We start from the raw sequence: 536,960 nt of genomic DNA on the forward strand, positions 1-536,960 counted from the left end.
CTTTTAGAGAATTAGTACCAGGGAAGGCGGTATTTAGAAATGGGAAATGGGAGGAAGTAAAAGGTTGGATACTATCGTGGAATGATTTTGTTTGCTTTATGGATTCAGTTGGAGTAAGAACAGGATTGAATTGGAATTTGGTCAAACTTCAGAAAGTCATCAAGTATTTAATGAGTACTCACCGAGTGCCAAGTATTGTGTTAAGAATTTCCATAAATGTACAAAGGAGTTGGGTAAGATCTTTCTGTCCTCAAAGAGCTCAGAAGTTAGGACAAGGCCAGTTCACACATAATTTTAAATACAAGGAAATACACAATGCTTCAAAGGTGGAAGGTCCTATTTAATATTTGTTGAATGACACTATGAATGAATGAAATAAACCATCTGGGATTTCAAAGAACAGAGAGGTTACCACCAGTTGAGTGGAAGGTGGGGCTCATATAGATATGTCAGGAAAGTACCCAATCATAGGTCAGAATGATTATGTTTGCCTAAGGATTTCCATCTGCTCTGGAGGGCCTTGATTTAGTATCTGGAATGTGGTTTGGAGAGTAAGAAGATTGGTTCTCCCTTGAGCCCAAGCTGAACAACAGTGAACACTATTGTCAATGAACACTTACATGCCTCCATTTTGTTGTTTTTTCTTTTAAAAAAAAAATTTTAAAGTAATCTCTATACCCAATGTGGGGCTCAAACTCACAAACCCCAAGATCAAGAGTCACATGCTCTACCAACTGAGCCAGCCAGATTACCCTCTCCCTCCATCTTATATCTTCTATGGGTTGATGCCTACCACCTATCCGCCAGAGAGATTGTTAGAAGTGTTTATTGAATCAATGCCTATAAAAGCTATAAGCAAACCAAAGGGCAAAAGCATAAGTGCATACTCTATGTTAATGCTTAATAATGCTTATGCTTTAGATAATTGTCCTAATTGCCCTCTCCTTTAGATATTGTCCTAAATGGTTCCAAGGAGGGAAAGTTTCCTGTGGAAAGAATCTTGTAAAATTCAATACAGAGGACTGAAAAATGTGTGCAGATTTTCTCTAGGCTGTACTCAGTTTGTTTCCATAGCACAGGGATGGGACCACTTAGTTTGTGGGGTGTTTAGGGGCATAAGGTAGTCTCAGATGGTATATAAATACCGTACTATCATTGATGTCTTTCTTATAAGACAAACACATGATTGAACTTATGAATACCAGGTATTTTTTTCCCCTAATCTGGTAAGTAAAATCTGTAGCTCACTGGACTGTAAATCTGGAGGCCATTCCACTTCTTATACATTTTGCTTCTTGGGGTCATGAGTTTGAGCTCCACGTTGGGTGTAGAGGTTACTTAAATATATTTTTTAAAGATTTTATTTATTTATTTATTTTTAATTTTTTTTTTAATTTTTATTTATTTATGATAGTCACAGAGAGAGAGAGAGAGAGGCAGAGAGACACAGGCAGAGGGAGAAGCAGGCTCCATGCACCGGGAGCCCGATGTGGGATTCGATCCCGGGTCTCCAGGATCGCGCCCTGGGCCAAAGGCAGGCGCCAAACCGCTGCGCCACCCACGGATCCCGTTATTTATTTATTTTGAGAGAGAGAGATATCGACAAAGCAAGCACAAGCTTCAGGAAGGGGCAGAGGGAGAGGAAGAAGCAGACTCCCTGCAGAGCAGGGAGCATGACTGGGGCTTACTCCCAGGGCTCTGGGAGCATGACCTGAGCTGAAGGCAGACTCTTAACCAACTGAGCCAAGCCACCCAGGCACCCCAGAGATTACTTAAATAAATAAAACTTAAAAAAAAAAAAAAAGAATGTAGCAATTTAAGGGCTACTTGGCTGGCTCAGTTGGTAGAGCATGCGACTCTTAATCTGGGGTGGAAGTTTGAGCTCCACATTGGCGAGTGGAGATTACATAAAATAAAAATCTTTAGAAGCTGTAAGCAACTTGCTCAAAGACATAGTACCAAAAGTAATAACAAAGTCAAAGAAAATACTTTAAAAAATTTTAAAAAGGAAGTAATTTAAAATCTTGGCTTATGAAGGATTTTGTTTTGCAGTTTACTTTTCTTGTATTTTTTTTTTTTTTTAGTTTTTGTATTTGAGTAATTCAGCCTTTGTAAAATGAGTTCAGAAGTATTCTTTCTCTTAAATTTTCTGCAAGAGTTTGTGTAGAACTGGCATTTTTTAATTTTTAATTTTTAATTTTTTTAAAATTTTTATTATAGTCACACAGAGAGAGAGAGAGAGAGAGAGGCAGAGACATAGGCAGAGGGAGAAGCAGGCTCCATGCACCGGGAGCCCGATGTGGGATTCGATCCCGGGTCTCCAGGATCGTGCCCTGGGCCAAAGGCAGGCGCCAAACTGCTGTGCCACCCAGGGATCCCTGGCATTTAAAAATTTTTAAACATGGGAGTTTTAAGTTACATTTTTGTTATTGATTTCTACCTTAATGGCATACTTTTTAACTTAATTACTAAATTTTTTTTGCTTGCTTATCTTGATTACTAGGAAAGGTGTGTTAATATCTCCCAAGTGATCATGGAGTTGTCTATTTCTACTCTCTTATTTTTTCTTTGTATATTTTGAGGCTATATTGTAGATGCTACTATGTTATAGAATTGTTATATTTTATAAGTTGGATGTATCATTATGAAATATTCCTTTTTAAAAAATAGATTTTATTTATTTATTCATGAGAGACACAGACTGAGAAAGAGACGCAGAGACACAGGCACAGGGAGAAGCAGGCTCCATGCGGGGACCCTGATGCGGGACTTGATCCCGGGACTCCAGGATCATGCCCTGGGCCGAAGGCAGGTGCTAAACCACTGAGCCACCCAGGGATCCCCCTGAAATATTCCTTTAAAAAAATGTTTCTTTATTTGAGAGTGCAAGCGTGTATGCACATGAGTGGGAAGAGGAGTAGAGGGATGGGGAGAGAAGCTGATTCCACGATGAGTGGGGAGCCTGACTGCAGGCTCAATCTCACCACCCTGAGATTATGACCAGATCCTAAGTGAAGAGTCAGATGCTTAACTGATTGACCCACCATGGCATTCTCCCTACTTTTTTTTTATTTTAAATAAGCTATACACCCATTGTGGGGCTTGAATCACAACCCTCAGATCAAGAGTCCCATGGGCTACCAATTGAGCCATCCAGGTGCCCCGGAATATTCCTTTCTCATAGTGCTTTTGCTTTTAATATTTACTTCTCTGATATTAATATAGCTATACCAGCTTTTTTGGAGTTAGGGTTTGCCTACTAGTATATCTTTCTTTTTCTTTTTACTTCCAATTTTTCTATTACTTTATGCTTTTATATGTGTTGCTCATAAACAACATGCAGTTGCAATTTATGATTATGATATATTCATCTTTTTTTAAAAAAAAAATTTTTTTTTTATTTATTTATGATAGTCACAGAGAGAGAGAGAGAGGCAGAGACACAGGCGGAGGGAGAAGCAGGCTCCATGCACCGGGAGCCTGATGTGGGATTCGATCCCGGGTCTCCAGGATCGCGCCCTGGGCCAAAGGCAGGCGCCAAACCGCTGTGCCACCCAGGGATCCCGATATATTCATCTTTTAACTGAAATATCCATCTATTTACAATTACAGGAATTACTAATATATTTGAATTTGATTTTATCATCTTAGTATATGCTTTATTTTTGTCCTGACTATTCTCTTTTTTTCCCTCTCTCCTTTCTTGACTTCTTTTGGATTGATTGTATTTTTTTTAATTCCATTTTCAAGAACTAATTTAGAAGTGTACTGGAGTGGGCCACAGTGGGCTCAGGAGAACAGCTTGTGCCTCTCTTTTCCCAAATTCATGTTCAGCAGCCTCTTGTTGGTAGCTTGAAATCAGCCACCATGGGAGCATTTATACCATAGAGAGTAACAAAGGCTGCAGTTCAGGGTTTTTGTCCTACAGAGCAAACTAATGATTAGTACTTTCTCTTCCTGGATAATGCAAAGGTCTTAGACTACCTTAATTCCATTATTCTTCTTCTCCATAATTATATGCTATTCTTGGCATACATTTTAATTCTATAGTAAATATCATGCATTTGCCATTTTCTGAAGTTCCTGTGGGACTGTTTCTATTGCCAACTTCTTATTTTGACTCATTTTATTTTGACTCATTTTGTATTCTTGTCCTCTTATATGGTTGTTATCTATGTTGTATCTAATATTTTAATTTTAAAATTATGTAAGAATAATTTTACACCTAAAATGATTTTATTTTTGCCCCAATAAGATTTTAATTTTAAATTTGTCAAGTGCCTGAGGATGTCAGCAATCTGGGATCACTCTAATCTACTTTTAGGATTTGATATTTTTCTGGGTTTTCCAGATGATTCAAAGCTGTGCTCCCATCCTTAAGAATGTTCACCTTCTAATTCATCCTTCCTCCTACTGTCCCATCCCAAAACACAGATGTGATGGGTAATTTTATTTGTCAACTTGACTGAGCCACGGGATGTCCAGATATTTGCTCAAATATTATTCTGGGTTTTTCTGTGATGGTGTTTATGGGTGAGGTTGGCCTTTCAGATTGGTAGACTGAATAAAGCAACTTGCCTCTGTAATGTGAGTGAGCATGATCCAATAGCGGCATCTATTTACTACTCAATAGAACAAAAGGCTGACCTCCCCCAAGTAAGAGATAATTTCTCCCACTTGACAGCCTTTGAACTGGAACATTGGCTCTTTCTGGTTGTACAGCTGCTCTGGCCTTCAGACTTGAATAGGAATGTCAACTCTGGGGATGCCTGGGTGGCTCAGTGGTTGAACATCTGCCTTTGGCTCAGCGTGTGATCCTGGAGCCTTGGGATCAAGTTCCACGTCAGGCTTCCTGCATAGAGCCTGCTTCTCTTTCTGCCTATGTCTCTGCATCTCTGTGTGTGTGTGTGTGTGTGTCTCTTATTTATTTATTCATTTATTTATTTATTCATGAGAGACACACACACAGAGTCCAAAAATCTAGGCTCACTCTCTGATGTTCTCTTTTCTCTTGGATTTTGACCTGGTATTTACTACCATATTGCTCTCTCTTATCTTTGAGTAGATACTTTGTATATTTTTTCCACTTTTCTAGTTATCAGGAGTAGGAGAGTTGTCCATCACCCTAATTCTCCATTACCAGAATCATTTGGTAAGTAATTATTTTAAAAAATTGCTCTATTTGTCTACTTCATTTTGCTAAATTGTGTTGCATTAATTATATATCTTTAACACATTATCACATTGTTTATTTGCTTTGCAGTATGTTTGTTGCAGGTTACAGGGAATATTTAATTCTCATCTAATATAATGTATATCATTGCATACTGCTGGCAAATGTAATCACTGTGGAGTTTGTTAAGTGTTAAATAATTAGGTATGATACATGTAAACGTGTAAAATGTATATTATGTGGAAATGTTGGGGAGTTTTGTTTTATAGGTTTAAAGGGTTTTTTTTGGTTTATTTTGGTTTGAGTATTTTTGACACCACCCCCATCCCCAATTTAAGAGGGCTTTAGTGATAATTTAGAGAAACTGGTTAGAATTTTTGGGCAGGCAGTGCATGCATTCTTATTTCTCATTTAAAATAATCTAATAGGGGATCCCTGGGTGGCGCAGCGGTTTGACGCCTGCCTTTGGCCCAGGGCGCGATCCTGGAGACCCGGGATCGAATCCCGCATCAGGCTCCCAGTGCATGGAGCCTGCTTCTCCCTCTGCCTGTGTCTCTGCCTCTCTCTCTCTCTCTCTCTCTGTGACTATCATAAATAAATAAAAATTAAAAAAAAATAATCTAATAGGCTTCTTGGACCTTAGACTTATTTTCAGAAATGGATTAACCTAGGATGACTATAGTTCTAATTGTAGTATGTAGCATATCTTTGCTTTTGTCTGCTTATATTTCAGATATATTTGTGGGCTGCTTCTTTTGTCACAGATCCAAATGAAACTGTTAGAGAAAAGTTAACTAATTCTACATCTGGAGGGAAGCTGACCAACACAAGGATTGTCTCTCCAGGAACAAATTTAAAGTTGTAGAAAATTGCAAGTCTGGTGAATATTTTTGAAGAGCATGGAATGAAATGGCTGATTTGCTTATGAGCATAACTGTTCTTGTTTGGTTCCTGCCTGAACTTCAAATGCTGATTAACTCAAGTTTTGCCTCCCTCTGCACACACTCCCAAAGTGATCAGTCACGGGCTCTCAGCTCCAATGACTGTGCATAGCTTGCTGACCCTCAGATGTGTGTCTCACTTTGTTCCTGACCTCTGGTAGTTCTGACACTGAGTTCCTCCATCTGGTATCCATCAGTTCCCCCCTTCCCCTCTCCCTCCCCCCATCCCTTCCTTTTTAAAGATTTATTTATTTATTTGAGAGAGAGAGAGAAAGAGACAAGTGGGGGGGAGGGGTGGAAGGAGAGGGGGAGGGAGAGAATCTCCAGCAGACTTTCCAATGAGCACAGAGCCTCACACAGGGCTCAATCTCATGACCCTGAGATCATGACCTGAGCCAAGAGTTGGACACTTAACCGACTGAGCCATCCAGGTGCCCCTATTTGTTGAACCATTTGTAAGTCACAGACATCGTGACTCTTCAGCCCTAAATACTTTAGTATTTATCTTGAAGAACAAGAACATTCTTTTACATAACCATAATATGACAATCATATTGAGGACATTTAACATTAATTCAGTATTATTATTTACTGTCAAAATAATTAGCATAAGTTAATTATAAAAATTATATAATACATAATTATAAGTTTGTTGTAAGTTCATATTCAAATTTCACCAATAATATTCTTTTTTTTAAAAGATTTAATTTATTTTTTCATGAGAGAGGCAGAGACATAGGCAGAGGGAGAAGCAGGCTCCATGCAGGAAGCCTGATATAGGACTCGATCCCAGAACCCCGGGTTCACACCCTGAGCCAAAGGCAGATGCTCAACTGCTGAGCCACCCAAGCGTCCCTCACCAATAATATTCTTTCCAGAAATTTCTTTTTTTCTTTAACGATTTTTAAAAATTTTTTAAAGTAATCTCTACATCCAACATGGGGCTTGAACCCACAGTCCTGAGATCAAGTCACACACTCCACTCACTGAGTCAGCCAGGCACCCCTCAATTTCTTTTTCTTGATCCTAGAGCCAATCTAAGATCATTTGCCGCATTTAACTGTCATGTTTCTATAGTCTAATATGAAATAGCTCCTTACCTCCCCCCTTTTTTTTTTGCATTTCACAACATTGGCAATCTTAAAGAGTCCACACCAATTATTTTATAGAATATTCTTCGGTGGGGGTGGACACCACCCTAATCAAATGATCAAACTCAACATCACAAAGTGGCACACATTGACTTCATGTGTCTTCTGGTGTGATGCAGTGGACACAACTTTGCTTATGTTGTATTCTCTGCCCCAAATAAACATAATCTGAATTGAATTATGACAAACCTCTCTTGCCCTCCGAATAAAGTCCACACTCCATAACAACTCATCAAGGTATCTATGCTCTGTCACCTTCATCTCTTACTATGTCCTCTATGTGACAGACACTCTAGCAATCGACATATCACCTTTACCCTCTTGACTCCCCTACTTTTGTCTGGGTGGCTGTCAGGGAGGCCAGGCCCTTCCTTAACCTTGGGAATGAGCCTCAAGTGTTCCTTGCCTTAGGTGGCAACCCCATTGCCATTTGCTGCTAATTGGTTTAAGGATGGGCGTGTGACCCATTTCTGCCAATCAGGACTCAAGTCTCCTAGGGAGGAATAAATATGCTCCCTGATCAAAAGGATGATGAGGAAGTCTTTTTTTTTTTTTTTTTTAGATTTTATTTATTCATGAGAGGCACACAGAGAGAGGCATAGACATAGGCAGAGGGAGAAGCAGGCTCCCTGTGGGACCACTGAGCCACCCAATACCCCCTTCTTTTTCCTGTCTTAAACATGGTTGTGGAAAGATAGGATGGTTAGAGCTGTGGTGACTATCTTGATAGACCCAAGAGTAGAGTAGTGTGGCAAGGTGGAGACCTGGGTTTCTCACACTGCACTAATTCAATTCCCAAACTGTCTGTGATGCAGGGTTGGCATGTAAGATCATTGAATGTCTCTGCAGCTGTTGCTCATGTGCTGCCACCTGCCACCAAGCACGCTCTTAGCTGGTCCTCCCTACTCCCACTTACACTTCCCACATGCTCCCCTCCACTTTGAGGGAGAGCAACTCCTATTCATACTTAGGCTTCAGCAAAGACATGATTTTCCCCAGACTGCCTTCCTTTATCTTCCAAAATGGGGGTGAGTATCTCTCTTGTACCTGTTCCCACGGTGGCCTTCCTAATTGCTAGACCTAATGCTTATAATACACTTTTCCCCTTGGTCTAAATTCCTGGCTACTATTTTGCTGCCTATATTTAAGGGTTTTGGGTAGCCTGGGTGGCTCAGCGGTTTAGTGCCTCCTTAGGCCCAGGGCATGACCCTGGAGACCCAGAATCGAGTCCCATGTAGGGCTCCCTGCATGGAGCCTGCTTCTCTCTCTGCCTGTGTTTCTGCCTCTCTCTCTGTCTTTCATGAATAAATAAATAACATATTAAAAAAAATAAATAAAAGTTTTATGAATTTTTTTATTTTTTTTTTTTTATTTTTTATTTTTTTATTTTTTATTTATTTATGATAGTCACAGAGAGAGAAAGAGAGAGAGAGAAGCAGAGACACAGGCAGAGAGAGAAGCAGGCTCCATGCACCGGGAGCCTGATGTGGGACTCGATCCCGGGTCTCCAGGATCGCACCCTGGGCCAAAGGCAGGCGCTAAACCGCTGCGCCACCCAGGGATCCCTATGAATTTTTTTAAATGTGTGTAGAGAAAAGTTTTATGGAAAAAAAAGTTTTATGGAATCAATGCTCCAAAGCTACAGGATACATTTTTTGTTAGTCTAAGCCAGGGTTCAGGAAGTAGAGGGAAGAATAGTCCCTTCTAATAGCCAGCAGGTTTCCTTCCAGTCTTGTGATTTTACTGTAACTCAAGATTGGCCTTTTCACAACAGATCTCCAGCCCCAATTCCTGGTAGCCTATGGGTGGAAAGGTCAAGGGGTCTTTGTGATGATTTTGTGATTTCTGGAAGCCCCAAAGGTTTGCTCCTTGGGAAGATCCAGACTTTCTGGTTTCTGTACAGGGCTGCAGGGTTGGTTCACATGTGAAAGGAGGAGGAAGATAATTAGTATTTTTTTAAAATAGATTTTATTTATTTATTCATGAGGGGCACAGAGAAAGACAGAGACACAGGCAGAGGGAGAAGCAGGCTCCATGCACGGAGCCCAATGTGGGACTTGATTCCAGGTCTCCAGGATCATGCCCCGGGCTGAAGGTGGTGCTAAACTGCTGAGCCAGCCAGGCTGCCCAATAATTAGTATTTTTTAATGTACCTGGGATTTGTTTTTAATCAGATGTGGTAAGACATACAGATATGGAAATGATTGTCATGAGGGAAGTTTTTATACTCAGACCCATCCCTAGAAAAAGGAGGCATGTCATGTCATGCCACTCAGGGCCATGTGAAGAAGTGCCAGTATAGGCCAGCAGGCAGAAAGAGCAAGGGAAAGTGTGCACACAAGTCTTTTCTGTGGTTTCTTTGGGAAGGAATGGGTGAGACAAGGTAGGCAGGCTTAGGATTGGCTAGTTTGAATAATTTCAGTAGATTCTAGAGTACAGGAGCTGTCCCTAATTGTCTTGTATCTGGCCCTGGGACAATGAGGGCAGAAGAATAATGCCTCCTAGAATATAAAAGCAGAACAGAGGAGATAATTTGGAGTATGGACTCTGGATTGGTTAGTCTAGATGAAAGCCGTTTGCTGTCTATAAGAATTGGCAAGCTCTGGAAGAGGCATATCTCCTCAGTCAGGGAGACCTCAGATGGCAGAATATCAAGAATACAGAAAGAAATAATATACAGTTAAAATAATCAGTGATACAAAATTTAGCAGCCTTGAAAGCTAGCCCTAAACGTTTAGCAAAAACATTTAAATAGTCTTTGCTCCATTTACTCTGCAGAACCTGGTGCCACTGCCCTGATTTTGGTCTTCATGGATACTAATTAATGCTATTATTTTCTAAGGCCTAGAAATCCTTTTAGATTATATCCTTTTAGGCCTTAAAGCCATTCTGAAATTATAATGTCCTTAGGCAAAAACAGCATATGTGGCTAAATGATATCCATTCTCTTATAAATACTGGATCAGAAGCCTTTCCTAATTCTACTCAATGAAGAATTTTTAGGTCTGCTGTTAACTGAATGGTCTTGGTCAAGTCACTAAGCCCACTTACATCTGCTCCTGCCCCTGCTCCCTATCCAGCAAAGTGAGGAGCTGCTCTGAAATTCACCACATGTGGGGAGACCATGGATAGACTATCCACCAGGAAACAATGATGAGGTCTTAAAACTTCATGGAATTCCCCTTGCATTTCTCTAGTAAGAGGCCTCTTGCTGTAGACTGCCAGACTGACAGGCCAGGCCAAGCTTCCTTTGGGAGATGAAATGTTAAGTCCTACAGAATGCTAGAAGAAACTTGGCAAGTGTCTAAGTGTTGTGCATAATAGGCTCTATGCCAGGTTATCTTGTTTAAACTTCACATTCCTAAGAGGCAGATACTGTTATTATTCCTCATTTAATGGTTGAGAAAATAAGTGGTGAGATAGGTTAAGTTGCCCATGGTCCCACTGCTGAAAAAGGGGAACCCATGTTTGTCTGACTTCAAAGTATAAGAATTAGACTTATTTTATGTAATTACAGAGGTAAAGAGTAAATCAAAATGAGGGCAAAATACAAGGAGACATATTCTGTCTCCATTTTATTTTGAACCATGATTGTCAGTCAAAACTGCAATGGGCTGCCCTTTTTCACTGGAAGGATTCAGGTCCAAGTTGGATTAATTTTTTTAGAGATGTTATGGAGGGGAATCTCCAACTGGCTGAGAATTGGACTAGACACTTGAATATCCCTTTGAGCCCCAAGATTCCAATACGTTTAATTCTATGATTCTGTGACTTAGGGTCTCCCAGGAAATTCACACAAAGCAGTTGGAGACCCTACCACCAGAGGGCAGTGTCTTCACATTTGATCCATCTGCACAGAAGGAACCCAATGGTTCCTAGTGGGTACTGGTGTAGAACCATCACAAGGGTGAAATGGGGCAGTGTGGAGAGAGAGAGAGGGAGTCACAATGGCATGTTAACATCCCTTCCTTTACCAGCTGAACAATGATTTTTCTGTCTGCCAGGGCATTGGAGAGAGGTCAGAGTGCTTAAAGCCAAAGGGAAGACACTACTTCTAGAGAGTTAGGAAGAGGTGTGATCTGTGGGCTATGTACTGGCAGGGAGCCCTCATGGTGCTGTCTCCTCCAATCCTGCACTCCAAAGACTAGGAAAGTGAGGGGAGGAACGGGGTCTAGGATATTAAAGGTGACAACAAACCCTCTCACACTTGGGAAGGTTGAAAGACCCAGGAATATTCAGCCTTGGAGAAGAGAAGTCTTAGAGGGTCATGAGAACTATCTCCCATTGACGTCCTTCTGCAGGGTCTAGGTATCAAAATGAGGGTTAAAAAGTAGATGGTGCCAGGGGGCAGGTCTCAGCTTGATTTAAGGAAGAACTTAAATCTTAATTCAAGGAAAAGCTTGCCTGTGTCTGAACATCTTGGGAGATGCTGAGGTAGAGCCTGTGGGGGCCTTGTGTGTCTTTAGCCTGGATGGAGCCTATAACATCCATTCAGGGATTCTATAGTTTTCTCAGCGTCATGAAACCTTGTTAGTCTTCATATCTTTGATCTACCCTTTCAAATTTGCAGTGAACCTTACCAAGACTGTATAGTTCTCATGGTTTCCAATAGATGTAAGCCTGTGAATTAGGATATAGGAATAAAACAGAATTCTGACATATTATAAAAATTTCCCTTGGATTCACAAGCCTTATAAAATTTCATTGCTAATACACAATCTCCAGTCTATTTTTCATGTTTCTTTATTTAAGCTGCATTGGGACAGGGCATTAAAATTGTCCACATGAGGAATTGCTTGTAGAAAACAGCCAGGGCACACAGACATTACATATTCCGTCTTTGACATGAACATGTAGGATCTCAACTAAAACAGACCCATAGTTACTGTTATCCAAGTGCTTACACAGCTTGATGCAGTCTCAGAGAAGCCACACTAATTTTAGTTCCTCTAATGGTTGGGTATTTACATCCTCAGACTCTTTTCCCCCACAGCTATCTTTATTCCGTAGCACCTGTCTCTTTCTGGCTTGTGCTTCCTTTTGCATAGTAAACATTCTCAGGATATCCAGTTTTCTATTTTCATATGTTTTCTCTCTCAATGGTCTGCTGTTGAGATCTGTGTCACCCTGGAAGAAAAAAAGAGAGGGTAAAAAAATCCTTGTGAACAGAGCTGGGGGTTCTAACATCTTTGCCTCCTTCTTGCTAGAGAGACGGTGTCCCCAGAATGCCTGGGCTATAGCTGTAGAGGCTTCCTTTCTCATAATGGACACCATTATTGGGTCATAGCTAGCTCATTCTGTGTGAGGCTGTGAAGGTTTAGAGACACCTTTGGGCCTGGGGTACCCAACTGGGCCTGGACTCCATACAGGCCATCAAGAGGGTTGGAGTGTGGTCCCCTGGGATACAGTGCTCACCACAAGCTGGCCTGTGGGGTCTCATGGGGGACCCACAGTCTTGTTTTGCCATTGTGATAAGTCTTCCTAAGAAAGAAAAGCCACTGCTCATCACATTCCACACATGGATTTTAAAAATTAGCAAGATTTCCTTAGAGAAATTATGGAATACTTGTACCCAGAGGGGCCCTTCAGAGCCTCACACATGCATGTCCTGCTAGCTTCATCTCCCACCACATCCAGCACCCTCCCCTCTTCTTGAGCTCCTCTTCCCTGGTCACACTGTTCCCTTGTAAGAATCCAGCCTCTGCACTTTGGTATATGTTGGGTCTTCTGTCTGGAGTTCCTTTCTTTCCTTCTCTAGCTGGTGAGAGATCAATTTACTTATTCTTTTCAATTTCCATTAAAAATTTTGTTCTCTTTCATTTATTTTACTTAATATAAGAAACTAATACATTTATAAAATACTTTGATCATGCATTTGGATGTCATGGCAGTAACGATTGTTATAAAAATTTCTATAAACTTCCTTTCAGTTTCTGTACTTTTGTTGTTTTGGGCAAGTAACAAACAGGGACCACTCATTGAGTGGCACTGCCTTAGACATTTCTTAGACTTTTTCCTCAATGGAGCTGCTCTACCCAGTCACCTCAGGTTAAACCAGTCACTCCTTCCCTGTGATCCTTTCCAGTGAGATGCAAACACAGCATCACAGAACATTTACTCACAGCCTTGTGTTGATGTTTGCTTTTACCTCTCCACTGGATTCTGAGCTCCATGAGGGAGCTTTCTTTCTTTCTTTCTTTCTCTCTTTCTTTCTTTTCTTTCTTTCTTAAGATTTTATTCATTTATTCATGAGAGACAGAGAGAGAGAGAGAGACAGAGACACAAGGCAGAGGGAGAAGCAGGCTCCATGCAGGGAACCCAGAACGAGACCTGATCCCAGGTCTCCAGGATCACACCCCGGGCTGAAGGCGGCGCTAAACCGCTGAGCCACCCGGGCTGGCCAGGACATTCTTTCTTACTCATTTTTCATCTCTGTATCTCAAAGTCCAGACCTAGCCCATATTCAGAGCTTGGTCAATATTTGTGGGACTGAATATAAAACCACTTTGGAAAATTAAACTCTTGTGGGGTCTTGGCTCAGTGTTGACTCATATACTAGTTTGCTTAAGACATTTCATGGCTGCTGACGGCAACAAGGGGAAATGGGATAAAAGAGCCTCATCACCTCTGGATGCTGTTAGCAGGCCCATGGCCTCATTGTTTAGAGACAGAGCAGTTGGACCAAGATCAGCACTCCAGAAATAAACAGTCACCAAGGCAGGGCAGGGGATCTGTTTCATAAGATGGTAAATCCTGGAGGCTGAGACTTAGAAGGACCTCCTGAGTCTGGGTGGTACAGGGAGCCTCCCGAGTCACCCCTACCAAAATGAGAGTTCAACAGAAGGGACTCCTTTCAGGTTTTTGCCCAGAAAGGAGATGGTTATACATTAGTTGTAGTATTCATCCAAAGACAAGCCTGTGGTTTCCTTCACTTCGTGAGCTAATCATTATTAAAAATTAGAGAATTAAGAAAAATATTGTCTCCTATCTTTTGTTTCCTTCCTAATCAAATGGTAAGAAAAGGCTCAGCTTGAATTCAAAAGTCAATGGGGTTATCACTTTGTGGACTAAAACTCGACCTGATCCAGTACTGAGAGAGAGCTATAAGTGAGTGGGGAAGTTTACCCTCATTGGGGGGCTAATCCGTCTGGAATTTTTTTAAAAAAAGATTTTACTTACTCATGAGAGACACGGAGAGGCAGAGACATAGACAGAGGGAGAATCAGGCTCCCAGTGGGGTGCCTGATATGGGACTCAATCCAGGACCCTTGGGATCATGACATGAGCTGAAGGCAGATGCTCAACCACTGAGCCACCCAGGTGCCCCCCATCTTGATATTTGAACACAAAGCCAGAATAAAATTCCCATAATCCATGGAGATTGGACCATTGGTATACTGAGACTTCAGCCCCATTCCTCCCAACCTAAACCAAGTCCTTGATCTTGAGTTGTTCTGCTTAATTCTAAACAGAGGGCAGCCCTATTCATCTCCATAGTAATTAAAAGAAAAGACAGCTTGCCCTTCCATAGCACCAGGCTTGTATGACCATGAGCAAGTCACTGAACTTCTCTGAGCTCATTTTTCTCACCTGACAAATGGAAATATTTATATATCTCCTTACTATAGGATAAATAAGTTAGTGAAAAACATTACCATATACCTAGGTGTGGTAAAAGGAGAAATTTCTGTTCCCTGGCTCTGTGTTTCTGAAAGGGGAGATTCCTGCTATAGCACTCGTTCTAATATACCTGAGCATACATCTGATCACTGGTCAAACCACAGATGCTGGGCCCTCTTCCAGTAACTTCTGATTCACCAGGTCTGGAATGGAGCATAGGAATTTGCATTTCTAACAATTTCCCAGGTGATGCTGATGTTGCTACTGGTCGAAGGACCACCTTTTGGGGGAACCACTGCTCTGAAATTACGTTCTTCCCCTCTCTCCTCATCTTTCCCTTGCTCCTCTCATGGGAAGAGGAGTGATTTGTCCTGTGTTTTGAAGAAGAAACCAGGGAGGAAGGGATTAACCCCATGTAGTATCTCCTTTTGGATCTGCCTATAGGGGTGATGAGTTCTAGTTATCCCTCCCCTTGGAGTAGGAGTTGCTCCTTATGGAGCAGGGCTCTGGTTGTTCAGTTCTGCAGGTACCTTTAATTCTGGGGTGGAAAAAAGGATGACCAGGTTGGATAACTATTAAATTCTTAATCTAGAATTATAATAAAACTAACGTTTTGACTTTTATATATTGATCTCCTATATTTTTTTCTCAGTTGATTCTGAATCAAAGAATAAAGGACTATTTTACATTGTCCCCCTATAGGTGGTGCTTAGAAATTGTCACTGCCAGTATTACTACTACTATTACTACTACTACTACTACTACTACTATTATTATTATTTCCTTAATGTAAGAAATCCAAATTCAACCAGTATTGATGAAATCCTCGAGAATAAAGATATTGTGGGGATGTGAAAGATGAATACACACCTATACGCTTGTAAACATCCCTAAGGTTCTCCAGTGAAAACAAGCATTAGCGCCTTTCTGCCAGGCCTTATGTCAAATGGCATCAGGCATGGCACCTGCCTTCAAAGAGCTTCTACCCAAATGGGGGAGCATCATGACCACTAGCACTTGTGTTACAGATAGACAGCACCATGCCTGAGGGCTTTGAGAATGCAGAGAGGGAGTGTTGCAGCTGAAGGGACAGGAGTTTAGGAATTCCCACTGCATGAGATCAAGGTGTGGCAGACAGGAAGCATAGAAATTGGAAGGAACAAAGCAGGAGCAGAGAAGGTAAACTTGGAGCATGGGAATTGCCATACCTACTGGCTGTAGGCTGGAACAAGGAGAACCTCATTCCTCAGAAAGGGTTTTGGAGGACCCTGTCTTGGACACTTGAATGATCTCCACAGAGGTGATGCCTTTGCCAGCCACACGGTGTCTGGTGCGCAGCTTGTTCAGGGCGGTCTCCGCCATGCCGGCCCGCTCCTCGGCATCATCCAGCTCATGCACTGTCTTTCTGTAGCGAGCCAAGGTCTGGTTGGCTTGCTCCTCCTGTGACAAAGGCATGGTGGAAAACATAGTGTAAACCTGGCCTTTTCTGGTTAAATGTGCATAATTGGTTTTACATAGACATGTAAGAATTCAGTCTTTCAATACTTTGAGCTAATTCTGTTTTGTCCTTGACATCTGTATCTCTAAATAAAATGTGCTCTATTGGTGCTTCTATAATTTGTGGTTTTAGGCATCAGCTAGTGGTGCCCCACTATGAAAGATGGGGATTTAGTGCTTTCCCTAGCCCTACCCACACATCTCCCATCCCCTTGTCTCCCCAGTAGAGTCATAGTGCTGTTTGGGTTAGAACCATATTAACTATAAGCCTGGTCTTTATTGAGCCTTTTGGGAAAGGCATTGGTTGTGTGAGTGGCTGGTGGATTCAATGTGGTAGCCCCAGAATTGGCAGCGAACAGTGGCAAGGTCAAATTTCTATGTTGGGGGCGGGGTTGAAGGGTGGTTGGTGTTGGTTAGTGGATGTATGGCATAGGGTAGAGACTTGAAGCCATCATTTGCTGACCATTTGGATTTTAACATTTACTAACATGACATAAATATCCCACTCTCGGCTATTTCCTCACCTGTGGAATGGACTAAAAATATCATTATTCCTGCCTCGTGTTGGGAGGATCAAATAAGGGAAGGGTCTTATGTTTAACAGTATGAGCGGGAGAGAGAAGTTATCCTGGCAAAGGCCATAGTTGGCAGTGGAAGTAGGATGAAGGCAGCCAAGACCTTCCCCAGTTTTAGAGCACACCTTGCAGTGAGTACCTGATTTATTTTGGATGTTCTTAGGGGATATTTGCATTTTCTACATGTTCTTAGCTCCTGTGGGTAGTGTCCGGTCTTCTTCCAACATAATAGCGAGAATGAAGTGCCATGAATATGGAACTCATGGGGGTCATTCTTTGGCCAATACCTGATTCCTTCCCTGTGGTTCTTTCTTTTTTTTTTTTTTAATTTTTATTTATTTATGATAGTCACAGAGAGAGAGAGAGAGAGAGAGAGAGAGAAAGAGAGAGAGGGGGATCCCTGGGTGGCGCAGTGGTTTGGCGCTTGCCTTTGGCCCAGGGCGCGATCCTGGAGACCCGGGATCGAATCCCACATCAGGCTCCCGGTGAATGGAGCCTGCTTCTCTCTCTGCCTCTCTCTCTCTCTCTCTCTCTCTGTGACTATCATAAATAAATAAAAATTAAAAAAAAAAAAAGAGAGAGAGAGAGGGGCAGAGACACAGGCAGAGGGAGAAGCAGGCTCCATGCACCGGGAGCCCGACGCGGGACTCGATTCCGGATCTCCAGGATCGCGCCCTGGGCCAAAGGCAGGCGCTAAATGCTGTGCCACCCAGGGATCCCCCTGTGGTTCTTTCTAACCAAGTCTTGAGACCTGGGCTGGGGAGGGAGAGTATATTAGGGACATGCGGCGAGCACCTACCGCTTCTTCAATCTGCCGCTTGTAGACCTTCAGCTTGTTCTGCAGCTTCTCCACCAGCTCCTGCATGCGCTGGTTGGTCTTGTGGTCCTCCTCCGTCTGGAAGACCAGCTCCTTGAGGCGGCGCTCATTCTTCCGCAGTGTCTTGACTGTCTCCACATGCTGTTTCTGCTCACCATCCAGCTCTGTCTCTAGTTCCTTGATCTGAGGGGAGAAGAGAGGAACGTGGCTGAGGGAATGCAGGTTTTTGAACTTGGGAGCTCAGTGGTCTTGGGTTGGGGGATATCACAGCTGCCATGTCCACTTCCTCCCCAGAAGAGGGCTGGCAAGGCCTGGACAGGAGGGTCAGGTTCTGCCATTCATGCACCTGCTGTGGTTGTTAGATGGGTCCCTTTCCTGAGCCTCAGGTATCTTCCTCTGGGAAGTGGGAGAGACAGGGGCTGGACAAGGTGACCAAACCTCCTGGGCCCCTCTAGCTCCGCCACCCCAAGGGTGAAGGCTAAGGCTTGTTGTTAGTAATAGGGAAGAACAATGATGGAAACAGAATAGGAACAGAGATGGAGGAAGAATCCTGGGACCTGCCCTGCTTGGGGGTGGAGCACATTTTGAGGAAAAGATGACAGGGAAAAGGAGGAGAGACCTTTATATAAATAAATTACAGCTCTTGTCTCAATTTCCTATTCCATCCTAGCATCTGAATAACCCATTCCCTCATCAAGTGCCAGGCATGGCGTCTTTTGGGAAAAGGCCCCTGCCCAGTCACGTCTCCCCTTTCTCTCTCCAGGCTCAGCTCAGGGGCATCCTTACCCTGGCTTCCAGTTTCATGATCGTGCGTTTCCCTCCTTTCAGAGCCAGCTGCTCAGCTTCCTCCATCTTGGCCTGCAAGTCTTTGATGGTGATCTCATAGTTTTTCTTGATTTTCTCCAGGTGCATGCAGTGGTCCTGCTCTTGCCGGAGTTCTTCTGCCATCCGGGCGGCCTGTGGGAGGGGAGAAGCATGGCCTGGGGCTCTCCAGCCACTCTTTGCTGTCTCCTCTATGAGGCGCACAGCACAGAGGGTGGGGAAAGCACAGAAATGGAGGAGGAAGATGAGGGTCTACATCCAGCCCCTGTGTGGCCTTCAGCAAGTCATTTTACCCTCTAATTCTTGTATTCATTCCATAAATATTCACAGAGGATCTGTATACTGAGTATGGGTCTGTACTCTCCAGACACAGCGCCATATAAGACCAGCAGTGTTCCTGAGCTCCTGGCATTTCAGTCAAGTGCAAGAAGCCTGGCAATAAAATCTTTTTGAAGATGGGTCCCTTTTGAAGATGGGTCTTCTTCATCTTTAAAGTGGGGTACATGGTGTCTGCCACTCAGGGTCGTGTGAGCACCCAAACCGATACTCCTTTCATTAATGCTCTCCTCAAGGCTATTTGAATGCTCCTCCTTGCCACAAGGTCTATCCACAAAAGCCCATTTTCAGTGGCTCCTCTGACCCATGCACCTGGCCTCAAGCTCTGATCTCTCCCATGGTCATGTGTAGCTTGTAATTATTCCTTATTTTCATGTGTTTGGCTTTTCAGAGAATCCTCCAGACTCCTCAGAGGAAGGCCCACAGCCCTCCCAGGAAGGCGCTAGCACAGCACAGTGACCTTTGAGGGGAGAGGGTGGGCTTCCCTTCCAAGGGTGGCCTGGCTCTCAGCAGGCAGCCTGGCCTCAGTGCCCAGGTCCCTTTCCACCAGCACCAGGGAGTGTGCACACTTACATCAGTCATGGCTTTCTTGGCCCTCTCGTCGGCCGAGCGGAACTCACTGATGAGCTCTTCATGTTCACTGGAGATGCGTTGGACATCTGACTCCAGCTTGCGCTTGACTACAAGGAGGCTTTGGTTCTGAAGGAGAAAATGAAGACATCGCCGTGAGCCAGAAGTCTGCACAGCCCTTGCTGGATCCAGGAAGGAAAAACAACCCTCTCCCAGACACACTTTCCAAACCCCCCAACAGGAAATGGCCCTGGGCTCCCTGCTTGGAGTAGGGTCTCTCTCTGCATTTTGCTCTGGGTTTTAGGGGAGAACTTGTGTCATAAGGAGCCCAAGAATAATGTCATTTAGGCCTGGGGTGAGTCGCAGCTCTTGAACAATCCCGAACTCAGAGCTGGGAAAACCCAGGTTCATGCCCTAGTACTTCCACCTATGTGGATAAATTCTTTACCTCTAAGCTTTGATCTTCTCTCTACAATGGGGTTGCAATCCCTATATGTCCCATACACATTTTTTCTTCTGGTGAATTCACATAAGATGCTAAGTAAGAATTAAGCTGTGCTTGTAAAGGATTATATCATAAGCAGCACTGGTGTTACCACTGGCAGTAGATGGAAGTCCCCATTGTTGAACATGGATAAGCCACTCAACTCTCTGGGTCACGGTTTTTCATTTGTAAAATGAAAGTCAGACTTTGGAATATTCTAGATCCCTTCCAGTTCTGAAGTTCTGTCCTTGGTTACATTGTAGATAATGGTGATCCTTAAAATTGGCTAAATCATCAGAATCTCCTGAGGAGTTTGGATTTACAAGTTTAGATTTCTGGAGTCCCACCAGAGACCCACTGGATCAGAATCCCCAGAGGAAAGTCTGGGAATGTTTGAAAGCTCTGCACAACATCATGCATGTAGTTCACCCTCTATGTGTGCACTGAATATGGTTAAGATTTATGTTACAGGGTTCCTGCCATAACAAGTGAAGTCTCTGCAGGTGTGTTCTGAGAATGTCCCAAGTGAGAACACTATCTGCCTTGAAGTTCTGAAGGGTGCCCACTAGGTTTGGGCACCATCCTGGTACCCCAAGCATGAGTCTGCATAGCACCGCCAGCAAGCTGCCATCCTACCTGGATGTTGACTTCATTGTGCCGCTCGGTGATCTCTACCACCTCCTGCTCCAGCAGCTTGCGGGAGCGCTCACTGCCCTCCAGGCCTGAGCGCACCTCCTCCAGTTCTGTCTGCAGCAGGCTCAGGCGCCGCTCCTGTAGGTTGTATTGCTCCCGCAGTTCCTCATGCTGCCGAGCATCCTCATCCATCTGGACCTGCAGGTCCTGGGGGGGTCAAGAGGACCTGGCTTGAGCCCACCTGTTGGGCCCTGGCAAGTCTGGGGCTGGCTGGGCCTGAGAGTGCTGTGACTAGGCTCAGCGGGGTGCTGGGGTGGGACTGGGAAGGTGGAGGCCATGGAGGAAGAGACAGTGAGGTGTAGACCTGCCCTTGGGGACAGGTTGAAGCCTAGCTGGCCAGGGCCCCAGTGTCCAGAGGATTTGTCTAGTGGAGACGGTTAGCATGAGGTCAAGGCTTTTCTGATGACAGAGCACCGGATGTTTCCAGCAGGGCCTTCTCATGGAGGCCTTCCTCCATGACCTTGACCATTACATCCCTGCTGGCTAATCCATCTCTCCTTTCTTTCTCCTGGTCCTGTTATTTTTGCAGAGCATTTATCACCTTTTTTAATACTACAGTTTTATTTATTTGTTGTTTATTGTCTTTCTGCAGGGATGTCTATTTGTTGTGGCTATTCTTTTTTAATTTATTTTTTGCTATTTAATTAAATTAATTAATTAATTTATTTTTTGTGGCTATTCTTATACCCCTAGCACCTAATGCAGTGCTTAGACTGGTCAAATATCCAACAAATATGTGCTGAATGCATAGATCCAGCTACAGATGCTTGAAAGACTAGCCCGATGACAGAGAAGGATAAAGGAAGGTTTCAACTCTATTTGTGTTTATGTCTTAAGGCGAGTGGTGGATATATGGGTGTGTATTATGTCCTGTATTTTTCTGTGCCTGAATTCACTTATAATAAGTCAGATATGGTTTTAAAAACCAAGACAGGCCCAACATTCTGTCTTCCTCTTTTTCTCCCTCTTTTCAGTCATCCAGGATATGGACTTTGGTGGTTAGGGCTTCTCGTTTATGCAGCCCCCAAGTCTCCTGCTCCCTAGACTGCCAGCCACCCCACATTTCACTGCCATGCTTCCATCCAAGCTGCAGACATGTATATAGCTTCCCAGAAGCCTGTAGGCTGGGCGATGGCTTACTTTGTGATTAGTTCTTCCTCCTCCCAGGTTGCTACCTTGATTTGCTGCTGCAGCCTTTTCAATGTTTTTACAAGCTCGCTGTTGTTCTTGTTGGCATGGTCCAGCTGGATTTCCATCTCATTCAGGTCCGTCTCCATCTTCTTCTTGAGCCTCAGTGCCTCTGCCCGGCCCTTGGCCTCCGCCTCCAGGCTGGCCTGCAAGGACTCGATTGCTCGCTGGTGGTTCTTCCTGCAAGTCCAAACAGAGAAGACCTTGGCATGCTGGGCCTGCTGGTCAGGCTGTGCTAAGCCTCCCTAGGTAAGAGGTGTGGGAGCATGAACATGGACATGGCAACCATATTTGAAATTAAACTCTGTCTCCCCTTAAACATGTGAGTGGGGGAGCACTGTGCTTTGGGAAAAGAAACAGGTCAATGTTTACCACGTATTTTTTGGGATCTCAATTCATGTAATATGCAAAATAGCCTTGTAAGGAAACGGAGGCTCTAAGATGACAAAAACATGGCACTGGTTTAGCCTTCAATGGAGCCAGGATTGAAATCCAAATGCTAGCCTGTTTTAAAAATTACAACATGTGAGCTTTAGCCATACAAATTAGATTTAGCAGTCATCAGTTGATTGTATTTACTATGTTTAATTATATCATAATCAACATAATGAACATTTTCATAAAGCCCTCAGATAAGCTGTGTTAATCTCCTTTCATAGAAAGGGACCAAAGGAGGTAATGAAACACACACAAAAATATTTTTTCATTGAGGGAAATAAATGGATAGCATGCAAAGATCCTGTCACCTGCCCCATATTATATTCACCTCTGTTTCACCCCTGAACACCTTCTATGTGCTTGCACATGACTGGATTTGCAGCACTTTAAGATGTATTCAATTTCTAGATTGGAGAAGGTATCTTGACATTCTCAAAAGGGGACAAAATTTTGATTCACTTTGATTTAAAAAATGAATACAAGGAAAAACTATAAAACATGTTGAAAAAATTTAAAGAAGATCTAAATATATGGAAGGACATCCATGTTCATGGATCAGAAGACTTAATATTGCTAAGGTGGGGTTCACTGCAATCCCTATCAAAATCCTAGCTGACTTCTTTGCAGAAATTGACAAGCTGATCCTAAAATTTGTATAGAAATTCAAGGGACCCAGAATAACCAAAACAGTCTTGAAAAAAGAAGAGTAAAGTGGAGAACTCACACTTTCCAAATTCAAAGCTTATTACAAAGCTACAGTAATCAAGATATTGTGGTCCTGGTATATAGATAGACCTATAGATCAATGGAATTGGATTGGGTATCCAGAAATAAACCCTTATATTTATAGTCAATTCATTTTCAACAAGGATGTTAAGACCATTCAACAAGGAGAGAACAGTTTTTTTCAGAAAGTGGTTCTGAGACAACTGGATATCCACATGCAAAAGAATAAAGTCGGATCCCTCTTTCACACCTTCTATAAAAATTAACTCAAAATGCATCAAAGACCTAAATGTAAGAGCCTAAACTATAAAACTCTTACCTAATCTGGGAAACATAAGCAGACATCTTTGTGACTAGATTAGGCAATGGGTTTTTAGATATGACACCTAAAATACAAGCTACCAGGGCACCTGGGTGGCTCAATCCATTAAACATCTGCCTTCAGCTCAGATCTTGATCCCAGGGCTCTTGGGATCAAGTCCCATGCCAGGCTCCCTACTCAGTAGAGAATCTTCTCCCTCTACCTCTCTCCTCTGCTTCTGCTCTCTTTTTCTCTCATGCTAGCTCTCTCAAATAATAAACAAAACCTTAAAAAATAAAATACAAGCTACCAAGGAAAAAACATACATTGAACTTCATCAAAATTAAAAACATTTGTGCTTCAGAGGATCATTAAGAAAGTGATAAGGCAGGGTGGCTCTTGATTTTGGCTAAGATCATGATCTCAGCGTCCCAAGATGGAGCTCTGCATCAGGCTCCTTGCTCAGCTGGGAGTCTGCTTGAGATTCTCTCCCTTTCCCTCTACCCCACCCCTGATTTGTACACTCAGTCTCTCTCTCTCTCTCTCTGGAATAAATGAAAAATTTTAAAGACTTTATTCATGAGAGACAGAGAGAGACAAAGACATAGGCAGAAGGAGACACAGGCTCCCTCCGGGGAGCCTGATGCAGGACTCGATCCTAGGACCCCGGGTTTATGACCTGAGTCAAACGTAGACGCTCAACCATTGAGTAACCCAGGCGCCCAGCAATAAATAAATCTTTTTTAAAAAAATTAAGGGGGGCACCTGGGTGGCTCAGCGGTTGAGTGTGTGCCTTTGGCTCAGGGCATGATCTTGGCATCCCTGGATTGAGTCCCACATCAGGCTCCCTGCATGGGGCTTGCTTCTGCCTCTGCCTATGTCTCTGCCTCTCTCTCTGTGTCTCTCATTAATAAATAAAAATCTTAAAAAATTAAGAAAGTGAAAAGACAACCCACAGAATGAAAGAAAATATTTGCAAATTATATGTCTGATAAAGGAAGGGACTAGTATTCAGAATATATAAGGAATCTTAAAACTCAATCATAAACAACCTAGTTTTTTAAAAAATATTTTATTTATTTATTCATGAGAGACACAGAGAAAGGAAGGGCAGAGACATAGGCAGAGGGAGAAGCAGGCTCCCCGCAGGGAGCCTGATGTGGAACTGGATCCTAGGACCCCGGAATCACGACCTGAGTCAAAGGCAGACGTTCAACCACTGAGCCACCCAGGCATCCCAAACAACCTAGTTTTTAAAATGGGCCAAGGACTAGAATAGACATTTCTCCATAAAAGGTGCTTGGCATCATTAGCTATAATGGAAATACAATTCTAAACCACGGTGAGATGGCTATGATAAAATAGATAATGATAAATGTTGGAGAAGATCTGGAGAAACTATAGTCCTTAACACTGAGAATGTAAAATGGTGCAACTGCTTTGGAAAAGAACCTGACAGTCCTGCAAAAAGTTAAACATAGCGTTAACATATGACCAGACTTTCTATTCCTAGGTACATATATATCCAAGAGAAATGTAAACCTAGATCCATGCAAAAACTTGTATATGAATGTTCATAGGGACATTTACCCACAGTAGCCAAAAGGTGAAAGCAACACAAATGTCTATCAGCTGATTAATAAATAAACAAAGTGTGATATTCCCAAACAGTGGAGTATTATTCAGGAATAAAAAGGAATGAAATACTTCCTGACACATGCTTCAACATGGATGAAGCCTGAAAACATTCTACTGAAAGATGACAGTCACAGAGAGCCACATATTGTATGATTCCACTTATATGGAATGTCCAGAATAAGCAAGTCCAAAGAAAGTTGTTGGCTACATTAGTTGTTGCCTATGGCTGGGAGTGGGGGTGGTGGGGAGAAATGGAGCAGTTTGCTATGGGATATGGGGTTTCTCTTCGAGGGGTGATGAAATGTTCTAAAATTGTAATGATTTCACAAATAAAAGTCACTCAATTTTTCCCTTGCCATGGGCGAACTGTGTATAAATTATATCTCAAGTCTGTTGCAAACTCACACACACACACCACATTGTGGCATAGCTAGATATTTAGAGTGGGGGTCAGGTTTAGCCTGATGGCTGCAGAGTCATGGGGCTTTTCCTACCCAGTGGTTCAGCCTACAGCCCTCAGGAGTGATTGTGGGGGTATGTCGTAAATTCAGGAAGCTGCAGTGTGCGGAGATTTCAGACAGGCAGTTTAGGCAGGGTGCCAATGTGGACAGTTGCAAATGTGTTGATCATCTCAGAATCACAACAAATCATATTTCTATAAACCAAAACCTAGTGCTGAGTCCAAAGGTTTCTTAGAACCTCAAGCAGCAACAATGGACACTGGATTAAAATGAAATCTCCAAATCTAGCACTCCCTGACACCCCAACAAATCAGTTCTTTTCTGTGATGTGGTGGATGTTCTCTAAGGGTTCATGAATGTTAATAATAACTTGTATCTGTGTGGCTTTGCAGGTAACAATGTACATTCATATCTACCATCTCATTAAGCTTCCCCATGCCCCAGAGCAGGGATGAGGAAGCTATAGGATAATTGCACCTATCTCAGAAGGGTTTGTCCCTAATTTTTTTTATTGTGGGAAAATGCACGTTACATAAAATTTCCTGTTAACCGTTATTAAGTGCACAGTCCAATGGTATTAAATATATGATGCTGTGCTACCCTTGCCACCATCCCATCTCCAGAACTTGTTTCACCTTATGCAACTGAAATTATGTCCCCATTAGATACAAATTTCCCCATATCCTTCTTTTCCCCTGCCCCTGGCAACTACTGTTCCTGTTCCACCTTCTGTTTTTTTCTTTCTTTCTTTTTTTAAAAAGATTTTATTTATTTATTCATGAGCGACACACACACAGAGAGAGAGGCAGAGACATAGGCAGAGGGCAAAGCAAGCTCCATGCGGGGAGCCTGACATGGGACTCCATCCCGGGACTCACACCCTGGGCTGAAGGCGGCGCTAAACTGCTGAGCCACCCGGGCTGCCCCCACCTTCTGTTTCTATGACTGTGACTGCTCTAAGTACTTCCTGTAGGTGGAATCATACAGTGTCTGTCTTTTTGTGACTGGCTTTTTTCACTTAGTATAAAGTCCTCAAGGTTTATTTATGTTGTAGCAGGCATCAGAATTTCCTTCCTTTCTAAGGCTGAATAAAATTCCACTGTATAGGGGTGCTTGGGTGGCTCGGTAGGTTGAGTGTCCAACTCTTGATTTAGGCTCAGGTCATGATCTCAGAGTTGTAAGATGGAGCCCTGCATCAGGCCCTGCACTCAGCAAGGAGTCTTTCTTCTTTCCCTCTCCCTCTGCGCCTCTCCTGGCTTGTGGATGCTCTCTTTCTCTCTCTCTCTCTCTCTCTCTCTCTTTCTCTCTCTCTCTCTCTCTCTCTCTTTCTCTCTCTCTCTCTCAAATAAATCTTTAGGGCAGCCCCAGTGGCTCAGAGGTTTAGCGCTGCCTTCGGCCCAGGGTGTGATCCTGGAGACCAGGGATCGAGTCTCATGTCAGGCTCCCTGCATGGAGCCTGCTTCTCCCTCTGCCTGTGTCTCTGCCTCTCTCTCTCTCTCTCTCTCTCTCTCTCTCTCTCTCTCTCTCTGTCTCTCATGAATAAATAAATAAAACCTTTAAAGAAAATAAATAAATCTTTAAAAAAAATTCCATTATACATATAGTCAACATCTTTTTATCCATTCACTTGCCAATGAACATTTGGGTTGCTTTCATGCTGTAGCTCTTCTGAATAATGCTATGAACACGGGTGTACAAATACCTCTTCAGGACCCTGCTTTCAATTCTTTTGGGTAGATACCCAGAAGGAGGATTGCTGGATCATATGTTAATTCTCTTTTAATTTTTTTGAGGAGCCTTTATACTGTTTTTCACAGCAGTTGTACCATTTTACATTTCTGGCAGCAGTGCACTAGGGTTCCAGTTTCTCCATGTCCTTTGCCAACACTTGTCATTTTCTGTGTTTTGGATGGTAGCCATCCTAATAGGTATGAGGTGGTATCTCACTGTAGTTCTGATTTGCATTTCTGTAATGACTAGAGACAGTGAGCATCTTTCCATGTCTTATTGGCCACTTGTGTATTTTCTTTGGAGGAATTTCTAGTCAAGTCCTTGGTCCACTTTTGAATTATTATTATTATTTTTAAATATATTATTTATTCATTCATGAGAGACACACAGAGAGAGGCAGAAACACAGGCAGAGGGAGAAATGGGCTGCCTGATGCGAGATTCAATCCCATGACCCTGAGATCACACTCTGAGCCAAAGGCAGAAGCTCAACTGCTGAACCAGCCAGGCATCCCTATTATTATTATTGATCATTATCTCATGGGGTTTTGTGATCACTAATGTACTAAATTTTGAAGTATTCACCTAAATTGTCCAGGGTCACATGACTAGTGGGTGGCAGAGGCCTGAGTTTCTGGATTCTACTCCATCATGCTGCCTAAAATCAGCCTCCCATGCCTCAGCCCCATACCTTGTAGCTTCAAATTCCTCTTCTTTCTCATGGATTCTCCGGTCAATGTCAGCTTTAACCTGAGCCAGTTCCAGCTGAATTCTAATCACTTTGCTCTCTTCAACCTGCCAGGAATATAAACATCAGCCTTTCTGGCCAAGTAGGCGTGTGGTCCCTGGCCAAGGACCCAGCCTCCAAGGTGATGGCCACATGGTTACCTCTAGGGAAGACTCAGCTTCCTCCAGGGCCACCTGGAGTTCTTCCTTTTCAATCTCCAATTTTTTCTTCAACTTCTGCAGCTCATGCACACTCCGTCCTCCCTCACCCAGCTGATCAATCAGTTCCTTTATCTCCTCTGAGAAAGGAATATTGTCATTAGTAAGGCATATGAGGACCACCAGCGTCCCAGGGCCATGGCATGTGGCACAGGCGTTCCTATGTCAGGGTAGAAGCAGGCAATCCTAGCTTCACTGTTTCTAAAGAGTGCACAATAGACTCCACGTCATAGACTCATGAAGCATCAGGGCTTGGACATTGGAGAACAGGGGGTTCAAGTTCCTCATTTTATAGATGGGAGGCTGAGGCCCAGAGAAGAGCAGGCAAGCACAGAGCAGCTTTGAGACCAGTGCCCAGGACTCGCTGGGCCTGTGAAGCCTACACTCAGGGCATTCTTCTCTCACGGAGCCCCTTTTCCCCTCTGCCTCCCTACCACCAGGTCTGAAAACCTCACAAGAAAAGGATTAGAGCCTTTCTTATCTTCCTCAGTTGGGAGACCTCTCTGTTGCCCAACCAGAGGAACTCTGAGGGATTTACAGCACCTTGGAGCAGTCACAAAACAGCCCACAACCAGAGGTGTCCAGGAAATGTAACTGTCCTGATTAATTCATGACAAAACTCCATTTCTACATCAAGCCCTCTTGAGTTCAGAGAAATCTCATTTAATGCAAGGTCTCCCTACCTGGGTTTCTAAATTCCAGGTGGGGTTTGGAGAGCACTGGGGACATCATCTAAGTCTCAGCTGTTGGTGTCCACCTGTGCTGGCATCATAGACACACCTGTAGACCACATAGCTTCCCGTCACCTGTCCTTGAACATAGTGGCTGTTTCTAGAACATTCCCCACTGCACTGCTCTGAGACCATGAGGAACACTGTGATGCTGCTTCACACTCTCTCAGCCTAGGCAGGCTGCTCAGTCACTTTCCTTTGTGGCTCCCACCAGTCTGGAGCTACTTTACAAGGCTTTTTTTCTCACCTATGCTTCACCTGCCACATGAGGTGCATATTCCCTTGCTCTTAACCCCTAGGTTACCTGGGAGTTTTATCATCTGCACCAGGAGCTGGTCAGAGGATGGAGGTGGGGAATGGAGTGGGTAGGGGAGGAGGCAGGGCTCCAGACCATTGGCAGGGACCCTCAGCAGTGCCTCATTATCACCTCCCTCCTGTTTTCTGTCCTCTCCTAGTCCAGCAACCTTGATTTGGGTGTTTTGGTTGTTCCTCCCCAAACTTAACTCATGTACTTATATTCAAGTCCTTTAGTACTTAGACTTTTGAGTTTACAAAAGCAGAGCCTTCATACCTCAAATGCTGGGCTCTCATAATTCTCCCCTGTAAGCTGACAGCTCTCCAGGGAGGAACCAGGACCTTGGGCAGATTTGGGGACAGTCTGGGACCATCTGCTTCTACCCTTTGCATTGCAGTGACCCTACATCAGTCACCTAACCTGAACTAAGGAAACCCTGTATTGACTGAGATTTTGTTTGCTGCTCAGCAAAACAGGGATCCAAAAACCATTCTTGAAAATAAAAATATTGATATCCCTTGTGCAACTAATTTTGTGGTTAGAAATGTACACCTGCCATAAAAGCAAATCATGCAGCCAGATCTCTGTATGGCAAAGTGATCTTCAACAGATAAGTAACATTTTTCAAATAGTAGCCAACAGAACAAAATCTCAGCCCAAGGCCTCCTATAAGAAATCTTACATGTGTATGTATGTTATGTACATGGAAAGGCTCAATACACAAAATCTACTGACTGAAGATTTCACATATTATGTTTCATTGTCACAACCACCTTATAAGGAAGGCATTATCTCCCCAACTTACAGGGGAGGAAACTGAGGCATGGAACAGCCAAGTAACTCACCTGCTTGAAGTTCTATTGTTGAGTGCCTGAGTGCTTCTACATGGTGTTTGCCAGCCAGGCAGATTTATTGGGGACCTACTACGTGCCAGGAGCTCAAACCTCTGATGCACTTGGGAGGAGGGAGGCCCTGCCTGTGTCTTTATCCCCGCCTCAGACTCACCCTGCAGAGTCTTGTTCTCCTTCTTCACAGACTCAAGGTGCTCCAGAGACTCCTCATAGGCAGTCTTGATCTTGAAACTCTCTGTCATGTACATGCGGCACTCCTTCTGCGAACTATCCACCTCCACCTGCAGCTCTTCGCACTTCTGCTGCCACTCGGCCAGCATCTTGTCAAAGACCCGCTGCTTCTTGTCCAGGGCAGCAGCTGCAGCATTGGCCTGGGGAGAGGTGGGGAAGCTCTCCGGAGGTCTGACTTTCCAGCCCCTTCCCCTTGTTTGCCTTCCTGCCTACCTTCCCCAACCTCCCTAGTAATTCTGGTGACCACAGACTTCTTGGGGACTAGGATATAGTTCCACATGGATGGCACAAGCGTGGGGCATTCCGGAGAGAGTTACACCCCAGCTCTTTTTTTTCTTTTTCTTTCTTTTAAAATATTTATTCATTTTAAAAGAGAGAGAGGGAGAGAGAGAGAGAACGCAAATGGGCAAAGGGCAGAGCAAGAGGGAGAGTGAAAGTGACTCCCTACTGAGCAGGGAGCCCGATGCAGGACTCCATCCTAGGATCCTGAGATCATGACCTGGGTGGAATGCAGACACTTCACTGGCTGAGCCAACCAGGCACCCCAGTTACATCCCAGTTCTAAGACTTCTACTACTAGATGTGTGACCTTGGGCAGTCCTATCTTATCTTCCTGGGCTAGGATTTTCTTGGGTGTAAAATGAGGGATCTGGGTACCGGCAGCCTTCCCAGATTTAAAACATTCACCCAACTCTCCATAACCTATTTCTCTGTAATTTACTACTACGTGTTATATATTATTGTCCAACTGAAAGATGGGTTTGGTCTTATTTTTCTTGTGAATCAAAGCTGATTGTTCTCAGACCTTATTTTTCTTTTCTTTTCTTTTTAAGATTTTATTTATTTATTCATGAGAGACGCACAGAGAGAGAGGCAGAGACACAGGCAGAGGGAGAAGCAGGCTCCATGCAGGGAGCCTGATGTGGGACTTGATCCCTGGAATCCAGAATTAGGCCCTGGGCTGAAGGTGGCGCTAAACCGCTGAGCCCCCTCGGGCTGCCCAGACCTTATTTTTCATAGACCTTTCACCTTTTTCATTACTGTCTGGCAACTACATATTTGCTGCTGTGCAGTATTGGATTTTGTAAATTTCTGCTTAATTTCTAAATGAGGGGCTTAGCAAAAGCTTTTCGGGTTTTGGGACTATTTTTCTTTTTTTTCTTTTTTTATTTATTTTTTATTTATTTTTTATTTATTTATGATAGTCACACAGAGAGAGAGAGAGAGGCAGAGACACAGGCAGAGGGAGAAGCAGGCTCCATGCACCGGGAGCCCGACGTGGGATTCGATCCCGGGTCTCCAGGATCGCGCCCTGGGCCAAAGGCAGGCGCCAAACCGTTGCGCCACCCAGGGATCCCTGGGACTATATTTCTGAAGGTTCTCATACGGTTATGACCCTCTGCCTATGTCCCCGTCACTGCTCGTGTGAAGCAATTGCCCTATCTAGACCAAAATGGGGTTGCTGTGTGCCAGTGGAAATCTTACTTAATTTGGCTTGGAAACTTGCTGATCAGTCTGAACCAGGGATGCAAACAAGAGTATTTGGCCACACAAAGTGTGTGAAATGTGGTTTGCATGAGGAAAAGGGAAACAGAGACAATAGTTGCATGACTTCCTGGGACTAAGTTTTGTCCTCATCATAGACCTATTTGAATAATGGCCTGTTGAGTGTTAAGATCTCAGAATTAGGAATATATAAACACATGTTCAGGTAGGAACCTGTGTCCAGTGGGCCTGAGTACCAACCCTGTGCTCCACCCTGTTGGGCCACCTGTTTCTTCTTGCTAAGCCCAGACATGTGATAATTTCATCCAGTTCCCTGGGGTCCCTTGGGCCTAGTGAGTGTTTGACCTCCTGACCTTCTCTAAGTCAATGGTGAGGTCCTCGACTTCTGCTTGGAGTCGCTGCTTATTTTTCTCGAGGGAGGCTGCCCGGGCTTGGGCAGCTTCAGCTGTCTCTTCTGCTTCCTGGAGTCTGGCGGCCAGTTTCCTCCTGCGGGCAAGGGCAAGAGAGGCTGTCAGGGAAACAGAGTAGCTCATGGGCCAGGGGCTGGGTTTGTGGTGCTGAGCTCTGGTATCACGGTGGAGAAGATGCAATTGAATTGGAGAGTGTTTTGAGGAAAGCAGTCACTGTCCATCCATCCAACAATTATTTATTGTTTCTATTCTGTGTCAGGTATCATTCTAGGCCTTAGAGAAACAGACTAAGACCCCTGCCTTCATGAAACTTCTGCTCTAGATGGGGGATAGACATAGAGATATTAAGCCCCATGGAGAAAATAAAGAAGGAAAGGGACACTTGAGCAAAGACCAGAGGGAGAGAAGGGTGAGGACCATGGGTATCTGGGGAAGAAGGTCCAGGCAGAGACAGGTGAAGGGTTGAGATTTAGCCTGAGCTTTGGAGTGAGACCAGGCATCTTCTGGCCACTCTCAACAGAAAAGGGCTGGAGGGCAGGAGGTAGGAGCTGCAGGATGCAGATTTAGGTTCCATATGTACAGGGCTTTAAAAAAATTATTATTAAATATTTATTTATGTATTAGAGAGAGAGAACACGAGCAGGAGGAGGAGGAGGAGAGGGAGAAGCAGACTCCCCACTGAGCAGGGAGCCTGATGTGGGGCTTGATCCCAAGACCCTGTGATCATGACCTGGGCAGAAGGCAAACGCTTTACTGCCTGAGTCACCTAAAGAGCTTTTGATAAGCGATTTATTTATGTCAACTGGAGGTCACTGTACTTATTGCTATCCTGTCACCACAAATTCCAGTGGGCAGAAGGCACCAGTAAGCAGGCCAGGGTCTTCTCCCTGCCTGGGACAGAGTGGCTCACATGCAGGGCTTCACATGGGCAACCAAGTCAACCTGTTCCTATACAAGAAGGTGGCTCAGAGTCACATGCATGTGTTCGCTTTCATTTCCTCAGACCTGTCAAGCAGAGTGCCCAATTCTCTAGTTTGCAAATGAGGAAGGTTTGAGGATATTTACCACAGAGCAGGAGAACCAGCAGAGTGAGGGCCTTTGCCACTGAGTGTGGTCTGCGTCCTCCCAGCATCAACCAGAGGCCCCACCCCAGACCCACCAGACCTGTGGAAGCTTCCCAAGCACTTTAGGGACAGAGAAGCCCAGCCTGGAGGTGGAAGCCCTGCCCCTGACTTCCTGCTGGAAGCCTGAGCCCTTTAGGGCAGATGATGTTGAGAGCCTTGAAGATGGAACCTGAAGGCTGGATATTCTGCTAAGGGCACAAAGTGGGCTTTGCTGTCCAGACTCATATCCATCTCCTACCCACCCCCCCTTTTTTTTCTCCTACCCCTTTTAAAAGAAACTTGTGAACTGCCTTCTCCTGGCTGTGGTCTTGGCCTCCGCAGTGGCTGACATGGTCAGATGCATGGCACCACCCCCACCACAGCTTTCCCTGCTCTCCAGCACAGGGTGACACTCACTTGGTCTCCTCTAGCTCCTCGGTCCTCTGGATGGCATCGGTCTCATACTTGGTCCTCCAGGTGGTCACCTCAGTGTTGAGCTTGGACACGAGGCGCTGCAGCTCTGACTTGCCTCCCTGCTCCTCCTCCAGCTGCTCCTTCACCAGGTCCAGGTCATGCTTGGTGTTGGCGAGACTCACCATGGCTGCACTGCGAGACTACGGGGACCAGCCAAGCCTGTCAGAGGCCCTACTGGTCTCTATGGCCCCCAGGGCCATCGCTTAGATATACACAATATTGGATCACATTGCAGCAAGAAAAGGGGGCAAAGGACACCTGATTCTACAACCCAAACCATCAGGGTTTATTCTCCTTGCTTTGTTCCAATTACTGGCCACAAGTATATGGAATTTTATCTGTTTCATTTAGTCTTACACATAGCATACCACAGTGTTCTAGTTAACTTCTCAACTTGCTATTGAATCATATCTTTCATGTTTCTTCTACATCTTTATAGCCTGTAACTTTGTTCAGAAAGGCAGCTCTGTCACTCCCACCCCACCCCCAAACAAACCTTGGATTCTTCATCTAACTGCCTCTTGTAATCGTCCACCTGCGATGTCAGGGATGTCTTTATCCGCAGGATTTGGTTGAGCCGGCTCTGGGATTCTTCATATTCCCGGCTCAGTTCCCCATTTTCAGCTGGGTGAGAAGGGAATGGGAGAAATATTGGACGAAAAATTGGCCTCCCAGCTAGATCCTAAGCTCCCCCAGTGCAGCATTCCCAAAGTACCCAATAAATATGGTGACTTGGCCAACTGAGCTGGAAGGGGCTACATACAAGCTGCCCAAATTAAGCAAGAGCAGGAGCAATTGTCCAAGCATTGCCAATGCCCAGGTGTCTGCATGGGGTACGAGGCTTCAGATAATGAAGTCCCAGCCCCTGGCCTGAGATACAGTAAAGACATTTGAAGGAAACAGTGGGGCAGAGAGTGTTTGAAAAATTGTCATGGTCCCAGAACCTACACTCTTGTCATCTGTGAACTGATCTCCAGTGCCAGAGGCCAGGAAGATGTGCATGAGCCAGAGAGGATGAGCAGGGCTTCTAGTTCTGCTCTATGAGTCATTAGTTTTGCGGCAAGTTACCTTATTTCACTGAGCTTCATTTTTCTTATCCATCAAATGGGTATATTGGTTTTATTTTATTTATTTTATTTTATTTTATTGGAGTTCAATTTGTCAACATATAGCATAACACCCAGTGCTCATCCCGTCAAATGCCCCCCTCAGTGCCCGTCACCCAGTCACCCCATGCCCCCGCCCACCTCCCTTTCCACTTTGCCTTGTTTGTTTACTAGAGTTAGGTGTTTCTCATGTTCTGTCTCCCTCACTGATATTTTCACTCATTTTCTCTTCTTTCCCCTTTATTCCCTTTCACTATTTTTTATATTCCCCAAATGAATGAGACCATATAATGTTTGTCCTCCAATTGACTTATTTCACTCAGCATAATACCCTCCAGTTCCATCCATGTCAAAGCAAATGGTGGGTATTTGTCGTTTCTAATGGATGAGTAATATTCCAGTGTATACATAGACCACATCTTCTTTATCCATTCATCTGGTATATTGGTTTTAGAGAGTATTCAGGATGTGGAGAATAAGGCCAAAGAATGCCAGCAGGTTCTCTGGTATCACACTGGAACATTATCTAACTGGCCTGTCTAAGGAATGTTTACTTGTCTCAGGGAACGCGTGTTTGTTTGGCTTGCTGTTTACCACAGATCAGAGCCCAGCCTCTGCAAAGTTAGGTATTAAGTAAATAGTGATAAATTGCAAATTATTTTTGTGGAGATGCAAAGGATTTCTTCTGGTAAAAAAAAAAAAAACAAAAACAAACCCAGAGGTTGCAGTATTATTAACCAGTTTTATATAGCCAAGTTTTGTAGGCATTCATTCCCCAACTGACTGTATAAATCTCTGCCCATCAAGTTCCCTCAAAGGCAGGTTTACTGTTTTTTGACTCCATCATTAGTGACACATGTTCACTGTCAGTATGTGGGTCATGTCTTAAAGTGTTTAAAAATTGTTTTTTTCTACTGCCCCTCTGCTGATCTCACAGGGTGGTTGACAGAACTGGTGGGGAGATGCTTTGAATAGTGTTCCCTGTTATACACTGCAAAGATGATACTTGAAACACTCAATGGGTGGAATAAAATCTCCTGTCTCATCACAGGGGATGTGAATTTTCCAAGGTCAAGAAAGCTCTGGGAAGAGGACCCAGGTATGCCTTCAGTTTCTTTGAAGGTCCCCGTTCTGTTCCAGGAATGGGTCCTCAGGAAGCTGTAGGGAGGGGTGAGCTCACCTTGTAGGCGGGTCCTGATTGCATTAATTTCTGCCTGGTTTCTCTCCAGTTCGGCTACCTTGGCATTGGCTTCTGATAAGCTATCTTCCAGCTTTCGGATGTGGGCCTCGGCATTCATCTGTTCAGGAAGAATGAACTCAGTGGGGAAATAGGGAACGGGTCCTCCCTGCTTCCCATCTGAGTTCCCCTGGTGTAGCCTCGTAGACTACCTCCCTAGTCCTTCTAGAATGTCCCTGTCTCAGAACCATCTTCTCCCCAACCCGAGGTCGCTATCTCTACCAACAGAAACCTAGAGTTTGCTTGTCTTCCTCTCCCAGTTCCTTTGCCCATCCTCCTTCTCACACTCTCTTAAATAAGTCAAAAAATACATTTAAGAAAAAAAGAATACTAGTATTAGTGCAGATAAAACAGGATCTGTGAAGATACCTTGTGAGTGTATGAAATTGGCTGCCACAGGGACCCCAAAGCATCATCCCTTTTCACCTTTGGAGCCCCTCTTTACCTCATATCACAAGAAGGCTCTTCACATGGCAGATGGTTGATAAACACATGTTTAATGGCTTCCTTGCTTTTCCAAAATTCTTGCCATATATCACTTTATGGTGATGTATGCATTTATCCTACTAGTCTCCCTGCTCCTTGAGGATATAGTCATCCTAATGTAATGGTCATCTTTTTTTTTTTTTTTTTTTAAAGTTTTATTTATTTATTTTTTATTTATTTATGATAGTCACAGAGAGAGAGAGAGAGGCAGAGACACAGGCGGAGGGAGAAGCAGGCTCCATGCACCGGGAGCCCGATGTGGGATTCGATCCCGGGTCTCCAGGATCGCGCCCTGGGCCAAAGGCAGGCGCCAAACCGCTGCGCCACCCAGGGATCCCTGTAATGGTCATCTTAATAGCTCACATTTATTGAGCTTTTCTTAAATGCCAGGAACTGTTGTAACCCTCACAACAGCGCTATGAAGTAGGGATTATTAATGTCCCCATTTTACAGTTGCGGAAGCTGAAGCACAGGTTGTGAACTCAGCCAAGGTTATACACCATCCAGTGGGATCTGTGATGAGCTCATCTTAGTTCCCCTCACAACATCCAGAACATGCCTTGGGCTTGCTAGGGGTTGGGGGGAATATTTGTGAGGTGGCCAGATGCTGGGGCACCTCCCTGTGGCTCTGTGGGGGTCCTCCCTCACCTTGGACTTCTGCACAGTCTCCATGCTGGCATTGAGATCGTCAATCTCAGCCTTCATGACCTGCTTGTCCTTCTCCAGCTTGGACTTGACCCTCTGCAGGTTCTCCACATGCTCCGTCAGCTCAGCCATGGAGTCCGTGTGCTTCTTGCGCAGTGTGGAGGCCGCGGCCTCGCTCTGCAGGGCTGCCTCCTCCAGTTCCCGCCTCAGCTTCAGCAGCTCCGCCTCCCGCTTGCGGTTCTGCTCAATCTGGGAGAGAGGAGAACCAGGGTTTAGCAGAAATGACCTGCACTGGGCTCCTTAGGGCAGACACTGCCCACCTGCTCAGTGGTGCCTTGATATTTCTGCACACTGATAGGACGTCTTGATGGAAATATCTTTTTTTTTTTTTTTTTTATGGAAATATCAATCTGGAGCCTCTGGGTGGGTTGCCCATAGGATTTGGTTGGGTAATGTTGTGGCTTGAATTGTGTCCCCTAAAAAGATATGCTCAATTCTTAAACCCAGATACCTGTGAATGTGACCTTATTTGGAAACAGGATCTTGGCAGATATAAACAAGTTAAAATGTCATAACTGGATTAGGGAGAGCCTGGACCCAATGGCTGGTCGTTCTTATAAGAGATATTTGGATCCACCAAAGAAAAAGGCCAAGTGACCACAGAGGCAGGGATTGGAGTGATGTAGCTGCAAGCAAGGAATAAAGATTGCCAGAAACCCACACATCCAGGAGAGAGGCTGGGACAGACTCCCCCTGAGCCTCTGGAATGAACCATACTCCATGGCTCCCAATGTCTCACAGCCCTATAACCCTGCTTCCCACATCCTGTTGTTCCCTTAACTTTTTTTTAAAAAAAGATTTTATTTATTTATTCATGATAGACATAGAGAGAGAGAGAGGCAGAGACACAGGCAGAGGGAGACGCAGGCTCCATACCGGGAGCCCTACGTGGGACTCCATCCCGGGATTCCAGGATCTTGCCCTGGGCCAAAGGCAGGCGCTAAACCACTGAGCCACCCAGGGATCCACTCCCTTAACTTTTTATGCATCACTAAACATAGTCCCTTCTTAGTGCCTGTTGCTTAAACCAATGGGGATGATTTTGTTTCCTCCTTGGGGCCCCTCCACAGTGTGCATACTATGGCTGGAATGTTGAGGGAGTGGGACATGGAGTCCAGGGAGCCTTCCAGTGCTAAGGGACACCATCTGCATTTCTGCTCTCAGCTCTGATCCAGAGTCTGCATTTGTAAAAGACCTGACTACACGGAATTAGAAGGAGAGTTTCAAGTGGCTTCTGACAGTCTCCACGATGCCTTTATATGAGTTGGAGAAAGATGTATCCCACACCAGAGGCTCAGCTTGGATTCCAGCCCTGAGTGTGGGTGGTCACCCCACTGTATTAACCATGTCTTCATTTTCTATATTCTGATGCTTTGACATCCGGGGCTTTGCTGGTCCTGGAAGGACAGCCCCTTGCAGGGGTAGTTAACTCCTAGAGATAGGAAACAACTGGCTTTCCAGTGAAAAGCAACCAATCTAGAACCCATACCTCCAACCCCTCCTCTATGGGGTTCTCACACTCTCAGGCACTGCCCCCTCTGCCCTCATTACCCCTATGGCCAGGTACCAGACAATGAGGAACTGCCTTCTGCCTTTAGTCCAGTCCTGGTTCTGTCAACACCACTGAGCTAAGGAGCCTGGGAGAAAGGGGACCAAACCAGCCCCTCTTTTGCCTCTTTGTTATTATTGTTTTCTCCTCAAGGTAGCTCCAGGAATTCAGCAAGAACTAACTGCTCATCACCCAGCAATTTTTCTCTCCCTGCAGGCAGGCAGGAATTGGCGTTCCTTGGTACCCTGATAATGGTACCTGAGCAGACGTGGCTCCCCCAGCCTCTTCCAGCCTGTCACTGAGGTCTTCGAGGTCCCGGGACAGGTCGCTGCGTTGTTTCTCCACCTGGGGAAGATTGAGTGACAGTGACAGGAGCCATGCAGGAGCCCCTCCTTCTCTGGTAAAGACCGCAGTGACTACATGGTGTCCATGAGGCTGGGGGCCTGCTTTTGGGGAGCCCTGCCCTTTGTCTGCCACTCTATATACTCAGTGAAGGATGCTTGTGTCCTTCTCCTGCACTGAGTGGGTCTTCCCGCACATACTTACCCCCAGCTCAGTTTGAATGAATCTGGAGTTTAGATATGTTAGGATTCACCTCCCACCAGCTTGCTGGCTTCTAGGATCCCCACCTTAGAACCCTCTTCCATTCTTTCCTTTTCTTTGTACATCCTTATAACTGTGCAGAGAGGTGCTATTTCTTCTCTTTGCCTAGAAATTCTTCCCAGTGTCAGCCTGTTGAATTCATTCTCTGAGTCCCCGGGCTAACGTTGCTGGCCTTCTCTCCTTGGACTCACACTGGAAATAGTATCTTTGTGTCTTGCATTGTAATTAGTATTTCTCATGTAGCACACTGCCTGGTGCTCAGGAGGTGCTCAAGAATCAACAGGGCCTTTTCAATTGGTAACCTGTCCTCTTTTGCTTTCCTGAGTGAGCATGTACTTGTGGTTGGACTGTAGCAGGCAATGTGTCCTTAGGCTCAAAAAGTGCAGAGGCATATCATTTACCTTGGCTCTCATTGACCGCTCAGCTTCCAGTTCTTCCTCTAGCTCCTCAATTCGGGCCTAGCAGACAAAGAAGTAAAGCAGAAGGGGTTCATCTCTTCTTGGGTGAAATTACAGACTTACCCACTTGGCCTTTTAGTATGGAAATGATGGCAAGGAGCTGAGCATATGATGGACACTGTCAAAAGCAGAGGGCAACAGGCCACAGAGAGTGTGTGCAATGGCCCTGAGGCAGGAGGGGGCTGGGGTATGTGAGATCCCATGGGGGGCCAGCATGGCTGTGGCTGGGGAGCAGTGGGGGAATGTGACAAGGTCAGGGAGGAAACAGGGGCAGATTGTCAAGGGCCTTGTGATCACTGTAAGGGCTTTGACTATAAGCCTGTGTGAGGTGAACATGGATGAGTCTCAAGGACTCTGGGACAGTCTTGCTCCTCAGGAAACCGAGGCAGCGAAGCAGCTGATGGAAACAAAAGTGCCTGGAAGTGCGTTTCAAAAGGAGAGCTCTGTCTTCCCAGTCCTGGACACACCTGGTGTTCCTTTAGTTTCCGCTGGAGTGTGGAATTCAGAGACTGCTCATCCTCATATTTAGAGTTGACAGAATTGATTTCCATATCTCTCCTGCAAGAGAAGGTTTGGCCTCCTGAGGAAAAGTTCTAAGGGGAGACCAGCTGGCTGGCAAAGGAACAGAATCTTGGCTGCTGGAGGAAGCCTGGAACCTGCTGAAACCCACTCATCCCCCAGTTCCGGGCCTTCAGACGGCCCAGAAGGTCTCACCCTGCAGAACCCCAGAATCTGCTGCACATGCTTTCCATCTGCTTATTCATTCACTTCTTAATTTGGTACAAGTTTATTGAGTCCCTACTATGTGCCAGTTTATTGAGTCTCTACTTGTACTATGTACAAGTTCATTGTGTCTCTACTATGTTTGGGGTTCCAGGGACACATCAGTGAACAAACCAGACAGAAATCACTGCTCTTGGTACAGCTTATATTTTAGGGACTCCAGAATCACCAGGATGCTTTGCCTTTTTAGGGAAAAATTTCCTCTAAAAACTTTCCACAAGAGGGTATCTCCTTCTGATAAGTGGGTGCCATGTGCCAAGGATCCACATATGCAAACTAAGACACCAGAGACCAAGTGGATGAGTAGGATGGTAAAGGTCACGTGCACCTTCTGAGTGTGCCACAGAAGAAATATGCCGAGACACAGAGCTAGTAGCTGCACACCCTTCTGGCAGTCTGTGGTGCTTTGAAACTGCCTTACCAAATGTACCTCAAAGATGTATTGTTCAAATTCCACTCCTTGAGAGCCTGCCTTGTCTGACTCCTCATCTCCATTCCCTCAGCCTCTTACTTGGTTCAAGCTTACACCTGGACTTCTGATTGCTTTCTGGCTTCCAGTTTTTCTCCACTTCACCTGTCTCCCATGTGTTTGCTGGAGCGATACTGATAAAGTACCCACCTCAACTCCTTGTGATCTTTGAAAACCTGGCTTGTGGGTTTCTACGAAGACTCCCTGCCTTTAGGGGCAGGTGCCTTGTTGTAGTACTGGTCTCATTGCTGGCGCCCAACAGGCCCTGTGTGAAGCTGGGAGCTCCCTGTGGATGGGCAGCACCTACTGTCCCCTTCCTATATCCTCTGTGCTGGGCACAGTGTCTGGCACATGGTGGGTGCTGGGGACATGCATTAAAGCACACGAAACCCTCAGCACAGTGCCTGGCACCTGGCACCATCCAGGAAGTGCTTGATACTGCTAATGTTGTTGTGGGCAGAATAAAGGACTGCATGAGCATACTTTTTCACCACCTCCTCCAGGTCTAGCTTGGACCGTTCCATATCATTGAGATTGTCAATGGTCATCTTCAGGTCACTCTCAGCTTTCCGACGAGCCTTTTCCACCTCTGCCCGGATTTTCTTTTCTTGTTCCCAGTTATCCTCCAGCTGCAGAAACAACAAAAACAAGAGAAAGTGGGGGTGGGGGGTGAGTCTGAGACCAGAATGTGATAAGGAACCAGACTGGGCCTGGTTCCTTAGCTGTAGCCTCAAAGAGGCCCTCGCTTCCCCAGGGGCATGGGTCAGTCCAGTTCCCCAAATGTGTCTGAGGGCTCCGTGCCCCAGCATGGACCCAGCCCCTGAGGTATAGAATTGTCTACAGCAACAGGGCATCACCTCATGGATCTGGGTGCTGAGCTTGCTGTTGGTCTTGGTCAGGTGGTTCACCTTGTCCTCCTCAGCTTGCAGGTCATCAAGGGTTTTCTGGAGGAAAAGATACACACGTGTGTCCCATGAATCATGCAGGAGCAGCTGAATAGACCTGGTTCTTGGCCATCACTTCTGAGCTCAGTGGACAGCTACCATGCTCCTGCCCCTACTGCCAGGTGAGTTGGGGGCAGACCCAAGCACCTGTTAGCTTCAGGTGGCCCTCGATGGCCAGTGAGACTCTGGTTCCCCATGGGACATATCAGAAATTTGTGGGGGGCTTTTGGATGTCACCACGATTGGGGGCCCCACTGGCACTTTGTGGGTGGTTCCAGGGCTACTGGACATCTTGGCATGCTCTGGACGGTCCAGCACCATGAGGAATCATTCTTCAGTCCACACACTTGATGCCCCACCCAGGCATTCACGTAAATAAAGCAATAATCATACTCTTCTGAACATAGCACCTGGCACCACTTGGTACCACTTTACATATGACTCAACTATTTTATTTTTCATTTAGTATATACTACATTTTAAAGAATGATCTACCAGTTTTCCACAATGAAAACTGAGAGAAGATTTGTTATTGTCAAAATCTCCCTGAGAGTTCTTTACCATTTTGTAAACTCCAGCCACACTTGGCTATCTGCATCACCAACACACCCTCTATAGCCACCTAGGCAGGCTCGGGTGGATAGCCTCCTGCTCACAACGTCTTCTAGTGGATCTCCTGAGCTTTTACACAGCGACAGCCCCATTATCTATTATAAATTACATTCTATTCACATCCCCCCTTAAATAGAGGGCACCCTATTGATTTTTTTTAAGTTATATGCTATTTATAATAATTTTTATTTTAGGATAGTAAGAGAGGCTCTGTGCTCGTTATTTGGAGATTATCTATTTTTCAGTTTGCCTACTATCTAAAATTTATTTGTAATCCCAAATCAATACTTGTGGTGCTTTCATGGTCATTTGCAGACACGCGCAGGCAGCAAAAAATTGGAGTCTCCTGGAGTGCGCATTCCCAGCTGCAGTTGAATAAGGTGATGCTCTGCCTTCTGGTTTCCTCAGACTGCAAACAAGTATCTTTTTCACAGTCTTTTCAGTGCTATGGTTTTTGTTTTGGTGATTTTGCTTATAACATGGCCCCATGCACAGTGCTGCTGTGCTGTCTAGTATTCCCAAGCACAAGAAGGCTGTGCTGTGCCCTCACAGAGGAAATTTGTATGTCAGATAAGCTTTGTTCTGGTGCGAAATATAGGGCTGTTGACCGTGAGCTCAATGTTCAGAAATCTACAATATGGACCAAATAGTGTCTTTCAACAGAAACGCTCATAAAACAAGGTAACATATTGATTGTAATCCTATGTATTCCGTATTGATTGGCTGACAAAAATGTAACCAGAGGCTGGCAGGAACCTAACCCCTTAAAACTGAGGTTCAGTATTTGCTACCTCAGTGTTTGTGGTGACTTTTTAGAACATGACTACCTAGAGTAAGGAGAATTGACCATATTTGTTATAGAAGGGAGGCTCTGAGTTTGAAGTGGTTGAGAGTTCCAGTCTAAGGGGAAATATTTCCAGAGGTGGGAGAGTGAGGCATTCAGAGAATCTGTTGTGTGTTCACGGTGTCAGCAAGCATGGCGATGGGGTCCATGGTTTGGTTCTGGGCTTCAGCTTGCTCTGTGTACCTGCATCTCCAGAGCTGGGAAGTGGTCTGTGCCACGGTCAGCACTGGTGGCTGGTCAGAGCTGGCTCTGCATTCAGGAGCCTGAGCCCATAACACTCGAATAAGTCTCCCCATGGCAAAAGCTCATGCCCTTTGTTGCCGAGATGGATCAGGGTTTGCTGGTACATCAGCACTCAAAGGGCACTTCCACGCACCACACTTCATCCTGATGTGTCTGGGGACATACCTTGCATCAGGGACCATCCTGCTCATGCCTGCTGCCCTCTTTCACTCAAACTGTCCTAGTTTGGGTGATAAATTATAGTCACCCCACTCACAACAAACCTGGGAGGAGAGCAACAAGACATGACAGTGCCCACTTCACTGATGAGGAAACCGAGATTTTGGGAGACTTGGTGACTTCCCCAACAGGCCCCAGCAGAGGGGCAGCAAAGCCAAGATTTGAGTCCAGGTCTCCAGTCTCCAAGCTTCACCTGCTCTGCCAAGGGGAAGCCAGTGCTGCCTACCTGATGCAGCTCCTCCAGGGCCCTCTTCTCCTTCTGGAGCTTGGCGATGGAGTCCTCACGGAGCGAGAGGTCCCCAGTCAGGGTGCGGACCCTATGATCCAGGGCCTGGAAATGGGGGCAGGAGAGAGACAGGCCCTTAAGGCTGGAAACGCCCTCAGGGGAGGCACTGGCTCGGAGAGAGGGGCTCTTCAGCTTGGCTGTAGTCCAAAGCCACTTGGGAGCCTGAGAAATGCTAACGCCCAGGGCATATCCCAACCAACCAAGTAGGAATCTTAGGGTAAGGAGAGCTGTGAGAGCCACCAGTTTAGGCTTTGTTATTCCAAGTCCGGTCCTCAGATGTCAGCAGTGCCTTAGGGAGTAGGCTCTGGGGCCCCACCAGATTTGCCGATCCAACAATCCAACGATCCAACCATCCAACGATCCAACGTGGTAGCGCTAGCCACGTGTGGCTTTTGAGCACTCAAAATGCAGCTAGGTCAGCAGAGGAACCACATTTTAAATTGCATTGAGTTAAGTTAAAATAGCCCCATGTGGCAGGTGGCTAGGGCCCTGGGCAGTGCTGCTGTGGGAGCTCCAGGTATGACCCCTCCACAGGGTTCCCTGTTCTTATAAGGAGTGGGGTCAGGCTCCAGGGCCCCCTCACCTGCTTCTCCTTCTCTGTCTTGGCCAGCGTGGTCTCCAGGCCCTCCAGATCCCGCTTCAGGTCGCTCATCTCCCCCTCCAGCTTGCGCTTGGTGGCACTCAGGGAGGCTGCTGTACCTTCCTCTTCCTCCAGCCGCTCCCGCATGTCTGAGATCTGGCTCTCCAGGTCCATTTTGGTCTTCATCATCTGGGTCAGGCGCTCCTCGGCATCTATCACGTTCTCTTGCTCCTGGAGGAAGAAAGAACACCACCAGTCAAAAGAGTCCCAAAGGGGTCTGAGCACTAGCTCCAAACTCCATGCGATGTGTGTGACAAAACACAGTCTAGCAGGGCCATCCCCAGACCGACAGCTGCATCACCTGTGAACCGGTTGGGATGCAAAAAAATCTCAGGCTTCCCCTGAGGCCTGCCGCATTTAAGTCTGCACTTTAACGGAATCCCAGTTAAGGTTTTAGCAGAGGTGGTCCAGGAGAAGTCGAGGACAGCACTGGTACTTCAGGCTGTGCCATCCCATCTGCTGAGCCTGGATGTGCCTATGCCTCCATCTGTCAGTGAGGCCTGGGCTATCTGCCCGAATGACTCCCAGTGCTGATTTTAGTACTTCTGTGTTAACAAACCACTTCCCATCCACGAATCCTCCTTACAACAACCCCGCGAAGCCAGCCAGGCACGTCTTACTGTAAGCTACAGTTCAGGAACATGGGAGCTAATAGGCAGGGGAAGCAGAATTGTCAAAAGTCAAACGCACAGGAAGTGGTGGAAGAGGGACAACCTGGGTGTCCACCAGGGTCTCCCCAAGATGGGGTCAGGGGCGTGAGACAACAGTTGGCCAGAGAGTCCAACCAGACTATGTGATTTATGCTTCATGGCATAACATTATTGACATTCAGTTTTTCTGTCTGCAAGCTAAGGGAAATAATCTTATGTATGAGGCATAAAGGGGTGGAGCCCAGGAAGGTGCTTCTATCAATGGGTGGTCCTTCTACTGCTGTGACCTTGCTCCTACACAGCTTCTTCGAAGGCTGTCCCTCCCTCCCTAGGTCTGACTCTCAGTGACCCTGGAATCCTGGTAGTTGCCAGGGCCCCCAGCTCCCACACCTCATCTCGCCCCCCCACCCCAGCCCCCACATACCGCCTGGAGCTGGATGGTGAGGTCATTCTTCTCCTGGCTGAGTGTGGCCATCTTCTCCTCCAGCTCCTTTACCCTGTTGAGCAGCTCCTGTGTCTTGGACATGGCGTTCCTCAGCTCCTCCTCCTTGGCCTTCATCTCCTCCTCTTGACGAGCCACATTCAGGAGCGGCTTGACCTGAGTGGTGAGCAACACCATACCATTTTAGGGGGGGTGGGGGGCACAGTGGTGGGCTGTGGGGCTCAGCCTCCAGTGGGACTTCACACCCCTGGTGGGGTGGAAAGCTCATGCTGCAGCAGTGACGTTGGAGCCTCTCCATAGCTGCCCTAAAACATCCCTAGCCTCCACAGAGAAGGCCCATCCTTGCTTAGAACCAATCCTCAGGATGCTCTTGGATCCTAAGAGACACCAAACTGGGTGTTTGTTGGTGTCTAGCTGTGCCCAGTGCTTATAAATGCTCTGTAAATTGTGTGTGCTTGGGAACCCTGGTTTTCCTCACCTTTCTCCCTTACTTGTTCCTCTCTCTCTCTCTCTCTCTCTCTCTCTTTCTGTCTCTCTGTCTTGTGTATATTCTCAGTCTTTCTCTCTCACTTCTTTCATCTGGTCCCCAGCGTGAAGTCCCAGCCCTCTACGTGGTCTTTCCACAACAAAGCCTTGCCCACCCCACTCCAGCTAGGCTGCAGTTCTGCCTCGCGGCCTCCGCCCCTCTGGCTCTGATCTCTGTATGGTTGGGCCTGCTTTGTGTGTTGGTCTGCAGCAGCTACTCACTACTCTTCTGTACCCGCTGCACCCATCCTGACCTCTACATGCATTTGGCCCTTCTTACCCTGCAAGGGAGCCTGGGTCCTTCAGCTCCATCCACCTGTACTTCTCTGCCCTGCTAGACCTCTAGCCCCGCAAAAACCTCCCTCTTGCTTTCCTGTGTCCCTGCAGCTCTGAGCAGAACAGGTGGGACAGGCCCTCAGGGTATTTCCTGATCAATGGATGTGTTTCTGGGGGGGGGGGGGTGGCAAACGCCCTGTGGAGATGGATTTGGGAGAAGGCATCACCTATCTTCCAAGATGACAGGGAAGCCTCATTGCCAGCCTGAGCTGTGGGGACGTGGGATACCACTGGGGCAGGTCCACATAAACACACAACTATGTAACACTTTCTATTCAGTAAAAGCCTCTGCAACGTGGTTTGTTTTTCTTCCCCATCAATCCTATCTAGCTTCAATAAGATTAGAGCTTAGTTAAAAACTAACAGTAAAGGATTTTTAGTTTTAACTGTTTTACTCAATGGAACAGGACCTTGCTCCGCCATGTTTAATTGGTGAAGTTTTATTTTTATTTATTTATTTATTTATTTATTTATTTATTTATTTATTTATTTATTTTGAAGTTTTAATTTCTAGTAAAGAATGGGGAAGTTTCCAGGCTTTGACCCCTCATCTGTGACTGTGGGTGGTGTCTTGCCTGGAATAATCTTTCTTATTTTTTTCTTTTTTTTTTTTTTAAGATTTTATTTATTTATTCATGAGAGACCCAGAGAGAGAGGCACAGGCAGAGGGAGAAGCAGGCTCGCTGTGGGGAGCCCAGTGGGGACCCTGGGATCATGACCTGAGCCAAAGGCAGAGACACTCAACCACTGAGCCACCCAGGTGCCCCCTGCCTGGAAGAATCTTAAAGGCTGTTAGTCTGGAGCTTCACAGAGGGTGACACAAATACCAAAGGCTCAAGTGGGATAGATTTAGCATTGCACAGAAATCCTTAGATATTCATTGTTACATAGTTACTTTAAAAATAACTTTTAGGGCAGCCCAGGTGGCTCAGTGGTGTAGAGCTGCTTTCCGCCCAGGGCACAATCCTGGAGACCTGGGATCGAGTCCCGTGTCGGGCTCCTTGCATAGAGCCTGCTTCTCCCTCTGCCTGTGTCTCTGCCTTTCTCGATCTCTCTCTGTGTCTCTCATGAATAAATGGATAAAATCTTAAAAAATAAAAATAACTTTTAAAAATAAGAAATTAAATACATTTTTTGAAATAATTTTTTAAAAAAACAGAAAAGCACTCGTCACATCCAGCATTTTGTGGATAATGCTTGCTTAGGATGAGATTAAAGCAGATGAGGATACAAAGTTTCCTTTTAAAATACAAATTTCAGAATAAAAAAGTGAGTTGACATAAGAAAAGGAGGTCAGTTGTAGAACAAGTGGGGAAGTTACCAGCGATGACTGAACTTTGAGAAATGCTCATCTGGACTCCTCCGCGATCTCAGGCCCAGGAGGGGGCTGACCTTTGGAGATACAGAGTTTGCTATCTCTCCTTTGAACCTGTGGCTAGCACTGTGTTAGATAGTACTTTCCTATGGGGAGTAGAAAGAAACTTCTACATGAGCCGTAGGGGCCTCAAGGCCACAGAGATGACCTGGAGCCTGTCCCCCACTCCACAAGGCTCCCCTTGAAACAACACCATCCTCCTGTCTCCGGAATGCAGCAGCCCTGCATCCAGCCACCTCTGGTTCCCAGCACTGTGTTCCCCTGGAATGGGGGCCAAAGGTGTGCATACCGTCACCTAGTATGATTCCACCTACATCAGGAGGATGGCTCATGGCCTCCTGCATTGGTTAAGGGTAGGCTGGCTGCTTGGAGGTCCTGTAGCCCCACCACCTGGCTGACTCACCCTCTCTCTGCTGTCTCAGAAGAACCTGGGAACAGGGAGGTCAGATCCCAGGATTTCCTGAGGTCACTCCACCTCTAAAGCTGGACTTAACTAAAGGAGTTGAAGATGCCTCGCAAAGGAGTTGAAGATGCCTCGACATGTCCAGGGGGAGGTGCTGATAACCAAGCCTACTCTGTGTGTGTGTGTGTGTGTGTGTGTGTGTGTGTGTGTGTGTGTCTGGGGGTAGGGAATGCTTTCCATCCTAACAGGATGCTATTTTCAGGGACGAGATGAGGTGGGAAGACACACTGATGTTTTCCTCAGGGAGGAATTAGCCTGTCTGGAAGGAGGCTGGATTCCTCCTTCATCTCATTTTTGGACTGTCCCTGCAGCATCCTGTGGCCTCCTACTCTCGAGAGGCTCCCCCACCCAGGCTGAGCTCAGGCCCCCTGTCCTCCTGGGCAGCAGCAGGCTGGCCTGTTCCTGAGCCCTACCTTGTTGTAGAGCTTCCACCAGCCCCAGAAACGCAGCTCCAGGAATTTGCGTGTGTTCCGCTGGATGACTTTCAGGCCCATTCTGCAAAAAAGGAATCCGGGGTTGTGTGGATTAAAGTGCAGGTGTCAGGGCCTGGCCTCCTGGACAGCACAAGGCTGAGACAGACCACTCACTTCTTCTTACATTTCCCTTCTTCAATCACCCATTACGCTCTGAATCCTATCCATCTGCAATCTCTGGAATCCACTTCCTTGTCCCTGGCAGCTTCACTGGGCTGTCATTTACTGAGGACCTCCTGTGTGCCAAGGCCCTGGGTTGGATTGGGCTGCTGTCCTACCCTCAGCCCCTAACTGGTGTCCCTGCCTTCAGCCGGGGTCAAGGAGGGCCTGGTGGATATCAGAAACTCATTATTGTGGTTATTGGCTCATCACTGCTATTATTACTAGGGCCACAAAGAGCCAGAGTCAGGTAGAGGCCAGCCAGGGTAGTCTGAGTCACAGTATCATCACACTGATCAATAAGGGGAAGTGCCTTATAGGCTGCAAGAGAAGGGTTTATATTAGGTGGTCCTTGTTAAGGGTTGGATCGTGTCCCCCTCCAAAAAGATATGCTCAAGTCCTAACCCCCAGTTCCCATGAATGTGACCTGGTTTGGAAATAGAGTCTTTGCAGATGTCATCACTTAGGTTAAGAGGAAGTCATACTGGAAAAAGGTGGGCCCCCAACCCAAGATGCCTGGTGTCCACATAAGAAGGAAGCCTGTGTGGAGACACAGACACAGAGGCAGGGCCTTGCCAAGACAGAGGCAGAGATCAGAATGATGCAGCCACAAGCCAAGAAATGCCTAGGGCCACCAGGGCTGTAAGAAGCAAAACAGGGTCCTCCTCTGGAGCTTCAGAGGGAGTGTGGCCTGAAACACCTTAATTTCAGATGGGCTGGCTTCTGGAACAGTGAGAAAATGTTTCCACTGTGTTAAGGCACCCAGCTGTGGTGCTTTGTTATGGCAGCTCCAGAAAACTAATACAGGCTCCAAACAGGGTTCTTTGGGCCAGTGAAGACATTGGCACCCTTCCCTCATCTCACTACCCAGTGTTGCTAATGGAGCTGACTGCTGTGTGTGTGGCATGGTCTCTGCTCATTCTGTGCGGGTGAATGTGGCCTCTGTGGTTCTGCCCCACTGGTGCTTGTGAGGGCTACCTTCGTTCCAGCATCTTCTTGAACTCAATCCTCATAAGGAAACCCCGGAGGCGACACTGCAACATTGTCATGATTTTGGCCAGACGTTCGTCCCGCATGTCCTCAAGCTTAGCCAGGATGCCCGCTCGGAAGAATACCTGGGGAAAGGACACACTCATCTGAAAATAGCCCAGCTGTCACCAAGTGGCAGCCACTTGGGAGTTTTAAGTCAAAGTACCAGAGGTTCCAAGAGGTCCTTAAAAGTTAAGAGAGCCCATCTGGCACTGGTGTCTGAGGCCCCTCAGGAATAGCTGGCCCTGGCCTGGAGACCTCCAATAGCAGGGAGACTGCTGGCCCCAGTGACTGTTTTCTCTCACCCGTGGATCCTCCTACAGGCCCCAGCCCTGGCCTTGCACTTACTAGCTGGGCACCCTGGATGTGTCTCCTCACATTTCAGGGCCTCAGTTCCTCATCTGTGAAATGGGGATGCTGATCCCTCCCTAAGGGTTGCAGTAAGGATTAGATAGAGATATTGGGTGGAAAAGTCTTGTATAAACTGTGAAGGTATAAGTAAAATGTGAGATCATCATAATCCTCACTGCTACAGTGACTGCCCAACAGTCAGGGTGGCAAAGGGCCTTCCCTCTTTACCGTCATGCAAAATAGCCTTTGAACAGTCATGATCCCCTATGGATCCCCTATGGATCTGGGAGTGGGAAGAGGGGATAATGAGGGCAGGGTGAGGTTGACTTTGTAGAAAGGATATAGAGTTTGACCAATGTTGCACAATTTTGGGCACCAAGCTCTTGTGCGTGAGTGGGACACATCCCCAGGAAAGTAGGGGCAGCTTTGCAATGTGTTAGAAAAAACAAGAAACACCCAACCTCTGGGAAATACAAACTAAGGTCACAAGATACCAATCACTCCTCCTTCCACCTGCAACTTCCAAGACTTCCAAAAAGGCAAGTGTTGGCTAGGTTGTGGATCAAGGAGAGGGTGAGTTGGTACAACAGTTTGAGAAAACGATTTGGCATTCCTTCATCAAGTTAGATGTTTGCACATCCTGAAACAGGCAACTGTCCTCCTCAGCATTAACATATCTTTCTCTGCCCTGGCTGCACATCGTTCTGCTTGGAGGGCTTTGGAAAGATGCTGATAGCTGGACACAGGTGATTTTGAAGAATTTCTGGAGTGAGGCTCTGGTATTTTTACCCCTCCCCAAATAATTCTAATGTACAGCTAAGGCTGAGAATTTTGCTCTAGAGAAACTCCTACATAGGACCATGCACAAAGATATTCAAAGTAGCATTGTTGATAACTGCAGGGGGAAAAATAAATTTCCAAGGGCAGGAGAAAGAGTAATTGCGGAATGGCTGTCTGAGGCAGCAGGATAGGGCAGTGACAATGAATGAATGTCATGTACCAACCAACGAGAATGCATCTTGGAAATATGATGAAGTGTTAGAAGCATGTTACAGAAGAATAAACCAAGTATGATATTTCCATGAAGCTCAAAACCAGGCAAAATCTGGGGCCATACACATATGTGATTAAACTATTTTTTAAAACGCAGGGGGATTAGGACGCCTGGGTGGTTCAGTTGTGTCTGCCTTCAGCCCAGGGTGTGATCCTCGGGTCCTGGAACTGAATCCCACATTGGTCTACCCACAGGGAGCCTGCTTCTCCCTCTGCCTATATCTCTGCCTCTCTCTGTGTCTCTTATGAATAAATAAAAAAAAATCTTTTTAAAAATAAAAAATAAAAGGCAGAGGAATGGTTAACATTCAGGACAAAGGTTATTCCTGGGGGTGGGGAGGAAGGAGAGGAAAGAGATGCAAAGATTAAGTTCTGGATTTTTTTTTTAAGATTTTATTTATTTATTCATTAGAGACACAGAGAGAGAGGCAGGCAGAGACATAGGCAGAGGAGGAGCAGGGAGCCTGATGTGGACTCGATCCTGGATCTCCAGGATCATGCCCTGGGCTGAAGGCAGACGCTCCACTGCTGAGCCATCCAGGCGTCCCAAGTTCTGGATTTTTAAGTGGGCTCACAAGTGGTTGTTTTATTATTAATATGTTTCATAATGTAACACATCTTCATAGGCTTCAAGTAGGACATGACAGAAACTTCCAGAAGGACAGAAGGAACCAGGAGACCTGTACTAGCCTCAGCCTGCCTTGGATGTGCTGTGTAACCTTAGCCAAGTCACTCTCTTTGGGGAGGTCTTGATCTCCCCTCCTGTTCAATGGGAGTACAGGACCCTGAGTCCTCCCGGCCCCAAGAATCTGCAATTCCCCACACTGGGGCAGGGAGCAGAGCCCCCAACTAAATCTTTTATGTGGATGCTATGGATACCAACAGGAAAGGAATGGAAAAGAATGCTCCTTCTCCATGCCTTCCTCCCCCACAAAAACCCAAAGAGCTAGCCATTGTGGGGTTGAGACTTTGGGCTTGATTTCATAAAATTCTTCTTGATATTTCAGAATTGCTTGTCATTGAGGTGTGTCCTTTTTAGGAGCAGTGAGGTGAACGTGTGGCTGGGGGTAGGGCCCACGTGAGCCAACAATGGGGATAGGGACACAGTTTACAGGCAGAATCATCCTGTTCTCTGTCCTGCCTCTGCCACCAGAGCTTAGATGATCCTTGGGGAGGAAATCTGTCCCCAGAATCCCCAGGCCTTTATCTGGACCCGAGGTTCCCAATGCAACCCTTGAACAACAGCAAAATACAGTCCGTTTGCCCTGCCAGTAGCTGTGTCAAATGCTGGCAACAGCAGCCCCATCTCCCCTTCCCGTGAGCAGCGTCATGGGGCCTGAGGCCTGCTCCATCCTGCCTAGTTCTGTGGAATTGGGCACATCAGCTCCATGCCCCTGTCCAGGCTTCCTCAAGTTTCTCATCCTTCAAAGTTGGGAACTAGGGGAAGCAGCTGGTATTCAGTGATTCTGTGACAAAACCTGAAGTGTTCCTATAAGTCAAATTAGTTATACACAGCATGTCTTAATTGTAAAGAAGGCCAAAGCTAACAGTTCTGGCAGATTCTAGAGGAGAACAATTCTGCCAACACTTGCTACCACAAAGTGAGCTCCAGGGAGCTAGGTACTCTTTCCGTTCTGTTCACTGGTATATCCCTAGAGCCTTGAACCATGCTTGGCACAGGAGGTGCTCTGTGAGCATTTGCTAAGTGGCCAGATGTGCTGGCTGCACACACAGCCTGGAGCATCCATGCACTCCACCAGGCCTGTGGAGAAGCTGTGCTTGCCTGTGCCACTCACGAGACCCAGAGGGGCAAGTGACCTGCTCTGGGCTGCACAGAGGCAGGCTTTGATGCTCCCGAATGCAAAGCTAGTACTCCTCCTGGATCATCCTGGTTGTCATGTTGGGTGCAGTGTGCTTGGGCAGCTGTAGATGGACACCTTGGCCCATTTGCCTGTCTGGCCCTTCCGATCCCAAGAGGACTCTGCGGGGCCAGGAAGTGGGGCAGACACAGGGCAGCCCAGGCCCTGTGAGTCAGGATCAGGCATTCTCTGTGAGTCAACCCCGACTCACCTGCCAGCTCAGGGCTAGAGCTTTGGGTGTGGGTGGGCTGGGATGATGGTGCTTCACTCTCAGACCTCACCCACCCCCACACACACATACAGCTTCATGACCGGGGCTTGTAAAGGCCTAGGAAATCATCTACCATTTATTAAGTACCTTTCTGAGCTGGGTTCTCACCCACATTATTGCTAATCACCCTCCAAATTCCACAAGATCAGCTGTATCAGCTCTGCTTTTTTCAGAGGAGGAAACTGGGGCTCTTAGCAGCTGTGGGGCTTGCCCAAGGCAGGCAACTGGTCAGCTCTGAGCTGGAATTTATGCCCTGAAGCTCATTTTCTTGGGACAAGGCTGAGTGGTCTAGGGAGGGAATATCATGGGAAGGCCCTACCTTGGTATGCCCGATTTTGTATTCATTCACATCCAGGTCAATGGACCCAAGCAGCAGCTCTGAGGCCTTCTTGTTGTCTACAAATCCCTGAGGAATCACGTTGGGGTTTAGCACTTGGTACCTGGTGGGAGAGAGACAATGACGGTCATCATCATGCCCAAGCTGGCAGCTCAGGAAGTGCATCCATGCTTTTGATCTTTACATGGCCTTGGAATCATGGCTTAGTCCTATTTTAAAGATGCTCACAGCAGGCAGTGGGGTGGGACTGGCAGGAGACCTTGAGAAGTGAACATTGGTGTAGGTCAGGAGTTCAGTGGGCAGGTGCTCCTGGAAATAAGACACCAAAATCTTTCCTTCCTGATCTTTTCTTCCAGGCATAGGAGAAGCGTTTCTTTTCCTGACATGCCAGCAACCCTCTTTGTGATTTAGAGTCCTTCTCTGCTTAGAGCCTTCAGAGGGCTTGGATAAGATGACCTCCAGTGACCTGTCCTGCTCCATCAATCTGTGGCCATACGTTCTAGCAGGAAGGAGGAAAATAATCACTGAGGTGGAGGTCTTAGCTGGGGTTCCCCTAGAAGCAGACTTGAGACAAGGTTCCGAGTGCAAACAGTTTATTCTGGGGGGTTGGCAGAGTTGGGAAGGGGGTCAGGGAAGTTAATAAAAGCCATGTTATAAGGCCAGTTATCACAATGGGCAGCTGGGGTTTGATGCTGCTAGGGGACACTGGGAATATCTCCCACTGGTCTGCAAGAGCCAATTGTGTGCATCTCTTCCAACCCCACATTCAGTGATGTCACATCGCTGGCTCGAAATCAGTCGTGGGAGTGTTTATATGGAAATCCAAAGACACTACACATCAGGGCTTTTTTATTTTTATTATCTTTTTTAAGTTTAACCTGGAGAGCCTATTGTTAGACATTTATCTGGAAGCCAGAACATGCCTCATAGCCCACCAGAAGAGTGAGGGAGTTGAAGTATTTATATGCCAATTGTCCTTAGTCATTGGTGGAGGGCTGCTCCCGGGGAGGCATTACTTCCTGAGACATTCAGCCTGCCAAGTAGCAAAGCAAGCTCCAGAGCCAGAGAAAGCCCTCAGGCAAAGAAATGCAGGTTCTGGCAGTTGAAAGTCAGGCCAGTGCATACTAAAGTAATGAGAGTGAGGTGGTGGTGGTATCTGCTGTGAGGTGTACTGTCTGCTACAACAGGACTCTTTATCAGTCAGTCCTGGAAACTGAGAATTATACTCACAGTATCAGAGAGACACCACTCACCTCTGTTTGAACTCTGGGTACTGCATCCTGTTTGGGAAGCCCTTCCTGCAAATACGGATGCCTTCCAGGACTCCGTTACAAGCCAGCTGGTGCATGATCAGGTGGGCGTCCACCACACCTGCCAAGAGGGAGGGCACAGGACGCTGTCAGTGCTCCCGGGTGGGACAAGCTACTCCTTGCCACTGCAGAAAGCTAACTGAGTATCTATATTGTTGACCCCAGTTTCCTCCCATCACTGCTCAGGGGGGCCCACAATTCAGCCAAGACCCAAAGGGTCTCCCAAATGTGACTTCCAGCTGGTGAACATGATTTTTGCTTTACAAAGCAGCTAGAACATGACTTTTGGATGATCCATTTTTTAAAAAGATTTTATTTATTAGAGAGAGAGTGCGTGTGCTGAGTAAGGAGAGGAGCAAAGGGGGAGAAAGAGGGACTCTGTGCTGAGTATGGAGCCCGATGCAGTGCTCAATCCCAGGACCCTGAGATCATGACCTGGGCTGAAACCAGAGTCTGATGTTCCATTGACTGAACCACTCAGGTGTCCCTAGATGATCCATTTTGGGGGGGGATCCTTTGGTGCACCATTTTGCCCCAATCATCCCTGGTGATTAAAAGTGGACTTAAGGGCACCTGGGTGGTTCAGTGGTTGAGCATCTGCCTTTGGCTTAGGTTGTGATCACAGGGTCCTGGGATCGAGGTCTGCATTGGGCTCCTCGCAGGGAGTCTGCTTCTCCCTATGCCTGTGTCTCTGCCTCTCTTTCTGTGTCTCTCATGAATAAATAAAATCTTAAAAAAATTTTTTTTTAAAGTGGACTTAATTCATACCTGGCTTACAGCTTGCGCTCAACAAATGTTAGCTATTTTTATTAACTGTTATTGTTTCAGTGGGTCAAAATTGTCCAATTGAAAAATTGGTGGAAAGACAGGGAGGCAAAAAAGAGAAACAGTACTCCATATTTCAAAAATAATTAAACTGCTATATGTGTTCACTATACTAGTAAAAGGGGGGTACTTAATTTGAGCTAACACTTCACAGGGAAACTCATTCCCACAATGTACCTGATTGCTTGAATTCGTTGGGGACAATACAGCGGACAAAATGGGGAGCAGTGCTGTGGAGGGTGGCCATCAGCTTATTCAGCTGCTCCTGGTGATAGAGGAAAAAGAAACAGAAAGACTGAGTAGGGTTCAGTGTTGGTGTTGCAGGACCCCCATGCTCAGCAGAGGTATTTGTTTAGAGTTCAATTAATTAAATTAAAACTTAAAATTAAAATGGAGTTCTGACACACCAGCCTCTTTTCCAGTACTCACCCGCCACATGTGGCTAGTGGCTGTCACAATGGATATCATCTTGGTCAGTGCCTGTCCTCTCAGAGGGACTGGCCCAAGGTGACATGACTTTCAGTAAGGAGGGCCCTTCCTGAATCAATGCTGGCTCATCATAGTCTTAGTACTAGAAGGAAACTCTGGTGCCTGTGAGGACAAATCCCTGCCCGTTGGATGGTCCCTCCTCCTCTGCTTGGATACCTCCAATGACATAGCCTGTCCTGCCTTAGGGCGGCCAGATCCTTCAGAAATAAATCTATCTTTGGGCAACATCTTGCTAGTGGCTGCCCTTCTGCACTTTGGAAGGTATCCCCGGTAGTGCCCCAAATCTGTGGAAGTTGTGACCAGCCAACTCTTGGGCTCAAGATCTTAGGTACTGATATGTCCATTGATACCACTCTCTGGATTTCAGTTTGAAATGACATGGTTAAGTGGAACCATCCCTAAGGGTCTTTCCTGCTCTGAGGTCCTGTGGTTCTGTGACCCCTTCAGAAGGAAACAGACTCCTTGAATGAAAGAGGTAATCGTAGACATAGAAATGAAATCATCCTGTCCTGCATTTTGAGGTGGCAGGCAGACCACCACCCCGTTAGAAGGGAGGGTTCGAGGAGGGGAGGATTCACTGGATGCAAAGTGGCCTGTGGGGCAGCCCCTGCTCACCCTGTAGAAGTTGGAGACTGTCATGAAGGAAGACCCTCTCTTCTGCTTCTTGCTTCCAGCTGAGGAAGAAAGACAAGCATGTTTCATGTTAGAACACAGCACTGGGACAGGCAGCCTCCGCTAAGTGTTCTGTGTCAAGGAAATGCATTCTCTGGTTTAAAAAGGCTTTTCTTGGGGGGGGGCCTGGATGGCTCAGCTGGTTAAACATCTGACTCTTGGTTTCAGTTCAGGTCATGATCTCAGGGTCCTGGGATCCATCCCTGAGTTGGGCTCCACACTCAGCAGGGAGTCCAGTTGAGATTCTCTCTCCCCCTCTGCTCCTCTTAATTTTTTTTCTCTCTCTCTCTAAAAAGAAAAAAAAAAAAAAGAAAAGAAACCAAAAAGGCTTTTCTTGGGACTAGGTAAGGTGGGGCCCTCACAATAGGAAAGGGAGATCTTTTTTTTTTTTTTTTTTTTTTTTTAAAGATTTATTTTTATTTATTTATGATAGTCACAGAGAGAGAGGGGCAGAGATACAGGCAGAGGGAGAAGCAGGCTCCATGCACCAGGAGCCCGACGTGGGATTCGATCCCGGGTCTCCAGGATCGCGCCCTGGGCCAAAGGCAGGCGCTAAACTGCTGCGCCACCCAGGGATCCCAGGAAAGGGAGATCTACCAGCGAATGGGTAAATGGGATGACTGTGGTTATTGTCAATAAGAGCATTAGATCTCTGTAGAATATGTAACCCTTTGTGATTTAGGGCTACACAAGGGGACAAACTGTTCCCATTGCCTGAGAAGGAAGAACCCACAGACCATCTGGAGGAATTGCATGTTGATGATGAAAAGATTTCTGAATTCAAGGAAATTTGCAGTTCTTGCCCCTCCAAGTGGCAGCCACATTGGGCAACTTCCACCCGGGGTGTTTCCATGTGGGTCACATGACCTCCATAGTATAGGAAGCAGGGCTAGGTTTGGCATTTGCCTCAGACAGAGAACAGGGAGCAGAAAATAAGCACACAGCATCTGGGCCTCAACTCTTCCAAAGCAGTATTGCTCCACCTGCAGGTGATATGGGCCCAGCGATCAACGCAGTTGATGGAATCTCAGGATGCATCTGCATCTCTCCATGGCACCATTGTCCACGGCCTACCTCAAGCAACTTGTCATTCATTCATCCATTTAGCAAGAGTTTAATGAGAGAGTTTTGTTTCCTTATTTCCATTTTGGTCACTAATGGGCATTGGTATGGGGAGACCAGACACAAGGGGTCAGCTGTACCTGGAGCCTCCTCTTCTTTGAAGAGAAGGGCCAGGAGTCCCAGGGATGATTTCTGGAACAAACCCACCACTGTTTCATTCAGGGGGTCTTTGTTCTTCTCCAGCCATCCCGTGATGTTGTAACCCACCTGGAGGAGGGGCAAGTGCCAGTGGTTACCTTCAGGTCCAGCCTCAATCTTCCAAGGTCCCACAGCCAGAACCTCAACCTACATTTTGGCCTGCTCTGGGCTTCCAGGATCAACCTGAAACCCCATTTCCTGGGCTTTGGTTATTACTGATGACTTTTCTGGAGTCCTGGGGGCATCCCTGAACCACAGGATGAAGTGGAAGCCTCATTATCTGCTTTCTTGGGCATTTTCTTTTTTTTTTTTTTTTTTTTCTTGGGCATTTTCAATTTGCCTGTTTAAGCCCCTTGTCTCTGAGCTTTTCCAACAAACCAGGACTCCCCAGGTACTTGCTGTCAGGATGTGACCTTCTCCTGCATGTCTTGCTTTGTTGGCTACTCTGAGCCTGCCTGACCTCTGGCTCTTTTTCTACCCAGGTGTGGATTGACCTTCATCCAGCCTCAGCCCTTGATGTGAATGACTGGCCTTGACCAGGGAAATCCTGAGCTACATGAAGAGCTCCCTACAAGGGTGTCTGGTCTCTCCTTGCTCAAGGGCACATATCCCCTGGCCATTGCCTGGTGGAAGAGGGGCTCCATGTACTCAGGTAATTGGAAATACATTCATTTCTGCTTCCCATTTTGCCATGTGGCCCTAGCTGGAGGGGCAAAGAGGAAGCACTTTTCAGATTCTTCCAATGAGCATAGGGAACTGAGGGAAGCAGATAAGAAGCTAAAACTTTTGGGCTTTCCTTCTCTTATGTAGTATAGACATTCATCACCTCCAGGCCTTCTTAGAAGGGCATAGGCCCCATTAGACTTTGAATATTCCATTGCTACAGATCCAGAGCTCTTCTCATTTTATTGTGGGAGGTGAGGTAGTGCACCACAATCAGCTGTTTGCTCTAGGCACTGGCGCGATTCATTTTGCAAGTAATTGGCATTGTTATGGTTGATGAGATCATAAAATCTTGGCTCCAGTGCCCAATCCAACAGCAGCTTTCCTGACAGCTCTGTCCTAAGGCTGCTGTTTCTCTGCAGTTAAACCCACAGAGGTTCAACGAACTCTGGTGGTAACAGGAGCATTGGCATTTACGGCAATACTGCAATCCCAAGGAAACCAAACTCATTCTTGAAAGCTAGCTGAACAAACGTCTCCCCTATCCATTATTCAAATAGAACCTGAGTCCTGGCTGCACTTAATTCCTTCTTCCCCAAGGACTACGTTTGTCATGAATGAAAAAGCCAGTTTTTTTCATTTTGTTGGTTTGGTGGCCGTGAGCAGTCAGAGAGATAAGTTAATCAATTGGGGGTAATTGCTGGGGTTGTGGAATTTCTTTTTTCTTTTTGCAAGTAAATTCTGTCCAAGATCTAGCTTTAGCCATCAAATCAAGGGCCATAGACAATAGTGTGGTCCTGGTAGGTCTGAGGGATGAACTGGTGCCTGCTCCCTGATTGTTTTGGAATTCTCAGAGGGAGAAGTGATGAGGCAGTATGAATCAGAGGTCATTTCTCCAAGCTGATCACCCTGTTCTATCTTGGCTGTGCTAGTTGGAGGCAGAAAGTCTCAGGAAGAGCATGGCAGGAAAGACCTATAATAACCCGAGCTGATTGCAGCAGGAAGGTGGCCACAGGGGGCACTGAGGGGTACTCACAGTGCCTGCATAGTGGACGAGTTCAAAGTGGGCCTCAGGCCCCTTGCCCTTGCCCCCCTTGGGCTTGAGGAAGTTGTTGGACTTTCCCAAGTGGTTGTCATACAGGGCTGCCTTGAAGGTGGCGTCGGTAGCCTTGGGGAAGACGCACTGTTCCTCCAAGATGGAGAAGATGCCCATGGGCTAGAGGGAAAAATGATAAATGGTATTAGAGGAGGTCACAGGACCCCAACGGGGCCACTCAGGTGTTGGCATGGGAGTGGTGGGAGGGATGTCCCAGACACCCAGGTGGCAGCCAGAACTCTGGATAAGGACCCCTGGTAATGGTGCAGTAGCTCCATGGTCTGGTCTTCGAATGCCAAAGCCATTTAGACTTGAAAGAGGCTAGGATTCATTGAATCTAACAGAAAGGAAGTGGGGGTATGCAGGGGCTACATAGCTCCCCAAATGCTTATCCCTCCTGAACAGTGGTGCCAGCCAGGCTTAGCCCTCAGGAAAATGGTAAAGTCAATGCCACCTGTCCTTTCTGTGTTTAACTCTCTCTTATCTGCTTTTGCCCTCAATGACATTCCTGGCTATAGGGTTCTAGGTCTCTTCTCACAGAACAAGCAAGCTCATAAATGCTTATAAATGCTGCTCCTCATCACACCCCCAACCTATGGAGGGCTGGATTTCTAAGGACAATTTCTGGAAGAGGGCAATGCTTAGTCCCAAACCTCAAACATGAGGACATTTCAGGTTCTCTGACAGCGGGACAGGAAGGCATTTGTAAGTGGTAGGGGACAGGTGGATTGTGCACACAGCCTGTTTTTTGGAGACTCTTTTCCTGGGAGGTTAAGGCTGGTCTCACTTCAGAGACCTCTGGCTGCCTTGCTGATAGATTCTCTATGACAGCCTCGAGGCTGAGCCTCAGAGACGACATATGTTATTTTTTTCTTTTATTTCTGAAGTTTTTACTTTGAAATAATTTTAGGCTTGTAAAAGAGTGCAAAGCATTTCTACATGCTATTCATCCAGCTTCTCAAAATGTTAACGCAATCTCAGTAATGATAATGAAAACCAGGAAATTAACATTGATATAATACTTTGAGCAGACTGTTTGGATTTTGTCATCTGCCCTTGTAATATCCTTTTTCTATCCCTTTTCTGCATTGGATCAAAACATATATTCTTGAACTAGATCATTTGCTAAAACGTTCCCTGTGTGGTAATTACCGGGGTGGCTAATAGATTGACTAGGTCAGAACCTGACTCTACCATTCACAGGTTGTATGACCTTGGACAGGTTACTTCCTTTCTCTATGTCTCAATGTTCCCATCTGCAAAATGGTTATAATACATCACACACACACACACACACACACACACACACGAATGGTAGGTTGTGATGATCCAGTGAGTTGAGGCATCTAACAGCCCAACTAACAGGGGTCATTGCAAAACTACTGTACCCATTTTGCAGAGAGGAAGATAGAGGTCAGACCTACTAAGGTCACTTCCCCAAAGACCCCAGTGAAGTTGCTTTCTGAGGCATGCCCTAGTCAGGGCCCTCACCTCTCTCTAACCCTCACCATTGAACAGCAGGTTACCTTTTCCAGGAGGTCAATGCAGGCCTGTAGGTCAAGGCCAAAGTCGATGAAGACCCATTCAATGCCCTCCCTCTTGTACTCCTCTTGCTCAAGCACAAACATGTGGTGGTTGAAGAACTGTTGGAGCTTCTCATTGGTGAAGTTGATGCACAGCTGCTCGAAGCTGTTGAACTGGGGTGGGAAGGCAGAGAGCAGGGCATCAGCCAGGATGCAGACAGAGCCTCCCTGGGACCAGGACTGAGGGACGAGTCACAGGCAGAGCTCGAATCTGCTGAGGGCCAACCATTTCAGGTGCTACCCCAGATGCCTGAATGCTGACCACCAGGCAGGGTTTCATCAGCCCTGCAAGAAGCCCTTCTCAGTACCCTCCTCTGCAAAGGCACAGAGCAGCATAGAACCTGCGGAGCAGGCTTGTGGAGGAGAGGCAGAAGAGAGTGAGGGCTAGGGGTCTGGGGGGCCCAAACCTCAAATACCACCTCATGTGGTTAATTAAAATCATTGTGGAAAGAATCACTTTCTTTCTAGCATAGAAATCATTTGAGAGGCTTTATGCTTCTGACCCTGTGTGCCTTTAGACAGCTCTCTGTGTGTAGTTTTTTTAATGCTTATCTATAGGATGAAGGGGCTTGAGGGGTTTACAAGTTACCTTTAAAAAAATCAGAGAGTAAAAAAAAAAAAAAATCAGAGAGTGCTTTCTCTTAATGAAATCCCACCCGAAATCCTCAGGAAAAATAGGTTAAAGCAGAGGGGGCCACTGCAATCACAGAGCACGCCCATGTGCCAGACTCTGTGCCAAGTCACACCTGCTCAAACCTTATATGGCAAGAATGATTGGTGTTCCATTAATAGGTGGAGAAAGACTTCCACGCCTTGGAAGTGGCCAAGCAAAGATTCAAACCCTGTTTGTTTATTGCACACACTATGTTGTTGGCACAGATCATCCTCCTTTCTCCTAATCCCTCCACTGCTGGCCATCAGTGGCTTCCCAGAAAGCCAGGGAGCACAGTCTGGAAACTTGAAGCCTCCTTCCACCTATGAAATTAAATGATTCTATTGTAGATGGCAGTCAAATTAGCCTTTTAGAGTCTGAAAGAAATTGGGCTAAACTGGTGGGGTTGGTTTGGTTTGGTTTGGTTTTTTAAGTAGGTTCCATACCCAGTGTGGAGCCCAACATGGGGTCTGAACTCACAACCCTGAGATCAAGACCTAAGCCAAGGTCAAGAGTCAGATGCTCAACTGACTGAACCACCCAGGTGCCCCTGGTCTAAGTTGATTTAAAAAAGAATCCATCTGTGGCCAGTGGAAATCTTAAAATAGTAGGATAATGGAGTGAAATGAGCTTTATAGATCATCTCTTCCAGCCTGTTCATTTTAGAGTTGAAAAAACTGAGGCTCAGTAACTACTTTCCCAAGGCCACACAGCTAGCTGATGGCCAACCTGAGTCCAGAACCAGATCTCCTAATCATGCTGCCTCCAATTACAAAGGTAAAATATTCCTGACCCACAACACTAGTCTGTGTTGAGACCTGAGTCTCTTTTGTGCAGGAAAGAAGTGGGAGGCCACAGTGTTGTGCTGGTATATCAGCTGACTCTCTGTCTTTCAAAAACAAAAGGAAAGAAAGAAAGAAAGAAGAAAGAAAGAAAGAAAGAAAGAAAGAAAGAAAGAAAGAAAGAAAGAAAGAAGAAAGAAAGAAAAAAGAAAGAAAGAAAGGAAGGAAGGAAGGAAGGAAGGAAGGAAGGAAGGAAGGAAGGAAGGGAGGGGGAGGGAAGGAAGGAAGAAAGGAAAGGAAAGGGAAGGAAAGGAAAGGAAAGGAAAGGAAAAAAGAAAAAGAAAAAGAAAAAGAAAAAGAAAAGAAAAAAGAAAGAGCCTAATTTGAAGTGTTGGACAATTTCATGGTATAAAGCTATCAACATGATGTCAACTGGATCAAAAAATTCCTGAAAACTAGGGATGCCTGGGTGGCTCAGCTGTTGAGTGTCTGCCTTTGACTCAAGGCATGATCCCAGGGTGTGGGATCGAGTCCCACATCGGGCTCCTGCATGGAGCCTGCTTCTCCCTCTGCCTATGTCTCTACCTCTTTCTCTCTCTGTCTCTCATAAATAAATAAAATCTTTTAAAAAAATTCCTGAAAACTTAACAATCAGCCCTTGTAAGCCCAGTACAGGCCAGCTCTAGCCTGCCACCCATTCTATCCAGTATGTTCACACAATTCTTTATGGTTTGGCTCCATACAAATGAAGATGGAACTTTCTAGATGCCAAAAGTCAGAGACCCAAGAACAAACACCTGAGATTGGCCCACCCCAGGTCCAAGATGAGAAATGAGAGAATCGTGGTGAAAAGTAGCTTTTAAAAGTAAAATGATCGGGATCCCTGGGTGGCGCAGCGGTTTGGCGCCTGCCTTTGGCCCAGGGCGCGATCCTGGAGACCCGGGATCGAATCCCACGTCGGGCTCCCGGTGCATGGAGCCTGCTTCTTCCTCTGCCTGTGTCTCTGCCTCTCTCTCTCTCTCTCTGTGACTATCATAAATTAAAAATAAAAAAAAATAAAAAAAAAAAAAGTAAAATGATCAACCCCAAAGCAGAAAGAGAATGCCAGGACAGGCACACCTCAAAGATCTCAAAGCCAGCGATGTCCAACACGCCAATGAAGAACTGCCTCTGCATTTTGGTGTCCAAGGTCTTGTTGATCCTGACCACCAGCCACTTGAACATCTTGTCATAGACGGCCTTGCCCAGGGCCCCGATAGAGTTGTTGCATTGCTCCATGTTCTGGCCCTTTTGCACAAACTCATTGCCTACTTTGACCCGGGGCCTGGTGATGCCCTTCTGGAGCTCCCCGGAATTGAGGCCCATGAGATGGGAGACTTTGTCAGCCACTGAGTAGGGACAGAAAAAGCAGGTGAGTGAAAGAAATATGATGCCCTGCCCCCAGAGAAACCCAGCATCACCTCTTGGGGTTAGGAACGGAGGGTGGGATGGCAGAGACTACACGTTGCCAATGAGAAAACAGATGTCCGAGATGGTTTCCACACTCATTCAAGGTCAAGTGGCAAAGCAGAATGCAGAAACCAAAATCATGGCTCTGACTCTCTCTGAGATTATCGATGTCTGGGTGTCCAAGGAACATTCTTGGTTTATGGCATGTCCCTGAAATGTGCATGAAGCCTCAGAGAGCCAGAAGCCCCTGCCACTGGCTGCCTCTTCCATGAACAGCCCCAATCAAACACCTACCCTCCGTGGTGTCCACTTCAGCTTGCTCCTCTCTGGGTTTCTGCTTGAACTTCATGTTGCCAAAATGCATGATTCCCCCAGTCAGCTTATAAACACCAATCTTCTCCTCTGGGCTGAAGCCCAGCACATCAAAGGCGACCTGCAGGGCCACAGGGAAGAAAAGGCAAGAGACTCCTGGCTTCTCATTCCATGGAATAGAGGCCATGGTGCTGCAGTTGTGGGGTTGGCACCAATGGGCCATGCTGATACGGTGTGGGCTCTGGAGGTCAGACGCTCCCTGGCCAGAGGTACATCTGTTTTCCTCCAAGGAGCCCAGGCCAGACACTCTGCTATGTTGTCATTGTATTTATTTACCCTCCCTAGTGTCTGTTTAGTCATCTGCAAAAGGGGGGAGATGGGTGGTCCTAAGGATAAACCAGAATGATGTATAAATGTTCAGTCCAACACTTGACACCTGGTGAGTACCTGATACATAATAACAACTGGGGAGTCACATTATCATTACCATCATTATTATTGCTAAGTCTTCATGCTAGGTACCAGGACAGAAAAAGGCAAAGGTGCATCAGGAATGGATTCTATTGTCAGACCTTCACAGAAGTGCTCTGTGTCATAGAAGGAGAGGGAGGGTGCAGTGGGGACTGAGGTGACAGGAGCATCGCTTCTAGCTGAGCTGGACTAGATGGCCCCTTAGGTGCAATGGGATCCTAGTTCAGTTCTTGCTATGACAGGCTTGAGATAAATGCCATCTGTGGCTCCAGAGATCTCCAGGGGGAGAATGAATGTGGGCTGCTGCCTGGCTGCTCTGAGTAACCCCCACCCTAGTTCTGGTGGCAGTGCATGCAGGGCCCCATGGTTTGTCTTGGCTCTTCCTTTTGTTTGCCAGCTGCACTGGTCCACTCACATCTGTGATCTGCAGCTCCTCCCCATCATCCATGTTCTCCACCACTGTGACGCCCTGGCTCACCCAGTGGTACTCCTTAGGGTTGGGGACCAGGAGCAAACTCTCTGCCAAAAGCAGGAAAGCAAGATGTGAGTAAAACTTTGAGAAAGTTCCCTGTAACCTATGCATTAACTCAAAGGGATTCCTGCAGAACCCAGGGTGGAGGGGGCACTGTCCTCGGGAACCTTTGTCACTGAAACAAGAGGAAAAGCAAGTTAAGGGGCAGGCAGGCAGACATAAAGATCTTTACCAATAAGTTCGGGCTTCTTGTTAGAGAGAATCTGGTAGAAAATGTGGTACCCTCTCTCAGCGGCTTGCTGTGAGATGACACGAGATTTCTCTAAGAGATCTGGAAGGGAATACACAAACACGCCCATAAATACAGTCCCATTCTGTCTGGAATGCAGGGTGCAAACGGGCTCCCCTCTCCATACAGCTCCATGCAGTAGACAGTCTAGAGGGCCATTCCCTCTGCCCCAGACACAGATTCTAGGGGCCTGACTGCCCACACAGGGGAGTCCAGGAGCAGGGCCAGCCCCCTGGGCATGAGATAGCACTGGGGCTCACACATTCTGTAGTTGGTCCGCCCAGAAGAACCCTCCAAAGGGGGCCAGACTCACAGCTCTCGATGTCAGCTCCAGCCAGTTTGCCCGTAGTTCCGAAGTGGATTCGGATGAACTTGCCCTGAGCAGAGAGAGGGTTGTGAGGGAGGACGCTCGGAGTTCTAGACCAACACATGGGCCAGCTTGGGCCACAGTCCCTTACTGGCAGACCCCTGAATTCCAAGGGCGCCGTTTGGAGTGTGACTGAGCCACACGTGAGTGGCTGGCTATATGCGGAGCTGCGGATTTCCCACACAGTAGAGAAGATGGACAGGGCTTGGAGTAAAATTAAGGGTCTGTGGGGTAGCCCCACAGGGCATTTGTGGGGGAGAGAAGCACCAGCGGGAGGAGCTGGGACTGCTGGGAAATCTGCTTAGAGGCAGGCATGGGGAGAGTTTGGCCAGCAGCAGTGGGGGGGTACATCCTGAGTCTCCTTACTGAGATACCACATCCCTCTCCCTGACCTTTGGTAGAACCACCGATAAATTCTCCTGGAAATAGGTGTCTCCATCTCTGCTGCTCCTGCCTGTCACTGCTATTTCTTACCTGCCCTCCCTTCCTCCCAGCTCAGTCCTGTTTACCTAGGCTCCCTGCCAGCCCACTGGCTCAGGCAGTGAGGTCCCCCCCCGCCGCCCCCACAGGAGACCAGGAATCAGGAGGGAAGCCCCAGGCATTTCTCCTCCATGGACAGCACCTCAGGTAGTATAGAGGTAGAGCTCCCATGAGAGGGCTGAGGTAGTTCAGGATCCACCAGGGCGCCAGGGACAGCACATATCCTGTATCCCCTGGTGGTGCAGGGGAGGGATGAGGGGAGTCATCCTCAGCTTCCAACAGCTGTGAATCTCTGGCTCCCCCATCTGACTTCTCAGCCTCTCCATCACCCTATTATCTAGTCTCCCCTTTCAAGCTTCTTGATTTAAATACTGATGTGGGCTCTGTTCAATTTAGACTCCAACAGCTAAGACCTTAACAGTCTGTGGGAAGGAAATGCTGTGACTTGCCTCATTCCATTTGCATGTTTAAATCAGCCTCAATTTCCTTACCTGGAATGGGGGGATGACTATCCCCCCATTCCAGGTAGCCCCTGTCCCACCATCACTAGGGGCCCCTGTTGTTGCTGCTCATACTTACAAAGCGAGAGGAATTGTTGTTTCTGATGGTCTTGGCGTTCCCAAAAGCCTCCAGCACAGGGTTTGCCTGGATGATTTGATCCTCCAGGGACCCCTGACCCAGAGAGAAACACAAGGTTGGGTGCTGCCTGGTGATTCGGGCCTTTCAAAGGCCTATGGCTTTTAAGCCAGGAACCCAGAGAGGAAGGGCCTTGGGAGGCCTGGAAATCAGGGCAGGAAGGAACCTGGGAAGAGGGCCACCAACCTGATGACTGTCCCTCTGCTGTCCTGACATTGGAGGGGCACCTGTCAGATGACAGGCCTTGTTTCTCATCTGTCCTATACTTTGCTATTGCTGGAGAGACTCCTGAGTGAGCCTGAAACCCCTTCCCGGGGCATCCCTGGTCTTCCTCCCCAACTCTCCCTTTCTCTGTCAGTGTTTATAGCTGCCACTGGCTCAGCTATTGCTCCTTGTGCCCCAGGGTCTGCAGAGGCAGCTGAAGGAGGAGCTGGTATGCCCCTTTCTTCCCTGCCAAGCACAAACGACTCTGTCACCTGCATTTCGGGGGATGGACGTGACCTGGGGAAGTAGGATATATCCTGTAGGAGACCCAGGTCCCTGAGCTCCTTCTCCCTAGGTGGTTCCACCTTTCTCTCCAAGCCTGTCTCTTCCTCTGTAAGATGACCCGAACCCACAGGACAGCTACGAGGGTCACATGGGCTCTGCTGTGTGTGCCCTCTAAGTATGCCCTCCCGTGTGTGCCCATCTGTGTGTGCCCTCCTTTGTGCACCTTCCCATGTGTGCCCTCCCGTGTGTCCCCTCCATGTACATCTGAGAACAGGCCGGGCTGGGGTGACACACTCTGAGCCTGCCCGTCAGCCCTACCTTTCCATCTGAGGACTGTTTGCCAGTCCCCCCAACATTGGCAAAGTACTGGATGACCTTCTTCGTGTTCTCAGTCTTCCCAGCACCAGATTCTCCGCTGCAAGTGGGAAATAGGATGAGGGAAGCATAAAGAGGGGATTGGCCATAGAGAGGCAATACAATCAAAGGTGCAGGCTGAGTGTTACTGTGATTCATCCCTCAGCCGGGACAGGGACAGACAGGTGAGGGGGAGTGGGGGACACAGAAGCCACCCTCAGTTCACAGGTGCAGCCTTAACACCCTGCTGAGCCCACTCACAGCCTGCAGATTTCCATACAAAATCCCACCAATTAATTCTAAGAAGGCTTAATTACATGTATAAGATACAAACTTAATTATATGTATAGAGACCGAGAGACAGAAGGGACACTTACGTGATTAGCATAGACTGATTTTCACGATCTGCAGAGAAGAAAACAGCAACACGAAGATGTAATTAGGAAACAGAAACTAGACGTTTGACATCACTCTGGCCAAACAGTCTGCATTTCCCCCGTATTTCACCCAGCTTGGAGGGGGGCTGTAGCAACCAGCAGAAGCCAAAAGCCCTAGATCCTGCAGGGTCCCTGGCTACATGCCTGCCACTGCAGCATTCACCTTTGTGGAAGGGCCAAGAATTTACTGGCCACTGTTTCCATCAACCCCATCCTATATAGCTACCCAATCACAAGCAACATAATAAAAATCACTTTGTGGGCCACTATGCAGTACTGCAGAGATCATACAGGGAGTGGTTAAGTGTTGACTTGAATTCTGGGTCAGTTACTTAACCTGGCATCCCCTGTTTTTGTGAAGCTGAAGTGAGATGGGGTGTGAGATGGGGCTGGTACTTAGCAGATGCCCTGCACCCTCACTGAGCGCTGGTACCTGGTCACACGCTGCTGCTTCTCAACACTTAGCCAAGAACCTCAGTGGGTAGTATGGAGTCAGGGTTGGGACTGGGTGGCACACGGTTCTAAAGCTTTTGTCACCCACCCTGAGCACCCCAGCAGGCCCCACCCCACTCACTCATGAGCATGTCGTGGTAGGCATTGTCAGAGATGGAGAAGAGGTGGGGTGGCATCTCTGTGCGCTTTTTGCCTTTGTACATGTTGGCCACGCGGGCTCCATAGATGGGCAGCCACTTGTAGGGGTTGACTGTCACACAGAACAAGCCCGAGTAGGTCTGGCAGGAGGAGAGGAAGACAGTCAGCTGGCTTCTTCTCCTGGTGTTTTCCTCCCTCTATGCCCTAGCCCACCCTAGAGCAGCCTGGCTGGAGGGCACTGCCAGCCTACAGAGATATAGTGGCATCCCCTCCTGGAGGCAAAATCTGTATCTGAGCACCTAGTCAGTGAGCAAAACAATCCTTCACTGTCATATATATTTATTTCATTTTCTTTTGATTTAATTATTTGCATAGATAACGTAGTCACTGAACAGGCAAATATGTAGCAAAAGTCCCCACAACTGGGATGCCCGAAAGGCTCATAGGGCCTGGGGTCCCAGGATTGAGTCCTGCATCAGGCTCCCCACAGGGAGGCTGCTTCTCCCTCTGCCTATATCTCAGCTTCTCTCTCTGTGTGTCAGTTACTTAACCTGGCATCTCTCTGTGTGTCTCTCATGAATAAATAAAATCTTAAAAAAAAAAAAATCCCCACAGCAGTTCAGTGCCTGCCTCCTCCTCCCACAGGTAAGCACGTGTTAATTGCTAACACTCCCTTCCACAGTTTTTGATGCATACACATACAAATCCAGGGATACATTATCACTCCCCCTTCTTGTTTTGTTTTGTTTTTTTTTTTTTGATTTTTTTTTTCCCCTTCTTGTTTTTAAAACAAAAGATAGCTTTCTATAATACTGTTCTATATCTCGCTTTATCCATTTAATATGTCTGGGAGATTTTCCATGAGAGTTTACAGAGAGACTTCTGGGGTGTTTTCACAGCTGCAAAGTCCTCCCTGTGCAGGCACAACCCCTCTGGCAGGCAGCTGGGTTTGATCTACTCTTAAGAAGAGGCACCAGCTTCTCTTTTCATCACAAGGCAATTCTGTAAGGAAATCGTCCCATTAAAAAGAAAAAAAAATCAGAGCAACCGATGAGTTAGTAGAAGAAATTATCCAAGGGGAGAATAAGTGAGGGTAGACAATGGCCACGTCTGTGGGTCCCTATCCATGAGTTCTTTTTTTTTTTTTTTAATTTTTTATTTATTTATGATAGTCACAGAGAGAGAGAGAGAGGCAGAGACACAGGCGGAGGGAGAAGCAGGCTCCATGCACCGGGAGCCTGATGTGGGATTCGATCCCGGGTCTCCAGGATCGCGCCCTGGGCCAAAGGCAGGCGCCAAACCGCTGCGCCACCCAGGGATCCCTATCCATGAGTTCTTAACTGTCCTTCGCCTTGCTGGACACTCACATCCACCTGATACCACTGCTCCCTGCCCTGTTCCATGACTCTTTCCAGTTCAATCTCAAAGATGTTTTTAAAAATTTTTATTTATTTGAGAGAGAGGGAGAGCACGAGAGAGCACAAACGGTGGGGAGGAGGAAAGGGAGAGGGAGAGGGAGAAGCCAGGAGCTTGACACAGGTCTCAATCCCAAGACCCCAGGATCACGACCTGAGCTAAAGGCAGATACTTAACTGACTGAGCTACCCAGATGCCCCCAGTTCAACTTTAAAACCTTCCACTTTGGTGCAGCCTGGGTGGCTCAGCGGTTTAGCACCACCTTTGGGCCAGGGCATGATCCTGGAGACCTGGGAGCAAGTCCCGTGTCCGGCTCCCTGCCTGGAGCCTGTTTCTCCCTCTGCCTGTGTCTCTGCCCCGCCCCCCTCTCTGTGTCTCTCTTGAATAAATAAATAAAATATTAAAAAAAAAAAACCTTCCACTTTGGCCTACATGGGAATCAACACCTCCCTCCTACTCCCCAGCTTCTTCTTAGGATAGCTGAGATATACATACTGAGGTTTTTTTTTTTTTTTTATAAATTTTTATTTATTTATGATAGTCACAGAGAGAGAGAGAGAGGCAGAGACACAGGCAGAGGGAGAAGCAGGCTCCATGCACCGGGAGCCCGACGTGGGATTCGATCCTGGGTCTCCAGGATCGCGCTCTGGGCCAAAGACAGGCACTAAACCGCTGCGCCACCCAGGGTTCCCAGTTTTTTTTTTGTTTTTTTTTTTGTAAGATTTATTTATTCATGAGAGACACAGAAGAGAGGCAGAGACCTAGGCAGAGGGAGAAACAGGCTCCCTGCGGAAGCCCCATGTGGAACTCAATCCTGGATCAAGGCCTGAACCAAAGGCAGATACTCAATAACTGAGCCACCCAGGAGCCCCTACATACTGAGTTTTTAAAAGGAATCTTATTAAATAGAAAACGATCCAAAGAAGGAGAAACAAAGATGAGATAGACCCCACTTAAGTTGAGAGTATGACACATACTGTATCACCCTGGGACTGCTGCTGCTGAGTCACCCTTTCCCACCAGTCCTGTCTGAGGGTGAGGGTGGGGAAGACAGCAGATGGATGGATGGATGGATGGAAGGATGGGCGGACAGGGGATGACATGGGATGACAGGGAAAATGATGTTTTGATGGGAGAATTTGCAGGGATGTGGTGCGGAGGAAGACTCTCAGATGATAACCTCAGCCAAAGCTATATCAGCTGCCCATGGAGATGGCACCATCACCGAGACATTGAAGGCTGAGAGTGGAAGTTCTAATGTGTCAAAAGCACGGTCCCTGTGCCCTTATCTGAGCCATACTGTGTGATGATTGCGGGAAGGTGGAGCAGCTGCTGTGCCCTCCCCATCAGGAGAGGGGCAGAAGATCTGTAGCTACCCCTCATCCCCACCCTTAGCCCCAGGCACTCACATAGATCCTCATGTTGGTGTAACGTTGGCGCAGATTGTTCAGGACGCTGGCCTCATTCAAGAAAGTCATGTCCGCCATGTCATTGGCTTGGTAGAATTTGGGTGGGTTCATCTGCTGGACATCATCCTTCTTCACAGTGACAGTCTGGGTGGGAGAGTGTCAAGATACAACAGGAATTAGGAAACAGTATTGACAGCCATATGGGCTTCTGGCACAAGGTACCACATACTCTCTGGTATCCTGTAAGGAGCTGGAGTCAGGTGACCAGTAGGACCAACTCCTGGTCGAGCCATGTCCCACTGTGTAGCTTGGGCTGAGGAGAGATCTCCAAAGCCATCTGAGTCCTGCCTCCCCTCTAAATAGGAATAACAGTAGCTTCCTTGGCTGGTTGCTGGGAGAACTGTATTAAGTGAGATCATGTAAAATACCTTATAAGCCATTAAGTTCCATGCCTACATTCAGAGCACCTGTGAGCCCTGCTTCTCTTCCTGCCAAGTCCATTCTAATAGTTGATCAGAGCTTGCTCATCAATCCTAGAGACACTTGCAGAGATATGACTCTTGGCTCTCTGCCTTGAGAACTGGTGGTAGTTTTTGAACAGCAGTGAACTTTTTCATTAAAAAAAAAAAAAAAAAAAGGAGGCGCCTGGGTGGCTCAATTGGTTGAGCATCTGAATCTTTTATTTTTATTTTTTTAAAGATTTTACTTATTTATTTGAGAGAGAGAGAGCACAAGTGTGAAGAGGGGCAGAGGAAGAAGGAGAAGTAGATTCCCCAGTGGGTGCTGAGCCTGATGCGGGGCTTGGTCCCAGGAACCTAAGATTATGACCTGAGCTGAAGTCAGATACTTAACTAACTGAACCACCCAGGCACCCCTGAGCATCTGGCTCTTTTTTTTTTTTTTAATTTTTATTTATTTATGACAGTCACAGAGAGAGAGAGAGAGAGGCAGAGACACAGGCAGAGGGAGAAGCAGGCTCCATGCACCGGGAGCCCGACGTGGGATTCGATCCTGGGTCTCCAGGATCACGCCCTGGGCCAAAGGCAGGCGCCAAACCGCTGCGCCACCCAGGGATCCCCATCTGGCTCTTTATTTTGGTTCAGGTCACCATCTCAGGGTCATGGGATCAAGTCCCTCGTTGAGTTTCACACTCAGCATGGAGTTTACTTATCCCTCTCCCTCTGCTCCTCCCCCTGCTTTCTCTCTAAAACAAATAAATAAGGGGTGCCTTGGTGGCTCTGTCAGTTTATAGGGCCTGCCTTTGGCTCAGGTCATGATCCCAGGGTCCTGGGATCGAGCCCTTTTTTGGGCTCCCTGCTCAGCAGGGAGTCTGTTTCTCTCTCTACCCCTACCCCCTGTTTATGCTCTCTCTCTTTCTCTCAAATAAATAAATAAAATCTTAAAAAAAAAAAAAAGACATTTCCCTGCTCCCACCAAGCCAACTTGAAGGATAAAATTGAAAGCAAGCAAACAGACAATACAACAACAACAACAACAACAATAATAATAATACAATGATTTCTGAGCAGTAAATGTGTCGGGGTGAAAGTAGCACAGGGTTAGGAGTCCGGAGCACTTGTGCATGGCAGGCAAACCCCATCCTCCCCAAACCCCATCCTGCCGCAATTTCTTCATCTGTAAATGAAAACAGCACCAGCTCTTGAGTTCCAGCATCTGGGACCAAAGCTCAAGACATGTGATCCAGAAAACAAACATCTTTAAGCTGCCTACAGCCTGAGATGTGAGGCTTGAACACATGCTCAATTTCTGGGACTTTTAATAATTTATGAGTCCAATAGGCAGATAATTTGAAACCTTGACAGTTCTGGAAAATCTATCCACTCAGGGTCACCACACCCCTGGTAAAGCAAGCTGAGTTTTATTGAGAGTCTATTTCTGGGAATTCCCATATCTCTGGACCTCACCCTGAGGCAGACACTTCTCTCTCTTGGCTCAGGCAGGGGACAGGGGCCTTTGCCTTTATCTTAGAAACCAGGTGAGTCAGTCTTTCTGTCCTAAACTTGTGGATGCTCACGGAAGTTATGTGCTGTCCCTAACGTGTATCTAAACTGGGGCCTGTGGAGCTCCATATTCTTGTACATTACTCCTTAAAAGACTGCAGTGCTTTGCCCTTCTGAAAAGAAGGTTCTCCCAGAAGTAAGCTTGAATTTTGTGTTCCAACCCCCTTGAATGGAGGGATAGCCTCATCTCCCTGCTGCCACTCCCCTCGAAGTGAAGCAAAGCACAAAGTGAAGCTTGGCTGCTCCAAGTTCTGATCACAGAAGGTTTCTGGCATCTTGTATTCCTGCTATTGACCAAGGACCCTGCCCAATAATTGAGCCCAATACAGCTAGGTTTGAATCTGAGCTCATGATTTGTTGTCTTTGTGGCCGTGAGCAAGTTACGTAGGGCCTCCTTGATCCTTTACAAAATAGGAACTCCCAAAATCCTACTACATAAGATTATTGAAAGGATTAAACAAGTCCAGCACCTTACGAGGAGTTTCCCGCAGGATAGGGGTTTAATGAACCAAACTTTCTGCCCACTGCCTCAAGTCACCCCCACAATTAGACACAATGTAGACCAGCAGAGAGTGGTGTGCTGGTAACCTAGCTATACAGGGGGAAAATCCCTGATTTATATTATTTGTTAATTCCCACAGTGTAAATATTTCCACCGTGGCTGACATCAAGTTGCCAAAGGTTTAATACTTGGCTGCAAAGCCCCTGGTTGTTTAGCATTGGGTGTTGGGCCCTCACAGGCCAGGACAAGCCAGCTCTAGCACAGGGCCGCCGTGCAGCAAGGGGCTCGGGAGGCACCATCTATGAGCGCGTAGGTGAAGAGCTCCCCAGGTCAGCCAGAATGTTCTGGGCCCTGCCTCATGTTCCTGGCACACAGTGCAACTGCTGACGCTGGGATGCTCACTCTCACTCCACAGGAAAGCTGTTTGGAACTTTAAAGATACGTAAGTCCCTTGACAATCTTGTGCACACACATACTATTTCAGAACATTACAAAGTACTTCCACGTGTCCTAGTATGTTAGAATCTCTATTGGGAAGGAAGCAAAGCTCAGAGAGGGGAAGTGTCTTGCCCGGGGCCACAGTTTGAGTGTAGCCGAGTCTGAGCTTGAACCTAGGACACAGGACTCAGAGGCACCTGCTCTTCTTATCACCCTGCCTCTTGTGAATGGACAGCAGAGCCTGGGTGTCTGTCACTCCCTAAGATCATTTCATCCTAGAGGTTCTTCCTCACTCACCTGGTTGTTGACTGTTTTCACAGTGACCTGGTCACCCTGTTCAGACTGGATCTCCCCAGCGATGAAGCCCTCTTTCTCGTCTTTGACCCAGCAGGACTTCTTGATGTCATAGGGCTTGTTCATGGCTTCGATCCTCTCCTTTTCTGGAGGTGCCAGGAAGGGCATGGGGTCCACATCATCCCCACATTCACCTTTGTATCCACCGGGCATCGTGGCTTGGCAGAGGGAGGAGCAGAAAAGAACCAAGGGAGGGAACCAGGACTTCCCTGGGTGCTATAGGGAAAAACAAGGACAGTTTGCCAAGACTGATGTATAGGCAGGAACAAAAGCCCCGAGAGAAATGGGGTTGCTTCTCTCATGTCACTTTGGGTGTCTTGGTGCCATTAGGTCTTAATAATCAAGAATACGAAATAAGGTAATAGCTCCTCAGAATTCTGTACCCACCTCCCCCCACCAACAACAAAACACTTTTGCATCTGTCCTCTCATGTGCCCCTCACGCTAAGGCTGTGAGGTAGGGGTCTCCTCATTTTATGGAGAAGACAAGAGCCTGGGGAGATTAAAGCAAGGCTCTTAACCATGAAATTGGGGAAGAAAAACAATTACTATTTGGTTTTCACTTTCCCTTTAAGGTATGAACAGAGGCCACAAGGCACAGTGGTACCCCAGTAACACAGTTTCTGTTGGGTTTGTCCCCATCAGAAACCACAGCTATTCTCCTTTCATTTTAGCATGGTTGCAGACATCTCAAAATATTATTTACTCTCATTTCAACTTTGAAATTATAGTCTTATTAGACCCTCAGTTAGATATTATTTAAATCCACTTACAAAGAAGTATACTTTTAATGACTACATCACAGGTTAACTTTTAAATATTTTGATAACTATATTTTAGTACAATTGGTTTCTTTTGTAAGCCTATGTAGTTTTTTAAAATGTATTTAAAAATACTAATCTGAGCTGAGGTCTATGGGCTTTGCCAAATGCTAAGCAAACGCTTGGTACAGAGTAATTGCCAAGATTCAATGATTACCTCTCTTAGGATGATTACTTCTCTTAGGATGATTAGCCTGGGTTCAGGCCTGGGCCTCTTGGTCACCAAACCCAGACAATTTCACCAAACCATGAGGAAGGAGACCTGGGGACTCGTGGTAGCAAAGGGAGAAGTCAGGGGCATCTCAGTTGGTCTTAGGAGTGAAGAACCTTCTCAAAAGTTTGGGGAGTCAGCCCCTTTGCCAGCAATGCTGTTCTAGAGACCAAGTACAGCCTCCAGCTCTAAATAAGCCAGCTGGAGATGCAGGGTCTCAGGCCTGTGACTCCCAGGACCCTGCTGCACCGAGCTATCCTCAGGAAGGCTCCAGCTTTTCCTGTCAAGGGCTTCGGTATTTCCAAAAGAGGCTGACCCAGGAGAGGCAGCAAAGCCAGACACTTACTCCCGGTCTCATCTCTCTGTGGAGTCCAGCTTAGAGAGTTCTGGTTGTAGCCTGGGTTCTCCAACCCCAAAACTGGCCTATTTCATAGAAAATGAGAACAAATGAGGGGAAGGGGGTGGGCAACCTGTACCATCTGGTGATGTCTGTGTTCCCATTGGACAAAATTAATGTTTTAAATTCAGGTAGTAAAATGCATAGGATCACCAAGGAAACAAATGGTATTCAAGTATAATTGACAAAATAGTAAACCTGCGTGATACAGTAAAATGTGCACTCCTTCACTAACACATCAAATGACATGATCTGACCACGGGTCTAACAACTCAACGTTGTTCTCAAGCAACGATTGAACCGACAAATCTTTTTGATCTCTCTGTGACGTTGTCCAGTGATAGGAAATCACAGTGGCTTTCACTGAGGACAAAGTCACAGGTATTGCTGAGATTTGTTGCCTGTATTATAAAGTGGGCTGGGGAATGATACATTTCAGTTAAAGGTAGTGAAAATCACGATTGAATTGTTTCCCCACCGCCTAAGGCTATAACCCTGCCTGACTCATCCTGAGTCTCCTCCCTGGGGATCACTGGGCTGGGAGTCTTCCGTGTCCCCGAGAGCATCCAGCCGTCCACCCAGCACCCAGGAGATGTGACTCTCCCTCAGCTCTGTCACAAGTCACCTTGGGCAGCTCAGTGGCTGCGTGGGCCCTCGCCCCTCCCCCTTTCTGGAAGAGAGGATTGCTCAACATAAACTTCCTTTTGTCATTTGTTTTCCCCAACGGCTCAATTGCATTGTCTTTTTGCTGCCTCATTTTCCTGCTTCTGTTTAACACAGATGGAAGTCACCAGGGAAATGAGACCAAAATCCACATGAAGAGAAAATGCAAGTATCAGCAAAGTCAGATTAAAATGCATTAGACTTGTCATTAAAACAAAGCAACTGCTCAGTGTCTGAGGGCTAGGTTCCTTTTTAAATTGTTCTAATGTGGGAAGAAGGGCCAGAAATTCCCTTTGTTTATTCCAGTTAGACTGCTTTTTTAGTTTTTTTTTTTGTTTTTTTTTTTAATGGAGCTTCTGCCAGGAACCACAAGCTAAGGGGTTTTTGCTATTGTCCTGCCTTGGGGGCCTGGAACACAGACCCCTGGGACCAGGCACTGCCCTCCAGGACTGTACAGGCCTCAGACACCAGGTCCCACCTCTCTCATTGGTCTCTTGGTCAGTTCCCTGGCCCCCCTGCATATTTAAGCTACTCTCATCCTTCCAGAAATCAGCCCTCTCCAGCATCTTTGATAGCTAAGATCCACTTTTTTTTTAATTTAAAAATGTTTTAAGTTTATTGTTTTTAGTAATTTCTACACCCAACGTGGGGCTCAAGAGATCAAGATCCCGAGATTAAGAGTTGCCTGCTCTTCCGACTGAGCCAACCAGGCACCCCTAAGAACATCCCTCCCCCCTTTTAAATCATAAGCCACACAGCAGAAAACATTCAGCTTGAGGAATGCAAAAGCTGCAAGGGTCCTGGGGTGGGGTGGAGGAGGGGGAAACAGATGCAGAGAGGCATTACAGAGTGTGGGAAGGACAGGGCTGGGATTGTACCCTGGGTAAACCCTACACCTCCTTCCTCCCCCACCCTCAACCAGGGAAGGCAGATGGTGCAGTGAAGTGGGGGTGATCAGAGTTCGAATCCCAACTGCTCCTGTTTCACTGCAGAACGCAGCATGAGCCCTGGTAGCTGCCTCCTCTCCTATGGGTCCAGGTCCCTGGAGCACTGCATGAAATGCTCACTCTGCAGACCCTGGGGCAGGCAAGTGCTCAAGAAATGCTCACCTCCTGCTCCCCCTTGCTAATCTTTCATCATTACACCCACTTTCCTGGGGTGGTTCCTCCGTAGCACCCACCTCCCTGTTTCCCATCTCTCCCAGCAGCCCCCATGATACCCACCTGAGACCACGCTGGAAGAGACTGGGTGCCCAGCAGAGGCTGGCCATTCCCTTTTATACCTGCTCAACAGGTCTGAGCCAGCAAAACCTTAAAAAAGAAAAGAGCTCCTCAGGGCTCTGGTGGCTCAGCTGGCTTCACCTTCCAGAGTTGCCTGGATGCTCCTAGGTCCCTCAGGGGGGATCAGTGAATGCTGTCATTTTAGGACATTCCCCTTCCTCCCATTGCCCTTGTGGGGAAACTGATGACCTCAGCCTAGGGGTGTAAGCTATGGGCATAAATAGAACAGTTGGCTAATGAGTTTTCTGCTTAAAGCCAGAACTCTGCCCATGGAGGGGGTCGACTCTCAAGGAGGAAGACCCGTGTTGACTCATCCAAAGCCTTTGGCATGGATGAGCCCAGATAAGCATTTGGCTGAGGACCTGTTTGGTCTGGAAGGCCCATGCGAGCTTGGACTTCACTCATCTGATCATGGCCATGGGCCCCCTCCAGCCCACCACGGCCAGGAGAGGCATCCTGATGCAGTGCCAGTTCTGAGTCCTAAAGCCCTGCCTCCAATTCCTCCATGGATTCCCACACATTCTGTGACCTTGAGCAAGTCCTTGCCCTTGCTGGGCTTGCCTTTCCCATCTGTCAGGGGGAAGGATGGACTCTAAGTATCCTTTGTCCCCTTCTCCAGCTCAGAGATGGCCTCTGGATCTGGAGGAAGAAACTGCCTGGGGGACTTTCTTCCTGGCTCTGCCTCCACCCTTATCTCTACCCCCTCCCACTGTTTTTTAATTAACATACAATTAACCATTTTAAGTGAATAACTCAATGGCATTTACTACATTCACAATGTTATACGACAACCACCTAATTTCAAAACATTTTCGTCAGCCCGAAAGGAAACCTGGTACCCCTTAGACAGCTTCTCCTCAGCCCCGGCAACCACCAATCTGTTTTCCATCTTTATGGTTTTACCTACTGTAGGTGTTTCATATGAATGGAATTGTATGACATATGACCTTTTGTGCCAAGCTTCTTTCACTTAGCGTCATGTTTTCAAAGTTCATCCAAGTTGTAGAAGGTGTCAGGACCTCATTCCCTCTTATGGATGAACAGTATTCCGTTGTATGGATCTGTCACATTCTATCCACTCACTCATTGGTGGACATTTAGGTTATTCCCACTTTTTGGCTATTGCAAATTGCACTGCTATGAACATACGGTTATGTTTATTTGAGCTCTGGTTTTAGATTTTTTTTTCATATTTACCTAGGAACGGAATTGCTAGATCAGTTGGCAATTTTATGTTCAAGGTTTTTTTTCTTTTTTTTTAAGATTTTATTTATTTTCAGAGAGAGAGAGAGAGAGAGAGAGAACTTGCACATGCGCATGAATGGGGGGGAGGGGCAGAGGGAGAGAGAATCTCAAGCCGACTCCATACTGAGTTGGGAGCCAGACATTGGGCTTGATCCCACAACCCTGAGATCACAAACTGAGCCAAAGCCAAGAGCCAGACGCTTAACTGACTGAGCCACCCAGGGGCCCCTATGTTCAGTTTTTTGAGGAAGCACCTGCTTCCACAGCGACTGAATCATCATTTTACCTTCCTGCCAGTGCTTCACAATTTCTCCAGATCCTCATTAACATTTGTTACTTTCCTTTTTGTTTTGTTTTAAATTATGGTCATCCTAGTGGGTATGAAGTGGTATCTTACTTCGGTTTTTATATTTCTCTAATGACTGATGATGTTGAGCATCTTTTCACGTGCTTAGTGGTCATTTGCATATCTTTGGGAAAATGTCTATCCAAGTCCTTTGCCCATATTTTAATTGGGTGTTTGTCTTTCTGTTGTAGAGTCATAAGAGTTCTTTATATATTTTAGATACTAGATCCTTTTTTTTTAAGAGAAAGAGTGTGTATGTCAGAGTGAGGGGGTGGGCAGAAGGAAAGGGAGAAAATCTTAAGCAAGCTCCACACTCAGTGTGGAACCTGACAGGGGTCTTGATCTCACCACTCTGAGATCATGACCTGAACCAAAATCAAGAGTGAGATGCTTAACTGATTGAGCCACCCAAGAGCCCCTAGATACTAGATCTTTATCAAATACGTGATTTACAAATATTTTCTCCCATTCTGTAGGCTTTTTCAATTTCTTGATAATGCCCTTTGATGCACAAAAGTTAATTTTAACAAAGTCTAAGCTATCTATTTTTTTCTTTTGTTGCTTGTGCTTTTGGCATCGCATTTAAGAAGCTACTGCCAAATTCAAGGTTATGAAGATTTGCTCCTTCATTTTCTTCTAAGAGTTGTATGGTTTTAGATTTTATATTGTTATTATGGATGCCTTAATTCACTCTTAAAGGAAAGAGGAACCCATCTTAGTGGTCAATGAGCACAGAGCTGATTTCCTTTTTTGTCTCTCTGAGTTTGTGCATGGGAAGCAGCTACTTTACCAAGATAATAACCACTGGACTTTTGATTTAATACATATTAATGTTTGCAGAGGCTTCCTTTTATCAACTGATCCCCGTGGCATTATTATTGTGTTTCTGAAAACTGGAATCTGTCAATGAAGAATTGTATTAATAAGCAATTATGACATGGAATCTTCACTAGCACCTGCTCTGCCTGAATACTTCACACCTGAGGATGGACCACACTTCTTTCAAGCAGGGACTCAGTTTCCCCAAAGGTAAAATAAGAGTTTGGTTGAGATGCCTCCAAGCATGGCTAAGGTCAATGCTGCTGAGGTGCCATTCCTGCCAATGAGCTGCTCCCCAAATTCTGGTCACCTGACAGGGTTCTTTTTAATTTTTTTTTAGCAGCAGAAGTCTGATTTGTCAACAGATATAGGTGGAGCTTCTCTGGGGAGAGCAGGAGAGGAGGTCTTCCCAGACCCCACTTCCTGGGGGTCCTTAAAAGACGGTTATCCAGGAGAGGCTGCAGGGGGCGCTGGGGCCTGGAGTCCATCCTTAGAATGCCCCAGCCAAAGCCAGGGTACTTCCAGGTTACTCCCACACGATCTTCATCCTCTGGCTGATGAAAGCATGGGTCAGCAAGAAGAAATAGGACCCTGCTCACAGTGATTCTGGGAAGGAATGTTCCCTGGCAGGAGATTTTTCTCCTGTAGGAGAGAACACACTCCCATGGGGTCACAGTCTGGAGCTTAAAGGAGAGATTTTTAAGTAGGGGTGGCAAGGTTAAGGAGAACTGATGGGGGGTATGGAGAGCCAGTGGGGAAGCCACCACATCCCAGAAAAGTGTAGGAAAAGTGGGAAGAGTGTAGTCCTCATGGGGATGGCCTGGCTACTGCCCAGCCAGACCCCACAGGGGCCAGGCGCTTGGTTGAATCTCCTGACCTACTCACCCATTTCCTCTTCACATCTCCTATGGCCGCACTCAACCAGAGGCTAGAGAGCAGAGACGTGGGGAGGCAGTGAGTGGAGGTCAGCCTCCCAGGACATAGCACAAGGTGGATTGGATGGGGAGCAAACACAAGAACTCTAGCACATGCAATTCTGTCTCTCTTGAGCTTTTCACCAGGGAGTTTTTAGTGGTCAGTGTTCCAGAAAGTTCCATTTCTGTAAGAGTGCTTGGCCAGGAGAAGGCCTTCAAAGTAAGTGTCAGGTAACTATCATCTTCCAAGAGCAGGTGGGTACACACAATGCTATCTGCTTTTAAAAATACAGTAAGAATAGCCCTGGACTTGGAATTACCTGGCTCATAAAGATATCTGGATGTTTAGTTATGCCTTTCTCTAGGAGCAAGCTGACTTAAATCCCTCCCGGGGAGGGGAGGGGAATCCCTAGAGTCCTGGATTGGTATTGATACACTGATAAGAACAAAGGGTTCCCGTGTCCATTAGCTCCATTTGGATCTTTCCAAGGGTCTGGGTAGATGGGTGGGGCCGATGAGTAATGACCTGCTTTTAGCAGATGAGAAAACATGCTCAGAGAGGTGAAGCAATTTGCCCAAAGACACACAGTGAGTCAGCGTCTGCGACATGGCTCTATTTTTCTTTCTAGCACTTACAACTCTCAGCAGTGCATTATGGATGTACTAGATCTCTGGGCTTTTTCCCTTGTAGAATGTAAGCATGGCAAGGGCTGGGGTTGGCCTGGAAAGCAGAGCATGTTGATCAAACACTGGACTCTGAAACCAGATTTTCTGAGTCTGCCCCTCTAGTGAGCTCTCCATGCTTCAGTTTTCTTGTCTGTAAAATGGGGATGGTAGTGGTACTTACCAGCTAGGTTTGTTCCAAGAATGAAGTGAGTTCATGTACATCAAGTTCCTGGTATCTATTAGATGGTCAATAAATATCTGTTGCATGAGTGAAAGCCAGAACTGTCTGGTGGGAACACAGTACACTACTGTGTTCAGATAGTAGTCGAGATGGGAATTATTATTTCATCTACATCCAGAAACACTGGGACTTAAATATACGGAGAACTGGGCCCTGCCTGCAAACAGCTGGCTTAGGAAATTGAGCTGCTGGCCCTTATGTGTCAACCCATCCCCCACCTTCCTTCCTTTTCCCAGTTCTGTGAGCTCTGCACTAAGTTCTTTGCTAGACTATGGCAACTGATTGACAATTAACTAGATGCTTTTTCTGCCTTGGAGGGCTTTGCACTGTGGCCCCTTGGCCTCTGGAGGAAACGCTGGGGAGGGCACAGGAGACACAGAAGATAAAAGTGGAGGAGTGGTATCTGGTTAATCTTGTGCCAGCCTGAGACCCCAAAACCCAGTGCCCCACTCCCAGGATTAGGACCCAGAATCTCAGCTATAACAGAGTTCTCAGTCGAGGTATGTTGAAGAAAATCAGACTCCCATCCAGAACCAGGGCCAGGAAGCCAAAGCTACAGCTTTCCTGCTGTGTGTGCCAGGACCTGGGCTGGAAACCAGCTGCTCTTGGAACAGCATCCCTTTCTATGAAGCAAAGGGCCAGCTGCAGAAAGTCCACAGGGGTAGGTTCCAGCCTATGAGAGCCCCTACTGTTGGACATTCAACAGTCACTCACTTGGTACGTTTCCTGCACCTAGAGGGGCAGGCCTATGCTAGGTTCTCCTGTTTATGAGGCTGGCCTGTCTATCCATGGTGGTGGTAGGCGGGGATATGTGCTTGGGGCATGGTCTTCTGTCCTTGCTTAAAATGAGAAGTGTGGCCTTGTCCAATTGGATACTAAGTGCTTGTTTCTAGAATGTTCTTAGAATACAGAAACCTGGGGCACCTGGCTGGCTTAGTGGTTGAGTATCTGCCTTTGGCTCAGGTCATGATCCCAGGGTTTGGGGATTGAGTCCCACATCAGGCACTCCCTGGGGAGCCTGATTCTCCCTCTGCCTATGTCTCTGCCTCTCTCTCTGTGTCTCTAATGAATAAATAAATAAAATCTTAAAAAAAAAAAAAAAAAAGAATACAGGAACCTCCCAAGTGGAAAAAATTCCATGGCTTTGAATCGCAGTTCTGCCTTTGGGCAAATGACTTAACCTCCACAAGCCTCCATTTCTACACTATGAAGTGGGAATAAAAAAAAATAATAAATGACTACTAATCTCCCAGAACTGATGGAACAATCAAGTGGGATTATGGACTTGAAATGTTTCTTTTTTTTTTTAATTAAAAAAAAATTTTTTTTTGAAAATGCTTTCTTAAACTTTTCACTAATTACCCCCAACTAAGGATGTTGAGCATCTTTTCACATGTTCATTTGCCACCCACATGTCTTCTTTGGTGAGGTGTTCATTCAGATCTTTTGCCTGTGTTTTTTCATCAGGTAGTTGTGGGTTTTTTTTTAAACGCTGAATTTCAAGAATTGTATATTCTAGATACAAAACCACTGCTGGATATGTACTTTGTAAAAATTTTCTTAGTCTGTGGTTTGTCTTGAAAATGCTTTAAGTGGGATCATACTGCCTACCTGTTAAGGGTCTCCCCAAGTGACACAGAATGGAGACCCCAAGAAATTCCACCTTTATCTACTAATGCTTAATTCCTGGGATGCTTCCATAGAGCATGTCGGGCTCCTGTGAGCCAGGTCAAGAGTTGGAGCCATGAGTTCTGATGACTTGGTTTGGGGCTGGAGGTGGGAAGGGAGGGAACAGAATTGGAATATATTTATCATGCCTCCGTGTTCCTTAGCTGATTTCTTCGGCAGGTGTCTGCAGGGTTATGTTCTTAGTAGCTTGATCTCTGCCCCCTAGGGGGCATCACATTGCCACTTCTCTGTCCCAGCTCCACATTCCTCACCGTTTGAGTGTGTGGGTTATTGTTAGGTTGGTGGAATAGGGATGGGCTGGACCCACACCCCTAGGGTAATTCAGGCTCTGGAACCCTCTGATCCGGAAAAGCCACTGAGACAAACCTGAGGCTTCTGGCACCTACCTCTAGCCTTGGGCCCAGAGCTACACACTCCCCAGGCACTGCCCAGGCTCCGGCTTCAGCCCCTTGGTCAACCTCTTTAGAAGCCCAAGGGTCATCCTTCCTACTTCTCTCTCCTCTGCCTCAGGCAGCTTTGAGGTGGCCCCCCACAAAATGTTGGAAACAACTTAAATGTCCATCCACAGGGAATTAGTTAATAGAGTAAATATAAATAATAACAAATAATATAATATAAATATAAATAAAGTACAATGAATATTTTTTAAACTGACAATGTGAATTTATATTTACTGGCATTCAACAAAGCCCACTGCATACCACTGGGATTTTTGTTTGTTTGTTTTAAGAAAGATTATAGAAGAGCTTGAAGCCATTTTTGCAAAATGGCACCGTGTGAACAGATGTGCCAGGAGCTTGTCTGAAAGGATGCTCAGTCAAACTTACTAGCTCTGGGTGGTGGAATTTCAGGTGATTTTTTTGTTAAACTTCTTTAAAGATTTCATTTACATTTGAAAATCAGAGAGCGTGAGAGAACGAGAGAAAGAGAAAGAAAGAGAGAGAGAGAGAGTGCATGAGTAGAGGGAGGGGGCAGAGGGAGAAGAAGACTCCCCGCTGAGCAGGGAGCCTGACACAGGGCTTGATCTCAGGAATCTGAGATCATGACCTGAGCTGAAGGCAGCCACTTAACTGACCAGGCCACCCAGGTGCCCCAAGTTAAACCTTCTTTAAACATATCATTGTTGTCTAAAGTGTTTTCAATGAGAAGGACTGTTTTCAGGATTTGGAATTATTTCTTTAGGGGAAAGAAAAGGAAATAAACATTGATCGATGTGTCTCAAGAGGCTCCCTTCATTTTTGTGCCCCAGGGTGGTGGTTGCAGGGCACTTCCTGGTAAGGTCCAGAAGCTACATTCTCAGCTGTTGTTTGCCATCTTGGAGGAAAGGGGATCAGTGTCCTCCCAGGAGGGCTGCGGGAAGAAGCCTTGGCAGGTGGAGGAAAGTTCACAGTGTGCTCCTTGAAGACCAAACATGGATACAGAGCCTGAGCCCCAGAAATAGCCTCTTGCCCCAGAGACCCTTGGAATCCTGTAGGGTCATCTCAGGGAAGGGTGAGCCCCAGCAGGCCACTGCTGGAATCTTCCTTGCAGGCTCTGAAAGAGAGGGCCTAAGACGGGCTCTTCTGAACACAGTGCTTTCCTGCTGAGGCAGAGACAACCCAGGACCTGGACAAGGATTTCTCCAATTCCAAGCCAACTGGAGATTTCCTCATTAATGGTGAATTTCATGGGATCCCAGAAGTATGAGGGTCAAAGCTGCTGGAAATCAATTTCTCCAGCTGAATTTCTTTCTTTTTCATATTGCGCTTAGACTTATATCTCAATTTGATTTTATTTGGCATTGAAGTACCATTTTTATTTTATTATTTCAAAAATATCTAAAAATATTTCCAACTTTTCATGCCCCTGGCATCACACCTGTTTGTCAAGAAGCATTTATTCTTATTTTTCCAAAAGAGAGAGTCTCTACTTTCTGTGAGTCTCCCAAGGTTGAATAAAGCCCAGTGTCTGAAGAGCCCAGGTGGATTCAAACCCCAATTCAGCTGGATAATCTCTCATCCATCCATCCATCCATCCATCCATCCATCTATTTATCATCCATCATCCATGTGTCATCCATCATCCACTCATTAATCTATTCATCATCCATCCATCCATCCATCCATCATTATCCATTCATCCATCATCCATCCATCATCTGCTCATTCATTCATCTATCATCTATCCATCCATCATTATCTATCATCCATCCATCCATCCATAATCCGTCATCTATTCATCCATCCATCATCTGTCCATCCATCATTCATCCATTATCCATCATCTACTCATCCATCATTCATTCATCCATCCATCCATCCATCATTCATCATCATCTACCATCATCTACTCACCAACCATCATCCATTTATACATTATCCATCCATCATTATCCATCCATCCATCCATCCATCCATCATCTATCCATTCACTCATCCATCTGTCCACTTAGCAGGTGCTCCTTCTGGAGCCAGGGACTGGGTTGGATGAACCTTGAGCTTATTTTCCAGTACTCTGTGAGGAGAACATGTCCTCCACATGTCTTTCATGGAGCTATCACAGGGAGTGGAAGCACTGCACTGGACACACAGTGCTGTCTTTAAATACCTACCTCACTTCCTTATCTGGGATCATAATAATATCCACCTCACTAAGTTGTTACAAGATGAGATCCTAATGCAGAGAGGAAGATCTCGTGATTATCAGAGCCCAGGTGCTCAAGTGATGACAGGTGAGTTCTAAGTTCCTTGGCAGCAGGGACCCTGTCTGATCCACTCCTGCATCTTGTGGATCTAGCACAGAATGGATGCCAAGTAGCTGGTCCCTACACAGCCTTGTCCATGGCCCAGCTCCTTAGTCACGTGAGCTTCAGATGAAAGCCACACGTGACCATGGGCTCTGGGTGTGATCTGTGCCTCTCCTATTCAGAGGCCCAGAGAGGAGGAACATCTGTAGACTGCTCCCATCCTCCCAGAAATGAAAATGCTTAGGGTAATCAGGCAGATGAGGAGACTTGGGAGCAGTGGGGCTGGACCAGGCCACTAAATAAATAGAACATGCTTTTAGGAAGTAACTATAGCACTGAGGAGTTCAGGTTGATTTTACCAGAGAGCTCGCAGACGGATGAATAATAAGCCTTTGGTTTTCTTTTGCTGTCTTCCCACCCTGCCTTTCACTTTCCTTAACATCCCCTTTCCTTATCTCCTGCTTCTGGGCCAAATAGCATCTACCAAGAATCTAAAATTAGCTCCATAAGGGTCATCATCCTGGGAAGTTAAAGTCTCTCTAGACCCCAGGGACTTTATGACACATGTGTGTGTCCACGTACACACAGGCACACACACGCTCTCACATGCAGAGGCCAAGCAAGTCAAAGGCTGCATTTGTCAGGAGCCAGCAGATTCCCAAAGGCTGACCTCAAACAGAACTTTTCCTGAACCCCCTGAGGAATTGTTACATCAGCTTTCCAATTCCGGGGTTCTTTTTCTTAAACTCTTTTTATATCATAATATGATGAATAGGCATTTATAAATAATCCATGATGCACCAAGTTGGGGGGATGGTGGGAGTAGTTGGCCAAGAATAGGAGAACAAGGCAGTACATTGACTGTTGAGGATTTGAAACAATAATGAAAAGTGACTAGAAACCAGTCTGCTTTTATTACCACCCTGCACTGGCCATTATTTTTTTTTAAAAGATTTTATTTATTTATTCATGAGAGACAGAGAGAGAGAGAAGCAGAGGGAGAAACAGGCTCCATGCAGGAAGCCCGACGTAGTCCTGGGTCTCCAGGATCGTGCCCTGAGCTGAAGGCAGGCGCCAAACCGCTGAGCCACTCAGGGATCCTCTGCACTGGCCATTATAGGTAAAGTCAATGATAAATACTCCTCCCTGCCTGGGAGGATATCAGCCCTGTCCCCTGCACTTGGGATGCCACCGTGAATAACAATGTTAACTACAACAACATAAAAAAATGCATTCCTGTTTCAAAGAAAGAAGTCAGAAGGAAGGACATTCTGACACCTGCTACAACATGGACGGGGCTTGATGCTCAGTGTAACTAAGCCAGTCACAAAAATGACAAATACCGTATGATTCCACTTATGTCAGGTCCCTAGAGGACTCGAACTCATAGAAACAGAAAGTAGAAGGTTGAGCGTCCAGGCGGATGGGAGGCGGGGGAGGAGGGGGTTGAGGAATTAGCGTTTGATGGGGACAGACTTTCAGTGTGGGAGTTGAGAAAGTTCTGGAGATGGATGGTGGGGACAGGTGCACAGCAACGTGAATGTACTGCATGCACTGAACTGTATATTCACAAGTGATTAAAATGGTCAGTTTCATGTTGTATGTTACCACCATAAAAGAAGGAAGAGGGGAGGGAGGGAGTTAGGAAGGAAATCAGGCACCATCCCAGCACAGCCCAGAGCAGAGGCAAAGATGGGACCACACAGACCCGGTTTTCCTCCATCATGTAACCCCAGGCACGTCATGTTAATGTCGGCAGCCTCAGTTTCCTGCCCCAGGAAACAGGATTGGTAATTCCTACTACATCAGAGTAGTCGAGGCACTTAAGGTTTACTTAAACAAACCAGGCAAGTAAACCCATCCATCTAATTCCTTCTTGAAAATTTAACTTAAGAGTTTTTCGGACGGGTGTTACAGGACAGTGTCACCTGACCAGCGAGCAAGTGGCCTTTGAAGGTCAGCAGAACAGAGGTTGAGGCTCAGTGGAGGGTGAAGCTGAGGGAGGAAGGAGATGGGGAGTGGGCTCCCCACCCGGTGGATGGTGTGGCCTTTACTCATGATCAGGGCTTAAGTGTAGGCGAGGATGAAATGACTTCCATTTGAGCACCTGGGTTCCATCCAAAGTGCTTTTCCTCCTGCTTCTCTAAGTTCTTTACGTAGCACCTGAAGGCCCTCCTGTGCACGCTGATTAGGTTTATTCAAAGAACACCAGTTCGATGCTTGGCTTGGGAAGGTTACTGAGCATGCCCATTGTACATCCTGGGTACATTGTGGGTGTTGGAGGAGGGACACTTATAATGCAGTGGGGGTAGAGGGAAAGCCTGGCTTTGGCCAGTGTGCCCACTTATGCATTCAAACAATATAATGAGCAATGATTCTTCCTGGCATTGGAGATAAAGCAGTGAGTAAAACAGGCAACACCCCCACCCTCATAGAGCTGACATAGTTCTGTGGGGGTTGGTGGTAGAGCAGGAGATGGGAAATAAGCAAGTAAATGTTCTGCATTTCAAATCTTAACAAGTACTGCTAGGCAGTTGGACAGGAATGCAAGGTGGAGGTCAAGGTCAGGGTGAGGTTTGATTTTAGGGTGACCAGGAATGGTCTCTAAAAACTAAGACCTGAAGGAAGTGAGGGAGGCATCAGGAACAGCAGGTGCAAAGGCCCTGAGGCCAGCATGGACCTGATGCCTTTGAGGGGCAATGAGGAGGGTGGGGTGGCTGGAAGTGAGAGTGGGAGTGAGGCTAGAAGGAACAGGATGGGGGGGGGGGTAAACAGTGCACAGAGGGCCTCATAGGTGATTGTAGGCATATTGGAGCATGCTGAAGTATTTGAGCAGCAAAGGGGTATAACCTGAGATCCATGTTAAAGGGATCCCTCTAAGCTGTGTGATTGGCAAGCCTAAAGGGGAAGGGGCACAACCAAAGAAGGGACAGAGATGATAAGGAGCAGAGCAGGGGGCCTGGGCCAGTCCCGCTGATAGCCTTGACCCCACAAATTTAGGCCTCCTATATGTCATCCTGAATGCCCTCTCTTCTGATATCACCACTCATCAGCCGCCTCGGTTTGAAACTATAGTACCAGTTTATGTGTCTCTGTCATTGTTACCCACCACCACGTCCAGTGGGTCACCAAGTCCTGCCCCAGCATTGAACAGACTGGCTTTTACTGCATCCCCACCTCAATGTCCTCCAGGCACCTGAATGAGAGCGTCCAACCCTGAAATTCCATGCTTCACTCACTCAGAGCCTGGCTTTTTCCCCTTCCTCCCCTCCAGGAACCAGGGTGCCACCAACCACCCCCACCCCCTGCCTGCCCCTCCTCCCTCTGGCCCTGTCCTGGAGAGAATCTGCCTATCACCTCCCCAAGGCTAGCCTAAATATTCCGAAATGACACACTAAAAGGATTGTGGATTTCGTGAGGAGGGATTGTGGTATTTTGGTTTTAGTTTTTCATCTTTATGTGTTACATATTCATTCTGAATATTTATGGGTGAACTGATATAATTCTATTTCCTTTAAAACACACCAACAAATAGGAGCGCCTGGGTGGCTCAGTCTGTTAAGCATCTGACTTTGGCTCAGGTCACAATCTCAGGGTCTTGGGAAAGGGAGCCTCAGCGGGGAGTCTGCTTCTTCCTCTCCCTCTTCCCCTCCATCTCCTATCCCTTCCCCTGCTCATGAGCCTGTACTCTCTCTCCCTCAATCTCTCTTTTTCTCTCTCTCTCTTCCTCTCAAATAAATAAATAAAATAAAATAAAACCCACACACACCAACAAATATTGATACATTCAAAGTTGAAAAGGTGGTGGGAAAAAAAAAAAAAAAGAAAAGGTGGTGGGAGAAAAATTAAGATGGTGTTGGTAATTATGGAACCTGGGTGACCAGTACTTGAGGATTTGTTTGTAGTGTTTTTTTTTTTATTTTTACAGATTTGGAACTTTCCATAATAAAAAAGCAAAAGCCATGCAAATAGCACTATTGAAGCCTTGGGGGTCGTCTCCCCACTGCCCTCCCCAGACTCAAACGCTTTCAAAGTGAGTAATGAGGTGGTGAAGCTCACTGACACTGTTCAGAATTCCTGGCTCATGATGATAAAAAGCACCAGACTTGTAGTTGGTTTTATCATTGGTTTAACATCCCCTACAGACAGTGTAACCCCTCACTGCCTGGACCAGGGTGGACGGCTCCCACTGCCCCCTCCCCTGTATACCAGGTCACCTTTGCCTAGCACCTGATCCTGTTGTCCCTCTGGCAATCCTGGTTTCTGTTCCCGGGAGAACCATGATCATTTTTCTTGCCTCAGTGCCTTTTCCTATGCTATTCCCTCAGCCTGGAGCATTTTTCTCATAGTTTTTCACCTGCTAATCCCTGCTTTTCCTGAGGATTTGGTTCTGGCACCACCTCCTCCTGGAAGCCCTCCCTGACCTCCCTTGCCTGTGTTGTCCCAATTGTGGTCCTGCTCTGCCTCTGCTGGGAGGGCCCATCTCTGCTTCTGATGGGAGGGTGGGAACCAGGTCATCTTATTCACTGTTGTGTGTCAGGGCCTGGCACACAATGAGGACTCCATAAATATTTGGGTTTTTAAAAAAGATTTCATTTTAAAGTAATCTCTACACCTAACGTGAAGCTCAAGCCTACAAGCCTGAGATCAAGAATGGCATGTTCCACTGACTAAGCCAGGCAGACACCCCAAAGTTTCTAGAAGCATATGCCCCTTAACTTTTTTTTTAAAGATTTTATTTGGGGATCCCTGGGTGGCTCAGTGGTTTAGCGCCTGCCTTCGGCTCAGGGTGTGATCCTGGAGTCCCGGGATCAAGTCCCACATCGGGGTCCCTGCATGGGGCCTGCTTCTCCCTCTGCCTGTGTCTCTGCCTCTCTCTCCCTCTGTCTCTCTGTCTCTCATGAATAAATAAATAAAAGATAATAATAATATGTGAAATATATTAAAATAATAATAAATATGTGAAATGAAAGATTTTATTTATTCATGAGAGACACAGAGAGAGAGGCAGAGATATAGGCAGAGGGAGAAGTAGGCTCCCTGTGGGGAGTCCAATAGGGGACTCCATTCCAGGACCCCAGGATCACAACCTGAGCCAAAGGCAGATGCTTAACTTCTGAGCCACCCAGGCATCCCAAATATTTTTTTTAAAGGAGGCTCCATGCCCAGTGTGGGGCTTGAACTCACAACTCTGAAATCAAGAGTTGGATGCTCTACTTCCGGAGCCAGCCAGGTGCCACAGTTGAATAAATATGTGAAATTTTGTTCCAATTTCCTTTTTGATCCAAAGCCTGCCTTAAGAATAAACATTTGTTGGGCAGCCCCGGTGGAGTAGCGGTTAGCGCCGCCTGCAGCCCAGGGTGTGATCCTGGAGACCCAGGATCGAGTTCCACGTTGGGTTCCCTGCATGGAGCCTGCTTCTCCCTCTGCCTCTCTCTCTCTCTGTCTCTATGAATAAATAAATAAAATCTTTTTTTAAAAAAAAGAATAAACATTTGTTAACTGTTCCTCAGCAGCGTTAAGCCTAATACTCCAATTTTAGGAGGGGCCAATCTAGCTGGATCCCAGAAGCCTTAAACGCCCAGCATGCAAACCCCTTCCTGGAGGGTGATGCTCTCCCACTCCTGTCTGTGCCTCACTGGGACATGAGAAGCACCTGGAGATCCAGGCCTCCCCCTAGACCAACTCAATCGACCTCGGGGCTGGGGCCCAGGTGGTAGGCAGCTCAGAGCTCCCCAGGTGCTTCCAATGTGCATCCAGAGCTAAGATCCATTGACTTAGGTCAGAGACCAACCCTGGGGGAAGGGCCAAATGCCCCCAAACACCTGCTGCCTTCTGAGGGCATTTAAGGGCTGCCAGGGTGGCTGGGGGGTGGCTGGAGGCTGTGGCTCTCTTGCGGGTGAGTGATGAGTAGGTGGGTGTCAAGAGCTCCTGGTGTGGCTGTGTCCTCCCAGAGGCCTCTGTCTGGGTATTGACGGGACACCTAGCTCTTGCTTGGGGATTGGGTTTGGCCGCTACAGTCTTGCCCCACCCCCCCCGCCCCAGAAAAGCCAGTGGTCTGCTCACTGGGACGATCCCCAGAAGGCCTAGGCTGGGTCTCTCCGTGTTGAGCTCAGGGTTGGTTTATGGAAATTGTGCTAAGTGGTGCTCGGCTTGTTTTCTGGGTGGGTAAAGAGGATGTGGCAATTGCTGGGTGTCCGTTTACTCTGCAGAGCCCAGATGGGAGCTGGCAGGTACAGGGAAGCATAGAGACACACAGGTGTCTATGCCTTTGCCTGTGTTCCCTCACCCTGAAATATCTCCTGGGACATATTCACCCTTGAGAATCAACCCCAGGTGATTCTATCCACTTCCAGAGCATTCCCAAGCCCTGAGGTAGGATCACTGGAAAGAGGGCCCGGTCTCCTGCTTCCTTCCTTGCTGTGACCTCTGCCTCCCCTCTGGGCTAGGGTGAGCCTTGGAGGGATACCTCACTGGGTGTCTCCTGCATCACACTCAGTGTCTGGACATGCCTTGTCCATGTTGGTAAAGCCCCATGAATGCCAAGGTGGGGTCCCTCCCCGTAGGTGTGCACACTCCCATGGCTGTTTCTTCATCCCTGTACTCTTGCCTCAGCTGTGCCTGCTACACTGGGGCTGAGGTCAGTGGGTCTTCCCAAGGAATGACCCTCGCTCTAAACCCCTTGTGTAGTTTTAGTTTAAATCCCACTAAAAAAACCAAAAACCAAAAAACAAAAAAACCCACTGAGTTTGAAGAAGTGGCTGTTAGTGATGTAGATCTGAACATACAGACATCAAAAGATGTCCAGAGTTGGGGCACCTATTTAGTGCAGTGTGTAGAGCATGTGACTCTTGATCTCGGGGGTCATGAGTTTGAGCCCCAAGTTGGGCATAGAGATTACTTAAATCTTAGAAAAGAAAAAAAGTCCATAGTACAGGCAAGTGGAGAAACGTGTGGCCAAATCGTGTCTATGAGGCTCCCCTTCTATAATTAGCTGCTCAGCATGTGTGTGAGTTTTTAGAAGCTAACTAGGTTATGGGAGTTAATGCTCAATACATTTCTGAGGTATTAAATCGTCTATACCATGAGTGTGTGTTAATGTAAAATCAGAGAAATACTCCTTCCTAGAAGCCAACTCTTGGATGATCTTGATCTTAATTTAAACCAGTTCTCAGTTCTTGAAAGATGTGAAAAGTCAAAGCTTGGCTAGATCTAGAAAAGTATTTTTAAAATGGCCTGTAGTGCTCCAACCAGAGGAGGTGACTCAGTGCCATGAATAAGACTTAGGAGTCTCCAGTTTCCCTTCGTCCAAAAGGAATGAAAGGTCAAGAGCAGCTCAGTATCCTGGAAGACTGTGAGCACAGCCAGGGTCCCTTGGCAGGGCCTGCTCCCACCCAGGGTGGGAGCCTCCTAGTGTGTGGGGAGCAGCAGAGCTGGACTGAGCCTTGGTGTGTGTGTGTGTGTGTGTGTGTGTGTGAGTGAGTGTGTGAGTGTGTGAGTGAATCCCCTGATGTTGGTGATGTTTGCCTAAATATCCAATTTGGCTTTCTTTGGATCTCAATCTCTGGGAACCAATGACAAAAGGTTATGACTTTGATCGTGTACCTAACTCAAAGCCTCCAGCTTGGCTCTTTCATGCCACTGCTAAAGGGTGGCAGGATAGTGGCTCTCCTGGATGCCACAAATAGCAATGTGAGGGGAAGGAAGCACACTTTGAGCTGTGACTAGAGAAACTTGTGAAAGCCAGAAGAATTCGCTTTACAGTTGGTTTTGCAGACTGTCCCCAAATGAGTGGTTTGGTTAATTCGTGACTTTTTTTTTTCTTTTTAAAGATTTCATTTATTTATTTGACAGAATGAAAGAGAGCACAGGGGGAGCAGTAGGCAGAAGGAGAGAGAGAAGCAGACTCCCTGCAGAGTAGGGAGCCTTATTCGGGACTTGATCCCAGGCCCTGAGATCATGACCTGAGTCAAAGGCAGATGCTTAACTGGCTCAGCAAACCAGGTGGCCCCAAATCTGTGACTTTCAAACTGTTCTTCACGACCTCCCCCAGTGGGTAAAGGGGGTCTATCCTGTTCTATCTGAAGTTGAGCTTTTCTGCTTGTGCCATACTGGCCTTTAGTGAACATTTGAAGGAAGTTGGCTATCATCTGAACCCCTGACTTACTTCCAAGGTTCCTTAATGGCCACATGTTCTGGGCTGTGGCAGAGGATGAACGGTTCCTGTGGAATAGTCCTGGAACCAGACACTGTCTCAGGTCTCCCCAGACACAAGAACCTTTCATTCAAACTTAGGCACATTCAGAGGATCTCATGGACCCAGCTGGTCAGGCCCCAGACAGTGGGGGAAAGAGATAGCAATGAAGTGGCAACGTGTAGCAATGTTTCAGAAGTGGCCTCCCTTGCTGGAAACACATGCTTTCCTATTTTCCAACATCCCCTTGTGTGTTAAGTGCCACCAATAGTGGTGACTTGTTTTCCTCATCAGAACTCCTTACAGACTGTTGGCAGCAAAGCTTAGTGATCCAAAGCATGGATGCGGGAGTCAGATCTAGGCTGATGTCCTGGCTCTGAAGCTTAACAGCTGTGGGCACTCTAGGCTTCTGTGGGAAGTGACATCTGAGGTGGTTTCCCTACCAGTAAAATGGGGCTATCTCTACCCTACTATTTTTTTTTCAATTTTATTTTAGATAGCTCAAGAGAGAGCCTGTGCAATTGGAGTGGGGGAGAGAGAGAATCTCAAGTAGACTCCCTCCTGAGCAGAGCCCGATGTGGGGCTTAATCTCATTATCTTCAGATCAAGACCTGAGCTGAAATCAAGAGTTGGAAATTTAACTGACTGAGCCACCTAGGAGCCCCATCTCTACCTTACTATTAATGTTGCTTCATTTAATTCCAAGTGTCTGACATTCCTGGCATGTGATAAATGTATTTTGCCCATTGCTCCCTGAACTGGAGCCCTAATACTACTCTACTCCAGATTTTGAAAATGCCATCTTGTGTCTTATCTCTTGGAGATGTAGGGTATAGTGCCTACATCCGACCTAAATCTCAGTTTCCAGCTGATAATCTTCTCGACCCTGGCTATCATAGCAACTAGAAAACTCTTTTGAGAAGGTGTTTTAAAGGATGTTCTGGGGACAGCTGGCTGGCTTACTAGAACTTGCAACTCTTAACCTCATTGTTGTGAGTTCAAGTCCTATATTGAGTGTGGAGCCTACTTAAAAAAAAATTAAAAAGGAGTGTCTGATTTACCTTTTGGTCCTAAAAAGCAACTCTTCTTCCTTATGGAGCAGAATTTGAGGCTACTTAAAGGTAGATGGAAGTATAGGACATAGTTCTTCTCTAGTCTGAGCTTCTTGTGCCTCTACTCTGAGGCTTAGTCCACTGGCAGCACTTTGTTTAGGGACTTGTCCATGGCCTGGTATCTGCTATTACTGCAAGTGCCTCGGACACAATCATTCTTTTGACTCAAATTCCCTTCTTTGACATTATCATTCTTTTGACTCAAATTCCTTTATTTTTCCTGGTCCCTTGCTGGTGGTTCTTTCTTTTGGGCCATAGTAAGGAGTGTCACCAAGACTGAGTTATTATTCTATTCTCACACAAAGTCTATCTCTCTTCTTAAGACTTCAGTCTTGGCTCTCTACTTCAGGAATTCTGTGTTTAAACTGTCTCATCCAAATTGATGTGTCTAAATTAGCCTTTCCTAACAAAATTATTCCCAGCTGTTCTATCTTCAAGACTAGAGTCCATAGACTCTGGTCATCTTTATCCAGTGTTTCCTTCTCTGCAATGTAGTTTGGATCATCCCATGTACTTGGAAACAGATGGATATTCATTGCATACTTGCAAGAAATGTCATTGCCTACTACCTTGGAGAAAGTTAAAATGTGGCCTGATTTGAATAACCTCCTCTGATTAGGGACCGGTTCCCTTTGTGACCTATCACCCACCACCCTCATCCAACAAATATCTGAGTACCTACTTACTATTTGTTATGCATGATGAAAGGGCTGAGGAATCTTACCTAAGACACATATTACTCCGTTGTCATTGGGAGGAGAGGGAGAAAGATGCACAACCAAGAAAATTTGGGGTGGTGGCAAAAGCCATGGAGAATATAAAACCGACTGGGAAGATACTTAGATAGGAATCCAAAATGTTCCTGCAGGTGAAGAAGGCTGGGCCCAGCTCACACAAAGTGGGCATCCTAGAGAGTCTGAGTTTTCTTCTGAATCCAGTGGGCGGCCACTAGAGAGTTTTGAAGCAGGGGAAATTATCTTTAAGAGATCACGTGGCCTCTGTGTGGAGAACAGATTGGAATACAGCAATGGTAGAGGTGGGGGGAAGAGGTGGGAGGCAATTGCCATTGTGTAGCTGGAAGATGATGGTGGCCTGGTCCAGGGTGGAGGCAATCAACCAAAGAATTAGAAGGAGCAGATTATGCTTGAGATCGTTGTGACCTAAGGGTTGGTGGACTGGGTGTGGGAGAAGAGGGTCAACTTCCTGTCCTGGTTGGGTACCAGTTCCTACACAGACATTTCGTACAGAACTACATGGATATAGCCACATGAGAGGGTTCTATACTTCTCTTCCAGCCTACCCTAGCCATCAAAGGCCCAGTTCAAGCTGAAGTGCCTCCAAAAGGTATCCCTCACTGCTGCAGCCCACAGCCGATCTCCTCTGGCTTCCGCTCATGGCTCAATGGCTTCTGCTCATTGCCTACTGAGCCCGGGTGGTGATGCCTGGGGAGGCTGACATCCTGAGTCTGCCCTCCCATCCACTGTGAGCTCTTCCAGGGCTTAAAGCAAGGATAGCTATGACATAGAAACCCACACATTGGGTGCTGACAATCTCCTGGCAATTGCTTTACCTCCAGGTGGCTTACCACTTCGAGTCAATATGCCAACTTTACATGCTCCAGAAGAGAGGCTGAGAAAATTTAAGTACCGAGGCAAAGATGTGTCTGTGAGTACCCAACCACTGCTTCACTCTCTGGAGGAGCAGTGCAGTGAAAATCTCATGGTTGAGATGCATCATAAATGGAATGGAGCAGGGGTGCCTGGGTGGCTCAGTCGGTTAAGAGTCCGACTCTTTCTTTTGGCTCCAATCATGATCTCAGGGTAGTGAGCCTGATGGCTCTGCACTGAGGGTGGAGCCTGCCTATGATTCTTTCTCCCCTCTCCTTCTGCCCCTCCCTTGCTCGTGTGCATGCATGCTCACGTGCTCTCTCTCTCTCCCTCTATTAAAAAAAAAAATGGAATGGAGGATCAGGACATGGGGATGACAAAGCAAATATACCAAAATGGAGATCTAAAAGATAAATCATTTCTCCCAAGGACTCCCAATACTATAAAGTCTATGGGTTTCTTCTGATCTAAGAAAAAAGGGTATATTGTTTTGTTTTTAATTTTCATCTCCCTCAGTCTGGCATCCAAGTAAACCTCCTGGGACTAAATCAAGACTAGATGAATGACCTGTTGATGGATGGTGGAAACGGTCAGGGGACATGTGGGTTGTGACATCCCAGTTCCCAGCCCTGCCTGGATCCCCAAGGTCGGGAGGCCCACCTGCTCTTCAGGGACTAATCAGCACTGATGAAAATGTGTTCAGACTCGGGGCAATGGGATGCTTTGCTCACATGGCTTTCCAGCTGAGAGAGTCCTAGCCTGCCAAGATTGTAGATAGACTTCCTTCACTTTGGGCAGAAGGTTGACTATTTTTCTGGATGTGGTATAGTGGGAGAAAGCAGAGGAGGTAAACCATGCTGAGACTATTTACTGTGTGATCTTAACTCTTCCAGCCTGTTGCAACTGTAAAAGTGGAATCTGATGCTTTGAAGCATGTTCTAAGAGCTAAATGTGGTGACAACCTAACTTCCCTACTCTAAGGGCTTCAATTCTTTCTTTTCCTCACTAGATGAGGCGGCAACGGAGGATAGCAGTCAGCCTGGAACTCCGGAAGGCCAAGAAAGATGAGCAGGCCTTAAAGAGAAGAAATATCGCCAATTTCTCCACTGATCCAGCTTCTGAACAACCAACTAAAGGGGTACACTGGGAATGTGGTGTTCATGAGAGTTGTGTATGAAATACGTCCTTAGCTAGTTTCTCTGGCTTGAAGATATTTCATAGATTCAGAAATTGCAAGTTCTCATTGAGGGTCTTTAAGGAGAGGAATGGAGAGTTCATGGTTAGAACTAAGCTGATGTTTTCAGAAAGCTAAGGGCTGTTACCTTTGTGACTGTGAGTTTGAGATCTATGTTCTGAGCAGGGTGGGGGTAGGCAAGAGGATGTTTCTAATGGAAATTCACTTGCCACCACTTGGTCAGAAATAGGAAATGAGGGCTTAGGAAGGTTCTCTCTCAGAATCATCTAGTCACTCAATACATAAAGGCTTGCCTAGGATCGGAATGCTGTCTTCTGTCTTCCATTCCCCATGCACCTCAGCCTCACTCAGTACAAATTCTGGGTTGACTTGCAGGCCAATATTGTTTTTGAAAATCCTTTCTGGAATGCTCTGATGGGGAAGTTTCTTCTCTTAGACTCCACTAGCCTTGTATCTACGTGTCTTTGATGATCCATCACCACCTATGTTCCACCTTAACCATCATTGCACCCTTGGGATTAGGACACTTATGGGGCAGAGATGAGTTCAATCTGGGCAAGTGGATCCATTGACACGGTAGCTGCCATCAAATGGAATGGCTGTAAGCATTCTCTGAATTGCCATACGTGGCTTCTTTCACTCAGTTTAACATTTTCAAGTTTCATCCATGTTTTGCATGCGTCAGTATTTTATTCCTTTTATAGCTGATTGTATAGATATACCATGTTTTGTTTATCCATTCATTAGTTGGTGGACATTTGTGTTTCCCCTTTTTGGCAATTATGAATAATGCTGCTTTGTACACAAGTATTTGTGTGGACATGTTTTCAATTCTCCTGAGTATACCTAGGAGTAGAATTACTGGGTCCTATGATCATTCTGTTTAACTCTTTGAGGAACTACCTTTGGTAAACTGAATAGTGCCCCACCCTACTTCCTCCATCAAAACCTCCATCTCCTAATCCCAAGAGCCTGTTAATGTTACTTTGGTAGGACAAAGGGGACTTTGTAGGTGTGATTAAACTAAGGATCTTGAGATGGGGAGATTATCCTGGATTAGCTGGATGGGACCAATCACATTGGTCCTTATAAGGGTGAAGGACAAGTTAGAGCAGGTTATAGGACAACAGAAGCAGAGATTAACATGTTGTGCTTTGAAGATGGAGGGAGGGGGTCACAAGCCAAGGAATGGAGGTGGCCCCGCTAGAAGCTGAACAAGGCTAGAAGACTGATTCTTCCCTCAGAGCCTCCAGGAAGAGCCAGCCCTTCCTTTAGTCTAGTGAAGCTGATCATGAATTTCTGACCCCCCAGAACTGTAAGAGAATGTGTTGTTTTAAGCCACTAAATTTGTGGTAATTTTTACAGTAACAATAGGAAACAAATATATAGCCAAACTATTTTTCAAAGTAGCTATACCATTGTACATTCTGATGTTCTTTTAATTTTCATTTTTTAAAGATTTTTTTTTTCTCATGAGAGAGACAGAGAGGCAGAGACCTAGGCAGAGGGAGAAGCAGGTTCCCCGCAGGGAGTCCAATGCAGGACTCAATCCCAGGACCCCAGGATCACAACCTGAGCCAAAGGCAGGCACTTGACCACTGAGCCATCCAGGCATCCCTTGATATTCTTCTTTAAATTTAAATTCAACATATAGTATATCATTAGTTTCAGGTGTAGAGTTCAACAATTCATCAGTTGCAACAATTCAACAGTTGCATATAACACCCAATGCTCATCAGATCACCCAATTACATCACATTCTGACAGTTTTACCAACACTTATTGTTGTCCATTTTCATATTATAGCCATCTAGTAGGTACAAAGGGCTATATTGTTATAAAATTTTGATATGTTTTCCTAACAACTGATGATCATTTTTTGATATGCTTACTGGCTATTTGTAGATCTTTTGAAGGAATGTCTATTCCAAACCTTTGCTCATTTTTAAACTTGAGTGATTTGTTCATCTATTGTTGAGTTGTAAGAGTTCCTTATACTGTCTATTCTGGAGACTAGATACCCTTACCCTTATCCTACCCTTACCAGATATATGATTTGCAAATATTTCTTACTCTGTGGATTCTTTTCACTTTCTTGGCAGAATCCTTTGAAGCACAGAAGTTTTAAATTTTGAAACCATTCAATTTGTCTACTTTTATCTTTGGTTCTTATGCTTTAGGTATAATGTTTAAGAATCCATTCATTGCCTGATCCAAGGTCACAAAGATTTATGTCTAAGTTTCCTTCTAAGAGTTTTATGGTTTTAGTTCTTATTTTTAGACCTTAGTTCTCTATTTTCGACCTGATCTATTTTGAGTAAATTTTTGTAAAGGGTGTGAGTAGGGGTCCAATTTCGTTGTCCTGCATGTGGATATTTTGTTGTCCTAGCATCATAAGACCATCCTCTCCCCCATTGAATTGTCTTCCAACCCTTGTCTAACATCAACGGACCATAAATGTGAGAGTTTATTTGTAGACTCTGGATTCTCTTCCATTGATCAATATGTTTATCCTCTGTCAGCACAACACAGAATTGATTGCTGTAGCTCTGTAGTAGGTTTTGGGAAGTGTCTTCCAATTTAGTTCTTTTTCAAGATTATTTTGGCTATTTGGGATCCCTTGCATTGCCAAATGAATTTTAGAATCAACTTGCCAATCTCTTCTATAATGATAGCTCAGATTTTAATGGAGATTACACTGTATCTATAGATCAGTTTATAAGAGTATTGCCATCTTGACCATGTTAAGCCTTCCAATTCATGATCATGTGTATTTTTTAATTTGTTAGGTCTTCTCTAATTTTTTTATAGTTTCAGTATGTAAGCCACGTACTACTTTTACTAAATTTATTCCCAAGTATTTTACTCTTTTTGATGTCATTGAAAATAAAATCATTTTATTAATTTCAATTTGGATTGTTCATTGCTGATGTATAAAAATACAAGGGATTTTTATATGTTAATCCTGAAGCCTAGCTGAACCTCTATTTTTGTATATGTGGAGATTCCTTAGGCTCTTCCATCTTCAAATTCTTGAATTCTGCAAATAGCAATAATTTTTATTTTTTTTCCAATCTGGAAAATCCAATCTGGATGACTTTTTTTCCCCCTTACCTAGTTCATCTGTCTAGAACTTCCAATACTACATTGAATAAAAGTGACAAGAGTGGACATCCTTGTCTTGTTTCTGATTTCAGGGGGAAAACTTTCCATCCTTTACCATTTAAGTATGATGCTAGCTGTGGGGTTTTATTAAAGATGGCTTTATCAGGTTGAGGAAGTTGCCTTTTATTTCTAGCTTGTTGAATGTTTATTATCATGGAAGTGTGCTTGAATTTTGTCAAATGCTTATCTTGCATTTACTGAGATGATTGTGTACTTTTCCCCCATCTCATTAATAAGTCCTACTATATTGATGTTCATATGTTGAACTGCCCTTGTCTTTCTGGATTAAATCCCAGTTGGTCATGATGTATAATTCTGTTCATATGTTGATACACTTTGTTTCCTAGAATTCTTCTTCCTGAAATTAGCTCTTTTTCTTGAATAATCTCTTTTTGGATCAAATAAAACAAATTGCTACAAGCCTTTGGTCAATTTTTGGAGTTTGGAAGGTTGAACTACTTGTGTTGGTTTTCTTGTTTTTATGGAGGAGGGAATTTTTGGAGGTCCTTACTCTGCCATTTTTGCTGACCATCACTAACATGTTCTTACTGCATGGGATGAAAAGTTGTTGGGGATACAAGTGATGATAGGGATGACCCCTTCCCCAGAGCATAGGGAGTATCCCACAGATCCATGAGATCTATAAGACCTCCAAGTGTTCTTCTCTCCCCTAACGGAGACCAATGTGCAGACTGGGGACATCTTGTCCAAGCCAGCCTGTTCTAATCAGATAGATGGCAGGACTAGATAACCGTCATTATTCCTTTGGGCAGAGACTCTGACCTGAATGTGTGTCTCCTTGCAGGTCAGCCTCACCCTGCAAGAAATAATCAATGGTGTGAATACCTCAGATCCAGACCTATGTTTCCAGGCCACCCAGGCAGCCAGGTATCACCAAACAAACTTCTGCTGTTCATAGGTTCCTAGCTAGAAATGAGCTCCAGTGGCCTATTTGTTTTTGTGGAGGTGGCAAAATGCCCACACAATATAAGACAAGGCAAGTCCATTCAAAAGCAAGACTAAATTATTCCTCTACACTTAAGATATGCAAGTGTTGTCAGAGATGAATTGCTTAATTTAAATTGGCCTCTATAGGGATCTCAGCTCATAGATAATACCTAAAGGGAAAAATATTGCCTTGTCACTGCAAAGTGCTACAGGCTGGACGTTAGGATATTAAGTAGCTTGGCCCCAGATGTTAGTCTCATTTGATAGCTAGGAATGCCAAGAACACTTATAAAGGAGGTTCTTAATATCAGCCTCACATGACTTGTTTATATATATTTTTCCCTTTCATTACAAAGGAAAATGCTGTCCCAGGAAAAGAACCCTCCTCTAAAACTGATTGTTGAAGCAGGGCTCATTCCCAGGCTGGTGGAGTTCCTGAAGTTGTCACCTCATCCCTGCTTACAGTTCGAGGCAGCCTGGGCTCTGACCAACATTGCTTCAGGGACTTCCGAGCAGACTCAAGCTGTTGTGGAAGGTGGGGCCATACAACCTTTGGTTGAGCTCCTGTCTTCCCCCCACATGACTGTGTGCGAGCAGGCAGTATGGGCCCTTGGTAATATAGCAGGTGAGACTCTCCCCTCTTCCCATTGGGGTAGGAAGCCAGTGGGCTGGGCATCTGGCATGCTATGGGAGTTCTCTGGGTAGCATAAAGATTCAATACACTCAGTATAAATATCTAGAAAAGCTGAGAATAGTACGACAGGCTTTTCCAAAATCCAGAGTCCAGTTCAGAGACCAAAAACTAAAGTGGCAACCAAATGATACAGTATGTGCTGAAGCTCTAGGCTGTCTAGTGAGGTCTGTCAATACCGGGGTCCTACAGCCTCAAGTCTTAATGGCTTCAAGAACAAAAGACAAGTCTTTGACCCATACAGCATATGTAATAGACCCTTGCATAACCCAGGACCCTGAGAGAATTCTATCTCCACTGAAAGTTACTAAGGAAACATAGCAAAAAAAAATGTTTCTTCAGTGTGGGGTACAAGTCTCCCCTGTAAATGCAGTCCTAAAATGGCCTTGTGAATTTGGGGTTGATGCTATATTCCCTGCATGGTCCAGGAAAGCATAAGATGAGGAGTTAGTGCTGCAGGGTTGGAAGCTCCAGGATTCCTGGCTGAATATAAATACAATGCTCTTGGGAGGATACGAACTCAATTGGGCCCCTCAGGATTTAAACAAATTAGGATCAGCCAAATATTAGCAGTTTCAAGTTCAGAGAATCAACAACCCACCATGACTGAGTCAGCAAAAACAAACAGTATGATTAGACCTCCAAGGACTTCAGATACTGGGATTAGCAAACACAGAATATAAAACAAGTCTGCTTGTTAAATGCTTGCAGAAAGGAAGCACCCATTTGCAGAGACTTTGTCCTTCATTTTGCTTGGTTCAGTAAGGAACAGGCAAAACTGGGTGGTATAAAGTCACCTATGCCTTGCTTTGGTGGTTGGAGTATTATAAACTGAGACTTCTAAGGTCTCAAATTGGTATAGTCTTGCCTGAGTGGGACAGCAGGTGGCTAGCATCTACCCATTCCCCCACACTGGGTTCTGAGTTGCATTTGCAAGTTTCCACCCCATGTCAAAGTCGCCTGGGAAGACAATTTGGCCTGCAATAGCCTCCTTCATCTTCCTGAGGAACATGCTGTGAAGTGCTACCAGTATTTAGAGTCTTGAGCACTTCCTGGACCCACTGGCTGCCTCCTTTATGTGTCCACAGACTACTTATAATGATCACTGCTGGGTAGTGCCTGCTTTTCACACTTGGCCTATCTACCCAACTGACATGATGGAGACCCAGGATCTAGTTCATGCCTATACTATGTACTTGTCCAACCCAGGGATACTGTGGCTTCTCTCCCTTTGTACAGCCTTTTAAAAAATGAGTCACTTAGCCCAGGATTCTCTCCGCTCCCTGTTTAATTGTCACATTCTTATCTATTTGTAGGTGATGGCTCAGAATTCAGAGACATCGTTATCTCGAGCAATGCCATTCCACATCTGCTGGCCCTGGTTTCATCAACCATACCAGTAAGAGTCTTTGAAGTAGAAAAACTAGCTAGGTAACAAGTTTCTGAAATTGGGGAAGTACTTTTAAGTCAATGCTAGGTCATATGCTTGCTGCCTTGTCCCTTATGACAGCAATTATAAGCAAGGCCTAGGATTGAATATCACATGGGGCAGAGATTGACTTGAATTTGGCCCCAAGGGCCAGTAATGCTGATTTTTCCTCAGGGGGCATTGGAAGAGGTCCATTAAAATTTTTCTAAGCTTATAATCCTACAAAAGTAGATGTTTAAACTCTCCATTCAAGGGGCACAGACAGAATTAATGGGTCATCTATTCTGATCCTAGGTATTAGGTCTACGTTTGAAGCTTAGAGTCAAAGTTGATTGATGTGGCAACAATAGGGGACCCCTTTGGATAAATGTTGGTTCTAGATTTGTCTCAAACAGAAATGAAGAGAAGGTAGCTTCTAAAAGCCCAGGGAATACCCATCCCCCAAGGAGGGAGAAAACCTGACATTGTGGAATCAGAAAATGGCTGACATGACCAGGGAGTTTGCAAAGAGACAGCAGTGCAAGATGACAAGTAGGGCAAGGGTCCTAGACACCCACATGCTGGCAGAGGGAAGCAGGAAGTGATCTGATCTTTTGGAAAGACCCTTCTGGCTGTTTGTAAAGTGATAGCGGAGGGAGCTGGAATGCTGCCATGCTGGACATGGGGAATAGGAAGAAGAAAGGTTTTGTGTTAGGTTGTTTGGATGGCTATTCTCCTAGAGAAATGGGAAGGATGGAGGGGAGAAGGAATCAGAGCCTTAGTTGTACATATTAATTTGAGGTGAGTGAGAGGCATCATCACAGCAACATCAGGTAGATGGTTAATGCAGGTCCAGATAGTCATGCATGCATACGTCATCAAGCTGGGCAGGATCAACTAGAGCAGGGGCCAGCTGGTTGCTTTTGTAAATAATTTTTTTTTGGAGCACAGCCATCCCCATTTATTTTTACCCATATTGTCTGTGGCTTTGGTAATGTTACAAGGGCAGAGATGAAAAATTGCAACAGAGACCCTATGGCCCATAAAGCTGGAAGTGTTTACTCTCTGGCCTTCTCCAGAAGAAATATGCCAACCCCTGACCTGGAATATAAGGAGAGCCTGGGACCAAGGGTCTCAAGCTCTAACAATCAGAGTCTGCCCCAAAGACTGAGAAGAAACAGCCCATTTGGCAATAGAAATGCTGGTTTGGTGTCATAGGTGCCAAGAAGGGTTTTTCAAGAGGGGTACTAACTAAGGCTAAGAAGGACAGTAACTTTAGAATTGAAAAGGCAGTTGTTGGATTTGGTGGCCTGGAAGAAACCAATTTCATCACCCAGTACAAAGAAGTAGGGGCAGAAATATGACGAGAGGGGTGGAAGAACAAATGGGAAGCTGCAAGGTAGACAGTGAATAGAGATGGACTCTGGGAAAAGTAGGAACAGGATGATGGCTAGAGAGGTGGGCCCCAGAGTGTGGGAAGGATGTAGAGAGGCGATGGTGGGGATAGAATCTTCAAAGGCAAAAATGGGATCCAGATGCAGGGTAGGAAGACTGACCCTTGAACAAAGATCAGGAATGTGGTTACCACATGTTGGTGGAGTGAGTGACAGTTGCGCAGACCAAGTAACTCGTGCTTGGCCTTTGTTTTGTCAATGAAAAATAAAATAGGTCATCAACTGAGTCAAGTAGGGAGGGACATTTTGAAGAATATGAGGAAACCTCCACCTAACATTTGAAAAGGAAGCTTAAAGCTCATTCTTGGTCTCCTCTGTATGCATCAGTATCGAGAACATATTCTGCATGAAGCTCAAATACTTTGCTCCACACTGGTCAATAATATTGATCAGGGATGGCAAGGACACACAGCTGTTGGCATTTTTCCTTCTTTGCACCCAATGCTGGAAGTAGTCTCCTTATTACAGATCACGTTTCTGCGGAATATCACGTGGACCTTGTCCAACCTGTGCCGAAACAAAAATCCTTACCCTTGCAAGACAGCCGTGAAGCAAATGTTGCCTGTCCTGTCCCACCTCCTGCAGCACCAAGACAGCGAGGTTCTCTCGGATACCTGCTGGGCCCTGTCCTACCTCACCGATGGCTGCAATGAGCGCATCGGCCAAGTGGTCAACACAGGGGTCCTGCCCAGGCTGGTCCAGCTTATGAGCAGCTCAGAGCTCAATGTCTTGGTAAATGTCCCCAGGTCCCATCTGGGTCTGTATGGGCCTTCAGATTAGAACATGTGAGTCCTATTCACTTGAACAAGACCTCTCCCACCCCCCAGTCTTCCATAGTCAGATCTCTTACTTTACCTAGAACAAAGCTTGTCATCTGCATTTCCCTGGTTTCTGCTACTCTTTAGCCAAAGACGAATCTCTCTTGATCCAAAAATCCTAGTGGATGTTAAATAATTTACTTTGTCTTCCTCTGGTAGCTAGAAAATAGAGACAAGCACCAGATTAAAATAATACCTTCACCCAGCAAACTATTCTTTAGTGGCTGTGGCCTTGCTTTCCAAGGATCTGTGCATGCAGATGTTAACAAGTTGGCTAATATGGTGTGCACATGTGTGAGTGTGTGTATTAATGTAAAGCTCATTGTAACATTTGAATTTCTTACTCAAGTATAAAAGAAAATTCCCTCTTATCCTCACCCCAGTTTGTTATTAGACTATTTCAGTATAGGTGAAAATGAAAAAAAAAATCAAATGCTTTGCTTAGGTTATGAAATGTGTCCCTTATACAATATGCTTCTTGAAGACATGCCTTAAGATATGGGTGGCCTTTTGGATTACTGTGGCTAACGTATATTTATGCAGCCTTAGTGATCATCTATGTCTAGATTAGCATAGTATTCCTCATATGTCAAGGTTAGTTTGGAGATACTTTCTACCCTCTCTGCCCCCAACAGTATCTATAAAAAGCTTCTAGTCCTGGGGTGGGGGGGCCTAGGGCCCATTTGGAGCCATCCTGCCAAAGTGATTGGCCTCTAGCACTACTTCCACCTCTCACTTGATTAGCAGATACCTAGCATATAAGGCTAGGAAAACTCCAGAACTGTTGATAGTCTGTGCTGGGGCAGCCATTACGGTGCAGAGAAATCAAAATAAATGCAGTCATCCCTTAGAGGATGGTTGTCTTGAGCCCAATTGCACCCCCCATCCTGGGGACCTACAGAGTTGAGAGGGAGTTTGTGAATACATAAAAAAAAATGCCATTGGGATCTCATTAGCTCCAATTAAATATACAACAAAAACTTGATACTGGTGCTAAATACAAATTTGGTAGAAATTATTACATTATACACACTGTAATCAATTTAGCGATTTTCCCAGTGTAAGGATACAGAAAGGGCAGCATCATTTCTTAATAAAGGCAACACTTGACCTCTATCTCATGTGAGCTGGAACTATCGAGAGTCTAGCCTAGTACCTGTAAACTATGCAAATGGCTGTGGATGTGCTGAATTAATAAGGATCATGGACTTAATCACTATTCGCAGGTTTTCTGAGCACCATCAACATGGCATGACAAATATCTGGGAATGCACAGAGCTTGGTGTGATTATCTCCTTCTGTTACAATACATTTGCAATGCTTGGTTATACCATAGCCTTGTTCTTCCAGACCCCCTCTCTCCGCACAATCGGGAACATCGTCACAGGAACGGATTACCAGACCCAGATGGCCATTGACGCGGGCATGCTGAACGTGCTGCCCCAACTCCTGATGCACCCCAAGTCCTCCATCCAGAAGGAGGCAGCTTGGGCCTTGAGCAATGTGGCTGCAGGGCCCTGCCAACATATCCAGCGGCTGATTGCTTGCGGCATGCTGCCTCCCTTGGTGGCTCTGCTAAAAAATGTAAGCGGTGCACTCCATGTCTGTGACAAAAGGCTATTTTCCAACCAGCCCTGTGTTGAACTCCTCCAGGAATTCAGACACAGGCTAAGAAGCAAATTAATTGAGCTCACAACAGAGCTATGAGACCTTAGTTTCCTAACTCTCCTTGGAAAAGAAGAGGCATCTCATTTTGGCTGACCCATTAAAGATTTAAGAGACTAAACAGGCATTGTTCAATGAAAAGGTGATCCCATGGATCAGATATTCAGAAAAAAATATTGACCTGGAAAATATTGGTTTATCTTTAGTGTTAAAAGAATGGGCCATCCACTCTACTTGCCAAAAGAGAGGGGTAGGGGAGGTTTGGTTTTGTTTTAGGAGGAAAAACCTATCAGGTTATGGTGATATTAGACACTAAAGAACTGAAAGGCCACTGAAGGTGGCCTTTTCAGTGTAAAAATCACACCAATTAGAGTGGTAATATACACTGAAAACCCAGACATAAAAGTAGAAATACAATAAAACTTCCTTCTTCCCCCTGACTCCTACTTGCCTTTCCCAGGACTACTACTATTTGTCAGCATTTCTTTTTGCCATCTTAGAATGGATGTGATAGATGTTTAAATCCTCTACGTGTGAAATGAGCCAGGAGTGGCTCAGTCTTGTCGGGGTGGGGAGGAAAGCGTGGTAGGATGGGGAAGGGAAGCTGCTGGTGGTGAGCCTGCTCTCCAGTTAGATGGTGGTTTCCCAGATGTGTGACCCAAATCAAGGGTTCAATCCATCAGGTATTTCCTATCCTCTGTGTGTCTGTGAGTCTGTACATATTCTAATCAGAACATCCAGTCACGAATCAAGGAGTAATTTTATTTCCAACTGCCTTTTGAATTACAACTGGCTCCAAGCTAGTTATCGTTGTGTCCTTTTTTGTTTGTTCTTTAAGCTGAGGTCACAGTTTTTCCCCAGCCATTAAAGCAGGAATAACTCCTGCCTGGGGATAGAAGGATCTATGGCAGGACGCCTGGGTGGCTCAGTGGTTGAGCATCTGACTTTGGCTCAGGGCATGATCCTGAGATCTGGGATCGAATCCCACATCAGGTTCCCTGTGAGGAGCCTGTTTCTCCCTCTGCCTGTGTGTCTCTGCCCCCCTGCCCTGTGTCTCTCATAAATAAATCTTAAAAAAAAAAAAAAGTATCTATGGCAAATTACTCCCATACCTCTGGGTAAAGTGTTTCTTGTAAATGCAAGGCAAGGCAAACATTGAGTAATGTTTCAATGGCCTTCTTCTGTCACCTCTGGGCTGGCTCAGTCCCTGAGATCACTTCTGTGTGCTTAGCTTTGTAGCTCTGGAGCTTCTTGTCCATAGTTTTCCTGTGACAGAAATACCAGAAATGTTGACCTTTAGGTCACTATAACCTAAAGTTCCAAGCATAATGTCTATTTTCCCCATAAACCTGACCTAAAGAAATGAGTCTACATCAACTTAGAACCTTTTTTAAGGCCCCATAGGAGTCTGCCTGTCTGCTTCTGGGCTTCTCAAAGATGCTGTCTTCTGCATAAGAACTGGAGGCAGATTGCTGGGGTGTTCTATGTAAATTGCACATACAGTCCTGGCTGTCATTAGCCTACCTAGAAATTGAACTAAGTGTTAGCATCTCTATATTTAATTTCTTCAGGATCTCTAAAGAATGTAAATGTTCTCTTTCTGTAGGGAGAATTTAAAGTCCAGAAAGAGGCTGTTTGGACTGTGGCTAACTTCACAACTGGAGGCACCATAGACCAGTTGATCCACCTTGTCCACTCTGGAGTTCTGGAGCCACTGGTGAATCTGCTTACCATCCAAGACACCAAAATTGTTATCATCATCCTTGACGTTATCTCTTTTATCCTCCAGGTGAGCTGTTTGAAGCAGGTTGGTTTTTAAACAGCAGTCTCCAATTTTAAGGCATTTAATTTGGTTCTTAAAACTCCCATGTGTATTCTCTTTCTTCTCCTTCACCCTTCCTCCTGGCCATGTATCCTATGGGTAACAAAAACAAGAGGACTTGCAAAGAAGGTCCATCTTCATTTTTCAAATGAGTGCCCAGCATTGTTTCAGATGCTCAGGATACAACAGAACAATACTTTTGTTCTGTTTGAGCTCATATATTAATTGGGAGAGAAACAGACACAGCAGTTTAGAGTTTATCTGGTAAAAAGGCAGTCACTGGTGTCTCAGAGAAGGGGGGAGAATGGTGATCCCTTGTATGTAATTGTCAGCAGAAACTTGTCTCAGGAAGAACATTTATGTAAAACCCTAAAAGAAGTGAAGCAATGAGTCTTGTGGTTATCTGGGGGAAGAGTACTCAAGGATGAGTGGGAGTGAATGCATAGAAGGTGGTAGTCCTGCTCAGAGTACCCAGATCACATAAGGTGTGGGAGCACTTCAGCTTACTCTGAGTGAGATGGAGAAACAAATCAAAGGTTTGAAGCAGGGGAAAGCAGTCTGTGAACCACACGGCTGGCTCTTTTAGAAGGCTAAAACATAAGATGCACTCAAAAGAGCAGCAAGAAGTTACAAGGGTTAGATCTTGAAACTGGCCACAAAGACTTGAATTAGAAAACTAGAAAAGTCTTATTTCTGAAAGAAAGCCGGTGTTCATAGACCATTTGTGTCAGTTCTATATCACAGCATAATTGATTACTCCCTAGAGGTCTAGAACAAATACTTATTATCTCATATAGTTTCTGGGATTAGAAATCTGGGGGCAGCTTAGCTGGACGGTTCTGGGTCTCATGAGGTTCAAGGTGTCAATTGGGGCTGCAGTCTCATCCAAAGGCTTGATGGAAGCTGGAGGATCAGCTCCCAAGTTGGCTCACTCACATGCCTGGAAGGTTATTCTCACTATGTGGACCTCTTCATAGGATCATTTGTGTGTCTTCACATTATGGCAACTGGGTTCTTCTGGAAGAAGTTATCTAGGAAAGCAAGGTGAAAGCCCCAGTGGCTTTTATAACCTAGCCTTGGAAGTCATTTCAACAACATCCTATTGGTTACAACCCCACTCAACATGGGAGGAAGCTATACAAGGGTAGGGATCATCTGAGGCCATCTTGAAGGCTGGCTATATTCATCTGGTTAAGGTTCTTTTATATGCAACTAACCTGTTTGAAAATTTTCAAAGTAGCACCAGGGGACTCCTTTTAGAAGCTCACTTTAAACATTCATTTTTTTTAATTTCTATTTATTTATGATAGTCACAGAGAGAGAGAGAGAGAGGCAGAGACACAGGCAGAGGGAGAAGCAGGCTCCATGCACCGGGAGCCTGACGTGGGATTCGATCCCGGGTCTCCAGGATCACGCCCTGGGCCAAAGGCAGGCGCCAAACCGCTGCGCCACCCAGGGATCCCTAGAAGCTCACTTTAAACATCCTTTTCATGTAACTGTTTTGGAAAGAACTGACCAGAGTCAAGAACAGATTTGAAACAGCACCCAATTAGACACTAAGATTGAGTAAATCACATAGATGAGGAATAGAGACTTGCCACCCATAGACAAAGTTGGACATAATGATAATACCACATTTGTGAAAGCACACTTGTGGGCTGTAGAAATTTAACTTCATCTGTTTCATTTGAACTAAACATTTGGGATGTTTTTCCTTGGGAGAGTCTGGGGAAAACAATATCTGATAGACCAGAGAGAGGCACTGGAATAGCAGCTTAGGAGGACAAGGTCCTCTGGGCAGCAGAGTGAAACTCAAGGTTTTTTGAAATGACTTTGGGGCTGTTTGCTGTGGTGTCAATGTCCAAAATCCTTTTCCAGAGTTCTGACTGCTCTTGATCATCCCACTTTCCCCCAGCTTTCTTAGGTTAATCTAGCAGATTGGTCCTGCCTCAGTTTCTTTGCTCAAAGCCAAAAAAAACCCCACTTCATTTTGGACCTGCAGATAGGACTAGAGCGTGTCAAGGTTTAGAGATACAGTGCAAACCCTCATCAGGTAGACAGTGTAGACTAAATAATATTTAACTTGAACCATGGGAGGTTTTCTTATCACTGCACACAAAATAGAGAGCTGAGCCCTTCAGGAGCTGACACCAAAGCCTTTTCTTTATTTCTCTTCACTTCTCCCAAATAGGCTGTTGAGCTAAATTACTCCCCCGTCTCCTAAAATGCCACACTTATTCCTTCAAATCTTTGTCTTTGCCCCTCTTTGCTTTGGGAATACTGTGATTATCCTATGGTTGACCCTGGCACAGCACTCTTCATCAAGAACATGTGTTATTTTCCAAGCCTTTTATGTACATCTTCTTTAACTTAAACAACTGATCATTTACCATATTCTTTCTATACTGTAACAATTATTTACCTGTCTGCCCCAATAACATGATCTTAAAATCTTAAAATCACATCTTCATATGGTTTTGTAGGCCTTGCCCATAGTAGATGTAAATGTTTGAATGAATAAACAGCTCTAAATGATAAATCCAATGATCAGCATTGGATTAAATCCACTCATGTTACTTGTTTCCAGGGAATTTGGTTATTTCCCATGATGTTATTAAGGGTCTCCTTCATCTTACTTCTCAAAGCTTTCCAGAGAGGGTATGGCCAGAACACCTACATTTATTTTTTTTTTTTTTTTTTTGAGAGAAAGATTTTAATTTTGTTTTTATTTATTTATTTATTTATTTTTTAAGATTTTAATTTTAATTTTTATTTTTATTTTTTTTTTTTTAATTAAGTTTTATTGGTGTTCAATTTACCAACATACAGAAAAACACCCAGTGCTCATCCCGTCAAGTGTCCACCTCAGTGCCCGTCACCCATTCCCCTCCAACACCCGCCCTCCTCCCCCTCCACCACCCCTAGTTCCTTTCCCCGAGTTAGGAGTCTTTATGTTCTGTCTCCCTTCCTGATATTTCCCAACATTTCTTTTCCCTTCCTTTATATTCCCTTTCACTATTATTCATATTCCCCAAATGAATGAGAACATAAACTGTTTTTCCTTCTCCGATTGACTTATTTCACTCAGCATAATACCCTCCAGTTCCATCCACGTTGAAGCAAATGGTGGGTATTTGTCGTTTCTAATTGCTGAGTAATATTCCATTGTATACATAAACCACATCTTCTTTATCCATTCATCTTTCGATGGACACCGAGGCTCCTTCCACAGTTTGGCTATTGTGGCCATTGCTGATAGAAACATCGGGGTGCAGGTGTCCCGACGTTTCATTGCACCTGAATCTTTGGGGTAAATCCCCAACAGTGCAATTGCTGGGTCATAGGGCAGGTCTATTTTTAACTCTTTGAGGAACCTCCACACAGATTTCCAGAGTGGCTGCACCAGTTCACATTCCCACCAACAGTGTAAGAGGGTTCCCTTTTCTCCGCATCCTCTCCAACATTTGTTGTTTCCTGCCTTGTTAATTTTCCCCATTCTCACTGGTGTGAGGTGGTATCTCATTGTGGTTTTGATTTGTATTTCCCTGATGGCAAGTGATGCAGAGCATTTTCTCATGTGCTTGTTGGCCATGTCCATGTCTTCCTCTGTGAGATTTCTCTTCATGTCTTTTGCCCATTTCATGATTGGATTGTTTGTTTCTTTGGTGTTGAGTTTAATAAGTTCTTTATAGATTTTGGAAACTAGCCCTTTATCTGATATGTCATTTGCAAATATCTTCTCCTATTCTGTAGGTTGTCTTTTAGTTTTGTTGACTGTATCCTTTGCTGTGCAAAAGCTTCTTATCTTGATGAAGTCCCAATAGTTCATTTTTGCTTTTGTTTCTTTTGCCTTTGTGGATGTATCTTGGAAGAAGTTACTGTGGCCAAGTTCAAAAAGGGTGTTGCCTGTGTTCTCCTCTAGGATTTTGATGGACTCTTGTCTCACATTTAGATCTCTCATCCATTTTGAGTTTATCTTTGTGTATGGTGAAAGAGAGTGGTCCAGTTTCATTCTTCTGCATGTGGATGTCCAATTTTCCCAGCACCATTTATTGAAGAGACTGTCTTTCTTCCAGTGGATAGTCTTTCCTCCTTTATCAAATATTAGATGACCGTACATTTCAGGGTCCACTTCTGGGTTCTCTATTCTGTTCCATTGATCTATGTGTCTGTTTTTGTGCCAGTACCACACTGTCTTGATGACCACAGCTTTGTAGTACAACCTGAAATCTGGCATTGTGATGCCCCCAGCTATGGTTTTCTTTTTTAAAATTCCCCTGGCTATTCGGGGTCTTTTCTGATTCCACACAAATCTTAAAATAATTTGTTCTAACTCTCTGAAGAAAGTCCATGGTATTTTGATAGGGATTGCATTAAACGTGTAAATTGCCCTGGGTAACATTGACATTTTTACAATATTAATTCTGCCAATCCATGAGCATGGAATATTTTTCCATCTCTTTGTGTCTTCCTCAGTTTCTTTCAGAAGTGTTCTATAGTTTTTAGGGTATAGATCTTTTACCTCTTTGGTTAGGTTTATTCCTAGGTATCTTATGCTTTTGGGTGCAATTGTAAATGGGATTGACTCCTTAATTTCTCTTTCTTCAGTCTCATTGTTAGTGTATAGAAATGCCATTGATTTCTGGGCATTGATTTTGTATCCTGCCACGCTACCAAATTGCTGTATGAGTTCTAGCAATCTTGGGGTGGAGGCTTTTGGGTTTTCTATGTAGAGTATCATGTCATCGGCTAAGAGGGAGAGTTTGACTTCTTCTTTGCCAATTTGAATGCCTTTAATGTCTTTTTGTTGTCTGATTGCTGAGGCGAGGACTTCCAGAACTATGTTGAACAGCAGTGGTGAGAGTGGACATCCCTGTCTTGTTCCTGATCTTAGGGGAAAGGCTCCCAGTGCTTCCCCATTGAGAATGATATTTGCTGTGGGCTTTTCGTAAATGGCCTTTAAGATGTCGAGGAAAGTTCCCTCTATCCCAACACTCTGAAGGGTTTTGATCAGGAATGGATGCTGTATTTTGTCAAATGCTTTCTCTGCATCTAATGAGAGTATCATATGGTTCTTGGTTTTTCTCTTGCTGATATGATGAATCACATTGATGGTTTTACGAGTGTTGAACCAGCCTTGTGTCCCAGGGATAAATCCTACTTGGTCATGGTGAATAATTTTCTTAATGTGTTGTTGGATCCTATTGGCTAGTATCTTGTTGAGAATTTTTGCATCCATGTTCATCAGGGATATTGGTCTGTAATTCTCCTTTTTGGTGGGGTCTTTGTCTGGTTTCGGAATTAAGGTGATGCTGGCCTCATAGAACGAATTTGGAAGTACTCCATCTCTTTCTATCTTTCCAAACAGCTTTAGTAGAATAGGTATGATTTCTTCTTTAAACGTTTGATAGAATTCCCCTGGGAAGCCATCTGGCCCTGGACTCTTGTGTCTTGGGAGGTTTTTGATGGCTGCTTCAATTTCCTCCCTGGTTATTGGCCTGTTCAGGTTTTCTATTTCTTCCTGCTCCAGTTTTGGTAGTTTGTGGCTTTCCAGGAATGCATCCATTTCTTCTAGATTTCCTAATTTATTGGCATACAGCTGTTCATAATATGTTTTTAAAATCGTTTGTATTTCCTTGGTGTTGGTAGTGATCTCTCCTTTCTCATTCATGATTTTATTAATTTGAGTCTTCTCTCTCTTCTTTTTAATAAGGTTGGCTAATGGTTTATCTATCTTTTTTTTTTTTTTTAATTTTTTTTATTTATTTATGATAGACACAGAGAGAGAGAGAGAGAGGCAGAGACACAGGCAGGGGGAGAAGCAGGCTCCATGCACCGGGAGCCTGATGTGGGATTCGATCCCGGGTCTCCAGGATCGCGCCCTGGGCCAAAGGCAAGCGCCAAACCACTGCGCCACCCAGGGATCCCCTGGTTTATCTATCTTATTAATTCTTTCAAAGAACCAACTCCTGGTTCTGTTGATCTGTTCCACAGTTCTTTTGGTCTCGATATCATTGAGTTCTGCTCGAATTTTAATTAACTGTCTTCTTCTGCTGGGGGTGGGGTCTATTTGTTGCTTTTTCTCTAGTTCCTTTATGTGTAAGGTGAGCTTTTGAATTTGAGATCTTTCCAGTTTTTGAATGGATGCTTGTATTGCGATGTATTTCCCCCTCAGGACTGCTTTTGCTGCATCCCAAAGATTTTGAACAGTTGTATCTTCATTCTCATTAGTTTCCATGAATCTTTTTAATTCTTCCTTAATTTCCTGGTTGACCTTTTCATCTTTTAGCAGGATGGTCCTTAACCTCCACGTGTTTGTGGTCCTTCCATACTTCTTGTTGTGATTAAGTTCTAATTTCAAGGCATTATGGTCTGAGAATATACAGGGGACTATCCCGATCTTTTGGTATCGGTTCAGACCCGATTTGTGACCCAGTATGTGGTCTATTCTGGAGAAAGTTCCATGTGCACTTGAGAAGAATGTGTATTCAGTTGAGTTTGGATGTAAAGTTCTGTAGATATCTGTGAAATCCATCTGGTCCAGTGTATCATTTAAAGCTCTCGTTTCTTTGGAGATGTTGTGCTTAGAAGACCTATCCAGGGTAGAAAGAGCTAGATTGAAGTCACCAAGTATAAGTGTATTATTATCAAGGTATTTCTTGAGTTTGGTTATTAATTGGTTTAAATATTTGGCAGCTCCCACATTCGGGGCATATATATTGAGGATTGTTAAGTCCTCTTGTTGGATAGATCCTTTGAGTATGAGATAGTGTCCCTCTTCATCTCTCACTATAGTCTTTGGGGTAAATTTTAGTTTATCTGATATAAGGATGGCAACCCCTGCTTTCTTTTGAGGACCATTTGAATGGTAAATGGTTCTCCAACCTTTTATTTTCAGGTTGTAGGTGTCCTTCTGTCTAAAATGAGTCTCTTGTAGACAGCAAATAGACGGGTCCTGCTTTTTTATCCAGTCTGAAACCCTGCGCCTTTTGATGGGGTCATTAAGCCCGTTCACGTTCAGAGTTACTATTGATAGATATGAGTTTAGTGTCATCATATCTATTCAGTCCTTGTTTTTGTGGATTGTTCCACTGAACTTCTTCTTAAAGGGGAGTTTTAAGAGTCCCCCTTAAAATTTCTTGCAGAGCTGGTTTGGAGGTTACATATTCTTTCAGTTCCTGCCTGTCTTGGAAGCTCTTTATCTCTCCTTCCATTTTGAATGAAAGCCTTGCTGGATAAAGTATTCTTGGTTGCATGTTCTTTTCATTTAGGACCCTGAATATATCCTGCCAGCCCTTTCTGGCCTGCCAGGTCTCTGTGGAGAGGTCTGCTGTTACCCTAATATTCCTCCCCATAAAAGTCAGGGACTTTTTTTCTCTTGCTGCTTTAAGGATCTTCTCCTTATCTTTGGAATTTGCAAGCTTCACTATTAAATGTCGAGGTGTTGAACGGTTTTTGTTGATTTTAGGGGGGGATCTCTCTATTTCCTGGATCTGAATGCCTGTTTCCCTTCCCAGATTCGGAAAGTTTTCAGCTAGGATTTGTTCAAATACTTTTTCTGGCCCTCTGGCCCTTTCGGCGCCCTCAGGAACCCCAATTAAACGTAGGTTTTTCTTCCTCAGGCTGTCATTTATTTCCCTTAATCTATCCTCATGATCTTTTAATTGCTTGTCTCTTTTTTCCTCAGTTTCCCTCTTTGCCATCAACTTGTCTTCTATGTCACTCACTCGTTCTTCCACCTCGTCAAGCCTCGTCGTTAGGACTTCTAGCTTGGATTGCATCTCATTTAATTGATTTTTAATTTCTGCCTGATTGGATCTAAATTCTGCAGTCATGAAGTCTCTTGAGTCCTTAATGGTTTTTTCTAGAGCCACCAGTAGCTGTATAATAGTGCTTCTGAATTGGCTTTCTGACATTGAATTGTAATCCATATTTTGTAACTCTGTGGGAGAGTGGGCTGTTTCTGATTCTTTTTTTTGAGGTGAGGTTTTCCTTCTAGTCATTTTGCTCAGTGCAGAGTGGCCAAAAACAAGTTGTACTGGGAAAAGGAGAAAAAGAGAAGGAAAGAAAAGAGAAAAAGAAAAAAGAGAAAGAAGAAAAAAAAGGGAGAAAAAGAGAAGAAAAAGAAAGAAAAAGAAAGAAAGGAGAAAAAAGAAAAAAAAAGGGGGTGGGGTGGGGTGGGGGAAGCAATCAGAAATCAAGAAGAAAGAAAGAAAAAGCACAAAACAAAACAAAACAAAACCAAAAACAAACAAACCAAAAAAAAAAACAAAAATAAAAACAAAAAACACGGGGGAGTATCTTCCGATTCTGTGTACTTTAAGTCCCTTGACTTCCCTTGGAACTGGTCCGAGTCGCTGGTCTTCTGGGGGAGGGGCCTGCTGTGTTGATTCTCAGGTGTTAGCACTTGGGGGAGCTGCTCTGCATCTGCCTGGTGCAGGGCTCAGTGGGGTTGTTCACCCCGTGAGGCCCCGGGAGGAAGCCACAGTGGCGGGGGCAGCTCTGGGACCCTGGATTCAGCTCCCGCAGTAGCTCCGGGGCTCTCCGTCTGCAGGGCCTGGGGGCTCCGGAGCGGGGCCACTGATCTGCTCAGCTCGGGGGCAGGAGGGTCCTCGCTGTCCTGGGCCCTCCCGGCCTCTGCCTGTCCCGGGGGAGGCCGGATCCTGGGCTGTGTCCCGGCGCCCTGTGCTCCGGGGCCTGCGCTGTTGGATTCGCGGTCCCGCCCCGCAGCCCCCTCCGCGGAGCCGCCGCCCGAGCCCCTCCGAGCTGTTCCCGGAGCCGCGCCGCCCCCTCCGCGGAGCTTCTTCCTCCGCCCGAGCCGCTGCTGCCGAGCTGCTCCCGGAGCCCCGCAGCCCCCTCCGCGGAGCCGCCGCCCGAGCCCCTCCGAGCTGCTCCGGGTCCCGCCGAGCGCTGCAGCCCTTAGGGAGCTCGGCGCATCTCCCTGGGGCACAGGTGCCTGTTACTGTCCCAGGGAGCCCGAGGGCATCCCCGCCTTTCTGGGGATCCTGCTCCAATTCCCCGGGAGGCCTTTCCGCGGGGAAGGTTGGTGCAGCTCCTGCTCCTCCGGGACAGGGCTCTCCTGTCCTGGGGACACTCGCCCCGGCCTCAGCCCGACTCCTCGCGGGGCCCCTCCCCCTTGGAGGCCTTTTGTTTCTTTATTTCTTTTCCCCCGTCTTCCTACCTTGATAGAAGCGCGAACTCTTCTCACTGTAGCGTTCCAGCTGGTCTCTCTTTAAATCTCAGGCCGAATTCGTAGATTTTCAGGATGATTGGATGGTTTTCTAGGTAATTTGTTGAGGACAGGTGACCTGGAGACCCTACTCTGCCGCCATCTTGCCCCTCCCTCCAGCTCTCTGTTCGAACACCTACATTTAAATAACATTTCTTGAACTCTTTTAAACTTTAAATTTTAAACAATTTCCATTAATTAGAAAGGGGATATCTATTAAACAGTAGTAGCAATGTATTTATGGAGGGCAGTATACTTGACAAAAGTTGTATTTTGTGCAATTAATATAAATCTATGTACTATAAACATCAACATCTAAAAGAGGAGGAAAATCCTGATTTTTTTTTTCTTTTGAGACAGACGGAGAGAGAAGAGGGTTGGTGAGGGGGAGAGGGAGAGAGAAATCTCAAGTAGACTCCATGCCCAGCATGGAGACCAATGTGGGGCTTGATCTTACAACCCTGAGCCAAAATCCAGAGCTGGATGCTTAACTGACTGAGCCACCCAGGTACCCCTGATCCTGCAATCTTAATTAGGGAAAAGTAAAACTGTGGCTGTCCATTCTGGAATGGGAGCCTTTGGTCTGATTCCACAGTGGTAAAGCTCTACCTCCAAAGGGCTTTTGTCCAGTCTTACTTTTTCTTATATACCCACAGGCAGCAGAGAAGCTTTCAGAGAAGGAAAATCTGTGTCTTCTGATAGAAGAAATTGGTGGCATTGATAAAATTGAGGCTTTGCAACTTCATGAGAATCCTCAGGTTGCCCTGACTGCTTTGAACATTATTGAGAACCATTTTTGTGAGGTAAGTGATTTCAGAGTGGAAAGGAGTACCTAGACCTTCTGGCAGGCCACCTTAGTGGGTGATTCACTGGGCAGGTGCCCATACTGCTCCTGTGAGGTGGGTGACAAGATGGACGGGTGGGCTTCTTTCATGACTTAGCTCTGAGTTTCTCCCCATCCATGTTGAATGGTCTATCTCTGAGTGACAGATCCCTGGCTCCTGGAAACCATTCTAGTCCCATAAGTTTGTCTTCCTGCCTCTGGTTTAGAACTTTGTTTTTTGTTTGTTTGTTTGTTTGGTTTGGTTTGGTTTTCCCCTGCTTGCCTCTTTTGATGTGGGATGGAGGAAGGGAGGTGATATGATGCTGAAGTGATTTTTTTTTTTTTTTGAGAAACACAAACAACTAAGGCAGGTCCAGTTTTCAAAACATTTTGCTACTTACTGCATTTTGTCTCTTTCCAGAATATGGGGTTTGGGATAAATTGTACACAGGGCTTCTAACTTTTCTACAGGAGCAGGGAATAATGATCAGCCAGCACTAGCCACTCCTTTGAAACATTTTTTATTGTAATAAAATATGCAACATAAAACTTTACCATTTTAACCATTTTTGAGTGTATGGTTCAGGGTCATTGACTACCTTCACACTGCTATGTAGCCATCACCAGTATCATCTCTAGAACTTTCCCATCTTTGCAAAATGAAGCTCTGTCCCCATTAAACATTAGCTTCCCATCTTTCCTCTTCCCACAGCCTGTGGCAACCACCATTTAACTTTCTTTGTGAATCTGATTACTCTCAGTACATCGTATAGGTAGCCTTCTACAGTGTTTGTTCTTTTGTGACTGGTTTGTTTTACTCAGCACAATCCCTGCAAGGGTCGTCCATGTTGTTGCAGGTGCCAGAATTTCCTTTATATTTTAGGCTGAGTAATATTCCATTGTGTGGATAGACTACATTTTGTTTATCCATCCATTTTAGATATTCACTTGGACTATCCTGACTCTTGTGAATAATGTTGCTATGAATATGGGAGTACAAATATCTGTTCGAATTCCCGCTTTCAGTTCTTTTGGGGGTCTATACAGAAGTGGAATTGTTGGGTAATTCTATTTTTAATTTTTGAGGAACCACTATCCTGTTATTCATAGCAAATGCACCGTTTTACATTCTCCCCAGAAATGCATGAAGGTTCTCATTTTTCAACATCCTTGCCAATACTTGTTATCTGTTTGATCATAGTCATCCTAATGGGTGCAAAGTGGTATCTCACTGTAGTTTTGAGTTGCATATGCATTAGATATTTTCCATATGAAGAAGATGAGCTCAAAGTTCTTCAGTGGCCAGGGGGCTGGCGGTTTATAGTGGGTGACATTCCATTAGGCATCAAATTTGAATCCACAAAATCTTGAGCCATACAACAAATATGACTGGGTTGATGTCTGCCTTCAGTTAGATGAACCAATACTGGTTTGGGACAAAGAGGATGCTCTCAAAGCAGAGAGGACTCCAGAATAGCAATCAGCATTTTCTGGGTTAAGGAATTAGGAAACTGATCTCTTAAAGGAGGTTCAGATCTCTAGGACTCATCCAAGGGCTCCACACTTAAAGACTTTGGATTTAGAAGTAACAGCTACATACACTGTGTCCTTACTGGCTGTAAGGGCACTGTTCTGTGTATCAAAACTGTACTTAAAAATAAGCCAGACACAAGAGCACAAATACTGTATGATTTCACTTATATCAGGGACCTAGAAGAGTCAAACTCAGGCAGACATACAGTAGAATGGTGGGTGCCAGGGCGCCTGGGTAGCTCAGATGGTTAAGCATCTGCCGTCAGCTCAGGTCATGATCTCTGGGTCTTGGGATCGAGCCCCACATCAGGCTTCTGGCTCAGAAGGGAGCCTGCTTCTCCTCCCCTCTCTCTCTGCCTGTCCTCCTGCTCATGTTCTCATTCTCTCTCTCTCTCTCTCTCTCTCAAATTAATAAATATTTATTTTAAAAAAATGTGTGTGCCAGGAACTGCAGTAGAGAAGGAAATAGTTAGTGTTTAACAGGTACAGAGCTTCAGTTTGAAATGACAAAGTTCTGGAGATGAATGGGAGAGGGTGCACAGCAATGTGAATATACTTAATACTACCAAACAAATGGTTAAAGATGGTGAATTTTATGGGTATGTATGTTTTACCACACACATAAACTGCATTTAAGTTCCAACCTGAGAGATATTTCAATGCTTCTTTCCTCTGAGGGAGATGAGGCAAATTTAGAGCAAATTGCTAATCCACAGAAGATGTTAAGGAGTCAACTGTGTGGCAATAATGTGCTGAGAGCCTGCAGGTATAATAGTGTCTCTTCTTCCCTGAAGGGAGAAGAAAGTGGTGCAATATTACCAGCCCTGGACCAAGATAATGAATTCTTAAATCGCTTAACAAAAAAACACCAAGGCCCCACGACTTCTAAACAAAGGACCAAACCCTAATGGGTAACTTCTTTGAGAACCTTCTATGAATTGGCTTGGCACGGGTGTAAAGCTTTTTAAACTAAACGTTAATAAAATTTTCAACACATTCACCTCCATCTATCAAAAATGCTGTTAAACCACTTGCATTTAAAAGTCATGTGGAATTCATCTTCTAAGAATATATAGTTTAGTGGTTACCTTTAAGGATCTTAAAGGAAGACTCTGAAAACAATAGAATAGTCTTATAGCTATCTAGACAAATTTCCACTTGTAGACTAGGTTTAACCAGTAATTCTTCTATTTCTTTCCCATTTCCTTTTCATTATCATGGAACACCTGTTAATACAGAACATTCTTCAGGGAAAGCTGTGTGGACAATGATCAAGAGAAGAATAAGGGTAGGATGGGAAGGACCTAGGAACACAATAGTAGGCAGTGTTATGATGGATGTGGGATACACTTTAAGGAGGATTGGACTTGATTTGCATTATTTGAGTGTAGAGATGGATCAAGTTCTATTGTGGCTCTGAAGCATCACACCAAAAGGTCATGCCCAAAGCAGGTCTTCATTGGTACTTGATAACTGAAGAAGAAATATGTATGGGAGTCCACCTAAAATACTGCTGGAAAACTATTCATGTTCTCACAAACATCTCATTTAGTGGTGAGGACAAATCTACAACTTAGTGGACATTAGATCTTCTGATAACTATCCTCATCAACTTTTGGGGTGACTATGCTTGCTGCTGAGAGCTGTTGGTGGGATGGGATCCTCAGTGTTTTGCTCTCCTACATGGAAATGGAGGGGACCCAGGAAACTCCTTTTCAATTCCCTCTTTCGTTCATTAGCTCAGGACATCCTAGCTTGGTACATCTCTGACCAAGCAGAATCCCACCCTACAAGGACTTTGAATCTTGGACCCAGGGATTGAGCATAGAAGAAACAAATAGTGGGCAAGTGTTCATTTGCTCTAGTGGCAGGACTTTATGCTCAGTGGAGAGGTCTCAGTGGTTACCCTCTTCCTGCTTCTCCAAGTATTCCCTTTGGTCCTGTCTGCTCTCCCATACTCCTTACTTTTTTTTTTCCCATACTCCTTATTAAAACAATATTCATCCATTTATTTATTAGATAGTGAGCAATGGGAGGAGCAGAGGGAGAAGGACAAGCAGACTCTGGGCTGAGTGCAGAGCCTGATGTAGGGCTCAATCCCACCACCCTTATATCACAACATGAGTGGAAATCTAGAGCCAGTCACTCAGTTGACTGAGACAACAAGGTGCCCCTCTTCTCCTATGCTCTTACAACAGATTCCCTTTTTGTTTAAATAACCAGAATTACTTTCTGTTGCTTGCAGCTAAAGAATCTTAACTGATATACATGGGGTGAAAAATTAAACTGTAACTAGTTATTATTTAAATCCAAAAGATCTCATTGTATAAAGTTTGAACTTTAAGTTAAAAGCACAAGTAAAAGAATGTAACAAATTGTATATATTACCATATAGTATATATAATAATTATTAGATATTATTTGTATATTTCTTAAAATTAAAAACAAAACTAAGAATGGGAAAAATATTCTACCATTCCATCACAACTATTCTGGATTGATTATTTTTAAGTAATCAATGCCCCATGTGAAGTTTAAACTCATGACCCCTGAGTTTCATGAGGACTGAGCCAGCCAGGTGCCCCATCAACACCATTATTTTTATGTTTGTGTTTTCCCTTTTAGTTTGAGTCCACATATACCTTTTTTTTTTCTTTTATCTAAGATCTGATTCTTTTTCAACATTTTAAAATGCCACCGTTGGTTGGTCTCTATTAGAAGACTGAAGTTGAGGGGAAGGTAGAAGGTGAGGTGGTTTACAAAAATAACCTGAGGGGAAAAAGTTTGAAATCCTGTTAAGGTTAGTCATTCTTGCTCAAATGGTCTGACCTTGTTGGCTCAAAATACTTATTAGCCTCTTTTCTCCCCTCCAAGTCAATTTAGTTTTTTTAATAAAATTGCATAACAAAGGAGCATTTGTAGTTTAGGAATACAGATACCAATTTGTCAGGCGAGGATTGTTTTTTTCTTTAAAGGAGCTATCTGCCTATCCTACATGGCTTAGGTGCAAAGAGTTGGTGTTAGTCACCTTCTGGCTGGGTGCCTATGTGCTTGGACTCAGTGTGTTGGGATGACTGGCAGAGCAATAGAAAGAAGGAAGGAATAATAACTGGCCCTATGTCAGCTGTAGGATGTAAAAGCTGAATTGGAACAACTGACTCTCTGGCATTTACTTCAATTTTGTCATGTACTATAGAAGATATGCATTCTCCTGTCTATCCTACAATCCATAATTTACCTGCTGTCTATTTTCCCGAAACATGGAGTGACCATGTTTAATGATAATAGCACATGATATTTTAAGCATAGTAGCAAAAAATAGCCAGACCTAGAGTTGTGGGCTTTGGTTTTGGTCCTGGCTCTTGTTCTAAATAGCTGAAGCCTGGACAAGTTCTATAATTTCTCTGTTACTTAATGCTTCATCTGTCAATTCTTTTCATTCCTTTGGGCTTTCAGTTTTCATCTGCAATATAGGGAGGTTGGGTTTGATAAATTAATAATTATATAATGTTTTCATATATTTTCTTATGTGTGATTCATAACCTTGAAAAGTTAAGTGTGGCAAAAGTGGTTATCAATCTCCAATGAAAGAAAGTGGAGCTCATAAGGTTATTCAACATGTCCTGCATCTTTTAGTAAGTGGCAGAGCAGAGACTCAATACAACAAACCCTGATGTATCAGTTATCTACTATATAATGAATTTCCCTAAAATTTAATAGCTTAAAAAAAACCTTATTACTGCATGCATTTTTTGTGGGTCAAGGATCTGGAGACAGCTTGGCTGGTGGTTCTGGCTCAAAGTCTCATGAGATTGTATTCAAGCTTCTGCTAGAACCGCATTTTCATCTGAAGGCTTAACTAGGAAAGGATATGCTTCAAAATTCACTTACGTGGTAGGTAGTGGGCTTCAGTTTGTCCATGGCTGTTGGCTGGAGACTTCAGTTCTGTATCACAAGGGCCTCTCCATAGACTACCTGAATCTCCTGACCATAGGATAGCTAGATTCTCCCAGAGTAAGTGATCTTAAGAGTGTGTGCATGGGAAAGAAATGCTCAAGACAGAAGCCACAGGGCTTTATAATTTAACTCAGAAGTGATATACTATCGTATCCACCATATTCTATTAGTTATACAGACTAACCCTGGTAGAATGTGGGAGGGGCTACACAAGAATGTGAAGAGTAGGGCAGCCTGGGTGGCTCAGCGGTTTAGCGCTGCCTTCCCGCCAGGGTGTGATCTTGGAGACCCGGAATTGAGTCCCACGTCGTCGGGCTCCCTGCATGGAGCCTGCTTCTCCTTCTGCCTGGGTCTCTGCTTCTCTCTCTCTCTCATGAATACATAAATAAAATCTTAAAAAAAAAAAACGTGAAGCATAGGAGAGAGGGATCATTGGGAGCCACCTTGGAGGCTGACTACCCTACTCTGCCACTCTACCATGTGTTCACATTTTAAAAGACACCATTAAGATGATAGCCTAGGGTCAGTGAAGTCTTAGAAAAAAAGATGAAGAACCAAATGGAAATTTTAGAACTAAAAAATATAATGAAATTAAAAGTTTACTAGATGGGGACACCTAGGTGGCTCAGCAGTTGAGTGTCTGCCTTTGGCTCAGGGTGTGATTCATGAGCCCTGGGATCAATTCTCACATTGGCCTCCTGCAGGAAGCCTGCTTCTCCCTCTGCCTATGTCTCTGCCTCTCTCTCTGTGTCTCTCATGAATTTAAAAAAAACAAAAAGTTTATTAGATGGACTCAACACCAGAATGGAGCAGAAAGGAAAGAATCAATGAACTCAAACATAGAACAACAGAAGCAATTAAACTTGTAGATCCAACTACCAACCCACAGGAAGTAGGTAGAAGACAGAGAAAAATGTTAAACTACACCTCAGAGATGCAATCAGCAAAATCCAGACTGTAAGAAACTCTGCAAGATCATTCCATAAATAAATTCCAATGGAAAAATTGCACAAGGGGGGCAGCCTGGGTGGCTCAGCGGTTTAGCACTGCCTTCCGCCCAGGGCATGATCCTGGAGACTCGGGATTGAGTCCCATGTCGGGCTCTCTGCATGGAGCCTGCTTCTCCCTCTGCCCGTGTCTCTGCCTCTCTCTCTCTCTGTGTATCTCTCATGAATAAACAAATCTTAAAAAAAAAAACTGAAAAAATTACACAAGGGAAACTTACAGACTTAAAAGACTATTGACCAGCCAGAATGTGTGGATTATTAGTTCTATTCCAATTGTAACAAACAAACACAAAAAATAAGATAACCTATGAGCTCCACTTTCTTTCATTAGACATTGATGTCATTTTTGATACACTTAACATCCAAGGTTATGAATCATACATAAGACAACTGGAAACTTGAACATTGAATGGAGGTTTGATATTAAAGAAGTGTTAATTCTCTTAGGTTGAACAATCCTGTTAAGGTTATGTTTATTAAAAAGTCCTTATCTTCAGAGGTATATACTGAACAATTACAGATGGAATGATGTTTGAAATTTGTTTCAAAGTAACATGGGATAAGGGAAGTGAAAGAGGTAGAGCTATATAGGGTAGAACCAGCAGTGTGATAATGGCTAGTGGGGCCAGTGATAGGACCATGGGGGATGGGTATTACACTATTCTGGTTTTTTCCCTGTGAACATAGGAATTTCCCAAAAATTAAAAAAAAATTAAAAAAAAATTTTTAAAAGCCATTATATCCTTTTACTCCACAAAGCTGATCATCTGACCCTTCCATACCCTGGTAGTAAACTGGAAATTTGTTTCTTGAATTGGATAAAAAAAGGTCTCTGTATTAGAATACATTGGGCAAGGTTAAAAACAGATTCATGCTGAATGCAGGGGGATTAAGTAAATTGCTTAGGGAATAATGAGCCTCCACTTACCCCACACCCCACTGGGTAAATGGAATGCAGGTGTATATCTTCTACACAGGAGCCTAGAAGATTTTTCTCTGGGAAATTTTACCTTCCCAAGGGGAAAGACCTAAAGACACTGACATTGTGACTTCCACAAGAAAACAACCCAGCTAGGTTACCCCAGGATCTTGCCACTTTTTTTTTTTAATTTTTTTTATTTATTTATGATAGTCTCACACACACACACACACACACACACACACACACACACAGAGGGATAGAGAGAGAGGCAGAGACATAGGCAGAGGGAGAAGCAGGCTCCATGCACCAGGAGCCCGACGTGGGATTCGATCCCGGGTCTCCAGGATCGCGCCCTGGGCCAAAGGCAGGCGCTAAACCGCTGCGCCACCCAGGGATCCCGATCTTGCCACTTCTGATCAGCTTTTTAGTACCTCACTTAAATAAATAGGTAAAATACCACCAGACATTTGAGGAAGCTTTCTGACATAATGTAGACAAAAACAAATAGTGCTGGTAGGGATTTGAAAGAAAAGCCATGCAAAGGAAAAAAAATTAAACAACAACAACAAAAAAAATCCTAGCATACTCAAGGGATAAGCTATTGCTTCCATGAAGTAAAAATAAGGTGCTATTTTAAAAAATCGAAGATCAAAAAGGACTCTTGGAAATTAAAATGATAGTAGAAATGAACAACTCAACGGTAGGGTTGGAAGATGAAGTTGAGGAAATCTCCCATACAGTAGAGCAAAATGACACAGATAAAAGTATAGAAAAGATAAGTTATATTAATCTTGATGTCTAGGAGATCCAAAATCTGAATAGAGGCATTCCAGAAGTAGAGAATGGAAAAAACAAAGGCTAGAAAATTATCAGAGAAATAATTTAAGAGTATTTTCCACAGCAGAAGTAGACATTTCCAAATTTAAAGGTTCAAGGGAGTAGCTCAGAAAAATGGATTAAAATTAACCTATGTGAAAGCATGTCACTGTAAAATTTCAAAACTCTAGTAAAAACTCCTACAAATTTCCAGAGAGTAAAAACAAGTCATGCACAGAAGGTCAAGAATCAGAATGCATTTCTTCTTACCCATCTAGTTAAGAAATCTTTTATCTCCATAGAGCACCCAGTCAGCTAATCTATTCATGGGAGCATCCTAATGGGAACACATAGATGTGTGTATACAAGAAATATGAACCAACTGTCCAGAAAAATTAACCTAGACTCCCATTGTTAAGTATGCATGATCAGGCACAAGAAGAAAACCAGCATGATAAAAGATAAAGGCCAAGGTGAGTGAAACAAATGTCCCCAAGAGAAACAAACACAGAGAAGCTAGGGAAATTACTATATTTTTAACAGGTTTGAGAAAATAGGACTGCAGGCATTAAACAAGAAGATTCTATGGAACAGGAACCACCTCAGATTAAATAATTATCAGGACAAAATTCAAGGGAAGGGTTTGAAGATAAATGTAAGGAAAGATTTCAGGCTGTAGACCAGAAAGAAATGGAGATGAAAAAGTTGAGAGAGAAAAATGAGAGAGAGTTAATTCAGGAGACCTGCCATATGAATAACCGGAGTTCCAAAAAAATTTAAAAATTAAAAAATTGAATGAGAAAACACAGGGAAGGACATTATCAAAGAAATAATAAAAGAAAACTTATCAATTGAAGGAATCTCGGGTGCCTGGGTGGCTCAGTCATTTAATCCTCTGCCTTCAGCTCAGGTCATGATCCCAGAGTCCTGGGATTGAGTCCTGCATTGGACTCCCTCCTCAATGGGGAGTCTGTTCCTCCCTCTACTCCTCCACTCTTGCTCATGATTTCTCTCTCTTATGTATTCTCTCTCAAATCTTAAAAAAAAAAAAAAAAAACAAAACAGAATTGAAGGACTCACTTGGAATGCCAAGATGAATAAATGAGAAAAAGATGATAATCTACATTCAGTGTTGTGAAATTTCAGAACACCAAGAATAAACAGAAGATCCAAAAAATTTCCAGAGAGAAACAATGTTATGTAGAGAAGAGCAAATGAGACTAACATCAGATTTCTCTCTGGGGACACTGAATGGTAGAATATAATGGAACAAAACCTTGAAAATTCTGAGGGAAAATTACTTACAACTGAGAATTCTATAGTCATATAAGGCATAATGGTATTTTTAGATATAAATTCAGGAGGGTTATACATTCTAAATACCTTCTAGGTAAGCTGCTTGAGAATGTACACCATCAAAAAAGAATGAAAACAACTCACTCCACCCTCCACCATCACCAAAAAGAAAAACATAAGATACAAGAAATAACGGAACCAACTCAGAAGTCCATTGAAAAGTTAATCCCAGGATAACAGTTGTACAGTGAAGCTGGAAAGCTATTTGTTCCTTATTAGAACAGCAAGGCAGCTCCAGATAGAATGTTTTCAACATGAGGAATGAGATAGACCTGAGTAACAGAATGACTAAGAAGCCAGGTCATGTTAATGACGTGATGAAGAAAACATAAATCTCTTCCATCAATAAGAAGAAAGTAAGGCAATTAGAAATAACAGGTAAAAAATTATGTAAGAAACTCATGGCTAAACAGGAAACAAACCAAAATGTGGTAGGATTTTAATTTTGATTCTGCAACAATCAACTCAGGGAACCAGCAGACAAGACAGGAAAGTCAACTCTGCTTGCAGAAAAGAATGTGAATGTTGTCATCCTTGACATTGTCAGGGTTCAGCTGATAAATATGAAGGTGGGAGTATAGAGGACAAATAAAAGAGAAGGTAGGAGTATTGATATCTTCATCTAACATGGAGAGGATCATGAGTTATGGGCTGATGGAGAGTAAACATGAGCTCAAAAAACTTTTAAAGTACAAATAGAAGAAGCAACAATACAAAGAAAGTACCAAAATAGGAGGATGGAATTCCTTATCTTCCACAATAGGGAGCCACATAATGTCTTACATTAAATCAAGAAATACCAGTGTATATATATGTTATTATTTTTTAGAATATTATATATCTGGTAATATACGTATAGAAAAACATTCTGGGAGATGTTACTAAATTGCTAACCTCTGACTAGAAGAGAGGGGGAGTCCCAATTCTGTCATTGCTAGTGTTTGAATAATAATTAAAAATAGAAAACCTCGAGGACATTAAAATTGTGTAATCTCATGGTGTATTGCATGAATATGAATTTGAGTCCTAAATTCCTGAAGCATAACTCCACACAATGAAAGTCTGATAAATGACTTGGGAGTTACCAGTAATAAAAAGGTGTTTCAGTGTGTGAGTTTCTTTTCTCTAAAGTAAATACCCTTTAACTCGGTTTGGATGAATCATAAATGGAAAAAGATTCTACATCTCTGGTTTGCTTGTCTTTGAGAAATGTGATTGTTTAGAAAACTTTTAAAGTTTTTTTTCTTTTGGTGGGGGTAGGGGGAGTGGGAGAATCATAACATTTAACAATTATTAAAACTTACGGGAACTTTTTATTAAAGTTCTGGTTACTACCTACACATTCAGTTGAGTAAATTTATGAAGGAAAGTCTTCTCTGGAAGGTTTAGATACAAACATCCTTAGATTAAGAACAATTATTTGACACTTTTACAAAGTTTTCTCACAGGTAACATCTTTCATACCAGTAATTCTTATAAAAAACAACATGAAAGGAAGAAATTGAAGCTCAGAGATGTAAGGGAATCACCCATGATCACATTGCCAGAAAACACAGGAGTAGTTAAGACCACTCTGCTGATCCCAAATCCACTCCCTGTTGTATCCCTAATGTGGGGATTGCTAGGAAATTAATTGCTCTGGGTTTATCCTGGTTCTTACATGCCTTGGGTTCTTAGTTGTCTGTGCAATTAATGGAAAGGCAACTGGTGATTGTTAGTTTGTGACATGTCTCTAGTCTTGAGGAAAAGGAGAGAAGGTAATGTTTGGGTCACCAAGATATCACGCAAGGAAGCTTGAAAGTAATTTTTTTTTTTTTGGACCCTCCACCATCACAGATGGGAAGGTGAAGAAGACACAGGTGCAGATGTGGGAAGCTTGGAAGTGATTTATATGAGACTTTTCTAGAAGGACTTCCAAAAAGTATAACTACCCTAATAACCTGGAATACCGTAGACACGGGCTTTCTTTCTCTTTGCCTGTGGCCATAAATCTGGCTTCCTAATTACAGGTACTCTTCTATCAAAACCCCAGGAATGTTCTAATCTGAGTGACCACAGGTCAAGTTGGCAACTCTTTCTTTTGAACCTGCAATCCAATTCTTCCCAATAAGAAGAAAAATAGCTCTTTGTCGAAAAAACCTAGTGCTACCCCAATACACTGGCACATTCATAGCTGTCTAAATCATTCATTGTTAGCACCAGTCCCCCAACACCCCCCCTTTCTCCCTCCCGCTTGCATAGGAATTATTCTGCAAAGATTGCATTCAGAGTGTAGAAAGTCCTTTAGGGGAAGGATGCATTGGCTGATGGGTTCCATGAAACGTCTCTAATGGTACTTAGCTCTACCCTTTTTCCCAAGGGGGTATTCTCCTAAAACCAGCCCATTATCATCCAAATATTCCATTCAGATGCAATCTAGTTTATTTGGGATAACACTATTCAAGATTCTCCATTTTCGGGATCCCTGGGTGGCGCAGCGGTTTGGCGCCTGCCTTTGGCCCAGGGCGCGATCCTGGAGACCCGGGATCGAATCCCACATCGGGCTCCCGGTGCATGGAGCCTGCTTCTCCCTCCGCCTGTGTCTCTGCCTCTCTCTCTCTCTCTCCCTCTGTGACTATCATAAATAAATAAATAATTAAAAAAAAAAAAAGATTCTCCATTTTCATCAATGAGTTGAGAATCCAACCATAATCCACAAATGCAACTGTAGTAAGTACAGGTTTTCTCCTTTGCAGCAATTCCTTAGAATAAAACTGTATTCCCACTTGATTCCAGGGAATCTCACTTATTAGAGAGAGGCATGGCAGTCCTGTTCTGTGCTTAGTTAAGACATCACAGACTCTGCTCGCTGAGCAAACTGCAATGTCTAAATTGATTATACCTCTAAGTGACAACCTAAGATGAAAACTCACAGCAGAAATAGATGTGGCTTGTTGAGAAAGCTGCTTGAGTCTTTTTTTTTTATTTTTATTTATTTATGATAGTCACACAGAGAGAGAGAGAGAGGCAGAGACATAGGCAGAGGGAGAAGCAGGCTCCATGCACCGGGAGCCCGACGTGGGATTCGATCCCAGGTCTCCAGGATCGTGTCCTGGGCCAAAGGCAGGCGCTAAACCGCTGCGCCACCCAGGGATCCCGGCTTGAGTCTTTTAAAAAGCAAAGGTTTGGGGGCTTCCTTATAAGAAATAAAGTTACCAACCATATATCCTGAGTATAAAATTTAAATTAGTGATGCTCCTGAATGAATCACTGGTAATCTTTGAAACTCTTTAGAAACTTGCTGCTTAAGACACGTGCAAGTCTCCTTCCACATGCATCCAGGAGAAGTGGCCAAACCCTTCCCCTTGTCCATGGACACCAATAGCACACTGGTGTCCACAAGAAACAGAAGCCTTCAGTGTGGCTCTTCTGCCTCATTTATATGTTATTTGTTTATGTGATGTTTTCCACTACCAGATGTGAGCCACAAAATGTAGGGATCATACCGTACCGACCTTTTAAAATTCTTTGCCTAACAGCCTGATTCAATAATGAACAAAAGGCTTGAATAGACATTTTTCCAAAGACCTACAAATGGCCAATGCACACATGAAAAGATGATAAATGTCATTACTCATCAGAGAAATGTGTATCAACACCATAACGAGATAACACTTCACAGCCACAAGGATGTCTACTATCAAAAACTGGAAAACACAAGTGATGGCAAGGATGTGGAGAAATTGGAACCCTTGTGCCATGTTGGTGGGAACGTGAAATGGTGTGGCCATGATGGAAAACAGTATGGTGATTCCTCAAAAAATAAAAACAGAGTTACCATATGATCCAGCAATTCCACTTTTGGAGATCTACCCAAAAGGAATCAAAAGCAGGGTCTTGAAGAGAGATTTGTACACCCATGTTCACAATGGCATTATTCACAACAGCTAAAACATGGAAGCAACCTAGATGTCCATTGACAGATGAATGAATAAGCAAAGTGTAGTCTCTCCATGCAATGGAATATTATTCAGACTTAAAAGGGGAGAAAATTCTGAAACCTGTTACAATCTGGATGAATCTTAAGGATATTAAGTGAAACAGGCCAGTTACAAAAAGACAAGTATCATATGATTCCACTTATACGAGGTCTCTAGAATAGTCAAATTCACAGAGACAGAAGAATGGTGATTGCCAGGGGCTGGGGGAAGGGGACAATGGGGAGTTGTTAAATGGGTAGAGAGTTTGTTTTACATGATGAAATGAATTCTGGAGATGGGTGATGGTGGTGAAGCACAACGTTATAAATGTATGTAAGACCACTGACTTTATGGGGCACATGGGTGGCTAAGTGGTTGAGCATCTGTCTTTTGTTCAGGTCATGATCCCAGGGTCCTGGGATCGAGTCCTGCATCAGGCTCCCTGTAAGGAGCCTGCTTCTCTCTCTCCTTATGTCTCTGCCTCTCTCTGTCTCTCTCATAAATAGATAAAATCATTAAAAAAAAAAAAACCACTGACTTTACATTTAAAGGTGGTTAGGATGGTAAATTTTATATTATGTATATTTTGCCACAATAAAAAAATTGGAAAAAGACCTGATAGCTCATATCCAAACTACATAATGAATGCCCATAACTCAGTAAGAAAAACAGCAAATCCCACAGAAAAATGGACAAAGAAACTGAAAACACTGCATATGCACTTCACTAAAGGGATTCCGAATAGCCAAAGTAATACCCTATTAGTAATCAGAAAATGCAATTTAATATAATGCTCATATTAGTCAAAATGCAGTTTAACATAATGTGTATATTAGCCCCAAAGTGGAACATTCAAATGTCTATGAATGGATAAATTGTAGTCATGCAATAGAATACTATGCAAACAATAAAAATAAATGAACTATAGCCACAACACAATAATATGAATGAATCTCAAAAACATAATGTTGAGTTGGAAAAAATCAGTACTACAAAATAGTACATACTGTATGGTTCCATTTACAGAAAGTTAGAAAACAGGCAAAAGAGAACCGTATACTTAATTGATAAAACTATGAATAAAAGCAAAGAAATGATTACAATAAGAGGAGAGTGGTTACGTGGGGAGGAGGCTGGGAAAGATTGTGATTGGGAGGATGAATGCAGGTGTCTTTTATGGTCTGGTGATGTTCTATTTCTTTAGATGTTCTATTTCTTTACCTCCTGGTGACTGCATAGGAGTTTAACTTTTCCATACGTGTGTTATATTTCACAACAAAAATGTTTCTAATAGCAAAAAAAAAAAAATTCTTTGCACATTAGCCCATTGCCTGGCACACTGAAGTTTCCTAATAAATGTTTGCTTATATTATACTGAACAATAAAGAGGAAGAGTGAACTTTTAAAAAAATAAATTGGTGCATACAAATGACAAAACCATGTTCTTGGGAGGAAAAACTGGGCATCTTCAAGCTCCTCTGTGGCTTAAGCCCCACCCTCCCCCATCCCTCCAGGAGGATCCTGAGCAGACAGAGAGGATTGATGCAGTCTAGAGAGATGGATAGGTGGACAAAGGGTCTGCTTTCAGCACATGGACAGTGCTATGGACAGGCACTGAAGAAAGTGGATTGGAAATAGCTATCCTTGAAAATCTTTATCATGTTCACTAAGCAGGAATGGAACCTAATAATTATATAAGCATCCCTCCCTCACACAAACCAGAACCCCAAATTAACTTAATTTGTTTATATGAATGCCTTTAAATAATGAGGTACACAGCTCCCGCCCCTTTCTTGGTACTAGGGGAATCTTTGTCACATTCATCTGTACTTGTTTCTATTTTTGCACAATCAGGGTAAGATTAGAGCCTCGCCGGATCTCGGCAGAAAGATGAGTTTGATGCAAACGCTGTGCAGAATGCAGAGAGCGATGCTTTGGTTACTGGTTCAGCGCATCTGTAGGACTGGGGAATTGGGTCACCTCCTTGCCAGCACAAACCATGGTTAATATTTGTCACAGATGGGCACTTACTACAAGTCTTTTCTTGCTAATTAGCACAAGAGTGGTGTGATTCATGAATTTTCCTGCATGGTTTAAATTACAGAATTCCTTCAGCCTTTCTTCTTGTTAGGCTTCCTCTATCTTCACATTAGAGTCTGTATGTGCTTGGGGATTAAAACAACTGGACTATAAATTATTGGCATCAGTTTAATAAAATCATAGCAAATGTTAGTCTGCTGCCCTCCATCCCCCATTGCTTTGTGAGGCAGACATCAGCCATGTGGGGATTGCTCAGTTCTCTTCCTATTAGGGAAAAAGCCCTACTATGTGTAGTTTCAGCAGGAGGCAGTGGCCTAGTTCCCACTACAAAAGTCGAAGTGGCTTTATCTTTCCTGTTCGTTGTCCGCCAGCAGCCAGGGCTTGCGGCTGGGTCTAGATTCAGCCAATCAGGAACTCTTTGGTGCTTACAATCTTGAGATGTATGGACAGATGGCATTAAGTCCTAGGGGAGCAGGGTGGTGTCCTGGACATCCTATTCCTCATTAAGAAAAAATCTGCTTCTTGGCTGTTCAGATGTGTTGATTGCTGCCTGTATTCTATCATAAAATCTAACAAGAATTCTATGACCTGCAGAAGCTCTTCTAGTATGCCCCATTTTTGCTTGTTACCTATAGTTGTTTTTAACATTCTGGCCAAAGTACTTTTGTTTTGCACATCACTGCTCTATTCCTTGAGTTAGGACACTAGGGAAAGTAACAATATACCTTTCATAGTGGCTCTCAAACATAAGCCTGCATCAGAATCACCTGGAGGGTTTGTTCAACCATCAATTGTTGGGGCCCTTCCGAGTTTCAGATGCAGTACGTCTGGGGTGGTGTCTGAGAATTTCATTTCTAATAGTCCCCTGGTGATGCTGCTGCTTCAGTGACCATACTTTTGAGAACCATTGGCCTAGAATAATGGAGAGCTTCCTTTAACCCTGTCCAAAAACTAGCAACATTTTTAAGCCAATGAACAATGATTCAGGGTCTTACTTGGGATTTTCTTTGTTTTGTTGATTTCCCTGGTTATTGTTGCTTATAAATTACAGATGAGATACAACAAACTTAGAGAATATTCATCTTCTTTTTCTTTTTTTTTTAAGATTTTATTTATTTACTCATGATATATATATATATATATATATATATATATATATATATATATAGAGAGAGAGAGAGAGAGAGAGAGAGAGAGAGAGAGGCAGAGACACAGAGAGAGAAGCAGGCTCCATGCAAGGAGCCCAATGTGGGACTTGATCCCAGGACTCCAGGATCACACCCTGAACTGGGGGCAAGTGCTCAACCACTGAGCCACCCAGGCGTCCCTCATCTTATTTTTCTAGACCAGTAGAAATTGTGAGATTCTAAAGTAGTAGTAGACCAGAAGCCTGGGCTCACATTTGCTTATTTAAAATAAAAATGTCATGTCTGAATTTTCAAAAATGAGCTTACTATATTCTCAGCCAGTGTCTTAATTATTTTTATAGGATAGTCAATTGTTTAAAACACTTCTTATGTAAGTGAGAACTACTCTATAGACAAAACTACATTTTTATTTTTTTATTTTTTAAAACTACATTTTTAAATGTATAATAGCAGTTCAATCATTTTCTTATTTTCACTATGACCTTAGCTGTTTCTGAACACAGACTGTGGGGTTCAACTAGGATCTTTATTTTTTTAAGGATTTTATTTATTTGAGGGAGAGAGTAGGAACAGGATTGGGGGCAGGGGCAAAGGAAGATAGAGAAGCAGACTCTCCACTGAGGAGGAAGCCCAATACAGGGCTTGATCCTAGGGTTTGATCCCAGGACCTGGAGATCGTGACCTGAGCTGAAGGCAGACACTTAACTGATTGAGCCATTTAGGTGCCTGGAATTATTATTTTTTCTAGAATTGTCCCTTGGTTGCATATATTTGAAGAAATAATCTAAATCTCAGATAATTCCACAGCAATAAAATACAGCTATATGCCTATTGGGATGGCTGAAAGGAAAAACAGTGACAATACCAACTGTGGCAAGAATGCTGAGAAACATTGCTAGTAGAAAAATAAAATGCTACAGCCACTTGAAAAAAGTTTGGCAGTTTCTTAAAACACTAAACATGGAATTTCCATATGACACAGCAGTTGTACTCTAGGGCTCTTATTCCAGAGAAAGTAAAACTTATCTTCACATAAATGTTCATAGTTATTTATTTATAATAACTGAAAACTAGAGTTAGCCCAGGTCCTCCAATGGTTAAACAAAAAGTGATATATCCAAACCATGGAATACTACTCAGTAATGAAAAGGAACAAACTATTCAAACATGTAATGATTTGGATGAATTTCCTGGGGAAATATGCTGAGTGAGAAAAACCCATTCTAAAAGACTATATTGTATATGATTCCATCTATGTAACATTTTTGAATTGGCTACATTTTAGAAATGCATGATAGAATAGTAGTTGTCAGGTGCTGGTGGTGGGACAAAGGGTGTGGGTATAAAAGGACAACATGAGGATGAGGAAAGTGTGGTATCGGAACAGTTCACTAGTTTGTGCGGTGGATACTTGAACCCACATAGGTGTTAAAAATATGTAGAACTTAATACACATAAATCCAAGTAAAACTGGGAAAATCTGAACATCATTGGGTTGTATCAATGTCAATATCCTGGTTGTGGTATTATACTATAGTTTTGTAAAATGTTACTATTGGAGAAAGTGGGCACAGTGCACAAAGGATCTCTCTGTATTATTTCTCACAACTGCATGTGAATCTACAATGATGTCAATAAACATTTTAATTAAAAAAGATCCGGGACTCCTGGGTGGCTCAGTGGTTGAGTGTCTGCCTTTGGCTCATGGGCTCCAGGATCAAGTCCAGCATGGGGCTCCCTGTGGGAAGCCTGCTTCTCCCTCTGCCTATGTCTCTGCCTCTCTCTGTGTCTCTCATGAATAAATAAACAAAACAAAACAAAAGATCCTACCAGGGTGTCCAACTCTTGATTTTGGCTCAGGTTGTGATCTTGGGGTTGTGAGATGGAGCCCCATGTGGGCTCTGTGCTGAGTATGGAGTCTGCTTAAGATTCTTTCTCTTCCTCTCCCTTTGCCCCTTCCCCTGCCTGTGCATGTGATCTCTCTCAAATAAAAAAATAAAATCCTTAAAAAGAAAGATCCTGCCAAAGATAAAGCCTACCAATGATAATAACATGGAAAGACTTCCATATTGGTAATATTAAACTTAGGGTGTAATTAAAAACCTCTGGGCATAATAGGATAAAGAAATGTGCTAATTAATCACAACTTTGTATATCTGATTGTTTAAAAAAATTAATGCTTTTAAAAGCAAAAGCAAAAGAGACCCAGATCCTAGATCTAGGAAAGATCTTAAAGGTTAGTCTGATCTAGCCACTGGCCACAGAGGCACCAGCTCAGGTACAGCAGTGTACTCCCAAGAGACATTTGGTATAGCTGCCAGGCACTTCTGTACAACATCCCTGATTTCCCTAGGATAATAGTACCGTAGGTTTTGGGGAAAGACTAGTACACGCATTTTACATGTACTAATAACAACTACCATTTACCAAGGGCCTGCTCTAGTAGACTGCTAAATCTACATCTAATTTAAACCTCACAATAGTGAGAGGCACTATTATCTCCATTGTACAGATGAGCAAAGTGAGGCTTGGTGAATTTAACTAACTTGCTCTGGCACTAGTTGGTAACGTTGTTGAGCGCAGTAGAGTGTGGGTAGTTGTGGGCCACAGCTGCCCTCTTTTCAGGATGCATACCCACTGCCTTCAGAAAGGGCTTCTGCTGTGTTGGCTCCTGGACACATACATATGGGATGTTCCTAGCATGATTTGCTCGATCATTTCCTTCAGATTAGGAGTTTTTAATCTAAGGGCTATGGGACCCTACAGGATCCTCAAATTGGTTTCCAGAGATAATGAACCCATTGAAATTGAATGTAAATTTGGTGTATATTTGCACATATTAACTTTTCTGGGCAAAGGATCCATTGTTTCCATTGTTTCTTTTTTGTTTTTTAAAGATTTTATTTATTTATTCATAGAGACAGAGAGAGAGAGAGAGAGAGAGAGAGAGAGAGAGGCAGAGGGAGAAGCAGGCACCATACAGAGCCCGATGTGGGACTCGATCACCGGTCTCCAGGATCACGCCCTGGGCTGCAGGCGGCGCTAAACCGCTGTGCCACGGGGGCTGCTTAGGATCCACTGTTTCCATCAGATTCCCTAAAGAGGTTTGGGACTCAAAAGACAGGTTAAGAACTACTGCGGTTAGATCCAAAGAGATTTTTTCCATCTTCACTGGAAAGTGTTTCAAATGCCCAATAACACTGACAAAGGAAAGTGATACATTTAGGAGAAATAAAATAAGTTGCCAAATCCTACATAGAAAGCAGGGTCAAAGTCAAAACGGCACTTTTTGTAATCTTTTTTTTAAGATTTTAAAAAAAATTTATTCACGACAGATAGAGAGAGAGGCAGAGAGACAGGCAGAGGGAGAAGCGGAGAAGCAGGCTCCATGCAGGGAACCTGATGTGGGACTCGATCCCGGGTCTGAAGGCGGCGCTAAACCACTGTGCCACTGGGGCTGCCCCAAAACGGCACTTTTTGTAAAGTCACTGCAGAGAGGGCACTTGAAGATACCATATTTCATCTCTGTCTCAGCAGAATTGTTAAACACTTCCCATCTACTTGTTCCAGACATCTTTAGAAGATAGTATTTTTGACAAATTTGATACATAATGAATGGATATCAAAGTACCTTCAGTTCAGGATAAGGGCTGGTCCACAGGTTTAGCACAAAATTGTGGCTGATAAATTTTATGTAGGCCAATACTTTTTATCATTTTTTTAAAGATTTTATTTATTTATTCATGAGAGACACACATAGAGAGAGAGGGAGGCAGAGACATAGGCAGAGGGAGAAGCAGGCTCCACGCAGGGAGCCTGATGCAGGACTCAATCCTGGGACTCCAGGATCGCGCCCTGAGCTGAAGGCAGGCACTAAACTGCTGAGCCACCCAGGAATCCCGCTTTTATCATCTTTATCAACTTTTTAAAAGATTTAGTTATTCAAGAGAGTGAGTGTGTGTGCACACAGGGCTGGGGAAGGGACAGAGGGAGGGAGAGAGAAGTTCAGGCAGACTCCTTGCTGAGCACAGAGCCAGATCCTAAGATCAGGGCCTGAGTCGAAATCAAGAGTCAGATGCTGGGATCCCTGGGTGGCGCAGCGGTTTAGCGCCTGCCTTTGGCCCAGGGCGCAATCCTGGAAACCCGGAATCGAATCCCACGTCGGGCTCCCGGTGCATGGAGCCTACTTCTCCCTCTGCCTGTGTCTCTGCCTCTCTCTCTCTCTGACTGTCATAAAAAAAAAAAAAAAAAAAAAGAGTCAGATGCTTAACTGACTGAGTCACCCAGGCGCCCCTCATCTTTGTCAACTTTTTTTTTTTTTAATTTTTATTTCTTTATGATAGTCACACACAGAGAGAGAGAGAGGCAGAGACACAGGCAGAGGGAGAAGCAGGCTCCATGCACCAGGAGCCCGACGTGGGATTCGATCCCAGGTCTCCAGGATCACGCCCTGGGCCAAAGGCAGGCGCCAAACCGCTGTGCCACCCAGGGTTCCCTGTCAACTTTTAAATAGGGTCAGGTGTGCAGATAGAAGATCCAACAGTAAAAAAAAAAAAAAAAAAGAAGAAGATCCAACAGTTATGTTACTGCACTTATGCTGAAATCTGTGCTGGAAAAAACATTCATTTTCATCCTTCTGCACAAGCCCTTCCCTCTGCTTATAATGCCCTTGTCCAACAACTTTGAACAATGCGTTTACATTCTGGATTGAGGTCTTCCATGACTCTTTTGTGATTTTCCCATCCTTCTCCTCCCAGGCAGAACGGTCCTGTAATTTATGTTCTAGCCATCAGTACACACTTTCATCACTGTGTCCTTGTCAGCACTTTCTGTGTCTGTTTCATCTGGTCCATGAGCCTCTGAAATGCTATAGCTGTGACTTATTTAGTCTTCCTTGTCCCTGGGCCACATAGTGGTGGCTGGAGTTTGCTTATGGATAAAACGTTAGCTTCCATTAGGAAGGCCCTCCTTGGGTAGGCCATGTTGAAAGACACCGTTAGGTGTTATTTGGTTAAAGGAAAGCGGCAATGACTTGTTCATGAGTAAACAAAATGCCTTTCAGTGACCTCCAGAAGTGACCTCCTGTCTCATGTGTTGAGGAAACAATCAGGAAAAGACCCAGACATCTAGGCAGGTAAGAAAACAATGAGGTTAAGAAATGGAAGGATTTTAGATTGGGAATAGCTAGGGATCAGAACAGGGGTCAGCACTCAGGCAAGCAGAGAGAGGTTTAGTCTGGTTGAGAGAGAAGGAGCTTCTTGAATACAGAAATGAAGAGAAGAGATACTAGGCGGATTGAAAGAATAATGACGGTCACTTGGGGGCAGGGGTTAGAGACTCTAAATGGATCTATTTGGACCCTAGGGACTCACTCTTAGTGACAATTGCCTACAGAGTAACAGCTCGATTCTGGGTCTACTGCTCTGTTGCTTAAACATAGCTTGTATTCTTGGATACTTCACTAGAATTATTCAAAGTCTGAGCTTTAAGGGGCCACAGAAATGGTCTGGACCATTTTCTTTTTAAAGATACATTTATTTGAGAGAGAGAGAGAGAGAGAAAGACCAGGGGAGGAGCAGAGGGATCTCAAGCAGGTTCCATGCCCAGTGTAGAGCCTGCCACCAGGCTCGATCTCACAACCCTGAGATCATGACCGGAGCCAAAAATCAAGAGCCAGATGCCCAACTGACTGAGCCACCCAAGGGCATGTCTTTTGATTTGACTGAATGACTGAAGCTCAAGAGCCAGAAAGGCAGCTCTGAATCCAGTCTAGAGACACTCAGCTTCCACTGGGTTCAGCCTGAGGCGGGGCAAGGGGGTAAGGCATGTCTAGGGGCCCTAGAGGGATCTATTTCAAAGGTTGTGACCCCAGGAAAGTCTCTGACTGAAGCGGGTGGCTCAAGGGCTCGGAGCTTGGCTCCTTAAGATACAAACCAAATAAAGGCTTTCCAAGAATTAGGTAGTTGGTCAAAAACAACTTTGGTAAACAAGCCCAGCTTTTCTTCTTTAGTAACAGTTATTTCCTCTCCATTACAGGTTAACAAAGAGAGGAGTTTGTTTGCTGGAGAAAGCCTAATGAGCTCTTAGCTCTACCCTGCAACTCTGGGAGGAGGGAAAATGTTAGTTTTTAGTTCAACTCTGCAATCCTGGGAGGGATGTGTTAGCAGAAGGCCGTAAAGCTGCCTTTGTTGGTTTGGATTGTATGCAGATTGGATCATAACAAACATCTACTCAACTTTATCCTTCTCTCCCATCTTGTTTACCTTGTCCATATATGGCACTTCCAGCGATTCTGGCAAGTGTAACGGGTCAACAGAGCGCACTAGTTGCACAGAACACACGTAGGGGACTTTTGTGTCTTTGAGAAGTCTCTCCATTGAAACAGCATTCTCTGAAAGCTCTACTCAAAAAAAAAAAAAAAAAAGAAAGAAAGAAAAAGTGGTACCTATTTGTGCAAGGTGCTTGGTGTGTCGTAACAGGCTACGGGTTCACGTAATCCTCCTTCCAATATCTATGTGGGGGGGGGGGGGCGGGCTCCCCGGAGGCTGGAGAGACACCCGGAAAATCAATTCGGTCCGCATCTGCAAACCTGTTCCCTTGGACAATGTGGCGGACTGAGGGTGGCGGTTCGAGGGCCCACATGGGGCCCCGCACCCTAGCTTCGCCTTCCCCCGGCCTCCAGGGCGAGCTCCGCTCCCAGGCCCCGAGCTCCTTCGCCCGGCTCCCGGGGGGAGGACGTGGGCAAGCCCCGCCCCTGGTTCCAGACCCCGCGCGCCCCTAGCCAGGCCTGCGACGTAGCCCCGCCCCGCCCCGGCGTGCTCTCGGGTGCGCGCACGCACGCAGGCGCGGGGGCGCACGGCGCGGGCACGCGCAGGGCCGGGCCGGCACGGCGGCGGGAGCGCGCGCGGCTCCGGGAGGCGGCGGCGGCGGCGGAAGCGGCGAGGGCGGCGGGCGTCCGGCTCTGAGGAGGAGGAGGAGGTGGTGGTGGCGGTGGCGGCGGAGGCAGCGGCGGCTCTGGACTGGGCTCGGCTGGGAGCGGGCGAGGGTCGGGGGCGCCGGGTCGAGCGCCGATCCCCCGGCTCGACCATCCTCCCGCCGCCCGGACGCCTGGGCCGCGGAGTTTGTGCCCCGGCTCGGACCCCGGCGCCCAGCCCGGAGCCGTAACCTTGAGGCGGCGGCGGCGGGGCCGGGCCGGGCCGGGCCGGGGGGCGGCGGCGCTGGATCCGCGGCTGCCCGATCGTTGGCGGGAGATGTCGAACCCCGGGACGCGCAGGAACGGCTCCAGCATTAAGATCCGTCTGACAGGTACGGCCGGCGGGAGGCCCACCCGCCTCCCCCCGCACACCCCACCGGCGCCCGCTGGCGTCCCGCACGGCCCCCCAGCAGCCCCGGAATTTCCCGCAGAGCGCCCCGGTGGAGTGGCCCTCCCCCACGCCGGCCGTTGTCCCAGGACCTCGTCACCCCCCTCGGCGAGTGCCCCTCGCTCCGCGCTCCCGGCCCCGCCCCCTCGCGGCTCCCGGCCCCGCCCCCTCGCTCCTCACCCCCCCACTTCCCCCCCCACCGCGGCCCTCCGGCTCCCCTCCTGCCCCACCCCGACCTGCCCCGTCGCGTCCCAGCTCGCGGCCCCCACTCGGCCCCGGGCTCTCCCCTCTCGCTCCCCTCGTGGCCCCGCCCCCCGCCGCTCAGCCCCCTTCCCCCCCTCGCTTTCCCCGCTCTCCCCTCACCTGCCTCCTCGCTCTCCCTCCCGGCCCCGCCCCTCGCTCCCGGCCCCGCCCCTCGCTTCTCCCCACCTCCCCGTCCTCTTCGGCTCGGCGGCCTCTTCTCCGCGGTACCCGGCGCTTCGCCCCCCTACCCTCCCGGTCTTACTCCCCCCGCCCCCACCTACCCCCCGTCCGGCTTCTCCCCTCCCGGCCCCGCCCCTTTATTCTCCTTCTGCGGGGCTCGCTCCCTTTCCCCCTAGGCCCCGCCCCTGCTTATCTCGCAGCCCCGCCCCCTCGCTGGGTCTCGCCGCCTCCACCCTTTCCTTCAGCCTCGAATTCCTCAGTCCTGTGGTGTAGCGTGTCCCGGTCCTGTTCTCTTCACTTCGCCGCTGCTCCAGACCTCTTGAGTCTGGCCCACTTCCTCTGTGCCTCGGGCCAGGCCACTGTCGGCTGCCTGCCGTGCTGCCCCGGCACTTCCCCCACTGCACTTTCCCAGCACTGCCCCCCCATCCTAGAGCCCTGAGTGGGGCTGAGGGTCCCCCGCCCCCCACTGGAGGCTGTGGCAGCTGCACGAACGCCGGCTCCTCGATTCACTCTCACCGAGTCCTCAATGAAATGCCCGCGTCTCCTCGGAGGCTCTGTAGTGCCACCTTCCAGGGTGAGCGCGAAGCTCGGCTGCGGCCGGCGACGCGGTGGTTCGGCCGCGGGTGGATGCGCCACTCGCCGGCGGCCCCTTCCCCGGCCCTCGGGGCCACGGAGCTGCGGCCTCGCCTCCCCGTTCAGATTCACACCTTAGGCCGGATCGTAGGGCTGCAGACACGCGTCTGCCAGGGGACTTTCCGGACTCGAGTATTTCCAGCCCTGGAAGGGAAATACAGAGTTCAGGCTAGTTCCTGTCGGGGGGGCTTTCCCTTGGATTTTTCTGTTCGATGGCCAGTCTGGTGAGGACCCCAGAGTCAGAGAGTTCGGTCGGATGCTTCCAGTGAGCAAATGAGAGTTTTGGACACTTTGTGGCAGATGCGTAGCCCTAATTTCGGTAAAATCCATGAAAATAACAATGGGCGATCGTTTTCAAACGAAAGTTTCCTTTGAAAGTACGGAGTTGTTGCGTGACTCACATTTTTCTCAAGAAAAGGGTTGTAATTTTTTTTTTTTTTTTTTGTAGAAAGGTGTCAGATTAGGTTACAAGAGAAGGCGGCCAGGTAATGATTTGGACCCAACCAGACCCTGGTTGTGTGATCTGTCCCAGGGATCTTTGCTTCTGGAGGAACATACTCTGTTCCAGGGCCAGGAGGAAATGCTTCTCACTATGTAGATACAGTATAAAGCATTGTTATTTTTATGGTTACATGAAAGCCATGTTTTTGACTTTGTAATGCTTGTAAAACTTTAATTACTGACAACTTTAATTGGATTCTAATTTACAGTGTAATCTGTAATTGACATCAGATTGGTTTCATTTTTCTTGTTAAAAGCAGAAATAACTGATTTCATGAGTTTTGGTAGAAATGTGATTAATGTTTCAGAAGGAATAGGTTCTCATTACAATGTTTGTATCATATATACATTTATTTATCGAACCAAGTTGGCAGGTCTGAGCCTTTCCCTTGTGAAAGGGAGGGCTTGGTTTGTCCTCCCAAATTATTTTTGGATTCAGAAATTTACATGCCAAAGATACAGAAATGCTTTGAAGAGTTTTGGATGGCATTTGATACTGAAGGATCAAGTGATGAGTGTTATTTCCAAAGCTCCCTTTCCCTTCAACCCTGTTGGTGTTAGTGATTGGGATGATGTGAGTGTGATCATCCCTGCAACAGGATTTTTAGTGGTGATGGCAGATCCATGTCTGTTGTCTGTTGAATGTTAATTTATGTTGAGGTGCTGGAACCTCAGATGTTATGGTGTAGAGTAGGTTTTGGCATCATCTTTAAGGTTGTCCAGGGCAGTTTGAAAATCTCTTCTTTTCTGGCATATTGGGTAGCCATCTTTCAAAAGTTGTATACTTTTGTTACAAGTTTTAGAGTTTATTTCTATGCGTGATACTTGAAAAAAAAATTTTTTTAAAAACAAGGGGCATTCTAACCAGTAAGTAATATCACACAGAGTATAATTCCAGGCAACATCTGAAGACACTGGAGTATAAAACAGCCTTTAAAATTTGAGGTCCACAGTTGTATTTGGTGGTGAGGAGAGCATTGGATTTAAAATTAAGAGACGTGATTTTGGGCAAATCTCCCGTAAACTGCATAATATGGAACAAATTAGGTAACCTTGCTGGGTCTCCGTTTCTTCATATAAGATGAGATTTCAACTTTATTGTAACAACCTTTGATTCTCTTTCTCATTTTGGGTACCTACTTATTCCACATTATGCTGGGTACTAATGCTTTCTGTTATTAAGTCTCAATGCTGATATTCAGGGATTTCTGTTAAAACACAGCACTTGTGTTTGATTTATGCGAAGCCTTAATTTTGTGGTGTTGATTATGCTATAGCTTTTTCTCTTTGGAACCCTTTCGGTTTTTGGAAATGATTGGGTGGTATGTGGAGCTGCTTTGGAGGCCTGGCCTCTGCAGTAAAAGGATATTTGAGTCTTTATAATTCAAAGAACTTAACTTTAATGGATGTCTTTGTGGTATTTTAACAGGAAAATAGTTTTTAAACAGGTCCAGTTAGATTTGGGGTATAATTCGTGCAAAATCAAGTTATCTTAAAGAACATTATCTTGCAGACATTTAGAGTTCACTGGCAAATCAAACACTTTGGAAACATTTTTATTTTAAATTCAAGCCGGGTTTGCAAAAACTTTGTTCTTATGTGGTATGCAAATGAATCCCAGATATGTCATTTAGGCCAGTTTGTTGTAAAGAATGGAATTTTGAACCCTAAGGGTTCCATGGTGCTCTTCAAGCAAATTAAATGTTATTCTCAGTGTTAACTAGTTAGTTGAAATAGCAAATGCCTAAACTTTTTTTGTGTTTTTATGCCTTGCAATACTTTCAGATCTCCTTGTGTTTTTATGTCTTTTGGAGTGTGCCTGTGTGTTATGAAGAGAGAAAAATTCTAATTCCAAGTCAAGGAGGGGGAAGAGACCTTCCTTGATAGCCTGTGGAAATGGAGGCTATTTTTAAAGTTGTAGCACATGGGAAGTAAGGCAGACTTGGGCTTTGGCATCCAGATGATGCAACTTGGAGAGAAATAGTTGTATTAATAACTTAATAACTAATTCATCAATAATGGGTGGCCTAATTGATTTGGAATAGATCGGTTTCTCTTAAAGGTTAAGCAAGCTGTTAAGAGTGTTGCCTTTGTCCAATCATGCCCACAGGAAACTCTCGCTTATGTAAGGCAGGCAGAACTTTTGGTTTTAACAACCGTAACCAGGATAAGGTGGAATATGTCATTGGTGTTTAGCCATGAGCTGCTTCTGAGTTTGTAGAACATTTTCTTCAGGGTCAGCCTCAAGTTTAGGAAGGTACGGTCAAGGCACTTCTTTGAGCTGAGTTAGCTAAGGGTGTGGGATGGATGGCAAAACTTCAATTTTACTCTAAATCACATTCTTTCAAATATAGGTTTATATAAAATCAAACCGATTTTGTGGTTTGATCACGTTTGGGTTGTCTTAAGAAAAACCTTTTTTTCTCAAATCCATTTTTTAAAAAATATTTTATTTATTTATTCATGAGAGACACACATAGAGAAAGAGAAAGAGAGAGAGAGAGAGGCAGAGACACAGGCAAAGAGAGAAGCAGACTCCTCAGAGGGAGCCCGATGTGGGACTCGATCCCAGGATTTGGGGATCACGGCCTGATTCCAAGGCAGATGTTCAACTGCTGAGCCACCCAGGTGTCCCTCAAATCCATTTTTTTTTTCAAATCCATTTTTTTTTAAAGCTTCTTGCCCCACCTAACTGACCTGGGCAACGAAATATTTCATACACTTTATTTCTATCTGTATTTTTATAGCAGTTGTAATGAAATCCAACTAGAGTTTTTTGCCTTCAAGTCTAACTATTTGAGGTCAGAACTCCTGTTTTTGTGACCGTGAAAGTGGTACCTGAACTTTGAATTTTTCCTTCTCTTTTACAAATTTTCATTTTCTCTGTTTGGTCACGTTGTTGGGTCCTAGTGTGGAAAGCTGGGGGTAAGGGGAGGTTCTGGGGGCTGAGTCACTTGGGAAGAAGTCTTTCCTCATGAATAAGAAAAAAGAAAGACTGACCCATAATATTTCAACATCAGCTCAGTGATCCACTTAACTAGACTGGCTGTTTTGTAACATGTTTGTGGGCACTGGTTAAAAGTTAAAATAGCTGAATTGTGCATTTTATTGAGTGCCAAGAGCAAAAGGGAAGTTTAAGAACCTTCTGAAATAGATGAAATAATTTAGTATCTTGGCAAGCCTCAGATTTTCTGGTTGAGAAACCCTAACTTTTAGAATTCTTATTTGGATCAAATTTTTGTAATTTCAGAACCATTTTAGAGGTTAACTATTTTTAAACAAGTAGAGAATTAAAACTGTGTGGCCATTTATTTATTTCTATCCCTCAGCTTCATAAGTGACTGGTTTGCTAGCTGTTCTGTAAGTGATTTTATTGAGAGACAGCCCCAATTCATATTGGCTTGTCTTCCACTGCATGCTCATCCTAGCTGACCACAATCCCTAAGCGTGCTACTTAGAGAGGAGCTGGAAAGCTCTGTTGGAAAACAAAAGCACCTAGCCATGTGGATCAGGCGTATCTTCTTTTTAAAATGTTAGAATTACTGTTGTGTCTACAGATGCAATTTAATCCATTTGGGTATTTAAACTAAGTGCATGCAATGTTGTTTCCATACTTCTGGCTTAAAGAAAAAAAAACCCTTTTATTGTTTTAAAACAAGGCATAAATAATGTACAATCAGTGCATCTGGCGAAGCGCCCCACCTAATTCCAGCTGTGTTCACCTCCATCGCAGCTGAAAGGAATTCTAATTGGCTGAGGAATGTCGGCAACATTGTGTATCACTGAGCATGAACCTATTATGCTGGCTGCTGGGTGATGCATTTCAGATGTTTTAAGCTCCTGAGTCCAACTTGGAGGTTGCTTTCAGGAGTCTGGAAGAGGATGTTGCTAAGCTGCGGGTTGTAGAGAGCAGCCTATTTTTTTCTTTGTATGTTGGATATTCACTAAATTCTCCAGAGGCCGGTGGTGCTTTCTTATGGCTTAAACACTGGGATGGGAGTCCAAAGGTCTGAATCTGATTTTTAGCTCCCAAAAGTGCCACTATGGGGGAAGGGGGTGCTTAGAAATACTATCTTTTAGAGATCCAGTTTGTCTGTCTGTGATGCAAGATACCTGCCTTTTCATGTCACACAGGGACTAGATGTGGATTAAATATTATGATGACTAGTTATGAATTATTTATAGAGTAGCATGGTGTAAACACAGAGTCATAAGTTCCTGTTAATTCTTATTCCTAGATAATTATGTAAAATGCTAAAGCTAATGGTATACTTTGACACTGAAGAAAATCTATAAAACCTATTGATAAACATGAGAAATATACTCAAGAACAAACTGTTGAATTCTCCGTGTATTCAGAAAGTTCCTTAGAGAAACAGCGTTAAAGCCAAAGCCAGCATCATCTGTAACTGTGAATCCTTGGAAGCACTCCCATTAAAATCAGGAACAATACAGGGATATGCACTGTCAAAATTGTTCATTGACTAGAAAAAGACATAGGAAAGCAAAATTTCTGTTATTTGCAAGTGATATGATTTATAGCTTTAGAAATCCAAAAGAATCAGCCAATAAACAATTAAAAAAAAAAAAAAAAAAACTTAAGGGATCCCTGGGTGGCGCAGCGGTTTGGCGCCTGCCTTTGGCCCGGGGCGCGATCCTGGAGACCCGGGATCGAATCCCACGTCGGGCTCCCGGGGCATGGAGCCTGCTTCTCCCTCTGCCTGTGTCTCTGCCTCTCTCTCTCTGTGACTATCATAAATAAAAAAAAAAAAAAAAAAAAAAAAAAAAAAAAAACTTAAGTAGTTGGATAGGAAATTTCTCCATGGAAAAAGAAAATGGGTGAAAATTAATATGTGAAGACAAACTAGGTAAAACAATTTGCAATCTATATGAAAATAAAAGTCTAGCTTCCTTAGTATATAAAGAGCTTTCAGAATTCAATTAGGAAAAGGCCAATAACCTGTTTGCAAAGAATATAGACAATTCACAAAAAAGAAAGAAAATGGGTTTCAAACAGGCAAAAAGATACCCAGCCCTACATACCAAACAAAACACTGGTTAAAACTAGGAGTGAAACCATTTTTCAGTTAGCAGATTGGCAGAGACCGAAGAGTTTGAAGATATGTTAGGGATGACAAAGGTGTGGAAAAGCAGAAACTCTTCCACACTGTTGGCTGTGAAATGCAAATTGGCACAATAGAGTAAGGAGGGGAGTTTGTTACTATCAGATAATAAATGTATATACCCCTTGATCAAACAATTTTGCCTCTAGGAATTTTTCTTACAGATACATTCACACGTTTAAAGTGTATGCAGGCAGTGCCTGGGTGGCTCAGTTTGGAGAGCTTGAGACTTTTGATCTTGGGGTCATGAGTTCGAGTCCCACCCACATTGGGTGGAGAGATTACTTAAAAATGAATAATAACTTAAAAAAAAGTCTTCTATGCAAAATTATTGCCGCATTGTTTGAGGTGATTGATGAAAGGCTGAAAACAATCTGAATGCGCATCAATAGAGTACTCGCTAAATAAATTACATTATATCCCCAGGAATGTGTAGCTGTTTAATGGAATGAGATAGTGCTTTATATTCTGATATGGAACATTTTTTCTAAGATATATTGTTGAATGGGGAAAAAGACTCTAAAGAGTGAATGTTGTACATACTATATGAGCAATAAAAAAATAAAAGGGGAAATTGATACAGATCTATGTTTTTAAAAGAAATTTATTTATTTATTTATTTATTTATTTATTTATTTGAGAGAGAGAACATGAGCAAGGGGGAAGGGGGAGAGGGAGAAGCAGATGGCCTGCTGAGCAGGGAGCCTGATGTGGGATTCAATCCCAGGACCCTGGGATCATGACCTGAGCTCAAGGCAAAGACTTAACTGACTGAGCTACCCAGGCGCCCTGATATAGATCTATTTGTATAGAATATTGCTACAAGGACACTTCTGAGAATACTTATTGTGATTTTTTCTCTAGGAAGGAGAACCAGGGCCTGAGAATCCACGTGAGAGGGACTTTTCACAGTATTCCCAGTATTCCCCTTTGTACTCTTTTCTTTTCTTTTTTTAAGATTTTATTTATTTATTCATGAGAGACATACAGAGAGAGACAGAGACATAGGTAGAGGGAGAAGCAGACTCTCTGTGGGCACCATGATGCAGGAGTCGATCCCAGGACCCCAAGGATCATGACCTGAGTCAAGGGCAGATGCTCAACCACTGAGCCAGGTGCCCCTCCCCTTTGTACTGTTTGATCTCTCCCCCTCTTCCTCCTTGAGAATAAATTGCTTTCAACAATTAGAAATGTTAAAACAAAGAGCAATCTACAGCTCTTAAGCATTTCCTAGAGCAACAAGTACATTAATCACTAATAGTAATTGTCTTCAAATGTAGGTGTTCTGAAAATTCAAAATAATTGTGCCACATATATTTTAAAAGGCTGAAATGGTCTCTAAAGACATGTATCCATGTTTATGTGTATTTCTTCACAGGAAGATTCCTGGGCTCTGGAGAGTAAGAAAATACTCTGTCTCCTTTGCAGATCTCAACAAACTTACTTTCCCAGAGAGTATGTTTTATTCTGATACTTAAAAACCCAGAAATATGTTTTATTCTGATATTTAAACACCTTCTGGGCACCCCCCTCCATTGTTCCAGCAAAATACTAAGTAAGCCCAAATGATTCTTTTCAGATTCAGAAAGCAGGTCCTCCTGAAACCTACTTTCTATAGTGAGTCCTCTGAAAGACTGGGGTAAATAATAGTGCTGGTTTATATCTTTTATTTGGAATGTCATTTGGGGTTATCTCTAACCTAATTTTAGAAAATAAAATTATCCGTAAATTGGGGGTAAAAATGCTAACTTGCATTAGCCAGTAACAATAACTTACTTGGTCTTTTCCCTGAGTATTTATATAATCAGTATGTTTGTTTTAAACTTTTTTTTGAGGGCTTGTTTATTAATTTTAGCCATGCCTAAAAAAGAAATATCTGACTGTATAAAAGTAGAAAAAGTTGTAACCACCTGTAATTTATTGCCTTTTTGTTCTTCTAGATCTTTGGGATAAAAATTCTAAGTTTTAATAAATTGCATTTCTACATATATTACCTACAAATTTTGGATTTAAGGATTGCTTGATGCCTGCTTACACATGACAGTAATAGTAATGCCTTCTCTTTGTGTTTCATTGTTTCCAAAGAGTTCTATTTCCTCACTGGAGGCAAGTCATCAAACCAAGCTCCAGGAGGGTTGTGTGTGTGTGTGTGTGTGTGTGTGTGTGTGTGTGTGTTTAAAGATTTATTATGATAGAGAGAGAGAGAGAGGCAGAGACACAGGAGGAGGGAGAAACAGGCTCCATGCTGGGAACCCGACTCGGCACTCGATCCCGGGACTCCAGGATCACGCCCTGGGCCAAAGGCAGGCGCCAAACCGCTGAGCCACCCAGGGATCCCCTGTGTGTTTTGTTTTGTATGTGATTTTATTCCTAGGTTAAAAAAAATAGCATGCAATTTGTTTTACTCTTTGAAAACACATTTTACAGGATGGGAAAGGATAGTTTTTCTTGTCCTACATGGATAATCATACCATGTACAGTTACAGAAATACTCGGAAGCATACTTAATCCAACTATAATGAATTTCTATCTTTATAATAATCAATAGTCTTGTGTAGGAGGCGGCCAGCCTATCCTAATGGGACATTGATTTAACTTTTCTTGAGCTTTAGTGAGGAGAATCTACACTTACAGAATTTTTTTTTGGTAAGGTAACCTATTTGTCCTTCTCTGTTGTGCAAGGTTGAAAAGGTGGCATTCCTCTTCCCAAACCTACCTCATAGATACCTGAAACTGAATGTGTCCCAGTCTTCTTGATTCCCTCCTCCCCAGAAGCCTTCCTCTCCCCAGTCTTCCTTTACCCAAGATGCTAAAGGATTCATTATAGAAGTCCTCATGCTGGCTTATTCTAAAAGGGGAGCTGGCAGAGATTTGCTAACATTGCCCTTTCTCCTAGCTTGTGCAGCTCCTTCCCCCTCTGCTTCTGTGTTCTCTGCCTCTGGCTTCATCTCCAGGAGCTTTTGGGAGGATAGCCAAGTTGTCTTTGTCAGGGTATGTGAAGCTTCTCATGGTTTGATGATTTAGGGAAGGCCGATGACAAGTTTAATTGTGTGCAACCATGAGGGAGATCAGGAAACCAGACTGGGGACGCCTGGGTCGCTCAGTGGTTGGGCATCTGCCTTCGGCTCAGGGCATGTTCCCGGGATCTGGGATTGAGTCCTGCATCAGGCTCCTTGCAGAAGTGGGGTGGGGGGCGCTGCTTCTCCCTCTGCCTGTGTCTTTGCCTCTCTCCCATAAATAAATTAAAAAAATCTTAAAAAAAAAAAAAAAAAAGGAAACCAAACTGAAGACTTCTATTTGAAAGAGTTTAGAATGGGAAATACATAGTCTTCATGGCTTCATTACATTTTCTCATATAGGAATAGCATATTGGTTGCCTCTGGATAACTCATGATTTTATCCACACCTCCTCCCTCAACCTCCCCTAGGTCATTCCCCAAGGTGCTCTGATCCTACTCTGCCCCATTTTAGTAAGTGACAGCATCCATCAGGTAAGGTGTTCATTGAATTTTACCCTGCTTCCTTTCTTCAGCCCATTTTTACTCCTGGCTTGTATTTACAATACCTTACGTCATGATGCAGATTTTTTTTTTTTTAGTTTAAAAAAAAACAACAACAACAGAATGCTTTCAGATGTAAGTAGCAGAAAACCTAGTTTAAATTGGTTCAATGGGAAGCATTTTATTCAGTAAATTAACTGAAAAGTCCAAAAGTAGTTAATAGCATGACAAAGACCTAGTTTCTCTTTGATTCTCAGTGCTGTGACCTCTGAGCCATTCTTGGCTATCTCCTTCCCCTGTGATCAAAAGATTGGCTCTTACAAAGAACTCCCATGACTGTTTACTTCTAGCTTTAACCAGCAGAAATGTTGCAAGTCCACTTTCCCAACAGCTCATTGCTGGAGTAGAAATCCTGGAGTTGAATCCTGTTGTTGGGTTGGTCTGATTTGGGTCACGTGTCCATCTCGAACCAACCGTCTTGGCAAGAATGATGGGATGTGCTGGTTGGACAGTTCAGGTCTTTCTTGGAATCTAGTAATGGTGTTAGTCCCACCCAACATATAGAACTGGGTCCTTTTCAGGGGACAGAAATGGTTGCTAGGAAGGCAACCAATGAATAACTAGACAATACCATTAAAAAAATTTGTAATGCTAGCTTTGTGTATGCTGAGTTTGAGGATGATAAAGCTACCATTTAATGAACTTAGGAAAAAGAAGTATGCCTTCTTTGTAGTAGTGCAAAGCAAAAGATGTATTTTTGTAGAGATGCCAAATATTTTTCCTGAGAGTTAGGAATGGTAGCTTTATATGTAAACTTAACCCCAATAAATGTCATTGTTGATTTGTTTCTTGATTGTTGTGTACTGTTGTTTTATTTGGGATGATTTCAATACTAATTAAACAAAATTCAGATACAGATTCTGGAAATTCTTGTATTGTCTCTCTAGAGATGATAGGATATTTTTGAGAGGGGAAAAGTACATGTTAATTGTTTATAAATTCAGGATGAACAGAAAGAAAAAAATTGGTTTTTATGCAAATATATAATTTTTTTTGCAAGTGTATATTTTTAAAAATAAGATTAGTGATTACCAACCCTTTATAGTGAAAGCTTTGAATTAATACCCATTCTTGATACTTAGAACTCTGTATTTTCTTTGCTGTTTTTCTAAAAAACAGCGAGAGGGGCTTATAAGATGGTTGGCAGAGCTTTGAACCCATGTTCCGAGGAGACAGGTTGGCTCTCCCAGCCCTCCAAGTCCTTTTCCTCTGGAGTCAGCCAGGTTGGGTGGTTATGAGCTGGGCTGGAGCCAGCCTGTGCCTTTAGATGAGTGACCTTAGTCACTCATAGTTTTCTCAGCTTAAAATAAAAGGGGGTGGGAAATAGTTGGAGTCACTTGAGAGTTTGTGGGTATTAAAAGAAATAATCCACATGCGGTATCTCGTCCATAGTAAATGTTCAGTATATGTTAGCCGATATTAACATTGTCATATTTCAGTGAATGGAAGATGACTCTGACTGAAAGTCACAACATTGTTTTATGTACCACAAGAAAAGAAACACCAGTAATTCTACAACGTGATTCATTTGAAGGTTTCAGAGATGTTAAAATCAGAAAAAAATGTCTTAGAATCGATGATATAGGATATTATGGCTGCCTCTGACTTGCAAGTCCTGGAAATTGTTTGCATACCCACAAATTAATGCCATCTGTCTTCAGTTTAAACATAATGCAGTGGGACCTGAAGTATCTTTTCTTTTTTTGTTCTAAACTTAACTTGGTGTTGGTCTCATGTATTGCAATATTGGCAATTTCATAATTGCTAATTCATTCTGTAGGTTTAATAATGGATTGTACAAGACCCATGATGGGCTTGGGAACTTTGATAATTTGCTTTTCTTCAGCAATTTAGAAAAAAAATTGAGACGCATTTTTGGAGATCATTAATAGTCAGTTAGAGAAAGCTATTCCGAGTGAAAGTTGATGAAATGATAGCACCCAGAACTTTTTAGAACACCTAGGTTGTTGGCAGAAAGCCTGCTTAGAGAAACACCTTTGATATATGCAAACACATTCAATTTATTTATTTTTATTTTTTAAGATGATTTTATTTATTTATTCATGAGACACACACACACACACACACACACACACACACACACACAAAGAGAGAGAGAGGCAGAGACACAGGCAGAAGGAGAAGCAGGCTCCATGCAGGGAGCCCGATGCGGGACTCGAGTCCGGACCCAGGGATCATGCTCTGAGCCAAAGGCAGACGCTGAACTGCTGAGCCACCCAGGAGTCCCATACATTCAGTTTAGAAGGCATAATATTGATATTTGAAAGCAATGTATGCTATTTGATTTTCCACTAAAATTTAAATGTGGAAGTATATTGTAGAACGGGAGCTATAGTCACAGGCTATTTAGGTACTAACTTGGTGCAGTAAAAAGTTGCCATGTGATATGCTAAGCTGGAATTTAGGGTAAAATCTATAAGGATAGCATATAGCCTTGATAGCGTTCTGTTTCTCCCAGAGCCTGATATGTCGGATGTTGTGACGGGAGTAGCATAACCCTGTTTTGGCTCATTTCTTAGACCTATTTTTGATATTGATTGAAATGAATGACGGAAGTCTTTTTGGAGACTTGACCTACCTGTTTCCTTATTGCATTATTTATAGCTTACTTCATCAGCTGAATGCCAGCGGGATTCCACTTTTGTTTAAGCCAGCTGCAAGAGAGGAGCAGATGTGCCGTTAGGGTTACCTTGTCATAAGCCCCAGAGGCTGTCCCCTGGTACATCTGAGGCATGAAATATTTAAATAGTACTTGAGGGTGTTGATTAGGGTTTTGGAAAAGATTGTCTCCATGCATTTCCCTGTTTTAGTGCATTCTGAGATAGCAGTGCTGTTTTCTTTTTAGAAACCCAGCCTTGGTTGCTATATTTCGTAGAGGGTTCAGCCTAACAGCAGAAAATGTGTGTGTGTGTGTGTGTGTGTGTTTTAATTTCAGAAAAGGAGTTTTACTTTAGGAAGTGGTACCTAAATTGAAATACCAGGAAAATTATGTCCAAAAGGAAACAGTTTATCAACAGAAGCAGTTTTCTTATCGCCTGCACCGTAGCAATGTTTATGTTTAGAATAGACAGGAGCCAGTCAAGATCTCTCAGGGAGGCTTTACAAAAGGCTATGATGATGTCAGTGTTACTCCAGGGGTTTAATTTCAAGCGATATGAGTCAAGGATTTGGTGTTTCTTATATTAGATGGGACTTGATTCTGAAAAAAACCCCAGCTCATTAATTTGAAGTGTATACATCACAGCCTAAAAATTTCAGCAAGAGTTTTTAGATAGATGATGTATGCATATGATATAAAAGGGTGTTCATTAAAATAAGTCTCCTATCCTTCCTGTCCCTTGTCAACTGGCTTGCCTCTAGAGAAGTAACTATTATTATCATGGCATTACTAGTTTCTCTTGTATTCTTCCAAAGGTTCTCTGTTTCATTCCTTTTCTCCCCCCACCCTCTCTAACACAGATGATAGGATATGCTGTGCACTGTTATGCATCATGCTTTTCCACATAGTATAGATCAGGGATTGGTCCATTTTCATACACCCATAGCTGCCTCTGTAGCTGAAACCTCTCTGCTCTTCAGAAGCCTTGTAGTTAGGTGGGACCACATGTCTAGTTCTGGCTAATGAATTGTGAGAAGTGATTTGTCCCACAGTGGGGCTGAGGCAGTTAAGAGCCTCCAGCTCCTCCCTGGAGCACTGGGAACCGTGTGGCATATGATGGAGCGTTTATCAGCCTGGGTCCCTAAATGATTATGTGGAGCAGAGAGTCCCCTTCTGCCCTGGCCCACACACCACCCCCTCCATTCTCTCAAGGAGTAGTACCCAGCCTATGGTGGATATAAAGTGATAGCAGTGAACAAACCTGTTATGTTAATTTGTTTCTGAATCATCTCAACCTTTCCCAATTGATGTTGTGTATTTCTTTTTAACAGTTGTGAAATGCATATCAGATGATCTGATAGTTTAGTTTAAGGACAAAAGGGCATCTTGTTAAAGAATAATCATTTAAATAAATACCAGAGAAGCACATTGTCCCCCAGTGTGTTACTAAACAAAGGTAGCATATCTATTTGTTAAAAAAGGAATACTTTTCTGTTGAAAAATATAAAGGAGAAATAAGCACTTTATTATTTTAGTGAGGCTTCATTCTTTAACATTATAGTTAATAATTTTTGCATTTGCATTTGATATTAATTTTCTAGTCAGATTATTTCTAAAGGAGGATGAGCACCAAAGCCAATACACTGCATTACTCAGGATTGAGCACAATACTTAAGAGTGTTAAAGATGAGAGGAATGTTATAAAAATAGTCTCTGCCAGGAACTTAACAGTACAGTAGGGAGTGAGACAGTCACTAGAAACAGTTAAGCATTAAAAAAAAATTTTTTTTTTTTTTTTTAATGCCAGAATGAAAAGAGAGCTACTTGTGGGCCACAGAGGTTGAGGTGCTGGGGAGGTCGAATTTGAAGTAGCTCTGGAAAGATCTGCATGGAGAGAGGGACCATGGGATAATAGCACGTGGAAAGACAGAATGGGGCAAGAGTGTGACCAGACAGAGGAAACAGAGGACACAGGCTTCAGTGACAAGCTCAGGGGCCTGGATAGCAGTAGAGAGATTCCATCAGGAAGTGAGATGATAAATTCTGATTTTAGAGGCCTGCAGCGTACAAGGGGCTCTTCCATACCCAGAGGGCAGCACCAGTGAATGGAATAGTGTAGTGGCTAGGAGCCAGCCACGCTGGAGGCCTGTGTGTCAGTTCTAGTTTTGCCATTTGCTAGCTGTGGAAAGTGCTAGAAAAAGGGTAGGCAGGGTAAGTGCTTTGAGGAGGTCAGTTGTGATGCCTACTGTGCGTGGCTGTTATTCGAGGGGAACTTGGTAACAGAACAAACTAAGTAGGAAGTAAATTCAGCCCCTTCACAAAGTCATAAGTGTTGTGTGTGACTGTGTTTATGCAAATACCGGATGATCCTCTTTCTAGGGGCAAAACAAGGAATCCTTTGTTGGGGCCGAGTTTAGGGCTACAGAGTTTCTTTAAACAAAAATTTATTGAATGACTACTAAGTGCTAGGTTGCCTGGCAAGTAAATACTGGACATCAGGAAGGGGACAGAGAGCAGATGAAGGAAAATACTTGTTATTTACCCAGTCTGTGCGTTGTTACCAAGTTAACATCAGATTCCCTATTTGGTCCTTGAAAAACCCTTCCAATTAGAAGGGATAAGAAGCATCTGTAAAGCAAGTTAAGTGATATAAGTACTAAATGATGTTGGACATCCTGATGGAACGCAGTGGGCTTTCGGAAAAAAAAAAAAAAAAGCCCTTCCCTCTGATGGACTCGCTTTAGTCTCTTGCTGCTTTATTGTAACATGCTTTCTTCAGACCTTCTTAGAGGTTCTAATTGGAGCCCAGCTGTGGCTCCTCCAGTATGGATGATAAGTTGGTGTTTGTGCAGTGATTTCCTTTTTTGGACACCGGGACTGCTTCCGTGGACAGTCAGGTACTGTTTAAAATCTCTTTGTGGGCAAAGTAGGTCAAACGTAAAGTGCACAGGAGGGAATTACTCGAGTTGGGGAGGCAGATCCCGTGGAAGATCCAGTCCCCTTTCCCTTCCCTTAGCTAGCTCTTGTCCTGGATCACGGATGCTGGGCCCGTACAACCTTCACACCCCATTTGGAATCTCTCCAAAGAGATTCTAGAATGAGAGTCTCCCAAATGCTAGCTTTCAGCTTTAGCGTTGAAATGTTACTCTTTGGAGTACCCCTTCTGCCCTTTAGTTCTTTTTATGGAAACTAGGTCAGGTATACAAACTACTTGAGAATTCTAAGGTGAATTTCATGGTTGACTGTGGGTTTTAGGATACCCCTGACCTCAATTTCCTGTCCAGCTTTGCTGCTCAGGATTGGGGTCACTTTAGGCAATAATAATGAAGATATCTATCAATTCTTGGGCTTTTACTACTCACCAGGCAGTCAGGCAGTGTGCTACGCACGTTTCAGGAGTTAGTTATCCTCTCAGTAAACTTACGAAGCAGGCACCATTCTTGTCCCCATTTTAGAGATTGTGGAGTCTGTCCACCCAGTTCCACCGCATACCAGAGTCCTTGGGCAAATCATGCATTTCAATTTTAAGCCTCAGACAATACCTACCTCATAAGGCTGTTGCAAGAAGTAAATGAAGTAATTCAGCACCTGGCTGTTGCCCAGCATATGGTAGGGTCTACCTTGCTTCATTGAGTATCTTATAAGTGGTTTAAAGTTAACCACTTTGGAAGTTACTTGGCTTCTGACTTTACAAGTTGGTGTAAATACTACTTCTGAATCTAGTTCTTTTTTGTCTCCAAATTAAAAAATCACTGGTAAACATCATTCAGTTAGGATATCTCTTTTTCATTCGGCCTTCCCAGAAAGTGATCACTTTGAAGGTTGTTTATGGTGGGGGGGAGGTGGTGAGGGTAAACAGTAGCATTATTGTGACAAAGATAAGTGACAATATAAAAAGGAAAGTGAATATTCTCTCTCTCTCTTTCTCTCTCTTTTTTTTAAGGTTTTATTTATTTATTCATGAGAGACAGAGAGAAGCAGAGACATAGGCAGAGGGAGAAGCAGGCTCCCTGTGGGGAGCCAGATATGAGACTCCATCCTAGGAACCTAGGTTATGACATCATAATCTGAGCCAAAGGTAGACACTCAACTACTGAGCCACCCAGGAGCCCCAGTATTTATTTTTTATTGCCATTTCTGACTTGGCCTAAAATCAATTCCTGTTGATTATTTACTAAAAATCAGAATAAACTGTGTCTTATTATTATTTTTTTTTTTTTTAAATTTTTTAAATTTATTTATTTATGATAGTCACACAGAGAGAGAGAGAGAGAAGCAGAGACACAGGCAGAGGGAGAAACAGGCTCCATGCACCGGGAGCCCGACGTGGGATTCGATCCCGGGTCTCCAGGATCGCGCCCTGGGCCAAAGGCAGGCGCCAAACCGCTGCGCCACCCAGGGATCCCTGTGTCTTATTATTATTATGTATCATGTATAGATCACTGGAACGTTACTCTATAATTACAGTTCCACTAAAAAATAAGTACAGTTGACCCTTGAACAACATGAGTTTGAACTGCACGGGTCCACTTACAGATTTTTTTTTTTTTATAAATACAGTACCGTAGATGTATTTTCTCTTCCTTAGGATTTTCTTAATTTTTCTCTAGCTTACTTTATTGCAAGAATATAGTATATAATACCTATATAGAATATGTGTTAATTGACTGTTTATGTTACCAGTAAGACTTCCAGTCAATAGTAGGCTATTAGTAGTTATGTTTTGGGGGGAGTCAGAAGTTATACACAGATTTTCTACTGCACAGGGATGGAGCGGTTAGTACCCCTAACCCTCAAGCTCCCTGTTGTTCAGGGATCAACTGTAAAGTTTTGGTGACTTCTAAAAGTTTGAATTTTTTTTAAAGATTTTATTTATTTATTTGACAGAGGGAGAGAGAGAGAGAGAAAGACAAAGAGAGAGAGAAAGAGAAAGAGAATGCATACACAGGCAGGGAGAGAGGCAGAGGGAGAGGGAAAAGCAGGATCCCACCTCAGCAGGGACCCAATGTGGGGCTCGATCTCAGGATGACCTCAGGATCATGACCTGAGCCATAGGCAGATGTTTCACCAACTGAGCCACCCAGATGCCCCACCTGTGATATTTTTCTATTTGGTTTGGTCCTTAGGCCTCCTCACTACCTTCTCTCTCTGTAAGAATTTTATATTTTATTTAATAGTGTCATGAAGCTGGTTGTTACTTTGAGGTAGAGCATTTTGTGGTTCCACCTAATCCAGCATTTGAACTTGTGAACCAAGTTTAGGAGAGAATTTGCTAGCGTAGATGACTGTTGGGTTTTAGAGACATTTTGAACAGTACCCAACTGTAACACCAGTAGTTGTCCAAAATACACAAGGGGAATGATGTGAAATTAGAATTATGTAAAAAGAAACACGGTTGAGATCTGTTTGATTGAGTCTATCTTTTTGGTAGTATAGGGCTAAGGACATGAACATTTCAAAAATACTAAAAAAGCGAGTCACTGTAGCTATTTCTTTGTGTCCTGACAGCATCAAGCAGATACTGAGGTGGTACCCTGTCTGAAGCATGGCCAGTGGCACTTGGTGAAGGCTGTCCCCCTCCCAGCTCCCTGACTGCCACAGGGAGTAAGTGCTATGGGGAGCCCACTGGGACAATAGTTTGCCCTGAAGTCTGAGGAGAGTGTCCTTGGGTGTGGCACTTCCCTCCACCATTTGTAGAGTTGCCAGACTGCTATGATTTTCTCTTTCAGCAATGTTCCAGGAGGTTTGAGTGAAAATATAAAACTGCCTGCCCTCCTATCAAATGGAGTTTGAAAAGGGGTCTCTTGGGGGAGGACAGATTAAGTCTTCTAAGTGGTCTATGATCCAAAGCATTTCCTGGGCTACATGTTTATTGAGGCTGAGCTTTACTTCCGAACCAAGCTTGAGAAGAATCTGGGAATGTTTCCCAGCTGATTGGGGGTGGGGAGAAGAGGAGGATGCATGTCTGAAAGAACAGAGAAAATTTCACTCTTGTTTTTATCTTTTACATAGTTATCAGCTGAAATCTGTCTACAGATATGGCTTGCAAAATAGAACCTTTCTGGAGTACAAGTAGGATAGGCTGTTGAATCTTAATTTTTATTTTATTTTATTTTAAAGAGAGAGAGAGAAAGAGAGAAGGGGCAGAGGGAGGGAGAGAATCCTCAAGCAGAGACTCCCAGCTGAGTGTGGAACCCGATGTGGGGCTCAATCCTGGGATTCTGAGATTGTGAGCTGAGCTGAAATCAAGAGTTGGATGCCTAACTGACTGAGCCACTGTTGAATGTTAATTTGAGAATTATATATGATATTTTAATTTTATTTGGGAAATGAAACATTGGGAAGATTAGCTATTAAATGTGAGACTTGGGACACCTGGGTGTCTCAGTCGGTTAAGTGTCTGCCTTCAGCTCAGGTCACGATCCCAGGGTCCTGGGATCCAACCCCATGTTCCCTGCTCAGCAGGGAACCCTCTGAGGAACTCTCCCTCTGCCTGCTGCTTGTGTGCTGTCACCCTCTTTCTGTCTCGAGTAAATAAATAAAATCTTAAAAAAGTTAGATCAAACTTACTCTTTAAAGTGAAAAAAAAAATGCAGACAGAAGAGCCCTATCTCCCTGTTAATTGCCGTTAATCTCAAGTCACCCCAGTGTTTTTGCTGTGACTCTTTTCTCAGAGTTCAAGGTCTCACTTGACACATTTGGGAAGAGTGAGGTGTTGGGGAAATAGCAGTGCTAAGTAGATGGTTTTTCCTTCCTGTCTGACTCAGTGCTGGAGAACTCTTTTTTAGACAATATGTTGACTTTAATACTTCATTGCTGGATTTATGTCATTACAGACATCCTGGTATATAGAGTAGTGTCTTGCTCTCTTAGTAGAAATCTTACACGGAAAAACCTGTCTCCTTTATGTCACCACTTCTTTCCCTAAAAGTTTTTGTAGTCATTCCACCTTCTTTTTGAGAATTCAGATGTTGGTGGTACCAGAAGAAAATTTCTTTGGCCTGAATAATGCCAGCTTCACTTCCCTCAATGATGACACATTTATATGTATTTTAAATTTGTTGTTTCCCTCTCACTGTGCTGCTGTGCATGTGAGTTCCCTAGCTGGAGAGGCTGGTATTGGTGGTGAAAGACTTCTATCTAAATTTAGATTCTTTTCAGAGGTTTCATAGAATACTTCCTTAAATTAAGTCATAGACCGCAAAAGCAGCTGCCATGTGGGGCTTCCAGGTTTGGTGGTGGCTTTTTTTTTTTTTTTTCTTCCCTCCCTTGCTCTCTAAATAAGGAAGATGGAGCAGGAAGGGACTGGCTGTCACTCCCAGCTGCTTGAGTGGAGGGGGGCGGGGGTATGTGTGCAGTCTGCTATTGTAGCCAGAATCCCTAGCAGCTTCTGTAATGAATTGAAAGATAAGGGGACAAGATTTGATGGTAATCCCCCAAAATGGGAAACAGTCACCAGTCCAGGGAAGTATGTTTAAAATGAGCACTTTGTTTGGGTTGTATTGTAGGTTGTAAGTAGTAATGGATAATGATAGGACTTCCTTTGGTCCGGCACGGGTACATTTACTGGAGACTTAGAAGCCGTGAGTTAAACCAGTGCGTGTTAATTTTTGGGAGAGTGATATGGTTGGAAGATCTTCTGAGTCCGAGAAAGAGTTGAATGTGGGGTGTTGAGGACAATCATGGATGTGTTACAAAATTTCCCTCTTTCCTGGAATCCTAGAAAACATGTTTTTACATCCTTTCGATAATGAGCTCCCTTACCTGTCAATGCCCACAGGTCCCAGACTAGAGAGCGAAATCTCAAGAGGGAGGAGAGGGGACCAGGGAGCCTGAGCACTGCCTGTCGGGCAGTGTTTGTAGCTGGACCAGCCTCTTGTCACATACCCGAATAGCCTTCCAGGTTCTGTTGCAGAAATGTCACACTATTCATATGCCCTGATATTTGGGAATGATGTGACTGTATTCTAAAACAGTATTCCAGTACCCTTCATTGTTAGACAAACACATGTAGACTCTCATTTCCAGAGGCACCTTGGTGGCTCAGTTGGTGAAGCATCTGCCTTCAGCTCAGGTCATGATCCCAGGGTCCTGGAATCCAGCCCCGCATTGGGCTCCCTGCTCAGCAGGGAGTCTGCTTCTCCCCTTCTCTCTGCCCCTCCTCCCTGCTTGTGTTCTCTCTCTCAAATAAATAATTAAAAAAAAAAAAAAAAAAGGAAAAAAAAAAGAATCTCATTACTACCTGGTATTTCTCCCCCAGCATGGATCAACAATTTTCCCATGAGCATATTTTCATTATATAACCACCTCTTTATTTCCATTATTTCCTCTTTTAGAAAGGTCAGTTTGGTTTTTATTTCGACATGGGGGCGTGGGGGGAAGTATCTATACATGGCACAACATGTAGACTGTGTAAGATGGCTTATTTTAAAAAGGAAGTCTTTTCACACCTGCCCCTAGCCTTGAAATTCTCTTCCCCAGAGATAGTCCAATGGTAACACGTTCTTGTTTATTTTTGCAAAGATGTGTTAGATGAAAATGCCTATATATTCTTCCTTTCCCTACTCCCCTTCTTGAGGTGGGGGACTCAGTTCTGTAGCTTGCTTTTTTTTTTTTCACCCAATAATACATCTTGGAAAGCTTCCGTATGTATCAGTATATATAGAATTGCCTTTTTTTTTTTTAGATTTTATTTATTTAGAGAGAGGGAGAGAGAGAGTATGCTTATGTGCACATGAGCAGAGGGAGGAGGGCAGAGGGTGAGAGAGAGAATCTCAAGCAGACTCTGCACTGAGCAAGGAACCTGACATGGGGCTCGATCTCATGACCCTGAGATCATAACCTGAGCCAAAATCAAGAGTTGAGTGCTTAACTAACTGAGTCACCCAGGTGCCCCCTTATTCTTTTTTTTACATTGGGGTAAAAGTTACTATGTATAATCCAGTGGTTTTAGTATATTCCCAGTGTTGTATAACCATCATCACTGTTGAATTACAGAATGTTTTCATCATCCTAAGAAGAAATCTGGTACCCACTTAGCAATCACTCTGCATCTCCCCATTCCTGGCCCTGGCAGCCACTAGTCTGCTTTCCATTTCAGTGAATTTGCCTATTCTGAGCATTTCATAAAAATGCAGTCCTAACAACATCTGGCCCTTTTTGTCTGGCTTCTTTCATTTGGCATAACACTTTCAAGGTTCATTTATGTTGTAGCGTGTATCACTACTTCACTCCTTTTGATGGCTGAATAGTATTCCATTGTATGAATGGAGCACATTTTTCCATCAGTTGATGGACACTTCGTGGTTCCCACTTTTTGTGTATTATGAATAATGCTGCTATGTGCAAAATTTTGTGTGAACATATTTTCAGTGCTCTTGGATATATATACCTGAGAATAGAAATGATAGGTCATATGGAATTCTATGTTTAAATATTAAGAAACTGCTGAATTGTTGTCCACAGTGGCTGCATCATTTTACTATCCCACCAGCAGTGTATGCAGGTTCCATTTTTTCCACATCCTAACCAACACTTATTCTTTTCTTTCTTCCTTTTTTTTTTCTTTGAGTTACTGTTATAGCCATCCTAATGGGTATGAAATGCTATCTTATTGTGGTTTTGATTTATATTTCCTTAAAGATGAAAGATGTTGAGGATCTTTTCATGTGCTTATTGGCCATTTTTATCTCTCCCTTAGATAAATGTCTATCAGTTGGGTTGTTTGTCTTTTTGTTTTGAGTTATCAGAGTCTTTAAAATATATTCTGGATACGACACCCTTATTAGATATATGATTTCTGAATATCTTCTTCCAATCTATACGTTGTCTTTTCATTTTCCCATAGTGTCCTTTGACGTGCAAAATTTTAAAATTTTGATAAAGTCATTTATTTTATTTTTATATTGTTTGTGCTTTTGGTGTCATACTTAAGAAACCACTGCCTAATTCAAAGTAATGACAAATTTGGGCAGCCCCGTGGTGCAGAGGTTTAGCGCCGCCTGCAGCCCAGGGTGTGATCCTGGAGACCCTGGATCGAGTCCCACGTCAGGCTCTCTGCATGGAGCCTGCTTCTCCCTCTGCCTGTTTCTCTGCCTCTCTCTCTCTCTGTCGCTATGAATAAATAAATAAAATCTTAAAAAAAAAAGTAATGACAAATTTACCACTGTATTTCCTCAAGAGTTTTATAGTTTTTGCTTTTACATATAGGACCTTCATTCCTTTTGAATGAATTTCTGTATATTATGAGATACAGGTCCAGATGAATCCTTTGGCGAGTGGGTATCTAGTTGTTTTGGCAGCATTTGTTGAAAAGACTATTTATTGAAAACCTCTGTTGATTGGATGTAGCACCTTGTAAAAAATCATTTGAGCATAATTGTATTGTTTTATTTCCAGACTCTCAGTTGTATTTTGTTGATCTAGACTGTCTCTCCGATGGCAGTTCCGCACTATGTTGGTAACTATTGCTTTGCAGTAGATGAAACAGGAAATGTAAATCTTCTAATTTTGTTCTTTTTCAAGATTGTTTTGACTATTCAGGATCCCTAGAAATTCCATATGAATTTTTAGGATGAGTTTGTCCATTTCTATAAAAAGGCACTTGAGGTTTTGATAGGAATTGGTTTGGGTCTGTAGATCAATTTGGGGATTGTTGCCATCCTACTGTTATTGAATATTACAGACTATGAACAGGGATAGTGTCTTGTTTAGGTCTTTTATAATTTCTGGTAACAATGTATTGTAGTTTTCAGTGTATAAGTCTTGTACTTCTTTGATTAAATTTATTGCTAAGTGGGCAGCCCCGGTGGCTCAGTGGTTTAGCGCCGCCTTCAGCACAGGGCGTGATCCCTGGAGACCTGGGATTGAGTCCCATGTCGGGCTCCCTGCATGGAGCCTGCTTCTCCCTCTGCCTGTGTCTCTGCCTCTCTCTCTCTCTGTGTCTCTCATGAATAAAAAAATAAAATCTTTAAAAAAAAATTATTGCTAAGTATTTTGTTCTTTTTGATAAGGTAAAATGGAATCATCTCCTTTATTTTTGGATTGTTCATTGCTAGTGTATAAACATACAACTGATTTTAGTATGTTGATCTTGTATTCTGCAATTTGGCAGGGCTCATTTATTAACATTTATAGTTTCTGTGTAGATTCTTCAGGGTTTTCTGTAGATAAGATTATGCTGTGTGGTGTGTGTGTGTGTGTGTGTGTGTGTGTGTGTGTGTTTCATTTCCAATGTGGATGCTTTTTATCTGGCAAGAGCAGACATTCTAATCTTAGTCCTGTTATTAGGGGGAAACCAACTTTTGGTTTTAAGGATTGTTTTTGTTTTGTTTTCTACTTCACTTATCTCTGCTCTGATTTTTATTGTTGCATTCTGCCTGCTTTGGGTTTAGTTTGCTCTTCTTCTTCTAGTTTCTTTAGATGGATGGCTAGGTTATTAATTTGAAATCCTCCTCTTTCAATGCAGGCCTTTGCAACTATTCTCCCTCTTTGCACTGCTTTTGCTGCATCTCATATGTTTGGACATGTGACATTTTTATTTTCACTTATCTCAAAGTCTTTTCTAATTTACCTTGTAATTTTTTCTTGACCCACTAAGGGTTTTTTTTTTTTTGTTGTTGTTGTTGTTGTTGTTGTTGTTGTTGTTTTGAGAAAGAGAGAGAAAGAGAGCTAGCGAGCAGGGGCAAGGGGAGGAGGAATAGAGGGAGAGAGAGAATCTCAAGCAGGCTCCATGCCTAGCATGGAGCCTGATTTGGGGCTTGATCTCATGACCCTGAGATTATGACCTGAGCCAAAATCAAGAGTTGGATGCTTAACTGACTGAGCCACCCAGGTACCCCATTCAGCCACTAGTTTTTTAAAAGTACATTGTTTAACTTCAGGATATTTGTGGATACTGGATTTCCCTCTGTTACTGATTCCCAGTTTTATTCCACTGTGGTTGGAGGAAACATTTTGAATTATTTCAGTCTTTTAAAGTTTACTAAGACTCCTTTATGGCCTAATGTATGGTTAATACTAAAGAACATTTCACATGCACTTGAGAAGAATGTTTTCTGCTGTTGTGAATGTTCTGTGTGTCTGTTAGGTCTAGTTGATTTATAGCATTAAGTCTTCTGTTTCCTTGTTAATCTTCTGTGTATTTGTTCTGTCTATTGAAAGTGGAATGTTGGGATCCCTGGGTGGCGCAGCGGTTTGGCGCCTGCCTTTGGCCCAGGGCGCGATCCTGGAGACCCGGGATCGAATCCCACGTCGGGCTCCCAGTGCATGGAGCCTGCTTCTCCCTCTGCCTGTGTCTCTGCCTCTCTCTATCTCTCTCTGTGACTATCACAAATAAATTTTAAAAAATAAATAAATCCTTAAAAAAAAAAAAAAAGAAAGTGGAATGTTAATGCCTCCAACTATTATTATGGAACTTTCTACTCCCGTCAATTCTGTCAGTTTTTGCTTTGTATGTTTGGGGTTCTGTTGTTAGGTGCATAGATATTTATAATGGTTATATCTTCCTCATGAATTGACTCTTTTATCATTACATAAGATCTCCCTTTGTCCCTTGTAACAATTTTTGTCTTAAAGTCTATTTTGTCTGATGTTAATATAGCTACTCCAGCTGTTGTCTTTGGGTACTGTTAGTGTGGAGTATCTTTTTTTATGTTAATATTTATTTATTTTTAAAAAATATTTATTTATATTTGGAAGATTTTATTTATTTAGTTTATAGAGATAAGGAGCACAAACAGGGGGGGAGTTGCAGGGAGGGGGAGAAACAGGTTCCCCACTGAGTAAGGGGCCTTATGTGGGGCTTGATCCCAAGACCCTGGGACCATGACCTGAGTTAAAGGCAGATGCTTAACCGACTGAACCACCCAGGTGCCCCTCTATTTGTTCACTTTCAACCTATTTGTGTATTTGAATCTAAAACTAATCCTTTGTAGACAAAAATATAGTTGAATCATGTTTTGTTATCCATTTTGTTCCTCTCTGCCTTTTATTTTTATTTTTTTTCTCTGCCTTTTAATTGATGAGTTTAACATTTAAATTTATGTATTTGTTGGTAAAGACTTCTACCAATATCCCTGGGCACATACATTTGTGTTATGTAAGCATTTATACCAAGGAGTCTATAACCAGATGCAGCTTTTCAACTTGGGCTTTATTATTGGTTCCATACTGAAGAAAATAAAATGCTAATTATTATCACTAGCAGAAAAAAAAAGATTTCTACCATTTTGGTGTGTTTTCTTTCTGTCTTATGTCCCTTTTTTGGTTACTGTATTCCTCCATCATTGCCTTATTTATGTTAAATCACCTGACCCTCTTTGATGGACATGTAGGGTGTCTGTGGTTTTGCACTTTAACACACGATGCTGCAGTGAATGTCCTTGAATGTGTGTCATTTTACACATCTGTAAGCACCTCTGTGGATAAATTTCTGCATGGAAATTCAGCTGTTGCTGGAATGATGCTGACAGAAATGGGAAAATAGGCAAGAAACCTCCTCTTCTTCCTTATCTCTTCCTCTCTCTAGGACTTCCCATTGGCAGATGTGAACAGGGACCAGCCAGCTGGAGGTTGGGGAGCCCTACCTTGCCCCAGTATCACATGGTAGAGTATATAGAGTATAGCAGAGTATGGAAGAGGAGAGAAGAGGGGAAATAATTGCCTGTGAGAAATCATCATATTCTCTTAACATCTTATTTCCAAAAGTGCAGACTGATTTTCAACTTCTTAAAATTAAGTGAAACTAACTCAGTATCAATTAGGAAAAATTAATCTCTTCACATCACAAATGTGTTGATCGTGTAGATTCTGAATCTGATCCCTGGTTCTTATTAACCCTTTCTCTTGACTAAGGCAGTGCTTATTTCTTTAGGCTTACAGTTTTATCTTTAGTGACTGAATTGAAAAAAATGGCTCTGCAAAGTGATGTCTCATGGACAATACCACCACGTCCTTTGCAAATCCCAGATGAGCAGGAGTATTGTCAGTGTGTACATTACTTTATTGGACAGTGTATCTCAAGTCTTAGCCATATCTTACCTTCCTTTTCCCCCTGGTTCCTAGTGTTCTCCCATTATCAGATAACATGCCTAAAAGGAGGTGACTTATTGCATACTTTCACATCTATAGAACCGGAGAAATACCTCTTGGAAGTAGAAAATCTGTTTCATCTGGTGGGCATAGTCTAGAGTGACTGTATTTTTTGTTTCTGCTGGGAACAGTTCTGTTTTAAACCTGTTGTCCTGGCAGAATTAATAATAGTATCCTTCTTTTTTCAAAATGTGCCCTAGTTTGGTTGATATGGTCACTGGGTATGAAACTTATCCATCTGACTGATGTTTAAGTCATCTTCTCTAGTGTAGCTCTATTCTTAGAAGTTCTAAAACTTAACCTCTGAGATGTTAGCTGTGTCACCCTGTGGGCAGGTCATCTGGAGAGACGCTAGAGTCCGAGGTTGAAGTTAACAGAAGGGCCCGTGACTGAAGGCATGTGTAGCTACATAGACACATAAGGATCTTTATTCAACTTGTCTGACGTCACATGTTGTGCATACATACCGCCAGACATGTGCATATCTCTAAAAAAGATTTTTTTCTCTTTTAGATGTTATCCTTTATTAAAGGGATGATTCTTTTCAAGATGAGAAAGCCTATTACTCTTGTAAAAATTGGAAGTCTTGAGTACAAGTGTATAACAGGGAATGCCTGGTATGGGCCAGTTGTTGAGACTGTGCACAGCAACAATGGCCAAGTGTTTTTTAGGTGGTGACTGGGGTGTGAGTATCACTGTGATTAGCTGTGTTCTGTTAGTACCTTTTACATATTTTCAAGGGATTTTCTTAAAACTTTTGATTTGGAGATGTCTGGGTTTTTTTTTTTTTTTAAGATTTTATTTATTTATTCATGAGAGACACAGAGAGAAAGAGAAGCAGAGACACAGGCAGAGGGAGAAGCAGGCTCCATGCTGGGAGCTCGACATGGGACTCCATCCCGGGTCTCCAGGATCACACCTCAGGCTGCAGGTGGCGCTAAGCCGCTGCGCCACCGGGGCCACCCAGAGATGTCTGTTTTTTTTGTTTTTTGTTTTTTTTTTTAATTATTTTTATTTATTTATGATAGTCTCACAGAGAGAGAGAGAGAGAGAGAGAGAGAGGAAGAGACACAGGCAGAGGGAGAAGCAGGCTTCATGCACCGGGAGCCCGACGTGGGATTCGATCCCGGGTCTCCAGGATCGCGCCCTGGGCCAAAGGCAGGCGCTAAACCGCTGCGCCACCCAGGGATCCCCGAGATGTCTGTTTTGAATAATTTTTTTCTTTTTAAAAGAAGAATGACTTTTGATAGTGTTCTCGGTGAGGTAAATTAGATGAACACCCTCACTTTTTCTCCCTGTCATGCTTTTGGCAGATTTGTCACATATTTTCTGGGCCAGGTGTAGATAAGTGCAAGTAAGTTTGCTGATGAGGTGAACAATCAAATGTCTCACTACCCTGGTGGTGTTACTAATACTCAAAAGAATGAGTGAGATTTTGTTAAGGGTAACTTCTTTTCTCAGGGAATACCATTTGGTGCCACTTTGGAATTGGCTTTGGGAAGGCTGAAACCAGCTTAATATTGCTTGCTTCCTATAACTGGATGTTGTTTGGCACAAGCAGCCCTGCAAATGGAACAGAAAGATCATTTCCACTGGGGACTGTTGGAGGTCGTGAGTACCCAATTTTCTCTGTATCCGAGAATAGATGTTTTCCTGTTTTGTTAGGTGCAAGGGATTTCCAAGAACTCCTAATGAGTGTGGGTTATAAGGAATTGACCAAGCCTGATTAGACAGATATCAGTGTAGATATTTTTTAAAGTGAGGGACGCCTGGCCAGCTCAGTAGAGCGCATGACTCAACTCTTGTGAGTTGAGCCCCATGTTGGGTGGAGAGATTACTTAAAAATAAAATCTTAAGAAAGAGGGATGCCTGGTTGGCTCAGTGGTTGAGTGTCTGCCTTCAACTCAGGGCCTGACCCCAGGGTCCGGGATTGAGTCCCACATTTGGCTCCTTGCGGAGAGCTTGCTTCTTCCTCTGCCTGTGTCTCTGCCTCTCTCTCTGTGTCTCTCTTGAATAATAAATAAAAATCTTAAAAAGGAATAAAAGTGAGGCTTTAGTGTTCTGAAAAGAATGCATTCTTTGAGATGCTCCTGCTGGTAAGGGTTCCTCGTGGTGGCAGAAGAGTTAATGTGTCAGGTGGGAAGGGTGGCTTCCAATTCTGTTCCTGCAAATGGCATGGGAGAGCTCCTTTGTTTGATCTGCAGGTGATGTGGGCAGTGAGTTGCCTGGTGTTGCAGGAATGTACCTTTCCCCAAACCTTATATAGAATCTACAGTTTATTCCATTTCGTTAATAACTATAATTATGTGGATTTCATCCTATCATTTTCCATATTTACTTATCCAATATGGGAAAAATGCAAGGAGGATATTTCATCTTTACTGCAGCAATGAGCAGGATAACTCAGAAAATGCAAAGTGCTTCCTTGCTTTGATTTAGTCCATAAATCACTTGAGAAAGACCAATAGAAGGAAGATGAGAGATGTAGAAGGCAATGGGATTCTTAGAGTGAGAGAGCTGATTTGCCTACCATTGGTCCCCTCACTGTTTGCTGTGGTGATGGCCAGAGTTTAGGCTCTTTCTTCGTGGTTCCTGTGACCTTGTGTTCCCGGTATTTACCAAATATTTTAAATATTTTCCAAAAAATCTCCTTGTCCATTTCCACAGTGTGCACACTCAGACCATAAAAGGACCTATTGAGATACACGTTAAAATTCCACAAACGATAGTATCTCGTAATGATAGGTTTTTAGATTTCAATTTATAAGGGTTTAGAGTAGTTAAACATGATAGGCTAACTTTTTCTAGATCATTGATATTTTCCTGTTGCTTCCTCAGGCTAGTCTATGCTAATAGGCTTCAACACCTCGATTCCCTTCACCTCTGTAGTCATTAATGGTGTAACTGCTTCCAGCGATAACTTTTTTTCTGTACACTGGAGAATACCACACAAAAGAAGGGAGTTTATCAGATGTAGTTTCTGCTTTCTAGAATCTTACATTGGGAAGAGAGGGATTGGGAAGAAAACTAGCAGATTGCAATACATGGTCTATTGGAGGCAGAAAGAATCTCAGGAATATGGGGTCAGGCAGAGTCAATCATTCCTGGATGGGCTTGAGGAGGGTTTGTGGAGGATGTGGTATTTGAGCTTGCCATTGCCTTACTGGATGGAGATAGGTAGATGGGTGATGGGTTCAGAGGGCATTTTAGATAATGGAAATAGCTTGAGTGAAGGCTTAGAAGGGGAACAGCACTTGGCATTTGTTGCTGGAGGAAGGGGAATGATACATGGTTCAGGGCCTTGGGATCATAGTCTTAGCAGGAGAAGCTATGGTAAAAGATGAAGTGTTTATTGAAGTCCATCTGCGTTTCAAGTTGACTCTTGCCGGAACGCCTGGATGGCTCAGCAGTTGAGTATCTGCCTTTGGCTCAGGGAATGATCCTGGGATCCAGGATGGAGTCCCATGTCAGGCTCCCTGCATGGAGCCTGCTTCTCCCTCTGCCTGTGTCTCTGCCTCTCTCTGTGTCTCTCATGAATCAATCAATCAATCAATCTAAAAAACAATAGACTCTTGCCATTCACATATCAACTATGATATATAAAATGAAAATGTAATTAATATATGATCATAATTTAAAAGTCTGTCATTCTGAGACAGAAATCAAGTCACAGTATATATGGCAGTTGAGAACATAGATTTTGAGGCTGAATTGCCCGTGTTCAGATCCTGAATAGCTGTGTGACCTCCGGCAAGTTACTCAGTCTCTCTGATGCCTCACTTTCCTTGCATATCACGTGGGGATAATGATAGTATGTACACATTATTGCAATGATGAAATGGCTAATAGGTATAGTATTTAGAACAGTGCCCGGCCTATAATAGCGTGGCATATAAATATTAGTAATTATTATTAGTAATAATAATATTAGTATTTGCAATTTGATATTTTTTTTTGTCTGAGAAAGATTGGATTGGTGTTTCTGTAGATTTATATACTCAGTGTAATTTTGCACAAGTGAAATTGTAGCATCCCAGGCCTATAAATGCATGAAGAGTCTCATAGCAGAATTTTCAACAGAATAAAAATTTCTCCTGGAGAACTTTTGTGCTTTGCATTATAGCTGTTGGTTTTACTGACTGCTTCCTGGGACATAGCTGACCTGGGAAGGTTGGTTGGTTGTGTACTGTGTGTGTAATGGAATATTATGGGCGAGAATAAGGTCTTGTATATCAGTAAAGTGTTTTGGTTACAAGCAACAGAAATAGACTTTGGCTAACTTAAGCATAAGAGAATTTTGGAAGGTTTTTGGGAACTCATAAAATGGCTAGAAGGCCGGACACCAAACTTGAAAAAAGACAAAAACTAAGGTAGCTCGGATGGTCAGGAAGCACAACAGCCATCTTCTGGGCTAATGACCTGGTCTGTGTGTATGTAGTGTCACTGTTGCTGAGATTTAGACCATCTGCTTTCTAGTTGTTCCTGGTCTCCTTGTATAAATGCCTTGTTGGAATAACAGAAAGATTGAAAATGATTCAAGTACCTGGCTGTAGGGATCAGAATACATGGTGGAACAGCCGTGTAATGGAGTGCATTGTGGCCCTTCAACATTTTACAGAAGGATATTTAATGACATGAAAACTGTGTACACATGTTATTAAGTGCAAGAGGCAGGTAGCAAAAGGCAGGGTTGGATCATTATAGTCAAAAATTTGATGAAGGAGCTACTCTTCTTATTCCTACTTGACGGACAGGCATAGAACTACTGCCTACTTTGTCCATGGCCCCTTGGCCGTAAGTAGAAGAAGCAAGACTTGAAGCTACAAGTTAGACTCTAGAACTGGATGGACCCTTAGCCACTTCATCGCTCACCCTCTGACATACACGAAAGGATCCATATGAAAACAATGGAAGAGGTGGTGAGATTATGGGTGCTTTTATTAGTTACTCTGATTTCTTTGATGAGCATATGTTACTTCTATAGTGACCAAACTGATTAAGTTATTGTAAAAACGGAAAGTCTTGGAATGCTTTTCTTCCAGTTGAAAAGTTGTGTCTGGAGGTATCCCCTGCAAATTTCTTTTTTTTTTTTTTTTTTAATGTAGCAAGAAATCCCAATAATCACCTCCAAGAATACATGAATTTTCTCTGAACTTGCATGTGTCATGCAGTGTGTATTTACCACTAACTGGACAAGTGATTAACCATCATCAAAACCAGAAAATGTTACTGGGATTTTAAATTTGGTGGTTGCTGCATTTTCAAGATTACATCAAAGCATTGATAAAATAGTTGTGTTTTAAATGGAAAATTTAAATCTGGGAAGCTTTTTAAGATTTGTGTTTGTCACATCTTGGCATGAGTTTCTCGTTTGTAGTCTAGTTATGAAAAGATTCTGGTTTCCATATGTATGTTTAAAATACTCTGAGTCATGGATGCAAATGAGTAATAGACATTATATCTATATTAGATTTCTGCTTTGTCATACCTCTACGTGAGGCCAGTGCATTTCTTTTAGTACTTGCAATGGCATACACATTGAATTGGCAAAATGGCATTCATTTTAAATATTCTTCCCTGTGTTTTTTATTAATCTTCAGAAACTACTGTATTGGAATGAAAATGTATGTTTGATTTCACAAGATGCTTAGGAAAAGGGTCTGTATGCATACGTGTGTATGCACACAGACATGTATGTATATGGTGCTGTGAGTGGCGTATGCACATTGATTATGAGATGGTGCCATTATAGGCGCCCCTAGATGAAGCAAAATGCTGTGAACCAAACAACAGAGCTTTATTTATTTTATTTTTTAAGTGGGGCTTGAACTCACAACCCTGAGATCAAGACCTGAGTCAAAATCAAGAGTTGGATGCCTAACTGGCTGAGCCACCTGGGCGCCCTGACAGAGCTCTTATTATCTCTCATTTTTATGTATACTCTTGAAAGGGTAACTTATTTAAGTATAAATTTTTATCCTGTAGTATTCTTGTGCATTGTAATTAAAAGGTAAAAGCAATATAGATGAAAGAATTCCTAAAATATCTTCATATTCAGTATTCATCTCTCTGAATCAGCTGTTTGACACAAAATCAATAATATTTTGTGTATTTCTGCATACTGTGCCATAAATAGTGTTGACCATGCACCCTTTTCTAGAAGAATGGGCCATTCTTAGTTCTGTTAGTTTTTAAAAACCACTTTATTGAGATACAGTTGACACACCATGCAATTCACCCATGTAGATGTAAAATGGGTTTTGGTGTATTTTCTTATTTTTAAAAGTTGTGAAATATATGTAGAACTATTTACCATTATAACCATTTTTAAGTATACAATTCAGTGTTGTTAATTACATTCCTAGTGCTGTGTAACTGTTACCACCATGTATTTCCAAAACTTTTTTTTAAATCACCCCAAACAGAAGTTCAGTAATGAAGTAATAACTGATCATTTCCCGCTTCCTGAACCTCCTGGTAGCTTCTCATCTATTTTTTAAATGAATTTGCCTGGTTTAGATATTTCATAAAAGTGTAATCATGCAGTGTCTGTCTTTCTGAGTCTGGCTTCTTTTGACTTAGCGTGTTTTCAAGGTTTGTTCCTGTTGTGGCATGTGTCGATTTCTTTCTATGTTATGATTGACTACTTCATTGCATGGATATACTATTTTGCTTATCCATTAATCAGTTGATGGACACCTGGGCTCTTTGCACCTTCTGGCTATTATTGTGAATAATGCTGTGATGAACATGGACGTGCAAGTATGTACTGAGCCTCTTCTTCCAGTTCCTATGGGGTATATACCTCGGAGTGGAATTTTTGGGTCATATGGTCACTCTCTGTTTACCTTTCATCGTCCTCTAAGTTTTAATGCTGGTACTTTTGATCTGCACACACGTACAGGCAATGACAGCTACATCCCACCTGTCACTGACTGATTGTAAGATGCATCTTGATTTCAGAGATGTTAAGACACAGGCCTTAGGATTGATGAAATATTGTATTTTGATATTTCATAAAGCTGGATGCCTTTAAGGAAGTGATGGGTCAACATACTTCTATTAGATCTTCATCCGAGTATATTCTTAAAAATCATTTATAAGAATTACAAGTTCTCTGCTACAAAGGAATACATTTCATTTGTACAATATTTGGGGCAAACCCTAGGAAAATATGAAGAAAGAAAAAAACCCTGCCTATTCTCTCTTTCTCTGAGAAATACTGCTATTAGTCTTTTACTCTGATTTTGTTTCTCGGTTATTTTTTCCAGACATACATGTTTTAGTTTAATTCTTCTATCTTTAGGATTCCTGTCAAAAGTAATATATATTCAATTTTGAAGTTACAGTTTTTGCAATAGAAAGTGAAAGCTGTCTGCTTCTTCCCCTCCCCCTTGCTCCTGCCCCATTAACCCATCAGGTAATTTTGTTCTATGCCTGTATCAATGTTTATTACTATCATTTTATTGTCATTATATTTCATTGTCATGGGATCATACTAACATTTTATAATTTGTTTTTCAAATTAGAAACAGGTCTATTGTATACATAAGGAGATCTAATGATGTCATTTTATTTTTTCCTTAATTAAAATGTTTGTTCGTAAAAATGGAATACCTGCATATGGTAATAAATAGTAAAGTAGTACAGAAGAGATTAGGTTGAAAAATTGACAGTACCTTTTCCTGCCTTTCTTCACGCCCCGGAGTTTCTATCTTTAGTTCCTTTGGTGACTCCAGATAATACAAATATGCTTTTAGTGTTTACTTAATTTTTCAGAACAGTGTGGCTCTTCTGTGAGAACTTCCAGGTTTGCCCAGATTCTGTTAGAAGGTAGCTGGCATTTGTAGCTTTGGTTTTCCATCTCCGTCCCCTATGCACTTTTGTTTATAAGTGTTGCATCTGCACATCAGACCAGCACATGGTCCCTGCTCCATTATTGAATTTCTGCCAGACCTTTTTTCCTGTTCCTTGATTCCTTTCATCAGTGAATCCAGGAATTTACCCCCTCACCTCTTGTAGCATGCCTTTGTTATAATATTGATATGACGGTAGTAGATAAATTCTCTTTGAAAACTCCTAAGAGACAGATGTATGGGATGTTAGTACTACATACTAACTTACATACTAAGAATAGAGAAGTATGGAGATAATTCTATTAAAATGTTAGTGTGATTTTAGAAAAGATCTAAAAATTTCAAGTTACTGTTTATATATTTTCCCTGTATTTTGTACAGGGTACAGATTTAAATGGGATCAAAATTCATAATCCTAATATGCTCCTATAAAAGAACTAACTTATGATTCTTTGTCTTTTTTAATTTTTTAAATTTTTAAAAATTTTTAATTTTTTTTGTCTTTTTAAATTTCAAATACACACCATAAGTTACATATTTTTATCGCCCCAGTAGCATATTAAAATAGTCCTTAAGCTTGTCTAGATGTGGGAATGCAAACTAAGAAAAACAAAGTTACTGTATATTTTTGTACATATTATTTTTCCCCCTTAATGTGAGATTAAAATGTTTGGATCTTTAGATGTGGAATTCCCACTCGTATTACAAAAATTGAATGCAAATCATACGGTAAAGATACATATTGTGTTTCAGTTTGAGATTTAATTGTGCATGTCTTCTGTAGTGTATTCATTTGTATGTTTAAACCTCCACTCAAGTAGGGGCCAGGAACACAGTATCTCAGCTTTTAAATTAGTGGAAATGGCATGTTAGCATTGCTGGAACATTCTTACCACTACTTCCCTCCCCACCCTACCCCCAGTTTCTTTAGGATGTAATAGTAGCATTGTTCCTCATCAAGAATCAGGTTCTTAGCGGTACCTGGGTTCTTAGTCAGGGGGCCAACTCTTGATTTTGGCTTAGGTCATGATCTCAGGGATCGAGCTTCACGTTGGGCTCCACGCTTAGCAGGGAGTTTGCTTGAGGATTTTCTTTCACTCCCTCTGCCCCTCCTCCTGTTCATGCTCTCATGTACTCTCTCTAAAATAAATAAATAAATCTTATTTATTCAGAGGTAACTTTTCAGAAGATTGAACTGAATTCTAAAATGAAAATAAGTGGTAGGAAAACTTGAGCGCAGTTAAAAATTGGATACCTCTTTTTAGGGTAAATCCCCAGCAGTGCAATTGCTGGGTCATAGGGCAGGTCTATTTTTAACTCTTTGAGGAACCTCCACACAGTTTTCCAGAGTGGCTGTACCAGTTCACATTCCCACCCACAGTGTAAGAGGGTTCCTCTTTCTCCATATCTTCTCCAACATTTGTTGTTTCCTGTCTGGTTATTTTGCACCATTCTCACTGGTGTGAGGTGGTATCTCATTGTGATTTTGATTTGTATTTCCCTGATGGCAAGTGATGTGGAGCATTTTCTCAGTGCTTGTTGGCCATGTCTGTGTCTTCCTCTGTGAGCTGGAACACCTGCACCCCAATGTTTATAGCAGCAATGTCCGCAATAGCCAAACTGTGGAAGGAGCCTCAGTGTCCATCAAAATGAATGGATAAAGAAGATGTGGTTTATGTATACAATGGAATATTACTCAGCCATTAGAAACGACAAATACCCATCATTTGCTTCGACGGATGGAACTGGAGGATATTATCCTGAGTGAAATAAGTCAGTCGGAGAAGGACAAACATTATATGGTCTCATTCATTTGGGGAATATAAAATATAGTGAAAGAGAATAAAGGGGAAAGGAGAGAAAATGAGTGAAAATATCAGTGAGGAAGACAGAACATGAGAGACTCCTAACTCTGGAAAACGAACAAGGGGTGGTAGAAAGGGAGGTGGGCGGGGGGTTGGGGTGACGAGGTGATGGGCACTGAGGGGGGCACTTGACCCAGGTGAGCAGTGGATGATATGCTATATGTTGGCAAATTGAACTCCAATTAAAAAAAAAAGAACATGGGGATGAAAAAAAATTGGATACCTCTTTGTCTAATTATTTTTTTTTTAAAGTCTAAAAAAAATTTCACTTTACTAATAAAGTAAAGGGTTCTTTTGCCTGCCAGATTTATCTCTGGCCTTTCTTTCTTGGATTTGGGTTTAAAATTTGATGAGTATTGTCTTGTATCTCTCTTTGACTCAGAATATTCTTGCTGATTTGTGAGTCTATCTACATTTCCTTTCCCCTCCACATTGTGCGGTTTTCCTTGCCTATGAGTTCAGCCTCAGTTCGATCATTGATAGAATGCATCTAGCAGTAACTCATTAACTATGACTGGGAGCTAATGATTGACATTCTAACAAAGATACAAACCTCATTCAAATAAATGTGCTTCTTTTCACACATCACCTGGGAAGGCTGGATATATAATTTTATAATGTTTGGCTCAGAACTTGCAACTGCATTTTTACATTGAGGGGCTGGTTGCTCTCTTCCTTTCTTACTAGATAAAATACACCTTTCCAGCACCAAATTCATAGATTTCCTGCCATCTAGCCTGCTGTTAACCTCAGGGTTTTTAAGGGAACGTTTGAGTACATTAACCTTAAAAATAAAAGTCATTTGTTTTACCAGCAAAAATAGTTTTATTTGGTAATAACAGAATTACAGTTCAGGACAAGCAAGCTATGATAAAACGATAGGCAAGTCCAATAGAGGACAAGAATGTTATTTTATGGAGAAGAACAAGGAAGTTGAGAGGGATTGTTTTGAACAAAAGTCCAGTGGTGTAAAGAGTTCAGAGTGATAAGGGTTTCTCATTGGCTGAGTTTCTGGGATGGTCCATTTCTTGTAAGGGATGCATGTACATTTCAGTATTGGCACGTAATTGAGGATTCTTTCCTGTTAAGGATTCTTCTATAAGGGGTCTGTAATTGGCATTGGGTAGTATGTCTCCGCCTTGCAGCCTCCCCTCCTGGCATCCTGAGTCCCCTTTAGTTGGATTTCTCTTTATTAATTTTCCCAAGAATTTGTAAGCTTCAATTATTAATAATGGTCCTAAATCGGTAGTTTAAAATATAAGTCAGAGACTCAGTTTCAAGCATGGTTTGCTTCAATCCCTCAAAAACCATTCTGGTTCAGTTGTTAGAGCTCACATTTTTACCATGTGCTTTTTCTGCTTTGGTGTTAGTTAGCCCAGGTGCCCGAATAGCTCTAGACTTTGTAAAAACAGTCTATTGATCAGACTGAAGAGATTAACCTAAAGTTTTTTTTTTAATATTTATTTATTTATTTATTTATTTATTTATTTATTTATTTATGATAGTCACACACACAGAGAGAGAGGCAGAGACACAGGCAGAGGGAGAAGCAGGCTCCATGCACCGGGAGCCCGATGTGGGATTCGATCCCGGGTCTCCAGGATCGCGCCCTGGGCCAAAGGCAGGTGCCAAACCACTGCGCCACCCAGGGATCCCTTAACCTAAAGTTTTAAGATCAAATCGATCTTATTGTATACATTTAGAAAGAATATGACAGGTTGGCATTATTTAAGGGTAAAATCTTCATAGAGTGGTATCCCTATGCTGTTCATCCCACCTTTTGTGATGATGTTTTTGGTTCATTATTTTTCCAAATAATTTTTAAGCTGATTGTTAATATCTTATTTTAGAACGATTTTTTTTCTTAAGTTTTTATTTTGATCACCCGGTGCTCATCGAGTCAAGTACAGTCCTTAATCCCCATCCCCTATTTCACCCATTTCCCCACCCTTTCCGCTCTGGTAACCATCAGTTCTTTATAGTATAGAGTCTGTTTCTTGGTTTGTCTCTTTTTTTTCCCTTTGCTTGTTTGTTTCTTAAATTCTGCATATGAGTGCTATTATATGGTATTTGTCTTTCTCTAACTTATTTCACGTAGTGTTACACTCTCTAGTTCTAACCATGCCCTTGCAAATGGCTAGAAAAAATGTAGAACACTTCACAAATGTGTGTGTCATCCTTGTGCAGGGGCTGTGCTAATCTCTGTATCATTCCAATTTTATTTATTTATCCTTTTTGGAGAGAGCCTACGTGTGTGGTGAGGGAGAGGAAGAGAGAGAATCATAGGCAGGCTCCATGCCCAGCATGAACCTGACTTGGGGCTTGATCTCATGATCCTGAGATCATTACCTGAGCCAAGATCAAGAGATGATGCTTAACTGACTGAGCCACCCAGGTACCCCCAGTATCATTCCAGTTTTAGTATACGTGCTGCCGAAGTGAGCATGAATATTTTCATTACTTTAAAAAGAAACCCTGTACCAATAGCAGTCATTCCCTGTATCCTTCTCCCCAGCCCTTGTAATCACTAATCTATAGTCTGTCTATATGGACATCATCTATTCTGGACATTTCATAGCAATGGAATCATATAATATGCAGGTTTTTCTTTCACTTAGCATAACGTTTTCAAGGTTCATCCATGTTGTGTTATATATTAGCACTCTGTTCCTTTTTATTGCTGAATAATATTCCACTGTATGGGCATACCATATTTTGTTAGTTCATCATCAGTTGATAGACATTTGAATTATTTCACTTTTGGACTGTTGTAAATAATGCTCCTGATAAAAATTCATGTACAAGCTTTTATGTAGACCTGTGTTTTCAGGTCTCTTGAGAATATACCTAAGTGGAGAATTGCTGGGTCAAATGCTACTCTGTGTTCAACATTTGGATGAACTGCCAAACTGTTTTTCAGAGTGGTTGAACCATTTTATTGTCCTACCAGTAAAGTCTAAGTGTTCTGATTTCTCCACATTCTCACCAGTACTTGATATTGTCATATTTATCTTAATCATCCTAATGGGTGAGAAGTAGTATCTAACTGGTTTTGATCTATGTTTCTCTGATAAATAATGATGTTGAGCATCTTTTCATGTACTTACCATTTGTATGTTTTCTTTTGAGAAAATTCTCTTTAAATCCTTTGCCCATTTTTAAATTGATTGCCTTTTCACTACTAATTTTTAGGAGTTTTAAAAACATTTTTATTGAAGTATACGATGTTATATTAGTTCCCGGCATACAGTAATTCAGTAATTCTATACATTACTCATTGCTCACCATGACAAGTGGAGTCACCATTTGTCACCACACACCATTATTAGAATTTTTTTTTTAATTTTTATTTATTTATTATAGTCACAGAGAGAGAGAGAGGCAGAGACATAGGCAGAGGGAGAGAAGCAGGCTCCATGCACCGGGAGCCTGACGTGGGATTCGATCTCGGGTCTCCAGGATCGCGCCCTGGGCCAAAGGCAGGCGCCAAACCGCTGCGCCACCCAGGGATCCCTTTTATTAGAATATTATTGACTATATTCTCTCCTGTACTTTTAATTTCTGTGCTTATTTATAACCAGAGTTTCATACCTCTTAATCCCCTTTATCTTTAAAAAAAAAAAAATCCCTTTACCTATAAGTAGATATAAAGATGTCTATATCTTATATCTCTATAGATAAAAAAGGATTGTAGGACTTTTTAATATATTCTGTATACAAATCCCTTATCAGATATTTTCCAATGGTTTTGAAGTATTCTGTGGATTGTCTTTTACTTGATAGTATCCTCTGAAACACAAAGCTTTTTAATTTTGATCAAGTACAATTTGTATATAACTTCTTTTGTCACTTACCCTTTTGGCATCGTATCTAAGTCACCATTACCAAGCCCAAGGTCATAAAGACTCCTATATATTCTTTCTATGAGAGTTCTATAATTTCAACTCTTGCATTAACTTTCCATGACCCATTTTGAAGTAATTATTGTGTACAGTGTGAGGTAAGGCTTCAACTTTGTTCTTTTGTATGTGGACATTCAGTTGTCCCAGCACCATTTGTTGAAAAGACTATTCTCTCATTAAGTTATTGTGCGCTCTTGTACTCAATCAGGTGGTATACATATAAGGGTTTATTTATGAATTTCCGATTCTGTTTTATTGACCTAAGTATGTACAGCCTTACACTGTTCCCATGTCATCTTGTTACCATAGTTTGATTTTAAGTTTTGAAATTGGTGTGAATCTCCAGCTGTGTTCTTTTTTTTTTTCAAGATTGTTTTGGCTTCTGGGTCCCTGAGTGTCCACACAAATTTTAGGATCAGCTTGTCAATTTATGCAAGAAGAAAAAAAAAAAAACCAGCTGGAATTTTGAAAGGGAATGCATTGGGTAGATGCCATCATATTTTAAATATTATACCGAGTCTTTGCTATTGATTGAATGCTATTGATTGCATTCAACTCCTGGGACAGGCCTCAGTTGTTGGGAGTATACATTGAAGATTTGTATCTTGGCGGATAAATAAGTGCACATCTGAAACTAGATTATTTGGAGAAACACTGAACTGATACAATCTACATATTGAAGTCTTTCCTTGGTTTTGTTATTAAAATATGTATATGTGGCATCCTCTGGTCAGCATATTTGCTTTGCAGGTTTTTTCAGAACTCTTTCTACCAGTGTCTTGAGATCAGTGAAAAATGTGATAATATGAAGACAAGGAGAATCTGTGAGAACCCTGGTTCTTCAGCATCTTAGCTGTGTATTAGAATGGCATTGGTAGTTTTATCAGAGAGTATATGGTGGTGTGGCTGCCTTTTATTTTTTTCTCCCCACACCTATCTGAGGAAGGAATTGTCTTAGAAAGCAGGAAAGCACTTTGTAAGAAATTTAGGTGGTTTTTTTTGGTAGGGTCAGTCCAACATTGTTCTCTTGCTTTGCCTAAGGCATTATGCTAGCCCCCACAGGGGGCTCACATTAGAATAAAACCTCCTTGGACTATGTCTCCCCCCCCCCCCCCCTTGGACTATTTCAGCAGCCTCTAGATAGATGCCTCCTTTCTGCTTCTTCCCATTCCTTCTCATTTTCTATTCTAGTGCCGGAGTTTCTAGTTTCCTCAAGCCAATCTGATTAGGTTTGGCTTCTCATTGCCCACAGGGTAAAGTTCAAATTCCTGAGGAATTGCAGGTGAGACTTTTTCTAGTCTGGCCCTAGCTCTTTCTCTCTCTCCTAAAGCAAACATCCCATAGAAGCACACCCTTGGCCTTGAATGCATCTGCCTCTTCAGCATATCCTTGTCCATCTTCCTTGTCCACATAGAATGACCTCCCCCAGCACTCCCTGCTTGGCAGGGGCTGGTTCCCCTTTCTCATCTTCCTATGGAGGGCTCCACACAACTTTTTCGTATTCTGCATGTCTTTGCCTTTGCTGCTGCCAAAGATGAGAGGAGAGGCAGAGACTCCATCACCTCTTTCTCTCTCCAGTGGCACAGGCCCTGACCAAAGCAATTCTTAAATGTTATTTTAAACAAATGAGGTAGAGATCTGCTCAGAGGACTTGATAATCTCACAAGCTGGGAAGACGTTCAAAGGGCTGACAATCCCTAATATGTCCCTGGATGGGAAACTGTTATGTAGCTAAATTCTGCAGTTTCTCTGGGCCAGATATGGTACAAATATAAATCTCTCCGGTTTTACTCAGCCACAGGGCTTAGTGATCAGTACACTTTGTAGATGCACTGTGTTGTTTTCTCTAGCTGTCCTGTATTTAGTAAAGCTTCAGGCAGAGTATCTGTGAATAGGGGGCTGATGTGTGACACAGAACAAAATAGGCATCAATTAGTGATGAAAACAAGAAAGTGGACTGTTCTATATCATACCCTCGTTGAATCCTATCAAATTTTATTTAAAGATTTTATTTATTTATTCATGAGAAACACAGAGAGAAAGGCAGAGAGGCAGGCAGAGGGAGAAGCAGGTTCCCAGGATCCCGGGACCATGCCCTGAGCCAAAGGCAGATGCTCAACCATTGAGCCACCCAAGTGCTCATTTAATTTAATGTGTGTTTTAAATAGAGGCATCTTACGATGGTTAACAATGAAAATTGTACTGGTGGCTAACTCAGGTTTTGTCCAAAGACATCTTTCCTTCATCTTTATTCTTAAAAGGTACTTTTTGCTGGGTAGAGAATTCTAGGTTAGTGGTTATTTTCTTGAAGATGTTCTGTTGTCTTCTGACTTGGCCTGTTGCTTTTGAGAAGTCCATCGTCAGTACTCAGAAATGAGTTGTCATTCCTTTTTCTGTGGCCATCTGTTAAGATTTTTCTTTTTGTCTTTCCTTCCTTGCAGTGTCACTGTGATATACCCTGATGTGTGTTCCTTTTATTTATTCTGCTTGGACTTTCTGAATTTATGGGTTGATGTTTCTCATCACTTCTTGAAAATTTCCCAGCCAGGGTCTTTTTCATTATTGCCCCATCCTCTCTTATTCTCCCCTCTCTGGGACTCCAGGTAAACTTCATGTGGAGTTTCTCACTCTGTTTATTTTGCTCTTTTTCTAATTTTCTAAGGTATAAAGTTAGATTTTTCATGTGCAGCTTTTCCAATAAAAATTTGTGTAAATAACATTTTATGGATAACAGTCGTGACCTCTGGTTATTTATTTTAAAAGGTGCAAATTTGTTTTTTTGGTTTGTGTGTATTTTATCACAAGAAGCTAGCTAATGGAGATTTGTTTTTTTAGAATACCTGTGCCAGTTTTTCCTATTACTTTTATTCTGTTTTATTTGGTCTGGTTGGACTCATAGCCTATTAAATAGCTTGAGTTGAAAATTTTAAGCCATATTGGTTAGGACACTCTTTGGACATTGATGCACACAACCAGAAAGATACTTTAAACATTCTGTTACTGTTTTCCTTAGTGATTTAGGTTTGTTAGTGATTTTTGAGAAATTGTAGAAGTGCAGCTTAGAGTTAGTGGATATTGATTTGTAAGAAATCAATGTGGTTATCTGGTGGTGGGTCCTCTGCCCACTTTCACAGTATGAGTTATGAAGTCCCAGCAAGTGACTACATTTCAATTTTCAGATATGACTCCACTGTGCCCTTTACATTAGAATAGAAAAGATATCTAAATTTCTTTCTCAGTACTGTGTTAGCTGAATTCCACAGACTTTGCTATGTTAATTTAAAATTTTTCTTTTAGTTTTAAGTATTCTCTAATCTCCCTTAAAACATTCCCTTTCATCCATGAATTATTTATAAGTGTGCTGTTTACTCTCCAAGTGTTGGAGATTTTCCTGTTATCGTTTTCTGTTGCTTTGCAGGTTAATTCCATTATAATCAGAAGCACATAGTTATACAATTTCAAGTTTTTTACATTTGTTAAAATTTTTTTATGAATGTTCCATGTGTGTTGAAAAGAATGTGTCTGCTTGTATGGAGTGTTCGATAAATGTACATTTGAGCCATTGAGTTGATGGCTCTCCATCCTTTCTGACTACCCCTTCTGTCAATTACTAGGAGAAGTACTGAAGTCTCCAGCTGTAATTTTGGATTTTTCTGTTTTTCTTTTCAATTCTGTCAGGTTTTGCTCCCACATGTTTTGAAGCTTTGTTGTTAGACACATAAACGTTTAGGATTGTTATGTCTTTCTGGCAAATTAACCCTTTTATCATCCTGGAATGTTCCTCTTTATCCCCTATGGTTTTCTTTGTTTTGAAGTCTGCTTTGTGTAATATTAATATAGCCACACCGCCTTTCTTACGGTAGTGTTTGCATAGTGTATCTTTTCCCCCAGGTGAGTGGCAATTTTCCTCATTCTTTGTGTGCTGAGTAATTTTGGATTATATCCTGAACATCTTGAATATTCTGTTTTGAGGCTCTGCATCTTGTTCTGATCCTGTGGTTGAATGATGATGTATTTGTTTTAGCAGGCATTGGCCTAGTTGGGTTCAGGGTATGCGTTCCAAATGGTCTTCTGCGGGTTGTGGTTTCAGTGTCACTTACGTGTTCATAACCTTTGCAGTGTTATTTGTATCTGATCTATGTGCTCCTGATGGCCTGGGGCTTGGCCAGAGGTCTACCCCATAGTTCAGGTGTATGGGATGTGTGTATTTGAAAGTTATCACTAGCAGTCCAGAATCAAGGCTTGAGATTTTCTTGGTCACCTAGCTATTACAAAGCTGGGCTGCTATCTGAATTCCTATTCCTGCCTGCTGCCTTTCAAGGGCTATCCCAAACTGACATGTGCTTCATCAGGACTCCATCCTTGCCTGTTAGCAGATCCCAGCCCTCATTCCCCAAAGTCCTAAAAAGACACCTCTTAGGAAATGACTACAGGGCAAAAAAAAAAAAGCAGCTGAGCTTCTTAGTGCTCTCTAGGTCAAGTACTGACTTGAACCTGGGTTCAGTATGTCCTCACAACCGTGTTAGTTGTGTGGGGTGTTCAGGAAGATGCTTTTCATATTTCCTGCAGCTTTTATGGTTTTTAGCTGACTGACTTGCCTTATTTGCCATTACCAAGGGCTGGAAACACTGACAGTTTTTAGTATTTTCCACTTTGTGAGTTAGAGGTGGTGATGGGTTGCACTTTGACCATCCAGGATTCATAGGTTGAGGTCCTCAGCCCCCCTGTAACTCAGGATGTGGCTTTCCATTGAGAAATAGGGTCATTGTGGATGCAGTTAGTTGAGATGCAGTCATGCTGAGTACGGTGGGCCCCCAATCCAATTATGATTGCTATCCTTATCAAATATGGAAATTTGGATGCAGATGAGCAGAAAGGGAGGATGCCATATTGATATGAAGGTAGAGGTTATAGATACATTAGCGCTCCTCCTGAGAGCACCTTTTGGTGCCAGCAAACCAACAGAAGCTAGGAGAGTGGCGAAGCACAGATTCTCCTTGCCTGCCCTCAGAAGGGACCAACCCTGCCAGCACCTTGGTCTTGGATTTCTAGTCTCCAGGAACGTAAGACAAATTTCCTGTGGCTTAAGGCCACCCAGCACCTGATACTTTGTGATGGCCACTCTGGCAAACTAATGAAGAGATTGTTTGTTTCTCTAAGTTGAGATCTTTAAAAAAAACCTGTTATCTTTAGGTCCTGAAGTATAACTTGAGTACATGGCCTGTTGCCTGTATATAGTAGGTAGGCACTTGAGAAACATTTATAGTTCTTTCTACTAAAATGGAATATTTATGTTTCTAAAAAATCGTGCATTCTGCAAATCATACACTAAAAATAGTGCCTCATAAGAGAAAAATAAGGTGGTGGCAGATCTCTTAAAATCTCTGCAGCTTGGTAGCTACTAGCAAAAGCAATAATCAGTACCCTAGAGGATTACCTGGATCGCTTAGGTGAACATCTCAGCGTAGCTGGACATTGTTAAAATGGATACTAAAAGTGTACAAGAACGGCAAAGTGGAAATTCTAGCTAGCAATGCTACCACTGGTGTATGGATAGTTGGTGTTGAGTTCTGAGACAGTGGGGCTGCTATTACAGGGGACAGGGACAGGAGCCAGTGCCACAACCCAGCTGAGAGACCTCAGCCTGGCTGTGACTCCACCTGTCTGGGGAGTGAGGTCTGGGTGCAGGCTTCCTTCTGCAGCTTGCTTGAAATACAGCTTCCTGTTAAGGCCAAGTTAGATGAGGCCTTGTTTTTCTCTTGCCTGAGATCTCCCATAATTCCATTCCCTCCACTTCTTTGTTTTGGAAACTCACAAATGAATCAGTGAGGCTTCCATGCTGTCATGATGTCATTCCTCGCTTACCAATCAAACATGAACTCATCTGTGTTACAGAAACTCCCAGCAGAACAGATGGTATTTAAATGGAATTGAATTCCCTTTTGTATTCTTCAGATTCACCTGTTAGTCTCCTGTTTATGTTAATGTGACTTAAAAGGCACAGATTTAGTCAGAGCTGTGAATACTTTAAAAATTAGTGGAGGGATCCCTGGGTGGCACAGCTGTTTGGCGCCTGCCTTTGGCCTAGGGCGCGATCCTGGAGACCCGGGATCAAATCCCACGTCGGGCTCCCGGTGCATGGAGCCTGCTTCTCTCTCTGCCTCTCTCTCTCTCTCTCTCTCTCTCTCTCTCTGTGTGTGTGTGTGTGTGACTATCATAAATAAATAAATAAATAAAATAAAAAATAAAAATAAAAAAAATTAAAAAAAATAAAAATTAGTTGTGGAGTTACTTAAAAATTGATATAAGCATTACCTTCAACTTGTTCAGTTTTAATATTCCCAATTCATGGGAGATATTCCCTTTATGATCTATAAAGCTGTTCATTGTTCTTTCAAAAGGAGTTATTTATGAATTTTTAGGTTTGTGGGTTTTTGATTTACTTATTGTAATTTAATCATTATTCCTTCACTATTTTATTTGAGTGTGTGTGTGCACAGAAGATGGGTTCCCACAACCAGTGGGGGGAATCCTGCAAGCTTCCCACCTGACAATCACGCCCAACCTCTGGATGAATTTTTACTTTGGTCCTGTTTGTATTTCTAGTATTTTTAATATTTAAATTAAATATTTAAGGATACTGTAAGTTAACAGTTGTAGGATTTTAATTTTGAGATATTATATATGTGATTTCAAATAGTAGTTTTCAATTGTTTCTAATCTTGTGTGAGAATATCAACTGGGCTGTTAATGACACTTACAATTTGACTTTTGTTACCTGTTATTTTTGTTTTAAGATTTATTTATTTATTAGAGAGAGAGAGACAAAGAACACATGGGAGTGAGGGGGTAGAGAAAGAGGGAGAGAAAGTCCTAAGCAGACTAACTGAGTGTGGAGCTCAACGTGGGACTTGATCTCATGGCCCTGAAATCATGACCTGAACTGAAACCAAGAATCAGACCTGTAACTGACTGCACCACTCAGATGCCTGTTATCTGTTATTTTTGAAAATTGAAATTAATGTATTGCAATGTAGAAAGACTACCAAAGCTTTAATATTTGGACTGCAAAGCTTTTATTTTATCAAATTATAATCAACTCATAATTGAAAAATTGGCTTATCTCAGTATAACCTGGAGTTATATATTTGGCTCTTTTTTTTAAATTGGAATATATATATATATATATATATATATATATATATATATATACAGAAGAGTGTATGATATGCTTTGGAGTAGATTGTTTTAAATGAAGAAAATGTCTTTAAGAGCAACTCTTTACATGAGGAAAAAAGAAATCAAACTGTACTTAGCTTGGCATAAAATGATTTTTGCATGAGAATTTTAGGAATGAATTTGCAAAAACTCCCCAGAATTTGGGTGGCTTTTCTACAGGGCACTGGCAATTTGGCAATATTTTAATGTCCTTATAGGGTGTTTGCTTTGTTATATTTTATTGAATTTGTTTTTAAATTTTTTTAATTTTTAATTTTTAAATCTTTAATTATTTTATTTATTTATTTATTTGTTTATTTATTTATTTTTAATTTATTTTATTGAATTTGGGGGGAGCAAATTCCAGGGAAATCTTTGTTTTCCAGGATGCAACATAATACATCTTTGTGGCGGCTGTACTGTCCATATTCTCTCCTAATTGCTACAGCTAGAGCTGGAAACAGAGGAGATTGGCTTTGTAATGAGAGGAAAGGAAATTTGATAGTTATTGAGAATGCCAAGACTGAAGATGGCTTTAAATTTGATTAATTCCTTAATTCATTTTTGGAAATGTTTTCTGAATATAGGGATTTCCAAGATCCTCAAAGCTTATAATTCTGGAAGTAGGAAGGGAGCAGAGGGTAGCAAGCTTATGTTTTTAGGGTATAGCTTGCATTCCCACTTCACCTTTTTTGAGCTGTCGGTTATTGGAATGCCACGTTTACTCTACCTTTTTTTTTATTCTCCTCTGGTTCTTCCCTATGCCAGGGCCCTCCCTAGCTCCCACCCATGTGTCTGATGGGTGCTGTGGGAGTGGCCTTGGGAGCAAAACCTTCTGGGGTGGGTCTGGGGATAGTATCTGAGGTGTGGGTAATACCAGCCATGACAGTAGAACAAGGCCTATACAGTTGAGGACCGTTATTCACGGTAACTACGTTCTGTGAAGTCTCCGTGAACACTGAGTTAGTGACTCCTGACCTTTTGCTCATAAGGATACAGAATTGGTTCCTATGAGTTTCTGGTCACATTTCGGTCAACTGAGCAATAGTATGTTTCATGTATGCTCCTGTTTAAAGACAATGTATTATGTATTAATAACTAATAATAATGGATAATAATGCTGATTCATTAGCATTTAACTTGTGGCTAACAGTGCTGTGAGTCATGCTTGAATGAAGCTGGTCTAATTACATGCATTTTTTCTGTGAGGCACATCATAGCCGCCTTGAGTTTGGGGATACCAGGTAGCACTTCTACACTAGGGGTGATTTTAAATAGCAAAATCACCCACAAGAAGCACAGTCTATTTAGTGGAAAAGGAGTCACTAAATAGACTGCAAAAACAATACTCGTTTGTAGCATGAGTGTTGAAATGAGAAGGCAAAATGTCGCATCGTTCAGCCACAGCTAGGAGTGTGTACATTGGGACACTCAAGTTTTTTGTTGATCTTCATGTATCTGTGAATGATGACAAAGTACCAGGAGTATTGATTTTGGGGTTATGAGTAAATTTTTTTGAATATTTTATTTATTTATTTATGAGCGTGAAAGCAAGCAAGCAAACTAGCACAAGTGTAGGGGGAGAAGCAGAAGGAAAAGGAGAAAGAATCGCAAGTAGACTCCACACTGAGTGTGGACCCTGACTTGGGGCTGGATCTCACAACCCTGAGATCATGACCTGAGCCAAAATCAAGAACCAGATGCCCAACTGACTGAGCTGCCCAAGTGCCTCACAAGTAAATTTTTTAAAAAAGTGAATGCTACTCCCAACATGGGGCTTGAACTGATGACCCTGAGATGGAGAGTCATATGCTCTACTGACTGAACCAGCCAGGTGCCCCAGTAATTTTACCAAGTAGACAATTCACAAATACAGAATTCATGACTAATGAGAATCAATTCTACTTGAACGACTAGGATTGGGTCCTGACCTCACCATGTAATACATGTATTGTTACCTTAAGCAAATTAACCTATCTGTGTCTGTTTTCATATTTGTAAATTGGGGATAAATATTACCTACATCAGAAGTTAGTGAATTTAAATGAATGAAGTTGCTGTCACATTGCCGTGTATACAGAGAGTCCTTGATAAGTAGTCATGTTAGTAGTAATGAGTAAGATAGCTTAATACTGATAGCATCTGTCTTTATCAAGTACCTCTTCTGATACTCATGATAACCCTGAAAAATAGGAAATATCATCTCTGTGGTACCAATGAGAAAATGGAGGCCCAGAGAGGTTGAGTCGTTTGCTCCATGTTACCTATCTGCTAAATAGCTGAGCTGCGATTTGAGCCCAGAGTGTGATCATGTCAAGTGAAGAAGGATTATATATGGTGTCAGGGTCCTAGTGATCCAGCTAGGATCTGTATATCCAGATTCCCCAGCAGAGGACAGAGATGTTTAGGCAAAGAGGACTGTGTTAGAATGGCCGGAGCTTATGCTTCCTGCCCAGAGTGGGAGAAATTAGGGTGAGATAGGGCCCAGAATGATCCACACAATAGGTCTTGGACTGCAAAGGCATAAAATTAAAACATAGATTGGGATAGAGGCCAAGGGATGCTTCAAAGAATAGAGGCCTTAGGTAGAGTTCAGCTGACATGAGTTTCTGGGCAGGGAACACTTATATCTGAGGGAGGTGATGAATTTGAGAATCTTTGTTCATCTTCATAGCTGTCCAAAACTGGATCTGTGAAGGGTAGCACTTATAATTTCTTCTCTGTATGTATTTCTGACCTTCATAGGTCCTGTTATCTATAGGAAAGTGGGCAGTTGGGGAAAGCTCTTTGTTTCTCAAGTGCTCCAAATGACTGGCTTCAGAGGGGTTTTTCCTCCAAAGTCTTCTTCCAGAGATGGGTCCCTTTTTTGGGTGGTTTTGGAGAAGGGCTTCCCATATTCACACAGTTCATGTTTGTAGGTGGAGTGAATTTGGAACCATCCCAGAACTCAGAGCCTGAAAGGTCTGGTGCTTTGATAAGTAAAAGGCTCCCAAAGGCAGCAGTTCCCACTCTCTCATCCAACTGTGACCTAGAGGTTTTTCTGAGCCAGGGCTGAGCAGAGTGTTGTGAATGCCGAGACTCTGAGAGACACATGGAAGTTTTCTATCATTTTCTACTTGGAGTCTGCAAATGTTTTTCAGTAGACAACAACATAGCAATTTGAGAGGGACGCTTCATGGTGTTCTCGTGGAATGCTTATTTCTTACATCTGGTTCAAGTTTGGTTGATATGCATCACATACATTTCAAATTGTGTTTGTATTTAGCATCCATATAAATAAGTGAGTAAGCAGTCAAAAGCCAGGGTGGTATTTTGGGGATATGTTTCTCTTCGTGGATCCCCAAGAAGTTTGCCCACTGAGGTTATTATGTATATGCAGTCAGTGCTATTTTATATTTGGAGCAGGGGCCAGCAACTTTCTTCCAAAAAGGCCCAGAGAGTAAATATTTTATGCTTTATGGGCCATATGGTCTTTGTCACAACTATTCAGTTCTGCCATTGTAGCCATAGACGCTAAGGGAACAGATGAGCATGGCTGTGTTCCATGTAAACTTTATTTACAAAAACAGGCAGGAGGCCCATTTACAAAATTTGGCCTATGGGCCATCGTTAACCAATCCCCGGTTGACAGCATAGCTCTTACTTTAAGATCTTCGTAACTCCTTTGTAGGGTTGAACCCTAGTAGAATCTTGTGTGTGTGCAGCATTTCAAAATTTGCATTGTAACCTTGGGCAGTGAAAGTAACATTATATAGAAAACTTGTTATCTCTTATGAATTTTGCTCTATGAAAAAGATTCTGATACCAAGATCTTACTTAAGTTGTTTAAGTAGACTCCACGCTAGTGTGGAGCCCAACGTGGGACTTGAACTCACAACTCTGAAATCAAGACCTGAGCTGATACCAAGGGTCAGATGTTTCACCGACTGAGCCACCTGGGTGCCCTACCAACATATTAGGTGTATTGAACATTTTTTGTTGGTGTTGGTGGGAAAGGAAAATTGAAATTAAATACCAGGAATTGTAAGAGCTTACTCACATTTCACTAGTTTTTCTTCTGTTATAAATTGTGCATTTAATGATAAACTTTGGGGGTATTTAGTATCTCAGGACAGAAGGCAGAGATTGCTAATTTTTCCCCTAAAATGCAGTGCATTCTCTCTCCCCTTTTCTGTCTCTCCCTTTCTCACCTGTCCCATATGTTGGGTTAGAGAAGCTGACTATAAGAGCCTTGGATTTATGTGGAAAGATGAGACCGTGGGGTGGGGGGGCGGTGTTCCTACAGTGAGCTATCTGTAAGCTGAAGGAAAGAGCGAACAGGCTGAGGGCTCCCGAACCCTGAGCAACATGTTCAGTTCATCATGATCATGGAGGAGAAGAAGATCCATTTTATAAGAGCTTTGTTTTGATGCCCCCTTCTTAAAACACCTGAGATTACACCCAGAACCCCATACCACCTGGTCTTGGCCACAGAGGTGGGTTTGTATGTGGGTTCTTCTGGGAAAAATAGTTCACATTTCAGAAGCATCAACTATTATCCACCTGTTTCCCATCACCTCTATCTAAATGGACTTTAACCAACTAATTTATGTTCACGAAAATATTTTTTTATAGTCAGCAGTCCTCATAAATTCATGGTTTTTTTTCTTGTCAGGAAATAAACTCTTTTCTTTCACATGACCTCATATGAAGACTGGTGTGCTTTAAGCATTTGTGATAATATTATAATATGAATAATGAGCCCTTTCCTACCATATACACACCATCCATTTGGAGATATAAACTGAGCAGAAAACGTAGTCTGGTGAAAAGATCCATGTAGGTGGGTTTGCAGAAAAGTTAACTCAAAATCTTATTACATGTGAGTAATAGGCTGAAAAATACAGACTTTTATGTCTGTGCAAGCGTCAGCTTCAGGGGAGCAATGCTAGTTAACTTTCCAATGTGACTTTCATGAATTGTGTAGAATTTTGAAAGGTTTTGAAGACAAAATCCCCAACCAACTGTATATTAAAGATTCATTTTGTTATCAATATCTAGATCCTCCCTGCAAAATGTAAGCATTTGGCACGTGGATCCTGGGATACACCTCCCTCCCCCTGCCCACCCCATCTGATTTCTGACATGACTTCCTCTTCATAAATCCAAAGCCCACCGGCCGTTTGAAATTCAGCTTGTCTCACTTCCACAAAAACAAACAAACAGAACGTAAGCATTCCCACAATAACATTCTGTTTTTCTCAATTCCAGTAATCTGTCTGTAGAGCTCATTTGGAAGTTCAATTCCATATGGCAGTGTTTGCGGAGCAAGATGTTAGTCTTAGATTTACCTCTGCCGTGGGTCCTACTTCCCATGAGTTTAAAATCTGTTTGGAGACTTCTATAAGTAAATAATAAAAAATGTGGCTTCAGGGCGCTGGGTGGCTCATTTGGTTAAGTGTGTCTGCTTTTAGCTCAGGTCAAGGTCGTGATCTCCGTGTCCTGGGATTGGCCCTCTCTTAGTGGGGAGTCTGCTTCTCCCTCCTCTGCACCTGCTTTTCCTCCACCCCCTGCTCCTGTTTTCTCTCTTTCTCTGTCTCAAATAAATACATAAAATCTAAAAAAAAAAAAAAAAAGTGACTTTACAGGGCAGTACGGATAGAGGATGGCTGATAGAAGAAGGGAGGCTTCAGCTCTGCCAGGAAGCACAGATGTGAATGATGAGGAGGAGAGGCAACACTAGTGGGAGGGACCACAGCAAAGGAGTTGGGAGGTGAGGTGGGAATGCATGAGCTAAATCTAGGAGTGACCAGAGAGGAAGGGTTGGTGGGTGATAAGACAAGAAAGTGAGTGGGACAGGATTCTGGAAAGTTTTCAGTGCTAGCTACTAGGAGTTTATGCTTTTTCTCCCTCTCTATTTTGGGGTGGAGGGATATGGGGCAGGGAAAAATTTATATTTCACTTTGGAAGTGGGATTAAGCTCAGAGGTTTATGTGTAGGGGAGTTTACATAATGAAGAGTGTTCTATTCATTTATCCAACAAATAATTATTTCATGATTAAAATGAATTAGAGGAAAGAGATGCCAGAGCCTATTGTAATAATCCAGACATGAGACAAGAGTTGCCTGCAATTGAGAAGTGGTGCTGGGACTGCAGAGAATGGATTTAAGATACTACAAAAGAGGAATTGATATGACTTCATGAGTAATTGAATGTTGGTTAGCTAAAGTGAGCTGCTTTGCACTGTTGTTTAGTTTTCTTGTTGATGTGTTCTGTTTCTTGAGTTAAACTGTAAAGTCTTTTGGAATAGACTCTACATCTTATACTCCTTTTGTAGTAGGTGGCCATTATCTTTTTATTCTTGTTTAAAGAATTTATGTAACATGTATTATTCCACATAGCACGCATGACATCTTAAATAATGGCCTGTAACTCAACCAACTAGATAAAAGCTAAGGCCAAAGGGTTTGGTTTGTCGTATAAAAAAACCAGTACCACTTAGTATTCAAACTACTATTGTAAAAAAAAAAACAAACTACTATTGTATTTTATATTTTGACATATAATGATCCTACCATCAACTTTATCCTTTAGAGTATACAACCAGTGTTTTTAGGGTGCTCAGAGAGTTGCACCACCATAACCAGCTAATTTCAGGATATTTTATCACCCCCAAAACAAACCCCACATACTTTGGCAGTCAGGTCTTATTCACTTTACCCTCAGCCCTTGGAGCCACTAAACACTTATTTATCACAGTTTTAAGGGCTGGAGTCCAAGATCAAGGTGTTGGCCAACTCATTGCTTGGTGAGAATGGCTTCTAGTTCATAGATGGGATCTTCTTGCTGTGTCCTCATTTGGCTAAAGGGTTTCAGGAGCTCTCTGGGCTCCTTTTTTGTTTTTTAAAGATTTTATTTGAGAGAGAGAGTGCAGGAGAAGGAACAGAGGGATAGGGACAAGCAGACTCTGTGCTGAGTGGGAGCTGGATGCAGGGCTCAATCTCATGACCCTGAGGTCATGAGATCATGATCTGAGCTGAAATCAAGAGTTGGCCGCTTAACTGACTGAACCACCCAGGTGCCCCCAGGATCCCTTTATAAAGCACTAATCCCATTCAGGAGGGCTCTACCCCATGACCTACTCACCTCCCAAAAGCCCCACCTCCAAATACCATCACATTGGGAATTAGGATTTAACATATGAATTTTGAGGGGACACAAACATTTCATTTTATAGCAACAGACTTGCCTATTCTGGACAGTTCATATAAATGGTATCATGCAATATGTAGTCCTTTGTGTCTGGCTTCATTCACTCAGGATAATATGTTCAAGGCACATCCATGCTGTAGTATGTATCATATATCAGTATTTCATTAATTTTTATGGTTGAATAATATTCCATTGTATGGACATACCACATTTTATTTATCTATTCATCAGCTGATAAGCATTTGGGTTGTATCTACTTTTTGTCTGTTGTGAATAGTGCTGCTATGAACATCTGTGTACAAGATTCTTTTTTTTTTTTTAAAGATTTTATTTATTTATTCATGAGAGATACAGAGAGAGAGGCAGAGACACAGGCAGAGGGAGAAGCAGGCTCCATGCAGGGAGCCCGATGTGAGACTTGATCCCCGGTCTCCAGGATCACATCCTGGACTGAAGGTGGCGCTAAACCGCTGAGCCACCCAGGCTGCCCTATGTACAAGATTCTGTTTTCAATTCTCTTGAATATAGTTAGCAGTGGGTTGCTGGTTCATGTGGCAACTGTGTGCTTAACCTCTTGAGAACTGCCGAACTGTTTTCCAAAATGACTCCACCATTTCACATTTCCAACATCAATGCATGAGTGTTTGGTTTTCTCCACATCCTTTGCAACACTTGGATTTGTCCACCTTCTTCATTTTAGCCATCCCAGTGGGTATGAAGTGGTATCTCCTTATGGTTTTTATTTGTATCTCCCTGATGCTAGCTAATGATGTTGAGCATCTTTTATGGACTTCTTGGCCAATTGTATATCTTCCTTGAAGAAATATCTATTCAGATCATTTGGCCATATCTTAATTGGGTTGTCTTTTATTGTTGGTTTATAAAATTCTAAAATTCTATATAAATTCTGGATTCAAGTGCCTTACTAGATTTTGCAAATATGTGATTTATAAATATCTTCTCCCATTCTGTAGTTTGTCTTTTCACTTTCTTGATAAAGTCTTTTGAAACAGAAGTTTTTAATTTTGATGAAGTTCAATTTATATACTTTTCTCTTTTGCTCTTTATACTTTTAATCCTACATCTAAGAAATCACTGTCTAGTCCCAGGTCATGAAGATTTATGCCTATAGTTTCTTCTAATTTTTGGATAAGGATGTGAGGTGGGGTCCAGCTTTGTTCTTTTGCATGTGCATGTATCGAGTTGTCCCAGAACTACTCATTGAAAAGATTCTTATTCTCTTCTCATTGAACTAGCTTGGCACCACTATCAGATTTTAATTTTCATAAGTTTGACAGCACATTCATGAAATAAGGTGCAGTCATCCACCATTTTTACAGATAACTTTAAGTAAAAATTCTTGTTTATTGGGTTTGAATTTTACAGAGGTTGCTTAAATTAGTGGTGATTTTGGATTTTGAGAGTATTGGGACTTTTTCAAGCAACACTGTGAGAACTATTGATAGTAGTGCCATGAAAGTTATGGTCCTTTCCAAAACCACAGTATTTGCAGCCAGGGGATGTCTTGCCACCAGTGTCCTCGTGTTTATGGTTTGGCTTGGTGATACCCCTGATATCTTCTGATAACCCTGGTTTGCATCAATAAGGGTAACTTCAAAGAATTTGTGGATAGAATTTTCACCAGCTTAGTAGGAGTTCAAAACTCTTAGAGCCCCAGTGGTATCCAATTCAGGCTACATGCAAACTGCCCGTGTTTGGGACCCATGGTGGCTAGGTTTGCTATGGGTTGCACTCTTAGGAACTGGGCACTTACATCAGCCACAGCAGACACAAATCTGTGAAATGACAAAATCTGGACTAGCCTTGTACCTGGGCTGTAAACTGTATTGGATTAGATTGGGATTAGAGAGGCATGGGAGGGAGCTCGGGGAGGTGGCAAGCAGCAGGCAAACCTATGTTCTCCTGCATAGCTCCCAGTGCTCTGTAAGTCACCCACCTCGTAACTTTGCTTGCCACTAAATAGAAAGGCTACCCATGGTCTTTTATGTGGAAGATAAGAATTTTCATTGAAGTTACTTTAAATATTAGGTGGCATTATGTCCCAAGGTGAGGAGCAGTCTGGCTACTTAGAATAACTTTGAAATATTTAAGCCCAGTTGGTGCCTGTGTGACTCAGTCGGAAGAGCTTGTGACTCTTAATCTTGGGCATGTGAGTTCAAGTCCCATGTTGGGCATGGAGATTACCTTAAAAAAAATAAGTAGAAAATGTATTTAAGCCCAATTTTGTAAGACAGAATAATGTGAGAAATAAAAAATGCCGGGGCCACAGACAGAAAATATTTTCAGAAGCTGTATTTGATAAAAGACTGTTAACCCAAATTTTCAAAGAATTCTTAAAACTCAACAATAAGAAAACGACCCAATTAAAAAATGGGCAAAAGACCGGAACAAACATCTCACCAAAGATACACAGATGACAAACAGGCATAAGAAAAGATGCTCCATACCATATGTCACCAGGGAGATGCAAACTGAAACAGGAGTGAAATACCTCTACACCCCTATTAAAATGGCCACAATCCAAAACACTGATAACATCAAGTGCAGGCAAAGATGTAGAGCAATAGGAACTTTTATTCATTGCTGGTGGGAGTGTAAAAAAAATGGCATATCCACTTTGGAAGATTGTTTCTTATAATACTAAACACTCTTACCATATGATCCAGTTATCCTGCTCCTTGATATTTAACCAAAGATGCTGAAAACTTACGTCCACACAAAAACTTGCATACGTGTCTATAGCAGCTCTGTTTCTAATTGCTAAAACTTGGAAGCAACTCTGATACATCCAGACAATGCAATATTATTCACTACTAAAAAAGAAATGAGCTATCAAATCACGAAAAGACCTGGAGGAATCGTGTATGCCTGTTACTAAATGAAAAAAAGTTGATCTGAAAAAGCTACATCCTGTATGTAGTATGATTCCAACTAGATGACATTCTAAAAAAGGCAAAACTGTAGGAAAAAGATCAGTGGTTGCCAGGAGTTAGCAGGGAGGGAGGAATGAATAGGCAACACACAGGAATTTTCAGACAGTGGAACTATTCTGTGTGCTGCTATCATGGTGGATACATGTCATTATACACTTGTCAAAACCCACAGAATGTACAACACTGAGCCCTGATGTAAATGTGGACTTTCGGTGATAGTGATGTGTCAGTGTAGATTTATTAGTGGTGACCAATACAGCACTCTAGTGGGGGATGTTGATAGTGGGGGGGGGGTATGTTGTGTGGGGGCAGGGAGGATATGGGAACTCTCTGTACTTTCCACTTGATTTTGCTGTGAACTTAAAACTGCTCTAAAGAATAAAGTCTACTTCTAAAATACAGTTAAAGGTAGTGTAGATTTTTGTGTCAAAGGCAGGAAGTACTTTAGAAGTTCAGAGAAAGGAGAAATCTCCATTGGTTTAACAGGGAAGGGATAGGATTTCAGCTGTATCCCAAGAATGAATAGAATTTCTATCAGGATGGTGGTTCAGTGTGCATAGCCTTGGGCAAGCCTCAAGACCCTTCGTTTCTTCACAGGATTTGTGGAAGGATTATAGAAGATAGCACAGGTGAAGTGCTTGGGACAGAGTCTAGCATAAAATAGGAAGTAGTGTTCTTAAACAAGTAGTGATTGAGAGCCAACTGTATGCACGCACTATGGTTGAGCCCGTATTCTGGCACGAGAAACAATGGTGAGATGTCATAAAGACAGCATGTGACATGAACAAAGATCCAAAGGTAAAAAATTACTGTGTTGTCTAGAAACAATTAAATGATCCATAGTTGGGTGAGAAAGTTGGCAAAGTAGATCAAGAGAAACGACTCTGTGTTTTGGTTTGTTTTGTTTGTAAACATTTTATTTATTCATGAGAGACACACACACAGAGAGAGAGAGAGAGAGAGAGAGAGAGGCAGAGACACAGGCAGGGAGAAGCTAGCTCCCTGCGGGGAGTCCAATGCGGGACTCCATCCCAGGACCCTGGGACTACGACCTGAGCCTCAGACAGACACTCAACCACTGAGCCACCCAGGTGCCCCAAGAGAAACCGTTCTGTGTTTTGAACTCCAAAGAAAGCAGTTTGTAGCAGTGGAGACCCTTGAGGTACTATCAGAAAGGATTCTGGTAATGTCTTAAGAATAATTGGATTCGAATCAACAGAAGAAGCAGGGATTTCAATTGAGAGGCTATTCCAACAATTTTGAAAGCATCACAGCAGTCATTAGGTGGTTTGCTTAATGGGCAGGGTACTTAGTTGTCACTCTAAAATGTACCTGATCAACATTAAGAAAAGTAAACAGCAGAAGTTTTCTTTCCCTTTTCCCCTAGTTTAGTATAATGGCAGTCATGCCAAGCTTTGTTTGAGACCAGTTTAATAAGTGTTAATGTTTCCAAGTGAACCACCAGTGTGTTAACAATGTCTTTGACATTGGCCTAGGAAAGTGGAGTATCTTTCCTTTTGATATAAATGGAAAAGTACAAAATGCTGAGAGTTTGTTCATCTACCTGATAGGGTTTGTTCTCTCTTTTAAAGCAAAATAAATTTTTTTTAAAGATTTTTATTTATTTATTCATGAGAGACACAGAAAGAGAGAGGGAGAGACATAGGCAGAGGGAGAAGCAGGCTCCATGCAGGATCATGCCCTGAGCCAGAGGAAGACGCACTTAACCGCTGAGCCACCCAGGCATCCCTCTCTCTTATTTATTTTATTTTATTTTTTTGAGATAGAATTCACATACTATAAAATCCACCCATTTAAATATATAGTTCAGTGGTTTTTAGTATATTCACAGAGTTGTGCAACCATCATAGTGGTCCATTGTAGAACATTCTCATCACCCCGAAAAGAAACCCTGTTACCCCTTAGCTGTCATCCCCACCTTTCCTATGCAACCACTCATCTACCAGGAAAGCAATGTAAAAACCATTCCCTTTAAAGTAGCATAAAAAATTTAGCAAGAAATTCAACAACAGAAGTGCAAGACTTGTAGGCTGAAAACTACAAGACATTGTTGAAAGGAACTGAAGGAAACCTAAATAAATGGAAAGACGTCCTATGTTTATAAACCAGAAGACTTAAGATGGCAGTGCTTCCCAGATTCCTCGACAGATGCCGAACAGGACCCGCCTCGGCAAATCCCAAGAGACTTTATTTGTAGAATTTGACAAGCTGATTGTAGAATTCATATGGAAATGCAAGGGATCCAGAATAACCAAAACAGCCTTGAAAAACTAGAACAGGGTTGGAAATACTTCCCAACTTCAGTATGTACTACTGAATTACGGTAATCAAGACCCATTGTTACCCAGGATAAGAACAGCATACATAGATCAATGGAATGGGACCCAGAGTTGGGAAATCTGCACATTTATCATGAACTGATTCTTTTTCTTTTAAAGATTTTAATTATTTACTCATGAGAGACAGAGAAAGGCAGAGACATTGGCAGAGGGAGAAGTAGGCTCCATGCAGGAAGCCGATGTGGGACCCGATCCCAGGACTTCAGAGTCACTCCCTGAGCTGAAGGCAGATGCTCAACCGCTGAGCCACCCAGGCGTCCCATCGTGAACTGATTCTTGATAGTGATAGCAAGACTATGAGGTGGGACGAAAGAATGGTCTTTTCAACAAGTGGTGCTGGGACAGAATAAGAGGTGGTAAGGAGGTGGAGACATTAGAACCTTTATGCACTGCTGGTGGGCACGTGAAATTGTATGGCCGACTTTGGAAAGCAATTTGGCAGTTCCTCAAAATGTTGATTGTAGAGGACTCTGCAGTGCTCTCCCTAGGTATATACATAAGAAAATTGAACACAGGTCTCCATAAGATCTTGTTATACAAATGTACATTAGCAGCATTGTTCATGGTAGCCCAAACAACTTCTGAAATGTGATAAGGGATCCCTGGGTGGCGCAGTGGTTTGGCGCTTGCCTTTGGCCCAGGGCGCGATCCTGGAGACCCGGGATCGAATCCCACATCAGGCTCCCGGTGCATGGAGCCTGCTTCTCCCTCTGCCTATGTCTCTGCCTCTCTCTCTCTCTCTCTGTGACTATCATAAATAAATAAAAATTTAAAAAAAATTAAAAAAAAATGAAATGTGATAATAGCTAAAATGTTTGTTATCTGATGACTGGATAAGCAGAAGATGGTATATCCATATGGCTGAATATTATCTGACCACAGAAAGGAGTGAAGTGCTGATGCTTGTTGCAACATGAATGAGCATTTCAGAATGAAATGTTAAACATTATGTTGAATGAAAGAAACCAGTCAGAAAACATCACATATGAGCACCTCAGTGGTTCAGTCGGTAGAGCAAGTGACTCTTGATCTTGGGGTTGTGAGTTCAAGCCCCATCTTGGATGTGGAGCTTACTTTAAAAAGTCATATATGTATGATTCCATTTCTACAACATGTCCAAAATAGGCAAATCCATAGAGACAGCAGATCAGTGGTTGCTGGGGACTGTTAAAAAGGGGAATGGGGGTGGTTCATGGGTGCAGGGCTTTTTTTGGGGGGTGATTAAAATGTTGTGAAATCAAATGGTCATGATTATACAACTAAACATACTAAAACCCATTGAATTGGATTCCCACTTTAAAAGTATGAGTTTGATGGTTTGTGAATTCTAAACAGAGTGGTGTATTTTAAAATGTATACTCAGTGAGATACCATTACTTTACAGTTTTTTTTTTCCATTCTCTAGTTAGAAGCAAGAGTTCCCTTTTTATTTTAAGTCATGTTTGTTTGCCTTTTTAAAAATACAGGTTTCTCAAGAGTATTCTGGCTTCCTTGTGTTGTATGTCAATTTGTCACCATAATTACAGCTTTTCAAACACGCTGTATCAGAGTATGGTGCCGTGTAGAGCCTGGTCAGACAGACTCAAGATTTTCCTCCTACAGGCTGTATGGTCTTGGGCAAATAACTGAATCTCACCTAACCGTGGTTTTCTTATCTCTGTGAACACTAGGTAAAGTATAATCTGGAAGTGCTATGATGGGTGTTTGGCACAGAATAAGCTCAGTAAATATCAGAAATTATTGTTGTTAGTTTTACAGTTAATAATTATTAAATCTACCCCTCTATACGTGGGACATTGCTGGGACATTGCTTCCTACAAAATCGAACCTAGAAGCTTTTTAATTTTTTTCTTAAACTTGGAAATTTTTTTGGAAAATTAATCTTTATCATGTTTATCTTCCCCCTGGTTTAAAAAGAAGATAAACAGGGAAAACAGCATCAATAATAGTTTTAGATGGTCTCCTCTCTGTTAAAAGAGTAGTCTCAAAAGTTCTCCCAACCCAAGATTCTACAAAGACTGTGACGTTATTCTCCAGATTTTAGAAAAGATTTTTTTATTTATTCATGAGAAACACAGAGAGAGAGAGAGAGACATAGGCAGAGGGAGAAACAGGCTGCCTGAGGGGATCCCGATGTGGGACTTGATCCCAGGACTCCGGGATCACGTGAAGGCAGCCACTCAACCAGGTGCCCCTATTCTCCAGATATTAAATGAATTTCTTGCCTCTTTCATATTTTCCTTCTTCCCTTTTCTGTGTCTGTTGTCTTTTCCTTTTCCTCCTTTTTTTTTTCTGGGACCTATGAGATTTATTTTTAAAAAGCAGTATTATAAAGAAATACATCCTTCTTATGGAAGAACACAAGTGTCAGGGTGAAGGCCCCCTAATCTACCAGATCCCAGCTTGGTGTTCTCCCTGTATCACCCTCTGTCACCCTGCCCCCTAGGTTACCTTCATTTAACTTTTGTACGTGTTAGTTGGGCTGTTTTCCACATGGTCATTCTGCTATTGAGGCGGATGGGGGTTCTGCTGGTCCACCATCTCATGGAGGCATGGAGATGTCTTACCAGCTCTTCTGATCTTTGGCCCAGAAGTGACACACAGCACCTCTGCCAGATGTACTACAGTCACATGGTCCCAGCCAACTCCGGGGAGCTGAGGTTTTAGTCTCCCGTTGGTTGCTCATGAGGGAGAGTAGGACTGGATGCCGGGAGCATTAGGGATGTCTACCGAAGTCTGTCGTTTTCTTTGCTGGTTGTTTCTGACTTTGATGTCAGGCTCATGAACTCAGTTGGAGTGGCTTCTCTTGTTATTATAAGGTGGGAATTATCCATACCTTGAAATCTTGATAGAATTCTATCATAAGACTTCCTGGGCTTGATGCCTTGTTTTTGTGGGTACATTTTTTTTTAAAGATTTGCATTTATTCATGAGAGACACACACACACAGAGAGAGAGAGAGAGAGAGAGAGAGAGAGGCAGAGACCTAGTCAGAGGGAGAAACAGGCTCCCTGCAGGGAGCCTGATGTGGGACTTGATCCCTGGATCCTGGAATCAAAACCTGAGTCAAAGGCAGACTCTGATCCACTGAGCCACCCAGGTGCCCCTGTGGGTAGATTTTCAATTACCATTTCAACTAACTATGGTTAATGGCCAGGGTTATACTGCTTTGGGGCCCAATTTTGGCAATTTCTGTGTTCCTAGGAAAGTTTTCATCTAAGCCATTGGTTTAAAGTTACTCCTGTGGTATACTGTTGTGATTCATAAGATTTATTCTTCTGGTTTTATCTCCTCCTTTTGTCTTTGGGTCGGTTACGTTTGCTGCCTTTCTTTTTTCTTGAGCTTAAAGATTTGTTCATTTAAAAAAAACCCTAATTATTTAAAAGAACTGGCTTCTGGGATTTTGGGGCAATGTTCCTGCTTTCTTTTTCATTAATGTGTGCTGTTATCTTTATTCCTTCTTTTCTCTGGCTTTGGATTATTCATCTTTTTTGAGCTGGAAGCTTAGTTCATATATTTTCCATCTTTCTGGATTTTTAACAAAGGAAGGTAAGCCTGTGCATTTTAATATATAGTATTTTTTTTGTCTTCTTTGGATTGTAAATAGCTTCTCATTTCCACTTTGACCACAAGGGCTATTTAAAAATAGGTTTTAAATTTTCCAGATGTGTGGATTTGTTTAGGCTCTATATTTGGTATGGATGTTTTATTACATTTAGTGAATGAATGTGGACTGTTTATCAACTTGGGAAGTTGAAGTTTCCTTTGCAGCTTAGAACGAAGTCTGCTTTTCCAAATTCCATGTGTGTTTGAAAAGAATGTGGTGTTCTCTGTTTTAGGCAGAAAACAGTTTTATTGAGTTTATTTTCTCTTTTGTGATGTGACTTCCTGCAAACGTTTAGTGATTTTCAGTTGTATGCTTTTGTAGCTGGGGTTCGAGCTTCTCAGTCAAGGTGCGAGAGGGATGGAGGGATGAGGGAGCGATGTGCTGCAGGAGAGGCTGTTACTCTCTGCAGTGAATGAGCTCTGAGCTCCAGTCACCCGATCCTGCTGACACACCATCCTGTGTCCCAAAGCCATGCTCTGTGGTCAACTCTTGCAGCTGGGGGCGGAGCCTGGCCCTGGGTCGCTGGCTCCCTTGGACAGTGTGCCTTCTGCTGAGGAGCCTGGAGAAGTCTGGCCACACCTACCGCAGCGGCTCGCGGGACCGCATCTTCCACTCCTGTGGCCTCACCCGAGATGCCACCATATTGGTGCCACTTCTGCAGTCACAGTTACCTGCCTGTGACCGTGTCATCTGTTTACCTCTAAGGTTTCCCTCTTTTTCTTGTTTGTGCTACATCTTTTTTTAAATAATTAATTTATTTATTATAGTCAGAGAGAGAGGGAGAGAGAGAGAGAGAGAGAGGCAAAGACATAGGCAGAGGGAGAAGCAGGCTCCATGCACCGGGAGCCTGATGTGGGATTCGATCCTGGGTCTCCAGGATTGCGCCCTGGGCCAAAGGCAGGCGCCAAACCGCTGCGCTACCCAGGGATCCCTGTGCTACATCTTTTAGAGGTTCCTTTACTTTGTGAGCAGAGCTATGTGTATGTCTGTCTTAACTATTTTTGGTTTCCTCTTGCTTTTGGAGAAAGGGGCAGACAGCAGCATGTACTCCCTCTTTCAGTCTAGAAACCTAATAACGTGTTCGTTTTAGTCAAGCTGAAAGTGTGAAAGTGTGGTGGAATTTTTTTTTTTTTTACTTTTTTAAAATTATTTTTTATTTTAATTTTTTTAGCATTTTCTTACCTCTGTCACTACAAAGTACTCTACCTTTTATGTTATGTATCCCGGTCCTAGAAGCATACATTTCTCCATGGAGCAGTTTTTTTTCTTTTAATGGATGATATTAGAAATGTAACTTTTCCCCAATTATTATTTTCTTTAAGGTTTTATTTATTTATTTGAGAGAGAGAGCGCACGCGCACAAGCAAGGGGAGTGGCAAAGAGAGAGGGAGAAGGAAGCCCTCCACTGAGCAAGGACCCCATTGTAGGGCTCCATCCCAGGACCCTGGGATCATGACCTGAGCCAGAGGCAGATGCTTCACCGACTGAGCCACCCAGCAGCCCTGCTTATTCTCAGTTAATTATACTGATTATCTTCTCACATCATTGTAAATTCTTATACAGCACTATGACTTTTTTTAAACTTTGAAATAGCCTTTATTGAAATATAGATTATCTAAAATAAAATGCTCTTGTTTTAAGTGGATAGTTCAGTGAGTTGTAACAAATGCACGGCACTCACATAACCACTATGCAAGTTAAGATCCATAACCTTTCCACCATTCCAGAAAGTTCCTGATGACCTTTTAAAAGACAGCTAGTTTGCCTACCTAGCTCCTGGACCCACTCACCCAGTGATTTGCTTTTTATGTTGATTAACTTTGACTATTCTTAAGTTTCACGTATATGTAGTCATAGAGCATATACTCTTAAGTGTTTCTCAATGCTTCTAAGATTTATCCATGTTTTGCTTGTATCAGTAATTCATTCTGTTTTATGAGTATACCACCCTTTGTCCATTCACTTGTTGATGCATATTGGGCTGTCGTTTTTAGCTATTATGAGTAAAGCTATTGTCAGCTTTCATGCACACATATCTTTGTGGCTATTATGTTTTCATAAGGACAGGAATGTAGGAGTAGAATTGCTAGGTCATAAGGTACATGTCCACTAAACAGTTCTCCGATGTGGCTGTTCTGATTTATACTTTCACCAGCTACATTCTTCTACACCCTCTCCAACACCGTAGTATTGTCAGTCTTTTTAATTTTAGCTATTCTTGTGGCTGTGTAGTGACACTTTATTGTTGTTTTCATGTGCATTTCACTGATGATTAGTGCTGTTTACCATATTTCGTTGTGCTTCCCAACCATCTGATATCTTCAGGAAGTATCCCACTTTTCTTTGCCAGTTTTTAAGTTGGGCTGTTTTTCCTTTCGATTATTGCATTGTAAGTTCTTTATATATTCTTCATATAAATCATTTATCAGATATATGTATTGTGAAGATTTTTCCCTGAAAAATGCGTTTTTAATTTCTTAGTGGTACCTAATGGAGCAGAGACTTAAACATTTCAGGCCCATTTTTGTGTATGATGTGAAGAAAGAGTTAAAGGTTGTTTATTTTTATTCTAAGTATATCCTATTTATTCCAATTGGATAACTGGACATCCCTTTTCCAGCCTGGAAAAGACTATCCCTTTTATCTCCCTCATTGAATATCTCAGCACCTTTGATGCAGATCAACTTGATCTTATACCTGTGGGTCTATAGTTGGACTTTCTATTCTGTTCTGATGATTTTCATGATTGATTTATAAATATTTAAGTGTATAACTCACTGAATTCTCACAAACCAAGCACACAGTTGTCATCAGCACCCAAATCAGGAGACAGAGCCTTGTATTCCAGACAAGGATCCCTTCTAGTCCCAACTTTGTCCCCGCTAAAGGTTAATCATACTTGACTTCAACAGTGTATACTAGTTCTGTCTGATTTTGTGCTTTGTATAAATGGCGTTGTATAATATATGTTGTATCTTTCATTTGATACCATGTTTATGAGATTCCTTCCTAATTTTATGTATAGTTGTTATTTGTTTCTCACTGCTGTATAATTTTATGAATTTTATGAATATTTTATGAATATTACAGCTTTTTTGTTATACTGTTGATGGCTATCTAATCATTGGTTCTTGGCCTTTGGCTATTGCTGACTGCTGCTATAACCATTCTATGTGTGAACATATGTATATGTGTGCATTTCTGTTGATTACATACCTAAAGGTGGAATTGCTGGGTCATGATTGATTGCTTAATTGATTATTTATTGGAGCGAGTGAGAGCAGGCTAAGGGTAAGGGCAGAGGAGAAAGAGAATATTTTTTTTTTCATCCATTCATAGAGACACAGAGAGAGAGAGAAAGAGAGAGGCAGAGACACAGGCAGAGGGAGAAGCAGGCTCCATGCAGAGAGCCTGACTCGGGACTCAATCCAGGGCCCCCAGGATCACGCCCTGGGCTGCAGGCGGCGCTAAACCGCTGCGCCACCGGGGCCGCCCGAGAAAGAGAATCTTAAGCAGGTTCCAGGCTCAGTGTGGAACCCAACACAGGGCTTGATTTCACAAGCCTGAGATCATGACCGGATCCAAAATCAAGAGTCAGACATTTAACCAACTGAGCCACCAAGTGCCCCAGATTTTTTTTTTTCTATTTTAAATGATCTTATGAATCTAGTGTTGGCCACATTGAATTGAAATTGTAATGTTGTAATGGATTGTTTCCTTCTTACCATTCAGTGGTCTTAATGAAGGAGGTTAATTGAGTGAATTCTGTGGTTTTAATTCAGAGTTGGCTCAAGCTCTTGTGTCCATCACTAACTTTTGCTGGGTCACTTTGAGCAAGTTGCTCAATCTCCTGAGCTTTTATTTTTCTTGACTAAATTGAGTGTAATGATTTTGCCTTGACTTATCCCATGATCCAAGTAATGATTAGCTAAGTAATTATAACAGATTTTATGATAAAATCATAGAAAATAATACTTTTAAATACTTCAGTTCTATTGAACTTGGTGCTATAAAATGATAAATAGGGAAGAAATTATAAGGGACTTTGTTCTAGAAGATTATGGGTTTTTCATAACATGCATGGAGATATTTGCAGTGTGTTACCTTGTTAAACTTTGTTCTCACTCTAAAGTTTTCTGTTAACCTTTCAATGCAGCAAATTAATAAAGCCTCATTTGTCAGCTTAGTAACTGAAGGAGAGGAAATGCTCAGAGAACTTTCTCCTGCTATTATTTGTTAATTATTACTTTTTCCCCCTTACCTGTTTGTTTTATGTCTGGTCTGATGATCAGGTTGTAGACCAATTTGCTTATTTCTGGCTTTCTTCTCCCTAAATCCTTCAATTTCCTTCACTCTCAGTGGTTATCACCTTTACAATGGCTTCATCAGAAGATCACAGCTTCATTTTGTATTAAGGGATTTTTTTAAGGAGTCAAGTAGGTGAGGATGTTTGGATATTTGGGTTCTCTTCCCTATTAACCTTGGATTATCTCCTGTTAATAGAGTTTTTTCTTTCCTTCTAGGATGACGATCAGATATAATTTACTTAATGACAGGCCTTTTGGGGTTAAAATCCATTTCCTTCCTGACAACGTCGAGTTTTATTTTATATTATATAACCTTAGGAAGATAGTCCATGCTGGAGAAGTTGGTCTTAAGCAATTGTTACAAAAAATTTAAAAAGTTAATTTACTTTTCTTAAAGGTCAAACCCTGAGAAAGTAACCTGAGGGCAAGCACCAGGGTTTTTTTGTGCTTCGTGGAATCTTCAGAGGTAGAACAGGGTTAGCTCCACCTGTCCTGTGTGATCACCAAACATTTGTTAAGTGAATAAATGGATTCACTGCTCAGAGCCTGTCTTGGGGAGGTAGGTGGCAGTCAAGTTATGTGATCTTTGAAAGCCTTCGTTTTCTCATCAGGAAAATGAATATAATGTAACTACCTCATGGAATTGTGGTGTTGAATAAATGCAATCATGTGTGTCAGAGACTTAATATACTTACCTGGTCAGTATTCAATAAATTTTAGCTGCTGTCTTTACACTAAAGGCACTTACTTAGGTTGTATTTTTAAAGTTTCACAGAGCGGGGCACCTGGGTGGCTCAGTGGTTAAGCATCTGCCTTTGCCTCTGGTTGTGATCCTAGGGTCCTGGGATTGAGATCGAGTCTCGCATCGGACTCCCTGCAGGGAGCCTGCTTCTCCCTCTGGCTGTGTCTCTGCCTCTCTGTGTCTCTCATGAGTAAATAAATAAAATCTTAAAAAAAAAAATAAATGAAGTTTCACAAAGCAATGACAAAGTTTCCAAATCTTCCAGACTCCCCTTAGATTCCATGGATAGGGGATCCCTGGGTGGCGCAGCGGTTTGGCGCCTGCCTTTGGCCCAGGGCGCGATCCTGGAGACCCGGGATCGAATCCCACGTCGGGCTCCCGGTGCATGGAGCCTGCTTCTCCCTCCCTCTGCCTGTGTCTCTGCCTCTCTCTTTCTCTCTGTATGACTATCATAAATAAATAAAATTAAAAAAAAAAAAAAAAAAAAAAAAAAAAGATTCCATGGATAGGTTTCATTGGAGGTTTTTGGCCAGATGGTTGCCTGGGAGGTAGTCTGCTTGCCAGAATGGTTTTGGAAGCTCACGTTGCAAAATGCTCCCTTAGCTCCTGGTTGCCAAATCACCATGTGCGTTTCAGGATCTGAGATACCACACTCTGGGGACTCAAGTGTTGTAGTGTCACTTGAAGAAGTGTCGTTGCGTATGACATTTGAATGAGGACATTTGAAAGGAAAAACAAACATGTTTAGAGAGACAACACTGGTAATTACCTGATCTAGGAACTGATTACTTGTGGAATATAACCTTAAATATTTAGATAAAACTTTCTCTAATAACAACCTGGATTTTCCTGTGTTCTAAGGCAAGGATATATGCTTCCACATGTAAAGTCACCCTGATCCTTGATGCTTCTGGTCTACTCTCATGGTTTAAAAACATTCCATTTGGTTGATTTAAGACAAATACATGATCTGGAAGTGAAAGAGACTTTAAATGAGATGCAGTGTCTAGCCTTGATGCTTGGGAAGAACTCAAACAGAAGCCAACAGTAGCTTTGGAAATTGCTTCCCGTCAGGCTGGCTTTGTCCATTTTTTCCCGCAGGAAGGAGTCTTCCTCCTGTCCATTCTGTAGGGGCAAATCTAGGGTGTCAAGAAAAACAACACTTTAAGATCAAAATTTAAAAATTAGGGGATCCCTGGGTGGCGCAGCGGTTTGGTGCCTGCCTTTGGCCCAGGGCGTGATCCTGGAGACCCGGGATTGAATCCCACGTAGGGCTCCCGGTGCAGGGAGCCTGCTTCTCCCTCTGCCTGTGTCTCTGCCCCTCTCTCTCTCTCTCTCTCTCTCTCTCTCTCTCTCTCTCTCTGTGACTATCATAAATAAATAAATAAATTTAAAAAAAAGATTTATATTAAAAATTAAATATGTTATATAGATCTTGGAATGCAGTGGCCTAATCAATCTCTGAAAACTACCCCTTAAGATGTAAAAATGACTTTGTTTGTTAATGAGGGTTTTGTTCAAATGAAAAGTTCCAAATGCCCCTTGGACTTCTATCACTGGTGTTTTGACATCTACTTTATTTTTCCCTCATTGGAATATTACCTCTGGCTTGAAACTACAGGGGTCAGTCCAATGGCCCTTATGCTCTTATGCTTAAGAAATAGCATAAACTTGTTCCAAAGAACAGGATCTGTTGGGTGGCAATTGTGTACATAAAGCCACCAGGCCCGGGGCTCCCAGATGAGTGTGAAGTTGGCAGGCAGGCACACCACAGCAGAGGCTCTGGTGAAATTATCTCCTTCATTTATCCTTTTTGTTCAAGCACCTACTCATTTATTTCAACAAACATTTACTGAGCATTTAACTTATGCTAGGCCCTGTGCTCTATGGCAGGAATGTAATGTTTCAGGAGGATAGTCTCTGCCTTCTTGGTGTTTATGTTCTAGTGAATAGTTAAGGGAAAAAAAAAAAAAAAAGAAAGAAAGGTTTTTACAAGGGGCACCTGAGTGGCTCAGTTGGTTAAGTGTGTGACTCTTGATTTTGCCTCAGGTCATGATCTAAGGGTCCTGAGATTGAGTCTTTCATCGGGCTTCATGTGGCACCCACTTAAGATTCTCTGTCTCCCTCCCTCTGTCCCTCCCAGCTTACATTCTCTGTCTCTCAAAAAAAAAAAAAAAGGAAGAAGAATAATGGATTTAATAAATAAGTAAATAATTTATTCAGTATACATGTTAAAGGTAACCTCTATGTGCTAGGCACCATACCAAGCTCTGGATACAGGGGTGAATATAAAAGACATAGTTCCTTGTTCCAGTACATTTCTGTAAGGGAGAAACAGATAGGAAGCAGCATACAAGTAGAGGATTTAATTTTAAACTGGTGAAAGGGAATAAAGGGGAAAGGAGAGAAAATGAGTGGGAAATATCAGAGGGGGAGATAGAACATGAGAGACTCCTAATTCTGGGAAGCGAACAAGGGGTGGTGGAAAGGGAGGTGGGCAGGGGGTGGGGGTGACTGGGTGACGGGCACTGAGGGGGGCACTTGATGGGATGAGCATGGGGTGTTATGCTATATGTTGGCAAATTGAACTCCAATTTAAAAAAAAGAAAAGAAAAAAACTGGTGACAGCTGGGATGCTGCTGTGATAGCATAATATGGGATGGAGTGGAAGGTGGGGATGGCTACTAAATCTTTCTGAATCTTAATCATTTTCACCAGTAAAGTGGAAAACAATGACACCTGCCCTGTATGTCTGCTTGCCTCATCCTCTAAGGATCAGGTAGGGAGTAACATACTTAAAAGAGCTTCTGAGCCTCTCAAGTCATAAAGCGGGTGTTGGTATTGCTGCTGGTGGGGACCCGTAGTGGCAGGCAGAGGAGAAGGCAGATCTCTAGTCCCTGAGCCAAGCTCTGCTGCGGCTGGTGTGTGTGTGTGTGTGTGTGTGTGTGCGTGCGTGTATGTGTGTGTGTGTGTGTGTATTTGGCAGGTTGGGGTGGGGTGGGGTGAGGTGGGGAGGAGGGCACAATTTTTGTCACGGCAGCCCCACCTTACCCTGCAGGGTTTGGGGGTATGAGCGAGCTCTGTTACACTTAGAGTTCAAATAATTCACACAATTTTGTCATTTATCTCTTAATTTAATACATTTATAGAAGATGAAGCTGCAACACTCGTATTTTAAGAAAGGAGGTGCTTAGAAATCCGTCTAAGGATTGTACTTTACGAGAGTCCCCCCGGCTCCTAAGCCGGTTGGGATGGTTGGTGGCTGCTAAAATGTATTTGAGTCGCTTGGACAATTTTCCCTGCAAAGAAGAAATCATTATATCACCTGATGGTGTGTGAATAGTGGAAACGTGTGTGTGTGTGTGTGTAAGCTTATGGAGAAGGATTGGGAAAAGTTGTTTATTCCATGAAGCAAAGAGTGGCACAGAGTTCAGTTCTATATGGATTTAAAGGTTTGGGCATTTTGAGTCTGTCTGTTGATGTAACTGAAATGTGATTTTTTCCCCCCTCTTAATGCAAATTTGAGGATTTCTTAAGCTTGTATGAAAGTTGACAGGTGAGTGACTCTGGTTCAGGGCCTGCAGAGTGACATGCTGGTGACACATTGACTAAGAAACCGTCTGCTTTGCCTTTAGCAGGGATTCCGTTTTTCTCCCCCTTTTTTTTTTTTTTTTTGTAGCTTGAAGGATTTTCCCCTAAGTTGATTAAAAAAAACCCGTGTTTCAGAGTGAAGAGCTCGGTGAGGTAGACAGCTAACCGTATACTTTAGTGCATGTTGTGGGCAGCTCTCCTGTGTGGCAAATTATAAGTTCTAATAGATGAACATTTTACTTAGATGTTATATGTAATTCAAATACCTTCTGTGTTTGTGGCCTATTACTCTGTCGGGTCTTTCTTATTCATCACGGTCTGTGTTACGTGGCTGTTGAGGGGCCTGTTCCACACAAAAACCTGTCTGAGGAGAACATCATTTACCTGGGTGGACAAAAGCCTACCTGTGTGAAAAGTAATGGACTGCTCAGCCATTTGGTTCTTAGCATAAATAGGAGCAGCAAGAGGGAATGGGTGGCCGGTGGTTGGAGCAGTAAATGTAGTTTTCAACAGCAAATTGCCAGCTTTTTATTTTACCTAGTCATTGGTGAGACTATCCCTGTTTTACCTCACTTCATTAAAGACGAGAGGATATTGTAACCTGAAAAAATACAGAGAAGACATAACACCAGAACAAAGGACAGGCGCTTAAAATGATTTTGTTCCGTTTTTACAAACTTCTCACCATATTGGCCTTACTGGCTTCATTGTGGCACTGGTAGAAACATTACCACAGAGTGACATTCCAGAAACACTGGCCTGAATGAGGCTTCGCTGAGAAAGGAGCCTCAGCCTGAACGGTGAAGATGAAACAGAGCAAAAGGAGAGGATTGTTGGGTTGGTTGAGAAGCAAGAATGGTTGCTTCCAGGTGGTACTGGCTAGGGTGGGAGGAGGGCATGATGAACCAAGCTGTGCTCTGAAGAATGGCGAGAAATGCAAGGAATACCAGCGAATGGGACACTTTAGAACCCAGGAAGTTGTTTAGATTGGCAGGAAGATACAATACAGACCCATTGGAGCTTTTTTGGGGGCCTCAGAGCATGAAAACAGCGTTTCAAAAGATGGCTCTGATCTATGGCCACACCACCCTGAACGCGCCTGATCTTGTCTGATCTCAGAAGATGGATCTGGTGGCCGAACGTCATGTGGCCTGGAGAAGCTGGAGGAGGGAGGGTGCCATTCCTCTTCCATTAAACTGTGAGCCAGTGAAGCCACCAGTGAGAGACTGGGTACAAAATTAGGGGAAAGGGCAAATTCAAGAGATACTCAGAAGAAGGAAAAGCTAGGACCCGGTGACACATGTAAATATAGGAGGAGGGAGGAATCAAAATGATAGCTAGAGGCTCTAGCCTTGGAGAAGAGAAAAATAGTGGACATAATGACACAAATTAGAGCTTTCCTTCAGTTGGTTATTATAATAAAGTACTAAATTTGTGCCATTGCAGCCTGTCCTGAGGGTGGGTGAAACCACAAGTAGTGTTATGGTGAAATTGCCTTTGTTGAGGACCTGGTAAAGAGATTGTCTGCTAACAGAACATACCTCAAGTTAGCACTTCCTTTCCATGTATTTTTAGATGCAAAGCGAACATTATGTAATTTACTCTTTACTTATTCCCAACATAAGGATATTCTGGGATATGATTAGGAAATTCTGAGATGGTAAGACACATGCTGTGTCCAAAGCAGAGGGGCACCTGAGAGTTGGGGTCAAAGCAACCAGGTGGTGGTCTCTATGCTGAGGGAAAGAAGCTCATTTTCTGTTCATTGTGGTGTCCTCCAAAGCTCACTCAGAACTGGTGTCTAAAAATGAGTGGTAGCTCTAAATAAAGTGGGATGTTACACTGTAGTAATAAATTACATTTGATCATTTTATCCCCTAGAGTGGACAAGATAACAAAATTATTCTTGTAGGAGGAATCATAATTCCATTAACCAGACTAGATTCAGTATGGCCCTAAATGATCACAAAATGGAGGCAAGATTATCTTTGCTGACACTATCGAGACCTTCTCCACTTTATGATGTAATCAAATTCTACTGGAATGAGCTTTAAATCAAAACATTACTAGTCTTGTAAATATGAACAAAGATTCATCTTTTTGAGATGTGAGCAGAATTCTTCCAGTTGAAAGCAGCCCAACCACCAGCACCTGAGAAAAACTAAGGGCTGGAGCTGGTGGATAATGTTTGAGGCTGAAGAGGTGAGGTAGTAGGTTGCGGTCAGAGTATGACAGGGCTGGAGTTTTGCAATGAGAAGCCAGTGTGGAAAGATACGGGAGATTTAAATTTTGGAAAGGTTACCAGGTAATGGCTGATGTTGGGGATTTGAACAAGGGTGAAGATGGTGAAGAGTCAAGACATTTGAAAGAGCTCACTAAGTAAAAGCATGACACATAGATTTCTGACTTAAGCAACTGACGGGTTTAGCTGATGATATCTGGAGTAATGGATCCTGGGAGAGGACCAGGTTTTTAGGCAGTGGGAAGATTTTGACTTCAGTTTTGGACATTTGAGTTTGATGTGAGAGCCTTTGAGACATTCACATTTGGGAAAGAAAAGAGAAGTGGAAGGAAAGAACATCACAGATCCATTGAGGAGTTGCAAAAGATGGGTGATTTTAAATTAACATAAGAAAATTAATAGCTTTCTTACATCCAGATAACAGAAAATACAGTGAAAGGAACACTCCCACCCAAGGTACTACCAAAAATCGCTTAAGCATAAACCCAATTAGAAATGTGGAAAACTTCTTTGAAATACTATTAACACACACACACACACACACACACACACACACACACACACTATAACACTTCACTTAAGAGCATTAAAGAATTTAGTAAATGAATCAATATACTATGTTCAAGAATGTGAATGCTCAGTACTGTAAAGAGATAAATTCCCTCGAATTTATTTATGAAGTAATTTTTTTAACTTGCTCAAGATGATTCTAAAGTTCAGTGGGAATAATAAGCATGTGAAAGTAGCCAGGAGAATCCTGAGCAAAGAGTTAATGAGATATCAGGGTCATGCATTTTCTATTTATGCATTTCCAAGTTTTCATTTTTTGGTAAGTATTACTTTAGTAATTATAGAAGCAAAACAGCAGCAGGAGCTGTAATAAATTATGATTTATTCACAAAAAAAGACTAAAGAGAAAGAGAGTGTGTGTGTGTTTGTAATGTGTATGTCCCTGTCCATTGGGAAAGAAGGGGATAAAGATTTTACTGAAGAGAAAATACTACAATTGACTATATAGAAATAAAACGGATTATCGGGGATACTGTAAACATCTGTATGCCAAGAAATTGATAACCTAGGTGAAACTGACAAATTTTTAGAAAGACACAAGCTACCAAAGCTGATTCAAGAAGAAAAGAAAAATCTGAATACGTAATTGAAAACACTTTCCACAAAGGAAAAATTCAGGCCTAGATGGCTTACTGGCAAATTTTACTAAATGTTAAAGAACAATGAATATCATTTCTTCACTTAAAAAAAAAAAAAAAAAAGAACAAGGGCAGCCTGGGTGGCTCAGCAGTTTAGCGCCGCCTTCAGCCCAGAGCCTGATCCTGGAGATCCAGGATCGAGTCCCACGTTGGGCTCCCTGCATGGAGCCTGCTTCCCCCTCTGCCTGTGTCTCTGCCTCTCTCTCTCAATCTGTCTCATGAATAAATAAAATCTTAAAAAAGAAAAACACGAACACTTTTCAACCCATTTTATGAAGTCAATATCATCATCCTGATACAAATAAAAAATCTATAGACCAATATCCATTATAAATATAGACCAAAAATTTTTGACAACTTACTAGTGAACCAAATACAGCAGCACATAAAGGATTATGCACCATACAAGTGGAATTTATCTCAGAATCCAAGGTTGGTTTACCATCTGAAAATCAATTAATGTACTATATTATACCAATAGATACAGGACAAACACTAAATGATCATCCTAGTAGACACAGCAAAAGTATTTGATGAAAGCTAACAGTGCTTCATGATAAAAACAAACGAGAAATAGAAGGGAACTTCCCAAGCCAAATACAGGACATCTACAAAAACCCCCACAGCTAACATCATATTCAGTGGTCAGAAGTCTAAATGCTTTCCCTTTAAGATCAGGACCAAGATAAATGCCCACCTATTGAAGGTAATGGGCAGTTAGGCACGAGAAATAAAAGACATCCAGATTGGAAAGGAAGAAGTAAAACTATATCTGCAGATGGTATGATTTTTATACAGAAAATTCAAAATAATAAAAGTAATAGAGCTAATAAATGAATTCAACAAAGTTGTAATACACAAACTGCATATACAAAATCAGTTATATTTCTGCACACTAGAAATGAACAATCTTAAAATGTAATTAAGGAAACAATTCCATTTGCAACAGCACCCAAAATATTAAATTACTTGTGTGTGGGAGTGCGTCTGGGTGCCTTAGTTGGTTAAACATCGATCTTTGGCTCAGGTCATAATCTCAGGGTCCTGGGATCCAGCCCCAAGTTAGGCTCTCTGCTCAGCAGGGAGTCTACTTCTCCCTTTCTCTCTGCCTCTCCCTCTCCCCTCATTCACTCTTTCTCTCTTGCTCTCAATTAAATAAAAATGTTTTTAAATGATTAAAATAGGAATGTGTCTAATAAAATAAATACAAAACTTATATTCTGAAAATTACAAAACATTAAAGAAGACTTAAATGAACTGGTAAAGGCGGGTGGCATCCCATGTTAATGGAGTAGAGGTTTTAAGATTCTTAGCTGACACTACTTCCCACATTCCCTGCAGACCCAGTGAAGTCCTTATCAAATTTCAGGTTGTTGCCGCCCCCCCCCCCCAGTTTAATAAGCTGATTGTAAAATTCGTGACAATTTGACAGATCCAGAATAGCTAAAACAATCTTGAAACAGAACAATGTTAGAGGACTCATGCTTCCTAATTTCAAAATTTACTATGAAGCTAGGGTAATTACTATGGTCTGAATGTTTGTTTGCTACCCCCCCACCCCCCCACCCCCACCCCTCACAAAGGTGATGGTATTAGTAGGTGAGGCCTTTGGAAGTACTTAAGTCATGAGAGTGGAACCTTAATGAATGGGATTAGTGCCTTATAATAGATTCCAGAGAGATCCCTAGCCCCTTCTGCTGAGGATTTACAAGTCTGCATCCTGGAAGAGCACCCTCCCCAAATCATGCTGGCATCCTGATCTTAGACTTTCAGAACTGTGAGAAGTAAATGTTTATTGTTTATAAGCTACCTAAACTATAGTATTTTGTTATAGTAGCCTGAACAGACTAAGACAGTAATCAAAATGGTGTGGTAATGGCATGAAGAGAGACATGTAGATCAATGCACTAGATTTGAAAGATCACAAATAAGCTCTCACATTTATAGGGAATTAATTTTCAGCAAGGGTCCAGACAGTCAATGGGGAAGGAATAGTCTTCTCAACAAATTGTGCTGGTAAAACTGGATATCCACCTGCCAAGGAATGAAGTTGGATCCCTTCTTTACATTACACACAAAATGAACTCAAAATAGATCATAGCCTAAATTGTCTAGTTAAGAGTTAAAAGTGTAAGGATGTCTGGGTGGCTCAGTGGTTGAGTGTCTCTGCCTTTGGCTCAGGTTGTGATCGTGGGGTCCTGGGATTGAGTCCTGCATCAGGCTTCCCATAGGGAGCCTACGTCTTCTGCCTATGTCTCTGCCTCTCTCTGTGTCTCTCATGAATAAATAAATAAAATCTCTTAAAAAAAAAAGTTAAAAGCGTAAAGAAGCTAAAAGTACTAAAACTCTTAGAAAGAAATACAGGAGTAAATCTCTAACACCATTGGTTAGGCAAAGCCGTCCTAAACATGACACCAAAGGCACAAGCAACCAAAGAAAATAGATGCATTGGATTCCTCAAAATTAAAAACTTTGTTGCTTCAAGAACACCATCAAGAAAGTGAAAACCCACAGAATAGAATATTTGTAAATCCTATATCTGATAAGGATATCTTATCTATAGATATCTATATATTTAGAATAATTCTCACAGAAAAGGGCAAATCAGCCAATTAAAAAATAGCAAAACAATTTATTTTTTTTTCTTTTTTTTTTTTAATTTTTATTTATTTATGATAGTCACACAGAGAGAGAGAGAGAGAGAGAGGCAGAGACACAGGCAGAGGGAGAAGCAGGCTCCATGCACCGGGAGCCCGACGTGGGATTCGATCCCGGGTCTCCAGGATCGCGCCCTGGGCCAAAGGCAGGCGCCAAACCACTGCGCCACCCAGGGATCCCGCAAAACAATTTAAATAGAAATTTCTCCAAAGAAGATTTGCCAATAGCTAATAAGCACATGAAAAGATGCTCAAAGTCATTAGTCATCAGAGCAATGCAAATTAAAACCACAGAGATGAAAAACCATAGAGACAGACAATAACAAGTATTAGGGTGTGGAGAAATCGGAGCCCTCAGAGCTGCTGGTGGGACGATGAAATAGTACAGATGCTGTGGAAAATAGTCTGGCACTTCCTCAAAATGTTAGACATGACGGCTTATAGGTTCCCAACAGGAGAAATAAAATTTAGGTCTATACCACAGTTTATTCACAATAGCCAAAAATTGGAAACAACCCAAATGTCTCTCAACTGACAAATGGATAAAGAAAATGCAGTCTATCCGTACAAAGGGGTATCGCTCAGTTATGAAAAGGAATGAAGTCCTGATTCATGCTGCTACATGGGTGAACTTTAAAAACATGTATGGTGGAAGAAGCCAGTCACAAAACGCCATGTATGGTAGGATTCTGTTTATATGAACTGTTCAAAAGGCAAATCCACAGAGACCTAGAGTAGATGAGTGGTTGCCTAGGAGTGGGGTGGGGGTAGTTGAGGAATAACTGCTAATGGGTGTGGAATCTCTTCTGGGGGGATGAGGAAAATGTTCTAAAATTGATTGTGGTGGTTGTATGACCCTGCAAATATACTAAAAACCATTGAATTATAAGCATTATATGGATGAATTATGTAGTGTATGAATTGTATCTGATAATGCTGTTACATAAAAATATACCAAGTGAAAATTTGCAGAACAATATATATGAATATATCTTCATAAAATATGTTTAAAAATAAAAGGTTATATTCTTAAAAACTGGCAAAATTTGTGAAGCGCTATAAAAGTGACATTGGTGTATTTTCCCTTGTTATAGTAGCTTTCATCATGTAACAGAACTGGTGACAAAATTTCTTCACAGTAGCTGATGCCATCTCATTATTAAAATAACAATAGCATTTATTGTATTCTCTCTATATGCTAGCATTGTGCAAAATTCTTTTTTTTTTTTTAAGATTTATTTATTTATTTTAGAGAGAAAGGGAGCATGAGCAGGAGGGGCAAAGGCAGAGGGTAGGGGGAGAGAGAGTACATCTCCGCTAGTTGCAGAGCCCAACTTGGGGCTTGATCTCACCACCTGAGATCACAGCCTGAGCTGAAACCAAGAGTCAGATGCTTAACTGACTGCGCCACCCAGGCACCCCTGTGCTAAATTCTTAATACGCACTTTCTCATTTGTTTTTCACAATACTTGATGGTGGCCCCATATTTTCTATCAATCTCCGCTTGCTTTCCATTCTCTAGCATTTGCAAAATTATTATTTATTTGAATGTGCAAAATACACAGTTCCTTTTGTTTCTTTTTTAAATTTTTTTAATTTATTTATGATAGTCACACAGAGAGAGAGAGAGGCAGAGACACAGGCAGAGGGAGAAGCAGGCTCCATGCAGAGCCCGATGTGGGATTCGATCCTGGGTCTCCATGATCGCGCCCTGGGCCAAAGGCAGGCGCCAAACCACTGTGCCACCCAGGGATCCCGTTCCTTTTGTTTCTATTAGCAGTAGCCATAAAGTAAATATTGTAGGTCTTAATTTGAAATGGTATTCGGGACGCCTGAGTGGTTCAGCTGTTGAGCGTCTGCCTTCGGCTCAGCACGTGATCCTGAGTCCCGGGATCGAGTCCCACATCGGGCTCCCTGCATGGAGTCTGCTTCTCCCTCTGTCTGTGCCTATGCCTCTCTCTTTCTCTCTCTCTTTCTGTCTGTCATGAATAATAAAATCTTAAAAAAAAAAAAAAACCAAAATGGCATTCATGTGATCCTATGAAGTTATAAGAGCATATTGATAAATCTATATGTGTTTAAGGTTTAAAGTTTAAATTAAAACTTAAATTAAATCTTTAACTTGTTATAGTTGATTCCCAATTGGAGGAGAAAATACTTTCTAGTTACGTGTCAGGTTTTTTAATTTAATGTAGCACTAAACTTGAAAGGTGATCATTGGCAAAGATAATTTCTAGGATATTTTTTTCCCATTGCAAATATAGACTCATATCTCAGTTGTCTGTGCTGCTATAAAACAATACCATAGACTACCTGGCTTAAATCACATCTATTTCTCACAGTTTTAGAGGCTGGAAAAGCCTAAGATCAAGGCGCTGGCAGTTTCGGGTCTTGGTGAAGGCCCTCTTTCTGGCATAGGGATGATTGCCTTCTTGCTGTGTCCTCTCAAGGAGAGCAGAGTGAGAACAAGCTCTGGGGTCTCTTCTTATAAGGGCACTAATCCTGCCAGAGGGCCCAACCCTGATGGCCTCATTGAAACCTGAGCACCCCCAAAGGTTCCACCTCTAGATGCCATCACATTGGGGTTAGGGCTTTGACACAGTAATTGGGGGCTGGTTGGGGCGGGCAACACAAGGCACTCCCTAGCAACTAGTTGGGAACATCTTCTCCCTAAATGCTAACCCTAGATTTCTGTTTGTTTTCAGTATTATGTGCCAAGAACCTTGCAAAGAAAGACTTCTTCAGTAAGTACCCACCTGCTTTTGCTCCTTTACAATGTTAATACTCTTCACATGTTCTTGCAATAAACTTTTTAAAAACCACCAAGAATGTTCCCCTAAGAGTCCGATCCTTTCGCGAATAGCTCCGTGGTTTGACACACTTCATTTCCGAGTTGACTACAATGCAAGGCTCCTTAGCTGCCAGGCATGGAGTTTATAACTCTTACAAGAAGAATGATCTTTCTTGCTCCCTCTTCCGGCCACACCCTGTTTTCTGTCTTTCCACCCACTAATATATTGCTTTGGGTTGGATGAAGTGTTCTCAGCTCAAATTCACAAGAGACAGTTTTCTATAGAATAGCTGGGTTTGAGTCAAATTGTTAAGTTGAATTTTAGAAATTAAAGCACATTTTGAAAGCCTCATAATGACAGGAAGCGTAAAAAATAGAGGATCTTTTTCTGAAGGAAGAAATCACCCCTTAAGAAATTGACTTACTATAAGGTAGGTGCCGGCAGCATGACGTTCTCCACTCTTCCTCCTTGCAAGAATGCTGCTCAGTTCTTAAGTGACATTTTTTACACTTTCAACTTAGGCTCACAGGCTCTGTTCAAGCAGTTAGGAAGCTCCTGAGTAGTGACTCCCAACCGGTGTGTCTCCAAAGGCCCCTGTCTTGCCACCTCTCTGATCGAATAGATGTGTGTGATTCAGAATGCCACCATTTAGGAACCTACCTGATTAAGACTTGGTGAATACTTGTGTCCATAGATAAAACAGACAAAATATCAGTAAAGATTTCTAGGTATTCTTTTTTAGAAGGGTTAAAGACAATTAATTATAGATCCCTTTTCTTCCATTTAATTAGCTCACTCAGTGATCAGAAATGAAATAAGTGTATTTAATCTTTTTCTAGCCTCTCAAAATCTGAGAGTCATGTCATACTTGGTTGCCTTTCTTAGAAAGCTAACTAACAATAACTTATTTTTCTGATCAGACTAACCCTAAGTTAGAGAATAAAATGCACCAGGATGATCTTCACCAAATTAGATGTTTGGGAAGCTCTCTGTAGCCTGGAAGATTGTGTTCTGTGTCGCATGGAGGGATCTGTAGTCTCATCCAGGTGTGGCTGTCCCTTCTCCTGTAGGACTCCCCGACCCCTTTGCAAAGATTGTGGTGGATGGATCTGGGCAGTGCCACTCAACGGACACTGTGAAAAACACGTTGGACCCAAAATGGAACCAGCACTATGACCTGTGAGTTGAATATTCTATAAGCCTTTTGGGGAACCCCAGGAAAGTAGGTATCTAGCTTTTAAGATAAATGTTTAATAATAACGATAAAAATGATTTACTGATTTCTTACTGATAACAAAAGTGGACAGCCAAATGAATACATACTGCCTTATTTTAGAATCTGTGTACTTGGAAGTTCTTACATTTGACATTTTCGTGGATTTTTATGGTTTGCTTTCATAACTGTGGTGTTCAGACTTTTCAATCTCTTGGCCATCCTAACAGGAAAAAAAGGCCATAGTTCAGGTCTTCTATATGCTACTCTTTTTTTTTATCTTTTCCACTGAGACTCCAAACCTGGTTGTAGAGTTTTTACTGTACTTTTAGTTTTTTTTAATATTTTATTTATTTATTTGAGAGAAAGTGAGGGAGAGCAGGAGCAGAGGACGAGGGCCAGAGGGAGAGGAAGAGGCAGACTCCATGCTGAGTGTGGAGACTGACTTGGGGCTTGATCCCAGGGTCCTAGGATGATGACCTGAGCCAAAGGCAGATGCTTAACCAACTGAGCCAACCAGGCACCCCTAGAATTTTATTTTAAAAATGCATATTGTGGCTCAGTTGGTGGAAGCATGGGACTCTTGACCTTGGGGTTGTAAGTTCAAGCCCTATTTTGATCGTAGAGATTACTTACAAATAAAATCTTTTAAAAAATACATTATTAAAAAAAATAAAAATAAAAAATGCATTATTATCATGCATATTTATTATGCAAATATGTATTATATGTATCTCTACTTTTTTAAATCCCACTTTTTAGTACAAATATATTTTCTACAAGAGAAAATATAGTTTGGGGTGATTGAATGTGTATAAGCCTATGCAACCATCAGACAATTTCTTACATTCGTTCGTAAGATGGATTGTACTTTGAAAGCCACATGACACCTTCGTTTTCATGTCCCTGGTAAGAAACTTTGATTGAAGGAACGTGGAGTGATTCTTGGTTTTGTAGGATACAGATTGCACTGAGTTTTCAGTGGGATTTTTCGTAACTGGATTCCAAGACCCATTTCAGTTACACTCAAGAATCCTAAGTGGCTTGGAAAGTGGTTGTCATCCCTTGTCTCAAAAGCTGCCTTCTTGGTTGATTTGCATGGCGAATAGGAGGGGTATAAAGTCTGACTTTAGTACTCTTCAGTGTGCTTTGGGTGGATCCGTGGGTTATAAGTAGGCCCTTGTTGCAAACTGGTATTCTACATTAAGCCTAGTTGGTGGGAATTTATGAATAATGTCATTGTCCTTTGGAACTATGAAAATAGGGTGAATCTCTTACAAGATTATTATCATGGTCTAGTTTATGTATATTTGCTTCTTATATAACTGGCTGTTGTCCTTTTCCTTAACCATTGAAGTAAGGAGATGTATATTTATTGAGTGCCTGTTAGATGTGGAATAGAGAGCCACCACCATTTTAAAAGAACTCCTTTGTACTAACAAGTCAATCAGAGTAAATCTCAGTGAGCTATCATAATGCAGAAAGACAATTAAAAAGGAATTTGCGTGTTTTCAGGTATGTTGGGAAAACTGATTCTATAACCATCAGCGTGTGGAACCACAAGAAGATCCACAAGAAGCAGGGAGCTGGCTTTCTGGGCTGCGTGCGCCTACTCTCCAATGCCATCAGCAGATTAAAAGATACTGGATGTAAGAACCAAATGCTTTTCTGCCTCTCAATACAACTGAAGAAGGCTTATGAGGCATCTTTTTTTTTTTTTTTTTCTTTTGAATACTGAATACACAAATTCCTGCCTTCCTCCCTAGTTAACATTTCCCTGGGTTAAGTTTTGAATTGTTTGTTTGCAGACCAGCGTTTGGATCTATGCAAACTAAATCCCTCAGATACTGATGCAGTTCGTGGCCAAATAGTGGGTAAGAACTTTCTCATCTGTATAAAGAGATGCTTTTACAGACTTTAACATTCAACGCTTCATCACCAAGAAAGCACACACAGGCACTGACAGTGGTGACATATTTCAGAGGACAAGTCACATCCGGGGCCATCTTTTCGGCACTAAAAACGTTCATCTTGTGTGGTTTTATTATTTTATCTAATTCCCTTCATCCCGTCATTCCAAGTTGAGTTAAAATGACCAGGCTTCAAAAGAATTTTGGGTTATAATTTTAAATATAATTGTAGATACCGTATTCATGGATAATTAATTTGTCATTGTCTCCTCCAAGTGTACATAAGAATGGTGGCCACACATGCAAGAGCTGAGAAATAGTTTCTTCAGGAAGCCCTGTCGTGTATGTACAAAGCAAGGATGACTTCGGAAGACTTCAGTGTAATAGGATTTTATAGAGTCAGGATTGAAATATGTAGGAGGAGGAAAATCCAATGTGCTAAAGTTACAAGTGTTGACTGGAGTTATCCCATTGGAAGCGATTTATCTGTCAAGTGGCCTGTTGTATTATCTACCCCATCTTACTAGCATTTTAGGGTAATTCAAATGTTGACTGTGTGCATTGCAAGGAGTCGGAGAAAACCTAGTTTCAGCAGCATACCAAAGTGAGTTAGGACACCAGAACTTTCAGGTATTGTCTTGAAGAGACTTGACTCCAAATAAATGAACAGTGGGTATGCATCCTGAAAATTGTCATAATGAGAAAGTTCTCACTTAATACTTTTTTGTTTGTGATTTCTTTTTCTCTATGGAGTGATGTGCCAGGGGAAAAATGAATAAGTGAAGCAACTCTATAAATGTCTCTGTTGTTCGTAGTAGGGATAGAGAATTAATATTTAAATTCATCTAGACCTTCGCAGATACTGAAAGTGCTGTGTCCTTGTTAAACATAAGTCAAGATCTTCTTTACAAATGAGGTCACTCAGAGGAAGTGACTTTTGTGAATCTGTTATCTTTGTGGGGAATGTGAAAACACAGCACCTCCTTCTCCACATTTACCAGGAATGTTCCAAGTGGTATGCAGTGGCATGCAGCTATTGGAGTAAATGCTTCATACTTGGGAGCTTTAGGAATAGATGTGTTTCTGTATATACATGTGCCTCGCTTTGTCTAATAATGTATGTAAGTTACACATTTGGAATGGCTCATTGTATTACAACTGTATGAAATGCCACTGGATTTTAATGCAAGATGTTCTTTTCTGTTTTAGTCAGTTTACAGACACGAGACAGGATAGGCACTGGAGGCTCTGTGGTAGACTGCAGAGGACTGGTAGAGAATGAAGGGTACGTATCCTTGTGACCCACTCAGGTCTTGGCTGCCTTGGGCTCTCATGTTCCATGAAAGTAGCCTTCACACCTTTGTGCTGAATGCCTGAGATACAAGAAAGAACTTTGGGATCAAGGCAGGGTCCAGTTTCCTTTATAAGGGGAGCTGTAAAGATAAGTTGGGGTTGCGCCCACAAGACTCAGGATCCAACTGAAGGAGATTTTCATGGGCCAAAGATGGAAGTTTGGACATCAATGAGAATTATAACTACACTGAATGGAAACGCATCAAATACATTAAAAATTCTTGAGTTCAAAAAAAAAAAAATTCTTGAGTTCATAATGACGGGGGGACAAAGCCCTAAAACATTAAAAAAAAAAACAAAAACCAGCCTTAAGAACCCATTGGTCACTATCACAGTTTTGCAATTCCAGTGCCTCAGTGGAGCTGGACAGTAATCATTAATAGTTGCTAAAACACCAAAAAAGAGAGGTAATCTGACATTAACACACATCTTGGAGATGGAGAGGATGGGGAAATAGGCTGCCCAGTCCCAAGGGAAGGCACTAAGCACCATCCAGAGGGAGTGCTCTGTAGATTGTGGGAGGCAACTCTGTCTTCAACAACTACATGGCAAGAGAAATAAACAAAAAGAAAGAGAATCTACAAATTAGTAATAAAAGAGACTTTAGAGACACACCTGCTAAGTGCAGTGTGGGGACCTTGTTTAGATCTTGATTAATGAGACTACTGCCTGAAGAAATTTGGACACTGGTATTTGATGATATTAAAAGAAAATCAGTGTCCTTTTTTTTAGTCATGATAATGGAAGAGGTCCTTATCTTCTTGAGATATATCCTGAAACATTTAAGGATGGAATGGAAACACTTGGGGATTTGTTTCAGAATGATCCATTGGAGGGGAGAGATTGGAGGAGTAGCTGCGAGCTGGCCATTGTTCTAGCTGGGTGATGAGTTCCAGGGGTGGGGTGTAGGGGATGATTGTTGAGATGGTCTCTCAATTTGTATATATTTGGAAATATTCAAGGTTTCAAAGATGTTTTTTTAAGAATACTTGTGAAGGGAATGGCCTGTTAAGGTAAATTGTCTTTGGAATTGTTCAGGGGGTAGAGATTTATGTTGGGGAGTACTAAAGTCATTGCAGTACTTTGTATAGCCAGGAGTTCTATTATAGAGTAAAGTAACAAGGAAAATGGGGTATTTGGATTTGATTTTAAAGCAAGAAAAATGAAATGTCATTTCAGGAGCTCCTTGTAGTGCAAGGTTGGGTTTTCAATCATTCAGCTCTCCCTGAGGTTGGAATCCTGCATGTGGCTTCGGTGGCACTTTACATATGGCTCCCTTTGGCTGCTTTTCCTCGTGAAAAAGTCTGTCTTTATGTTTCAGTAGTATAGAATGAGTTTCACGCAGCTAGGCACTGAGGGCATCTATCTCTATTGAAGAAAAGCGCAGTAAATGGGTTTGGGGGAGTGTCGAGTTGGGGTTTTTTTTTCGGTGCTTGTCTTGGGCCACTGCCCCCATGTGTGCTGTCCTCCTCTCCTCTTCAGAACCGTGTATGAAGATTCAGGGCCTGGGAGGCCACTCAGCTGCTTCATGGAGGAGCCAGCCCCCTACACTGACAGTACAGGTGCTGCTGCAGGGGGAGGGGACTGTAGGTTCGTGGAATCTCCGAGTCAAGATCAAAGACTCCAGGCACAGCGGCTCCGAAATCCTGAGGTCCGGGGGTCACTACAAACGCCCCAGAACCGACCCCACGGCCATCAGTCACCAGAACTGCCTGAAGGCTATGGTGAGAGAACTTGCCCCACCATCTCGCCTGCTGGCTATGCTGGTTTGTTTTTTAAAACCCTTTTTTTAATAACTGGTATGTGCCATAACTGCTGATGTGTGTAGAGCCATGCCACACGATGGTTGTGTCAGAATTGAGACCAGTAAAAAAGGCGGTGATAAATCATGAATTTGTCAGCAAATGCTCTACTCTCCCAGTTTAGCAATTGTGTGAAAATTTTAGGCAAATGAATACCCAAAAAAATCCTAGATGATGCGTGGGCTGGAGGAGGGTAGGTGTAGCCTTCTGTGGTTTGAATGTGGGAAGGACAGCACTGGGACGAGGGAAAGAAGGGATCATATGACTGCCCCAGAGAGGAGAATACAGTGAAGGAGGAATAGGATTCAGATATGCAGATAATAATAGTAGAAGTGGGAGCAGACGGAGGTGACCGTGGTCAAGGGGAGATCAGTCTCCAGGCAGAGACATGGCCAGCTACTCATGGGGTGTGGCGGAGGGAGGGGAGCATCACGTCTGCAGGTGTGAGCGGGGAGCAGTGAGAGCTGCCCCAGTACTTGCACAGGGTTTGTGCAAGTGAAGTTAGCAGGTCCATCAGAGGCGAATCACTGTCCTCTTCTCCATGATTTTAAAGAATACCGAAAGGAAGCTTAGACTCTGTGCTTTGAGGATTCGTTGAAAGCTCTCCTCAGGATTGAATCTAACTGACCTGCATCCTCTGATGTCTTGTGCAGAGCAAAGAACAACAGTGCAGGGGCAAGTTTACTTTTTGCACACGCAGACTGGAGTTAGCACGTGGCATGACCCCAGGATACCAAGGTAGGTCTTCTGAAATGTGCACAGCCAAAGCCCTCTCTCCAGCAGTCCAAGGGGACTCCCCCCACCTCCCTGCTGGATGATAACACACATATACACACGCACACACACACACACCACTACCACCACCACCACCCCCAGCTGAAAGAAGAGCAGCTTCATAGAGAGAATGAGTCACCGGGTCTCGGACCCAGGCTCTCTAGGTTAGAGTCCCAGCCCTGCTGCCCCCTTCAGGCTCCTCTTTGTAAATGGGCACCTGCTGTCTCACAAGTGGGTCCTTTAGAAAGCAGGCCTATACCTTGAAAGCAGATCACATAACTGAAAAAGAACCTCACCCCTAGATGAAATCACATGTGCTCTTGCTTGAAAAGCCAATGAGTCCTTCAAGATGTGTTGCTCTCATTTTCCACTAAAAATAATCAATGGTTGAAATGATAGGATGTCTGAGATTTTCAAATAATCTGGGTGGGGGAGTTAGGGGGCAGGTTCAAGGTAGATGGACAATGAGCTGGTAATTGTCAATGTTGGTTATTCATTGATGGTCTCGCTCTACTTTTTTGTGTGCTGAAACTTTTCCATGAGAAAACATTACAAAGGAAATAGACTCAATTACCTTTTCTCTCTTCTACTTGACTGTCCCTATGGCCTCAGTCCCTTGGGGACCATTGCTAGGGGAGATGAGGCTTTTCTATATGAATTCCTTCTACAAGGCCATACACCTGAGTCCAGGTCAGAGACACCCCCTCCCCTCCCCTGCCCCATAATGGAGTTAAGTCTTTTTTCTTTTCCTTTGTTTTGCTTTCCTTTCCAAATTTTTTGTTTTGTTTTCGAATAGCATTACTACCTAATAATATTTTTAGTAATGCTCCTTTCTCTTCATAATTTGTTTGATTGAGAACAAGCTTCCTGTCACTGACTTCCTGAGTCTCTATTAAGTTTAAGATTCAGTATCTATAATTAGAATAGAAATATTACCTGCAAATGAATGAGGTGTCTCATTAGTACCCACTGTAGGAAATGTCAGGTGTTGGGCTAATTAGACAAGTGACTTGGTCAGTGATGATCTCCTCCCATGTGACTGGACTGGACTGACCTCAGTAACCGAGAGGTTAGAATCAGAAACATTTGTGTAACAAAGCCCAGTAAAGCATGAGAATGCCGCTTTCCGCTGCATCTGCTCAGAAATGGGAGATTTCGAAGGCATTTCATAAGTCCCCTGGAGCTTTAAACTTGTGCTTCTGGGAGCTTTTCAGTGAAGATACCTTTGTGACCTTGAGCATTTAATTTAGCTTGTAAATTCAAATAGTTTTCTGACAGCAATCAGCTATTTCCAGCTACTTGGCCCTCTTTCGTGTAAGAAATGCTCTTCCCTAGGTGGGACTTGGGGGAAGATGGGGACCAGGTTCCCTCATGGTTGTAGGCTCTGAAAGCCTCATTTTTATCTCTCGTGTGTTGCTGCCACTTGCAGCACGGAGGCCTGGACTCAGTAGGACTTTGGCACATAAGTAGCACCATGACTGTTGTTCTTAGCAGAACTGGGACACAGCCGCATTGACCAGGTTCCTCTCACTGAAGTTTTGATCGTATACCTCCACTCTCAGATGGACAAACCTCTCTGTTATCTTCCATTTTGGTAGAGACCTTAACAGTGTGAATTGTGATGAACTTGGACCACTGCCACCAGGTTGGGAAGTCAGAAGTACAGTTTCGGGGAGAATATATTTTGTAGATCATAATAACCGGACAACCCAGTTTACAGACCCAAGATTACATCACATCATGAAGTAAGACTTTTTACAAAATCTTTGTTGATCTTTTACATTTATAATTTCATGTTTTCTACTAATATTTCTCTTAATGTACCTACTGCATGGTTTGTTAGTGGAGAATAAGTAAAATATAAATATTTGGTGGGCAGATATGCATTTCAAACTCTCAGTAAACTGTGAGCAGTTCTGTGGGTGCCTGGTTGGCTCAGTTGGCTCAGTTGGCTCTGCTTTGGCTCGTGTCATGATCCCAGGGTTCTGGGATGGAGTCCTGCATCAGCTCCCTGCTCAGCAGGGGTTCTGCTTCTCCCTCTCCCCCTCCCCCTGCTCATGCTCTCACTCTCTCACTCTCAAATAAGTAAATAAATTTTTAAAAAAATAAAAAAAGCCATGAGTAGTTCTGAAGCTGTATTGTTGGCCACCTTTTATTGCTTGCAGCCTAAATAAAATTCACTGAGAGGGCAGTATTAGACAGTACAGCTCCATTCTCAAAGCTTCCATCATGCAGTTCTCTGAGGGAGTTGGTGGCCCTTAGAGCGAGGGGCAGTGAAATTAGGCTTTTCCTTAGTGCCTGCTCGTCACCACCTGGAAGGGCTGCTACAGTCCATAATGCTCGTCACTGGAACCTTGTCCTATGCCCATCATTCTGGGACAGCTTGGAACTGGAAGTTATCTGGGATCCCATGTTCAGTGTTCTGGGTTTGTTGTGTTCTCTAGAACCTAAGAGCCCACGTTAGCCCTTTTCATTGACAGCTGACCTTGGTGGCAGAACCTGAATAAGACAAATGCCGCTTCATCCCTCTACTAGCCCTATTCCTTGATTCTACCAGAATTTTCTGAGTGAGCTTAGAAATGCCTGGGTCGTGAAAATGAGGAATGGTTTCCATTATATTGCACTGGCATTGTTTGCCCCTTTATGATAATCTGCTTATAAAATTTCTCATGTCAGCTCCATGTAATCCTAGCCACCAAGGCACATCTCACCAACTACACGTTGGTCAGTCTCACAGATACATACCAGATGCGTGGTAAATGATTGTAATTTATGCTTTTCTTTTTAGCACTGAAAATGTATGGGATGAGCAGTTGCTTGGAATTGGTGTATCTTCTTTATTTAGGCCGTATCTAGACCTCTCTATGTAGGCCAGTGGTGGCCACTGTCAGTGTTTACACATCTTCATGTATGGTTATATCAGCAGAGAGAACATTTCTTCTCGCAGTTCAGTCACTCAGTGTGGGGGGCGCTGCTTGCAGCTCCCTTGGCTGCTGCTTTGGAGTGACCTAGATGCTTCTGTTCTTTCCAGTCACCAGTGCCAACTAAAGGAGCCCAGCCAGCCACTGCCTTTGCCCAGCGAGGGCTCCGTGGAAGATGAGGAGCTGCCTGCCCAGAGATATGAACGAGATTTAGTGCAGAAGCTGAAGGTGCTCAGACATGAGCTTTCACTTCAGCAGCCCCAAGCCGGCCATTGCCGCATCGAAGTATCCAGAGAAGAAATATTTGAGGTATGGAATTTGGTGTGACCAGCAGTGAGGCACAGATTCTTCATCCCTGTTTACAAACAGTGCATTCTCCTTTCTGTTGGGTGTTTCAGGCCTTGATTTTATTACTCAGTGAATTCCAGGGCTTTTTCAGGACCAGTGGTCACAGAGAGAAACAGACTGTATTTCGTCTTGTGGTGGAAGTTGAAAAGCTGAAAAGCTCAAGAGCCTCTAAAGTGAAAATAAAAAGATTTATACCGAAACTAGTACTACATAATCCTGTTGGGACACCTGGGTGGCTCATTGGTTGAGTGTCTGCCTTCAGCTCAGGGCATTGTGATCCCCAGAGTTTGGGGATCGAGTCCCACATCGGGCTCCCTGTGAGGAGCCTGCTTCTCCCTCTGCCTGTGTTTCTGCCTCTCTCTCTCTCTGTGTCTCTCATGAATAAATAAAGTATTAAAAAAAAAATCCTGGAAATCCTCTTACCTGCTCTGTGCAGATACGCATTCCCAAAATCTGCCTGGTTTCTTCAGAACCAGTCATTCTATTGCCCTTGCACAGAGCTTCATCCATTGGCATGGCCTCCTCAGAGCAGCTTAGGGACCAAATGGCCACTACATTGTGTTTTCAGAAAATAAGGAAGATCAGCTGGGTCCTGGGAAGGGTTCTGTCCTTCATACAGCTCCTCGGAGGGATTAAGGCCACCAACCAGGCGGGACCCTCTTGTAGACAGGGCCCTTTACTCCAGGAAGATGATCGGAAGGTAGAATCTCCACGACTCTACCTTCATCTGGGCCACATCTGGCCTGCCTTTGTGGCATCATTGGCAGAAGTGATCAAAGGAGACTGGATAGGGCCTGAACGCAGATTCCTACTGGGCTGCAGCAGCAGGAGGAGGGGCACAGGGGTGAGGACTATGGCTTGGGGAGCCCAGTACGGCCTTCATGGTGATGGGTACTGAGGAAATGCCCAGGGTTAGCCTGTGTTCCAGTGTTGGGCGAATGGAGGAATCGGCCAAAATGGCTGTTGAGCAGTCTTAACTGGTTGCTGGGGAGAGAAAAGAGCTGAATTATTGACATGTTGCTGCCAGATCATTCCACTCAGCATCCTCTTTCCCTCTTGGGATGCCAGAGCTTGAATTACATTAAATTTAAAGCATGAAAAGATTCTCAAGTGCCTTATCATTGAAAATGTCTACAAACATTCAGCTAGTTCCACTCAAAATGCTGAATCTGGGGGCAGGCTGGGCTGGCCACCTGTTCTCTGTGTTTTGGGTAAGCTACTGTATGTCTTACTAAAACCCTTCTTTTGCTTTTTTGACTCTGTGGAAATCATGTGGTTCTTCACCTCAGATATAAAAACAGGCTTAGAATGTTTTTACTATTCAGGTTCTCTAGTGACATCTTCATGGTTAAAATAAAGAAGCTGTTCTTAGTATGGCCACATTAAAATTAATTTGTGTGGAGAACATGGGCTCTGGGGAGGATGTGTGCTCTGAAGCCTTTAGTGATTATGCTGAGAATGAGTCTGTGAGTGTCCTTTCAGTGTGGTGTTGCCTGGCACCAGCTGCCTTGTTTCTGAGGGAGACCCAGGGAGATCTGGTGACAGGAGCCACTGCATAAGCTACACGGGACACTAGACACCAAATCAGTGCTCTGATAAGGAACCAGAGTGAACTCGGATTTAAATGAATATGCAGGGGATCCCTGGGTGGCGCAGCGGTTTGGCGCCTGCCTTTGGCCCAGGGCGCGATCCTGGAGACCCGGGATTGAGTCCCACGTCAGGCTCCCGGTGCATGGAGCCTGCTTCTCCCTCTGCCTTTGTCTCTGCCTCTCTCTCTCTCTCTCTCTCTCTCTCTGTGACTATCATAAATAAATAAATTAATTTTAAAAAAATAAATGAATATGCATCCTAATTCAGGCTTCATTTGACAACCTTTCACCTTTTTGTAACTAACTTAATGCCACCTGTTCCTCTCTCTGACACTGTCATTTTGCCGAGCAGGAATCTTACCGCCAGATCATGAAGATGCGGCCAAAGGATTTGAAGAAGCGGCTGATGGTGAAGTTCCGGGGAGAAGAAGGTTTGGATTATGGCGGAGTGGCAAGGTGAGGGGCTGGGTCAGTCCCACTTTCTGCTCCATGGGGCTCTGCACTGCCCGGATGGGAGGTTTTCTGGGAGGCGCTTGTCCTGGGGTGATCAGGACTCCCACGTGGCCTTCAGCGCTTCTGGCAATGAGGGTGTGGCAGAGCCACACTTTACTTCTTGGAAGGAGAGGTTTAAATTTTTCAAACCCCCACCCGCGCCCCTCCACTCTATCTGGCAGCTCCACACCTGAAACACGAGGGACCTGCTCCTGAAATTAGTCTGGGTGGGAGGCAGCCTTGCTCTTCTCAGGAGAGGACTTTTGGGGCACTTGTTTCAAAGGAATTTTGCAAAATGCTATGTTGGTCAAAAGAATTCCTGCACATGATCTTAAAAATAGAAAAATGAAAAGCTGCTATTTCCCATCCTACCTCATTACACCTTTGAGACAACTGCCTTTTTTGCTCTTTTAACTATTTCTTCTAATAGGTAACATTGTGTCACTAAATTGACCAAGTTCACACATTATGCATTGACTATGTATATGGTCATAGACACAGATAGATGGGATAATGCTTGTGGTGAGATCTAATTTAATACTTTCCATTCCTAGTTTGGTGCTGTCACAATTTGTAGATCTTTCATTGTCTTTGTAACTTTACATGATGTGTTTTCACCATTATTTTTGGTTTGTCAACTGGAGACGATATCTCTTGACCTCATTTTCATAAGCAAAAGGGATATAAATACTCCTGACTTCCCCTTCAGAAGTCCTTCCCCCCTTTACCTCCTATGTTCTGGCATCCATCATACTTTCACAGTGTAGAGGTGTAAGGTTTCTAGACTGTTCTGTATCCTGTGCATGTTGGCCTATTATTTTTAAGAGTTGAAAATCAGTACATTGTTTGTACTGTTATGACTACGTAAATATTGTTCACTGAGGGCTTAGGTGGTATTTCATAATTTATTTTAGCCTTTTGAACAAATTTTAATTTCTCCAAGGATTTATTCATGTTTGTCTTCTTTTCTAAAAAAGCAGGCTTTGTCTTTACGGCCCCATTAAGCTTCATCTTTTGCTATCCCCCACACCTCCCCTTCCTTTCTGTGTCTCTGTCGTGGAGACCATCCAGCCTGGCTCTCTAGGCTTTCTGCACAGTTGTCGTCTTGGGGCTTCGCTGCTTTTCTGGGCTAGAGCCTTGCTTTTTGGATCTCACAGCTTTCTCTTCCTTGGTTTTCTCTCTCATGTTACCAGAGTCTATTCTTAAGTAGCTTTCTTAGAAAAGACCTGTGGGAGGCAAATCTTCCAAGGTTTTACGGAAAATATCTGTTAATTGTCATTTTGACTGATAGATTGATTTTTTTATAGACTTCTAGGAAGAAAATAACTTTGCTTCAGAGCTTTGAAGGCACTGCTGTCCTGTCTTCCAGCACCGGGTGTTCCTGAGCCGTGGTCTGATGACAGTCTGATTTTAGGCCTTCCTTCACCAGAAGTTATTTAGCTCCACCCAGGACCACCTGTCATCCAGGATCTACTACCTTTTTTCTCTTTTACACCCCCTTCCCATCCTTCCTCCTTACGTGCCATCCACCACCACAGCCACTCCTTCACTTCTCTTTCCATTGGCTGTGCTTGGTCAGTAGAACCTCAGCTCCGAAAGGTCCGTCCTGGGGCCACTGAGCCTCTCCTGAGCAGCAGAGGGTGGCTGGAGGAAGATGCTTCCCTGCCATGTTTCTCTCTGCTTCTCTTGCATCCCCACTACGCTCTTCCTCAGACCTCTCCCTCGCTCCCACCCACCTTCACTCCCAGCTGCTGACTTTGGCTCCTCTTGCTCTGAGGACACAGAAGTAAAGAGTATTTCCTTACCACCACCAGATACCTAGGCTGCTAGCATCTGGCCCTGTGTGGGGCCCTGTATTCCCTGAATGGCCCTACGTGGCCCAGGTGTGTTCCTGCAGAAGGGCAACCCTGCACCTTGCACAGTACGTGCCAGAACCTTGTGCTCCTACTGTTCTTTCACATCTGTCTCATTTCCTCAAAAAGTTCCTCTCTCCTTTACTCTTGGGTTGGTTTTGCCCACACACACGTGTGCTGCAACTCCCTTCTTAAAAGAAACACATGCCCCCAAGCCTTCCCTGGACAGCATATCCCCTTCTGTCAAAGCTTTAAGGAGGCATGAAAGGCAAATGGAACAAAGTAAAAAGAAAAACAATGGGAAATTCTGGGAAAAACAAAAATGTGTTTAAGAATGCTCCTCCCTGATTCACTGACCTGTTTTGTTTCTCTGTTCTCCTTATAGCAGAACCCCTTGCAAGAGTTGTTCACCACCCTAGCCTTGCTTCTACATCCCTCACTTCCTCTTGTACCCCTCCCCAGCAAACCCTTCTGCCCTCTGAAGCCTTTTGTGTCAAGGTCTCCCTCCGCTTACATCTGCCCAGGCCCTGCCTTACCACTCCTGTGCTTCCCACTCAGGTGCTGGCAGCAGCACCTGACAGCATCAGTCACTCCCTATTCTCGAAGCTCTTTTTCCACTTGGTTCTGGGACACTACCCTCTCTTTGTTTGCCTTCTGGCTCACTGCCAGTCCCCTGTGCGGTGCTCCTTACCCCGGAGCATCGGCAGCCCTCATCTCAGTCCTAGGCTTGCCCGAGTGAGCCCTGGGTTACATCTTTGCGCCTGTGCCCTACCTTTTGTTCCCCTCAACAGTGCACTTGTTTGCCCTGGGCTCTTCTCAGGGATTCTTAAAGCTTCCTAAACCTAACAGTACCCAATCTCTGGTGGCCCCCCTCATACTAGTTTCTTGTTTCTCCTACCTTGGTCCCTGGGCAGCTCTGACTCCCTCCCTGTCACCTCCCAGAGCCCATCCAGCCATGGTCCTCAGCAGAGCCCTGCCCCAACCACCTGTGGCCCCTCCATCTCCCTGGGTCCCCATTCAGGCTCTGCCATTCCTTGCTCCCGATTGCCATGCGGTGGCCATTCCCCCTGCCTCCCTGCTTCCCACTGTCCTGCATAGGCCACTGCCTGAGGCAGCTAGTGTGAACTTTCTAGAGATTCTGGTGGTCATTCCCTATTCCAGAGCCTCCAGCTGACGCCTCACAGGTGGCCCCAGGCCTGGCCTGTGGTGGCTGCACTCTCCCTGCGGCCTGCCTCAGGCCTATAGTATCCTGAGATTTTTGGGTAGCCTGTTCCTCTGTTCTCTGGAGTCTGCTCACACAGTCCCCTTTAGGGTCCTTCCCTGGCCCGGCCTGCATGCCATGACCCATGTGCCCCGGAGCTGCCCTGTCCTTGCTGAGTCCCCACTTCCCAGAAGAGCACCTGACAAGGGGCTGCCCAAGCAGCAGCGTGTTCTGACTCACAGTGTCCTCCCTTCCATGTCCTTGCTTTGCTCTTGAAGTGCCTCTTGCTCAGAAGCTGGATTCCCTGGGCTGACCCTTCAGGTCTCTCCTCTTTTTCTTTCATTTCCCATCTTTGCTTGGGAAATTTTTTCCCCTACTTCTAGGAGATCTCAACTTCCGGTGCTTGAGTGTGTTTTCTTAATGTGAACAAAAGTGGTGGTTCTGGACAGTCTATTTATTTATTTTTACTTCCCCATCTCTGAGGGTTTTTTTTTCTCTTATTGAAGTATTGACACATGATGTAACATTAGTTTCGGTGTACAACATAATGTTTTGTAAAAGTCTACATCTTATACTCTGCTCACCACAAGCATGGCCACCACCTGTCACCATACAGTGAGTGCCACGGCACTACCACCGGCCATAACCCTGTGCTGTGCACCTTCTCTCCCTGGGACTTCCTCATTGCCGTGGTCGCCTGCTCCCCTGCTCCCCTTCACCCACCTACCCCGCCCTTCACCCCTTACCCCTGGCAGCCATCAGTTAGTTCTCTGTCTTTATGGGTCTGTCTCTGCTTTCGTTTGTTTTGTTGTATTTTTTAGATTCCACATATAAATGAAATCATATGGTATTTTGTTTCTCTGACTTCAGTTAGCATATTGTCACAAGTGGCAAGATCTCACCCTTTTTTATGATTAACATTCCATCATGTATGTATACCACATGTTCTTTATCATTCACCTGTCCGTGAACACTGAGGTGGCTTCCGGATCTTAGCTATTATAAATAATGCTGCAGTAAGCATAGAGTGCATACAACTTTTTGAATTAGTGTTTTCATTCTCTTTGGGTAAATACCCAGTAGTGGAGTTCATGGATTACATGGTATTTCTATTTTTAATTTTTTGAGGAACCTTCATACTGCCGTTCACAGTGGCTGCACTGCTCTAGCATTTTAATTATCTTTTTAAAGATTTTATTTATTTATTCACGAGAGACACAGAGAGAGAGAGAGAGGCAGAGACAGGCAGAGGGAGAAGCAGGCTCCATGCAGGGAGCCCAACATGGAACTCGATCCCAGGTCTCCAGGATCACGTCCTGGGCTGAGGGTGGCGCTAAACCACTGAGCCACCTGGGCTGCCCTGCTGTAGCATTTAAAAAATCTTTTTATGTTGTCATAACATACTCATTTATTGATTCCATGGTAACAAAATATAAATTGAGAAGTTCTTATCTATCATCTATGAGTCTTCACATGACTGAATCTTCTTAACACCCCTGTCATTTGTATGAGAATTGTGTTTACTCATTAACCATTAAATGTTGAGATTCTACGTGTACTAGGGATACCACAGTGAGCAAAGTAACATGATTTCTGCCCCTCCAAAGTCCCGGGTCTGATTAGGTACAGACATTAATGAAAGAATTACACAAATAATTATGAAATCTCTGGTAGCTGCTACAGAGGAGGCCCATGCTCCTCCTGTAAGGATGTGTCTTGGGAAGTCAGGGGGTAGGACAGCATCACATGCCCACGATTTAGAAAACACAAGCCAACTCTCAGCCCTACAGCAGTTGCCTCAAGAAAAATTATGTTCTGAAAAGCATTATAGGTGGTCAGGTGGTCTCATTTGGTTTCTGGGTAGAGCTGGTATTTTCTTCAGCAGCCAGAGAAAAGAATTAAAAAGCAAGAAGTCACAATCTGGCCTTCGGGCCCGGATGGAATGATTCCTCCACCTTCTTCCTACTGACTGTCTCTGCCCTTCTCCCACCCTCCCGCCAAATCCACCTGGGATGACAGATGCAGAAAGGCATGCGTTTGCCCAACAGTGCTCTCACCTCGACACCAACTCTCCATGGGAAACATTTTTCCTTTCAAGACTATCCTTAGATTATTTCTTGAACTTCCCGATCTTGATTCTAGAAACCATCTTTCTTTTGGCAAATGTAACTTCTGTTTGCCCTCAATAGCACAAATTCTGTCTCTGGGCAAGAGGATTAGGGGGGCAGAAAGAGAATCTCCCTAGACATTCCTATTTGCCCCAACAATTGAAATTAGACTACTTGCATTCCCTCTTCTATGCTATTTCCTTTATAGTCTCAGAAATTCAGTATCCTGAACTGTTCCAACCTACCATCATTCCTTTGCATGGCTGGTATTATATATATTCTCAGGAATAGCTTGGTTTAGTTTGGTAAGAGTTCTCTTCCTTCTATGTGTCCTGTTTTTATTAAGTCTTCCGCATGGAGAGAGGTCTTTGTGGAGCAGCTTTGGCTGACACGGTGCTCTAGCAAAAAGAGCTGGGAGTTCTGCCCTTTTCCTGCCTCCAGTTGGGTCTTGTATTGTTTCAGGCCTGGGGTCCTTCCTCCGTGTACTGTAGGGAAGCAGACCCCCTACAGAGAGCTATAGAGAGCTATACATCCCACACATGGTGTGTGTACTCATCATCTGGTCGATGAGAATCCGTTTACGCTCACTTCCCCAGTGTTTGGTTCTGAACCATTTCCTGTATCATTAAAAAACCATTTGCCTGTATGGTCAGCTTTCCCCTTGCCACTTCCTTAGCATACCTAATATGCCTCCCTACCTCGTGCATGACTCGGTCAGAATGTTTGCTTGTATTTTAATCACTTCCTGTCTAGACAGTTGCAGGTCCTTGGCTTCTGAAAATGATTCTTCTAAAACTCAAACTCTAAAACGCAGGGATGAGTCCAGGTCTTATAGTTGGGAAATTCTGCCTTTCCTAATAAAGGATTTTTTTTTTTTTTTTTTTTTTTACATTTAGGGTCTCCTTGCTTCTGGCACTTCCTTTCCATTCTTTTGAGTTTGATACATAATTTTGTTGTGGTCTGATCCTTTTTGTGAGTATCCTCACAGTTTTCTTGGATTATTTGCATGTGTGCTTGTCCTTTCATAATCTCTCTCAGTTCCATTTGACAGAGTAAGAAATTCCAGAATAAAACTTGAGTGGAAAGAAGAGGCTCTTTGTAGAAGTGGTACAGGTGCTTGTGTAAGGTTCTCCCCATACCTGGGCTTGTCACAGCTAACCATAGCTGTTCATACAGGTTCTATTGAGAGGCTTGTGTTGTTTCTGATTTGGGGCTTTTTTTTTCTTTTGAAATATTTTATTTATTTATTCATGAGAGACACATAGAGAGAGGCAGAGACAGAGGCAGAGGGAGAAGTGGGCTCCATGCAGGAAGCCCAACGTGGGACTCGATCTTGGGTCTCCAGGATCATGCCCTGGGCTGAAGGCAGGCGCCAAACCTCTGAGCCACCCAGGCGTCCCTAATTTGGGGCTTTTTTTTTTTTTAACAATGAAATGATTGGAATATATAGGAATTCTGAAAATAATTTCTTCTTATATATTCCATCCAAATTTTAGAACTCTTAGACTTGGGGATCCCTGGGTGGCGCAGCGGTTTGGCGCCTGCCTTTGGCCCAGGGCGCGATCCTGGAGACCCGGGATCGAATCCCACGTCGGGCTCCCGGTGCATGGAGCCTGCTTCTCCCTCTGCCTCTGGCTCTGGCTCTGTCTCTGCCTGTGTCTCTGGCTCTCTCTCTCCTTCTATCTCTCAAGAATAAATAAAATCTTTAAAAAAAAAAAAGAACTCTTAGACTTAATCTTATTAAGTATTAAACTTTTTTATTAAATTACAAAATGTAATGAATGTTGTGGCACCTGGGTGGCTCAGTCAGTTGAGTGACTCTTGATTTCGATTCAGGTCATGATCTCAGGGTCATGAGATCGAGCCCCGAGTCAGGCACCATGCCAGGCGTGGAGCCTACTTAGGATTCTCTCTCTACCTCTGCCCCTTCCTTGCTCGCATGTGTACTTTCTCTTTCTCACAAAAAAAAAGTCATAAATTTTTATGGCAAAAAGAATTTGACAAGATAGAAGATTATGAAGGGCAAAAGTCATTCTTATTCCCTGTCTCCCCAGACTCAGAAATACCTTCTCCTCACTTAAGTGTTAGAAACATTTTAAAGTTGGAAATTCAAAAAATATCTAGAAAGAACCAAAAGAAAAATGAAAGTGCCCCAGACTGCTAATTCTCAGGTTAACTACTGTCAACGTATCAGTGTAAATCCTTTTTCTCTTTGCTCCACGGATAGTTTTATCCTGTTGTGTGTACATGTGTGAGCATGCACACTCTTTTTAAATAAAAGTAGGATCTTAGTTCTTATTGTACTTTTGTCCATCGTTACCACATCATGAACATCATCACCTGAGATGTGGATCTTTGCACAGTAGCAAAGAAAACTCCAGCTGAGGTGCAGGAAAGCTGACAAGATAAGTGTCGAGAACATTGCTTGCAGGAGGCGGTCCCGATTCTGGTCCATCTGGTTCATCAGCTTCAGAACCATCGGGGTTTGGGCCATAAAAGCCATCTGTCATTCAGTCAGAAGTGAGTTATTACTTCCCAATCAATCTGTGCAAGTCACTTTCTCTCAGAGCAGGACATCCCTCCAGTGTGGCCTTCCAGGGCACAGGCAATGAGTCTTTTGGTAAGACATAAGATTAGACATTTCACACGTATAAAATGGCTTTCATTGTTATTGTTCCTAGGGAGTGGCTTTATTTATTATGCCATGAAATGTTGAATCCGTATTATGGACTCTTCCAATATTCTACGGACAACATTTACATGTTGCAAATCAACCCGGATTCTTCAATCAATCCTGTAAGTATTCACGCTTATAAAGGGAGTGAATTGGAAAATTTTTGTAAATAGATATTCAGGTTTGGTCTCAGTTTATTCATTGTAGACTTATGCAAAGTCTCTGACAATAGATACTGAAAGGTAGAGTGGGAACTGGATTGAGATGGAGGATTTCTCTCCTGTGTGTCCCATGCCTGGGATCACTGGGTATTTTGTTTTCAAAGACAGAAGTGAAAATGAGCTGCTCAGAATGCTCAGAGCCCTTTAATCACCAATTGGGGGAACTGAGGTAGGACTGTGTTTGTTGACCGTGTCATTCTGAGACGTGGGCTACGTAGTCGGTCCTCCTCCCAATCAAAATGGGAACTTCCCCAACTGGCCTTTTGGGCCACCAGTGCTGATAGTCTTAGCTGCTTGCTTGAGAGGAGGCTGTAAGTGTGGAGTGTTTGCGTGACTAGCCCAGGGTTGGGCAGCAGGTGTTTTGGGGCTGTCCTGTGGGGCGGGGCCCGTGGTCACCGCTGCCGAGGCCAAGGCCCCCGAGGCAAAGCCTGGGACCAGCTCTACACTACAATCATTCAGGTGTGACAGAGTTCTTTACCAAAATGGAAATGAGGTTTTGATGAATTCTGATTATAATTCCGATGGAAAGCAGAGATGTGTGTTTTCCTGTGAAAAACCAGAGCAGCTCTAGTTTTAGAATGGTCCTCTTACACTTATTTTCCTCTCTGTTCCTTTTTTGCTGTTTCTTCTTCTTTGGATTTTTTTCTCTTCCACTTTCTCTAGGGACTCAGGGAGGGATGGTAGAGGAAGGAGGGGATTTGCCATCTGCTTGCTTTCTCTGTGGTGCAGCAGGGAGACGTGGGGCCAGCTTCCTGGGCACCTTGCACTTTGGAGGACCTGTGCTTGGTTTCATTCCCTACAGTTGCTGTGTTGAAATCCTTAACAACTTTGGAGTAAGAGGACCTGCATTATCCTTTCACACAGAGTGCCGCAGCAGTCCTGAGCAGGTGTCTGGATTAAGGGCATGTAACATGTTCAGATGATCTGTGCAGAAGACGTGCTCCAAGTTTTGACCACCTAACCTGCTCTCTTTCCTATGTCTGAGAGCACAACCTGTGAGGGATGGAGTCAGGGCCTGGCTGCAATGAGACAGTTTTCCCAAGAAGCTTGGAGGCAGCACAGGGTCTCTCCACTCTGGCTCGGCCTTTTTCTAATGACTTCATGTTCTCTGGTGCCCCCTACAGGACCACCTGTCTTATTTCCATTTTGTGGGCCGGATCATGGGTCTCGCTGTGTTCCACGGGCACTACATAAACGGGGGCTTCACGGTTCCCTTCTATAAGCAGCTCCTGGGGAAGCCCATCCAGCTCTCAGATTTGGAGTCGGTGGACCCAGAATTACACAAGAGCTTAGTGTGGATTCTGTAAGTACAGCCTCACCGTTCAGTTCATGGAAAATTCGTGCACAGCCACCCATCTTGTGTGCCAGACTATCATTCTGTATGCGTGTGTGCATGTGAATGCTTTTGAGGGGTGGGTGTGAAGTCGGTGCAGAGAAATAAAGAAACACTGATTTACAACCAGAAACATAAAAGAAGATTTAACAAGAAATACTCTGTTGACTGGCTTTTTTCATGATGTTTGGCCAGTTTCACTTCATAGGCTCATTTCTTTTGCTGTTTCCTCACATTATTCAGGTCTGATCACAATTGGTCCCCAAGCCTGAGAGGTGGGTGGGTGGTTTGCTTTTGACTCTCTAGGGGGGCTCTGGTTAGCAGGTCGAGGGAAAGTATCAAAAACAAAATTAGCATCAAAGTATCTTATGTCAAAGTATTTGCTACAAGAAAAGTATCAAGAGAAATTATATTCAGTCACCTTTGTTTTATTTTTTATTTTTTTTTAATTTTTTAAAATTTTTATTTATTTATGATAGTCACACACACACACAGAGAGAGAGAGAGAGGCAGAGACACAGGCAGAGGGAGAAGCAGGCTCCATGCACCGGGAGCCTGACATGGGATTCGATCCCGGGTCTCCAGGATCGCGCCCTGGGCCAAAGGCAGGCGCCAAACCGCTGCGCCACCCAGGGATCCCCTCACCTTTGTTTTAGAATTATCGTGGGCAGCCCGGGTGGCTCAGTGGTTTAGCATCTGCCTTCAGCCCAGGGCGTGATCCTGGAGACCTGGGATCGAGTCCCATGTCGGGCTCCCTGCATGGAGCCTGCTTCTCCCTCTCTCTCTCTCTCTCTCTCTCTCTCTCTCTCTCTCTCTCTCAGTGTCTCTCATTAATAAATAAATAAATAAAATCTTTAAAAAATAAAATAGTTTTAAAAATTTAAAAGAATTATCCTAACATACCCTTGGAAGCAGTGGGCCCAGTTGCATGGTGAGCAGCGTGTCACAGGTCCTCACATGTGAACTGATCCCACAGCAGTGGGAAATCCAGGCTCTGGCAGAGGGAGAGTCTCGTCCTGCACTCTGTCTGCCTCACTTCACGTGGCCCTCCTGGAAATGGGTAGTCTGTGAGGGGTAGGGAGATATTTCCCTCTGTTTCGAGAAGTGTGGCAGGCGGAGGAGCCCATTGAGACTCTCACGTGCTACTTTGTGTGAGGGGCTGCCTTAAAGGGGCGGGAGGACAGTATCATCGGAGTGCATCTCCCTGCAGGTTGCTTTCCCATTGACTCGGCTCTTCATGCATCCCTCTCTTCTGTTTATAGACTCTGTTTACAAAGCAGTCAGGTCACTGTGTCTCGTAAAATCACAGGATGACAGAGCCACTGTCACCTTCCTGTGAATGAGGGAAGCCAAGTGTCAAGGGCGCATCATGGAACCATGGTCCCCCGGCACCTCCCGCTCCAAGCGTCCCTGGCCTGTCCCAGGCCCTGTGTCTGCCCAAGGCTCCCCACCTGTCCCCACTCAGCTCTGGGGGTAGCAGTCAGTAAACGCCATCAGTCCGTCCATCCATCCCCCGGACTGTTCCAGCTCCTGTTCTGTTCACAGCTGTATTGTGGCCATGGTCTGACATCCGTCTTCTGTCCTAATTTCCACAGAGAGAATGATATCACCCCCGTGCTAGACCACACTTTCTGTGTGGAACACAATGCTTTCGGGAGGATTCTTCAGCATGAACTAAAACCCAATGGCCGAAATGTTCCTGTCACAGAGGAGAACAAGAAAGAATATGTCCGGTAATGTTCCAGGGAACCGTGGTGGCTGCCCATGGGGACTTCCAGATGCCTGGGACCATCCTGGGTTCACATTTAGATTGCCAAAGTTCCTTTGCTGTTTGAGGCTTACCCATCCCGACCGGCACTTTTGACCAGAATCACAGTCATAGAGCAGTCGGGTTCAGCAGCGGGGCTCTGTGCAGAGGAGCCCCGATCCCACCAGGGCTGACCTGGTGAAGGGAGACTAAGAGCCCAGAACCCAAGTGGTGGAAGGGATTGCAGGTGGCCTTCCAATCTGGGTGTGAAGGTGGTGGGTGCAGGAGAGACTTGGAGCCTATTAGTTTCCTTGAGAGCAGTCTCCAGGAAGTCTGCTTAACTGTGGTCTGTTTTCCTTCCCACCTCTGATGGCAAATAAATGACTAGTCATTTACACTAGAAATCTGGAAGCATATGGGCTTGTCGGTGTGCTTAGGCTGCCAGCCTGGCGTGTGGCTCTCACGGTGTCTCTTGTTTTATTTTCAAATCTACTTTTCAGTTATGCCACTTGCTGTGACAGGTCAGGTTAATTCCTACTGCTGTTTTTAGCAAAGCACCAGAATATGTCAGGGCCTGTGCTGACTTATTTTTAACCTGGTACTTCCAGCTGGTGGGGGTTTGGTGCCCCCCAGGGGAGGCCTGGTGGGCAAGGCATTAGCTTCAGCAGGTGATGTCAGAACCTATTGTGAGGAAAAAGTCTTTCCCGTGAACTATTTGCTATTGGCTTTAACTTGTGAATTTGTCTTCCAGGTTGTATGTGAATTGGAGGTTCATGAGGGGGATCGAAGCCCAGTTCCTCGCTCTACAGAAAGGGTTTAACGAACTTATTCCTCAACACTTACTGAAGCCTTTTGACCAGAAGGAACTAGAGGTATGTGCTCAGCGGGACAAGCCAAGTTAGCAGTAGAGGTCTCAGATGCCTTGTCTGACAGTGTGGCTCACCTGCTCCCCAGCAAGGCTGGGGTTTGTCAGGGTTCCAGAAGAACAGAGCTAGAGCCAGTGGGAGTCGCGGGTGTCTGAGCCTGTTTATGTCCAGGCCGAGGGGCTGTCTGCTTGGCGGCAGTGAGTCTAGATCCTTCTCTGGATGTTGTGTGGGGCGTTCTGTGTCTTATCATATTTTTTAGGAGCTCTAGCCCTGGAGGTTCCTAAACCCCCTCCTGTGTATCCACCTCAGAGGGAAGAAATTATCTGCTCTCACCAGATTCTCCCACCACGTCAGCTTTCTGTTTTGGCTCTTGCTATTATTAGACTCAGAACAAAGTGTTACTGTCTTCTCTAATCACACTTCATGTGCTCGAACATAGTGGTTCATTCATCTCTAATCCACCTCCGATGCCAAATGGCTCAGGGCTCTGAAATCCTTCTGTCTTTCTGTCCCTGGTGAGGTGTCACCCGCGGCAGGAAGCAGCTCTGAGCGCCCTCCTTCCCCCAGTGCAAAAACACGTACGCAGCTCCTGGTGCGGTCCCTCTGCTCCAGATCTTGAGCTCCACCTGTCACGGCCCCTGAGGCCCCCCCCCCCCCCCCCCCCCCGATGTGGCCCTTTTTTACACTTGGCCCCTTTGGTCTTGCCAGTTGGTTCTCTTGTACCAACTCCTCGTGGATGTGGCACAAAACCACAAATGTGGACTTGGTTGTTAGAACAGGAACATGTGCCACAGGCCAGGGGTTGCAAAGTGGTGCAAGGTGGCCGTGAGTTGGAGGTATTGGGCTGCGGGCATCCTGCTGCACTCTCTGCTTGCCCAAGTCTGGAGCTAGTCTGTTCAGACACTGTAAATCACCTCCTTTCACGTCCTGGGCATGGGAGGTGTGTCGGGAGGGACCCTTGTTTGGACGTTCGAGAAGTAACCTGCCTCTGAACATCTTCACAGCTCATCATAGGCGGCCTGGATAAAATAGATGTGAGCGACTGGAAGTCCAACACTCGGCTGAAGCACTGCGTGGCCGACAGCAACATCGTCAGGTGGTTCTGGCAGGCCGTGGAAACCTTCGATGAGGAGAGGAGGGCCAGGCTCCTGCAGTTTGTGACTGGGTCCACTCGGGTCCCTCTCCAGGGTTTCAAGGCTTTGCAAGGTGACTGACGTGGAGGCGGGGCTCCTGACCCCTTGTGTGTGTGTGTGTGTGTGTGTGTGTGTGTGTGTGTGCGCGCGCGCGCACGCGCATGTGCACCCCACCCCCCCAATGTGTGTCCCCTGCTAGGCTACAGCAGGAAGAGCTGGACCACCGTGGTGGGGTGGTTCTCCTGAAACATCTGCTAGGAAATGCTGTGGCCTGTGTTCCTTAACAAATGTTTAGCATCGCGGAGGTGTGCAGCTGGCAGAGAGGCTGCACTTGCTCCCTTGTAAAAGATGGTGGGCTCTAGTCGCCATTCTCCCTGGCGGCTCCATGGCTCAAGGCTGTATGATGTTTTGCCCAAGAAAATACCCATAAACACACAGGAGAGAAGCTCGGGAAAGCAAAGCCCAGCTCCCTGTTGAGCTCACCGTTCGCAGCATCCCTGGCCCAGTGGGCAAGTCTGCAGCCGCCGTGGTGGGTGCTGGCCAGCCAGGCACTTGTTCCAGGCTGAGTCGGGCAAGATCTGAGCAAGGAAGGGCCCTCGAGCCAGTGCCTCCCCTTTGCCCTATAGAATCGATTGGTAGAGGGAGGGTACAAAGAGCAACAGGCTTTGGGGAAGAAATCAGAGTTTTTAAAGTGCAACATGGATTCATTTCTTTGTCTTCTGATAGCAGCTCTCTGTGTGCAGCCCTGAGATGTGGGGGAGAGGCCTGGCCTGAGCATCAGGAGGTGGAGTCTCTTGTTGCCTTGTGGGTCATTAGTGCCAGGGGTCCTCCCCAGACCTGTTTCCTGCTCCGTGCAGATGCACTGCTTGATAGGCTCTGCTGTGCAGTTTGGGTACCCAGCCTCTCTCTTGTCTCTTCCAACTGTGATCAAAATAATCTGATGTCCAGAGTTTTGATAACCCTGAGAGCAGAGGGAAAAAAGTGAAGAATGATAGTGTACTAAAACTTAGTAAATGGAATTCTGCATGTTACTAGTGACAGCAGATACACTGCACGTGTAGGATGTTCCCTGTAGACTCTTCTGTGTTTCAAGGACTTCTTTGACAGAAGTCACTTCCATCCCCTTGGGCTTTTGTCCTCGCTGTTTGTCTCTTTTCTTTTCCCATCGTTTCTCTGCCTGCAGAGATTTCCTGACCCTGTATCCTGCTTTTATTATAACTCTGCTGTCCTCTGCCAGTAGCAGGCCTGCTTGCTAAAAAATTGTTCAAAAAAAGGAAAAACATAACTAGTGGTTGAAGGATTTTACCCTTCAAATATGCCCACTTGAGTGGGTTCCTGGCCAGGGTACCTGAGGAACGCTCAGCAGTCTGCTCTGTCCCTGAGCTTTTCTAGAATGTCTGAGACAGGTCACAGGACGGCCACGGTCAGCATAGCCGAAAGCAGGCTGAGGTCATGCTGCAATGTGAAGGCTTTGACCCTCTGGCAAGACGGGCAGCCCGGGCATGGGCTGGGGGTGTGGTTGGCAGTGGGGCCCGGGCCCTGCCTTTGAAGTGCATTAACTAGAATGTTTTCTTGTAAGGTTCTACAGGCGCCGCAGGGCCCCGGCTCTTCACCATCCACCTGATCGACGCCAACACAGACAACCTTCCAAAGGCCCACACCTGGTAAGGACCGGAATCCTGTCCCCATGGAGTGCCACCCTTTGTGTGACTCTTCTAAGCTCTTTTCTTTTATGTAGCACTCTGTGTCCTTTATCAGCATCCCAGAACAACTGGCTGTGGCCCTGGTGTCAAATGGAACGAGCAGCCAGCAGTGTGTCACATGAGGCTTATCGGAAATCTTTCATGAAGCCAGTTTTGTTGTGTTGGCTGGCACTCCAGCAGCTCAGGTCTTGTCCTCACTGGGTCTTGTGTGAGCACACCTGTCCCTCTCAGTAGGAAAACTAGTTTTCATTTAAAATTTATTTATTTTTCTTTTTGAGAGAGAGGACACGTATGTGTGAGTGGTAGGGAGGGGTAGAGGGAGAGAGAGGGGGAGTCCTAAGCAGGCTCCAGGACACTCAGTGTGACCCAGCGCTCTATCTCACGGACCTGAGATTGTGACCTGAGCTGAAATCAAGAGTCAGATGCTCAACTGACTGAGCCACCCAGGTGCCCCGAAAACTGTAGTATTTTATATTTTTTAAAAGGCTTATTTTTTTTTTTAAGATTTTACTCATGAGAGACACACAGAGAGAGAGAGAGAGAGAGAGAGAGGGGCAGAGATACAGGCAGAGGAAGAAGCAGGCTCCCCTCAGGAGAGCCTGATAGGGGACTCCATCCCAGGACCCCAGGGTCATGACCTGAGCCGAAGGCACATGTTCAACCACTGAGCAACCCAGGCCTCCCAAGACTTGAATATTTTAGAGGGTACGAGGGAGGAGGGGTAGAGTGAGAGGGAGAGAGGAACCCAGGCGGACTCTGCACTGATCTCAGAGTCAGACCTGGGGCTTGGCCCCATGACCCTGGGATCAGGACCAGAGCCAAAACCATGAGTCACATGCTTAACCAACTGCACCACCCAGGTCCCCAAATCTGTAGTTTCTAATTTGGAGTTACCAGTCTTCACTTCCTGGGGCTCCGTTTCCTTTCTCAGGACTTAGTCCATGATGGATGCATGTTGTATATTGAAAAATGTTTCTTCTCTAAATTTTAACTTAAATAATATCCATAGCAGGTTATTTCCTTTGTGGTTTAAAAATCAAGTTACTTCCATACAGTTTGCCTCAGAAACTGTGTATTGAAAAGACTAGTGGTTCTAGTTCAGGAGAGCCAGCTCCTGGTCACCAGGATGCATCAGGGTGTAACAGAAGGTTCCTGATTGGGAACCTCAGGGCGTGGGTTCCGATGTCTGCGCCATCCCGAGGCCATGGCGAGGCTACAGTGCTCTGCCCAGCGAGGCCAACAGTGCCATGTTGATACCCGGCAGCTGCTGTGCTCCATGTAAGGCTCTGTCCGTTCATAGTTCTGTGCCTCGAGGGAACCAGATGTGAGGAGTGTCCTCTGACGCTTGAGTTTACAAAAAGACTCACTGCCATTCAGCCTAAATCTTTCTTGAGAAAAACCATCCTTAATTGCTTAATCCCTTGTAATTTAGTAAACTACTACATGGCCTCTCGGTCTGAATTCTGTATTTTTTTATTTGTTAGGAGAGAATATCCTTCTTAAGGGTGTTCTTTTTTCCTTTTTCTTAAAAACAGCATTAGAAATGAATTTCCCCAGGGAAATGCTGGTTCATCATTTGTTTCACATCAGTGTCAGAGATTTGACGTTTCATTAGTTTTGAGATAGAGCTTGTTTTTGCAAGAAGTATTCCAGGCTGGCCCATCTGGTCTCAGATCAAGTCACGGAGGATTAGATAGACATGCAGTAGATTGTTAGTGGTGATCTGACCACGGCTGGTCTGGTTTACTGTGGTCTCCCAAGCTGGTATTCCTGGTGCTGAGCAGTAACTCCTCCCGAAGACAACAAACAAAACGAGCTGAGAGCTTTGTCCTAATAGAACCAAGAAATAGTAACTGGTTTCATTTTGGTTTTAAAGATCTTAGAAGCTGTTTTGCTGTGTGTTCAATGAAAAATCTTGATTTTCAAAGCAGAAGGACCAGGGAGAAGTGGAAAACTTGCCTCTACCTCCTTATCCCAACGAGGCGATGAGCTGCTTTCCCCTTCCCTTGGCTCCATCCCTCCTCCGTGCACGCACATACACACTCTGCTAGCTCAGGGCCACGAAGGCACTGCCCCCGCCTGTCCTGCCCTTGAAGTAGGTTCTAGGTCTGGACCACCCCCAGCAATGACTCTCCCTCTTTTGTCCTGTTCCAGCTTTAATCGGATTGACATTCCACCTTATGAATCATATGAGAAGCTCTATGAGAAGCTGCTGACAGCCGTGGAGGAGACTTGTGGGTTTGCTGTGGAGTGAAGAGCAACCAAAGGCAACAGATTCTAGCTCATGACCACCAGACCAAAAGCAAGCTTTCTGTGTGCCTCCTGCGAAGCTGGCTGAGGCCCGGGAACCCTAGATAACCGGAGGGAAAGGGTTGTCTCCCCTCCTTTTCGTTGGGGGGAGCAAGGGGGGTGGGGGGACTTTGGTTGGTGGCTTCCACCCGTATTTTCCTCCTTTATGACAGTACTCCCACCCCCTTCCATCACCCATCCAATAAAAGGCAGCCAGGTTTAGCATTTGGCTTCGGTCACACAGGATATTCTATGACTGTAACCCTATGGTGAGAGGCTCACTGCCCTGTGGTCTTTAGCGGAGGATCGACCCACAAGTTCTGGAACTGAGCTTGACTTACTGAGGGTTCGTAACTGGTAGCTCCACTAGCTGTGCTGTGTCCAAACAGTCCTGAGGCCCTTTGCAAGTTCAGCAGCTCACATTCCAGTCACAGCCTAGCAGTCTGCTCGGGGTAGCAGATTAATTTCTAACTGAAAAAAATAACCATATCTCCTGTCGGAATTCTACGGCAGGAAGCTTGCATCGAAAATGTGCTTCCCTTTTGGAAAGGTAAAGGAAACTAGGGCAGTTGTGCTGGAGGCCCGGGGTATTTTTCAGGGTGTCCTGGCTGAAAAATGTGTTTTGCATCGAGAAGAATGATCTTTCTGTTAAGAGTCCCCTTTGCCATGTTATTGATCTAGTTCAAGATATTTTTCCAGTGAAAATGCCACATAACAGAGCTTATAAAAGAACAGACCACACCAGCCTCAGATCTGTGCAGCCTGTCCTGCCTGTATGTGGGCTGGGCACCCCCAACACTAACAAAGCACCGCATCACGGGAAGTTGCTACGAGCTGAACAAGAGAAGTCTGTTGTTCCAGCTGCTGGCTTGGTGTGCACTAGTCTAAAAGGGAGAGGGGGAGACGGATAACCTCAGTGACTTAGCTCCCCTCACCGAGTTGCTGTTCTGACAGTGGGGGAGGTTGGGGGGATGGTTCCACTCTGCTCATTCTGCTCATTCTCCAAGTGTCAGATGGCGACACTAGCAATCACTGCTCACTTCACCTGCCCAAACATCCTTCACGTGCTGAGCGAGGCCAAAGTCAGCCCGGACCCTGAGTTTCTAACACCCCTTTCCAATGGGCACAAGTAGTTCAAGCAGTATTTTAACCGGGTGGTTTGATTGGAGACAAACTTCCATGAAGGGAAGCGGCAGTGGCAGCAGCAGCAAATTGTCCTGTTTGGTTTTTTGTTGTTGTTTTTGTTTTGGGGGGGCCAGTGTGGGGTAATTCATTAGCACGACATTTCACTGTTGAAATTTTGCAGTTGGTTTTGGAGTTAAGCGTTGGGATCCAGCTGTAGGTCTGAGATGGGTCCGGAAGGACTTTTTTTGGATGACTCTCGGTTACTGAAATCTCTGGACCATGGTGGGTTTGGAGGCATGCTTACCCTTCCTATTTCGCTGTGGTTCTTCGGGTGCCCTGTGAGGAGCTCCGGGACCTCTTGGGGGAGAGACCCTCCTTTGGAATGAGGGGTTTGCCAGTTTGGTGGGCCACGGGTGCCGGCTGTGGGTGCCAGGAGCTGCGAGAGCACACTTCTGGGCTGCTTGTGGAGGTTCTAGGAGAGAGCGCGGAAGGAAAATTAAATCTATTCAGGAAGTCCAGGCCAACTTGTGGGCTTGGTCTTCCAGAAGCTCTGCCTTGCCCCCATTGGGCTTATCTCGTGTCTCGTTTACCATGATCCTTCTGAGGGCGTTCTAGAAGCTGGATCCCCCTTGTCTCTCTCGTCCTCCCTCGTAATCTTCCTCTGGAAGAGCGAGGAAATACCCACTACAGACCTTCCCCTAGATAGGCCTCCTCTCCAAGGTGAACCTCCACAGTGTGAGGAGGAGTCCTCTCCGGGGGAGCTGAGAGCACCCCCTACCGTGGTGGGAAGGACCTCTAGAGTCTTCTGTGGTGTTGGCCAAAATCTGTAGGGATTAGTGAGGAGACGAGGGTCTAGTAGGGTTTTTGTGTTTGGCTCCTTTAAGACGATCTTCCTGCTGTGGGGAGGATCAGAGCACGGTCCTTAGGAACTGCACCTGCCAGCCCCGTGTTGCTCCCGTGTGTCAGGTTCAGATGTCACCTCAGCGAGCGTTACCTGTCTTGTAAGGCCTGGGTCTTGGCTCTTCTTCTTACACTTGCACGTGGGCACCCTCATCAGCTGTGTGGTACAAAGGAGCCTGAAAGGGCAGAACCTTCCAGAGCCCTGGTTTACTCTTGCCAAACGGGCTTGTCAGTGGCATCACACTTCTAGAACCTTCACTATCAACAGTGGATTGAGCTACCCCAAGAGTAGCATGGCAGACAGTGGGTGAAAGCTCCCAATCGCTCCACTTTGGGTCTGTGCAGACCCCGTTCCCCACAAGCTCTCGTTCGCCAGCCTCCTCAGTAATCCCCACCCCACCCACCCGTCCCCCCTCACCTCTTTGCCCAGATGCTTCAGGGGCCCAACTTCCAGGCTTGCCCTCACCAGCGGTCATCAGCCGACCCTCAGGGATGTAGCAAACCACCGCTCTGCCAGTGCTGTAGGTAGGAAAACCAGAGGGGCCGTGTGGGGGCCGTGAGGACAGCTCTCTTCTGAGGGGGACGTCTGCCCCCCAGGTGGAGCGTGTTCCCTAAGCTTGCTCAGCTGCGCGGTCCCAATTCAGGTGAGGTGGTCCTCAAACCTGGGCTGTCAGGAATGGCCTTCCGCAGAGAAGATGCCCCGTCCCCCAGCCCCATGTGCAGCCAGGTGTGTGCCGCACGGCAGCCTTCCCAAAACATAGTATGAATTTTTAAAATTTGTTTATTTTTGTTTCTCAACCACTTTATAATGTATTTTTTAATTTATTTTGTAACGTCTTGTTTTTAAGTATTGCTGCTATCCTTGTTATTCTTCCCACTGTTTTTATTGCTGATTTATTTTGTGAAAATTGTACACTAATGTTGTGTTTTATGTCAAAATCAAAAATATTTAAAGAAATACTAGTTCTATTTAATGTGGTTATGGAACCAGCTGGAAACACAAAACAAACAGTGATTGTACAGCAGGCTGGACCCGGGAGGTCAGATTCATTTTGTTACATATGCAATAAACTCACGACTTTACACTTTTTGGTGTCTGATATTTTGGTGTGGAAATGAGGTGGAGTTTGTTTGTTTTTTTGGGTTTTTTTTTTTTAAGTCCCACAAAAAAGAAAGGTGATGGTTAGACAAACTTGGAATGGAAAAGGGACAAACTTCAGAGTTGTAGGGAAGCCCGGGTGGCTCAGCGGTTTGGCGCCACCTTTAGCCTGGGGCGTGATCCTGGAGTCCCGGGATCCGGAAGTCCCACGTTGGGCTCCCTGCATGGAGACTGTGTCTCTGCCTCTCTCTCTCTCTCTCTCTCTCTCTCTCTCTCTCTCTCCTCTGTGTGTGTGTCTCTCATGAATAAATGAGTAAAATCTTTTTAAAAAAATTTTTTTTAAAAACTTTAGAATTGTAGAAAGAGTGAATAAAAACAGCAGGCAGTTGAACGTGCTCTGTCGAGGATAAACTTGTGGGCTAGAGAAAGTTTTGAATCTGTTAACTGGTATCTTCACACACTGGGCATACTCATTTTTATTTTCTTTTTAAATATATTTTTTTCGTGGTAAAACACACATAGTATCTGTCAGTTAACCCATTGGTAAAGTCCACTCCAGTGGCAATGAAAACATTCACAACATAGTGCAATAGTGACCACCGTCTATACCCAAGCCTCTTAAGACATCCTCCCAAAGTAAAACTCTGGACCCACTAACTAGTAACTCCCATTCCTCCATCCCCTGACCCTTGGTCACCTCTGTTCTGCTTTGTCTGTGAACCTGCCCATTCTAGGGACTTCATATAAGTGGAATCTTATATGAAACAGTTGTCTCCCCAGGTCTTAGCAGACTTCACGGTCCACTTGTGTTAGAGCTTATACCACAATTCCATTCCTTTTTATGGCTGAGTAATGCTCCCTTGTAGGAATGTAGCACATTTTTCATTTCCCTTGGTTTGATGGACACTTGTCGTGATAGTTGACTTTGTGTTGACTTGATCTGGCCATGGTACCTAGAAGAGACATTCTGGACTAACAGCTGTGTTGTCTTTGCTTCCTTTCGGAGTGTGGTGTAATCTCCAGTGTCTAAGTCACTAGCCTCTTTGGTTAAGTTTATTTCTAAGTATTGTGTTCTTTTAAATGCTATTTTAAATGGAATTTTTAATTTTCAGATTATACATTGTTATTGTCTAAAAACACAACTGGCTGGTGTGTTGACTTTTATCCTTCAACTTGGCAGATTTCATTTATCCTAATGATGCATGTATAATCTTTAAAGTTGTCAATATATGAGATCGTATTGTCAGCAATTTTATTATTTCCTTTCCAATTTGAATGCCTGTTTCTTTATTTTCTTGCCTAATTGCTCCGGCTAGGACTTCCAGTACTATGTTCAATGGAAGTAATGAAAGTGGACATGCTGTCTTGTTCCTGATCGGAGAGGAAAAATTGTTAGTCCTTTACCTTTAGGAATGATAGGACTTGTGGGATATTTCATGTATGGCTTTTACCGTGTTGAGGCATTTTCCCACTATTGCTAGTTTGTTGAGTGTTTTTATTATGAAAAGGTATTGAATTCTGTCAAATGATTCTGTCAGTTGAGATCATCATTTTCCCTTTCATTCTGTTAATATGGCATATTAAATCGATTTTTATATACTGAATGATCCTTGCATTTTGGTGATCCTACTTTGTCATGATGTGTTTAATCCTTTTACTGTGTTATTGTATTCAATTTGCTAATGTTTTGTTGGAAATTTTTTACATCAGTATTTGTGAGGGATATTGACTGATTGCTTTCTTGTAGTGTCTTTGCCTTTGGCATCAAGGTGATGCTGGCCTCCTAAGAATGAGTTAGGAAGCATTCTCTTCTCTTTCTGGAAGAGTCTGAGGAGGATTGGTATTTGTTCTTTAAATGTTTGGTAGAATTCACTGATGAAGCCATTGGGTCCTGGACTTTTCTTGTTGGGAGGCATTTGATTACTGACTCAATCTCCTTACTAGTTACAGGTCCATTCAGACTTTATTTCTTCATGATTCAGTCTTGGTAGGTTGTGTTTCTAGAAATTTGTCCATTTCATCCAGGTTATCCATTTTGTTGGCATACAATTATTCATAGAGCTCTCTTATAATCCTTCTTAATGTATTTGTAGTAAGGTGCCCTCTTGTGTGGTTGAGTTCACATCTTTCCCCTGCCATAGGCATTTAGCTAAAGGTTTCCCATTATGTTGATTTTTTGATAGAACCAACTCTTGACTTCAGTGGCTTTCTGTTTTCTGTTCTCTCTCTGCTGTGATATTGTTTCTTTCCTACTGCTAGCTTTCAGCTTAGTTTTATCTTCTCTTTCTAGTTCCTTATGGTATAAGGTAGATTTTTTTTCAGACCTTCCTTCTTTTTTAGTGTAAGCATTTATAGCTTTAAGTTTCCTTCTTAGTGCTGCTTTGTGTTTTCATGATCACTTATCTCAAGATAGGTTTTTTTTTTTTTTCCAAGATAGGTTCTAATTTCCCTTGTAATGTATTGCTTAACTTCCACATACTCATGAATTTTCCTTCTGTTACTGATTTCTAGCTTCATTCCATTGTGGGAGGAGCAACTGTGTTGTATGCTTTCAATCTTCTAAAATTTTTTGAGACTCGACTCATGGCCTTACAGGATGTGGCCTATTACGGAGAATGTTCCCTGTGCCCTTGAGGAAAAGGTATATTATGCTGCTGTTGGCAGAGATATTTGTATATAGGTTGATTAGGTCCAAATGGTCTCTAGTGTTCAAGTCCTCACAAGATCCTACTGATCTTCTAGTTAGTTGTTCTAACTTACTCAGAGTGAGGTCCTAAAGAATCCTATTAAGTCGAGCTGTCCATTTGCCCTTCAGTTTTTCAGTGTTTGCTGTGGGTGTCTCTGGGTTTATCTTGTTGAAATTTGTCGAGTTTCTTAAAATTGTATGTCCATTTCTATACTCAGATTTGAGAAATTTTTGTCTATCACTTCAAGTATGTTCTCTGCTCCTTTCCCCTCTCTTTCTCCATTTGGGACCCCAGTAATGCAAATCTTTGTTTAATGGTGTCCCATAAGGCCCTGAGGCCCTCTTTGCTTTTCTTTTTGCTCCTCTGTTTCACTGATTTCAAATGACTTGTCTTAAGTTCACAGATGCTTTTGACGGCTCAGGTCTGCTGCTGAATCCCTATATTGTATTTTTCAATTCAGCTGTTGTATTTTTTAGCTCCAGAATTTGGCTCTTTTTACTAATATACTTTAAGAAGGTAACTTTTTGATACTCTCATTTTGTTCATATATCAGTTGCTTGATTTCCTTTAGTTCTCTAAGCATATTTAACAGTTATTTTAAAGTCTTTTCTAGTAAGCCTGATGCCTGTGGTTCTTCAGGGATGGTTTCTAGGGTTTCTGAAGATAATATTTTGTTCCTTTGAACATTCCCGTTTTCCTGTTTCTTTGTATGCCTTGAGATCTTTCATTGAAAACAAGATTTGGGCAGCCTGGGTGGCTTTTAGCGCCGCCTTCAGCCCAGGGCATGACCCCGGGGTCCCGGGATAGAGTCCTGCGTTGGGCTCCCTGCATAGGGCCTGCTTCTCCCTCTGCCTGTGTCTCTGCCTCTCTCTCTCTCTGTCTCTCATGAATAAATAAATAAAATCTTAAAAAAAAAAAAGCCATAAATACCTTTAAAAAAACAAACAAAAGATTTGTTTTGAAATCATTTGAAAAAACAGCCATATCTTTCCATTCTTTGCAGAATGGCAGGAAGACCTTCACTAATTAGCAGAGTGTGTTCTAAGACTTGTGATCAACCCAGAGTGATGGCTTAAGTCAGGTCTTTTTTGGGCTCGTGTCCTGCCTGGGCCCATACATTTCCCAAGCACTCTCTGCCCCTTTTCCCCATACACATGTGGCTGCTTTTAAGAAGTCCTAATTTCCCAAAATCTCACCCCAGCTTCTTCTCGGGACCTTAGACATGTTACTGTATTTTGCTTCTCATAATATCTTGCCCCAGGCATCTGTAGGTCTGCACATGTTGTGTTGCTTGCTGTTGCCAACCTGCAGTCCCTCATGCCATCTTCCCCAGCTCCAAGCCAGCAAGACAGAAACCAGGCCCTCGGGCAGTCCAGACAGCTCAGAACATGGCAAATGAGTTCTGCTGTCCTCCTTTCGTCACAAGGGAGGAAACCAGGAATTGGGCTGCTTCCTCCCAACCACGCATTGTTGTGCTAGGAGGGGTTGAGACAAAGGCAAACAAAACTGCCACAGAATACCTTGCCATTTTGACTATGGCTTTTTCTTGATGGCATTCACCTGCTTGCTGTAAATTTTTGTCTGCTTTCCAGAGGGCCTATAAAGTTATTTTAGTCTGTAGTTGTTTTTATGTATGTATTTTCAGTGTTTCCAAGGGGGTAGCACAGGCCTGGAACTTCTAGTTAGACATCTTCAATCTCTGCCTTTCGATTAGAGAGTTTAATATGTTGACATTTAGTTACTTAGAAGAAGGAACTTGTTTCTTCCATTTATTATTCATCTTCTATGTACCTTATAGTTTTTTTTTGTCCCTTACTTCCTCCATTAACTGCCTTTTGTATCTGATTTTTTTATAGCGACATGTTTTGAATCTCTTCTTGTTTCCTTTTGTATATATTCTATAGATGTTTTATTGGTGGTTATGCAGGGATTACACTTAACATCCTAATATTGCAACAACCTAATTTATGCCAATTTGAATAGCACGTGAAATCCCCTGCTCCTGTGCAGCTCCATCTCCCCCTATTATTGATGTCACAGATGACATCTCGATACATTGTGTGCCCAGTAATATAGATTAGTTTTTTATGTATTTAAATCCTGTAGAAAATTTAAAAAGCCGACTTACAAACCAAAATTATTATTATTTTTTTAAAGTTTGAGGTTTTTTTTTTTAAGATTTTATTTATTTATTCATAGAGATGCAGAGAGAGAGAGAGAGGGGCAGGACACAGGCAGAGGGAGAAGCAGGCTCCATGCAGAGAGCCTGACGTGGGACTCGATCCAGGGTCTCCAGATCACGCCCTGGGCTGCAGGCGGCGCTAAACCGCTGCGCCACCGGGGCTGCCCACAAACCAAAATTATAATACTAGCTTTTATAATAGTCCAGGTATTACTTTTACTGGGGATTTTGACTTCTGCTTGCAGCTTTGAGTTACTGTCTAGCAAGCATCCTTTATTTCGAATAGAAGGACTTCTTAAGCACTTTTTGTAAAGCAGTCCTGGTGGTGGCACACACCCTCATTTGTGAAGAGCAATTTTGCTGGATATAGAATTCTGAAAGTATCTTTCATCAGTTTGAATAAATCAGTCCTCTGCTTTCCGACCTTCAAAGTTGGATAAGAAATCTGATCATCTTATTGAGGATCTCTTGTACAAGACAAGTCACCTCTCTTGCTGCTTTCAAGATTCTTTATCTTGCTGTTTCCTTGAGTTAGTTCCATCTGGAGTTTGTCCAGCTTCTTATACATATAGATTGATGTGTTTCATCAAATTGAGAAGTTTTGGGTCGTTGTTTCTTCAAATATTCTTTTGACTCCTCCCTCCCTCCCCTCTCTGTTTCTTCTGGGATTCGCACAGTGCGTTAATGGTGTCCCACAGGACTCTGGTTCTGTGCACTTTTCTTTTTTTCTCAATTTCAACTGTCCTATCTTTAAGTTCATTGATTCTTCCTACTTAAATGTGTTTTTAAAACTCGGGGAATTTTTCATTTCAGTTATTACACTTGTCACCTCCAGAATTTTCTTTTGGTTCTTTTTTGTAATTCCTGTTTCTATTGATATTCCTATTTTTGGTCACATACTGTTTTCCTGTCTTTTTCTTTTTTTTTTTTTTTTAAGATTTTATTTATTTATTCATGATAGTCATAGAAAGAGAGAGAGAGAGAGAGAGAGAGAGAGAGGCAAGAGACACAGGCCGAGGGAGAAGCAGGCTCCATGCACCGGGAGCCCGATGTGGGATTCGATCCCGGGTCTCCAGGATCGCGCCCTGGGCCAAAGGCCCAGGCCAAACCGCTGCGCCACCCAGGGATCCCTCCTGTCTTTTTCTATGTCCTCCTCTAGCCCTTTCAGCAGCCTTCAGACCATTGTTTTAAAGTCCTTGGGTCTAGTACATCTGCTGTCTGCTTCCTCAGTGATGATTTCTGTTTACTTGTTTCTTTCAACAGGCCATACCTTTGTATGCCTTGTGACTTTTTGTTGAAAACTGGACATTTGAATTTTATAATGTAAATCTGGAAATCAGATTATCCTCTTTCCCCAGGGTGTTTATTTTTTCTTTTCAATTGTTGAAGGTATCTCTGATGAGCCTGAGGTGAAAGCTTGAGGTCTTCTCTGGTCTTTCTTGAACCTGTGTCTTTCCATGAACATGAGCATGGCTTTTTAAATTCCCTTGTATACATGGCTGTTTTTTTCTTTTTTTTCTTAACTCACATTTTTCATGGATCAGGACTCCTACCACAACTCAAGTTGGTCCTCTGCTCAGAGTCTCACAGGCTGCAATCAGTGTGTCATACGGCAGTCTCTTCTCGAGATCAAGCAGGGGTGAATCCTCAGTCAAGCTCCTTTGGGTTGCTGGCAAAATTCATGTGTTGTAGCTTTGTGAATGAAAGTCCTGGCTTCTTATTAGTTTTTGGCTACAAGCCATCCTGAGACCATAGTGACTGTCCATGCAGTTGCTTCTGAATATCCTTTTCCTTAAACATTTGGTTCCCAAAATGGGAAATAGAGGGAAGAAATAACAACTGGGGCAGTGGGGGCCATTCCTTTAAATCCCTTGAAAGGCACGTCAGCCAGTGGGGAATGCAACAGTGGCTGTCCACCTCTGTGTCTGCACTTCTTAGGTCAAAAGCAGCCATCAGTGGTCAGAACACAGAATCTCACAGTTGAAGGACGAGGATCTTACTTCCTCCCCCAGCTTTGGCAAGATGCACCAACAACCCAGGCTGCCATGAGGGCTACAAGTAAGGGGATGGGCAGCCATTATTACATTAAATGCTGAAATAGGCTAGAATTCACCACAGTTTATCAGAATTTACCAGTAAAGCTTTCTGCTCAAAGTTGCAAGCATTTAAATGGCCCCAGAATTCCATTTGAATTTTTGTTTGAGTGGAGATAGATTCCTAGTGCTTTCTATTCTGCCAATGTCCTTGACATGACTGGTCATATTTGCATTCACCTCCCACCCATGGGTCACTGGAATACACAGGGGGTCTGTAGGCTCAGTGTAGACAGAAGCTGTCCTGCACTCTTCTGTTGGTGAGGGGACTGTGCTCCGGTTAGGAATGTCTGGCACATCAGGGCTTTTTCTCTGTTCAATCAGTATACCTGTGTCCCCACACCTGCCCTGCTTACTTTCTCAACAGCTTCATAAATCTGCTCTTTTGAAACTTACTGGTTTGTTCCTTTATCCTCCCCTCAACCAACAACATTGGCCTTCCGTGGGGCAGCCACATCAATGGCTCACTTGGCTTACCTGATGGTCAGAAACAGATAGATAGATAGATAGATAGATAGATAGATAGATAGATAGATATACAAAATACCCTCAAGAGGAAGGATGGCATCACTGAGAGTCATGACCTGGAATTGAATCCTGGCTTTGTAACATGACCCTGAACATGTTACCTACCCTGTGTCTCAGTTTACTCATTTGTAAAATGGGGGAAAATAGCATCTTCCTCCCAGGGGCATTGTACCATTTAAGTATGTTCCATGCCGACATGTAAGCACTTCATCATAATGGCTCATACTGTTCTGCTGTAATGTTCACGTGTAATGATGCTACACGTGAAAGGTCTTACCTTTCTGCATCCTGGGGCACAGGGTGTTAGGCTCTGCTGCTTCTCTGCATCTAGCCAGGAGCTGTCCTGAGAACCTGGGGCAGCCTCTGCCAGAAAACAGAAGTCAGCTCCTGCTGCTCAGCATGCCGGGCAGGTGTGCTGGATGGGCACTTTTCAGAACCGAGAACCAGAGTCTCCAACCATCTTTTGGGGCCCTGGGCAAAGATGCAACCCCACTGTGACCTCCTGGGAGATGGCAGGATTAGGAGGGGTTGGGAGAGTCTTGAGTTTGAATCCAACTCCAGTTCATAACTTTGTGACTTTGGGGGGTGGATTACTTAACTCTTGAGCCTCTGATACAGCAACACAGAAGATTCTCAAAAATGTTGACAGAAGTGATAGTGTGTCAGAAGAGTCCTTCCATCTGAGGACAGTGATGTCCAGAAAGGGCGTGAAGGAGGTTTCTGGGCCTCTGGATGTGCATGGTCCCTCGGTCTGGTTGGTAGTGAGTGAGTGAACACAGATGTTTGCAAGTTGTTCACCAAGTAGAATAGAGGGGGGGTCCACCCTCAAACCTGCAGCTGTAGCCTGAGAGAAGAGACCCTGAAGAACATCTGCCCTAGTCCTCCCTGTCTCCACACAAAGGCTGGGAACCCGGATCCAAGGCACCTGAGTGACCTGGGGAAGCCTTTGCAACCACATATTATCTAGAAGTTTCTACCTCTGCCATTCTTGATATGGAGACTTTCATTTTCTATACAGGGCTCTGCAAGCTCCCCAGACACCACTCACCCGTCTGTTGCCACCCTGGAGCCCTCTCCACACCGAGCAGCTGATTTTCCACCATAGCCAGCATTCCCGCGGCTCCACTCTCCTGTACCAGGTGTCCTATGAGCTGGGGGATGCCTGGATGGAGGGGTGGGCCAGACAGGCCTGTCCAAGCACCTGCACCTCCCCAAGACCGCCCCAGTAACCCTCTAACTGGGCTCTGCCCGCCTACTTCTGTCCCCTTTGATGCAGTCACCACATGGCACCTGCAGAGGAGGTGGTAAAAATGCCATCGCAGGGCGCCTGCTCCATTCCCACAGCAGGTGGAAGGACGTGAGACAGACTCCATCCCGCGTGGGGGCCAGCCTGTGATGGCCAGTCTTGCATCTCGGCCTGGGGAAGCTCAGCTGATTCTCAGGGAACCTGCAGAGTCCTGTCACCACGTGGAGCTGCTCCTGGAGCTGGCCAGGGATCAGCCTCCTGCAGACCAGGCGCCCCCAACCCCCCTGCCCCCAGGAGGAGCCCTTGGCCCCCAGGATCCCTATTGTGATCTCAACATCCTGAAGGGCTTCTACCTCACCTCAAGCATTTCACTGCTTGCAGGATGGGTTTGAAATCGTTTCCTTGCTCACAGCTAGACCTCAGATTCCTGAACTGTGAACACTGAACATTCCACTGGCTTTCAAGGGGAGAGTAGTACCTTGTGTGAGACCCTCCAGAACCCCTCCCGTAACCCTCCTAGATATTCAAAGCTGGCCAGACCTAATGCAGGAGGGGCCTGCATGGGGGGAGTTTCCTGAGCCCTGCAGGGCGGATGTGCCATCCAGACACAGAATGATGCAGGGAAAGGACAGTGCTGGCCACAGCTGGCCACATGTACCGGCCCCCCACGGCTCATAGGCCATCAGGCAGGGCCAGGGTGATCCAGACTCCAGGAAGCCCCTCTGGCCCCAGGGACCATGTGCACCAGCCCTGGGGGTCATGGGGTCAGATTCCTGCCCAGGGGCTCCCAGGGGAGGTTGGGCGAAAGCGCCTCTGTCTTTGTACTGTAGGTGCCAGGGAAGTATGTGCTCACCTACCTGTTGACGGCTGCAGTGCTCTATATCATGCTGGTCATGCTGCCAAGAGGTGACACTTCTGCAGAGGACCTCAGCCGGGGACCAGCACACACAGATTGCTGTGGGAGATGGTGACAATTAGGGTCATACTTGATTTTTCATCACGAAAAGCCTGATTTGTGCAAACAAGACAAGGAGCCTTCCTGAAGGAAAAGCAGCCCCCTTGAGCAGCTTAGCTTCACACAGAAAGCCCCACCCCCCCTTACTTGAGATTTCATGTCAAGAGTTTCACAAGTCAACTAAGCAAAGAGAAAACTCAATGTGTGGAACAGTTGCGCCAACAGCTGATGGATGAAAGCTCAGTCTTCAAGCGAGTCCTCAAAACACACCCAGTGCCAAGTAACTGCAACCAAATCAACCTCTAGAAGCCAACAGAGGAATGAAGGGAGGCTTCACAAGTCCCCTTCACAATGCCCTAAATCAGAATTATCTCTAGGGAAGCATAAAGCTATTTTCAGAAGCAGGAGAAAGCTGGAGGAGGAAGGGTGTCAGCGCATGGAATAAAGTGTCAGATGAGCCAAGAGGGCATGTGGGGCGGGGAGTCCAATGCCAGTCCTGATGCAGGGGACACTGGGTATCCCTAGCTGGTCCCACAGCTCAGCTCCAGGAGGGCTTGGCCAGCAATACGGGGAGGATGTAATGTGGGGATGTGGGGATGTGAACTTGGATGGGACGGCTCTGTCAGGAAGCAGAAAGCCCACAGAAGGTGTGTTGCAAGTTTTGAAGAAACTGATTGATGTGGCTCAGATACTTTAAAAAGTCTTGAGAAAAGAGAACACCAAATGTGTGCTATGGTGTCAGGGAAAGAAAATTAGCTGTGCCCTTACAGGTCCCATTTAAAATCTCCAGAGAATCCTTCAGTGCAATCAGAGAAAAACAGTGATAGATGCATGTACCAAATCATTATATTGTACACCTTGAACTAACACAATGTCATATGTCAACTGTATCTCAAACTGGAAAAAAATAAAATTCATAAACTTCTGTTAAAAAAAAAAAGTTTGAAAAAATAAAAAAAATAAAATAAAAATAAAATAAAATAAAGTTTGGGGTGCCTGGGTAGCTCTGTTGGTTAAACATCCGACTCTTGGTTTCGGTTCAGGTCATGATCTCAGGGTCATGAGATTGAATCCCATGTTGGGCTCCACGCTGAACATGGAGTCTGCATAAGATTCTCTTTCTCCCTCTCTCTCTGCCCCTCACCCTGCTGCTCGTTGTACTTTAAAAAATAAAAGATTGAGATCACTTTAAAAATGTATCAATAATGATTTACATATGAAAGTTATAGGATCTTCTGGGTTTGAAAAATATATTTTTTTTTTTTTGAGTACAATTGACACACAATGTTACACTAGTTTCAGGTGTACAACACAGGGATTTGACAAGTCTACATGTTATGCTTTGCTCCCCACAAGCATAGCTGCCGTCTGTCACCATCCCACACTACCATGCCAACACTGACTGTATTCCCTGGGACACACTCCTTCCATAACTGGAATCCCACTCACCTTCAGTCATTCTGCCCACCTCCCAGCTTTTGGAAAATATTTAAAATAGGCATGGCGTTTACCTGGTGGGGTTGGTGTAGTCTGGCACATTCTTGCAGCTCTATAGGAATGGGGTTCTTTTTTTTTTTAATTTTTTTTAGATTTTATTTTTTATTTATTCATGAAAGACAGAGAGAGAGGCAGAGACACAGGCAGAGGCAGAAGCAGGCTCCATGCCGGAAGCCCGACGCTGGACTCCATCCCGGGACTCCAGGATTGCACCCTGGGCCGAAGGCAGGCGCTAAACCGCTGAGCCACCCAGGGATCCCCAGGAATGGGGTTCTAATCTCCGAGTCAGAGGGCTCCTTCACCCTGAGAGGTAAAAATCAACTTTACATGAGCTCATGATCACATAAAGAATAGAATCTGGATGTTAAAAATTTCCCATTTTTCCTTATGATTCTCTTTAAAAAAAAAAAAAAAAAAGTCACAGAAAGTGAGAGGTAGGAGTCCAGCAGAAACTGAATAGAGATGAAGAAATGTATCTCTACTACCATTCAATCAAGAATTCATTCTCCATGGAAAGAGAAAGGAGAATCTTTCTGAAGCAATTTAAAGGTCAGACACAAATGTGAACAGCTAAAACCTGGTCAGGAGGCCAAAATTCTTCCGGAAACATCAGAAATCCTCAGTGTACTTTCTCAAGGTCAGTTCATTTCCCATGAGAGAAGCACAGTAATTTAGGAAAAGAATGCAGACTTCAGACAAAAGCTACTCAGAAGGAATTAAAAGTTTAAAAAATTAAAAGTTTAACATATATCCCTAATATTTTGGGTGAAGCATCTGGCAGAGGCCCAAGAGGCCCAGCAGGGAAACCAGCCCCCTGAAGAAGAAGGAACATGGAGCTGTGATGGTACAGGGCCCCAGGCATCCCCCACAGGCTCAGGCCCTCAGGAGAAGAGACCCTCCACTGAGTGTGTCCATCCTCCTGATGGCTGGCAGACCCAGATGCTTAGACACTCATCTGCCCAGAACTGCTGGCCAAGATGTCAGTCATCTCCTTGGACTCAGATGTTTCCCAAACCAAGAGGTCCCAGGGACCAAGCGCAGCACCCGTACTTCCCTACATTCAGGAAAATGAGAATGCTGCCCTCCAAGCAGTCTCTCCTCCTGTGGTCTTTGTTGGCTCAACACATACTCCACTACAAGAGAAATGTCTACACCAGAATCCACCTTCATCCACAGTCTGAGGAAGTGATTGCCTTCTAACGATCTAGAACCTTACCTACATAGTTTTATCTTTGCACTAAAGTAACTGAGTTTTTTCTCTTTTAGCTTTATTGCTAAAAATATAAAACATATTTCATATGTTCAGAGATTATATAGTGGTTCAAATTAGAGTCTTGATAAAACTATTCTTAAGATGATTAATAACTGAAGAATATCTGAATATGAATCTTATAACTTAGATGATTCCATGTCACTCTATTTATGGTAGTGTGAATATAGAATTTTTGTTACTAAGTCTGTTAAAATAATCCATAAATAAAACAATAATCTCTAAGACAATTTTGACAATTTTTCCTCTTTTGGTTTTATTGCTGTTACAATCATTGGGGCTTAATTTATGGTCGTACTTGACATAAAAGTGAATCTCATGAGTAACTATTCCCTTTTTTCCTGAGTCTAGAGAATGTGAGGATGGACAGATTTTGGTTGGTGCCAGGCCCCTCACTATGGGACCTGCCCTAAGAGTACTTGAGGATTTCAGAGCCCATTTTTGTGTGTCAAGGGCTGGATTTAGACTGGATTTTAAGATTGACATATTTCTGTAAATGAGTTTTTCTTTTAAAAGATTTTTAATTTACACTTTTGCAAATTATAACTTAATAAAATATAACCTTTAAATGAAAGGCGTAGATGGTTACGTCAGCCAAGATGCAGGACTAGGAAGCTCTGGGCCCTCATTCCCCACAGACACAGCAAAGAACTACAGACTGGCTGAAACAACTTTATGGAAGCTCTAGGAATCAAACATCTACAGCAAGCAAGCAAATGTGCAGTCAAGAAAAAGCTACATTTACAGTGATAGGAAATTTCAAGGTGTTTTCACTTGCCCTTGCCTCCCCCCGCACTCCCTCCCAGGTGTGGCACAGCATGGTTTGGGGGAAGTGGCAGCCAGGTCCCCAGTCCCCTTTTTTACAAACCAGGGAGAGCAAAGCAGCCTATCAGAGGCTGAAGGGCTAGTCTTTGTGTCTCATAACCTGGAGCTCAGTCGAAAGCAGCACAGCTCAAATCTCAGAATACAGGAAGCTACAAGAAGCAACAGGCATGGCCCATGAAAACTGCAAGAGGACTACCTGAAGACACTGGGGGCAAAAGATTACTGATGGAGGAATATAATAGAACGTCTGAGGCTCGAGAAGACGGGGTAATACTCTCAAGAAAATTAAGACATTTAAAAGCAGCTTTGTAACTGGGGGGGGGGGGGATTAGAAATGCATATACATAGGCCCAGGGATGATGCACACCCAGAAAAAGCCTGAGAAGAGCCTCTATATCAGGCCAATCAGCAAAAGTCTTCCTCTGCACAGAAATGGTCTACAAAAACTGGGACATTTTTCAGATGCCCAATTTTCAACAAAAGATCACAAGGCACAAATAAAACATGCATCATACAAAGGAAAAACACAAATATCCGAAAATAGTTCCTGAACATAGACTTATATAAGACAGAGGTTTAACATAGACTTATAAACATAGGCTTTTGAGACAAAGACTTTAAAACAATTGTCTTAAAAATGCTCAAAGACAAAGTGGAACCCTCTTACACTGTTGGTGGGAATGCAAGCCGGTGCTGACACTCTGGAAAAGTTTGGAGGTTCCTCAAAAAGTTGAAACTAGAGCTACCCTACAAACCAGCAATTGCACTATAGGTATTTACCCCAAAGATACAAACGTAGTGAAATGAAGGGACACTTGCACCCCAGTGTTTATGGCAGCAATGTCCACAATAGCCAGACCACAGAAAGAGCCCAGATGTCCATCGACAGGTGAATGGATAAAGAATATGTGGTATATTATTGAGCCATCAAAAAAAATGAAATCTTGCGAGTTGCAACAGCATGGGTGGAACTAGAGGGTATTATGCTAAGCAAAATTAGTCAATCAGAGACACAATTATCATATTATTTGACTCGTGGATTTTTTTTTCATATGCAGAATTTAAGAAACAAAAGAGAGGAGCACAGGGAAAAATAAAACAGATGAAATCAGAAAGGGAGACAATCATAAGAGACTCTTAATCATAGGAAACAAACGGAGGGTTGCTGGAAGGGAGGGAAGTGGGGGGATGGGGTAGCTGGGTGATGGGCATTGAGGAGGACATGTGATACAACGAGCACTGGGTGTTCTATAAGACTGATGAATCACTGACCTCTACCTCTGAAACTAATAATAAGCTATATGTTAATTAATTGAATGTAAATAAACAATACAAAAATAAAACAAAAAAAAAAACCTCCTTCCCAAAATCCTCAAAGATCTAAGGGGGAAAATGGACAAAGAATCAGTGGAAATCAGGAAAATGATTTATGAATAGAAATTCTGGAGCTGAAAAATCCACTAGAGGTTCCACTGGAAAACTTGAACAGGCAGAAGAAAGATTCAGTGAACTCGGAGATAGGTCATTTGAAATCAGTGAATCAGAGGAGCAGAAAGACAAAGAATGAAGAAAAGTGAAGAAAGGCTAAGAGACTTATAGGATACCATCTCATAGGAATTATGAGAGTCCCAGAAGGAGAGGAGAGGAGAGAGAGAGAGAAATAGATTATTTGAAGAAATAGGATCCCTGGGTGGTGCAGCGGTTTGGTGCCTGCCTTTGGCCCAGGGCGCGATCCTGGAGACCCGGGATTGAATCCCATGTCGGGCTCCCGGTGCATGGAGCCTGCTTCTCCCTCTGCCTATGTCTCTGCCTCTCTCTCTCTCTGTGTGACTATCATAAATAAATAAAAATTAAAAAAAAAAGATTATTTGAAGAAATAATAGCTGAAAACTTCCCAAGTTTGAGGAAAGATGATCATGGATCTATAAATCCAGAAGGCTTAAGAACTCTGAGCAGGATAAACCAAAGAGACCTATACTGAGGCATTTTTAAATTAAACTCTCAAAAGCCAAAATCTTTTAAGGTTTCAAGAAAAGGATAACTTATGTGCAAGGATCCTCAATAAAATTATCAGCAGACTTCCTAGTAGAAACCTTGGACATTGGAAGGCAGTGGGACGATTAAAGTACTGAAAGAGAAAAAACAAGTTGTCGATCAAGTTTTCTGTATCTAGCAAATCTGTCCTTCAAAAAGAATGAGAAAGAAATTAAAGCTTCCAGAAAAATGAAAGCTGGCAGAATTCATTACCACTAGAAATGCCCTACAGAGAACAGCTTAAAGGCCGACCTTCATGTTGTAATGAAAGGATACTAGAGAGTAGCTCAAAGCCATAAGAAGGGGAGCCTGGGGGATCCCTGGGTGGCGCAGCGGTTTGGCGCCTGCCTTTGGCCCGGGGCGCGATCCTGGAGACCCGGGATCGAATCCCACGTCGGGCTCCCGGTGCATGGAGCCTGCTTCTCCCTCTGCCTATGTCTCTGCTTCTCTCTCTCTCACTGTGTGCCTATCATAAATAAATAAAATTAAAAAAAAAAAAAAGAAGGGGAGCCTGGGTAGCTCAGTGATTGAGCATCTGCCTTCAGCTCAGGGCGTGAGCCCAGAGTCCTGGGATTGAGTCTGGCATTGGGCTCCCCATGGGGAGCCTGTTTCTCCCTCTGCCTGTGTCTCTGCCTCTCTCTCTCTCTCTGTCATGAATAAATAAAGTTTATTATTTTTACAAAAAAATAAGAAAATAATGTTCTCTAGCAAAGGTAAATACATGGACAAATATTATGGCAATTTGGTTTTGTAACCCCGCTTTTAATTTTCTACATGATTTAAGAGGCAAGTGCATAAAATCTATGTTTGTGGATACACCATGTATAGAGATGTAACTTGATACATCAATAACAAATGGAGGACACAGCTCTAAAAAAGTCGTTTTTGTATATGGTTGAAGTTAAATTGGCATCAACTTAACTGAGATTCTTATAATTTTAAGGTATTAAGTGTAATCCCTGTGGTAACACAAAGAAAATATCTGTAGAATATACACAAAAGCAAATGAGAAAGGAACCAAAATTTCCCTACCAAAAAAATCAACCGAACATGAAAGAAGGCAGTAATGGAGGAAATGAGAAAGGATAAAAACTTTAAGACATAGAAAACAAATAAAATGGCAAAACTAAGTCCTCTTTAATCAGTAATTAGTTTAAATGCAAATGAATTAGGGGTATCTGGCTGGCTCAGTTGGAAGAGCATGTAGCTCTTTATCTTGGGATCATGAGTTGCAGCCCCATTTTGCGTATAGAGATTACTAAAATGAATAAACTTAAAAAGAAGATATAAATAAATTAAACTCCATAATCAAAAGTCATATATTGGCAGGATGGAAAAAAAAACAGGGTCCATCTGGATGCCATCCATAAGAGACTCACTTTAGATATAAGGACACACATGGCTAGAAAGTGAACGGATAGACAAAGGTAGTCTGTGCAAACGGTAATGACAGGAAAGCAGAGAGGCAGCTATACTGATGTAAGACAAAACAGACTTTAAGACAGAAACTATTCAAGAGACAGAGAAGGGTATCATATAACAATAAAAAGCCAATTCATCAGGAAGAAAGAAGAATTATAATTATATGGATCAGACATCAGTGCTCCTAAATATATGAAACAATTGTTGACAGAATTAAAGGGAGAAATAGATAGCTCTACAGTAATTGTAGTAATTCTAATACTCTACTTTAAATAATACAGAGACTAAGTAGACTGAAGATCACTAATGAAAAAGGGGACTTATTTATAATATTTAAATATTAATATTTAATATAATATAAATATTATAACCAGTTGTACCTAACAGACATATATAGAACACTATCCAATATAACCTTACAAATAGAAAAACCTAAGAAAATACATACCATGCCTGTGGTCTTGGGGAAAAAAAAAAAAAAGAAAGAAAATACATACCAAAAAACTGTTAGAACCAAAAAACAATGCCATCTTTCTAAGGAACCTTTTAGGCATTTTTATCAAATCAGTCCCCCATACAAAGGAACAATATGATTCCTGTTAAGAAAGTGTGGTTTAGGGGTGCCTGGCTGGCTCAGTCGATGGAGCATGTAACTCTTGATCTCTGGGTCATGAGTCTAAGCCTCACACTGGGTGTAGAGATTATTTAACTTACATATACATAAAGAAAATATAGCCTAGTGTAAAAATAATACTGTATTGTGAGGTTAACATAGATAGAAATAAAAAGTATGACATCAATGGCACAAAGGATGGGAGGAGAGAAATATAAGTTTACTGTTGTAGGATCCTGACATAAGTGAAGTGGCATATTATTTGGCCATAGACTATGATATGGTCAAGATGAATACAGTAACTCTAGATAATTCACTAAAAATAATGCATATTATCCAGAAATACATAAAAATTGTACCACTACACATTCATGAGGTGTAGGAATCAAAATAGTCCTGAGTTATATTTGGTGTTATTTTAAGATTTTTCATCTAGGATCCCTGGGTAGCGCAGCGGTTTGGCGCCTGCCTTTGGCCCAGGGCTCGATCCTGGAGACCGCGGATGGAATCCCACGCGGGGCTCCCGGTGCGTGGAGCCTGCTTCTCCCTCTGCCTGTGTCTCTGCCTCTCTCTCTGTGTGACTATCATAAATAAATAAATAAATAAATAAATAAATAAATAAATAATTAAAAAAAAAGATTTTTCATCTATTATCTATGCATGATGTAGGTCCATGCTTTTTTTTTTTTAGCCTTGTCATTAAATTTTGGAGTTAAAAATAAGCTAAAGATTAAGAAACATCTTACACTCTTATACAGAATCCCATATAATTATGACTTGTTTAGTACTTCCCAAACTCTTCTGTTTTACAGACCAGTAAAATATACCGACCAGAATCAGGAGACTCGTATATAGTTATTAATTTTTTAGTTTGTCAAAGATAACATTAGAGAAATTAATAACAATCACCCATATCACTAGCATTTCATTTCATAAGGACGTTTTTTAAAGATTTTATTTATTTAGGGGCACCTGGGTGGCTCAGTGGTTGAGTGTCTGCCTTCGGCTCAGGGCATGATCTCACATCCCCCTCTGCCTATGTCTCCGCCCCTCTCTCTGTATATTTATTCATGAGAGACACAGAGAGAGGCAGAGACACAGGCAGAGGGAAAAGCAGGGTTGGGTAGCTCCATGCAGAACTTCATCCCAGGCCCTGGGATCATGGCCTATAGAAATCTAACACCAGGCGGTGCTTTCGGCGGTCCTGCGGATCTGTCTCTTGCTTCAACAGTGTTTGGATGAACAGACCCAGGGACGCCCCTTCTACCAGCCAAAGGCCACCCTCCAACCTTTTTTCCAGTCGCAACCTTCGGAGCCATCTTCCTGGCCATCTTCTGCCACCGGCAGTGAACACCCAAGTTTGAATTTAATTCCTTGTCTGGGATCAACCATAAGCTCCCGGATTCGTCAGAATTATTCTACCGAGGTGGAGGCCGCCGTCAACCACCTGGTCAACCTGCACCTGCGGGCCCCCTACACCTACCTCTCTCTGGGCTTCTATTTTGAGGATGCGGCTCTGGAGGGTGTGGGCCACTTCTTCCGCGAGTTGGCTGAGGAGAAGCGCGAGGGCGCTGAGCGTTTCTTGAAGATGCAAAACCAGCGCAGCGGCCGCGCCCTCTTCCGGGACCTGCAGAAACCGTCCCAAGATGAGTGGGGGAAGACCCTGGATGCCATGGAAGCCGCCCTGCTTCTGGAGAAAAGCCTGAACCAGGCCCTTCTGGATCTGCATGCCCTGGGTTCTGCCCGCGCGGATCCCCATCTCTGTGACTTCCTGGAGAACCACTTCCCAGATGAGGAGGTAAAACTCATCAAGAAGATGGACGACCACCTGACTAACCTCCGCAGGCTGGCCACCCCCCAGGCTGGGCTGGGCGAGTATCTTTTCGAAAGGCTCACTCTCAAGCACGACTAGGAGCCTCTGGAGACCAGCAGCCTTTGAGGGGCTCCTCTGGCATCCCCCAGTGCCAGGGCTTGTGCCTGAACCTTTTCCCATGCAGCCATGAGGCAGCTTTTTAACCATCCTGGAGCCCTTTCCCAAAACGTGGACCAAATGGAGACAATAAAGCTTTTTGCAGAAAAAAAAAAAAAAGAAAAGAAAAGAAAAGAAATCAAACACCACTTCTGCAAAACAAGAAAAATCCACCCTAAAATTCATATGGAATCTCAGGGACCCCCAACTAGCCAAAAGAATCTTGAAAAAAGAACAATGTTGGAGGTCTCATACTTCCTCACTTCCAAACATACAACAAAGCTAAGTAATAAACAGCTTGGTACTGACATAATGACATATATAGGTGACACATGACTGGCTCAGTTGGAAAAGCATGTGACTCAATCTCAGGGTCCTAAGTTCGAGACCCACACTGAGTGTAGAGATTACTAAAATAAATACTTAGAAAATAAAAGGACATACAGACCAATGTAATAGAACAGAGAACCCATAAATAAATCAATCCCCTCATATATGGTTAAATTGACTATTCTGTGGAGGGTGGCACTTGGAAACAAATGGCACTTGAAAAACTGGTATCCATAGGCCAAAGAAAGAGATAGAACCCTTACTTTATGGGCCAAAGATTTAAATGTAAGAATAAAACTATAGGGGATTCCTGGGTGGCTCAGTGGTTCGGTGCCTGCCTTCAGCCCAGGGCATGACCCTGGGGTTCTGGGATCGAGTCCCACATCGGGCTCCCCGCATGGAGCCTGCTTCTCCCTCTGCCTGTGTCTCTGCCTCTCTCTCTCTTTATGTCTCTCATGAATAAATAAAATCTTTAGAAAAAAAAGAATAAAACTATAAAAGTCTTAGAAAAAATGGGGAAAGTTTCATGACATTGGGTTTGGCAATGATTCCTTGGATATGGCAACAAAGAGCATGGGCAACAAAAGAACTATATCAAAATTTAAAACTTATGCACTGTCATAGGGGCATAAGGGGCACTGTCAACAGAATGGGAGAGTAGCCCACAAAATGGGAGAGTATATGTGTAAATAATAAACCTAGTAAGAGGTTAGGAACCACAATATATAAAGAACTCCTACAATTAAAAAACAAAACAAAAAAAAACAAAACAAAACAGCCCAATTAAGAAACAAAAGATTTGAATAGATGTTTCTCCAAAGAAGATACATAATGGTCAGCAAACTCATCAAAAGATGCTCAAAGTCACTAATCACAAGGGAAATGTAAACCAAAACCCCAATAAGATGGATGTTACCCTACTACACCCATTAGAATGGTTGTTACAAGAAAGAAAGGAAATAAGCATTGACAAGGATGGGGAGAAACTGAAACCTGTGTACACCGCTGGTCGGGGCATAAAATGAGGCAATTCCTAAGGAAAACTGCACGGCAGTCCTTAGAAAGTTAAAAACAGAATTACCATATGATCCAGCAACTCTACTTCTGTGCATATTCCCTGAAGAACTGAGCACTGGGAGTCCCACAGATACTTGCACCCTCGTGTTCATGCAGCATTATTTACCATATCCAAAAACCATCCATCGATAGATGAAAAGACAAGATGTGGTATATACACATATACATGTGATGCAGTATGATTCAGCTTTAAAAAAGAAGCAACTGCTTTCACATGCTACACCACAGGCACACCTAGAGGACGGATGCTGAGGGATGTAAGCCAAGCACAAAAGAACAAATACCATATGGTTCTACTTAAAGGAAATTCTTAGAGGAGACAAATCCAGGAGACAGAATGTATAAGGGCAGGTGCCGGGTACGGGGGGTTGTGCTTAATGGATGCAGAGTTTCAGTTTGGGAAGACGAATAAAATTCTGCAGAAGGATGGTGGTGGGAGTGGGGGTCACATAACCATGTGAATGCTCTTAATGCCACTGAACTGGACACTTAAAAATGGTTAAAATGGTGAATCTTATGTATCTTTTCTCATAATAAAAAAAATGTGTTTAATAAAACAGTACCTACCTTGCAGTGGTGCTTGGAGAACCCCCATAAACAGACCCATTCTCTGGCCTCCTGAGTCCAGGTCCCTGACCTTTCCACTTATGGATGGATGGAGAGCAGAAGGTGCTGGAACTCCACGGAGGAACACTCTCTGCCTTCACTATTCAAAGGCTGGTTTTCCTAGAAACCTGAAGGTGGGGGGATGGGCACCAAGGGCATGGTTTGAATGAAGCTGGCTCAGAACCTGGGGCCCTCAGTACACTGACTTCCCTCCTCCAAATGCTGACCACGCCTCTCAGCACCACCACATTCCACAGCTGAACCTTCAGGAGCTGCTCCCCTTTTCTGAGCTGGAAACCCCTCCTCTGTGGAGGGCCACCCACTCAGGGCTCAGGGACCCTCTACCTGAGGACCAGTGACCCGTGTAACAGCCCCACCTTGTGGCCACCCACTGCCAAGACCCTGCATCCCAGGTACAGACCGGCCCCCTCATGGTCACCTTCGCTTATTCCTTCCCTCTGGTTTTGCCCCTTGGACTGGACTTTGCAGTGACACTGCAGGAAACCAGCGGCAGCTTCCCCCATGCTGGCCTGGGGTGTCGGTGGATGAAGAGGGCTGTAGGCAAGGCCTGGGAAGGGCTGCATCCTGGCCCTGAGTTGTGTGAAAGCCGTCTGCCTCTCAGCAAAGCGCTTCCCGATGGAGGAGTCCTTTTAAATTCAGAATCATAATTTTATAATGCAAGCCGCAAGCCCTGTCCCTCAGGCCGTTTTTCTGGTTTTTATCCTCAGACACCACCCCCACTCCAGGTCCTCCGGGGCAGGCTCTTCTGCCTCGTGGGCACCACCCACAGGACGGAGGAGGCCAAGCGCCTGCCCACCTGCCCCTCTGCACACAAGTCACAGGCAGCAGCCGTGAGGTGGGGAAACCAAGCCAAAGGGACCAGATTCCTGGGCACGTTTCACCCTGTCAGTCAGGACCCGCCTTCCTTGTCACCATCACAGAAGACCCCGAAGTTATAAGCTGAGACCCCTCTCAGGCGTCACCAGAAAGCCACCCTGGAGCCTGGCCTGTGCTGGCCCCAAGGCTCAGTCCCTGAGGGGCTGAGGGAACACCTCACAGAAACAAGCGTTTTCACTCACACACGTAAGAGGCGACACATCCTTTTATAAAATATTTATTCTAAAAAAAAAATCACACTGTACAAATTTAGATAGAACATTCTCAATGCTCATATTTATAAAAATGTGAACATTAACAGACTGGAGTGAATGGACAAACCTTTGTTGCTGTTTTTTTAAATTAGGAAGGAAAAAAGTGTTTTTCCAGGTACAATGATAGTAAATGTCTAGAAGGTGCCCGAGAAACCAGCCGATGAAAAGCATAAGATTCACCTGCCAGCTCCCAGAGCTCGTGTGCTCCCAATGGAATCTGAATCCAAACGTGTAGGAATGGTGTTCCCACAGGGCAGAGGGGGCCTTGCTGACCCACATCAGCCACTTAGTGAGATCCCACAGCCGCGGACATACAGCATCAAAGTTTGTGCTCAGAGAAAAACCAGCACGATTTGTTCATAATTTCCTGCTTCTCTAACAGAGTAGGTTTTCTGTACAATTGTTACAAAGGTCTGTACAAAAGCGCAAAGCTCCTGTGAGGTGTTACTTCAGAGTTAAAAACGGACAGAACTGTCTTCTACAGTCCAATCTGTACATTCACACCGAGGGAGGAACACAATAAAAAAGAATTCACAAAGACATCCCCAACTGGGGAATCCTGGTTTCATAAAAGGAATTGTAAATCTCAGACGTTTTCACCTTGTCCTTGCTAATGGCCTGGCCCCTGTTCCAGGTGGGGCAGCTCTCCCAAAACTGTTTCCCCTTTGTCGCACACACGCTATTGGGGGTGACCACAGCCCGGTGACCCTGCAGGCTGCAGTGAGTGCAGCAGACAGGTGGGAAGAGCTAAACAGCCAGTGGGCATGGAGCCCAGAGGCGCTTCACGTTCTGGGGTGGCGGAAGCAGGCAAGTTCACAGCCATGGGTGCCAGGCAGGGTCCATGCGGCACAGGTTGTCCAGGCTGTTGGCGGCGGCCACCAGGGTGTTCACTTTGCTCTCCCCACCTTCAAACTGGGCCAAGTTGTGCAGGCGGGTCATGATGGCAGTCACTGCTTTCTGCACCAGGGAGACCAGCTGCTGGCTGTCCATGTTCTCAGGCTGCCCGGCGGCAGAGAGGGGAGAGGAGGTATCTTCCTGTGTTTTTTTGTGCCAAGCGATGATCTCATCCCGAAGCACCGTTTTCAAGATGCCATCCACCTGCATGGAGAAGGAAATGGTGCTGGGTTAACCAGGAGCAACCTGGAGGGGCAGCTTCTTAATGAGGTGGGGCCCAACAATGGTGAGCCATAGCACCCACGGCTGGGGCGGATGCCTCGTCGATACACCAGGGAAGGCACCTGGGGTCAAGCACTGGCCAAAGGCAAAGCATTCTGGTCTGAGTCAGGGCACATGTATCCAATGGCACCTGTTGCTGTCACACTGCTTCCTGGTGCCAATTGTCTGTTTCACCCCACACATCTGAGTACCTGTTGAGGGCCTGTTCTGGCACTGCAGCCAAGAGCAAACAAAGCAGAAACACCAACAGCCCTTGCCCTTATGGGGCTTTGGTCCTAACAGAGAAATGCCTGACATGCCCTTGATGAAGGGCATGGTGCAGAAAACAGCAGGTAAGGCGGGCTCATAGGGGGTTCTCAGGGAAGCTGGTGACAAGGTCACATTTGGGCTGAAACAGGAAGGAATCAAGGACACATGGCATGTGGGTGTCACACGGTATGGGTCTCAGGCCAAGGAGAGCCACCCCAGGCCTCTTTGCAGACACAATACAGACGCTGGGTTCTAGCCCCAGCTCCAATACTCTTTGTCTGGGTGACCTTGGGAGAGTTACTTAGCCGCCCCCCCCCCCCACCCCGTACCTTAGTTTCTCCATATACAGAGCATAACAATAGAGCCTCCCAAATGTGTTTTTAGAAGAGATTCCCATACAAAATGGTCTACATTTTAGTGAATTAGGCATTCTTTACATTTAGGCTGTTAAGAAATTTGGTCCAGAGTTTGGAGAAAACCCACTTCCTTCCCAACTACACTGCACTGTCTATACAAAGAGCAATGCACGGTGTTACTCCAAGCTGTAACAGGCCTCTGAAATATGGGGAGCCTCCTTCATTCTTTAAAGTTTTCAAATAAATGCCATTCTAAGGACTGCCTGATGATTGTTTCCAGAAGTATAACATTCCTATCTCTGTGAGAACGTTCTATTTCAAGCCTTACACCCCAAATAAGTGACCGTGAACTTGCTGCATCAGAGCACAGACTGCTCACTCACAGAGAAATCTCAAGGCTATTTTTACTCATGTTCATACTCATGCTTTCCTCAGAAAGCACTCCACAGAGGGATGTGTGCAACTGAGCACTGAAGAGCACAAGATATATGTAATGTAAAGTCTGTGTTCACAGTTAAGCATTTAGCTAATAATTTTAAAACTGTTCTGACCATTTTTGGAAAGCAACTGGTATGTGAAGGCCTCTCAAGACACAAACTGCTTGTCTGTGGGGAAAAAAGAAAAAAAAAAAGGGTACAGTGGTCTCTTAAGTTAAAAGAAAAATAACTTGGTTTAGTCCCTAGTTGTGAGGAGAGATTACTCTAGTGGTGAAGACAGGCTCGGAGTCAGTGTGAAATGGATTTGAATCCCGGTCTGCCCTCCTTCCCTGTATCACTGCCCGAAGAAGACAGAGGTGGCCACCTTGTTACCATGACAGAGTTGTCCCACAGCTTCCTGTGGCCAAGGGCATCCATCTCATCTTCCACTGTTGGGACCTCAGGGTGTGCCTTACACGTCACTGTAACCACAGTGCTAGTAAGAAAGGTGCTATCCTGCAGACAATACTTCCACCTTTTGCTTTTTTTTTTAAGATTTTATTTTTAAGTAATTTCTACATCCAGTGTGCGGCTCGAACTCACCACCTGGAGATGAAGGGTCACGTGGCTCTACTGACTGAACCAGCCAGGTGCCACTCTTCTGCCCTTTTATAGCCGAAAGATTTACATAAAAGCAAAATGGAAAGCAGCTACAAAATCAAGTAAACAAACCCGATGAGCAACAGTAATAGTTGGGACAATGATCCAACAGAGGCTTCCAACTCCTTTTTGTAAAGCTGCTTCAACATCCTAAATGCTTTAGACAGCAAAAATTTCAAAATGCTTTTTCCCAAATGAAAAAATTTGAATTGTTCAGCAATAAGTAGCTTTCTCTCTCCTTACTAGCAGACCAGCAGCCCGCAAGGCCGCGCAGTGTCTAAGTAACACTGTGTGTGCTGCGCAGTCATTGTGGCCTACCTTGAAGTTGGGCTGGGCAAAGCACCGGGCGACGGCAATCATGGAGGCTGTCAACGGGCCGGAGACGCCAATAGTGGTCAGAAATTCAGAAATGTTGGGTGTGAGGCGGAAAGGGACAGGACGGTTGGCATCTAAGTCTCCAGTTGCATCATTTATATCAAACCGAAAGTAGGCCACATTCAGTTTGCCGGTGTCCTAAACATGAGGAGATGTTCTCAGAACTTAACCAGCACAATGCAGAAGTCTGAAGGAGAGGCTTTGCCTGTTCACACCAAATTACCTGAGCAATCTGTAACATCTCGGGGTTGAGTCTATTTAAATGCAAGACGAATTCTGCAAAGCCAATCAGGGCAAGTTGGATGGTGAACATCTTCCGGAACGTCCAGTAGTCTGTGGCATTGGGGAACGTATGCAGAGCCCACTCTTTAAGCATGCTGCGTGGCACCATGTTACTCTGAACTTCTTTGAGGATGTCTCTAAGGACCTGAAATGATATATCACTCCACGATAGCTTCCTTTTAATTCACTTGTTTTCTTCTTTTCAAAGGAAAATTTTCCCTTTAGGGCTCACGTTTTTTTGTTTTGTTTTCTTAAAGATTTTATTTATTTATTCATGAGAGACCAGAGAGAGAGAGAGGCAGAGACACAGGCAGAGGGACAAGCAGGTTCCATGCAGAGAACCCGATGTGGGACTCGATCCCGGGACTCCAGGATCACGCCCTGAGCTGAAGGCAGATGCTCAACCACTGAGCCACCCAGGCCGTCCCCAGGGCTCACGTTGTATGCTTTAGGGAACGACAGAGCCATCCGAATAAGAGCCGTAGCTACATGATATGTGATATTTGTCTTACCAAGAATTTACATAAATCCGAATACCATAATTTGTTAACTACAAAATATACTAGACCAGTTAACAAAAAGAACAACTGGATACCACTCTTCTTAGCTAAGACTATTAAAAACAACAGTTTTATAAACTGAAGGAGCTAGTTTCTCAGAGCAGATATATTACATAACACTTTTACACTTAATTCTGTGCAGGAGACTTGTAAACCTATTTCAAACACTGTAAATTCAGAGACAGTCTCAATAAAAAAGTTTACGGAGTTAATTTAGTTCTTGTTAGACCAAATGATAAAGGCACAAGGTCTATTCTTGCTGAAGTCCTACCCATGGGCTCTGAGTAGCCAGTAGAATGCAGGCCCTAAGCAACCAAGAACCACATAGACCGTCAAGAACAGTAGTACAAATTATAAAAATAAACTTAAAAAAATTTTATATGAACTTTGGAATTTTTTTTTTTTAATTCTGGAAATTAAAGGCTTACAACAATCTGAATAGCTTTTACTCAAGAAAAAAAAGCTGAATTTTAGTGACAGTGTGCTCTGTAGCAGTTTAATTATACTATTCCCATCCCTTTTAACCCACCTCCACACTGGCCTTGAAAACCAACAGCTTTGCAATCATGGCAGCTATATGGAAACCAGCAGCCTAATAGCCACTGGAATGGGTGAATGGGTTCAGTGAGCCCCCCAAAGCCTCATCTCCAGAGAATTATCACTAGTCATCTAAGAGCTTCTTGAAAAAAGTCCCATTCATTGGGCTTGTCTCTGAACTCAGAATTCAGTGAGGAGCATCCTACTTCAACTGAAGGGCATTTGCTGAAAGCAATCAGTGACAACCATTTAATGCTGCAGATGCCTGAGGCAGTGATATCAGCTAGAGCGCAAAAGATAACAGCAAACAAAAGGAAGAACTAGGGAATGAGATGACCACAAGAGGCTTGGAAAAGCTTTAATATATTCCTAAGAATCTGGAAGACCCTGAGATTCGATAAACAGGAAGGCAGAGTTGGGCATGTTGAAGACACCGCCCCCCCCCCATATACACACACAGCCCTTAAAAAGGGGAAAGATTTATTGCTTCAAGGCATTTAAGAAATCTCTTCCAAATCACTAGCTAGCTGAACAGAGATTTCAATGGCTGCACATGACAAAAACATAGACTTTACAAATTAGTCCGGGAAAATTACTAAGTAAACCGCAGCAATAACAACAAGCCTTGGGGAAAAGGATCTGATTTCTAGAGTTGCCACGTATAATTAAAAATATTGTTTTCAACAAAAATCATGAGAAAAGTGAAGGAACAGGAAAACATTGCCAATATATAGGAAATAAAGTGAAGTCACTTGCATCCAGAACATACAAAGAATTCTTAGAATCAGTAAGAGAAAAACAAGTCATATAATTTAAAAATGAGCAAAGGACTTGAATAGATAGTTCTCCAAAGAAAATATGTAAACAGCCAGTTAGCATATGAAAAACTGCTCAATATCACTTGTTATCACCCAAAATGAATGGACTATAACCAAAAAGAATAATAACTATCGACAAGAATGCAGAGAAAAGAGAACCTTTATACACTGCAATCACCTGGGAAAGAGTTTGGCAGTCATGTAATGTTAAACATAAAACTTACCATGTGACCCATCAATTCTACTCCTAGGTATATGTTGAAGAGAAATGAAAACATACACCCATACAGAAACATATATATGTTTACAGTCATTGGCACTGGTCATAAGTCAAAAAGTATAAATAATCCAAAAGTCCAACAACTGACAAACAGATAAATTAAATGTGGTACAGTCACACAAAGGAATATTGTTAAGCAATAAAAAAGGAACAAACTACTGATACATGCTACAAAATGGATAAACCACAAAAACTTTACGCTAAATGAAAGCTAGCCACAAAAGAGCACATGGTAGGATTCTTTTCATATAATGAATAAGCATATTCGGAAGGCTGGAAGATTCATGTTTGCCAATGTCAGGGGCGCAGAGAGGAAAAGGGAGTGATAGTAAAGGGTATGAAGCTTCTATTTGGGGTGAAGTGTTTTATTTAACTTTTTTTTAAAGTAAGCTCCATGTCCAATGTGGGGCTTGAACTCATGACCCTGGGATCAAGAGTTGCATGCTCTACTGACTGAGCCAGTCAGGTGCCCCTGGGGTGATGGAATGTTTTATAGACAGTGGTGATGACTGCATAGCTCTGTGAATATGCTGAAAACACTGAACTGTACATGTTATTTTATTGTATTCTGGGGGAGGGGGTGGAGAAGGAGAGAGAGAATCTTAAACAGGCTGAATGCCCAGCATGGAGCTCAATGTAAGGCTTGATCTCTCAACTCTAAGATCATGACCTGAGCCGAAATCAAGAGTTGGATGCTTAACTAAATGAGCCAATTCAGAGTACTTCTGAATTGTATATTTATTTTTTAAAGGAATTTTGGTAGTTTTTATGTTTTTTTTTAAAGATATTATTTATTTATTCATGAGAGAGAGGCAGAGACACAGGCAGAGGGAGAAGCAGGCTCCTCATGGGGAGCCCAATGTGAGACTCAATCCTGGGACCCTGGAATCATGTCCTGAGACGAAGGCAGACACTCAAAACATCGAGCCACCCACACATCCTTGAATTGTACATTTTAAAGGGTGAATTTTCTGCCAAGTAAATGATATCTCAAAAAGGTATTTTAAAAAGCAAAGGATGAAGAAGCAGAGTTAGCAAGAAAACAAGCTAGGGTGCAAAGAGTAAGAAAACGCTATGACACTAAACGGTTATGTACTGTTGTCAGCATCTTTAGCTGGCCCAGCAGGTCCCCATGTGGTCTCTAAGCATGGCCAACCATTACCTTCATTAGTCACACAGCTAATTATAAAACACTAAGACATCTTCACACAAGCAAATATTTGCACATGGAAATCATCAATTTCTACACTGTTAAAGGCAAATGTAGCCTTCAGAATATAATCCATTCATCTCCCACAAACCCTCAGAATGGTCCTTGGTCCACAGAGTGACAGGCAGTGGCCTGTGGCCTGATGAAACCCTGATACCAGTTCCCAAGGCAGGCTACAAGCTGTGTCTACAGAGGCGAATCAGAGCAGAGGAAGGATTCCACTCAGTTTGCTTGCACAAGGGTAGGAGGTTGCACCAGACCTCAAGGCCTGGACTGTCTCAGGCCCTGCCTGCCCTGAGCACTGCCTAGGTGGGTGAGGTGAGTACTCTGTGGGCTCCATCTTGCTAAAAACACAAAGTCTCCCAGGTTCCAGACTAACTGAAACACTTACATGAGGATCTCCCAGTGTTTTATAAAGGGCTGTGACTAATGAAGGTAAAGGTCCAGCTTAGAGACCATGTGGGGTCCTGCTGGGCAGTCAGACCTGGAAGGATGGAGCATGGACAGCTTCCAGCTCCATGCTCTCTCTCTCAGAAACTGTGAAGCCCTCTCAGGAGGCATAGGAAGGAACACAGTGGTGTCTGGGGAGCAGGCCAAGAAAGTTGCCTCTTGGTGACCTACACAATCCCATACAAAATCTCCTCATTGAGACTCCACACCTCTCCTACTTTCTACCAAGGTAGGAATCTGCAGGCAGAGAGGGCCCTTCGTCCACCTGATGACCCTAGAGCAGTCCTCGCCTGTGGTAGGCATTGTGCTCCCAAGACAACCAAAACACAGCTGGGCCTGACATGTTTCAGAGCTCACCGATTTCTATATTTTAGAAAGTTTCCACAGTACAGAGACTATATGTTACCTAATACCCCAGCAGCAAACGAGATGAAGGTGATTATTAAGTGGATAAATAGCCTAATGATCCTTAGATTAAGTTTGGCTGCCAAATGAGTTTGCCATTAAGTTATTGTGCAGCAAAAGTCACTTCATTAGGGTCCATGGTCACCTAATTTCTACTACCTCACAAGTCCAAGGAGGCAACAAGGTCCTTCTCAGCTGCTACTACTTCTCTAAGCACACATGTCATGGCAGCACTGCCGCAGAAAGCAGCTGCATGTGAGGCTGCAGGCAGCAGCTCCCACTCCTGACCATCCTGATTTGGTACCTGGTGGCTGGCTTGGGTCCCTCGTGCCTGCACCGTGGCCAGTCTGTCATAGTACCGGGATATGGGGTTGTCGTGCTCGATGCCCTTCTTGGCACAGCGCTGCTTGTAGATCTCCACGAGGGAAAGAGAAGAGGGGTTGTCTTCCACAAGGCGCATCTGTGGGGACACTGCCACCACTCGTGGAACTGAGGAGAAAGGAGAAGGAAATTGGGCAGACTGAGAGAACACACCAAGTAGCGCTTGACTCTAACCTCCAGGGACGTCCTGGGAGCAGCTCACTCAGCCCTTCATGAGCAAAGGAAGGGGGTAAAGTTGAAAGTCACACACCATGCGCTTACTTGGCATACAGCAAGAAGGCCCATGTCTCCTGGGTGATGGAGCCCGAGCTGCCATCACTTGTGATTAAGACACATGTGAACAGAAACACTTTAGAAAGCAATCTTTAAAAATAAAAGTTAGAGGGCAGCCCTGGGTGGCTCAGCGGTTGAGCGCCGCCTCCAGCCCAGGGTATGATCCTGGAGTCCTGGGATCGAGTCCCATATTGGGCTCCCTGCATGGAGCCTGCTTCTCCCTCTGCCTGTGTCTCTGCCACCCTCTCTCTCTCATGAATAAAAATAAAAGTTAGAGATTCTGCCAATGTCCTCCATCAGGGTTCTATCAGGAGAGTTCAATCTTCCCGCTCACTCCAAGGTGCCCATCCAGTGTGGTTATGTTAACTTGTCTCCCGGTGTCGGGATGGCTGGCCCCACCTTCGGGAAATTAGGAAAACACTCCAGTCATTTTCTGTGTTCTGTGGTTCAGCTATGGAAAGCTCCCAGAACGAAATCTGATCACTCCACTCAGTAACTTTGTGGAGCTGTATTGAGAGTGAGGCACATGTGGCACCTGGATGACCACTCTTGCACTGGAGACGTAGTTGATGAAGCAATTCGTCTCACATGATGATAATCTCCAACAGGACTGCACTCAACCAGAAAGTGCTGGGTGTGCCAGCCCTGGAGCCAGACAGCCTGCACTCACATCCCAAGTCTGTTTTCCCAGTGATGTGACCTTGAGAATGGTCACTGGACTTCTACAAACTTCAGTTTCTTCATCCATAAATGAGTACAGTATGTACCCCAAAATGTTGTTGGCAAATTATACTTTAAAAATACTAGATCAAGATACTACTACTAAGACTTTTTTTTTTTTTAAAGTAAGCTCTGTGCCCAATGTGGGGCTTGAACTCAAGACTCTTGAGATTGAGAGTCACATGCTCTACCGACTGAGCCAGCCAGGTACGCCTTAAGACATTTCAAGCCAAAATTCCCAAAAGATAGCAAGAAGGTAGCAAAATCAAGCTTGTCCACAGGGGGGCATAGCAGCAAGCTACACTGATGTTGCTTAGTGAGCAAGTGGAAGCTCTGACCTGGTGCCTGCACCAGCCAGTCCCTAGGCCACTATGACCGTCTGCACCCACATTTGGTGTCAATGTGGTACACACACACACACACACACACACACACACACACACACACACACACATTCTGACTTCTACTGAACCCAGAATGAATTTTGCCTAATGTCAGTTAAAGCACAACTACTAGTTTGCTGCCATGGCTTCAAACCATAAATTCCACAGTGACTCTACGGCATATATGTGAACTGTTGTATGATGCTGACCAAGAGTTTGTTTCTTTGGAAAAACCAAAGAACCATCTATTACCCCAGACATGATCAACACTATAGATCACATTATACACATGTTAACATGCAAATGGTTTTCTATAGATTTGTTTTTTCGATCTACTTATTTTCAGGATATTGAACTTAAGGGTAAAAGATTTTAGGTCAAAATGGGCTGGATTCTTAGTGGTCAGAAGAAAGTTCCACACGGGACTAGATAATATGCATTGCGATGGGCTCCTAACCTTGGAGACGAGATGCTAAAATGTTTTTACAATGGTTCTCTACTCTGAATAGGATTATAGGCAGCTCACCTCTGCCCCTATTAGACAGAAATGGATCATCCACGAATCACACATAAGTTGACATGGAAAGATCTTACTCAGAGAAAACTGGTTGCCATGTGACCAATATTTCTACAGCCTTCACAGGGCTTCTCGACCCTCCTCATGCTGCATGTCCTGCCGGGAAGGTGGGTGCCAGCAGTGGCCACACAGTGCAACATGAACTCCAGAAGTCATCCAGAGAGCTCACTTAAACATGCTCATGACATGCTGCTAACATGCTCACAATATGCCCTGTACTCAGCCAATGTTTCACCAGAGCATGATGGACTCCCGGGCAAGGAGCAAAAGCAGTGTGCCCAGACACGGCACCCGCTTATCTAAACAAGTATTCATCAAAGCACTCATCTTGTAGCGAGGAGCCGAAAGGCTAGGGAGTGGCTTCTTGTTGGAGCAGGGCCCTCATTCCAGAACTCTCCCTCCTTTGTGTGCTTCAGGGCACTCTCGGTTCCCAAGAGACGGCACATGAAAACCCGCAAAGGCTAGCGGGATCAGCTGTGTACCCCCAAAGTGCACCTCTCATACCTGTGAAAAATAAGTGTCTCTTTGTGGTTTCTTTCCTCTTCTCCAAACAGGGGTTTAGCAGGCGGAGCAGCTGCAGCACACGCTCCTCTCGCCGGGACTCTGTCAGGCAGGCATCGTTCATGACGAGGTATGGGTAAATCTTGCCGTTGTGTCCGCGGATGTACAGTCTCCGGGCTGCGGTGTTGTGCTTCTGCACGATCTCCACCCTGGGCATAAACCTACCCAAGCAAGCACACAATGAAATACTAGCTCCCCAAGGCCTCAATTTCCAATCCTTTTCTTTGAGAAGAAACAGAACTTTTAAGAATGGCATCTGGAATTGTGGTGACAACACAGACTACTGCAAGTCCAGGTGTCACTTTGACAAGGTATAAATGGTGTGACATTATTTTACAATGTGGGGGAAGACACCTTGGCAGAGTGAAAACACAAGGTGGAAGAGAAGATGATGCTGTAAGCTTTAAAACCATCAGGCCATAGGGTCCTGCCTCAGGAGCTGAATTGGCGCTGAGCCCCCTCAGCCACAGAGCCAGTGGGGGGTGGGAGGCAGAGTCTGAATGTCAGGAGCAGGATAATCAGGCACAGAGCCCGCCGGGGAGCAGGTGCCCCAAGAGTGAGTGTGAAGACTACACACCCTTGCCTTTACCTCCCTGCCATGGGCCTTGGCCGCCAACAGAAATCAGGGAGCAGGGAGGGCTGGCCCTGAAAAGGAGTCACATCCAGATGACTGGGAAACCCATTTCTGGATGCGTGAAAAAGCAGACTTCTGGTTATGACCATTTGTTACAGTACTTCTGGCATTTACAATAAGATACAACATATGCTCTAATACACATTACAATTGTCCAATTCTGTTTTGAATATTGAGCTTTAAGAGTTTTACAGACTGGGGAACTTTCTATTCTGTCCAGTTCCACGGGGATTCAGAAAAGGTATTTTTAAAAGCAAAAGAAACACAAACTTGACTCCAGACATTTCACCCATCACTTAGGCCAGACCCTTTAAGTGCCTGATTCCACAATCTCATGTTCTCCTGTTTCAGGGACTAGGAGAGCATGGGGGAGGGAATGAGTCTGCACCACGGTACCAGTTCTGCCCTGCAGCGGGCAGTGGTGTGTGTTAGTGGATCAACTGCCATGCTGGGTTCACTCACCGAGCAATCTTGATGTAATAATGGGTTGGCTTTGGCATCAAAAATTCTCCTGGAATTTCTACTTCAGCTGTCTGTGCTGAGAAATTGCTTAAAAACCGGCACTTTTCTTCTATGAGGAAGAACTTTGGAAGCTGCTTGGTTTTAGCCTCCAGGATTTTGATCCACTTTTTCAACTTAGAAATAAGATTATGAAGCTTCATGGATCCTGGAACACTGAAGTCAAAATCTCCAAAATAAAATATAATTAAAAACATTTTTAATCATCTGGGTTATCTGGAATTCACCACAAAATCATGCTCAAGAGCCTCGCGGGTAGGAAACAGGCATGTTTTATTCTATGTCTAATCTGGAGCAAAAAGCATTTTAGTTTCTGTCGCTCTTTAAAGTGTAAGTTGAAGCCTGAGCAACATCTCTGCTGACCCCGAAACTGCAGGAGGAAAGAGATGAACTGCTAACAGGAAAGCTCATCCCCCATCATCACCAGAGGTTACGTGGAGCCCTCCGAGGGGCATAGGAGCCCCCTGGGCCAGCCCTGCCTGAGAGCAAGCATCACACTCAGGAACCATGGCCCCATGTCAAAAGCCAACACAGTCATCAATCTGAAGCTAAAGGAGAAAAAAAAAAAAGCCCAATCCAGGCATACAGTAAATTATAAATCAGTTCATCAGAAGAAATTAAGAAAAGAAACAGAAGTGACAAAAATGGAAAACACGCACTTTGCATTTAAGCAATTAAAACACTCCTGTATTTCTCAGGTTTTACTGAAATTCGATATTAAAAGGTCAATTCAGCTGAAAAGTTAGTCTTTAAAAAAAGCCTCAGTTCCACACAGATGAGCACCGGTGGTGGAAGGGGCTCCGAGTTTCTCTAATTTGCCAGAGCCTGAAGGTCAGGATAAGTCGAATCATTTCTGCTGCAAATAGACCCCATGGGAGCTACCATCCTCTTGCTGACAAGGATGGGAATCTGTGATGCGGCAGGGGACCTTCACACTCAAGCTGAAGGGCTCTCTGGTGCCTTTTTTTTTTTTTGAAGATTTTATTTATTTACTCATGAGAAACAGAGAGACAGAGAGGTAGAGGCACAGGCAGAGGAAGAAGCAGGTAGAGGCACAGGCAGAGGAAGAAGCAGGCTCCATGCAGGGAGTCCAACATGGGACACGACCCTGGGTGTCCAGGATCATGCCCCAGGCCTAAGGCGGCGCTAAACTGCTGCGCTACCCAGGCTGCCCTCTCTGGCGCCTCTTGTAGATGCTCTTCTGCAGAGTTAGGTTGTGTGTGGGAGATCCTGATGCAGACTCCTCTCCCAGGTCCTCACTGCCTCCTGCAGGCTTGGCCTACTTGCTGCCTCCTCCAGGGCTGCTAGGGACTGGACCAGGGCCAAACGCAGAGAAAATGATTGGGAGTCAATGTGAACGTAGAACCAGGGGCTGGTGAAGGCCCCATCAACACCTACACAGGCAGCCCAAAGGCACCAGAGGGACTATGGCCATCCAAACCCCAGCGTGACCTTAGCACGCCCAGAAGCACTACAATCAAGGTGATCAACTGTCCATCACCACAGGCACCCTGTGTCAGCCGTATGGCCACACCCACCTGAGCCCTGAATCCCTAACTCCTGGCCACCACTAACCCATTCTCCACCTCCACTGTAACACTACTTCAAAAAGAAAAATTTTAAAGATTTATTTATGAGACAGAGAGAAAGAGAACACGTGGGAGAGAGGGAGAACAAGAGAGTCAACATAAAAGGCAGAGGGAGAAGGAGAAGCAGACTCCCCATTGAGCAGGGAGCCCGATGTGGGGCTCAATCCCCAGGACTCTGAGACTATGACCTGAGCTAATGGCAGTTGCTTAACCAACTGAGCAACTGGTTATTTTACAAATGTTTCTTAAGTAAGAACCATGCAATAAGTATCCTTTTGAGATTGGCTTTTTTGCATTCAGCATAATTTGAGGTTCAGCCAAGTTGCCCAATCAATGGCTAAAACCCCACTTTATTTATCTCATGTGAGTACAGATATGGCACACTTTGCTAATCAATTCTCAGTGTGGCATTTTTGCAAATAAAATGGCTGCCACATTCGTGTTCAAGTTCCTGTGTGTACATATGTTCTCAATCCCTGGGATAAAGGTGAGATACTATCTTCGAACTTTCTTCTGCTTCCTTATGGGGTTGGGAGTTAGCCAACATGTGCGATGTTGCCCGAGGATGGAGGTGGGGCAACTCTCACTCTGCTGTGTGGACTAGAACATCGCACTGAAACACAAGAGCTGGTTCTTCCTGGGAAAGAAGGATCAGAGGGGCTGCAGAGCTCTGACATATGAAACTCCATGCTTAGAAGAGGGTTAGAGCCTCATAGCGCTCTTCCTACGAATTTCAGGTTTTGTATTTTTTTATATCAAAATCCAAATGACTTTGTCTCATAATGAAATCTATTTCAGACTACATTTGATTTAATGAGTGGACATTTTAAGATAAAGACATACTGAGTATCATTTCCCTGGAGTAAAATATGATAGTTTCCATAAAATTCATCTCAGGACTTTTTTCAGGGAATAGTGACAGACCCATCATGTGAATGTCACAAAAAAAGAAATCTAAGATGACAGATTTCTTTTCATGTGAAAAAGGTGTGAGAGGCTCATGTTTTACTGTTCAAACACCATCTTTGTCCAGGTGCACTGAGGAAGGCCCTCAAGCTTAAGGGGAGTCCAGCATTACCTTTAAAGTCCCACTCACACCACAAGGGAAAGAAACCCGGGGCCCTGGGGCTACCTGGAATGATGGCAGGACATGCTGTATCTGACATAGATCAAAAGAAACTCATGGCTGTAGCTGCAAAGCATCCTTTGCCATTAGTGGGATAAATATTTTCTTTTACAGGATTTCAATCTCATCTACACAGCACATATTTCTAGCTATGTTCTCTACAACGGAACAGTTCTTAAAAGATATTTTAGACAACTAACAGTGTGACCACTTTTTCTATGGCTTAGTGTATCAGTGAAGAAAGAAGTTCTGGACATAATTATAAAAGCAATAATTAAAGTAAAATGTTTCTTTTAAGCAGGCAAGTTGACCAGACAAATCTTCTTTCCTATGATGATCATTCATGGGTTGAGACTCAAAAGCCTGCAGGAGTTCCCCAGGCAGCTAAAGAGATACTCTGAGACCTGGTGCTTGCCAGGGCTCCTCTGCCAGAGGACGGGCAGGTCAGCAGGGTGGCAGTGGGACATGGGTGGCAGGACTGCCTGCACACCAGGGGACATGGTTGGCCTTGGCAGTTGGCCTATGTATGCACGCACTGAGGGAACCAGGGGCCTGTCTGGCAGGTGAAGGCTGAGGCCAAAGGAGACTGGACTCATCTGCCACTGATCATGCAAAGCTGGAGCCAAGATTCATGCTCTTGGGGGCCTCGGAAGACACACGAACCCAACCCAAAACAAGGACAAGTAATGATGATACAATCTCCTTGTCTTTCTACCACCTGAATCCACTACAGGTTTGAACTCTACGTGTCACCTTGAGCCCTGTACCTTGAGCCTATCTCACCTCCCACTGTTCAGTTTTCCCACAAAAACCCAATGGAGGAAGGGACAGGAAAGGGTGGTTTCCCCATGAAACCTTTCTCTTCCTAACACCCTCCATCTCCTCACATGGAGCCTGGCTCCAGACCTTAACCCTTCACTGAAGAGAAGGATGTGCAACCTTAGGTTGCTGAGTCACAGTGACCTTGTGATCTGAGTCTGCATTTTATTTTATTTTTAAAGATTTTCTTTATTTATTCATGAGAGACACAGAGAGAAAGAGAGGCAGAGACACAGGCAGAGGGAGGAACAGGCTCCATGCAGGGAGCCTGATGTGGGACTCGAGCCTAGGACTTCAGGATCACACCCTGGGGCAAAGGCAAGCGCTAAACTGCTGAGCCACTCAGGGATCCCAGAGTCTGCATTTGACAGTGCTCATGAAAACAAAGAAATAACAAGTAGATGAAATGTTAAAGACGAAGAACAGTGAGTGGAACACTTCTCTAGGTACAGGAAAGGACTCACCGGTTGTAAACTGGCCCTTCAGCTTCTGGAAGACAGGGTCCTGGGCAGTAGCCTGTGCCCGCCTGGCTAGAGACTCAGAGGCTGCGCTGGAGAACATGGTCGAGACATTGGACACATTCTCCAGGCCTACCCCAAATGTGCTCACCAACTTCTTGACAAAATTTAGAGTGTGGGGGGTAATTTTGGCATCGGACACTGCTCCACTTTTTTCAAATGCAACAGAGTAACATTTCGCCAGGCCCTGCTGGAGCTGCCTGAGAACCTAGTGGAAAGAGACCCAAGATGATTTACAAAACAGCTCTCAATTCCAGCAACTAACAGACCACAAAGCATCTGACCAGCATGTCCCCTCCACCACCTCCCAGCACATAGTAGGTGTAAGATCAGTGAGTACAGCATAGAGGCAACCTGTATGCTCCACACTGTCAGCTATGTTTTTAACCATGAGGAGAAGTGTCCTGAACACAAAAAATAAAAAACCCCCACTTACGTCATACAAACACCCTTCTGTTGATTAGCCATAGAAAACACCTTATATGCAGACAGCTTTGCAGTTACTGCTGCGTAAAGAAACAGTAATAAGGGGGCCTCCTGGCCAATAAAACAAACATTTAGATAATAAGGACTCATCCTTTTGTCACCAGATTAAGGAGAGGGCCTGGCTACCGAAAAGCTCATTGAAGAACTCCGCCTCTGGAGTTACCTACACCACGGACCCTGCTCACACCCATTACTGCTCCTGGTTAACTGGAATTAGGTGGTAGTGAATTACAGCACTCACAGATGTGAGCACAGATGTATGGTGAGGCCAGAACTGGCTTTCTCAATCTCATCTTCTTCTGGCATACTCTGCTTCAAATATCTGAGGCTACCTTAGGATGCAGACATAGCTATCTGCTCACTCTACTGTCCAAATAGGTAACACAGAACACATACATGGACCAGGCAGCTAATCTGAAGGTAAGACAGCCCAGAGTACACAGGATGGTAGGTTCCCTACATACCTCTTCATGCCAGTTTTCTCTGAACCAGACCATCTGATCAACGATGCCTTCCAGGGAAGACAGAAGTGTTGGGTGGAGTTCTCGCTGCATGTGCATGATTCGGCTGCAGCGCCACATTGGTGCTGTTGCTCTTATGGGCCCTGGATCTGATGCAGAATGGGACTGGTTACCCACTGAACTTGGCTGCTGCTGTCCAGAATCTGAGAGTAACACACACAACGCCAATGTCAGCGCAAAACTGGCCCGATGCGAGAGATGGTGCTCTAGAGGACCCATCGGCCAAAGGAACGCTGGTTCCTGCAGGCGTGTTAATACATCACGAGGCCGGTTCCCCAGGGACTGTGGGAGCCGCCCTGGCTCTAAGGAGACGTGCGCTGAGGGATTTGGGCACGTGGAGCGCGACTGCCTACCAACCTGGCCTCAGATGTTTCCGTGAAAAGCAAAAAGCGTCACATCAAGAAAAGAGCAACCAGGGCTGTGTGGTACATGGTGGACTGAGGTGGGGGCGCACAAGTGTTCACTGTCCTCTCATTTTTTTTTTAAAGTATTTTTTTTTAATTTTTTAATTTTTATTTATTTATGATAGTCACAGAGAGAGAGAGAGGCAGAGACACAGGCGGAGGGAGAAGCAGCCTCCATGCACCGGGAGCCCGATGTGGGCCTCGATCCCGGGTCCCCAGGATCGCGCCCTGGGCCAAAGGCAGGCGCCAAACCGCTGCGCCACCCAGGGATCCCTGTCCTCTCATTTTTAACTTTACTAATGAGCCTGAGCATCTTTTAAAAGTTTGGGGAAAATATTTCACAATACATTCTTTGCAGATAGCTTAGAGAATCAGAAAGTAACTAATGAGCAAGTCTACATTTTCTTCCATTTAGGAAAGCAAAAATCATGTGTGTTAAAAACGTATTTCTGAAAAATACAGTTATTTGCTGTATGAGAAATATGCTGTAGAAATGTAGAACCAAATGCCTATTTCTCTAGCTTTGGCTCACTCAGAATAAAAGAACCTTAATTTTCAAATGACCCAAACGCACATCTACCGAGGTAGACCCGTGAGGCTACAGCTGGAACGTGCCATGCAGTCTCCTGACCAGCCCAGCTCAGCAGCGGGTAATGCGACCACGCCCAGTGGATCAGGTGACCTTACAAAGTCTTTGGGCTTGCAGCATGAACATCTGGGTGTTAAAAATGGGCTGAAGCAGATGGTGCTTTAATGGTTTACCAAGGCACCATGTGTAGCGGGAAAAAGAAACCATTAGTAAGTTATTTCTTACATAGGAGGGCTATTCAGTACAGATTAAGACTCTTCTAAGTGAATCTTGTAAGACTGATCTCTATGCTGATTTCTTCTGACAGCTAAAGACTTTATAAGCTAAATGACATACACACTGACATTTATACTCCTTACCAGAATGTATTATTAAACTTTATAATTATCCAGAGCTAAAAATTTCATATATTTTTTTCTACTTATGGACCAAATCATTCAGATAAACCAACACTCTACTAAATCACAACCATGAGAGCCATTGCCTTTTTTCATAGATTAGGCTTTACTTTCCAGCCCCAAAGTGTCTTCTCGCTGGCTAAAGACAGACAGGTTGAGGGTAGGAGTGTGTCCCCAGCCATCCAAACATGGAATACCCCCACAGAATGAGCCCTCCACAATTTGATTAGCTTGCCCTGTCCGAGACATACCGCTCTTGTAGCGTTCCCGCTGCTCTATTTTCAGGGTCAGGTACAGGGTCCGGATGGGAAAATAGACTGCCTGGGGATACACGCGTCCAACCTGCTCAGAGACATGGAACATAAAGAGCACTGCTCATCACTGTGCTTCTGGATAATGACAATTTGTACGGAAAGTCACTGCTGCTACTTGTCAACGGGCTGGGGTCTACCTCTGAACCAAGGAGACAAATACTCCACCACAGGGGCTCATGTATGAGTCCGGATTAAACAGCAGGTAAAATGCCTAGTTTACCTCTAAAAGATCTGAGAAAGATCAACACAGTGTAAGTACTCTGCCTGGGGACTATTAAAGACAGAAACCACATTTGCCTTTGATTCGGGAAATCTGAAGACAACAAAACACACTGGTCTCTGGATCTCACTCAGCCAAGTAATGGGACAACATGTAAGGTCAGTCTTTATGCTAGGCACAATTCACTGGGAACTGGAAGCAGATTCTAACTGACAAATGGGTTCATTAGGGAGAAACTTCATATAACCGCAAGGAGGATACAGAAGATTTTCTGTTTAAGGTAAGAAACACTTGCCTTACCAAACTGGGGTTCTATGGCTTCTTCAAAATGCCAGAATAGCTAGTTACTCAGACCCTTCCAAATGTGCCTATGAAAAGACAGGAATAGAGTCTAGCTCTGCCACAGGCCACACAATAGCTGGCTAACATACATTAAGAGATGTCTGATGAATGATTACATCACATAGACTGAATCTACATCCCAGGAGATAAACTCTAGGCAAAATGCCAATACCCAGGCACATTGCTGCAGGCTTTAAAGGGGGGAAAATAAAACTATTTCTGGGTACAACATGGATGATGAGTCACATGTAAAGGGCAAAGCAAGCTGGAGACAGAATGATGAGCAGCAAGTTCCTAAATGCTTGGTTAGGATGCTCTTCATTCATGAGGAGTCAGTCACAGGCGCTATATGACATACAGCGGTCTCCAAATTCCCACCGTTGGGGGCCTTCCTCTACTCATCAGGCTTTTCACACCAAGGGACAACCTGAAATCATCTCAAATCATGGTCATGAAAACCTTCCTATGGGATCCCAGTGTGTCCCATTCCCTAACCACATGCACAGTGCACACAGCTTTCACTCAGAAGAACCACACAAGGGATGACAACTGCTACAATTATGAAGACTTTAGTCAGAAGGTAAGTTTGGCTGCAAAATATCAGATACACATTTCACTAATTCAGAGGATTCATTAGTAACTGCACATTTTAAAAGAACACTTGTTTTACTTGCATCTTTGTGTGGCAATATATGCAAGCAAAGAAATCAGCATTTTATTACTGTAACGATCTAACAGATTATTTTGTTCCAATCATTTTTAAATGTGTTTTAGATCAAGTGATATCTAAATGTGTATACCTTCCTACACATGAAATGAAGGCATAATTTTCTCATGAACAAAGAGACCTTGTTACTCCCACCTGGCTAATAAGGTTCAAAAGCAGCTTTCCCTCAGAGCCCACCAGGCAGGTGAGCAGCTGCGGGATCCAGGCCAGCCACTGAATGGGCGGAACCCCAATGCAGTACTTGTCCACAGCATCTGCCAGAGTGTTTTTGTCATCATCAAAGCTCAAAAGCCACAGCACCTAAGATAGAAGAAAAATCCCAGAGGTGAATGAAACTTCTGAGGCCCTTCATCAAGTGACTTTCCTCCAACGTTAAAACAGCATATAGAATAGCCTTACTGGCAATGTGGGAAAATATGTCCAAAAGGACAAACAATATTGCTAAACTTAAGGTATACAATATACAAAGGAAACCCCAAATGCAAATACAGTTCTTACCAAGATTAAACATTACTGCCAATCACTAACTGACCCAATCAGCCGCAAGCAGTGGCGAGAGACTCAAGAGCCTATCAATTTGCTAATTCACACTCACGACATCACCAAAACAAAATGGACTTTTGCTAAAAATCTGTGATGAACACCACCCTGGAATGGGGCGCCCACAAATGTCTGAAACAATTACATCGAGAAATAGGCAAATATCTAGAGAACTTCTGTGTGTGTGTCACCACAGCTGGTGTGTGTTTCTGGAGTCGGCTTTAAATACTAGATGCTGATATTCATTCCCAATTTGGACATTCAGGGGCTCTAAGAAATCCAAACCTTTATTTATTTTTAAAATTTTTTTATTTTTATTTATTTATGATAGTCACAGAGAGAGGGAGAGAGAGAGGCAGAGACATAGGCAGAGGGAGAAGCAGGCTCCATGCACTGGGAGCCCGACGTGGGATTCGATCCCGGGTCTCCAGGATCGCGCCCTGGGCCAAAGGCAGGCGCTAAACCACTGCGTCACCCAGGGATCCCGAAATCCAAACCTTTAATGCGACAAAACAAAAAAGCAGAATGGTCTATTTTTAAGTTTTCTACAAGGATTAATTCTGGGTCTGTTTTAAAGATTTTATTTGTGGGGGGGGGGGAGAGCATGAGTGGGGTGAGGGGCAGAGGAAGAAGCAGACTCCCCACTGAACTCCCCACTGAGCCTGATGCTGGGTTCAATCCCAGGACTCCAGGATCATGACCTGAACCGAAGGCAGATGCTTAACCGACTGAGCCACTCAAGTGCCCCTAATTCTGTGTTTTATTTATGTTATTTCAGAAGAGAGGGTACAACATGGAAGAAAGAATCACAGTTTTAAGCAGCATCTCTGGGCAGGTGCTCACCTGCCACCAGCCCTGTCCTCCATGCTGTGCTGGGGCAACATGGGACAGAAATCCACCAAGTGTGACCATACCCTGTAGTGTCTCTAGAAATCATGTGATCCCACGTCACCTGTGACTAGAGCGGAGCAGCTCTAGGACTGTGTGCACCTCTCCTGCAAGTGAGAGGGGAGAATCTACCAGGTATCAGGCGGGTAAGCTCTCCTGGCAGCCTACTTGTCAGTCTGTAGGAATATGTATCCAGGATGAGGTCCCAAGAACACTGGACTTGACTCCCAGGACTGATGCCAGGCATGGTTTTGCTGCTTTAAAGTCCTGGGACTCCAGGTGTGTTAGGCCTCAGTTTTCTTAGCTTTCTACTGAACTATGACAGACACTGTGAAGAGTGATGGGAATGGACAGTGTCACCACAGAATGTCTTACCTCCAGCATGGATGAGGAAAGAGCTGGCTTCCCGTGCAAACCTGTAGGCTACCAGGCAGCCTTTGGTGAAAAGTAGTTATTTTGGCCTTACCTTGGCTAAGTATTTCCTTGACTTGCTCTCATTCTGATGTCGGCATGCATGCAGGTAACAGGTAATGGCAGACACCCCCAGATGTAGCTGCCGCTCCTTCACAAAGATGTTCTCCAGATAATCACCCCACATGGCCCAAGCTTTCACCAGCACATCATGCATTTGCACAGCTGCAGAAAATGCTTTGTTTGCTTCCTCAGATCTGTGAGAAGACAAAATCAAAACGATTTTTTTTTAGGTGAGCTTCATGTAACAAAGTCAGCCATATTAAAACGAGTAATTCAGTGGCATTTAGTACCTTAACACTGTCATACAACTGCCATTCTATCGGGTGCCACAACACTGTTATTATCTCAAAAGAAGACCCCATAATGTGGAGCAGTCACTCTCCATCTTCCGCAATGTCTAGTCCCTGGGGACCAGCAGCCCACTTTCTGGCTCTATGGATTGACCTATTTTGCGTCTCTCATAGAAACGGAATCGTGTATTACGTGACTTTTCATGCCTGGCTTCTCTCACTTAGCACAGATTTTTTGAGGTTCACCCATGCTGTAGCAGGTGTCAACACATTCCTTTTTTTTTTTTTTTTTAAGATTTTATTTATTTATTCATGATAGACATAGAGAGGCAGAGACACAGGCAAAGGGAGAAGCAGGCTCCACGCCAGGAGCCCGATGTGGGACTCGATCCCGGGACTCCAGGATCGCGCCCTGGGCCAAAGGCAGGCGCCAAACCGCTGAGCTACCCAGGGATCCCCAACACATTCCTTTTTACATCTGAATACTACTTTGTGTCTCTACACTGTGCTTTGCTTATCCATTCATTTGAGTTGTTTTGACATTTTGGCTACTGTGAAGAGCGCTGCTACAAACATTCATGGGCAAGAACCTGCTTGGGCACCCGTTTTCAAGTCTTTTGGGTATATACCTAGAGTGGAATTCCTGGGTCATAGGGGAATTCTGTGTTTAAGTTTTTGAGGAACTCATGAACTATTTCCCACAGTGGCTGCACCACATTACTATCTGCAAATAAGAGACAGCTTTACATCTTCCAACAATGTACAAGACATGAGAGAAATAGATACTCATATCCCTCATAAATATAAATGCAAACCAAACCCAACAGCATATGAAAAGGATTATACACCATGATCAAGTAGCATTTATCACAGCAATGCAAGGTGTTGGGTCAACATATAAATAAAACAAACAAACAAACAAAAAAATAAAACAACCCATGTGATGAATCACATTAGCAGAAGGAAAAAGAAACACACAATCATCTCAGCTGGTACAGGAAAAGCATTTGACGAAATCCAACACCCTTTCATGATAAACACATCCAACTAGTTATAGAAGAAAACTACTTTAACATAATAAAGGTCACACAGGAAAAGCCCACAGGTAACATCTTACTCAATTGTGAAGAACTAAAAGGTTTTCCTCTTTGACCAGGAACAACACAAGAACTTTCACCACTTCTATTGAACTTATTACCGAAAGTCCTGGGTAGAGCAATCAGGCAAGAAAAAAGTAAAAGCATCCAGATTGGAAAGGAAGATGTACAACTATCTCCACTTGCAGATGATGTAATCTCATATACAGAAAACCCTAAAGAAGACACACACACACACACACATACACACCAGAGCAAATAAACATTTGGCAAAGTTGAAAATTTAAGAGTAACATACAAAACTCAGGTGTATTTCTATACTTTAGCTATGTAGAATCTGGAAATAAAATTCACTAATATCAGTAGGAATAAAATATTTAGAAATACATTTAGCATAAGAAATACAAGACTTGTAATGCTAAAAAATGTAAAACACTATTAAGTGAAAACACTGTTAAATAAATATCATTTGTTCATGAGCTGGAAGATTTAACACTGTTATGATGGTAACACTAAATTCACCTATAGATTCACTGCGATCAATCACTCCAATTCCAAAGATCTCTTTTGCAGAAACGGAGAATCTAAAACTCATGTGGAAATGTCAGGGAAAGGACAAATACTCACCATTTGCTTCAATGTGGATGGAACTGGAGGGTATTATGCTGAGTGAAGTAAGTCAATCAGAGAAGGACAATCATCACATGGTTTCACTCATACAGGGAATATAAAAAATAGTGAAAGGGATCATAGGGGAAAGGAGAGAAAATGAGTGGGAAATATCAGAGAGGCTGACAGAACACGAGAGACTCCTAACTCAGGGAAACAAACAAGGGGATGGAAGGGGAGGTGGGCAGGGGGATGGGGTGACTGGGTGACGGGCACTGAGGAGGGCACTGAGTGTTATACTATATATTGGCAAATCGAAGTACAATAAAAAAAATATACAAAAAAAAAAAAAAAAAAGGGAAATGTTAGGGATTCCAAACAGCCAAAACCATCCTGGAAATGAATAAAGTTGAAGAATGCTCCCCAATTCCAAATCTTACTGTAAAGCAACAGTAAGCAACACTGTGTGGCCCCAGCATAAGGATGGATATACATTAATGGAACAGACATGAATGTCCAGAAACAAACCTTTACCTTTCTGGTCGGCTAACTTTCCAAAAGGCTGCCAAGGCCCTTCTATGGGAAAGAAGTCTTTTCAACAACTGGTGCTGGGACACAGATTATACACATGTGAAAGAATGTATTTGGACCACTATCTCCTGCCACATATAAAAATTAACTAAAAATGGTTAAAGACCTGACTGAAGAGCTAACCCTGTTAAGACTCTTCAAAGAACTCATAGGAATAAATCTTGTGATTTTAAGTTAGGTGATGGTGTCATAGCTAAAGACATGAGAAGTATGAGCAACCCAAGAAAACAGATACACTCAACTTCAATATGAAAAGCTTTGTGCATTAAGGGCATAATCAGGAAAGTGAGAACACAGCCTCCAGAAAGCATGAAAATGTCTACAACCGTGTACCTCAGAGACACATCCAAATGTCTCAGAATTAGAGCTGGGTGATAAAAAGCCAAATAATCCAACCTAGTCATGGACAAAGTTAACTGAATACACGTTTCTGTCGAGAAGACAAACAAATGGCATAGAAAAAACACTCAACATCACCGATCAACAGGAAAATGACAAAACCAGTGAGGCACCACTTCATACTCATGAGCACAGCTATAATCAGAAAAATGGGAAGCAACAACTGCTGGCAAAGATGTGGAGAAGCTAGAAACTCAAAAACTCTGCTGGTGGGAGTGTGAAATGGTGCAGCCACTTGGAAAACCATCTTGCAGTTTCTCAAAAAGATAAAGAAATACCACATGACCAAGCAAATTCACCCCCATATGCCCCAGGCAAGTGACAACAAACGCTCACACAAAACCTTGTACGTGAACGCTCACAGCCACCTTACAGTAATCACACGTGGAAATAGTCCAAATGTTCGCTGATTGTTAATGCATAAATAAAACATATAGACACACTGTGGAGTATTATTCACCCACAAAAAGGAATGAAGTACTAACACGGGCTATAGCACATGAAAACATGATGTTGAGTGAAGGCAGCCAGGCACAAAAGGCCAAAGGCTGTAGGATTCCATTTATTCAAAATGTTCAAAATAGGGCAACCCGGGTGGCTCAGCGGTTTAGCACCGCCTTCAGCCCAGGGCCTGATCCTGGAGACCCAGGATCAAGTCCCAAGTCAGGCTCCCTGCATGGAGCCTACTTCTCCCTCTGCCGCTCTCGCTTTCTCTGTGTTTCTCATGAATAAAAAAATCTTTAAAAAACAAAACAAAATGTTCAGAATAAGAACATCACAGAGATAGAAAGATTAGTGGATGTCAGGGTACAAAGGAAGGAGAAAACAGGGAGTGACTGCTAACAGGTATATGGTTTCTTTTGAGGATAATGGAAATGTTTTAGAATTAGCAGGTGGTGATGGTTGTACAACACCATTAATGTGCTAAACCTACTGAACTGTACACTTCTGAATGGTGTATTTTAGGTCACGTGAATTTGAAATGTTAAAAAAAAATTTTATCTTGACAAAATCACTTCCTTATTTAAAATAAGCTAAAAATGCAACCCCTTTTATTGAAATGTAAAAAGTGGGCTTTACAGCTCTACATATGGCAATAAGCAGCATCTTAATATATTTCATCAGTATCCTTTTAACAAAATTTCATCTCATGTTCATTTCTCTAAAGCAGGGTTCTAGGACCTTTTTCTGTAATGGGCCAGACACTAAATGGATTTCCGCTTTGTGGGCCAAACAATTTGTCACAGCTACTCCGTTCTGTGGCTATAGTGTGAAAGCAGCCATAGACAACATCAGTGAGGATGGGTGTGTTCCAAGACATCATTTACAAAAACCAGATGCTGGCCGAATTTGGCCTGCAGGTCAGAGCTGACTGACCCCGTTCTAAAATAAGAACTGTTTCCATAAAAGGAATCAAATCAACTCTAGTCCAAAATGTCATGCTGTGAAAATGGGGAAATGTATTTATGTTCTCAGCAGTTCTGTGTTTAAGCAATTCATTTCTAAAAAGTGTCTTTAAAAAAAAAATAAATAAATAAAAAAAATAAAAAGTGTCTTTAAGTACTACACATCACACTGGCTAATCAATCTGCTCTAAGTTACTATCTTCACAGAGACAGACTACCTGGAGAATCACCTCTGACAACTATCACTAAATCATACAGACTTTAAGCTGCAGCTTCACAATGACACTAAGTTATAACTAAGTTGATGAATTTTTCTCCTCCTGTATAACATACATACTTGTTGATCTGAGCCAAGAACATTCCCTTCAGTGCGTAAAATTCAGCTGTCATCTCTTTTGTAAAGTATTTCAAGTTTGTGGATTCAATAACTTCAAGACCCTGTTTAAAAAAAAAAGTAGGAAAAAAGCTCTTGAAATTTTTAGACAGTGATGTTAAAACAGCATTAAAATATTTCTCTAGGTAGTAAGTCCTAAGGGTCATCGACAAACAACTTGAGAGCCAACTTGCTACCATGAACAGTTCTTGCCTGACAAGCATACTTTAACGGAATTGCTAAATGCCACATTCGATCCTGATACCTTAAAGATACTTTCTTCCAAAGCTTTGTATGCCTAAGTCCGTTTCACTGTTTTCATTAATATTCCTCTCAACATCATCAAAACCTACTTTTACACCCATAATCCTGCTGTTTTTCATTTTCTCTCCTTAAATATATTAACCAAGGACAAGGTGAAACAGAGACATAAAGTGGACCTTCAACACTCAAGTGGTAAAAAAAAAAAAAAAAAAAAAAAACACTCAAGTGGTATCTTTTCCCTTTCTAGTTGTGAAGGGACTGTTTCCTGCTAATAATGCTGTGTTTATATAAAGTTCTGACCCTCCTTTCCTGCGTTCTGTACCAGGAGTTTCCATATGGGTACTTGTGCTCCACCAGACCTCCTCAGCAGAGGGGGAAGGCACCAGCTTCCGCTGACACTCTACCTGCATACACTCGTTTTTCCCCATGACTCCCGCCAGCTGGAGGTAGCATTTGACTTGCTGTCGAATCTTCTGGAAGCAATCAACGATAGGCACGGTTGGAATAGTATGAATGCGACTTAGTATGTCCAGAGCTACGTTGACCAGTCCTTGTTTACGGGCGATCTTCCCATACTGGATGATCGCCGATGCAGATGCGTGAACCCCAAGCATGGCGTTGTTTGAACTTGGGTCATGCTGAGAACTGTTTTCATAGGCAGTTACAATAGCTAGAGAGCAAAGAAAAGAGCTATCAGTCCCTGCCAAACATTTCTCAAAGTGTTCCGCAATAAGGCTTGAATAAAAAATGAAAAACACGCACATGTGGCTTATGAAAATGGGAAGCTCTGTGACAAACCTTCATTGCTTTTCCTTGGGTTTTATACAAGGAAGATATTTTATATAAAAATAAGAGGTTAAGCAGCACTGCCTAATGGCTGAGCATTAGCATCGCGGCTAACTAAATCAGAAAGGTGGCTCTGAAGAGGTGCCTGACAGCTTGAAGGGAGGAGCAGAGAGGACCAGGACACCTGGAGAAGGCTCCACAAGCCATTGTCAAGCAGCTCCTCCTCGGGGTGCCTCCACCATGAGCGCCACACCCTGGAGCTCAGATCCCACCGTCTGTACTCCCAGTGGCAACTGTTCTCACCAGAGAAGCATTAGCAGGTGGGGAGAAGCTCCTTGTCTCTCACTGCCCTCACCTTTACCCTCACCAGACCAACCACCACCTACCAAACCTGCCAGAAAATAGAACATCCGGTGAAAGAAAAAACAAAAAACAAAAAACAAAAAACAAAAACAGGAACAAAAAAAACCAAACCCACAACAAAACCAAGACACGAAAGCAGAACAGTGGGATGTCTGGAAAATTACATGATGAATGCATGCTGGACCAGGTGGGTTTACCCTGGTAATGATGCTGCCTCCACATGAACACGCTGCTCCAGTGCGACAAGTCGTCAGACACGATGGGCAGCCTGTTCCTCCACGTCTTCACCACTGTCTTCATGTCATGCAGGCTGTTGTTCCTGCCCAGGTTGGTCGGCTGTAAGCCAGCATTTATTTGTGCGGCTTCTTGCAGTTCAATGATTTGCTGGGCTGCCTGAATGGGACCAGAAGGGATTCCACAGTGAGCAGCAGGGTAAGAAACAGATGAGGAAAATAAACCAGAGTCCATCAGCTATCTGGTGACTGTAAAGCTTTCACGACTCACTTATACTGAAGGAAGCACTCGAGCTTGTCCAGATACCGCAAATCCACATTTTTTCTAACCTTCACCCTAAACTCTGCTCTTGTGATCCCACTTTTAAAAGCTCAGCTGTGGGGCACCTGGGTGGCTCAGTGGTTGAGTGTCTGCCCTTGGCTCAGGTCGTGATCCCAGGGATTGAGTCCCGCATCAGGCTCCCTATAGGGAGCCTGCTTCTCTCACCTCTGCCTGTCTCTCATGAATGAATAAAATCTTAAAAAGAAAAGAAAAGACAATAACAACAAAAAACTCATCTCTGTGGCTACTGTGAGATAGGAGAGGGAGCACAGTGGTGCAGGCAGCACACTTCACTAACGGGTAGCTCCCCAAACTCTTTATTTTTCCCTTTGCCATCAACTAAGCCAGGCTCTCCTACTGAAGGCTCAGGTCAGAATAGTCTGGTCCATCGGCCCTCAGGGTCTCCAGCCACACTTAAACCCCATGGCCATACTAAGCATCTCAAAACATGGTTTGGGCGATCCCTTTGGGCTGGCACATATGCTTTCTATCACGTCCCTCACGAGTCTGTCCCCTTTACACCCCAGATGAGCTGCTGGCTCCAAATGCCCTGGCCACAACTTTGAGTCCATCCCAAGTCTACCCACCCATAAGGTTCCACTCCCCTCCCACGGGGGTCTCTCCCTTCACTAAATCCCATGTTCACTCTCCACCCTACTGCATGGCACCGAATCAGTCTCCCTCATTTTAAATTTTGCCTCTTATGGCTGTCCTCGCTTTCCAGCTGGACACTCTTCTAGAGCAGAATCTCGGTTTTAAACTTATTAGAACCTCCTGAGCACAGCACCTAGATTTAGTACTTGCTGGCCTACTGACTGATCTTAACTGCAGACACTGCCTGCAAGAAGCTCCACTTTCCATCTGTGCCTTGAGTTCAGTGCATTACCTTCAGTTTTCTGCACACTTCTCTTGCCAAGAGCTTACCGAAAGCACAACAGTGCAGTATCTATTTTACAACAGCTTCACTGAGATACAATTAAAACATCACTGAAATTCCCTTTATAGTGTACAATTCAGTAGTTTCTAGGACGTTCCCAAAGTCATATAATCTTCATCTACGCATGGGAACGCCTACCTTATTCCCAAAAGTGGCCCTGGATCTGCCAGCAGCCTCTTCCCATCCTCCTTCCTGCCGCAGGGTGGGATCTGCATCATTTCAGCACATTTCCCCATCCTTGACACTCCTCACAGATGCAATACAGCAAGCAAGCATCCCTCTGTGCCCACTTTTCCACTCAGTGTGTTGCTAAGGCTCACCCTTGCTGCAATGGGCCTTTGCCGAATGCCAGTCTGCTGCCTGGATCTGCCACTGTTTATTGATTCAACAGGTGGTGGCCATCTGGGCAGTTTCCACATTTTGGCCATTATTGAATATTGCTGCCATGAACACCAATGGACAAGTGTTTGTATGGTCATGTTTTAATTTCTCTAGGATCAAAACTGCTATCCTACAGGAATTCCGTACTTAGTATTTTAAGGAACTGTCAGAGTATTTCCAGTCTATTTTACAATCCCATCAGTTCCAATTTCTCCACATCCTTACCAACTCTCATTATCGTCTTTATTCCAGCAGTGTAGGGGATAGGAGATATCTCACTGTGGTTTTAATTTGCATTTCCCTAAGGACTAATGATGAGCAATTTTTCCCGCGCATATAAGCTCATTTGTGTATCTCCTTTATAAATAAAATTGGTTTCTTTATCAAATTTGGGCAGTTTTCAGGCATAATTTCTTCCAATACTCCTTCTGGCCCCTCTTCTGGCTCCACTTTCTCTGGGACCCCCACTAAGTATGCTGGTACGCTACTCTATCAAGGCTCTATTGTATGTAGAACGCAACCACTTAAGTCTATGCTCCGTTGGCTTAGTGGCCAGCCAGGGAGCCAGAGATGTCAGTAAACGACCAGAACCACCAAGTTGCTCAGCATTTGCTAAGGGGCCGTGTGCCTGCTGTGGCCTGCATTCAACACTCAGCTGGGCAATTTTCAGTTATGTCTTAGCCTTCACTTCCTGCTTATATGGATCCTCAAGGTCAGGCAGAGAGGTGGGAAAAGTACAATCTGTGCAGAGGAGCACTGTGTGCGAGGGGCTGTAGGAGAGACTGTGTCAGAGCCTGGCAAGTGAAGGTGACCTGTGTGGCTGGAATGAACCATCAGAAACAGTGCAGATGATCCAGCAAGGAAGAGGCTAAGGCGCAGGCTATGCAACCGGCACTCTGCAGTCTCATGTTGCACAGTGGCATCACACTGATGGGGTATAATGGGCATTAAAGAAAATGCTTAGAGCAAAAATGAGAATCATCAAAATCACTTCTTAAATGTCCTCTGTCATTTACACCCCATGGAAGCTCTAAAAATGAGACGCAACATTTTATTTCTCTATATTTTGACCCTGGCCTTTCTTTTACTGAGAACGAGTTTAAATGAGAGAGGACAAGATGAATGGAAGGATTTTCCTTCCTGCTGTCCAGCTTGGTTTATGGACCTACGCCTGGGCAGGAGGTGGGCTGCGACAGGCCCACAAGACTCCTGGGTAAGCGTGCCTCACCCACCTGGAGAAGAGGCGTATGCACGTGGGACACCACATGGGGCAGCCGCCGCCACTCACGGATGGCCAAACTGCTTGCCATTTCCACCAGGCGCTCGATGAAGCTGAGCTGCTGCTCCTCAGGGTGGCAAATAGCCAGGTATCCACGGTACATGTTGACTTTCCAAGCCATCTCTTTGGGACAACTTACTTCCACCTGGTGGTTAAAGAACATCACATGGGAAGCAATGGGCAATTTTCCTCTCAATATGAAGGGTCAAAAATGCAAGCCAATTTTTTTTATAGCCAATTATGCAAGGCAATAGACAGAAATTAAGCTATGAATAAATGCTTACTTTCTTTAGAGAAGTCATGCATTTAGACTGCATTTTTCTGAATACTTTCCTTTTCCAAATACTAGTGAGTAGCCAATCTCTATAGGTTCTTTGCCTTAAGTCATCAGCAGTTCCAGAAAAGAGAGAAACCAATCAACCCTGTTGTGACAGGCCAGATTAACAATCACCACTTGGCTACAAAGTCAGTCAGTAAATTTCCAAAGTATTAAACATATGTTTATCTCCACTCTGATAAATACAATTTGGAATTGTTTCCAATTCATACTGTTATCCTAGGACATCAATCCAATTTGTTCCACATTACAATAAAGCAAAAGGCAACAATTCCGATTGATAAGAAGAGAACATTCATAAATTGGACTGTCATTCAAAAGCCACACTGTTACCTACTATAAAATCTCCCCCACACCAAAAAAAAAAAAAAATCTCCCCCAGAGTTTTCACATCTTGGTTGTCAGTTCTATCATGAAGGAGAGCCCAGAGCTGTCACATTTCCTCTCCCTGGTTCTGACCCTGCCCCCACCCCCACCTGGCTCAGAGCCCATAAAGGTTCCATGTGCTCACCACTTCTGCCCTTGCAAGCTGTTTGCCTAACCTTTTAAAGAAAGCACTAGATGGGATGCCTGGGTGGCTCAGCAGTTGAGCATCTGCTTTTGGTGCAGGGCATGATCCCAGAGCCCCAGGATCGAGTCTGGCATCGGGCCTCCTGCATGGACCTGTTTCTCCCTCTGCCTATGTCTCTGCCTCTCTCATGAATAAATAAAATCTTTTTAAAAAAAATTTTTTTTTTAATTTTTATTTATTTATGATAGTCACACAGAGAGAGAGAGGCAGAGACATAGGCAGAGGGAGAAGCAGGCTCCATGCACCGGGAGCCTGATGTGGGATTCGATCCCGGGTCTCCAGGATCGCGCCCTGGGCCAAAGGCAAGCGCCAAACCACTGCGCCACCCAGGGATCCCGAATAAATAAAATCTTTAAAAAAAAAAAAAAAAAGATACTTGGGTATTTAAATGTGAAAAGAAAAAATAAATGTGAAAACATTGCTTATTTAAAAAAAAAAAACTTAAAGCACTAGAACTCATCTCAGTTTATCAATCTCTAACAGTTATTTATAAACGTAAGTGATAAAAAATGAAGGTCTTTTCAAAAATAATCTCTGTGTGTAAGAACAAAGGATATATCTGTTGAAGGTATTTTATAGAATTTGCTGTCACAAAATCAACGTAACATTCGTTCTGAAGCAGCTTTCGGTAATGATAAAAAATAACACACAGGAGAGATCCCTGGGTGGCGCAGCGGTTTGGTGCCTGCCTTTGGCCCAGGGCGCGATCCTGGAGACCCGGGATCGAATCCCACATCGGGCTCCCGGTGCATGGAGCCTGCTTCTCCCTCTGCCTGTGTCTCTGCCTCTCTCTCTCTCTCTGTGACTATCATAAATAAATAAAAGTTAAAAAAAAAATTTAAAAAAAAAAACACACACACATTTTAGTGCCAAAATACTATCTGCCTGAATTATATTAAGTGTAATGATGATGATGGTGCCATCCTGCATTTATGTAACTCTTTGGCTTATTTTTTTGACATCTTACTTCTTTTTTTATTTTATTTTTTTAATTTTTACATCTTACTTCTTTAAAGGACTTTCACACTCATGGCCTCTCTTCTATCTCAATAATCCAACAATGAAGAAATTTACGAAGACAAACTTGTCAAAACATCTGCTTCCAACGTGATCCTCTAAAATCATACCAATCTCACACTTTCTGGGCTTAAACACTATTCAAGATGGGCTTCTGTCAATCACATCTGTCTTCTATAACACTAAGAACAAAGGCATCTCCTATTTTCTAACCCCCCAAAACAAGCTACCCTCCATCGATTAAATCAAACCTAGAAACAACCATACTTCTTTAAGCAGTCCTGAAATCATAATGCACAGAACAAAATCAGAAGTAACCTGAGGGGGGTTTTCCTTAACATATCAGTAAACAAGTACATAATTTTGGACCATCTATTTGGACCAAGACTATCTGAATTTACTATAGACTACCCAGAATGTTTATTCATATACTTTGAGCTTTTTCTAATCAGTAAAAGCCTTACAATTTTTAGAAAATTAAGGGTTTCTGAAAGAAAAAAGTCATTTCTCAGCCCTACAGACAGCATGACACTACATGAATCCAGCTAAGTGAAACTCTGGAAAGGGAGAAGAAAGGAAATGCCAGAGTGAGCTATAAATATTTACTCAGCAGAACCTTTATCAGAGCAAAGAAATAACAATCCATTATAAATGCATTTTGTTACAAACAAGATCTACATTTTACTGATGTGATTGGTTATCTCTGGCATAAACTCCCTGCATCAAATGAGCAGTTTCCAGATCCCAGACCCAAGCCTTGAGCTATCTCCACCCCCTGTGGTTCACTTTCTCAGTTCTACCATCTTTTACATGTTCCATGTTTGTTAAAAAGTGACATCAGTAATGACATAAACATGGTAGCCATGAGATTGGTTAAAATGTCAGGTTAAAATGTCAGGTTCATCATTTCAAAGACAGTAACTATAATCTCAGGTTGTGTTTTACGAGAAGGGAACTCCTTATTACGAGAAGGGAACAAACAAGTCCTGCTGGTAAAAGGGCAGGTGAGAACAGGATGACACACTTCCTTCACCTCCACTCCAACCATGAATACCACATGGAAAAGGTAGAAAGATGAGGAGCAGAAGCAGGGAAAGGGGCTGAGGGAGAATATGAGGGAAGGGCCCAGATACAGGAAACGATAAAGAGCAACAGTAATGGCTGCCTCTGAAGACTGTCTAAGGCAAAAATCATAACCTTTCAGGGGGCTCAGATGACACAGAGCTGTGCCGTCCAAGACTGTGGCTTTTGGATTCCCCCTGGTGGGAAAAAGAGAACAGGGCTTTTGGGCTCACTCTCCCGCTGTGCACCGAATTCCTCTGGATGGAAGTTAATTTAAAAACTGTGGAACTCAAATTCATGACTCAGCTTCACTTATACTTCACTTCCACCACAGAACATGTTCTCAACACAACAATGCTTCATTCAGCAGATACCTGCCGACAGCAGCTACTAATCTACCAGGCCCGGTGCATGATTCACCCTTGCTGTGCTCACCTCTAGCAGCACTCTTGCACCAGTTCCACCACAACAAACGAATGCTTAATCTAACTCCCAAATTGCACAAATCTGGGAAGTGTTAAGAGAGAACCAAAAATAACGCTTGTTTCCCAAGAGCTATCTTTCACCTGCCAAACTGCCCAGCTTGTTCTAAGTGATGAGAACTCGCTAGAGATCCACGGCTTCATGAAAGGACCACACACAGCTGCAGAGATCATCATCTGACTCTGGGAGGGGCACCTGGTGGTTGGGAGGGTGTCTCACCTGCACCAATGCCTCCTTCATGGCTGTCCAGTTGGACACCCGCCAAGCACACTCCAGGACCAGGTAAGGGTTTATGTGACCTTTGGACTGGCCGTATTCCGTCAAGGCTTCCCATTGGTTCAGCTCCTTAGAGCACCTGGAAGACCAGGGATTCAAGAACAAGTTCAATTACCAACACACAGATTCAGAGAGGGTAAAGTGTAAGATTTTAAATTGTTTACTGCCATTCTGCAGGGGAAAAAAAAAAAAATTCCCCCTACAGGGCAAAGGGTGGGCTTGCAAGGTGCCCACTGCAGTGAGCTCCCAGCTCTCTGAAATACACTGACCCCCTGGAACACCTAGAGCCGCCCACCACACAGCAAAGTCCAAAGTACCAGAGCTTGTGGGGAGGCAGAGATCGTTTGTTGTTTCTCCAATGGTTGCTTTTAATTAGTCACATATTTAATGCTGTTCTGAGATTGTTCTTTTCCTTCTAAGGCCATAAAGAAAATAGCAAAGCTCCCCTTTAACAGCACTCATTACTAGAACATTTCAGAGACTTTTCTTCTACCAGTTTCCTTAACAGACTCCTGGGTATGTCAAGCACTTGGGCCTACCGAATCCAGTGGTCCTCCCACAGCTGGTATTCTGGAAAAATAGCAGGGGATGCATTACTCCTCTCATGCTCCTTCTTGGCTTTGTCCATCGCCTTTTCGTAAGATTCTTGTGCCTGAGGAAGTTAATAATGCTTTCAATTACTTAGGGCAAGCTGGAACTCAGGTCTGGGGGCAGCCTACATGGTTCTCTATAAGATCACTGCCACCTGAGGCTCTGCACATGCAGGGAACAGAGGCACCACATAATCCCCCACAGGACAGACGGAGCCAACAGAGACTGCCGCGCCCCGGGGCACATCTCTCTGTCCTTCAGCAAGGACAGCAGAAGCCACAGCTCATGCCTGTGCTTCTGGTGTTTCTGTGGCTCAGTACCCCTACCATGGGACTGAGACCCATATCCTGGGATGGTGGCCACACTTCAATGAAGGACAAACGTGAGGATTAAAGTTTAAACACTAACTACAATCTACCTGCCATTTCCAACAGGACCACTGACTGCAGATAAAATGCATCCACATTTAGCATCTAATGTTAAAAGGTTCAGGACTGAGTTTCAAAAATGTTCACGTCCTACACGTAGGTTTCTCTTAAACGGAGACTCCAATCAAAGGGTCTTTATATTTAAGATAAACACTTGAAATAAACCAGTGAATTTATCTAGTATGAACCCTGACTTGAGAACGTTAGAAACGACTTCTCCTCAAGTCCACGGCCTGACCAGGGGATGGGCCTCTGGTGTCTACCTGCTCAAAGAACCCGTGCTGCTCGTACGCAATGGCAGTCGCAGTCTCAGAGTACTTGCAGCGCTTCTGCCACAGCCCAGCCCACATATCTTCCTCTTGTAACAAGGAGTACAGTTCAGCAAGGGAGTCCAGTATCTCCTGAAAACAGAGCATTGTTTCTTAAGAGCTTGTGACAAAAACATTTTCTTCCCAATAAAGCAACTTCACTGTGCTGTAACTTAAAATCCCTGGGGAGAGGTTTACTAGAATGGGGAGGTCACCGGCCAAGACGACAGAGAGGCGGGGCTCACCTGCTGTGGTGGTGTTATGCTCTCCTGCTCATAAAATTCCGTTGTTTGTTTTGGCTTAATCTGAAGACTCAGACCTTTCTCAAAAGCCTGGTGCTCTAGCATTAACGTGGAGCGGAACCAAAGGTTGTGCGTCTTCCCCAAGTACTTCAGAACGCAGGGTCTGATGGGGATCGGGGGCACACACTGGGACATGGCCTCCACAAAGCAGTTCAACGCGCTGGGCTGACAATCACGCTGCACCTGATGGCTGCCACTACACAAGAACGGGCTAATCTCACCGGCCAGAGCCTGAAACCAAAGAGCATGGCAACTGAAGTCTTCACTCTCTTATGTAGCATCTGACAGGATTTTGGAGAATTCACTTATTAGATTACAGTGAGCAGTTTCCTTGTCCTGTGAAGCCTAGAGTCCTTTCTTTCACAATATTTATCAAAACCTAAAACTACATTTTCCAAAACGGGGTTTATTTATTTTTAGTTTTAAAGATTTTATTTATTTATTTATGAAAGACTTATATAGAGAGAGACGCAGAGACATATGCAGAGGGAGACGCAGACTTCCTGCGGGAAGCCCAATGTGGGACTCGATCCCACGGCCTGAATCAAAGGCAAATATGCTCAACTACTGACCCACCCAGGTACCCCCTGAAACAGGATTTAAAATATATACTCACGTGTTGCTGTCTGTCAGACAGAATCTTCCACAATCTGGGAAAAAGCTGGACCCATGTCTTTTCTGCCAGTGTTGTTGAAATGTGACACAGCTGGACAAAAGCGCTGAGCAGTGCTCCCGTCTACAGAAACAACAAAGATTCATGTGGCCATGCGGGTGCTTCATATGTCCACGCTCAGGACACTACTGTCTCATGCTTTATCAGACATTCCTCCACTTTCAAACGTTCACAGATTGAGCAAGTGTAATGTCTCATGTCAGAGCAAAAACACAGATTCTGAGCATTAGGAACCCATGGTGTGTGCTTAGCAGCTAGTGATATGCCTACTTTTTTTTTTTTTTTTTTTTTTTTTTTTACCTTTCAAGTATCTGAGAAGGGCAAATGCAAGGCTGGTGCAGATGTGCAAACGAGAGGCACAGAGATGCCACCAAAGCACAGGCCACTGGAAACGTGAAAGAGAAAAGAGGAGGAGCACATGCATAGGAGGTAAGTCACTGGCCAAAAAGTACAACTGTGAAGAACAAATCAGGGACTGAGAGAACTCAAGAGTCTGTGCAGCTGACCATGGGCAAGAGTGGACAGTGAGCAGCCTGGCCTGGAACAGGATGCCTGCCCTGCACTGCAAGAGGGGTCAGGGTAGGAAACTCAGGGCCCAAAAACTAAACCAAATCCACAGATGCCTCTGGCTTTGTCCACAGCTTTGCTGTTTCTGGAAGTCTGAATTAGCTGCCAATACTTCCTATAAACAGGCAGGTTTGCAGCTGGCTTGAAGCCTCCTGGGCCAGTGGAGCCCACCTCCTCACAGAGACAGGGCTCCAGTGATGGGGGGTCATAATTATGCTATCCTTACTTCAACAGCAAATCCAAGAAAGAAAATCACTCCCATATTCATATCTACCAAAAATGCAGAAAGCAAAGATGTAATACTTCAAAGAAAATGAGTGAAGACATTTAAGTAAAGAATGCTCCTTGCTGGTAACAGACCACCCCATGAGGAAGACCATGATAAAATGAGCCTGGATGACCTCACATGGGTGCTCCCTCCTCCTTGGCTACTATGTCAGCTGCCTCCTGGCTCCAGGTCAATTTAGCAGAGGCCAAAGCACTAAAGGGCCACACATGATCACAGACCTGCCAATAAAGACACTTGTCTTGAGGGCAGATGGGGGATTCTATAGGTTCCTGGCTTGTTCTCGTTCACACAATCCCATAGAGAGAGGTAAATACATGTGTGCATGCCATGGTGGCCCTACAATATCAGGGAGATTAGGGAGGGGACACTGGCTTCCACAGATGTCCCAAGGAATAAAATGGTCAATTCTGGGACAAGATGCCCACAGCAGAAAAGAGAGCAAGTGTGCCTGGTTTCGTGAAGGACCTGTCTGGATGCTTCTTAGTCCCTCTAGACTTAGAAACAAACAGCCTGGAAGTGCCAACTGGCCCCTGACCACTTCACAGGTCAAGGAGCTTCGAGAATGAAAATGTCAGGGCTAAACTGACTTACAAAAATGCAGTGATTTAGAACCCTACTTTGCTCTAAAAAAAAATGACATCTATAAACACATGATATAGTAACATGAACACCATTCCCTCTGACTCCCTAAGCCACCTGGCTGCTTTTTCTCTGTAGCACTCATCACCTGACACAGTACATACTGACTTACTTTCTTTCTGTTTATTACTTTCCCTACTACAACAATGGCTCCATGAGGGCTGGCTCCTCTTGTCTATTTCTTTTTTTTTCTTTTTTTTTTTTTAATTTTTGTTTGTATTTATTTATGATAGTCACACACAGAAAGAGAGGCAGAGACACAGGCAGAGGGAGAGCAGGCTCCGTGCACCGGGAGCCCGACGTGGGATTCGATTCCGGTCTCCAGGATCGCGCCCTGGGCCAAAGGCGGGCGCCAAACCACTGCGCCACCCAGGGATCCCCCTCTTGTCTATTTCATTCAGTTATTCAGTATTGCTAAAATGTACTCGGATTTCTACAACGAGCTGATCGTTACACTCATGCCAAAGCAACCAGTAAGTCAATATCTACATGGGGACTTATTGTGATGACTGTTAGCCAAGAAAGGCCTTTAGGTTTGGGGGCATAGATCCTCCATCCCTCCTCCTGACAGTGATGACAAGAGGGACAGGGGCCTGGTAAAGTCTTCAGTCTGTAAATGAGAGAACCTTCCATCTACACGTTAAGGATGCTGATTTCTGTCCCATGCACCAGAAGACCAAGTGTTATATGTTTATCAACACATAAATAATTACTCAGATATAAAAGCTTAAAGGTTGATTTAATACACAAAATCAGGGTAGGTTACCAGAGAAATTACATGTTGAAACTATTTGTGAGAAGTAGTTTCTAATTTTTTTTCACCTAGGCTCATGATATGAACAGAATCATCACTGTTTCTTTGTAATACTCCTCAAAACGAACTTGACATATGGAACCTTAACTAATTCTCCTAGTTTTTTTTGTTTAAAGACTTTTATTTATCTAAGAAAGAGTGTGTGCATGCATGAGTGGGGAAGGAGCAGAAGGAGAGGGAGATTCGGACTTCTGCTGAGCAGGGAGCCCAATTATGGGGCTCCATCCCAGGACCTTGAGATCAGGATCTGAGCCGGAGGCAGATACTTAAGCAACTGAACCCACCCACCAGGTGCCCCTGGATTCTCTTAATCTTTAACTAGAAATGATTACGCCTAACAATTAACCCGCCTAACAATTAACCCGAGAGTTTGTGGAAGCGAGAGTTTAGATACACTTGGAGGACCTCTCTTTGCACAGTGACATAGACTTTGTTTACCATGTTAACCTATTCTCATTTCTTCCCTTTTACTGCACTTGAAAAATAATCATGTATTTTTCATCATATATTTAGTAAACAATTTTGCCATTTCTTTCAAAGGGTAGCAGTGGAAAAATTAACTTCTTTTTCTTATTTTCTCCCACAAGATGCTATAAAGATTTGAGACTTGTTTCTCAAATCTTTACAGGGAATATCCACTTTAGAGTCTCATGGAACTATGATGGCGTCAATTGAGAAAGGAAAAAAAGCTACCTATAACTTGTAGAAGACAGTTTTACGTCACTGTGGTATAATCCTACTTTAGGATTCATTATATTTAGTGGGGGAAAAAGAACCACCCTCCCTCTGAACTTGCACACAGACCTTCACTTCCCGGAGAGTATCAAGGAACTTGTCGTGTCTATTGGTTAACATGTGCAGCTGGTTCCCAATGTCCTTTTCAGAAAGTTCTTTGGTTTTGGGTGTGCTGGTCTGGTCACCAGGAGCCAGCTCAATATCAATCTCTACATCCTACAAAACAAAACACAAATAGGTAAAACCAAAAGATCAAATGGTTGAAGAAAACAAAACAAACAGGACTCTTACAAGCTTCTTGTTACATTTTTGGCAAGTAAAATTTTAGTCAGGTTCCTGGAAATTTATAATTATTTAAATAATCTTAAGTTCTAAAATAACAAGCAGATTAACTAGATCAGACCTCTCTTTTTTTTATGTAACACTAAAGGGGAGAAGGAAAAAAGCCAAAACAACACTATGGAAAGGTCACTGTTTTGCTTTCCTATTTAGATTGGGTTAAGTAAAATGAAAAATAAAGTATAAACTTTAAACAGTAAAAATGATAAATATAAGGCACTAAAAGAATTACAGCCCGTCATATCCTCACAATGCAATTGTTGTCTTCCTCATTCAGATTAAGAATATTGTCAGAGTCACTGTGCAGAATCTGTTGGCACAATGTTTTATAGGACTTATTTCCAAAAGGAATAAATCTTATTTCTGTCTGAAGCTTCTGAGAAGTCACAGCCAAAATCTAGTCATCAAACCAGCCTCCAAATCAAGTTATCCCCATTTCAAGTTATCCTTGAAAAGGCAGAAGAATAACTTCAAAGTAGGTAATTTAGTTCACACAGAATTACAGAAGGAAAAGATCATATCACTAAATGATCTAGTGTTTAGCAAGAGAGAAGAAAATTTTAAATTCTCATTTGTTAATGAGTAGATATCCTACATGTAGAAGAGGGATCAAGCTATCCTTTTTTTTTCTAAAGATTTTATTTATTTACTCATGAGAGACACACAGAAAGAGAGAGAAAGAGAGAGAGGCACAGACACAGGCAGAGGGCAAAGCAGGCTCCATGCAGGGAGCCTGATGTGGGACTCGATCCTCCAGGATCGAGACCTGGACTAAAGGCTGCGCTAAACTGCTGAGCCACCGGGGCTGCCCTTAAGCTATCCCTTTTAAAGCAAAGAAGGTGCCTCCTCCTTTAATACTGGCTGCAGCTGCCTTTTTTTTTTTTTTTTTTTAAAGATTTTATTTCTTAGAGAGAGAATGTGTGGGTACTTGTGTGAGCAAGGGGAGAGGCTCACAGAGGCAGAAGGGGAAGCAGACTCCCTGCTGAGTGTGGGGCCTGATGCTGGCCAGTCTTACCACCTTGAGATTGTGACCTGAGCTGAGACCTGAGCCGAAAGCAAGAGTCAGATGCTCAACCAACTGGGCCACTTGGGGACCCATGGATGACTACTTCTAAAACCCAACACTCCAAGGAGAGATAGCTTCTGACAACCAACAACCTAAAGGAGACACAATTTAAATTTCTATGCTGGGAGCCATTCCTCTTGGAGTGTTAAGGGCCATTAAGACATAATGGCCAGGTCTCGGCTCCAGGGCTGCCCCTGCCAGGATGAGATGGAGATTCAGGAGGTTCACAGCAAGCTGTTGGTTGGAACCCCCTGGAGCCATGGTGGGTATTCCTCCCGAGAGTAGTGCTAACACAACATGCGCTACCTTTCACTTGGAGAGAAAAATCACCAAACACTAGGATATCCTATACTAAGCAGCACTAGCTCATGATAAAGTGACCTATCTCAAAATTAAATGGCATTACGAGATGCTTATCAATTCAACCCAAGTCTCCACCAACAGAAGAATGGATAACAAAGGCATGGTGTGTATATACATATGATGCAGTATTCTTTAGCCATAAAAAAAAAAATTAAATCTTGCCATTTACAACAACATGAATGGATCTTGAGGACATTTTGCTAAGTGAAATAAGTCAAATACCATATGATCTCACTCATATGTGGAATCTTATACACACACACAATCTCATAAAGAGCAGATTGGTGCTTGTCAGAGGCAGGGAGATCAGGAATGAGCAAAATGGGTCAAGGTGGTCAAACGGTACAAACTTCCAGTTATAAAGTAAGTCCTGGGGATGTCATGCACAGCATGGTGACTACAGTTAATAGTAGTACTATCCAGTCCAATACTGTACTGGATACTTGAAAGTTGCTAAGAGAGTAAACAGTAAAAGTTCTCATTATAAAAAAACATTTTTTTGTAACTGTGTGGTGACAGATGTTAACTAGACTTACTGTAGTGACTGTTCAGTAACATATACAAGTTAATACTGAATCCTGTTGGACACGTGAATCTAATGTAATTCATGTCAACTGTACCTCAATAAAAAAGAAAAATCTAATTGAACACAAGTACCATATTCTGAACTCTGAGGTAGAGACAGGTTTTAAATATGCGAATCTTGCCGTCCCACCTCCCCAAAATCTAAGGCTGATATAAAATTCATCAATGGAAACAGAAACATTGCTGTGAGGAGGCGGGACTACACAATCTGGAGCATTACCTCCTCTTTGGACTCGCTGTTCTCTCGCTCCCGAGGCTCCTGCTTGACATGTGTGACCATGGCGAAGGCTGCGCGGTCGTGGCTATCGGCCAGGTTGATGACGTTGGTGATGGATGGAAGCATAGCTCCTTGGCAGCTGGTACCAATGGGAGTGCTCTTCTCACACACTGCCAGAAGCAGCTGAAGAGAGTTTATGAAAAAGCAGACAAACCTAGGACATTTGTCCGGCATTTGGGGTGCAGGGACCCATGGTTAAGACCTAGTCCTCTTGACTGGAGTGCACCTGCTGAGGACTCCTGGGCTTACAACTCTGCTGTTTGCTTCTCCTCAGCTTAGACGGAGAGTCTGAACCTCTCTTCCAGACACCACTCATTCAGGACCTCTGACTCCATGTTTAAGCATAAATTCATTACCTTTCTCCCCCACCAGATGAGCTTCCACCTGCCTTCAACTCATGAATGGACTAAGTTCCTAACTCATCGACTTCCTCTTCTCAAACCTGTCTCTTTACACAAACCTGACCTGAGTGTTCTTCTTCCTGTGTCCCCTGGTGGCTTCCCACGGCCTTGAGGGGACAGTACAAGCTCCTCAGTGTGGCTCACAAACTCTCTGTAACGTGACACTCCACACTCACACCTAACACTTCCCTGATGAGTCCCCACATCCCAGTATGCTTCACCACTTGGCCACTGCCCCTCAACTAAGTCACTCTTGCATTTTGGAGGCAAATATTTCTTGAGTACCCACTTGGTGCTGTGAGGCTCTGGTGGACCCGAAGTGTCAGAGGAAGGATAAGACCCATTTCAACACATTACAGACACATACTAAAAAACAAAACAAACAAAAAATTCCCAAAACCAAACCCAAACAAAAAGGCACATACATACTCACTGTGATAACATGTTCATGAGATGGGGAGACTAAAAGAAAAATAAGGACCCTGCTCTAGCCTGGTGTTAAGAATGTTGCCTGTGTGAGAACACAAGAGGCCAGCAGGATGGAGGTCAACACAGGGCTGGAGGGAGAGGCAACGGTCTGGTCACTCGGGGGCAAGAAAGACTGTATCCTGGAAGTTTGATTTTGTGCCAAGTACAAAGGCAAGAAGTGACACAATCTCCTTTATTTAGGACAATTCTGTCACAATAGCAAAACTGTGGTGGGTAGGAGGAAAGTGTTGACAGTGAGCACACTGTTCTTGTCATCTTTGTGAGCAATGATGGTGGCCACACAAGGGAGGAAGGAGAAGAAAGGCTGAGAGGCAGGTGGCCCTCAACTGGTAACACTTGGTGACAGACCAGAGAGGACAAATGGGGGGAAGGATTGGCAGATCCCCAGCTTGTGCCCTATAACCTGTCCTTTCGCCATCAATTCCAGTGTACCTACCACAGGTTAAGGTTGTTTTCATCTTTGTATGAAAGATGTACCCAACCCAGGGCCTGGCACCTAACAGCAACCAAGTCTCTCGAATGAAAGATGAACAAATCAGGAACTCTGCCCGTGTGGCCATTAGCCAAGTTCCAAACACATGCCATTATGAAATGCACGTGCAGTATCAACACAGACATGTCAATGAGCTCTCCCTGACACCCAGTACACAAGGCCCTTCTTCCCCTGAAAAGAACTTCGCTATCTTCGGTCTCATTGGACAAAGTAACGTGGTGACCTTTGGGTTTCACCCCTTCCACACCAGCAGATTAGAATCATCCACATAGCATTGATAACCTATGGGAAACTAGGTTGCCTAGTGCAGTAGGCAGGTAACTAAGCCAATGAAAGCAGATTTCAGTAACACACAAGAAATTGGAAGTCTCACTACAATCCTATCAGAAATGTCATGAATATCTGACCACCCACTAGAACGGTCTGACTGGCCTACCCAGGCCCCTGTTACTGGCACCCTGACTCCTCACACTGAGGGATCAAAGTCCATGGCTTTGTTGGGCTGGTCTGGCCTGGCTGCTCTACCTTCCTGCTCTAAGAATGACGGGACCTGACAATCCCAGTTCATGGTGTCTTTAAGGGCATGTAGACAGAATTTACAATTTTCGTATCTGAAGAAAATGAACCCTTTAGCTATAAACTAAGGAAAACCATTCCATTTTCTAAGAGCTTAAAATCACCCTTAAAAAAAAAAAACAAACAACCCTTCAACTTAAAACAACCTTTCAACTTAAGCACAACTTTAAAAGTGTTTGTCTCTTCCTAGAAGAGGTTTCCAATTCAGTACAGTGGAGGTTTCCAATTCATCTTAGACGATGTTAACACCTCCTAGTTTCAATGCCCTGGCCACTGATGGTGAGCTGAGCCCATCCTACCTCAATGCACTGCTTAATCCAGAAGTGGTTTCCCATGGCTTCCCAATTCTGGGAACAGGTCACATAAAGCAGGCGCTCGTAGACCCGACGTTTCATTGAGTTGTCAAAAACCTCGAAAAACTTTGCCCTGATGAGAGGCTGGGCACAACGCAGCCCAGAGAGGAAGGCTGGCTCGAGTTTTGCAGTCAGTTCACTGCCAGACAGGGTCTCGTCCCTGAAATGGAAGGAGTAACACTGGGTGAAGAGCCACACAAGCGGGGGCCTCTGTAGGCCTTAAGCCAGTGAGCTGAAGACAAGCGGGCACCAACATTCCAAAACACCAATATGAAAGCCAAGGGTGTATCACAAATCAACCTGAGCTGATGTAGCATTCAAGCAAAAGGTGCATTAATCATGCCAAAGTATGTTACAAGATTTAGTATTTACATGGATATTTGAAATTTAACAATCATGAAAAGATTGTTACATCAGTTTGTCAAAGGACACAATGTGGACACACACATGCAATAATTGGTTAACCGCAGTTATTACCTGTAGACATAGTTCACGAGGTCTAAAAATTGGGCATTTAATTCGAGGTCCTCCGGAAAGCGCTTCTCTATGTAGGCCATCATTTTCACAAGCAAAATGGACTTCTCCCGGAGTGTAGGCGTCTATATGAATTGGGTGTATACATACATATATACATATATATATGTTTTTTTTTTTTGAGAAAAGGTCAATTATTTCTATTCGAGAAAAGACATATTCAAAAGTATTCTAGCCATCTGCTCTCTCTTTTTTTAACCTCCTGTAATTTTTTCAAGTAAAATAAGACAAGGTCATTTATGAACAGAAAGATCCTCACTGTATCTGCAAATTGTCTAAAATCAAGATAGCCACCCATCTAATTTTCCTTGGGGCTGCAACTCACTAGAAAGAGAAAGCAACTAAATTATAGAAGAAATTATAAGTTTGCAAGCATCTTACTAAATTCAATAATAGTCCCTTGTTATTAATTTTTTGGGTCTTACCTTTACACCACTACAAAGACGTAAGTAAGGTTCATTTAACATTTTAATACAAGTAAAAAACCACATTAAGAGGACTGACCTCTTATTTCAAGCTTCCAGTCAAAATCTGCTAAGCATAGTGAGAAAAATTCATCTTAAGAAAGAATACTGTCAATGCCACAGAGGGGAGAAAATGTTTTGCTGGAGAACTTTCAGGAGAAGAGCTGAGAAAGCTGTGCTCAACACACACACACACACACACACACACACACACACACACACACACACACACGGAGGTGGCTGCCTGGCCAGGGCACAGCCCTCTGGCTGCTCACCTGATTGGCTGCCATCGGGGAGTTGTTTTTAACCCACTCTTCCACAATTTTCACCACAGCCCGTAGGATCTTGGCATCAGGAGATTTTTCAATGAGGGAGGTCAGGATGGCCTGAATGAAGTTCTTCCTCATCTCCATGCTCATGACGGCCAGGCGTGTTTTCACCAGCTCCAGACTCAACATCACTAGTTCACCCGTTCCTGCTCATGCAGAGAAAAAGAACACACCCCCACAATCCACACTCAGTGTTTCCATAGGCAGCCACTGTGTGTGACGTGGAGTGTCGGAATCTGCCCATCACTCCCCCTCCCCAGTATTTTCTCCAGTGAGAACTCTGGGATCTGAGGTACCTCACCACTCCCCTGCTACTCTGCCTGGGAGGGTGGCCTTCTAAGAGCTTCCACACAGGTGATGGGACAGTGGAGCGGACAGACCAGGGCAGATGACCCATACTCAGCCAGCCCTGAAACTACATTCATGGCACTTCTGTACCGAGTTTCCTCTAATGGCGGTGCCAATCACAGCTCCCACCCACACCCATGTATCACGCAGGTTCCTGGGGCCCACAGCTCAGGCCTGGAACCTGCAATTTAAGTCATCGTCAGGCCTAACAGCTCGAGTGATGCAATCTGTTTTACAGCAAAACCAGCAGATTGCCCTTGTGTAATGGTGAATGTTCCACATAAATGTGTAGCCACCTAAAAATTCCTTCATCCTTACATTCACAAATTTGGGAGTTAATTCATTTTAAAAACGAGTCTTGCTTTGGTTTTAAATAAGATGCTCAAAACCTCTCTGTTGAGAGCAAATGGACAAGGCACTGCATAAACACAAGAGGACTTCACATTCGGTTCAGCATTCAATCACACAGCAGCACCCCTGAGGTTTGACACAAAGCCTGCGAAAACCCACAGGGACCACAACCATCACCTGAGGTGGCTTCTGTGCTGCCCGATGCTGCCTGTGGGTTTAGGTGCTCTCGGACCATCTTTTGCAGGGAGCGCATGAACACCGAGATGAGCCTGTCTATGTAGCTTGGGTTGTTGCTGCAGGCTGACTTGAGAATCATAAGGGTCCCTAAAAGGCAGAAATTTGCTGGTTGGTTGTTGTTGTTTTTTTTTTTTTTTTTTTTTTTTAAAGAAAAGTTAAAAAAAAATGGATCACTTGTTGTGATCCTTTTTCTTTCTTTTTTCTTTTTTGGTGGTTTTTGTTTTGTTTTGTTTTTTTATGGTTTATACCTGGAAAGCAAATACTTTGTCTTGGGGATGTTTTGTTTGAAGGGTTAGCATGCCATCAGTCATACCAGACTGGCTTCTGTATCAACACCCAAGGTTTCTGCCTGAAATTGGCACGTGTTAGAACTGAAAGAAGTGGTTACATTATTCATTTGAAGTTCTTGATCACTAGATTGTTGGGCTTCTACTGTGTGCAAGACACAAGACCAATAAGAACAGAATGATGTTGACCTGTTAAGTATTTTGAAACATAGCCAAAATGCAACTTATTACAATTATCATTTCTGCTGTTGTAAATATTACTGGTTTACAATATGCTTTAGTGCATATTTCTTAAAACTTCAAGCAGTGAGAAATAAGACCCCTCTGAACTTAGTGCTTTGTTTCTAAACTGATAACATAGAATGTTATTTGGAAAAAGTCTGGAATATGTGGTGCACACAAGCAGTGCTTCACGAATGAGTTTCTTAGCTTTTAAAACGCACCATGTTCCTCGAAGTTTGTGTTTTTGTTAATAAAACATTTTATAACGTAAACAACAACAACGTTTTTTTAACAATTGTTTTTGTTAAACAATGTCAGGAAAGGTAACATTTTTTTTCACATATTCCATGTTTATGGAATATTTAAAACATTTTGAAATGTGCTGAACAAAAAAATGTGCTCCTTTCTGATAAAAGTATAGATGAACCCCAAATGTCAACATTCCAAGCTTTTGAATGGCATATGCTACACTTTAGAGCACTGTGTTTTCACTCCTAATTCTTTTTTTTTTTTTTTAAAGATTTTATTTATTCATTCATGATAGACACACAGAGAGAGAGAGAGGCAGAGACACAGGCAGAGGGAGAAGCAGGCTCCATGCAGGAAGCCCGACGTGGAACTCGATCCCGGGACTCCAGGATCGCGTCCTGGGCCAAAGGCAGGCGCCAAACCACTGAGCCACCCAGGGATCCCCATACTTCTAATTCTTAATGTCAAAGAATTAATTCTTTTTTTTTTTTTAATTTTTATTTATTTATGATAGGCACACAGTGAGAGAGAGAGAGAGAGAGAGAGAGAGAGAGAGAGAGAGGCAGAGACACAGGCAGAGGGAGAAGCAGGTTCCATGTACCGGGAGCCCGACGTGGGATTCGATCCCGGGTCTCCAGGATCGCGCCCTGGGCCAAAGGCAGGCGCTAAACCGCTGCGCCACCCAGGGATCCCCAAAGAATTAATTCTTAATGCACGGTCAACACCAAGCACAAGAGCCAATTTTTATGCTTTGGTAAACAGTGTTCATACCTTTGGTTGTGTGTGGATTTTATCTTTAGGTTATAGCAAACCATCCTAAGTGAAGTTTTTTGTCCCATAATATGCTTAGGCAAGGGGAAAAAAAAAAGGGAAGAAAGAAAGACAGTCCTTAAAAAAAAAAAAAAATCTAGACTATCTGGACATGATGAATATTTTAGAATTCAGCTTGTACTCATTCTGTAAAACTGCCAAAGCTCAATAAAAATCAGCAAAACGTCAGAGCTTAAACATGGAATACATGAAAAAAAAATGTTACCTTTTCTGACAGTTTATTAATGAACCTGACCTACGCATTAAATTTTAAATTTATATTCATGGCTCCCACTACAGACCAATGAAAGAGTATTTATCTGCCGTTTATAGGTGCAATACTCACAGATTTGTACCATTTCTCAGTAGAGGGTGAATGCATGATCAATCTGATTCCATAAGAGGGAACCTGTAACACTTGGTGATGATGGGTCAGTAACTGACTCTAGAACAGGGAGGGGAGTGATGTGACCAGTTCTCCAGGCACCAGCCCCAGTGTTGCCCTCAGCCTGCTGTCACTCCCACAGGAGGGAGGCAAGGCCACCGGTCATCAGCTCTTCTAAAAGAGTCCTCTAGAGAATTAACAAAATATTCATGCTCTGGAAGCCAGGTTATAAAGCAGAATCTACTGTATGATCCAACTTCAAAAAAAGTCACAAAAGCATTCCTCAACTATCTAATAGATCTGGTTCCAGAATAGGGATGGCAAGCTTCAACAATTACGGATACAATTTTAACTAAATTTATCTGGCTCCTGAATTTCAGATAGCAAGTAGCAAGAGTTTGGAGAGCAAGAAACTCAGAAGAAATAATGTATTCAGTTTGCAAATTCAGATAGAAATGTTTGCAGTAATAAGGGCTTCCTGTATATGCATTTATACATGTATATACAGAAAAAAGACACGTGTCAAGATGTTAAGGGTGAATGTTAATAAGTAGAGAGGCAACTTTTAGTTGTCCTTCCTTTGTACTTTCAAAATTTTATACAATAAATGAGTTTTTAAAAAATTTTAAATTGCTAACCCAAAGTCTAATCCTCCTCAGATGTGTTTCAGGAAAAGCAAAGTATCTACACATTAGACTTCTAGGGATCTCTGGAGGTCAAAGTGAATTAGCTGGCCTGATTACCTGAGAAACCAACTTTCATTTCACCTGGGGCAGCCAGAGCCTCATCAAGCAGACAGGGACCAGTTCTTGTCTTGTGAGTGGCTTAGTAATAGGTGAGCGGCTTACTAACAGGTGAGCATAGTATAAAAGGCAGTGGTTATACATACTTGTACACTGCTTTGGCAGCATCTTCGTGATTGACGTGATACTGGGTCAGCAGTATCCACGCAACATGGGACTATTCCCCAGCAACCCCATCCTGCATCTGAGGCAGGAAGAAGTGAGGAAGCCCAGATATTGGTCAGGTGGAGGGTGTTACCCTCAAATACCACAGGGGATGGTGGCCTATGGTGTATGTAGCAGGCCACACACAGATGCCTGCAGCACACATCAGCTCAAAGCTCCTCCTGACATTCCGAGCCTTTCCCTGAAGGAAAGCCGGTCCACAGAACACAGGGATCAATGCCAAATGGAACCACTACTAGAAGCACCAAGGCAGACACACACTCACCAAAGAGCTGGGAGGGATTTGCGTTGGTGGCCTTCTCATAGTTGGTGAGTCCTTCATAGATGACCTTCCCAACGGCTGCATAAAGGCACTCCAGCTCTTCATACTTGGAGGCCACACTGGAAGTGCCTGAAACAAAAGTGAGAATGTGGGCCCTGTGGTTTGGGTCCTCAGGCCTGTCCGGGCACTAGGAGGTCAACTTTCCTAATGCTAGCACTGAGCTTGTTATCTTGGGATTTGTGGCAACTGGCAGGGGTGCTCCTCTCCCACTGCAGGATGTGTGGCGCTCCTCTCTGGGCTGAAGCGACTTTACCAAGCTAAGTGACATTTTAGTTCACCAAGCTCTACCATTAACACACTCGAGATGCACTTACTTATGATACTCCAAAATCTGATCTTGGCAGCTGCTCAACATCTGACAAAACACTATAACCCAACTCCCCCTTATTGCCATAAGGAAACAGTCACATTCAGCTGACAAATAACAGCATTTCTAAAGCAAACCAGAAAACATGATGCAATGACTGCTACCATTAAGTTCTATGTCCGTTTTTTTTAAAAGAAAAGGTGAAAGCACACAAAAAAGCAAGATAATAAAATGCTCACTATAGTAACCAGAGGATGAGCACTCTCAAGTGACAAGCCCCGTGCCCTCCCATCCACTCAGACACCAGGGAAAAGGTCACCTACTTGGCTCTGTTGGGAAAATGCTCATAAGACGGGAGAGGAGGCTATGGACTGCTCGGAGAACCTTGGTGTTTGCACACGTCATGCATGCAGCGATGCCACGCTGCAGGGGTTTGAAGCTACTGAGGATGGCTGGAGACTGGAGGACAGTGAGTAGGAAACTTAGCACTTCCAGTCCTGTGCAAATATTTCCATAGTTGACTTGATTAGGTTGCTCCTGGAATGGAGAACACAGGTCACACAGAGACAATATCAATCCTCTGGTACAGTCCATTACAGAAACACAAACCAAGCAAAACCTAAAACTGCATGCCATTAATGAAATAAAAAACCACCAAAAAATAAACATACTATACACATAAAAACCCATGACAACCATACCTTACGAATACAGCAGAATTTCAAAATTCTTTTAATAAATTTCTTTAAATATTTAGTCAAACCTCCTTTTTAAAAAAGCTCATGAAAGATACTAATATCCAATATTAAAAATGTGAAAATCAGGGTCGTCTGGCTGGCTCAGTCCATACAGCACGTGACTCTCGATCTCAGGGTTGTGAGTTTGAGTCCCATGTTGGGTTAGGGATTATTTTAAAATGGCATCTTTTTTAAAAAATTGAAAATCAACAAAACCTGGTCTAAAAATGCAATTGCAGGGCACTGGGGTGGCTCAGTGGTTGAGCATCTGCCTTTGGCTCAGGTTGTGACCCCAGGGTCCTGGGATCAAGTCCCACATCAGGATCCCCATAGGAAGCCTGCTTCTCCATCTGCCTAGGTCTCTGCCTCTGTGTCTATCATGAATAAAATAAAATCTTAAAAAAATAAAAATGCAATCATTGCACTGACTTTTCCTTTTCTCCTCTCCTCTTTTTCACTTAAAATACATATATCCTTCCAAAAGGAAGTAACTTTGAGATTGTGGATCATGAAATCAATCTAACAGATGATGCCAGCATTAATAATAATAAGAAATAGAGTGCATGGTTTATAGTACAGTACTGCTTCTTAAAAAGTTTCTGCGGTTTACACACACACATACCATGCATACATATATATACACATGCATATATGTGTGCACTGGGCTGAGATAAAATCTTCTTGCTACCGAACAAAGTAGAAAGTCACTGGGGGCATGGCACATGGCATCATGAAAACATTAGCCTATTTCATGGCAGAGGCTGTCCACTCATGGCTGAGCTTGACTCAACTGTGACTGTGTGTAGCAGGAAAGCAATTTGACATTTGAAAAAGAGGAAAGAAATCTGCAGGAAACCTAAAAGTTCTATGTCAAGCTAGAATCAAAACAAGTACTGCAGACAGGCAACCTATGATCCAGCTGTTTTCATAGCATAGGGAATCTTTGTAACCTTTCAAAAAATGGAGGCAACTATGTTAGTCTTTGTAAGGCAAAATAACAAATGTTTAAAACAGGCTTGTAGCTGCCAGAAATGACAGGACCATGGTTTTTATAGAAACAAACAACAAAAAACCTACCAGATAATCAGCTTTGGGGACTAACTTCTTTACTATTTGAATTTACAGTTCTCAATAACAAATTTTATGTCCACTTTAAAAATTCAAGTTTACTTTAGAGGTTGTTGCATAAATAAACTAAAACTGTTTACCCCAAGCCAGCTAGGAAGTCAGTTTAAGAAATGAGACTTCAACGGGCAAAAGAACTGCTATGCTTCCAAAGCTCCTAACTACTGGGGGCAGGAGCTGAAATTTTAAAACGTGTTTCAGGAAGCAAAACTCCCTCCCTTCTCCTTAGCTGCCAAAACTGGCTGAGGTAACAGAGGGTTCAGCATTTGGTAGTCCAGCCCCAGCCCCAGCCCCAGCCCCAGCCCCAGCCCAGGTGGTAGCGATAGACACATGCACCTACCACACTCATCAGCAGTTTGTCAAACCACTGCAATTTGAGCTCAGACTTGGACCACATGTCCGGTCGCAAGGCAGTCTTCAGAAGAGTCACACACCGGCGGGACAGCACCTCCCCAGGAGACCCCGCAGTGTTGGTGTTGTCGTTAACCTGGAAATGCACTCAAATTCAAGGCCCCGTCTCACCGGCACAACTGCAGGCTCCTGACGCTGCCTCTTGCCCATGCATCCTAGCCCCCTCCCACCCTGCCATCTCCTCTTCCATCAGACTCCACTGAGCCTTCTCTGCTTCGGAGATACTCCCTGATGGGATATCCTCCTGCTCCTTGCTATGGAGTCAGTGGGGATTTGCACTCATTTGTGTGATTGATGGATTAGTGTTGGGCAGCTCCCCAAGCCTGTTGGGGTGGGGTCCAAGTACTGGGTCCTCCCCATGGACCTCCTGGGCTGTGCCTAGCATACTTAAGCACCAAGAAGATACTGGCTAATTTAGCAGATTCTTTTCAGTACTTTGAAGTCCTCACCAGTACTCCAACACCTGCTATTCTCTTTAATAACTACATAAACTTAAGATTCCCAAATTCTAAAAAACAATACAAACAAAAAACCCAACTACTTAGGAAAATTTCATTTACAATGTTTTTTCTTTTTTGAAAAGGAAAACTGAAGTTTCAGAAATAGATTCCTGATAAATCATGAAAAAATATGTTGACATGAATAACAAATAAATACAGGCTTAAAGGCACTTTAGATTACTGAATGTTATATATAATTTATGTAGGTTGAATCATCCCAGCAGCACCTTTATGAGACAGGTAGCTCAGAAGATAAGTAACTTGCCCAAGATCACTGATCTACTGCCACGTTTTGCCAACACTAAGATGCCCTTAATTACAAGATACACCATTATTTTATCACTGCTGAAACAAAAACATGTTTAAAAAAAAAATCCTAAAAAAATAAAAAAAAAATCCTGTCACTCATAAAACATATGTAGGTTTCAGAAATACTAGTATGTCACAAAATCAATGGAATTTGGTATGAAAATGACAGAGCTAGCCTGACTTTGGTTTATCCATTTTCTATCAGAGATAATATTCTGGAATCTACTAAGAAGCCTGTTCTGAAGAAGCCCCAACACAGGACATCCAGAAAGCCGCACCTGACAAGCCACTCGGATGAGGAAGTTCACCACAGTGTCTGTGTGTTGCTTATCAATAGGCTTGGCAAGAAGGGAGTCTGCTCCAGGCAGTGACTGGCTCCTCCCAAACACCTAGAAAAGGCAGAAAGCGCATTCTCAACAATACATTCCCCAAAGGAAGGTGCTGACTTACGCAGCCAGCTCACAGTCCTTCTGGGGGCAGATACTGTTCTGGGTGCTTCCCTTAGTTTTTGATAAGACAGCCATTGGTACTCTGCTTTATAGAAAGCGCGTGGAAGAGAGAAGCTTAAGAGGAAGGAGAAGAGCTGCGAGGCTCCGCAGGGAGCAGGGGAGGCAGCATCGTGCCCTCCATGAAGGTGTTTGGGCTGGGCTGGCAGGACCTGCTTGCCACCAATATGTGCAGACACATAAATGGACAAAACCTCCCATGGCTCTGGGAGTCCAAGCTGAGCACAGGTGGATGCAGTGATCACATCCTCTGGAGGAATGAACAGTAGCAGTGGTGGTGGTGGTAGCAGGGGGACAGTTCAACCTCAGGCACACAGTGACAGAGCCAACACCTCAACAAGCGGTGAGGAGAGCGAGCATCCCCAGGACTCTCTTGGCGGCTGCCCTCTAAACAAAATAAGACAGTCTTTTAAAAAACTGAACTTGACATGACTGCACATTCTTGATCAGTTTTCTTACCCTAAAGTGTTTCTCTCAATGGCTTACTGCAAGTAATTAACCATTCTTGTCAAGATTCTAACGGCATTATACGTGCGTAAAGAAAACCCTGTCTGGGGACTTGGATAACACCATGAGTAAGTCCCCTGGGTGTCAATGGGTTTCTGATTGCCGTCATTAGGTTTCTACTTGTTGAGTGCAGCCTTTCCCAGGTATGTCCAGGGACAGTGCTGGGCACTTAGCACACACTCAGAATTTGTAGAATAAATGAACAAAATCCCCCAAGGAAGCACAGAACCCATAAAAGCAAGCACATGCTCTTACTGCGCTGATGGCTCCTGTGGCTGTCCTAAAGCGTTTCACCTCCTGGGCAGAATCCACCGACAGGCCTCTCTTAATGGAAGATGAAACAGAGTTGACTCCTTCTCCACTTGAATTTGGGTCCATGTCTGAATCCGGCTTAAAAGACACATAATATGATGTTACAAACTGATTTCTAGGTAATAACAGAAAGAATGAGTCTGGAAGAAATCTGACAGACCTACCTGCTGGTCCTTGATCCTCTGCAACTCCCACTTGATGACGACTTCAGACAGGTCCACAGCCAGCCTTCTCTGCTCAATGGTGACGCTGGGTGTGAAGCCTAGCCTCTGCATGGCGCTGACCATGTGCTGCACCAAGTGGTGCCGCACCGGGTAGTACACCTGCAGGTACGGGGTCTGCATCACACCAGTGCTGCTGCACCATGACCCCAACACACACACACACACACACACACACACACGCACGTGCACATGTGCACATGCATATACATGCACACAACCCAAACTCCTGCTTAAATATTCTGACTCATGACTTAGGAAATTTCTCGTTACTTTCTGTATGTGTGTGGGTATTTATCACCCCTCTCCCCCAGCCTCCCGCTGAATCTCAACAGAACACTGGATTTTAGCCCTTTAGTACCATCTGAACAGACTGGGGAAATGTTGGGGTGCCTGGGTGGCCCAGTTGTTAAGTGTCTTCAGCGAAGATCATGGTATCAGGGTCCTGGGATCGACCCCACATTGGGCTCCCTGCTCAGAAGGGAGTCAGCCTCTCCCTCTCCCTCTGAGGCCCCTGCTTGTACATTCTCTCTCTCAAATGAATAAATTAAAAAATCTTAAAAAAAAAAAAAAAAGTTGCAATACTGAATTCTCTTTAGGTAGGTGAGGCTAGCTAGTAACATGTACCAAACTTCAGGCTTGATGTTGCAGATATTCAGCCAACACCAAGAGGCAAACTTCCAATTCTAAAAGAGCTGGCTATAAAGAATTTTCTCCTCTACATAAAATCTATAAGAAATACACTTGAATCAATCCAACAAAGTGGGGAATTTGGCTATAAAGAAGGAGGTGCTGGTGACACAACTCTTCAAGCCATGTTACCAAGACCTAGAGTTAATGGTGACTACCTCCCAAAGTATTAAATCAATAGTACTCACTGTTACCTGAGTACTTACGTGAAACATACAGTCCTAGACAAAAGCAGAAACCTGGGACACTACTCTAAACCAGAGCCATTTCCACACTGACAAAGTCACACACACACACACGCTCATCAACGGACCAGAAATACCTTTACTAAAAGGCAAATAGCCACCTTATTATTGCAGAACGTTAGAGAGAAGTGAAAAGTCAAAGCAAATGCCTGAACATGCAGCCAGCCCCATCTACAGTACTTCCTACACACCTTAAAATGCTGCACGATCAGATGCAGGATATGAACCAGCTGAGGGACTGTGTGGCCCTCCTCCACAATGATCTTCCTCGTCCAGTGTGTCAGCATCTGGTGCCCATCCTCCATCCTGGCAGGCACTGCTGGAGTCAATATGGCCATCGCTTGTCTGACAATTGCTCGAGCTTCCATCGCATGGGCCTTGAGCAGACTGTGAAAAACCTAACACCGGGAAGACAGTTTTATTTTTTTATTTTTTATTTTTATTTTTTTTTTTAAATTTTTATTTACTTATGATAGGCACACAGTGAGAAAGAGAGGCGGAGACACAGGCAGAGGGAGAAGCAGGCTCCATGCACTGGGAGCCCGATGTGGGATTCGATCCCAGGTCTCCAGGATCGCTCCCTGGGCCAAAGGCAGGCGCTAAACCACTGCGCCACCCAGGGATCCCAGGGAAGACAGTTTTATATAGGAAAATGAAGGCTCAGAGAAACAAAGAACCCAATCACTCTGAACCAAGGCAGGACACTTCTGCAATATGATTTTTACAAAATTCCTTAGGGCTGTCTTATTAGGAAAGAACATAGTTGCTTTCTCCTTTGTTAAGTTTTGGGTGATGAACTCATTCACATTCTCTTCCTACTGAGCACCCACACTGTGCCCATGCTGGGCGAGGGTACAATAGACAAAGAGAAGTAAGACCTAGCTCCCTACAGGGACTTAGGCTAGTGTGACTCATGGGAAGTCAGTTGAAGCACAGGGATCATTTCTTTCTGGATACAGTGTGGTAAATGGAGAAAAAGAGGCTGCCATCAGAGGCACCCTTGGGACAGTGCAAGTGAGAGGTGACATTCTGATGTAAGGTCACAGGACACAAAGACCACCTGACAGGTGTTGAGGGTGGAGGGGAATCACCAAGACTCACTCACGCCTGGGGGGGAACTGGTGTCAGTGATAGCCTCTGGGTCTCTGGCTGGGAGAAGAGACATGCCTGGGGGAGATCATGTGATCTCAGAGGAGAAGGGCAATCATGTATATGATGTTAATGGGACAGACCGGCTAAGCACTGAACTGTATCATTACCTTTAATTCTTACAAAGACAGAAATAATTTATTCACTCAGGGTCACAAGAACTTGTGACAGCAAAAAATAAACTCAAACCCAGGGCTGCCTGGCATCAAGGCCTAAACCACTGAGGGACTCAGGGAAGATGTGTTCCTTGTCGGCAGGGGGTCAATAGGATGAAGGTTCTAAAGTGTTGAGTGTCTTTAGCTAAAACGGGGGCTGGGCCTTTCCAGAATGGTTTCAATGGACCAGGATAAAAGAAGACAGAATGCAATGTGTAGAGGAGCATGAGATGGAAAAAGGAGAAATTTTGTTGTTTCAACAGCAAGGCTGCAGAGGAACAGGAGAGCAGACTGGCAATTGGGGAGGGAAGAGAGAATGCAGAGTCACAGGAGAGTTCAGTGTTTTTTTGTTTTTTGTTTTTTGTTTTAAGTATATATGCTGAAGTGAGCACAACAGTGCTTTTAAGATGTCAGAAACAAGCATTTTTAATGGTGCTGGGAAAGACAACAGGAAAGGAGGCCACGACTGTAGGAGGGGGCAGCATGCACATGTGTGCAAGACCACTGAGTGTCAGGGGCTATGAGGAGGGTAGAGGGAGCTCTGTGGTACCTGAAGAACAATTTTCTTGTGTATGGCGAATTTGGCAATAATATGCGCCAGAAGTAAGTGCCCACTGTATTTGCAAGCCGGATCCACACAGGCCTTAGAGAGCAGGCAGGGCCACGCAAAGGTCATCAGGCGGCGCAGCTTGCTGTTGCGATTCTTGTTGTTGTCGTGGATGTGGTGGGGGGCGTGCTCCACTAGCAGGGTAGCGTACTGAAGGAGGTAAATCCTCAGGGAGTCCAGCATGTCTGCCTGCTTCTCTGGGTCCAGGACCTGTGGGAAAGACAAGCAGAAAAGGAACTCACTTCTGGTTCTGAACTGCATTACCTACTAAGGATCATGCAAGTTTAAACTTTTAAAACACACACACGTGTGCGCACACGATATATAACATCAAGTTTCACAAGGGAAGCAATGATGCCATATCAATTTTCCTTTTACATGTAGGATTAGAAATTCAATGAACTTATTTCAGTGCCCAAGGGCAGAATTAGAAGTCGTAATGCAGGGAGTGGATGAACTTGAGGGACAAGGAGGGCCTCCTCTGATACAAGGTGGTTTGCAGGATGGAGTTTCTTAATTCCAAGAGGTTGAGATTTTTTTCCTACTCAGCTATTAATTATCTAGTCCTGATTTTTCAGCATTAGGATCAGAAAATGCTACCTCGGAACAAATCTCTCAAGAAACTGCTACGGTTTTCTACATAATCAGCTATCTGATAGATTTCCGTGTTTTATGAACATAAGAAAAAATGCACACTCCAAGGAACACCCCATGTATCTCTACTCAATCAGGTGCACCAACTGCCTCACTCAAGTGGACATCCAGACCAACTTCCGTCTACCACAAAGTTCTGAAAGGCTAAAGTCTTCCCCATAACTGTGTTTCCATCAGGGTCCCTCTAGCCCCCCCAAGTCCCCTCTCTTCCCGATGGCCCCACCCTGGGGCCCCCACCTGCCCGGTGTCCTTCCTCGAACACTTGAAATGCCAGCTCCTACTTGTGCCGCATCAGCAGCATCCGACCCAAAATACGGTCTAGAGAAGGCAGCACAAGGGAAGGGGCCACATCTGGGTGACCATCTCTGCATCTAGTTGTCCAGAATACAGCAAGTTATCAGTAAGAGGACTGAAAAAGACCCATTGGGCTCAGCTCACATTCATAGAGAGGGCAGAGGTAGGGTGAAAACAATAGAAGGAAGGCCTGTGTTAAGGGACAAAGACTATGCTAGGACCAATAAACTGCCAAGTAGAACAACAGTCCCCTTCCTCTGGACCCCAGGATGAAACAGTGACAGAAGTGGTGAGGAATCGAGTCCTTCCCAAGGGTTCATGGGCACTCAGCACACCACCTTAGGAATGCCCATGGCTCACAGCACCCCAGCAGACAGCATGTACACAGAACACTCAACCAACCTCAAGGCAAACACAGCACGAAAACAGAAGGTGAAAGAGCTGGCTGCCAACAAGGTTCAAAGGCCTGACCTGCATGGGAGAGGACAGACCCTGTGTGGAACACCAGGCAGGCACTTTTCAAAGAAACACACAACCCAGTAAAACCTTTCTGGAAATGCTACTATAAAAATACAGAGACTGTAACACCTAAGGTAACTAGACACTACTGCTACCACAACGGTTTCGTGAACTTGACAACAAAAGATCAAGGCAGATCACGGTGACAACCAGATCCGATCTGATGTTCTCACTGACTTGTAATATGTCCCTTTGCAAAGCTAAGGATGAAACTGTACATCAGAAACTTTGACCAACAAGAGGGGTTTTTACAAAGTAACTCTGATAACATGAGTTTGAATCTACGTCAGTTCAAGCATACATTTGGTTTCTCATTGAAACCTGTTAGTGTGGAAAGTCAATCCATCCTAAAGTAAAGCTACCTTTAAAAATGCACCAGTAAGAATTATAATGCTCTGCTATAAATTAATGCAATCATGAGAAATAAGAGCCTTAGGGAAACAGGTTTATTTCAATGAACCCATTACACACATGCACTCGCACATACACGCTCGCACGCATTCTGTTACTCATCTGCTAAGTTACTTTTCATGCCAACGTATTAGTGACGTCACCTTGGTTATAAACACACTGGTGATGCTTTCCGGGTTATCACCTTCTGGATTGGGAGGTCCTAAGAGCTGCTCTCCTTCACCCTTCTCAAAGCTGTATAAGAAAGCAGGATTCAAGATATGCTGCAAAACCTACAAAAAAAATTTTAAAATGAAGGAGATAAGCAAAGCCATGCTCTTCATTTCTTTACTAAGGCAGGCAGGAGCATCAGTGGGTCATGTTGCACCCGTGATGCCAGATCTTGTCAAAGGTGTGACTAATCATCTTTTTACTGAAGTGGATAACTGGAAAGGTAGGTGAAAACAGGAGGAAAAGTGACGTCAGTCTGTCTACTCTTCTCATGTCAGATTAGTCATTTTCTAAAAACAAGGACACTAATAGACTAGTGTTCAACACTGGTTCACTCCGGATCTGCTGTATGCTTCGAACAGTCCACGTTATGGAACTATCCATGAGACACCGCATAACAGACAGTCCCCTCAATTCTCTAGGAAATTGGTTCCAATGCCCATGGCTCCTGCCGCCTAACGGTGGGACTCACTTTAGCTTTCAGCTCATCTCCAAAGTTGGGGTCATTGAAGTCCACAAAGCGAAAAAACAGGGCACGTTTTTGAGCGATGCTATAATTTTTGGGGATCTCTTCCTCCATATACTCTTTCAAGAATGTCATGTTGCAAAGGAAACGACCAGTGAAAGCCCGGAGCAGCTGGAACAGCAATTCTATGTCTCCATAATTCCTTCTGCAAGGTCAAACAAGAAGACAGATTAAGTTGGGGCCAGCTTTAGAACTACATGTGAGCTCTGACCAGCTCAAAGTCACAATCGGTTCTAACACGTGTAACTGCACGGGGCCAGTGAACCACAGCTAAGCACAAATTCCCATAGAGACTCTAGTTCAGCTTGCTGGATAGAACAAGTCACTCAATGTAAAGCCAAACAGAGGTACCCACTTGCAATAATTCAGCAGACAGTAGGCCAGCAGCTTGGGTTCCTTCCAATTAGTGGCTGCCATGTTCTCCTTTCGGTGTCTTTCTTGAAAGGTTTCACTAACCCACACGCGTCTCAACTGGCTCACCAGAGAATGTTGATTGGCCAGCCAGGAGTCATCATTTTTAACTATAATACTTATGATCTGTTAAAGAAGCGAGAGTTAGGGAACTGACAGGGTTCTCTATGCATCTTGCCTAAACTCTGAAGAGTTCAGGTGTTCAGAGAAGAGATGCTACCTTGATGGCCTGAAACTGAAGGTCTAGGCGCATGGTGCTGGTGCTGGGCGAACCAGGACGCACGGCAGTCTGGGTGCCACCAGGCAGCAGCAGAGTAATAAACCTGTTGGGGTTAGCTGCCAGCACATCTCGCAGAGGTCTGGCATCCTTGTGTTTTAAAAAACTCTGAAAACAGAATAAAACAAGCTATTTTAAGCTAGTCAAAACCCACAAAAGCCAAATTCTACGGTTCTTTCTAAGTCTTTCTAGGCAAGCCAAAAAGTCGCTATAAGCGCCCTTTAAAAAAAAACAAAAAAACCCTGCTTCTTAGCAGTAATAATACTTTGTGATTACGGATTTCATTATCTCAGCAACTCATTCGTTACCACCACCAAAATCCTAAAGGAGGATTCCTCCATTCAAACTTTCCACATACACACCAATGATGTTTCTAACACTCGGATATGTTACAGAAAAATACAGCTGGGGAACTGAACAGTGACGTATGAATTTCAGATTTCAGAGCACTCCAGCTGACACAAATCTGCAGGCACACCTGACTGCAGCTCATCGTGTGCCTACCATAAACATTCTGCTCCACTGGGGATCATTCAGGGTGGCTTCCATCATGAACAGCTCGACTGTCTGTGAGGGGTGCCGTGTCAAGAACTTGATCAGAGGCTCTCTGAAGGGACTGCCGGCCTAGAAAACACATGGAGAAAATGGCATGTTCTTGGGGTTTGAGGCTACATTGGCCTATTGACCTACCATGGCAGGAGAAGGCATCTCTCCCTCTTGTAAGCAGAGTGTGCTACAGCTATAAGCAAATGCTAAAATCAAACATGCTTCATGCTGTTAAATTAATTCACCTAAAACATAACAAGCCAACAGATGGAGGAAGAATCAGAATTAACCCCAAGTTTGATCATTACCTCAATCAACATAGCCCGTTCTGTTTTCATCACCACCTCTAACAAAGGCTTGACCAGAGTTTGAGGTGCAGCTGGGATCAGATGAAAAAGGTTTATAATAGCCGAACAAATTTTCATCTCCTAATGAAGAAAACCAGAAATTACAAAATAGGCCAATTAATTTTAGCAGCTAGAGATACCAATGTTACTACAGACCCTACTATGGTCTAGCTACATTCACAAGGCTAGCCACCAGAAGCAAAGAATTAACATGTAAAAAGCCACAATTTATCAATGTCAGGTTATTGCTGTGGCCCAAGGAAACTAACTGCCCTCTGCACTCAGATTTCATCTGTCAACAGAGGGGAGAGGGAGCTGTGTACACCTGTGACTGTGCTGTGTCCGTTTTCGAGAATAGGGACAAATGTTGGAAGTGAACTGCTGGGTTGCCTACGCTTAGCCCCCTATAGTGGAGGAAACAAGCATGCCTGTGGCTGTCAGAGTGTTACGGTTCCCCCGCTTTGTTGTGACATCATGGGGTCTTCCCATCATACTAAGTTCTGAGGGTACAGACTCCTTTTGCCCTCAAAACTTAGCACAAAGAAAGTCTTCAAAAAATCCTTAAGTATTTATCCTGAAAAATTAAACATGAATGTAAATAAATGACTGACCACAGTACGAAGTATTTGTCAACCAGGCCTAAAGATGAAGCTGACAAATTGCTCTACTGAATCATATCCAAAATGTGAAGTGCCAAATTTCTGCACTTTTTAAGGTGCTAACAGCTCAGTGGTCAATCACTCCTGTTCCAACTTTCTGTTCTCAGTGGCAGTTCCCATTGTGTGGTATCCGCCATTCAAAGAGATCCCACATGGCCGGAGCCATGGCCACGGAAGGGAAGACTCCCTGATGTACTCCCCTGCCTTGTGTGTAACAGGATGTCCATCACACTAATGACAGTAAAATGGGGATGATGAACACTCGTCACGAGGGACCACATCCCAGGAACACCTGAACATATTTCCCCCAAAGCCTCTATGGAGAAAAAGACTAAACTGAGCTGGGGAAGAAATGAGAAAACATGGCTTGGTGTCACCCCACCTCTCCTGTAGAGTTCTTTTCTACAGAATTTCCAGGTCTTCACACAGAGCAAGCTCTATTCTGAAATTACAATGTGCTAATCATGACACTTTTGTATTATGGTTTTTGTTTTCCAAGTGCAGTCAGGGAACCACTTCTTTTGGTCTTCATGAGAGCACCGGAAGACAGGACTGACAATGTTATCATCCCCATTTTACAGCAGAGGGAAAGCTCGGGGCTTGACTGTCCCAAGTCCCAGCGCTGGGACTACATCAGTGTGGTGTGAGTGAGCAAGAGGTGCAGGGGGACCTGGGTGCTGAGGGGCAAGGAGGTTTTAAGCTCCAGGCAAGTGGGCACTTGCGAGTGTGAAATGAGCTCCTCCCAATTCCTAGCAGGTATGCTATTCTTTGTGTGGTTTCCTTCTAAAAGGTTGTTAGATGTGTGAGCTCGTACAAACATGATGAAGAGCGAAACCCAGGTGAATCTTAGACAGTATTGACATTTTGCAATTCTAACATGTAGGAAACCAAAGAACTTAGCATCTTGCTTTAAAACATCCTAATAGGAAACATGCTTGGCATCCGGACAGTTCACAGCAATGGTACTAATACAACTCCGCCACAGACAGACAATACGGCTCACTGCACTCCAAGGCACAACGCACTCTGTCCACCACAGAACCACAAATCACAGCAAAACCAAATGCGACAACACCCCCTCCTGTGCCTCCACTGAGATTCTCACCTCTACCCCTTCCATGGCAGGCTGAACCAAAACAAAAATTACAGCATGAAAAAAGGCAACAAAAAGGTAAAAAAGAAAAGAAAAAGAAAAGAAAAGATAAACTGTTCTTCACAGTACAAGTCATAAACTGACTTTAATAGGGTTGTTCTCACCTCAAACTGACAGAATGGAGACAAGGAACATCTCCCGCACTCGGAAATGCTCTCCTGAGGATGGGGAGGAAAATCATCTTTTTTCTATTTATGTTATTTACATAAAAACTTCCCATATACTCATACACAGTAAAGATTATTGGGGGAAACAAGACAGGAAAGACAATTATCAAAAAGCACACACAATAATTAACAAATGCTCAACAGCAAAAAAAATACACCTTCCACCCTTCTGATGTCAAAACAGAGCCCTTCAAACAGTGTAGGATAGAATACCTCCCTTCCCTAAATAAAATTTAAAACGCAGGAATTTCAGAATTCTTGCCCAGGGGGAGAAATTGTCAGACCTTGTGGTAAACAAACGCATTTAAAAATCTGGTTTTGTTTCGAGTAAGCTATGACCTTATGTGCAGTGCTGACATGAAAGAAAATCTCTTCCTCTCTCCCAGCACAAGTCAGAAGAGTACAGGTGGTTTAGCTCCCTCAACTGGGCATGAGTGAGGCCCCCACACCCAGAGGAACCCACAGGCCATGCTGCGCCCACAGATATCTGGGTTATTCTGTGGAGTGAAGCTGTGTATGCACATAGACTCAGCACATGTGGTCGTGAGTCCTCCCAAGGGAGTTTAACGCCAGAACCAGGCAAGCCTTCCTATACATGGTGCTCATGCAAAGCTCTGATCATCACGGTACCCAGCATTATAGAAAAGCCCGTGTTTGTTTTATTATAGTCAACTATTTAACAGGTCTTCAGTTATGGGTTCTCAATTATGTAATATTACTTGGGGATTCAACCAAATGGGGACAAACACGATGTAAGATCCATACTCAATTCTGAACAACATCCATAAAAAATTATCAGAGCTCAAGAGTACAAAGGCAGCTTGGCCCTGGGCTGAGGTGATGAAATGGTGGGCACGCTGCTCATGGACCCCAAACACCACAGCCTGAGGCCACCCTTGCAGAGCTGGGTGTTTCCAGGCCGGTCAAGGAGCAGACTCCTACGGTGGTCACCACATGTTCCTGCAGGAGTTGGGAGGACTTTCCGAAACCCACAGCTCCGTCTCCTGCCCACTGCCCCTGCCCCATCTAAGGAGCCCTCCAAATAACTTGCTATACAAGTTTATGAAATCTTCCTGATCTAATGGAAGTAATTCACCTGCCTCCTAGGAGTTGTTAAATGTTTATTCTAGAACTGTGTGTTGCAGAGTTAACAGATAAAACAAACATAAAACTTAGAGCAAAAATACCTAGTGGATGAGACGGGGAGGAAAAGCACAGAGGCACCTGTACCTACTCCCAAAAGTTTAGGCTTTTAAAATACACTCTGCTCTTCCCCACAAAGAGGTTCCTGATTTTTCCCTGTGTATATAAGTAACAAACCTTCAAAGAGGTCATGGTGGTATAACACTCCTAAAAAAAGTGTAAAATCCTGGTTTAGTTTTGCTTAGTTGGCTGTTTAGAAGCAGCAGGAATAGAGACTTACATAAACAAAACACCTTGACACAGAATGGTCAAAACAAAGCATAATTAAGCCAAAAAAAAAAAAAAAAAATCCAAGTTGGGATGAAAAACAGCATCCAACAAATAGGCACAGGAAGACAAAAAAGCCACGTTGATTATGCCTCTGAAAAGCTATAGAATCCCCTTATTAGGACACTGCCATACAATTTCACCAGGTTTAACAGGAACTTAGGGAAAACACGATCCTACCGATAGAACAGTCATCAACTTAAAAAGTATTTTAAAGGAATATTAACATATACAAAATAGATTCAAAACAGCAAGAACCATTATTTTTAAGAGCAAAATCTTAAAATGACCAACATCAGGCACATAAAAAAATTGAACTAAAGTAGTTTTCCCTTAAACCCATAAAAAATGTGTTTTTGAAGTACTGGCCATTTGATTTTGGCAAACAGTTGGTGGGGCTTCAGACCCGTAAACATACACGCAGGTATTTATGTGATGCTTTGCTACACTATCCTCAGTGTCTGAAGTCCTGAAATCTATACTTAATTTCATGAGGCAGTGATGATGGGAAGCAATGGGAAACCACAGCTGAGGAATGCACCACCATGCAGACAGCAGCTGCCAAAAACACTCTAGAAAATGTACTTTATAGCAAAACTAGTAAAAATGAAATACTAATATTTCAGGCTTCCCAGAATTCTCATCAACAAAAATGTCATATTAAGGTGAACAAAGGAGATTTTAAAGAAACACAAAAAGAAATGTTCAAGAATTAAGAAAAATAAAGGCAAAATGTAATGCTGGTAAAAGATGTTCAACACTTTACACGGACTATGATGACATAAACTGGGTTTCTGACCGGTATTTTACTTAAAAGCACTGCTCCAATATTAACATTGCCAGCAGCAGTGCCCGGCAGGGCTGCCCTTCCCAGAAGCAAACAAGTCACTCACGTTTCCGTCGCTCCTCTGGCCCCCTTTGTGGGTGAGGACCACCACTTCCATCCACTTTCGTAGATGTTGCTGTGGGGAAAAACAACATCCTTAGACACTTTTCCCCTCACAGAGGATCAGTTCGATTCCATACTATTCTTACATGAAAATTCATATGTAATTATTAATTTCCATTATATTTAACGTAGGATGGCAGTGTTCATATTTGAAACAGCCCAACCAATGCTCTAGAGAGGAGGGTAACTAGCATCTGCGTCACGTTCTATGAATAAAAGGCTGAATTTATGCTGATAGAATAAAATAAAAAAGTCCTGAAACCTGATCATTCTAGTGCTGGCATCTTACTGCTGCCCTCTTATTACCATGTTACTTGGTGCTGCACCTGTTCATTGAGTGCCTGCAGAAGCCGGGCACCATGCTAGGTACCTGGGTGGAGAAGAGAAAGACAGGCAGACATCATCCTATCCTCGTTCCTCAGGTTGAAGTGGGGAGAACAGGTAAAGGACACAGGTGCCTGCTGTGGAACAGTCATGCTAAAGGTTACGAAAGAGGAACAGGAATCAGCTGGAGAAGGCAGTCAAGGTCAAGGAGGGTCCTGCACAGCAGGCAGAGAAAAGGAGAGGGAAAGGCCCTGAGTCCACCAACAAGAAGGCTGGTTGCTATGTATGGCTAAGGAGCAATGGGCATGGGGTGGGAGGAATGGTGGTGGTGGAAGGGGGTGGGCAGGTGAGATGAGCATGGTCAGAGGCTGTACAAATTAGGGCAAACAGGAATCACTTCCCTTCTATGCAGAACAAGGGCAACTGTTAACATGGTAAGACTGTGTTCTACTCCAAGACCATGGAGGAGAGCGATCCCTGAGCCCAGAGCAACTCTGATCTGACCTGGGCATGCAGCAGGCAGCGTCCCAGCCATGATGTCCAGCAAAGCCTGGCAGATAGGCACTCAGAGCCTACAGGTAAAACCACAAGACTATCCAAATAACACAACTATCTTCATTGTCTCACACTGCCCAGACTTGTTCTTCAAACACTGAAACCCTGCAGGAAGTTAACTAGTTGTTTTTAAAAGGACTCCATGGTAAAAGAGACTTGGGGACACATGACTTAAATACACCTAGACTTAAATACACCTATAGGGCCAGTGTTCCAAATAACACACACTGAGAAAAACTAAAATTTATATGCTTTCAAAGAAACTAAGTACACTAAGCTATCTGCCAGTAAAATTCCTGGAAAGATATTAATCGCCAAGATCTACATTCATGAAACCTGACCTTACTACAACAGCTATTTTGCCAAAGATAAAAGAGGAACAAAACCAAAGGAAATGGGAGCAGCCAGCTGCATCACCTATCCTGTTTTCAGATTCCCCCCAAAAATACACTGATTGTATATAAATTCACTTTTAGTTCAAAAAGGAGCTATCCACCACAAATAACTACATGAGAGACTTCAAAGTCAAATGTCAAGCAGTTCAAATTTTTAAAATGGCAAATTTTCAGGATTGTGTTCATGAATGCCCATTCTACAGAGTAGGGTGTCTCAGCTCTTAAAATTATGCTGAAGGGTTGAGCTGCTAACCTTGAAAGTCCATCACACTCGGGAAAACAAAGGCTCAGAGATAGAGCACAGCTCTGAAGACCAGGACTCAAAGGGCAAATGTGTGTTTGACCACTGCACCACCCCTGCTGCAATGCAGCAGGCATGAACACATCAGAAGACCCATCCATGCCACACACGCAAATGCCCTGTTGGCAGAGACCTGGACTGGACTCTAGCAAGGTGTGAGCCAGAGGAACACAGCTGGACAAATGGTAGCTTCAGTTTCTTTATCCAAGAACATCAACATTCTCTACATTTAGAGAAATTTTAACCATTCTGAAAATAGCTACCATGCCAAAGAAGGGAGGGAAAAATCCTCTGAACAAATCAAAAACATAAACCCCCAAACTTCACTCTAGGGAGAAGACGACTCCTACCCCAAGTCAGAAACTATAGATTGTAAAGTGGTACAGCAGTTTCTTCACACTGTTTTACAAAATCTGGGTAATACCATTCACCGAATAACTCTCAGCTCACAGCCAAGTGTGAAGGGTCAGCCTGGTGGTAAAACCACCCACTAGCCACAAACACATCGCTTCTGGCAGGCATGCAAAGGCAGTGAAAAATGACAGCGGAGAGGGAAGAAATGAACATGACAACACTGGGACAGTCGGCACACATGCACAGGTCTCACACTGAATGGAGGATAAAATGCAGATCCGATGTGCTCTCCTTAGGAAGTGATACAACCTCATCTACTGTGATCACGTCTGTGAACGTGCGCATGCACATACACTGGTAGGGAGGGTGTGTATACACATCTAGAAGTTAAACAGGAAAGAGCCTTCCAATTCGGGAGATTTACTCCCATGGAATACTGTTTCCCGATAACACTCTAATAGGGCATCAGCTACAATTCTTAGGGCCAACTGTAATACTACCAACTCCAAGTCAGGTGTTCCAGTCATTGTTCCTTTTTCAGGTATCTGCAGGTACGAAGACGCAGCAGGTGACAGAAAAAGCTGTGTGGTCCTCACACATCCATATATCTGCAACTCTACATACACTACATCTATATATGTCACCTCACCCCCACTTATAGCTAGGGTAAAGGTGCACCAAAACCAAAAAAAAAACCCAACTATCTTTGGTGTCCTGAGATGTCTAAATGGCCAAAGGCCACCTGAGAAACAGAAGCATGGGAAGTACGTACATGTCCACAATAACATACCATGAAATCCTAAGTTATTTATGAACGTCTACTTACTGGAAGCAAAACTGAATGCAGAAGAAAGTTAACAGCTGAACCTCCTTCATCTGCTTATATTCAAATTTAAACACTGTCCAACAGGTATTTTATTTGCGTAATTATTTTCTTGGTAATTTTAAAAACCCAAAAAACTCCTAAAGTTCTTACATGTTTTTCAATACATCACATCTATAATAGCAAAAGACTGGGAGCAATCTAGACATTCGTCAGTGGGGGAATGGTGAAGCAAATTCTGGCATGTCCACATAATGAAATATTACGTAGCCAGAAGACAGGTGGCTCAGTGGTTGAGCATCTGCCTTTGGTTCAGGACATGATCCCAGAGTTCTGGGATCGAGTCCCGCATCGGGCTCCCTGCATGGAGCCTGCTTCTCCCTCTGCCTGTGTCTCTCTGCCTTTCTCTCTCTGTGGGTCTCTCATGAATAAACAAAATCTTAAAAAAATTTAACAAAAAGAAAAAGCACTTCATGTTCTGATCTGAAATGAGCGGTAAATAGAAAGAATATGACCCGTGTGTACATGGTGCTGCCTTTTGAGGGAAACAAAAGAATTATGTATGTCCTCCTATAAATGTAAAACATCTCAGACATACAGGAAACCATTATCACTGGCTATCCCAGGGAAGGGGAGATGGGCTGCTGGAAGACAGGGATGGGAGGAGATGTTCACAGTACCCCTTTCACACCTCCTGAATTTTAACCACCCCCATGTTACTCCCCCCCCCCAAAAGACCCTTAAAATTTCAGGTTGAATACAGAGTATGTTTAAATGTAATATGGCTTACCATCATCTGATCACAAAATTTATCATTGAAGGAGTTTGGGAAAAGCCGGGTAACAGAAGTCAGACGATTCACGACGTTCAGCGTCAAGCTTCGATAATCCCCCAGCATCATCAACAAAGGCCGCATATGTGTATGTATTTGATCTACTTCTATGGTAGCACCTTCCAGAAACTATTTAAAAAGAAAGGTTATGGAGGAAAATAGACAACAAAATACACTTTATAACAGAATGAACTCATTCAACTCTAGCAGTAAGTTTTTATTTTCCGTGAGAAAATGAAATATTAGGCAAGCACATTCTAAAAGTTTATGATGAAATGAAGACTAGTCATTACTGTCACTATTTTAATAGGCTCAGTGTTACTGGGAAACAAATAGAGACATTACTGGAATCCAATGTGTACTAACAAGAGGCAGCCTTCCAGGTGCATGAACCAGGTGAACAGGAAGAGCGCTGAAGACAGACCCTTGCCCGCACATACACACGTGCATCCCACTAACCTTTCTCATGCAGGCTTCCCCGGCCTCCTGCAGCTCACTGTTGGTGGAATTCAGGGCCTTGAAGAGTGCAGCAATAATCTTCTCCCTGGACTGAGGAAGGTAATTGCAGGCAGCAAGCGCATCTTTCGGAAGAGAAATCAATGAGATTAATCAATTTCATTATTAACCTTAAAAACATATAAACAATTTCCTTGTCTAAAGGCTCTTACCAAACAACACAAAGTATGAATCACTGAACCACTTCCCATGTGTCTGCCCTCAAAAAAGATCAAAGAATGCCATGTGATCTTCTAACTCACATGGTCAGTGTTATTTAAGAGGGAAGCCAACAGCCTGTCAGAAGAGCCATGGTAAATATTACCCTGACCAGATAGATAGAGGGAGGAAGTGGAGGTGCCCACTGACACCCCTTCCCCAAGACATCCCCACAAGGGGTGAGAGAATAGCTGGGCTGTGGGCAGACACATTGAACTGGCCTTGAACTCTGGTGATGAGGGAATACACACGCAGCCTGGCTTTTCTTCCACTATCCATGTCAGGCAGCCTTCTCCCCACGTGAGGAGTTAGAGTTAAGGGCTTTGAAAATACAGATATTCTCAGAAAAGGGAATATGTTAGTCAAGAGAGAACATCTGACCAAGAGCAATGCCTGTACTAGCCAAGAGGATTGCACAAGAGGCACTGGAAGAAAGGAATCCCAATGGAGGAAAGAAGCTGTCAAACTTGGCTGCCGAGCATCTCTCTCCCTCCCACCTGCTGTGTCTTCCACACCTCGGCCCCATGCTCATGCAGGTATTATGGCTTGCTTCTCAGCTCCTCTATCTCTAACTCAAGGAAGATTCTGGCAACATTTCATATAGAGTATAAAAACCAAGAAAGAGGACAGCCTGGGTGGCTCAGTGGTTTAGTGCCACCTTCAGCCCAGGGCCTGATCCTGGAGTCCCGGGATCGAGTCCCATGTCAGGCTCCCTACATGGAGCCTGCTTCTCCCTCTGCCTGTGTCTCTGCCTCTCTCTCTCTCTGTATCTCTCATGAATAAATATTAAAAAATCATTGACTTAAAAAAATATAAATACATACATACATACATACATATATACATACATACCAAGAAAGCAAGAGACCAAGTCAACTAAAAAAAAACTTGTACTGGGTATTTATTTACCAAAAAAAAAAAAAGTGTGTTGGGTGGTGGGGACGGGGTGGGTGGGGTGTGGTGTGATGCTTCTAAGTGAGTAGAATTCAAGTGAGTAAAAATTCAACAATGTAGCTGACGTTGCTCATGAAGCCTTGAAGACAGCAGAATCTCAAATGCTACCAAACCAATGTGCAAAACCTATGAAGGCTATAGTAGATCTTCCTATATACTCTGATTTGGGCGAAACTGGCAATATATGAATGCTATGACTGCTCTCTTCAACCAGAGTGTTCGATTCATCAGAGAACTATAGCATTAAGAGTTAATTACTACAAAGTAAAATGCATAGTGTACAAGAATAAACAACTGTTTGAATCCTAACAATCTATATGATCTGTTGACATCTCACAATGTCAATAGATTATATGTTTGACAAATACTCAAACATGATTATCCCACCTTAAAAAGAACGTAAAAAAAAAAAAACAAAAAAACACAACCCCAAAAGACCACTGTCTCCTTGTACCTTCATACCCATGGCTTGTTTCAGATTTAATTCATATTAACTTACTTAATGCTGCAATTCGCAAAGGCACCAGTGATGGAAGGCTTTTGTAACAGGGCAGCTTTGTTAAAGCTGAGTCTTCAGCCTCACACAAATTTAACAGCTGTAAAAGATAAAATAATTTAATTTAGCCTGCTCTTACTGTGAAGACAAGTAACCTTGAAAATTACAGAACATAGCAATCTTACACACACACACACACACACACACACACACACACACACACAAACACACACAACACGATTAACGACTGATACACTAAACTCAAATCCTAGGGAAAATTGAACGTGACAGAGCTTCCTTCTAAAGCAAACTGTGTCAGCCTCATTAGTGAAATAAATTCTTAGATACTTTCTCACCCACTCTGATACCATAACTGGCAATCACCTGAACTGCAAATATCATGATGGCAGGTACATCTCCCTCCTTATGAGCCATGGGCCCATGGCTCAACAAACATACGTGCTGTAATTCAATAGCTGAGTAGTAATACTTTTTTCAAGTACAGAAAAGCATAAAGAAGTTGAAGATCACTGGGAATACCGTTAACTGAGAGATTCCTGTAAAAATCTTTCCAAATATTTTATCATTCCCCAGTATATATTATATATCTAATACCCAAAATATCATACATGTTGTTCTATTACTGTTTTCTCTATTTACATCCTGGGAAAATGGGATAAACTTTATCATATCTTTTTTCCCTCAAAGATTCCTACCTAGTAAAAGATTTCAAACAGCAAAAAAGGATATATATACTAATAAGCACTTTAAGCCACCACCCTATTCCACTCCATCACTATGAGTTACTCTCCTCATAAATACGTGCGTATGCACACACACATAGATACCTGTATCTATAGCTATCTCTAGAAAGAGAGTGATGCATACTCCACAACAGAATCACCTGGGAAGCTTAGAGCTGGTAGATCTGGAGGGCTGACTCCAAACCTGGGAGATGACTCAGGAGTCTCTCTTTTTAAAAAGATCCCACATGTTCTGATACAGCCAGTGCACTGATGAACACTTGGGAAACCAGTTGCATTCCCTGCAATTTATCACTCAACACTATCAGGTTCTGGTCTTAAGCTTAGTGAGGAACTTTCCACACAGGGGAAAACACATGTGCCTCTGGAACCACCAAAGGGAAACTTCCTCCCATCCTCCAATGGCTCTCCTAGAACCTCTGTCCAAACATATGAACTATGACTCCTACACAAGGGATACGATAAGATATAAAAGATCAAAGCTAGACCATGTGATCATAGAATTCTATGTCCAAGCAAATACACTGAGCTTAAAAATTCAAGAGGTAAATTTTTCGTAAGTGGAAATTCAAACTTAGTGTGGATCAGAAAGAAGTTGCTTCCTTATAACTTTTGCCTCTGTTCATTCTGACAATGCCTCCAGAGTAGGATTCGGGTTCTAAAAAAAACTTCACATTGGGATTCATCACCAAACCATCACTGTATTCTATGAATTAATGCTTAGAATTTGACTGAAAGTACAGTTCAATCTGTTTCTAATATCACCCCATACTGGAAAGTTCACAAACACTTGCAGGACACCATCTGCCATCACCCAAAATGAGAACAATCAGAATCTCTAGTTCACAAAGAGCTGTCCAAACTAAATAATGGCATTCATGTGTGATAAGTTCTTCACAGCACACAGCACATTCTTAAGTGATGAATAAATTCAATAAACTGGCGCTTGCTCTAAGCCAGTGTTATTCTAGGCCCCAGCTGATAAAAGCAATCAAAGTAGGCAGCACAGCTTTCTCTAGACTACATCCTTCAGGCTCTGGGATCAAGTCCCGGAGAAGGCTAAAGCTCTAAGGTCTCAGAAAACAGCCACAGATGGTTGACCATCTCCAGTTACCCGGCCTACCTTCTGTAACGTACCTGTGCAGGCGGTTGTGCCAGGTTATAGCTGGTTACCTGTGGTCACTACCCGGGCCTTCTCTGAGTGCTGCCTGACCAGTCTTCGTGCACAAAGACAGGCTACCAGACATACGTCATCACCATCCACACCACGCCGCACCACCACCCCCCTACCTCTGTGTAGAACACCTTATGCTCCACCACGTTAAGATCCATTGTGAAGAGCCTGGGCTGCAGTGTGGTACAGAATGTATTCCCCTCCATCAGGCCAATCTGTGCGTTGGCAGGCTGGTGTCGGAGCAAATGCTTCTTAGGTGGGACCATATCCTGGAGGACCTGGGGGAGGCAAGGAGGAAGTACTACTAACCCGCCATCCTTTAAAAAGCAAATATGGCTTATCACAACATTCTCAAATGACTATCAGTTTGAAAATGGAAGATGGGGGGTGCCTGGGTGGCTCAGTGGTTGAACGTCTGCCTTTGGCTCAGGTCGTGATTCTGCGGTCCTGGGATCAGGTCCCACATCAGGCTCCCCATAGGGAGCCTATTTCTCCCTCTATGTCTCTGCCTCTCTGTGTCTTTCATGAAAAAAGAAAAGAAACTGGGAGATGGAAAGTGTTTATGGATGTCCTTTAGTTAGGGAAGGGAAGGTATGTTCCATGTGCTAAAACTTGATGGTAGATAGTTACATGTCAGACACACTTAACTCCCAAGTTTCCAAAGTGACCATTCGTAAAACAAGAAAGAGTGACCAGACTGTGCTACAGAGACCCAGGAAAGCAGCTTTCTGTCCTGACACTGACAACTATGGATAGCTTACATTAATGTAAGCACACTGCTTTTATGCCTGAGGTCAAAGACAGCATGTATAGTTGCACTTTGTGAAGTGGACACAAAATTATAAATTACATATCCTCTTCCAGTCACATCTGAAGGAGAAGGAAAAGGATCTCAAGAGTTTTGTTCAAATTATCCTAGTTCCAGTGACAGAAATCTTACCTCTTTATGGGGCTCCATGATCACAGTCACACTTTTTCCAGTGACTTGGGCCAAGACCTGCAGCGAATGCATGGCCTGTTTTCTCACAGTGGAATTTGGAGAGGTGACTTCTCGAACCAAATCATGTGTCACATGGTGAAAAGACTTCTCCTGAGCTGCCACGATCTCTTCGGCTCTCTCCTCATCTTTTAAGGGTGTTGCGCACCTCATCAGAAGCTGCTCTAGGGTGGTCTTTGCCATGGCGACCGCCCCATTGGAAACCTGTAGGCCAGAGACTCCTTAGAATGAAAGGGGCTATCACGGAGGGCCCACCTCCACCCCCGGGGCCAGTGAATTTTAACAAGACTACTTCATAACCTCTGCACAGTATTTCAGTGGCTAAATCACTTTAGAATTCCTATATGTCATTCAAAAAGAACATGTGGATAAACATACTCATTTTATTTACCAAACAGGTAGGCTGGCAACGCCCACTACATTCTATTTGTCTCAGTTACACCTACATAAGGCTTCATAAAGAATGCTACTGATGTAGAAACTCCTGCAGCAGGTGCACTATTTAGCCCTAGGAGAGCGTGAGAAGTATTATTTGCCTTCACAGATATACCGTGTTACGTACTCGGCCAGTGACGGTTCTTTATCAAGGAGGAAAGATATTTAGATAACCAGGGATAGCATGTGGGGGTCCTGATCTGTCCTTATTAAAGATACTGTAATGAAACCTAAGCTTCTAGGAAAGCATATTTGCCGAACTGCCTCATCCTAACTATTCTCTAGGCAAACTTCCAGAACAGCTGGCTTAGATTTGGGGCCACACATCACCTACCTCTCCAGTCAAGTCCATCATGACAAAGAGAAGTGCCTTGAGGAATGTCTGCTGGTTCTGGAGAACCCAAGTGAGAGGCAGCCGCTCCATGAGAAACTTAATGGACACCACACCCCCTAGCTTCGCATACCAGGCCTGTTCATAGCAACATGCACACAGGCGCTCTACGATGTAGGAGAACAGAGGCAGCTGGCATGCCTGGAGAGAGAAAAACACACACATAGACCCTCACGTTGTTCCAACTCTCTGTAACTGGTTTCTAAAATGCCTGCAGAAGAGAAGATCCCCCTTTCTTACCCTCTCCTTTGAGCCCAGAATGATACTTGCAACATCAAATATCACAGCCAGGGCCACCTCCCCGATCTTGCAAAGTTCCTTTTCCTCATATGCCATGCAGATAGCTATTGCATCAATAAGGACCAAGGGATCCATTCCTTTTGATCCATTTTCTTCACTGTGAAACATGGCTGTGCTGGGCTGGCTGCCCACCTGGTAGCAGGGCAGCAAGAAAGGACCTGAAAGAGGTGGCGGGCATGGAAGAAAGGAGAGGTTATTTACATGGATGTTCTAGTCCTTCAAATGGCAAAACTACATTAAAAAGCGTTTTTCTTTTTCTTAAGCTATTTTTTTTAGGAATCTCTATCCCCAATGTGGGGCTCAAATTCACAATCCCAAGATCAAAAGTTGTATGCTCCACTGTCTGACCCTTCCAGGTACCCCAAAACTAACTCATTTTTAAATTTGAGATTAGGAGTTCAATAAAATCCAATGCTGGTACTTTTTGACCGACTTCTGTTAAACTACAGTTACTTGTAAACTAGGGTGGTCTGATTTGCACAAAGGCTATTTTTTGAATGTTTTCCATTCTAAGCTGTATTCTTTTCAGGTTTTCTCAATCATGAGACTCATATATCTTCTTTTAAAAAATTATTTAACAGGCCAAGGAGCACAGCACAGAAATAAGTATGGGCTACACTCTGGACATTCCTGACATACAAATAATAATTACAAAAACAACCCAGCTATGACACCTAGCCCACAAAGAGAACAATCTATTATTAATTAACACCTCAGGGGCACCTGGGTGGCTCAGTCAGTTAAGCATCTGCCTTTAGCGAGGTCATGATCCCGGGGTCCTGAGACTAAGCCCCACATCAGGCTCTCTGCTCACTGGGGAGTCTGCTTCTCCCTTTCCCTCTCCCCCTGGCTTGTGTTCTAATAAAATCTTAAAAAAAAAAAAAAAAAAAAAAAAAATAATGCCTTCCAGGTACCCAGCAAGATGGGTATTATTGAGAAGCTTATAAGTCTGTTGGAAAGATGTTAATAGGACACTGAGAAAAAAAAAAAAAAAAAAAAAAAAAGGACACTGAGAAACAATCTAAGATAAACTGGACAGCATGGACTATTTGGGCCAAGAAGGGCAAAAAGAGTTACAAGGGGAACGTTCTGGGTGTTCTGTAGCATTCAGAGAAATGCTGTCCGTCTGGAGGGTGGGGGGCCTTGGGGACTCAAACTGCAGCAGCGCTACTTGAGCGTGTCCACCCACCAGCCTGGGTCTGGGAGGAGGTGCAAAAACTGAGACTAAATGTCCAGAAATTTCCACAGCAACTGGCAGTGTCAGGACATTTTTAGTGTCTTCTGTAGGCATACCCAGTCTGCGATGGATTAGAAAGAAAAACAAGGAGACAATCAAAAGTGGTCCCTCCCCATCCAGAGCCCAAGGGCCCTGAAGCAGAGGCAGGAAACAGCAGGGATGAGCACCCCAGGAGCAAAGAAAAGCACCACATGGAGACGGGGAGGAGCCAGCCCAGGAGTGGAGAGTGGAGAGCAGAGGCTGGGCCTTGGAACACAAAGCGTGGAGGGAAGACCAGTGACAAGGGTGAGACCACAAACGGTCTCATACGCAGTGATCCCACAAGTACTCAGGCCCTGTTTTCACAAAAAACAAAGGGTGAAAATCTTCTACTGGGCATACTGTACAGATGAAACTTGATAACAGTTTTAAAGTTCCTACTGCACCCATCACTGAAATCCCAACTATCCTGCAGTAAGTGGGAGATTCAAAAACCAAGGCCAAAACCCAACCAGTCTAACTGCTCCTCTGAAACACAACGTCTAAGGAAGTCACATAACCACTTCCTCTGTCCCACTCACCGCACTGCTGGGCAACCGCCACCATTGTGTAGTGGCGGATCAGGCTGGCGACAAAGGGCAAGGCGCTGGGCCGGAGATCTTTAATAACAGCAGACATGAATGCCCCGGTCAAGGCCTGCTCAAAAGTCTTCCGAGCAGGAGTGTCTTGTGCTTTGTAACGATGCGATATGATGACATTAGGTATGGTCTTTTCTGTAAAGCTGAAAGATAGAATTGAATTCATTCTCACAACACCGAAGTGCTGAGGTGATGATGCCACCTGGACTTAACATGATGAATTTCACTATGAATGTTAAATACCCAGTGGTCCTAGACTCCCAGTATGTTCTACCTAATATGAGCACAAGTGATGAATTGGGAGCAAAATTACAACATGGCGGCAGATTCATTATTTTTTATAATTTTTAAAGAAATTCAATGCTTGACTTTGATCCTTTTTAACTAAATAAGCCAAATTCTAAGAAGTAACTCCATCAATGAGCAAATAGAAATGAAAAAGCCATTTAAGGCAGCTATATGCCTGTTGTATGTTGAAAAATCACATCACGGGAACAGAATCAGACGAAGTTATAGACCTCATGATAGCGCATCTACCACCTACCACTGATGCTGTGAAAAATGCGAAAATACAGAGGAAAAGTCCCTTCCCCTAACCGTGTAACACAGCAAAATAATGTACACATGTGATCACGTAAGAACATCATCTTACCTAACTGGTAAGAGCAAAATACAAATAACACATGACAAATATCTGGGGAATGAAAGGATCACCAGAGACCAGAAAAGTGAAAGAGCCACTGACTGTCTACCACGTGCCAGGCACTATGGATGCCATACTGAAGCACAAGAAACAGGCAGGATTGTTGCTTCTTGAAGCTGACCTCCTCAAAGGGAGGCAATAATCAGGAACATGACGACTAAGGGAAACCTTAATTCTCAAGCACCAGATTTGTCCTCTACATTTCATCTAAAAGCCCACAAGCACTACTGGGCAGGTAACATGTCAACTTCCTGACTTGAAAGAGCACCCACATAACACTAGGAAATCTGGGAGGTCCTCTGCACTCCTATGTCCAGACTAAGCTGCACCCATCGCAGACAACCATGTGCCCCACATACTTAGGGTGTGCAAGAAGCTGGTATAGGGCATGTTTATTGTCCTCTAGACTCATCATTGCCACCAGGAAGCACTTGATCACTTCCCACGCCTGCCTCCGGTAGTAGGGCTCAGTGTTGGCACTTTTCAGGCAGTCCAGAGCGGTCTCAATGGCCTATGGCAAAGGAACACAAAAACTAGAGTTTACACAGAAATTACACAATTACTCAATTTTCTCTTTGGAAGATAAAAAGGTTTTCTTTATTTTTTCAGAAAACTTTCATAGCTACACACATTTTATTCTATTCCATCAGGTTGACCAGGAAGGCGGGGGAGGCAGTCACACGCTCAAAATCATGTGTAGCCTTTAACAACTAAGATGTTAGGCATCCTTAATGACAGTTATTTAACTATAAATTGAAAACCCGATCTGTGTTAAAGATGAAAGATTCACCAAGGCTGGGTGTGCAGGAGCAGAGAGGGACTGACAGGGACAGCAGCCCTGCCCTGCAGACTCACACACAGCCACACAGAGCAAGACAACAGCTCCTCAATGTGTCACCCTGGCTTGTGGGGATAATTTTGGAAGTGGTTAAGGATCAATATAACCTCTGAGCCAATTATCTGCCGGAAGAATAACAGATTATAAAGTGTGCCAAAAGCAGGATTATCTTAATGGGGATTCCTTGGCACTTGGTGTGGCCATACTGCTTCTTCCCTTCACCTTGGCAGCCCCTCCAGGTGCAGCAGGGTGCCCCATGCCCTCAGCCACCCTGCTGGGAAACCAGCCCCTCATACACCTGGTATGTGTGTGTGTGTGTGTGTGTGTGTGTGTGGGTGGTGGTGGCAGGGAGGCGGTGTCCAAGAAGACTTGGAAGCCTATCTCCACAACTTGGTCTCCTTTGGAGAAAAACTACCTCCAAAGGGATTTTCTGGTTCTGCTTAGTCTCTGCAGAGATCAAATACAAATCTTAGTGTTCCCTACCAATGCCAACCTTGCCACCGACAGGGCTGAAGCAAACAATCTGGTATTAAAGTTATTACCTAAAATGTGGGAATGTGCTACTGACACAGGGCATTCACTACAGTAACTTCTGATATAGACAGATTTTTAGCTATAGTCTCTTAGCAGGGAACTAGTGTTTATTTGGGTGAGGAGCTGGAGGTGCACCTCCCCGAGTCTGGGGAGGGCACTCATTTATGGGATGGGGCTGGGGAAGGGTCAGGGCAATGTATGTTCTTGAGAAGTATGGGGACAGGAGGATAGAGAGAGAGGATGATGGAAAATAACTCTAGAGGGACAACTACTCATGATGGATATTGTTCTTCCCAGATGCTTAGGAAAGTCTGGTTAAAAAAGAAAAACCTCACAGAACTCACTACATGGGTAAACTCTGAACACAAAAAGGTGGACACGCAGAGCTCTACAATATACAAAAGGGCAGTTAGCCTAAGCAGAGGGAGGGTTTTGAGTCGCTTCAGGCCACAGAATGCTGGTTTAAGACCAGATCCACAGAGAGCTCAGGAATCCCAGCTGGCACTTGGCTTATAAAACAGCTGAGTCACACAGATGCATGTAAAAGGCTCTAACATCCTTAAAAAAATACTCACTATATAATGGCTAGATAAATGTTCTGGAAAGACATGGTAACAAAAGCTGTAATACAAGGTGGAAAAAGGCCAGCTCTAGGATAAGGGGGAGAATCGACCCTGACAATGTAGATTAGAATCAAGCAGAACAATATGCATGTGACAGAGGACTGGGAGGGCTCAGTAAAGGGAGGCAGAAACAGCTTTCAGTATAGATAGAGCAAAAGTAGTAGAGTGGGACACTGGCAAGATGCTGGGGACTCTGTCCATTTTTTTTACCCAACAAAACTGGAGTTCTAAATGGCAGATGGAGAGAGAGCATGGAGTCGTCCCAGGAAGCAGCAGGTGCTAGGTGTGGGTAGAGGATGGGAGAGAAGCAGGTACTCAGGGGTGACAAGTATGGGATTAACTTCTGTTCTAAATGACCCTTGAAGTAAAGCCTGCCAGGCATCAAAACAGACTGAGTTCAAGGGTGGGCTGGGGACCGGTACCTCCTGCTCTATCAGGAAAGATAAAATTGTTCAAGGGTCCACGGTTCTCACACAATACACGTCCACTGGCCTCCTGGTATTATGAAAGCCCCCTTGACAACCAAGCTAGTACATTTTGTACTTTGAATTAGAAATTCCCTCCAAGAGGCACTGAGCTGGCTCAGTCAGTGGAGCATGTGACTCCTGATCTTGGGGTTATGAATCTAGCCCTACGCTGGGTGTAAAGATTAACTTAAAAATAAAATCTTAAAAATAAAAATAATAAATTCCCTCCCAAGAGAGTACATGGTTTATTTACGTGTTTTCAAACACAAATCAGCTTTCTTAAAATGAAATGTATAGTTATCTTTAAGAAGCTCCAGACTTCCAAATTTACCTTCTCCATCGGGAGCTGAAGAGATGCTTTACAATCAGAAAACTCCACTGTGATACTTGGGCCTTGAACTTCCGTCACAACATAGTGCAGCTTCTGGGATTCCTTCAACATCTTCCTGTTACTGCCACCAAATTTGCCAAGTACACGGTAGGCCACGTGAGAAATGCTATCAGCAGGATTGCGTAGAGTGCGCCATAAAGCCTACGACGCAACGTACTTTCATTAAAAAATCCTTTCAAGGTAATGCACTGTCATGGTTCACAAATCAAAATTTCAAAGTTATAAAAGACTATAGAGCAAAAATTCCTCCTCCCATCTCTATCCTCCAAACATGCACTTCCTCCTTCTTGGGAGAAGCCAAGGTTACAGTCTTGTGCGTCCTTCCAAAAACATTTTTTGTCTTTAAAGAAAATGCACATGTGAACATAAATGTCCTCCCACACCCCTGAAACACAAACGGTAGCATATTATAAATATTACAGAGCTCAAGAGCAAGAAAACTAGTAATGTATTGTTTAAGCATATATACAAAATGGGACCAGAAGCGTGAGGGAAATGCTATTTACTGGTAAGTTCTTGTCCTGGGGTCTGATGGGGAGTTCTCAGGTTTTTACTCCTACTATCATGCTTTGTAAAATACAAACATGACAATTCCTACAAATAAATATGACAGATAAACTATCTTACACATCTCACGGTATAAGAAGGGAAACATGGATCATGACCGGATCTGCATTATGTGAATACATGACAAAGACGTATACCTCGTACTCACAATTAGTGTTAAGGACCACAAGCACTCAATGGTTTCAAAACACTTGTCAGTTTTCCCACAGTCCTTTACCTAAAACCACCACCTTAAGTCCTAAAAATTACTATGTCTATTTAAGTTTATTTTCTTAAATCACCTTCCATAACAATGACAGATATTACTGTCTAGGAATAGCCAATATAAAATCTTGGGACTCTTTTTTAAAGCAAAGCTACAATTTCTCTTATGTCCCTAAAGGTCCGAAAAGGTTGGTCATTAATGAACACTGTTGAGGGGTGCTAAGCCTCCCTACCTCCACCCCTGGGCCCAGCCCAACCACCTTTCGTGTATTCTCAGGAGAGGGAAATTCTGCTAAACTCCCCAGGAGGGGGTGGCACTGGCAATGAGAGATGGGTGATGAGATCACAGAGAGATGCTACTTGTCTAGTAGGGGGGAGAGGGTGGGGGGTTGTCTCCAAAAGCAGGAAATAGCTTCACCTCTGTCTCTCCCTAGGGCTGTCTGCCTCCTGGAATGGCAAGAGGCCCACAGTCCCATCCCCGCCTCCTCCTCCCACATGGTGCTCACCCACACCTGCATCAGGTCCAGAGTCTGCCTTCCAGAACCAAGAGTGCTGTTCTTGAGGCAGGTTCTCAGTCAATTCGCCAAATGATGGATGAGAAAGTAGACTTACAGGCCCTGACTTGACCTCCAGGACCATCCTCTCCCACCTAGATGGAGCCCAAGGTCTGCATTTCAGGACTGGTGGGGAAAGTCTCCCAACCCAGCCTCAAGTGCACGCTGCAATTTCCAATCTGGAATCCTATCTTACAGGAGTTGGCATTCTGACCCCTACTTGGGACCAAATACTCTCTACCAAAGGAGTAGATAAGTAAGTAACAAGCAGCCTAAACCTCTAACAATTACCAACTACATTATGAATCAATACAACAGCAAAACATGAAGGAAAAACCTAATATTTAATACACAAACTCTCACGAAGAGAAAATATAAAATGTTTTCACAAAACAAGCTCCTTGATTATCTGCTTCATTTCCCTTGACCCTAAAGTGGACCCCTGCGCTTCCCTTACGAGTTTGCTTCTCTTCAGTGTGTGGTATCTCTAGATCTTCTGTGGATAAAGGAAGGACCTCCCTGGCAGCGCACAGTAACCATAACATCTGCCTTCAGAGGTCATCAACTTAATGAGTACATGCCACTTATAAAAGCTCTCTGCAAAGGGGGCAATACTACAAAACGAATGTCTCTTCAACACATATAGTATTTCTTCATTCTTCACATCTTTGCATAAGCCAGAAGACTCACATAAAGCAAGTTGAAAGCTACACTACTTTATCTTGCAGAGAGCCCAACATGGGGCACGGAGAGCTCAGTGGAGGTCCAATACTTCTAGAAACCACTAGCCTAGAATTCCCCAGTAAGTAAGAACGGGTACAGGAGCACCCTGTATCCCGCCCTGCACTGGCACTGGAAGAGCCTGGGCTCACCTGCATGAGCTCCGCGCGGACCGGCTGAATGTGGTCATAAAGGAAATCAGGCTGCAGGTTGTCCACGCATAACTCCAAGGTCCTCAGGCCCTGGCTGACCAACGTCTGCGACCCATTGAGAGCAGACACCAAGGGGTCCATGAGCATGGGCAGGTAGGGCAGGAGCGAGCTCAGCCTCACAGGCACTGTGAGACACAGCTCCACGAAGAGGTCCTTCATGTGCTGCTTATGCAGGCCGCTCTGCAGCATGTTCAGCCCTAAACACAGGGTTCAAGGAAGGCAGAGAGGAGAGTTACTGCCAGACAGCCCAACACAAACTGTACAAGGTAATTGTTCTGCCTTTTATCATAAACATTAACGTGATAACAGGAAGATGTGTCAGGTCTTAATCTACCACATTAGCTAAATCTATTCTATAATCGTAGCCCCTTCTGTCATGTTCAAAGTGATGATAGCAGGCTGCACACAATTATAAATTACAAATTAGAATTTAAGCTATAATTAATATAATTACTTAATGTCAAATTATCTCAATAAAATAATTAACACTATACGTAGATCTTGTAGAAATCATGTTACATTGGGGCACCTGGATGGCTCAGTTAGGTGTTCAACTCTTGATTTTGACTCAGGTCATGATCTCAGGATCATAAGATGGAGCCTGTGGGTACTGTGGAGCCTGCTTGGGATATCTATATACCTATACCAATAAATATGTACACATCTCTCTATATATACATACATACATACATACATAAACATCGTAGGTTTTTAACAAGCCCAATCTAAAGACACGGACTCCAGTAAGGTGCAGTCACCTTCAGCCTGAGGTCTACAACCTAACATCTTTTCTCAGGCTTCCAACAGACTCCAATTGAGGTCTATGATATATTAAACCCTTTTTTTTTTTTTAATCCGCTTTTGTTTCCTACCAATGGAGAGGATCTTCCTTTTTACCAAGTCAACCTCCCCACTCTTCATGAGGGTCCCCAGAGTGCCTTCCTAACTTCCTCACTGAGACACATCAGATGAGGACCTGCCCTGAGTACTGAGAGAAACTAGCAAGGATGGAGAGAGCTCACAGAAACAGGGATCAGTGAAGGCATCACATAGCAGCAGCACTAGATTCAGAGTCCAAAGGAGGGCAGGGAAAGGCTAAGTTCCCAGAAGGGGATCCACTTAACACAACTATGTAGGAAGAAACAAGCTTGGGGACAGCACAGAGAGTGCAGGAGGAGGAAATCAGACTCCTCAGAACAGAGGGCTCAGGCTGGTGAACAACCGACAATGGGGTAAAATACAGAGAGTAGAGTTGTATTATGGCTGGGCCACCTTGCATGGTGGACTTAAGGCCATGTTATAGGCAATGTGGTCAACTATTTCCCAGTGCCTCCTAGGTATTACACGTTATAAATAGCTTCTCTTTAAGCAGCCCCTTGAGCTCTATGTCTTGAAAGTATTCCTGATTATATGGAAATTATAGAATCCTAGTTATATAAATTTGCAACAAAATAAAAATACACACTTATAAATCAGCTTTATAACTCCGATTCTCTTTTCATCTAGGGATCCCTGATATTATTACTAAGTAGCCCTAGAAACACTTTCTAGGCTTGCTTACCAAATGCTACAAAAATACAAGCAAAGTCTAACCAGGGTGATGAAAATCTTCCAACTCTGTTCAACTCTGAGCAGGGAGGGGTAAGTCTAGCCCTAAACAGGAGGGCTCCCTTCAAAATCCCACTGCTTTTAAAGAGAGTGGACACAGGGATGAACACACACACAAACACACACACACCCCTCTGGCAGGGGACATACACATACATCCCCTCACAATGACCTTTGGTGGGTACAGAGGGCAAACCCCACAAACACAAGCAGCCAAATTCACATGTGCACGCGAGACTAAGAGGCAACCAAAATCACTGCTCTGACCTTGTAGGAGGTTTGGTAGGAGGGGCAAAAATTCCTGATACAAGAGGTCATGACTACCTCCTCCAATGGAGCGGAAGAGGGCCCGAAGCAGCAGGAAGTAGTTGTAGGGCTCTTTGGCAGTCTGTGCAAGCTCCATTGAGCTGTTCACAATTTTGTGCAGGTGGGGCTGCAGGGTGGAGAAAAGGCAGGTTAATAGGCTCTAAACAAGGAGGGGCCACACCACGTTTCACGCTGAAGGTTCACTGCAAACAGGAATGGAAGGTAATTCTGATGACTTCATTCCAAAGGGAAAACAAAACAAGATCTTTCCAGCCTTCATTTGGTTCAAATTAATTTGTCTTAAGATACATGCTGGTTTCCACCAGGGCATCCAGGAAAAAAACATTTAATAGGTTCCCATGTTACTGTGTAGTTCCATGATGCTGAAAAGATGACAACTCTGGAGCAAGGTCTGTCAGCCCTACAATTCCTGTGAATATAGTCACTTCCTTTATAAGATATATGGTCACCTCCTTTAGAAGACTAAATAATCAAGATGAAGACACCCATTTCTTCTAACAATCTAAATGCAAAAAGTAACCTAATGGAAATAAAAATTCACTATCAAATATGATACACAAAGTTGAGAAGACCCATGAAAATTGAGATTTTACATAAAGGGGTGTCTGACTCTTGATTTCAGCTCAGGTCATGATCTCAAGGTCATCTGATTGAGCCCTAGTTATGGCCCACACTCAGCACAAAATGTGCTTGTCCCTCCCCCTGCTTGTTTGCTTATGTGCTCTCTCTCCCTCTCCCTAATGAATAAATCAATCTTTAAAAAAAAGAAAAAGTAAGGGGCACCTGGGTGGCTCAGTTGGTTAAGCTGCCTTTGGCTCAGGTCATGATCCTGGGAGTGATCCTCACTGAGTGCAGAGCCTGCTTCTACCTCTGACCCTCCCTCATCTCGTGCACATGCTCTTGCTAGCGTGCGCACTCTGTCATGCTCTCAAATAAAATCTTTTTTAGATAGTTAAAAAAATTTTTTTTAAATTTAGGTTATAAGGTTTTCAAAGATTTAGGGATCCCTGGGTGGCGCAGCGGTTTAGCGCCTGCCTTTGGCCCAGGGCGTGATCCTGGAGACCCGGGATCGAGTCCCACGTCGGGCTCCCGGTGCATGGAGCCTGCTTCTCCCTCTGCCTGTGTCTCTGCCTCTCTCTCTCTCTCTCTAACTCTCTCTATCATGAATAAATAATTAAAAAAAAAAAAAAAGGTTTTCAAAGATTTAATTTTAAAAATAAGTATTTCTTTGATAAAAAAAAGTACTTTATTAGCTTAAAGTAACTTTAATTAACATTTTAAGCCAGATTAGCTTTTTATTTAGTACTTCAGATCCTGGTTCTAACATGTGACAGGTTAGGCTGCACATGAAATGTTTTACAGGCATATTGAATGTGAACTGAAAAGTGCTGGTGTGTCAGTGACACAGTTCCCAATCTGTTGTCCTAAATGGCACAATACAATTACTTTACAGACTAAATCGATTACATATATTATTTTGACAAAAAGTCTTAACGAAATTTGTTCTTTGAATGTTTTTCTTGAACGATATTCCAACATCCTTCCATTAAGGTTTGTTCTGTATTTTTTGTTGTTGTTCTGTATCTAACGCTAGCAAAAATTATATTTTTTGAAGATACCAAATCACGTGGACACAGATCACAATCAAATATTTTTTACCTTAGAAAAATTCAAGTATTTTTCTTTCATAGTAACAGGAAAGTAACATCAAGGTTGTTGGTAAGTAATTACTATAGAATTGAAAAAAACCCTAAGGAAATAGTCACATAAAAGCAGAGATCACTAGTACTCTTTGTCGCCATCTGTACATTTACTACTCCAGGAAAAAAAAAAAAAAAGGATCTTGTTTATATCTTCAGAATTCCCCTATGGGAAGATATCACTCCTCAGAGACAACTGGTGATAACATTCAACTTTCTGCAGGAATTAAAATACTCTGCCTTCGATGGAAGTAAATTTTTATTAGGTTTTTTGTTCTACCATCTGCTGCTTTTTCAGTGGGAGATGGAACCAGGGGTAAGTTTTTTAACCATTTGCTAAAATCAAATAACTGATGAGATCAGATTAGTCATCCATAAAGATGTCAGGAAAAAAAAAAAAGATGTCAGGAGACACATTGCTCCAAGACAGTCTTAATAAGGAATACAAATTGGTTAAATTTTTTTATAAAAAGGGGGAAAATAAACAAATGGTCCCGAAACAAGATGTTCTTGTATTGTCACAGAAAATAAGAACACAGAGAAGAAACAGAGTTAAAGTGCAGGATGGTTGACTTAATCAGAACTGTTAAAAAGCCAGCTATTTCTTTGGATAGGAGAAGTCAGGGAAGACATTTTTTCCCTCTTTGTTCCTATCACTCAATTTTTTTTTAAAAGATTTTATTTATTTATTTATTTATTTATTTATTATTTATTATTTATTTATTTATTTATTTATGATAGTCACACACAGAGAGAGGGAGAGGCAGAGACATAGGCAGAGAGAGAAGCAGGCTCCATGCACCGTGAGCCCGACATGGGACTCGATCCCAGGTCTCCAGGATCGCGCCCTGGGCCAAAGGCAGGCGCTAAACTGCTGCGCCACCCAGGGATCCCTCTATCACTCAATTTTTAAAATAGGATTGATGTGCTATTTTACTTGTGTAATCCAGAGAAATAAATTTGAATTAAAAAAAAAATCAGTATTGGCAATACTAATGGCGACCCACTGCCGACCATAGGCATCTGAAGTTTTTGCTTTAAGTCATGGGTAAATAAATGAAGCTCTGCTTAGAAATATATAAGATGTTTTCTACATCTGGCCCTTATTGGTTGCAAGTATTTTTTAATTCAAAGAGGGCAGCTTGGGTGGCTCAGCGGTTTAGCGCCACCTTCAGCCCAGGGCGTGATCCTGGAGACCTGGGATCGAGTCCCACGTCGGGCTCCCTGCATGCAGCCTGCTTCTCCCTCTGCCTGTGTCTCTGCCTCTCTCTCTCTCTCTCCTCTCTATGTAGTCTCATGAATAAATAAATTCTTTAAAAAAATAATAATTCAAAGAATACTTTACAAATACAAAATAAGCAACTCCAGTCTGTGCAAAAGTGAAAACAGGAATTAAAAAACAACAATAAGGGACCCCTGGATGGCTCAGTGGTTGAACAACTGCCTTCGGCCCAGGGCATGATCCCAGGATCTGGGATCAAGTCCCACATCGGGCTCCCCTGCGTGGAGCCTGTTTCTCCCTCTGCCTGTGTCTCTGCTTCTCTCTCTCAATCTGTGTCTCTCATGAATAAATAAATAAATAATCTTAAAAAACAAAACAAAACAATAAAACTCCCAAAGTACACTTGGATCTAAACGAGCTTTACCTTCAGCATTTGTTCGTTTTCAGCTGCAAAGAGGGAGACAGAGCCAAAGACCAACTTGAACAGCTTGAGGTACAGGTTAGAGAGCTCCACGTGGGAGCCCATTTCCGGCAGGCGGTCCAGGAGGTACTCTACCAGAATCGTAGCAAACAGAGCTGAGGTAGTAGGGTTCGCCAAGAAGGAATTGGCAACAATCTGTCAAAACAAGACATACAGGTGACAAAAATAATCCCTTCCTCAAAGCAGCTTTAGCACAAAGTAATGAATTTTCCAAAAATACAAAATCAAACCTGTATCATATAATCCAAGAAATTAATTATCCACCCAAAGGAAAAAAAAAACTAAATAAATCTTCTGAGCACTGAGTGGAGCAGTTCACTTCAAAGACTTAGGTTCCTTATTTTATCCTCACCATCTAATACCAAGAGCCTACCTCTAATGTACATTTAATTCCTACTAATGAAACTGATCCAAAACATATTGATACTTTGAAAAAAAATTAAGATTTTTTTTTTTTTTGAGATCTGAAAGAGACTGAGCATGAGACGGGGGAGAGGGAGAAGCAGACTCCCCCTGACCAGGGAGCCCAACTCAGGGCTTGAACCCAGGACCCTGGGATCATGACTGAGCCAAAGGCAGATGCTTCACCAACTGAGCCACTTAGGCATCCCGAAAAAAATGTTAGTATTGTACCCTAATATTTCTCTAGTCAGTTAACTGCCCAATTCTTGATTTCAGCTCAGAGCAAGATCTTAGGGCCCTGAGATGGAGCCCTGCATTGGGCTCTGTGCTTATCAGGGAGTCTGCTGGAGATTCTTTCCCCCTCTGCACCTCCCCCACACCCCAACCCCACTCACACAAGCGCACACATGCTCTCAAAAACTAAATGTTTTGTTCTACAAGCATATCCTTAGCCATATTATTTAGAAAACTCTCAAAATAAATGGAACACCCAAGTATTCAACATATAAATAACTTTAAATTTACTATTGAAAAGATAGGAAAAAGGAGTTTTATACCTGAAGAGCATAATTTTTTGAGATTCTTTCCACCATATAAGGGACCGTCGTTTGAAAGATCTCTTTAAATGTTAGGGGATTCATCATTGTGAACACACCAGCAAAGTGTTCCAACACCTCCTTCTCTTCCTTCATTCTGACAGTTTGGCAGTTTGCTACTCGAATGTATGTTTGTCCATTTCCTGCTATCTGGACCTAGCACGGGAAAAAAAACCCATGGACATTAAAACTAGGCATCTCTGCACATATTCCATAAGTAGATAAGCTACATATTAAAACAGAACATTTCAAATTAGATAATAAATGCCCCATCCAATCTTTTACCTCGCTACTCTCAGCTTGATTTTGGAAAACAATCAAAACAAAATAACTTTGCTAAGGGTTCCAAACAGGAATAAATTTAGTAAACTTAAATCTACTGCAGTCCATTTACACTAATCACCACCTCCCAGAGAATGCACATACTGACACAAGTAAAACTCTTCACTTTTAATGCAATGCTACGCTACAGAACAAATACTGTCGACCATCCAAAACAACGACAGATGAGACTCTCAAGACCCCTTCCATTGCTAGCATCTCTTCTACACTTGGGAGCCTGGTTCAAGGACACTTGCTTACCTGATAAATATCTAAAGCCTGCATTGCATATTTCACAAGTTTTATGTAAATCTGAGTCTCTTTGGGCTGTAACTGCTTGTTGGGAATGAACTGAGCTTCTGGAAGAGAGAAAGAATAATCAGTCACTGTGAATAAAACCCACTCTGTGAAAAACAGAATGTCTAAATAATTCAAGAGTGCAATTACCACCAGGTGCTTTACATGATGTTATACCCCACGTGATTGTCTTGACACCGCAGACCAACGTTTTTACCAAACTTCGACAATCTGTGACCTGGAATGTCTGCTTGTCCTCCTTATCCTTTTCTCCTTGCTTTTCAAATGGAGGCACAGGGGCTGGGGTCACAGGAGTGGCAGGGGTGGGGGGCGGGGGTGGGGCGGGGGCAGGAACAGGCGCAGGGGAGGGGGCAGGGCCCGGGGCTGCAGGGGCAGTGGGCACCCCAGGCAGGGCTGCCTCCATGGCTCCAAGTTCTGACTGGGGCTTGCACTTCTTAAAAATGGCAGAGAGCTGGTACCGGGCGATGGTGTGGAATTTGAGAACAAAGACCTAGCAGGAAGAGAAAGTGGCAAGAAAGACAAAAATCATTCCCTTTGATAGGCCAACAACACTTTCAGAAGACAGAAAAAGGAACTCTCTAAATCTGAAACCACTTGCTGAGGTCGCTCTGCTTCACACGAAGGAAGAGCGTGTGCCGTCTTTCCTGATGGTAACTACAGAGGCATCACTGTTTCCACTGTTGCCATGAAGACTCTGGCTCAGCAAAGCTGGGGTACTTGTCAAATATGCCTGGGCATGGCCCAGGCTACTCCAAAACCCAGACTATCACCCACTAGCCTTGGCAATTACACTCTACTCCAGTACCCACACCCGAACTGGGTGCCTCTCCAGAGGTGTTCACAGCGAACCCAGCCCTTGGCTATAGTGTCCCAGAAATACTCCATCTAAGTACTTGCCAGGAACCATGGTGTAAGAGCTTTCACCAATTATGTCCTATCTCTCACAACAATCCCAGGAGACAGACACTGTGATTACCCCTCATCAGATGAGTAGGCTGGCACAGAGAAGTTAAGCATCTCGCCTCAGGGCATTGGCTAGTTAATGGGGAGCAGGGATTTGACCCCAGGTGGTCTGACACCAGGGATCCAGCCTAACAATCTGACAGCAGCATAAACTTGTTAGCAAAGCACTTGTACAAGTTTAGCAGTGGGTGGGATTAAAGAGAGCAGGTTGTTGACACCTCCCAGGAGAACCGGTACCTCCAGCATCCGCATTAGGACATCTCTCCCATTGCCACTCTCCTGCTCACTCTTGGAGCGGATACAGTCCACCAGGTTCAGCAGCAGCTTGCAGGACATGGTCTGGATGCTGCTAGGCAGAGACTCATCATCGATGTTCTTGGCAAAGAGCTGGACGGCGAGGGAGAGGTCACTCAGGGGCAGGTGCTGACGGACATGGTGCACGAGATCGGCCAATGTGCTGTAGGCGAGGGGCCTGTGGGCAGAGACCTCTGCTAGTGTGTGTGTCAACATTCCCATGGGGCCATGTCCGCAGGCCACTGTTTCTCCTGCTATGTGCCCCAGCAATTCATGATCAGGGTGGGACATTTGGGGCGCGCTTACTATGGTTCCAGTTTTCCCAGCTACATGACCACAATGCTCAAGCCTAGTCTCAGTGCCTAAATGTTTACCTCCAAAGTTCTTGCATGTCATGATGACGATTGCACATACAGTACACAAGCAGAAATAATCACCAGCTCAATCACACACAAATCGGGTTTTGTTACTCAAATATAAACCACTGTGTGCCAATTAACACCTTAGACATTGTGACCATTTTACGGAGATAGAAAGAGAACATTTGGGCTACTGAGCACTTTCACTGACTAAACATCTGGATACCCACCATGTGCCAGCCATGAGCTAAACACCAGTGTGCCCGTGACCAAAGTGAATAGGGCCCCTGCCCTCAGGAAGCTCATGTATAGGAGGAGAAACATTGGAACAAGTGGTACAGTACGTGCTATGGGAGATGTGAAAACGCACCATGACAAAGACCAGAGGGGGAACTGCTCTTAGAGGGCAGGCAAAGCCCCTTTGAAAAGGTCACACTGATGCTGAGACCTTAAGGATAAAAGGGCCATAGGGCAGACAGCCAGAGCCATCTCCAGATGGAGGAAACTGGACAAAGGCCATGAGTAGGAACGGCCAACATGCCACAGATGCCAGCGTGGCTGCAGCAGGTCTGGGAAGGTAGAGCCAAATTCCACGCAAGCGGTGAGGCTGGTGGTCTTTTCCAAGGGCAACAGAGAGCCACTGGAAGATCTCAAGCAGGAGTGACATGATCTATGTCCAACTGCAGACAAGTTCAACTGCAAGCTATAAAAAAAAGTGTCTTCACATTTGTAACTATTTTATATGGAAAACATAGTCTACACTATCCTCAAACTGTTCTGCATGTTTTTCAAAAGACCTACCACACTTCCCATATTAGAAACAAAAAATTACTGATATTGATTCATTTTACATTATAAAAGATAATATTAACTTTCTCCTTTAGAAACAATAAACATGACCACAACTACATTTTATGAAATACGTAAGAAAATAAAGCTAGAAGGAAACACATCAAAATATTATCCACTTTACTTGAACTCTCTGTGTAGAACCAAAAGGTTTTCTTTCCTTCTTGCTTCTTGTTGGGTCCATAATAAAGAGATACATTTGTTATATAAAAAGAAAACAACAGAAAAACCAATACAAATTAGATACAATTTTACCTATAATTTAAATCAAAACACCTATGAATTTTTCCCCATAAGCTAAGGCACAAAAAGCAACCTAAGGCATTTCCAAATTTCCTGCAATTCTAAATCTAAAGGGAGAGTAAAGCCTATGTATGCTGCAACATTCATAACATAAAGTGCCAGGATTCACTGACCCTCCTGTGTTTTATCAATAGATATCATACCTGAGAGTCTCTCGAGCGGTATATCCTGATCCAATTAGTATGGATTCATCAAACAGCTTGTCCATGCAAGGTATGAACTCTAGAACACAAATGTTCATCGCATATGTCACCAACGACACCAATGACACCGTGAACTACTTAACAGTAGCCAAGCTACAGTCTAGATTTGGAAAAGTGTGGGTAGGAGAAATATACATGTACTATATTTCAGTCCAAGACACTGGCTTTGCTGGGCCACACTCTGTATCACAGAGTAAGAAAAAATCAGCTTCCTGTTCCCTGGCAGAGAATCTGCCCCTAGTACTTCATGGAGGCCCATCCCATCATCCTTAAAAGCTGCCACCAGAAGGGCACCTGGCTGGCTCAGTTGGAAGAGCATGTGACTCATGGTTGTGGGATTGGGAGTTTGAGCTCCACGATGGGTGTAGAGATTACTTAAAAATAAAACAAATCTTAAATATATATGAAAAAAAAAAAAAAGCTGCCACCATCCACCATCCACCCACACGTATCTGGAGAAGAGGGGCTGAGTCTCCTAAATGTCTCTTTATCTATTGGCCTGAACTCACCTTTCTTAAACATTTTACGGTTACTTATTATGGAAATAAGGGTATTTCTCCATATAACTTACAAAAGTCTAAAAATTCTCCAGGGTTCTCTTACACATGGAGCCCAGGTTAGGGGTCCCCACACATTGGGTGAGGCAGACTATAAACTCACCACGAGTTCTCTCTCTCTAATCCTGCAGATGGCATCATGACCAAACCTCCTCCCTACTCCCCTGCAGGCCTGTAGACTTCACCAGGGTAGAAACAGCTGGTCTTCACTCGAAAACAAATTACATTTCTGAGGATGTACAGATAAGGCAGCAACCTACATTTTTTAGGCCTCTCTTCCACACTCCCCTAGGGAGCCCTGGCCACAAACATCCAAAGGATGTTTAGATTCTGGAATAAGCCTGGCATTGTTGCCAGCATCAGCAAATCAAATAAAATAAAGTACACTCTCCACCAGCTAACAGCTACTAAGGGTCAAAGCTATAATAGAAGTGTAAACACTGGAGAGACACAATGCACATCTCCAGTTAACTCCCAAAGCAAAGCAGCACAGGGACAAGTGCCAAATGAAAAAGTAACCAGCAATCCCTCTAAAGTTAGAGAGGGAATGTGCCTGATATGTCCCTCAGTGAGGTGGCCAAGAGGAAGGAAGCACAGAAGGAAAAATGCAAAGGACTCAGACACCAACCACTGGTGGCTGGTGGGTTGGCTAGGGACAAGCAACATGTGCAAGGAGGAAGTGTTAAGAAATTAAGTTGTATGATGCTAGTTCCCAGATTCCCTCCATGACCCAGAATCAGAGTCTCCAGAAAAATGGGTAACATTGTTGAACAGCTAGGTTTTCTCAAACTATTGCTCTTCAGAATTTGTGCAAATGAGTTACCTCTTGGTATCGTTTTGGATGCCAAAAAAGCAGGGCTAACTGAAAATGTTAGTGGACGTGTAAATTTTAGCTATATAAACACATCTTTTTGTATTTTCAAACAATATAATATACAATAACACTAACATCTGAAATAATTTCTTAAGTATTTCTTTAAATGAAACCCTTTTTGAGACGTGATGTTACCCTTTTTGAGATGTGATGTTACAGTAGTCCAAGAACTACTATAGGTTTCAAAACAAAGTATCGTGAAGTATTTTGTTAAAAAAATAAATAAATAAAACCAATCAGTAGAGAGACTTGGAAGGGGGGAGAGGGGCTCTGAAAGCTGAATTCAACAAGCTTGATGCAATCAAACCCTGAGAGCAGCATCTTGGAAACACAACGATCTTTGTGGAACAGCCCAAAGGCTGAAACAAAGCCCTCACCAGGGCTGGGCTGCAGGCAATGGAACACGATTCCCTGATAAGCATGGGAAAGGGTTTTTTTATCTGTCAGCATTTCAATAAGTAGAAACCTCTTGCTACACAGCTCCCCAAGCGCACCTTCCAGAGTCTCATTACTCGAATGGCAGGAATGCTAATGGTTAATCTGAGAACCACAGTGAATAGATTATAAACTGTTCCATTTAAAATTATTATAATATTGTTCAGTGGTGAACATGTAGAAGAGCCACATATGGCCAAAGGAGCCGTGACTGTACAAACTGCCACATGGGAGCTTTGCGGGATGGTGACACTGAATTTCTCAACATGGAGGACGTGAACACACATTTGTTCTGTAGTTTTTTGCAAACTCATACATTTCTTTTCGGTACTCTATAGATTACATTAAAAAAAGTTTTTAAAAAAGTCTATATTCTACTCAGCTATATCCATATGTAATATCACTATAACTTGTATTTTAACAGCATAAAACACCTGAGCTTTATTGTATTAATTCATGTGTTACTACTCAAACCGTACGCTTCATGTTTAAAAACTACATAAGAAAGCCAGTTTTACAGATGCTCCAATTTACAAGCCAGGCAAATAAAACACTGAATATTCAATCATTACTGGCGAAAGGTTACCAACTCAAAACAGGATGAAAAATAATAATAATAATAAACCCAAAACAATTAGGATATAACTTTGATGTAATGATTTGGACATAGCAAATAGAAAAGTATTTTAAAATTATATATCAATAATTGATAGAAAAAGTATAATTATCAGATTAGCAAAAAGCAAGTAATAATTTTGTGCATAAAAAACAGGACCAATTTACCATTTTCACAGTGTGGAGAAAGAAAATTGTTTTCTTCTCACCTTTTAAAGACTGTTAGCTGTGAGTTAATGAGTAAACAGCTACTTGCAGTTTCAAAAGGTATGTAGCCAAAAGGCAGAGAAGTACCAGGAGATGCTGAGGACGCGCCATTATGCTAAGAAAATGATCACATTAATCACGAGACTGTTGGGAAGACATGGGGAGAATGCTGGTGGAAAGCAAAGGAGAGAGGCAGACCGAGAGTGTGGAGGCAACAAGGCAAAGAAGGAGGAAGCGTAAATCTGAGAGAGCAGTAAGGAAAGGACACATGGAGCCTAAAACACCCAAGCAAACTAAAGACTCAGACCAACAAGGAGATGTCTACAGTACCACAGGCAGACAGGCCTATGCAAGCATTCCAAGATAAAGTGGACGTACGGTTTCTTAGCTCCGTGGTGAGGATATGCTTTGCAGCAATCAAAAGCTCCTTTCTGAGGTGTGCAGTCTCTGCAGGGCAATTAGAAAGTAACTGTAGCATTCCTTTCACCATCTGCTGAGAGTACTTAGTCACCAACTCCTGTAAAACGAGGATGGAAATAACAAAGTTATATTGACATAGATGGGATGGGTAAGAAAAACCCCAATTTTATAAACTCAAAAAAGTTCAGTAGGACTAAGTGTGGCTCAAAGGACCCTCATGAAGTAATCACCCTCATAAACAAGCAGCATCTGGTAAGTTTTAATAGTTTGGGTGCTCGCTGCCACCGTGGAAGGACGTACAGCGATGTTAAGTAGCAGTTTCTTTTACACGATGGGATTATGGATGACTTCTTTGTATTTTTCTGTGTTTTCCCAGCTTTTAACAATGAATACTAATCACTTCCTTATTGGTGGGAAGGAGGGGGAATATTGAAAATTTCATAGGACATAATCTACAAAAAAAAAAAAAAAAAAGAACATAATCTACTCTGTCATCCCGTTAACGTATGTTGTGAAAGACACCAGAGACCCCTTTCCCTCAAGAACAAGCTCTCATCATTTTCCTTCAGAGGAGTAGTAACAAGGCAATTCACCAAGGTAGCTCAAGCTGGCTAAAATACCCAAGAGTATCTAATTCAGATTTTCAAAATCAAATGTTCCATATTCTCAGTGCAAAGTATCATTATCTAGATAAATGCCCTTAAAAAAGGACAAAAAGAGCTATGAATGCTTTCCAAGATAGTTTTTATTCTGAACAATTTGGCAAACATGTTTTCATTTTTACTTTCCCGAAAATAACAAAGTTTTTTTCCTTAAAAAAACAACTGCAATATAATTCCACTGCTATACAATAGGTCAGGACTAGGTTTATCCCACACTTGAGAACACCAAAAGTTTACACAAAAACATTCTATGACTAATGGGAAATAAGATCATTTCTTTCCTCCAAGTTCTTCTCAGGATTGAAATACAGACAGACTACAACTACGAGTGGGGAAAAACAGAACTGAAATCACCCTCCAGCCTCTCGAAGAACACTGCAAACTCTATCACTGGCTTATGAATGATGCCATTTTTTTAAAGTTCCAATCTCTCCTTAAAAATTGCATTGACACAGAAGTCAATGCAACATACATGCCCACACAAGTATCTGTGTGCCCGTGTCCATTTATGATGGACTCATTAACAATGGCCAGAAATGCAATCAGCGGATCCAAGACAGAAGGGACATCGCTGGTTGCCAGGAGCTGAGGGCCATAGGAAACTGAATGGCACTGCCAACCAGGGCCAGGAAGACTTTTCAGGGTGAAGAAACAGTACTAAAATGGGATGGTGGGGATAGTGGTACAAGGCTGTAAATGAACTAAAACCCACTTACTGAGTACTTTAAAAAGAGTGAATTTTATATGTAAATTATATCCTGATAAAGCTGCTTTAAAAAAATTAGAAACAACTCAGATGCTCAGCAACTGGTGAGTGGCTACACCTAGCATAGCACACCTATACAGGTCAGTACTGCAGCTTCAGATGACGCTGCCCCCTCAAATTCATGTTGAGGTCCTCAGCCCTGTTGTGACTGCACCCAGAAACCAGAGATAATTAAGGTCAAATGAGGTCTTAAGTACAGGGCCCTAATCCGATGGGACTGTGGCCTCAGAAGAGAACCAGCAATCTCTCACCCGTCCCCATGTGAGGACACAGAAAGAAGGCGGCTACTGGCAACACAGGAGAGTCCTTGCCAGAATATGAACCCTGCTGGGACCTTGATATTGGCCCTCCCAACTTCCAGAACTGTGAGAAAAGAAATTTTTGTTGTTTGAGCCATCTAGCCTATGCCATTTTGTTAGGAAGCCTAGACAGACCAAGACAACTAACCCCAATAAAAATAAAATAACAAGAATAAATTTCAGTGCTATTGCTAAGTGAAAGTGACACTCAAAAGGTTATATACATTACCCAAGTCATTTTTTTTTACTTCTGGAAAACGCAAAACTAGGTGCCACAAAGCAAGTCAGTGTTTGCCAGGGACTGGGGAGAAAATGGACTATGAACGTGTAAAAGGAATTTTGAAATGCTCTACATGGGGGGGGGGGGGGGGGGGGGGGGTTACTAACTGTATGCATCTGTCAATTTGCAGAACTGTGTATCTGCAAAAGATGAATTTTATTGTATGTAAATTATATCTCAGTAAACTTGACTTAAAAGTCAATGAACTTACCTGATAAATTCGGATAATATAAGCTAAAAATGACAATGTTTTAATCTGAGCAGCAATAAAGTCAGCATACAACTCCTTGTTGTAAAGCTTGTGTTGCCTAAATGAGAAGTGAATAGAATTTACAGTATTAGCTCTTAACTCTAGGTGGTGTTAGATTTAATCAAAGCCTATAATAATGACTAAGTCCTAAAAGCATGATTTCCACACAGATCATAACACAGCACCAACCGTAAACATTCTACATTTCTGTGCAGTTCCAAATAATGCAAAGGGTTTAAAGGCATAAAGCAAGCAGCTCTCGAAGCCATTCCAGAGCAGCTGCAATGTGCATCCCAGAGCCAATGCCAGGCTGACCCACTCGGCCAGCAGACTCTATCAGGGACTGTCTGCTCCATGAAAGACCCCAGTTAGGGCCACCAGGGATTGTTACAGCTGATTTACCCTCAGATCCCCCCTCCAATGACCCAAAGCCAGATGGGCAGCAGTCAAGAGAGTGAGTGACAAAGGCCTCAAGAGGATGCTTGTAAGTTTGAGAAGAAGCTTCACTAGGGCTTCCAAAGATAAATATGTACAGTTCACACGTTGAATGATTGGTGAAGGGGAACAAGGGTAGAGAACATTTTAGCAGTCATGCTGAAAGGCACAGCAAGAACTGGGCTTGAAGGTGGCAAGGTTTGTCTATCCCACAGCTGGGAGTGAGCACAGTAACACCTAATGATAGTTCTAAATTCACAAGACACAAAAACCCAAAATATTAGCTCATCTTTTCAAAATAAGAAACTAAAACTATTTACATCATTATTCAAATGTAAGCTCAAAAAGTCAAAAATGCGTATCATCTGACCAAAATGTTATCACCCAGAATTTCCGTGTCTTACAAAAGATGACAGCAAGTGTATTTTTATTTGGAATTAAATAACCGTGGCAGTCAGCCATGTTGCTGTCCACAGAAATCTCACCTGGCTTGTGCAGACACCTGAATTGCAATGGTATTCATGATCAAGGGCACAAACTCAGCCACAACATTGTGGATGTTCAGTTTGTAGAGCTAAAAAAGCAAACACAGCAGATTTTCATGCTCTTACACTAGACTACAGCAAAATAATTTGGCATACCAAAAAAAAACCCTAAGATTCATTACATTAGTCAGCATGTGTACATCACACGCATCTTCCATTTGCCACAGAAAATTAGATATGAACTTTGTCATAAAATAAGAATCCCCAAACCCAAGAAACTAATAAGCAATGTGCATACCTGATACATTAAAACAACAATAATGGGCAATTCTGCCAACACTTTTAGAGAAAGAGATCCTCTTGGAATGATGGAATGCTGTAAGAGAGAAGCAAAAGCAGGACCACGGTTATCACTATGGCACTTAAAAGAGCCTGCTAATAGCCTCACCCCAGCAAAATGGAGAGAAAGAATTGCCACATCTTTGTAAATACCTGTGGTGAAAGAGCCAAACTATTTTGAAAACAAAGCACAAAGAACTATCATTTAATATAAAGGTTTGTCTATTTCCCAAAGTCACCTATTGTAAAAACATCAGAAAAATTTGTCAAAACTTAGACATTCAAATCACTTGAAGAAATTTTATTTTTATTTATTTATTTAGATTTTATTTATTTATTCATGAGAGACACAGAGATAGAGAGAGAGAGAGAGAGAGAGAGGCAGAGGCACAGGCAGAGGGAGAAGCAGGCTCCATGCAGGAAGCCTGACATGGGACTCGATCCCAGGACTCCAGGATCACCCCCCGGGCCAAAGGCAGGCGCCAAACCGCTAAGCCACCCAGGGATCCCCACTTGAAGAAATTTTAAATTAATATCTATTAATTGATTCAAAAGAACAACATCAGAAAGTACAAATTTACCTAGTTTCAAAGATACTTCTAAACACAGAATGTTTATGATATTTTTTAAAATTTAATAGTTTTAATGTTGACATAAGAACTCCCAGCGCAGGGATCCCTGGGTGGCGCAGCGGTTTGGCGCCTGCCTTTGGCCCAGGGCGCGATCCTGGAGACCCGGGATCAAATCCCACATCGGGCTCCCGGTGCATGGAGCCTGCTTCTCCCTCCGCCTGTGTCTCTGCCTCTCTCTCTCTCTCTCTCTCTCTGTGACTATCATAAATAAACAAAAATTTAAAAAATAAAATAAAATAAAACTGTAGTGTTTAAAAAAAAAAAAAAAAAAGAACTCCCAGCGCAAGTAAGCAAAATGTCAGACTCAGAAAATGTCAGGACAATGGGCAGGGGCAGACAGAAAAGAAAAGAATGACTGGAACTGAAAATGAGTTTCTGGTTCCAGAAGAGAAAAGGAATGAAAGCTTCAATCAAAATGCAGTTTCTTGTTTACCCTAGCACAAATCAAAACATTCTGCAAAATGATAAAACAAATATAGATGATATTCTTAACTCAATCCTGAAAACAGTCGTCGTAATTGCTCAGTACACATTACCTGTGTACCATATACATCCAATACAATGTATTACCTGCAGACAACACCAGTATGACCTTCACAAAATTCCACATGACAGGGTTCTCAGATAATGAGAGGGAAAATTAAGCTAGAACAAATGTTATATGCTTTGCAACAGTCAAAAAGCCCAATGGTGGTGCTGGAACATGGTCCCCAAGCTTCTGTCCCCAGAGCCCACACTCTCAGGTACCGAGGTAGAAATTTATATATGTAGCTTTATTTTTTTTCATTTTTTTAAATCACCTTTTTTTCCTTAAATATATGTAGCTTTAAAGGGACTTTGTTAATGTCAGGGCTAAGAATGGAGCAGCGATCCCCTCAGCTGGGCAGCTGTCTTTCCAATAGGTGATTTTGGATTTCCACTACAGTTTCCGTTCAGCACTTCAGGGTTGCATTAAGAATCAGTGAAGCTTTCTCAGGCACACACATTTATGTTATCTTAAATGCCCCAAGTGTTTGGAGAAAAAAACCCCACAATATACTAAAAATATACATAAAAAGTCCGTATCTCATTATTTTCCTCTACCAAGAAGACAGGAATAAAAACAAAGCAAAACAACTGAAAAAAAAAACAACTTACTGTTCTCGTCTCACTGTCCTCACGCTCTGGATTGACTTTCACAGCAATTGTTGTGATCATACCAACCATTTCCGGGGGAGGGACTGTGTTCTCAGGGATCACCTGAGGGTTCTCAAAGTAGCGGTTCTGCATAAAAAGAGTGGAAGTCATTCTTCCTCATGTCAGACACAATATTCCTCAATGAAACACAGCCAACCTGTGCTGGAAGAAATCCAACGTTGTACCCGTCTCTGTCACAGATGGGTACATGCCATAACTTTGAGTCCTCTATGGGTGAAGGTAACACGGCAGTGACAATATTCTCTACCCCAACAATGGAAAACGAAAACTTGCCCAAAGTATTTTCTACCTTTGTTCCCTGCTGGTGATAGATGAAACGCACGACATGTTACATTACTACCTCATGTAGCCCATGCCTCTAGTGGTAGGAACCCAGAAGCTAGGCCCCACTGAGTCCACTTTCCAAAGTCTCCTTCAGAGAACAAAGACAGGAACCACAACAAAGCACAGACATTTTTAAAAGCCAGGGCCTCATTGCCATCCTCAGTTCTAAATGTAATTTGGACTTTATATTAAATAAAACAGCTTCTGACAAACAGCAGCTTTTCTGGCTGAAATGACAGGCTGACAGGACTTGGCAACCCAGAACTCAATTAAGTTTTATACATTCTTTTTTTTTTTTTTAACTTTTTTATTTTTATTTTTTTTATTTATTTATGATAGTCACAGAGAGAGAGAGAGAGAGAGAGAGAGAGAGGCAGAGACACAAGCAGGCTCCATGCACCGGGAGCCCGACGTGGGATTCGATCCCGGGTCTCCAGGATCGCGCCCTGGGCCAAAGGCAGGCGCCAAACCGCTGCGCCACCCAGGGACCCCAGTTTTATACATTCTTAAGTTAAAATCCTTAAAACGGGCACCTGGGTGGCTCAGTGATTGAATGTCTGCCTTTGGCTCAGGGCATGATACCAGGCTCCTGGGATTGAGTCTCGCATCAGGCTCCGCACAGGGGAGCAGGGGAGCCTGCTTCTCCCTCTACCTATGTCTCTGCCTCTGTGTGTCTTTCACGAATAAATAAAATCTTTAAAATAAAAATCCTTAAAATACCAAAGGAGTCCATTTTGCTTCGTTAATTTTTAAAAAATTGTTTTTAAATTAAAAAAAAATATCTTTAGAAAACTCTTGACTTACGAAGAGATTTATGCACAATGATTTTTACCATTACTTATGACAGGAGCTGAAAATCTGGAAAAGCAGCACCACGGAGACAGTCCAGGTACATGCATAGGACAGGAAGTTATGGGGCCACTAAGAACTAGGACCTCCAACAGAAATGTTCTGGAGGATGTTCCAAACTGGTTGTTGCAAGCGAGAGTAAGGTGGGGAGGAGCACGCCCTCAGGCACACCATGCCCTTCCCCACACTTCTGACGCCACTTAGAAAGACTTCTTTGAATACTGGAAAGAATTTTAAGGATACTGAAAAGGAGGCTGAAAGTGTACACCACTTCCCAAAAAAGGCTTCAAACAGGAATACAACCATCTTTAAAAAAACATGAAAAATGCGAAAAAACAAAACTTCAACATCAGTGGTTGCTTACAAATTTGCCTTGGTTTTGTCGCAAATTTCTACAATAAAAATATATTATTGCTTTTATGTCAAAAATAATGTATTTAAACAGTGAAAGCAAGAGAATTCTTTTAAATGGCTGATGTATTAACCTACATTTTGACCACCACTAACTACTCCTCATTCTAAATTTTATTTTTTTTTTTAATTTTTTATTTATTTATGATAGTCACAGAGAGAGAGAGAGAGAGGCAGAGACACAGGCAGAGGGAGTAGCAGGCTCCATGCACCGGGAGCCCGATGTGGGATTCGATCCCGGGTCTCCAGGATCGCGCCCTGGGCCAAAGGCAGGCGCCAAACCGCTGCGCCACCCAGGGATCCCACTACTCCTCATTCTAAAATCAGCATTCCCCTCGGTTACTCTTTCAACCCAAATATTCCAAATTCCCTTTGGAATGAGGAAAGAACAAATGAATATAAGAAAGTCAATATTAAAAACATACCACTACTTTTGGAAGCTCCTTGTAAATCTGTTTCACAAAATCCAAAAAATGATGTATCTAAAAATAAAATTTTAAAAAGAGAGTGTAAGGAAGATATTTATCAACAGAAAACGCTCATAGTGGGTAGCAAAAACGTTAACAGTATTAACATGTAAGAACTCATAAAACTGGCAGGAAAAATGTCAGACTCAAAATACAGACAAGCCAAAAAAGAAACAAAAAGGAAATAAGTTTCTAATTCAGGAAGGGCAAAGGAATGAAAATTAAAATAAATGCCACTTCTTGCCTTTCAAAAAGTACTGCTACACCCTGCAAGATAGAGTCCAACAGGAGAGAGACTCTCCCATACTACCAGGGGAAGTGTCAAATGCTCAAGCCTTTCTGGAAATCGCCTTAACAATTTCAGAAGCATTAAAGCATTAACACTTCTGACTTGATAATCCTACTATTACAAACCCAGTCCATGAAATAATCTGAACTGTCAACAAGACACTCAGCAAAGTCCTAAAATAAAAATTTTGAAATACCTTAAATATCCAAACACAAGGGCATCGTAAGAAAGACTATTAGGCACCCATGAAAAACTTCCTTTATAAGGAACTTTTTATGATTGGAAAATACTCTTATACAATGTGAAGGGAAACAAGACATAAAATGTCAAAAGTAATATTATCAAATTTATGTAGCAAATATACCTAAGATAGGAAAAGGAACAAAAATCAAGACATTAAACAGTTTTCTTCAGGTAATGGGAATTCTACTTCATCTTTATTCTTTTAATTTCAAAATAATCGACAATAGGCACTTAGTAAGGTTCACAACAGAAGAAAACCGTAATTACAGCTAACACAGCATATTCAGTGCTTACTATGTGGGTACCAATCACTCTATATTTAATTCTTCAAAAATCTCAGGGTGGTAAGGGCTTCTCATCCATCTTCAAAATTTCAACCAAAAACTCCTGAGTGGCATTTCCAGAGGGAAAATCAAAGTGCAGTCAGAAAAGCATGGGGTTTATTCCTGATACGCTCAAAATCAACTAAAGGATCCTGACTCCAAATGGGAAATCTTCATGTTTCCCTTTTTACTGCATCCCTACATACTTAACTGGTTCTAAGTTCTCTGGTGTCACATAAAATAGGACCTAGAATCAAAGGTTTTCCCACACTCATTACATTTATATTTTATTCCTATATGACTTCCTTAATGAAGACCTGAGTTTTGACTGACTTTCCACTCTTGTTATACAAAAGCTATTATGCCCTCTATGAACTCTTCCACATGTAATTTGAACCAATAAAGAGTCAGTATAAAAAAGAAGGCATCTCAGGGAGGGGGTATGTTTGCCAGAATATACAGATTATATGTGTTTAAAAAAAAAAAATTTAATTCCTCAAGATACCTTTTGAGGATATGTCCTGTGAGTATCCTCATTTTATGGAAAAGGCTCCAAAAGGCTAAAACCTTACCAATGTCGATACCTACTAACTACAGAGCTGAGATTCCAATCCAGTTCTGACTTCAGAACTGGCATGCCCTTTAGATGGTCCCACTAGGCTTCAGAACCCACATCTTAAACCCCTGCAGAGCATAAAATGACTGGAGCCTTCTAGCACACCAGGCCTGTAAATACCAGAATTACCCACACAGCTCTGCGAGTTTGGTAGTTTACTAAATTTCAATGAATGTACAAATTCACCCAAATATTTATGTAAACATTGACAAGAAAAAAGTCACTATGAAACCCATAAAGAATTTCCCCCAAACTTAGGCTATCCTTTCCTTGAAAGTAGCATGTGTCCTGTCAATTCTAAGAGAATAAATAAATCACATGGTGGAAAAAAAAACCTACTGACACACTTTTATAAACGTAATCAGGATAAGCACTTACTTCTTGTGTGATAGGCGGCCTGAACTGTTTGTGTAGCTCAATGATTATTCTTAGACAAATAAGAACATTCTCTTCATTTTCCGTCTAAAAAAAAAAAAATTTTTTTAAAGTTATACTTCTGAGGTTATTTTAATCTAAAGATTACTGACCATTCTTTAAGCATTTTTCTGTATACACACCCTACATCAGCTAACTCAGATTTGACTTCTTGAACAGAAAACACAGAATAGTTGTCTCAGATAAGAAGCTTTTGAGGTCTTTGGTAGACCATCTAAAGGGTATGCCGCCCAGTAAGCTCTGGAGAGTAACACTCTGACAGATGAGTAACTGGCACTTAAGACAAGTCACACCATGAACAAAGGTCTTAATGGTCCAAATGATACTTATACATCTGCCATCAGCTTGGTCATGATCCTGGGGTCAAGCCCCATGTTGGGCTCCCTGCTCAGTGGAGAGTCTGCTTCTCCTTCTCCCAATTCTTGCTCATGCTTTCTCTCTCAAAAAACAAAACAAACAAACAAAACACCCCACTATGTTTTCATTAGACCATCTGATAAACACTTTACATTCTCTGAATGGGGTGTGAGCCACATCTTACCTAGGGGAGCTAAAGCTAAAAGAAAGTAAGCCACATGGCTAACATGATACACCTAACACATAGCAGAGCTAGGATCTGAATCCAACTCTATCCCCTATAAAGCTCATCTTTTCAAGGGGCCCAGAAACAACAGAATTCTACACATATCAAGGCTAAGAACAGTAAGAAAACAATTTTAGAGGCAAATATAACAGGTACCAAATAAATTCACCTGAAGAATTTGAGAAACTCTTTTGAGTATTTACTGTGCTTGAAGTAGCACAAAGCCAAAGAGCCCTGCACTCGAGTCTGTCGACCCAACCCTTTCTTTTTTTTTTTTTTTGACCCAATGCTTTCTAAAAATTTCCACTGTGTCTAGTCAATTCCCTGCTGACTCAAAAAAAAAAAAAAAAAAAAGAATCTTCAATCTTCAATAATAATATTTCTTAGTAATTTGGTGGGCAAAATGGTGGAAAATGGACATTAAGAAAATTTTTACTCATGTGAATCAGAGCTTTAGTGAAAGGGAAGCAGTTGTGCAGTACTAGATTCTACAGTAAGAAAACCACGGACAACCTGGAAATGGTTAAATAACAAGAATTCTCAAAGATTACCTCTAAGAAGCGAAACATCACAGACAGAACATTTTTTGTATGAGGACGAAGATGCTCGTTGGTTGGTATCCTGTGAATTATTTCAAGTACTAGTTTCCGCAGTTGCTGGTGAGGAAAAATTAAAAATGTAAAAATCAAATCCTTCAAGAATCCCGAAGTAATTCTTTCACACTCCGTAAGTTACACGGCTATCTGCACCCAGCACGGGGAACCATCAAATGACAAGATGGACCCATTTCAGAAACGGTCCTGTGAATTACTTAAATGTTATCCCAAGTACATACCACAAACCATTACTTTCAAGACCCCTACAGTTGTGCACCAAACCTACCAAGCCAAACTTTCCCTCTTTCACAATGAAACCATTATTTCCAGCAGAAGGGTACCAGTGTGTGAATGTCGGGATGGATTTTGCATGAAAGAGCACAACACAAACTGAACCTGGTTTGGGATCTCCCTCCATCATGGGTTTGGTTCCTACAATCCTCTCTCCTGATTCTCTTGGGCCCAAGGAATGATTTCATCACAAGCTGACCAAGTTTTCAGGATTTGGTCCATGGAGCCCACACTGAAAGGTAGGTCAAACATCTAGACTTTCAACTGATACAATATAAAAATACTTTGTTTGGCAGTAACTTTAAAAATTACCATAATGCTAGTGAAAGAGTTACTTTTAAGAGACGCTGAAACATTTATAGGAGACTCTTAAAATGATCATGGTAAGGAGGGGAGTGTACAGAATGGGTGGAGGTATAGACAAAACTGGTCGGAAGTTATGAGAACTCAAATTAGAAGAGCAAAGTCAGGGAGTAGCTATGGAGAGGGTCATTAAAGGATTATTCCTTCTTTTCTGTGGATATTTGAACTCGTCTGTAATAAACAGTGTACCCACGTCACCAGTTGGCAAATGTGAACGACTTAAAACCAAATTTAACTAAGGAGGCATGGTTGGGGACAAAGTCATCCTTATGTGACAAAAATGCTCTTATTTTGAAGTAGAGCCCCACATTTTCTCAGTTGTTTAAATTCATAAAAAGTTTACAATCTTACAGCATGACATTCCCCCCTCCCCCCACCCCCATCACCACTGATGTTCCCCAATGGATTACCTGGGCTGGTTTCTCCTGGAGAAACTGAACTTCTCCATCTTGAAGAAATGTGAGAAATCGAGGGATGATATGTTCCAGGAATGTAGAATATTGTGGAGATGAGGTTACATTCTAATTGTGCAAAAATAAAACACCATTAAGTTTGTGTACACATTTTCATTTCAAATTCACATATTACAACCTCAAGAAAATATAAAACATTGTAGTGAAGCCAACAATTTTTAATACTTTTAGACATTTCAGTTACAACACAGTTTTAATTAAAATGATCATTGCTCCTGAAATCCAATGTAAGATGCAAAGTGAATGTTAAAACTGTTAAATGTTAAAAGTAGAAATACGGGATCCCTGGGTGGCGCAGCGGTTTGGCGCCTGCCTTTCCCCCAGGGCGCGATCCTGGACACCCGGGATCGAATCCCACGTCGGGCTCCCGGTGCATGGAGCCTGCTTCTCCCTCTGCCTATGTCTCTGCCTCTCTCTCTATCTCTCTGTGACTATCATAAATAAATAAAAATTTAAAAAAAAAAATAAATAAAAAATAAAAGTAGAAATACTAATGCTGTGGAAAATGTGGAATCTGGAGCCTCTTTTAGAGGCTGGCTCTACCACATCTTAAGTGTGAGATCTCTGAAAAGACATTTAGCTTCTAGATCATAGTCTCTTCAAGTGGAAAATGAAGAAGAGCCTAAACAAACTGGTACCTTTTTCTAATCTGAAAAGCTGAGTTGTCAAATCTATATTCAACAGATTATAATCTAACCTAATCCATTATTTCTCCCAGCACTGACTTTAAAAGGAGAATTGGAAATGACCCCAGAGTCTGGAGACAGTGACATAAAATGGCTCCTAGAGCAGTTTCTGGATCCCATTTAGAAAGTGGGAACCTCTGGCAGTTACCTAGCCTCTGTGCCTCTGTGTCCCCTCTGTTAAGTATCATATTATTTACTGTTTTAGGTAATCACATGAAGATTACATGAGTTAATTTAAGACACAGCAAATGCTCTAAGGTAAATGCTCATTGTCATCTGGCAATATTACCAGATCACCTGTGTGCTAACTGCCGTCCTGTGTATTTTTACTCTTTCTCACTCAGTCCTCACAAACCTAAGGTAAGTATTATCTCCATTTCATAAAGAGGCTCAGAGAGATTATAAAGCTTGCTGAATATTGTTTCAAAAGCTTGAGAAGTGTTTCCAAATTAAGTGTCTCTAACAGCCAGGTCCTTTCCCCATTAAGGCCTCACTTGTTCATTCAGTGAGGCTCTATCATGTGCTCCATGGAGATAAAATGAAGAAAGTGGAGGGACGTGCAGGTGGCTCAGTTGGTTGAGCGTCCAATTCTTGGTTTTGGCACGGGTCATGATCTCTGGGTCATGAGATGGAGCCATCCATTGGGCTCTGCGCTCAGTGGGGAGTTGCCTGGGAATCTCACTCTTCCTCTGCTCCCCGCCCCCCCAATGTTTGCACACGTGCACTTTCTCTAAAAATATATAAATAAATCTTTTTTAAAAAAAACACAGAAGAAAGTAGATACAATTTATGCCCTCAGAGATGCGGGAGGCAGTCATGTGCTGGGAATACAGATAAAAAGAACAGTACAGAATTATAATAGAAGAAGCACTGGCAACTAAGAGACCACAATGTACTGGATGGAACCAAGGACACAGAACCCCTTCCTTAAGCAGCGAAGTTTACACTACGACCTAGAAGTCCAGCAGGAGTTAACCTCGTGAAAAAAGTGGAAATGAAGAAGGTTCTAAGGAAAGCCATTGCAAAGGCAGAAAATTATAAGAAAGTATGGATGCAAAAAAAAAAAAAAAGTATGGATGTGAAGGCACTAAAACTAGTTGAGCATGGCAAAAGGTGGGAGCATAAGAGCAAGGGGTTCAACTGTTACTATCGCTAGCCTGACAAGTCCTTGAGAGGACACATATGGGCAGTTAATTAAATACGAGAGTCTGAAAGTCCAGACGCTCACTGGGGATGCAGATAAAGATGTGGGGTTGTCTACAAGGTAAGGCATTTATAAGGCATTTATATATTATAAGGTAATCCTGGAAGAGGAATCTATGAAGGAAAAGAGAGAAACAGGTAAAAACCATAAAAGGGTTGCCACAGGAGCCAGGAAAGAAAATAGTGTGATTCCTGGAACGTGTGCCTGAGCACCAGGCTCCCAGGACCCACTCAGGGCTCGATTCGCACAGAACACCATGGGAGAAGTCCTCGGGCAGCCCCCAGCCTCTCCCCAAGTAGGGTGTGTGAATTCACTGGGAACAGGAGCTTGTGTGTGTGTGTGTGTGTGTGTGTGTGTGTGTGTGTCAACTTTCGTCCCCAAAGCTTAAGACTTTTTACAAAATATCCATATTCAAAAACTCAAGGAAGAAGATTCCCATTGTATCCTTATCAAAGTTACCAAGAAGTTAAGCTCATCTGCACAGAGGCCCATTCGATTGCGGCTTCCAAATTTTCAAAACAGGAGTTTCAGATTCCTCTGATAAAAAAGATTCATTCACAAGCTGCCTGGTTATTCTGCCAGGATTTCAACTCAGCCCCCAGCTTTTTGATCCACATGAATTTGTCACAGGAGTTCTAACTTAGAGGTTTCTTTAGCTCCTATCTTAAAAGATGGCCCACAGGACATTTACTTGGCCCACAATTCTATTCCTAAGTGCTTAGTGAAATGTGTTTCTAAGACTCCTGTAAGCACTGGCTTTTTTTTTTTTTTTTTTTTTAAATTTCAGTCCCCTTATTCTGGTATTTTTCTGGGGTGGTAATGGTGCTAACTTAGAATTACCTACTGATTGTCATTCTAGTATTTGATTCTTTGAAGGCCTTAGTCATCTGAATTTCATTTAAGGCAAATGTTTATATCCTACGGATTTCCAAAGTCCTGATTTTCAAAAGCCCCAAGTACATTGCTCCACTGACTTTAGTTCTGGGAGTCTGATCAATGTGTCTGTGACCAAAGTCAGAAATTAACTTGCTAACTGGCAGACAGGAAACAGGAGAGAAAAGGTCAGACACTTGATCCAGGCCCACACTCGGTCCCAGGACCGCACTCAGACGCTTGACATACGTGCTTGTTTCTCAAGGTTTGCCAGCTCCTCCAGGACGGACTCCATCCTTTCAAACCCGCTGGGGCTCTGGTTCTCACTTATCAGTTCTTCCAAAAACGCAGAACACAAGCCAATCATGTTCTACCTACCTCCCACCTCTTTTTTTTTTTTTTTTTTCATTTTTTGGATTTTCTTTACCTTTTTTTTTTTTTTTAAACAGCTTGCGTTAGCAGCTTGGGCAAAAGAGAAAGCTCTTTAGCTCAATCTCTAAATATCTCAGGATTTATTTTCCCAGCTCAGCTCAATGCAACAAGTCCTTAAAAAACATCTACTTAAAATAAAACCACCAAATGGAAATACTACCCAGTGCTGCAGAGAAGGGCACTGATTCATTCTGCAGGAGCATTTATTTGATCCTTTGTAATCCAAATGGCCATGCCAGAAGCTGAAAACATTTTATCTGTTTTTCTTAACCACATTAACTCTCTTAAAAATATTTTATTATCCTCACATTAAAGATAAGAAATAAAATCTTCTCTCCTGCCCATGAAACTAATAGCACAAAACTAACCATAAAGTTGGACAAGAAACCAGAGAACGGTTTTCAGGTACTGGAGAAGAGGCAGTACAAGACCACAATCTCCGGGAGCAGGGGACATTATATGACCACCGTGGCTCTCTGCCTGGGTACAGATGTCCTGACTGGGGCGTGGCAGGCTGACACCCAAGGTCAGCAGGATGGACCTGCTGAACTGAGCAGCAAACACCAGAGTTCCAAACAGTTCAAGTGGCCGGAATCTGCAAAGCAGAGCCCCAGAGAAACAGGAACTACAGGGCATGGTCTTCTCTGAGTCTCTGAGACCTTGACAGAGGGCTGGACTCCACATACTAGAGGGGGAAAGACCAACTGGAGCTTACCGGACAGGGACAGCTTTGGGACTGAGAGACGAAGAGGTATCAGAGATTTAACAATGTTAGAGGATGTTGGGGTTCCAGCCTGAGCACAGTGCACTTTCGTAACACCTCTTTAACACCCCAGACATCCAGCTGAGAAAGGACCATGCCCTGGAGTAAGGCCTATTCTAGGTCTCTAAAACAAGCCAAGCCTAAAATCAACCTCTGATGATATCCATGGGAAGCCAGGGTTTGAAGGGTGAATCCCACCAGGTTAGAGACCCAAGGAATACCTTAGCCTTCCCATGATCCTCTGTGCCCCAGCATAAAACCAAGCCCATGTATGTTCGAGATCAACCAGTTAACTGAACTGCCTACCACAATCAAAATATCAGGACTCTTTCAGAGGGAGGTAACAATCTAGAGTCCCTGGCCTCATATACAGCATTCGACATACTGTCAAAAACTACTAGACAACGCAAGAAGCAGGATCATGTGACCAAGAGTCAGTAATTAACCCTCATCTAGCCAAATGTTGCATTTAGCAAAGACTTTAATGCAGTCGTTATAAAATGGTCTAAGAATAACAACAAAATGATGTTGGTATGTGATGATAATCTCTGTGAAGTAGTGAAATCAAAAGAAGAACCAAACAGAAATGCCAAAACTGAAAATACAAAAACTAAAATAAAAAAGATTTTATAAAAAATAAACTGAAACTTGAAAACCTCCTGGCCAACTAGAGAGGACAGAGAAACAGTCAATGAACCTGAAGGCAGAGAATAGAAATCATCCAATCTAAAGAACAAAGAGAAGACCAAAGAAAAGTGAACAGGGCCCAGGGACCCACGGGATACCGGGAAATTGTGGAACGTGAGGCTCAGAAGAGAGGAAATGCTCAAGGTCATGCAAGTGCTAAGTAACAGAGCCACAGTGATGTCCTGCTCTCTGTACCCAGTAACACATTTATTATATGAAAGTAATGAATCCACAACTTAAGTCTGGCTGCATCCTGAAAGTATATGCCTCAAAATGGAAAAAGGTTTAACCACCAAAACCAAAGCAACATCCCTCAATGATACTTGAGGTTCACAGTCACTAGTGTAAGGACAGGGGCACCAGGGTGGCTCAGTGGTTAAGCATCTGTGATCCTGGAATCCCAGGATTGGGGCCCTGCATCAGGCTCCCTGCATGGAGCCTGCTTCTCCCTCTGCCTGTGTCTCTGCCACTCTCTCTGTGTCTCTCATAGTAAACAAATAAAATCTTAAAAAAAAAAAAAAAAGTTGGACAATACCGTGCACACATCTCATATCAGTTGTGAAATACAATAAATCACATTAACAGAGAGAATGATTTTTGACTCACTACTAAGATTAACAGAGAAGCAATTGGGAAGCACATGTGAATATTTACCTCACAACAAAAAAATATATAGTAAGTTCATACCTCAAAATTTTCACTAACTTCTTGCATCATTTTTAACTTTGTTTCATCAGCTGTAAATGACAAAACAAGTTATCAGGTAATTGAAATTATGTCAAGGATCTTCATAAAATTATTTAATGTTTAAGAGAAGCAATCAGATCTTATCAGTTTGACTGTCATCGTCCAACAGAAGGCACATAAACTAGTTCCCTATAATCAGTCAGACACATTCGTACTCCCAGACATACATGTGCATGCACAGACAAGGATACAGACACACATGCATACACACACATACACACATGTGCCTCTTTGGGGCTCTAGCCAATAATGCTCATCACTTTGCTTCTCCACAAGGCAGAGAATAGGAAAATTAGGATAAAAGCCAACATTACTCTTTATTCTCAACGTGCACATCATCTGAACTGAGATAGATGAACCACGATAACACATTTTTTAACGACAAAAAGGATCAACTCACGTGTATTTACATCAGTGAGAGCTGCCACAAACTGAAGGTATTTTTTCATCAGCGTGGTTTGGTCAACCACTGTGGCCCCCTGTGTTGCAACAAATGCCATTTTTCTTTTGAGTGGTTTCTTTCTCAAGAGAAAAGCATCAGGTCCATGAGTTCACCCAGCCTATGAAAAGGAGCATTAAAAAAAAAAAAAAAAAAAAAGGAGCATAAGGTTAGCCAACTTACTGAAGGCACAGCTCACAGTCTCTATGAAAATCTTACCTAAATGACTATATTAAGCAAAAATACTTTTTAAATGCCCACAATACTATTCCCTCTGCTTTTTCTGAAAGTAAACTTACATCCATTTTACCTATTAATTTCTAAACATGATTTTTATAATCAAAGGCGCCCCCCTCCCCTTACTGTATATCCTTCTTTCCCTAGACTGCGGGATGGGCAAACTCTGTAAACCAGACACAATAAATATTTCAGCCTTTGTGGTCTCTACCACAACTACTTAGCTCTGTTGCAGCCAGAAAATAGCCATGGACACACATACATGAAAGAGCATGGCTGTGACCCATAAAATTTTTAATTTATGGACACTTACATTTGAGTTTCACATAATTCTCAAACGTCACGAAACACTACTCTTCTTTTGACGTTTTCTCAACCACTTAAAAACTTAAAAACCATTCTTCGTTCACAGGCTGTATTAAAAACAGGTAGCTGAGGGGCGCCTGGCAGGCTCTTCCTGTAGACCATGCAACTCTTGCAGGCTCTGCGGTTCTAAGTTTGAGCCCCACGCTGGGTGTAGAGATTAAAATTTAAAATATTTAAAAACAGCAGCAGCAGCAAACAGGCAGCTGACTGGATTGGACAACTGCTACCCTGGGTGACTGGTTCTCAGGCTTCAGTGTGCGCAAGGATCATCAGGTGCCCAAGGTGGGACCTCCAACCACAACCCAGAGACGGTGGTTCAGGGAGGGGCCCAGGAAGCAGTTAAGTTTTGCTTGCACAAAAGTAGGCACTTAGAAAATGCTTCCCTGAATGAAGGTTCCAAGTTGTTGCCCATCACACTTCAAGAACTACCTCTCCAGGCTGACATATTATATATAGAGGGAGACCCGGTTTGTTTTAGGACCACTCACAAAAGTATCTTGGGAACCCACTGAATTTGCTTTTACCTATCTTCCTTGTGTATATAACCGTTTAATTCCACTCTGCGTCAAGAGGCGTCTTCAGGACTTCATCTTTTCCTCCTGCAGGGCTTTCAAAAGCCCTCCGTACCGGAAGCCCTCCCCAGCAGCGCACACTTCGGCCCCAAGTGGTGATGGGGACACCCCGACTCCACAGAGCCTCCACGGGCCACTCTCTCTGAGACACCAAAAGCACTTCTCCAACACGGAGGAGACGCCGGATTGCTGCTCTATCGCACTGCTCTCGCCCTGAGACCCAAGAGTGGGGTTCCATCAGGCCCGCCGGACGACCCGACGGCTGCTTCCTCTTTCAGGTCACACGCCCTCCTCCAAACACAGAACGCCCCCCACCCCCACCCCCGTCCTCATCCCCTGGGACCCAAGAGTCAGGGTCGGGGCCTCCCCGTGTGCCTACGAACCTTGCGGTCGTGCCCAAACTCCTTCAAGGCCTGGACCCCCCCCCCCCCTTCCAACCGAAGTGATCCACTCTCCCACTCCCCGGGGCCCCCGGAGGCCCAGCCCAGCGTCCCGCCGGGCCTGGGGTGGGGGCGCTGAGGAGGGAACACCGCCCATCACGCCGGTCAGTGGGAGAGCGGCTCCAAGACGCCGGGGGCCGAGGGCCCGGGCCTGGCCTCCATGGGCCACCGCATCCCGGCCCAGGTGGGAAGGCCGGAGCCGGCGCAGCGCCCGCGCCGGGACAAACGGCCCCGCCGCCCCGTCCCGCCCCGCCCCGCCCCGCAGCGCCGCGCCGAGAGCCCGAGGCGGCGCCGCCGGGCCAGAGGGGGCGCTGTCGCTGCCGCTACCTTCGTTCTCCGCGCCGGGCTCGGCGAGCCAGGGGCCTGCGTGGAGGCCGGGAGGTGCCTGGCCGGCCCGGGGCGCCTCTGGGGAAACGAGGCCCCAACCCCACGCTCTCCCTCCCCGCTCTCAAACGGCTCTGCGCTTCCCTCCTTTTGTCGCCGTCTCCGGACACCCAGCGTCCGCCCTCCAGGCCGTGCTACGGCGAGCGCCGAGGGCCAATTCTCGCGCCGCTGGCCCTCTGCCTCCCGAGCTCCCCAGCGCGGCCAAGCAGCAGGAGACTACTGGGCGGCCGCCGACCCCGGCCGGCCGGGCTGAACACCGGCGGCGGCCAGGAGGGGAGGGCCGGGGGGACCGGGTGCACCGAGCCTATCTCTGTCGCTGCGCGGAGCCGCTGCGCCGCACAGGCCTCCCCACGCCGCCCTCCCCCCCACCCCGCACCGGCTCGGGCCGCCGCGCGCTCCTCCCGGGGTCGTTCCGCCGCCCTCCAGCGCTCGCCCGCGCCGGCCCGCGCTTACCCTGATCTCGGCGGCCGGCCCCCTGCAGAACCAGCCCGCGACCCCCAGCAGAGCCGAGGCCCCCGCCGCCGCCGCTGCCGCCGCGGTGCAGTCCCGCCCCCGCTTAAAGCAGCCGCGCCCGCCGCGGGAGAAATAGGCCCGGGCGCGCCGCCCCCAAGTGGGTGCGGCCTGGGCGGGCGGCGGGAGCAGGGAGGGGCACTGCACCCGGCTGGAGCCGCCCGGCTCTTTAAACCTCCGCCTGCGGAGGCGGGGCCGCCAGCAAGGTTGGAGCGGCCTGCAGGTGCCGGGAATCTTCCGGTGGGTGCCGGGCCTGGGCAGGATGTGAGGCAGAGCGGGGACTGCTGCGCGGCGGTGGGTACCCAAGCAGCTCCCTTAGCAGGCGGCGGTCGGGCCTAGGAGGAGTCCGTCACTGAACTGAATGTGGCTGGCCGAGCGGGGTTTCCTCCCTCCTCCCTTCCTGGGGTGGTTAACCGGTTGAAAGGGGAAGAATCAAGCAGGGGCCTTGGGAACGCTAAGGCTGGAAACAGACGAGACCCTGTAAGCAAAGGAAAGCCCTGGTATTCTGCTCGGAGGTGGCCAGCCTGATCATTTGTTCTGCAGCCACATCACCCAGAGGCTGGACTGCAGAGGATCTCTTTCTGTAAGCTCCTACCTGGCAGGCAGATGTCTCAGGCCAGGACAGAGCAGTGATGAGGAGGGGGAGTGGGGCAGAACGCCCTGATGTCCAGGTGAGATGGCATGGGCTGGACCAAGAGGCCTTAGAAGGGAAAAATACTGTTGGGCCTCCTCTATGACTCCATCAAGGAGAATGGTTGAATAGTGAGCGTCTGGCTCCTGGTAATCCATGGCTACCATGTTAGATGGACAGAGGGTTAAAGGGATGACCTATCTCCACCACCTCCAAGACCTTGCTCCACCTCCCGCCCTTTCCTGACAATATCTTAACTCCTCCTCACCCCCCATCATCACTAAGTTACCGAAGTCTTTGTGTTCCCTTCCCAGATAGATACATTTCACGCCTCATAATAAATGCAGCTTGCAATACCTACAAGATATTTTGGAAGAAAGGTGCCCTATTCAGAAGCATGCTCCTTGCACGTTTAAAAATGTTGCCACTCAAGAACAAGCCTCTGTTGAAGTGCTGGGATTTTATGTGGATGTCTTTGTTACTTATGTCTGAGCTGGGAGAAATAAAATGGGTCAGAACATCTTTTCCCCATGGAAAAAGATCTGGCAAGCAAAATCCTCTCTACTACTACCACCAACACCCCCAAGAGAAATAGGTCCAAAGTTGGGGAAGGTGGAATAATCTGAGGGCTAAAATCAGTGTGCAAACAGCTGTTCTTTACTAACCTTTGTTGGGAAGGGGGTGGAGAAAAAAGCAGGAGGTAGACAAATCCTTTGGTAAGTTTCAGATTAATTGCACAGGCTGAAGACCTATATTTAAGCCTAGCTCTACTGTTGGCAAAATCCCAACACTTCCCGTGGCCCGTGGCCTTACCTTCTCCTAGCAAAGAATCCAACATACTGTTATGATTTTTTTTTTATTTTTTATTTATTTTTGATAGTCACAGAGAGAGAGAGGGGCAGAGACATAGGCAGAGGGAGAAGCAGGCTCCGTGCACCGGGAGCCCGACGTGGGATTCGATCCCGGGGTCTCCAGGATCGCGCCCTGGGCCAAAGGCAGGCGCCAAACCCAGGGATCCCTGATTTTTACCTGTTTTCTTGTCTATCTCCTGAACTGGAGGTCAGAGACACTGTCAATTCCATCCCTATTGGGGAAATTATAAAACGCCCCTCCTCTGCTTAAAACCGGCCAGAGACTTTGCAGCTCATACTCATTCCCTGGCCTTATGTACCTCCCAACTTCATTCTTCATGTTATAGCCATAGTGGCTTTGCTATGCCTCATGCCCACCTCAGACCTCTGAAATGTTTTCCTCAGAGGCACAAAGCTGGCTCCTTGTCGTCTTTGATGAGCTCAAATGTACCTCCTCAGAGACAACTTTCTTAAGGCCCAATGTAAAAAGACAACTGTTCCTCCCACTTCCCCTCCCCCAATTCACTAACTCATAATACTGTAATAATTTCGCCAGGGGAAATACTCAGAATACTGTATTTTTCCCCCAATAATCTCATAATCTGATCATCAGTTTCAGGGTGGCCTTTGCAGGTGGCTTCTGTAACACAGATAAGGCTATCTGCAACTACTGTAAAATTATTATTCAATCCAATCAAGTTACACATAAAAAAGCTAAATTTTGTTACTTCGTTTTCTGCATTTAGTAGGTTATTTTTATTTTTTAAAAGATTTTATTTAAAAAAAAGATTTTATTTATTTGAGAGAGAGCATGAGCAGGAGGCACAGAGGGAGAAGCAGACGCCCCATTAAGCAGAGAACCCAACTTGGGGCTTGACTTCTGGACTCAGAAATCAAGACTTGAGCCCAAGGCAGACACTTAACTGACTGAGCCACCCAGGTGGCCCTAAAACATTTTTTTTGAAGATTTTATTTCTAAGTAATTTCTACACCTAACATGGGGATTCAATTGAACCCCAAGAAGAAGTCACATGCTCCACCCACTGAGCCAGCCGGCTGCCCCTGCATTAAGTTTGTTTTAAAAGCCGCTAAGAACCAAACCTTTGAATAATGTTAAATATTTGAAACTCGGTTTATAACCTTAAACTACTATTACTACTATACTATTTTTTTCCAACCATAATTTTCTCAATTTCCATTTTCCTGATGGACAAGCAAAACTCTCCCAGATCTGAAAGCAATTCTAATGATGACAGCCAGTACTGATAGAGTGCAATGTCTGAAGCACTGTTCTATGTATTAACTCATTTTATTCTTACTACGGGACAATTTCCATTTTAAAGAAAAGGAAAGTGACTTTCCCAAGGTCACATAACTCTCAGGGAGAATCCAAAGTCTCCTACTTTATAGGCCTGGTATTGTCCCCACGATGGTGATTGATGCTACTGAGCGGTGACCCCTGTCTAGCACTTTTAACTTTTCTTGGGGGGGGGGGGGCGGTCACTCAAATCTGTCTGGCCTCCATTAGCGTGAGATGGCAGTGTGGCCACTGGGCCTATCTTCAGTGGAGGCCACAATTGTCACAGAGACAGAGGCCATACCTGTAGGTGTCTTCACTCCCATGCTGTGATTCAAGTCGTGGTCCATCAGGGCCCACCAGGCCAGAGGGGTCGTCCAATTCCCCTCCCTCTAGGTGGGATCCCTTGCCCAGGCACAGAGTTAAGCAAAGGCAGAGGTGGGACAAGGATCCAGGCTGCCAGCTTCCAGTCTTGAAGGCCAGACAGGCACAGCCACCTTCTAGGAAGAAAGACATGTTCCGCCTTATCGCGGCAGGGCAAGGAAGGGCCTGGCCACTCCTCATTGCGCCTGAGTCTCACAAGGCCCGCCGAGACAGCGACGGCCCTGTGGGCCCAGCTGTGAGCATGAGCCGTTTCACAGCTGGCACAGAGAGGGTAAACTGAGGAATGACAGGAGTCTCGGCGTATGTAGTGCATCCCAGGAGGGACAGGAGGCATTTGCTGGCCCTCTGCCCCCGGGGCCGGCAGGCGCACAGCTCCACGTGCATGAGGAGCCGCATCGCCGAATCGTGTGCGTCAAGCGGGGAAATGGCACCTGGAGAAGAATGCAAAGGGACCTGCGCGCGGCTGTGCAGCGGGGCGCGCGCCTCTGGGGACGCTGAGTCAGAGCCGGCGGGCGCGGACGCGGGGAGGCGGCGCAGGCGGGAGGAGCGCGGCTCCGGGGAGGGGAGGGGAGGGGAGGGGAGGGGAGGGGAGGCTCGGGGGACTGGGGGGAAGAAGTGTACCGGCGGGAGAGGGGAGGGGAGGGGGCGCGGGAGGCGGCGCAGCCTGCAGGAGCGCGGCTCTGGGGAGGGGAGGATGGGGGGGTCCGGGGGGGCGAAGAGGTGTACCGGGGGAGAGGGGAGGGGAGGGGGTGCGAGAGGCGGCGCAGACGCGAAGAGCGCGGCTCCGGGGAGGGGAGGGGAGGGGAGGGGAGGGGGGCTGGGGGGAGAGGGGAGGGGAGGGGGCGCGGGAGGCGGCGCAGCCTGCTGGAGCGCGGACTCCCGGAGGCGGGGGTTCTAGGGGAAAGGAGGGGTGCGGCGAGGGGCGCGGCGCCGAGGGCGGGACGCGGGGAGGGGGCGCGGCGCGGCTGACGTGGGCCGGGGTCGGCGCGGCGGCGGCGCGCAGCCACAGCGTCTCGAGGCGAGGACGAGCGAGCGCCGCGCCCGCACCTCCCCGCATTGCCCGCGCCGCGCGCCCGGAGGAGCGGCCGCCGCCGCCGCCGCCGCCGCCGCCGCCGCCGCCGCCGCCGCCGCCGCCGCCGCCGCCGCCGCCGCCGCCGCCGCCGCCGCCGCCGACTCAGCCGCGCGTCCCCTCGGCGCTCCAGCCGCTCCGGGCGCAGCCATGGCCCCGGCCCTCTGGCCGCGCCTCAGCCACGTCCTCTGGCTCGCCTGCCTCCTGCCCTTGGCCCCGGCTGGGGCGGCCGCAGGTAAGGCGCTGCGCCGCCGGCCGGCCTCCTCGGGCGGTCTCCCCGGGCTGTCCAGCCGTGCGCCCTGCACGCACTTCCTCCTCCCGGGGGCCTCTGCAGCGCGCGGCGGAGGGGACGGTGGCCAGCCGGCTCCTCGAAGCCCTCTCTTCTGTCCCTTCATCCTTCTCCCCACACCTTTGTGTTCTCCAAACAACCTGGGCACACAGTGGGCCCCCGGCCCTCGGCCCTCGAGGGGGCTCCGCGGTCCTGCTGCCACCTGCAGATCGGCCCTGCCCTGGGAACCGCGCGCGGTGGCCGGTGCGCCCATGCGGGTGGCTGGGGGTGGGGCGGGGAGGACGCTGCGGGGAGACCGGGAATGTGCGCGGTGGGTCCGCACGCCCACCCCTCCCCTCCTCCCCTCCTCCCCTCCTCTCCTCTCCCGAGGGAGCACGGCCAGGTTGCCCGCGGAGCAGCGTCTTTGCCTTGAAATGGCATCTTGTCTGGAGAGGTTCCCCCCCTGCTTGTGTTGGCTTCGGGGAGGTGGCGATTTTAAAGCCCAAGAGGCCAGTCTGCCATTTCGTCTTTGGATTGGTTTCCAAAATGGACCCCGAGCTGACAGGTCCTGCTGGGTGCTCCCTCCGCCCCCCTCCCCACCGGTCCGTGCCTCCAGGCCCCCTCCTTCCCCCCAGCTGGAAAGGCCAGCACTAACCTTCCTGCCTCATTTCGGTAACAACAAAAGAACCCGGATTGGAGAGTTGTTGGGGGACAGGTGGCAGCTCTGGGGATGAGCGTGTGTTTAATAGCCAACATTCTTCATTACGCCGCCCTCCCCCAAGAAGGGTAGGGAGAGGAAGAGATCTAATGCAGAATTGTGAAAGAGAATCCAAAAGGTAAAAAAAAAAAGCTGTATCTTAGGGATGAATTAAGAGAACTTTGTGGGAATTATGCTTGGTCAGGATTACCTGCTTCCCTCCTATAAATTTCGTGTAGAGATGGGGGTCTCTTGTCCATTGGGTTTACATGTGTCTGGAAATGATCACCGTGGCCTAAACAAAACAAAACAAAAACAAAACGTTAATTCTTTGGAAGTCCTGTATGGTTCCCAGCCTGGCCTATTCATGATATGACCGAAATAAGCTGGTAATGAGGTTGGGGAGCATACCTTCTCCTTCACACATGTGAAAAAAGAGACTTGGAAGCCCTTTCCGTCCTTCCTGGGGCCTGGGTCAGCCTGTATGGGATGCTTCCCACGCAAGAAGTGGAGATCCGAGTCCAAGTACTGGACCATTCGTTAATTCCAGGTTATGCTGTTCAGAGGTAACTTAGGAAGCGTTCGTGGCTATTCACATGTGCAGTGTGAAAGAGCCGATGCAGCCATTTTCTAGAATGTTCAGGGTCCCACATGCAGTGTTATCAGTGGAAGCCCACAGGGCCTGTTAGTGAGTGAGTGTTACTTCTGTGGGTCAGGCTTCGTGGTAATTGCCACTTGGTGTTTTGCTTTGGCTCTTTCAGCTCTGGGTCACTCAGCACACCTGTGGAGACCCCTAACCCCCCTCCCTTAGCCACTCTGTACTCCAAGGCCATGTCACCTGGGGTCTGAAACCTAGGAAGATTCGTAGGGCAACAGGACCTGGGCTTGGTTCCTTTAGCTACACATGGCAAAGCCTTCACAGTCCATTTCAGTTTGGATGCCCTGGACACTTCTGAGAGCCTTGAGGAAGAGAGAAGCAGCATTACCCAGGGGCTGTGAAACATCTGCTTAAAAAAAAAAAAAAAAAAAAAAAAAGCTTGGGAAAAAGTGCCCACCGAGGATCCTTGTGTCTGGACAGGTGTGGGGGCTCCCAGAGGCTGGGTCAGTGTCTGGAGCAACATAGCTGTAGCCACAGCGCCCCCCCACCTCCTCCCTCCTCCCAGCCAGTCCATTCCCCTGGCAACGGGTCTGCGTAGTGCTGACATGCGCTTGTCTCCAGTCTCACTGCAGATGCTGGATGGCCATTAGCATGCAGCCGAATGTCCCTGCCACCTGCCAGCCTCGCTCTGGCCCACGCTCCTCGCCTGGGGGGTGGGCGGGAGCAAGAGGGAGAAGGGATGAGATGGCCTCTCTTTCAGTGAAGCCTGGCCAAATGTTTGCTGCCTCATAGCCAAAGGGAGGGAGAAGACAACTCAACCCCGGGGGGTGGGGGGGTCGGGGGGGGGGAGTACAGATTTGCTTGGTGACTCTAGGTAGTTACATGGGGGACCTCAGAAGACTCATGTCCCTCAGTGTAAAATACACACTGTGTTTTCTTGAAGCAATTTCTGCCATAGTATCTAGAATTCTCTCTTTGGGATTAAGACCCTGCAGGTCCATTTTTCAGTGCCAGTCCAAATGACTTTACAATCCAAACATGCCTCTAGAGATGGGGATTCAGAACAGGAAATATGTGATGTGGACAGAGGGAACCTGGAGCAGGAGTCTAGAGTAGGCAGGGGACACTGCCACAAGGCTAATGGGATGCAGTTGAGGCACACACATGCTCCCGTCACAGATTTGCTGAGTCCGACAGATCTCTAGTGAGCTCCCTGAGGGCAAGAGGCATGTCCTGCACTTCTGGGTTTCCCCAGCGCTTGTAGAGTGGAGCACAAGGAAGGGGGTCAGTCAGTACCACCTAGGTAAATGGTCTCCTGGGGCAGTGCCACATGGGCTGGTCCCTCTCATCTCTCTTGGGCAGCATCAGTGTTGAACCTACGTGCCAAGCACTCTGTTGGGTGAATGGGGAGATGACAATGATCCCTGCCCTCAAGGAGCTTGCAGGGAGACAAAGAAACCTTCATGTCAACTTGGGGTTGGGACCACTGTGTGCCCAGGTTGTTTGGAGAACACTGAGGGGACGAGGGGTTCGGGGAAGGTTTCCTGGAAGAGATTATATCCACCGACGTGTGGGTGGAGAATGGCAGTGGAGATAGTATGTGCAAAGGTCCTGAGGTTAGGAAGGACAGAACATGTCACAGGAACTGCAAGAGTTAAAATGGCCAGCCCCAGCATAGATGTGCCAAGATGTGAATTCGGACTCTACATGGAGGCTGGCCCGTGAAAACATTAGCTGTAGAGGAAGCTCCTTGGTGGTAGGAGCAGGAGATGGATGGTGCTGAGAGAGAGGACTGGAGGCCGAAGGCCAGGGCCAAGGATGAAGCAGTGATCCAGATGGCTGAATGCTGGCTTTTAGCAATGCTAGTAGTGATGGAGAGGAAGCAAATGTACCCAGATGGGAGGAGTAGTGGCAAAGGACTAGGAACTTACACCTGGGACAGCTTCTCTCTCCGGCCCCAACAGAATGCGATGGCTGAAAATGGTAGGTGTGGGGAGGGGAGAACCCTAGAGTGGCACCGTCCAGCAGAACATTGCGTGATGAAGGAAATATTCTGTATCTGCCCTGAAGAGGAGCTACTGACCACATCTGGCTGTGAAGCACTTGAAATGTGGCTAGCACAATTGAGGCACTGACTTTTTAGTATTGGTTCAAATTCAATTTAAGTAATTAACTTTGATTAATTTAAACTTAGTGACATGCGGTTAGCAGCTCCTCTTCTGCTCAGTGCAGATCTGGAGCCAGAAAGTAGGTCTATGTTACTTGGTTCCACCAGCATTTAGGAGGCACTTGAAACCTGGGGAGCAGGTGCATGAGGCCAGGAAGGTGGATGGGAGTGGGGGAAGTGAGCGGAGAGGTGCTTGCAGCCCCTTTGCCTTCCTTCTGTCTTACCTCTTCTGGTGAGGTGTCTGCTGGCTAGACACTCTCTAACCTGGAGCCTTTCAGAAATCTCATCTGAAGGGGAAATTTACAAATTATAACAAAATAGTCACCAAGACGTGCAGTAGTGCTATTGACAAGAGTGAAGAGTTCTGGGAATGAAGATATATACCTGCTTGGGGCGCCTGGCTAGCTAAGTTGGCAGAGCATGGGACTCAGTCTCACGAATCTGAGCCCCATATTGGGGATAGAGTTTACTTGAAAAAAAAATTAGGGTCACCGGCTGGCTCAGTCAGTGGAGGATGCAACTCTTGATCTCAGGGTTGTGAGTTTGAGCCCACGTTGCGTGTAGAGATTGCTTACAAACAAAATCTTTTTAAAAAGAAGAAAAAAAAAGATCTACCTGCTTGAGGGATCATCAAACCAAGAGTGAAATTCACATTAGTGTGACCACAGATATGCCTTTGACATGTTGTCATGTGAAAATAAAATAATTTAAAATTGTGTGCAGAGTGTAATTATATCTCAATTAAAAACTACATGTGAAGAAGAGCTATGAGGACTGTAGTATGGTTGCAGCTGTTTTTGGGAGGTGGGATAATGGGATATTTCTAATATTCTTTATACATACATATTACTTTCATGATGGAAAGAAACCTTTTTAAAAAAATCTTACTTTGTTTATACACAAAGTATTATGCACATGGTAGCAGTTGAAGAATAATGATTTAAGAAAATGCCCACATATGGAATTGAAAACAACAATTAGAATATAGAATTCCAAAGTGTGAGCACAATTTTTCTTTTAAATAGGAAATGCCCACACATGGTAATACCGGTTGTTACTGATTATTTGTATTTTTAAGACAAATTTTTAAGTTTTAACTTTCTATTTCCTCTATTTTCAGGTTATATTTAGTGTCACCTTCCATGCGGTAATCAGGAAGGGAGTGTTATTTAAAGGGCCTCTGACCTGGCCTCCATCCCAAACGCTCAAGGCCCTGTTCTCTGCTAGGATCTTCTAAGACTGATTCTCAGTTTCCCTGTAAGAGCTACATCCCCCATATTTCAGTTCAAATTCCCTGAGGAGTCAACCAGCTGGAGGTATATAGTTCCAGCCTTGGCCTCTGCGGGAATCCCAGAGGTCATTTAAGAGCAGTGCAGTCTGGTGGGACCTTGATGATAATGAAGATGTTCTGTATCTTTGCTGCTGAGCGCTTGCAATGCAGCTACATGGGGCACCTGGGTGGCTTAGTTGATGAAGCCTCTGCCTTCAGCGCAGGTTATAATCCTGGGTTCTTGGGATCAAGCCCCACATTGGGCTCCCTGCTCTATGGGGAGCCTGCTTCCTCCTCTTCTGCCCCTCCTCCCTGCTCTCTCTCTCTCTCTCTCTCTCTCTCTCTCGCTTGCTCTCTTTCACACATAAATAAAATCTTAAAAAAAAAAAAAAAAAGAAAAGAAATGCAGCTACTGTGGCTAAGAAAGTGAGTTTTAAATTTTGTTTCATTGTAATTGAAACACACAGCTATGTGTGGCCAGTGGCTGCTGTGTTGGGCAGTGTAGATCTAGAACCTCTTCTGTTACAGATACAGAAGAGGGCTTGGCCTGAATCAGAGTGGACCTTTGTCCCAAGGCTTGTTCTATCTCTATCACTTTAGGCCTCTAAAAGACCCCAGACTCAGCTTTGGGTTTCAGATCAGAATTTTGTTTGCCATGTCAAGCCTAGTCTGAAAGAGTGGGTAATAGAGGGCATTTTTTGGCAGCAGCCAAGGTGATCCCTCCTGTAACATATGTTGGGAGTCATTTGCATAGCCAAAAAATAACTCTGGCCAGATCAGACTTGTGCTCTGGAAATGCTCTGCTTGGCTGGCATAAAAAGAAATTCTCTGGAGTCTGTTTGACCTGAGTTTGAATTCTGCTTACAATGTTTCATTTTGTTGTTTTTTAAAAGGTTTTATTTATTCATGAGAGACACTAAGTGAGGTAGAGACCTAGGCAGAGAGAGAAGCAAACTCCCTGTCCTAAGGCAGACACTCAACCACCGAGACACCCAGGTACCTCGAATCCCAGCCTACAATGAACTAGCCATAGGAACTTTGGGCAAGTCATTTGAGCTTCCTGGGCCTCAGTTTCTCCACTTGTAAAATAGAATAATAGAATCCAACCCAGGGACGCCTGAGTGGCTTAGCAGTTGAGCGTCTGCCTTCAGCTCAGGGCGTAATCCCAGGATCTGGGATCTAGTCTCACATTGGGCTCTTTGCAGGGAGCCTGTTTCTCCCTCTTCCTGTGTCTCTGCCTCTCTCTGTCCCTCATGAATGAATAAATAAAATCTTAAAAAAAAAGAAGAAGAACAAGAAGAAGCCAGCCCAGAGGGTGACAGTAGGTCCCTTGCCACGCCTCTCCTGAAATAGTTTGTCTCTGGGCTTCTAGGGCTGTATGAACTCCACCTCACCACCGACGGCCCTGCCACCACGGGGGCAGAGGTGACCATCACAGCCAGCCTAGTGGCCAACGACAACGGCAGCCTGGTCCTGCCCACCAACTCCCGCCTCTACCGCTTCCACTGGATCCATACCCCGCTGCTGCTCATGGGGAAGACTGATGAGCCTTTCAGCTCCACTATCCGAGCCGTGGGGAACATGCCTGGGGACTTCCCCATCTCTGTCTGGGTCACTGCTGCCGACTGCTGGACGTGCCAGCCTGTGGCGAGGAGTCTCCTTGTCCTCCCTATCACAGGTAAAGACCCTTTCTGTTTGCTAATTTGCCTTCAGACTCTTGCTGCAGAGAAAAACATCCACCCTGGTTAGTAATCTTCTAAACACAAATTAGGCTACTAGTCCCTTCTCTGTTATATGTTAATGAAGGATCAGAAAATGCTTAATACCCACTGCTGGCAGCATTGTACTGGAAGGGACACAGAAAGTACATGTTGCTACTGGGGGTCTAAGTTAACATAACCCTATCCAGAGCAGCTGATCGATACATATCAGTGGTTATGCACTGTTTCAATCTTTTGTCTGTTCATTCTCTTCCCTCCAGCCTCCCACCCTACTACTTCTCTCTCCTTCCAGGAAGTCCCTGCTCTCTTATTATTTTTTTTAAAGATTTTATTTATTTATTCATGAGAGACAGAGAGAGAGAGAGGCAGAGAGAGAAGCAGGCCCCATGCAGGGAGCCCGATGTGGGACTTGATCCTGGGACTCCAGGATGGTACCCTGAGCCCGAGGCAGACTCTCAACCGCTGAGCCACCCAGGCGTCCCTCCCTGCTCTCTTAGAGTTTACAATCTGTTAAAGAATTTGTCTTCAGGAAATAAATTTCCATTTGGGTAATGTTTTATGTACAGATATGTTCACTGCAGTGATGTTTATAGCAACAGAAGAAAATATGAAGTAAGCTAAGTACGCAACCATAAAGGGACTGGTTAAGTATATGGGTGTAATTTGTATGACGAATAACAATTACCTTTACAAAGTTTGTAATGTCCTGGGGGAATACTCATGCTTAGAAAATTTTAAAAACCAGGCAGCCCGGGTGGCTCAGCAGTTTAGTGCCGCCTTCAGCCTGGGGCATGATCCTGGAGACCCAGGATGGAGTCCAACGTCGGGCTCCCTGTGTGGAGCCTGCTTCTCCCTCTGCCTGTGTCTCTGCCTCTCTCTCTCTCTGTGTTTCTCATGAATAAATAAAATCATTAAAAAAAAAAAAAAGAAAAAATTAAAAACCAAAACACAAACTTCAGTAACCAATCTACTCAACTGTATTTAATACATGTATGTGTATGTAGTGTCCATATCTGTTAAACACACACAAATGCTTTGCAATTCTCCAAAACATCAACAATAGTTAATGTTTGACTGACAGGAGGTTTCTTTTCTTTTCATCCTACTTTTCAGCAGTTTCCAAATGAGTTTTATTGAGCACACCTTACATTCTGCTTTTAGGGTGAAAAAAATCAACTCCTAATTTTTTTTTTTTTTTTAGAGACGCAGACACAGAACAGTGGTCCTTACCCAGCCTAGCACATTGGGTGTAAAGTTGTGATCAGTAGAACTGCTAATTTTTCTAGATTCATCTAATAATTTGAAATCTCTCCTGATGATTTCTTTCAAAGCCTGTGCATTTCCTCCTGGTCCTGGGCATCTTCTGTGCTAGAAAGTTTGGGATCCTGGTAAAAGCGGTGCAGGAGCAAGGCTATACATGTGATGTGTGTGCTCACATGTGTGCTGTGAGTCTTCACCAGTGTTCCATGCAGCAGGGGCAATGATGTATGTGTTTAGTGACCTGCTGGGTCCCCTCCTGCTACCACTCACTCTGATAGAAGGTTAGTGTGGGGAGAGGCTGTCCTGCCAGCCAGCATGTGAGGTCACTCCCTGGCCTTACCTTCCCACCCTCTCACCAAGATTCACTCACCTTGGTCTCTCTCCCAGAGCTCCTCGTGGGGAACCTTGTTGTCACCCAGAACACCTCCCTGCCCTGGCCCAGCTCTTACCTCACCAAGACTGTCCTTAAAGTTTCCTTCCTCCTCCATGACCCAAGCAACTTCTTCAAGACTGCCTCATTTCTCTACAACTGGGACTTCGGAGATGGGTATGTCCTTCCCCACTGATGCCCCAGAGCTTTGGCCTGTGGTTGGTGGCCCCACCGTCCCATGCAGAGTTGCTCTGTACTTTCTTACCTTCACCTGCTCACTCTCTCTGCCTCTAGACATTCCTTCAACACCTACTCTGTGTCAAGCTTGGGGTACGTGGGGACCAGTAGTGAGCCAATCACAGGACCTGCCTTTGAAGTGCCTACAACCTAGTACAGGAGGTCATTGGTGCCCCAACATCCCTCTAAGACAGGTCAAAATAGGACATTTTTTCCATTTGATTCTAGAAAGACCTACCTGGCTAATATATCAGCACATGCGATTATACTCATGTCATAGAACTCAGGTGTTCTGGCTTCATTTCTCCTGACTTCAAACAAGCCAGGCTGGAGGAGGCAGGTCAGGAAATGGGTGACAGGCACTGAGTCCAGGCAGCCCACAGATGTCCCAAGCTCCCATGATGGTGGTGCTCTGTGAAGACCCCTCATTTCCATTTGGGTCAAGTCCCTGGCTGATGGTCCTTCCTACTCTATCCCATATTTTTCCACCTTTCATTCATTGGCATTCCTTAAGACATTTCTCAGGCAGAGAAACAGAGACCAGTTTTCCAAGTTCATCAAAGGCTTAGTGTACCACTCCTCAGCCCCATGGAACTTACAGACTCAGCATGCTTTCTTATGTACACTAACCATTTAGAATAACAAAGTGGGGATTCCTCCTAATTACAACAAAAATAGTACATAAAATAAACCTAAGAGCACACTTACCTGACAATGGGCAAGATCTTGTGTGAAGAAAACTAGAGCTACTAAGAGATATCAAAGATTTGAGTAGACGGGTAATATACGCTATGTCCAGGATTGTGAATCTTAAGATTGTAAAGATGTCTACTTCTCTCCAGTTATTTTGTAAGCTTGATACAAGTCCAATAAATGTTCCATAAAGTATAATTTTGGAGATGTGACAAAGATTCTACAGTTCATTTAAATTTGGTGTTTAAATATGCATATACATACACATATATACATGAATGCATATATACATGTATAAAAATGTATGTCATTATAAATATATATGTAGTTTATAACATAAGGAATATCTGGAAAATCTGTCTCAAACCAGGGGACAGGCTGTATACTAGTTAGGGGCATTTCTTTTCACATTAAATACTTTATTTACTATTTTTGCTATAATGGAACATTTTTGACTAGACAATGAAATAAAACAAGAAAAAGAAATATAAATTCTATAAAGGAGAAACAAAAATCATCACACACAGATGACCTGGAAAACGCAAAAGCCTCAAATGAAAAATCTTAAAACTAAAAAGAGATTTTACTGATATGGCTGGTTATAAAACAAAGATTCATAGCCTTTCCATATATAATTGCAATAGAAAAAAATCTTTTACAATAGTTGTAAAACATTAAAGCTGGAAGAGCATAAACGTAGCTTAAAGTGGTAGGATTTATGTGAATAAAACTGCAGATTGTACCTAGAACCTTAAAAAGACTTAAAAAATGAAGAGAGAATTTCTCAATATTGCCGGAAGGAAAAATAATCAGAAAAGCAGAATGGTGATGAGTGGAGATGGGGAGAAAAATAGATATAGATACATAAATGTATTATGAAAACTACAAATAGGGGTGTCTGGCTGTCTCAGTCAGTAGAGTATGCAGCTCTTGATCTCAGGGTTATGAATTCGACCCCCATGTTGGGTGTAGAGAATACTTAAAAGTAAAATCTTTTAAAAAATGCCACAAATAATTTGCAGCTACAAAAGGCTGCTCCTCAGAACAGAACAGAAAAGGCAGACACAAACCTAAGTCTATGTACGCATCTAGTATATGTTAACAGCAGTATTTCTAGCCAGTGAGTAAAGATAGATTATTTAATAAATGGCACTAGGGCAGTTGGTTAACTAGAAGAAAAACAATCTGATCCTTAAAAGCAATTTCAGAGAGATTGAAAAAAACACAATGAAACAGGGCTACATTGAAATATTGATGGTCCTCTGCAATTGGATAATTTGGCAGTGGGGAAAGCATTTCTAAGAATAGAGAAACAGACGCAGAAACTATAAAGGAAAAAAAATGCTAGATTTGGCTCACTAGGTTTAGCCAAAACCTCACTTTTCACTGAGTATGAAAGAAGTAAAGCAAACCAAAAGACAAAAGCTAAACTGGGTTTAGAAAATATTTGGAAGATATTTAATAGATAAAGGTTTGTTAAACTTCATATATAAAGAGCATTGAGAAATCAACAAATATTTCCTTTATTAGATTTCCTTTTGAAGTAATTCAGGTAATTGCAGGAAAAAGCATAATATTTTATATGTCATATCATAAACTGTGATGGAGATACGATTCTGTTTTACAGATGAGAAAAATAAGACTTAAGAGTTATATAGATAGGAAATCTAGAAAAGTCAAGAAGGTCTTAATTCCAAAGTTTGTATTTTTTCCATCCCAGGATTGTCCTTGTCTCTAATGCAGGGCCTCTTTTAGATTCCTGGTGGAAGGGGGAAGAGCATTTCCTGGCAGGTGATAGGCGCTTGTTGCTGGAAGTTCTCCCAGCTGTCATTTATAAGCACAAAGATGACCAGCAGCCAGATGACCACACAAGCATGGCTGACCTTGCATCCTGGCTGGCTCTGGGGGCTGCTGTTGTGAGGATGCCCAGTTTGCTCACAAAGCATTGGTAGCCAAGCTTGTCATTCTGTGGACACCTCCGACTCTAAGAGGTCATGTGAGTCCCTTCTTGTTACCTTGCAGCACCCAGATGGTGACTGAAGATGCTATGGTCTATTACAACTATTCCATCATTGGAACTTTCACTGTGAAGCTCAAGGTGGTGGCAGAGTGGGAACAGGCAACGCAGAATGCTGGGAAGGGCATTGTGCAGAAGACAGGCGACTTCTCTGCCTCACTGAAGCTTCAGGGTGCGTCTCTGGGGATTGGTACTGGTTGAGCATTTGGCCACCTTGAGGAGCCCTGGGCAGCACTCTTTCCAGGGTTGGATCCCATGAAGATCAGAGTGGCTCCAGCTGGGCATGGGACTGAGCTTGGGTGCACATCCTCTCTTCACGTTCCCCTGGGGCAGCCCTCTGAGCAGCTGGTCATTATCCCCCCTCTAAGAGGTCACTGAAGGCCCAATGGAGGTCACATGGCCACCAAGAGGTGGAGTTGGATTTGAACCCAGGCCTCCTAGCTCCCAGAGCCTGAGCCTGTGGTCAGACACTGTGCTGTGAGTTGGCAGTCCACATTGCTCTTTAGTCTCGGGCCACACTGGCTGGGGCTGGGCGGCCTCAGGCTTCTGCAGAGGGGAAACACCCAAACCTGCCTCTCCCAGACTTTGGCTTATTCGGAGCCCATCCTTAGTCCTGGTTACCAGAGACCCCCCCCCCTCCGCCCCTACCAGCATCCTTACTCTGAGTGGGCTCCAGCACCTGCTGCTGTCAGGGACCCAGGCATGCCCTGGGCAGATCTGCGACTCACCCCTGGGAGAGAGCCTGGAGGAGGACAGGGTGGTGGTCACACAACCCTGAGCCCTGAGAACTTTGAGACAGTTGTCCTCAGTCATCAGGTCTAACAGGGGCCCTCTCTGCCTTCCAGAAACCCTACGAGGCATCCAGGTCTTGGGGCCCACCCTAATTCAGACCTTCCAAAAGCTGACAGTGACCTTGAACTTCCTGGGGAGGTGAGTGAACCCCGATGGGACAGTGGGTGATTTGTTGCCCTGCCCACGCTCTCCCATGGATGATCCTGAGCCTGCTCCATCCCCTGAGGGGGCCCAAGTTTGGGGGCTGGTGGAAGCTGGTCCCTACCTTGCCCTGCAACCATGGGAAAGTTGTGGGCATAGCTCCATTACTGTGGTCCAGCGGGGAAAGCACAGGCCCCTTGGAGCTGTCTGCAGTGTAGGCATTGAGGCAAAGGCAGGGGAGGAACCAGTCATGTGAAAGCCCTCAGCATGTGGCTTGGGCCTGCCTCCAGCCCTGAGAAAGCAAACTGGCCTGGCTCTTGACAAGAGTGTTAGGCTGAGTGTGTAGTAAGCTACTGGGAAGCAGGGCATGTTCTCTGCACAAGGGTGGATGGAGCTGCAGAGGTTGGCAGTCAGGGCTCAGCCCTCCAAGGTCTCTTGTGGGGAGGACCAGTCCCACCCTTCAACACAGGGACAGGACGCGGAAGCAGGGCTAGATGGGGACGCAGCAAAGCGGCCAAGAAAAGAGAAGGATGAGCCATGGAGCTGGAAGAAGCTTCTAAAGCTTTCTGGGAGCTTTGGGGGCAGGCGCTGAATACTGGAAAAGTGGGGTGGGAAGCTACTCAGGCTGCAGACCTGATGGTGAGGTGGCAGGAGGGTGTGTTTTACTCAGGCCTGGGGTTGCCTGCTCAGCATTCCTTGTAAGCTGTTTCCCAGCCTCTGAGCCCGTGCTGTGGCAGGTGGATAACCCCGACTGCCCTCCCCCCTCCCAGCCTGTCAAAAATCTGCTTATCCTTTCAGATCCTATTTAAATGGTGCCTCCTCCAGAAAGGCCTCCCTGACTTGCTCATTAAGAATGTGCTCACCTGTCCCCTGTGCTTCCACGGCACACTCCGTGTGTCACTGGAGCACTCATTCTGTCCCATCCAGCAGCCCTTGCCTGTCCCTGTTTGCCTCACTAGCCTGGCATCTTCTTCTGTGGTGGGTGGGGGGGTATCTCTTATTTATCATCAGGTTCCCCGGTCTGGGAGGTGTGAAGCAGAGGCCAGGACAGCTAGGTGTTCTGTGCTGAAAAGTACACTAAAGTTCACGGCTGTCTGGCCTTTCTCAGACTTGGTCTGTGCCCACACCCCTCGCTGAGCCATTTCTGAAAACCCACTCCCATTTCCCCACAGCCCTCCTCTGACTGTGTGCTGGCGGCTCAAGCCCGAGTGCCTCCCGCTGGAGGAAGGGGAATGCCACCCGGTGTCCGTGACCACCACAGCGTACAACCTGACCCATACCTTCAGGGATCCGGGGGACTACTGCTTCAGCATCCGGGCTGAAAATGTCATCAGTAAGACGCATCAGTACCACAGGATCCAGGTTTGGCCCTCCAGTAAGTGACATCTTGCCTTCTGCTCCAGTGCCACACAGGCAGCAAAAAACCAGTCAACCCTGGCACCATCACCTGCAGCCAACCCACCACCCAGGGAATCATCACTAAACCTACTGGCTCAACCAATGTTGTTGACTAAGTGCCCATTAGCTCCCTCAGACGACCAGTGCCATCACCAGGCAGCCCTAGGACCCCTCGTTTCTGCCAACACCACCCTTGACACCAACACCACTTGCAATACCAGTGGCCAACCTGACCAACCGGCTCTGCCACCATTATCTGCACACAGTGCTGGAAGGACCATCCAGAGCCAGCAGACAGCTGTCAGTACCACTGCCCACACCACCGTCAGCACCCCTCCCACCGGCCCCAACACCCACTGTATGGACCAGGGCCATCGATCCTGTGGTACTCAGCATCAAGACAGCTCAACTCTCACTTGCTGCCATTGTCATTGTCCCCGGTTTCCTTCCCACATATTACCAATGCCACACTGTCCCCGTCGTGAGCACTCCTCCTCTAAATAAGACCCCACAATCACAGTGCTCTCTTCTCTGCCATCACCCAGATCCCGGCACTGTTGTGGCCACTAAACTAGCCCCCAGGGAGTGGGAGCTGCTCAGAAAGTGTGAAGTGAGGGTCCTATTATCTGTTAGGACCCTTGGACACTTCCTTTGGAATGCCGAGTCACCACAGTCAGCCCCAGCCACTGGCTTACAGTCAGAGGATTAGCTGATGATAGTGTGAAATTCTACCCTTCTTTTCCAGGGGGTACTCTTGTGACCCCAGAAAAGCACTCCCTTACATAGAGGAGAAAGTGGGATCCCAAAACCCTGAGGGGTGGCCTCTCAGGTGCCCAGCCAGGTCCCAGCTTTTAGGGTACACAGAGAAACCTTGCCAGCTGCTCTTGGCCCCAGGGTCAGACCTGCGAGGACACCAGATGCTGCTGCTGTCCCTTCCCATGTCCTCAGTCTCTGTCTAAGCCACTGGGCAGATGCCGTGTTCCACTCTGGGCCCTGGCTGGCCTTGAGGGCATCACTGAGGGCTTGGGGCCCTGCCTCCCTCAGCCCCTCCTGAGCCCTGGATGCCCAGGATCCCCCTGAATCCTACAGAGGAGACAGCATTCCATATATTTCCATGTTGTCTTTCCCTGGAAAGCAGAGCCTCCTGGCATATTGCAACGTCTACACCCGGGGCAGAGTTGGGGAAGTGTGAGGAGGACCCACAGTGCAGATCACCTGCCATGCATATGGCACACTCCCACCCCTCACCTCGTGGAATCCCTGAAGCAGCCTCGTGGGGCAGCATTAGCATCAGGGAGCTTGCTCAGCCAGGGTTCGAACCCAGGGCTGCCTAACTGCAGACCCTAGGTCCCCCCTGCTCCATCACACAGCCTCCTGGCAGCAGGGGCAGGCCGTGAGCCTAGAGCTGGTGGAGGGCAGGCAGCTACAATAGGTCACAGGTCACAACATGTTTCCCCATCTCCAACGCAAGTCACCCAAGAGAGTAAGGAGGCAGCTGTGATTTCTTTGATGGCCTGGACTCAGAAGCCATCACTTCTATCCTGTGCTATTTGTTAGGGCAAGTCATTAAGTCCAGCCCACACTCGGGGTGCACCTCTTGTCAAGTAATGTGGACAGTTCTTAAAACGCTAACACACCCAACTTGGTTTATGTAGAATCCAGGATTCACCCATTGGGCTTGACTAGTTGGGATGCGTGTATGTAAGGAAAAAACAGCTCTTGACTGTTCTGTTCCCCACTGCAGTCAGAAAGCAAGCCTTCACCACCAATTGTCCAGCCCTGTGACTTTACCCTGTCTCTTCCCCAGGCATCCAGCCGGCTGTCTTTGCTTTTCCATGTGCCACGCTTATCACCATGATGCTGGCCTTCATCATGTACATGACCCTACGGAATGCTGCTCATCAGAAGGACATGGTAGAGGTGGGTGCTCAGGAGTGTGGAGGCTGGACCACCGGGCCCTCACTGAAAGAGGTGTGCCTAGCAGGCGTCTGGATGTCAGAGCAGGGTCCTAGGGCTGGGGGTGATGTACCCAAGACACATTCATAGGTGGGCCAAATTGAGTTGAATTCTTTCCATCTGACTCGTGGTTGTGCTCACCCCTTGCCTTGCAGTCGTGCCCTTGAGCTGGAAAGGGGGAGGGCGACCCAAAGAGGGAGGACCAGAGAGCAGAAAAGCCAATGGCATAGCGAAGCACTGTGTGCCTGTGCCACCAGGTAGCTGAGCTCGTAAGGCCACCTAAAGGGGGTCTGGGCAGGCGGGTGATTGACCCATGGGGTTTTGTTCACCATAGGTGGCTGATTTTGACTTTTCCCCCATGTCTGACAAGAACCCGGAGCCGCCTGCTGGGGTCCGGTGCTGCTGCCAGATGTGCTGCGGGCCCTTCTTGCTGGAGACTCCATCTGAGTACCTGGAGGTTGTCCGGGAGAACCACGGGCTGCTGCCACCCCTCTACAAATCCGTCAAAACTTACACTGTGTGAGCACCCCCAGTCCCATCTTAGCGTTAACTGACCACGAACTGGGCACTTCAGACAGGGTGGTGCATGCCACCAAGCAGGAGGGGTACACATGGGCGGGGCTGTCCACCCTGCTGGCCACACATCTGTACTTCCAGCTGCCGCCACCACCCCCCCTTCAGCCCTACATCCCTGCCATCCATCCATCTGTATAGTCCAACCTCTGCCGTAAGACCTCCTCCATCAGCCCTACTCCACCCCTTGCCTTTGAAGAACCCTAAGCAGGGCCCTGACACTCAACGGGGTGCCTCCTGTCTCCCTGGTGTGCCTGGCTGCCCCTCACGCATCCTTCCCACATGGGCACTTCTGCCATCCATCTAGGGTCCAAGCTTCCCTCCCCAGCGTGGCCCTGCCAAGGTCAGAGAACTGGGAGGAAGGTTACCAATGGTGAAGGCTACATCACAAAAGCTCAAACATACAGAGACAAGCACATGCATACACACACAGAGATGCACACATCATACGTGTCACACAGGTGTCTCAGATGATGTCTTCTGTATCAGTTATGTCGGTTACTGTGTCCTGAATTAGAACTAAAATGACACCAGACTTTCTCCACTTGGCCTCTGCAGCTCCTGGGCCTGACCCTTCCCTTTGAGTGCTGTCCATGTGGCTCCTAGGGCCTGTTCTAAACAACACACTGTTTCCTGCCTGCTTTTGGGGGGTGGGGGTTGGGCGGTTTGGGGTGGACAGGGCTGATGCTTCATGAGCACAGAGTGCTTTATAAATAGCGCCTGCTTTTACTGAGACTGTGTTCACTTCAATTGAGGAAAAGGCCTCGCAGCAAAGGAGGAGCAAGCCAGGGGGGACTTGGGTTCACCACGAACTGGGGTTCGTGGGGTTTGGTGTTCTTGCCCCCAGGGGTGACCTTGAGAAGGAGGAGGCAGGACTGGAGGGAGCCTCCAGGGGCGGGGGGAGAGCTTGCACAGAGGGCAGGTACAGGTGCAGAGAGAGACCATAGTGAGGCCCCCCATAGCCCCGCAGGAGTGCAGGGAGCTACTGGGGCCGTTTGGGGGGGAGGGGGCAGGGCTATGGGGGCTTGAAGCTCTGTTGCCGTAATCTTCGCTCTCAGACTTTGTGCAGACAACAGCATTCTCGCTGTCATGCAGCTCATTCTCATGAAATAACTGCCATTGTTGCTGAATAAAGCTTGTGTGCTCTCAACGTAGCCAAGCAGATGCCAGGGGCAGGAGTCTCTTTCTTGTGCGCGGTGGGGGTGAGGGGTTGGGCCTTGGAGTAGCAGGGCATCGCCAATGTGTTCTCTGGCAAGTGTGGATGGAGCTGCTGTCTGGGGCACCAGGTTCCAGGTGCAGCCTCCACTCAGGCTGCATCACAGACCAGACTTGGGAGGAGGAGGGTGTCTGGGACATGGGTCCAAGTGTCCTTCAGATGACTCCAAAGTGCAGCCAAGTCTGCAGCTCCAGGCAGATGCTAGATCAGAGCTGGAAGGAAGGCCACACTCAGGGAACTTGGGAATGCAGATCCTGGGATCCCACCCACACCTGAGTCCATACCTGCTATAGGGGCAGCCACCTGTGTCCCCACAGGAGTCCTAGTGCCATCAAGTGTGAGCACCTCCAGTCTCAGCAGGGCTCCTTGAACTTGGATGTGCCTGAGAATCACCAGAGGTCTTGCTAAGGCACATGCTTTCACTCAGGAGTTTGGGAGTGGAGCCTGGGATTCTGGGTGTCTAACAAGATTCGAGATGCTGCTGCTGCTGCTGCTCTGAGGACCACACTTGGAGTTGCACGCCTCTGAGTTGGCTTCCTTCCTAAGCATCTTCTTTAAGAGATTTGGACTTTTTTCTAAATTGCCTTTGCTCTCACACCACCCTCACCACCTAAGCTGGCCAGCCGGTGTGCCCCAGGCCTCAAGCTGGATGTGGTTGGGAATGAACCCCAAACTCACCTTGGCTGTACCACCCTGGGAAGCCCCACTTTTAGTGAACCAAGTCATTTGGAGAAATGTCTCAGACTTCAGCATCAGCATGTCGGCTGGATGCTGCTACACATGCCTTTCCTCTGACTCCCTATGCGGGGGCGTCAGTGTGTCAGGGTTCAGGTGAGAAGGGACCCGAGTGTTGCAAGAGACCCTAGTGCCTTGGATAACTGGTTAGAGGATCAAATGAGACCTTGGAGGAAGCTGACGGGGTGGGGGTTCTATTCTTGCCTTGAGTTATTTTACTGGGTTCCTAATCGATGAGGCCCATGTGTCATTTAGAACCACTCCCCACTGGAATAGTATATAGCTCCCCATCTCTGCACATGCCTTCAAGAGAACCCAGGATTAAAATATCTAAACCTGGGACTCTTGGGTGGCTCAGTGGTTGAACACCTGCCTTTGGCTCAGTTCGTGATCCCAGGGTCCTGGGATCAAGTCCCACATCAAGCTTCCTGCAGGGAGCCTGCTTCTCCCTCTGTGTCTCTGCCTCTCTCTCTCTGTCTCTCTCATGAATTAATAAAATCTTTTAAAAAATCTAAACCCCACCTAGAGGGATTTAGAAGTGGCTGTTCATGCTACAAAAGGAGATCTACCTCTGTAAAAACTGCGGTTATCAGGTGTTTATTTTACAGAAGTTAAAACAATTGGAAGAAAAAAAAGCCACAAATCATCAACCAGATAAAAGAGGAAGAAAGAACCACTGGAACAGAAACGCAGAAAAAAACACAGAGCAGTAGAGGGAGGATTCACTTTGCCAACCAAAGATGCACACAACTGCAGGATAGCTCAGCAGGAAAACATTTCACCTGAAAATTAGGGGGTACGCAGGCTGTTGAGGCAGTATGCTGGGTCGAGCACTTTGCAGGCTGTCTCCCCACCCAGAGCGAGGCAGGTCTTCCGAGGTACTCCAGGATTGCTGTGCTGTCTCTGTGTGCTTCTTTCTGGGGGGAGGGGGTACCAAGTAGCTACCAGAGCTGCAGCCCAGGTGGGAGCATTTGTGGGGAGCTAACTGCATACTCACCAGCCCCTAGTGTCTTTGTAAGCGGTGTCGTAATTCTTTTTTTTTTTAAGATTTTATTTATTTATTCATGAGAGACAGAGAGAGAGAGAGGCAGAGACACAGGCAGAGGGAGAAGCAGGCTCCATGTAGGAGCCTGACGTGGGACTCGATCCCAGGTCTCCAGGACCACGCCCTGGGCCGAAGGTGGCACTAAACCGCTGAGCCACCAGGGCTGCCGACGGTGTCATAATTCGGTACTAGCTCTCCCCCCACACACAGCCCCCTAGCCCCAGACAGCAAGAGGGGCTGGAGCAGGTGTTCTCACCAGCTGGCTGTTCTAGGACGGACCCGAATATTGCCCATGAGAGGCTGCGGGTTCCTATGACTCCAGGGAGTCAAGAGTAAAATCAATCTCTTCTTTAGATTGGATTAGGACAGACTGGATTAAGACTCGCCCTAATGGCCTCATTTTAACCCAATTACCTCTTTAAAGTCTTCATTTCCATATGCGGTCACATAATGAGGTGGTGCTGGGGGTCATGACTTCAACCTAGGAAATGTGAACAGACACAGTTCAACCCACAACATCTTGATTTTAGACTTCTAGTCTCCAGAACTGGGAGAAAATAGATTTCTGTTGTTTGAAGCCACCCGGTTTGTGGTATTTGCTTCCACAGCCACAGGAAATGAATGTGCTTCCCTGTGTCCTTGGGACAGCTGGTCTCACATGCGGCACCCACCCGTCTAACCAGCAGGTCCAGAGTCCACTTCTCCCCGCCCTGGTGGCGCCTTCCCCACTCCACTGTCCCCTCCTCACCCTGACCCAAGTCTGTGCACTGGGTCCATGTCCTCTTCCACCCAAACCCCTGAATGTCTTGCAGCTCAGAGTCCTTCCAGTGGCCCCAAGGCTGCCATGACCTGGCCACTTTGACCTCACTGCTCTCAGTCCCTGCTGCTCATCCTTCTGGCTCTGTTCCTCAGGGCTTTGCTTCGGCTGTTCCCCCTGCCAGATGCTCTCCACTACAAGCACACAGGGCTTCCCCCTCTGCCTCTCTGCTTAAGTGTCATTCTGGCAGTCCCTGTCTCCTTTGGCTTCCCAATAACAATGATCACTCCATAGCATACTATTAATTTTACTAATTTATTTATTTAATCTGTCTTCCCCCTTCAAATAAAAACTCCAAGAAGAGAAGGGCTTTGACTACCGTGTTCACTATTTATAGTTCCAGCACCTAGAACAATGTCTAGCACATAGTAGGTGCTCATTAAATATCCAGGAAGAAGGGAAAAATGTCCTTTCTCCCATTTATGGCCTCACAATGTCTGGAATTTAGAAAGGAGAAGATCCTAAGGAAAAGAACAAAAATGGCTTGGAAAGCCCTGATTTGGGCAAGGGGGTTATGTCCCAGTGACAGGATACAGAGGTCTCCCTGTCTGTATCCTGGAGAGAGGCACCACCTGTGGCAGGGGTGGGGAGGCCTTTCCTGCCTGGGGGACTGGAGCTGCCTCATCTGATGTCATGTCAGAAACTGGTTCTGCTGTATGTCTACCATCAGAGCAGGAAGCCACTGGGCTGGTTTCTGAGGATGATGCCTCATTCTGTGTTGAGGAGGGGGCTCAGAGGGCAGGAGCAGGGAGGCAGCCAGGCTGTGGGTGGTGAGGCAGGGACTGAAGATGCAAGCTTGGCTGGGACCTGCTTAGCATCTGTCCAAGAGGCTGGAGGAGCTGGGGCCACTTGGCAAGGTTGGGGCCAGGGGCTCTTAATCTGGGGTGGCCGATCCCCAAGGGATCCATGGAGAGAATTCACAAACTCGGGGTGGGGAGGGGGAGAAATTGCATCTTCAACGTTATAAACCTAGATCAATTGTGGGGATTCTATCCTCCATAAATCTAGGCACTGCTGTTAGCAGTTCTTTGACTTCACCATTGGTAGAAACCCCAAATGTGTTCACATCACATTCCGATTGTTGCAGGTTCTCTCAAAACATCATCTATGGTGATCACATCTTCAAAATTACAGTTGCTGTTAGACCTGGTGCTGGATCTTATTTCACTAAGCACATATATTACAATCACTATTTTGATAACTGTATTTCACTATAATTGGTTTCCTTTGTGATCCTATCATTTTATATTACACTTTAAAAAACTATTCTAAGGGCTTGATTGAACTGGAGGGGGGCTCATAGTGCCAAGAAGGCTATCTGGCCCCTGTAGCTGTTCCTTAGAGAAGCTCAAAGGGCATGGGAGCAACAAGGAGGCATTCTGTTTTCCTTGGGGCAGAAGAAAAGATCCTTCTTCGGGCCCTAAAGTCTCCTGCCCTGGGCATCCGACCCAGGAGACCAGGTGTGGGTACCCCGACTAGCAGGCTGTACACCTGCAGCACCCAGCGCGACCAGCAGGTGGCAGTCCCACCCAGCCGTACTTCCTGTAGTTTCCTTCCAGTGGTAGGTCTCCCGTGCCACAGAGGGGACACGGGACACAGATGGTGCAGGTCCAGGCAGCTCTGGCACCCACAGACATGCACACACTTGTGCACATGCATGAACACACAGGCACACGCCACATGCATATGCATGTTCACACACAATTCAAGCAGCCTACCTAGGAACCAGTTTCCAGAGCATTCAGCCTCTTCTAAGACAAAAGACATTTCTGGGACTCTGGAAGAGGAGACCCCCTTTGTTTTGCATCATCTTTTCCTTCCCTAGTAGTCTTTATGAGATGTCCACAGGTCGGCACGAGTCAACTCCAGCTACAAAAACCTAACTGCCGCTGGGGTGGGGAGAGGGCTGCAGAAACGGAGGTCTGAGTTGCAGTTTGGCTCCAAGACCATAGACAAGTGACAGTCTGAGCTTTAGTTTCTTTGTTTTGCACAATTGGTACAGTGAGTGAACTCTTTCAACCGAACAACAAAAAGACAACCCAATAAAAAAAATGAGCAAAGGATTTGAACATCTATTTCTCCAAAGAAGATCTACAAATGGCCAATAAGCACATGAAAAGATGCTCAACATCATTAGTCATCAGGGAAATGCAAATCAAATCACAATAAGATAGGACCTCATGCCTACTAGGATGGCTACAAGAAACTAAACCAAACACAACAGAAACAAAATAATAAGTATTCGCAAGGATGTGCTGGTGAGAATGGAAAACAGAAAATGGTTTGGCGATCCCTCAAAAAGCTAAACCCCAAATTAGTGTGGATGCAGTGGTTCCACTCCTAGGTCCATACCTAAAAGAACGGGAAACGGAAGCTCAGATGACTCACTCACGGCATTTGTTCACAGCAGCACGATTTGCAACCGCCAAAAGGTGGAAACAGCCCAAGCGTCCACCAACAGAAGAATAAACAAATTGTGGTCTATACACACACTAGAATATTACTCAACCTTAAAAAGGAAAGATGTACTACCCCCCGCTAGAACGTGAAGCAACCTTGAAAACATTAGACTCGTGGAAGGAGCCAGATGCATAAGGCCACATATATGATTCCATCTACATGGACTGTGCAGAAAGGCAAATCCATAGGCAGAGAGCCAGCTGGTGGTTGCCAGCGGGCTGGGAGGGAGGAACAGCGAGTGATAACGGAGCTGCTAGTGGGTATTCTTCTGAGCGAATGAAAATATTTTGAAACGAGAGAGAGGCGGTAGTTGTACAATGTGCAGAAGGAGCTGCTGAACTATTTGCTTTAAGATGGTCAATCGTGTATCATGTGAATTTCACCAACTTTTTTTTTTCAATTAGAGAGAGAGAGAGAATGGATGCATTTTCCAGGCATTGGCTCAGAGACCGTTCTGCTCACAGGAACTTCGCCCCCTCCCCCAGGTGATGAGGAGCAGGCTGCCCAGGCTCCCCTCGGGAGGAGACAGAGCTGGAGCGGGAGAAGGAATGGAAGGTGGGAGGCACAGGCTGGCTACTTGCACACAGGTCCTGGGGAGAACAGGGAGCATTTTAGGGACCCAGGGCATGCTAATCACTGGGTTCCACGGCCGTCACAGCCAGCTCCCTCCACATCCATGTGTTCCACCTCTGTGATAGCCCATGCCTCTTCTTTTCTGTAAACTGCACACACACGTGCCTATGTGCATGCCTGCGCACATGGGTGTGCATGCAAGGGTGTGAGTACAAGCATGAGAGTGAATGGCACACCTCAGAAGTGGGATAAAGCGCTAGCAGAGACCCTCACATGGTGGCTTCTGGTGGCTGCTGGCAGCCCTGTGCTCCTCATCTCATACACACATGGTGGCAGCCTCGGGCCTCCTCCAGGTGCCCTTCTTCCCCCACGTCCCCGGGCTCCTTCATCTCATACAGACACCTGCCATCGGATTTAGGGCCCACCTGGGATAATCTCATAGCAAGCTCCTTAACTAGTTACACCTGCAAGACCTTATTTCCAAACAAGCTCACATTCTGAGGTTCCAAAAGGCCATGATTTCGGTGGCAGGGGGAGAGGGGGGGACACTATTCATCCTCCCCACAGAGGCCAAACTTGGAGTTATCCAGAACCTGATAACATGTGTGGGGGACCCCAGGGCCTCCAGAGTGAAACATGAGCTCCCTGGACCCTAGGAGCAGGAGCGTGAAGAATCACATTTGCTTCGGGAGCAGGTGATGGGAAGCATGCTGGGCATATTACAGAGTCACGAGAGTCTCATGTTGAGTTAGGATTTTGGAAACTGTGGTCATCCAACCGCCCTTGCAGCAGAAGTCTTGCGGATGGCAGCAATGGGGACCATGCTGTCCTTTTCATTCGCTTCCCCCAGAGCCCAGGTCGAGTCTGGGAACAGGCAGCAGGGGGTGCTGTAAGCTCTTCTGAGAGGGAGCCAGCCCCAGAGCCGGGAAGGGCAGGCCAGGCCTCCCTTTCAGAGGGTGGCTCCCACTCTGGCTGTCCTTTCTGCCCCCTCTCCACACCTCCTCCCCCAGCTCCCCAGGACTGTGTGACTGGGCACCAGGGCCCCCCTAGCCTGGTCCCGGTGGAGACTGGAGGGGCGTGGCAGGTGCTGCATCTTCATTCGAACCTCTGGCCCCAAACAGAGGTTGGATCGGCTCCCTTCCCGGCTCCAAACCCTCAAAAACCCCCCATCACCTTTAGCACCAAGTCCAAACTCTTAGTTTGGCATTCATGCCCCTCCTACTTGTTTTACCCGCCTTCTTAGTGCTGCCATTTCCCCCTTTCACCTGGATGCATGTGGTCTCCCCACAACCCCAATGCTGTCAGGGCTCACCCCTCATTCAGTATGCATTGTGGCAAGTGCTGGGAACGTGGCTGTGAACCAGCAAGGCCCAGCCCCTTCGGGCCTCCTATCCCCATGATGACCGACACTGAGCCAGGAACCAGAGAAACAGCCGCTAAACGTCCAGGGCTATCGTGCCGGCTGTCCTCATGCCTCTTCTTCCCGCCTGCCTGGGGACCATGCCCAAAATCCTTCTGGTGCCCAGCATGGAGCCTGACACAGAAGAGGCTGAGTTTCCTAACTCTAGCCCAGACCACAGTGACAAGAGTTCTGTGACCACCTGTGGCTCTTCTGGCAGAAAACCATGAGCTTCCCCTACCTCCACCCCTCCCACCCCTGCTCAGGTCCCCCAGGGAGATGCTCTAGGATTCTGAGCGCAAGGGGACAGAGACTGCAGCATATAGTCCAGCAGGGGCCTTATTACAAGCATCACCACCAGCTATTCCCAGGGCAACATACCCACTGCTCCCGGATCTTAACAAGTAGGACAAAGATTATTGCCTGTGATCTCCTTATTTCTGTATTTCACCATGGATGCAATGAACATTCTTGCTATCTGCGGATTCAACCCACTAATGAGAACAGTGTTCTCGCTCTTGACTATGTAAATTTTTACCTGAGCCCTGCGCTCCTGGAAAACAGCAGGGCTTCAAGGAATCCCCCACCCTCCTTCTGTGTTCTGGAAAATGACTTGTTGCAAAGAACCAACCTTCTCCATGTGATTCAGAGGAGACTCACAGGTGCCCACCTCCCTTGTTCACCTCTGCCAAGGACAGACGCAGACCCTCAAATCCTCACGGGATCATAAATGATGACCTGAACTGCTTGTCTCCACTAGTCAATCAGAGCAAAGTGCTCTATTAGCCAGATTTTGGTTACACGTCCCTCCTTTCTCCTGGCGCCTGAACTTTGGTCCTCAACCTGAGCCAGCCCACTGAGGGCCCGTCCTGGAATAGCCCTGAGGTAGGACCAGACATTCTCTGATCTTCTATCCCGCTTCCCCACCCCACTTTCTGCCTCGGTTTGCTTTTTTCTGGAGCAGAGAAACTCTCTACCTCTCTCCAGACGCCTGCCGACTGGACGGTCAGAGAATTCTCCCTCTTGCAAGAGTTTTTTCCCCGTCTTTGCAACAATCTTTTTGCATCAAATCTCTCTTCCTAAGTCCGGACTTGTTTTTATTTGGCACTCTGATGATCGCTAATGACTCAAGTCACCGAGTGTCGGGGGCCGGAGCAGCTCTTGCCCACCTGCCTTGGGTTCTGCACAGGGGGCTCACCGTTGCTGGGCACAGCGCTTTCGGGTCCAAACAAGCCAACACCAGGATTCCTGGGAACACAGCCCAGCTGAGCTGTAGCCCTCCTCAGTCATCCTTACTGAGGCATGGATGCTCCCCTTCGGACTTGGCAACTGCATCCCTGCAACTGCCTGGCCTGGGGCAACTCCCTCCAGTCCTGCAGTGTCACAGCCAGGAAGTGGCCATTGTCTGACACAAGACCTGGGGGCAGAGGGGGACTAAGGCCCTGCTCTCTTTTCCGAATTCAGAAGGGGAAAATGCAACAAGAGTAAAGCACCAATTGGGCAGCCCCGGTGGGCTCAGCAGTTTAGCAACGCCTTCAGTCAGTCTGGGGTGTGATCCTGGAGACCCGGGATCGAGTCCCACGTTGGGCTCCCTGCAGGGAGCCTGCTTCTCCCTCTGCCTGTGTCTCTGCCTCTCTCTCTGTGTCTGTCATGAATAAATAAATAAAATCTTAAAAAAAAAAAAAAAAAGAATAAAGCACCAATTAATTGTTCCGTGGTTTCTCTGGTCTGCTTGGCTCTCCGCAGGCCGCGGAGCTGCGGGAGGGGTGGTACAGCTGGGATGTGACCTCCTGGCTCCCAGGCCGCAGCTCAGGCCTTCAGAGGGGCCCACCTGCCCTGGGAGTGAGGTCCCTGCCCGGAAGGTGAGGTGCTGGCCACCAGGGGGCTCCCGGGCTCGGAAGAGGCGGATGGGGAGGGGAAGGCCCCCCAAGAGCCCAGAGGCAGGCGGAGTAAGCAAGGGGGGAGGGCGGCTCCCAGGGCTCAAATCCCTGCAAGCTGAGTGACCTTGGACAAGTAATTTTGTTCTTCGGAGTGTCACTTTCCCTGTCTCAGTTGGGGGAAATAATAATGCGGGCCTCGGGGGCTCTGTGGCCTGTGCAAAGGGGAGGAAACTGTGAATCTGTCCCACCCGGCGCTGACTGAAAATCCACTTGACCGCACCTCCCAGAGGCCCTCGCACAAAGTTCCAGCACCTTCCAAGTCCCCTGAAGCCAAGATTATAGTGGGACAGGTTGCTCCCTAGAGGGTGTAAGGCAGCAGGATCCCAGGACGCAGAAGGAGCCCTAGGGTTGAGACCCAGCTCCGCCAAATGCAGCCACTGACATCTTAGTGGCTGAGAAGCCTCAGTTTCTCTGCTGTGATGCCTGGGGAGTGGCTGGGAATAGGCTTGCGGTTGTGTGTGGAAGCTTTATCCCCAGAGGAGATGGTCTGGCCCTGAGGCTCCTGAGGGCAGGGACCAGGTCTGAGGTCTTGGTTCTCAGTGTGGAGCAGAGGTCACGAGTGTCTGCAGGGCTGTCTGAAGCCATGTGGAGGGAGGGGCCACAGAGGCAGGCCACGGATACAACAGTGGCCTGTGGGCGCCAGAGGCAGCAGTCCCGAGGAGGAAGAAGGAATGCTGGAGCCACTGGCAGGAGGCGAGGGCAGTTGTGGCTTTTTCTTTTTTCTTTCTTTGTTTCTTTTTTTTTTTTTTTTTTTTTTTAGCAGAAGCTTGGGGCACCTGGGTGGCTCAGGCCATGATCTCACGCTTGTGGGATCAAGCCCCACATATGGCTCTGAGACTCTGCACAGAGCCTGCTTGTCCCTCTCCCTCTGCTCTCCTTGCTCTTTCTCTCTCAAATAAATAAATAAATAAATAAATAAATAAATAAATAAAATCTTTGAAAAGAAAAAAAAAAGAGGCAGAACTCTTTGGTCCAAGGGAGTCAGCCGGGACACTGGGCCAGTTCCTCGCTGGCTGCCCCTGGGGGCAAGTGGAGCTGTGTGCAGGATTCTCACCCAGGACCTCCACCTTCTCTAGGGCCCAGTGCAGGGGTCAGTGAGGTGCGCCCCCAGCTCTGGATTTTTCCCTAAATGCCAGGTGACCTTCAGAAGCTCCCTAACTCTGATTTTCCTCACAGACTCGCCTGCAGCTCCATCTTTAAAAATAGTTGCAGAGAAGCCCATTGCTTATTCAATGAGCTCTTTTGTAAAAAAAAAAAAAAAAATAGCCTGCAGCTTTGGTTTGTTTAGTTCATAAAAGGCCCACTGCGATTATCAAAGAGCCAGCTCATTAAAGAAAGATTAGGATGCTGGGAAGGAGTGGGAGAGGGCAGGGGTGATGCAGCGTGCAAGGCCGGAGTGGCAGTGGCAGGAGGCCACCCCCCACCCCAGGCGCAGGCTGGGCCCAGACCTCGGCCCCCTCTGGAGACCTGGGGCCATAGGCCCACCTCTTGGAGCCTTACCTTTCTCATCTGCATAGGAATAAAAGCCATAATACTAATAATACCAGGTCCTGAGATTGGGAGCTGAGCAGGCCATGGCTCCTCCTTCCACCCCATGTCTTTCCACCTGCCTCCCTCTGCGGCTCTGCCCTCCCCAGCCATACTTCTGGAAAGCATCACACTCACTGGAGTCTCACCTCCCTCTCATTTCTCTGCCCGCCTGCCTGCATCTCCTCAAAACTGCTCTTCCCAAGGTCACCAGTGATGCTCACATAGCTAAATGGACATTAGTGGACAAATAGTTGTCAAGCGCCGCAGGTGAGCCCCGCTCTGTGCCTGAGGTTTTCACCTGTCATCTTGCTGGGCACTCAGGCGGTGGCTCCTGGGCAGCAGCCTGTAGCTGGGGGTCCTAAGCTGACCAAGTTTGGTTGACAGACCCAAGGCACAGAGACGAGTGCCGGTGCAACAAGAAAGGGGGCTAATGCCTCAAAGACTGTGCCAAAGCGCTGATAAAGGTTCCTGGTTTATATAAGGAAAATGCAGGAGAGGCCAGTGGGGGCGCGCAGGTGGGCAGCGAAGGTAATTACGGTCAAGCACTGTCCCCGGGGCCAATCAGCGGGTTCTAGCTGGTTCCGCGCAGTCCCCACTACTTGCAGGGGTGCCGTCGTTCCCCTCACAGGATGCTTTGCCCACTGGGTCTTTTGCCTGAATTAAGAGATAAACTGGGAAGAAACATTTATCAATTAGAAAGTTTGATGTCAAAACTGAGGCAGGTGACTTTCCCCTTTCAAACCCACCTTCCAGAAACACACAGACCCTGTGCTGTGCCCCTTGGTTTTCCTCCCACCCTGCCGGCTTAGCCCTCTGGCTCTCTTTCCTTGACCCTCTCTCAGTGGAAGTGGCTATTTGCCCACCCAGCCTCTGTTCTTTTCATTTTCCTTACAATGCGGGTGTCCCCATTTTTTTCTGGATTGCCATGAGCCCAACTAAACACCTATATTTTTCTGTCCCCCTACAGTGAGGGGTGGCTGATAAGAGAAAAGCAGAGGTTTAGGGTGACATGTCTGCAAAGTCCCCTTAAGAGAGAGACAACAGGCAGCACCTCTCCATTCTAATCCAAGCCACTATCCTGTCTGATGAGCTCGACAACAACGGTTTTTCAACTGGTGTCCTGCTCCCCTCATTCCGCCCAAAGCTGCCAAACAGATCCTTCAGAGGCATCACTGCTCTGCTCAAACACCTGCTGTGGCTCCCCATTACCCAGGAAGAAGTCCAAACTCTGTTGAGCGAACAAGACCTCCCCACCCACTACAGAACTCTCCATTCACTGCTTAGCTTTCCAAACCCTAGTCCTACATTGTCCCATAGAAATAAATTTGAACCACATAAGTAACTGACAGTATTTTTACTGGCCACATTTAAAAATGAAAAGAAACAGGCCATATTACTTAATAATATCTTCTCTTAGTGTGATATATTCAAATTATTATCATCTCAACATATAATCAATATAAAGTTTATTAATGAGACGGTTTACCTTTGTTTCTTCATATTACGTCTTCACCATCTGGTGTATGTATTTTCCTCTTAGAGCGTGTCTTAACTTGCTCTATATTTAGATTTTATAAAATGTACAGTTGGAAAAGTGGATTCACATACCCAACTTGTTCCAAATATAGTTAAAAGCCTTCCAATGATTGAATTAAAGATCCCCTTTTCTATTTTAATTCTAGCGAATTAAAATAAAAGAAAATTTGAAATTCTTTTCCCTAGAGGCCCTAGCCACATTTCTAGAGCTTGGCTGCCACCTGTGGTCAGTGGCTGCCACAATGGACCGTGTAGCTTGGGGTATCCACCAGCGCCCGCCGACAGACTTTCCAAGACCATGAGAATGTTCTAAGCCCTTGCCCAGACACTGCCTGATGCCTTTGAGCCCTGAGGAACTGAATTTTTAATTCCGTTCCATTTTCATGGTAAACTTAAGGGCCATGCGTGACCAGTGGTATCCTACTGAGAAGCTGCTGTCATTCCCAGGGTCTCTTGCCTCCCAGCCTTGGGCCCCATTCTTCCTCTTGGTTGAGTGGTTTGTTTGTTTGAAGATTTTATTTTTGGAGCACCTGGGTGGCTCAGTCAGTTAAGCATCTGCCTTCAGTGCAGGTCATGATCTCAGGGTCCTGGGATGGAGCACTGAGTCAGGCAGGAGTCCGCTTCTTCCTCTCCCCCTTCCCTCAGCTCAAATAATAAAATCTTAATTTTTTATTTTTATTTTTAAGTAATCTCTACACCCAAAGTGGGGCTTGAGCCCACAACCCTGAGACCAAGAGTCAAATGCTCCACCAAATGAACCAGCCAGGTGCCCCTTGGCTAAGGGCTTGTATATTATGGCCACTAATAAGACCTCCCACTAATAAGTCCTTGTCAGGCTACTGCCTCCCTTCTCTGCCATTCCCCATCACCCTGTTTAGTTCCTCGCCCCAATAATGACATTTTAATCACCATTTATTGTTTGCTTTTTCTCCCTAGATAGGGGGTGGTCTCCATGAGGGTGAGGGCCGTATTTGCCTTGTGCATCTCTCTGTGGCCAGTGTCTTGGGACTAGCACAGAGTGGGCATTCCATAATATGAGTGAAAGAGTTAATATTCACAAATGGATGAAGTGCCCCACTGCCAGAAATTCAATTCACTTCATGGTCTTTAAAAAGGAAGGAAGGAAGGAAGGAAGGAAGGAAGGAAGGAAGGAAGGAAGGAAGGAAAAAATGAACAGGCCCAAAATGGAATCACTGCCACCAGGACAGCAAACCCCAGATTACTAGCACTCTCAGCCTCTCCAGAAGTGGAACTTGAAAGGGATGAGTCTGGAATTTCCCAGAGATGTTAGTGAGAAGACCACATCTCTTCCCCTAAGGGAGGATATCCTAAGAAAGGATAATCCTTTCTTTTCTTTTGCTGATAATCTCCTTGTCCACCCCCCTGCCGATAAAAGCCTTCCATTTTGTACAGCTCCAGGGAGCATCTGTGTGTTTACTGGGTGGGATGCTGCTGGATTCATGAATGGTTGAATAAAGCCAATTAGATCCTCAAATTTACTCAGTTGAGTTTTGGTTCTATAACAATGGTTGAGCATTGCCTTTCTCCTCTTATAAAACACACATCCTCCCATCCAGGCCAACAAATTCCTGATGCTATAATAATAGCTTCCATGTATATTATGGCCACTGTAGTAATAGTTACTACCTTCTGAGCCCTTGCAATGTGTTAGGAGAATGGCTGGAAGCACTCTACATTATTAGCTTACCTGATCCTAATACCACTCCCATCAATCCTATGATGGAAGTGGTATTATTAGCTGTACTAAGGCACAGAGAAGTTTAATAATTTGCTTAAGACCACACAGCCAGTAAGCAGCAGAACCAGAACCCCTGCAATCTGACTGTAGGGGCCACGGTCCAATCAACTGTGAGAAAGAACTTTTCATCTCTTTTGATCATGACCCACAATAAGGAGTACATTTTACATTCAGACCCAGTACATCACACACATACACACACACACACACACATCCTTGAAAAAAGTTTCACAAAGTGTCACATTGTTGTACATGATACATTCTGGTATATTCTATTTTATCCCTTCTCATTAAAAAAAAAAAAGCTGGTTGTGACCCACCGAATTGATTTCATGACCCATTCCACCATACTATTTTGACAAACATTTTATTAGAGAACATTTCTGACACATAAAAGCAGAGGGGAAAAAATGACCCCCGCCATGAACCTGTCACTTAGCTTCAACAATTATCAGCTTGCAGCTGATCCCGATTCATCTCTGCTCACTTCTTCTTCTGCATTGTTTTAAGGCATCTCTCTCAGACTTGGTGTCATTTAATCTGTAAATATTTCAGTTTCTTGTCTTAGTTTTGCTAGGGCTACCATAACAAAATACCACAGACAGGGTGGGCTAAACAACAGAAATTTATTTTCTCACTGTTTTGGAGGCTGGAAGTCCAAGATCAAGATTCTGGCTGATTCAGTTTCTGGTGAGAGCTCTGTGCTTGGCTCGCAGACGGCCACCTTCCCGCTCTGTCCTCACACGGCCTTTCTTTGGTATGTGTGTGTAGATGGAGAGCTCTCTGATGATTCTTCTCATAAGGACACTAGTCCTGTTGGATCAAGGCCCTACCCTGTGACCTCATTTAACTTTAATTATATAGGCCCTACATCCTTATACAGTCACACTGGGGGGTCAGAGCTTCCGCATATGAATTCAGTGGGTGGGGGTGGCAGTGGTGGTGGGGACACAATCTTCCAGTCCATAACAGTGTTATAATGGTTTTGGCAAAAATGTCTTCCTCCAAGAGGAAGGAGGATGGGAACACTGAGCACTTTTCGGACTGGAGTGGAGAAGACAGGAGAGGAAGGTGCTAAATTCTGCCCACATCATAGTTGAGCACCCCTGAGCATGGAGAGGGGGGAAGGGGTTCCCAAGGGAACCTCTGGGTTCTGCCTACAACCAAATTTTGGCTGTATCAGAGATCCCAGCTTTAATAGCCAGGAAAAGACACTCATTCAGAGAGCTGGTCTTTGAGGATTCTGGGGTGTTCAAGGAATCCCCACTCACAGCTCTGTCCCTGGGAGTGCCCACCAGCCCCATTGGCTGGGATAAAGACCTCATCCCAAGTCAGAAGACCTAGGCTTTCTGTTGCCTGGGACCACTAACTCATGGCATGACTGAGGCAAACCGATTCTTTCTCTGGCCTCAGTTTCCCCCTCTGTCAGGAAAGGCTTTCAGATTAGGCTGCTCAGTACACACATTCCTGGATCCTCACCACTGCAGCCTGAAGTTGGGGCAAACACCAGGTCTCTCCAGGATGTGTTTCTCGAAGGACCAAGTTGAGGAGGGCTGGGAAGGCCCCCCAGAGCAGGACTGAGAGGAGCCATGTTCCTGGCCCTTGTGGTGCACCAACCTTGTAGATCAAGCAGGTCCCTTTTGGGGCAGGGATGGAGGATTGGAGGGCCAAGGGGATGGGCATAGGACGGGGACTCTCTTTGCTTAGCAAATCCCAGATGCGCCATTGTGATGAAAGAGGAGCCTGTGTGAGTCCTGGACAGGGGTAGGTGAGGGCTCTCCAGCCAGGACAGGTCCAGAGCAGGACTGGCCACGCGGTTGCCTTGTTTTGGTTTAAAGGCATTGGAGGCTGGGACAGAGCCAGGAGAAAGCTGCCTATGGGAGCGAGTCCCTGAAGCTCCAGTGAGGGAGGTAAAGGGCCGGCTGGCACAGGAGACTGCACGGTGCAGGGCAGATGGAGGATTCAGAGAAAGCTGGAACTCGGTGCCAGGTGGGGCTGGAGCCGTGTCAGCCTCAGTGGATCCCCCAGGAGCAGCAGGAGGCTGGCATCCCTCCCAGGCCCTGGACAAGGGCCAAAGCCAATTTTGTTCAAATGTAGCAGGACAAGGTGACCCCATCTGGCCAGTGGGCATGGGGGTGATGGGAGAGGCGGACAGATGGTCCAACAGTAGAAGGAAGCCTACGCCGTGATTTCGGCTGGGCCCCCCATGCCCGCCCGCACGTTCATACACCATCAGCAGGTATGCACACCTGCGTAGGTGTGAGCACCTGTGCAGGTGTGCCCCTCATGGGAGCGTCCACAGACATGCACGGACATGCTACATGCAGGCTTACCTCCCTCCCTCCCCCAGGCTCTACCACTGACACTTTCTGTTCCTAGAGGTGTGTTGTCCTAGAAATCTCTTTCCATTCAAGGATTTCTTGGATGCTGCAGCCAATTTTCATTCCTGCCATGGAGTTCCTCCACAGACTCTGCCAGGAACATCTCTTTTTCATTTATTTCAGGCACTGGGAGACAGTGAGAGGAAGAGCCCTGCAGACGGCTCTGGTATTTTCATCAACGCGACAGCCTCCTGAGCACGGCCACCCTGGAAGCCAGGGCCTGGCTCCAGAACTGGGTCTTTCTTCCCCTGGCAGGAACAGTGACACCAGAGCCCCTCCCACGGAGGCAGGGAAGCCGGGTGGGGGTGGGGGTCCCAGTGCACAATGCAACTCCATCCTCAACCTGATCCGCCCCACCTGTCCCGTTCCCAAATCTTAGGTCTGGTGTGTGTGTGTGTGAGTGTGTGTGTGTGTGTGTGTGTGTGTGTGCCATGTCCCCCCAGACCTCGGAATGTGACCTTATTTGGAATTCAGTCTGTGCAAACATAATTAGTTAAGGAGCGCACAATGAAATCCCCCTGGATTTCGGGATGATTTGAATCCAACAACTGAGGTCCTTACAAGAAGAGGGGGTGACAGAGAGGCACACAGGGAAGAAGGCCATGGCACAATGGTGAAGAGATTGGGATGGTGTGTCTGCAAGCCAAGGAACGCCAAGGATGGCTGGCAGCCACGGGAGGCTGGGAGAGAGGCATGCAGTGGTTTCTCCCCCAGAGCCTCCAGAGGGAACAAACCCTGTTGATAACTTGGTCTCGGACTCTGGTCTCATAAACTGCAAGAAAATACATTTTTGCTGTTCAAGCTCCCCCTAGTTTGTGATGATTTGCTGTGATAGCCTCGGACACTAATACAGCCAGAAGGGGGAGGGAGGACTAGGAAAGGCTGGAGCAGCTGGACGCAGGGTGAAGGAGAGAGGGAGAGGTTTGCAGGGAGATGTGCTCAGCTGATGTGCAGCCTCTGGGAGGCTTGAGGCTCTTGGGAATCCCTGGGTGTGGGGTCCTGAGTGCCCCAGGAAGGGGTCTGTTGCGGGCCATTGTGGCTGGGAGCAGCCCGTGGGGTGGGTGGCCTCAGGAGCAAATGCAACTGTGGGGGCTACCGGGCATTTTCCCACGGCCACCACGGTGGTCCAGGGAACGAATGGACAGTGAAGGGAAGTTGCTATTGGCCTGAGAGAGATCCTGTTGGAGCAGAGGTCTTTCTCGAGCAGCTGAAGCCAGAGAAGCTGCTGTAGCAGAAGCCTCTGGAAGGGATGGCTTGTATTTGTTGCCTAGGGCCACCATAAAATCTCCACGAACTCACAGCTGGTGAGCTGCAGAGGAGCTGAGATCCTTGTCCTAAGCTTCTGTGGGCTTAAAACAACAGAAAGACGTTCTCTCCTAGTCCGGGAGACCAAATAGGGGACAGGTCACAGGTCCTCACTTCACATCCAGTGGCAGAGTTCAGGGATCTCCAAGACCACTCTCATTTCTGACACCAGTTGCAAATTTCAGGGGTCCCCGAGACCACCCTCGGGCTCTGTAATTCACTGGAAAGACTCCTGAACTCGAGAGCTGGGGTACTCATGGCTATGGTTTATTACAGCAAAGAATCAAGATTAAGATCACTCGAGGGAAGAGGGTCAGGGGGCAGGTTCCAGGATGGCACCAGATGCAGAGCTTCCAGTGGAGTCAAGGACAGTGCACACGATGTCCAGGAGCAACATGTGACAAAGTACATGAAGCGCTGCCCACCAGGGAGGCTCACCCGAGTCTTGTGTCCAGAATGCTCATTGGGGTTCACTCATATAGGCATGGTGGACTTACAGTGTGGCTGACTTCCATGTCCAGTCCCTCCAGAGGTCAAGTTCACCCTGTATGACTCAAAGCCCCCACTCTAAATCACATTGTTAGCTGTCTGGCATGGCCCAAAGCCCCCAAGTAAACAAAACCCCTCTTATCAGGCAGGCCATTTCCAAGGGCTAAGAGATCACCTCCTGGGAACTGAGGACAAAGACCAGACCTCTTTTTGGATCAAGTTGATTCTTTACTAGACATTTGCCAGAGGACTTCAGATAAGATGTTAGACCTCATGGTACCTCAGTGTTCACATCTGCAAAATGGGTATGTAGGTGCCTTCCTTCTAGCACTGTGAGGAGGATGATGTGAGGTGGCATCTGTGGAAGCCCCCAGCCTGGTCCCCCACCCTGTAACACAGCTGGTCCTCAGGAAGAGGGCAGTGATGGCTCAGCCTGATGCCTGACTCATAGGTGATTCATCCCCAGCCTCAGGACAACAAGATCTAAGGGTCCCCAGCCAGTGTGTGTGTGTGGCCCTTAAAAGGTGAGCTGACAGCCCTGGCTGCAGAACTAGAGCTGAGCTCATTATGTGTGGCCTTTTTGATGAATTATAAAGAGCCCTAGCCTCATGCTGAGAATGGAAAAGAAGAGATATTAAGACCACTGGCAGATGCCTACGTTTTATTTCTGAAGCGAGAGGAATTCTGTTTTTTTACCGAGAGTTGCACCTGTGTGCAGGATATCCAGGCAGGCTCAGGGCTGAGAGGCACCCGGGCCTGGAGACTGGAGGCCCTTCATGGAGGTAGCAGCAGGGTCAGGTGTCAACTGCTCCTTTTAGGGGATTTTTTGCTCTGTTAGAAGTTTGGGACTGTGTTATCTGTTGGCAACAAGGATGTGTACCTCCCTCAAGGTGTTTTTTTTCGCTCTCCCTCCAGACAGGCATGAGCCTTTGTAGGAGCAGGAGGCCTGGCTACCTGGGGAGGGCTCCTCTGGGCAGCCCTCCTGGAGACAAACACTCAGAAGGCAGATGGCTGGTGGGGGCCCTGGATCTTCCACTTCCCTGCCCGTCCCTCCTCTTCCTGTCTCCTGAAACAGGCTCCCAGTGGGCCTGGGGGGAGCCCCTTAGCCCTTCCCAGCTTTGATTTACCTCTGTCTTGCTCCTCACAGCCTTCCCCTTCAGTTGATGGCAACTTCACCCTTCCGATGTCTCAGGCCAACACTTGGCTTGCTCTGGATCTCTCTTTTTTCTTCAAGTAGCTCATTTATTTGACAACATATCCCATTGGCAACCTTCACAATTTATCTAGAATCTACTCATTTCTTTCCATTTCTACTCTCCTAGCCTGGTCCTATTGCCCTACCTTCTGTCCTATCCCCTCGTGGTCTGGTCTCAGTTCATTAAAACCTAGGTGGAGAGCAGCCTGGGTGGCTCAGCGGTTTAGCGCTGCCTTCAGCCCAGGGCGTGAGAGTGGAGACCCCAGATGGAGTCCCACGTCGGGCTCCCTGCACGGAGCCTGCTTCTCCCTCTGCCTGTGTCTCTGCCTCTCTCTGTCCGTCTCTCTGTCTCTCACGAATAAATAAGTAAAATCTTTAAAAAATAAATAAAACCTAGGTGGATTATGCGTCAGCCTTGCCCTAACCACCCCTCCCCCCAAAAGTCTCCCAGTCTCCCTCAGGGTCCCTGGTCTGCTCTCTCTGGACTACCTATACTGCAGCAAGGGGATGCGTGGGCAGCAGGGGGTCAAGGGTATGGGAAGAAATGTTCAGGTCCTCTCATATTGGAAACACCCTTCCTATAATCAGGCACTGGAGTAGGACCTGGGCTCAAGAGCTGAGCTGGCTCCATCTAGGGTCTTCCCCATCTTTACAACCTCTGGAAATGCAGGGAACACCCCCACGAGTAAGCAGAGATCTGCCCGTGGGAAATATGCTGGCTGCCATTTTGTTTCTTGATGGCAGCCAGAATCCCAGAGAAAACTTTCTAAATATGCACGCGCATGCACATACACAGCACTTGGCTCTGAGTTCTTTATGCGATTTGATTCATTTAATCCACACAACAGCCCATGAGACAGGTTAGTACTATTATCTCCAGATGTGTAGGCTTTCGTTATATTCTCTTTAGTAACATTGCAAGTATTGTCAACAACAACTAATTATTTAGAAATTCTTCCTGGGGCAGGCAGACAAATGTGAAGCCCTACACAGCTGGGCTCCAGCTCAATAGCTGCTTGGCTTAGGAATAAACTGGAAGAGTTCATATCCCACCCCCCTCACTCCAGTTGGCCATGGAGTGGGACAACTGGCAGCTCTGCCACCCTCAACGCTTGCTCATCATGGGGGCACTATTGCGACTATAATAATAACAGCTGGTGTGAGTTCTGGGCTCACTATGTGCCAGGCCCACTGCTAAATGCTTTGTGAGATCTGTCTGCTTTAATCCTGCCAACAATTTAGCATCGTGGGGCATGCGAGCTCCATTTTACAGATGAGGCGATCAAGGCTCAGAGAGGCCAATAACACGCTCCACACCACATGGTGGCAAAGCTGCAGAGCTGGCCTGATCCTGGGGTACTCACTCCGCTCTCCCTCCCTACTTGTCTCCACGAGGGATTTGTATCCAAGGCAGAGGAGACCTGGAACCTCACAGGTAAATCAGGGAAGGCTCTCCCTCCCCCAGTGCTGGGGGCTCCTCTCCCTAACTCTGCACTGCTGAGTGGCTCTGTCCATCCAGCCACTTCCCCTCCACGTTTTTCAAAACCTGCCAAACCCTAGGGCCCCCAGGGTTGCCTGTCACAGTTTTCCAGCAGGATGGCCACCCCTTATCCAGACTCTTCAGGCTCTACTCTGGGACCAGTTTCCAAAAATATACATTGGCTCCAGCACGTGGCTGAAGGGCAGGGCAGCTGGGAATTGGTGGGGGCTGGTGCTGTGCAAGAGGCATCTGGTAGCTCCCTGAGATGGAACATTTTACCCAAACTTCCAGAGGTGGGGCAAGGACCCACTCCAGACACTAAGGCCCAGGCACAGGGCTGGGTGTCTGGGACATCTGGTCTCCTAGGTCTTACCTGTAATCTCTGGTGGCCCCAGCGATGGCGAGGCAGCTCTTTCCCGTTGTTGAAGGCAGATGCGTGTGTAGGACCATAAAACCTAATGCATTTGCCGCCAGGAAGACATTTTAATAAAAGCCACTATCCACCCTTTTCAAGACAGCCTTGTCTGATGAATAGCTCGGATGAGCCTAATAAAGTTATAGGTGAATGGAAATTAGGCCTTTAATGGGTCCAGTAGCAGCTGAGGATCATTCACACTGCCTTTTTATGAGACCAGGATAAAATTCCCCGTCCTTCTTCATTCCTTCAATTCTACCCTGGAGCAAAGGTTCTCATAGCTGAGACCTAGAATGTTCCATTAACCTATTCCAATCCTCTGATCTTCCACCTCCTTTTGACCAAATGGGGTGAGGGGGCCAGGATTCTCAGTCTGCCTCTGATTTGCCCATTCTGGGCTGAACAGTGATCTGGCTGTGCACTCACAGCATCCTCTGCTGATGCCCGAACTAGAAGGGACGTGGGGGCCCGCTGAGTGCAAAGGACAAAGCAAGTCTGCATCGGTGAGAGCTGATTCTGTTCCACAGACTTGTTCTGAGTCTCCATCATGGCCCCAGCTGGGCCACATGCTCCCTGTTGGGCACTTGGAGAAACTGTCCGAGAAAGGAAGGTGCAGGCCTGACAGGCACGGTGAGGTGAGAACACGGCTGTGGACTTCAGAGGCACCACTGACGGGTCCAGGAAGAAGCCCCCCTCTCCCATATGCAAGTCTGCCTTCAGACTACCCTCCACTGCTGCCTGGATCCCAGCTGGGCTTTCCCAATTGCAACTGGGCCCCTGATGCTGGACCTTTCCTCCTCCACTTCTCTTTCTTCCACAGAAAGCAGGCTGGGCTTTCTGTGCATAGTGCATGGTGTTTGCAAATGTCCTGGTTGGTGGAGGCTCATGCACCACCATGGGCTCGCCTTTGGGAGCTGTTGGTCTGCGAGGAGCCTCCAGCAGCGCGTGGAGCCACTGTGCATGGAGACCCTGCCCTCCCCCCACCCCAACCCCGATCCCAGAAGGCCCCAGGATGAGTGTGTGCATCTGTGAGCGTACGGAGGCAGTGCCCAGGCCCTTGGAGCCGGGAAGCTGCCCAGCCAAAATCAGGACTTGGACCTATCAGTTTTCCCACCTGACCTCGTGGCTGCTCGCCTTGCAGGCTTCCTTGGATCACCGGATCCTCTGCTACTAAATACTATTTATACATCTATGGAGTGCTTGACATAGGATCTGGGGGCTTGGGGGCATTGCAGTTGTTTGCTATCTTTTGTAGACTCACTATTAGTCCGTTTGGGCTGCTAGAACAAACCACCATAGACTGGGGGGCTTATAAACAATGGAAATTTATTGCTCATGATTCAGAGGCTTGAAAATCCAAGAGCAAGGCTTCAGCAGATTTGGTGTCCCGTGAGAACCTGCATCCTGGGTTATGGACAGCATCTCCTCCCTGCATCTTCACAGGCCCAAGGGACAAGGGAGCCTGCTGGGGCCTCTTTTATAAGAATGCTAATCCCATTCAGAGGGTCCCAGCCCTCACCACATAATCACCTCCTAAAGGCCCTCCCCGCAAATACCATCATATTGAGTATTAGTATTTTAACATATGAATGTGGAGTTGTTGGGGTCACAAATATTCAATCTGTAGTACCCACAAAGCACATTTCGTTAAGTTAGAATAGAGGCTCCCTGTAGGAGTTGCTTTCTTAGACAAGGACACTTCAAGATAGGCAGGTCAGAATAGATCAAAGCTGTCAGTGGGGATGTTCCAGCTCTTATGTTCATTTTTCAAGGTCATCTGATGGTCGTTATCATGACAGGCACACCTCAGTATTCACCTGTTTGGCCAGAACCACATGCCAGGGGCCGGGAGTGGGGGTGGGGGGTAGGGTGGGGTGAGTTAGATGTGGAGTCCATGCTGAGGGTGGGGGCAGGGGGAGGTGATGTGGATGCATGGGAAGCAGTGCCCAGCATGGGAAGGACAGCCAAGAGGAGCCCTGGGTGTGGTGCAGAGGGGAGAGACTGAACCTCCGGGAAGGGCTCTGGGTGTAAGTGGGTGGTAACTCAGCAGAGGCTGTGTGGAAGAGGGGAAGCTGAATGTTCCTCACTTTTGAGAACTTTTGGTTATTTTGAAAGATTTTATTTATTTTTAGAGAGAGAGAAAGAGAGCGCGCTCTAGTGGGGGGAGGGACAGAGGGAGAAGGAAGGAATCTCAAGCCGACTCTGCACCAAGCGTGGAACACAACATGAAACTTGATCTGGTGACCCTGAGATCATGACCTGAGCCAAAATAAAGAGTCAGACACTCAACCAAACGAGCTACCTAGACACGCCAAGAGAACTGTTGATCTTTTAAATTTGACCTTGGAACCATCTATGAAGAGGTGGTCAAGCAAGTGAACAATGTAGACAAGACTGCAGAGAGAACGTTGTTAAGTTGCTTTAGAAAGAGTGTTTGAAGCCCCGTGGAGGACTTTGAAGCTGATGGATGAAGTCAGCTGGGGAGCAGGCAGGTGACTGAGCAGTGATGGGACCTGGATTCTGACAAAAAGCCCAGCGCTGCTGTCACCAAGGGACTCTGGTTTCATTGGCCCCAAGGTAGGACCTGGGCATTGGAATTTAAAACATCTCCCTAGATGATTTCACTAACTGGTCTGGAAGTCAGGACAGCTGGGGTCTGCTTCCAGCACTGCCCCTACCTTGCTGGGTGACACTGAGGCCACTTGGTGTCCTTGTCAGCTTTCTCTACACGGAGGCAGAACCACATGCACAACCATCTGTTTTACGCCGTCCGGGACACTGATGGTTAATCCCCTTTGGCTACCAGAAGTGGGCCTTCAAGACTTTGCGGAGGAAAAGCCACCAAGGAGGCAAGGGTTTCTTTCCTTCCTCCACCAGAGAGGGAGATGGCATTCCCTGATGACTCTGTGGGAGCCCTCCCTGCTCCCACAGCCTGCCACTAGCTTCCCTTCCACGTCATAGCTCAGAGCCGCCTCCACCGAAGCCTCAAACATCGTCAGGGTACCAGTCTTCAAGAGCCTCCCCAGCGTGTGAGGAAGGGGGAGATGGGGCTTCCGGGCTCTGGCCTACTTTCCCAGCTTGCTCAGCTCCACTGCTGCCCAGGGGCCTGGGGAGCTTGTGATCTGGTGCAGTGAGAGCCTTTGGTCTGTGCCCCAGTTTCTCCAGCTTGGGGGGTTTGGCCTGCCCTCCCGTGGCCTGGAAAACCAAGCCAATGACCCCCTCTAGGGGGCAGGCTGGGTTGCCATGGAGAAGTTTTTATCTCTCAGCCAGCTGAGCCCGGGGTATGCCCCTCCCGCATCTGCCTGGACCAGACTGGTCCTGCTGGGCAGAGTTCCCTGCTCAGATGTGGTCCCTCAGGGAAATGGGGTGGGCCAGCAGCACAGCAGGCAGTCCAGCTTTGCACCAATGGCAACCGTTGTAGTGAGTCACATATGCTGAGTGCTCACCTGCCAGGCTCTCTGTGAGCACCTCCATGAACTTTGGAGGTTTGCGGGAGCAGAGCACCCCTTGTGCTCCCCCTTCCACCCAGGGAGGCAGGTGCCACTGGAGGGCAAGGCTGCAGCCACCAGCCCGGGGCTGGCCACCGCTGTGGACACCTGGACAGCATCCCTGAGCATGTTCAGTGACTGAATAGTGATGCCCTGCCAATGATTTCTCAGGTGAGAGGCAGTCCTAGAGGTAGAATGGGTGTGTGAGAAAACAGAGGCTGGGGTTTGCCCACCTCTGAGCCCTCAGCCTTGAAAGAGTGAGGCAAGGGGCAGTGAAGGTGATCATAGGTACCTCTGTGCCCTAGACCTGGTGTGGCCCCAGCATTCTCACCTGTCTGTGCCTGAGTCAGCTTTATCTGTGGCCCAACCGGCCAGGCCGGACTCAACATACCCAGATGGTGCCATGAACCTGGGCTGACCTCCCAGGTGGGACAAATGAGGCTGACTGCTGGGTAGGACCCAGTGGCCCACCTCCAGGGCCCAGAGTGGAGGAGTGGATGTTGGACTGAACCTCCTGGTACAGGACGTGGGAACACCGTAGGGAGTAAGGCCCATTTCTGTTGGAGAAATGGCTCTTGCATTTATCAACTGTGTGACACTGGGCAGGTTGCTTGACTGCTGAGCCTCACTTTCCTCCTCCAAAGACTGGAGCTGGTGGTGATGGAGCTTACTTCATGGATAATGGCGATAGTAAGAGATGGTATAGCAAAGGGGTGGACGCTATCAGAGCTCAGAAATGTTCGTTCTAAGGATTAGTAGTACTCCTGCGTTGGTGGGTGCATGTGGCTACTAGGGCCCCAAAGGTCCAGTGGGGAAGGGGGCCTAGATCTGAGACTTGACTCAGATGTCCATGGAAGGACCCTGCACTAGCCGTGGCTAGGGCAGGAGAGGGGTTTTGTGCAGGAAAAGAATTCCTCAGATTGTCAGTGGGATCCAAGCTCGAAAGAGTTGCTGGGTTTGTGTGAGCCTCCACTGCCCCGTTTCAACCCTGTGGGAGGTGGTTTAGCCTAAAGGTGAGCCTGGACTTTGCCTCTGGATCATCCAGGAATGACCACAGCAATGCTGTGTAATAAACCAGCCCGTAACTCAGTGACTTACAGGATTAAGTGCTTATGCTCATACTTGTGGCCTGAGGATCAGCTGTGGGCTCCAGAACCTGGTGGGGCTCTGCAGGGCAGCTCTGCTTTGGGATGCAGGTGGGGCTTACTTCTGCCCTGTGTGTTCATTTTGGGGCTCAGGCCAAAGGGGCCAAAGCTCCCTGGGGGAAGCACTCCTCGAGGTAATGGTCGAAGTGGGAGAGGGCCGGCACATTTTGTCTTTGCTCCTCTAGCATCTGCTTATATCCCATTGGCTGGGTCACCTAGTTAAGTCCAATACCAGTGGGTGGGGGAGTATAAAATGTGCCCAGTAACCCAAATGATCCTGCCACTCAGCAGCTGGGCAGTGGCGGGCACATACTCTTACTGGGATCCTCCTTTCCTTCCCCTGTGAAGTAGGGTACCATGCACAGCATGTGCTGGTTGTGAGCATGCGCCAAGATAAGGCCTGGGGGGGTTCCAGCTCAGTGCGCACAGGAGGTGAGAGTGGCTGATTCCCACAGCCCATGTCAAGGCTGGCAGGGCTGAGGCTGCCCATGAATCCCAGTTTTGCTCCCCAGCTGAGTGGAGGTGGGGGTGGGGGTGGGGGTAACTTTCTTCTCCATGTTCCATACAATGAGGCATCAGCAACACAGCTCAGGCCCTGCTGGTCCACACGGGCCTGCAGTGGGGCAATGAGGGGACCAGTCCTGATGACAAGCAGTACTGAGGGTGATGGGAGGAATCTTCCTAGGATGCTTCCAGCCCCAGTTTCTGATTCACCACCCTCCCCTCCGAGGGCAGTTCTTTGTCTTTATTTACCCCCACTCCATGGTGGAGCTACGTGCAGCCAGCGTGCAGATATTTACACACATGCGGCATCCATCTCGAGAACTGCAACTCTACAATCACTCTTTATGGCCCCCAGAGCACCCCCACACCCGGCCTGTCACTAGAGGCTCATTCAACATACAACTGCAGCTGCAGACCTCCAAACAGGGCTGGACGCTTGCTGTTGACAGGCGCCGGGGACGGGCATCGGGCTCTGACCCCAAAGCTGTCCCAGTCTCTGTCCTGCCTCGTATCATGTGGTCGGAGCCCTCTATGCACCTTACTGTCCCTCAGGCTTGCCTGTGGCCCGGGGACCACATCTCATTCATGTTTCTCATATCCCCGCTAAATGGTTGGCCTCAGCAAGGGATGCGGGCTGGACCCGAGTGGAGGCCTTCCTGCAACATCACTGCCGCCTCCAGGGCAAGTCACAGGTCCTTGGCAGCCTCCTCAGCAGGCCCTGAACACCTCTGTTTCATAACCAGTGTGACCCCCAGCAACCAGCTCGGCCCCCCACCCCCCCAAGGCCTCAGGAATCTCCATCTGGAAAACTGGAATTTGGCTTTTTTTTTTTTTTTAAAACTTCTGCTGACAGCTTGAGAATCTTGTGATTTATACGATTAATATGAGAAGCAACATCATTATTCTGTTAATATATTATTCATTTCACTAGTGATCTATTCTCTCCACACCCAGCTCAGAGAGTCAATTGTCCCTCCCTGCTATTTTAATACAGCCGCATTTTAAATGGTGAAAACAGTACATTAAACATGTATAAGATGTAATCTCATTTAGAATGTGCTCTTCCAGTGGATTCACCTCATAAGCATAAAGACAACAATGCTGCCTGGTCTTATCGGGGGCCCACTCCAGTGGGCAGCTGAGAACAAAGTCGAGCTCTAATTAAGGAATACGTTCAAACTTCTGATTTGGGTGTCAGGTTCATCCACAAGGGGAATTGGCTCTATCCTGGGCTACCTAGACCGTGCCCACTCTGAGCATATCCTTCCCAGACCCTGCCTCTGACAATGTGACACTGGGGGAGGGGAGGAAAGAGGGGTTCCTAAGACAGTGGGACCCTCATCTTTTACTTAATTAAGAAGCATGTGGGATGGCTGAAGCGTTCCTGATGAGCTCCATCCTTCCTCTTATAAATCATAAATTAAACCATAAATCCAGCCCTGGGGCTGCACAGGTGCCCCTACAGGCCATCTGAACCAGCTGTGTTGGTGGAGATGTGTTCTCTATATAAGGCCGAAGGAGAGATATAAGGGAGTTGTGAAATGTCCCAGAAGCATCAGGTCATTGTCATTACTGCTAGGATACGGGGATACAGGGAGTCCACGTGATGGGTCTTAACCTTGAGGAGCTTCTGGTTGACCCAGATTAGTGACTCACCCTAGTCTGGAGCTGGAAGGTGCCTTAGAGTCTGTCCATGGTGCTCTATGGGCACAGGATTGAGAGCCGTTATTTTGAGCCACCACTGGGTGGCTTCCTGGGGGAGAGGGTGTTTGGATGGCACAGGAGAGACAGAATTTTGCCAGGCGGGGCTCACTGGGCAGCCGGCAGCAGCAATGACATGAGTGACAGCATGAAAGTAGGATAGAGCCAGTTTGCAGAGGGCTTCAAACTATAAGCCAAAGAGCTTGGATCCACTGCAGGCCATGGGGAGCCACTGCAGGTTTCAGAGCTGAGGAGTGACCAGTCAGAGCTATACAAGTTCACATTCCAGAATCCCATAGCTAAGTGATGGGTATCACTGTCCAGGTACTTTCTGCAAATAGCTCAGGGTTAAGATGGGCGAGGTGGAGGTACTCCTGTGTTTTTTTCTCCACAGGCAAACTCCTATTTACCCTTCAAGACCTTGCTCAAGTGGCCCCTCCTCTGCCAAGTGCCTCCTCTAACTCCATTCTCTGTCACCCCTGAGCTCTGTCCAGCCCTCTGCAGATGCTGACCAAAAATCAGCCCTGGCTCTGAGGGTGTGATCCACAAAGCAGCAACTGTTGGCATCCAAGCAAGGTCACAGCATGAGGCAGGATGGAAGCCCATCTCAGCCTGGGCTCCTCCAGAAACAGACTCTGGGACAAGGAGTTGAATGCAAGTGACATATGTGGGAAGTACCCAAGGGGCATTTGTGAGGTGGCCAATGCAAGGTGAAGTATCAAGCAAGGTCACACTACAGGTACAACCTGAAGCTTCTGGAAGTCGTGGGAGACAGTACAGAGCACACATTTTGGGGTTACCCACCCTAGGGGTGGGAGTGGCAGGGAACCAGGGTACCAGGGTACTGATGCACCAATGCTCTCAGCTATAACCAGTTGAGGACTGGCTCTGGAGATTTCCGGCCAGCTGTGTGTCCAAGGGAAAGTCCTCGGGCCACGAGACACAGAGGCTGGCAGGTGGAAGCCCGTTGGCCGGCATGCAGCATCAGCCACTGGACCTTGTGGGAAGTACTGTCTGCAGGAAGGACAAGTGTGCAGTCACAGGGCTGGGGCTTCAGAGAGACAGGAGCCAGGGGCACATGTCTGGCCCTGTCCTACCCTGTCTGTGGCTTGATCACCATAAAACTGTTCTCTGCTGAGAGGCTGGTCCAGCATGCCAGCCAGGATGACTCACCTCTCCCCTTCCAGCATAGCTCCCCCTGCCTCATCTAAGGGCTGTGCTGGGAAAGGGTCCTGCATGGAGAACATGAGTGTGACATCAGCAAGCAGTCTGGGAATGATTTCTGTCTTCCTCCTGCAAGTAGGCTTCTGAGACACAGGGTCCTGTTTGCACCCTGATGGTTCCCAGGGTTCACATCATGCTCTGGGGACCAGACTGCCTACTCGCTGGAAGATGCTTCGCTGCTCCCCTTGCAGGTAAGAGCAGCCTGTCGGCTAATTACCCCTCCCCGGTGTGTTGCTCCTACTGGAATGAGTACCTCTGGGCAAGGACTGAATGTAAGGAGACTCCAGTCTTGGTGTCCGGTCCAGGGACCTGCCACAGAACCCCAAATGGGCAAACGAGTGGTGGCCATCCCCCAACGTGCACCACCAATGCACGGATTAGATCCAACGTTCTCAATGGGGCGACAGCACTCCCAAGGGGTTAAAATTAGTTCTAGGAGGAGAGTCCAAAGAAGTCTTAGCTATTACAGTGGTATGTGTCCATCCAAAGCTCATCGCTACCTGACAAAATCATATTCCCTAGTATTTAGTTTCATGGGGGATGGGCCAATTATTCTTTAAAAATGTCTAAAAAGGCTCCTCAGGAAGGTGATAATGGAAAAAAAAGGTGAGAAACGCTGGACATGAGGGAGACTGTATGACACCAGCTCACATCCGTGCCCATTCATAGCTCCACACCAATCACACTTACCTGACTTGGGAGACAAGCGAGGGTTAGGGGCCAAGCCTGCTGGACGAGATGTCTGTTACAGAAGGGAGGAGGGGGCTTTTGGATCCAGGCCCCCCCCAACACTGGAATGGGTGTGTTACCTGGGCAGGAGCCCCTGTGGTTACAGAACTGAAGGGCCATGGGGTACTCGAGAGATGTGTCCCTGAGCTATTCATTCCTCAGTCGAAGGCAACAGTCTCGTGCCACGAGGGTGGGCAGGTTAGGTGTTGGTCCTCCTCCAGGCAGCTCTCCAATGTCCCTTAATTCTTGTTTCTGCTATTAGAGGAGCAGCAGTAATGACTGTCTTCTGGGAGCCAGCACATGATGCTTGACTTCCTTTCCCGGCAATTGGAACGTTTCATCTAACTTTCTGTTGCTTACTCAGCAAACTGGCAGAAAGGGCTATAGAGCACCTCCCCCCCCCCCCCCCCCCCAGCTGAGTGGCTGCATCCCCGTTGGAGGTCAGCCCTCTGCCCTGGTCCCTCCGCACCCTGGAACTCAGGAGCCACATGGCCAAGAGTCGGGTTGCCCCCATCCCTACGGCCTCCTTGGGATCACATGTGTGAGGGTGGACATCGGGGCTTCCCACGGATGGCTCAGCCACCTGGGCTGTGCTCAGTGACAGAGTGGCCACGATGCTGTTCTGCAATCAAGTCTTCAGGTCTTGAGGCTTTCGAGCTCTGTGGCAGTTGTCAGTAAAGATGTGAGAGGACAGTCGCTCAGGGTGGGCAGGTAATGGCAGTCCTCACTTACAGCTCTCCTAGGGCCTTGTGCATCTGCAGACAGCTAGGGCCTCCCTGGGGTGGCGTCTGCCCGATTCTCTGCAAGGGCCAGACTCTGCAATGGGGCAGAGGGGATGTGGCAAATGAGTCCTGTGAGCTAGCCTGGGAACTTGGCAGTTGACTCACCAATACAATCGGGGTGCCCAGGGCAGATCTGGGGGCTGGGGCTGTTTCCTGCTGGGCCCAGGCCACGCTGGGGACTCCTGTGTGGACACAGCCTCCTCCAGAGCTGGCAGGCCTGCATCCACCTGACCCCTGGACTATGGGGAGCTGGAAGAGGTTGGTGTGGACAGAGATGGGCTCTTTTCCTCTTGCCTTCCTGGCCCCACCTGGGCAACTCCTTAAACCTCCCTGCACCTCTGGAAATGAGCAGCTGTGCTGGATGGCCTCTCTGGCTGAACCCTGTGATCCAGAGGCACCCCAATTCCCCATCGCTGCTAAATCTGCATCTGTGGGGCCCAGCCCTAAGCTCTGATCTCTGGGAGTTTGGCCTCTTGGGTTTGGTAAGTTGCAGATTTGGCTGCTTGGGAAGGACCCCTTGGCCTCTGTGGTCTGGGCTCGGCAGCCCCTAAGCCAGTCCTGTGGCTACGTGGTTTCTTTACTTACTCCCATCCTGCTTACCCCTCTCCCCCTCCCTTTCTCCCTACCTGCCCCTTCCCTGTCACCCCCACTCCACCCTGCTAACGAGTCCCAAGGAGATGCTATGTGCTGGTGTCGCCTTTTGCGTTGGCAGACGAGAGGCCCTGAGAGCCCCTGGCAAGTGTGGCTCTGCTAAGTACAGCCCTGACTCATGGTTTCCATGGCAATGGCACTCTCGGTAACAGCCTTGGCTTATTGCCAGGGCAGATGACAATTGTGACAGCCAGTCAGCCCGCATCCAGCTGTGCCTGCAGCCAGGGGGGACAGGACACTGAGTGAGGGGCAGCTCTCCCATCCCTCTCTCTGCCCAGCCAGGGTTCAGCCTGGAGTGCTGAGCCCCAGGAAGCTACTCTTCTGGCCTGGACAGTCTCAGCAGGGATATGGAGGCTTAGGAGGACCCTGGCATGGGGACAGGACCTATAAGCAGGCCAGACCATGCCACTACCTTGGTGTGCAAACCTGGGCAGGATCTGTTCTCTTGGGGCCCCATCCACACGAGGGCTGGGCAAGACCACCCAGTTGCAGGGCCCTCTGAATCTCCTGGGAGGATATGCCTGCTTGGTATGGAGGGCCCACTTCCCCTCAGTGCCAGTGTGAGCCATGCCCCTACCTGAAGCCTTTTCTCATCCGAAGTCCTGGTCACACTCCCTGGACTTGGGTGATTGGGCTAAGTGGCCTCTCTGTGACACCATGGCTCACAGGGGGAGCTAGCCCTCCTTGAAGAAGGCTTATTATCCTGACACAGCCTGGTCTCCCTGTAGCCCCCCATTAAGGGCCACCCATGGGGTCATGCCAGGGCCCCTAAGGTTGCAATCTCTTTGAGTTCTGCTGTTTCTGACAATTCCACAATTCTTAGTTCTAAATACTGAAGAAAGGACAGCAGAGTAGATAGAGGTGGTTGGGAAAAGGTGCCTCCCCAAAAGCCTCCTACATCAGAGCCTTGCTTGCAGTGGCCACGTGAACACATGCTTCTTGGGGCCATCTCCCACTGATGTTTCACAACGGGTTCTCTGCAGATTTCAGCCCCAAAAGAGGTGGAGTGTAAACCCTACAATTTCATTTCTCCACTACCAACTAACAGACTACCCCCAAACAGCCATCCTAAAATGTCTCCCAGTCCTGTGGGCTGGCTGGACTTAGCAGTGCAGTTCTTCTTCTGATCCCACTGAAAGCCTCCAGAGAGTGGCTGGGCTGGTGTCATCTGTGGGCTTGACTGGACCCTGAGACAGCTGGACTTCTCTCTGCTGCATGTGGTAGGAGAGTCCACCTCTCTGGGTCATCCTCCTGAGACCTGGACTTTGTAGATGGGGCACAGAGCTCCCCAAGGTGCAGGATCCAGGAGGGAAGCAGCTGAAGCTGGCAGCCCTCTGACAGGCCAGACCTGGAACTGGCATGACTCTGCCACATTCTTGTCACAGGGTTGGCTCCAGGGGGGGAAGGACCACATGAGAATATGAACACCAGGAGACCGTGGTCCACCGGGGTCATCTCAGGAGACTGTTCCATTGCCCCTGACCCATGGATGGGAGAATTGGGTGCAGGCAACTTTTGTGATTTAACCCTTGATTCAATGAATAGTATCCTTATAAGAGAAAAGACGACGCACGCTGAGTAAAGCCATGCAGGTCAAGAGCTAATGTCTGGGGTGAGCTGGTTGTGCAGGGATTCAAATCCAGATTGCTTAGGCTTCCAACACAAGTCTCTGCCATATGTCCAAGGAGAACTCTGAGCACCCAGTGGCAGCGTTTGCCATAGCACTCAGAGAAAAGGGCAGGGTTGGGGGTGACGGCTGTGGGGGTAGGGAATGTAACTGGATGTGCTGCCTTGGGTCCCACTGGCCTCCCAGTCTCCTGGACTATGGCTGTTTGCTCACAGAGACCCCTGGCCACGGCTGCTGCTCTGTGTAGGCCTCTTGCCTCACTTGTACCATGGGACCCATTCCCCTACCCACTAAGGCCCCTGGTAGTTCCAGGGGTCCTCGGATGCCATCTTTCTCTTTCCTCTCCTTTGGCTGAGGCTTCTGCTGCTTGTGAAGCCACGGGAAGCCGCCACTACTTTGGGTGGCCTTCTTTCCAGCTGCCTCCTCCTGGCCCTGGAGCTCTAGCAGCTTAACAACCCACAGCACGCCTCAGCAACTTCCCACAGTAGAGGTCTCCTTCTCTCTCACGCCTGAGCCTGATGTGGGCTGAGTGGGTGCTTGCTCCACACAGTCAGACAGGGGTCCAGGCTCCTTCCATGGAGTAGCTCCACTTTCCTGTGGGGCCCTGGGATCCGTGGAAGAAGGGAGGGTCGAGGAGGATTTGATGGGCCAGACTTGCCTGGGAGGGGGGCTGGGAAGTGCAGTCCAGCTATGTGTCCCAGAGGCACACAAGAAACAGTCTCCACTCCCAGCACCACTGATGCACGCACACAGATCTCTGCATGCCAAAACGTAGATGTGGATAGACGTGGAGGGGAGGGCCAAAGGTAAGTCCCAGAGAGGGCTGGAGGGGAGAAGCAATCCTTGCAGGAAGCACAGGAGAAGACCCTGCCCTTTCTCACTAGTGGCCCCTTCCTGGGAGCCTGTGGCTGGTGCTCAGAGAAAGCTGAATTTGCATGCCGGTCTTCCCTTTCAAGGCTGGCACTTCCTGGCCTGCTGCCCTGTGGAGCTCACAGAAGCAAACCTGGACCCCAGGCCAGCTGTTGTAGTTTCCAAACCTTGTCCCTGGGCAAGCCTGCCTGTCCACCTCCTTCTCTGAGCACCCCCAACCCCACACCACACAGCTCCCCCCAACCCGCCACACACACCAAAGTCCCTGAGTTTCCCATCAGGTTCAAGCCTGACCCCTGACTCTAGCACAGAAATGGAGTTAATTCCCGCCATCTCCCTGGAATCAGTTGGCATTCAATCCTGGATGTGAGCCCTGGTCTGTGCAGTGTGGGGGCTGAAAATGAGCATTTCTCCCCAAATAATAACATCAACAGCAACCTAATTCAAACTGAGCCCGTGCCTGCTGAGAGCTTTCAGCACCTCCCTGAGAGGGTTGGAAACTGGGCCGACACTTGTGGGTAGAACTGAGCCTCAGGGGGGGGTTGAGCAGACCATGGCTGGCGGGGAACAGGGGGTGCAGATGTGCAGGGGCAGCCGAGGGAACACGCCCACTGCTCAGGCCCTTGGGAGCTGCTGCTGGCATTCACTATACAGACGACGTGCTGGCTGCCAGCCTGCTGTCCAGCTGGCTGACGCTGTAGCGCGGGGTTGCTGGTGGGTGTGTTCCACTGTAGCCTGCTTCTGGGGCAGGGGCAGCTCCTGGGCTTTCAAGCCAGCAGCATCTCCCAAGTCCAGTGCTGAGACTCTGCCCATGGGGACCTGCCACACTTATAGGGGATGGGGATGGGGGGTGCTCCTCAGCATCACTTGCATGCTCCAGGTGTCCCTTGAGTTTGGGACCTCAGGGGCCACATGCTTATGGGGGGACCAGGGCAGGTTCAAATCCTGGCCCTACCTCCTCTCTGTTATGTAATCCTGAGCCAGTCTCGCAACCACTCTGAGCCTTGATTGTGTCATTCATATAGTGGGGACAGTAGCAACTTCCTTGAAAGACTGTCTTACAGGATTAGAAATCTCATGTAAAGCGTCAGCACCTGAACACTCCAGAAGAGTGAACACTCCACGGCTACTCTTGTCATGGCAATGAAGATACTACAGAGGAAGATGGCTCTTGGACTGGTCCCTGCCATGGTCCACTCTCCTACTTCCTGCCTGGCCTTGCCCAGCTGGATCCCAAGAAATAAAAGGAATGAGACCTGTCCTCTCCAGATTGGTCGTTTTTAGAAAATCTTTCTGGTGCCATATTCATCTTTTCTGGGTCTCATCTGCAAAGTGAGCGGTGGGGGCCACCCCAGGGCTCATAAGCATTGGGGTGGTATATCCCAATCCTTGAAGAGTGTTTGAGTGAAGACAGGAGGAGGGCCTCCCACAAGGCTCCCAAAGATGACTTTTGTGGGGCAGGGTGGGGCATTTCTAACTTCATAAGCTCTCCAAGTCTCTAGGAGCCACTGGCCAGGTGGCAGAGCAGGTGTCTGCTACACTACTCCTGCTTTAGGACACATTTATCCCTCAAACAGAATTGCAGACTGGCACTATCCTGGGATAGCTCTTAAGGATCAATCTACACTCCAGAGAAAATTGAGGAACAGGCAGGCCAGGCTCCAGCCATAGCTCATGGCCTCAAACAGGCTCCATTGGCACAGAGCTGCCTGGTCCTTCCTTCATGGTCCTTGACCCAGACCCAGTGTCCCCGCCCCCCCCCCCCCCGCCCCCGCCCTGTCTCTACATGTCCTGTGACTGGTCTGTACTGCTCATACCCTCTACCAGCCTCTGACACAACGGGACACAAAGAATGGATTCAGCAATTTGGCTTCTGTGTGTGGCATTGGCCTTGATGCCTCTCTAGAGCCCTTAGTTCTCAACATAACCTCGTGTGACCGGTGCCCAGGGCTCTCTCTGCCTGGTGGTTTATTGAGGCAGACCCCAGCATGGACTGCCTCAGCATGAGGACACCTGGGACAACTGGTTCTGGGATTGCCCAAGACACAAAGATGGCGCCCAGTGGACCATCTTGCCCAACCTGGAGACAGAAAAGCCCCTTAACCACTAGTGAGTTGCTTTACTGATTCATTTTTGTTTATAAAAGTTACTGTTTTGACCATTTTTAGGTGTACTGTTCAGTGGCATTAAGCACATTCACACTGTTGTGCTACCATCACCACCATCCATCTCCAGAAGGTTTTCATCTTCCCCCAAATGAGACTCTGCACCCATTAAACACTGACCGCCCCCTACTCCCCTCAGCTCCAGCCCTGAGCAAGCACCGTTCTACCATCTGTCTGTATTTGACAACTCTGGGGACTTCATACAGATGCGACTGTACAAGAATCCTCTTTCTACGACTGGCCTGTTCTACCTAAAATCGTGTCCTCAAGGTTCATCCACGCTATAGCACATGTTCAAATTTCCTTCCCTTTCAAGGTGGGATATCGTTCCGTTATAGGGATAGATCCCATTTTGTTTATCCGTTGGTCTGTTGATGGACATCTGGGTTGCTTCCTCCTCTTGGCTCCTGTGAGTAACAGTGCTATAAGCAAACATTCCTTCAAGTCCTTGTTTCCATGCTTTCTGGGTACATATCTAGAGGTAGAAGTGCCGGATCACGAGGTAATTCCATGTTTACATCTTGAGTAGAGGGCCATTCTGTTTTACACAGTGGGAGGACCACTGCCTGTGACACCACAGTGAGGGGGTGAAGGGGCGAGGGGCAAGTGGCAAGTGGAATCGGAGGTGGGGAGCACGGGCATCATCTGGAGGTACCAGGGAGCTTCTGGCACCCAGACCTCATCCCTACTACTCCCACCCTTCTCCCAAGTGGCTTCACCCTGCAGCCGTCTCTGGAGCCCCCAGGGTGCATGCTGGTTCCTGTCATCTGTCATCCCGTGGGAGGTCTCCCTGGCTGGTTGGGACCTCCGCACCCTGCACACATGGGTGGCTGGGCCTCCTGAGAGATGGAGACGGTCTAAGAGTTCGACCGGTGTGTTGAGGGCCAGCCAGGCCGTAGGAAGCACCTCTGGTGGTCTTCTCCTCTCAGCCCTGGACACTTCCCTGCCACAGCTGCACCTCCTTCTGGCAGGTGTCTGCAGGAGTCCAGCAGCCTCTGGCTTTCCAAACACAGGAGTCCTTTCTTCACTTGGGTCCCCTCCAGCCCACCATCCACTCATACCTGCCATCCTCCTGAGTTCAAGCAATGGTGCCCCTTTCTCCCTCCCAAGGACCCTCTCATCTCAGGCACTCCTGAGGACCGCCTGAAGCCCGGCTTTGTTTTCCCAGAAATCACGACTTGAGTTTGGCCCAATTACAGGGAATCTGTTCTCTGCTCACCAAGACGCACCTGGTTAGGTGTTTCTTTGCCACGATTAACTATCTGGTTCTGCGAACTCGTTTTGCTATTTACACAAATCTGCTATTCACACAAACTCTCTAGCCTCAGTTTCCCTGCTTGTAAGGTGAAAAGGTGGACTCCAGGTCTCTGTGATTCATCCTAGCTCCTTCTCTTTGACTAAATGACTTGACTTTTAATGATTATTATGTTTAGTATGACTTCACTTCTTTTTCATGGAGAACTTTCACAATGGCATTACTCACTCACTTCCACAGGCTGGCACAATGTGACCTGCTCTGATGACTCAGGGTCACTCAGCATGCTACTACTTCTGATGGGGTGGTGCTGATCTTCCTCTGGGTGCATGAGCACTGAAGGCTGGTAGATCTACAAGACAGAGGTTGTGGCAGGAAAGGAGAAAAGAACCAACATCGGTAAGTAATACTGCATGTCAAACACTGCATCCCCTCTATTGGTGGTCTATTGCTTTGTAACAAATTACCCCAAGAGTAGTGGTTTAAAACAATACACATTCACTGTCTCATATTTTTCTGTGGGTCAGGATTCTGAGCACAGCCTAGCCCAGATGTTCAGCTTACTTGTGATCAAGGCTCTCACTGTGATCAAGGTGTGGGCCAGGGCTGGTGTCCCATCTAAAGGTTCAACTGGGGTGGGTTCACTTCCACATTCAGTGACTTGGTTATTGGCAGGATTCCATTCTCTAAGGGCCTCAGTTCTTTCCTGGCTGTTGATCAGAAGCTGCCCTCTATTCCTCACCATGTGGTCCCTCCATGGGTGGTTTACAAGATGGCAGTTTGGATTAAGGGAGGGACAAAAGTTGACAAGCAAGATGGAATCTTTTTATATCCTCATCTTGGAAGTGAGAGCTCATAACTTTTGCCATTATTTTTTTAAGAAGTGAGTCACCAGGTCCAGCCCATACACCAGCAGAGGGGATTTCACAAGGGTAAAATCTCATAGGCTGCCCACCACACTCCCCATCAGGTAGGATTTATTATCTTGAGATAAGGCTCCAAGCTATGCCCTGATGCATCCTGGTCCTACTGGATGCAAACCTAGGCTTGCTGGTTTCAAGGCCCTGATCCCCTTTTCACACTTAGCCATGTGGGGGTCTTTGATCTTCACAGGGTTCCTGTCCCCTCTGACCTCTGACCATCCCATGCTTGCTACCTACGAATCTCCCCTGCACACATAACATTGAGTGTACACTGGCCTAAAGTGGGAGCCAGTGCAGCAGTCAGGGCCCCTTGAATCCTCATGTCACTAGTGCATGTCACGTGGGAGGCAGCCTGGCCTGAGCACCTCCAGCTCTGCCAAAGGTGTGCTCTTGATCCACATATGGAGCAGGACATCCACAGATGCTGGGGGCCAACAGAACAGCCCTGTGGCCAGTAAGTAACAGTTGGGAGCTGGAGGATAAACCACTGGCTTCTACTTTCTATATGACTACTCTAGAAACCTCATGTAAGTGGAATTGTACAGAATCCGCCTCTCTGTGCCCGGCTTATTTCACTTAGCACGATATCCTCAAGGTTCATCTATAATGTGGCATGTGCCAGGATTTCCTTCCTCTTTAAGGCCAAATAATATTCCATTGTATGGATGGACCACATTTTGTTTATCCACTCATCTGTTGATGGGACATGTGGGTTGCTTCCACCTTTTGGCTCTTGTGAATAATGCTGTTATGAACATGGGTGTACAAATACCTCTTTGAGACCCTGCTTTCAAGTGTTTTGGGTAAATACCCAGAAGTGGAATTACTGGATCATATGGTGGTTCTATTTTTAATTTTTTGAGGAACTCATCTACTTCTTGCATGCATTGCCATTTATGAATTTGCAGGGGAGCCAGGTGCATGCGGGAAGAGTCTAGCATTTCCTTCAAAAGGCGTTGGCAGTATGGCTCTGGGCCGTGGAGGTAGGCGAGGCCCATCTGCCTTCTCACTTTCTTCAGGCATTGCTGGTGAAAGCTGACACTTTGATCTCATCAAATTTCCAAAGGAAAGAAGAAAAGGAGCTTTGATGGGTAGGCAAGATGACACAAAGGCTCCTCTGGATAAATCTCATGATTTGGAGGAAGGAGAGAGTCAGAGGGGGATTGCCTTTGCTCTATTCTGTACAATCCAGGTCCTGAAGCTTCACCCCAAAAATGCTGGTTTGCAGTTTTTGAGATCTACCAAGGCAGGATGGGAAAAAGTTATAATTCCATTATTCAAAGTGTAGCTTAGTGGGGGCAAGAACCCAGTTCTGCACATCATTAACACATGTGGTGAGGCAGGGGCAGCACCCCAGCAATTGCACCAAATCAAACTGTCTGGACTCAAAATAACTGTTTTCATACACATAGGCCTCATGGGGGGTGGGCAGTCCATTGCAATCTAACTTTTTTTTTTTTTTTTTTTTTTTTGCAATCTAACTTTTAAATGTTAAAAAAAAAAGCCTTTGTCATGTTTTAGGGGTAGATTATCACCAATTTGCTGACAGTTTTGAAAATATCTTCCCATTGATACAATGCATTAAGTTTCAGGGAAGACAAGGACAGGGGATCCCTGGGTGGCTCAGTGGTTTAGCACCTGCCTTTGGCCCAGGGCGTGATCCTGATCCTGGAGTCCCAGGATTGAGTCACTCAGGCTCCCTGCTTATCTCTCTCTCTCTCTCTCTCTCTCTCTCTCATGAATAGATAAATAAAATCTTTTTTTTTTTTTTTTTTAAAGGGAAGACGAGGACAGCCATTGTGTGATGGGAAGAAGGGCCGATGAGGGCCAAGAACACCGCACTTTTGACACAACCAGCACTGAAGAGCTTGTTTTGGGTTTGGGCAGATTTAAAAATCTGTGCAGAGGATGGGAGACCACCAGGAAAATGGCCGGGAGCTGCTCTGAATCTTGCTTTGCAATGAACCTGGTTCACCAAGAAACCTCTCCCTTCTGATCCTTCTTTCAGTCTGCTGAGTCCTGAATTGAGCTCAGGAGCTTGCCTCCTGCTTTGGGGGCAGTGCCCTTCTTGGGTAAACAGTCCTGAGGGCCTCTGGGGGTATCCTGGAGGAAATCTTACCAACAGGTTAAGGTCAGAAAAAGAAAGTCAGAGGGGCAGAAATTGATTGCCTCCCTGCCCCTTGACCCAGGGGACTCAACCATGGGAAGGAGCACAGACTCAGGGGCAGTGACACCGTGGCCCTGCCATGGGCTGGAGGTTCTACTGACATTCCATGATTAGCTGGGGCAACAGGCCTGGGATTCCTGCCTCAGGGCCCCATTAGCTCATCTTTGGAAGCTCTAGGGAGATCCAGGCTTGCATAAGGCTAGGAATTGAATTACTTCCTCTCTGGAACAATCGACAATGAAGCCCAGGATGGCTTCCTGGTAGAGAGAAGGGCTGAATGAGGAAAGACACCAGAACTGCAGCGTTTCCTATACTCTGTCTCTGCTTACCTTCTCAGCTGCCCTAAAGAAAAGACTTGTACTCACTACTGTTTACCAACCACCTTCAATGTGTCCGGTGGTCTCTATGCAGCATTTCATTTGATATGGACTGAATTACATCCCCCTCCTCCCCTCAAATTCATATGTCAAGGTTGTAACCTCCATCTCAGCCTCCAGACTGTAAGAGAATACATTTCTGTTGTTCAAGCCTCTGTCTGTGGTTACTTCATTACCAAGCGAAAGAATACATCTTTTAACCATTATAACAGCCCAGGGAGGTGGGAGGAAGAGGTTTGGTGAGGTTGGAACAGCATGGCAGTGCCCCTGAAGCCAGTGGCTACTGTACCCTCCCTGCAGGCTCCAGCAGAGTCAGTTTGTTTCCTGGGATTGTTCTAGGCTGAATGGGCAGCAGCTGGATTGGCTGGGGTCTCCTTACCACCCCCCAGCTGTGGATGAGGTTCAGTTTCCCCTCCCGCTATGCCCCAAAGCACTGTCTGTGTCCACAGTGACCATGTGGGCTAGATCGATGTCTTTGCTGCTTCCCAATTTGTGAACTGCAGGAAGCAAGAAGGATAGCAGATCAGCCAGGCTCAGACCCACGTCTGAGCCAACAGCACTTAGGCCAGGGAAGCAGCAGCCAGAGGGTCCCGGAGCGTCCTAGGCACTGGATGGCAGCCAGTGGCATGGCTCGAAGGCTAGGGGAGGGGGCCAGAAGAGCCATGTCTCATCTCAGCGTGGGGGTCTGCACCCACTGGAGGCTGGTACAGCCCAGGTAGTGCCCATCAGCGGTCCATACTGTGCCCTTTGCTGGGAACGGCCAGGCCTCCGGCTGCTTGCTGGGACAATTCCAAGTGCTTTCAGGTTCTACCATAGGATGTCTCCACTGGTGGAATTTATAGTTTACGTTTGTTTCTGGACCTCCCAGCAATCACTGCTGACAGGCATCTGGCACCTTCAGCCTGTGCCAGCATCCCTACGATACCTACTACCCCAGGAGCTCTAAACAGTGTGTCTCCTTTCCAGAGACCTTAAAACCCCATCAGTAATTGATGTGTTCTCAGGCATTAAAGAGAAGGCAGGGACGGGATGCCTGGGTGGCTCAGCGGTTGAGCATCTGCCTTTGGATCAGGGCGTGATCACGGAGTCCCGGGATCGAGTCCCACACTGGGCTCCCTGCATGGAGCCTGCTTCTCCCTCTGTCTGTGTCTCTGCGCCTCTCTCTCTCTCTCCCCCTCTATCTCTGTCTCTGTGATGCAGATCACCAAAGAAATGGCAAATGCCAACACGATATATGAATAATAAATAAAATGTTAAAAAATAAAAAAAGAGAAGGCAGGGAATTCCTCTCTCTTCTTGGGTGTGTTATTTATTAGTTGTTTTCCTAGTTTCTCCCCCTCTGCTTCGTGGAGACAGCATTATCACATGTGTGTGATATGCACTTTCCTGGGCCTGCATGCTGGGTGGGAAAGTCAAAGACGGCGCCTTCGCCTCCGAGAAGAAAGAGTACATCCACTGTGTTGCCCCAAGAATCTGTCATAACACATCAGGCACAATTTCCTCTGTGGAGTTTGGACTAGAATTAAATTGCTTACATATTTGTATTTCAGTCAAGGGCAGGCTCTTCCTTCATTTGTAATATTATCTTCAAATAAAAAAGAGAGTGTTGGGGTGCCTGCATGGCTCAGTGGGTGAAGCATCTCTGCCTTCGGCTCGGGTCATGATCCCGGGGTCCTGGGATGGAGCCCCACAGTGGGCTCCCTGCTCAGCGGGGAGTCAGTTTCTGCCCCCTGCTCATGCTCTCTCTTTCTTTCTCTCTCTCTCTCAAATAAATAAAATCTTTTTAAGAGGAGACTGTTGGACATCCCCTTTGCTCTCTCTCTCTCACATGTGCATGTGTACACACAAACACATCACATGCAGACACACACACACACACACACGCATGTGTCACAGGCATTGAGATATTTTAAAAAGCAATGTGTTGGGCATCAAGTCTAGCCAAGTTTGAACCCTGGGCCCCACCACCTACTTGTTATATGCATAACCTGACTTGAACAAAACTGACCTGACAATTAGCTTAAGTGAAGGAGGATTTACCGGAGGTAAACTGGAGGTGACAGGTGATTAGAAAAGCCAGGATGGAAATGGGCAGGAGGCAGAGAGCTCAGCAGGACCCAAGAAGCAGGGACCATTGTGACAGCCTGGGAAAAGGCTGGTCACTACTGAGGACCAAGATAAGGCACCATCCCACAGCTCAAGGCTGATGAGACCCGGGAGTTAGAGCCAGATGGACAGGACTGGTGGTCTTCTTCTGACCCTGCTGACCTGGAGAAGAGAGCTGGGGGGTCTAGCACCTTTGGCTCTAGAGGCGGGGACAGGTAGGGGAGGTGTGACGCAGATCACCAAAGAAATGGCAAATGCCAACACGGTATGTGGCCGCCTAGAACTCTAAAGGAGGGTTCAGAATCTTGGCTCCATAATGGATCTTAGGGGTCTGTAAAACCCCTGAAACCACGTGCAACAGTGTGTGTGCGCACAAGAAAGAGCACATGGATGCCTGTAACTATGTGCATCTATGGGAAGAGAGTGTCCATGGCCCTCATCAGGTTCTTAGTGGGTCTGTCACCACCACTCTCCCCAAAAAGACTCAGAATCACTGCTTGAATCACCTCCATGGCCACCCGGGGCCTCACCCACAGCACACCTGTGTGAGTGGCCCGCCTGCCCCCATGAGCCCCTATAGTCCATTCTTCAAACAGCAGCCGGAGGAGCCCTCGGAAAAGTCACAGGTCTCGGCGTGTCCCACTCTGGCATAAGATGCCCCCAAGATTTCCCTTTCTCTTAGCTAAGATCCCAACCTTCCTCCAAGGACAGCAGGCTCCTGATGATCCTGCCCCTTCTCAATCCCCTGGGTGTCATGTTTTGGGGAGACCAACACTCCAGGTTACCTGGTGCCATGGAACTTCCCAAGGCTCAGAACTTTCAATGCTAAAACTGGGACAGTCCCAGCAAACCAAGACAGCTGGTCACCCTAGCTCCATTCTCTTCAGCTCTTGGCAGCCCTGCTCCCTTCTCATTAACGACCAGCCACCCTACCCACAGCGAGTTAGGTGCCTCTCATCTGTGCACCCACATGGCCCCATACCTCCTGCCATAACGCCCACCTTGCTGTATTGAAATTGTTTATTTAATCATCTCTCTTTCTGCTGCCTTATTCACTGCAGCATCCCTGAAGCAAACATATGATCTAGATTGGCTGAATAATGTGTGTGGTCGGGACAGGAAGGAGCAGATGATTCCACGCTGAGCAGCACTGATGTTTCCTCCCCTGCCTAGGGACCTGCCTTACAGGGGGCAGCTCTCTGGTTCTGGCGTCAGTTAGGAACATCTGATTGCCAGCAACAGAAAAAAAAATTCTGAATATGGTAAGATGCCCTTCTTATTAGGAGGCTTGAAAGGAAGCTCAGAGTTGAAGAGGAAGCAAATTCCCTACAGGAAAATCACCCAGCTGACAGACTATGTCAGGGCTCACTGACAACCTTGGGATTCAAATTTCAGGGATGGGGCATCCAATCAGCACCTTAGCCAGAGCAGGTGGGGGCATTGTGACAGCCACTCCCAGGGTATTAAGCCGTTAAAGCTGCCATTAAAAATCCCACACACCGGTGCTGGCCAGTTCAGTCCATAGAGCATGGGACTCTTGATCTCAGGGTTATTAGTTTGAGTTCCACATTTGGTATATATAGCACTTACTTAAAAAAAAAAAGTACACAAACTAAGTGACATCAGTAAACATCAGAAATGTATTGTCTCACAGTTCTGGAGACCGAAGTCCAAGATCAAGCATCGACAGGGCCATCTTCCCTTTGCAAGCACTGGGGGAGGCCCACTCCAGGCCTCTCACAGCTTCTGGTAGTTCTTGCCTTGTGGTTATATCACTCCAGCCTTCTGTGTGTGTCTCTGCTTGAATCTCCCACTTTTATAGGGACACTAGCCCTATAAGATTAGGGGCCCAGCTACTCCAGTATGACCTCATCATAACTAATGATGTCTGCAGTGACCCTATTTCTAAATGAGGTCGCGTGCTCAAGTACTGGGGGTGAGGACTTCAACACACCAATTTGAGAAAGGGGAAACAATTCAACTTATAAAACCCACCAAGACAGAGTACAGGGAGCAAGGGGACCTTCATAACAAAGTGAGGGTGCCATCCCCAGAAGAAGGGAGACTGAATGCTGGGTGGCTGGACACCAGCTGCCCTGGTGGCTAAAAGAGATCCCTTAGCTGATCAGGTGATCAGATGGTGGAGGACCACGGTGTCAATCAACACCTTTCTCCCACACTTCAGGCTGTAAGAACACAGACTTCAGGCAAGTCCACTCGGGGCACCCACTCAGCGGGCATTTACTGAGCACCTGGAGCTCTGCCCAGTTCTGGTCAGGCACTTGAGCTACAGCAGTAAAAAAGGCCTGATAAAATCCCTGCCCTCTTGCCCCAAACCCCTGATGATCTCTTCCAGAGGGAAGTGGGGCTTCACCTTTCCCAGTGGGCTCCTTCCTGCTGTGGTTTCAGTGCTCAGAGACAAGATTCCCTACAACACTTCTCCTGGGGGGACAGTGGCCACCTGAGATGTCAGCTCCTATCTCCACCTCCTCCATCTGGCCTCCACCCCCCACCTGCACCCCAGTGTCTTTCTTTGTCTCGGGAACTAAAACAGGAGGTGAGTTTATCAGACACAAATTGCTCAAGGACCTCATTCATTTTGTGCAGTAATTAAATAGAAGCTGTTTGGAAATATGATTATAGATGGGCCCATCAAAGCAAATTAAATCTTTGAAGAGTAATGGCCTAATTAGCTTCCAGATTCTGCCATTAAAAAAAATCCAAATGCCCTATTGTCCCAAACCAGGAAATATTGGGGCCCAGCTGTGAAAGGCATCAGAGGTGGCTGTGGATTCTGAGAGGATGAGGGGCTGCAGGTATTGACCTATTTATCAAGATTAACCTGGCTGGTCAGACTTCTGTTCCTTGTTTAGTTATTTACTTGCTTCAGAGGATGGTCGTTACAGTGGACATTTATGTATAAAGTATGCACTGGGGAGCTTCTGGGCTCAAGCTCCTATCCACCCCTCCGCCTACCTTCCTTGCTCTGCCAGCCTCAGGACTCTGGCCTCTTCCCATTCCTTTTTTTTTTTTTTTTTTTTAAGATTTTATTTATTTATTCATGAGAGAGAGAGAGAGAGAGAGGCAGAGACAGAGGCAGAGGGAGAAGCAGGCTCCATGCAGGGAGCCCGACGTGGGACTCGATCCCGGGTCTCCAGGATCACGCCCTGGGCTGAAGGCGGTGTTAAACCACTGAGCCACCCAGGCTGCCCTTCCCTTTCCTTCTTTTTTTTTTTTTTTTTTAATTTTTATTTATTTATGATAGTCGCACAGACAAAGAGAGAGAGAGAGAGGCAGAGACACAGGCAGAGGGAGAAGCAGGCTCCATGCACCGGGAGCCTGACGTGGGATTCGATCCCGGGTCTCCAGGATCGCGCCCTGGGCCAAAGGCCGGCGCCAAACCACTGCGCCACCCAGGGATCCCCCCCTTTCCTTCTTAAAGCTGCCTCCACACATCTGTCCCGTTTCCTCAAGCCCAAGCTCGTTTCTGCCGCTGTCTGCCCCACCCCGACCCTCCTCACATTCAGTGTTCCCACTGACCTTGGAGCGAAGACAGAAGAGGTGCTGGGAAGTTCTGGGATGCATGGGCATGTCTCGGGTCCTGTCTCTGTCTGAGCCCGGGCTCTGCACAATGGATGTCCCCGTGGGCCCTGGGCTTCCCCTCTGCCCTGCTTTCCACGAGTATAGCACCCTCCTCCAGCACCCACCCTCCACGGCTGGAAGCATTGCCTTCGGGGGTCACCCTCCAGCTCCCCTCTCTGAACAGGACTCTTGCGCAGTGGCACGCAGACTTTCCCACGCGGAACTGCCACGTGCTTCAGGCCTGGCCAATCAGAACGCTTGACCTCTCTGGCCAAAGTGATTGGCCAGCGGTCGGCATGTGACCTCAGCCAAGCCAATCAGAAATGGCCTTTCACATGGGCTTTTCCACGGACTGGCTGAGCCGGAAGTTGGCGTTTGTCGAGCTTCCCCGAGGATGGTGAGTCTTTGAGAGAGTCCAGCCCCAGGCTGGGGGAGTGAGGCCCCAGTTGGGTTGGGAGTGAGGCCCTCCAGGACTGTTCGGTTCCTACATGAGCCTTTCGTTTTTCACTTCTGCCGGTTTGAGTTGGGATGCTGGCAATTGAAAATGCTCTAGTTTGCAAGCTTGTGCCTGTCAGCACCCCCGCCCCAGCAGGTGCAGTTGCCAGCACATTGCCAGCCTCATGGGGTGCCCCTGAAGCACCCTATCTTTGCCCCCCCCCCCCCCCCCCGAGAATGACTTTTTGGGAGCTGCATCCCTACAAGTCCCCTCACAAGCGGATAGGACTTCCTCTGCATCCCCAAGAATGGATATTATGATCCATGGTCGAATTTTATTAGGAGAAACGCTTGTGGGGAAAACAATGGGGAAGAATTCCGGGAAAGCTGCGGGGCACCTAAGTCCACATTCAAGGCAGACCCTGAGGCAAGTCAAGAGTCGGGGAGAGGATGTGGCATGGAGCATCTTATGTGCTATGTAGGCTAAGGGAGGCTGAGCAGGGCTGCTGGGGAGGCGTGGAGCCCCCAACTCCCACCCTGTCACCCTCAGTCACCAGCTGGGAGCTGTGGGTCCCAGAGCACAGCCGTGGGGTCCCTGGGTCAGTCCTGCTCTCTGGAGGGGGGAGGTCTGGAGGAGACTCTCACACTGGGGGTCTCAGCCCTCCCTGAGCAGGATCCCCAGGCTGGACCTGGAAGAGCAGAGTGTCAGGGCACCAGCCTGAGCTGGTCCTGATGGGGACCCTCTGTGGGCCAGGGGCCAGCTCCGACTTGACCACAGATTCTATCTAATGACACTTATCTGTTGCTAAGAAAGGACTTGGGAGCCCCACTTATTGTCTCTGTAGTGCCCACATCAGACATGATTTGTTGAACTCAGTGTCTTTGTAAAAGTCTCTCCAAGGGTGTGGTGTGGTTGGAAGTCACTAACTCATTCACTCTTCATATGTTCATTCACTCACTTGCTGGGCACTTTCTGTGGCCAGTTGGAAAGGTGGATATTGGAGTGAATGAGCAGGTTGTGGACACTGCCATCATGGAGCTAGAGCCTGGTGGGGACTGACAAAAATAAAACAAAAAACTAATAAAATGATTACCACTGTCATGATCAAGAGGGATTAACTGTGTGTGTGCCTGGGGGGTTGAGAAGGGGAGAGGAAAGAGACACTGCCTGGGACAGGGTGGTCCTCTCTGAAGAGGTAACACTTATAGCTGACATTCAAAGGGTTAGGAGTGAGCCCCAGAGGGGGAGGAAGAGGGGATATGAACAAAGGAGAGACTGGTTCTCTCCTCTCTGGGCCTAGAGAGCTACAGTTTGTGGGGTGTAGGCCACAGAACCAACAGCCCTCCAGTGGTGGTGAGAAAGCTAGGCTGGTCCTTCCTACAGGGGAGATCTGCTCTTTGAGGTGCAACCAGGGTACCCCATGTTAGCTGGTGGGACAGGCCTGGCCTCCAGCAAGAAGAGTCCACAGCCTGGAGGCCCAGTGGGGTCCTTTGACCAGAGCCTTGAACTCCCCACCTCCTCCTTGTCAAGTCATCATAGACAAGAAGACACAATCACCACTGACTTAATAACAGCTCGGGGGAGGCAGAAATACTACATGAGAAGTTATCGTTGGTTGTGAGATACATGCAGATTTCAGGAACATTAAAATATGGAGTCATAGAACCGAGGAAACACAGAGATTGAAAACCCCTCCAGTAGTGGAATGGATTGTGCCCCCCCCAAGATATATCCACGTTTTAACCCCCCATAACCTGAGAATATGACCTTAGTTGGAAAATGGATCTTTGCAGATGTAATTAAGTGAAGGATCTTGGGATGAGATCATCCTGGATTAACAGAGTGAGCCCTAAAGGCAATGACAAGTATCCTTGAAAGAAACAGAAGAGAAGACACAGGCACACAGGGGGAAAGATGCAGAGATTGAAATGATGCTCCTACTAGCCAAGAAATACCAAGGATTGCCGCCAACCTCCAGAAGCCAGGAGAGAGAGACAGGGAATGGATTCTCCCTTAGCGCTTCCAGAAAGAACAAACCCTGCTGACACCTTGACTTTGGACTTCTAGTTTCTAGAAGTATGAGAGGATAAGTTTCTGTTTTTATAAGTCACCAGTTTTTGACAATTTGTTACGGCAGCCACAGGAAATCATATAGCCTCCAAGATGGGGAACAATTTAATAGGGTTTCCAGAGGCTTTCAAGAATGGGCTTTGGGTGCACAGATGACACAGCCAAAGAGGGGGAGCTGTATGCACGTGTCCAGGCTCAGAAACCAGTAGGCAGGGAAGCCTGTGTGTCCAGCGCCCTTGGGGTCCCCTGTATGGCTCAGTGCTCCCCAGAGGGCAGGTTGGGCTAGGAAATAACTATCCCTGGAAACATCTGGAGTAGCCTGCTGAGGCAGAAGGCATCTCCAAGACCCCACTTTCATCATTATGAGGTAGGACCAACAAACACACATGCTGAAGTTAAGAGTGGACACTGGTAGGGGTCCCATTACATGTCAGAGTGTATGTGCATGATCTCTTGTAAGCCTTACCATAACCCAGCAAGAGGATGAGCTGTTACTGTCCTCATTTTATAGCTAAGGAAGTTGACCACAGAGACATCAAGTCACTTGCCCAAGGTCACACAGCTGGCAAGTGGCAGAGCCAGGAATGGGACCTCTGTTCACATCTCCATGGCACTACCAGGGGTGTTAGGCCTGGCGCTCCTGGTAATGACCTTCAGAGCTGCTCCTGGAGACCAGAAAGCAGGGTGCTGGAATGTAGGCTCTTAAGTGAGGTGTGCACCAGAATGATCGGGGAACTTCTGCGAGACCAACCCAGGCCTCACCCTGTGCGTGGGGATCATTAGTGTGCATTTTGTACACCCTGGGTGACACTCCCAGGGTGAGTCTTGAGAACCCCCAACCAGGAGATTTCTCTGATCCTCCCAACACCCCAAATTCCTCCCCATGAGGCAGCGGGAGTGGAGAAGGTTTGATTTATTCATGTTCATTACAGGTTAGCTTTGCAGAGCTGTGGGGAGGATGGGCTGGCAGGCCGGGTTGCAAATGAAAGCCAAACACATTCTAAATTATGAAATGCACAAAAAACCCCGGAAACCAGTCTCTTTCATTCAGATCCGGAGGACTGGATGCCGTATCCTTGGCAACATGGTTCGAGAAAAACAAGTCCTCTTCCCTTCAGTCAGTGTGGAGAGGCCCAGGCTTCCATCTTGGGACAGGACTCAGGGCCTCTTTTCTGTCTCCTGTTCCCACATTCCCTCTGGATCAACCTTGTATGTGGCTGTTGATTTGTGGGGCTGGGAGGGAGGCCAGCAAACAGTGTGATTTGAGAAACTTTCTGGACACAGTGTGAAAAATGCAGACCTAAGGCTCACGTTGATCTAATTTCCGCAACTGTTGCAAACCAATTCCCATTCCCCAATTTCCTTAATCTTTTTGATAAATGGGCCCTATAATTACATCTCCTTTTGAGATGTCCAACAACAAAAACTCTAAGCCTGGGAGGTAAAATAGTTGCTTTGTCATCGCATTATTCAAAGGCGACAAGGAACACGTTCAGGATAAATTTTGCTTTACATTTAATTTACTCCGTATTGATTTTCATCAGTGTGATTTAAGCAATTACCTCTGAGCTAATTCTTAGTTAAAAAGAAGTTAAAAGTTATACATTGTAGACATTAAGATCTTGGAGCTTCGTGACGGGGTGTCTTGCTGCTACATCTCTATTTTCACAATGATCCAATAAAATGGTACAGGCTGGGGGTGGGGGGCAGCCACTGTGGGAAGAGTGAGTGTACCTCCCACAAATGGGGCAGGGGCTGAGTTGGCTGTGTGGTAGCCCCACCTGGCAGGTGGATGCCCTGAGATACCACAAGGTTAAGTGTCCCAAGGTGGGAGGGAACTGGGGTCTTGTGCCTCCCCATGAGAGGTGACAGGTCGCCAGTGATGTCTCCAAGTCAGCGATGGTGAAAGCAAACCGAATTCCACAGTGTGGTTTCCCTTGGCCCTCATCCTGTGAAGACCCAACGTGTTCATTGCTCGTTGACAGACAGATCTACCTTGGCTCTGTCCCTTGCGAGGTATGGTGGGGGTGATCGGAGAGGCTCTAGGACCTATGGCGAAGGTGACTGGATGGACAAAGAAGGAGGTGGGGGTGGGGGTGGGTAGGATATGAAAACTGATCAGACACGAGGAAGAGGAGACAAATGTGGAAAAGGCAAACCCAGGTGGCCCTTTGGGGAGGACTCCTCGCTCCCACCTCTGCTCTACAGGACAGGCTACCCCCTTAGTGTATGTATGGGTAAGTGGGCCTTGTCGGGGAGACACCAGCTGTGAAAGGATGTTTAGTAGAGGAGGTACGGCCCCAGGAGACAACAAGGAGGAAGATTGGATGTAAAGTAACAGTGACTCTAGGTGCTACTTATGGAGCTCTGTTGGGAAAGGCAGTCATTTGGTCCCTGCTTGGTCACATAAGGGGATAGACTCTGGCCTGGAGCACTTTTTTCTCAGGAAGTGAGGAGCCCACACAGCCCTGCAGGGCTTATTCCCTTATTCCCTGTAGCTCTTTCACACCCAGTGCCCCTTTGTTCCTGAGGGAAGTGGGAAGTGGGTCCCTTCCACTGCAGCAGGAAGTGGGGTGCTTGCGGCCATGAAGGGGCTGTGAAGTAGATCCACGGGGGATGGATGCACTGCACAGGGCTGGCGCTCATGCATCCTCCCCTCTCCAACCTGCCGCAAGTCAACACTGCAGCCACTTGAGCCCAGCGTGTGTGTGTCATCTGTTCTCAGCTGTTCTCGTCTCCATCAGGCTCTGGTCTCTTCCCTGGGTGACACTTACTGCCTTTAACCTTGACCATGTGTGTGTCTCACTCTGTCCTATGGCACCGCCTGGCCGCCCAGGGATGTGTGAGACAAGCATGTGCTCAAATCCTCACATGTGAAACTGAGGCTCAGGGAGGGGTGTGGCTCTAGGTATTACGAGAATCTCGTGAACACAGCCAGCATTGGGTGGTGTGAAAGGCAGAAGGCGCCCTCCAGGTGGGGGACAGGCATAAGCTGGGGCACATAGGAGACCTGCAGAGAGGGAGCCGCCAGAAGCCAAGAGTGGGCGGTGATCCACGAAGAGTAGGGCAGGGCAGGAGGGGGGCTTTGACCTTGTCTCTCTTGATACCTCAATTCCAAGATAGTTCAGAGGCTTGGAGGCCAGGAAGGCTAGGGAGGGTCTCCACTGACCTGCAACCCTCCGCCCCTCAGCCAAACCTCTACCTGGCTCTGCGGGGGTCTGATTGGCCGAACCCCAGGGAGTGGGGTGAGAGTGGATATCTGCCCCCCATCACAGCCCAAGCAGGAGAGGCTGGGCCCTGGTCATGCAGGAGTGGGCCGGCTTTCTCTGACCAAGGGCAGGCAGTGTGTGGCCTCTTGGCAGGGCTTGCATCTTCCCCAGGGGTGTCTTCGAGTCCGAGAGGAGGCATGAAAGGTGGGGGCACAGGGCCTCTGCGCTGCAAGCTTTTCAAAGGCTAAGAGAACATTTGGAATGGGAAAAAGCTATCAGAGGCTGTGCAAGAAGGAAAAGAATTTGCAAAATCGTAATCAATACAAGTTTAATTACACATCTACAAAATGTCACATCATGGCTACTGGTGGGCGGTTTGACTCCCGTGTTGCTGGTTGTAAGTGGTATTTAAGGAGGACCCCAGGGGTATTCGAAGGTGTGGAGGGCGAGGTGCAATGGGCTCTGAGTTTCCCTGGGGCTGTCATCACAAATCACCACAAACCAAGTGCTTAAAACAATAGAAATTCATTCTTTCCCAGTTCTGGAGGTCAGAGTTCCAAAATCAAGATGTCAGCATGGCCTCTCTCCCTGCGGTCTCTAGGGCCTCTCTCCCTCCTTGCTTCTCCCAGCTTCTGGTCATTGCCAGCCATCCTGGGCATATTTGGCTGGTCACTGCTTCACTCAGGTTGATCTCTGCCTGTGTCTTGCATGGTTGCCGTCTATATGTATTTTTGTGTGTGTTGTTCTTCTTCTTATAAGGACCCCAGTCATCGGATTAAGGGACCACCCCAATGTAGTGTGACATCAACTTAATTTGAAGACATCTGCAAAGACCCTATTTCCAAATAAGATCACACTAACCAAGGTGCTGGGTGGACCTGAATTTGGAGGGCACGCTATTCAACACTACACCCTCCAAGGTAAGAGTCCCTCAGGCCAGGCATGACCGAAGTGGTCTTAAGGGAAGGGAAGGGGCTGTCCCTCGAACCTCTAAGATAGGGAGTAGGGTGGGCACCCCCCAACCTCCACCCCGGCCCTCCTGGCTGCCCTTCACCCTGGCTGCCCTGGCCAGAGGGAGAGGGAAGGCAGGGTGAAGAATGATCACGGGTGGGCTGAGCAGATCTGCTGAAGGGACAGCGAGGACAGGGAAATGGGACATATTTGAAAGTGAAGAAATACTAAAACAGCAATCATAATTGTCAACATCTTTCTAGTATTTCATGTGGACCAGGCACAGCTCATCACTGTTACAGTTTTAAGTCATGAATTCTATGTGCTGTAGCAAACAGGTAGTGCTCTCACTTCCATTTTACAGAGGAGGATGCCAAGGTTCAGAGAAACAAACCTGCACAGGGTCATGTAGCTAGTAAGTGGGAGAGTGGGATTTGAACCCAGAACCATGGCCACCTGGCTCCAGAGCCTGTACCTATTCACACAGACCAAGGCTGCCTCCCCATAGAGGCCACAGGATGGATGGGGCGAAGTCAAGGGGGAAGACTACCCTCTTGCCCCCACCCCAAGATGGGGAATGGTGGGGAGGAGTGAGTTTGGGGTGTGTGTTGGGGGAGGGGAGGGAGCAATGAAAGAAAAGTCCGTTTGGGACATGTTGAGTAGGAAGGGCCTTGGGACACCATTGGCACAGCTGAAGGGTGGTTAGGCCCTCGGGGGAATCGGAAGTCAGGTTTAGACAGTTTGCTGGGAGTTTACAGACCAAGAATCTGAATAACGCGGAACGTCCCCCCCACCCAGCCCCACCGCCCATACATGCACACTCCCTCAATAGCCAGGCCCTCGCTCCCACCTCTTTTCCTGCTTTCACAAAGCTCCCTTGACAACCTGCCTCCCTCTGCTCGCGTGGACACAGCAGCAAACGAGGGCTATTTTAGGACCTGCTTCATCTTCACGTTGCTTTCTACCCCCACTGGTTCTATTCGCATCGGTTGTTTGGCACACGGTTTTGAATTGTTGGTTTTTGCGCTAAATTCATTTCCCAGAAATGTCAAGCATCACCAAGGCCAAGAGTGGGACGTGTGTTGTTCTTTGCCTTTTGTTCTGAGGCTTCTCTTTTCATGCACAAATGCGTTCTGTCATCTGGCAGCGTGGAACCCTGTACCTTGAACTGAGCCCAGAGCTGCGGCCCCACCTAGCTCCCCTCCCCATCCCCGAGGGCGGCAGCCTGTTTCAGCATCCCTTTGACATAATTGCTTTGTATTTGATGAGGAAAGAGGAGAGGTAGTCTAGGTTCCTAAACCCTGAGAACTATGGAACCAGGGCACATATCTCTGGGCAGAGCCAGCTGGACGCTAACCTGAGTGCCCTATAAGAGTGGCCACGAGTCTGTGTGGTGCAGGTGCTAAAAGGGGACCTTCCTCCCCAGCCTTCCTCCTAGGCTGTCCTGGGCAGACCTCAGGGCGACGTGGGCCGCGCCAACCCTCCTCCCCAATCCTTAGGACCCTGATAATCTGCCAACTCAGCATGCGTGCCTGTTCTCTGGGCATCTTCTTCATGCTAAATCCTGTGTACAGTTCTGAGTATTATGAGGAGGCACTGGAGAGTTGAAACTTTTATGATTGTACCTACAGCAGAGTGTCGAGGCTGCTGGCATCTGAAACGTGAAATAGGCTTTGCCCTTGTGGCATTGGGACTTTTCTTTCTTGGTTTCACATTTTTTGGTGAATGGTATGGGTGTCTTCTGAGCCTGAAGACATGGCACCAGATCTGTCACTTGGGGCCTTGGAGCTAGTGAACCTGGCAAGCGACTATGATTGAGAGTAGGGTAGGAAATGACTGGCGACAGGTGCCCCACTGGCATGGCATCAGCTCAATGGTGAGTACTTAGGGTATTCATGAGAGTGGAGAGCATGACTCAGTATTTAATAATAGTACTACTACTAATAAAAAAACAATCATGTACTGGCTATGTCCCCCCACACTGTTGTTGATGCTTTATATGTATTAATAATGAATCCTTATAGTAGTCCTGCTGGACAAAGCTTCCCACCTTAGTTCTTGATTCATCCATACATTCATCCACTCATTCATTCTCTTGCTCACTTCACAAAGCATTTATTGAGTGCCTACTGTGGACTAGGCTTGCGAATTAAGGAAGCTTCAGAGGATTTAAAAATAAACTTGGATTAACTCTTTAAAAAAGTTCTCTAATTGTTATGTCATCAGTGTAATATATAGTATGTTCTATTTATTTATGTTCTCAATCATTTGGGGGCATTTCCTCCTCAACATCATTGAGTTAGTTTTTGATGCCAAAGCAACAACTGTATAAAAAGGTATAGTCGGGGCACCTGGGTGACTCAGCAGTTGAGGTCTGCCTTCGGCTCAGGGCGTGACCCCAGGGTCCTGGGATAGAGTCCCTGCATCAGGCTCCCCACAGGGATCCTGCTTCTCCCTCTACCTGTGTCTCTGCTTCTCCCTCTGCCTATGTCTCTGCCTCTCTCTCTGTGTTTCTCATGAATAAATAACTAAAATCTTTAAAAAAAGGTATAGTCAGAGAAGCACCCCATCCACCTTCACTGCCTGGGGGTAGCCAATTTCGTTAATTTTGAGGTTACCATCTGATGTTTCTGTTTGCAAAAATTAGCCAATATGTATGTATATGCATTTTCTTCCCTTTCTTTCTTATACAGAAAACAACCCCACAGTAAATACTTTTTTCATACCTTGCTTTTTCCACTTAATGTATCCTGGAAACCGCTCCGTATCAGGATATAGAGATCATCATTTGTTTTTTTTTTTTTTTTACACAAGTGCATAGCATCCATTATGTGAATGTACCACAGGCTTTTCAACCACTCTCTGATATATGAGTGTTTATTACAGATAATGCTGCAGTAACTTGCCCGTGTATCTATGTAGTATCATTAGAAGTGTTTCTTCAGGGTTGATTTCAGGAAGTGGGATCACACAGCTGGGGGAAATAAATACATGATATTTTGTTAGCTATAATCAATTTTCCCCTCCATGGGAGGGTTGTACTATTTCGTACTCCCACCAGCAATGTATGAAAATGCCTGATTGAGAGGGAGGGGGCCATCCTCATGGGCAGGTCTACATAGAACCTCACTCTGCGATACCCTGATGGCATCCCTCTGCCAACAGGAAAATCCACCGAAGGGAAGGATGGAAAGCAGATAGATGAACATGAATTTGTCTGCAAGATGTTTTCTGCTTGTAATTAGGCAAGGTGAGGGACTCTAGAAAAGGTGGGAATCAAACAACTCTCTGGTTCGTGCACAAGAGATCCCATTCCTGAGAGAGACATCCTGGGAAAACATCCTCCCCCAACCACCCTGCCTGCTGTCCCCTTGAGAGGCCAAGGAAAGGAGGGAGAGACCATAGGTACCCCTTTATGCAGACAGCCGTGAGGACCCTTTGATAACTCTCTGCTGACCTTCAGAAAGTTTTGCCTGAGGAGCTGGTTAGAGAGAACAGGAGTCTCATGAATATAGGATGAAGCAAGATGGTGGCTGGAAGCCCTGGGAAAGGCCGAACTCTTGAGGAGGCCTGGGACCAGGATAGCCAGGTGGATCTTTTCATTCTTGAGAGGCAGCATGAGATACTGCCCAGACACGGTACTCTGGAGCCAGACCACCTGAGTTCAATTTCTTCTTTACTAACTCATGGTGTTCCCTTGAGCAATTTACTCACTGTCCGCATCTATAAAGTGGGGACTCATTTATTCATTAAAAATATATTTACCGAGCACTGACTATGTGCAAGGTCCTATTCCAGGCTCTTGGGATACATCTGTGAACAAGAGAGATAATTATTTCTATCCTCGTGGACCTTACATTATTTTGGCAAAAAAGATCATACACAATATTATAAATGTGTAAACATAGACTAAACAAGTAAATGAATACACATAAAATCAATAAGTGAATTAAGAGGTGAAGAAAAAAAGAAAAAAATTGAGCAGTGGGGAGGTGGAAGGAGAATCAATTTGAATTTAAAGAAGAATGGTCAGTTTTCCATATCTGGGTCTGAGTGGTGTTTACCTGGATGTATTTGTTCAAAACTCATTGAACTACATACACACTTAAGCTCTGTGCCTCTTACTGTATGCAGATTACACCTCAATAAACAGGGCATTTAAAAAACGATGGCCAGGGGTACCTGGGTGGCTCAGTGGTTGAGCAACTGCCTTCAGCTCAGGGCATGATCCTGGGGTCCTGGGATTGAGTCCTGCATCAGGCTTCCCACAGGGAGCCTGCTTCTCCCTCTGCCTGTGTCTCTGCCTCTCTCTGTGTCTTTCATGAATAACTAAATAAAATTTTTAAAAAACAAGATAAAAAACAGTGGCCAGAGTGGACTTCATAGAGACAGTGAGGTTTCTAAAGGGTGTGAGGAGATGGGGACAGAAGTGAAGCAAATGTCCAGGGGAAAAGTGCAGCAGGCACTAGGGAGCCATTGGAATAGAGGCTTTGAACAGGAATCTACTGTGAGCATCTAGAAAGCCACCTGGTGCTACGAGGACTGACCACTCCCACTTTGGTTGATGGACGTGTCTATTTGGACCAGGAAGGACAAATAGATGGGGCAAGGAACTCAGGGGGTATCATGGAGGACGGGTGGATTCAACCAGCCCATTAGGCCTAGCTGAGGTCTGTCAGTCAGCCTCTTAAAAAAAAAAAAAAAAAAAAGGGTTTTATTTATTTATTCATGAGAGAGAGACACACACACACAGAGGCAGAGACATAGGCAGAGGGAGAAGCAGGCTCCATGCAGGAGCCCAATGTGAGATTCGATCCCAGGACCTCAGGATCATGACTTAAGCCAAAGTCAGACGCTCAACCACAGAGCCATGCCCACATCCCTATCAGTCAGTTTTGACTACAAAAATGCTGTGTAAAAGTTGTCTTAAAAATCCCAATGGCTTACAGCAAAAAATCCTGTGCATGGTTCTGCAGGTCAGCTGGGTTGTGTCTGGGCTCCCCTCAGCTCAGCCAGGCCTGGTTTTCCACAGTGTGGGTTGGGTTCAGGTCAGTAGCACAGGGTGGCTCCTTGTGCCTTCACTATTCTGGAAACATAGGCATGTTTCAAGCCTCTGTTCATATTGTATCTGTTGAAAATTCTTGCACGGCCAAGGCCAATGCAGATGGGCAGGAACATGCACAATAGTGAGAAGTGCTACAAATCACAGAGCAGAGAGCATGGATATGTCATCCCGTCGCAGGGAGGGATCCAGTCTACTCCAGGATCTCTGATTAGGACAGGAAGAGAGGCAGCGGGCCTTGGGGTCTAGCCCCCTTTGCTCTCAGAAGCCCCTTGAATGAGTGCCCAGGAGAAACGTCAGACCCTTGGATATTATCATTGTTGTTAATGAGAGTGCCTGCCCTGGTGAGGGTGTGGTGATCTTATCTTTCCCTGCCTTCCAGGGCATGATCTGCGATCCTCCAAGAGCCTTCCCCACATTTTCTGGGTTTGGGACATTTTCTGGATATGATAGGAAGAAACTTCCAGTATGTAATGATCTGTATGTACTCTGATCTGACACAGTGGGCTGGATTTGAGGCTTCGACCTATATCCTTAGCCAAAGAAGCTTTCATTTCTAAGCTTTATTGAATTTTGTTTTGCTTTTTTTCTTTTTTTAAATAATGAGCCATCTACAACTTCTGAACAAACTATAATAAAAGTGACAAATATTGGTACACCGTACACAGACTGTCACTTTGGATTTACTACCCCTCCAACTTTTTCTGGCAAGTCTCACTAAATTTACACTTTGGGCCTTAATCCATCACTCTATCTTTTAATGCAACATCTAATCTCACCGCCTCTTTTCTTCCTGTAATACAGTTTCTCTTGAGGTGAGTTTGTGGGACTGATTTTTATCATTTGTAATGTGGTTAAAACAATGTGTTGGTTATAAATCAGAGCTGTTATTGGGATGCTTGAGAAGTCGCGTTAACACAATAAATTTAGTGCCTTTGATTCATCCTGGGAAATCTGACAGTAGGAAGAATAACTGAGGCCCCTTTGAACTCTGGGGATGGGAGGATCATCCCTTCAAGGTGAAAATCGAATGCTTTCTCCAACCTCAAAACTTCCATTCCTTGAGACCAGGATTCAGGAGCTGATGTGTAGGTAGCAGTGTGTAGGTAGCATCCTCTGGGAGCCAGGTAGATCTTGGTTTGAATCTCAACTCAGTCATTCATATGCTGTGTGACCTGTGTCTAGTCACACAACGTCTTTGGGCTTTGTTCCCATTTTTCAAGATGGAAATGGATTGTTGTCTCCAGCGTTGTGAGAATTAGAATAGACCTGTGGGGTCTAAGCATAATAGATGCTTAACACATGTTTACTAAGATGGTCCCCCAGGAATCGAATCAAGGCCTCCTCTCTGAATTGGCCCTGGGACTTGTTTTCTTCTGGAGGAAATAAAGCAGGACTGTGAGTCAGTTGAGTGGAAGCCTCCAGGGTGCTCACCTGTAGCTCTCACTCCTCCCACAGGATGGAGGGGAGTCATGTTCAGCTTTTTGCCCCAACTCAAAGCCTGATGCTGAGGTTCACAGGGCTCCTGGGCCCCTGTCCCTGCCTCTGGCGCCTTCCCAAAGGTGACTCAGAACTTTGTGGGGTCAGGACACCTGGGTGGTTCACCAGTTGAGCATCTGCCTTCAGCTCAGGTTGTGATCCCCGGGGTCCTGAGATCAGGTCCTGCATTGGACTCCCCACCAGGAGCCTGCCTCTTCCTCTGCCTATGTTTCTGCCTCTTTCTCTGTGTCTCTCATGAATAAATAAATAAAATATTTTTATTTTTATTTTATTTATTTATTTATTTATTTATTTATTTATTTATTTATTTATTTTATTTATGATAGTCACACACACAGAGAGAGAGAGGCAGAGACACAGGCAGAGGGAGAAGCAGGTCCCATGCACTGGGAGCCCGACATGGGATTCGATCCCAGGTCTCCAGGATCGCGCCCTGGGCCAAACGCAGGCGCCAAACTGCTGTGCCACCCAGGGATCCCAATAAAATATTTTTAAAAAGAACTTTGTGGGGTCATCAGGAACATTCCTGCCATCCCCAGTTTCATCCAGAAGGAAATCCAGCAACCTCACAGGGCTATTTACAAGAGGTTCTCTGAGACCTGTCCTCCTGTGTCTACTTCAGACACCCCACCCAACCTCCCCATCTTACACGAAGGCAGGCTACCATGCTGGTATATGTGTGTGTGGCGGGGCGGGGAGGGGGGGCGGCGCCTGCGTGCCAGGCAGGCAGGTGCCACCATCCTGGGTTCATCACAGGATCCTGATATCCAGCTCCCAACAGCTTCACATGGGACCCAGCAAGACAGGGGCAGGACTCCACGGCCACCCCCGTGCTCACAGCTCACTGCAGCAAGGACATTTCAGGGCCAGAGCATAATATAGCCACAGTAAAACCTAGACAGAGGTTGTCCACCCCCCCATGTGCATATCTCTCTATCCTTCCCTCCCCCCATTCATTCACCTGTCATCCCTAAGGCTCCTACTCTGTGCCAGCTTATGGACCGGACCCAGGGTGCTGCTTCTCTGGCTACTGGCCTCCTTGCTGTTTGAGGACGTGGAGGCACACTGGACCTCAGTCCTTCACTGGCCATTCCCTCTCTTGGATGCCCCCTTTTCCCAGACTCCAACACAGCCAGGAGGGTCCAGGCTAGGGGAATGCCAGTCTGAACATAAATGTTCCCAGTCCAGATGGGGACAAGGCTAGGGTCAGGGAAGGATGAAGGGCTGGGAGCCCAGAGAGGGTGCAGGGGCTCTACCTGGGCAGCAGGAGCAGGTTTGAACAGGCAGAGATGGGGCCTGGGTGGAGAAGAGTCCTTCCCTCCCGTCCCTCCCCCCACTCATGTTCTCCTCCTCCACGTGTCTGCCGTCTCCAAGTCCTTCGGCAGGTGTGCCCACGGCTTCTCATTACCTTTCCAAAGCCCCTGGGCCTTGGGGGCCTGCTCATGTCCCATCTTCTCTGAGAAGAGGCCTCTGGCCCAGCCCAGCCCCCTCCCTCCATCCTCTCCAACTGTGAAGTCCTGAGGTGGCCTTGTGAATGGCCACATGGCTGATGACATCTCTCACATACCTGCCCCTATAAACTACAGATCTCGGAGTCCCTCCTGAAGCCCTGTCTCAGGTGGGAAGAAAGCTGACAGAGAGGCTCAGCTGTGGTTGCCTGCTGCTAGAAATGAGGCCACCTCAGCCTGGGATCTCCTTCCAGAATCCACACAGCTGAAATCAGGGGGATAAATGGTCCCCGGCATTGGTACCAGCAGATACACTTGGGGAACATAAAATTCACAAAGAATTAGTCACTCTAAATTGCTTTATTTAGTTTGAACTTAGAATAGTGCCTAAATTATTCAGCCAGGGAGGGGGAGGGAGGGGGCAGGAATGGGTTGCCAGGCCCTGCATCAGCCTGAAGGAGTCACGGGCGGGAGAGTGGTGACATCTGTCCGGGGGTGGCCATTGGTAGCTTGTGGGCCGCCTGGATTCCTTCTGAATTTGGTAAAAGCCCCCAGGGATGTGAGTGGCGAAGGCACGACTTCGCATCAGGACCACGTCCTGTCTTTCTACTCCACCGTGTGGTGTCGACGCAGGGAGGTGCTTGTGCTGCTGCAGCGGAGAAAGCTCTCCCCACCCCACCCCCTGCTCCAGCGGCCCATCTGCCTCCTCAGCTTTGCAACACGACCCTCCCGGGCTCTTGCCTCTCCTCCCTGCCTCTCGCAAACTCGCCCACGAGCCTCCTTGGGATGCTCCTGAAGCTCTGGGAGCTCAGTCCCATCCCCTGGGAGAACCCTCTTCCCTGGTTTCCTGGTCCACATGTCCCGCTTGCTTCCCACCCCACAGGCGGGTTCCTCTGTCTCTCCCCTCGGCCCTCCCTCAAGTCCTAGCTGGGCCCCAGGGCTCAGACTTTGGCCCTCTCCCCCTGACTGCACCCCTCTCCTGGTGAGCTTCAAGACCATCGGCGGTCAACGACCCCTGAGTGTGTTCCTCTTACGCTGCAGCCTCACGCGTGCAATTGCCTTTTTGACTTCTTCACTTGGATGTCTGAAACTTCCCAGCCCCCACGCTGAATTCCCAGGAGCTCCCTGCATCACCCCAGCCCTGCTGTAGGGATGCAGGACGCCTCTGCTCCAGCATCTCCACTGCTCAAGCCCTCCCCCCCACCTGCCTGAATTCCTTTCCTTTCACACCCCCTGCCTAATGCATCCCTAGGTCCTTCTCCTGCCCAATGGATCCAGAATCCACCCCCCAGTCTGCACCCACCCGGTCCCAGCCGTGCTCCTTGGTACCCTAGGTGGGCTGCATTAGCATTTCCGGAGTCCACTGCTGACCTTGCAACCTAATCTCAGCGGGCAGCCAGGGGGACAGCACAAAGTGTGTCCTTGCACAAAATACAAACCCCCTGAAGGCTCCTGTCACAAAGCAAAGTCCTTACAAGGGCCAGCAGGACCCACTTCCAACCTCTGTCCTCTTTACCTAAGCCCCTTCTGTGACTGGTCTCCTTGAGGCTGGAGCACAAGAGGCATGCTTGACCCCAGGGCCTCTGCACTGACTGTCCTCGCTGGTGGACATGGGTCTCCTCGACGCCTGCAGCTCATTTCTTACCTCCTTCAAATCTCTGCTCATCTGTCACCTTCTCAAGGAGTCCCACTCTGGCTGGCCTACTTAAAACTCAGCGCCGCTCCCGGGGCACCTAGGTGGCTCAGTCGGTTAAGCGTCTAACTCTTGATTTTGGCTCAGGTCATGATCTCAGGGTAGTGAGATCGCGTCCCGCGTGGAGCTCTGTGCTGAGTGTGGGGTTTGCTTAGGATGCTCTGTCTCCCTCTCCCTCTGCCCCTTCCCTCCTCAAAAACAAACAGAAAACAAACCTCAACCCCCCCTCCCACACTCCATGCATCTGTTTCCTTCACCTAGCTCTTAATAGCATTTACTCTCTTCCAACATACTGTGCACCTTACCTAATCATTATTTACTATTAGTTACCCTGACTGCAATGTAAGCTCCACAAAGCCAGGGAATTTTGCCTCTCTGCTCACTGTTCTTGCCCCCATGCCTAGGACAGTGCCTGGCAGGTAGTAGGGGGTCAATAAGCATGTCCTGAATGACAAAATAATGCCATGAAGCCTTGGCTAGACTTTGGGAGAACCCACGGCGAGGCTGTGTTTGAACCAGAAGTTGTAGAATTTAGTTGGCTGCATATACAGTTCTCTACAAGGGCCAAATCAGAGGGCTCGCTCGCCCACATCGGGGAGGCTTTAGCCCAGTTAATGGGGCCGTGGGCGACCACTGTCTCCCCTGCCGCGGCCAAGGCCTGGTCCCTGACCCCACAGCTGCCTCATCTGCTCAGGAAGCAAGCGCACTGGTGCACACCGCTGCAGGGTTGGTGAGAGCAGCAGGCACACAAGAAAGAGCTCCTCAGAAGACAGCATCCAACTTGAAGCTTTAAAAAAATCTTTCTTTTCTGTATTAAAGAAAAAGTCTGAGATCCCAGAAAAAATGCAAAAACCTGGTGGAGAAAAATGAAAGCTTGAAAAAGGGGGAGACGAGGCAGCAAGCTTGGGGTGGTGCATCCACTGATGCTGTGGGGCGTGTGGGGTTGCTGGGTTCCACACACGTGTCCCAGGTGCCTGGCAGGTGCCGAGTTTCGTGCCCCACACTCCGCATCCTACTGTCCTTAATTCCCAAATGACGTGACAGGGTTCTGGGGGTGACAGCTGTGGTTTCTGCCTCCCCAGCTCCCAGTACCCCTTTTGGAGAGCCATCCCTCTCCCAATCTCTGGCCATAGAGTTTGGGGCACCAGGGGGGTCCTACCACCAGGGGCCAGGTAAGCATGTGACACAGGCTCAGTGAGTGTGTGTCAAGTTCTAGGGGTGAGCATGTGCCCCAAGCACAACCATTTAGCATCTTCCACAGAGGCTGGGACATGTGACCCTCTCAGCCAATCAGCGCCTCCCGCACCCCTGGCTGGAGTGTGATTGACTGGGATTCAGGTGAGAACATGAATCTATTGGTTCAGAGGAAACCCCAGACACTGCTGCCTATAGGTCCCTGTGACTCTGCCTAAGAGCTTTCCCTGGCTGCAGGGGTGAGCTCAGCAGGTGCCAGGAGTGAACCGAATGGCTGGATAAGCTTTGGTAGGTAAATAAACCAGCTTCCTCGCCCCTTAGGCATGTTCTCACTGTTCTCCTAGACTTCCCCAGTGGCATTCAGCTCCAGGTGCCCAGAGGGGTAATTTGCTTCTCAATGCACACCATGTTGGCTGCTTCCCTTCCCTGTCTCACTTCCTAGCTCCCAAATCTCCCAAATAAATGATTTCACTCAAATATTTGTCTCAGGATCTGCATGGGTTGGGGTGAGTGCAACTTCAAATGCAGGCACAGAAGGAGCCCATCCACATGAAACCAGTTTAGAGGCTAGAGTAGCCAAGAGAATGAGCCTTGAGCCATGCTTGTTCCCCTTGTGTCCCTGAAGTCCTCACTGAATGTTTTAGTAACATGATTCCTTAAATTCCTCCTTTTCCTTAAGAATTTTTGAACTTGAAAAAAAAAAAAGAATTTTTGAACTTGGGTTTCTTTTACTTGCACTGGGAAGAGGACTACAAATATTTCCATATTATTGATGAAAAAACTGAAATAAGGTGAACAACCCAAGCACATCCTGCTTCCTGCGCCATGGCAGCCATCCCTCCCATGCTATAGCCACAGACCTCCCCATGGTAAGGGGTGATCCCTCAGAAAATTGCAAGAGGGAAGAAGACGTGAGTGTTACAGATGGAGCAAGGCAGACAGATGAGAAGCATTTTAGCTTCCACAAACATCTGTTGAGTTTCTGCTGCAAGTGTAGCTTGGAGTCCTCAAATTCTGGGCAGTGCTGGGGGATCGACAAATGCAGTGGAGTTCCAGAAGTTGTGTCAGCTGCTCTCTGCTAGATCTTGCAGCCCCGGGGGCGGGGGTGGGGGGGTGGCTGACTTTGGGCCCAGCTCATTAAACTTGTGATTGTGATTGGCCTGCAGGTGGGATTGTCCCCACTTCTGAGTGCAGCATAATCATCTCCTAATGACTCCCCGCCCTATTACTGAGGCTGCTCGTTCACTCTGCATTGTGGATGGAGCTCCATGCTGAGTGGCCATTCTGTGGACCAACACTTGCCATTCACTACAGGGGTCCTGGCTGGTGGGTTCGGGGAGCTGTTGCAGATGGAGGTGCTTGTTGAGCACACCCCATGAGGTGGAAGGTCCTCCCTCTCCCTTCCCTTGAAGCGCCCCCGCTGGCCATGGCTTCAAGTTTGTGTAGACAGCTGCCTCAGTGGGCACCCTTGTCAACCATTCGCTCGTTCATTCAATACTCTGTGTGCTGGGCCCTTTGTTGGGCATGGGGAAGCTGAGCTGAAAATAGCCCTGTTCTAGAAGTTTCCTGGGGCCTGGCGGGGGAGGCAGGATGAGACACATGCATACAGGATGGTGGGACCATGTGATACCTGTTTTCACATCACTGAGAAGGAGACAGGCCTTGGCCACAAGGTCAGGAAGGGTAACTGTGCATGACTTGAGCAGGGCGCAGTGGCTGGGCCACGGAGAGAGGGTGCTGATGGTATGGACAGAGTGGGCAGTGGGGTGGAGGGATTCTGGAGAAGCAGAGAGTCTGATGTCTTGCCCCATTGGGCAAGGTGGTCCAAAGGAGCCTGGGCCAGCAAGCTCAGCCAGCCCAGGGCAGGAGGGGTGGGTGGGTGGGAGGGTCTCTGAATTCCTGAGTAAGGTATCAAGGGCAGGAGGTATATGTCAGTACCTGCCTCACTTTCACCTGCTCAGTGTGGTGATACATTGGTGAGACAGGAGTCTAGAGTGGCTGCTGGTCCTTTTGCACTATAAGGATAGAGTTGGCCTGAGAATAAAGCCAGCCCAGAAGGACTGACAATAGACAGATTACTGAAGACCCATTTTGACACTTGGATCCAACTGTGCCTGAAGCCATTTACCTTCTACATCTTCAGTTGTATGACCCAAGAGGTTATGGACTTTCCCCACCCCGTACTTCATAATCTAATTGAATTGAACAATTTCTGTTATTTGATACCAGAAAAGTTCTAATAGAATTATGCTTTCTACACTTGAGCTTATTCACCTGTATGTAAAGTAGACACGAGATCTCTCAGAGAGGATTCCAATAACCTCGTATGTGAAACAGTTTGTAAATTGTGAGATGCTGAGTAGCTATTGTGGGTAGGGACCATGCACTTCCTTATAATGGAAGGAACCTCTGGGGGCTGGACCACGGAGCCAGGACTGAGCCTGCTGTGGGGGAGGTGAGGTTAAAGAATGAACAGAGGGCTTGTCTGGGTCCTGAGCCAAAGCCAGGTCAGCGAGCACCCTTGTTGCTATGCAAACACCTCAGCACCCCCCCACCCCCCACCCCCCACCTACATGCCCTGCCTGCACACAGTAGGTATAAAAGCAGATGAAAAGAGCTCTTTCCCCGGCAAATGAGGCGCTTTTGCTGCTGAAAACACTTTCCTAACATTCTCATTCCCTCCCCAGTGCCTTGGGCCTTGGGAATATCCCCACTCATTCTGCCCATGAGTCTGTGGCCGCATTTCTTGGCTAAATGATGAACAGGGACTCAGGGAGGTTCCGAGAGCACCAAGCTGGGTCCTGCGTGGGAGTCAGGGATGCCCTGGGGCTGCGAGGATGCAAAGCAGACCCAGAGGCCTTCCGTGCAAAAGGCCTGATCAGGCCCTGATGTTGGCAAGTAATTAACTTGCTTAATTAAGGCGCACAGGTGCTGGGTTCCTGCCCGGGATGCGCTGGGGAGCTGCATGACATCTGCCACAGAAAGGGTCTCCTGCACCATTGTGATCACCTGCCTGTCAGGGGTCAGTGGGAGAAAACTAATTAGGCAGTGAGTTTGGGAAGCGTCGCCCTTTGGAGCAGAGACCTTGGCATGCTGGGGCCCTGGGTATGCGTAGGGGGCAAGGGGAGCTTGGGCTGCCCTGATGGCCCACCCCTTGTGGGTTTGGGACGGAGAGGAGACAGCTGCCAGTGCCCGCCAGGATGCAGGCAGGCGCAGTGGAGCTGACAGGTTGATATTTTTCACCCACCCCATTAAATTCTTTTTCCAGAAATGATGGGACAGCCCCTCCTTCCCCCAAACCACAGGCATGCAATGGAGAAGTTTCCAGAGGATGCCAGGCTCTCCTTCCCTGGACCGGAAGGGCTTGTTTCCAGAGCCTGAATGGGGCAGAGACAGCCCACACGGGAGCCACCCCCTCAACCCAAGCACCCTGGGCGTGCCTCAGCTGGCACCACCTCGGGGACCCTTCTCCCTCAGCCTGAAGATTTCCCTGCTCTGTTCTACCTCAGCCCCTCTGCTGAAGCCCTGACCACTGCCCTGCCCTGTCACCACTACCTCTGGATGTCTGTCCGTCTCTGCACATTGTACAGCTGTCCCATCAGACCACACCCCAGAGCTGGGCCTGCCTCGGGGCTACCTTGGGGATTCAGCAAACATGGAGAGCTTACTGCAGTCCTGGTGCTGTCCTAGAAGCTGCAGATGGTGGAGAGAAACAGGGCCTTGCTCCTGAGGGGCCTCCGTCCTCAAGGTTGGCAGGGCCGGGGGAGAGCTCAAGGCCTGTCGGGCCGCTGAGTGCTACCAAGAGGGATGCGACAGCGCAGGTGACCAGTGTCAGGGCTGGTCAGAGAAGTTCCTTCTGAGGAGGACACCATTCTGGGCTGAATCATGTCTCCTGCAACTTTATATGTGGGGGTCCTCACCCCAACCCCCATATGTAACTGGAGAGAGGGCTCGTGATGGAAGTTGACCAAGGTTGTATGGGTGTGATCCCTGGGACTGGTATCCTTATAAGAAGAGATAAGGGGGTACCTGGGTGGCTCAGTGGTTGAATGTGTGCCTTTGGCTCGGGTCATGATCCCGGGATCCTGGGATCCGGTCCCACATCAGGATCCTCACAGGGATCCTGCTTCTCCCCCTGCCTGTGTCTCTGCCTTTCTCTGTGTCTCATGAATAAATAAATAAAATCTTAAATAATAATAATAAAAAAGAGATAAGGACACAGACACACATACAGAGATGACCAGAGGAGGACATGGCAGCCTGCAAGTTACAGAAGAAGACCTCAGAAGGAACCAACCCCGCCGACACCTTGGTGTCAGGCTTCTAGGAGACCAGAAGTTCCTGCTGAAGCTCCCCAGCCTGTGGTGCTCTGTCACGGCCGCCCCAGCTAGCTGACACAGGGGTCTCTGAGGGAAGCCGGGAAACGAGGCACCCAGGCCGAGGGCCCAGGGCAAGTGATCCAAGAGGAGCCGTTGGGATGAAAGCACTCTGGGTGTGTTGAGGCACCAGTGAGGAGGCCTCGATGCTGAGTAGTGTGAAAGGAGCTATTGGCTTGGCCACTGGGAGGGATGGGGTCGTGTCCCCAGTGGGAGGGGAGTGAGGGGCAGGACCCTCCTGCTGCATTCCTGGCTTCCTCTGGATGGTGGTGCAGGTCCCAAGCAGGCCCAGAGCAGGGAGATGAGGTCCAGCAGATGGGATGAAATTCTGGGGCACAGCTGGTGGTGGCCTCATCGTGTGAAGCAGCTTCTACCCTTAGCTGTCTGTCTGTGCACACAAAACCCACAGCCTCACAGGATGCACCCACCTGCAGTCATGGTGGGTCCTACAAAGGAGGAGAGCCAGGCCCACTGAAAGGGCGTCCTGGCTGAGGAGGTCCAAGGTGGGAGGCAGCTGGCAGCCCTAGGACGGCTGAGTAGAGCAGAACACAGGTAAAAGGGAGCCAAGGGCTGCAAGGCCTGGAGGTGGTGCTGATCTCATGAAACCGAGTTGGCCCTGAGCGGCATCCACCCAGTTGAGGGCTGCGCTTGGACCACACCAGCCCAAGGACCCAAATTCCAGGCCTGGCTGTGCATGTGGGGGGACACCGGGGGCATCTCGATCCACACTCTGTCTGCTACCAGGCTTTGTAAGGAATATCCTCTCTCCTTCTCCTTCTCCTCCTTCTCCTCCCCCTCCTTCCCCCTTCCCCTCCTTCCCCCTCCCCCTCCTTCCCCCTCCTTCCCCCTCCTTCCTCCTCCTCCTCCTCCTCCTCCTCCTCCTCCTCCTCCTCCTCCTCCTCCTTCTTCTTCTTCTTCTTCTTCTTCTTCTTCTTCTTCTTCTTCTTCTTCTTCTTCTTCTTCTTTCTTCTTCTTCTTCTTCTTTCTTCTTCTTCTTCTTCTTCTTCTTCTTCTTCTTCTTCTTCTTCTTCTTCTTCTTCTTCTCCAGATTTTATTTATTTATTCATGAGAGACACAGAGAGGCAGAGACATAGGCAGAGGGAGAAGCAGGCTCCTTGAGGGGAGCCTGATGTGGGACTCGATCCTGGGACTCTGGGGTGATGCCCTGAGCCAAAGGCAGACGCTCAACCACTGAGGCATCCAGGTGTCCTTAAATATCCTCTTTTCTGAAGAGCCACAGCTCAAGGTCAACAGAACCAACTCTGAGAATGAAGTCTTGGGCCCTGCCCACTGCTCTGGCCCTCCAGGTCAGGATTTTGCCAAGTGTTGGGAAAGGCTGGGTTTGCAGATGGATCAGAGCCCTCCTGATTGGCTGAGTGTCTCCCCAAGTCTCTGACACACATTCCCCAAGCAGAATCTGGCTTCTCCCCGGAGAACTGACAAGTGTCTGGATGGCAAACTGCCGCCCCAGCCTCAGCTGTACCTATGATATACCTTGCCCGGGGCCTGGATGTCCCCTCCCTGTGTGCCCTCGGAGCCAGCTTTGGGCTGTCTTCCCATCCTGCAGGTGTCCTGCAGGTCATGTCACTCCATGACCCTCCACCCTTTCTCATTACCATCTCCTTCCTCACGGTCTGGCCACAGACCTTCCCTGGCTCTCCATTACCTGTGGAGCAAAGTTCACACTCCTTACTGTAATCAAAACAGACAGAGTTGTCCAGCTTCCTCTCAGCCACCGTTCCGAATCAGACCCTGGGCACCAGCCCCAAGGACCTCAACCTCTCCTTCCTCCTAGCCTCAGGCACCACACACAGTCTGTCATTCTAGTATTTTCTGCCTGGAGTCCCCTCTCTCTTCATGCGAGCAAGAGGCTTCAGGGCAGTGTGGTGAACCAGGAAGCAATGGGTAGAATCAGGATGTCTGGGTTAAAATCCTCACTGTCATCTTTTCCTCGGGCTTGAGTTTTTCAGCCAGAAAATGAGAATAGTGACAGCCTCTTTCTTTCTCTATTGGCAAGAGGGAACCAACTGTGTTAGGAAGGTTTAGTTGCATGTGAAAGCCTGACTCAGATGGCTTAAACAATTAAGGAGATTCATTAGTTTATGGGACAAGTTTAAAGGTAGGTGGGTAGCAGGTGAAGGTTGATCCAGTAGGTCAAAGATGCCAATCAAAACTGTTTCTTTCTCTCTCTATTTTCACGCTTCTGGCTTCATCTTGGAAACGCACCCCTGCTGCTTGCAGGATTGCTGCACATTTCCTCATTTGCATATGATAAAACAGTGAGACCTTCACATCACAAAACAAAAATCCTGGGCTCTTAGACCAATTGGAGCCTTCTATCTGCCTTTAAATCAGTCACTGTGGCAAGGGGAATGGGATGATATGATTTGGTTTAGGCTAATCAGAGTCTATTTCTAGACCCAGTGTAGGGCCAAACCTCCACAATCACCATAGTTATCACCCAATGGGGGAGTTTATGGTGGAGATCGGAGTAGCCATCACAAAACTCCAACTCTTGGCTAAATTTGACCCAAGAAGGGATGTATTGGAAAGACATGGTGACTCCCAAACCCAAGGACAAGAGGAAGAGCTGGGCACCAGAAAGGATAGGACTGTGTCTGATCCAGGGACCCAGTGCCAGGAGCCAATGAGGTTGCATGCTGCTGTTGGCCAGATGGACTTAAATGTCTTCAGGCTTTGTGCTGCCTGCTTTAGCTTCTGGCTGACCTGGCCTGCTGCAGACATGTGTCTGGTTTCTGGCCTGGGCAGGCAGGAGACCCTGATTAACAGGCCTGCCAATCCATGTCCAATGAAAAGAGGGGACTCCCCAAGAAAAATCTGGGCACTGCCACCAGAAGATAGGGCTATGACTGCCATGTGCAAATCCCAAATATTCACATTGCCTCCATGGGAGATCAAGGGAGAGGAGAGTGAGCCAATGGCTTGGAATGCTCAAGGCTCCTCCTCTATTCATGGCTTCAGCCTTTTTTGGACTTGCAGTGGAGCTTTGGGGCTTGTGTCCCTGGGGATCAGCACAGCGTCTGGCACAGCACAGATGTCTTTTGGGCTCTGCCTGTTTCTCCTGAATTTAGCCCTCTATCATTTCTCTGGCTCCTAATCCATTTATGGTTTAAATGTGTGGCCAGATACAGGGGCCACACACTATATGGTGCCATTTATATGAAATGTCCAGAAAAAGCAGATCCACAGAGACAGGAAGTAGATTAGTGGCTGCCAGGAACTGGGGAAGCTCCAACAGCATGTTATCAGCTGGCAAAGCAGGGCCTGCTGGGCATTGGAAGAGGAGTTGGGGGAGCAGGTTAGGAAATGGAGTTATGCAGAGATTGCTGGGAGGAAGTCTGGAATCCCTTGCTCTGAAAGGAATGGCATATCTCAAGGCTGCTGCACAAAAAGCAGGACATTTGCCGCAGGTGGATGCTGCTGCTGCACTCCGGGTCCATTCTAGAGGGGACTTGGAAGGCTTCAGAGCCTGGCTTCCTTGTGTGCCCTGGCTGGAGCTGTGAAGAGGGAGGCCTCAAAGGGGTTCTTTGCACAGCATCCCCCTCATCCTCATCAGAATGCTGGCAAAGGCTCATTTACAGCAGGGGTTCCTACACTTCATTGTGGGACCCTTGGTGAGAACTGAGGAAATACTGGGACCAGATTTTGACTGGGGAGGCACCAAATCTGAGCATCAGTTTGAAGGCAATTGACATCTTCACACTATTGATTCTTCCCGTCTAAACATAGAGTATTTCTCTCCTTATTTGATTTTCAGTGTTTCTCACTAATAATATTTTATAGTTTCCTGAGAAGCCTTATGTCCCTTTCCTTTTGAGAAAAATTCTGAGACATAATTTAGGCACCAAAAAATTCACTGTTTTTAAGGTGTGCAGGTCAGTGGTTTTCAGTATAGTTGTAAAATTGTGCAAATGTCACCACTCTCGAATTCCAGAACATTTTCATCACCCATAGAAGAAATCCCACAGCCGTTAGTAATCATTCCCCATCCTCCCCAGTTCCTGGCAGCCACTAATCTACTTCCTGTCTCTGTGGATCTGCTTTTTCTGGACATTTCATATAAATGGCACCATATAGTGTGTGACCCCCTGTATCTGGCCACACATTTAAACCATATATGTTTTCCAGGTTCCTCTATATTGTGGGGTGTTCCTTGTCATTGCTGAATAATATTCCGTTGTATGGATATACCACAATTTGTTAATTGATTCATCTATTGATAGACATTTAGCTTGCTTTCACGATTTGGCTATTGTAAAGCATGCTGCTATCAACATTCATCTACAAGTTTTCCTATGCACGTATACTTTTGTTTCTTTTGGGTAGATGCCTAGGAGGGGAATTGCTGTGTCGTATGCTGACTCTATGTTTAACTTTCTGAGGAACCGCCACTGCTTTCCAAAGTGGCTGCCCCGGGCAGCCCTGGTGGCTCAGTGGTTTAGCACCACCTTCAGCCCTGGGCGTCATCCTGGAGACCCGGGATCGAGTCCCACATCAGGCTCCCTGCATGGAGCTTGCTTCTCCCTCTGCCTGTGTCTCTGCCTCTCTCTCTCTCTGTGTCTCTCATGAATAAATAAATAAAATCTTAAAAAAAACAAAAACAAAAAACAAAGTGGCTGCACCATCGTATATTCCCACCAGCCATGTTGAGGAGGGTTCCAATTGCTCCACATGGAGCAACACCTGTTATTAGCCATCTGCTAATTAGCCATCTGTCTTGTCCTCTAGGGTAGTTGAGGGGATAAAGGATAACCACTCATATGAGGAACTTGAAGGTGGAGGAGGAGAGCTAGCGCCATCCCAGCTGCACAGTGAGGGATGACGGAAGAGCTGGGATCAGATTTCTGGTCTGTCTGATTCAATGCCACACTTTGGCCTCACTAAGAAACATCCCAATAAATGGAGTCAGGGGTGTACATTCCACGAACACTATGAGACTGTGAGCCCTTGGTCTTGGGGGTCCTGGAGGAGGAAGAAGACCAAGAGATCAAAGATAATGGACACAGAGTGCTCAGCCTGGTGCAAGCTCACCTCAAATAAGTTATGATGATTATTATGTTAACTACAGGGTCCCCAAGCACCATTGCACTCTAATTGTTCATCCTCTGCACCCCTCCCTAACCCAAATGCAGAACAGCTGCTGGGATGGCTCCCCTGAGGCCCAAGGATGGCCTTGACCTAGCACTGAAATGCTAGCACTGCCAATTGCTTACCACCCCTCCACCCTGTAACAGAGTTTTTCAGCTTGATCCCCATACCTGTCGGATTGGGGGATGTGCTGGGTGACTTGTTTCATTATCATGGCAGTTCCTCAGGCCCTATGACCTTGACAGAGCCTTTCAGATGCTCTCAAGAAGGCTGACTCAAAGGTACAAGGTGCATACACCTCCTGTGAATGAAAAATAAGATGTTTAGTTTATTTTAATTTAGATATGAGATAAATGAATGTGGGGTGTTGAAGGATCACAATTAAGTGCTCTTCAAGGCTGTATTGGGAACCGATCGGCAATTCCTGGCCATTCCAAGCTGTCATCTGCAGAAGTGAGGGTCGGCTGCATGTGTATTTTGCATATTGAGAAGGACTCTGGGTGGGACCACACCCCTGGGATGTGCCCACAGGACATATCCACCAGAAGCTTCTAAATCATCTCTAGGAAAGGCCGAGAAAGGGAAGAACCATATTGCTGAGGGCAAAGCCCTGATTTCTGGTTGAATCTCAATGTCTTGCTGCTGTGCCTCCAGGCATGTCCAAGCTCCGCTGTGGGCTGGCCACCTGGCACCTCCCCCCTGCTTTGCCAATGTGCTACCCAAATAACTGCCCCCCATTCCCAGGAGTTCAGATGATTACAGATGTCCCCCCCCCCCCCATAACAGCTGGTAGGTCCCATGATTACATGAGGCTTCTGTTTGGGGACATGTGGGGAATGGGGGGTGGCAGCTGAGAAGGCATTAAAACATAGCTTTTAGAGGCACCATCTGTAACAATATCCTGGATGAAAGCCCTGGTCCCAGTGTCTGATGGAACTGCTTTGAAGGGACACAGGGTCCCAACAGGAGAGGCAATATCACAGGAGAAGGGCTCTGGCTGCCACCAGGTGAGACTATGATGCAGGCTGGGTACTGCTGTGTTATGGCTTCAGTTGTGTCTCCCACCAAGGCCCTATGTTGAAATCCTAAACCCCAGTAGGCCAGAATATGACCTTATTTAGAGATAGGGTCTTTAAAGAGTTAAAATGAGGTCGTCAGGGTAGGCCCTAATCCAATATGACTAGAGTCCTCTTAGAAAGGGGGAAATGTGCCTGGGGGACGCAGGCACACACACACACACACACACACACACACACACATACAGCACCTTGTGGAGAGTGGAGTTATGCTGTCACAAGTCAGGGAATTTCCAGAAGCTTAGAGAGAAACTTGGAATAGGACTGTCGCTCACAGTCCTAAGAACCCAACCCTATTGCTGCCTTGAATTAGGACTTCTGGGCTTCAGAACTGTGCGATACATTTTTCTGGTTGAAGCCACTCAGTCTGAGGTGCTCTATTAAAGCAACTGGAGCCAATGCTCACATGCTGGGTGCACCAGGCGGAAATCTGAGATGCACTGGGAGAGAGTGTCATGGGGATGGTGGAGAAGCAGGATCCAGGACAGGATATAAGCAAGACAGAAATGCCAGGAATCTCCTTTTGCCTTACAAATTATATTGCATCCCCTACCCCCGCAAAGGATGTGTTAAAGTCCTAACCTGGTACCTGTAAATGCAATCTTATTTGTAAATAGGCTCTTTGCTGATGTAATCAAGATGAGGTCATTAGGATGAATTCTAATCCAACATGACTGGTGCCATAAGGCACAGTGAGAGGCACCTGGGGGGCTCAGTTGGTTAAGCATCTGACTCTTTTTTTTTTAGTTTTTTTTAAAAAATATTTTATTTATTTATTCATGAGAATACACAGAGAGGAGAGAGAGAGAAGCAGAGACACAGGCAGAGGGAGAAACAGACTCCATGCAGGGAGCCTGATGTGGGACTCGATCCCGGGTCTCCAGGATCACACCCCGGGCTGCAGACAGCGCTAAACCACTGAGCCACCAGGGCTGCCCTAAGCATCTGGCTCTTGATTTAGGCTCAGGTCATGATCTCAGGGTCATGGGATTGAGCCCCTACTTGGGCTCCCTATGCTCAGCAGGGAGTCTGCTTGAGATTCTCCTGCTCTGCCCTTCCCTCTCCCGAAATAGATAAATAAAATCTTTTTAAAAAGAGGGCATATAAAGTTAATTCAGTTGTCTCTGGAAAAATAAAAGAGGGCATAGTGAGAGGCAGGTGCAGCTCTAGGTGTGAGGCTAGAGGGACATGATCTGATGTGTGTGTGTGATTTGGACAATTCAGGTGTCCTGGGCAGATAAACCTGGGCTCTGGCTGGGTCTGCCCACAGGTCAAACATACACACATACAGCAAGGTACAGTTGGTCCTTCCTCCCTGGAGGGGGTGGGGAATGTCACCTTGTGTCTATGGCATTTGGCTTCCCCTAAAGAGAGACTTTGTCCTAGCTCCTGGGAGGTAACCTCTATGCACAGGGAATTTCCCAAGCAGTAGAAAGATATTTGTAATTCATGTGCCTCTCAGCCCTGATCATGTATGCTAATGAGGTGACTCTGGAAGACCCCCCAGATGGTTTAAGTCAAGGGGATGACTCAGGGTGGAGGCTGGCCACAGTGGAAAGACCAACCATGTGATTATGGCATTGGGGCTTTCAGCTATGTGATATCAGCTTGACCTCTGGCGGGAGAGGGGGCTGGAGACTGGGTTCAGCCATGAAGGATTCAATCATCCCTGCATAATAAAACCCCAATAAAAACCCTGGACACTGAAGCTCACATGAGCTTCCCTAGCTGGCAATATGCATTTTGAGTATTGTCACACACTGTGTCTGGGAGGGGGAAACACTGTCCAGGACTCCTTGGGGAGAGACCACAGAAGCTTCATGTTTGGGCTCCTAACAGACTTTGACCACACAAGCCTTCCTTTGGCTGGTTCTAATTTACATTCTCCTGTTCTAACAAAACACTAATAGTAAGCATAGTGCTTTCCTGAGTCCTGTGAGTTGCTCTGGTGAATTATTGAAACTGGAAGTGGTTTTGGGAAACCCCTGAACTTGAAGTTGAGGTCTTAGCCTTGCCTTCCGTTAACTCTAAGTTCAACCCAACACTACCAGGGGGCAGTGAGGGGAGAGTGGGGCTAGCTCCGCTGGAAAAGCCCCTGCCTGGAACAGATCAGTATTTATGCCCCAAATAAGAGGCGCAACCAAGCCATTTCCTTATGAGTCCATTCCTTCCTCTGCTTTTTCCTGGTTGAAGAAAGCACCCCTCCACTGTACCTCAGCAGAAGGCTAATAAAAATGCAAACGTGAGTCCTTGATGGTGAGAACATTTTCCCCATCACTAGCACTGTGTCCTGATGCTCCTTTCATTCTTCTTCTAAAATATTTAAGGAAGGAGTATTTCTAGACTCGAGATGCAATTTTGATCTGAAGATGCCCCCCATGATAGAATAAGTCATCACATAGCAAATGACGATTGTAGTTAATGAAGCCCACCTAATGATTCATCCCTGCAGCAAATCTGCCTTTTTAGTGCCATCATGGTTTTTTGGGGGAAGAACATCTTGTTTTCTCTTTCCTACATGGCCTGGACTCTAGACAGAAATACACGGACAACTCTCTTTTCATGCATCTGAGCTGCCTCAGGGCTCCCATAATCCTGTGGTCATTCAAATAACATGGGAGACTAATTGTGCCCCCAAATCACCACATTGGAAAATTAATTTCTCTCATTGTCTGAAAACAATTTTCCAAGTGTTTCCTTGTCAGTTTAGAGCAGGCTTAAGTTCTCAATTGGTTTCCTTTCATCTTGATTTGTCTGATGGATTCTTCTGAGGATTCCACTTTGAAAATGTAATTGACCGTATACAAAACAAAGCTGTTGATGGCTTTGTGAGAGTGTGTGTATATACAATATTTGATGGGCTAATTTTACCACATTTTAATTACAACACTGGATGGTATTATAAATTTGTGTTCAATTAGGCTCAAGCCATCAACTGCGGAATACATTATAAATTTTGTTAAATCAGCCCAACTGATATTATAAGCTCCACTGTAATAGCAAGCAAAGATACTGTTGTCAGATTAATTTAACCCCCTAATCTCCATCCAAACTTGTATTTGTTGCCATAAGATTGGCTAAATAAGGGAACACTAGCCTTATAATGAACATGAATGTGGACATAAAATCAAAGCATATAGCAAAGTCCACAGTAGATTTATAACGCTCTCTGCCTATGACTTTGTAAGCTACAGAAAGAAAGCAGTCATTCAAGCAAAACTCAGTCCTCTCCTGAAGAAAAGAGGAGGTACAGAAAGTTTCAAATTGGATTTCTGTAAATCTGACCTAGCTAGCTGCAGCGGATCCTTTGAATGAGGTGCACTGATTAAATGTTCTAGTTAGAAAAAAAGGGGGATTAAGAACTGGGGTGGATATTACTCTTGTCCATCAATCTCCTGTTGACCATTGCTTCCCAGCTCGTGGCAGCTGCGCCCTTACTGTTAGGTCAGATCTGGCCGATGATATATAAGGAGTGGCCTATATCACTTCTGAGTTGAGGCGCTAAAAATGAAGCACGATCCTCCAGTCTCTCCTCTTCCTCTGGCTGGGCGATTGAGAAGGTCTCCATCAGCTTGGATCCCTGAGTGGCTGCATAGAGAAAACATCTCTGCTCCCTCCCCTGGCCCTGCCTCCATGTGCCAGATATATACTGTGAACTAGAAAGAAACCTGTTATGTTCAGTCATTTAGATGCTGGTGTTATTTTGTTAATGAACAAAGCCTCTCCTATATTGACTAATACAAGAACTTTAACATGACAGAAATATGGTGAAACTCAGAGACAACTCCAGTTTGGACCATCACTTTATTGTGTCTCTCCTGAGACAGGGTTGAGGAAGGTACTACAGTGTCTAGGAGGGCTTTGGGTTGTTATGTTGGCCCTTAATGGTTAATGTAAAATCTGTCTCAAATTGTTCCTTGATACCTATATTGCCCTGGGCCATAGTTTTGACCTGATCTTCTCAGGTACTATGATTAGTTTTTTTTTTTTTTCTTTAAAGACTTTATTTCTTTATTTGAGAGACAGAGAAAGCAGGAGCAGGGGGATGGGCAGAGGGACAAGCAGACCCCCTACTGAGCCTGATGTGGGCTACACACAGGGGTCAATCCTAGGATCCTGAGATTATGGCGGGAGCCAAAGTCAGACTCTTACCCGCTTTGAGCCACCCAAGCACCCCTCAGGTCCTATATTTATAAAATGAGGTTAGACTTCATTCATTCATTAATTTGTTTGTTCATTTCATCATATATTCTAAACATTGGGATATGGTGGGACAGTGTTAGGGGCTGCAGGTGAATGATTATAAGAGCTGACCGTTATTGGGAGCTCGTCATGGGGCAGACATGATGCTGAATGTTTCACAAGTGTTATGAGACTTCATACTTGCCCTCCCACATGTGAAAGGTACCCTCTTCACCCTCATTTTACAGTAAAGGGAATAGGAATGAACCAAGGGGAGTCAGGAACTTGCCCAGGGAGTCCCTGAAGGAAGTGACAGAGCCAGAGTCTACGCCTGCCTCTGGACTCAAGAGTCTATACTTCAGTCCCATCTGTCCAGTGGCAGATGAAGGCCCCTCCGGCCAACACCTTTTCTGAAACAGCGATTAAATACCTTCAAAGATTCCCTGCTGCTCTTAGGATCATGGCTCACACTCCTTCCCTGGCTTCAAGGCCCTTGTAATCAGGCCCCTGTGGCTTTAGGCTTGTCTCCTTAACCCCTGTCACTCTGTCCCATCTATCTGTGTGACACTGGTGTCTTCCTGAGGAATCTTCCATCCTCTAGGACACCCCACCAAGGCTGCATCTCCCATGAAGTCCCCCTACCCCTACTCCCTGGCCATTTAGGTGTCCATTCCTCATGTAGCATCATGGTTTACTCCTGGTTGGTAACTCCCTTGGCCCAGGGTCCCTCATGTTTATCTCCCTGGCCCAGCACAGTGCCTGGCACACAATGGGGTTCAGTTCCCATTGGTTTGGTTATACCCAAATGCACCTACTGGGAGTGGGGGCAATCCCAATATCTCTGGAATGGCAGTCAGCCCCGCACTGAGGACGCCACAACCTCAGGGATGACAAGCCTGACTCTGAGAAGTGACATCTATATACATCTGGAATCCTGGCCTCAGCAGCTCCCTGGAGGCTCTTCCCCCATTAACAGAGAGTAATGGCTGCCTGCAGGTGATTTGGCACCAACTAATCCTAAATAGCAGCCATTAGCACTCGTCCTTCATGGTTAAAGAGGATACAGCTGAAGGAAGAGCTGAAAAGAGACACTTTTTGCATCTGAACTCAGCCTAGTTCCTGGATCTCTCCAGCCATGTGTGTCTCAATAAAAGCATTGCCTCCCAGGTCTACCCAAGCTACTGGATTGGAAGCTGAGGACAGCATCTGTCATTTCAAACAGATTCCCAGGTGGCTGGGGTGAGGCCCAGATTCTAGAACTGAAGTCCAAGACCTCCAACACCAAGACTGTGGTAGTTCCTGGGAGTTATGAAGCTGGACCATTCTTCCTAAAGGTGACCATCTCTCCCTGGGGCAGCTGTTCTCAGACCTGGTGTGCTTTTGAATTATAGACTCTCTGGGACAGGGCCAGGGCAGCAGTATTTTTAAAAGCTCCCCAGGTAAGTCCAGTGAGTGGCCAGGGTAAGAACAACTCTTCTAAGGGGCATTGGGCAGAGGCAAGAAGCAGTAGGGGGCCGGGTGACCCTTTGGAATAGGGTCACGCTGCCTTCTCCCTCCCTCCCCGGCATCCAAACATCAAAGATGCTGCTCTCAGAGGAAGGGAAAAGAATATTCTGAAGTTACAGCCAATGTCCAGAAGATTCATTGTGTTGCTGAGAAGGCATCGCTATAGGATATCTGTTGATGGAGGGGTTGACTGGACCTGCTTCTCTTCACCACAATCTCTGAACTTCAGCCCTGTCTTGTTTTCAAGTCCATCCTCCCTCTTCCAGCTTCATTGTGACTTAAAGTAGGGACATCTGGCTTTTTATCCTTCCTTGCCAGCCCTTTGCTAGCAGGAATTACTAAACCTCTTTGAACCTCAGTAACCTCATCTGTAAAATGGGGAGAATATCTCCCTTGCTAGGCTCAAGCAGGCCCCCAGGGTGATCACAGTGACATAAGTGCCCAGTTAACTGCACAGGATGCCTTCTTCATTTACTCCGTCACTGGACAAACATTTGTTGAGCAGGTGTGGCTGACCTGGGCATTGTGGTGGCTGCTGGGCATGGAGGTTGCCTATATGCAGCCAAGAATCCATCTATCAGACCCATTGTGAGGCCATGGGGGTCCTATCTCTCTTTCCACATAAAGTGTTTGTAGGTCAGTTGGGAGAAGACATTCCAGAGGCAGGCCAGGAAAGCAGGCATTAAACCTCACAGACCAACGACAATATAAGGGAGGTGAGTGGAGGCTGGTTCTCCAGAGTTTAAAATTAAGTTTTGTCACAATTCCAGCTGTCATGATGTCTCCTTCCCCTCTTTTCCTCCTTCTTTCTGTGTCTCTTTTCTTTTGTAGAAACAGAGACCATTTTACTGTTATCAGCATTATTTCTTGTTTGCTATTTTCTTTCCAACAGTAAAACCCTCCTTGGCATTTCCATTTATGAGGATATCTGGAGTTATTTGCATTCTGAGAACTTAAATCATGTGTTTTAAGACCGGTCATGAGCAAAGCGGTAAATCTATGACTTAGCTTTAGCCCAAACAAATAAAAAAGATCTCCCATCAAAGCAATAAGCACTGGCAGTGCAGGTGACTCGTTAGGGTGCAGGATTCAAAATCATGATGGACAAGTATTTTAATAAAAAGAGAAAGGGCAGTGGGAAACCAAAATGTTTGTTTTTCTTCCTTTTGTTCACTCTTTTCTCTTTATTTGGGCCTCCTCATTATTATTTTAGATGATAAGTTCTTAAGGTGAGAGAGACCTGAGGCCTTCTGGTTTTGACTAGTAAATACAGTCAGAGATGTGCTTGTACGGGCAGAGGTAGAAGGAAAAGCAATGCCATAGTGAGGAATCAACTGGGTGAGTCAGAGCCACGTCAAGAAACTCCCACTCGGCTTCCCTACTAACATTTCACCTTCCCTGGGGTCAAATTATTCTCTATTTATAGAGCTCTGTGACAATCCATGATTAGTTATGGTATCACCATGGTGCCTTTCTTTGTGCTGGAGTCCTCCCTGGAACATGTAGATTCAGATATTGCAACAGCTACCCATGGCTGCATAACAAATCACCCCAAATCTTAGCAGCATAAAACACTAAACATTTATCATCTCCCACAAGGTCTGTGGGTCAGGAACGGGAGTGTGGCTTAGCTGGGGGTTCACTAACAAGGTTCAGTCAGGATGTCTTTTGATACTGTTGTCATCCAAAGACTTGGTTGGAACTGGAAAAATCTGCTCCCAGGGGGGCTCACTGATGTGGCTGGCAAGTTAATTGTTGGCTGGGGGTGGCATGTGGACCTCTCCCCAGAGTATCCTCACAACATGGTGGCTGGTTTCCTCCAAGGGGTGTAATCCAAGAAAGAACAAGGCAGAAGCCCCAAGGCCTTACATGGTCTAGTGTCTGAAGTCATGATGTCATTTCCACAATATCCTGCTGGTTACGCAGGTCAGCAGTATTCAGTGTGGGAGGGGACCACACCAGGATGTGCCATCTTGGATATGAGCCACCATAGATACAGATATTCCCCAAGCTCCCTATGAACAGGAAAGGAGATGCTTTGAAGACCACCATGCACAAGCCACAACAAGGTCTGTCCCCATGTTTTCAGGGACTTTTTTTTTTTTTAAAGATTTTATTTATTTATTCATGAGAGACAGAGAGAGAGAGAGGCAGAGACACAGGCAGAGGGAGATGCAGACTCCATGCAGGGAGACCGATGTGGGACTCGATCCCGGGTCCCCAGGATCACGTCCTGGGGCCAAAGGCAGGCACTAAACCACTGAGCCACCCAAGCTGCCCTTCAGGGACTTTTCTATCAAGAAGGGAAGGAAAGGGCCACCCGGGGGGCTCAGCAGTTCAGCGCCACCTTCAGCCCAGGGTGTGATCCTGGAGACCTTGGATTGAGTCCCACATTGGGCTTCCTGTGTGGAGCCTGCTTCTCCCTCTGCCTGTGTCTGCCTCTCTCTCTCTCTCTCTCTCTCTCTCTCTCTCTCTCTGTCTCTCATGAATAAATAAATAAAATCTTTAAGAAAAAAAAGAAGGGAAGGAGAAAATCTTGGCGAATAGGTTGCATCTTGCATACTTTTGCCTATCAGTTGGTGGGGCTGTCTGGAACAATGGAATGAGAAGGATGCTGGACCCCAATCTGGGCTCAGCAGGAAAGCATGGGTATTGATTAGTGATGCCTGCCACAGGCACAGGAAGGGGAGACTGGTGTTATTACTCTGACTTACCATAGCCAGGCTCTCCAGGGGGCATAAGAGTCATCAGACATGGTAACAAACAACGAGCACTGGGTTAATTATGATACCAGGTAGAGTCACAAGACCCTACTGCCAGACAGGTGTGGAGATGACCATCCACTGAAGAGCAGCTTGAGAATAAACTTCCTCCACCAAAAGTCTGTTCTGGTCCCAGAATCACATGATTGAATCACAGTTTCATGAAACCCAGAACCAGAAACCTCCCTAGAGGCCACTAAATCAAATGTATTTCAAACAGTTTTTGGCTTCAGACCCCTTAAAAAAAATCCCCTCCAGGGCCACAACATGCAAAAACAGGTAAAGGTAGAACTGTTTGGGTGGAAGTGAAGTGGGGAGCTTGGAGTATGCCCATTCCGACTTCCCCTGGTTCATCACAGGGAACTCTGAGGTGCCTCTGTTAAGGTTCCATGGCACAAGGTTTGAAAACTACTGTCTTCCCCCTTTTGTAGCTGAAAAAATCGAGTCCAAGAAAGAAGAAGGGATTCCCAAGAACATGTTGGAGAGGGGCTCCTGGCTTAGTTTTTGCAGCACTGGATCTCTATGTAGTCATTGCTCAAATGCAGGCATTGCAGGAGAGGAGGGAGATCTTCTCTCTGCTCCAGCTGCAGGACGGACGGACAGGAGGGCTGTGATGGCGATCCCTGTGCCAGGGCTGGCAGCAAAGACGACTGCTCTTCCATCCCCTTCCACTCTGAACATCCTCAACACATGTGCATGCACACGTACATGTATGCCAAGCACGTCCAAACCCACAAGACAGAGTGGCACCGGGGATTTGTAAAGCCTAATGAGACAGTGTTCAAAGTATGTTGTTACCTTTCCCTTCCTCATGGAATGAAAGCAGCAGCCGGGCTTCTGTGCAGCTTCCACCAAGGGCTAATTTAATTGTGATTTGTGGCAAACATTTATGGTTTAATAAAGTGACTTTCCGGTTGCTGTGTTTATCACCACTCAAGTGAGGAGTCTCACCAGGGAAGCATCTGGGGCTGATAATTATTAAAATAAAAACACTTTTGTGAGCCATTTTGTCAAGCTCCTTCAGGGTGACTCAACCTCCCCAAGCCCAAATGTGAGAAAAGGGAGAGGAAGTTTCAAGGAGGAGGAGGAGGCTGTGCACAGAGAGGGGGTCTTGTTGGGAAGGGTCTCAGGGGCAAGCAAGCAGGGAAGACAGGGCCCTCTCTGTGTGGTGACTAAGGGAACCAGCCCATGTGCCACCCTCTTAGACAACAGGACCAGCACCACTGTCCAGATCATGCTATTTGCAAGCATTTGTTAATGACTTTGTTTCACTTTTGTTGTGTGTTCTAGGAGTCCCAGAGCCCTGACCTCTGGGTTTGGGAGTATAGATTCCATTCCAATAGATGGGGACTCAAGACTCTTTGGAAACCAGAAATTTCTTTTTCCTTTTTAAAGATTTTATTTATGAGAGAGAGAGAGAGAGAGGAGAGAGAGAGAGAGAGAGCACAAGCAGGGGGAGAGTCAGAGGGAGAAGCAGACTCCCCACTGAACACAAAGTCCGATGAGGGACTGGATTCCAGGAGGCTGGGATCATGATCTGAGCCAAAGGCAGATGCTTAACCGACTGAGTCACCCAGGTGCCCTGGAAATCAGAAATTTCTGATTGCAAATGGTCACAGGATGAACTGTGGCCCCTTCCCAATTCATATGTTGAAGTCCTAACCTCTAGGACCTCAGAATGTGACCGTATTTGGAGATGAGGTCTTTAAAGAGGGAATTTAGGTAAAATGATGTCAGTAGGGTGGGCCCTCACCCAACATAACTGGTGTCCTTGTAAGAAGAGATTAGGATACAGACAAACATGATGGAAGACCATTGAGGACACAGGGAGAAGCCAGTCGTCTACATGCCAAGGAGAGAGACCTCAGGAGGCGCCAACCTTACCGACACCTTGATCTCAGACTTCCAGCCTCCAGAACAGAACCGAGAGAAAATTAATTTCTGTTGTTTAAATCACCCAGTCTTTGGTATCTGGTTATGGCGGCCCAAGCCAAATAATACACAAATGACCAATGGAGATCTTTAAAGCAGCCTGTTTATTCTAACTCAGACCCAGGTCTCATCTGAGAATGCCGAGTCTATCCCAAGGTCACATTAAGCCAAGACTGTTAAAATAACATTGTCCAATGCTAAGCAAAATAAGTCAATCAGGGAAAGACAATTTTCATATGATCTCACTCTTATGTGGAATTTACAAAATAAAACAGATGGACATAGAGGAAGAGAAGAAAAAATGAAACAAGATGAAATCAGACAGGGAAACAAACCATAAGAGACTCTTTTTTTTTTTTTTTAAATTTTAGAGACTCTTAATCATAGGAAACAAATGGAGGTTTGCTGGAGGGGAGGTGGGTGGCAGGATGGGATAACTGGGTGATGGACATTGAGGCAGGCATGTGATGGAATGAGCACTGGGTTTTCTATAAGACTGATGAATCACTGAACTCTACTTCTGAAACTAATAATAATAATAATACACTGTATGTTAATTAATTGAATTAAATTGAACAAAAGACTGATTAATCACTGAACTCTACCTCTGAAACTAATACACTATATGTTAATTAATCGAATTTAAGTTAAAATTTTAAAAAAAATTTATAATACCCTTATACAGTGGCTCATTGTAAATGATTAGAATGTTGATAAGGAAAAAATTTTTTTTAAAGTATCCTAAATACAAAAAAATTAAAATTTTTTTCTAGTATATTATTCTTTCTAGAAAAATATAACACTTGCTATTTCTATATGTAACAACTAGATGCATACTAATTAAAAAGTATTACTTTATTTTTTTAAAGTATTACTTTAAATATTGTCTGTCCCATAAAGATGTTAGATCTAAACGAATCAGCTCCAAATGGGAATACTTCTCTTTGTCAACTCAGGAAAAAAACCTCTAAAAATTTTGCTAAATATTTTCTTAGGGAATAAAATACATTTCCAAAGGGAAAAAAAATAACATTGTTGAAGACAGCAAGTTTTTCAAGTGTCTGAGGATTGTTACTGAGATAAGTTTCCTTTCCAAGAGCTGCTGCCTCTCTCATCCAACAGGAAGAGGCTGTTGGAATATTAATATGTCTTCAAATTCATTCACCTTTCATTTGTTCTTTTAGTCTTTCAACAAACACTAACTTAGCAGCTAGCCCCGTAGCCTACAAGAGTTGCCTTCAGCCAGCATAGGGATTTCTTCTTCTCAAAATGTGGCTCTTAGGATTCCTTTTAAAAACTCAGACTTTGAGGCCCCTTTGTCAGGGCTGATGAGTCAACATCTCTAGGGGTGTGGATCCCTGGAAATCTGCCTTTGGGACACACTTTCTGGGTGATTCTGGTGCAGATGAGCATCTCCGAGGCTGGTACTGGTCATTTGGCCTCTGTTCAGACACAGCAGGTGATAGGTGTCCCGAGGGGGCCTGTCTCAGGTGATGTGGCCCTGCTCTGGCATACATTTCTTTCTCTTGGAGCTGAAACCCATGTCCTGCAGCCTCTACCCTGGGGTCCTGGCTCCACCTGGAAGATGAAGAGGTCTCCCCCTCTTCATCTTCACAACACATTTCTGGTGTCTGAGGACACGCATATGAGCCGCTAGAGTGGGTGAGAAGAGAAGCCAGCTAAGGGCAGAGCAAGAGGGGAGAGAGAGAGAGGCTAGAAAGTGCTGGAGGATGGTGGATGTCCCCATTCCTGCAGAGGGAAGTGATGGGGAGATAGAAAAATATAAGGCCATATTTTATAATCTTCACCTTCTTGGGTTTTTATTTTTAATTTTTTCTGGACATCAGGGGTATTCACACAGCCTTGGGATCAATTAGGATGGTTAAGGCTGGGTTTCCAAGGGAGGTTCAGTCTCAGCTTGCAGAACTGGCTTTTGAAGAGTACTCAGGAAACGATCCTGGGGAAAGAAGTGGAGAATGATCCAGAATAAGGCTACCCAATGGAAATAGAATATTGACCACATTTAAAAAAAAGGAATATATCTAAAATATATAATACATATATGATAGATGTATCCAAACTATATCTAAAGGAGATCACTAATCAATAAAAAAATTTCAGGATAGAAATTTTTACATTATTTTTCTTGTAGGAAATCTTTGGAAACTGAGGTGTATCTGACGTACACTTATAGCACAGAACAGTTTGGATGAGCTGCTCGTCAAATGCTCAGTAGCCACATGTGGCAAGGCCACCATGTTTGACTGTGGCGCTCTTGGTAATCACACAAGAGGCCAGGTATGTGAGGCATTCACCTCAAGATGCCCAGTTTAAGGGGTGCCAAAAACTCAGCAATTAAGGTAAACAATAATTTAACGCAACATTTTAAAAAATCAAAAGTGAGGGGCAGCCCAGGTGGCTCAGCGGTTTAGCACCGCCTTCCGCCCAGGGCCTGATCCTGGAGACCCGGGATCAAGTCCCACATTGGGCTCCCTGCATGGAGCCTGCTTCTCCCTCTGCCTGTGTCTCTGCCTCTCTCTCTCTCTATGTGTCTCTCATGAAGAAATAAATAAAATCTTTAAAAAATAGTAAAAATAAAAAATAAAATAAAAAAATCAAAAGTGAGACCAAAAAAAACATCTATGATGAGCAAGATATCAAAATTATAAAAACAGGATCCAACATTGCCTGTGCATCAACTGCCCTCACTCACCTCCCTCGCCCCCCACGACCCTCATCCCATTGGGTGTGTGGGTCTCAAGCCTGTGGTTCAGTAGGATGCCCACATCCCTGGCTCTGGGGCTCAGGTGGTGACCCAGGCCTTTCCAATGGAAGTCACCATTTGTGTTCATGATCTATTCCCTCAAACTTACTGGCTTAAAAGAAAGAAGAAAACATTTATTATCCTATGGTTCCTGTAGCTCAGGGGTTCCAGAGTGGCTGAGCTGGAGGGTTCTGGCTCCTGATCTCTCATGTGGTTGCACTCAGGTGATTGAAGGTTTGGTGCTGGAGGAGCATCTTCTGTGCGATTCACTCGAGTGTCTGACACAGTGGCTGGCTTCAGCTAGAGTGGGGGTCTAAGGTGTACAAGGTGAAGCTACAATGTCCTTTACGACTTGGCCTCTGAAGTCACATGCTCCCTCATTTCATGTCCTCTTGGCTACAAGAACTAGACCTGCATCCATGGAGAGGTGACTACATGGTGTGAACGCCAGGAGGTGAGAAAGCCGTTTCAGGAGTGCACGTGTGGTCCATGTTGTTTCCAGAACATTCTTCAAAATCCTTAGGAGGGAGGTAGTCTTTGCAGCAAGGCCAGTAACTAGGTAGGAGGCCTGCATCATGCTGAGTCTTGAGGGGGTTCCTTGGGGCTCCTCATGCCTTGTGTATTTACTTAACTAACATGCATTTTTAAATTATTATTAAAAGAAATTCTTTATAGAAATATTTTAGGATTGGTCCTCATCTTGCCATTTAGGGGGAACCCTTGCTAAAGTCTTGGTGTACTTCTTATTTTCCTCCCCTTGATCTCTATGTCTGACTTGTTCTCCCTCTTTTCCCACCGCCCCCCATCCATCATCCTTTTTATAGCAAGACATTTAAGCTGATCTCGTTGCTGCACATCTTCTGTGGCATAAAACTAAAAATAATAGCTAATGAGTCATGGTATCTCCAGTCTCTGGCTCCCCTGGGAACCTCGATGGTTGGGGGCTTGGAACAAGTCTCATTATGACTCCTGAAGAACCACCTGGTTCTACCTGTTACCCCAGGTGTGCGGGCTGGCAGGATGCCACTGGGCGTCAGCCTTCGTTGGGGTCAGCATTAGGTCCGGGAGGCCCCACCCAGAATAATGACTCAGGGATATGGGCCACTGCCCCTAAGCCTCTGGCAGACCTGGCTGCAGGTCTGGGGAAGGGAGCAGCTGTGAATACTGTGAGTCCCAGGACCTGGGGGGGAGGCTGGCCGAGGAGGGGCTGGTGCTCACATCTGCCCTCTGCGCTGGTTTCTAAAGCTTGATCTCTTTCCTGGGGTTGGCTACGTAGCAGGGACGTCTGGATCAAACTCCTCTGGACTGTTGCCTCTGATGGCAGCTTCTGGACTGACAGAATTGTCAATTCATGGACTCTCCTGACCCCACACATCCTCCTGATCCTGCTTTCTTGCTTCTGTCTTCTGGGAACTGTAGCCTAGTGGCACCCCTCCTGCGGGTCTTGGCTAAGCTGGGGGCCTACTCCCCTAGATGTGCACAAACCTTCTGGCCCTGTCACAGTGGGACGAGCAAAGGGAGGGGGTGGCTGGCTGGGGTAGAGCCTGGGGCTCCTGGTCTGGCTCGCTGCCTGCCCAGTTCCAGCCTCTTTCCAGCCCGGATCTCCCTTCTCCCAGCCCTTAACTTTGGTGCCACCCCCGCCTTTAGGCCCCACCAGCTCATGTCCACACCCCAACCCGGAGTCACTCCTGCCCCTCCAGTCCTCTCCCAGGACCCTTATCACTAATTGCTATAATCATTCTCCCCCACACCGGAATTTATACTAACTAGGTGACTCAGGGTGGGCCCCTGGGTAGCTTCAGGATGGGGGCTAGTCCCCCAAAAGACTAAGTATGGGATCAGGTGGTAGGAGAACTTTCGGCCTCACGCCCTAGCCTCTGGTAAGGGGTAGGGTACTGGAGATTGGGATATAAAATGCAACAGGTCCCAGGTTGGTGAATGCACTGACCCGCTCCAAGGGTGGTGTGCCAGGGAAGACCCAGAAGCTCGGCACTCCTTCCTCCGGACCTTGCCCTGCACGCCTCTTCCACTGGCTGTTCTGGAGCTGCACCCTTTATGATAAACTCATGAATATAAGCAAAGTGTTTACAGAGTCTTGTGAGTTGTTCTGTGAATTATCAAACCCGAGGAGGAAGTGTGGGCACCCCCAAATTGACAGCCAATCAGCCAGAAGTGCAAGTGGCTCCTGGGACTTGTCACTGGTGTCTGAAGTCGGGGGGGGGGGGTGATGCAATCTTGCAGGGCTGAGCCCTTCATATGTGGGCTTCATGTCAACTCTGAGAGTCAGTGTCAGAATAGGACTGAACTGTAGGACGCTTAATTGGTGCGTGGAAAGTCGGAGAACTGGATGGTGTTGGAAAAGACATCACATTTTTAGTGTCAGGAAGAGAAAAGACATCAGACAGTTGCTCACAAAGGGAGACATTTGGGGGCCAATATGAGGGAGCAGCCAGAGATTGGGGGGCTTCCGATGTGCAGTGATCCCACCCCGCTCCCACTCCCACACAGGGGCTGCAAGTTTGTGCCCTCCTGGTTCTTCCAAGGAGCATCTGGGGTCATGGGTGCTGGCAGAAGTGGCACCATGGCCTGTGAGCCTCAGAAGCTGGAGACCCTGATGCTCCTTTCAGAGAATTTTATTGAATCAATCCAACCAGCAGCCTCCCCAAGTGTTACTCTCTTTCTTTTGTTGCTGATGAGATTCTGATGCTAACTCCACCAAATGTGTCTCACGCTGCACATATTTGGAAACTGGCTTTTTATGTTGCTCATTTAGAGAAGAACGAAGCCTTCCTTGGAACACAGGTTGTAATTATTAAGTCACAGCCAAGGAAACATGGCCAATGTCTCAGGTTTGCAAGAAAGTGGGCACCTAAGCCATTAATTTGGAGTCTAGTATATCAAGGCCCTCAGTAACCTCATCCCTCTGTTCTTGCCCTGAGATCACATTCCTGCTCAAATGGGGATCTGTTTTTCATCCAAACAATCCTTGACTCTGTCAAAATTCTAATATAACCCCTCCCCCCATCTCAGCATGAGTTCTGGCCTGCAGGAGCAAAGACATTTCTGTTCTCAAATTCTTCCCCTGAGCTAAGTAGGCCAGCATTCATCAAGAAGTACACAGAATTTGTTTCCTTGAAAAAATTGGTTTGATTTTCATCTTGTTCATTCAAAGAAAGAACTTGTCTGCCAAAGGAGAAAGGAGAGGAGAGAATGAGGAACAGAACAAGGAAGGAGGGAGGGAAGAACAAAAGTGGTTGGATGCTCTATTTGGCTTAGACCACGGGCTCTAACACCAAACACGCCTGGATGGTGGGGGGAGAGTCAGAGACCCCGGATTTTGCCATGTGCCCTATGACATCTCAGAGTCTGTTTCCTCATGTATAAAATGTGAGTTATCAAATCTGCTTCACAGGACTGTTACGGGGCTTAAAATAGGAAAAAAAAAAAAAAAGAAGTATGTATAATAAGGAAAACAAATAATTCAGTAGAAAATGGATAAAAGATATGGGCAGACCCCTAAAGCAAGTACAATGGACCCTTGGACAACACAGGTTTGAACTGTGCAGGTCCACTTACATGCAAATCTTTTAAAAATAAACACAGTACTATTGTGTAATTGTATTTTTTCTTCCTTATGATTTCCTTAATAACATTTGCTTTTCCCTCACTTTATTGTAAGCGTATGGTATATAATACACACCACATCCCAAATAGGTGTTAATTGACTATGCTATCCACAAGGCTTCTGGTCAGCAGTAGGCTATTAGTAGTTAGATTTGGGGGAAGTCAAAAGTTATATGTGGATTTTCAGCTATGGGGGGATGTTGGGCGTCAGCGCCCCTAGCCCCTGCATGGTGTAAGGGTTAGCTGTGCACGGATGGTCAATAAGTTGCAAAGATGCTCAGCATCATTAGTCATTAGGGACATGCAAATTAAAACCATGAGGAGATGCGATTACACACCTATTAGAACAGCTAAAATTAAAAAAATATATATTTTTAAAGGAAAGATTGACAGCATCAAATGCTGGAGAGGACATGAAGCCACTCTGGAGGACAGTTTCTTAAAAGTGGAAGCCAGGCTTTCCTACTTGGAGCCCTGCTGACGTTTGGGCCTGAGAGTGCTCAACCATGGGGCTCGTCATCTACACCCACAGTGTGACAACGAATGATGGCCTCAGCACTGCCATATGTCCCCGGATGGTGGAGATCATCCCCTGCTGAGAATCACTAAGTTAAAAGTACTTAGCATTTGACCCAGCCATCTTGATCCCGGGCATTTATCCAAGAGAAATTAAAACTTATGTCCACACAGAGACCTATGCTCTAATCTCCATGGCAAGTCTAATCATAATTGCCCCAAACTGGAAACGACCCAAGTGTCTCTCAACTGGAGAGTGGATAAACAAACCATGGTACATATGCAAAATTGGTGTGTATTAGGCTGAGAAAAGGAGCCAGACCTGAAAGGCAACAAGCTGTATGATTCCATTTATACGCTAATCTGGAAAAGGCAAACCGCTAGAGAGGGAGATCATGTCCATGGTTGCCGAGGTGGGGGCAGGGGGAGGGGTTGATTCTAAAGGGGTGGGAGGCAATTTTGTAGCACAATGAAAATGCTCTATATCTTGACTACAGTAGTTACACATTGCAGGCATTTGTGAAAACTCATATAAATGTCCAAGCAGAGAAGTGAATTTTATTGTATGTCAATTATGCTTCAATAAATCTGATCTCAAAAAAAGAATTAAAAAAAACCCACAAAAAGATAAGAGAAAAGGGACAAGGAATGTGGTGAAAGGGGTGAGGGAAAGAGAGAGAGAAGAAAGAAAAAAGATTGAAAATCACATCCCCCAGTGCTTAAGTGGCAACAGTCAACAAACTTTCTAAATCATCACTGGTTTTTAATTTTTTTTTATTTTTTTACTTTTAAAGATTTTATTTACTTATTCACGAGAGAGGCAGAGACAAAGGCAGAGGGAGAAGCAGGCTCCCCATGGGAGGCCTGATGTAGGATTCATCCCGGGACTCTGGGATCACGACCTGAGCCAAAGGCAGACAGACGACACTCAACCACTGAGCCACCCAGCTGCCCCTCTCATCACTGTTTCAAAAACAGAGAGACAAGAAGACAGGGATGACTGGGTAAGTACAGTGACCTGACAAAATCCAGCATGAGGCTTTGGTTTAGGTGGGGAGCTGGGGGCACCCATCTAGAGACATTAGACATCAGGCACATTGAGGTCCCCCCCACCCCAAGACTTTCCTGACATCATCCACCAAGGAGGCAGTTTGGAAGGTGGGTGTCAGCATTTGGGGAATGCTTGGAGATCTGAGTCATCCCCCTACCCCATGCCAACATATTCAGATGGGAAAAGGCGGGATGCTTGTCCAGAGCACATAGTGTGAAGCGCCACCCGAAAAAAAATCCTCCAGATCCCAAATCTCTTTTCTTCCTGCCACACTCAGGGCTTGGATTTCCATTCCAGAGAGAGGGGTGAGGGTTGTTGTTGATCTGCCTGCACCCACCCCCCATGAAAAGTCCCCTGAGGAAGAGCGACCCACCGAACTCACCTGTATGTCCCAAATGTTTAGTACAGAGTTGGGTAGACAAAAGGTGGAAAGCTAAGGAAGGCTCCACACACTTGGTGAATGAAGAAATGAACACACACATAAGAAATTGATAAATGAAAGGAGTTGCAGCTCTATGGATGATAATTTCTGGTCCACTCTGTTGGAAACACCTTAAAAATTGGGTCAAGCTGAAGATTGGCACCACTGAGTCAAAGCCCTAATGGCCTCCTTCCTCTTGATCATCAGCTTGGGTATTGCACCATTTTAGCTGTGTGGGTCTCCCTGCCCAGCCTCCTGCCTCCAGTCAGCATCAATCCTTCCCTGCCTGAGTCTGGGTGGACAGCCCTGGATGCAGACCAAGCAAAGCTGACATTCTCCATGCGTAGGGCAGTTCTCTATCAACCCAAGTACTCATCTGGTTGGTATTCGAAGGCCAAGTTCAAGTTGTCTCTGGCATACTCATCTATTGCAGAGGGAGAACTGGTGTGACTCAAGGGGTCTCCAAAACTGGGCATTTGATCCAACTAAAAGGAGCTCAACTGAACTTGTCAGTGGATGGAAATTCTTTTCATGAGAAATAATGATGTGAATTTTGGCCATAATGCTGACGGAGTTCTTACCACTGAGTAGAGCTGCTGTGACAAAACCCCTTCCATTCCCATCTACTTATTTTATGAACCAGTATATATTTTTTAAGTTTCCGTTGAAAACAACAGAAGAAAAATTAAGGCTAAATTCTGGATCTTTGTGGCCAGAGCTATACCCCTCTATGGATTCATGAACTAACAGAAAATTAAGATAGCCTCATCTATCTCATTAAGAGATGCAGTTCTAACATTTTATTTTTATGCTTATAATTATTTATAAAAATGGATAATGAATTGGTTTTGATAAATTGGATACTCATAATTGTACTGTTAGCCAACAGTACAATTAAAAATTTTTTTGATAAATTGGATACTCATAATTGTACTGTTAGCCAACAGTACAACAAAAAAATTTTTTTGACTCTTGAGCTTTATGGTCACAGGTAATTAAAAAATGTAATTTTAACTTCTATACTTTTTGTCGAGAGAGTTATGATAGGATGATTAATAAAATACTTTCAAGCATAAAAATATATTACATTAGGATGCAATTCTGTGGGCGAAATGGGATGGAAATAGGAGTTCAAGGAGAGACATGGAAGTTACAACATTTTTGGCTATTTAAAAAAGACTCGTTCATGTATCTTCAAATAAAAGATGATGGCTATTGAACTGCTATGGCATTCAGATTTCATTGGATACATTGAAACGATTGATTTCATAAGTGTCATTTTTATAATGTTAATATTTACAATGCATGAGACATTTTATCCTTTGCAACCATTTCAACTCATGAAAAAATTTGATGTCAGCTAAAAATAGGTGAGAGGATACAAAGTGTTTCTTTTTGGTGGTGGAGGAAGGCACATAAGATAATAATAATAATAGTAAAAGATGATTGTTGGGGTGCCTGGGGGGCACAGCCAGTTAAGTGTCCAACTCTTGGTTTTGGTTCAGATCATGATCCAAGGGTCAGGAGGTTGAGCCCCCCTTTGTCAGACTCCACGCTCATCTTGGTATATGCTTGAGATTCTCTCTCCTCTTCCTCTGCCCCTCCCACTCATGCTCTTTCTCTCTCTCGCAAATAAATAATAAAATAAATCTTAAAAAAATATGATCGTCCTCAGAGAACTCCTTGAGAAACCACTAACTCTTCCTTTGCAAAAAGTGCTAACAAGCCTCAGTTGTATCACCTCCCAGCCCACAGTTACTAGAAGAGTCAAAATAAAATAAGGGGAAGTGAGGGGAGGGTGTCTGCCTGCAGGAGGAATACCTACAGATGTAAACTATAGCTACTCCGGCAGGTGGAAGGAGACAGGAAAATTAAGAACCAGGACATTATAGGTATCCCGTGCTTTCAGTTTGAAGCAGGCACCTTGCCACCTTTCTGCCTCTCAGGCTGGTCCAGTGACAGGCAGGTACAGCAAAAATCATGTGGCAGCTGTCAGAGTTAGCTGCAAAAGGCTGAGCTCCAGGCTCAAGACTGCTGGGGAATATGTAACACACTTCAGAAACATTTTCATAAAAGATCTAAAGAAGCAGGCATTTAAAAGGGCAAGGTTCAATTCTTCAGAAAAAGTTTACTCCGACAAACTGGTTGACAAGCTTCCCTTGACTGCTTGCAGACTCCAGCACTACTTGCTCATGGAGTGTCTGCGTGGGACATGGCCCTTCTGTCTTCAGGGGCCTACACTGCCCAGGTTCCACTGGCCATCCGTCAGGCTTCCAGGGATCATGAGACAAGCACACAGAAGAAGGTACGGGGTAAAATCAGAGCATGGCTTCTGGGGGTGAGGCTGAGGTGTCAGGTTCCAATTCCTTGGCTGCCGAGGACAATGGGGTGCCTATGATTGCAGGTTTCTAGTTGTGGGTGCGGTTTGTAGACACTTTACATGTATAAACCAAGAACATTCACTACTATTTCATGAGGCAGTAGAACAGGCTGGTGATGGCCACCCAAAGATATCAGGTCCCAATCCCTGGAACCTACAAACGTTCTCTTATAAGGTAAAAGGGTCTCTGTAATTGCGATCAAGGATGTTGAGGTGGGGGGATTCTCCTGAATATCTGGGTGGGTCCTAAATATAATCACAGGTATTGTCAGAAGTAGGAGGTGGAGGGAGCTTTGATACAAGTGGAAGAGAAGGTGACAGGAAAGCAGAAGCCAAGATCAGCCAAGGAACACCAGCCACCTGGAGCCGAGAGAGGAAAGGAGTGGGTTCTCCCCTAGAGCCTTCAAGGGGAGGGCAGCTCTGCCCACGCTGAGATTTCGGCCCACAGAATGATTGCTGACTTCTGGCCTCCAGAACTGGGAGAGAATTAATTTTGATTGTAAGCCACCAAACTTGTAATTTGTTATAACAGCCGCAGCAATGAACACCCCTCTTAAGTATACCTACACCTGCACTGAATCTTTGACTCAGGGTCTGCTATTCAGGGAACCCAGCCTCTGACAGCAGACATGAGGCCCTGGGCATGTGGGTCCTGATGGATGTATTCCAGAAGGCTGGTCAACATGTCTGACCGCAGGGCTGGGGGGCCCAGCTGTAGAGCAGGGGGCAGATGCCACATTCTCTGGTGAACAGAGAGAAGTCTGGATGCATGGATGCATGATCCTGGATAGTCATAAACAGCACTTTGCCAAGTCCAACCTGACCTGCCTTAAAAATGCAGATTCCTGCCCTTGCCACCCCAGGAATGAGGAATCAGAATCTTTGGAGCTGAGGATTAGGAGGCTTAAATGTGGTAATTGGAATGATGCAGCCATGAGCCAAGGAATGCAGGCAGCCAATGGAGGCTGCAAGAGGCAAGAAAAAATCCTCCCCTAGAGCCTCTAGAGGGAGTGCAATCCTGCCAGCAATTTTAGGCCAATGAAATGGATTCTAACTTCTGGCCTGCAGAATGGTGAGAGAATAAATTTCTTCATGTTCAGCTGTCAAGTCTGTGGTCATTTGTTGTAGCAGCCCCAGGTAAGCAATACACGTAGGTACACTTATTAGGCCCATTTTGCAGACAAGAAAAGTGAGGTTCAGAAATGCTGTGTCAGGGCCGATTTTCCCTCCCTGCTCTCTGCAGGGTGTTTCTGGCTCCAGGTTACCCCCTCAGTAGCTGCCCCAGACATGCAGGCCAGGCTGGCAGTGAAGGGCCCCTCAGATCCCAGGAGGTGGTCATGACCTTGGGCCTCCTCCTAGACATTGCCCAGGCTGCTGGCACTGTAAGACCTCCACACTTTAGGGCATGTCTTCGAACACCTATGGAAAACCTTTTCAACATATGCACTGCAATTGTCTTGATTCCTGGGTATCCGAATTGGTGGTTTTGATGAACTGGGCATCCCACGGTAACTCTGGCCCCTCAGCTCAGAGGGGCATGCCTTTACCAAAAAGCGAACCTTTTCAGGATTCATTTATAAACCACACTTTCAAGAACCGGGATGAACAATTTTAAGGAACAAAGCCACGGTGGCCCGGGTCGGAGTTGGCCTCAGAAACGCACCGGAGGCCCAAGGGGAAGTACAGGGCAGTTGAATGCTGGCAGCTACTAAGAAGGTTCAGAGAGGCTGGTACTTAAAAGAGAGGGTTGAGACATCCGGGAAACTGCCTTGGCAGGCACAGGGACCCCAGGTGTCAGGAGCAGGCAGTAGCATTCTAGAGAAATGATCAGAGAGTAGGGTGTAAGATGTTAGATTAGGTTCACTGAGGTCCTGTAGCTGGCCATATGTATTTTTTTAATTTACTATTTAATAATCATAAAATATTAGGCAGATTCCCCACCCTTTTTTTTTCTACAGAAAGAAAATCTATTTGTTGATCAGATATTTTAGCCAATTAAAAAAATTAACTTCTGAACTTGGTTAAAAAGTCATTGCTGGCTTGGGAACTTCACTGCATCTTAAATTAAAAAAAAAATCACAACCAACCCTTTTATTAAGGAAAATTTCAAATACAAATAATAGAGAATGTGAATGTCAAGAAACCCCTTTTAGCTTCAATAAGTGACCACCTCACGGTCCCTCTCAGAACACAGAGGAATGTAGCACGTCTGACTCCATGTGGCTTCTATTTCCCTTGCTGCTGTGACCTCTAGCTTTGGAACTTCTGATTAGCCCTGCATGTAGGCATAGGAATCATCGAAGGAATTTTGCTTACAGCTCAGATTGGCAAAGACTGATTTTATAAATCCGAAACCTACCTCATTCAAGGAGGTAAGAAAGTACGTACAGAAATGACACTGATATACTTAAAATTTACAGAGGCGGCATGACTGGATTCCGGTACCCAAAGATCAATGGACCAAGGATGCATAAGTTACCCGACCCCCCTCCGATGTCTACAGAGGTCAGTCACTTTCTGACTCAAACCTCCTCATGAGTTCCCCTTCTGTTGATATAAAAGAAGCTTGGACTTCACAGTGAGAGGAGTTGGTTCTTTGGAACAAGAGCCCACCATTGCCTCTGAGTGCTGGCTTTCCGAATAAAGTTGCTTTTCTTGCCTCAACATCTTGCCTCTTATTGGCCTGACTGGGAGCAGGAAGAGCTTGAGCTTGGTTCCACTTCTGTTCCATCTCTGCCCCACAGAATGCACCCACCCTCTCCATCCTGGGCTGCTTTGAAGTAAACTCCAGCTCATCATTTTTCACTAGTAGATATGTCAGTACTATGTCTCTAACAGATAAGAACTTGGTTTTTAAAAAACAACCACAGTACCATTCTCATACCTAAAAAATTAACTCTCAGTCCCCAACATCATCAAATATTTTGAAGCATTCAAATTTCTCATGTCCCCAGTTCTCTTAAAAATCTGTGTATTTTCTACAGGCTGTTTAGATCAGGATCCAGATGCAGTCCACACATTGCAATTGGATCATCCTATTTCTCTTTTATTCTGGAAAAGGAGGAGGAAACCCCTGGATCTTCCTCTTTATTTCCTCCCCTGCCTTTTTTGTGATTTGTCAGAGAAACATGGTTGCTGGTTCTTTTGGACTCCTCTATCTGGATTTTGCTGATTGCAGCCACCTGGTGTCCCATAACCCTTTCCCCTGTTTCCTGTATTTAAGTCAATCACGTAAATCCAAAGACTTGTCAGATTCAGGCTGAGTTTTTGTCAGGATCACTTCATGAAATGCAAAAAAAAAAAAAAAAAAAAAAAAAAAAAAAAAAAATTCACTCATGAACGACAGTGTATCCTCACATCAGGGACAGGTTTTATGTCAGATGGCATCTTTTTAAGATCACACCATTGCTTAGTTTGCAATATCTACACTTTCTTCTGTGCATACTAGCTGGAAGATTTCTACAAACAAAAAAAATGCCCCTAACTGTCTGGCTAGTCTGGGAAACATTAATTCAGAAAAAGCAGGATGAATGACCCCCCACCGCCAGCCGACCCTTGCCGCCTTTGTTAACCGATTTTCAAAATCATTAGTTATTTCAATCATTGCAATTATTTTTCTCACTGATGCTCAGAATTCCCTCTCTTAAGAAAGCAGTTATTTAGTGAGGACCTCGGGAAAAAAAAAGTACAAACCAAAGAGATCAGCTGGGATGGGTTTGGTGGAGAAATCCCTTGATTGGGGGTTTTGTTCTTCACATGAGGATTTTATATTTGAAAAGTCTGCTCGATCTAACTTGTCATCAGCCTATTAAATGCTCTCGAGGGAGGACTCTCAAAGATTGTTATGCCTCAGACTCTTGATCTTAGTTTTGGACCAACCTCAGAATAAAGCAACTCACCTTTTATACTATAATTACCCTGCTGTGTTGAATTCAGCAATTTCAGGCTCTTCTTTCAACTGCTACATGAAGCTATGTGCTTAGGATTTGGAATATAAATGATATCTTTGTAGTGAAAATTATCACTAACATAATATATAACTCTAACGTGAAACCTGCTTTAATTGCATTACAGAGAACTGGATCATTTTGCCAAAACATTGTACTTTGGTAAAAGTATCTAAGTGGCTTTATAATTCAGAATGCTATATTATGGGCAGGTTCTGTTAATGTTGCAGTTTGAATCCAACCAGAACACAAAAGTCATTTCCTGAATTTTGAAACGCTATAAACTTAAACTGAGAAACAGCTGTTCATATCTTTAATGCATTCTCCTTGCCATGTGGCAAATCATTCCCTAGTAATTGCTGTAACATCGATCCGTTTATTTAATTTAAATGCTTAACTACATTTTCCTTTTTGAAATAAATGGGACCTCATGAAGTATTTCTTTACATGAAGTCCTGTACACGGTGTGATTAATTTCCTGCCTTGATATGAAACACAAATCCCAACGATTAATAATCTGGTGGCATGGGGAAAAAAATCACTAATCACAAAGTAAAATTGCCCTGAAGCTTTTATTTATGGGAAATCCTTCTTTCTGGTGTCAAAGGGTCAGCTGGAGTCCCCCAAACACAATTCAGTAAAAGTAATTTGTTTCATTGGCAGAACATCAGAAATGAAACAGTGTTTCTGACACCCAATTATTTTTGTAATTTTGATGTGGCATATGGAGTATTCTGTTAAAAGGAAATCAGGCCTTTCCTTTAATTTGCAATGCTTAGTGTAAGTGATAAGTTTTGACTCCAGTATATTATGGAACAACTAATGAGTGCTTCTCTGTGAGCCACCAAGATGGATGATCACTGGATTATGTGAACATTAGTCCCTGTCTACTTAAAATATCATTTGGTTCGAGATTTTAAAAATACATTTGAAAAAGAAGCTCAGATCTTTGTGGATTTTCTTTGTAACTGTAATAACATTTCAGCCAAACAGAGGGTGCATACTTGCTGGTCTCTGATATAAGGTTGGCTCGTTGATGTCCTGTATGCTACGCTTATTCGGGAAAAGCTGTGATGCTCTAAAGGCAGCATCTTTCTAAAAATCCCTGTATCTTGTTTAGTTCTCAACCACGAGATCTGTGGCAAATTACATATGTAACTTCTATTTCGAGATGCAGCCACGTCTGTTGATAAGTAGCTGTCAGATGTGGTTTCTCCTATTAAGATGTAGCCAGCACACAAAATGGAAACAGAATCCGTGGATCAATTCTCCAACAATTGAGCAACTGACTCAACACATAAAACACAGAAAAAACAAATGCCATGAGGAACGAGGACCTGATGACTGGGCAGTGGTGCCATGCAGCTGCCACCTCTGTTACCCGTGCACCTAGGTCACCGGGCACCCGTTGGCCCACCAGAAGCACTGCCTGTGGTGCTTCTCTCCATACCTGTCTTCAGAAGTCCAGGAAATTGGTGGCACCCTGTGGCCAGGTGGCCCATCCTACACAGGCAGGCTTTTCCACTCCCCCTTAGGTAACTGAGCTCCATGGCCCTGGCCAGCCAGGTCTGGCTAGCAGGCCACCAGGGTGCTTGGTGAAGGTGGATGTGATCCTCCAGCTCTGGCCACAGCCTCTCAGCATCTCCACCTTTGAGCCACATGCCCCCACATGCTGGATTCTGCAACACAAGACACAGCTTATCCTGTCCTCATGGATCCCAGTCCCTTGGCAGCCAGGGGTTGTGACTTCTAGCACAGCAGGTAGCAGGTATGAGCAGGAGGTGAGGTGAGGGAGGCTGGACAGACCAGGTGGAGGGCTGGAAGTCCAGAATCAAGGTTCTGGCATCATTGGTTTCTTTCGAGGCTTCTCTCCTTAGCTTATCGATGGCCACCTTTCCGCTGAGTCCTTCCATAGTCTTCCCTCCCTGTGTCTGTGTCCTGATCTCTTCTTATAAGAGTAGAGCCTGCTCCATGACCTCATTTAATTTTAACTACTTCTTTAAAGACTCTATTTCCAAATACAGTCACATTCTGAGATAGTGGCAGTTAAAATTTCAACATCTGAATGGGTTGGGGGAGCCACCATTCAGCCCATGGCATCTACAGTAAAAATCTTGGGTATATAGCTCTTAGAAGCTCTGCTGCTCTGATATAACCCTAACATGCCACAACCTTGTTTTTTGTGTCTTCCCATTTTTACCCATTTGGCATTTCTGTGTGTGTTTGGCAGGGGGCAGGAATGGGGTGGCATGTTTACCTCTATGGGTTGTATGCTCCCCTACAGCATCTTCTTTGTTTTCTTCTCACTCACTGTTTTCCTGTGAGTATTCACTCAACAAACCCTGGTTGAACACTTACTAACGCCAGGCCCCGTGCTAGACTCTGAGGATTTAGTAATCAAGAAGGCAGCCTGTCCTTTGCAGTCAGGCAAATCGTAGACCACACATCAGTCACTGAACATGTTCACTTCAGACGGTGATGAGCAGAATGGAAAAAATGAGGGTCTAGCCATGTGTGGATTTAGAGGTGGTGAAGCCTACGTGTGGCCAAGAAAAAATAACACCAGTGCCCCGATGCTGTAGCAAGGCCTTTATCATTTGAACCTAGATTTAATAATAGGAAAAATGGGAAATCTTCAGAGGGCTTTAAGTGAGAGAATATCTGATTTTTACTTTAATAAAAGGTTATTCTAAATGGGTACAGAGTTTCAGTTTTACAAGAGAAAAAAGTTTTTGAGACCAGTTGCCTAACAAAGTGAATGCCCTTAACGTAATTGAACTGTATACTTAAAACCGGTAAAGATGGTAAATTTTATGTGTATTTTACCACAATTTTTAAAAGTCTGAGATACTGAACTCTAGGAAACAAACAGGGAAGGGAAGTGGGTGGTGGGTGGGGTAACCAGGTGATGGGCATTAAGGAGGACACATGATGGAATGACTTGGTGTGGTATTATATGCAACTGATGAATCACTAAATTCTACCTCTGAAACTAATAAATAAAAAAAAATTTTAAGTGTGAACTTTACCCATACATGCATTGGATAATTTTGTTTGATTTTTCTCCTCTGATTTTGGAGATGAGGAGGAAAAAAAATGGGATGATTTAAAGCGAGTTGGTTCAATATATACAGAGAAGGATTAATTCTCTGCTCATAAGAAGAAATAGGAGGAGTTTCATTATCCTGAAAAAAATTCCAATTATTCTAATCATTAAAGTAAATATATGCCTGAGCTCATTTTAAGGTGCATGTCTATTTTAGGTTTTTTAGTTAAACGAGTGACATATAATTCATTGGTACCATTTAAAATACTAACATTTACAAGCATGTGAGAAAATTTAGTTACTATATATAATAGGTTGAGGGAATTTTCCTCCCCATAGGAATACATAACTGGCTTTCTTTTCTTTTCTTTTGAAGATTTTATTTATTTACTCAACAGAGAGAGAGAGAGAGCACAAGTAGGGAGAGTGACAGGAGGAGGGAGAGGGAGAAGCATGCTTCCCAGTGAGCAGGGAGCCCGATGCAGGACTTGATCCCAAGACCCTGGGATCATGACCTGAGCCAAAGACAGACACTTAACCGACTGAGCCACCCAGGCACCCTGTACCTGGCTTTCTGATAACCCAGAGAATTCATGGCAATAGTGAAGTCAATAAATTAGACACATATAATATATATTATATTATGTATTCATATAACCACCATCAGATGCAGAGGTATATAACATGTAGAACATAGATAATATATATATTACCTTATGGGGTGCTGAATGGGAAGGGACATGGGGGTCCCTCTGGGCTGACGGAATGTTCTACATCCTCATCTGCTGGTGGTTGCACGGGGCACATGTATATGAATTCATTGAGCAGTGCTTGTTCTATCTCAATAAAAACGTGGAAAAAAGAGGGAGGAAGAACAGACGTGCTGCCCTGAATCAACTTTACACTTTTCCACAAGTAGTTCGGGTTCTGTTCAATTATATCTCTGTGTCGAAGGGTCAGCTTTACTGACCTCTGAGGGATAGTGACAGTTCCTAGTCGCATGTGAAAAGTCCCCACCTCTCGTGCCCGCCTCTCAACAAAGCACCGATGACGATGACGATAGCACTTTGGGCTTGTAAAACTTGAAAGGAAATGAATTGAAATATCAAGGCCACAGAAATGAGTATTTAAGACACGAAGTGCACCCAAACATGAGTCTGAGGCTAAAAATCGAGTCTGACTTTCTGGAACACCGATGTTAAGAGCTTGGGTAGCTCCCTTTCATGAAAGGGCCGTTTAAATATTGCATGCCGGGCCCCATCTCCCCGGGATGCGCCCCAGCCACGTTTCATCTTCTGTCTCCATCAAAGGCTGGATGGCTTCATCACAGATTCAGAGCATGCGGTTGTCGGCCCCCTGGGCCAGCCCACAAAATTAGCATTTTCTACATGCAGCTGATGAGATGTGGAATAAAATAAGGTGGATGTGCTGAAGAGAGAAATGAAGGCTAGAGCCACAACTGCTGGAACTTTGTAGGAAAGGGTGGTCCCTGTGGGGGGTCCAGCCAAGGGAAGCTTCCTGGAGGAGGTGGAGGATGAGATGGGACCCTATTTATTATTACCTCTCCTGCTGCTGCTGCTGCTGCTGCTACTCCTGCTACTACTTCTACTCGTATGATGAGGGTCTTAATTTGAATTTTGCCTAGAAACAGACCCTGAGACAAGGATTGAAGTGCATGTGGTTTATTCAGGAAGCCCAGGGAGGACTGGTAAAAGAGAGGGGAAGTGAGACAGGGAAGAGAAGGCAGCCCACAGAGGGTGTGGTGCCAAGCCAGACTCCCCCATGGATAACTGGAGCTTCACTGGGGACTCTGGGAAGCACTAGGGAAAATGCACCGGATAACCCCATCCAAGTGCGAGAGAGCTGGTGTTTACACATGATTAGCGGGTGGCTGTTGGAAAAGGGGATGGCTATATTTCCCTGCTCCATCCGTTATGCCATGGGCATCATCAGAGCAGGCTCTGGCTGCCAGGAAAGCCACAGGCAGAGCAATACAGATGGTAGAAGGATGCAGGTGGAAGGTACCAGCTGCAAGATGGCCTTGCTGCCATGGCTGCTGTGCATCGTGAGCTCATCATGGACCAGCACTGGGCTAAGCACTGCCTGCACAGCCCATTTCAGCAGCCCACACGGAGGTATTTATGAGAAACTGAGTTCCAGACAGGGTGAGGAATTAGGCCAGGTTAGACTATAGAGAATGACCCAGAATCTGTGTTAGCCACGGGCTTCGACCAGGGGCCACACTCACAGGCGTGGGCCGGCTACCCATGATCCACCACCTCTATCCACAGCTGTTCCTACTCGCCCCACCTCCTACTCCAGACCTGAAATATCCCCAGGACGGAGTCTGGGTCCCGATCAAGGTAAACGTGTTCCATACCTGAAAGGAGAAACACACTTTTGGGACTCGAAAAAGCCAGTGGCAGAAAAGACAGAGCAACTCAATGGATGGATGGATGGATAAATGCAATGGAGCCTGTCCATACAACTGGATGCGATTTGGCCATAGAAATTAATAGAGTACTGACCAGAGCCACAGCATAAATGAACCTAGAAGATGTTATACCAAGTAAAAGAAGCCAGACACAAAAGACCACATACCCTATGATTCTGCTCATGTGAAATATCTGGAATGGGCAAGTTCACAGAGGTGGAAAGTAGTTCATAAAGGTTACCAGGGACTGGGGAATGGAGGGAAATGGGAAGTTATTGGTTAAAGGGTACAAAGTTTCTGTCTGGAGTGAGGAAAAAGTTTTGGAAATAAATAATGGTGATGATTGCACAGCATTGTGAATATACTTGATGCCATCGAATTATACACCACAAATGATTAAAATGGCAAACTTTATGTGATCTGTATTTTATCACAATTAAAAAATTTTAATTTAATATACTACAAATCATTGATTTGTCTATCTTAAGTGTGTACTGCAGAATATATGAATTTATATCTCAGGAAAGCTGTTTAAAAAATCCAGTAGCAGGTGTCGATACAAAGACAGGCCTTCAACCCCTGCTTCCTCTCACTGCTGCTACTATTTGTGGAAAGAAAAGCAGGTCCTGTTGGAGGGTAAGGGTCATAGCGGTCATCACCACACTCAATAGGATACTGTCTGGGCAGGCAAATGTTGGGACTCACAGAGGATCCAGGAGGGGCAAGACTGTGTGGGGGAGGGGGATGGAGGCTACCCCAGAAGGCCACATCCCTGCAGGCCACTGCAGAGGCCCAGAAGACCAGACTTGGCGCCCTGGCCCAGGAAATGGTCAACTAAGAGGATGGCTAACTCATTGCAATATGACACTTCCCTCAGCCAGGATTGCTTAAATAAGTTTTTTTTTTCCTAGTAAAAATATGCTTGTTTTGTTTTCTGATTATATACAAATGCCTGGTAATTGTCAAAGAAATTGCAACAATATAGACAATTATAGGGAAGAAAAATCACCTAAATTCTATCACTGACATTTTGGAGACCATCTTTTCAGGTATCTCTTTAAACATTTACACATCAACAAACAGTAAATGGGATCATATACAAGCACATTAAATCATGGAAACTTTTCTTTTGCTTATCTTCTCTCTCTCTGTCTCTCTCTCTCTCTTTCCCTTCCATCTCTTCCCTCTTTTGTCTTCCCCCATTTCTGACCACAGTTAACAGCCTGGTATAGGCCTCAGCCCATTCCTTCTCTACTCATATTATCTTGAACAAATATATAGCTATATAATCTCATTATCTATTGCTACCTAACAAATTATCCTAAGCTAAATGACTTGCAACACAAGTATTTTATTTTTTATTTTATTTTATTTATTTATTTATTTATTTATTTATTTATTTATTTATTTATGAGAGACACACACAGAGAGAGAGAGAGGCAGAGACACAGGCAGAGGGAGAAGCAGGCTCCATGCAGGGAGCCTGACGTCCATGCAGGAAGCCTGACGTGGGACTCGATCCCAGATCTCCAGGATCAGGCCCTGGGCTGAAAGAGGCACAAAACCACTGAGTCACCCGGGCTTCCCTGCAACACCAGTATTTTAGTAAGCTCATGGTATCTGTGGGCCTGGAATTCAGGCAGGGCACATTCTTTGTTCTACATGTGTGAGGCCTCAGCCAGGAAGATTTGAACAGTGACAGGCAACTAGAATCATCTAGAGGCTTCTCCATTCACATATCTGCTGTTGGGACTTGGATGTCTTGAAGGCTGGGCCCAACTGGAACACCTGAACACAGCCTTGCATGTGGCTTGGGCTTCCTCACAGCATGGCTGCTAATTTATGCAAGTAAGGTCCCAAGAGGAACCATCTGGAGAGGAAGAGTTTCAAGAGCCTCATAGTCATGGACAACCCTTTTCTCTCCATTCTGTCAGTTAAGAGTGAGTCATAAGGCCAGCCCAAGTTCAAGGACAGGGGAATTAGACCCCCCCCAACCCCAGCCCTTGGCAGGGGAGTGAGAAGGTCACACTGCCAAAGAGCTTGTGGGATAGGAGATAAGGTTGCAACCATCTTTGGAACATAGAGTTGTCCTCACTGTAACTATATCTATGGCTAAACACACACAATCTTGAATGTAAGATCATGTTATAAAACTTCCTCTGGCTCTGCCTTCCTTAATGCTCAGTCTTAGAGCGAGTCACGTGGTAAGGCTCCATCCACTGCTTTCATGGCAGCCGTGAGGATGTAGCACATACGTTCAGCTACTTGCCCTGTCTGCAGTGTTTGGCAGGGTCCTCAGTAAAGCTCCTGCCTCCTCATATCATATAGGTCAGACTGTGCTGTATGGAACATAAGCAAAGTAGAGAGTGACATGTCATCCAAGGCCACAAGGCAGTTGGAGGACCTCTTTCTGCACTGGCAAAACTTATTCTTAAACACAAAGGTGATAGCGTAGGAGCCTAAGAGAGAACCTGCCTGAGTGCTGTGCTCCTAGATGGAGACGTGACCAGGGAGGGCAGGATGGCAGTGTCTTGGCTGAGAATGAGCAAGAGTGACCCTGTGATACTTCTGCAAGTGTGCAACTTATACTTGCCCCTGATCACAGAGCATGGAAATCTGTGTCCCTGGTTCGCCAGGCCTTGATGATACCTTGTTGTTCAGGGATCAATCCAAAGTGGAGGAAGCCCAGAGCTCTGGTGGCAGTTTAACCTGCTGGTAGACCAGTGACACGGGAGGAAGCAAATGGCTTCTAGAATTTGTTGCTGTTTGAAGAATGGCAGTGGTAGCAAGGAATAGGTATATATGGAGCTAATGAGATTCAGGCTTAAAACCCTTCCCTTGCAAGGGCACGTTACAACACCTGCTTCTAACGCTTTTGTGGTAGTTTTGAATTCTCTTCATAAAGAGCATCCCCCACGTCATATAAGCTTCAGATCCTGCAAAACCAGGACCAACCCCTGGGAAGTGCAATCCGGAAATGTACTTAAGGCAGGGTGCTGAGTCTGTAACTTTGAAACTTCTAACAATTCATTCCCAAAGGACAGGGATGGAGAAAACCAGGGCTGCAAATTTAGTTGAATCTTTGTTAGCTTGTTCTTATTTTTGTCAGGGACACAAAGGTGAGTGATGGGAAAGAATTTGGGAAATGGGAAATGTATTTGCTGCTATCAGATTATTAAAAATAAATACTTATCATACCATATTGGTTTCCCAGATCCAAATGCAAATGTGGGCGGAGATCCAGGCCTTGGAATACAGCCCTCCTTAAAAAAGGCAATTATAAGATTTCATTTTCAACAGTGTCTTTTATTGTCAAGCCCTTTGGCAAAGAAGTTGAAAGCAAGCCAAGCCTGTAATGGCTGCAGTGACGAGTGGCATGCTAATTCATGGATTCTCATTCCCACCGCAGAAGTCACAATCTTGGACACTTCCTGAACACCAGAAATCAACACATCAACCTACTATGCTCAAAGCTGTGCCCTGATGGAAACAGACTCCGCAGACATGGCTGTTGCAAGCAGGAAAGGAGGTCACTAAAAAGGGGTTGGGTAGCTCCAGGATCACAGGCGGGATTTGGCAGAGACTAGTTCAGAGTCAGCCACAGGCCTGGTGTGAGTTGGCCTTAAAAATTGGCCCTAAAATTCCAATGGATTGGGCTTTGCTTTAACCCTTGATACAGGTCACTGGCCAATGTGCATGGTCGCTGATGCCGTGGCAGCTAGTGTTACCAATAATGCTAAAATGGACTCTACTTGGTGCCAGTGTTGTGAAGCTACTGGTTCGGTAGGAAATGGCAGAGGTGGAGGAGACACTGAAGCGATTTCAGAGCCAGAAGGGAGTACAGGGCATCATCATGGTGAACACAGAAGGTATTCCAATCAAGAGCACCATGGACCATCCCACCACTACACAGTATGCCAACCTCAGGCACAGCTTCATCTTGAATGCCCGGAGCACTGTACATGAAATTGACCCCCAGAATGATCTCACCTTCCTTCGAAATCACTCCAAGGAAAATGAAATTATGGTTGTACCAGATAAAGCCTATTTCCTGATTGTGATTCAGAATCCAACTGAATAAGCCACTCTCTTGGCTTCCTGCATCATTCCTTAATGTAATAGCCCCTAAGAGTGATGATGTTAACCATGTCAACAAACTGGCAGGTAGAAATCACCATAGAGCCTACATAGACTGATCTAGTGCCCAAAGTTATCAAAGTCAACCCTCTGCTGGCCACTCACCCTTGAATTCTTGGGAGGACCTTCCGTCCTCACCTCCAGATTTTGGAGCAAGAGCTTTGAGCAGCCCACACACATGCTTCCTTCTGTCTGACCTTCAGTTCACTTTGTGCCCCTTGGAAAAGTCTGTTTTTCTTTAACTAAAAATAAATAAAATGCTTTAAAAAAATAAAATAAAATGGACTCTACTGGCCTGGCTTGTTCCAATCACCAGCTCACAATGTACAGCTCCATTTGGGGCTGGGTGTATCAGATTGGTCAAGCCTGGACTTGATGATTATAGGCTAGTGGCAAGGGAAGCTGGGAAAGTGACACTTGGGCTTTTTTTTTTTTCTTTATGTAGGAGGCATGGTTCAAAACCATAGGAATAGACAAGAGATTTGAACAGACCCTTCACAAAAGCAAATACATGGAGCACCTGGGTGGCTCAGTGGATGAACTTCTGCCTTTGGTCATGATCCTGGAGTCCTGGGATCAAGTCTTGCATCTGGCTCTCCACAGGGAGCCTGTTTCTACCTCTGCCTATGTCTCTGCCTCTCTCTGTGTTTCTCATGAATAAATAAATACAATCTTTAAAAAAAAAAAGCAAATGCATGAATAGCCAGCAAGCACATGAAAGGAGGGTCAACATCGTTACTTAGCAGGCAATTGCAAACTAACACTACAGTGAGATGCTACTCTACATCCACCTGAGTGGCTAAAACTTAAGACCAACAACACCAAATGTTGACAAGGATCTGGAGCAACTAGAACTCTCATATGTTGTCAACCAGAGCATAAAATGTGACAACCACTTTGGAAAAACAGCTTGGCAGTCTCTTATGAAGTGAAATATACACTTATACAAATCACGATTCCATTCCTAAAGACTCAAACCAAAGACAGTTCAAATGCTCATCAACAAATGAACAGATTGACAAATTACAAATTGTGATACACCCATGAAATGGAATACTGCTAAATGTTAAAAAGGAATGCAACACAATGGATGAATCTAAAAACATCGAGGTTAGTGAAAGAAGCCCATCCAATAGGAGTACCTCCAGTAAAATTCCATTTTATTTACACTTTAGGGAAAAGAAATCTTTTCCATTGGATTAGACAGCAGATCAACGGTTACCTGTAGCCTGGGGTGAGAGTGTGTTTAGTGGAAAGAGGCTCAATGAGGGACCCTTATGTGCTAATGGAAATGTCCTACATCTTGATTGTGGCAGTAATTTTGTGTGTATATACAGTCAAAACACATCCAACAAAAATGTGTGCATTTTATTGTATGTAAATTGTACCTCAACAAAATTTATTTTTGAGAAGCATTAGGAAAATATGGGGGCCTACTCTCAGATAACTTACATTTCCTAGGGGAGTCAGGGGAAACACACCTTACTGAGCCCCTGTGATGAGCCTTCAGTATTAAATGTGTGACCTCATTTAATTCTTCATAATAATCTGAGATATTTTTTCCCTCTTACCAATGAGAAAATTAGACTCTAGAAAAACTGTCACTTATCACAACTAATAAAATGTTAAATAATTAATTTCCAAAAAATAGCTTATTCACTTCACCAACATTTATGGAGTGCCTACTGCTCACAAAGCTATGTGCCAGAGTTCTGAGCTCCCCCATCCAGGAACTCAGAGCTGGTGAGTAAGAGTCATCGCAGAGAGCTGCAATCCAACAGGGGATGTGTGGGTGTGGGAGCAGTGCTGCACAGATCAGGGGAGGCTCCTTGAGTTTCAAAGTATTAGTGGGAGGGATTTACAGATTTGGGAAGATGGGAGTGTGAGGGCAGCAGAGAGAGAGGGGTTTTACAGCTGTCTAGAACTACCCAGATGGGCCTGGGCACAGCTTTCCTGTGGATAAATATGATGTGGACAGGGCAGCCCTGGTGGCGCAGCAGTTTAGTGCTGCCTGCGGCCCAGGGTGTGATCCTGGGGACCCGGGATCGAGTCCCACATCGAGCTTCCTACATGGAGCCTGCTTCTTCCTCTGCCTCTCTCTCTCTCTCTCTCTCTCTCTCTCTGTCTATGAATAAATAAATAAAATCTTTAAAAAAAATGTATGGTGTGGACAGGTGGAGGAACTCAGGTCACACAGGCTCAGAATTGTTACAGTAGGAACTAGGGAGTCATAGCAGGTGTTTGAGCAGCACAGTGATGTGATCAAGGAGCAGATAAGGAAAGATCTTCCTTTCAGTGGCATTCATCTGGAAAACTCCTTGTCCATTCTAGGCCAGCTCAGATTCCACCTCTTTGGAGAAATCATTAAAAAAAAAAAAAAATCATAGTGGGCAGCCTGTGTGGCTCAGCGGTTTAGCGCCGTCATCAGCCCAGGGCGTGATCCTGGAGACCCGGGAGACACAGGATTGAGTCCCACATTGGGCTCCCTGCATGGAGGCTGCTTCTCCCTCTGCCTGTGTCTCTGCCTCTCTCTCTCTCTCTCTGTGTGTGACTATCATAAAAAAAAAAAATCATAGTGTAAGGCCACACGGAGAGCATCATCTTAAGGTTTACATTATATCACAATGTAAATACATCACAATGTATCACAATCAAAACAGCAATAGGATTTATTGAGCGCATATTATATGCTAGGCATTCGGCGCACATTATTTAACTTAATGCCCCTAGAAACAGGTTTTGTTATCCTCTCCTTCTTGTGAATGAAGATGCTAGAGTAGAAAGAGATTAACTTCTACTCACGAGGCTGGTAAATGGCAGAGCCACAGTTTGAAGCCTGATCTGTCCAACTCCTGATATTTCACAATGAAACTTTTTGATTATGAGAGCAAATTTCTCCGATTGGTCCTACAGGGCTTACCCATCAGGATCAACAGGCTTGCTGGGGAACCTGGTCTGACCCCTGGTTGATGTCCCTGCCTGGTCCTGCAGGGAGATGCAGCCAGGAGCTCTGTCACCACCCCATACCTGGGGGCACGCCACTTGTATGCAGGATTCCCTCTCCTGCCTTCCAGACCCTCCTCTACACTCCTCCAAGCTGCTCTCTATGCTGGCCATATCCTGAGGCTCCCTGCTTCTTGTTGGGTTTGACAATGGGAAGCCTGGTAGGTGATGGAGTGAAGGAAGAAAGTGGGGTCTGGGCATTCGTTTCTCAGCTGTCTGTCATCAGAGTCTCCACCAGCTGGCTGCTTCTTTGACCAGGGCCACAGGACCCCTCTGATACCAGTTTCAGTGACCATGCCCTTTCCTAGCCCATCCCCCATGTCTACAGGCAATCATGGAGCCCAGGGCACTGCCTCAGTCTCATGGTTTTTCTCTCCCCTGCTCATACCTCTGATGCATTTCTAGTAAGCTCTTCTCAAATAGTCCTATTGTTTGCTGTTCCTAAATGCTATTGGTTTCAACACATCTCTCCTTTCTAACCACACTCAGCTTCTCCTTGTGTGGTCCCTTAAAGTTTAGGTAGTTTGGTACCTAAACTCCACATATGTGGATCATCTGCCTAAGCCAATCAGGTCCTGGCCGGGTTGGTCCGTTCAGAGTGGAGCTCGGGACTCTTTGATGGTTGTGGGAAGCTGTTCCCCCTCCCCCACCTTCCCTCACTCCCTACCATGAGAAGGAGGAGGCCTGCAGCCACACATGTCCTGCCAGCCATCCTGTGACCATGAGGAAAACCAGTGTGAGGAAGAAGCCAACAAACAGTGGAAGGGAGATGTGAGAACAGCAGAGAAATTGGGTCAGAGCCTGCTTGGAGAGCCCTCCCACAGGATTCTTCATTTTTTTTTTAAGTTATTTATTTATTTATTTATTTATTTATTTATTTATTTATTTTATTTATTTAGGGGGGGGAAGGAGGGGCAGAGGGAGGGAGAGGGAGAAAATTGTAAGCAGATTCTGTGCTGACATTGGAGCCCAACATGGGGCTTGATCCCATGACCCTAAGATCATGACCTGAGCCAAAACCATGTGCCAGATGTTCAACCAGTGGAGCCACCCAGGCAACCCCATAGACTCTTTAGTTTTGTAAGATGACAGAAGTTGCATATGCTCAAGCTAGTTTGCATTGGATTTTCCACCATTTGCAAAATATACCCTCAAGAGATTTATTAACGACAGTCCCAAACCACTTTACCTTCCTCCTCTTTTCTCCTAATGGATTCTTTTTTTTTTTTTAAGATTTTTTATTTATTTATTCTTGAGACACACACACACACACAGAGAGAGAGAGAGAGAGAGAGAGAGGGAGAGAGGCAGAGACACAGGCAGAGGGAGAAGCAGGCTCCATGCGGGGAGCCTGATGTGGGACTCGATCCTGGGTCTCCAGGATCACGCCCAGGGCTGAAGGCAGCGTTAACCCACTGAGCCACCCAGGCTTCCCTCCTAATGGATTCTACATTGCTCTTCACCCATTTGCATTTCTCTCTTAGATGTGCAGCCGATTAGATCACTTCTAGAATGAAACCCAGGGCTTATCTTGTGTAAGCAACCACCTTCATCTCAGGCCATGCAATCACTTTTATTCTTACCCCAGAGTCTGGCACCGTCTTCCATTAACGTGTCAGCATGGAGCTCCCTGAAATAAACTGCCGGAGCACAATTGTTGAGCTGGGCTAATTAAAGATGTGTATCATTGGTGGAATTGTCTCTTTGGAACCAAAAAATTAATTATGTTTCTTTGGCCTGGTGACCAGATGTGGAAAACAAACCAACAGATACACATAATTGTTTGCTATCTACTGTTCTAATAAATTATCTCCAGAACTCATTTGCTTTTTCAGATTCTGTGGGTACCAGAGGATGAATGTTCAATGGGATCTGAAGAAACGGACCTCACATGGTCGGCAGGTTCTTGGAAATGCTCATGCTTCTCCCGGGGTATGCAACTAGGAAGGAGATGCAGGTACTGGAACTGAAGGAGGGCCATGTCTCAAGGAGGGTCCCTAACTCTGCAGATCAGAAGTGTGTCTGTTTGTTGGCATCAAACCAGGGAAGTGGGAGTTTCTGTGAGAGGACCAAGATGTCTGTGACCTGTTCTTCTGAAGAGCAGTAGCTTCCAGAAGGGGCCTCAACGTACTCCTCCATGGCCCTTCCTCACTTACTCCAGGTGTGGGCAGTCCAGCATGAGCTGGACAGAGGCTGTATTTTGAGGGTATATTTTACAGATAGTGGAAAATGCAATTATGGGGCTGGCCACTTTCAAAGTTAGAGGAATAGTCCACAAGACCACCCTCACTTCTGACACCAGTGCCCCCAAGACTACTGGTTCAATAATTCACAATAAGGACTCACAATTTGTCAAGGACATCTACACACAAGGTCAGGGTTTATTACAGTGAAAGAATACAGGTTAAAATCAGTGCAGGGAAGAAGCTCATGGAAGAGTGTAGAAAAATCCAAACATGGGATTTCCAGGTGTCACCCACCGGTGGAGTCAAGGGCAGTGCTAATATGTCTCAGCAACATGGGACGATACGCATGAAGTATTGCCAACCAGGGAAGCCACCCAGCCTTGGTGTCCAGAGTCTTTACTGGGGATCCATAACACAGACATGGTTGACTCCTCATGTGGCCAACCTTGGTTTCCAGCCTGTCTGAAGGTCAAGTTGACCCTTTGTGACCTCAAAGCCCCCACCCTGGATCATATTGTTAGACCATTTGCCATGGCCCAAGGCCACTAGGTAAACAAAGGCATTCTTATCAGGCAGGACATTCCAAGAGCTCAATGGATTTTTGGGCATATATACCGGAAGGT

The 536,960-nt window shown here is 45.1% G+C and overlaps 6 protein-coding genes, 1 non-coding gene and 2 pseudogenes across 34 annotated transcripts; 5 read left to right on the top strand and 4 right to left on the bottom strand.

Moving 5' to 3' along the window:
* Nucleotides 1-11,994: 11,994 nt before the first annotated feature.
* Nucleotides 11,995-76,243, bottom strand: MYH16 (myosin heavy chain 16). The gene is made up of 43 exons (XM_025986185.2): nucleotides 75,977-76,243; nucleotides 72,719-72,862; nucleotides 69,877-70,033; nucleotides 69,243-69,270; nucleotides 68,830-68,926; nucleotides 67,966-68,058; nucleotides 66,853-66,916; nucleotides 66,483-66,581; nucleotides 66,194-66,297; nucleotides 65,290-65,428; nucleotides 64,666-64,934; nucleotides 62,056-62,226; nucleotides 60,470-60,649; nucleotides 58,713-58,839; nucleotides 57,454-57,512; nucleotides 56,527-56,614; nucleotides 55,468-55,585; nucleotides 54,197-54,317; nucleotides 50,293-50,429; nucleotides 49,096-49,177; nucleotides 45,966-46,139; nucleotides 44,835-45,062; nucleotides 44,192-44,296; nucleotides 41,961-42,047; nucleotides 41,587-41,732; nucleotides 40,319-40,409; nucleotides 39,795-39,851; nucleotides 39,049-39,135; nucleotides 37,185-37,430; nucleotides 35,994-36,111; nucleotides 34,204-34,331; nucleotides 33,651-33,847; nucleotides 32,074-32,206; nucleotides 30,138-30,354; nucleotides 28,050-28,186; nucleotides 27,853-27,956; nucleotides 21,855-22,047; nucleotides 20,623-20,826; nucleotides 19,506-19,631; nucleotides 18,561-18,731; nucleotides 17,757-17,957; nucleotides 16,094-16,325; nucleotides 11,995-12,392 (listed from the first exon to the last, which is right to left on the bottom strand). Exons 1-42 carry the CDS (start codon nucleotides 76,184-76,186, stop codon nucleotides 16,125-16,127), a joined length of 5,838 nt encoding a protein of 1,945 aa, XP_025841970.1. The 5' UTR covers nucleotides 76,187-76,243; the 3' UTR covers nucleotides 11,995-12,392; nucleotides 16,094-16,124.
* Nucleotides 76,244-98,950: 22,707 nt separating this feature from the next.
* Nucleotides 98,951-124,659, top strand: KPNA7 (karyopherin subunit alpha 7). Its single transcript, XM_025986236.2, has 10 exons — nucleotides 98,951-99,020; nucleotides 99,972-100,100; nucleotides 104,128-104,210; nucleotides 104,627-104,895; nucleotides 106,278-106,360; nucleotides 108,292-108,555; nucleotides 109,992-110,225; nucleotides 111,913-112,095; nucleotides 122,014-122,160; nucleotides 124,508-124,659. Exons 1-10 carry the CDS (start codon nucleotides 98,955-98,957, stop codon nucleotides 124,619-124,621), a joined length of 1,572 nt encoding a protein of 523 aa, XP_025842021.2. The 5' UTR covers nucleotides 98,951-98,954; the 3' UTR covers nucleotides 124,622-124,659.
* Nucleotides 124,660-145,848: 21,189 nt separating this feature from the next.
* Nucleotides 145,849-260,366, top strand: SMURF1 (SMAD specific E3 ubiquitin protein ligase 1). Of its 11 annotated transcripts, none has more exons than XM_072753130.1 (18): nucleotides 145,849-146,223; nucleotides 227,637-227,675; nucleotides 228,794-228,902; nucleotides 230,452-230,585; nucleotides 230,745-230,810; nucleotides 232,056-232,131; nucleotides 233,682-233,923; nucleotides 234,655-234,739; nucleotides 236,374-236,520; nucleotides 237,807-238,005; nucleotides 239,986-240,089; nucleotides 247,969-248,083; nucleotides 249,307-249,485; nucleotides 251,111-251,248; nucleotides 252,014-252,134; nucleotides 253,133-253,334; nucleotides 254,841-254,925; nucleotides 257,119-260,366. In XM_072753130.1, exons 1-18 carry the CDS (start codon nucleotides 146,169-146,171, stop codon nucleotides 257,216-257,218), a joined length of 2,196 nt encoding a protein of 731 aa, XP_072609231.1. In that variant the 5' UTR covers nucleotides 145,849-146,168; the 3' UTR covers nucleotides 257,219-260,366. The 11 variants fall into 11 exon arrangements, with proteins under 11 accessions (XP_072609231.1, XP_072609232.1, XP_072609235.1 ...); XM_072753131.1 differs by having other exon boundaries at nucleotides 254,850-254,925; XM_025986259.2 differs by lacking the exon at nucleotides 145,849-146,223 and adding an exon at nucleotides 146,703-147,276 and having other exon boundaries at nucleotides 254,850-254,925.
* LOC112910030 (U6 spliceosomal RNA) lies at nucleotides 185,094-185,193 on the bottom strand (annotated as a pseudogene).
* An 8,896-nt stretch (nucleotides 260,367-269,262) lies between the features above and the next one.
* Nucleotides 269,263-279,696, top strand: LOC140598061 (uncharacterized). Its single transcript, XM_072751283.1, has 4 exons — nucleotides 269,263-269,499; nucleotides 269,944-270,070; nucleotides 273,767-273,927; nucleotides 278,916-279,696. The coding sequence occupies exons 1-4, from the start codon at nucleotides 269,263-269,265 to the stop codon at nucleotides 279,639-279,641; spliced, it is 1,251 nt and encodes a 416-aa protein (XP_072607384.1). The 3' UTR covers nucleotides 279,642-279,696.
* Nucleotides 279,697-282,809: 3,113 nt separating this feature from the next.
* TRRAP (transformation/transcription domain associated protein) lies at nucleotides 282,810-400,450 on the bottom strand. Of its 16 annotated transcripts, none has more exons than XM_072753140.1 (73): nucleotides 400,305-400,450; nucleotides 397,814-397,973; nucleotides 397,354-397,403; nucleotides 391,959-392,069; nucleotides 390,850-390,954; nucleotides 389,659-389,742; nucleotides 387,768-387,824; nucleotides 385,699-385,824; nucleotides 383,889-383,966; nucleotides 383,591-383,679; nucleotides 382,632-382,728; nucleotides 380,372-380,510; nucleotides 377,246-377,324; nucleotides 375,535-375,769; nucleotides 374,464-374,824; nucleotides 374,278-374,375; nucleotides 373,657-373,851; nucleotides 372,641-372,832; nucleotides 369,235-369,400; nucleotides 367,300-367,556; nucleotides 365,043-365,243; nucleotides 362,609-362,760; nucleotides 361,490-361,689; nucleotides 359,633-359,850; nucleotides 359,336-359,533; nucleotides 358,510-358,770; nucleotides 357,701-357,847; nucleotides 355,635-355,731; nucleotides 353,927-354,048; nucleotides 353,426-353,596; nucleotides 349,828-349,896; nucleotides 347,402-347,455; nucleotides 347,250-347,270; nucleotides 345,447-345,566; nucleotides 345,097-345,216; nucleotides 344,536-344,700; nucleotides 344,260-344,441; nucleotides 343,851-344,049; nucleotides 343,312-343,440; nucleotides 341,234-341,500; nucleotides 339,571-339,777; nucleotides 338,388-338,546; nucleotides 338,167-338,301; nucleotides 337,177-337,287; nucleotides 336,019-336,165; nucleotides 334,140-334,353; nucleotides 333,453-333,578; nucleotides 330,207-330,353; nucleotides 329,277-329,476; nucleotides 328,481-328,602; nucleotides 327,950-328,163; nucleotides 325,635-325,814; nucleotides 323,131-323,277; nucleotides 319,961-320,080; nucleotides 319,288-319,575; nucleotides 318,998-319,135; nucleotides 318,255-318,367; nucleotides 317,659-317,794; nucleotides 313,923-314,114; nucleotides 310,982-311,210; nucleotides 310,073-310,338; nucleotides 309,369-309,469; nucleotides 304,632-304,833; nucleotides 302,873-303,037; nucleotides 301,386-301,476; nucleotides 299,687-299,886; nucleotides 298,683-298,944; nucleotides 294,628-294,853; nucleotides 293,475-293,692; nucleotides 290,941-291,125; nucleotides 286,318-286,521; nucleotides 286,038-286,232; nucleotides 282,810-283,960 (listed from the first exon to the last, which is right to left on the bottom strand). In XM_072753140.1, exons 2-73 carry the CDS (start codon nucleotides 397,911-397,913, stop codon nucleotides 283,676-283,678), a joined length of 11,637 nt encoding a protein of 3,878 aa, XP_072609241.1. In that variant the 5' UTR covers nucleotides 397,914-397,973; nucleotides 400,305-400,450; the 3' UTR covers nucleotides 282,810-283,675. The 16 variants fall into 16 exon arrangements, with proteins under 16 accessions (XP_072609241.1, XP_072609247.1, XP_072609243.1 ...); XM_072753146.1 differs by having other exon boundaries at nucleotides 299,687-299,832; nucleotides 311,015-311,210; nucleotides 357,686-357,847; XM_072753142.1 differs by having other exon boundaries at nucleotides 311,015-311,210; nucleotides 357,686-357,847.
* LOC140598413 (small nucleolar RNA ZL1) lies at nucleotides 397,480-397,684 on the bottom strand. Its single transcript, XR_012000845.1, has one exon. It is a non-coding gene; the product is annotated as a small nucleolar RNA ZL1 (small nucleolar RNA).
* A 4,020-nt stretch (nucleotides 400,451-404,470) lies between the features above and the next one.
* TMEM130 (transmembrane protein 130) lies at nucleotides 404,471-421,915 on the top strand. Of its 3 annotated transcripts, none has more exons than XM_025986187.2 (8): nucleotides 404,471-404,828; nucleotides 410,966-411,271; nucleotides 412,962-413,121; nucleotides 415,897-416,063; nucleotides 416,737-416,821; nucleotides 417,997-418,199; nucleotides 420,030-420,142; nucleotides 420,513-421,915. In XM_025986187.2, exons 1-8 carry the CDS (start codon nucleotides 404,744-404,746, stop codon nucleotides 420,699-420,701), a joined length of 1,308 nt encoding a protein of 435 aa, XP_025841972.1. In that variant the 5' UTR covers nucleotides 404,471-404,743; the 3' UTR covers nucleotides 420,702-421,915. The 3 variants fall into 3 exon arrangements, with proteins under 3 accessions (XP_025841972.1, XP_025841973.1, XP_072609250.1); XM_025986188.2 differs by having other exon boundaries at nucleotides 404,641-404,828; nucleotides 420,549-421,915; XM_072753149.1 differs by lacking the exon at nucleotides 404,471-404,828 and adding an exon at nucleotides 409,443-409,580.
* A 108,885-nt stretch (nucleotides 421,916-530,800) lies between these two features.
* On the top strand, nucleotides 530,801-531,143 carry LOC112909961 (dynein light chain roadblock-type 1 pseudogene; annotated as a pseudogene).
* Nucleotides 531,144-536,960: the final 5,817 nt, after the last annotated feature.

Source organism: Vulpes vulpes, chromosome 3 (assembly GCF_048418805.1).
Source record: "Vulpes vulpes isolate BD-2025 chromosome 3, VulVul3, whole genome shotgun sequence".
Classification (NCBI taxonomy): Eukaryota; Metazoa; Chordata; class Mammalia; order Carnivora; family Canidae; genus Vulpes; species Vulpes vulpes.

Excerpts from the sequence above, each read along its gene's own strand:
- LOC140598061 (XM_072751283.1), top strand. The coding sequence starts at position 269,263 with ATGGCCAGTCTTGCATCTCGGCCTGGGGAAGCTCAGCTGATTCTCAGG. Across the intron at positions 269,500-269,943 it reads TTTCACTGCTTGCAGGATGG|GTGCCAGGGAAGTATGTGCT; the intron begins GTTTGAAATCGT and ends TTTGTACTGTAG. Across the intron at positions 273,928-278,915 it reads CTGAGGCTCGAGAAGACGGG|GCGGTGCTTTCGGCGGTCCT; the intron begins GTAATACTCTCA and ends ATCTAACACCAG.
- TRRAP (XM_072753137.1), bottom strand. The coding sequence starts at position 397,913 with ATGGCATTTGTTGCAACACAGGGGGCCACAGTGGTTGACCAAACCACG. Across the intron at positions 383,967-385,698 it reads AGGACAGTGAGACGAGAACA|CATTCCATCATTCCAAGAGG; the intron begins GTAAGTTGTTTT and ends TCTCTCTTACAG. Across the intron at positions 320,081-323,130 it reads ATACTCTCCGGGAAGTGAAG|ACGGGAGCACTGCTCAGCGC; the intron begins GTCTGTGTGCAA and ends TTGTTTCTGTAG.
- KPNA7 (XM_025986236.2), top strand. The coding sequence starts at position 98,955 with ATGCCAACTTTACATGCTCCAGAAGAGAGGCTGAGAAAATTTAAGTAC. Across the intron at positions 100,101-104,127 it reads CTGAACAACCAACTAAAGGG|GTCAGCCTCACCCTGCAAGA; the intron begins GTACACTGGGAA and ends GTCTCCTTGCAG. Across the intron at positions 108,556-109,991 it reads GCTCAGAGCTCAATGTCTTG|ACCCCCTCTCTCCGCACAAT; the intron begins GTAAATGTCCCC and ends TTGTTCTTCCAG.
- MYH16 (XM_025986185.2), bottom strand. The coding sequence starts at position 76,186 with ATGCCCGGTGGATACAAAGGTGAATGTGGGGATGATGTGGACCCCATG. Across the intron at positions 66,917-67,965 it reads ACAACAATTCCTCTCGCTTT|GGCAAGTTCATCCGAATCCA; the intron begins GTAAGTATGAGC and ends CTCTCTGCTCAG. Across the intron at positions 57,513-58,712 it reads CAAAGAAGAGGAGGCTCCAG|CTGGAAGCAAGAAGCAGAAG; the intron begins GTACAGCTGACC and ends TTTCTTCCTCAG.
- TMEM130 (XM_025986187.2), top strand. The coding sequence starts at position 404,744 with ATGGCCCCGGCCCTCTGGCCGCGCCTCAGCCACGTCCTCTGGCTCGCC. Across the intron at positions 413,122-415,896 it reads AACTGGGACTTCGGAGATGG|CACCCAGATGGTGACTGAAG; the intron begins GTATGTCCTTCC and ends GTTACCTTGCAG. Across the intron at positions 418,200-420,029 it reads GATCCAGGTTTGGCCCTCCA|GCATCCAGCCGGCTGTCTTT; the intron begins GTAAGTGACATC and ends TCTCTTCCCCAG.
- SMURF1 (XM_072753128.1), top strand. The coding sequence starts at position 174,772 with ATGTTGTTTGGCACAAGCAGCCCTGCAAATGGAACAGAAAGATCATTT. Across the intron at positions 228,903-230,451 it reads TGGAACCAGCACTATGACCT|GTATGTTGGGAAAACTGATT; the intron begins GTGAGTTGAATA and ends GCGTGTTTTCAG. Across the intron at positions 234,740-236,373 it reads CATGACCCCAGGATACCAAG|AGACCTTAACAGTGTGAATT; the intron begins GTAGGTCTTCTG and ends CCATTTTGGTAG.